Genomic DNA, 576,716 nt, shown 5'->3' on the forward strand with positions numbered 1-576,716 from the left:
CCCATCATCTCCCCGGGGTGCCACGCGGACCATCCCGCAGGGAACGACCAGAGGGTGTCCGCCCTCTGGTCTGGCCGGCCGTGCCAAGGTGGAGTGGCCGCTTTCCATAGGTCTACAGCTCTGCGTGCTGAAACAGTCACGAGCAATTTAAAGTGCAAGTATTACTCTGAAAATGCTCCCTAATTAATAAATGTTCTACATTTTTATGTGGGAATGTTTAATATTTAATTTTTCAATAATTTTCTCATTCATAATTTATTAAATTTATTTTGTGGCTTGTATTTATTAAAAATTGATATTCCTATTTCTTTTACTCTGATGTTAGATTATTTTTATGCAAAGTGAAAAAAAATTGATGCTTTTAAGTCATAGGACCCTTTTTTTAAAAGCCTGTTGGTTGCAGAATATTAAGGCTCCAATATCCTAGGCCTCCCAATGTTTTATCCATGACTATTGCATTTGTGTAGGTCAGGGGATCAGCATCCCTTTAGAGGTGGACTAAGGTGTTCAGCGTTTTCCCCCCAATGATCTGGGAATGGAGGTTATTGCAGCATTAAATTTCGTGGTCTAGGAATGACACGGACTTGGAGCCATAATGCTCTACATGCTCCTGAATATTCAGACCCTGAATCAAGATGGGTTAAGTCAGGGATTGCTGGCTCTCGGGGGTTGACAGCTTGAGTGTGTTAAGTTTCCAGTCAGGTAATATAAAAGAAGGGAGGGGCTGGTAGAGAATACTAGGAGTGGAGTTGCTGGTAAATGCCTCAGCCATTTAGAACCAAATGTTTTCAAAGAAACAGAACATGCCTGCTGTCTGTGGTCTGGATTGTGCAAGTTTGCAGCCTCCGCAAAGAACCCTTGAGACTTCAACTGAAGTCTAAATATAGGGCCATATGTCCTCCTCGCTGGAGAGAATGCTGTTATTAAACTCCTTTTAACACTGTGCATCGAGGCAGCTTGAGTTGTGATTAAGGTCAGGAGACCACATGTGTGTTAAGTGGACTGGGATACTAGCATATATCCGGCAAGCACACAGCAGGTCCGGTTCATCCGCTGCACACATGTTTATTGAGCATTTACTACGGGAGAAGCCCAAGAGGTCAGATAAAAGGAGAGGTGCAAGGGATGAAAAGGGCACATTAATGAGAACAGGAAGCATGAACAGAAAGAAAGCATGACCTTTCTTCCCTGTAAGTCACAAAAATTCTATGAACAAAAGCCCATCAAACAGGGCTATGAACTGTTTAAAAATGATACAAAATCACTAATGTCAAAATCTACCACTCATCACATGTGACATTTTTTATGGCAACTTGTGAATCTGCTTTCTCAGCCCTGCTAGAACCGAGGACAGAGTCCACATCTGTTTTATCTTCATTTCCCAGCACTCAACCCAGTACTTTGTTGATATTAACTCCCATGAAGATGGGCCGAATGCATTAATGTTTATACCCAGAGCATCCCTAGCTTGTAAGCCACAGGAAGAGAGGCCGGGTGTCCTTTTCATCAATATGTCTGCCAAGGAGCCTAGAACAGTGTTTTGCAGTGAAGGTGCTGAATATGTGCGGATTCAGTTGAAGAGAAACCTCTGATCCCCAATCCTCTTCCTGATCCAGGCCTCCCATCTTGGCAATACTGATTGGGTCTCCTTCAGAGCCAGACAGAGCTCACGCCTGCTCAGTGTCTGCAGCACGTTGATATAATGCATTAAAACATTTTCTCAGCCAAGTGTTTTACACAACATAAAATATTTTCCTATGCTAATGTTTCTTTTATTGCATTTTTTACAAAAAATTATCGCACATTCCACAGATATTCAGCAACACTGACTCAACTGAAACACAAAATAAAATTCAGAAACACCAAATATAGACATTATGGAAAGAACTGATTTTCATTAAGGACCAAACTCCACAATGTACCTTGCAGCACAGTCTTTGCCTAGGGGTCTCTTCCATCAAAGGTGACATTAGCGGGGGGATTTTACAGGTGGGGCAGCTTTACTGTCCCTTCATCTGCTGACCCAGCAATCGGGATAGAGAGAGTGAGCATTCCAAGTTTATGCTCATAGAAGAGGGCTTACCTGGCAGCTCCAGGGGTCCTAAAGCAGACAAATGCCACACATTGAACAGCCCAAAATGAACGGACGCAAGGAGGACATGTAGATGCAGCAAGAGCTTCTGAGTGGAGAGAAACACTTTCCACTGAAGGAAAGTGGAAGCAGCCTCATCCCAGGGAAGGACCAAGCCTTGAGAAAAGGTGAAGTGGAGATGTTAGAGGAGATCTGGACATGGAGGTGAGAAGGAGGAAGTATAGGGAGGATGTCAGGTAGGAAACCGGTGATGGAAGGTCACGTGAGGGCACCTCCATTCTGGAAAGTGAGGCCACTGCTGTGTAAGGTAATCAGGAAAGACTTAGAGTGACTGCACAAAGATCAACTCTTACACTTCCATTTGCAACTCCAACCCACACCAGTTTAGTCCCCCTGAGTCAGAGGCAAAGAGCCAAGAAGCCTAGACCCTGGCTGACAGGGTGAGTAGCACTCATGCAAAGAGGCATCACACCTGACCTTCCAAAGCATGATGTATTTTCACGCCTAGATGGCAGATGAGGAGACCAAGGGCTGGGAAGTTTAAATAGCTTGCAAAATGTTGCCTTCTGTAGTGAGGAGGAGACTCAGGACTGGAATCCAGGTCCTCTGGCCACTCATCAGTGGCTTGTTTCCATTTCTGTTCAAATTTCACCCTCAGTGAAGGTTTCCCTGATCTCTAAGTACAACTAGGAATCCTCACTCCACCCTAACACTCCTCATCCCGTTTCTGTGCCCTAACACATCACCATTACAAAAACCAAATTCTTGTCTGCGAGTTTATTGATCTCTTACCCTCCCCCATTACAATGCAAGTTCACTGAGAGCAGAATTTGTCTATTATTCTGTATTCTCCAAACCTTAGAACGGTGCTGGCGCATCACCCTTGTGAGTGGTGTACCAGGATGAGTCCTATTTGATAGGCATGGACCAAGACTTTTGAATGGCCTGTAGATCTAATTCAGATACAGACTTTGATACCTCTGGTAGGACCCGTGGTGCTGCTATTGCTGGTGTGGGGACCATGAACCGGCCATTTTAGCTCTGATTTGGTGGTGGAAGGAGATGGTCATAGAGGAGGGCAAGGTAAGGCCAAATGGAGGGGAATCGCTAAGAAGAATCTCTTCTAGGTAATTTTCTATCTTCAGTAATCCCTCTTTGATCTTAATGTGCATCTTGAATGTGTGGTTTTCTAAATTGTACTTGTGGACTTCTATGCCACATCACTTTGACAAGGCACCGAGCCTCAGACCCACCAGGCCACCCTCATGAGCACTTTAGAGCAGCATTGCCATTGAAAGCCTGGTTCAGCTCCTCAGCACACTTCCCCATCGAAAAGCCTCAAAGGCTGCAGCTAAAGGAACCAACTCTCCCACTCAGGGATTTTCTTTAGGATCTGTTTGGCAAACACGTGTGTTTCTTACTTTGAGGCAGGCCATGCCAGCAGTTTAATTTGAGACATCAAATGAGAAGCAATCTGTCTGCTCTAACCTTTTGCCGGTGAAATGAACAGCCTCTGAGCCAGTTCTCGGAGAACACTCTCATTATCCTGGTCTCCGTGACATGGGACACACTGTCTCCTGTCTTGACTTGACCTTAACACATCACTGATGCAAAACATATTTCTAGTTTGAAAAACAGTCATCTAGAAAATAAAACCATTTAATCGTCTCAGCTGCACTTCTGAGCCTCGGCGCTGTTGAAAATGTGTTTTACTTGTTTGGTTTGTGCTGCTGACTGGTTCTAGCCTATTAAAAAATTAGAGAATTATTTCTGAGCAGAGAGGTACCCCCACAAAAATGTATTCTTTCCATTTAAAACATAAAGTTAGGAGGCATAGATCAATGGGAACATTGACTCTTTGATTTCGGTCACAATATATCCTTGGAAGCCAAGGGACAAAGGAAATTTTGCTTGTAACTGAAGACGTGTGATCAAATTAAAGAAAAAAGAAAACACACACACACACACACACACACACACACACACACACACAAAATCTCCATAACTGTTTAAAATACCAAAAATCTGAAGTACATCGTGGAGAGTTTCAGTGGAATGGGGAAAGGAAAATCAGAGACTATTTAAATAATGAGACATTTTCACCAAAATATGTAGTTGCCATTGGAAGAGGTAGGACTAGAATTCAGATCTCCTGGTTTACAAGCTGATGGCCTCTTTACTTTACCTCCGTTCTTCCCTGATAAAAGTCCTGAACAGTGTGTATGCCGGTACATAACGGCACATTACTGACAGGAGGGCCTCACTGCACTCAGGTCAGTTAGGATTAGCATCAACTACGGCTAACTGTGGCCAGAACACTGTGTATCTCCTTCACTTAAAAGAAGCCTGGTGGTAGGCACATCTGGTAGATCTCTGAAGAAATGAGAGACCTACTCTTCTTTTTGTTTCATCTTTCGATTGTCAATTCATGATTCAAGATAGACATTGAAATTCCAACCATCAGGTCCACAACACATGCTGGAAGATGAGAAGAATGATAGAGAGAAAAGGGGATTTTTCTTCTGCTGTCTGTCTCTCAGTCTCCCAGAATGTATACTCCTCCCTCACTAGCCAGAACTTGCTAGTTCTCCTTGTTGCAAGGGAGACTGAGAAATGGCCATTGTAAGTCTACATGAAACTGGGCTCTAGTCCCAAGGAAGAAAGAGAATGTGGGTATTGGAGGGCCATGAGCTGTCTCTGTCACTGCAAAACACTGCACAGCATTAAAAGTGATCCTCTGGTATGTCTACATTTGGCCTCTTTAGAGGCAAGACATCGTTAGGAGTTATGGTTCTGGTAGTGGAAGGACACCTTGAATTGGACTAACCCTCCCACAGATAATAAAGCTGGAAAAAACAAACAAATAACATACACTTGGAAGTCACTGTGGAACAACCCCAATGGGCAGTTATTAAAGGAATTCAACCATTTAAAGAAGGAAAGCACACTCATTGGGCAAGGTCTGCTTTAACATGGTCTTTCCCCTGAGGGGGACTCCCAGTCTATGTGGTACTGGGGAAGGTTAGGAATTGAGCAGAATGCTGCTCTCTAGAGATCAGGAGGGTGAGTGAAGATTCCAAGAGATGAAAAATTGAGTGAGGAAATCTTGAAAATAAAAAGAGACTCAGAATCTGCATATAAAATCTCCACCAATCCTTGGCTGACTCCTGCACACACAAGGGAAGACTATAAACAGCTCAATGAAAGCAACAACGGGAAGGCTAAAAGATTAAAAAGACACTTCAGCTTTGCCAGTTAGGTGAGAAAGAATTGGGAGTTTAAGTCTCTAAGTTACAGGGATTTGGCTGCTATTTTTTTCGAATATTTTTCTCCCCCATTCTTTTCTTCCTGTTTGTCTGGGGCTTCAATTGCATATTGGTAGGCCACTTGCACTACAGGCTACTGAGGTTTTGTTCTTTTCCCCCAGCTTTTACTTCCCATTTTTCACATTAAATTGTTTCTATTGGTATATAATCATATCCTATGACTCTTCTGACAACTCACATTTGCTCTTACAACGTATATTCAATGAATTTTCTATTTCAGCTTTAATACTTTGTAGTTCTAGAATTTCTATTTTTAAAATATAGTTTCCATTATTTGCTGAGATTCCCCATCTGTTCACTCGTTATGACCATTTTTCCCTAAATACTCGGGCATGTTTATAATAGTTCATTTAAAGTTCTTGACTGCTAATTACAAATATCTGAATTATATCAGGTCTATTTAACTGACTGCTCTTTTTTTTTTTTTTTTTTTTTTTTTTTTTTTTTTTTGTCTTAAGTATGATTCAGAATTTCCTTTTTCTTCCTGTATCTATTAGTTTTTGTTTTGTTTTATTGCACACAGGACATTGTAGAGCAGACGTTGTAGAATTCTGGCTTTTGTTATTTTCGAATCATTTTTAAACTTTTTTTCCATTAGGCAGTTAGATTATTAGCCACTGACCTTGAGGCTGGTTTAGAGAGAAAACTCTAATCACCAACAGGCATTTTTTGTTCACATAAAAATGCCTGATGGACAGGGCTATCTTTATAGATCTTGCAAACATGAAAAAGATAACAGGGATTCTGAACTATTTTTAAATTATTTTAAAATTATATAACAGATGAAATTTAAGAATCATTTGTGTTGTTCTGATATAAAAAAAAAAATGTAAAAAGTAAAAACCCCAAATAAAAAACATTCATACAGAAACACTCAAGGCCATATGATTTCACTAGGGGATTTCTTTAAAACATTTAAGAAATAAATAATACCAATTTTATGTAAGCTTTTTCAAAAATAAAATAATATGAGACCATAATATAAAAAGGAAAATAAATGAGAGAATCAAAATGATTATGTCAATCGATTTCAAGAAATACTGAAAACGATGGAGAAAAATGTCAGAGAAACATAATAAATAGGAAGTAATGAAAGCTACCATAAATGGTAACTATGAGGGTAGCTATTAAAAGATGAAGAAAAACATTTGAGCTCTGGCTGCTGTGGCTCAAGTTGATTGGAGAGTCATCCCATATACCAAAATTTTAAGGGTTCTATTTCTGGCCAGGACACATACCAGGTTCAAAATTCAATACGCATTTTTAAAAAATATATTTTTTTACAGAGAAGAAGGGAGAGAGTTAGAGAGCTAGAACCATCGATGAGAGAGAAACATCGACCAGCTGCCTCTTGCACACACCCCTACCGGAGATGTGCCCGCAACCAACGTATATGCCCCTGACCGGAATCGAACCTGGGACCCTTCAGTCTGCAGACCAACGCTCCACCACTGAGCCAAATCGGTTTCGGCTCAATAAGCATTTTTAATAAAACTTTCAGCAAACTAAAAACAAAAGAAATCTTTTCAATCTTATGAAGGACGCTACAAACTAAGATCTTAAAAATCCTTCAACTAAGATCATACTTAACTCTATGAAAGAGTCAGTGCTTCCCTTGTAAGATTGTGAACAAAGATGTCAGAGCTCATGGTCTATTCAATATTGTACTGGAAGTGATAAGCTAGTGCAATAAATCAAGTAAAAGAAATAAGAGACATACATATTGGGGGAAATGAGCATTATCCTTATTATTGTGAACTTTTAAAAATAAAAACAATCCTAGAACTCTGCAAAACAACTGCTAAGAACTAATAAGTAAATTTAGCAACTTTGCTGGATAAAAATAAATTGTACTTCTATATATTAGTCACAAACAATTTAAAATGGAAAAATATTTAATTATATTTATAGTAGATTGAAGTGCACACAATATATAAGAATAAATTTAATAAAATCAGTCCAATACCTCTACTCTGAAAGCTATAAAACATTGCTGAGAATAATTAAAGAAGACTTCAATAGAGAAATATATCTTGTTTATGGACTAGAAGACTCAATATTGTTAAGATGTCAATTATCTTCAAATTTATCTAGACATTAAAATAAAATTCCAGTTAAAGTTCTAATGGGCCCTTAACGTTGCTAATTTTAAAAGACTGACAACATCAAATGTTGCTGAGAATGTGGAATAATTGGGACTCTTTTTCATTGAAACTGGTATATTGAAAAATGGTATAACCATTTAAAAAGAAGTTTGACAGTTTCTCATAAGGTCTAACATGTCCTATGACTAATAAATTCCACTCCTAGGACTATATTCCATAAAAGTATCTGTATGAAAATATTTATAGCTGCATAATTTATTATACCAGTAAAAAAAACTGGTAGCAACTCAAATGTTTGTTAATAGGAAAATGGGTAAGTAAATTGTGGTATACTCATACCATGTGGTATACTCATACCATTAATTATAACTCAGCAATGATTAATACACAATGGCATGGATGAATCTCAAAAAACAATCAAGTGAGAGAAAGACATTAAACACAAAGAATATATACTGTATAGTTTTATTTATAAGATATTAAAAACAGGCAAAAATAGTGTAATAGCAATAAGCACATTGGTTGTCTATGGTGGAATAAAGGGTTTGGGGAGATTTCTGGGTGGTGTATATATACATACACACACACATACACACACACCCACGTAGCTGTATCTCTATAAACATATACACATACATTCTATATTCTGTGCTATATCTATTGTATAGCTTGTTTGGGGTATTTGTTACAAAAGTCTGTGCATTTTTCAAAATACAGAAAATTGTATTTAACTGTATTTTATTTTAGGTAAATTATACCTCAATTGAAAAAAAAATGTTGCTTTTTAAAACTTGATTTCCCATCAGTTGGGTATCTGTTTGGTTCTAAGTGAGTACGGTGAAAGCCTTATTAGCACAGTCAGGAGAGCTAGTCAACTACTTCATTAAAAACTTACTAAAAATTATTTTAAAAATATATGTATGTATTTTATTTTTAACATAAAAGTGCATGTATTGCCGAAACCGGTTTGGCTCAGTGGTAGAGCGTCGGTCTGCGGACTGAAAGGTCCCAGATTCGATTCCGGTCAAGGGCATGTACCTTGGTTGCGGGCACATCCCAGGTGGGTGGGGGGTGCAAGAGGCAGCTGGTCGATGTTTCTCTCTCATCGATGGTTCTAGCTCTCTCTCTCCCTTCCTCTCTGTAAAAAATCAATAAAATATATTTTTTTAAAAGTGCATGTATTATATGTATATTCATTTGCTAATATTTTGATGTATAGCCAAAGCCTTTTTTCTTTGATTTGCATTCATATAACCATCTGCATAACATAACATCTATGATTTCTCATTTCAGTGTCTTTAAAAAGGAGTAAGAAATTAAATTCATCTCTGAAGCAATCTAAATGCAAAGTCCTTCTTGGTTTTTATCATTTTGCCACATTCTAAGTTTTGTGTGCCCTATAACTTATTTGAAAGATTTTTTGTGACTCTTCATCTGGATTCCCAAAGCAATTAATTTTGTTTTCATAGCAGAAGAGTGAAACTCTCTTTTCCCTTTATTTTATTGGTTTACATGATATTTACTTTAATTACATCATCACAATAACCATAAAATCTCACATCTAGGCACTGATCAGATCCTTTCTCATTTAAATCCAAGCTAATGGCCTCCTTCCATACGTCAAAATGTAATAAACTCACAGGAATGGGGAAGAAAATTTTGTTTTTTTAAACCTATAAACATCTTACTTAAAGGGCCCCTCACATCCCTTGTCCTCTGCTAAGCTTTCACACCAACGCTGTAATCCACAGGGCAACTGTGGCAATCCTGTCTACACTTTCCTGTCTATTTTCTTTATTTTCTCTGAAATGAGAGGACAATTGTTGGCTTAAAGCTCTTTAAAACCATTAATTCCTAAGTGGCCAATAAACATATGAAAAGGTACTTTTCTAATTTTTTCGGGGAATGCAGACGAAAACCATGATACCATGCCACTACATGGCAATCAAAAGCAAACAGTAAGGACCTTCATAGTCTGCTGGTGGAAATGTGAATCAGTTCAACCTTTCTGGAAGATGGCATCACCTAATAACATTGAAAATATGTGAACACTAGCACATCCTCTCCTAGGTGTGTATCCTGGACATGTGTGCTTGTCATGTACAACGACACCTGTACAAGAATATTTTTGGCAGCAGGATTTGTAAATGACCCAAATTGGAAACAAAGCAAATGCTTTCAATAGCAGAGTGGATAAATAGTGATATGTCCACACAACAGAAATTTATGTAGCAACGAAACTGTGTAAACTAGAGTTATACACAACAAAATGGATGGATCCTACAAACACTATTACGTAAAAAAAAAAAAAAGTCACAAAACATTACATACAAAGGTCATATAAAGGTCAAAACCAGGCAAAGCCAAACTACACCAGTTTTCTTAGACTCTTTGGTTAACTATAAGAATGAAGTAGAGCTAGGAAGAAACGGGGAGAGTAGCCTTCAATGGCATAGAATGCAGTTGAGCAAATCCAGTCATCTAAATGCAATAATGAGAGAGCCTGTAAGAAAGAAAACTGAATAGATTGCTTTCCATGGGCATATTTAAAGTTAGATGGTACATATGGGCCCTTGAATGTATGCACATACATGTAGGCACACAGCCACACTACTGGAATATTTCAGGCTAGATGGATGGTTCAGTGGGTGCTCATCCGCCTGGTCTAGCCACGTCTCTATCCTCAGACCATGCCACACTGATGGAAATAACCACCCACGTTTATAAGGTGAATAAAAAAGCCGAAACAAATGCTTCTTCTCGGATGTTTCTCTTTTCTTGGGCTGATGGCACAGATATATAGTTTTATTAGCCAAGCGGAATCACAGGAAATGCTAACTAAATTAGGGTTATTTCTTAGCGATTTTGAAGTTTATTTTCTGGATTTGGTTGCATTCCAAGAACTGAGGAAGCTATATTGCTGCATTTGTATCTACTACATATCTCAAAAAAGCATAATGCTATAGATAGGAAAGAACCTACTACCCACCAATGGTAGAATGAGTAAATAAATTGTGGTTTATTCAAATAATGAAGTATACAGGCTGCACCCTAATTTACTGTTCATTTTAACAATAGATGATCACGTTAACAGAGGATTGTTTTGTATTACTCAAAACTTTTGATACCAGGACTTACGTGTATAATTGAAAATGAAAGGGACCCCTGCCGCTTTACAAAACAGTGCAGTGGTCCTTTGATTCCTGTGTTAATGACATGACAGTTATACCACAAGAATGCTCACAGCTGTCTCAGTACCACATGGACAGCTGTTGGGTTTAGAATTCTAATGATGGTCAGATAGAAACCAGAAAGTTATGAACGTGATGTTCCCAGCACAGGGGAAGGGAAGAAGAGACTAGTATGTTCTCTGACCTCTACCATGTGCGTAGGTGTGGCATTGCATAAGCTCTGCTTCACACAGAGCTCACCTCCACCACCAATGGGTTGGGAACCTTGCATCTAGGTTTAGCAATTCTTGGTAATCAGTGCAAAGTATAAAACATTTTTTACTTTTGAAATGTAATACAATATTTGATACAAAATATAGCATATTAATAAAACATACTGGTGATGCCACCCTTCAATTTATGAAATAGCACTTACAGATTCAGTTGAAATCTTCCTTGGGATCCTGCAGTCCCAGCCTATTGCCTACCCACCCAAATTGGAAATAAAGTGAAACTGTCACTATTTACAGATGACATGATTTTATATAAGAAAACCCTGAGGACTCCATCAAAAGACTATTAGAAACAAAGAACAAATACAGTAAAGTTGCAGGATACAAAATCAATGTACAAAAATCTGTTGCATTCCTATATATTACCAATGAAATATCAGAAAAAAAGAACAATTCCATTTGTAATTGCCACAAAAAAGATAAAATACCTCGGAATAAACTTAACAAAGTAAGTGAAAAACCTATACACTAAAAAATACAAGATAATTGCTGAAAGAAACTAAAGATACACACACACATACACACAATGATATTCCATGTTCTTGTATTAGAAAAATTAACATAGTTAAAATGGCTATGTTACCTAAAGCAATATACAGATTTAATGTAATCTCCACCAGGATCCCAATGACATTTTTCAAAGAAATGGAACTTAAATCCTCAAATTTGTATGGAACCATAAAAGGCCCTGAATAGCCAAAGCAATCCTGAGAGGGAAAAAAAAAGAGAAAAAAGCCAGAGGTATCCTATTCTCTGACTTCAACGTATACTACAAAGCTATATAATCAAAACAGTATTGTATTGGCAGGGGGAAAAAAGAGAGACACAGACCAATGGAACAGAACTGAAAGCCCAGAATAAACTCATACATATATGGGCAATTAATTTTTGACAAGCCAAAAACATACAATTAAGAAAGGAAAGCCTCTTCAATAAATGGTGCTGGGAAAATTGGAAAGCCACGCCGAAACCGGTTTGGCTCAGTGGTAGAGCGTCAGTCTGCGGACTGAAGGGTCCCAGGTTTGATTCCGGTCAGGGGCATGTACATTGGTTGCGGGCACATCCCCGGTAGGGGTTGTGCGGGAGGCAGCTGGTCGATGTTTCTCTCTCATCGACGTTTCTAACTCTCTCTCCCTCTCCCTTCCTCTCTGTAAAACATCAATAAAATATATTTTTAAAAAAATTGGAAAGCCACATGCAAAAGAATGAAACTAGATTGCTATCTGACATTGCACACAAAAATTAACTCAAAATGGATTAAAGACTTTTATATAAGAACTGAAACAATAAAATACATAGAAGAAAACATAGCTATGAACTACATGAACCTTGGGCTTAGAGGTGTTTTGGTGAACTTGATCCTAAAGGCAAGAGAAATAAAAGCAAGAACAAATGAATGGGACTGTATCAAACTAAAAAGCTTCTTTACAGCAAAAGAAACTATCAATAGAACAAAAGGCTAGCAACCAAATAGGAGAAGATATATGCAAATAATACCTCCAATAAGAGGTTAATATCCAAAGTATATAAAGAACTCATACAACTCAACAACAACAAAAAATAAACAATCTTATTAAAAAATGGGCTGAGGATCTGAACAGACACTTCTCACAAGAAGACATACAGATGTCCAACAGACATGAAAAGATGCTCAACCTCACTAGTGATAAGGGAAATGCAAATCAAAACCACAATGAGATACCATTTTACATCTGTTAGAATGGCTATTATTAATAAGACAAGATACAACAAGTATTGGAGAGGCTGTGGAAAAAGGGGAATCCTCATTCATTGCTGGTGGGAATGTAAACTGGTATAGACACTATGGAAACAGTATGGAGGTTGCTCAATAAATTATTGTGGAAAAGAATATAGCTACTGTATGACCCAGCAATCCCTTTCTGATCATCTGCCCCCAAAACCTCAAAAACATTTATTTGCAAGGATATATGTACCCTATATTCATTGCAGTGTTATTCACAATAGCCATCGCATGGACACAACCTAAGTGTCCTTCAACAGATGATTGGGTAATTTGTGGTACATATATGCAATGGAATACTACTCAGCCATTTAAAATGTCAAAATATTGCCGTTTATGTCAACATGTCTTTTCCTTTTTTAAAATATATTTTATTGATTTTTCACAGAGAGGAAGGGAGAGGGATAGAGAGCCAGAAACATCAATGAGAGAGAAACATTGGTGAGCTGCCTCCTATACCCCTCCCACTGGGGACGTGCCTGCAACCAAGGCACATGCCCTTGACCAGAATTGAACCCAGGACCCTTCAGTCCACAGGCCAATGCTCTATCCACTGAGCCAAACCCAAACTGGTCAGGGCTATGTCAACATGTCTTGAGAGTATCATGCTAAAGTGAAGTAAGTTAGACAGAAAAGGACAAAACCATGATATGTGGTATATAAAACAGAAAACAATAAACAAAGAAAACAATAAACAAACTCATAGACACACAACAGTATGGTGGTTACCAGAGGAAAAGGGGCGTGGGGGGAGGATGAAGATGATAGAAAGAGACTAGATTTTGAGTAGTGAGCACACAATGCAATATGCAGATGATGCATTATAAAACTGTACACCTGAAACTTATATAATGTTATTAACCAATCTTATCCCAATAAATTAATTTTTAAAAAAGGCTCCTTCTCACCCAGCAGTCATGGCTCAGTGGTTGAGCATCGACCTATGAACCAGGAGGTCATGGTTTGATTCCGGTCAGACATATGCTTGGGTTGTGGGCTTGATCCCCAGTGTGTGGCATGCAGGAGGCAGCCAATCAATGATTCTCTCATCATTGATGTCTCTCTCTCTCTCCCTCTCCCTTCCTCTCTGAAATCAATAAAATATATATTAAAAACAAACAAAAAAAGCTCCTCTTCTGTGAAGCTCTTCCTTCTCAAAGCTGCAACTCTGTTGTGTGTGCTCCCTTTTTAATGGTGCCCATTATTATACCTGTTGTACTCCATTGCTATTGCTGGTTTTCAAGAATTTCTCCTTGCTAGGCTATGAGCAACCTGAGGATGGCATCTTTAAATACCCAGTGTCTGGCATATGTTTTTTACTCAATAAGTGTACTAATTTACCTTAAAAAAAAAAAAGTAAATGAGTACATTAATGACTAAGTGAATAAACTAAGTGAATAATGACTAAGTTTTTAGGGAATAGGATTGTAAATCCTTGTTTAAATGCTTGAGTTTTAATCTTATCTCAGTAATCACTAGCCAAACTAGAACCTCCTAAACCTGGTCTTGTTTATTATTCCTGGTTAGTCAAACCTACATCAAGTCCCAGTGAAACACTCAGGGCATGGGCCACTGGCTGCCTCACACTTGACCAGCATCAGGGAGACCACCGATTGTCTCTAAAAAAAAACACACACACAAAAGACGCAGTAGTTTTGTTTCTCTTTTATTGCAACCCATTGCAAGGTCAAAAGATTCACAGAAATATAGAAACTACAAACCGAGTAAATTTCCTTTATCCACTCAAAAAGACATTAAAGACAAAGGACCAGAATTTCCACTACAGCAATATATTTCATAGCCTTTATTCTGAAAATACTGTTGACATTTGGAGAGGATAAAAAGCCCTGCATTAAACGTGTCCACATACATTTATAACATTCTAAGCAAACAAAACAAAACAAAAACTCTATATTGCCCAGAAAAATCATTTTAAGCCTCAATTGAAAGCATCTAATAAGAACACATTCAACAACCACCACAGGATCACTCAAGGTAATGCTTTTTCTGGTTGTTTTTTTGTTTGTTTGTTTGCTTGTTTTTTTTTTTTTTCTTTCCTTTTCCTTTTTCTTTTTCAGATTAATGCTCTGAGGCTGGATATGACATTTCTAGAGATTTCTACAAATATACCAAAGCAGTTTTCCAGGTTATGTGGCATCAGGCTTTCTGGATTAGTCAGCATCTTAAAGAACAAGAGTGCAAGGCCCACTCCCCCCACCCAGCCCACGCTGAAGCATGTTATAGTGCTGCACGTTAGATCAAACACTGCGACATAAAAAAAAAAAAAATCAATTATACACTTCTTAAACCATTCGACAACCAAATTGTAACACTCCCAAATTATAACAATTTTGAATTGAAATGGCGCCACCTGTATCATCGATGGCTCTCCCTTCTTTAGTCTTTTCTTCGACTATTTAAAATATAGTGTGACATATATAAAAATTAAACTTTTGCTTACTCACTCAAGCTACAATTACTATTCATAGGGTCTTATAAATTAGTTTTGGATTAAAAACCAGTTAAAATATAATGATTTAAGATATTTTTCAGTGGAGGAGAAATGAAAACACAGTTTGATGTGTAAGAAATTAATAGTAAATTGGTTTTTTTTTCTTACACAAACTTTATTCCCTTAAAATTAAATTAATAATCCATTTAGTGACAGAAAAAAATACCCTTGGTGGGTACTGACTATATTTTCCTAGCTGATTTGGATTAAAAGCAAAGAATAAAAATTAAAAAAAAAAAAAACATATCAGAAACATGTTGACATAATCAAAAAAAGCAGTTGTTTTACATTTTCTTGGAGTCATTATAAATTAGTGAATGGCATTTGAATGTAAAGCTATTTTTTATTTCTTACAGATAGCCTCGTTTTAGCAATATTGGGCTTATAGAAAGTTAAACTCAAACTTTCGTATACCTGTTAAAGACCAAAAAAACAGCTAGTCCACACTGGGGAAGAATAAATAGCAAACTCACAAGCCAGGGTTTTGTATCTAGCTCTACTGGGAAAGATAATCACTCTTTAGCATAAAAAGGCTCCCTGCTGTCTTGATTATAAATCTAGACAGAGGAAAGGTTATTTGAGCCTGAGTCTCTACATGGATTAACTGTAAATATGTGTGAAATCAAAACATTCATTTACATAGATCTTTTCTTAACTGAAAGGTGTCAATTTTTAAACAAAGAAATGCTTATTTCTGACAAGTGTAAACAGAATCTTAAAGAAAAGATTTTATAATTTTTCTTAACTGATACATTAACCAGCAATAGATCTTTGCAGTAGCATAAGAACTATTTAAAAATAACATGCATATAACCAAAAAACCTGCTCTAAAGCCCAAAGCAAAAAAAAAAAAAGATTGTCTATTTATATCACTCATTAATATTCTATTAATGTGACTACCCCCAAATCTCAGAAATATAATTTCATAATTACCCAAATTAACAAAAATAATTAAATGATCTGTAGATTTTTTTAAAAAATAACTTCACACTATTAATTACATTGGTGACTTTAATGTGAATAATGTGAAGATTAGCTCCAAATACCGTTAAAATACATCCAAGACAAGTTACTATCCATGAAATAAAAACTAACACAATGTTAATGTAAAACTCAACTGAAATATTTAGTACTCAACAGAACGCATTTGTAGAATGATGAATAATTAACTTTTGTGAGCTGGCCAGGGGACTGGTACCTCCAGATAAAAATTTCACAGAAGGCTTTATCCTCTCTAGTCCCCCAGTCGCCTACCAGACAGCAGGCTGGCCCCTTGTGGGGACACTGAGTTAGCAGAGCCGCAGTGGGCAGCATGCTCTCCCAGTGGCCTGGAGGGAGGCCCCTATGTCCGAAATGATGCAGAAAGAAACTGCTCTGGTGTGTGGTGTGTGCATGTGTGCGCGCGAGTATGTGTATGCATGTGGGAGTGAGAGAAGCTAGTTCCCAGGCTTCTGACTACTGCAACATCATGTATGTTCTGGTTGTCATAGCGGAAGTGCGCTAGTCTATCTCATTGGGAAAGAATGCAGTTGCCTTCACTTTAGGGCATCACCAAGTGGTAGGAATTAGAAGCTCAAAATAATATATTTATTTTTATCCCACAGTAAAAACACTTTTTTTTTTTTTAAAAAAAAAGAGAGAGAAATGAACCTTTGAACTTAAAAATTAAAAGGTTTGTAGCGTTCAAAATCTTCAAGTTTTAAGAAAAACAACCAGCTCACCTGGGACGAAACAGCAATTGCGCTTATGCTAGGCAGTATGCGAACAAGACACAGATATACACATTCGGGTACACACACGGACACGTGACAGTTAAAACCTTTCCGAGAGACCACGCACCCCACGTCTGCACCCCTTCCCGCCCCGCCGGGCGGCCGCGTGGGCCTGAGCGCGGGCAGGGCTGTTAGGAGGAGGCCGCGGACATGTTGGGGGTCCAGCCCATCTGATAGGCTCTCTCCAGGGTCCTCTTGCAGTCCTGAAGGACGGTGCTGAAGGTGATGTGGGGGTACTGCTGCACCAGCTGCTCCACCGTCACTTCATTCACCTGCAAGCAGACAAGGGTGGCTGTCATGTGCCTGCACTGCTGCAACCACCAGCCGCCCGCCCCCCAGTCCTTCCCCGCACTGTGTGGGCAAGGGCTCAGCGAGAGGACGCGCGGCCCTTTCTGTCTGACCGCCCTGGTTGGCTAAGTACCACACTCTCCCTTACAGACTTTTAAGAAGACACAGGATATCTAGACATCAAACGTGTTTTCTAGACGCATAAGTCACTGGGACTTGCGGAGATCCTAAATGTGTCCATTGAAAATCTACCATCAGCGCTTAGAAGGGGAGGCTGCAGCAAGTGAGTGTTCGAATGTGCATTTGACTTTGTCATCAACCTGCCGGGGCTTTTTAGGACAAGATTGTAGATAGAAACGCTGGGGGGAAATGTTTATTTTTCTCCCCTTTAAATGTGAAGGTATTCCAGACTTCAAGTCCCTCCGTGGAGAAAGGGCTGAAGTGGGAGGAATCAATAATTAAAACATACATGGCTGGCAGGTCAGGGATGGCCCCACTAGACCTTAACCATCAAAGATACCACCTTGATTCTTGATTAGACAAGGCAATCAGACAGGCCTAATTAAAACTAACACCTGTACAATTGCTGTGCTGTGAAGGGATTAATTTGTCAATTATTTTTAAGCTGATTGCAGTTCATATCACAGAAGTAGACAGCTTCCTTCATCCTTTAGATAAATAAATGATTAACCCGAGAACCACAACTTTTAGGGGGCTTTATTTAAAATCTTTATCAAACACTTGGGCATTTCCAAATACATCAATAGTTCATTTAGACTAAGTAAGCTGGTCTAAAGGACAGGACTTCTTGTACACATTTCTCTCCTCCCTTTCCTCATCTGTCCACCACGGGGAAAGATCAGAATCACCAGAAAAGCCCTAGGATAACATGAAATCCTTGCTGTTTGTCTTTGCATCCTGCTTACAAGTATGATGACCACGACATTCCGTCGTCTGCACTATTCTGAAGTAATACGGTATTTGGAAAACTGTGATATCTTTTTTTTAAAAATAAATTTGTTTGATAGTTAATTTTTGTCAGAATATTTCTCTATTCAAAATTTGCTTGTATAGAAATCAATTTTTATTCTAAATTTAAACAAGACATGCAGTTAATTCTTTTTGTGATATAGATATGGTGCATAACATTTTGTTTTCAAAAAGAAGAAGAAAATAATTGTGAATGAAAAGGAAGAACTGATATAGAGTTAAGAATATGAGCTGATGATCTTAAGAGGATTTTTAAGTAATATATATATATATATATATATATATATATATATATATAATTTAAATTTATGTTCTAAGACTTGCCTGTGTTGAGGCAGCTTATAACAGTACATTTAGAAGGCCATTGTGTCATCTCGCCCTACCTCTCTAGCCTGTTTTTTATACTAGCCACTCACCTGACTGAATTTTATGTTATCAAGCTTCCAAGTTCTGTCTGGTCTCAGGGACTTTGCACATGTTGTTTTCTTTACCTGAATACTGTTTAATACACTTCCCCCTTAAAACCACCTTCTCATGCATACTTCCTACTCTTCATTGTTTTAAATTTGTTAAACTATTTTGGAGTCTCAGGTGGGTAGCACAGTGACTCAAGATTTATATACTTTATTATGTAATCACAAGTCTATTCACCATCTGTTACAATGCAAAGTTTATCACAATATTACTGACTATATTCCCCATCACCTTTCACCCTACTCATTCTTGAGTACTTAGCTGTAATTCATTTCCCCAGGTAACTCTGGTCACTGTCCTCTCCCCAAATGAAGTAAGACTTCCAGGCTGCTCACTCTTTCAATATTGCCAACCTCTCCTGTATAGCACCTATATTATAAAGTTAGTTTATAAATGCCGTGTTTAATGTCTACTTCTCCTGCTCCAATGTAACATCCATAAGAGCCATATCATTTTTTGAACCTATGAGCCAGGCCTACTTACTAATGAATGAAATTAGCATAGTATATAAAAAAGTATATTATAAAAAATATACTTTTATAATAATGAAAGTATAATATGCTAATTAGATCAGACAGCCAACAACCTTCTGGTCTTCATTCTAGACGTCCTTCTGGATGAGGCCGCTCTGGCGGGGGCCGAGGCAGAGGCGGTTAGAGGCGATCAGGAAGGCAGGCAGGCAAGCAGTGAAGGGCGATCAGGCAGGCAGGCAGGCGAGTAGTTAGGGGTGATCAGGCAGGCAGATGAGTAGTTAGGGTAAATCAGGCAGGCAGGCAAAGTGGTGAGGGGTGATCGTGCAGGCGAGGAGTTAGGAGCCAGCATCCCGGGTTGTGAAAGGGATGTCCGACTGCCTGTTTAGGCCTGATCCCCACTATGGGATTGGGACTAAACCAGCAGTCGGACATCCCCTGAGGAGGTCCCAGATTTCGAGAAGGTGCATGGGGCCTCTAGTCTATAATAATAAAAGTGTAATATGCTAATTAGACCAGACAGCCCAACGACCTTCTCAGACATCCTTCAGGACAGCCTTCCAGATGAAGCTGGGGCTGTGAGAGCCGAGGCAAGCTGCTGCGGCTGCGAGGGCCAAGCCCCTTGCATGAATTTCATGCACCAGGCATCTGGTATAACAGTACAAACTCGAAATAAAAATTAGAAATCCAACAGCAAGGCCAAGCTAGATACTAAAGTAATCATAACCACAAAGACCAGCAATTTCCACAGGAACTTATATTCAGCTCAAGAATTCCCTCCTTCAGGAAGCCTTTCCGCAGCAGGCCTATCTGCCCACAAGGTTGAGTTAGGCACCCCTGTCTGTGCACCCATGGCTGGCCCCCTGTGAGCTTTGTCCTGGATTTAAGCCCTCTCACACTGAATGGCCATTATCCCCTTACTTGCCCATCTCTCCCACCTGAACTAACTCCTCTGCCTTTGACAGAGGTTCTCAGCTGTGCACATGTAAAGCAGAAACATGGCAATTGCGTTCACACCATGGACTTCAGAGTCAACTAGAAACAGGTTTGAATCCCGGTTTCACTTTAAGATTTTATTTCTTCAACTGTAAAAACAGAATAAAAGTACTTATATCATAGGATTGTTATAAAGGATTAGCGGTAATAATATGCCTAACCCTGTGCCTGACGAAAAAAGTCTGCAAGACCCTGGCCAGGTAGCTCAGTTAGTTAGCATATTGTCCCAATATTCCAAAGTGCCAAGGTTGTGGTCTCGATCCCTGGTCAAGGCATATATAAGACTCAACCAAGGAGTGCATGAATGGGTGGAACATCCTATCAGTATTTCTCTCTCTCTCTCTCTCAAATCAAAAAGTAAACATTTCTTAAAAAAAAAAAAAAGGATCCCAAATGGTAGCTCTTATTATTGCAGCAGGCATGATTATGGAGTGCATGAGTTAACTGTCAACATGTTAGGAAAACCAATTCTCTACAGTAATACTCAATATTGCTCCACTTTTGAGATATTTCAGAAATAAATTTTTATAACATTAGTTATAATGTTCAAAATAAAATAATCACAGGGCAAGAAGTAACCTTTAAAATATACTTCATAGATTAGCTAGTTTGGCTCAGTGGGTAGAGCGTCAGCTGCGGACTGAAGGGTCCCAGGTTCAATTCTGGTCAAGGCCACATGCCTGGGTTGCTGGCTTGATCCCCAGTGGAGAGAGCCAACCAATGATTATCTCTCATCATTTATGTTTCTATCTCCCTCTTCCTCTCCCTTCCTCTCTGAAATCAATAAAGATGTATTTAAATAAAATACAATTCATATACAAGAAGGGTCTATTTTACATTAAGACTCTTTGGAGGAGACTACAGAATTTTCCTCAATAACACACATTCTGGAAATCCTCCCTTTTCTTTATCTGATGTTCCTGAGGCTACGGTTAGGTCACCTTGCCCCCTCCTGCCATAAATAAACCAGAAGGGTGCAGATCTAGGTAGGGAGAGCTGACGTCACTTGATCAGAGAGGATACTCAGAAAATCTGTATCACATCGCAAAGGAACTAAACATGCGCCAAGCCACTTAGCATTCAAGGAACGACTAACTGAAAAGAGATAACAAAAAAAGGATGGAGACGGGGACACGTTTAAACCCACCATGAAGACGGGGCTGTCTTCTATGGCACATCCTTTCTGCACTACAGAGGGCCTGTAACAAGTTTTATACCCAGGCTGACAGGCAATTTGTTTAGAAGGTCCAATTTTTAAAAATAGAAAACATCTCCATGTGATAACAGCTTTGCAAGGAGATACAATTCACCTAGAGCAAACTTGATACATGAAAATATGGATTTATGAAGTATATAAATTAGAGAATCATTGTTCACTTTAGTAAAGACTTTCATGGTAGGGTTAACCTATTTTGTCAGCTCTCCCAATGTATTTTATACATCCTTTTGTTTAGCAAGATTCAATTTACCTATTTCTCTTGTACAAAGCAAGGTACACTTAGAGTTGAGACTGTTAATTCTCTGGCTTTCATAGGTTATGGGCAAGAACAGAAAGAGCTTTGGCTTTGTACAGCTGCATGAAAAAACGGTACTGCAGCTCCTCTGCGGATAAGTGAGTCTTCTAAGCAATCTTTTTGCTAACTGCACTCTGTAAATTCTGGAAAACAAAGCAGTGGGGGAAACGCAAATATTCCACTTAAGAGCTTTATTGAGTAGAAGTTATTCAGGGAAATACATGGGGCCCCACTAGGGAAAGTTCCATCTTTTACTTACGGTGTCTCCTGGCGTTACAGTGTGGCAAGCTTTACACTAAAGTTACTTTTATCTGCTCAGAAGTACAAATTATGCTCACCTCTTTGTACTGACTCTCTCAGCATTTCCGTGCCTCCGAGAAAGAGTTCAGTGTAAGACACCAGGAGGGTCCACATTGTTTTAAATCATTACGCCCACATACAAAGTCTGCAGGCATTGTTGTCACGTACAGCTCCATTAGTTAGGATGAAAAGAACTGTTCTCTGTTCCAACTCATAAAATATATGTAATATAGAAAAAGGCCATAAAAATAAATTTAAAAACATTTTCCCCATGTTCCCTGGTTTTCAGGATTCAATGTCTTTCTTTCCTCTTGCTGAAAACTATCAATGGTACCACCTATATTACACATGCAATTTGAAAAATGCAGCGTATCTTCCTAAAAAGTATGTAGCAGTGTCATTTGAATAAATTACTGTGATTAAGGGGGGGGGGGGGGGGGACATGTACCACAGGGTTTTTTCTTTAAACATAAGAAATATTGGATTTTACAGGTCTCTCAAAAGACTGCATAACCATCATCTACATGTTTAAAATTATTATAACTCTTTTTAAGATACTGGCAATTTGTCTGGTATTTTAATCTTTTTTGAGTTAACATCTATCAGCACTTTTGGAAAATGTGAGGCAAACTGCTGTGCTAATTAAGGTAAATCGCGCCACGGTTTCATTCTATTGCTGCTGCTATGGGAGGCTGAGGGGAGTACTGTCAGAGTCTCCAGGACTCAGTTTAACCAATTTATCTAGAAAGTCATACTGTTTCCTCCCGTCCTTAGGAATACTCTCCCCACAAAGCTCCAGATAAGCGTTAGCCTTGGCCTGAATTATCTCCCCAATGATACGTGTTGCTCAAGAAAATAGAATTTCTGACAAAAATCTGCTGAAGAATCTATATATATAAAACCCTATTATGCAAATAGACCAAACAGTAGAACAGAACAACCAAACAACCGGTCACTATGATGTGCATCACCACCAGGAGGTGCATGCATGGAACGTGGCGGGTGTTGGCAGGAGGTGGCAGAGTGCGAAACATGATGGGTGTTGGCTGTGGAGGGATGGTGGAGCAGGTGAGCGGGGGCGCCAGGCCAAGGCGGGGCACCGGTTACTGTCATCCGGGAAAGTCTCTGGTGATTACTGAAATTCTTTGCTCCCATGCACCACCTTCCTGCTTGGTGCTTGCACCTGCTGCTGGCACTGGCCCCACTTGTACCCACTGCCAGAGCCTGGTGCCAGCCCCAATCCACCTCCCCCTGCTCCCGATGGGTGATCAGGGCAGCAGCCACTGCTCGCACCAGTTGATGGCATTGGCCACACTTGCACCCACTGCTGGAGCTGGCTCCAATCGCTTTGCACCATCAGTAGATGTGAGTGAGGCCAGCACCGGCAACGTCAGTGCGTGGGAGTGTGGGGCTGTTGGCAGAGAGGGGACCAGGGGCTGTGATGGGAGGGGTCTTGTGGGGGCACAGAGGATGGGCCAAGACCTGCCCCTGTATCCACTACAGCCACGTGGCCCACAGTTTCTTTCAAGGTGCATCAATTCATGCACTGGGCCCCTAGTCCATTTATATTAAGTGACTCTTGTTTCCTCTTTGATTCATGTTGTGAATAGGACATGTTTATTGTAAGGGGACAACTATTTGACACATGTGAGTATATTAAAATCACACTTAGGGATATAATTCAGGCATACCTCATTTTACTGTGCTTTGCTTTATTGCGCTTCAAAATGTTCAAAATGTTTGGGGTTTTTTTGTGTTTTTTTGTGTTTTTTTTTTTTAACAAATTGAAGGCAAGACCTTCCACCAGCAAAAAGATTATGACTTGCTTTATTGTACTACTCCCTTTATTACAGTGGTCTGGCATAGAACCCACAATATTTCCGAGGTATGCCTGCAAAGCACTTAAAATCACTATTTTTTTAGATGGAGAAAAGTTCCCTGCAAAAACGGAACGCTATTTAAAATACCAATACCAACAACAATAAAATGTATTGCGTTATTCCTGGACTATAACTGCCTTGACAACGAGGAGTATTGTAGCAATCCCTTTGTCTTCAATCTTATACTGCCTGGCATATTCTCTAGACCAGGCATCTTCAAACTACGGCCCGCGGGCCACATGCGGCCCACAGAGGAGTCTGATCCGGCCTGCCAGGTTTTTTGGGCAGTGAGCGCAGCCGAGGTGTTACAGTAGGAATTAGTAGTTCATATAGTCCGGCCCTCCAGCTCTCTGAGGGACCGTGATCTGGCCCCCACTTTAAAAAGTTTGAGGACCCCTGCTCTAGACGAACAAGGGCCTCTGGGCAGCCAACCGTCCCCTGCCTTCAACTGCACCTTCCCTTCCTGCCTCCCGCCCAGGGAAACGGTCTGGTGTCCCACAGGGAGAGGGCCAGCAGGGAGGACAGGGCCCACGCTCTGAGAGGGGGGAGACCAAGGAAGCCAGCAGGAAGCCAGCAGCAACAAAGCAGCAGCAAACCCCGAAAAGGGCCTCTGGGAGGAGCGCAGGCTGCTGTGGGCGGAAGAGCCGAGCGGCACCTGACCTCCCCGGGGAGCTGGAAAGGGCTTTGCAGAGGAAGTGACGTTTAAGTGACTTGTGCAGGACGAGGAGGCACCATGTACACGTGTGTTTCAGGGAAGAGGGAAACCCACTCGTCGGCTAGAATAAAAATTGGATCTCCCCCTTGCTTTGTGAGCTTTGTGGTCAGTTTCTCCAGTGCACATAGCAACTTGGATGTATGACTGAGGTGAGGTATGCTCTTGTTTCAAATGGCACTTCTCTGAGGGGGGGCGGGTAGCTAAGAAAACGGAGCTCCCTGTCTGCAACGGGAAAATAAGGAGCCCACAGTATGTCTGTGAAGGTGTCGCCAATAGCACACTTGGCGCCTGCCTCCCGAATCAGGGCCCTTGCCCTCACTCATGCTGGTCTGTCATCTCCACAGACGCCCCGGGCAACGTCTCTCACTGCTGCAGGCTAGAGGCAGAGTGTCGTTTCCCTGGCAGTCCCCCTCTCTCCGAGTCCTGGTTGTCTGGCCATGATGGACCCTGGCATCCGTCAGGTGCCCCTGGAACTCATCCTGGACAACGCACATTCAAATGAGACTCCACTGGCCCCAAGCTGGGCACACATGGACATGAGTGAAATAGGGGGAATGCAACTGTTAGTAATAGCTCAAATTTGTATGTAAATGAGATGAGTCATCTAAGCGCAGTTTAAAATATTTTAAATAGGACACTACAAAAAAAAATAAAAGAGCAGACAGTACATGGATTTTCCCAGGACCCTGCTCAGCCGACAGCGTGCACACTGCAGGCGCCAGGAGGCTTTTATGATTCCGTTTCCCTCCCTTTGTCGCAGGACCGCTCACGTCCCCTTTCAGGCGGCATGCCACATCCTGGTGATGTTTCTCTGCAGTCAGAGCAGGGGGGCTCGGCACGCCAGGAATCAGCACCGTGCTCACAGGCTCCCAGCTTGCCTCTCTCTTTCTCGTGAGCAGCGAGGAGGATGAAGCTGGAGCTACACAGACAGGCTGCAGGACTGCCCAGCCTGGTGTGGGCCATGGAGATGACTCTGGGGTGAGAGCAGCCTGGCTGCTCCCTTCCTCTACTCTGCAGGCAACTTCAAGGTCCCTTCCTTCGCTCTTCCTTCCTCAGTCAAACCCAGGCCTTCTCCATGAGCCGCACCGTGACTCAGCTACAACACATGCCGGACACATGTTGACTGATGTGGGATGACTTAAACTATGACTGCAACCAAGATCACAACCAGGAACACAGTGGTTCTCAGCCCAGCTACTCCTGGGGGGGTCTTTTAATAAGTCTCCCACTGCCCAGGCCAGTCCCAGATGACCTGTATCCGAATCTTGGGGGGGTTGGGACCCAGGCATCAGTAGTCTTTACAGCTCCTGGGAGATGCCCCAGGGCAGCGGGTTGAGATCTGCTGGTTTGAGCTTCCCAGTGAGGAGTCCCTACAGAGTGCGGATGATTCTGCACGTGGAGGTTTGAAGGCAAGATCTGATCTAAGATTACTGAAAGGTAAGGAGCAAGCACCTCCTCCCGGGCTGCCCTCCGTATTAAACCCTGAGTCAGGGTTTTAGAGAAAGAAAGCTGCTCCTACAGCTTATTAGCCCATCTCTCTTTCCCCACAAGTATTCATCACTGCCCGAGACAAAGGTATATTTCTGAATATAGTGACACTAGACTGGTTTCTCCTCTCTCAGCACTGTCTTAGATTTTTAATTAGGTGTGGCCAGAGGAGGCAGCCCCTGGCCTTCCCAACAGCGTAGGGAGGGAAAAAGTGCCCCAAACCAGTGTTCACATGAACCCTGTGCTTCTTCAAGGGGCCACTCATGAGGTGGGAGAGGACTAAGTATTTATTATACATTTAAGAAGAAAACTGGATTGTCTTATTGAAGCCTAAAAGCCACTTGCTAACCATGAGAGTCAGCTGACTGCAGGCTACCCATAATGCACCCAGCTTCACACAAAAACCTCACACCGACAGCCCGAGGCCTCTAAGAATGCATTTTAAAATATAGATGTAAGAGCTCTGACTCTTGTGTGGAAAAAAAAAAAAAAAAAAAAATCTCATAAAAAAAACCCCAAAGCATAGAAAGAGACAGATACCGAGAAGGCAACGAACCTGGCAGGGCGGCAGGCTCATGAATTCAGTCAATTTTGTCAAATGCAATCATTCCATTTCAGAATCTGCAATGATTGGAAGTGCTATGCTCTGTCAATATCACAACAGGCCTGGCTTCATGCTGTCTCTTTTTTCATGAAATGCGGGCTGCCTGCGAGGACGCGCACTGCTTCTCTTCACTTGAATTAGCGCGGTGAGAAGGTGGCGGCGAACCCGGAGGATGGGGATCACAGAAACACCCGCAGTGTTAAGGGAGAATCGGGGCTCGGGGCTCGCCAACCTGAAGCCTCTAATTAGAGATTAGTGTGACAGGAGCCCCACAGCTGCCCTGTCAGCGAGAAAAATTAGTGACATTTTCATTCCCTGTTTTACCCAGCGATCCTCCACCAAAAAAGATGTTTCAAGCCAAGTGTGAGTTCTAGGCACCAGCCCTGCGTAGGCCGTTCTGAGGCCACAGCCCACAGCCATGGAGCTGACCCACCGTGCAAGACTGCACGTTTTTAAAAACAGATTTGCATGTGTGGTGCATATGAGAGCCATGACAGACACGTGTGGGACAGGGGATGCAGGAAGCCACTCGGGCACTCATCTGAAGCGCTCCAAAGGGTTCGGTAAAAGACCAAGTCTGTGAGAAAAACCTGTGCCCTAATAAGATAATTAATGTAGTCGCTGAGTGGTAAGTGCGATGTATTTATGGAACACATCTGGGTGTTTCTAAATTAAACTGGAAACTTAAGCTGGAAAGTACAACTGAGGGAGAAAACTCTCAGAACTAAAAAATGTGTTTTCTCTTGTGCTTAATGGCTTTCTTGTTTTCAGTTTTAATTTTCTTATACAAAGCTTATGGCAGTGGTCATCACCAGTGGACACCTGATGAGAAAATTTTCTTTCTAAAATTGCAGTTTCCATCAGGTAGAATTTATGAATTTGACCTGTTTTCTAAAACACATTTATTATCAGCAAAAATTTATTCTGCATAAAAGTAATCTGTAAATCTGTAGATTAAGAAACCCCTACAACAGCCAACTAGCATGGCTCTAGAGGTTGAGCATCAACCTATGAACCAGGAGGTCATAGGTCGACTCCAGGTCAGAGTGTATGCTTGGGTTGTGGGCTCGATCCCCAGTAGGGGAGATTGTGTGTGTGTGGGTGCAGGAGGCAACTGATCAATGATTCTCTCTCTTCATTGATATTTCTATCTCTTTCTCTCTCTCCATTCTTTCTGATCAATAAAAGTATACTTTTAGCCCTAGCTGGTTTGGCTCAGTGGATAGAGCATCGGCCTGCGGACTGAAAGGTCCCAGGTTCGATTCTGGTCAAGGGCATGTACTTTGGTTGCAGACACATCCCCAGTGGGGAGTGTGCAGGAGGCAGCTGATCTATGTTTCTTTCTCATTGATGTTTCTGACTCTCTATCCCTCTCCCTTTCTCTCTGTAAAAAATCAATAAAATATAGTTTAAATATATATATTAAAAACCCTACATACAACAAGTGCTATTTTTGGTTTTCAGAAGAGAGACTACATAAATCAGAGCATTTCAGGGTTGGCTTCTGAAGGATGCTGAGTCCCATGGCACATCAGCTGCCTGAACTCTTTGACTGTCCTGAACCCAGAGAGCATTTGGCTACAGAATTCCCAGCTTCAGGAAACTGGTCTTATACCCAAGGGGTCATCTTTCTTACTCACTCATTTATTCCCATTTGCTTTGATACTTTTTTTTTTTATAATCAATCAAATTATTAAGAAGCAGTGGAATCTAAAGCTTATCAAACTTGCTTTTAGCTGAACAATACTTCTATAAATCACATAATAACTAAGTAGATAAAGCTATGTAAATAAAATAAATAAATAGATAAAGCAATAGCAGTGGGGCTCTCTGGTTGAGAGCTGCAAGGCTCAGGCAGCCTGAGGAGCCTCCTCAGAAGCTCGGTGTTACACAGAATGCAGGTGGGAAACACAATCCAATCCACCCACCCATCATCCGCCCATCCATCCATCCATCCATCCATCATCCAATACATATCTGTTTAGCAACTACAATATACCAGCCACTATGGCAGGGCCTGACAATACATAATATTAGGAGACACTCAGGGACCTTACGTTCTAATGAGGAGGAGAGTGGTGGGGTTTAAAAAGGTAAGAATTAACCATCACAACAAATAAGAGCTACTAGTTAATCGCTTACTTCCTGTAAGAAACTTTGCACAGATAAACTCACTTAATCCTCTCAATAGCCTTTGAGGTAGGTGCTATTTTTACTTCCAGATAAGGCCATGGAGGTACCGGATCTGGAGAGAGAAAGGCCAGGAACATGGTGATAGGGACTGCGAGAGGAAAGCATTGTCACAAAGGGGGGATGGTTACCATGTGGGCAGCTGCTAAGAGATGGAGCAAGTTGTGGACAGAGACGTGGCCACTAGATTTGGTGGCATGGCAGTCACTGGTGACCTTGAACAGGAACAGAAACGGGGGCGAGGTGAGGATGGAATTAGGTGGTGAAAAAGAAAGGACCACTGTCCACAGCAGCCTCGTTCGGGAGCTTCCCGGGATGGCCGGGAAGCAGGGCTCCGGAGGGCCGCTGAGGCAGGTGTGCTATGTAAGGGGTTCTTCCTGCAGAAGCAAGGCAAGTCTGGGTGCTGGTTTTGAAAGTTAATTTGCAGTCCCAGACTGCACTGTGGCTGCCCGTTTGCTTGTCTCCCCCAGGAGGCTGCAGGCTCCATGGGGTAGGAACTCGATTTTGTTCACTGATTTTTCCTGACCCTGTCACCTGTTCAGAGTGACTGGAACATAGTAAGCAGCTCAATAGCTATGTCTTGAATAAATGAATAAAATATTTAATCAAAATTGGCAGGGGGGAAGTTTAGATTTTCTCTTTGAAAAACTACTTGCCAAACAAAATTTGCATGAGGCGCGCACAGCCAGCCCCGGGAACCTGCTGCTGCGCTGCGGGCCTCGCGAGCAGGCAGCCGGCCGTTCCTTCCTGGCGGGCAGCGGCCCCCAGCCCCCTGAGCCCCCGCGGGCCATCCTTGTCCTCGCTTTGCAGAGTCAGGTGCTTACGAGTTCTGGGATTCGATCTGAGCTCTGTTAAGATATTGCTGTTACCTTTCCTATTTCTAAATTAGAAAAATAATATGATCCTGCAACCTCAATCTTTTGTATAATTACTTAAGTCGAGTCAAGGTTCCAAGGAGATTATTTACTGCGAAGCAATGATGCTCCAGGGTGCCTTCAGGCAAACGCCAACCAGTCTATCCACCTTACAGCATTGAGGAACAGAAGGCCCTTCCCTTCCTCCTTTCACACACACACACACACACACACACACACACACACACACACACACAATTTCACTCTACATCCATCCCATAACAGAAGTGAGCAAAACAGAAGCAGCTATTTGCAGCACCCGCCCTTAGAAGCTTCTCAGGGGATGTTGACTTTCCTGAAGAAACAAATCAAACAAGCCCCAGCCTAGACACCGACTGGCTGTCATACTTGGCGAATCTTTCCTCTTCCTGTTCACAGGAGAGAACTGAGATCCGCTGGTCTCTGGGTTTCTTCTTCCTCTATAAGTTTGACTGTAAATTGATTGGTCTTAACTATTTTATAAAACAGATTCTATGGGGGTTTTTTTGGAATTGTTGTCTGAGTCTCAGGAGCCTGGTTTTGTTTGTTTGTTGGTTGGTAAGATCTTAGCATATAAGATGTACATTCATGGCTAAAGTATTATGAGCTAGGTGGTTATCATATTTAATCATATCATGGTTAAATATATGATACGTTATTCTGGAGCAGATATGTATACTACATGAATAAATAATAATGAGAATAATGAGTTAATAAGCAGTTACATTTATTGAGTATTTTCAGTGTGCATATCTTTGGGTTAAGTGCTTTGTTGCAATGTCTCATTTAAACCCATAGGATACATAATATTATCCTATTTTTCAGATGGTGAAACTGAGGCTTTTAATGAGGAAGTTGTTCAAAGTCCAGTAAAGCAATGGAAGTAGAATTTGAAAACACTAATGTTCACCAAATAAACTTGTCAAAAAAGCTCCAGGTCAGCATCGTCTTGGTTTAATATCTAAAGGCAGGAAAGGCCTTTCAGCTACCACTTCACCACAGTTCAGGTAGAAGAGATAGGAACACTGGGCTAAAATGGGGTTGTGAGTGGTAACCTCTGTATCTCAGCTGATGTGCTTTCCCCCGTTTCAATTACCAGGAATAATCAGGAGAGGGTTGTAAAAATGTGTTTTAAAGTGCTCCTGTGTGAAAAAGCACCAGGAGAAACTGTTTTATCAGCAAAAGAAACAAGATGCTGACACTTCAAGTGAAAGACTTAGGTTCAGATCTGAGAGCCAGCCACACGCTCTCACCGTCTCTCCTCTCCCCTTTCCGTGGAGCACATGGCACTGTGGGCTGCTCACATAACAGGATGTCTCCTGGCCTGGGGCTGCGGGGTCTGTGCAGTCAGACCACTCTGCCTTGTTAGGAGAGAACGTTTTGGTATTTTGTGTGTGTGTGTGTGTGTGTGTGTGTGTGTGTGTTTTACACTTTATTTTCTTTGATAAGGCATACATTTTCAGTCTTAAAACTTGGCTATGGGCAATCTAGAAACAGCTGTGTGCGCATTGCAGGGGAGGGGTGAGCCCCTGCAGGTACACACTTGGTTTCATGGCTGAATTGCTACCAAAACAGTCCCGGACACAGTGCCCCGCAAATTATTTTCCCTGAAACTGATTTTCCCAGTTAGTTCTGTATATTAGTTACGGAGTCCTATATTATTTTCCCCATAGGGCTTTCCTGCTTACGATTCCTAACCAAGCTGATAAAAACTCCGTTTTCTCCACCGAAATGTTTAGCTGGCTGAGGCTTTCTCTCACCGTGATTACTTCCTGAGAAATGCAGTGGTCAATTTCCCCCTGAATATTCTGACAGTAACTTGGGCACACACGACAGGGACCTGGGTAGTCGTCAAAGGCTGTAAGGCAGATCCTGGCTCTAAAGGGCTGACTGGTTTCTGTTTCTTGTATTTCTATACTGGCTTCTCACGGACTTAATGAAGCGAAATATCTCTACCATTTAAATGGGGAACTTGAGTGTGAAAGCAAAGATTCCATGTGATCTCAAGAACGAATTTATTTTCAAGAAATCACATATTTCGCTCCCGGCTAAGTACTTCGGGAATGAGGGCAGGTGAAGAGAAAGGTCTTGGCCATGGCGGTTTGATGAGAAATGAATTAATTCCATTATTTTCATGGTGTGGATCAATAACAAGTCGCCTCGGCAGCGGCCCCTGGCCTGGAGGCAGCTGGGAAAATCAATAGGATCACAGAGAAGCCCTCTCCTCCCCCGGCAGCCTCTCTGATCTTTTCGGGGTGGACTCTTCACGCCTGTGTAATTCTAATTTATGTCAACTAGAAATCAAAGAAATTCCAAGAGGCTTTGGTCATAGGACATCGGGGCGGACCTTTCAAAACCTATTTATGTCTCTTCCTTAAGTAACGTGGCCTCCCCTGCCCTCCTGGCGCCTTAAGGGGCCGGGAGAAGTGGCCGTCCAGCGTAAGGGCAGCTACCTGCTGCAGACGGAGGCGGAGGGATGGCGTTAGCAGACGGAGGTGCACTCTCTCCATCCTGTCTACAACCCTGCAGGGACAGAGGAACTAATAAGCATTTTAAGCAAAATGCTTTGCCAAGAGTGGCTCCCTCAATAACGCTCTTTAATGATACCCCAGACGCTGGCATTTTCAAATCAAATGAACAGTGTATAAAATTAGTTCTGCATGAAGTTAAAAAAAAAAAAAAAGAGTAAGTGAAAGGGAGCTTTTAAAAGCTCTAGCATTTCTCCATTCCAACTGCTTTTCACAAGGGTTTGGCATATGAGAATTGCTACATTTATGATGTTATTCGCTGCTCATAATTCAGGCTCTCTGTCTCCAAACTTCTGTATTAACACGCACTGCAGAGGTTTCCACCGCGACATTTTATCACCGAGGTTTCCCAAACCAGCCAGCCTGCCTCTGGCGAGGTCTGGTTTCTCAGCCAATGCTATGCCACTGGGCTCCCTCCCTTTTCATCAGCCTTGTTACCCAAAACATTTTTTCATTAACCTCGAACGCTGTATTTCCATTTGCCCTACAGCTTTTCCATGAAAAAAAATTTTTTTTTTGTCTTTTCCAGTTTTGTTCTCCATCCAAACTGCCTTGCGAGAAATAAGGAAAATATATTATTAGAAGAAACAGATCTATATAGAATCTAGCATTCGCTGAAGTTGTGAAAATGATTTTTATAACCAAAGCCGCCGTCTATAATTAAGGCAGGCGGAGTCAACATATTGCTCCGATTAGAGTTCCCGTTGATTATACAAGTAGTTTTTAACTAAATCGCCAAGTAAATGTGTGTTAAGTTGATAGGTGATTTCGGGTCAGCTCTAATTCCCAAGGCCAAGTAAGCCTTTGAACAGTCTTTAAGGATATAAATTCACCCCAATTCATCAAAGCCATCTCACACAGCGTGTTCTTCTCTTGGTTCTTACAATGCACTAAAGTTTAGGAGATTAAGCGGCCTCAGCTTCAAAACCCAAAGCGATGCCTGTAACGTGCTTATCCATCCAGCAATCAGAAAAGCTATTCACACAGGGGCTTCCTAACGCACTTCCTAATTTTACAAGCGCGCAGGGAGCGCCAGGTTCGTCAAATGGCGGGAGGACTCCTCCGTCATCGCTGCTGCAGCCCAGCAAATTTTACTGCTGTTTTGCTTAGACTTCTCTGATAATCTAAGTACATGTTGCTTTCGTCTGCAAGCAATATGTTTGATGTTTCTCATCTGTTCTTTGTTTACCTAATGAGAGAAACGGAGGAAAAACACCTTCCTACAACAAATACCATGCATTTTGTTATTCTTACAATTTTTTCAAAAACAGCGTAAGTTTGGGTCAAGTATACCTTTCAGATTAAGGATAAGAGGCCCCAAATGAAACTGACGGCACATGAAAGAAAACATAACCAGCCTTCAATATTTCTCAGAACCGTAGGAGCATAGCACACACGTCCTGGGACATACAGATATCACCCCCCCCACCACCACCACACACACACACCCCGGCCCCCTCATCCCAGGGCAGGGACCCAGGGATAGCATTTCTGAAGTGGGGGTAAGTGTGCAGACCATTGAGATCTCTCATTCACTCGTTTGGCTCCACGAAGGGGAAGGATTACTCTTATTTGTGAATTATTAGTGGTCAGCAGGTCTGGTTAAGGTACAGGGAGAAGAGTGAAAGGCCCATATTAATTTAGTTAGTTCTTTGTTGGCACAAATGATCACATTGAGGTAGTCAATTATTGCCTCCATATCCTAATCATAATGTCTCTGTGCTTCCTGTTTTTATTATTTTTCTCCATTATTTTTCTTAGTACTTTTCTTTTTGTTTACCTATTTGAATTGTCTGCTCTCCAGCTCACCCTTTCCTCCTCCCATTACAAATATTTCTTCTTTCCTCTGCCTGAGTTAGTAAGCTGATCCCCAATACTGTGTGTCCCATGGATGCATTGGTTTTCCTTTGTGAAATGTATAGAAATGTGATTACGGGTATCTTTGTATAGAAAAGAATCTGAAGTCTAAATTTAAGTGAGGAAAAAGTAAAAGGGCAAAATCTCCTGTAATCTGAGTTTATTTTTCCCCCTTCATTTTAATTCCCTTTCAAAACAGGAGAGCAGGCAATACACTTTTTTTTTCCCTCCTTTGGAAATTCAAATATTAAACCACAGGTTAATATAATAATATTAATTATAAGAATAACCAGCAACACTGAGCATTTTATATATCACACACAATATTCTCAGGGCTTGATAGAAGTGCCCTCACTGACATGCTCACAGCACTTCGATAGGAAAGGTAGGTACTATTGTCACCGCCATTTTTCAGACAAGGAAACACAGACACCGGATGTTAAGATAACACAACCAAGTGTCGAGCCCAGATCTAAACCTGAACTCTGGTTCCAGAGTCCATACCCTCCACTACAAACTGTTTTTCTTTGCTACTCAAAAAAAATTTTTTTTTTGAGTCTTAATAAAAATTCGAAAGCAGGTAATGGATAGCATGATACCAATTTTGAAAGCTGATTTTCATTCAATTTAATCAGCCAGGCGTTTACGTGCAGGTTTCACTTGCACGTTGTGTGTGGTTTGGAAACTTTTTCTCTCTTCACAGAACCTCTCATGTTTGCCTCTGAGCTGTCTGAAGCCTGAGGGCGCCGGGCAGCAAGCCTGGGCCCCGCGCCCCCTGGCTGGCCACGGGCTATGGCTGGACCCCTGGTGCTGGAGCCAGGGCCGCTCGCTCAGAGCAGCTCTCACATTGGAGAGAGGATTCAGAGGCTGCCCCAGGAAATGGGCAAAACCCTCCGGGGTACCACCAAACAGAACAGTCGCCCCATCTCCCTTTGAACTAACTTGTATTTGGGTAGAAAAGGATCCATTTTTTTAAACTTAAAATTAGCAAAATGCTAGTCAGCAAATATATCTGAAATAATCTCCTATACTAATCAGAACGTAAGTTTCTTTAAAAAATGTTTTTTTTTAAATTGGTTTTTGTTTTTAAATTTTCAACGACAGTTTACATTCAACACCAGGGGTGTTAGTTTCAGGTGTACAGCATTGTGATCAGACAATCCTATATTTCACAAAGTGTTCCCCCCGATATTCCCAATACCCAACTGGCACCATGTACACTAGTAGTTATTACAATACTACTGTCCATATTTCCTCTGCCGTACACCCCATCCCCGTGACTGTTTTGTAGCTACCAATCTATACTTCTCTATCCCTGCATCTTTTCACCCAGTCCCACAGCCCCCTCCCCTCTGGCAACCTTCAGTCTGTTCTCTGCAGTCTGGTCCTGTTCTGTTTAGGATAGGGGTGTCGAACTCAATCAGAGAAGGGGCCAAAATCTAAAATCCAGCCTAAATCGCGGGCCAAATGGTTTACTGAACAGTCATAAACTGACAATGTCATAAACTGCCAGCGGAGTGCAGTGATGACAGCGCGGTGCGGGCCACATTGCAAGGCCTGGCGGGCTGGATTTGGCCCGCGGGCCTTGTGTTTGACACATGTGGTTTAGGACATAAATTTCTACAGTTCATCACTAGAGGTGGAGCTGATCTCAACACATCCAAAGACTGGTTTGTTGGGATACAGCGACCCACTTTGAACGCACACGTTTTGGTGTCCTTGTTCAGGGAGTACTCATGCCTGAACTCCTCTGGCTGAGACTGAGGACTTCTGCTGTCATTGCTCAACATTTCCAGGATACTCTGATGACTGTGGGCCCTCCCTTTAACTTTTTTTTTTTTTTTTTAAATAATTTTATTTTAAAGTGACAGAGTTAGTAGTAGTGCTAGGTTTAGTTAGTAGTGAAGTTTGAGGGAAACTTGTAACCCTTGGGTCTCAGTGCTGTTGCTTAGTAACAAAATCAGTCAGCTTTCTAAGCTGGGATGAGACTATATAATAAAATCTCTCTAAACATTACCAATGGGCAAAGGCCTGGTATAAGTTTGGATTTTAAAGTGACTTTCGAGCATTTAGAGAACAGAATGAGGTCAATTAACAAATATGACAAAACACACAAAGGATTTGGGCTATTCCTTCTATTGGCCCCAAATGTGCTACATTTAGAAAATGCATGTCCTTTGAGATACATATAGTATTTAGTTTCACTCTGGTTTGCTAGATATGTCCCTAACCACCACTTGCAAAAGTATCACACCCGTGTAAATTATTGTAAGACGCCAGCGTTTTCTGAGCAAGTATCTGAGGTGGCTCTTTTTCAAGGAAACGGTCCCTGTGCCTGGAGATGCCCTGAGGATGTGCCACGAGCCTGAACACAGGCGCCCAAGACCTGGGGCAACATCTGGGATGAGTGGCCTGGAGCCATGTGTGGTCTTTCTGAGACTCTATATTCTCTCCTTCACAGCATGAATAACTATTCCTTAGATCTGTTATAGGGGAAACATCTTCAAAGGGCCCCAAATTAAAGATGGCCCAATTTCCCAAACTCATGTTCAGGTCTCTGGGCCAGCTCCACCGACCTGCAGTGGGATCTCTGGGGCCGTTTCTCAGCGTGTGCTAAAGGCAGCAGCTTAAGTGTGGAGAGATGCAAATTCCCCATTCCAGCCCATTTTTGTCCCCCAGATAGTCAGAACACATAGATGTTGGGTAATGAAATTGCATACTTTGAATTGGGGGGAAAACAACCTGGCACTTTCTTTCTGCCTTACTGCTGCAGGGTATGTGGAACCCAGAGCAAAATTTTACTGTCAGACCCTGCACATTGCAATGTGCCATGCAAACATTATACATTTTGTCCACGGGCTTTAAGGGTAGGAAGTCAAAATCAAAGTTGACTATGAGTATGATTGCTTTTTCTTTCTGCATAAGGACAAAATTCATTTTTAAACAGAGTAATGAAAATATAATGTCAGATTAGGTTAGAAAGTCAGGCATCTTAAAATCCATAGCTGTTAACAGTGCATGTATATATGTACATGTATATATATATATACCTACATATATACCTATATACATACATAACCACATACGTATATGGAGAGGGAGAGAGAGAGAGAGAGAGAGAGAGAGACAGAGAGAAAGAGAGAGAAAGAGAGAGAGAGAGAGAGAGAGAGAGAGAGAGAGAATGATATCCAGCTATTAACTACACTGATATTTACAAAATTAACTTGAAAGGTAACTCTTACTTTATCGCATCTCATCAGCCCCAAATATCTCAGAGACTTGCTGCTCTGAGCAATCAGGGTGGCTCCTTGGTCTGTAATTTCTTTGCACCATCCGACATCCACCGTCTCTATGGTCATGCTGTATCGCCCAATGGCTATCAGCGCTGTGGGAAGAGATGGGGGAAAAAGGCAGAATAAACATTAGCAGCGGAAGGATTCTCTATCTCATTATGACCATTTCTCTCATTTTCTCACTAAACTTGTTCCTGAAATGGTGTGTGTAAATGCATGTTTTATAAACAAAATTAAATACTTCCGGAAAGCTTGCCCTATGACAAACCCTTTCACAAAGTGAATGATGACTCCATAATGTCCCTTTCATTGGAACACAACCTTTTATCAGTTTTACTCATTGCAAGGTTACTTGTACTCGCAAACATACATATCTGCAGAAGGAACAAATTAAAATGAATTACGCACATAAAGTGCTACAGAAAACCCCAAGTAGTAACTAAACTTTACCCAAGATAACGTTAATTTAAAAAAAGAAAGAAAAACCCATATAAACACCATTTTGAGGTGTATAACACTGCATATGAATTTCTTTACTGACTGGCATACATTTTTCCATCTGTTCATGATCTTAAAATGTAAGAATACATAATATTTTTCACGTTAGACCTTCTTGGGACAGTTAGGAATTAAGAGTACATTATACATACAGTTGAATTTAATTGATGCCATGCTATAGTGCAGTAAAGGGAATGCATTTGTGCTGGTGAATTTCTTCCTCATATCAGAAGTATTCTTCCCACTAACATATAAAATGAAACCTCCCATCTGAAAACTATGACAGCATCTCTAGTCTCCTTGACTGTTTAGCCTGGTACTAATGTGCAGATGCTCATCCCATAATCTCTGAGGTGCCCTCCTTATCACTGCTCATAACAAGCTGCCCCATCAGAGTGACCAATCAGTGAGTGTGGATCTTTGCTGCGGACCTCTGATTGGACAGACACACATGCCTCTACCTTTGTGAGCAGAAAAACAGATTTCAATAACTCCATCCAGAGTGTGTTTATGGTGCATTGGTATGTAAATGAAAACCCCCAAAGCAATGCCACAAATACTAAAAAGGAAAAAGTTGTTTGCTAATTATTTCCTCATTCTATGATAGGAGGAATTGATTCACTAGATTAATAAGAGCAGAGTGAATTATTCATGTGAATAAATGTTAACTCTTACACCTCAGAGAAAAGTATACTTGGCAAAATCACTTTGCTAATTACCTCAGTAATTTTTCTTTTAACCATAAAACTCATGCCCATTCCTTCAAATATCAAAGACATATATTAAAAGCTTACAAAAACAATAATCATGATCCCAGTGTTTTCCAGTGAAAATGCTATAAAAGCAGAGAAAAAGTTTTTCCTGGAAGTTCCTCATGCCACTAATTTGCAGATTGTCTCTTCTTCGTGTGAGCTATTTTGGCATTTAGTTTTCCTAGGAGATTAGGCAGGGCCCGGGGCGATCTGCCAAAGGTTTGCTGAATGGTCTGAATGACATTTTTGTGTAGTAGAAGCAATGTCTCAGGTCAATCCCATTGGTGTTCTTGACCTAAGAAAACTGTTGTTATCTCTGTTATGGTCATAACATTGGTTATGATGTCCTGAGGATCTCCTATGAGGAATGAAGTAGAAGATATATAAAAGACATTCCTTTCAATACAAAGTGCTCAAACTGAGATTTCAAAAGATCACAAAGCACAAGTTGCAAGATGGCCTTGGGGCAGTAGATCGTGCACTTTTATTGAGGTTTGAGGCTAGAACATGAAAGCCCTGCAGTAGCTAGAAAAAAGTAAACCACATAATCCGAGGAGTTCTCTGAGGCTGCTTCCTAAGCAAGTAGAGTCAACAGCAATTTATTCTACGTGTTAAAAACACTGGTGTTTGGTATTTTCTTTTTTGTCCAAATTAAAATAAACAGTAAATAAGAAAAATGAAGATACATCAGGGTATTCAATTTTTGTTTTGTCATAGTTGTTGCTTAACTTGTTCATTTACTCAATAAACACTTCATGAGCTCTCACTCTACAGCCTTCTCTCCAATATTTATAGACTATCCACATACTAGGCACTGGGCTAAGAATTTTAGGTGCATTATCTCACTTAATCCTCACAGCAATGTTATGCAGTTGTATTGTTATTTCCATATTAAAGATCAGAAAATGAGCCACAGAAAGACCGAGTAACTTTCCCAGTAGAACAAGATAGCAAATGGGGAAGTGGATAATAAGCTCAGAGCTGGCTCTCAGCCCTGGGTGCCCTACTAAGCTGGAATCAGTGGTCATTACATGTAGAACTGTGGTGGGACACAGGGGTCCCGTGCTGGGTACCGGGGGCAGAACAATTCCCAGAGCTCAGAGGCCAGCTGTGTGGTGTGGGTGATGGGAGGTTTGGATGGAAATGAGGAACAAACAAACAGTCACTTGGGGGGTTGGGGGGAGGGGAATTAGGCTACATGTGTTCAGGATGTATTTCCCTTTACCATGATTCTGGAGTGAAACACGACAGCTTATAGGTAGCCAAGTATTTGCCTGTGACTATAAGATTCTTTATTGGAATCTTCAAATTCTAAAATGTATACTGAGTAATTTACCTCCCTGTGACTCTATACTACCTTTGGATATTTTTTCACTATGGCTCATGAGCTAGCTGTAAACCGTGTAGTGCAATTTCAAACCATGTAGCCTCACAATGATCTCCAGTGGTCGGCAAACTGCGGCTCGCGAGCCACATGCGGATCGCGAGCCGCGGCTTGCTGCTCTGTTGACTAATGAGTTTGCCGACCACTGTAAGTAGATGTCTGGCCTTAGGATGACATTTAACATTTCTGAGTCTCCGTTTCCTCACCTGGACAAATGGGGATATTGACTCCATGGAGACCTGCCTTCACAGTGTTGGCTTGAGGTTCAAATGAGATAATACATGTAAGGGACTTTGCACTACATAAAAGTCATGATTAATTTGATATTTCCCCAAACCATCCTACAGTAGTGCAGTTGACTAAAATGGAAAGACTTGAAAGAGTTTTGAAAAATAAACAGCTCCGGGCAAATGAGAGCATTATACAATATAAGTACTTGGTCATTATGTCACTGCTATAGTTCTTGAACTGTCTACTCTCCATTGGTGTTCATGAAACCCACAGACTGCACCTGGGATGACAGGGCTGTAAATGTATGTATGATTACAACCTTCATTAGAGACTGTTGACACATTACAATGATATTTATTGAGCCCTGAAAGGGAATAAATTATGCAAGACCAATTCCTAATCCCATGCAATGTTAATATATTTTCTTTATGTGCTAAGTGCATCAAATAAAGTTAAATTTTAAAAAGTTACACAAATTACAAGCTGTAATTCAGCAACTCATATGATGATCAGGGAAAGATATAGATCAACCCACTAACAGGCATTTCCACAGGCATACAGAGTGACTGGGAAACACGGGCACCTGTGCACTTAATTTTGACTAATAAATTCCATTTCTAGGAATCTACCCTGAAAATATACTTCTAATTATACAAAATTACATGTGTGTGTGTGTGTGTGTGTGTGTGTGTGTGTATATATATATATATATATATATATATATATATATATATATATGTTTTTTCATGGGGGTATTGATTGTACTTGCAAACTTACGAAAACAGCCTTAATGCTCAAACATAAGAGTGGTTAAATAAACTATGCCACACCCTCATAATTGAACACAAGAAGCTAAAAGAAAATGGGGTAGATCACTGGGAACTTCCACATCATTCAATGAAGAAATGAAAGTGCAAAAGAGCTTATAAGGCGTGCTACCACCATACAAAAGGGAACATAATAAAAAACCTGAATCTGCTCATTTGTGAGAAATAAATACAGGAAAGATTACCCAGAAAACATAGAGTCTATTTAACTATAGGGGGATGGTGGGAAAAGAGAGGAAAGAAAAGGGACACAAATGTGGTGGTGGAGTGTGAGGAGGGACAGACACTTCTTGAAATATCTCTTTGGCTATAGCTTTGAATCTCTGAACCATAGTAACACTTTACATACCTCCCCCCCCCACACACACACACAAAAAAAATTAAAGCCAACTAGAATGTGGGAGAACCCAAAGTGAAAAACAAACAGTAACAAATCAATCAATCCTAAGTGTATTACCAATGAGCAGCGTGAACCTGCCGAGTGATATAACCACACTGAAGGGATAGGAATTAAATCTCTTTGGAAAACATGATTTTGACTGAATATTATAAGGCGCAAAACCAAAATGAACTGCCACCAAATATTGTTCTCTAGTTAGTAAATATATTTCCCACAGAGGTGTGAGTGAGCAATTCAGTAACAACTTTATGTGTAATCTAGGATTGTAGATACTGAGTGCCAGTCTTTGAACTGTTAGAGAAATAGGTTACAAATAAGAAAAGGAGAGAAGATTATAATGAACCTGTGGAATTGAACTGAAATCAGAGGTATTAAATGAACTCATATATTTTATATTTACACACATACACACATATACACAGAAAGTCACATAGAAATAACCAATAAATATCATGTATGTGCATTCATGGTTTAGTACACATACATATATTTCCTATTTTTTTCTGCTGAGAGGGATAAGAGCAATGATACTCCAGAAACAATGATCTACTAGCACCCAGATCTTTTTTCTTTTTTTCAAAACATCATTCTCCAATAAAAGGAATCAAGGCTTCTTAGAGAAATGACTGATTTCAGGTCTGTGGCAGGGAAAATACAAGATAAGGCTGGAACATCATATGTTCACACACACACACACACATACACGCACACACGCAACACACATACATTGCTTAAAAGGAATGAGAGCATGCCAAAAAGACACTGAATCCAACCAGAAAGAGCTGCCAATGACACATCTGGAACAATATGAGCATCAAATAATGATAGCATTGGATTATTATTCAAAAATTGGAAATGCATCTATTAAGTCCTTACTGATATAAATGATCAAATAAATAAATAGACAAGGAGGGGCAGATCTTCCTTACAGAAGAATTTTTAAAAAAATGTATGGAATAAGAGAAATACCAAAAAGTAAAAAAAAGTAAAAATCAGGCGAAAACCATAGTAATCACTGTTGCAGGCAAGCTCTAGCAGTTGATATTAAAATCTGTTGGTTAAAGTTTGAGGAAAAACAGAATATGGGCAGAGTGCCAAAGACATTTAACAATTTTCAAAAATCATAACTTCATAGTAGGGAGACCCAGCAGACACCACCTTCCCCAAATGATCAAGGTTAGCATTATCAGTAACAACACATATATGCCAAAATGAATAATATCAACTTACTCATCAGAAAACATTGCACAAAACCAAACTGAGAAACAGTCTACAAAATAATTCACCAGTACTCATCAAAAGGGTCAAGATAATGGAAAATAAAAAAGAGTAAGGAAGTGTCATAGACTGAAGGAATCTAAGGTGACAAGAAAACTAAATATAGAGTAGTATGGCTCGGCAGGCATGACTTCCTGGTTGAGTGTTGACCTATGAACCTGGAGGTCATGGTTCAATTCCTGGTGAGGGCACATGCCCTTGTTTCAGGCTCGATCCCCAGTATGGGGCATTCAGGGGGCAGCCAATCAATGATTATCTCTCATCATTGATTTTTTTTTTTCTCTCTCTCTCCCTCTCCCTTGCTCTCTGAAATCAATAAAAATATATATTTTAAAAAATACAGAGTAGTACCCTGCATTGGATTCTAGGACAAGAAAATTAAGGGGAAAACTGGTGAAATTCAAATAAGATTTGCAGCTTAGTTAATTTTAATGTTTCAATGTCAATTTCCCAGTTTGCTAATTGTACTATGGTTGTATAAATTGTAACTTTAGAGGTCGCTGACTATACCTCTACTATTTTTGTGAATTGGCTATAATTCTAAAATTATTTCAAAACAAAGAGATTAAAACATGGAGAAGCTAATAATAGATAGTGAGTGAACTAAGTAGAGGACTTTTACTTTTGTAAGTAAAAGCAGGTATTATTTTCATACTGAAAGATCTGATATATAAATGCTGGGACTAAAAATACTCTTTTTTTTTTCCTCAGAGGAAGATGAGTCATATGAGTGCATTAACGAGTGACCTGCATGGGTCATTTTGTCCTTCCCAGTCCTACCTTCTGCTATGGATCTAGGTATCTGGAATAAAATCAGAAGAAATGCCCTAGTGCTTGAAAGAATTAGGGTTAAAATTTAGCAGTAGGATTAACGTCTTTCATGTAATACTTGGATAAAAGCCACTTGCAAATAAATTTCTTGGCACACAGACAAAGAGACAAATATGAAAAGTGCTCTTCTTTGTGGAAACCACAGAAGCTCCAAAAACAAAGAACTGACACTTTCAGAGACATTCGCTGTTGTGTGATGGTCCCCATGAGGCCCCTCTCCAGCCCGCGGGGATGGCAGCAGAGGCTCCTAGCCCTCGTAGGTCAGGAGAAGCACAGGCGCCTAGAAAAAGTCCAGATGCCCGAGTCCCACCTCTGGAGCAGCTGCAGAAGCTCCTGTGATCCCGACGTGCAGCGGGGCTGAGCACCACTGAACAGAATAACCTACAACTCCGGCAAAGTCAGTCAACTAAAAACAAAAGAACGCATTTTAAGGATATAAATAGCTCATGTGTTCTGACACTGTAAAGCAGCGCTGCCTCTCAAACAGTAGTGACTTCTTGTAGAGAAAACAGTACCTTTTCATACCTTTATTTCTAACTTATATCCCTCCCTTCCATAAACTCAGCACTGATGACACTCTATTATATTTTTCCAGGCTGTCCCTTTTTGTAAATATTTTTTTTTCTTTCTTTCATTCTAATGCAGACTTTATCAGAGTTTTTTCATATTAGAATTATTTATCAACAGGCCTGTCTTGCTACTAGATGGTAAAGTCTTCAAAGTGGAAAATACAAAGAATGATTTTTTAGTACCCCTGGATCTCTGAAAATCAGTGTCACTTTTTTTTTTATAGTTTTAATGAATTTTTTTGGACTTATAACATGCATGCAAAAAATTGCACAGATCCCAAGGGTGTTTCTTGATGGGAATTTTGACAAAGCTGACACAGCTGTGGAATAGTCTCCAGATCAGAAACAGCACATAACCCACTCTGGCAAAGCCCTGTCATCTCCCACTCTGGTCACTACTATTCCCTCAACAGGATAACCACCGTCTTGACACACAGATGGTTGTTCTTGTTGTATAGATAGAATCATATGCCCAACACTCCTGTGTCTGATTTTTTCCTGCCCGTTCTGTTCGTGAGATCCATCTACACGGCTATGTGTACTGGTAGTTCATTCTCAGTGCTGTTTAGTATTCCATCCTGCTGCAGACTGACGTGTGGGCTCTCCCCACTCTTGGCCACTATGGATAAAGCAGCTATGAACATTAGCATACATGTCTTTGTCTGGATATATGCTCGCATTTCACTTGGGTAAATACCTAGGAGTGGGATTTCTGGGTTGCATAATAAAAGTTTAACTCAGCAGAAACTGCCAACATGTTTTTCAAAGCAGCTATACATTCCCACCAGTTACATATATAGATTCTAGTGTCTGCAAATCCATGCCAATAATTGGTAATGTCTGTCTCTTTGAGGACACCCATTCTAGTGGGTGTGCAGTGGCACCTCTCTGTGGGTTTTGATTTTCATTTCATTAAAGACGAATGATGCTGTGCCTCCTTTCAAGGTGTCAAGAACTGTTTTTATTTATTTATTTATTTATTTTTAAATATATTTTATTGATTTTTCACAGAGAGGAAGGGAGAAAGATAGAGAGCTAGAAACATCGATGAGAGAGAGTCATCGATCAGCTGCCTCTTGCACACCCCCTACTGGGGATGTGCCCGCAACCCAGGCACATGCCCTTGACCGGAATCGAACCTGGGACCTTTCAGTCCGCAGACCAAGGCTCTACCACTGAGCCAAACCGGTTTCGGCAAGAAATGTTTTTAAATCATAGCTTATTGCCTATAGATGAATAGGAAAGGAATATAGATAATTTTTCCATTTTTAGACTATAGCAAAGAATAGTTTCCTGGACAGCAGATAATTTTTCTTGCCATTTGAAGGAAAGTATCAGTAAAATAAACTTAGTCCATTCTTTGGAGACATGGAAAGTCTTAGCGTTTCTTAAAACAAGAAAGTAAATTCAAGGAAAGAAAGGTTACCAAAAACTTCTTAAATTCTCGTTTATTTGTGGAAATTTCAAAGATGGTGGAATATTCTTTATTTAGGAACTCTAGACCTCTGAAAGTCAAGTGAAAAATAACATAATACAAAAACTGTCCAGCAATGGTGGATAGCATTACAGTGAAAACTTTGCCTTGTACTAGAATTTTTAAGATGCTACACGTAAGGGCATCCACTCCCCACAGCTCCGCTCACTGCACTCAGAGCAGCAGCAGGCAAGCACTGCCTCGCAGAGGGAGTAGGCGTTGTGTGGCCTGCACCTTTCAGAGAGGCCCTCCTGCCCTGTGTGCCCTGAAACGGAAATTAGACATAAGGCTGCATCTGCTCTCCTTCCTCTGAAATAAACAAGTGGGTGGAAAAATAAGAGTTCAAGGGAAGGATTTTTTTAAAGGTCTCTGAATGCATCAGGAGCAAGGATTTTCCCTCCTTTATCCCTTCCTAATTATTTTTATTTTAATAGCACAAAGACACAAATCTGATTGGCTAGGTAGAAACTATGTTTGAATATGTTTAGAACTGACCATCACTCAGCAGGATCCTGGCCGGCGGCTCTGGTCTCAGGGGTGCTGTGTGTGCTGGTGACCAAGCCTTGGAGTGGAACCTCAGGTTCCCCTGACAGTTCCTTTATTAAATTTTAGAATTCAAGATGAGGAAGAAAAAAAAAAATAAAAGCCTTACCACTCTAACATGAGCTGAGAACCCTAAGTCCCGGGTACAATTATTCTTTTTCATTCCAGCCTGCATCAACCTGACACCAGACTTTTCTGACTTTATGAGAAGTGAATTATGGGCTTACCTATGTTGGTTTGTGGATATGGAAACATATGTTAGTGTCATATACCTGCCTTGTCCATCTTTCTGAACTGGACTTTCCAGACCACCATCCAGACAGAGCATGCTCCAAGCAGGTGTCAGACACACACATGCACCGACCCAGCATGCACAGAGCAGGATGCAATGTCAACAGCGACCACCCCTTAAGCAGACGCCAATGTTAGGGACAACAGATGTGGTTGTCAGAGTGCCTGATACACACTGCAAAAGTATCTCGATATTGAAAGGGAAAGAAACCATGGAAGATGTCAGCAGAGTGAATATTACCTCCACTTTCTTTCTACAGATACTAATGAATACATATGAACCAGGGAATGTTTTAGGAGCTGGGAGTGAAAAGGTCTAATCCTGACTTCACGGAGTTTGGGTTATGAGCACAAATAAATAACTAGACTAGACAATGAGGCGATAATGATTTGGAGAAAAATAAAGCAGGAACTAGGGGCGGGTTGCTGCGATTTTCATGAGGGTGGACAGGGAAGGCCTGACGGAGAAAGTGACACGGGAACAAAGATCTGCCAGGGGCTGGGGGACAAGTCATCCAGGAAGGGAAGGCATTCTGTGCGGTGAAAACCTCGTGCCAGGTGGCTGCTGGCTTGTTCTGGAATGAGCAAAGGAGCAAAGTGATGATCAGTGGATGTGAGATTAGGGGATTGATAGAATAGGGAGTGGACAAAATCATCTTACAGGCCAACTGAATGACACTGGCTTTCACTCTAAATGAAATGGGGATCCACTGGAGATTTGGGGGTCCTAAGTCTTATGTAATTTAAATAGTCAAGGTACCTCTCGGCTTCTGGGTGGAGGACAGAGTGGAAGGGGGCGAGAGGAAAAGCAAGGAGACAATATGCAGGCCCCTACAGCTCTGCAGAGGACATGAGCAGCGGCTCGGTCCAGGGCTGCACAACAGAGATGGAGAGAAGGAACAGAATTGTGTGAATAGATGTTTTAAAAGAGGAACAATCGTATCAGCTGATAGACTAGATGTAGCTTGAGAGAAAGAGGAGAGTCAAGGATGTAAAGAGAAAAGAAGTGTTTTTTTTGTGTTTTTTTTTTAGCACTTAGCTCTGAAAGACATTTCCTACACGGGATTTTACATAGCAGCTCTTGTGCCCTTGTGTGTCTGAATGTCCTTGTACAGCTAGGAATATATTAGTTTCTCCCACTGGATGTGAATTCCACTGAGAGGGGCAAAGACCACTTTCACTCATCTTTATAACATCATTGTCTAGCATATAGCCTTCACTTGTTAGTGTTCAATATACTATGTTCACTTAGATATCTGCATCTTAGATATCACAATTATAAGCACTTAGGGAAAAATGCCCAGGAAAGGTCTTTTTGTATTCTCTGGAGTTCACACTCATTCTTTTATTCTAAAAAAAAAAAAAATATTTATTCAATAGCTACAGTATGTCAATCATTGTGATGACTATAGGTTATCTTTGGGAGATTATAGGTATGTAATATATATTTTTCCTTATATGTTTTTGCATTAAAAGATTCAACACTAGGCATGTTTTACTTTTACAAAGGATTAAAAACAAGTTTTTAAAAAGGTGCTAATGGACAGATCACTTAGTTTTACCAGAGTAAAGTGAAGAAGATGACATTTCCTGCAGTGGGTTTCTCTAACCCAGTGCTCCCAAGGCTAACATACACATTTGCTGGCGCCAAAATGCAACAGCTGAAATCATATTAAATCGTGTGGGGGGAAAAAAGCATGAAGCTTTCTGCAAACTAAAACTAGACGCAGAAGGTTGAGCTATCATTCCTCCTTGACTGTAGCCAGAGCGGTTGTAACTCAGGGGCTGTTGTCCGGAGCTCCCACTAGTTTAGATACTGGCAATCATTTTTGCTGATGGGCCATTTTACCATGGAAGGGGCAAGGGAAATAAAAATATGCAAATAAGAGTATTTTAACTTGAAATTTTGAAGTTATTGGAGAACTTGATTAAAATGTGCAGAACAGGAAACTTTCTATATTCTTTTTGTTTCTGAGAGAGAAGGGAGGGTCCCCGTTTGGTGAGAGGGTCCCTCTCCCCTGGGAGCTTGAACCATGCGCACAGGTGTATGTGCTCGGTTGCGCACACAGGCCCGGCATACAAACACATTTACTCCTGGGCCCTGACACACAGGTAGACTCATTCTGAGGCTAAGGAAGCTTCGGGACCCATCATTTATATGGACTTTTACAAGGGTCTGGGTCCTACAAGTGTATTCACATGGTAATATATTTTCATAAAATATGTAAAAGATACTTTTGTATTCTTTTTTCTTAAAGAGAGAATCCAAAGAATATAAACCCCAGGGCTTGAAAAATCCTGAATTTGTCTCCAACCCAACCCAGAATATTCTGATTCAGTGTCTTTGGAGGTGAATGCCAGGAGGCTTTTCCTTATCTTGCTTTAAAAAAAAAAAAAGTCATCAAGTGATTTTGATACACAGCCAGGTTTGGAAATCACTGATGAAGGGTTGCACAGTGATCAGTTTAATGAGCCCCTGACATCTAGGTAGTATTTCTTTCTGGAGCTTTGCCACTATTGATTAGGCCATAAACCGTATAACACTATGCAGTTTGGAGAAAGCTGACAATTGGCAACGGTCGCTTTCGCATTGCTGTGATGAATCACAGCACCCTCTGTGCCGCGTAATTAACTACCCATTTGTATGTACTGGATGTAGCGATACAGTTCTTTTCAACAAGGAAGGAAAGGAATTTGGACATAACATTAACAGTTGTTAACACCAAGCAAATAGAGTAAATTGGATTTATTAAAAAGAGTGTGTGTGTGGATTTTTTCCCTGGGAGTTAATACAATTTGTCTAGCTTTCTAATTATAGCTGGGACAGAAAATGGCTGAACCCAAAGACCTCTCACGGTAGCTAATAAACTTTTACTTATAGGGAGAACAATTCTTGGTTTGGAGAATGACAAATAATTTACTAAGCTTTTTGGAAAAGATAGCTAAAGGTGTTTCACCTATATCTAGCTGATGAATTAGCTTTAGCTAATAATCAGTGTCAGGAGACAGGGAAGAAGCAGCCTGTAATTACTTTGAAAGGAATGAAGGAGCAGATCTGATAAAGAAACTAAATCAACTAATTCCCCCAGGGGCATACTAAGTGGGAGAGAGGCTTACTTTACTGCAAGTTTAAAGGGAGGCAAAGATAGGGGACATCAGCAATCTCTCTCTCTCTCTAGTCTCCATACCCACTTTCTGGTAACAAACCCTCAATTTTCCTTAGCGTGGGGGGCTGTCATCAAAGGTTCTCCCCCCCCCCTCCCCCCCAGGCTGCAGGTGGGCATGTGTCCCAAACCTGACTCCCACAGGCAGATATGTGAATTCCGCCTGGAATGACTTCAGAAGAAAAGCAGCTGGAGATGATCAGTCCTGGGGGAGGTTCACTAAAGAGACTCCCATTCGTCCCAACTCCCTTTGATCCCATATTCTTGTCTTTACCAAGGCCTACCTTATTTCGTTTTTATTTTGATTCTGGGAATTATCCTATGTTCTTCCAATACTTTCTTGGCTTTTGTTCCTGATTTTGTTTTCACTTAAAGTAGATTTTGCTGACTTCTGTTACTTGCAACCAAAGAATCTTAAAGGAAACAGAAATCTATGCACATGACAACTTGGTTGTTCTCCATGATAACATAAAACCCCCCAAAAGATTCTCAAAACTGCCCAGCTGAGTCACATCAGCAAAAAATATGATTTTTGGAAGATATTATTGAAATATACACTGACTGGCCAGATTATGATAATCTCTGAACACATAATAATCTGGCCACTCAGTGTATATCCTATATAATAAAAAGCTAATATGCAAATTGTCCCCTTGACCAGGAGTTTGACCAGCCAACCACCCTTGTCCCCTCCCTCTGGCCAGGCTGCAGGCTGGCAGGCAGAAGAAGTTAGAGGCAATCAGGCAGACAGGCTAGTGGTTAGGAGCCAGCAGTTGAGGAATACCCTTCCACTCCCACCCCTCCGAGCACGAATTTCGTACCTGGCCACTAATATAAAATAACAGAGTAAAAGAAAGTCCTTGTCCTTGCTTACAGTGTGGTTAGGGAGAATAAATAAAATAGAAGATATCTATATTGTTATAATAATGTAAATACTTTTCACTGCTGAGCCAAGTAGTATACTATAGCCAACTTTCATTTCTCAGTTTTTATCTGGAGTTTATATTTGCCTTATATTTTGCTTATTTTTTTGGTCTATCATTATTATTTTTTAAATGTTCCCACAAATAGTTCAAATCCTTATCAATATTTCCTCCAAAGCTCAAATACATTAACTTATTAGTTCCGTTACCCAAATACACTCTCCTATCTCCACGTTCTCCTTCTGAAGTCCTCTGTTTCTGGCTGAATTGAAGATTATTAGAGATAGGTGAACAGAAATCCTAAGATTTTCTTTTTCAGCTATCCCATTGGTCCCAGGATTTCCCTCTATTGTGAGTTAATAAATTTTATTCATTTTATTAAGGGTTAATGGGAGATAAAATTTGAGTGCTTAAATGTCTAAAAGCATCTTTATTTTACTTTCACAGTTAATTAATAGTTGGGCAGTGTATAAAATTTTAGGTTGGAAACCATTTCTCCTTAGTTTTTTTTTTTTTTTTTTTTTTTTTTTTAGCATTTAAAATCTGAACAAGTATACTTTTTTTTTTTGTTTTTTTGTTTTTTTGTTTTTAAATAAATTTTTATTGTTCATATTATTACAAATGTTCCTTTTTTCCCCCCCTCACCATTGCTCTCCTCCACCAGGTTTCCACCCCACCCTCTGCCCTTTCCCCACTCCCCATTGTCCTCATCCATAGGTGCACAGTTTATGTTCAGTCTCTTCCCACGCCCCCCTCTCCCCTTTTCCCCAAGAATCATCAGTTCACTCCCCTTCCATACCTCTGATTCTATTATATTCAACAGTTACTATTGTTCATCAGATTTTTTTTTTAATTTCCTTGTTTTTTAGATTCACTTGTTGATAGTTACGTATTTGTTGTTCATAATTTTTATCTTTGTTTACTTTCTCTTCTGAAAGAACCCCCTTCAGCAATTCATATAATTCTGGTTTGGTGGTGATGAACTCCTTTAGCTTTTTTTTTATTAGTGAAGCTCTTTATCTGACCTTCAATTCTGAGTGATAGCTTTGCTGGATAGATTATCTTCGGCTGTAGGTTCTTACTATTCATCACCTTGAATATTTCTTGCCATTCCCTTCTGGCCTGCATGGTTTCTGTTGAGAAGTCAGCTGACAATCGTATAGGTGCTCCTTTATATGTAACTACCTTCTTTGCTCTTGCTTCTTTTAATATTCTCTCTTTATCTTTTGCTCTTGGAATTTTAATTATGAGGTTTCTTGGTGTGGTCCTCTTTGGATTCCTTTTGTTTGGAGTTCTGTGCGCTTCCTGGACTTGTAAGTCTAATTCTTTCACCAGGTGGGGGAAGTTTTCTGTCACTATTTCTTTCAGTATGTTTTCGATATCTTGCTCTCTCTCATCTTCTGGGATACCATAATTCTGATGTTGGTTCGCTTGAAGTTGTCCCAGAGGTTTCTTACATTATTTATAATTTTCTGGATTCTCTTGCCTTCTAGCTTCTGTGGAGGAGTGTCTTCTGGCTCTTTATGTTCCAAATCTTTGACTTGATTCTTGCGATCTTCCCTTTTGTTTTCAGGACTCTGTAAAATATGTTTTATTTCAGACAATGTATTCTTTATTTCTTGTTGTTCCCTTATCATTTCTTGATGATCTCTTTTCATATCCTCATAGGTCTTATCCATCTTTTCTAGGAAATTCTTGAAAAACCTTATAAGTGTAGATTTGAACTCTATATCCAGACGCTTTTTGTCCTCCATTTCTTTTGTTTGTGATTTATTTTGTTGTCGCATTTCGCAGTTACAGATGGGACGGGGTTTCAGGGTGGAGCCTGCAGCTTTGGCTTCCGTCAGCCCCGCCCTATGCGGGTCCTTCAGTGCTCGCTGCCGGCGCCTCTGAGAGAAAGGTGCCCTCGATTTTCGCCTGCTGCCAAACAGTCTATGTGCTCTCCCACAATGAGCCCAGTATTGGGGTTCAGTTCAGTTTGAAGTGGAGTTGGAGGTGGCGTTCAGAGCAGTCTGGAGCCCCAGTCTCCTTCTGGCCAGGGCAATCCCGCGGCACAGCGGACCGTGCCTTCTCTGGGGGCGGTGTGCGCGCCTCCGGGACCTCCTTTCGCCGCGGCTTCCCGCCTTACAGCCGGGGTCCCGCCTTACAGCCGGGGTCCCGCCTTACAGCCGGGGTCCCTATGGATGAGCCTTGGTCTCCGAGGTCTGGGGAACTGGGGTTCAGAGCAGTCGGGGGCCCAGCACAGTTGGAGTTTTATCTCCTTTCCGCTAGGGAACGCCCACCAGGCACTCCGTCTCCCCCTCCTCTCTGGCTCCGCCCTCTCCGCGCACCCTGTCTCCGTACCTTGGGCTTTTCCAGCTCCTCCGCGCCTCCTTCTGGTTTTGTCCTTGCTTCTCGCTGTAGAATTTCCAGTCAGTCAACCTTCCTGTAGTTCTGGGCAATGTCCGTTTTATATTTTAGTTGTATTTTATTGAAATTGTTGTGTGCGGCTGCTGCTAGGTCTTCACCTGGGCGCAGCCATCTTGGATCCCCCTCTCCTTAGTTTTGAAGGCACTACTAAATTGTCTTCTAGCTTACCATGTTGCTTTATTTCCCCAGCTTTATTGAAATAGCTGACATATAACATTCTGTAAGTTTAGGGTATACAATGTATTGATTTGATACACTTATATATAGTAAAAATGATTACTTTTTATGAGATTTTTTTCCCCCAGAAATGCTTTTAAAAGATTTGGAGCCACTCATTTCTCATCTGTAGCATGGATCCTGTTTTCTTTCTTGAGTAACTTTTGGAATTTCCTTTCGATCTTTAGAAATCTAAAATTTCATCATGATATACCTTCATTTAGATCAATTTCCATACAAGGTGCTGGGCATTTGGTGGATACATTCAAGCTGGAAATTCCTTCTTTCTTTCATAGCAGCCTGTTCTCTTTCAAGGATGCAATTGCTTTTCTTCTCTCTGACAAGAGTACTTAGGGTTTTTGATGTTGTCTTTTGCTATCAGCATTGCCTCTGCTTCCTCTTAACCTCATTTTTCAGTTTGTTTTCATATCTCCCTTTTAAGTTTTATTTTATGAATTTCTCTGCTTTGTTAAGAAATACTTCAGATTTGTTTTCTAAAAATGTGTTGACATCTCTCATCCTCTCTTATCTGCTTTCTTCTTCCCTTCAATATCATTGCAGCAAGATATTCAAAGGGAGAGAAGATAAATGCATGTGGTCTATCAGCCACTTCAACTGCTCAGAAAGAGCATGGGAAATCTGTGGTCTCTCCTAATTGTTCCAGCTTTAGGCATTCAGTAAAGATTGCTTCCTTTGGGCTTGACTAAAATATGTAATTAAAGGAAAGGTCAGCCTCTCTGTATGTATGTATGTCACATACCTAGTCTCTTCAGAGCAAAAAACCAAAGGCAGAATAAAAACAGGACAACTTATTGTTAAGGGTGAGTATTATATTCTGAAAAATGTAAACCTAATAGTTAAATAATAAAAATATCATTTTAGTGATTCCTGGTCCCTGCACTTACTCTGCTCTATATTTTGTATTATTCTGCTCTAAATTTAGGTTAATCTGTAAAGGTAAGTACAATATTTTAAAAACCATTGGCATGTACTTTAACTATTTTATCAGCTAGAATACTATATTTACCAGTAAATAAAATAGGATTTGAAATTAAATCCCAATTGCTTAAAAATTATCCACATAGTCTCAAAGAACAGTTTCTACAATTTAAATTTTTCTGTTATAACATATTTGAAACAGTTTTTCTGATTTTGCCAGCACCTTACTATACTAAATATTTTTATTTCAAGATATTTGAAAACAAACAAGTAAACATCGTGCTATTTTATGCAAAATAATATCTTCAGTAAAGACACAAGTTTTTGCTAAGATAAATGTATTAACATAACTTGATTAGGTATGTCTTTTAGTAAGAGATTTAACTCAGTTTAATTGTAGCAAATTTTGATAAATTACATCGTGCTTCTATTTACTTAATTCCGTCATCTATTCACAATGTATGTAATAGTCATTAAATACAGTCAACTATTTTTCAGGTCCAGAGAGAAATGTCTCCAAGAAAATGGGCTGTGATTGATGGTTCCCTCAAATCAGTAATATCATAAATATTTATATATATAGTTATAAACAAACTATTATTAGTTTGAGTGATGCAATTTATCCTCAGTGATAGTAGCTTAAAAGTTAAAATGGAGAATTTAATTCTCTGGAATTTTATGCTTTCAACAAAAGCTAACTGCTCCAACTAAAGAATATTAGATAATGTAGTTCTTTATTAATTATTATATTTCATCTTTTTATATAAGCATGCAACATACAATAACCATTAAGTGCTTAAAAGTATTTGTATGCACTAAATATATTACTTGGAAGAATTGTCCAGACACCAAGAAAGGAAAGATTTTAAATAAAATTGTATCCCCTCAAAGCTTCTATTTAAATCCTATGTATTTTCTGAAGCCTCATAAAAAAAAAAATCTACTGAAGTTCAGGTGATGATTTCTTTTTTAGGTGAACTCTATAAAAGCAGAATGTTGCATCCATAGAAGGGAACTAATGAAGTGCAGTGTAGTTAATTTCTAGGACATATTTATTAGATGCTAAACAGGGTAAACCTCTCCAGGGAGAGAATTACATCTCAGGGGGCTAAAAGACTTGTAAAGCTACTATCTTCTCCTAATGAAGGGCTTATCAACTGCAAATTTTTCAATCATTAGACTCTGAGTATATAAACATATCCATGATCATAAGCTATATTGCAGACTGTAATGAAGAATGATATTTTACATTTTAATTGCTTTTATAATGTTTATATAATATCTGTAACTCTATCAGTATGTTATGAATTTTATAAAGCACTAAATCATTTATTTGGTATTGTGGGAAAGAAGGAGTTCCATTCCAATGAAATAAACAGGCAGAAAAAAACTTGCTTTATTACACTTGGTTAATTAATGTGAGGGTTCCATTTTTGTGGGACACTTATTAAATATTGGCAATTTAATATGGTTCAACGTATACCAAAATTTTCTTATATTAACTGTTTTAGAAATAAATATTTCTGGAGAGTTTTACATACTTCTTTATCTTTTTAAACAGCATGTATTAGGCCTAGTCAAACATTTCCTTGATTATTATGATTTTATTTAACTGAAATAAGAAGCTGTGCTCAGAACTATAAAAGGGCTCTTTATTTATAGACTTGAAGAGCCATATAGATAAAATAAATGAGAAAGCTGCTTTATTTTGAAACAGACACACTTTTCTTTTGCATATCACATGCGGAAATATTCTCTTTCATAAAAAAAAATAAAAATGCACTTGCTCTTTTTCTTTCTATACCATTTAACCCACTAACCCTGCCTTCCTCTTGATGGAGACTCAGATGCAACAAATAGGTTGTTTAGTTTCTTTTAAGCCAGCCTGTTAAGACAATGAACAAAGATAAATAGCAAATAAATACTAAGTGTTAGGGAGAGAATGGAGGTGAGTGGGGATTGCGAATATTAAAATGCCCTCCCGAAAAGTGGAGGTGGTTGGAAACTGGATCCCAACTACATTACCGTCAATCTAAACTCCCAGGAATGGATGTCTTTTACGAGTATAGATTCAGTGCTACCAGATCTTCAGTTTTTTAGGAGAGACTTGAAATCATTTAAAAAAACAAAACAAAAAGCAAACATGAATCACCTATACGTAAGTGCTAGCAATAAAACAAAGGAGCAAAAAAGTACTGGGTAGATCACCAAAATAATAGGAGCTAAGTAAAACATGTTTATGAGAAGAATATGGCCCATGAAACAATTGTTTGGCTTCTCTGCTCTAATTGTTCCCACACTATGCTGCATGGTTTTAAGTCTATGTCTGTCTGTCTCTCTCTCTCTCTCTCTCTCTCTCTCTCTCTCTCTCTCTCTCTCTTTCCTGTTGTCATAGCTATTTTCAATGGCTCCTAAGGTTATTGGACAGGTTGAGAAATCCGATCATCTCAATCACCACAACAGTACATAAAGTTGGAATGAATGGTTTCTGCAGGAGTAAAGGACAAGTAGTTTCTTGAAAAATATTTTCATTTACTTTATTGATTCCATCATGACAGCACAGGGAGGGTTTTAAAAAATATTTATTATTGGTGCAGTACTAATGCAACCGGGAGTGTAAGGGGCAGGCAAGAATGAAGGTGCCATGTTTTATGACCTTATCACAGAATCCCCTTTCAGGGTAGAAGATGTGATCAAAATTGTTAACACTGTAAGATTTCCAAGAGCACAATTAAGATTATCCTTCAGTACCTAAGCAAAGCACGAGTGACTCCAAGGCTGTATTCCTCCTTCCACAAAGTAAAACAACTGTCTGAAGTGATGTGCTCTTAACGAACACTTTAAAAAATCTTTTCATCATTTCGTATCATCTGCCTTTATTTTTTAAAGTTCTTATTATGGAAATTTTAAAACAAAGATTTTATGCATGCACTTTGTGGTATCTATTTTAATTACACAAAGTGTTCTTTTAAAATAAGCGGTAGGCTTTTAGTTTGTGTTCTAGTTGAAGTTGGCTAATAATTGCTCTTCAGGCAATTGAAGTTTTAGTGTAATTTGAATAATAAAAATCACCATGAATGGCAGTGACTAAGTAAAAAATGAAGAAAACAGAAATTTTGTGTTTTATCTCAGTAATTTATGAGTCTGGAAATGTTCCTTGTGTATTTCATCAACTTCTATGCAATAAAAATGACTTTTTTATTCTAAGAGTTACATTCTGTAGATTGCTAAAGACCCCTCAATGCCAAGGGTGAAGAAGAGAAACAGAGGTAAGGGAAAAGGGAAATTCCAAATTGAAGTTGGACTCCTGGTTTCCTGCTTCCAACTCAAACAGGAAAGTTCAGCTCTCTTTCTCTTTTCCTAACTCTATTATGATTCTTCAAAAAATGCAGCTTTTAACTAAATAAACATTAACACAAAACCAATCCCTCTTTCACAACTACAAACTGTCTATTCTGTGTCTTCTTAAAGATTTTCTGTTTACAAAATATTTGATATATCTAAAAGAACCTTATCCCAAAATCATGATTGTATTCAACATTATTTTGATTGATTTCTTTTGCTTTCATTTCTCACACAATCTAATTTTAATTATTAAACAGGAGTATCCTTAAAACAAGGTGTGTGAAATACCTCCTCAAACTTCCATATTAGTTAATATATATTTATTATTTGTGCAATAATGTATACCTTAGAATTCAGTATACGCTGAGAAAATGAGACCTTCAAATATATCAAATACACACAATTACAGACATTTGTAGTTAAATGCAGCCAGTAACAGGTAAACCTGAGCATAAAATCATGGAGTGTGTGTGCCTGTGTGTGTGCACGCGCGCATTTGTGTATGTAAGTATCCTCTCTGTTTAGGTAGATGAGGTCATAAAGATCATTTTAAAGCCTTTGTCCATCTGGAATTATTTTCATAATGGAATTTCATATCATGTTTTTGGGGTGGAGACTTGCCTTTTCATATATTCTCTATGTTTCATATTTTCTCGGGGCCTCACCTGCCTCAGACAGCTGCGGCCTCCTCTGGTAATTTGTAGGTCTACCTTTGTGCCTCTGGGCACCATTTCCTGAGAGTGAAATATAGGACCGCAGTCAGATTCGGCAGGCACATAAAGGCAGGACCCCACAGGGAACCAGCCTGCTATTCTCCCCAAATGAACTGCAGAGGAGGAGAGGCAGACTTCGTGCCTGGTGTGCACCGTTTTCCCTCAGGGAGCCTAGCAAATCTGGTTAAACTCCCTACAGGCAAAGGTACACTTTAACCTCTTCCTGGGAGCTAGATGACAGGCCAGTCAAATAATGAGAATAATTTCTATTAGTAAATACTTTTTGAAAGCACAGACCTTAAACATCACAGGTATTCAAGCTATGTTATATTTAGCATGTGCATGCTAAATGTAAATAAAATATATCTAGAATTTATTACTTTAAGCTTCATATACTAAAGCATAATGGGTAAAAACTATTTTAAATAAAATATAAAGCAATATAGAGACTATAAATAACATAATAACCAAAGGAGCGAGTTTATGAAGTTGTGCTATCTGGTAATATTGTGTTAAGTGCTTTTTAGTAATTCACTCAATTAATCCGGATCCTATTTTTGATTAGATGCTATTTGCATCAGATAAATGAGGAGGCCACATTTCAGATGAGATCGAACAACTTAAGCACCATAGGTTGTTAAGGCAGTGCCAGGGTCTGGAGCCTGGGTCTGTTGACTGTCCCAGATTCCGACTTCTCACCTCATCCACTGATGGCAAAATGACTTGGTGGGGAGAGCATGTCCAGGAGCATGGCTAATAAATGGGAAATGTTCCAAATAGCAAACCAAAGCAACCAAAGAGATTCAAAGGCAAATATGGAGTAAAATAACCCTTCATTTAAACATGAAGATGTTTTAAGTATGAAGATGACAAAGAAGCTACACCATTGTACACACTTATAATATTTGGCTAACTTATAATAAATACTACTGTTACATTAACTTAATTTTCGTTCAGTCAGGCATATCTCTATAGTAGTTCCCATTCTGCACTGAAAATAATGTGATATAGGATGGGCAGACATTTCCTGGTCAGACTCAGACATACACTCAATTTTTGAATCACAATTAATATCTTAGTAAAACAGATAAAACTCCTACGACATACACATTAATTCGTTGATGAATGGAGCGAAATATTAATAGCTAACTTGCACCCCTATTGTCCTCTACCTCTCCTTGACCACACTATCCATTTACACTTCACACATTTACCTTGTAAAGCTCCGTGAAGTGTGACTACAATGTAATGAATAAGGAATAGTCTTAAAAGATTACTAATTTGAAGGCGGTAACAGTGATCTAAATAGGGACATTTTAGTTTATTGGTTAAAGATCAGTCACATTGCTTTAAAGATGACCTGTGTTATTGAGCAATTCTATATGCATAGCTACAATATACACACACAGGCTCAGTACCACACACCTGTGTAATCTCAGCACAGTGCCCCGCTCAAAGGAACTCTAAATGAATCTCCCTTCAAAGCAAAGCAACGCCCCCACCCCCACCACCAATGGAATCAATCAAGAAAAAAATAACCAAAGGATTCAATTTGGAGTCTCCTATACCTAGAAAAATGATTTACTTGCTAATTTCAATGATATTCAAATACCTCCTTCTGCAGGCAGAGATATCCATTCATTTATTCAATAAATGACTATAAGTATGTACCAGGGTCCAGGCACAGTTCTTAGGGATTGAAATATAAAATAATCCATCAGGTGGGAGACAGATGAAAAAAAAAAGTATTTTAAAGCCAAAATGTACATCTATTCAAATTTAAAGGAATATTGAGCTCATTCAAGAAAAAAAAAAAAAAAAATATATATATATATATATATATATATATATATATATATATATATATCTTAGATATATGATGAAAAAAATATGTTTATAATTAATTCCCCATAAAGAGCCATGTGTTCAAAGACAGGGATGCTCCTATGTGTGCTGGAGCAGTGAGGACTGAGCAGAAGTGGCTGTGAGCTGGGCCGTGGGCAGAGATGGGCTGAGGAGTGATGAGAGGGCATTCTAGAAAGAAGGGGAAGCGAAGGCTCTGGGTGGGAACGCTCATGGTTCATGGTGCATTTATGGAGAGAAACAGTGGGCATCAAAGTGGTAGACGTAGACTGGGGTCTTCCCAAGGGAGTCTTAAATGCTGTTTGGGAAGTTGAACTATATTGAAAGCCCCTCAAAGCCTTACACTTATGAATCTGGGACCAGCAGTCCCCTTTGGAAATGTTTTTTTTCTGCTGTGCTGACACAAACTTTGCTGGCTGCAGCCAAGCAACTGGCCACAGTGATAGGTTCTGCCTAACCAAACCTGTGATACTCTCACTTGTACATTTAAACGAACATAAGGAGATGATTAGAGCAACCTATGAGATTCTGAGGGGGAAAATGTACAAAATCTAACAGAATCCTATACTGTGAATCAAGGCAGACGGAGTAAACTACAGCGAAGGGAGTGCTTCCAGTCCGGCCCTCTGAAGACTCATTATTAACGCTAAGTGGATCCTGAGGACTTCAGGAAGAACAATTGCACCAAGTTTGCATGGAAAGAGCCACAATTTTGCACAGAGCCTCCAGACTGTTAAATTGGTTTCCAATAATGTTAACCCACGATATGTGAACAATGTTTATTGCTTGGTGGCTACACATAACTTGCGTGTTCTTTGGACTCACAGAGCTTGCAACCGTAATTAGCTGGCTTGCCTAATGAGCGCACAGAACTTCAGGAAGGTGGTTGAATGAAATCTTCAGAATCCTCAAGCAGCAATGTGAATGATGGCAATACAAAGAACAGCCCTTGGTTCTGCGGCCTTTGAAACATTTGCTCCCGGACCTGAAACATTTCTCCAGCCTATGTTGCAGCGTAAGCTTAAGTAGCACAATCTTACTTTTCTTACTAATTAAGGCCTTTCTGCCTCAGGGATCATTTGAGAAAACATAATACAAATGGCAGCGTCTCCTTCCCATTCCTGACCACTGAATTCTGAGAGTCTGAATAAAACATCAAGCTGGAATGCAGAGACAGGAGAGGGGAGTGGAGGGCTGCCCGCAGGAATGGGAAGGCTGTGGACATTAAGCGACAATAATGCGGCTTCCCTGTTCAGGATTCAGTAAGCCCCCACTGGGACCCACCACGAGTTGCCCTCTACTTCCGGGATAAAAGCCACGTATCCATAATGTATGGAACAGTTGTTAAATTCAGCCAACCGCCCTCCTGCCCTTGTCTTAACGAGCTCTCAGGTCTTCCTTTAAGACTCGGCCTACCCTGCAATTCTCAGATGTACTCAGGTGGGACTGAACCCAGCTTCAACTCAGGGGCCAAGGCTTTGAAGAGCTTAAGGACACCTGCGGATCCCATCCCAGGGTGGACATGTGACCTAAGCCACCCCCCCCCCCCGCCCCCGCCCAGAGCAAACCCCAGGCCTTTTGCAGTAAATGCCGTGACACAGATTCTTATTTCCTCAGGAGGTGCACTTATGAGGTTATTAGGTCTTGAACTACTACGGCCCTGTTTGCTAACACAAGGAGAGTCAGTCTGAGGACAGTAAAATATACAGAAGGAGGCCAAATGGAAAGGGTTGTAGAAAACCAGAGCTGGAGCCTGAGGACCAAGAACTGCTGGTCTAAACCGCACGGGCACTTCTTCCGTTCCATGAGCCAATCAAAGCCACCCCTCCTTTTTTATTTGCTTAAATCAATTGAATTGGTGTTTTTACTGACTACAACCAAATGATACCCAACAGACAATATTCCACTTATTTGATTAACAATGTTAAAAACAACTAAGGATAGAAACACAGAACTACAGTCTTCATCTTTGATGGAGACACAAATTGATGATATTTTGTACAAACACTATTTTCTTACCATATTTGAAATTTTATAATATACTAGAGGCCTGGTGCACAAAATTTGTGCACTTGGTGGTGGGGGGGGGGGGGCGGTTGCTCAGCCCGGCCTGCACCCTCTCACAGTCTGGGAACTCTTGGGGGATGTCCAACTAATGGCTTAGGCACTGGGAGTGGGCTAAGCCATCAGTTGGACATCCTTAGCACAGCTGCTGAGGCGAGAGAGGCTCCTGCAATTGCCACTGTGCTTGCTAGCGATGATCCCAGCTTCTAGCTGAGTTGTGTGCTCTACAGGGGGAGCACACTAACCATAGGGGGCAGCTCCTGCATTGAGCGTCTGCCCCCTGGTGGTCAGTGTGCATCATAGCAACCAGTTGTTCCACAGTTTGGTCTATTTGTATATTAACCTTTTATTATATAGGATTATTTGCTTAAACCCAAGCATTCCTTCATTATTTTTGGCACTTCCAAAAATTTATTCCATATGGGATCTGGAGGGGGATGTTTGAATTCTAAATGAGAAGCTTCAACCATTACAAGTTGCATAAAACATAAGTAAAACATTTTTGCCAATTTTTTTTATTTGTATACCTTATTTAGATCTGGGAATCTGATACTAAAAATGAGCTCAGATTCAATGCTGATTTGTATTCAATGCCAACAATAGGATAAAAAAATCAAAAAAAAGGACCTCAGTTAAGGTACCTTTGGTTATTTTATTTCAGAGAACTACTATTTCATAAAAGCAGTTTCCCAGATGAGGTGGAGGCTGAGGTGGCAGAATAGCTTACTCTTTATATGCAAAGGAAAATTTCCACCAATTGTCTGGGAAAAAAATATACAACTTATGAAAGTAATGAGATTGTTTTCTCCCTTTGCTTCTAAGAAATTTACAATGAACAGCATTGCTCTTGTGCAGTCTTAGGACATATAATTTTAGAACCTGAATGTATCTTTTTGCATGTGAAAATACAAGTGATTTTGGTTCTTATAATATATCAATACCTAAACAGGATAGCTGTGTTTACTTTAGTTTTATTCAGCTGCTAGTACCAAATAACCTTGATCCAAACTGGACTTCCGAAGATTTTACCCTGATTGCCAGTTCCCGCCGCCTCTGCCTGCGTTCAATCAGGCTGACAACGATTGGTTTAAAGCACCTTACACATCTGCCAGCAAACAAAAGGCTCGTGAGGCCAGACCTCCACGCTCACCCATCGATCGCACCGCTGGACTTCTCGCTTTGTCGTTTTGCAGATTATTTTCTCTCGCTATAGAAAGGCTCATTTACTACTTTCCTTGCTCCAGACAATAGATTTTTCTGCTTGTGATGGGGCAGTCTAATAAGAACCTACACTGTCGGCTTAAGACCTCTGTGTAGTGCAGACCTCACCTAAGCCCACTGTCTGGTGCAGATGGGGCAGTAAACACACAGCCCAGATCTCAGGGATTATGTCCATATTTATTCAATAAAGAGTAGGTGGTTTGAGACGATAATCATCAATCCCTTGTTTTCACAAGGTTTTATAAAATGTAAGACCACCTAAACATGTTTTTAAGGTCATGCTTTTAAAGTCTAAAACAAAGTATACAGCTGAGACAGGGAAGGTTCTTACAACTGAGTTGGGGCCAAAGTCATTGTAAGAACCCCACTTTATCTGCATCCTTGGAGAGCACAGAGATGGGGTTGTCCCATTTATTCCAATCTCTTTTCTGACAATGTAAATTTCCTTAAGGCTGCACTATTTTCTGCTTACTTTTTTTTTTTTTTTAATCTAGTTTTACCACATAAAAATGACACCAAATGGTGCTGACTGGTGTTGTTCAGTGGTTGCAGTGTCGGCCTGCAAATCAAAGGGTTTCGGGTTCAATTCCTGGTTAAGGGCACATGGCTGGGTTGTTGGTTCTCCCGGCCATGGTCAGGGCGTGTGCAGGAGGCAACCAATTGATGTGTTTCTCTCACCTGTCTCTCTCTCTCTCCGTCTCTCTCTCTTTCCCTCCTTCCCTCCCTCCCGTCCTCCTTCCCTTCCTCCCACTCTCTAGAAAATCAATGGGAAAAATATCCTCTGATGAGGATTAACAGCAACAAATGACACCAAATAAAGGGATTTGGCCATATACAATTTCTGAGAAGACTGTCCTTCCCTCCAAGAAACTCAACAATAAACAGGCATTGTGTTTAATCATTTTATGTGAAGTCAAGTCTAAAATTTGCTGTTTTTATTTCAGAGCACACCCATACAAGCATCTTCTTTCTTATATGAGAAAATGAATTTCTTAAACAAACTATCCTACTTCCCACGGCTGCTGGACATAAAATGTACCATTTAACTAAAGAATATTTTACCTGCTCCCTTTATCCCGTTCATTTCCCACAAAATATCCTTCACCTTCAGACTAGATCGAATGAGAAAATGCCTCAAACATACGTGGTGGTTAAATAAGTGTGTTTTCTGAATTACAAATACTCAGAATGAGAAACCAACCGTTTGCTCAACATTCTCAGAATGTAGTCTTTGAGCCTGCTCAAAGGTGGGTCACTAAGGCAGAGGAACTTGGGGTCCAAGAATCCTAGTTAGAATTTCCTATTTCACAGTCTGTCAGGGCATTTCTAGCCTTTCCTAAGGGTGCCTCAAAGAAACAAGTGAAAATGTATTGCCTATATACATCTTAAATATAGTTTACCCTTTTAACTCACAAACAGTAGTAGACTGCGCCTACCACCACTATTATATCTACTCACCGGCTGCTGACAGAACTTTGAGTTCTCTGGAAGCGAACAAATATGGGGGGGGGGGCACCCCTACTTTCCTATTCTAATTTCTAAGATATCTGAAGGTTTTAAGATGATTTGTGAGGATGCTGGTAAAATTACAGCTGAAAACCTGGAGAATGAGCATTCTATAAAACCCACGGAGGAAATAATACCAAAGGCTTTAGGAAGCTATGGATTTTTTTTTTTTTTTTTGAAGGTGAAAGATGAAAGTAAAGCCTGCACAAGTAGCATACCAAGAAACAGATGGTCTTTTTACAGACTGAACCAAGAGTGTGCCTTCCACAAGCAGGCTTCTTAATGGTAGCACACCGAGCGCTTCTGTGCAGATTATCTCCTTTGCTGAGCGCAGAGGCGGATAAAATAGGGTTAGCTCACTGACATTAAACGACACGGTGTACTTGGGGCTCATCTACTATTTAGTCTGTAAACACCTGATATGCAAAACCGTATGAAGAAGCTACTGCCAAGACGGTTGAAAATGAACCAATGTTCAGTGAAGATTTAGAAGCTTGGCTTTCATTTTGCTAAAGATGCTCCCCTTCCTATTTAATCAATGAGCCCAGTTCCGTTTTACGTGCTCCATTTAGAATGTGTGATTTTGTTTCATTTTGGCTTATTCTAAAACAAGTTCAACGAAGCTTAGAACTAGGAGGGGGATGGGGTAGGGGGAAAAAAAAAACCCTCAGGAACTTATATGAGTTAGACAGAAGTCAAATTTCACAAGAATTTTTCAGAAACAAATAGACTGACTTGAGCTTCCGTTGGGCAGACTGAGAAATCATGGTTGAAAGGTTTATTCCTGTTTGGCACGGGGTCACAGAACCACCAGCGATGACCCTCCATGAAGGACTCCTGTACCTTCCTCACTGTGGTTTGCCAACTCCAAGTGCCTCGCTCTTTGCTGAGGAACCTTTCGGTGAGGACAGAGGCAGTCAAGCTGCTCCTCAGTTAGTTCCCTGGTGGGAGAAGGGTGGATGAAACAGGGGGCCTGTGCTGAAGAAGGAAAACAGATGTCCCTTTTGGGGGAACCCTCACCGTGTCTAAGCCAGAAGTGACACAGAGTCTGCAACACAACTGCTCACCAACTTCCTCTGACGGCTGAATCCAGGCAGGGCCACCCTTCAGAGCTGGCTGGGGACTCCCCACATCCCTGATTGTTGTTGAGGGTGGAGGACCCTGTTACTCAATGCCCAAGATATGTGCAAAGAATCTAGATCGATATCTTCTCATTAACGTGGGTACTAACTTTCCAAACAGGCCTTCTTTTGCGGATAAAAAACTTTGTGTAGCTTATATGAACTCTTAGTTTATTACTGATGCTGGTAGCCAATCCATTTCTGAGAACAAATATTTGGAACAAGAATATGGATGTTTGCATTCAGATACCTATATTGCTGACTTATGTACAGGGTGGGACAAAAGTGGGTTTACAATTGTGAGTATGTGAAACACAATTTATTCTTGATTTTTTTAAATTTTTTATTAATTACTAGTAGCCTGATGCACAAATGAATATTTGTGCAAGAATGGGCCTTCATTCCCCTGGCTGCCGGCACCACCTTCACTCTGGCTGGAGCAGCCTTTCTGCCTTCCCACGCTTCCCAGAGGCCAGGAGCGGATGGGGTGGTGAGGAACGCCCCATCCCCGGCCCCTCAGCACCTGTGCATGCAAATTAACTTACCATCTTTGTTGGGTTAGTTTGCATACTCACTCTTGATTGGATGGTGGGCGTCGTGAAGGTACAGTCAATTAGCATGTTACTCTTTTATTAGGTAGATTGTATTGTTTTCCATATGAATAACTGTAAACCTACTTTTGCACCACCCTAAATATGTAAAAATATGTTGAAATATCTATCTATATAGATTTATATTTAATAGATCTAGATATTTAAAATAGTTACATTACTGACATATATCTCTAAAACTGGTAGAAATAAAATCTTAGTGTTCCACTGAGTTATAGGAGCAAAGTGTTCCCACTAGACTTTAAGTTTTTCAAAAACCAGGAATGTGGCATAGTCCTTTGTTGACTTCCAGCACTTAACCTGGCTGAGGGAGCAACTACAGCAACCAATCTTTGCCTGGCCCTCCTCTGGATTTAGTCTCCTAATCCAGGAAACTCGTGCACGATCTCTTGTTTTTGTTTTACTTATATTTTAAACTTGACCATTCCTCTGCTTGCATTACTTGTGGATTGTACTTTCGGGGAGTGGGGTTGTATTACAGAACCTGGGTATTTGGTAACTTAATTTTCAAGTAGCATCTGTATTTTATGTTATACCATAGTAAAACTTTGTTTACTTTGCAACAAATACTATTTGCACCAGGCTGTTCTTTTTATAGGCAGAGAAACAGATTTTTCTCTGAGTCAGAAAGAGGAAAAAATATGTAGGGCCCTGACTAAATGAAGACTGGATTCCTTGCTTTGGCTGCCACATAACAAATAATTGAGACCATAACTCTGGCAGTCTTGACTCCTCTCTTCCGCTCTCAACTACATTTGCTCCATTAGCAAGTCCTGTTTGGCTCTGCCTTCCATCAGTCCAGAATCCAACATCTTCTTCTCACCTCCCCTGCTACCACTAGGGTCTGAGCCAGTTTGCTCCCCTGCCAGCCTCCTAACTGGCCCTTCTCATCTGCCACTGTCTCCCTCGAATCTATAATATTCTCATGAACATCCAAAGAGATTCTTTTAAAGTGAGTCAGCACAAGTCCCTCCTCCTCGCAAGAGCCATCTATGGGTTCTCCCCTCGCTCGGAGTAATGACAGAAAGGCTTTTCACACTGGCCTCCTTTACCACCTGGTCTTGTCTCTCATTGTTCCCACTCTTGCTCACACCACTGCAGACACAGGCTCTCGTCACTTTTTTCCAGCAAACTCACCATCCTTCCCTCTCATGGCCTTTGAGCCTGCTGTTCCCTTTACCCAGACATATCCCTCACCCCAATCTGCATTGTTCAGACTCTCAGCTCTTTTAGATCTTCCTTTTAGAGTTCCCTCACTCCCCTTGTTAAAAATGGCACTTCTTCTGGGCCCTCTCCTATCCCTCCTGTCCTGCTTTATTTGTCTCTGTATCACTTAGCTGGATTTCCTCATTTACCGACATTAGAATATAAAGCCCCTGAGGGCAAGGATATTTGCCAGTTTGCTTCACTGATTTATCTCCAGCACCTAGGACAGCGCCTGGGGTGCTGTGCTCAATAAATATTAAAGAATAAATCGAATGATGGCTAAATAGAGCAATCAAGCAACCTTTTAGGATTTTTTTTTATGCCACAATTACAAACAATCAAACCTTTAGCCAAAACAGGCAAGTTATTTAGTGTTGCAACTCTTCTTTAACCACTAGTTATTTCAAAATTACATTAGTTCTTTTTCGACAAATTTGCAAATTGAGAAGTGACTGGACCTGCCACCTTCATATTGAAACTGTGTATGTGGATCTTAATATATGGTCACAAGTCTTAGCAGCAATGACCTGTCATCTAATCAGAAATTAATATAATTTTTTGGTTAATATGAATTATTACAAAGGTTTGGAACAACCTAGTTCAATATGAATGTTAGAATATTTTTAAATGGTCAACTTTAAGGGACAATGGGTTGACATCTAGAATATGAATAAATTTATACTCCAAATTCTGAAGTGAAGTTTGGAGAAAATAGAATGATTTCTGTATAGCACCTTTTCTAAATCTAGCAGAAACCAAATTCACATCAATGCCAAAGACAAAGTGAATTTTCCTGCAGGAAATGCTTAATCCCACAATAAACCTGTTGAAGAGACAGGTTGAATGTTCACTGAGGCTAAGTGTTGAAGAGGTCTCCACAGTGTAATTTATCACTACTACAGCTTTAAAAGCCATGAAAATTGCTCCACAATCCCACTAGGAACTAGGTTGCTCATGTCAGGACCATGGTATACAATTTGGTTATATTTTCATAACACTTCCTTGTTGAAAAAATATATCTATTATATATACTACAAAGCCACAGGTTATAGTCATACAAATATTAAAGAGAAAATATTTTGAAACTAACACTGTTTTACTATAATAAACTAAATAAAAACAACATTATATTGTTCATCTGAGAAGGCACAATTTAAATAGAAGATTTCAGATTTAAATGGAATGAGGGAAGTGGTTATGGATTTTTATGTCCAACCTAGTCAAAAATTAATTATTCATACTTTTTTTTTAAATCACCTGAGGATATTTTTTCCATTTATTTCTAGAGAATGTGGGAGGGAGGATGAGGGGAGAGAGAGATAGAGAGAAATACCCACGTGAGAGAGACACATTGATTGGTTGCCTCCCATATGCACCCCTACTGGGGATAGGGAACTTGCAACCAAGGTATGTACTTTTATTTTTTCAAATATATTTTTATTGATTTCAGAAAAAAAGGGAGAGGCAGAAATAGAAACATCAATGATGAGAGAGAATTACTGATTAACTGCCTCCTGTATGCCCCCTACTAGGGATCGAGCCTACAACCCGGTACTTACTCTTGACCAGGAATCGAACATACAAAAAAACCAGCCAAGGCTATTCACATATTCTTAACACAGTGACTATATTGTAATGCATGAGGCTTATTCAGGAATTCTATAAGGATGAACATCCCTGAGTTATTTTCATCATACTGCTTGTAAAAGAGAATGTGTGCTATATTTACCAAGTGCAATAGTAGTCAATGGTGCAAGAGCCTAAAGAGAATTTTTTTGTATTTATATGCCAAATACATAAAAAGAATAAATATCCTTTCTCATGTTTCTATTTTTCTCCCCCTCTCCCTTCCTCTCTGAAATCATTTTTTTTTTTTTAAAGCCAGCTAATGTGGCTCAGCGGTAGAATGTTGATCTATGAACCAGGAGGTCGTGGTTCGATTCCCAGTCAGAGCACATCCATGGTTAGGGGCTCAGTCTCCAGGAGTGGGCATGCAGGAATCATTGATAATGATTCTCTCTCATTATTAATGGTTCTATCCCTCACTCCCTCTCCTGTACTCTCTGAAATCAAGAAAAAATATTCTTTAAAACAAATAATAAATTAAAAATGTAGTTTGTAGAGACTTATTTTTATTTTATTCTGTTTTTAAAACAAACAAATTTTTAAAATTGTGAAAGTTTACAAACACAGCACAGTTAATGGACACCAAAGTCTATTTTTAGGGAGAAATCAATGTATGACTGTAACTATTTATTAATAGACACAAGAGGACTGGTAACGTCTGAGAAGCTTTCTATCATTAATGATAAACTGGAACCTTTCTTAGATGTTAATTCAGAGGGTAGGGTTTTAGAATAACGTGTTAGGAGATATGGTGCTAGTTTGTGAAAATTCTAAAATTTACCCTCAACTTTTAAAAACCATATATAGTTTTATTGGTTTCAAAGAGAGAAAGGAAGAGTGAGAGAGAGAAACATCAATGATGAGAGAGAATTATTGATCAGCTGCCTCTTGCATGCTCCACACTGGGGATTGAGCCCACTACCCAGGCATGTGCCCTGCCCGGGAATCGAAATGTGACCTCTTAGTTCATAGGTCGCTGCCCAACCACTAAGCCATTCAGGCTGGGTTACCCTCAACTTTTGGTTAAAATTTCAGATTTTTTACAGGAGGTCCTTTGTTTAGAAATGGAATCTGAGCCCTGTCTGGTGTGGCTCAGTTGGTTAGAGCATTGCTCGATGCACCAAAATGTTCGGGTTCAATTTCCACTCACATACATATGCGTATAGTCCACATATTTTCATATATGATCTTAGACTATCAGTAACACAAAATTTGGTATCCATTAGCTCTCTGAATAGATTTTTCATAGCTCAATGTAATGAGCTGAGAAGCAGAAAACAATTTGGCAAAGGGCAAGGCAGAGCAGGTGGGTCAGCATGAAGGGGGGAGGTGGTTATAGAATAGAACTGAGAAAATGGAGACAGCAAATTAAAATTGTCTTTATTTATTTTACAAAACACAACTCCACGTGGAATTTGAAGAGTTAAATCCGAGTGGGCTGTCTTATGGATACTGAAAACCGGGCGGGCGAAGAGGCAGCACGGGCTGATGGGGGAAGAGCCCGAGACTTAGGCTTCGCTGGTGAGGCTTTATGATGACTGGGGCGGGCTCCTATGCTCGAGGAAGGGGCCCAGGACCAACGCTGCATCCCATCTGTGATCCTAGCAGAAAGCAGGGCAACTGAGAGGTGTGATCCAAAGAGAAGCACTTGACAACAGAAACCTGGCATGGGCCAGAAGTCTGGCCAGGGACAAACCCTCACCACTTAGGATGGCGGGGGAGACACTCCTCCACAGTCTCTCTATAAAGGAAATCTCCTCTCTGTCATGCTTGGGGCCTCCTGAGCCTGAAATTGGGGAAACAACAACAACAATAACAACAACAACAGATGAATTCTCTCCTTTTCTTCTCCCACTGCTGGTCCTCCCTCCACCCCCAGCTTTCCAGGGCTGATACAGTCACACAACTCCGACCCAATTTGGCTCCGATTTACTGATTCCTGATTCAACTCCATTTCAGTAGCCATGGAGCACCGGCTGAATGCCCAGTTCACGCTTCCTGTGGCCACACAGGTGGGATAGTACCTCTGGGCACCATCAGAGGGAAACATGGGTCCTGAAGCTGGAGGCAGGGGCCAGGGTATCACCAGAGGGATTTTGAGCCAGGACGCCTGATGCTGGCTTCCTGGCCCAGGTACAGGGATGGCAGGAAAGCTAGAGAGAGGCCCTTTGCTTGTGCAACGCTTTGTTTCCAAAATGGATCGAGGCCAGACAAATACGACAAGGCACACTGAATCTCTGTGTGTGGAAGGTTTGCAATGTGTGCTCTAGGCACTAATATGTATGAAAGTCCATGGGACGATTTCACCATGTAATACATTGCAGAGTCTGAAAGATCAATGTCCTAGGGCACAGAAAGATGAATGCAGAGCTTTTCAATTATATTTTTCCTCCCCTAGAAATATTTCTCCCTTCAAACAGATTCAAAGGCCATATGATATTGTTTTCATTATGGTTAAGAAGATGCTAGTCTATGCAAGTATCTCACCCCCAGTTCAAGCGCACTGGGTTATAGCCCACTGGGCAGAAGACTATACAGACCCTGAAAACACAGTAAGTTAATAAAACTCTCTTGAGAGCTCATTGAATGGGGACAAGACATCTTCAGCAACTGTCTTGTCTGTTTAACAGTCTGCACCCAATTTTTAAAATATTGACATTGTCTTTCTTTTAAACCAACATTTTATGTTGGCAAGTACATGGATTATGGTATTGTTTTAAAATAAAATTTCCTGTCACTCTCACATCTTCAAAAATATAACAGAAGCAATGCTAAAATCCCAGCTCCTTCCTATTCAGTAAAATAAGAAACCAGACTCAGTTTACTGGACCAGGAAAAAAGCTAAATTCAATCTCAATTACCTACAAGGCATAGGGTCATTTGCCACCTTTGGGAAAAAAAAAAAAATAGGCCTGCACATAAATGATGCAATTTCAAGAATAAGTTTGGAGACTTCCCAACTTCTTGGGGGCAGAAAGGAATATTCTAGTAGGACATAGAGCATTATTCTGTGTTCTGAAATAGGTGTATTCTATCTAAAGCCTACAGCACTCCCAGCTAGCATTCATTGGCCATGCAGAGAAGGCTTGTCAGCCTTTTGCCAAACCGAATTTTACCTGAAAGGCCAATAAATAATAAAATCAAAAGCAGCATGCCTCCGGGGCAATGGACATGCAAGTGCACTGGGGAAAGGAAGAGAGGGAAGGGATGAGCCTGGAGTCCAAATAGTGTTAGTGCACAAAATATGTGAAATGTGATAAATATTTGTTTTAAAAAAATGATCTAGTATTTCAGGAAATGCTCTGAAGTCTCATGGTGTGGTTGCCTCAAATACACTCAGCCTGTCCTTTTGTCTGGTGGCCTTTGATACCTCCTGTTTCTTGGCTGATTCATGTCATCTTAACCCCCAAGTACTTCCCAAATACCCTTCCACAGCTGCACACTGAACAAGAGTGTCTGCTCTGGCCACCCCACCCCCACACCTAACCCTTGCACTTACTGCTCCTCTGTCAGAAAAATCAGGGTCGACAGCTCAGCTTCTCATACTGAGAGACTGCCTCTTTCCCAGACTTTTATATTATTGCTGCAGTGAGATAAAATGCATGTTTTTAAACTAGAAAGAGTTAAGGCTCATCCCTAAAACACTGTAGTACTTGACATGCTACATTTATTTTCAAGGACACAGGATTTTTAATATCCATTCTTTCACTGATTCATTCAACAAAAATTTATTGAGTGCCTACTCTGTGGGAAGCTCTGTCCTTGACATTGGGATATAACAATGAATAAGACAGATAATATTTTTCCCCCCCTCGTGGCAATAATATTCCAGTGGGAGAAGTCAGACAAACATATAAAAGAAACAAAGGAACAAGAACAAAATAAAGAACACAAGATAGTGATGAGTGTGCTGAGGAAAATTAAACAGGATGTGGTGAGGGAGGGTGATGAAGATGAGGGGCCATTTCACATGAAGTAACCAGAGAAGTTCTCCCTGTGGAGGTGACATCTGGGCTCAGGGGGACTTTTGAGAGTGTTCTTTGAGGCCTCAGTCTGTAGTCTTCACCAGGAAGAGCAAAAAATAGGAAGGAAGTATGTAAAATATTTTTTCATTTGTCTGCATTCATTTGGTTTGGTTCCCACTAAAGGCTAAACTTCATGGCAGAGAGCCACATACATCTCTAATCAAGTACAAGGAGTCTCATTAGAGAAATATTTATTACATGTGACTGGGTAAAATACTCCAGATGGTATCTGGGCATTTGCATAGAACTTCATGTCAAATTAATAATCATTAATTAAGGCTTAGATTTTTTCAGCATAAGCAGGATTGAAAAAAAGATAAGTGGTCAGGCCAGCACCAACCCTCTGTAAAACTCGCAAGCAGACAAGGTTTGGCCTTAAGGCTGCTCTATACTCCCTCTAGAATTTATCCTATTCACCACCAATGTACCCAGTCTTCACACTTTACAGTTTAACAATTCTGGACTTAACCAAGTAATTGCAAGGATCAGCCCTGAAAAGAATCTGAGGAACCCTCCCTTTAACCTAAAAGCAATTTTGCCAGATGATCTGTCTTAAATTGAGTGAGCCATCCATCACAAAATTCTTGAGACCAATTTAAGAATTCAACAAAATGTCTTGTGCCTAATAACGCTCTTGCTCAGCTGCAGAGGCAAGCTAAGAAGATAATATGTGAAATAGAGTGATTCTGAAATCTTTGCATTTTCTGATTTGTGGTATAATGCAATGAAAGAATTGCTTTGACCCTGTCAAGTGGAACCTCAAGGACAAAGATTTTATCGTTTCTTTTCCCGGAAAATTGATGTAAAGATTCAATTTACTTTGGAGTGTCCAAGTGCTTCAGCAACTAAGAAAAAAAAATGGATTGATTTTTCATATACATGTTATATAATTAAGTTTGAATTTGATAAAAAGAGCTGATCAAAAAGTGGTGACCATTCTGAAATATTCCTTGGTGCCGAAAAATTACTCCTCCTAGTTTTAGAAAAACAAATGCTTAAGTATATTTCCTTGATGGAAGTCAGGTGTTATGTTTCCATACTATTATAATATGTTCACCCTTTTTCATAAAAAAGGAATGATAGATCCAACATTTGTGCACTCCTTTTATATTTTATGAGTTTTGACTGTGCCACATACAGCCTTACGCTGTAGTTTTGGGGTGAACGACTATACAGCAATGGCCATTGGTGCCTGCCCACACCCCTGCAATAATCACCTTCCTGCTGCAAGCCCCTGTGACTGCTGCTGAGCACGCTCTGACCCCGAGCATGTCTGGACTGTATATGTGCTGGGTGGAAATGCCATGGAAGTGACAGAAAGGCAATGGTTAATAACACTTGATTTCTCTTCTCCTCAGGGAGACAACTCAGAGGCATGCTATATGTCATCTTCCAGAGACTCCCGCCCCCCTATCCCTCCGCCACCCCCCCCCCCCCCCATGTAGGATTGAGGCCCAGGTGCCACTGTAGTCAAGTGTTCATCAATGTAACCTCTAATGGCTTTCTTTTCCTGCCCGCTTTTCCATCTCCATTTTCTCATTAGAGCTTTTTGGCATAACATCCTAAAAAAAACTTCTTGCATTCAAATCCTGCCTGAAAGTCTACTCTCAGGGATGACAACCTAAAGTAATCTATATCTTAAACATGCAAAGAGACTATTAATGCTAAAGGATAAATCCAGTGCAAGACTTTTACATTCCTTATAACACCTAAAGCAGTACTTTGTACATGAAACGAGGCATTGATAATGAAGAAGGAAGCATCTAACACCCACTGAGCACATCCTCTATACCAGGCGCTGTGCCAAACTTTACATCCTATTGACTCTCTTTCAACAGCCTTGTGAGGTAGACACTACTGAAGGCATAAACTTGATCTGGTTCACCGTTAAGACTCAGCTCCTAGAATATTACTTAACACATATAAGACACTCATTGAATACCTGATGCATAAATCCAATTTTGCAGATGATATGGTAGTGAACTTAGGGAGGTAAGTCACCTGCTCTTGGTTTTGCAGTTGTAAATGGCAGGGCTGATTCCAGAGTTCAAGCTCTTAACCCATACTATTCTAGAGATGGCCTACATGAGAAAGAGGAGTGGGGGGTCTGTTTAATGAATACTTGTTTGCTTGCAAGAGACTAAGTAATAGGTGGAGTTGCTAATATAGTTGCTGTCATAGACACACAAAAATTGACATTACTTGCATCCTCACTTACTGATTATACAATTCTTCTGGCTACCTGCATTCTTTCCCTAATATTTCTCCCTGTATCACCTGAGTAAGTAAATTCATGTGTCTGCCCATGGGTAGGATAAGAGTATTTCAATGATTAATTTGGTAACTAGCATGTGTTGTGATCTCTGACAAATGTCCTACTTGTCTCATTGCGATTCCTTAGGTCAAAAGTTAGGAGGGCAGAATAACTAGCCTACCTGTGCTAAGGTAAAAAAGTAAATAAATCTCTCCTTAATTATTATCATTATTAGAGGCCCAGTGTGTGAAATTAGTGCATGAAGAGGGGGTTCCCTCAGCTCAGCTTGAACCCTCTCCAATTGGGGACCCCTTGGGGGATGTCTGACTGCCAGTTTAGGCCTAATCCCTGTGGACATCCCTCTCACAATCTGTGACTGCTAGTTCCTAACCACTCACCTGCCTGCCTGATTGCCCCTAACTGCCTTCCCCTGCTGGCCTGATATCACCCTCAACAGCCCTCCCCTGCCAGCTTGATCTCACCCCTAACTGCCTTCCTTTGCAGGCCAATTTGGTTCTGATTGGTCTATTCCTATGCCAGTTAGCATTTTCAGGCCTCTCTCTGGGCCTGATCAGATAGGCAGGGCTTAACACCTCCCTTTCCCCCGCCCCCCCCTCCCCCCCCAGGAGGCCAGGAGAGAAAGAAAGCCCAGCTGCTGGCAAAGCTCAGAAAGAAAGAGGGAGATAAAGCACGAAAGCGCAAGGCAAGTAATGATCAACAGCTGCCACTGAGGCTGCAGATCAGACCCTGCCTCTCTCTCTGGGTTGCAGGCCCCTGGGCAATCAGTGCTGGGTCACCAGGCTGCATCTGGGCAGTCAGTGCTGGGTTGCCTAGGCAACCCAAGAGCAGACTGAAGGACTTCCGGGTTGGTCAGCCTTTGGTCATGATTGGTCATTGCAATCCTGGCCTTTTATATATTAGATTATTGCCATTATAAAGATAGTGATATGGAGGGAAGTAGGTAGAGAGGTTACCAGAGGCAATATTTATTTTCTGCTTCAAAATAAATTAGGAACATCTAGTACTTCAAGAAATTTTTTCCCCAGACACTAACACACATTGTTTAGCTATCTATATATGATTTCTCTAAGTTAATGATTTTGCAGGCCCATCAACTGGTAACCTATTTATGTTGTTGGACTACTGACTTGAGTTTTGTCTTTTTAAAAAAGAAGCACAATAAAATTACTTATTAAATATATATATAAATAATAAACAATGTATCAAAAACAAGAAGAGTAAATCGCACAGGTGAAGGAGTAATTTAAAAATATGCTACACTTAAAGGCATCTGTAGAACAGGTCTTAGTGGTTATTAAAATGATGCCCCTAAAGTCCTATGACTTTAAATAAAAACACTAAGTAGAAATATAAATGCTAAATAAATTTCTCTTCAAATATTTAAAATGTTAAAGATTAATCTATTTTGGTGAACTAGTCATGACAAAGTGACACACTGTAAACAATAAACAGCCTTTATTAATAAAAACCGTAACTACATTACTTAAATAACATCTCAGAGCCAACTCCCCTGCTATAGGCAATCGGCCCTTGGAGAGAAAAAATGCAATGGTAACTCGTACTCCAGAATATGTTACCCAAATTTTGGAGAGAAGCGAGCAAGTCCTTAGAGACCTTTGGAAAGTGTTGAAGTCTGATTTTTGAGAATCCCATTTGCCCAATAGCTAAGAACAACCACTGCCTTTTATATAAAAGATTATGAGCCAAATGTATAAATCAAAACATACATGCAAGAATTTCTCCAGTTAAGCTCTCATAAGACCTTAACTGTAAACACATAAAGATTCCCTAGTAAATAACGCTAAGAATATAAGAGTTATCTATTACAAAGTTACATTTTTCACTAATAGTAATTTTCTTCTGAAAGAAAAAATCCTCCTTCAATTTCAAAAACAGTATTCTTTTTAGGGGGAAAAACCCTCAAATAAAAAATAATTAAGATGATAATTGATACTCAACATAACCAATCTTTTATTTATCTTTTTAATTTTTTAAAAATATATTTTATTGATATTTTACAGAAAGGAAGAGAGAGGGATAGAGAGTTAGAAACATCGATGAGAGAGAATCATTGATCAGCTGCCTCTTGCACACCCCCTACTGGGGATGCGCCCACAACCAAGGTATATGCCTCTGCCTGGAATAGAACCCAGGACCTTTCAGTCCGCAGGCCTACACTCTATCCACTGAGCCAAACCAGTTTCGGCCATAACCAATCTTTTCCTGACACATGCTGATTGGTATTCTCCATCTCTTCCAAGAAGTTAAGGAGCAAGAAAGAAGAAGGTGCATAGCTTTTTTCATAGCATATTCTCAGTTATTCTTTTAAATTCACCTGTTCTTATAACTGACCTTATTTGCCATGTAGATATTAAATATCCAAATATTTTAAGGATGGCAATTATATTATAAAGTGATTATTTTCTGACCATCTATCTACAGAACCTTCAAAAATAGTTCCTCTTTATCATAACAAAGAAAATTTTAAATAATAAGTGATATGAGAAAATATGATCACTGGTTGAGTGCTGGTATACCAAACATGGGTATATCTTATAATCCGGTAAAGAGAAGCAGCTTGTAGACGCACAGACAGAGAAACAAGGTGCCTGGGCCTGCGCAAGCTCTGAGGAGAGCTGTCTCTGAGATGAAAGAGGGAGTGGGGGAAGCCAGTGACTAGCTTCGCAGGAAAACACATACACCATAGCAATCCGTCACACCCTTAGCTGTGAAACATTTATTCTTCTAAACCTTTATTTACTTAAGAGACTTTGGCTCTAGGATTTGTTCTAAGAGACAAAAAAGCTTCTTTGATTTTTTAAAGTCAGGAAAGATGACCTTCCCAAAAATATTCTTAGATATTCCTTTTGAAGAGGCTCTGTTGCATTTGGAAATACTGCATTTTCATTTTACCTACAAAAACACAACAACTGCTACTACTTCTAAGTGTTCCCATAGGCTCTAGCTTAGGAAGGCACTTCGTTTGCACTTTTCGGTCACTGATAAAGAGTTTCAGGATTTTACTTTATGGGAAGGACAGAGTCTGGAGAGAAAGAGGCAGTGGTTTTAACAGGATAAATACTTAATGTATTATTTCTGTGAGAGCAAAAGACACATATGCCTGATCTCTGCTGTTTAGCCCTGGGCCTGCCCAAGATGATGCAGTCAGCACGGTGAGAGATACAGTGTCTGTACCAAACTTGCTCTTAAAACAGAAGTTTCGTATTTCTTAATGACTTCTCTGGAAGAATTTCTTACTAAAGCAGGTTTTTTTTTTTGTTTGTTTGTTTGCTTTTTTGTCCCTCCTCTTCCCACCCCTAACATACATTGACACCAGAACAATCTCCTGGCATAGATGTAAAAAATCTTACTCTTTCCCCTGCTCTGCCATTGTACCATTTACCTTTCTTTACATAGCTCAGTAGAGGGGAAATCATGCAAAGCAATGAAAGGTGAAATCTCTCTCGACTTCAAAAGAACTTGCCATATGGGTGCTAAAAAGAAACTCGCTGTCAATATTGGAAACTGGGAAGCCTAAACAGGCACAATAGGGAAGTCTTGAGAGAATTCATTTTTAAATGGCTTGTCCTTTTATTTCCTTCGGGCAGGGTGGAGGATATGCAGCCAAATGCCTCTGAAAACCTAAATCTAATTATTCTATGAGTTCCGCATTTTCCTGATGCTTCTTTTCCTGCTCCAGTCGCATTACTTAGAATGAGCCCCATTTGTTTCGCATTATTAAAGCTGATAAATTAACCCGGAGGCTCTGAAATTACTTTTACTACTACTCAGTGGGAAAACATATTAAATTATTATAAAAACAATATTTAACTATGATAGGGTACAGACGTGTATGCTAATAAAATGAAAATATTTTAAATATGTATATTTTTCTGATTTTTTTAGTTTCTACATGCTTCAGCAGATTTTGTTGGATTTTACTCTCAATATGAAATGTTGATTTACTGAAAATAAGAACATGGTGTAAAAGGCAAAAATAGGAGTTGGCATCATATGCCTATGAGACGTGATGGTTCCAAGAAACATTTGCTGATACAACCACAGGGCCCACAGGGCTTTGTGAGAGGGGTCGCGGGGAGAGGGGCTGTGGCAGAGGGGCTGCTCCATCTCTCCCCATCTGTGGACACAAAGGCAAAGTGTTTCTGTGGTGATCACCGCCCGAAAGAGGACAGAGTCTAGGCTGAAGAAGGGATGGGAGCTGGGAGCTAGCGGCTGTGAAATATTTATCCTCCCCTTCCCTACATTTCTATACCTCCAAAGCCTGGATTTATAGACCGAATTCTTCCTGAAAACAATGCTCTAACAACTTCGTGTAAATTCCAGAAGAAAAGACATTCTATCAGCAAAGTGTGTTTATTCTACCTCCAAACTATCCCTGGGAGCCGTTCCCTTTTATCCACCTCCATATGACCACTATCGTCTCTCCTTGCACCACAGTAACTGAGGGCTCATTCTTCTACTCCCTCCTCCAATCCATTCTGCATACAGTAGTCAAAGTAAATTTAAAACAAACAAACAATTTCTGATCATATTTCTCTGCATAACACCCTCCAATGGCTTTTCACTTAAGTTAGAATAAAAGCCAAGTGCATTGCCACTACCTACACAAGGCCTACTTACCTGACCCCTTGTGCATTCTCCCTGTTACCCCTGTCATACTGGTTTTCTTTCAGCTCCTTCAACTTACCAAACTCCCTCTCTGTGGAGGGCCTTCGTGGCGGTCATTTCCTCAGCTTCTTTACTCAACTCTTCCTGTGGTTGGCTCCCTTTCATCTGCCAGGCTGGGGCTGAGACACTTCCTTCTAAGTGTAGCCTTTTCCGATATTTCTGTGTAAGTAGCTGTACCCCCACCCTGTTCTTTGCTGTCATAGAATATTGTAAATTACCTTAAAAACGATTTTATTTCTGGGTTAGTTCATGCTTGTATGGATTATACTCCAACAGGTATACAAACTCAAGTGATAGGAGTGACTCTGTGTGTTTATTCTAGGCTACAGCCTCATATCTAGGACAGTGCCTGGCACTGTCACTCAGGGAGCATTTGTTAAATGAATAAACACACAAGAAAAGAGTGATGTAAACTGGAGATCCAGCATTTCACTTCACTATGTTACCTATTTATACATAATTGTGACCTACAGTGCAAACTGTCACAGCATGCTTCTCTATGAAAGATGACTGATTTATAGGAATTAGTGCTTTATTAATAAGTACTGGAAAGCTATATCCTTTTTTGAAAAGATGTGCCGATACGTTTGACATTTTCTATTGTCTGACCAAGCACCTTTTGGAACTTAGCTCTATCGTTTTGTAGTGCTGGGTAGAAGTAAATAATGGGGACTGTTTATTCAGCCTTCGTGGGGAGCTTCTGCAAACCACCGCTGTTGGCTGAGCTGAGTGATTGGCTGAACTGAACAGTAAAGCCCAAGGGATGGACACTTTTGAGACCCCACCAGCTGCACTCTAAAACCGACCAGGCAGCAGCGCTGACCCCAAATAGTCACTTGATACTGTTTTTGCTATGGAATGTGTAAGAAACCCAGACCTTTTTAGCATTTTTGAGCTATTTCTGTTAAAGAGATTTTTTTTTTTTTAATTGAGTGATTTAAACAGGTATGTGTCTACTTTATTGCACAGCAGATTTAATCCTACTCCTTGTAAACAAGACTTCATGCTAACATTTGTAGTGCACAACAGACAGAATCTCTAGAACAATATGTTTAATTAATTTCTGTTAAAATTTAAAGACACCTAAGGCATGGAATTCTAGATAAATATTTATCCATGTGCTCACTCCATATGATAGGTCACATGTTCACATTTTACATCCATTAGAAATATAAACGTAAAGTATTAATGAATGCCAATTCTATTAAAATAATTATTACTTGGGGATATAATTATTTCTTTTTGTGTCTGTCATCTTGATATACAAGTGCCTCTCAAACTAATGACCCACAGAATAACTGGATAACTTATTTAAAAGTATGGATTCCTGGATCCTATCTGCAGATCATGATTCGACAGGTCTGAGGTGGGGTCCAGGAGTTTGCATTTTTAACAAATCCTGCAGGTGAGCTGTTGTTGACAGAAAGAGGTGCACATGCTGAAGGATGCGGGTCTTTTCTCCTCAGCAGAAAGACTTCTACCGAGCACTTTCCAATGCCTCCTTCAGCACTTCGCACATTACCTAGCATCTCATAAACATCGGTACATTTTCGCTGAATAAATTGTTCACAAGAATAGAAAGTTTATGACTTCATGAAAGATCTAATGGAATATTCTCATTGGTATAATCTATCTTTTGAATAATAATATTAGCTAATAGTAATTTTTTAAAAAGGACTACATTTAAGGAGTATATTTATGTTTTAAACTTTCTATGAATACAATGAAATTGGATATTTTAATGACCGCCATGTGACTAGCAGCAGGTGGAATTACTGTGAGGAACAGGAGAGTGCTCTTTACTACTTAATCTGTTTTATGCAGTTCCATTAAATGGTTTGCAATAAAGTGCTGACTGTTGTCTACTGAACTCTCAACCCCAAATGTATTTAATAAAATAAATTTGATTTGTTTTGAAAGCATTATCTATCTCAAGTCATTGGACTAAGACAGTCTTTTTTTCTCCTTTAGCATATGGTGAAAAGGTTTTTAAGAATCAAAGACAGTATTAAAATATTCAAATTGAACATGATCTATTTCAAAATAAGAGATATCTGTTAAAGAGACACTAGAAAGAATAGCGGGGGGGGGGGGGGGGGGGGAGTGATACTCATAAACTATCTCTAAAACAGTGTTTAGAATCCAAATGACTTTTAAGCCAAAAAATCTATCACCATCAAAAGCAACGAGTTAGCTAAAAAAATATAAAGAATGTCTAGCTCATTGTTGATGGTGGGCATAAACTAGGGATTCTAGAAACAGGATATAAGGTCCTAGCTATTATGAAAGCTGAAAATGGAGAGGTAAGTGGTTGGAAGAGAGAAAACAGAACAGCATCCGAAGCCAGGAGAAGGCAGCAGTAACAAAAGGATGAAATTTAGAACCAGAAGGTAAGTTTGAAGTCTAGCACTGTGACCTTGGCAAAGTCACTTTAAAGAAGTCTTAGTTTTCTGATTTGAGTTATGAAATGGTACTAAATGGTCCAAGGACATGGTACAAACTATGTTACAAATGTCTTGTAAATAAATGACTGTCATAATTTGGATTACCGGCACTGAGGCACAAAAATAGAATCAAGAAGCAAAGAACAAGATGGAACTTGGGAGATGTTGATGGGCCAAACTAGTTTCACCAGTCCACTCAAAATTCACCCCTCACTGATCATCTAACACACATGCTTTGGAAGATGCATCACTACTGACTTACCAACAATAAACAGTCACTTAAATTACACCTAAGATAATGTGACTTAAGAGGCTTCTTGACAAGTTAACTAGAACTCAGAGAAATGGAAACTCTAAATCCGTCTTGTCTTCCTAACTATTTCATGTATATGAGAGATTTGTGGTAAGTATATAGACTTTAAACAATACCCTGTCCCCCAAACATCCTATCTAATAAAAGAGTAATATGCAAATTGACTGTCACTCCAACACACAAGATGGCTGCCCCCAGGTGGTCAAAGATGGCTGACCCCATGTGAACACAAGATGGCCGCCACAAGATGGCCAGAAGGGGAAGTAGTTGGGAGGGACCAGGCCTGCAAGAGAGGGCATTTGGGGGTGACCAGGCCAGCAGAGAAGTTAGGTATGATTGGGCCTGCAGGGAAGGGCAGTTGGTGGGGACCCAGGCCTGCAGGGGAGGGCAGTTAGGGGCAATCAGGATGGCAAGGGAGCAGTTAGGCATCAATCAAGCTGTCACGGGAGTGGTTAGGGAGTGATCAGGCTGGCAAGCAGAAGCAGTTAGGGGCAATCAGGAAGGCAAGCAGGTAAGCAGTTGGGAGCCAGCAGTCCTGGAATGTGTGAGAGAGATCCCAGATTGGAGAGAATACAGGCTGGGCTGAACACCCCCAGACCCTGTGCACAAATTTCGTGCACCAGGCCTCTAATGTTTAAAATACTGTCACTGAAATGTATTCTATTTCTTATTTTTTTTTACCATTTGTCTTTGATTCCACTGTGGGTTTTCATCTTAATTTGCTATTCCTCCTTTTGCAAAGTGTAAGGTAGTGCTAAAAGTTAAAAATCTGTGATCTATTCCAGGATATAGCACTCCTTAAGTGTCTGACATTGACCACTATATTTTTTACTTAAGAAACTTAAAAAAAAAAAAAAAAAAAAAAAAAAAAAAAAAAAAAAAAAAAGATGGGGCTGGAGAAAGGAGGAAAGGTTGTGAGGTCATACCCCACATATTCAGTTTCACACAAGCATTATGTAGAGGAAGAGGTCTGGATTGTTACAGTGCAATGAGGATGGTGACTGCGCTTGAAGGCATGGGTCTGTCACTGTGCTGCCATGTGACAGGCACTCAGGAGTCTCTATGTACAGCCTGTCTGCTGACATCACGGGCGCACACTGTGAGGCCCGAAAAACTCTGTATCTCTCTGTGGTCGCCAATTTTTTTTCTCTATAATTATCTCAGTTTTGCTTTACCTCAATCACTTTCCATGACAAATCTAGGCATTGAGGAAGGAATTATGTCATTGTAGAATAATCTAAAAGTGAAGATTAAGCAAAAATGCTATTTCAAATGACATTTAACTACATATATAGTGCATTACAGATTTCAAAGTGAACAATGCTAGTTTTTTTAATTGTCATTCAAGACATTAAATGGACATTTTATGTGAATTAAATGAATCTTTTTCTTAATTTTAAAACGGCATGGTAGAATAAGCAGACAAGAAAAGCTCAGTTATGCCTTAAACATTTTTTTGAAGCAGGGTAACTTCACTGAGGGTGTTGTTTCTTTTCAAAAGCAGGTACATACTCCCAAAGTTAGAGGCTGTTTTTTTACTTGCTTTCCTATTTTGTTTTCTGACTTCCACTCTCTTCTGATTCTTTCGCTGTGCACTCGTTGTTATGCAGACTGGCTCTAGTCCCCATATGGGAAGGGCAGCCCTGAGGTCCTCTTTAGGGGGTGAGGAGGGGGTGTGGAGAGAATGCCAGCATGGCTCTGACTGCATTTCAGAGGGCCCCTGACTGCTGGAGTTTCAGGAGCTGGAATCTCTCAGTATGTATTGTGTTTCCTATAAAAGTATGAAATGCATTTTGAACTACTGCCCTACTTACACACATTTTATCACATGCTGTAATGTACTCTGTAAAGTACCTGCATTCGTGTTAAAAAGGTAGGTGCCAAATGCTGGCTTAAAACAGTACTCTTGTGATTAGAAAGAACATTGGCTCTGAAATGTAAACTTCAAGGCAGGTGGTTTGTGAAATGAGTTGTTCTATAGGTTATCCTTGCCATCTATCCACAGAAAAGAATGGTCAGTAGACCAACAAGATAATGTGTTTTGTTCTATTGTCCTTTGTACATACAAGGTGCTGTTTAAATCAGGGGTGGTGTTGTTACATATTACTGAAATGTCTATTTCCTTATAGAACATGCAAAGTGTGCCAGATTAGACTCTGGCTGATGCTGTGTGTGAACAACAGCCTTTAAAAATCAATAATTCTTAAGAATTGATTTGAAAGTAATTGCTGTCCCTTTTACATTGGCAGGAGACTTAACAGAGGTGTATAAATGTTATTGACTCACGTTAGCTTTTCTTCAAAATCCAAACTACAGCACTTAAAATCATGCTCTTGATTGTCAAAATGATTTTAAAATAAAAGGCTCACACACATTTCTCTCTCCCTTATATAGATTAGATATAGATAGATAGATATAGATATAGATATAGATATAGATATAGATATAGATATAGATAAAGATAGATATATACCTTATCTCAAAATATTGGGTAACATCCATCTTAAGAAGTGTTGTCAGTGGTAACAGAATACTTTCCACAGTGATTGTTAGAAATCTTTAAGAAAGAGGATGAATGTGCTTTCAAGGTTTGCCTTGATAACATTTTATACCCTAGTACTTTAGAAGTAATGATAAAATAAAAGGTATATCCAGCAGTATCATAAATTTTTTCTTGGACACTTTAGCAGAATGAAAAGATGTGAGCTGGCATACAGGACCACCTTCTAATAACGAAGCCAAAGAGGAATGTTAGGTAGCACATCTGAATAGAAATGCTAGCACCAGTCTGTCCAATAGGTTCACAAGAGCTCACTCTACAGTTCAGACTGAACGGAGGAAGAAGCAATGGAGGGGAAGCAAAGATTATATAGCAATCTGAGAGGGTGGGGGAAGGGTTAGGGAACCAAACACCACCTGCTAATCAATTAGAACTGTTTGCAAATTCAAGAATCCTGAAGAATCTGGGTGGGACTAGAGATACTGCTTTAGATAAAAGTTCAATAACACACAGAAACTTAATTGGGAATTCTCTTTTCAACATAACATTCATTCGATCATATTGTTGACACCCATATATTAGTAATACTGTAATTTATACCACTTTGCTGTATCCCGCCTGCTCCAAAGAAATCTCATTTTGATGCTCTTATTGAAAGCATGATAAGTTGCATTAAAATTTTCCTTTGAGTTTGGGTTAAATTGCACTACTGCATGAATTTTAAAATAAACTTGAGTTTTCAAACGCAATATTTTATAATCTCTCATTAAAGCATTCTCTGCTTGCAATGTTTATATAACTGTGTATTTTATACTCTTACATCTGTTCAAATTCTTACTAGCTTGAAATGTCAAAGTACAAATGCTTTACTAAGATTTATTGGTTTTGTGTGGCAAGATTAATCAACTTACGGCTGAATGGGGTCAAATAAATTTACTATTTGTTTCTTTTAAAATTATTCCCAGGGGCCCAGAATTCTCTATGTTTGTTGCTTTTCTTTTGCCTTCTGGCTAACGATTCCTCCTCCCCTTGCGCCACCTTCTACCTCAGCAGATCTAACAAGTATTCTTTTGTCCTACTTTTCTTGAATGCGAAACTATTGATGCTCCTACATTAGAAGGACGACTGATGTGCTACACAAAGGCCCCTATGTAGGTGAGGTCTAGAGATATGCTAAGCAGCCCATTATTTTCACAGTGCAGTGATCTGCTTGTGGAATTTTCTGAAAACATTTCCAAGGGACAAGACATTAGAGCCTTCCTTCCTGTTTCATATTGACTTTTGACTTAACATTGGACCAGCAAATCCCAAGTGTAAATATGAGGTGGGTGGCAAGACAACTTTCCTAAATATTTACAATGGTAAACTCCGCAGGTTATAAATTACAACAGAAACAAGATGATCGGCTTTACCATGAACTTGTCTTCTACATTTATTTTTGTCTCATATTAAGCAGGTTTGCAGGAGTTTAACAGGCAGTATAAGAAAAGTCAAAGAGGGGAAAAATTAGATTTAACACTTCGTCACTGAAAATAACCATGGGTAAGAAAAATGGCTGAGATGGAAACACAAAAAGCAGAGTTAGCACAGGAAAAATGCTTTTTAAATTAAAAAAGAAATCAAGATAAAACTTGGGTAATAAATAATTCCTATTATTTAGCAAAAATTCCATGTTCTCATTTATAAACACAAAGGAGTGTATAATAACTTAGAGATAAAAATATTATTCAATGTGTGTGAAACACCAAATAACCATCTGAACATAAATAGGCTGAGAAACTCAGTCACCAATCGGTGAAGCAGGGATGCAAATCAGCCCCATCTTATTGAATCCATTGTGTACAGCGATTCTCTGAGAAGAATAAAGGGCTCAGAAGCCAGTGTTAGACTGTGATTTTTGTCTTCTGGGAAACTCCACTTAACAACTCTGAATATCATTAAAAGTCCGTGAGACAGTCAGCCAAGGGCTGCTGTGGGCTGTGTGGGAGCTTTCAGAATGCAGGGGCACAAAGACAGCTCGTGGCCACAGATCTTCCCGCAGACTAAGTCCAGTGGCCAAAATGCTGCCAAGCTCACCCCCAACAACATAGCTTATCTGTCCCTCCTAATCAGGAGATGGACTTTTATCATCATGCAATAACACTGTAAGCTCCTTAAAGGTAGAAGCTGTGTCTGTGTTTCTTTCTATCCTGTGTCACCGTGTGTAATTCTGGGCAAATGGCAGGTGTGCAATAAACGTAAGTTGAACTGAATTACAGCATGAGATCAGGTACTAGTCCCCGTTGGCAGAACCCCACACACTGCTCGCTGGCAATATTGAGATTACAGGGGTCGCTGGCGGCACTCTGCCTAATGGTGTGCTGACTGACAGAGTAGAAAATCAAATCAAGAAGGCCAGCGTGACCTTTGAGTTGGGCAGGCAGGGTGCACACTCACTGCAGCAACAAGGTCAAGATCAAAGTGACGAATGTCCAACCTTCTAATACATTTCTAGGGACCTGCGCTGACCACTTCTGATTATCTGTGCAATTTCATCAGTATCACCTGAGAGTAATGCTTGAGCTAATAGCAAACAATGAGAGAGAAGCGCAAGTAACACAATCTCAGACTACGGCAAGTTTACCAGCTTGCAAGAGTGTACTTGACAACGGGCTTCTTGCAGATTACGCAAGCCTACCGATTAGACATGAAAACAACTGCTTTATGGTGACCCGAAATGGGATTAACGTAAGCCGGATGAGTGTTAGAAATTCTCTAAAGAACTCAGTGAAGTACCATTCAGCATGATACAGCCAAGCTGTTCAAAATCCTGGGAACACTGAGAAGCTGAGACGAATCTGTGATCGGTAATCAAGCAATGAGACAGCTCACACTGAGAAATACGATGTGGGAAAACACGATTGGAGGCAACAGAGTCACTAGTTTCTATGAATCTCGGGTGAAAAGGGTTATCAGTCACTTAGCTGTCTTTCAGCTACAGCGGTCTTCGCAAACGGGATTCAGAACCAGTAGCCCTGTCTTTAAATACTAAGGGCAAAAATAAACACACTGTATGTAAATGTGTTTGCATCAATTTTACCTTAAAAAAAAAAAAAAAAAAAAAAAAAAAAAGCAACTTCACTTTCAGTCATTGTATAGCGCCTGTAATTCTAAGAGCGGCATCAGTAGGTGACTAAGGGCCTGCGGGCTTCTTGCAGATTACATCTGCTTGGCGGTGATATATTAGTTTATCTCCACAGAGCTTCCCACCTAATTTTCTCCATATGTTACCCATATGTTATATTACCATAAACATATCGTCTAGAAAACAGCCATATGCTTCAATTGTATACCTGAAAACAGTGGCCCTTCTGTATCCTTTGGTTGTAACCTCTTCTGTGGATTTTGAAATATGTATAGGAATTAAATATGAAAAGAATTCTTTTCAAACCAGTATAATGTAATCCCTGTTATTCATAATACTGCATTTCTAGGACCTACAAACTTATTTTCTAAAATTCTCAAGCTTGAATATTAAAATAGAATTATTATTTACTAGAGGCCCGATGCATGAAATTCATGCATGGGGGATGGGAGGGTGGGGGTCCCTCAGCCGAGCCTGCATCCTCTCCAATCTGGGACCACTGACTCCTAACCGCTCACCTGTCTGCCTGCCTGCCTAATTGCCCCTAACCACTCTGCCTGCATGATCACCCCTAACCCCTTTGCCTGTTTGCCTGATCATCCCTAACCACCTCTGCCTGCCTGCCTGATTGCCCCTAACTGTCCTCACCTGCTGCCTAATCGCCCCATAACTGCTCTCTCCTGCCAGCTTGATCGCCCCTAACCAATCTCCCTGCTGGCCTAATCACCCTGAACCACTCTGCCTGCCTGCCTAATTGCCCCTAACTGCCTCTGCCTCAGCCCCTGCCACTGTGGCTTTGTCTGTAATGACGTCTGGAAGATTGCTGGCTGGTCTATCCTGTCTAATTAGCATATTACCCTTTTATTTAATATAGCTATTTGGGTCAAACAGAATTTAGCACAAATTTTAATGCATTATCCCAAACAATGTTCCTAAATTCTGGAGGTGGAGGGTTTTCTCTTATTGGTGAATCAGTCACAGATAATCACCATCAATCATCTTCATCAACCTCCTGAAATCAACAACAGTTTATAATTACTGAGTTCAGACAACGAGCCCGGTATTGTGCTACAGGACATAGTATGTCATTCTTCATTTTACCTAAAAAATGTAGTAATGCTGTTTACAGCTACACAATTCTCAGGTGGAATTTACAATCTCAGTGCTCCTGGGCCTGCAACATGAGGAAGAGAAAATGAATGATCTCTTCGGTTGCTCTCTGTCTTTTGTCTCCACACTTTTTCTTCCTCTAGCCTTCTCACTCACAACCAGAGCCTCTGCAGGCAGACTATGGAGCGGGAAAGGGCTATGGGGATCTGGTTTCAGTGAATGCCTCTGGGTGATGACCACAGCCATAAAGTATTAGTGTGCATATAACTTTTTATTTCAGGTGCTTTAGAATAGGAAATCCAGTGTCAGTCTCTATCCTTGGAAGACTCTCATTATTTCCTGGCAGATTATTTGGGGTGGGGGGTGGGGGGTGAGGGGAGAAGTATCACTATTTCCATTATTTTCTATTTAAGACCATGTAAAATTGTATAGAATAATTCTGTCTCACTACAATCTCAATTACCTCACTCTCTTTCTGTAGCATATCCTTTCAAATCCAGGATCCTCTGTCTTTCAGTCTTCTCCCAAGCGATTTTGGATCAGACTAATGCAGACTTCACTGGCCGTGCTTCACCTGTTTCATGCTCTTTCGCTATCACAGATAGCACTTATTATATAGGGGTCCCCGCTTTTCACAAGTTTGCTTTATGCCACTTTCCTTTTATGAAAGACCTACATTAGTTCCTGTTTTGATTTGCATTTTAAAAGGCAGGGGTTCTCCAACCTGGCTTCACATTAGAATCATCAGGGAAGCCTTTCCAGAAATACTGGAGCCTCCTTCCCACTCCCACAGAATCAAATTCAGTTCATCTGAGGGAGGGGACCCGGGCATCGGGATTTTTAAAAGGTCCCTTGGTGATTCAAACATGCAGCCCAGACTGAAACTACAGCTTCTCAGCTTCTAGTGTCCAACGGATGAAATAACAACAACAAAAAAATAGACTTTCAGTAAACATTTGCCACATAAACAGCAAGATGTAATCACCAATTCAAAAAAATGTGCCTAAGATATTGATTCTAAATAAGGCCTCAAATGAAAGCATTGCTAAATCGAGTGAGGGGGGAAAGAACACCACTTTTTGCTTGTGATTACATACTGAAGGGGTAAGGGTTTGCTGGAAAGATGTGTACAGCACAGATTATGATGGCAGTGTGGAAAAGCCAGGGCATTGAAAAGGGTAAAAAGAAAATCATCCACATCTTTAAAATCTTTTTTTTTTTCCTCTTAAAATTCCACAATTCTCTATCACAGCTTCTTGGTGACAATGGTTAAAATGGATGATACTTTACACTATTCTACAGATTCCTGACTAATCTTGGCGGCAGCAGTGGCAGACACTCTCTGCTGAGTTACGTATGGAAGCACCTGCAGTGGTAACGGTTAGTCCGGCTTGGGGGTAGAGTGACAGATGCTCCACAGATTCTTCGGATGCGGAGCCACGAGGGAGCTGGCTGCAAGCATGTATTTTTACAGACACCTCAGCTAATGTGAAAGTCCTAATGCAAACTTCAGTGCCTGGGCACATTAAATAGGTTTGGGATGCTTCCCCAGAGGCTTTCAGTTCCATTAACACAAGACTTGGTGGCTGAGGATGGATATAATCCTGATCCCATGTTAGAGATAGAGACAGAGAAGCGCTTTACTGTCTTCAAGTTAACACTCGCATTTCAAAAGATAAGAAGAACCTTGCAGCGTTGAGAGGACTAAGGAATTCAAGTGGAACCTAATTCAGCATCTTACACACACACACACACCCTTCCCCCAAAAGAGCTCAAGTGGCAGAATATAGCTAAATTATTTCAGCTGTTTGAAGAGAGGAAGACAGAGTTTGTGGGCCTCATTCAGACATGACTGAAAATTCTTTTATGGATCCGGTCCCTGGAGGAACTCTCAAGTGGCTAAGAGTTCTAGCTGCATGTGAAAATGTCTACAGCCAAGTCAAAAGGGCCACGATGTTCACTGCCCATGGAAGGCCGCTGTGCACAGATGTTCCTGTGTGGACCTTCCACCTCATGGCACAGGGCTAAGGTCTGAACATAAGCAATCCCGGCTAATCTACTGAGCTCCCTCCTGTCATTCCCTCAGGAGGCCTTTCCCCCATCACCATGGTCCCTCATTCATGTATGATAGGCTGTAAAGCAGTGGTGGTGGGTGTAGAACCTTTTTCTGACAAGAGCCATTTGGATATCAGCATTTGAAGGCCATAAAAATTTATCAACTTAAAAAATTAGCCTGCTATAATTGGTCAGACATTTAATTAACTCACCTCTAATGCCTTGGCAGAGCAAGACCAAATGTTTTTGTGGGCCTTCTACAGGCCAGACATTCCACACCCCAGCTAAAGGAACAAACAAGACTTTGACTTCTTGGAGAGTTTAGAGAAGTTTGGGAATGTAAATAGAGGGGTCTCCATGGACATTTAAGACTCCCCAAAGACAGGACCCATAGCCATTTCCCCCTTATCACCAGCCCTCAACCCCACCCATTCCAGAACACCCCCAACTCTGCCAACTAGACTTCTGCAACATTTCCTCAGCCATCCCTTCCTCTTCATCCCTACTTTTGCTGTCCTGGTTTGGTACCTCGTCATTTAATTGTTCTAGTTTATCTTCTTATTTCCGGTATATTTTCTCCTCAATCTATCTTCTACTCTAATGGTCAGTAAACTATGGCCAATGGCCAAATTCTGTTTGCTGTCTGTTTCTATACATGATGTGTAACCAGAACGTAGCCACACACATTCATTTATGTACCATCCATAGCTTCTTTCATGCTGCAATAGTGACAGAGACTATATGGCCCATAGAATCTTTATTTGTGTGTGAAGGAGTATACAATTCTATGCAACTATATCTTAAGTACAGATTCATGTAACCACCATCTCAATCAAGATACCAAACTGTTCCATCACCACAAAATACCTCTTTGTATTTACATTCCCAAAAGTATATTTTTGATCACCTACTTCTGTGCTTAAAAGACGTATGGCTACATTTGGTGGTGAGTGACCAAGCTGCAGTATCCAAAAACAGTATTTCTGACCACACTGAATAAACTCCTGATCTTGAAGGTGCCTTGCATATCAATGCTAACTTTGTCCTTCAGTGCTCATGCTGTGTGTTTTGCACATTATACCCTTCATTCTGCTTATCCTCTCAGGCTCAGTCCAAATATTATCCTTACCATGAAGCCCTTTTTTCTTCTGCCAATGGTCAGGTCCTCCCTAGACACCTTCTTTATTTCCATTGCACTTGATATATATAAGTAAATGTAATATATATATTTATTTCCATTGCATTTGAGATATATATAAGTAAATGTTATATATATATATATATATATATATATATATATATATATATATTTCCATTGCATTTGATATATATAAGTAAATGTAATATATATTCATCCATCTATCTACTGATCTAGTTGCCTTTCTAGGCCATTAGGAATTGGCTTAAATATACCAGGATTAAAGTTCCAAATGAACACAATCAAGATTTCATGACCTTATTCATATTTAGGTTTCTGTTATTTCAAAATAGTTTGAGGATTTCTCCTATATGTCTGCCTTCAGAATCACTATATTCATATAAGAAAAGCAGTCTTAACAGTTTGCAGTTACAGAGCATTTTAAGTTATCTAAAAATTAAACTCTCTAGTTTCCTCACCAAACTTATTCTAAAGGAGTTTTAATCCTTTCCAAAAATAAATTTGCCCTTAAGCAGAAAATTTACCAATACAGTAGATGCTAAATAATTTATAGCAGGTTTTTTATATAATTTGAAAAAAAAAAGGAATTTCAAAAATAGCAATGACAACAATATTGAAATAAATATTTTTGTTTGGCTATTAACTTTGACAGGAAAGCTACATAGGTCAGGAGGTATTTTTGTTTAATTAATTAAAGGACACTGTAATGAAAAACTCAGTAAGTGATTAACCACATCTGTGAAAAATTGGATTCAGGTGGATAACAAATATAAGTATAAAAAACAATAAAACTTTCAGGAGAAAATGATCTTTATACATTTTGAACAGGAAAAGCCTCTAAAAGGTAAAATTGAAAGAAAAAGAAAAGATGATAAATCCAACTAAAAATGAAATTTAAAATGAAAACCTTGCTTGCAGAAGTACCATCAACAAAGTAAAGTAGAGCTACAGATTTGAAGAAGACATTTTCAAAGCATATAACTGACAAAGTTTAACATCCAGATTGCCTAAGGATAACTATAAACCAGTAGGATAAAAGTAATCATCTAAGCAAGAAAAAATATATGTCAACAGGCAATATAAAGAAAGATGAAATTTGAAGGTCCAAGAAACATACCTAAAAATTCCCTACCTCATCAGGAATCAAGTAAATACAAATTAAATCCATAATGAGATACCATTTCATACCAATCAGACTGGCAAACATTAAAAGCTGGCAACACCAAGTGTTGGCAGAGATGTTGAGCAATGAGAGAGATCTTATACCTGATTGTGGGAATGTAAATTAGCACAGCTTTGTAGAGCAAATTGGCAACATCTAGTAAAGTTGATGAAGCACTCCTACATTTATTCTTAGATACAAAAATATAAATGGATATCTGTGGCAGCACTGTTTGTAATGGAAAAGAGAAAAATCACCTTACTGGCCATCAAGTTCAGACTATTTATAGAATGGCAAAAATAGATGAATTAAGACACATACCAATGTGGATAAGTCTCAAAAGCATAATGCTGAACAACAACAAAAAAGCAAGAGAATAAAATGTATATAGTGAAATACCGTTTTATATGAAATTTTAAAACCTACAAAGCAAGTATGTGTATTGTTCAGAGATAACATACAAATGAAGAAAAAGTATATAGATGTGTATGGGAATGGTAAATACCAAAACCACAAGAGTGGTTACTTTTGGAGGGGGAAGACAGATCTTAATTAGGGACTAATTAATTGTACCTGCCATCATGTTTTTTTAGGCTCAGGTGTACTGATGTTTGTGTAGTATTCTCGATGCTTTTCTGAATAACTGCAATTTTCACAATCACTTGAAGATAAATACTTTTTAAGGAAGCCGAAGCCGGTTTGGCTCAGTGGTAGAGCGTCGGTCTGTGGACTGAAAGGTCCCAGGTTCGATTCCAGTCAAGGGCATGTATTGTACATTGGTTGCGGGTACATCCCCGGTAGGTGTGCAAGAGGCAGCTGGTCGATGTTTCTCTCTCATCGACGTTTCTAGCTCTCTATCTCTCTCCCTTCCTCCTCTCTGTAAAAATATCAATAAAATATATTTAAAAAAAAAAATACTTTTTAAGGAAGTTGCCATAACATGACCTAAATCTAATGGCTAGACATATTCTAGTTTCTGACAACAAAAGTGTAATTTTAAGCTCCTCAGACAGTGTTATCAGCTCTAGAATTTGGCTAGACATGCTCTCCTACTTACAAGTAAGAAAATGGTGGGGGTCCCAGTCACTCAGTATGGTCAGACAGGGTTAGAACAGTGGGGTCTGCACCCTCGCTTCTACTGGTACATTCCCAGATCCAGAGTTTAATAAAATAAGGGAATTCTCAAGCACAAGGGACAATGTTCTGGCCTTAAGTAATTTTATCAATCTTACTTAATCTTAAATCACAGATGTGTTTCTTGAAACCATTGTTAGGGACAGAATCCCCTGGATACATTCTGGATTTGAGGTGGCTTTGTATTATGAGATCTTAAAATTATCAAATAAAAATAGTGTGTATAATACAGTACCACCTTGTAAAAAAATGAAGGGAAACAAGAAAACTGTATATGTTTGGCTTGCACGTGTGGAAAAATACCCATAAAAGTATAAATTAGAACAGTGGCTAGCTGTTAGCAGGAATGGGTATTTGGGAGAGCAAATGACAGAACTGGGAGTGTGACTTTTCACTCTATACCTTTTTATAGCTCCCTTATTATGAAAGACATTATTTTTCTCACTTTCTTCTCTCAGTGAACTCCAGTTCCAGCTTCTTATGTCTATGTGACCTTTCTCATGGACTGATCAGTAAATGATGGCTGTTGGTCAGGGCCTGACAGGTGGAGTACATGGCCATTAAGTTGGCATTGCTATGGGCCCCAATTTCAAGGGCTCAGCTTCTTATGTACTAAAGATTTTGATTTTCACTCCCAAATTGAAATGCCTAATGCTTATTGCCTTCTGCCTATAAACCTTAAGCTCTGCTGACGGATAACATGGTGCAGGCCTTGCCCTGGCTGTGAGGTACTTGGGTTTCTTTTGGTGCCTGTAATATGCCTGCCAGTCCAGTTGGCAACCTTGTCACAACTTGACCCCTAGCTCCTGGGTGCTTACTGGCTGTTCTTATCCTGTCTTAGATTTAGCTTCCCTTGACCCTCTACTAATGATTCTCACCAGGGAATCCACTCTAAGCTCCTATCCCCTCTCTTCTCACCTGTCTCACCTACTGATCCCTAAAATGTAGATCCTCACTGATATGCAGGTGTGAGCAAAGGTAGGTATACAGTTGTATGTGGAACACATTTTATTCTTGTATTATTATGTATTAACTAGAGGCCCAGTGCGTGAAATTCATGTACTGGGAGGGAGGGGTGTCTGACGGCCAGTTTGGCAGTCGGACATCCCTCTCACAATCTAACGCTCACCTGCCTGCCTGCCTGATTGCCCTAAACTGCTTCCGTCTGCAAGCCTGACCAACCTCTAATCACTCCATTGCTGGCCTGATTTACACCTAACTGCTCCCCTGCAGGCCCAACTGCCCCCAACTGCCCTCCCCTGCCAACCTGGTTGCCCCAACTGCCCTCCCCTGCCAACCTGGTTGCCCCCAACTGCCCTCCCCTGCCGGCCTGATCTCGCCTCCAACTGCCCTCCTCTGCAGGCCAATTTGGTTCTGATTGGTCAGTTTCTATGCCAGTCAGTGTCTCTGGGCCTATCAATGGGGCCTGATAGAAAATGCAGGGCTGATATGCAGCCCTGGTGGAGGCCTGAAGAGAAATAGAGGTGTGGCTGCTGGCCAGGCCCAGAAAGAAATGAGAGTCCAGTGCTGATCAACAGCTGCCATTGAGACTATAGATCAGATCCTGCTTCTCTCCGGGCCTGATTCACAGCCCCTCCAGCAGTCAGCACTGGGTCTCCAAACCTATAGCCATAGCAGTCAGTGCTGGGTTGTCACAGCAACCCAGCGCTGACTGCAGGACTGACTTCCGGTTGGTTGAGCCTTCCAGTCGTTGTGGATGTAATGGACCCAGGGTTTTTATATATTAGGATTATTGTATTATTTTCCATATGAACAACAGTAAACCTACTTTTGCTCCACCCTATATTTTCCTATGATCATTTCAACCAAACAGATAGAAGCTACTTCTTCCTTAACTTAGAATTTGGTTTCCTCTTCTACAATTCTTTTATAAGAGCAGTAGGGTCCTAGATCATAGCTTGAAAAATAACCATGGCACATGTGAGAACCCTACACTGAGGACCTATGGCTCCAGGTTAAACACAGTGCAACTTATCTGGTCCTTTATTTCCCTGACTCTAAAATGAGCAGTTTAGTGGACACCACCTATAAGGGGCCTTACAGAGTTAAAATTCTGACTTTTCTTTCAAAATTTTTATTCTCTTCAAACCTCCTTTCAGGTCTATTCCATCTCCCATCTACTAGTAAGCATTTCACACATACTCAATGGAACAGATGTTTAGACACATGTACCCATGATTTAATCTCAGAGATATATCAGTGGAGACTAAAAAGCTTGAAAACATATAGGAACAAATGGGAATTACTGCCTGCCAACCTTCCTCATGGGAAACAAAGCATTTTTTTTTTTTTGTGGAAAGAAAAATATCTTGAGGAATTATGGTTAAAAAATAAGACTCCATTTTCTCCTAAAGACACTGACCTATATACATTTCCTTAAGTACACATACATATATAAAAGTCTAAGTGACCGTTTAACCTGTTGACTGAAAGCCAGTTGACCAAATGATTCGTCGCTATGATGCACACTGACCACCAGGGGGAAGATGTTCAATGCAGGAGTTTCCCCCTTGTGGTCATTGTGCTCCCAAAGCGGGAGCGCCACTCAATAAACTGATGGGTGCTGGATTCCAGACTCACGGCTGGCAAGTGCAGCTGCTGCAGCATGAGCCTCTCCTGCCTCTGTAGCAGCGTTACAGATCGGCGGCAGGCACAGCAGGGCCAGGATGAGCGGGAGCTGTGGGTTGCCCAGCTTGGGCTCGGCTCCTCCCTGGCTGCCTGCGCTTTGTGCACTACTACATCCCTTGGGGGATGTCGGACTTCTGATGTCACAGGCCTGTGGGGATCGGACTGAAATCAGCAGTCTGACACCCTCCACGGGATCCCAGATTGTGAGAGGGCGCCAGCTAGGATAAGGGACCCCACCAGTGCATGAATCTGTGCAATGGGCCTCTAGTAAAGTAATAAAAGAAGTGAATCTCTGGAAAGCATGTAGTCTCTTATTTTAACTTTAACATGTATCATCCATCCATTCAGTCACTCATTAAGATGTTTTCTGGGCCCATAATCATGTAGCTAATTTGTTCTTTCTAACTAATTTGTATTCTCAGGCATCACTGTCACCTTTGTGGCTCAAACTAGAAACCTGGGGGCCACCCTGGAGTCCTCCCTTTCCTTGGCCACATAGCCAACCAACCACCAAAACCTGAGGACTCACACCCCAGAACTGACCTTGAACCAGCAGCTTTGCTGCTCTTTGTCTGCACAGGCATATGTTGCCAACACCCTTAAACGGCCTCCTGGTGGCCTCTCTGCACTGTGGACATTCTCCACTCTCCACTCCGCAGAGCAGTCTGAACCTGTGGATCTTCAACCCACACACCTGGCTGTGTCACTCCCCAAGGAACACTCTTCGATGCCATCTACACTCATTCCCTAGCCTTCAAGGCATGCAGGACTTGGTTCCTGTCTGTTTCTCTCTTTACTAGCTATGGGAGCTCCAGCAGGTTATAGGATCTCTCTTTACATTATAAATTTCATGCTATAAAATACAGCTAAGATGTAGAACCTGCCTGTAAAGTGCTTATGAAAGTTCTTGGTACAGGGCAAGCACTCAGTGAGTGTTAACTATCTGAATATTTTATAATCAATAAAGACCCACAGAGCATTCACTCTGTGTACTACACTAAGCACTTCAACCCTTTCTAAACCTCCTCCCAACATACACCCTTCCTCATTGCTATATCAATAAAAGATTATGACACGTAGCTGAACTATACAGTGCAAAGTCTTGCACTTGGTTTAAAATACCGATAGTGCACCAAAAATGGCCCAGGACACTTTCATTGTTAATGTGAAAAGCCCTTAAGGATGTTAGTTGATTGTAAGCAGGTAAGAGAAAAGAGCACAGTGGTTTCCACACACCCTCTCTACCCCCATGTACAGATACGCACACACACAAAGTAATCTTAGGCCATGATATTGCTTATATCTAAAACAAGTGAAGTCACATGTTGCACTGGTCAGATATTTAGTTTTATTATAGGAACCATATTTTAATAGTGACGTTATTGTGTGAATTAAGAACTGATTCAGGACAAGGAGGAAGGTAAGTGGCTGGTAAACAATAAAATATCTAAGGTAGTCAAGAGAACTGAGATAATTCAGGAATAATTAGCTTTGGGAAGAAAAGACCTAGAAGAAAGGATAGACAAAACATTTCAAATATCTGAAAAGCCTATTTATACAAAAGACACTGTACATATTCTAATGCGCAGAGCTGGACCCAAAGTACAGAGGTCTTGAGGAAGAGGACTTCCATTTTCATTAGCAGAACTGTTCTAAAACAGGAGGAAAAATACTTGGGAGAGTAACAATTGTCTCTTCATAGGAAAAGTTTAAGTACAGGCTGACTGGTCAGCCTCTGAGAACCATGTGGAAAGAATTTCCTTTTTGGATAAGAGTGGACTAGATAATAATAGCTAACATTTACTAAGCACTTAATGCTGTGCTAAGAGCTTTACAAAATTACTCATTTAAGCCTCACAGCAACTTTATGAGAGACTACCATTTTGCTGATGAGGAAATTGATATAAGGTAAGCGAATTGCCTGTGGTCCAACAGGGAATAGCCAGAAACAGGAGCCAAATCTAGGCTGCTTCACTCCAGAATTTGGACTGTTAGCCTCCATGCTACACAAACTTCTAAACTAGCCAATTTATGATTGTTTTTCACCTCTAATTTCCCTGTTTCCATCTCTCACAACTTCCTGCAGTCCCTTGTTGACTGGCACCCATATGCCTGCAATTTCCTGTTACCAAGATTTGTTAGAAGAGGAAGTTTTTCTGGAATAGATGGATGAATAACATTTCCTGGTGACATATAGGAATTCATATGTACAGAAGGGGAACATGGGGCTTAGCAAACCCCCCCCCCCCCCCCCCGGCACGAAAAAGAAATCTCTGTAACCAAAAGGACCCTGCAAGAGATGCCGCTGATCATTCAGAAAGAGAATTTCTGAAATGGTTTTAGATATGCAATCATTTAAAATATGCAATACTTAAAGAGGTCCAAGAGAAAAATCAAGAGGTATAGCAGCCTTTAAAAATATCTTCTTCTTGCCATTAGATTAAAAAACGATAATTGCAGGAAGTTATTAAAATGTTAACATTCTGAAAATAATCGCTATAAAATATTCCCCAGAAGGAAAGAGTTTACGAAGTAAAATGTTCTGAAGTAATTTGAGACCCAGATAAAAATGGGGAGGATAAATGAGATAATGGCAGCACAGAGCACCCCACAGAATGCACAGATATTCTGTTCCGGTGAAAACTTTTGGGTGCATTACTCCGCTCAGATGTCTCGTATGGTCTCATCTGGCACAGTACTGAAGTGATAGTAAAAAAAAATAGAATTTGCTCACTTAGAACACGTTTTAGAGCTGGGTGAGAAATAATTTCCCTAAATTGAATATTTGGGAACCAATTACAACCCCATATCTGCTATTAACCTCAAAATAGGTAATTGCAAGTTTGCGTCTAAATCCATTTGTCATAATAGAGCAAATTAAGAATCACATGATGGCTGTGATTAATGGGTGACAGTTATCAGGAGCACCACGAGCCCCAACTAATAACAACATCAAAGAGAGATTCCAAATGCGATGCGGCCATGAAGGCAAAACTAATTTCCAAATTATAAGAGCCACATCCAAGAAAGCTAATGTTTTCTTTGTGTGCTGGTCGCGGCTGGACATCTGGACGAGGGCCGGCCACTAATGTCCTAATAAATGGCAGGCACACACTGGAAAGGCCGTCACCATGTGGCGAGCTGAGCACAGTTGTCGCTGCCGCTGTCCTAATGGATTGGCCGGGCGGTGGGTCACAGGGTGCGGAAAAGAGTCAGTCTCGTTACTGACTGAGGCCCAGTGCTCAGTGTGCCTGAGAGTTCTGACTCATGCTGCATAAATATATTTTTATTGCACATAGGTATATTCCCCCTTTATTCTTATACAACACTGCTCCCCTATTTTCATATACATATGAACATATATGTTTCAGAGACTACCAGAAGACACGGAAAATATTTGGAAGTGTCATAGCCAGCGCTAGCTTATGGCAACAAGTCACGTTGGAGTTACAATAGGAAACTCCCCTCAGATTCTGTGAGAACAGGGACTTCAGCTGATGTCACTTGCTCCCTGCTGGGGGGGGGGGGGGGGGGGGGAGAGGAACACCCACTCTGGCAGGCAGTGGCAGTATTGGTACCGCTGGGCGAACCACAAAAGAAAAGGCAATGACTACGCTGCTAGACTGAGTGCCATGAGATCAGAGACAAGAGCTTTTTCATCTTCACATCCCCGCACGAAGCACGGTGCCTGGAGAAGGTGGCCCAGAAATAAAAGGACAGGATAGAAAAGAGTCCAAAGCACATGGGCTGGGGATACTGGCTCTGCCTCTGACCAGCCTATGATGACCCCAGGCAACTTATTTCAACTCTTCAAGTCTCAATCTCTCTCTGCAAAAATGAAAAACAGTTGTGAGGATTAAATTAAATAATTAAAATATTTAGTGTACAGTTATGCTCAGAAATGGCAGTTGATTGCCACAAATACATTGTAATGATGAAAGGTGACTATAAAGTATGAGGGAAGGGAAGATAGAGAAAAAGTCCAAGACGGTCATTTTTCATAGAGCAAAGGTGGTAGCAAACGTTCTCTGCATTGCACTGTCTGAGGTGACGGCAAGTAGCCTGTACTTGTCTAAAGTAGTGTTGTTGTTCTTAATCTAATTGGCTCTTTAGCATTTTTCTTACAATTCTTTTTTAAAAGTCTATACAAAACCAATACATTCTCATAGAGTAAATATTGGTTTGAATATACATTTCTTGCTTCATTTTAGAGCAACACATTTTTTGAAACTTAATTATTTTAACACTTGCAAAACTTCAAGGATAGAAATATAAAGAGAAAAACAAACCCCTTTTTATGTCAAATCATTGGTGTACATATGAACATATCTGCCAATTTAAGAGTAGAATCATAAAATAACTGATTCCTCTCCTTCAAAATTTTATATTTACTCTTTGTGGTCTTTATAGTGACCTCCCTATAATTTTATCTCTTTTGATAGGATAAAATTTTGACTTTTTTTTGCATTGCTAGTAGTCTTAAAATTAAAGTGGATGTTTTAGATGTTGGAAATTTTCCTCATCTGCCTCCAACATTTCTGAACCTATCTATAATCAATCTCTGTATGGAGATTATACAGAAATATACTCATCCTTCAAGGACAAAAGCAAATACTATTCTTCAACCAAGCTTTCATACTGGTTTTCATATTGAGAAATTATCAATTCATTCGATTTCTCTTTGTCTAAAATCATGGAGCACTGTTTGAGTCTACCAATTATTTTGATAATCATATATCTTTCGATATTACTAATTAACAAACTAAATTGTTTTGCACTTGTCATAAGACCTAGAAAAGTTTATGCATTTAGCAGGTACTCAATAAATTCTCATTGTGTTGAATCACATTTCATTGTAACTTATATTGGCTGACACATCTCAAAAATTAGTAAGATGCTTGTACATATTTTCTGACAGTTTTGAATATTAACGCAAGAAATTGACTTCTGAATAAATATTCCTCTTAGCACATCATCTTATTTAATATAATATTTTCAAGTGAGAAGAAAGTTACACAAAAAATGGAGATAAAATATTTATCCATAACATAAAATGGAGATAAAATATTCTATCAAATACTATAGATATTACAAAACCAGGGCCATTTAAATAAACATTTTTCCTGACATGTATTTAAAACACACAAAAAATAATTTTAAATAGCAACAGCTTTAAGAGGGCAGTGCTGCTTGTTAGGGAAAATCAGCTCAGACAGTGGGACTGCATTGTGCCCCGAACAGCAGTAAACGGGCCTACAGAATGATGGAGAGTCCACTGTTACAGAATACTGGGCTCCTCAAAAGGAAAACATCCTATTTCAATTTCCCACAACTAACTTGAGGAATCATTAGTAGGCAAAGACTGCTGATTTTAATTGTTCAGACTGGTACACAGGGAGAATGACAATCTCAAAAGTAAATTCTCTTCCCCCTCCTAATTAGTCAAAGAAAGTTGACATACCATGGCATATTCATGAGTCTACAAGAGAGGAAACAGAATTTAAAAGAAGAGATGAATGAAAGGATAGCAGATGGAGAGAAAATGGTTTTGATCACAGATGACTAGGAATAAAGGAAAATTGAGATAAACTAATATTAAAAAGTTGAAATGTTTAGGACAAAATTAATAGATCTGAAAAGCAGAAAAAGAAATGAAAGAAAGTTAATTATAGAAAAACCAACTTTCTCATTTTTATTATTATTTATAAAATTAGGCTCAAGGACCTACAGATTGTATAATTACTGCTCTGATTCCAAATGCGACTCTAAAGCTGGAGATTTACTCCAAAAGCAATGCAGGAAATTCATCTCATTAATTTCTCAACACACCTTAGATATGTTAAGTAATGAACATGTAATACATTTTGAAAATTGACTCTCTAAATTTTACTCAACTTCAAGGAAATAAAAGTATCCTTCTGAATTATAAAACAATTGCTTAGAAGTGTTGAAAACTAGTGGCCTTGAAAGAATTTCATTTTTTATTATATCTGTTAATATTGATATTTGAAAATTGTTTCCAACAAATAACAAAATAATTTATATGAACAAAATTAATGTATCAAGCAAGAGGAATTACTGGTCCAAAAGAACCACCAACTCAATATGTTTCACAAATCAATTCTCCCTCTCACCTTAATTGCTCTTAGTCTTAAGGAAAATAGTGAGTTTGTGATTTTTTAACAACAAACAACTAAGATTCATTCATAGGTAGCTGGCATGGCTGCCCATGAATCAGGAGGTAACATTCAATTCCAGGTCAGGGAACTTGCCCAGATTGGGAGCTCAATCCTCCATAGGGGACATGCAGGGGGCAGCTGATCAATGATTCTTATCATTGATGTTTCTCTCTCTCTCTCCTTTCCTCTCTGAAATCAATACAAATATATATTAAAAAAACAAACAAAACACCCCCAAACCAAACATGTTTCACTTTTTAAAAATGAATAACTGAGAAAGATCACAAAGATGCTTCACTTTGCCACAGACTGATGCTGAAACCATCCTAAATGTTGATTTTGTAATCAGAGGAGAGGCAGCCACTATTGCAGCTCACAGTGCCAAGACTCGCCAAAGGAGATGAATGAGATCATCCCATTGATAAGGTCGCAATCGATCTGAGGCAGGCCTTTTTTAAATTAGCAAAATGTTGCAGCACTTTAGTGTCATCAACAGCCTTTCTCTATGAAAAATGCACTGGCCTGTGGAAAACTAATTTTTAAATTAAAACATTTTTCTCATTAAAAAAAGTGTCACTATACCTATTTTTTCGAAATTCATTATTTCAGACTCAGATTCTCAAGATAGCCTACTCTTATAGATGGCCTCAAAGAGCTTTTAAAATAAGGTGTATTCACTAATCAAAATCAATGTCTATGGCTAAAAATGACCAAAAAATAGTTCCTTAAAACACTAATTGATATCAGTCTTTTAAATAAAATTATGATCTTCTTAAAATGAAAAAATCTTTAGCAATACCTGAAATGACAACTCAAAAACCAATAAATGACCTCTTGAATTAATCTAAAGAACACAAAACCAGCCCTTCAGCTTTCTTGGGAGGAAGAAAGTGGACAGAGAAGGAATGTTGAAATTATAAATGTCTTGACTTTAAAACTTAACCATCACGTGGCAAGAGAAATCTATTTTTTCCTTCAAGTAAAAATCATTGTAAGTCTTCCAGATATACATACATACACATGATAGATGGATGGGTGGGTGGATGGATGGATACAGATAATTTTATTAACAACTTTAGAAAAGTGATTCTCAAAGTGGAAATAGACATCAGAATTACCTGGTGTACTTGTTAACAGTTCAGATTCCTGGAATCTCTGCAGATATGGCAAGGAATCTGTAGTTTCACTTTGCTTCCCACATACTTATTCTGCACAATAAGATCTCAGAACCAGAGTCGTAGAATGACTTGGTTGGCCACTTCCCTTGTACACAGCTCGGTGCTGGCAATCTCTAGCTTTCTTTCCCAAGGTAAAAGGTGAAGTGGTTAAAGGACAGGTGGACTGAAGGCTCCAACACTCTTCCTTCCCTTTCAAATTTAACTTTGGCAAGTGACTTAAAATCCCTGATATCCAGGGTCCTCATCTTGAAAAATAAGAATTTTAGTACCTCAAAGAGGTGCTTTTGGGATTAAACAACATTTATGCTAAGAGTCTGGCACACAAAAGGCTCTCAAAGGAAGTATTATTAGTTCAATGTCCACAGTGACAATTAACTTGTTCTGCAGCTGGCCCACAAAATGTACTTCAAATCAGCAGCCAATAAAGAAAACTATTTTTTTGGGAGTGGTATGCTCCTAACTCCCCCAAGACGAGATGATTTGATGAAACCCTGAGAAGTTTTATTCCCACATCACAATATTAATTTAGCTTATTGGACAGTTTAGGGGAAAATCAAGAAAAGCACTAAAAAAGAAATGGTTCCAAAACAAACGTAATTTTAAAAAAATTTTTTTTCCCCATGCCAAAATCTAGGCACTGAGAGTGTTGGGAAGGTAGCAAGTCAATTTGCATGAATGCCACACTTAAAATTAGGACATAATTTATCCCTTTCAGGTCTGTGAGATGGATCCCTTTAATTTTAAATTTACACAGTCTCACTGCTTTGCTTAATATAGTCAATTCTTGATTATTCCTTTCTTTCCTTTGTGCTTCAGCAACCTTCTGGTATCACTGATTAAGAATCTTTTTATCAGAAGTACACAGCTAAGGGGACAAAGGGCGCTGGCTTTATAAGTGCTCCAGGTGACGGTAATGGGGACACAGACCCAGGAAGAGTGGGTGTAAACAACATCTGCTCCCACCGACTGTTCTGCGATATTCAGCCAATTAGTGTGATCAGGAAGTAACAGGCTAATAAACAGTTCTAACACTGGAAAAAAGAGAAAGGAAACAAGATTTTTTTCATGAGTTAGAAAAAAATGGCTTCAGGCCAAATTACGAAAGAAAATCACTCGGGAGGAAAAGAATCTTTAATGCCTATTAAGAATATATATTTAGACATACGTTACTTAGAAAGTACTATCACCTAAAAGAAGTTGCATGCCATCATTCAGAGCTTCATGCAGATTTTAACTCATTGAGGATACCTTGTTCCATCTCTCCATCTAACTCAGGTACAACCCAAGCTGCTCTGTGCCCAAACCCAGTGTCAGTGCACAGTAACATACACAGAACAAAAGTAAGCACTTTTGATCGTGTTTTGACTATGTAGTTTGTAAAAATATAAAATATAAGTGTGGTAGAAACTTCCTAGTGATTCAGTTGGGTTGAGAAAGAAAGATGCTTAAACACAGCCCTCATTTCCCATTTTCACTGAGCAGTTTTAGGATGACCTCGTTGATTCTATGGAGAGAGAGAGAGCAACACACAGAATGTTGCGTTCCTGAACAGCAGGTTGGAACCCAGGTATCCTGTGCAGGGCACTGTGTCCACATAATAAACTCTTAACTATTGGCACGCTAGAGAAAAGATCCAGGTTGAAACAGTACAGTGCCATGTACTACAGGTGGGAAGCATAACTATCTCCCTTATGATGATGAGTCAACTATGGCACAAAGACATGGAGTGAATCATGAATATAAATAGCAGAAAAGATAGCCTAGACTCTGTGTGGTGTGTGTGTGTTTTTGTCAGTTGTTCTCAGCACATAAAACTGTACTTCAATTTTTTGGTAAGTTTAAATATCTCCTTTCCTTTTATCAGCCATCAATGTTTCCCCCTTATTTAACTCTAAGACTCCTCTTGACTGCACTTTCAGAACTAAAGATATGCAGTACTGACCTCAAAGTGATCTGCATTTTGACCAGCATAACATTTGATAATCCATATCTCATACAGCTTTTCCTACTTCCTTTTGTGGAGAAAGAAAAGCCTGAATTGTGGATCTCTCTATAGTTACGCAGCCACAAGCTAACTGTACTTAAAAGGACCCAAACACCAATGACTTAGCTGTTTTTAATGCAGATATGCTTATTATGCACTCCTCTGTCTGTAGAGTCTCCTTTATCATCCACTTCTCTTTAATTTTATTTCAAATTGATGTTACACAACTAGAGTTCGGTAGAGACAAGATAAATAAGAAAGAATGTGTAAGAAGTCACAGGTTCTTTATTTCATTTAAAAATGTGACCTGTGGCATGCTTGTATCTTGTACACCTTAAAAAATATCTTAAGAACTCCTTTCTCAACCCCCAAATGAAAAGCTGTCAGAGTTCTTCCTCCACTATCCTTCCACAGCTGCTCCTTCAGACTACCAAGCTGTGACTGGCCCATCAGCAGCCTAAGTGGAGGACAAATCTCATGGAGGCTTTGGGATCACTGAAGCCTGGCCTCCCTTCTTTGAGAAATGGTTCAGGAGCTCTTAAAGGAACCCTTCTGTGGGTGCTCCTGGCATGCCCCTCCCAGTCTTTTCTTCTAGGCCTTCTTTCTTCGCAGAGTGTGTGGCTGCCAGCTGGCACCCTGTGGCCCAAAGAGATAACTTTTCTTTCCGCTAGAGAGGCCAGTGCTTTCTCAGAGGAACCCAACTTAAAAAGTATAACATTTAAGACGACATGGAAAATAGTCCTGACAAATTCTAAAAATAAGAAAATAAAGGCAAGGAAGAAAAATGGCATCAAGTGCAGCCAAAACCAGTTTGGCTCAGTGGTAGAGAGTCAGTCTGCGGACTGAAAGGTCCCAGGTTCGATTCCAGTCAAGGGCATGTACCTTGGTTGCGGGCACGTACCTTGGTTGCGGGCACATCCCCGGTAGGGGGTGTGCAAGAGGCGGCTGGTTGATGTTTCTCTCTCATCGACGTTTCTAGCTCTCTCTCTCTCTCCCTTCCTCTCTGTAAAAAATCAATAAAATATAATTAAAAAAATAGCATCAAGTGCAAATTTTATAGGGATTATTGCACATCTTTCCAGATTTTGCATCCTTGGTTTAATGCATGAAGGGGAGATCACACCTTTTCTTAAAATAAATTCTGCCATATTAGAGTTTAAAATGTCAAGAATGAACAAGGTTCTGTGGAAATTAGTGGAGAAGCGAAGATGTGGCGCTTTAGCATCAGAAAATGACTTGAATCATGTGGTCTCCATGGTAACAGCCTTGGTGCTAACATCAAAGGCCTTCTCTTACATGCACAATAAATATCCCATGCTATTTCTGAGGAGTGCTTGGGCCATGGACTTGTTCTCCTCATAGGTGGGGGCCTTCTGAGTTGAGGACTGATCACTAACTTTAGTTAGGGATGCTGAAAGGTGAAATTACAAATCACGGAACTCTGGCTCTAGCAGAGTACAAAACTCCTTTTATAAAGACGAGTGTTCGGAAATCATTCAGAAGAACCTTGTGTATCTTCAACTTACTTTTATTCAGTTACACAGAAAGTTCAAGTATTTTGAGTGGTGACCATCAGTTAATATATGGGGCTGCTATATAATCACACGTACACACACTCACACAGGCAGGCGACTCTTCATTACCCAGACAGGCTTTATTTCTGTATGCATTCTGCAATGTTTCTCACCTGCCTTTCACTTGGTTCTAATCAACCTCATAACCCTCTTTAACTCACTCATCAAAGTCACTAGTTTATTTGCTTTGTACATTTCACTGTGAAAAACAAAAACACGTTGATCTCCCCATCTTATGTTATATTGTAATAGGAGTAGCTTTATTATGCAAAAAAATTCACATCCCCTAATGTACAAAGTTTTGTTGTAATGGTTCTTCTATAACCTGAGGACTATGGCTGCCACATGTTACTAAAAACATCAGTCTTAGGTCCCTTCCAATGGGGTCTTGATTGACACAGAATAAAGCTTAACGTGATTTGCTAAAGTTGCAGTTAGAAATGGTCTCTGAGTTCCCGGTTTCTTTCTTTCTTTCTTTTTTTTTTTTTTTTTTTTTTTTGCCTTTGGAAGATGAACATTGCCTCACAAAGAAGAAAACCTCTGGGAGACTTACTAGTATTCAGCACTTCGTAATAAAATCCATACTCTGCAGGGAATGTTGCAGTAGATCTCTTCTCAGTGACTAAAATTAATCCGTGTACCTTCCTTCTCACATGGCACACGAGTCCCAGAGCCTTACTCTATGGTGGAAACTGATATTAAGGTTAATCAAGAAAAGGAATGATATGGGTGGGGAGAAGGCAAATTTGGAGAATTTGTGGGTTTTCTTGGTTCTTAATTCCTTTTTATTTTCGCTCCCTTGGATATCTTGCTTTCCATGGGAGCCAGAGCTCACTCATTTCTTCACAGTTCCGGGTCTCCCCTTTTTCTCACTGAGCTTCCTGACATGCATGCTTGCTTACTCATCTCCTCTTAAGAGTAACCCCTAGAGGTTCCCAGTGGACTCAAAATACCAATATAGCAATCCACTGTGCTTGGGTTTTACAGGTTAAGTATAATTGGAAAAATATTGTAATGATTATTTAACAACTATTTACTGACTCAATGCAGGTACTGTGCTAGGAAATAGGGATACAGATATTTATGTCACAATGCCAACCCTTAGGTAGCTCCCAATCTAGAAGGAAGGAGGAGAGGACTTTTCTCAGTAGAGGTGATATGGATTTCCAGAGCGTACGCACAGGAAGTGATGGGAGCACAGAGAAGAGGCAGGCAGGCTAGGGACTTTCCTTGAGAAAGTCAAGTCCAAGCTGAACACAAGGTCACAGTAAGAGCCAATGTGGCTGCAAAGAAGAGGGGGTCCAGGGGTACTTCAGACAGAATACGCAATACATGCAAGAGGGAACATCCAGCTCAGTTAACTTCCTATTAACCAAGGAGATGGCGAAGGGGAGTGGGTACCAAGAGCGTAGCAAGGAGAGGGGACACAGTCATAGATGATTCAAACAAAATCGGGTTAAACAAAAATCAGTTAAAACCTAGAACAATGTGGTAAGTTGAAAGTAATGTAACATGTTTTCCCTACTAACCACTTACTTCTTAAAAGTCCCCTGTTTTGGAGAATGCTTTGCTTTGCATGTAAGAAAGCCTATTTCAGTTACATGGCTTTCTCAGCTAAACTTTTATTTATTTATTTCAAACGGTTGGGATATATGTATGTGGAAATAGTGGGAGGGAACAAAGAGGAGGAGATGGGTTCTTGGAGTTTGGGGAAGAAAAAAAATCAAGAATTTTATAATAGTTACTTGTATTTATTCCTTAAGGTAAATGTGACTCCTAAGAGAGTGAAAGGCTTTTCTAATATAAAAGGGTAACACAGCAAATGTTCACTATATAGCTGTTAAATACACTTTTGTTCTCTAATTCTTTAAAAAATGATAATCATTTAAAGTAAAATATATACAGAGTTTCTCTTTGGAAAGTCCTAGAACCTAAGAGTTATGATGCTCATACAACTCTGTGAATGTACTTAATGCTACTGAACTGTACACTTAAATGTAGTTAAAATGGTAAATGCTGTTGTTGTTTTTTTACCAAAAATTAAAATATATATATAAAGATATGTATATGTTAAGATGTAGAGTATGAAAATTTTTATGTTTGCCATCAACAACAGTATTTAATAAACCATGCTTTTTCTGTGACTACTAACATTCCACTATATAAATAGCTACCAACCATTTATTATAAAACACAAAAACCGAGCGCAGAATATTTATCTCTGGGAGCATGGAAAATCAATCCTGACGCTTCTCAACGACACTGTGACACTGTTTCCTATTATCTTTAGCAAACTTGAATTTTGGATACGCGATTCACCAATGTCATTTTGTTTGGAAACTCACTCTAGGGGTTTATACAACAGAGAGTCAAGTGTGGGAAGTAGATTCTTTCCTAATCCACGAGGTTAATGATCAGATAATTCAGAACATCTACAAATTCTGGATAAATGCTTATGTGTGTCTTCCTCTGCTGGGACTAAGGAGCCTAATGTGTTTACCACCTAGGCAAATGTCCAAAGAAAGGAAGTTGGAGGAATGTGAATAAAGTGGAATCATTTTTATATTAAAAAGAGCTTTTTAAGATTTGCTGCAGTCCCAATGTAACACAGTCAGGGGAATTCACTGCACAGCTGCCCGTTTTTTACTTTACTTTGTGTATGGACGACCTGGCATCAAGCGCACGGTCCCACTTTCTTGATCCAAATGGATAATTTTGCCCAAAGAGATCACTTTGTCCTATGCGCTTCCATGTGGTGAGCTGGCAGATTTGTTGCTGCCTTATATGATCAAACAACAACAATAAAATTCACAGGGGAGGCAGTGCACGGGCAAAGCACAATTAGAGTCATGAATAATTCTCAAGGATAAAAATTATTACTTCAGAGAATAAACACCATGAAATTACTGATTATCCCTTTCAAAGATTTTTTTCCAAAGTAAAAAAAACAAAAACAAAAAAAACTTAAATCTAATACAAATATCCTAACTGGATCCTAACTGCATGAGTGACAATCCTGAGCCAAGAAGCTGCACCAACTCATAATTTAAATGAAGAATCTTAATAAAAATGATCGTTTCCATTAAATGTTGTCGCATTATCATTAGCACACAGTTAAGACTTTCTATAGAATGGATAGCTTTACCTTCCAGGCTATTTATAGGAAGCTAATAACTGAGACCCCAAAGGCTTCAATTTGCATAAAAGGAAGGCAAGGCTACATTCACTCAGGTATACAAATGGCAACCACACAGACAAAAGCTCTAAGAACTCATAATCTCCTCTTTTCTGATTTCGTCAGGGATGGCTGGCTAATTGGAGGAACTCATGAAAGTTCCTTACAATCCAATTAGCACTTCAGTGCAATTAAGTGGTAGAGGCTTCCCTATTCTGCAGAGACTGGCTTTGATCTTGCAGTGAAAAGTGTCCTTCCTTAAAGCTGAGGTTTTGATTTTTTTTCCTCAGTAATTAGTGCTAATTGTAAACCCAGGCCTGACCTGCTATAAACAGAATGTTTTACCGCATTTGACACTAGGACCTTAAATCAGTGTTCTCTTTTGTCTATATTGTACTTACTTATTAGAAATCTGGCTATTTTGCTCATTATTTGATGCACAATGGATAAGTACACTCTAAAGTCAGCTGAAACAAATGCCTTGATCTTAAGAGCTTGTGTGGGTATTTTCACTGATGTCTTTTAAGCCCAGTTACCATAAAAGTAGTTGATTGAATTTCACTTAAGGAATATACTGTAGATTTTTCCACACAAAGACGGACTATTCAAAAGCAATTTCTAAAGAGTTTTAGTGACCCTTGTATGTTTGGAAAATAAAAACAAAAGATGAAAATGGTCTTTTCATAGGAGCAGACATAAAGAACTGCATAAATCAACTGCAGCAGTCTGCTGAAAAATACCTATTATAACAGTGTCTGGTAAATCAACTCATTGTTTAGATACATTGAAATGAATTAAAACATCAGCCTATTAGCGAGCAGGCCAATGAGATATCGCTACATGGAAATAAGATGCTGCAAAATATAAAATCCTATAATTTCTTGAAGGTATAGGTAAGACACTTTGTAAGTAGCAAACGTCCTCTATGCAAATATAGAGCAGCTGGATGTCAGTGAGGACAGCTCTCCCTCAAACATGCGTTTAAATGTGCCCCGTTCCATTATTTATCCGTGGTTTCTTCATAGAAAAAAATACAAATGAAGCCAAGCCTGGTTCAAGTAATAGTATTTAGAAATTCTGAATTAAGACCAATTTAGTGATATTGAAGCAGATAAAGTCCAGGGCACAGACATAATTATCAGAGTGGAAAATATGTATCTAAATACAAATATACACTGCACATAAAATACTATAATGACACCAATTAGCACTCTTTAGAAATAGCTATGTTGGCGATGTAGAAAAAAATGAAGCGTTTAGAAACAGTATTTTCTATAAAGGGAAATATGATTCAATATGACTAAAACAAACAATAGGCCAGATGGGCTCTTAGAAACCATTCCTTATTTTATGTATTTTAACACTTTAAAAAAACCAAAGTTTTATAAGCATGTAGTTTAGGAATCAAACAATAATAAAAAGCCCGGTAAATACCCAGGAGTACTTGTCCTATCCCTTCTCCTCTCCAGAGGAAACAACTTCCAGTTCCTCCAGCCTCCATGTTTAAAATCAGCTGTGACTCCACTGGTGAGACAGCTCACAGGGATGAGCCCCGACTGCCTGCAGTTTGGAGCTCAGCTCAGCCACGTGGGCAGATTAGACTTGCACCATGTTTTTGCCATGGTCCTTCACCCTCTGTAGTCCCTTCAGTCTCCCAATTCAGAGACTCTCCCACTCCTTCTTCCTGAGCATCACCTACAGGGGAGTACGTGCTGAGGTCATCTGACCAGTGAGCTGTGGGGGAGGGGTGATCCAGAGGTCCAGCTGCAATTTGAACATATTTTCCAGCAGTCCCTGTTTTCAGCATTCTTGCCTTTTATCTATCCTTCAATGTCGGAGACTTTTCTGGGAGGCAAACTGGCTAGCTATTCTTTGATACTCTCAACCTGCAAGCGTTTTTGTTTGACCTCCTTCTCTCTACTAAATCCCTTCTCATTCCTTTAAAAAAAAAAATTATTGTGATAAAAATATATATTAAAAATTTTCCCACTTTTTAAATGCATGACTTGTTGACAGCAATCATACTAACATTGTACATCGCTATTTATTTTCAAAACTTTTTCATTATCCCAATTATTTACCAACCTTTCATTTGCTTTTCAGCTTCACAGGTTGTATTTTGGGGCTAAGATAATGTCCTACTTTAATCACAATTGTGCTCCTTTTTTCTACTTTTGGGTCTGATATTCAAGAGGGGGGTGCAGAAATTCTTTTACTCTATCATTGTAATACCTAAAGGCATATCTCCCTGTTTTAAAGATGGGACAGCTCTTGCCTGGAAAAAATTAAACAACTTGCTCTAGATATAATGTCATTCGCCTAATTGCCCGGTAGGGCACTTTCCATTTACTATACTACTTAGATCATCATTGGGCAGCTTGTAAGTTTAGGCCATCATTTTTTGGTACAGTTTTAAATTGTGTATATGGGAGAGATTGAAGGTGATGTTCCTGTAGAAATTATTAGAACAGTAACCGTAAATGCTGCTTAGTAACTTAGATCTTCCTAAAGTCTTATGGTGACAGCAACCAGGAAACTGAATAATAGAATTAAATCTCTGGAATTTCGCAGGCATGGAAGAACTTGTTGACTAGTGTTGACAACTAAACTATCACCTTCTCCTAGAGCTGGCAGACTATTTTAGGAATTGTTTAATACAACATTTTCTCCATTTTACCTAGCATGCATCTAAAATGAGATGTAAATAATACCTTAAACATCCGATAATGCAATATCATAAGTGATAAACTGATATTTTCTGTACTTGGATGTAGCTATGTTTATGTTACAAGTCATTACAGCACTTATTCCATATATCGCTGTGGCCATCTATTTGAAAAGGAGACAAATAATAGAATCTAATCTCAGGTAAAATCTGTTGCACTGATGAAATGGAAAGAAAAAGGATAGTGTAATTTAAATAGCTTTAAACCTATAATTGATCTGAGGAAAGGAGGAGAAAAAAAGAGTAGGAATAATAAGGACAACACTAAAGAAACAGAACAACTATATTCTCAGGTAGGTATCTTTGTCTCCCCTGTTTTATAGATGAAACTAGAGGCCTGGTGCACAGGTAGGGTCCCTAGGCCTCGCTGCCGATCAGGGCTGATCAGGGCCTTCCTCTGACTGCTGCCAGTTGGAGCCTCTCTTCCCCAGCTGCTGGGTGGGGCTTTCCTTCATTGTGTGCCACCCTCCTGGCGGTCAGCACACATCACAGCAAGTGATAGAATTCCTGGTCTCCTGGTCAAACTCCTGCAGAAACACTTTGCACATTAGCCTTTTATATATATATATATGTATGCCAGAGGCCCGTTGCATGAGGATTTGTACAATCGGCCTTCCTTCCCCTTGCTGCAGGCACTGGTTTTCCTCCTTCACCGGTTTTCCTCCGGCACCTGAGACCCAGCCTTCAGTGGAGCCAAGCCTTCAGCCTTCAGCCTTTGTGCTTGGCTCCAGCCCCAGTGGAGCCTTCAGTCTACAGTCTTCGCTCCATGCCTGCATATGCAAATTAGCCCGCCATTTTGTTGAGTTAATTTGCATACTCACTCCTGATTGGCTGGTGGGCATCGCAGAAATATGGTCAGTTTGCATCTTTTTCTTTGATTAGTGTAGACTAGAGGCCCGATGCATGAAAATCCGTGCAAGAGTAGGCCTTCTTTCCCCCTCAGCTGCCAGTACCGGCTTCCCTCCGGCACCTGGGACCCAGGCTGCTGGCACTGGTTTCCCTCCAGTACCCGGGACTTGGGCTTCCCTCCTCTGGCCACTGGCAGGCATCTGTGACTAGGGCTGCTCCCTTAGGCCAATCGCAGGCACCAGGGGCCCAGGCTGCGCCCGGCTTTGTCAGGAAGGATGTCCAGAATGACGCCTGGAAGACATCTGGTATAATCAGCATATCACCCTTTTATTATTATAGGTAGATAGTTGAGGCTCAGAGAAATAAAGTAACTTGCCTAACAGCACATAGCCATAAGTGATAGAGCTACAATTTGAACTCAGGTCTAGTGCTCTCAACAACTCAACTATGTGGGCAGATTAGAGTTCCCAATAACTCTAAAACAAAGTTTAGTTATTTGAATAAAGTAAATGTAAGAGTAAGCATAAAATATTATAGTAGACTCATCGTGGTGAGGGTAGGGCAATTTCTTCTCATTTGGAAAGCAATTTAGTCTCTTCTTTTAAAGTAGACACATCTGTTACTCTTGATAAACTATTCATAAATATGGAAAACACTGGACGAGACACACTAAACTATGCCCATGAAAATATAGCTGAAAATTTGTTCTTATATTTAAGCAAATGTCTAGTTAAAAAAACCATCAAACCACAACAAAATTCTTTTAACACAAAAATTATTTTACACACCAACAATTTGATTAAGAATCTATAAATAAATTAAAAATGGCCACTGAGCAAGCATTCAAAAGTAAAGTCACAGTAAGTGCACTATTTACCTTCTCCACTGGAAAGCCTTCGGACCCTCCCTTGGACTTCAGTCTGTCTTACTTTAGGTACAATTCTAACAAGCTAGATTTTTTTTTTTTTTCTCTTGTATTCTAGAGCACACCAAAAGCAAGAAACAGAAAGAAGTGTGATAGTGCTAAAAGTAAGAACATGAAAAATTAAAACATAAAGAAATGAGAATGAAGAAGTTAAAAACAAAAAAAACTGGAGAAAGATGGTAGCTGAGGTCAGAGGCTGTCCAACCACAGCCTGTGGGCTGCATCCAACCTCCGCCTGCCCAGTAATAAAGTTCTCTGCGAAGTCTCTGTGCTCACCAACCAGACACACTTATGGCTGCGCTGGCAGGGCACTGGGGAGCCGAGTAGCAGCTGCAGAGAATAGCCTCCAAAGCTGAAATATTTACTATTTGGTCCTTTACAGAAAATGTTTGCCAAGCTCATGGTCTAGTTCATTAAAAGTGTGGATAAATAGCTTACTATACCTCACTGGCCCTGGTGGGCTCGGCGCATGTGAGTTACCCAGAAACTGTTGGCTTATGTTCAGTATACTTTAGTATATAAACACTGTTTAATAAAGCATTGAAAGATGTGAGGCATTTTAGAAAGGTTTCTAGGAAAAAATGCTTAATTATTTAATTGACACAGCCCAAACATTTGAGTTAAGCAGAAAGCTGTTTAGAGAGAATGCCCAAATAAATGACATATTTCTAAAGGAAAGCCCAGTATTTCAAAAAAACAAAAGTATTCAGAAGTTGAAATCTTGCCCTAACCGGTTTGGCTCAGTAAATAGAGTGTCTGCCTGTGGACTCAAGGGTCCCGGGTTCAATTCCGGTCAAGGGCAGGTACTTGGTTGCGGGCACATCCCCAGTAGTGGGTGTGCAGGAGGCAGCTGATTGGTTTCTCTCTCATCGATGTTTCTAACTCTCTGTCCCTCTCCCTTTCTCTCTGTAAAAAAATCAATAAAATATATTAAAAAAAAAAAAAAGAAAAAAAAAAAAGAAGAAGAAGTTGAAATCTTAAAATATTCCCTGGTGCCTGGCTGGTGTGGCTCAGTGGTTGAATGTCAACTTATGAACCAAGAGCATTGATGGTTTTATCTCTCCCTCTCCCTTCCTCTCTGGAATCAATGAAACCATATTAAAATATATATATATATTCACTGGAAAAAGCTGCTGGACAATATGAAGTAATTTCAGGTGCCCTTGCTAAAATATCACCCCCTTCCCCCACCCATAAGATGAAAGTTTATGCTTTAATTCCCTTCAGGTAATCCATGTCTCAAGACTATAGAAGGCTCCTGTTTCCTAATAAACTGAGCATGTTGGAAACACTGATATCAGACAAGTGAATGGGCACTTTTTGGAAGAACTGTTGCTGCAATTTAAACTACTCCTTGATCTTCCCCCAAAGCATGCCAGAGAACCTAATTTCCATAAAACTTTCCAACCCAATTTGAACAGTCTAATGTGGACGGTGGGGAATAAATGGTTTGATCAATTAAGAATTTATGTGCTATGTTAGTAAGCTATCCAGGCTAAGACTTACAATTCTGTATTTTGAACACTAATGCCATGCTACATAACTTTAAGATGGTGCATTTCAGAAAAGCCTCACTAGGGCATATTTGCATATTTGGAAATCTAATTAACCCGAGTATATCTTAAGGCTTTCAACAGAGAACGTACAGTAACATTTTTTGTCAGCTGAATGCTTGCTTGAGGCTATGTAAGGATTTTATCGTCTGGTGCAAGTTAACACTCAGCTCCCAATTTTTAGAGTGGGGCTGTCTAATCAGGGAGACAAAACCTTTTCCCCTCTCTGGGCCTGCGGTTCAAGGCTTCGGCAGAACAAGGAGACTCTGGACACTTCAGGAATGCACCATGACTGCCCAGGAAGACCCTGCTACAAGTCCAAATCCAAAAACTGTCTCTGATAATGCAACTGAGAGCAGCCTCCCCTGCAGGAACACTTGAATTGGGTGGAAAAAACAATCCACCGCATTGCATAGATAGTAAAACATCCTTTTTATTTCAAAAGGAGACAGGGGTCCAATGAGGGGCATGGCCTGACTTGCTCCCCAGCTGCTACCTCCTCTGTGCTTAACTTGAATTTCCCCCAGCGGGGTTTCCCTCTTCGCCTAGGCCGGAATCTCAGCCCACTGCCAGAGGGAGAGCAGAAGGAAAAGACCAGTGTTCGGACTACTGGCTCCCCACTACAAGGCAACACTGATTCCTATAGGCACTGCTCTCGGCGTGCCTGGTGATGGAGGCCACACTTCCATGATTTTTCCTTTGCAGTTTTGCCCATTTTTCTTGCCAGAGCGAAAAACACCTGCTGTCCTTGTTACTGCCTCTCCCCAGGGATTGCTGGCAGGCATGAGGCTCAGACTGCAAAACACTATTTCACCTGCTTTGCCAAGTTCCCCGCGGATGCTCCCCTGTTAGAGAAGCCGATAGGAAAATGTTGCTCTGGAAGAAATGGAAGTGGCTTATGTCTGCAATTAGCTAAGAAGAAAACTGGATTTATGAGGAATCCTGATATGTCCAATGGAATCTAAATACATTATGCTGGAAATTTCAGGAGATAAATTAAAAAAAATTATGAGCTTAATTTGTAACCCTATACGGTCAGTTCTTGTTTTGAAATTGCTAGTTTGTCCCAACAGGATATATTAGGGAACAATTTGTGCATGATACAAATTTCATGTTTGTTTACACCGAGTTCTTGGTGAGCTACACCAGGTGAGCAGAGGAAGCTGTACCCAGCTTTACTATGGAGAGGGTTACTAAACACACACAAGCACCCACCTCAAATCTCTCCTTGCACTTCCTGTGTTACGATGCAGCATGAGCCGCATCCATGCACGTCTGTGGTCACAACTTCCCACTGGATTCCAGATCACCTCCCTCCACCACTTCCACCTCCAACTCTGACTCCCACAAGTAAATAAAATCTCTTTCAAGGTCTCTGCCACACGTGCCATATTTATTGTAGTGTCTGCCATATGTACTACTGTAGTATTAGAATGTATTCCTTAGCTATTTGACATGTGTAAAATTGTGCTACCATTTGTTATTAGGTTCCTATCTTTTTAAAGTTTTGTGTGTCCCTGATGACGTGTTTGAGTGCTTGCACCTAACGCCATTTCCCCAGAACCTACAGTTTTCTATGCATCATGATTAATTTAGAAATATTTATGTCACCTTATAACAGATCCGACTGTAAATCAGATTTCATTGTCTTACTAAAGATTAAAGAAAAGGCAGAGGACAGAATCAATAACATCTTACTGATAAAAATGAAACATGTTTTTATAGATCTTGCTCGGTAGAAACAATCAGATCATATGAGAGTTCTCCTGGCATTTTAGAGAACTGGGCTACCTTCCTACCACACCCTACTTCAGCTCAGATGTCAATTCCTCCAGCAAACCCTTCCCAAACTCTGGAAACAACCACAACCTGTATAAGATGTACCCAGTAGGCCCCCTGTGTTTCAAGCCTTATCATTGCACATTGAAATTCTGCTTGCTTGACTGTGAGCTCTTTAGAGGCCTCTTTGTACAAGTATTTTAATTCTGGGTGTGCAGCGTAGTGTCTAGCTCAGGGAAGGTGCCCAGCAAGTGTTTGCGAAGGAACAATAAAGGAATGTCCAGTTATTTGTATCACTCACAGACTTGAGCATAGCACTGTGCACAGAGAGCACAATCAACAGATTCTTGTTGAATGAAAGAAACCAGAAAATAAAAAGTATACTTATTTATTGATAGGAAAATAGTAAGCAAAGTCATCTCTTGAAATTGTCAAAGACTTAAGATAAATAATGTAAATTTATCCTTCTAGATGGATCACAAAGGAAGAGGACTGTGATATTTTGTAACCGTGGTATTTTGTTAAATCCCTCAGGGGGCTGTCTGGCTCAGTTCTACCATGAAGCAGGCCAACTCTAAAGCCTTCCAACCAGGTGGGTGTTCGTTCCACTTTAAACACCTTCAAAGATTCCATTGTCTCTTGGTCGCCTTAGCAATGCTAAGTGATATTTTATAATCTAGAAATCCCTTCCCATGGAAAGGCAAGCGCTCCCTTGCTAGTTTAAACTAATTTTCTTTTTGTTCTTTCTTCTGGGGGAATGGAGGACTGCTCAGCACTCTCTGTCTATGTCTCTGTATATGATGAGACAGTCATTAAGTCACTCTTAGCTTTCTATTTTCCTGGCTAAGCAGCCAAACTCCTTTAATCTTTCCCCACATGACCTATTTTACATCCCATTAAGCATTTCTGTTGTTCTTCTACAGACCTTTTCCAACTTTCACACTTCCTCTTAAAATGTGGAAAGTCAACAAAATAGTTTAATAAAAGCGCGTGCAACGCCAAACATAATAAAGGATTATTTCCTAACTCCCCAAATCCCAGCATCATATGTGTTTTACAGCACGAGTTACCAAAAGCCAACAAGCTCGTACCACCTCTCCCTGCCTGCCTGCCAGGCCTCATGCACTCTCTGCACGCTTGGCGACTGCACCCATGCTCTCTTAGTGAAGAGCTGTTCCAACGTGCCTTGAGCACACGCAATGCCCTCTGTCTGCTCTCGCCAGCTGGCTGAACTAGGGCTTTGGGGTGTGAAGCACAGTCCAGGTGTGCCTCATTTTAACACTGTAGCTCCAGCCACAAAGGAGCTAAAGGGGCCTTTTGCAGAGCAAAGCTGGTGTTTGTGGTCTGGTTTTAGGGTGGGCACCACTCTGCCGATTCACCTTGAGCTCACAGTCCTTTTCCTCTTTTATTTGGCTTAGGTAATCTTCCTCCCTCTGCTGACAGCAGAGTTTGCTTTTCTCTCTCAGGGTATAACCTTGACTTTGTTCCGTATTTTTGAAATGTGATTTATATAATTTATTAAGATCATTTTGAATTCTGGTTCAAGCTTTCCAAGTGTCTGTAACCCTGTTAGCTTAGTGTAATCTCCAAACTTAATCAGTATGCCTTTTATTCTGTCGCCCAGGAAAGAATGAAAATGCAGAACGGGCTCTAATGTGGGCACCAGACTGAATCCTGAAGATCCTGAAGGCCCCCGTGGCGTGTGATAAGGATTTTAGAGGGTAAAAAATGCACACGTTCCTAATTGTGATGAAATCTGCACAGAAAAGATCTTCTAAGTTTTTGACAAAGGGTCACAATTTATGAGGTGAAGTTAAAGGTGATAGTAAATTGATAATGACTCCATCCGCTGCTTTCCTTTAGCCTATGTGGGTTATTACATCATAGAAGGGAATTATACAATTCTGGGTAGATGTGCTGTCCACCAAACAGAAAGATAAAATTATAACTAAGATTTTTAATGGTGACCTTTACTATACTTTATTGTCACTGAGGAACTTAAAAAATAAAGCAATACCTAACTATTTAACTACTTAAGATGTAAAATCTAAGAAGCTAAAGGAAGTGATCTTGGCAATGGAGTTGGCCTTGACAGTGGTGCTGACATGAGATAAAGTTGCTGAATGACTTAACAAAACACACAGGCAAAAACTAGTGAAAAGTAACTAAAATTAAATACATTCAGCTAAAAAAAAAAATTCCCTTTCCTTCTAAGCAACAAACTGGATATCCTATTTATACAGTTAAACCAAGAAGAATAAAGAAATAGTCTTAATAATTGTAAAGACTTTCTTTACTGGTACTTTTTAATTAGGTGAGTTAATTTCCACTCAAAAATATTTGATCCTAGGGCAATTTCTATCAAGACAACATTTCTGTCACTAATGCGACAAGCTCCAAAAGATATAAACAACACACCTAGAGTTAATTGACAATAACGTCCTTAAACAACACTGTTCAGTCAATCAAAAATATTTGACTGCCTGGCCAGTGTGTCTCAGTGGTTGAGCATCGAAAAACCAGGAGGTCTGGATTCAATTCCCGGTCAGGGCACATGCCGGGGTTACCGGCTAGCTCTCTAGTAGGACGGTGGGGGTGGGGGTGGGGGTATGTGCAGGAAACAGCCAATCAATGATTCTCTCTCATCATTGATGTTTCTATTTCTTTCCCTCTCTCTTCTTTTCTGAAAATATATTTATTAACTGAAGATTCCATCCTTATACAATCTTTGATTACTTCCTAATTTCTTTTAGTTCCAGTTTTAGTCACTTCAGTAATCTTAGACTACTTGGTTATGTTGTGCAACTCTTTGTTTGATCTTTACAAAACTGCTCAGAAATGGGTCAAGGGAGAATTACAAAAATTATCTCACTGGAATCAGATTTACGGAATGTTTGATAAAGGGGTATTTGCTGTTAACAGAAAAAGGAAATGAAGAAAAAATCTGAGCTGCGGTGTTTAGCAAAGAGTGAGTGAACTAACCTTGGAATTATATTCTATAAACATACAATTCTCCCCCGTTTAGTTTCTGCTGTCATTAACACTTTGTCTGCATGTAATGTTAATGCATCATTTATTTATATCAAAGCCTGCCTTAGACAAGCATCCTAAAAATATAGTAAGATTACAGCCTTTGTTCTAAGAACTTGTAAATGTTCTCAATCTTAAAATATGCTGTTTTATAAAATAAACTCTCAGATATTCAGTGTCCAATTGTTGAGCTATGATTGCCTATAAATATGCTCAAATACTTCTGCTCTTCCTTGGCTCAGACTGCTCTTTTGCACATCGAGGACAACACAGGCTGAGTGACACACATCCATCAATTTATAGGCCCTGCCACTTCCCTATGATAATCTTATTTTTCATTCAGGTCTTTGAAATATGTTTAACTAATAGGATTAACTCCAAGGGGAAATAATTTCTTTATTAATATAAAGCAGTGTTTTTCAACCTTTTTTGGGCAAAGGCACACTTGTTTCATGAAAAAAATCACGAGGCACACCACCATTAGAAAATGTTAAAAAATTTAACTCTGTGCCTATATTGACTATATATAAAGTAATTCTCTTGAATAGGAATCAAATAAACACAAAGAAAGTATTTTATAATTACTTTATTATGAAATATTAAGTAAAAAAATAGTGAAAAATTATAAAATTCTTGTCTTGTCTGCACCTACGGCACACCAGGCAACATAGTGTGCCGCGGAACAGCGGTTGAAAAACGCTGATATAAAGAAATAATATCATATATAATTTTATTTCTAACATATCAGTGTATATTATGTATTCTTGCTAAATACTATGTGATATTTGTTTTATTTTATTTTATAGAATGTTCAAGAATGAAGAGGTAGATGAGATTTTTTAAAATTAATACATATTATTTAATTTGTTTGGGCCCAATCTATCTCATCAAAGAGTACTTGAAAAAAATTCCACATTCCCAGAGATTGGATACTTTTGTTTTTAATCCTAACCTGAGGATATGTTTACTGGTGTGAGAGAGAAAAACATCGACGTGAGAGAGAAACATGATTAGTTGCCTCCCTTATGCGCCCCAATCCAGCAACCTAGGTATGTGTCCTGACCAGGAATGGAACCTGCAACCTTTTGGTGTTCAGGATGATGCTCCAACTAATAGTCACCTGGCCAGGCCTGAATAATTTTTTATTATAGTGTTTTTCATTGTAATGGCATCATAATATACTGTTCGGTAAATAAGAGGATTCATGAAATTTGACTTATGAATTGAAATGGAAAGAATAAACTTAGTTTTCTTCAATAATAGAAAAAGAGTTCTAGAACTTGAAATAAAAAGGATATATGGAATCTAAACCCATCCAAGTGTAAACTTAGTTTATTTTTATTAAATGATAATTGAGTTTTTGAAATAACAAGTTTATAAATATATCAAAAAATAAATTATTATACCAAAGACTCCATTTATTAAGATTCAACGAGGAGTTTTGCTCTTATTATATTTTTCGACTTTCCTAGCTTAGATAAATCTGATTATTTAGAAAAGAAACTTAAAGATGGTTAACCTAAAATAGGTAACAAAGTTTTATGGGGGATATATTTAATATGCCAACATAAAGATAATTACCAGTATACCAATACTGGGAATGCTGTAAAATGGTTGTGTAACATCAAAATGAATATGAATGTTAGTTTACACCAACCTTTGTTTTGTAATACATTTAACAAATGTGGACATGACAGCAAGAAATTTAACAAAAGGTTAGAAGGGTTATGTTTGTATGTTTGAATGCTGGTGGTGATGGTTTTTTCCTTACAATATCTATATCTTTCAAATATTTGTCTATGAATAGATATCATTTTTATAGAAAGAGAAAAAGGTGTTAATGCAAAAAACTTTACAAGCCAAATACAATTCTGAGAAGAATGGAATTCTGCTATTATAGCATTCTCCAAGGGGCCATAAATGTCCTATGTGACGCACGATGACGCCTGCCAAGGCTGATTCACAGCCATTTGGAAAAATCACGACTCCATTTTAAAACTCCATCTTATCTCCACTGGTCACACATATAAAGAACGTTTTAAGTATTAAGGAATCAGAAGAATCTAGGATTATTTTTCTGCAATTTTTCTTCTCACTGCTGGATTCCCCTCATGCCAAATTACTGAAGTTGATATAAGAATGACTGAAGTAAAGGGGAAAAAAGATATTTGAATAGGGCAAGCTTATTTGACGCAAACACAGAATACTACAATAAAGAGTTATGGGGTAAATCGTTAGTTTTACGCAGTACTAGCTACCAGACAAAAATGAATTTAAAAAGACGCTACCCTCTCAAGGCTCATCATGTATAAACTCAAAGACTAGGTGGAGGTGACACTGGTGGCAAGGACCTGCGGCGGGAGGGGTCAGCCATGATTTCCCGCGGTTCTACCGCTGGGGCTTCCAGTCTGACTATTCGGAGAGGCCTGTTCCAGACAACAGTGAGGAAACAATTATGGGAAATAAGATGCATATAGAATAAGGGACACATTTCATTTTAAAAAAACAAAACACTTTAAGACATTTTTCTCTTTTTTGAGATAATTCATGCTATGGCAAGCAATTAGAAAGAAAAAAAGGACAGTAAAAAAAAGATCATGGAACAGATTTCAATATGAATAAGTAGTGTTTAAACTGAGGTCTCAAGCTATACATCTAGAGATAAAACACAATTGGTTCTAGTCTTGCAGAGGGAAATTTTAAGTGTTAGAATACACTAGGAGAATGAGACATTTAAATACACATGTCCCTTCTCTCCCTCCCCTCTTTCCAAGCTCATTATCATTGGGAATTGACTAGAAAAGAGGTCTAGACATTTCAAGGGTATTTGCTACTTAAGTACCAAATTAAAATTAAAAAATGCTTATCCCTTGCCACAATTACAGGATAAAAAATACATAGTTGGGTATATACAGGAAGGGGTAAGCCTTATTCATTGAAGACAATTCTTTCTAAGCAGGTTTACAAAGAATCGTAATATACTGTTCGGTAAAAATGAAGTTTAGTAAACTGTGCATATCATATGTTTTAAAAATAAAAAGCAAATGATAACTTCTGAGTGATTTATTTATGGGTGATTTATTTTCTTTGTAATTTTATGTATTTTCCAAATGATAAAAAATACACAATACAACTTAGTAAGTTCCCACCATCATGTTACAATAGAAACTTTAAATTGATTAATGTTAAATTTCAAAGATCCTACACGTGGGTGTTGTTACCTGTAGCTTACAGAGAAAAACTGAGGCTCAGTTTAGTTAGTCCTACTTAAGTTCATGTATAGATAATTACGTGTCAGAGGTCAGATTCCCCCCCCCCCCCCCAAAGAAATAATACTAATGAACCAAGCTGAACTGCTCATTATTGATGCATGAGGGGCATTCATAGGCCTTGGCAATTCTTTATGGCATTGCCCAAGAGCCTTCACCTGATCTCCATGGCTATTCCACGAACTGGCTCCTGGAAAAAATGATTAACATACTCTATCTACATGGACACAAAGGTGTGCATTCCTCTGGGCAGGAGGTTTATAACATTGATCAGAAAATGATTAGATAAAGTGCTGTTCAAGAGAGAAAACTAGCATAGTTTGTTCTTTTAAGAAATGTAAGTAAAATTCCATGTATGGCTGGTTTCCTTAAAGACAGCACTGTGATTAAAGGAGGAGCTGGGGGATTGGGAGGGGCTGAGGGAAGATGGGATGGGGGAGGGGGCAGGGAGGAGTCAGAAAGCAGCTGCAGCCAGACCAGGCCAGGCCAGGAAAGCTGGCTGGGAAGCTGTGCTTGAGGGGGGAAGAGTAGTGGAAAACCAAGAGTCTCAAACGTTAGCATGATCAGAATCGCCTGGAGGCCTGTTAAAGCACGTTGCTAGCCCCATCCCCAGGGTTTCTGACTCAATGGGGCTGTGGTGGGGGTCTCTCAAAATCTGTGTTTCTAACAAGTTTCCAGGTACTGGTGATGCTGCTGGATAGGCAACCACACATAAGAGTTGAGGCTTAGGCTTTGGGGCCCAATATGGTCAAATCCTTGGTCTACTACTTACTAGATGTGAAATCTCTGACAAGTTACTTAACTTCTGTCTGCCTTAGTTTTCTAATCTGTAAAATGGGGATGATTTTACATAATGAAGATTAAGTGGGATAATGCATGTGAAGTGATTATTCTAGTACACATTAAGAGCTGAATAGATGCTATACATAAATCCATAAATTCAATGGCTCCATAGACATATATATATAAAACCTCCTTGGATTAAACAGAATTATATAATAGTGAAGCAACTCCCATAGGTTAGGATAACATATTAAATAAAAGCAAGCTAGATATACTATACAGTCAGCCCTCTGTATCCCCATGTTCTGCACTCATTAATTCAACCAAAAGTATTCTTTAAAAAAAATGTTATGTTATTGCTAAGGGCATTCTGTAATTAGGCCTACAATGATTGTGCTTGTACTGAATACATATATACAGACTTTTCTTGTGATTATTACCTAAACAATATAGTATAACAACTGTTTACATACTATTTAAATTATACTAGGTATGACAAGCAATCTAGAGATGATTTCAAGTATACAAAAGGATGTGATAGGTTTTATGAAAATACACCATTTTTTGGTACATCTACACGAGGGGTCTTCAAACTTTTTAAAGTGGGGGCCAGATCACAGTCCCTCAGAGAGCTGGAGGGCCGGACTATATGAACTACTAATCCCTACTGTAACACCTTGGCTGCGCTCACTGCCCAAAAAACCTGGCGGGCAGGATCAGACTCCCCTGGGGGCTGCATGTGGCCCGCGGGCCGTAGTTTGAAGACCCCTGACTACACAATGGAATACTATGCTGCTATAAAAAGGAAGGGACTCCTACCTTTTGCAACAGCATGTACGGAGCTGGAGAATATTATGCTAAGTGAAATAAGGCAGTCAGAGAAAGTTAAATATCACATGATCTCACTCATTTGTGGAATATAATGACCAATATAAACTGATGGAACAAAACCAGATCCAGAAACAGAGAAAGCATCGATCAGAACCTCAAACGAGGGAAGGTAGGGGAGGGTGGGGATAAGGGGAGGAGATCAACCAAAGGACTTGTATGCGTGCATATAAGCTTAACCAATGGGCACAGACACCAGGGGGGTGAGGGCATGGATGGGAGTGGGGTGGGGGGGGGGGCAATGGGGAAGACACATATCTAATATCTTAATAAAGAAAAAAAAGAAAGAAAGAAAATACAAGATTTTTTACAAGATACTTGAACATCATCCAGATGTTGGTAACTGCTGGGAGAGGGTGGTGGTCCTAGAACCTGTCCCCCACAGATACCAAGGGATGGCTGTAGTTTAAATTGTCTTAACTCTTTATAAATTATGGAGTCAGGCTAATCATATCATTGCTATTTCCTTAAATTTGTAGCATTTCAATCATGGCAAGCCCCTCAATGCTAAGGGAATCCATGGAAACCACACAAAGTAAACATCCACCTACCCATTAGTGCCAGCAATTATTTGGCATTTGTTATGTTAGTTAAACTGTGTAATGATGTGTGAGAAATCAGTTTCTGCTTCCTTGCCCCTTTGCAAAGCTGGTTTTCCAGCCCAGCATGCCTTGCTGAGGCTCCGGATGCCACAGCTGTGACGCCGGGCACTTCCCTCTCAGGCCCCTCTGGAAACGAGGCTGCACACATCACGGTCTCCGGGAAAAGGGGACCAGTCTATTGCAGGGGCTTGATTACTGATAATGACCGTTTCTATTTTGGGACTAACAGCTAACTAGGACTTTTGGTGTTCACTTTAACAAGTATTTATCATGAACTCTAAACTATATTCAGACAACATTAAATTGGGGGACATGTATACAGTAGAACACAATGTGCTCTTCAGAAAGAAAATAACCTAATGTCTTCAGGTTTCAAGAAATATATCCTGCTTACTTACATTTACAATGTACAAAGAAAAGGAACAGAGATAAAAATAAATAAAAAATAATAATATTTAACAAGAATAGTTGAAAACGTAAAAGCATCTTCTTGCCTTCACATCACAAATCCTTAATCTCAATTCTAAAGATATTAAAGGTCTACAACTACACAGAGATTTTATTTAATAATATTTTCAACTCAACAGGTATTTCCTATGTCTCCTGTCTCCTTAGTAAAGTATCCTATATTTAATTCTGGGAGACATACAAAAGTGGGTAAGTACTCTGCTGTATTCACAGAGGAGCTGAGACAAGATCTTGAGGGGAAGAGGGAGGACATGTGGGCCACGGATGAGGTCACAGAAAATGGACCGAGGATGAAATGTTTAAGGCGGAGTGGGTGAAAAGAAGCCCAGTTTGGTCTGAATAGGAGTTCATGTTGGAGAGAAGAGAGAAAAGGCTAAAAAAAGGGGGGAGAGGGGGGAGGAAACAGTACTGTGGAGTGGATTATCCTCATTGCCAGACCTGATGTCAGCCTCAGTTTTCTCCCTTCTTTACTGATGCTGCACCTCTGTGCTGGTCACCGGTAAACCTAAGAAGGTTTACTCATGAGGAGTGGCCCCAGGGGGAGGTCAGTGCTCTTGTCAGACTCCACAGGGACAGATGGGACCTGGGGGTAAATCCTCGCTGGGCCCAGAACAGAAAGAGGTGGAAGCTGCTCGGTTGGGGCAGGGAAAGGTGGGGGAAGAAGGACTAACAGCCCCCACCCACGCCATTCAGCTCAGAGCGGACCAGCGGCATAACGCACACGTGCTCTCCTCCAGTCAGATGAAAGTATGTTTTCTTTCCAGAAACCTGGGTTGGCAGCGGCAGCTTCTGTTTTAAAGCATAATATAATATGGCACCCTGGCAGGGGACATTATGCAAGAAAAACATTCTCCTTGATATTCTTGCCAGCGTGTGAAGGGAAGAAAAACCAATGAATAAACATAGTAAGGAAAAACAAATGTTTATTCTACAGCCACGCCCAGCTGACTTTGACACTCCGCCACATTGGTTGACCTCATCCACCACTTCCCTTCATTATAGCCAAAGACACAATGCCTCCCAAAGGAGAAAGCATGTCTGCATTTAACTTTATTAGAGAAATATGTCCCAAGAGATCTGAACTAAGCCCATTTAGGAAAATGACAGACACAGCTGCTTGCTCACTGTGAAACATTTCGAATATGATGTTCCAGTAATACGGAGTGGGGTCCTGATTACAATGATGACTTAATGAGAAACATTTCACAGAATACTTTTTAGTTTGGGGGAAAAAAAAAAAAGAAAAAAAAAAAAGACAGGGATGAACCCAGGGCAAAATATATTTGAAAATAACATTATTCTCCACTTAAAGCCAGAGAGCTTCTCATCTTCAACTGGTCTGCAGAAAATATGTGAATCGCTTTTCTTTCATTTGTAAACAGAAAAGCTTAAAAGGATTTTTGTACTTTAACATACATCAGGTCATACTTTACATGATTCTAGTACCACACCATAGATACTGATCTTATCTGCACAAAAGATTTTTATATTAGGATGCCAAGGAAAGTACCAGGCCCATATAAAAACAAATCCATCAACATTCAGTAACATAACTAAGAAGTACACTGTTTCATAATCCTTTAGCCCAATGCTTTGACAAATATAATAAACTAGAAGCATGGTGCACAAAATTCATGCATACCAGGGGAGGACCCCTCAGCCCGGCCTGTGCCCTCTCATAGTCCAGGAGCCCAATGACTGATTGCTCCAAAGAGCTAGACCCCACCCACCCAGCCAGGGCTCCTTGATGGACCACCCCAAAGAGGTAGGCTCTGCCCACCTGGCTGGGGCTCCACAATGGATCACCCTTACCGAGGGAGGCCCCGCCCACTGTCACAGTGTGCTGGTCGATGGCCTGGGCCTCCCTCTTTGGGGTGATTGTGGAGCCCCCCAATTGATCAACTGCCCCATCGACCAATGGCCTGGACTTCCTTCTGCAGGGCAATCATGGGGCGATGGTCAGGCTTTCCCAACAATCGCATCACACCTGCCTTGGCTGGCCTGGCATGAGTGGGTGTCATAGCATGGTCGTCCAGAAGGTCGTCCGGATGGTCTTTCTGTTCAGTCAATTTGCATATTACACTTTTATTATTATAGATTATTATTACAGATGGCAATGAACTTGCTATGAAAAAACCCTAATATTTCAAAATAGAGCTTTTGCCTACTGAGAGCCAGAGCAAGAACACATCCACTTACTTAGGGTGCTGCCTGGCTACACTTCACTTATGCAGATTTGAAGTTGATAGGACTCCCAGACAAGGAGCTACAACCATTTTACTGTGCATGCATCCTGATTACAATGTCACGTTAAGAAATGGAGTGCAATCTGTATTCATGTCATATTTAATAGATTTCTAGTAAATAGCCCACAAGTGCTACTTCTAAAAGGCAATAAAATATATTAATGCCCTGTTGTACTTTCATAATTAAGGGTCTGGCAGCACTTCCATTATAATCAAGACTGGTGCAGCCATTGTAGAAAACAGTTTTGTGTTTCCTCAAAAATTTTAAAATGGAACTGCCATTTGACTCTGTAGTATCCAGGAATATATCCCAAGAAAACAGAAACACCAATCAGAAAGGATATATGCACTCCTATGTTCATAGCAGCATGATTTACAATAGCTAAGATTTGGAAACAGCCTAAATGTCCATCAGCAGAAGAGTGGATTAGAAAACTATGGTACATCTACACAATGGAATACTATGTTGCTATAAAAAAGAAATTTTTACCATTTGCAGCAGCATGGATGGAACTGGAGAGCATTATGCTAAGGGAAATAAACCAGTCAGTAAAAGAAAAATACCACATTACCTCACTCATTTATGGATAATACAAAACATTATAACCTGATGAAGAAAAAGATAGATACAGAGGCAGAGAAGACTTTGGGGAATGTTGAGGGGGGGAGGAGATAAGAGATCAACTGAAGGACTTGTATGCATGCATATAAGCATAACCAATGGATGCAAGACACTGGGGGGGGGGGGGTGAGGGCATGTGCCAGGGGGTAGAAGAGGCTGGGAGAAGGTCAATGGGGGAAAAAAAGACATATGTACTACTATTTATAATACTTTAAACAATAAAACAAAATAAATAAAATAAAATAGCCTAAAATAATTGAGCCAGTCAAATAAAAATTAAAAAATAGTTATCATTCCATCTAAACTTCTACCTCTTTGGTGCTGGAATTATATATCAGGGGAATAATTTGTTATACTTTTAAGATGCATAAAAGATATTTAAATACTAGAGGCCCAATGCATGGGATTTGTGCACTGGTGGGGGGTGTAGCCCGCAAGGATCAGCCTGATGTGGGAGCACTGCTGATCCTGGTCAGCTGAGCAGCTGTGGACCTGCCCTCTGAGTGGATGCTCCCTGGTCTGGCATCTTCTGTGGAGCCAGAGCACTCGCCTCTCCAGGGGACTCAGCTGGGGCCAGGCCCTGGGACAATAGCGCTGAGAGAAGGCGGAGTAGGCCTCAGACCCGTGGCAGCCACAAACCCGCCTCCCAGCCTCCAGGGTCTGCTCTGGGAGCCCAGCAGCAGTGCTGCACAGCCTGCGGGTGTCTGGAGGACACAGCAGGGAGTGAGAAGGAGGAGCCTGGGGCGAGGATCACAGCTCAGGTTCCTGCCCATTGGCCCAGGGTTTGGAGGGGGAGCAGCCGCTCATCCCAGTCAGCCGAGCAGCACTCCCACTGTGGTAGCACGCTGACCACTGGGGGGCAGTTCCTGCATTAAGCGTCTGCCCCCTGGTGGTCAGTGTGCATCATAGCGAGAGGTCTATTGGTTGTTCTGGAATTCTGCCCTTTAGTTGCTGGGCTTTTATTATATAGGATTGAGAGCTACTATTCAGAAAATTAGTATTCATTTTAGTACACAATAAGAATAGTGTGCATAGAATCCTCATATATGCATTTTTTGTGTGTGCTAAAACAAGAAACTCTGTTGCTAAAGATGCATATCCTTCTTTAGAGTGAAAATTTTATATTAACCTTTTGCAGGAAATCAGAATGAATTAGTATGGGGTATACGAAAACCTACTATGTCACTGTGCCAGGAGTTCAACCAGCTCCTTTTCATGGAAGTTTGAAAATGTCAAGTTCATTTTTAAACCCATGGCTAGTTTCATCTACTTTAAACTAAAAGTGACAAAATAGAAACTGACTGGAGGGAAAATTCTGCAATCCACTGTTCTTAATATTTGATAATCTGTGTGAAGCAGGTTTACTACAAACTGCTGTGACAGAACAAAGATGACAGATAAACTCCTGTGAGCAAATTAATTGGAAATAGATGCCTCAATCTTGTGATCCCATTTCAGTTTTTGAAAGAATTATATGCACCTTCAGAGCACGCCCTGTCTGAGGATGATTAGCCTGGTACCGCAGGCATCAGGCTGAGATGGCATGCTGCCAGGTGTCTCAGGAGAGAGCTAAAGGTTCAGCGGAGCTGGTGCGGACTGTAGATATTCCAGGATTACCTTGGAGAACATTCTGGCTTTCCTGTTGAAAGCCTGTCAGAGTTTCATATCTATTCTCTCTGTGTGTGTGTGATACGAGTTTTCAAACTGCCCTAAGAGGACCTCCTCAGATTGATCTCTTGTTTTTGTTTTTTAGTGTGGGTGTCTTTTTTTTTTTTTTTTTTTTTTTCACGTTTGCCATACTGCTGAGAAACATAATATAAAGTACCATAACTTCAGGCATTGGATCAAGCCATCAATATCCACATATCTTTTTCCACCTTTAGAATGATTTATAGATGTCAGAATGCTTTGCTATTAAACTATGACAACTAATCCCTACGAGAACTCTTAAAGTTTTCCATTTGTCTGAAAACAATAACGCTACGCAAGAGGTAAATGGTGAACCATCTATACATTTGCAGCTAGCAAATTTACAGTCAAATGTTAAATACCGCCAAAAATGCTGGTAATTAAATGATTAAATATCATACAAATTGTTGCTTGTAAATATATCATAATTTCTCTTGGATTTGCTTCAAAATAATTCAGTGTGGGAAGAGAGTAGAGAAGGTGAGATATTGTCTACGGCCATACCACCCTGAATGCGCCCGATCTCGTCTGATCTTGGAAGCTAAGCAGGGTCGGGCCTGGTTAGTACTTGGATGGGAGAGAAGGTGAGATAATAGATGAAATAAGTTTAGCTGTCTATTGGTAACAGTTAAAGTTGGGTCATATGTACTTAGGGATGACTAAAGTATTTTGTAGACTTTTTTAATGCTTGAAAATTTTGATGACAAATACATAAAACGTAGCAGCTTTAGAAGGTTATATTATTATCTAGTATGGTTGAAATTATTTTATAGACTAGGAATATAATCTACTGAATCATCAATATTAAATATACTTTGCACAGTAACCATAATAAATTTGAGATAAAATATATCTGTAGCTACAGTAAATATTTTAATATCTAATATTGATGTTTTTTATGTTCATAAATGTACTTCTTGACTTGTCAAACCAACCATAACTAAGTTAATATAAGGAAAGTTGAAATAAACAATTATTTTAACAGAGACTTTTTTTGTTGGCATGTTTAATGTCTAATCATATAAGATGTCAATGATTTCAAGTTAAACCATTTTTAAGGCTAAGGAAAGTGACAAGTTTAAACACAAGGAAAAAATACAGTTCATTCAAATGTTAGAACAATATATTTACATGTGTATTACAAACCTAACACACATGTAAATATATTTATCATTTTCTTGTCAGTGTGAATCAGGTTGTAAAAAATATTTCCCTTTACACTAAAAGAACTTAAATCTCAATAGCATATCTTGATAATCTTTTAAAATGTAACAGTGATACATATTGAAATCTAATAAACTTCTAAAACAGACCTAAATTGCACCACTTGAAATGTAAGTTTATGTAGAATAGTATTTTAAATGATATTTTATTGGAATTACTTTGAGAACTTGATAGTTATTCTCATTTCAAAAAGTATAATACAGTACATTAACACACTAATTTTTTAATTAATAGAGTAACACATTTACAAATATGTAGCCTTATTTATAATGACAATCTCAAAAACTATCATTCAAAATGTAACAATATAGTCCAAGAATCATACTTGAGGATGGAAATACCTAACAAATAATGTAATTTTAATCTGTAAGACCAATTGTGGAAAAATTATGTTTATGTGGATGAGCAATATTTTCCCCCCCTAATTTCAATACTACTAAATTTTTCAAAAGTCTATACAAATGTATTGACATCTTGAATTTATTGGCAAATAAACTCAGGCCAAGAAAGTCACGTAAGTGAAACTTGAACACATTTTTAAGCAAAAGAATTAATAAAAGACTGGCTGGAAATGATCTGCTCCTTTGAGAAGGGACAGGGAAACACAGGAGTGGGAATTTAAAATATAGTACAGCTCAAACACGTTAAATATTCTGTCTGTACAGTCCTTGGTTATTTTTTTAAGTGTCATTAAGAGAAAATATATTTTCTAAGTGACATGCAGATGCTGAAAACCAGGTAAGCAATGTGGATTTCTAGCTACTCTTATCTGCTATTGCTTAATTTTTTTAACAAACACTCAACTTTTCTAAATATTCAGATTCAAAATGGTCAGATAGGTATGTAAATTTTTCCTCCCCGGGTGCTGAAATCTATTCTGAAAAAATTACAGTTTTATTTTAAAAGAATAACAACACTTAATTACAGAATGGAACCTATCACAAAGCAGTTACTTTGTCAAAGTTCTCTCATGTCCTCCTTCCAAAATGCTGCATGTTTATTCAAGTGAGAAAAATAACGCATGTAAATTTAGTAGCTCAAAACACACATGGAGGAACACAGCAGTAGTGGGTTGGCCTGATGCCTGCTCAGACTCTGCATATTGTCTGTCCAGCAATCAAGCCTGTCTGCAGTAGGCAGCATGTTTATTGTTTGATGTCTACAATAAAACATCATGTGTAATGTCTACAATACAGATATTTAAAGCCAAGTAATTTAGTGTATTCTAGCACATGTTGAATAGACACTGTGACGACCATGGCTAGGTATGAGAAAATGGGAGAATTTGTTTTAAATGTCCTTAGGAACAAATGAGAAGCTCTGCTCAGGCTAAACAATGAATAAATCTGTATTTATTTTTAATCAAAGACAATACGGTACTTTGATCGTGTTTAATTTATCCTGGATGTATTAGGTGAAATTGAATTGATGCTGATAGTGAGGAGAATTACTGACTAAGAGAGATTATTGTTGCATTTATATTTTTTTATATATGTTTGAAAACAAAAATCTGCTAATGAAAAATTTTTTTAAATATGTTCTTATTGATTTCAGAGAGAAAGGGAGAGGGAGAAGAGAAACATCAGTGATCAGAGAGACTCATTGATCAATTGCCTGCTACAGGCCCCTCACTGGGAATCAAGCCTGCGATCTGGGCATGTGCCATGACTGGGAACGAGCCATGACCTCATTGTTCATAGGTCGATACTCAACCGCTGAGCCATGCGGGCCAGGCTGCTAATAATAATTTAAAATCACCAATACAAACAAGAATATTACCAGGTTGCTTTAGTGCACAGGTCCAACTTAATAATGCCTTTTTAAAAAAAAAGAAAAAAAAAAAAGAAACATAACTTTAAAAGATCAAATGACAAAAAATTAATAATGTTCTTCATAATAGATGTTGTATTTAATACAGCTATATTATCCTGAATTATGTGATTAGTCTGAAACCAGTAAATGTATATCAAAGAGTCTGGCAAGCTATCACCTTTCAACTCATTATCACTTTTTTCTACTGCAGAAAAAGATTTGAGAATTTACAGGTCAAATACTTCTCCTATTCTTTTGCAATATAAAAAATTGCTCAATCATTTCCTTTTGAATGTGTGATAAAATGTGCTGATGCTTTTGCAAAAAAAAAAAAAAAAAAAAAAAATCAACACCTTTACACAACTTAAAAAAAATGATATGAATTGAATATACTGTATAGGCTTCTACAAATGGTCCTTTTTAAAAGTAGTTTAGTTTTAGAAGTAGTACTCTTATAGAGTAGCAAAGAAATGCTTTTATATAAGTAGAACACTGCATTTAAATTACAGATCTTTTATTACATGTGAACAAATCGTCAAACACACAAATAACCAGTACTAATGATAATAGACCAATTTTGGATGTTCAGTTTTTAAGTGTGAAAATTTTGCTGCAATGGACTAAAAGAATAAAATTACTCATCTAGATATGTACTACATTTGATTTTTTTGCTCCATTAATTAAATGTAAAAGTAAAAAACAGCATGATGATCTGATATTTTTTATTAGCTTAATATAGATGACTGCCTACCTGTAATTTAACCCCAAGTTACATTTTCTCTTCAACAGCAACAAAATTTGGCAAAGAAATAATTTTGTGCAAATAAGTTTCCCTTAATTACACCTGATAATGAAGAGGATATTCCCAAATGGCTAGTTAACCTCATATCATGTATATTTGCCCGTAGGGGTGTTGTCATAGGAACATCTACTAGTACATAGGAATGTACTTGATGTATTTGGAGTTTATAATATCTCTAAATAAAAAATGAGGCCACACTGTGACTCACTGAATTAAGTTAATTTCTCCACCAGGTCCTCCCATTAGAGCCACCGGTGGAGTTCTCCTCTGAAAGAACCGCCCGTGTGGGCTCCAGGAGGAAGCTTTGAATTTCCTTCCATTCCTCCTCTAACCACTTTTCACTTCTCTCCATGGAGGAAGAGTATGGACCCGAAGACTGATTTCAGGATACAAACTGAGTGACATGCTCTAAGGATAAACCTTTCAAGGGAAAGATCTTTTCTTTACCTGTTGTGGAGTTATTCTCTCTTCTGACATCCTTCTCTGAGGCCCCACCCCTCCATCCCTCCCTGCTCCCTGCAGTATGGGCAGACAGAACGGGCACTATTGCCCAAAGAAGAAAGGCAGAAGGATGTGCCTTTGGTTCCAATGGAGCTGTTCATTCTAAGATTGGTGTTTGGGGCAACTGGTGTTTTTAATTAGAGTTATGTACTATGTTTGGGACCAAGATGTTCATCGTGTACTAATAGGTGGTAATGATTAAGGGTGTAAGCAATGCAGTCAGTCTCTGTAAATTTGAGTTCTAGCTCCATCACTTAAAAACTGCATAACCTGGGGCAAGTTATATAATTTATTTGTATCTCAGTTTTCTCAGCTGTAATATGAAAATAATAATAATAGTAATAATAATAATAATAAAACCTCCCTAGTAGGGTTGTTATGAACATTTATTAAGTTAATAAATGTGGAACCCTTAAAATAGGCCTGACACATGATAAGTGTTCAATAAATATTAGCTCCAATTATTGAGAATTATCTATATTAATAAAAGGGTAATATGCAAATTGGTCAGGACATCATCACAGTAAGGACCAGTCAGCAGGGTGTATGCATAAACAGGCACGGGTGGGCGGGGACTTGCAGTGTTGGGGACACGATGGCGGCTGCGGGGGCGGGAGAGGCGGGCCCAGCGGAGGGCAGCCTGTACTCCCCACATGGTGGTGGTGGCTGTGAGCGCTCCCGATGGCTGCTGCCACTTACCCCCTCGAACCAGCATTTTTTAAGCAGAAAATGAATTAAAATGGTATTAAACCATTTTATATTATATCACCTGAAGCGTTACACTCTTTCTGAATTTTTGTATATTAGTACACATTTTACATTAAAAACATATATAACACAATATAATATAGAAGCTGTTCTTTTTTAATGGGATTTATGGGGAGACATCATATATAATAAGAGGCAAATATGAAAATTATCCCCTTGGAGTTCAACCGACCGGGAGTTCAACTGCTTGCTATGACGTGCACTGACCACCAGGGGCAGCACAGAATGAAGGCAGGCCCTGGCCAGCAGCTAGCAGCCAGCAGCCGGGGGAAGGAAGGCCCCGATCAGCCCTGATCGCTGGCCAGGCCTAAGGACCTACCTGTGCATAAATTTCATGCACTGGGCCTCTAGTTGGTTAATAAATCTATAGAGGTTTTAGGTATATAATTCTAAAAGACACCATCTGTATATTGTATTGTGTGTTCACCACCCAAGTCAAGTCTCCTTCCATCACCACTTAGTCCCCCTTTACCCTCTTCCATCTCCACTTTTCCCTCTAGCAATCGCAATACTGTTATCTGTGTTCATGAATCTTTCTTGTGTGTGTTGTTATTGTTTTTGCCTTCTTCATACTTTACAAGACTAATTATTTTCTATTTAACCTAATTTATTTAAAATACATGCTCCTCTGAGGGTTTAGAAATAATTTTGTATATGACTTAGCTACCTTTAAGAGCAACTAAATGAATTCTTCAGTATAGAATATTTAAACTATCTCTATCAGGTGAATCAAAAGAACCAAAAAACAAGAATATATTCCTCATTATTCCAGTAGGCCTTATTTTAGAGACTATAAAATTTCCTTTACTTTTAAGGAAAAAATATCATATGTTCCATAAGAGTTTGTATATGTGTGTATCAATGTAACCAAAAACCTAATAAACTCAAATTTCTGAGAGCTTTTATAATTATTCAAGATCTTTAAAAAGTGAGTTTTGAAAAATGATGAGATGTGCAGTAAGAAATTCAAGTAGTCTGGTCTCATTTAAAGTTTAATTTAATAATATTATCAAATAAAATAAATAACATTAAATAAATTAAATAAGTAAATAGTATTAAATCAATGCATATTTAAATTGGTTCTGTGAAACCTAATAAAAGGCATAAAATGGCTCTTCTAAAAGAAGGTGAAAATTCTGGACATGGAACATAGGAAATGAAAAAAACGCAGACTTGGAAAAATGTCAACATTAAAAGAGTCAAAAAGTTGGGGTGGGGGCTGGAGCAGGACAGTGGGAGAGCTGAGTGGAGAAGACAGCTCACCACAAAAGCAGCAGCAGAAGCCACTTAATTTTACAGTTCACTTATGACCACAAACTCAACAACTTGAACCATAATGAAATGCTCATAAATCATTGCAAATTCTGAATGTTCTCATATATCTCATGATTTTCACCTTTTTTCATACAATACTGCTCATTGTATTGCCCAGTTTTTCTCTCCAAATCCCGCCCCCACTAGCTTGAAATCTTTCTTGAGCACACTCAATTATCTTTTTCCTTCTCCAAATCCCTCTGACACTAAGAACTTAACTTTTATGTAAGTGTTTTATGAATGAAACTCAATTTTCTTTTCTGAGTTTCGGAGAAGAAAGAACAAATTTTATCTACCCATTTTCTCATTGAATCTTTAGAACAGTCTGATACATGGATGAAGAAATTGAGACTCAGGGAGACTGAATTGCCTGTCTTCACACAGATGTTAAGAATCAAGACTGGGCTCTGAATCTGACTCCAAAGTATTAACACCTCTGCCTTCAAGTAGATGGTGACTTTGGAGGACAGAAAGAATTACACTTCCCTGGTGCCTCTCCCAGAAAGAATTTGCCTTCCTAAAGTCACTACACCCCGCACACTGCCTGAGCCAGATGTAGATATTTAAATATTAGGAGGAAGATAAAGGATTTTCACATGTACATACACCCCGTCAGTGGTTGGGCAGGGACTAGATACTGGCTCCTTCACGCCATGTTCCTCTGAATACTCACAGCACAGAGCTCTCAAGGATGAAAGACTCTGTCTAAGCATCTTAGTGAAAAGGGTACCAGATGTAGGTCAGAGAGATCTGAGTTTACTAGTAAATCCTGTTTCTGCCATTATTTTGTACCTTAGACAACATTTGCAAATATCCCGAGCATATTTCCTTAACAGTACAACAAAAGTAATATAGAATATGGAGGGATTATAATGTGAAGACTACTGGAGCTCAGGTACATCAAATTGCTACCCTGTTTCCCCGAAAATAAGACAGTGTCTTATATTAATTTTTGCTCCCAAAGATGTGCTAGGTCTTATTTTCAGGGGATGTCTTATTTTTCCATGAAGAAGAATACGGTACACATTTATTGTTAAATAAAAATAAAGGAAATTTATTACCTGTATACCGTACGGTAGTACGGTAGTTGTCAACACAAACCAAACTGTGAATCCTACAGTATCAAGAATTTACTCATTTATTCAATGACAATCATGTCATCATCTTCTGGAACATCATCATAACAATCCAATTCCTGAATTTCCCGGTGAATGTCTTGTGACTCCATTTCTTTCAGAATCTGTCTTTAAATGAGTACTTCTTGTCAAGGTAGCCTGCTCGCAGTGCATTTGCAATGCAACTGTCAGTGATTTTCTCCCATGAATTCTTCACCCAAGTCACAACTTCTTTCAGTTTAGGTTTCACAAAGTTTCCACGCTGATTTCTCTCCATTCTATTTTCAATGTACTCATTAATTTCCATGTGCAAATTGTCTTTGAATGGCTTGTTTATTGCAATATCAAGAGTCTGGAGATAGGCCGTCATTCCTGTGGGAATCATTATCTGATCTATTTTTCTTTATCTGATCTATTTTTCTTTCGTGAAGAAATTTCTTCATGTCTTTAGCGTAGTGAGTGCTGGCTGCATTCCAGACTAGCAGACCTCTTTGGCTCCCTCGCATAACAAGCGGCAGCAATAAATTGACCCACTTCCTTATAACTGCTTGTGTTGCCCAGGCTTTTTCAGTTTCAAGAATAAAAACACCCAAAACACTTTCAATCTTTTCCTTCTTGCTCTTAGAAATGATTAAAGGTGGGATTTTAGTGCCATCCAGACGAACTGCCAAAATACAGGAAACGTGTACTTTCGTAAGCAGTGGAGGGAATGTACACTAAGGAGGCACCCCGCTGTTCAATTGTTGTTTGAGATGATTGGCCCATAAACACTGCAGTTTCATCCATAGCAATCATGTTGGAAAGATTGTATTTAGAGCCTGGCGGGGGTGGGGGGCGTATTTTCAGGGGGATGCCTTATATTTCACCCAGAAGGAAACCTGTAAGTAAGTAGGTCTTATTTTCAGAGGATGTTTTATTTTCGGGGAAACACGGTAACAAAATGCTCAGAGCTAGTCTCTGCCCCCTCACAACTTACTGCCGAAATGGACGCTGCTATCCTACTAATGCTTTCTCATTTGCAGGGGTTCAGCATGAAGCACAGCCTGGAAATCAGGTGTGTGTCCTCTACAGGGGATCCACTCCGCATGGGCTCCTGTGACCCCTGCAGGCATCCTAATGAGAGAACAGGGCTTCTTGCTATTCATTACCCAAGAGCATTAAGGAAATGACATCTTGAAAACAATTTCAAGATTCATTATCATACCAAACAATGCAGATTTCATTACAAGAGGGCAAGGAGTTAGAAAGGACATCGTTTTCTTTTTTATTTCTGTCTGATTTGTTCCTGTCTCCCAAGATGTGAGATAAACAGTCTGCTTTATGTATAAATAACACTTCAGCTAAGAACAAAAGGATATTATAAAAAATAAAAAAGCCTCAGAAAGATGAAGAAAACGGTGAACATAATGTCTATTAACTAGACAGATGAATTCACAAGTCACCAAGCCAAAAAAAAAAAAAAAAAAAAGAATAAGATCCACATTCAGTGAGTGTTTGCATCTGTGCCACAAAAAAAAGGAAAACAGAACACTACATTTAGAATAAACCCTGAAATATAATTTTACACTAAAAAACAGGTTAATCTAGAGCTGCACTCTCCAGTGCAGTAGTAGCCACTAGGCACACATAGCTAAACACTTCAAATATGAAATAGTCCAAGTTGAGATGTGCTGAAATTCAAAACACACTCAAGCTTTCAAAGACAGCATATAAAACAAAGAATGTAAAATATCTCAGTAGTGATGTTTTTAATTAATTATATGCTGAAGTAATTATATTTTAAATACATTTTAGAAGTATTTGTATTAAATAAAATATACTAAAATAAATGTCACTTATTTGTTTTCTCTTTCTTCAATGTAGCACCAGAGAATTTTAAACTGCGTGTGTAGCTCACGTTTATGGCTTTCTATTGGAACGTACTGGCTGAGAAAGAGAAGAAAAGGTTTTGGAACCCTGGCTGGATGGCTCAGGTGGTTGGAGCATCGTTCTGTACACCAAGTGAGGCAACCAACTGATGTTTCTCTCTCACATGGATGTTTCTTTCTCTTTTTCTTTTTTTTTTTTTTAAATATATTTTATTGATTTATTAGAGAGGAAGGGAGAGAGATAGAGAGCTAGAAATGTCGATGAGAGAGAAACATCGACCAGCTGCCTCCTGCACACCCCCTACCAGGGATGTGCCCACAACCAACGTACATGCCCTTGACCTGAATCGAACCTGGGACCCTTCAGTCCGCAGAGCTATGCTCTACCACTGAGCCAAACCGGTTTCGGCTCTTTCTCTTTTTCTACCTTCCTCTCTCACTAAAAATAAACAAACATGTCCTTGGGGGAGGATAAAAAAAAGATTTTATATTCAGGTAAGTGCCAAAATATGAGAAATAGTCTTTTCAACTCAAACAAGAGGGGTTGAACTTGATTAAGAATTCCATTAGCTAACAGTTTCATGAATCATAAATGTTAATGTGATATTACAGTGGGTATTTAGCATGTTATATTGCCACCTGAAACATTTTTGCATTCTAAGATTACAATCTGCCGAGAAAACATTTAAATAATTTAAATTTATAATATATATTTACTATATATATTCAGAATTAATTCTAATATATAAATATAAATGCTGGATAAGATGTCACTGGAACACCAGAGTTCAATATAAATAGATATAGATATAAAAAAATTGGAAGTCAGAAAGTAAAAAGCAAAAACCTTAAGAAACCTGAGATTTGTTCTCTCTTCCCTAAGCTGCTCCGATATCTTCCTTATTACTTGTCTCTTCACTCATCTCAGTACAATTCATTCTCCACTCCACTGTTTTGAGTTCTGTTTTGGAAGATAAATTTGGTTCTGTCGCTTTTCTCCTCAAACACCTCCAATAACTCCCAATATTTATAGCAATGAAGTCCAAATTCTTTAGAGTTAAAGCTTGCCAACATCTCACTCCAAATTACCTTTCCATTCTCATCTCTGAGAATTCTCTAAGGCAGGCGCCAGCCTTGCCCTTTTTAGTCTTGCCAAGCTTGCACATAGCTCTGCTGCCCGTCTCCCTCCTTGCCTGCTGGTGATCTCACCTTTCCTTCATTGATACCTTGGTGACTCGGGGTGGCCTCTCTTATACTCACCAGCCATCTGGTATGTGAATATCATCATATACCACTCATCACATTATAGTGTACATACAGGTCCTACACCAAAGGTCAGTCTGACAGTGAGTGAAGATGAGAACCTTGGTATTTCACCTTTGTGTCTCTAGTATCTAGTATAGTGACAGACATGAACTAAGTCTTCAATAAAGATATATTGATTGAAATAAAATAAGACTCTCAAGATTCTAAAGCATCTAACACTTTCTTGCAATCGTGACCTACATCCCTATTGTTTTACCACAACTTAGAATACTTTTCTTTTTGAAATGTTTAGTCTTGTTTTAATTTTAATAGGCTAACACATGTATACTGTTTACTTTAAAGTTAAATACTACAACCAGCAGTGCCATTTCCAAAACCTACCTCCTGAAATCAACTATAATACAATACTTTCAACTTTTTTAGTATTTTTTAAATTCTTCCCTCAGGCCTCTCAAGGAGGACAGAGGTAAAAGAAGGTATGTCTGCTTCAAATATCTTGTAGAGTTTTTACACATCATAGATACTCAAACACTTGATTAGATAAATGGATAAGTGAATATTCATGCTCTTTGGTGTTTGTGCACAAACTAGTCAACATTCTGAAGTGGAGATGCATTCATATACCACAATGAAGGCAAATAGACAAGTTAAAATGGGGTACCAATTTAAAACAAGTAGGGAGGAGATAATGAAAGGTAAGACAAGGTGGGCAGAAACCAGGAAATCCTCCAAATCAAAAAAGTCAGGGTGGAAGTTGTGTGAATGAGTTTAGAATCAGATATTTTAAATGTGCATTCCAGCTGAATAACCTTGGGCAAGTCACAGGATTTTCCTGGGTTTCAGTATTCTTATCTGTAAAATGGCTAATGCTTCTTCCCTTCTTAGATTTTCTTTAAGTAAAGATGCATCCTGCTCTATAGACGAAAGCTGCTTTATTATTTTTGTGAGTGCAGATGGGAATAAGAACAACTACAACATCACCCTGGCAACCTTGAAAATAAGGCTGTCTAACCAGAAGCTTCTTGTTACCTGCTGCTGAGGTTTCACGAGGCGAGGGTAAAAGGGAAAGAAGTGGTTAAACTTTGTAAGGGGCAGTATGTAGGCAGGAAATGAGAACAGGTTCCTTTCAGGAGCACTAATTCTACTCCCATCAATATGACAGGCACCTTTTTGTTTGGTTGGTTGCTCAGGTAATCTACCAAGCAACGTCAAGTTTCTTCTATAGATGGCACACTCAGAAGCACAATAACAATATTTTAGAAATGGCAACGGGTATCTGATTATTGCTAAAAGTTAATACATATACTTGATGGAAAAGTAAATTACAGAACATCCTACACTAATGTAATCCATACAATGAGTTGAAACTCTTATCTTCAACTTTCTATGAAGACAGAAAGGCCAGAATCTCAAGACAATAAAATCTCACTAGAGAGTATCATATTCCAGAACCTTAAGCTGCTCTCAGCATCTCCACAATGATTCAGTGCATTAAAGATAAGTGACTGGTTAAAAGCATTTAAATCAACATTATGTTCCTGAAATTTTCCATGAACAAAATAATATCCATATAAAGGATTTAAAAAAAATGATTTTGTTGTAAAGGAAAAGAGAAACACAGCACAATAAATTATATTAAAGCATTTGGCTGGAGAAGTAACATCATCTGCTAGACAGGATTAACCCAAGGCCTGGAATCACGAAGTGCTCAAAGGTGACAGCTAATCTAGACCACCTGTGTGCACTGCCATTTACCAAAGACACATGAAACGTATGAAGTAGCTGATGCGCATGATCATTAAATTGATCTGCAAATATAAAACCTTGAAGCAACTAACAATATTATAATATTGTCCTCGTGGCCCTAAGTAACCTAAATAAAGGTAGAGGAAAGAAGAATTCTCTTCATGTATGGCAGTAGACTTTGCTAATTTTGTAATATTGTTTGTGTATAACAACTGTAACCATTTTACTAGTTGTGATCTAATTTTTTTGGGGGGAGGGATCCCAAACAGAGAAGTAAAAATGGTATGTGCAGGTATTTTTATGTTTTTAATGAAAGCATAACAAGTCAAAACCAAGTCTCAAAATGGAATTAATTTCTAATTAAATGATTTCATCCTTACAAATGTTTAAAGTTATGCTCATTACAACAACAAAAACAAAATTTAAATAATCTGAATTTGAATATTTGAGAAAATTAAAAATGTATTTCTTTTAACCTAATTCTTTGGCTAAAAGTGCAGAGAGAAATTAGTTTCTTAGGGTCAGCTCTCCTGTGTCCTAGAAAAAAAATAAACTACAAACAAACAAACATCCCATGGGTAATATTTTCAATACTCTATTGGCATTTTCCTCCTGTGCAATTAAAGGTCTTTGATAACTCTAATAATGAGAAAGAGAGAGAAAAGGGAAGACAGAAATGCACAAATTATCACTATCTTGCAAGTTATTATTTTCAAACAAGTGATCCCGTACACCGATTCACTAAAGGAAATTAATTAGAAGGTGGCCGGTGGGGGAGCACTGGTGAGACCGGCCAGACATGCCCTGGAGCCAACCTCCCATGGTCTCTCCTGGCTGGCTGCACCTGGGGTGGCACCATGGCTTGAAGAGCATCTGCAGAGTGAGTAGGGTCCCTCCGGCAGGTGGGGTCCCTAGGCCTGGCCTGTGGGAATTGGGCCTAAACCAGCTCTCCGACATCCATAGAGGGGTCCCGGAATACAAAAGGGCACTCTGCAAACTTGCTGTCCTACAGGGTGTGGAATGTAAATGCAAGTGTGCAATGAGCCAGATTCGGGGCCGACAGTGCCCCAGCAACACCATAACCCACCTCAGAAGATGGAATCATGTGGTCCCGCAAGGAATCGAGCTCCCTCCTCTCTGGTTTGGGGTAGGTCACGTGAGAACCGCTGCTGCCAAGTCACTGTAGCTCGGCAGCTCCTGCGTTGAGTGTCTGTGCCCTGGTGGTTAGTGTGCAGCACAGCTACCAGTCAGATGGACACTTAACATATTATCCTTTTATATATACATAGATTAGAGACCTGGTGCATGAAATTCATCCTGCACCCTCAGCTCAGCCTGCATCCTCTCCAATCTGGGACCCCTTAGGGGATGTCTGACTGCCAGTTTAGACCTGATCCCAGTTGGGCCTGTGGGATCAGGCCTAAACCGGAAGTCGGACATCCCTCTCACAATCCAGGACTGCTGGCTCCTAACTGCTCACCTGTCTGCCTGCCTGATTGCCCCTAACCACTTCTGCCTGCCAACCTGATCGTCCCCTAACTGCTCCCCTGCCAGCCTGATCGTCCCCCTGCCCCCCTGTCAATCCAATTGCCCCCTCTTACCTTCTCTGCCGGCCCTATTGCCTCCAACTGCCCCCCACCCCCACTGGCCTGCTCGCCCCCAAGTGAGCTCCCTGCTGGCCTGCTCAGCCCCAACTGCTGCTCCGCGGGCCTGCTCACCCCCGATACGCCCCTGCCAGCCTGCTCACCTCCAACTGCCCTCCCCTGCTGACCTGATAGCCCCCAAATGCCTTCCCCTGCCAGCTTGATCACCCCTAACCGACTCTGCTTTGGCCCCACCACCATGGCTTTGTCCGGAAGAACGTCCTGAAGGTCTTCTGGAAGGTCTCCCGGTCATATTAGCTATTACCCTTTTATTAGTGTAGATTCTTGCAATATTTTCCCACTAGCAACTATATCAAGTACGAAGTTTCCAATCCTGATTCCTCATTCCCCAGTCCCAAGAGATTTAATAATGGTAACACCTACTTTAAAAGATGTTTGGAAAACTGACACTTTCCCCAAGAACACCACACTGGTTAGAGGACACTAGTTAGAAGACACAAGGTGTCAGTCCATTTTCCCAACTGTAGGTCTTCCTGACTACAGTGTAGGAAACTGCTACACTGGCCACATCTCAAAGATTTTCCCTTTTTCTTAGTTATGACATTTTGGGTCCAGATTAACACGTTAGGCACAGCAATACTCTTAGTGATTCTGCTGCCTGATATTAGCTAAGCTTTCTCCCTGGTGCAGAAATAAATTGGAAATCTGTGCCTGCAGCCATGTCTGGGCTGCATGTGAGGTGTCAGGGTTCCCTGTGAGGCTGGGCCTGGCTGGCCCCGAGGCTGGAGCAGAGGCTGGAGCAGAGACAGCAGTGCCATCCTGTCAGATGGCTAACCCACTCCACCTCAATCTTAAGAGTAAAACAACTGTTTATTAAAAAAAACAAAACTGAGCAGAGGAGGCGAGAACTATAGTGTGCTAGTGGTTACATGTCTTCCCTCTTATAAAATAAAAAATAATTTTAATATTTAAAGTCAAATCTAAAGCTGATTTTAAAATCTTACAGTGAGTCAAGAAGTAACAAAACCATTTCCCTTTCTGAGTGAGAATATGGTCCTTGTTTAACGTCCTAAAGATGTGCTCCCTTAAAATGGTACATTAACCATGTAGCTAGGCGGCATTGCTTACGGTAAGAGCGACCCTAATTGGTAGATAGCTCCTATCTGGTTTGAGGGAACTATCAGGACTGGAGGGGCGACACTGCTTCAGATTCCCCAGGTCCAACTTTTGGGGATGTTAGATGCTATGCCTATTGATTGTTCCAAGAGATGCTGGTTCTTGGGGGTTAGAAGCTTCCAAGCCAGGGCAAGGCCCACACCCATGCCAAGTGGCACTCACCTCCTTGCACGGCAGCCCTTATCTGGTGGGTGAAAGATGCTCCCCTGGCTGCAGGGGGAACTTCCGCAAGGTGTCCCACTGGGGAGGGCTGTCTGGCACTGCGCTGTGGCCAGCAGTTCCCATGCTTGACCCGGCTGCGGAGAATGGACCAAGGATGACCCATGTCTAAGTGTCTAAATGTTCAGTTGAACCTCATAAGATCTTATGGTATCCTAGGCACCTACATGTTTAAATTGTAGTATTTCTTTTGTAACAGAGAAGAAAAAGGTTTATGTGTGCAGCACATCATGTGTTAAAGGGAAACCTCCCCAAAGTTCAACTTCCGTAGCTGTTCAAGGAGAAAATCCATCGCCATGTACTTGAGGATAAAGGATTTGCAGCTATATGGTGCTTGAGAAATATGCGATTGCTGTAATTTAACTCCCTGTATGTGGGCTTCAAGATGCACAGTGGCATATTCCAAACCAACTTTTAAAGAAAATTGCGTGGAATTTTCAAGACGTCGGGAGCATTCTTAAAAGTTATGCAGGAAAAAAACAAACACAAAAAACATGTTTTTGATAGTTATGAATAACACTCAGTGCTGCCAGGTTGCAGGGAAGGCTCTTTTTGCTTCAGTATGGTTAGGATTACTGTTAACAACGTTTTAACTAAAAACTTTAGAGATTCAAATGGAAGAATATAGGTCACTGAATTTTCACTCACCGTGCAAGTATTACTAGTGGCAGAAAGCAAGCTTTGTGAGCGAGGGTCCACTGTGGGCCCCGGAGCCCACATCCCCCGCAGTAGCTGGGAATTGAGTATGTGTTGGCGAGAATGATTTGGCTCTCAGTCAGCCAGTCAGGGGACCGAGCATGCACAGTTAGAGACCTGCCTGGCACAGAACAGAAGCTTCAGTTCACAAAACACTCAAGTCCACACAAATGGTACATTATCACTGCAAGCTGGAGGGGATTAGATCTTTCCTAGCAGGTTGTAGATTTAGATAGATTTGTAATAGTCCAAAAATACATTACGCAGCTCCAAAGTCTGATTCTACCATTTTCAACTGGTTTCCTAAAGTTGAAATAAAAAAGAGGTCAATATTTGAAGAGCCTGCTGCATGTTAAAAAAAAAAAAAAAAATGGTTTAAGGAGCTTTAGCCAGCACTGGGAAACCTTGAGAAATTACAATAGGTGTCCAATTTAAATGCTGTATCTTAAAATAACTAATTTTAAAGTGTAGGCTATTAAAATCAAGACCACTTGCCTGAATAAAAAGTTAAAATTGTAGTTTTGCATATATCCAAGAGAGTAGAATAGATTCCAAATCAACAGTGTATCCAGCAAAGAGATGAAGAATGAGCTGCGTGGGAAAAGCAGCATAATTGTGGAAAGACTGCGCCTTCCCACGTAATTTGTGTGTACGCAGGCAGGAGTCTTTCTTCAGATGTGTGCTGGTTGGTAGCCTATCTGTCCTCAAAGGCCCCCAGCTCTAGCGTCAGTGCTTTCTTCCACAGAATGATGGATGTGATGGATAATACTGACAAGTGTAGCGCTCACTGAACTTGCTCTAGCCCCCAAATACAGCGGAAGTAAAAGAGCATGACAGAAATGTGGGCGAAATATGCATGTGGGGAGTAGGAGACCAGTCTGCATCACGATACATTCCACGAGCATGTAAATAACTCATAACGGTGTCCTGGTAAGCACTACACACGGAAAGCTGTGGCAACAAAGAAGCCACAGCTTATGTGCAAATGTCAGCCTGCTTGTTAAACTTACCCCTCTTTCTGCCGCTCAAGAAAGAGATGTTATCAGAATACGAGTGAGTCAGAAGAAACCATGAAATCTGTTCTAATTTATAATTTTTTTAAGAAAGTAAATCATTTGCCAACCTTGATTATAAGGTGTGTTGCAATGGCAAAGTTGAAAACAAATGCTTTAGAGCACTTCATCCAATCTCTTTTGTAAACTAGAGCAGAAGGTATGATTTTCAGAAAAAGCCAAGTACATTTGCCTCAACATAAAATAGGACTGATTGAATTTCAAACTTCATTTATTTTGTAGAGCTGAAATGTTAAGTTCCTTATTCTGTTCAAAATTGAATTGAATCTTATTTATTATGATATATTTGTGTATATATCATGTATATATGCAATTATAACTGCTGTTTTATTATGATATATATACTAATAAATATAAGTAAATGAAAGTAAAATATATATATATATTTTTTCTTTTTTTCTCCTCATTCATTTAAAAGAAGTTTCTGCTGCCCAGCTGGTGTGGCTCAGTGGTTGAGCATCGACCTATGAACCAGTAGGTCATGGTTCTATTCTGTGTTAGGGCACAAACCTGGATTGTGGGCTTGATCTCCAGTGTTAGATGTGCAAGAGGCAATGTAACAATTATTCTCACTCATCATTGATGTTTCTATCTTTCTCAAACTCTCCCTTCCTATCTGAAATCAATAAAAGTATACTTTAACACACACACACAGACACACACACACACACACACACATTTGTTTTAAAAATAAGTTTTTGCTTATTAAAAGATGTAAGTGACTGAAAATTTCAAGTACACTCCCTGCAAGCATGTCCATGAAGTGCCATTCTGGATGGTCATGGCTGTCAGGTCCTCAGGACACAGAGAAGCACCTCTGGATTCCACATCACAAATGTGACTTCTCAAAGCTGACTGTGGAGAGAGCCTCAGACACACAGAGGGCAGGGCAGGGGCTGGAACCTACTAGGAGATTAGTTATTTTAAATCTAAAAGAGCAGAAGTAAACTCTATGAGAGAATGTAAAATATCTCCAGAGCAAACCTGCTTTCTTGGAGAAGATCCTAGAGCCATATGTAAGGAAAGGGTATTAGAAAGGGGAAGAAATGGAAAATTTTATCTAATTAAGAGATAGAGATGATTAAAACATGCTACAAGTAGTGAAAATCAACCTCTATTTAGACAGTTTTCTACATAATTTTTTCTATTTCTAAGGATTATTTACCTGATAAAAGTATCTTGGCAAGTGAAATTTATATTATATCCATATGAAGAGAGCTAATTTTAAAAGGGTAGGTAATAACAAGTAGAAAAGTACCATAACACCCTGAAGACGGAGAGGATTTTCTTTTGTTTACTCCTTACTGCTAATTTTTAAAATCTCCATTTCTCTGCCCACACTCTGTCATTCTCAAGGAAAGACAAGCTGCTTCCAGGCATTCGGCACACACTGGATCAGCCACGTCAACTCAACACAATTGTTTGAAAAGTTGAAAAGTTCAAACTATTTATTTAATGTCATGCAGATAAACCCAAGAAAAGGAACAAATTTGACAGATGAATTCTAGGTGATTCAGTTTTACAAACCCAGGGGACTGTTTGAGGATAAAGCTTAAAATGAATAGTTCAACATTAAAGTTAAAAGCATTTACTTAATTAGGAAATTAAATGAATAAAGCTACTTTTTGGCCTCAGGAAGAAGTGCCATTTCATATTTATCCTAAACTAAAATCATGAAAAGAATTTGTTCAATTCTCTTACTCCAAAAAATACAAGATGGAAAGATATTAAGCCTTTATTTCATCTGTAATAAGATCAACATATGGGACTTGACAAGCTTAGGAAGGTTGGCACCTTCTACCTGGAGAAGAACGGTGTCCACTTTCACCAAGGAAATCCACCCATTTTTTTGCTGGTGGGCAGGTCACTGACTGACTGATCTGCTTCCTACCTAAATGCCTAAGGATAAATGGAACCAGAGCAGTGTTTTCCAAACTGCTGGTCATTCTAGTAAGTGATAAAATCAATTTAGTGAGAACCCAACAAGCATATTAAATGCAAAATGTATTTTTCACTGCATTATGAGGAAGTTTGAAAGCCCCAAATGAGATTATGTAAGGCCATATAGTTTGAACACTTTTCTACTCATTTCCAAAATGGGCCCAAGGAGTCTAATTTTAGCACTTAAAACAAATGCAGAGGATCTGAGCTAAATAAAATCAGAAGGAAATCTCCAGAAAGCTGATGGCGTAGCTAAAATATAAAACTACTTCTCCTTCCCATGCCCCACCCCTAACTTCTCCCAAAGCAGAAAATGTGGGAAGGATTAGGAGGGTATTGGGGGTTGGGAAGACTGGAAGTTTGTAGTGTGTTGGGATTCCCCTAATAAGGATGCTGATGGTGATGAGCTGTAATGGGGAGGCCGCACTGTGATGAGATATAGAATAGGCATTAAGCTGGAGGAATAAAAGGCAGTAAATACAAGACTCAGGGTGCAGAGAAGATGAAATTTTTCACACACACAAGCCTAATTCACTAAAAAAAAAAAACCCCAGAGTTCTTTAGAAAAACAGCTGATATGTCCCTGGCATGAAATGCATAAGCTAAACCTGGTATATCTCAACAGAATCAGTATATGTAAAAGAATAGGGAATCAACTTGAAGAAGTGTCTACTACCAAAGACAGACAAGTTGGATATCAAGAAGAAAAATGTCTGAGACGGATTGCTCAGTTTATGATGATAATTTAAAAAAGCAACAATAATTTCTCATTGCTCATCTTTGGAGGATGAGGGAAACCAAAGCAATATTTTGAAAACTGGTAAATAAAGAGCCAGATTCACATATTATTCCTTCCTTTCCCATATACATTAAACTCAGGTAAACCAAAAGGCTGATGAAAAAAAAATAAAATAAAATAAAATAAAAAGGTGCTCTTAATATAAGGAAGTCCTGCTAACAAATGAAAAGAGAAAGACCTGCTAAGGCTTAATTATATCATTGTTAGTGGATATAATGATGGGAGTCTATAGAGTAGAAGCAATTATTTTAATGCTTACTTTACATTTTGCTATGACTGTTTCCTTCACTTTCTAATGGGAAACTTAGCAGATGTTTATTTGTTTTTTTCCAAAATAAATCAGATGCCAAGTGTGTTAAGCAGTCTAATTAACCAGTAAATAGTGTAGGAGATTTAGTCAAACATCAACTGGGAAGAGCAAGATTATCTCAAAGAGAAGGTGAAACTCTTGGAGAGCAGGTGGAAGAGACATGGTTTGATGCTTTAGTAGGAGGCATGCAGCTCTTGGGTTTTTCCTCCCTTTCTGCTCCTCCTGTTCATGACACCTCAGAAAACGAGCAGCACTAATGTTAAGGGAATAGGGAAGACAGCAAATCTTCGCTGAAGAGAGAGCCAATCTGAGTTGGCAGAGAGCATTCTTGGAAGAGGGTCTCCAAAGGGCAACTGAGGCAGATTGTGACACAGCCCTGCAAACCTCGGAGTCAGGTATAAGGAAGATGAATGTAAGAGAATAATTGCTTGTTTTTACAACTGGGCACCTTTAGAAATCACTGTGCTTTTAAAAAAATGCTATGAAATTATCTAATGTTGGCTAAAATTGCTTTTGAAGGGTCATTTGAATGAAGAAGTCATCTCTATATGAAAAGCAGAGAAATTTGAGAATTATCTGCACATAACCCATTAAACTATTTGCAGTGGGGAGATTTTTAGTTCCAGCATTGCTTAATTAATTAAAAGCTGTCCAGGCTCAAATTTCTCATCTATTAAAGAAGAGTAATAATATTTCTTCTTCCTTCATAAGTTTTTGGTAATAATTTCAAAAAGAAATGTAAGAAAATTTTATTACTCATGAAGAATTACATGTGGTTTTGAAATGATTAATAGAACATTTGTTGAATATATGAATACATACTGAACATCAATGAGAGCTGTCTCTAGCTTCTGGCTAGGGAGTGCTTAATCATAGCATGTAACTGATACTTCTTGTCAGCATAACAAAGTTATGTGAATAAGCACATTAAATTCCATAACTATATAATTAGATCCAATGGAGTCGTTACTTTATTTATATGTTGTCATTTTTTATATGCAGACAGACAAACATGGTAGTATAAAATTGTTATATTTTTAAGACTGACAACAGGAAAAATGCAAGTTTTCTAGTAATAAACCTAAGCACATCACTGACCTGCAAGTGATAATGCAAGAGACCGACTTAATAGTGAATCTGTACCACACCAGTGCTCACAAGCCACATGAACCCGAGTCTTTCCAGGCCTGTCACCACATCTGTAAGCATGATATTAATAATGTCCACAGAAAACATCCAAAACATGTTAACTATTATGATTATTGTTTTAAAAGTTTTACATTGGACTTCTTCTAATTAAACTGGATACTTAATTAGTAGTTAAAACCAAAGCAGTGTTTCCTTTTATATGTGTTAAGTGAAGTAGTTACCATGGGAATGGTGAAGACAACAGGAAAAGCGGAGATGAAAGTTGGAGCTTACCCTGAATTTTCAACTAGAATATTTCTTGAAGAAATAAAGTTTCTTTAAGATTTGCCCATGTGTGTGCGTAATCACTTTGGCTGATTTTTGTTCTTTCTTTAGATTAGCCAATGCATGTAAACTCATCCATTCAGGCACCTGTTCGTGCTCGGAGCCTTTCCTGGGGCAGTACTACCTGAAAGGCACTTCCTGCTCGTCTCTGCCCGCCCCCTCCACCCCCTGCTGCCACAATGTTTCGTATACCACAAATCCTTCCCAACAATTTCAACCTCTGATGACCCTGAGAGCCTGAGCCCCAACATCTTATAGGGCCATATTAATCTCTGACACCATCATATTGCTAAATGTTAGACAACTTTTTCTTTCTCAACACAAAAGTAGGTACTTCTCAGCCATCTCAGTATTCTCCACAGCATCCAGCCAGCACACAGATAACAAATATTTGCTGAATGAAACAAACATGAAACCAGTAGAGAATAAGTCCCAGGATTTGAAAAAGATTTGAAACATCATACAGATCAATCCCTTACCCAAATACTTCTATTTTCCCACATCCCCCTCAGAGATGACCTCAGCTTGAATAACTCCTAGAAGAGGGAACTTACTACCACACAAGACATCTACTTTCAAGAAACTTTAAACACTAGGAAGTTGTTTCGTGTGTGGAATACTAGAAATCTAGTATTACTGCAAACTTCTTGGTTTTCACTGCAGTCCCCTTTAGCACTACTCATTAGTGATAAATACTACTACTACTAATATTTCTTTCTATTGATACCACAGGATAAGACAAGAAAAACAAATGCTTAGTCTGTATACTCTAGAGTACTAAGCAATGTACTGGAAGAAGATAGGAACTCTGTGAAAAATGACTATGTGATTGGAACAAATTATGTTATCTAGAATAGAACTTCATGAGATTAATGTTAAAAACAGCTAATTAAAATTTAAAATATTTTTGAAATTCAAAAAAATAATTGAGGAAAGAAAAGTTGAAAAGTTAATATTTCAGTTACTAATTCAGTTAAATATGGAAATTTAGTGTTTAATTATTAAAATTATTAAAAATATTTGAGGATATAAGAAAGTTTAGGGGCAGGTGCATTTGTCTTTTAAATATAGGTTAAAAAGTTTCTTAATTCTAAAAAAAAAAACACCTATTATATATGAAAATAGAGTTGGCCTTTGAATTGGTTACAGGAATATATTCTTAAAGAAATGTCTTAAGATGTCTTTCTCAATAGATTTGAGATCTGTAGTCTTTGATGGTAAAACATAATGATAACCATTGTTATTACTTAGGTTATGTAGCTGCAGATCTAGCATGAGCTAGGAAATAGGGAAGAAAGTCACATTTTTTGTTGTTGAGCAAAGAAAAGCATTTAGAAAAGTGTGTAATTAAATTCAAATCTTTGCTGAAAAATCATAACCATTACTTAGAAGAAAGGGAAAAACAACAACATAATACTTGCTAAGTACAGCAGTAGACATAGAAATTCAGTAGTGAGAAACTCCAGGAATAAAATAAATAAGTAGAAGTGAAGAGAAATAACTTTAAGATAGACATATAAAAAAGGAAAATTTGAAACAACAGACTTAGCAATTTAATACTATTTTGCTAGAAACAATATAAGCTATCTATATTGAAATGATAGAATGGAGAGAAAGCCTGAATAGTCAACAGTAAACAATAAGATATTCTTTTTGACTTGCAAATGTACTCTCTGAAAGTTCTTTTCTGTCACTTGATAACTATTAGAGTTATTCTTGCTGACAAGAGGAGTTGAATGTTATCCAGCAATCTTTGAAATACAACTCGAAAATGAAACAAAACATAAAAGAGAAAAGGGAAAAGGCAGAAATTTAGTTTTAAATGTAACATCATTGCATGTAATGCATACCTAATAATATAAAAAAGATAATATAACATAAAGCAAAATTATTTTTGGTACAATGTATTTTTCTTGGATAATTTATCAATGTTGGTTTGACTCTATGTAACCCAGAAGGCTTGTTGGGATTTCATTGTTTTTTTTCAGTGTGCTTACTTTGATAATGTATCCTGGGTCCCCATTTTGGATTAGCTAACAGTTAAAGAGGTTTGGTATCCCCATAAGAGGTTGGGAATGCAGAACTATTAATCTTTCAATAGCCTTAGAAGGTCAATAAGGCTGGGGTGAGGCATGGGTTACACCAAAGCAAAGATTAATGGGAGCGGACCACTCTCTGTCATTCTTCTTGTCTGAAAGGAGATGCATTACCTTCCCCCCACCCCCTACCCCCCGCCTCTTTTAAAAAAATAAGTAGGCTAGCCCTGTCCTCTGGATCCCACCAGAATGAAAGCTCCAGGAATGCTGAAACTATGCATGGCCTACCTCCACCACATAGTAGGTGCTTGAATCAATATTTGTTGACAGAATAAATATATATCATGTCTGTCATGTAACAGGCCAATGATAACCATGGGAACAATGACCTTGTTGACTTGGGAGACCTTTAGTCCAGGGCAACCCAAAAGCTCTTGTGGAAAGCTTTTGGGTTAGGTTTAAAAGGCCCAGGTCAGGCAGAAGCGCACTTGGAGCGGGCAGAATAAGGGTCAGGGGAAGACCGTCTGGGGAGAGCAGCCCAGGCCTGTGGGAGTGACAGAGGCACTTGTGAAGAGCACAGAGTGAGCCATAGGTTGTCAGTGACCTTGTAGGCCCCAAACAGCAATGTCGGTGATTGAGGGTTTACGGTCCTCCTTAATGAAAAGTTATTTGACAACTTGAGAAGAAAAACCAAAGGATGTCCTCTAGAGGGTATTTCTTGGACCCTTGGGGGTGTTCAAGTCAAAAGAAATGCAATGACAATCCGGAAAGAAACCTGGGTCCTTTTTACCCCTGCCCCCTGAAATGGGATCACGCTGGTAAAATTCACGATGGAGACCACAAATAAAGCTAAGTGCTTTACCCATCCATTTCATTCATTACATCATCCCTTCTGTGCCCGCAGCCCGAGACGAAGCCTGGTTCTGACCTCCGTGGCTGGAATGGTCCAGGCTGATTTCTGTTCCTTGTCTTCCTCTGAACCCTCAATATCCACTTTCCCAAGGAGGAAAAATTTCAACAGAAAAGTGTTGAAAGGTGAGTGGAAAGATGGATTGGAAGCTCTTAACTGACAAATTATTATAGAAACAAAGAAAAGCATAAGGGGACCCAAGAAAAACCACCTAAACAAAAAGGAAGATAACAAGGACAAGAGGTAGGGCAGAAACCTAAACCAGCAAATTAAAGACTTTAAACTTTCTGCTATAACTTTCTCATTATTCCCTACAACTTGATTTAGACAGCTTAGCTATAGAAGTCAATTAGATGGGTATAGACTAACAGGTCAAACTTCCTAATAATGATTCCACAAGCGAAAAAGCCACACTGAGAGGAGGAGGAGAGCTGATTCTTCTTTTAAAAAGAGATGATTTTTATCCTAAGAAATGCCAACTGGTATGAGCATCCATATGTCACCAGGAATGACACAGATGTTTTATATTCATTTTCACTACCTTTGATGGTGAGTATTATCATGTGCCTAAGAGATGACAAGACTAGGGGGTTAAGTAACTTGCTCAAGGTCACAAAGGATAGAAGAGGTAAAGCTGAAATTCTAACCTAATCTCTCACTCTTAAGTTTGAGTTTTTCCCACAGCACTGCCCATAACATGTATTTGTTCAGAAATAGAAGAGTGACAATATTAGATTTCTCTTCAGGGAACAATTTTCCAAGACTGTATTTTCCATTGAGCTGTGTCTGAATTATTGATTTGTTTATAATTGCTATCCCTTACCATAAAGATTTATGTTCAGTTTGGGGAATAAGAAGCCAGTTGGAATGATAGTTTTCTTCATGACAACTACATCATATATAAATTAAAATAAACACAACTTCATAACGACCTGGCCAGGTGTTGCTAAGTATTATAATAACACATTCAACATCTGTGAGAATCTTGACAAAAATTACAAATGATATGCCAGGCAAGCTGTTGTTTCTAAATTAATGCATCCTACAAAAAAAGTTTCAAAACTCTCAGTATTCTATACTGAAAACATGTACAAACATAAGAAGAGAGGAGACCAAGTAGCTGGAATATGAGTAGAGCAACAAGCAGCAGATTAGGGAGTAGTCCTCTAGAAGGAGGACATTTTCCAGGTATCAGGTAACATCAAATTTTACAATTTCAGCCTGGCCAGCATAGCTCAGTGGTTGAGCCTCAACCCAGGAACCAGGAGGCTACAGATTTGATCCCCAGTGTGAGGTGTGCAGGAGGCAGCCCATTAATGTTTCTCTCTTATCTCATCAATCTTTCTGTCTCTCCCTCTCCCTTCCTCTCTCTCTGAAAATAAGTAAAATAGTTAAAAACAATTTTGCAATTTCTCAGCAGCCTCCAAAAAGTTCTATAGAACACATCTCTATTTATCCAGTTAAAGAAGGAGTGAGGCATGTGTTTTTCCTTGCTAACATTTACACAGGGTGAGGGATCACAGTCAGCCCTCCCTAGCAGAGCAGTTACCTCAATAACATGCTGTTTCTCTGGTTACGGTGAATAATCCTTTTTGCTGTCTTTTTTTTTTGAGAAAAATTATTCATGTGTTATTGGCATGGAACTGGGGAAAAAGAGATGAGCTGAGCGAGCTTTCAGTAATTTGTTTAAATTTTATAATCAAATAGCAATTATATGACAATCTCATAAACTATCGACCTTTTCCTCTCATCCTCTATGGGGATCCAACATTTTGAACAGCAGAATCAAAAAAGGCACAGAGACCTTCACCACAAACCCTCTGAAGGCTGCAAACCCTGGAAAAGGAGGAGGAGAGAACAGATGGGACAAAGAGCCTTGAAGGACTTAGGAAAATTATGATGAGGCTCTCATCACCACAGAGGGAAGTCCCACAGTGTTCACTTCTGGTTCTTCTCTCCTGGACTGGATCAGGTGTTCTCGCCTTTGGCCGACATAACGTCACTGAGGCAAGTTTTACAAAACTGCTGCCTGGGCCTTATCTCTTAGACATTCTGATTCATGAGAGAAGCTCAGGCAATCTCCCCAAGTGATTCTAAGGTGCACTGATCTAAATAATCGAGAGACATGAATAAATGCAAAGCATATTGGCAAGGTTTCAACATTTTTGCCTCACCAGAAGAAAAGGAAGCATAAATCTCAAAACACCAGACCAAGACTATCACTAACAATAAACAATAACAATGAACAGTGGCACCAATAACAAAACAAAAACCCCTTCCGGGACCTACAAAAGGAAAGGAGAGAGAAGAATTTTGTGTGAAACTTTTCTCCACCCCCCTCCTGTAGGAAAGCAACATTTTTCAGTAGAATATTCTGTGCTAACCATTAAACTGGATGCCCATAAAGAAGTATGAAGTCAAACATCAATCCCACACTTTACAAATGAGGAAACTGAGCCTCAGAAAGGTCAAGGCCAACAAACAAAGACAGAACTTGATCCCAGATTTGTCTCAAGTGCATAGATTTCTCTTCTCCATGTCTTCTGGTACGTTTCTCTGTACTGGCTAACTTAACAGGTGCTGGAACAGAGTGTAATTTCAAGGAACATTTTCCACTGTGGGATCTTGAAGGCTTCATGCTAAGAAACGTAATCCATAGCTCTCCTGGCTATTAGCAAGCTAACATTGCATTGAACAGGTAAAGGGAAGAAAATAAAGTTGAAGGGGCAGATAGAGGGCTAATGGTAAAGGATCTTGAATGCCAAGTAAAGAGTCTGGAATGAATGACTGTACTAATTAATGAACAAATCTACATTTACTATTCTCAAAAAGTAAAATCTGAAAAGAAATTAGGGTTATTTTTAAGCCAAGCCTTTTTTATGTTATGTTTACATTATAGTTTCAGTAGAGTTTTCCAAAGGATGAATTTAGCAGCTGATAAAATACAACACTCCTACTCAGGGCAGCTGGGCAGCCTGACATTCAGGAGAGGAGTTGAGTAGTAGCATATGTCACCACCAACAATAAAAACTTAACAGGTCATTAGTTTCCCTCAAGGTAAAGAGCATATTCTCAAATATAAATGGACAAATAAAATATTATAACAGAGAAAAGAAAACCATTTGGACACCATAAAGACAGATTATCTGGCTAAAACTTTGAACAAATATAAACCTAAATAAAATAGAAAAACTAGTTTATTTTTTCTTTATTTCTCCAACAGAATGATTTTATACCTTTCATATTTTTATAAAACAACATGTTTTTCTTTTCCCCACCTTAACTGGACACTAAAAATTCGGTTAATTTAAAATGTTGCATACAAATATTTGTCTTTTCCTTTATCCAATATATCTACACACAGACATTTCCAATGCTTTAAAAAAAATTAAAGCATTAAGACGTTTGGCATTTGGAATATCAGCAGGAATGCATGTGATAATGACATTAAATTAAGCAAATCAACTCAATGTAATAATTTTAGTTATGTTTATTAATCAAATACTTAATTATCCTGATGTTTTCATTGTATAAATTTTTAGCCATATGTTTTAATCCTACATGTAATCATACATCATGTGTACATGTATGTGTGATTACATATAGCAATAAATTGATATACAATTTTACTCTTGTATAGTTTCACAATTTCTTGCCTTTTTCACTGTTATGATCACAGTTAGCCCAAATAAAGATAAAAGTCTCTAGGAAATATTGCTCTTGATGTCTCTTTAAAACCTTTCAAAGACTTTGTAACTTTTTATTCTTGAAAAGGATTAGAACAATGGCTCATTACATACCATAATCGGTGATTTTACAGGACACCAAATACAGCTCTTTCAGGTTTTGTCCTTCCTTTGCGATGACCTCCACACACCTGAAACACACACAAAAAGTGGTGAGATGCACTAATGTGTTTCAAGTTAAATTAGAAGAGTTTGGTCAGGACCATAACAGGAAGAGGTCAGCTTTTGATGAATGCCATAGCTCTCTTCTTTCAGCAATCCTCTTTCAAGGTGTTTCAGGAAAAGGTATTATATTCCAGCTTTAAACTCAAGTGCTCTAATACCTAAATGACTTTAATTAAGTACATTTATGACTAGTGCATCTTTTACAACCAAGTGATGAAAAAGGAGATATTCCTATAAGAATAATGTTACATTTGGTCATAAAAGGCTAGTAAATATTTTCTATATAATGAACATATCGTTAATATTATAAAATAATATAAAAATGATTATAATGAAGTGTAGACTATATAGATGGATGGTGATTATAAGTGGATGATAATATTGCTTATAGTTCAATTATGAATATGGGGCTTGAATAACTGAAACACACATTGTTTTGGGAAATTTTATTTAACATAAAATTTGCCTTAAAAAGCTATAACATTGATTACAGAAAGAAAAATCTTTACACACATAAGAGCTTTAAGATCTTTTCATTTAAAGTGGTTTCTACTTAATATTTTAATGAATTATTGCATAGACACAGGTCATTTCAATAATACTAATATAGATATGTAAGATTTATAGTCTTTCTGGTTTAAGTTAAAAGGTTTTGAATGGTACACTCTGCTCTAATAGCCTTAGAGGGATATGTAGTGCAGAATTGAATGAACTTTTAAAATAATGATTAACAACACTATCCATTTTGTGGCTCAGTTCCCTATAATATCAGAAAAACCTGAACCATCACAGTGACACACAGGCACATGCAGCCTTCAGTGCAGTCTCTGTTTTAATCTTTATAAATAGCAGGTAAGTAAAAGGGTAAAAGCAAAAAGAGTCATTAACCTTTTCTAGGAAGGAAGGATCAAGTAATTTGATACCTATGTGTATAATCCATCAAAAATTTACTGAGCAGCCATCTCTGTCTTTCAGATATTTTATTTGCTGTCTGGCTTATTTTCAGGTATCTTCATAAAATGTCAGGAAATTGTATGCAATTTTGCTTCCCAAAAATTCATTATTGAAGGTTAAATTCATTATAAAAAAGGCATGTTTTTCTTTAAAATGTATTTTTATAAAATATTATCTTAATGGAATGATAAACATTTCAGGGTTCCTCAGAATAACTGGATAAATATTCTTTTGGGGGTATTTTTAAAAAATATGATAAAAATTGATAAGGATTTCCATAGCAATAAAAGAAAACTTAAAGCTTTAATAAAATATAATTATGATTGATACAGTTTATTATAAAGAGAAATTTAAAAACCTAATTCCAATAAAATAAAATAAAAATAAAAACCTAGTTCCACATTTGGCTTTAATGTAGCATTTTAATAAAATCAGAAAAAGGGAAGGATAAAAGGAAAAAGGAAAGATTACTGACAACAACCACATTTTCTATATAATTTTAAAAACTAATTTCCACATGCTAAAAATAAAAAATATAGGCCCTAGATGATTATAAAATTTTTAGTAGTTAAGACAAAAGCCTGACTAATTTCTATCATTTCAAAGAAACATATTTCACAGTCCTCCATTATCAACCAAAAATGTTAGTAAAATCAATATTTTGTATGGCCAAAATGAAAGAAATTAGTGCAGAAATAATCATCATATCATTTATTTTGTTCTCATTCTCTTTTCAAGTAGTTCAAAATGCCCAAATTTACATATTATTATGAAAAAACTAAACAAATGCAATATCCTATTTATGTTTCTGCTACTTGATTCTATATTAGATATGCTACAAGCACATGTAAACATTAAAGATACACAGGGCAGACTATCAACAGCAAATAAGACAAATTGATTTTACTGCACAAGTCAGATCAAATGCTATTTCATAGGCAACAGGAACCCGTATTCATGTAACACAAGATAATCAATCACTGGATGAAAACTGTCCTAAAGCTGATGAAAGGCCATGAGCATCGAGTTTCCTTTCGACACAGCAGAGAAAAGTTATTATGAGTAGATACTGCAAATATATTAAGCTTACTCAAGGGGCAATAACTGAGAGATAAGATTAGAAGTAAGCAGTAAGTATCTTTTAGACAAAGAAAAAAGAAAAAGAAGAAAACTATAAGATCTTTTGCTTTTACAAAGGACCACCTAGGATTTTTGCTCTGTTTTTGACAGTTCAGTTACACAGTTTTCCAAATACTTTTAATTACAGTATGCTAGAAGTTATGTACAACACAAAACTACTCTTCAGACAAGAACTCATGAAATATTATTTCTTGGAAGATTTATAGCAAACTTTAATGTTTTGAACTTGAATATCATCATTTACTGATATTTGAGGAGAGGAACTCCAAGTTCTGGGGATCTGGATTGAAATTGTTAACATAATAATAAAACACAAAATTTGAGAGATTCAAATTGGTAGGTAAAATAGCCGTTGTTTCCAGAGTTGAAAATAGAACTAGTCTGCATTATCCTATTATGACACATTGGTGTATAAATGGAACCCCAAGTCAGGACTCTGGCTATTGCCTGAAGTGCTGTGATCACACTAGGTCTCGTGTCCAGGCATCCTGTGCCTACAGCAAGTCATGATGGCACATGTTGGGAGTGGTGGTGGGGGGAAGAGAAGAGCTGAAGGAGAGTCTATTCTTAAATATACTCACAGAAATACCCTAACATAACACAAGTCCGTGTACCACATTTACTCTAAATAATTCTACTCAGTTTTAAAAGAATGTTGGCTCTAGCCAGGGCCTCCAGTGAGTTAACATCAGAGCATTTCCCAGTTCACTGTACATATGGTCTGTAGGCAACAAACAAGGTGGAAAAGCTTAGCAACTATCTAAACTAAAGCTTAGTGATCGTTTAACCTTAAAATAATTTAAACTATAGGTGTTTATGTATGTTGTTAAAGGAGTGTTTTAAAAATGACAGCAACAAGAGAGAGAAATATTTACAAGGTGATGATCTATAAGAAGGAGAGTGAGAGAACCAAAGACCACATTTCAAACGTTTGCTTCTCTATTCCCTCTCCTATTCATGGATACCACTTAGGAAAACATTCATTCGTCTCCATGATAAACCATAGCTAGTCACTGGGGCAAGCAATGAGTCCCTAAACTCATATTCCAGAATTCTAATATTTCCCAATATTACCCCCACCCCCTTTTCCCACCATCCCTAAGAGCAAACCTCAGAATACCATAGGGCCGATATGGGTCAGAACATTAAGGATTACCCATTTCATGCACGACAATCAAAGGAATCAAAAAATTTGGGAAAGAAGTATATCCTTAAGGAGAGTGACGATCTATATTATTATTAAAGAGAAATTCGTAAGAAAAAAACTGGAATAGGGGAACAATGAGGAAGAATAGCAAATACTGTTACAGTGGCCCATGAACATCAAACACAAACCCAGTAAACCATCTTCCTGAGTTCTGAGAAACAAAGGGAGGCATCTTAATGAGAGGAAATAAAGAATCCGAAGACATGCATCCCAGCCTCACCTTCATGAAACCACAGAATCACCGCCTGCCTTCCCTGAAGCCCGCATCAGCAAGCTCTATAGAACGGAGGCCTGTGTGAAGAATTCCTCTGGACCAAATGTCCTCGGTGCATTGAAACATATTTTAGTTTATTCTGAACTGCCACCCCTCAGATTATTTTCCTGCTTTTATGTTTTGGCAGGGTTGTGAAGAGAATAAAAAAAAAATTGCACCCATTGTAAATCCCTGAGTAACAGCTGTTGAGTACACACATATAAACTCCGTTAGAATACTGAAAAGGGACAGAAAACCTGTTCCAAAGTATCCAGAATCTTCTTTATAATAACATAATTTATGCTCACTTGCTTTGATAATGTTTTAAAATGTACCTGAAATATTTGATGAAATTTGAAAAGCCAGAAAAAAACTTACTTTTATGAGCCAAACAGGATTATTTTTTGTGTTTTGTTTTTAAAGAAGAGAAGGCATTTCTTAGTTTCAGTGGAGGGAAAATCTGTCTCCTTAGCAATAGATTCCTAATCACCTGATTTATGTGAAGGGTAAAGGTTAATGAATTAAGCTGTGTAAGCTTCAAAAGTATCAAAGGAATTCAAAAGAGCCTTGAATTATGGAAAACAATGGCCATCCTACATACATACCAAATTTTATGGGTTTGTGTTTTTTTGTTTTTTTTGTTTTTTTGTCTCCTGCTTAAAAGCAGGAACATGGCATTAGTGACAATTGAAAAGAACTAATGAGGAAATATGACTACATTGCTTGCAAGAGGAGTGTCCTAGGAGACCTTGTTACTGTTTGTGATGTGCTTCAAGCCCAAAAGAAGCTAATTGGAGCTGCCAGACACTGGTTTGCAGATCTCACTTTAAAGGACAGGCTCAATCACCTTAGAGGTGTGAAAAGAAATGCCCCATTAGAGATGCATTAGTATGTGGCTTGGTGAATTTCTAAATAAACTTTAAGATGTTCTTCCCCCAAGTCACTTTTATATTTGAATAATTGATCTATCTTCAAGCAAAGGGGAAAAAAATATACGACAAGACAAAACAACCCCACCAATTTTAAACAAAAAGTATAAAGAGTGCTATAAAGTAATTGGCAAATAAGTGCAATGGGGAGCTTCATATGTTTAAGGTTGAATAAACGCGTAGATCAAACCTTAAAACTCCTGAAACACAAACACATCATAAAAGTGATCTATTTGGGGGGTTTTGAAATGGAACTTCATTTTCATCATTTCTTGAAACTAAACAAGCCAACAAGCCACCCCAAGTCACATAGATTGTAAGTGGGTAAAGGCATAAGAAGTTGTAACACACACACACACACACACACACACACACACACACACACACACACACAGAGAGAGAGAGAGAGAGAGAGAGAGAGAGAGAGAGAGAGAGAGAGAGAGAGAGAGATAAAAAGGGTCCAGAAGATCTAAAGAGAGTAACAAGGGAGCAAACTCGGTCCAATTCAGTGCTGTGTACGCTCCTCCTGACTAACTCATATGGGGTCATTTAAATGATAGCAGAGGTCACCAAAACACAATTTGGCATTTTACAAAAAGAATAATGATATCTGGTTGATTTTTCTAAAGCCTCAAGTTAAGTTTTACTGGAGAATGATCCAATCCCAGTACAGCAAATGAATGGGAATGATTTACAGGTATGCCTACTTTCAGAAAACACACACTGTATAAAGGATTTCTATAAATATAAATTTATAAATAAATAAATCACCAGGAAAATATATATAAGATGAATCAACACAAGAATCTATATATAGTACATTTCCTTTATTACACAGATATACAGTTTCATTTATGAGCATTCTATTTATAGGTACTTTTTCTAGTAACACATCCACCTTACCTTTACAGAAATAGCAGGCAATGCTTATTTTTAATCTTGACCTTAAATAACTGCACATACTGACACATGAAAGACTCCTTCGGGAAAGTGACACGTGGCATCAAAGTGATACACTGAGTGCTCTTTGTGTTATGGTACACTTTCTTGTAAATGTGATTCTATCCCACAAACACAGTCCCAAATACATACTCAAGTCAACTTTTCATGTAAACTTCTAAAGATATCCTCATAGAACATCTCATAGAAATGTTGCCTGCCGGAGAGATTTTTTTTTTTAAGGTTGACTTGCAATTAAAATGCTAAGTTATCTACTCGAAGCATGTTCTTAATATACCAGGGGGCAAAGGCTGGGAGGCACATGCAGAATGTCACCAGCTCCACAGTTAACAATTATCTTGGGACACTCATTTAGTTCTAACTTACAAAGTGTTATTCTCTGGAAAGCCAGTACCTGATTAGTGAACCTAAGATTAATTTAGGCATCTGCTGTGTAAAAAGTAGAGAACTGATGTCCATTTTGTAGCATGGAGATACCGAAAGGTTACAAAAATGAGAATAGTATTTTAGTTTTAATGAGATACATCATATTGAGTGGCCTATAAACTTAAATGTTATTTAAACTTAAGTTTTATGATTTGCACCCTTATCAGGAGTGGTGTCCCAGCCCTGAAGGAGGCACAGCAGATACTGCCATTCGGTGATTCTTTCTGGACCACCCTCTCCCTGAGCATCTCTAACACTGGGCAGATTTCCTAACAGGAGAGTAAGTAGGAGTCAGCACTGAAAAGGGATGAATTCAACAACAAAGTCATATTTTTAAATATATAAGATATACCCCAAAATGTGTACACACTTTGAATAGAATTATAAAGGCAGTGTTTATTAAAATACATTTTATTTTCATTTAACAGCTATCAGCTGTTAAAGTGTATATACATTTTGGGGGGACACTCTGTCTTTAGGAATGACTATCACAAACTAGCTCTTATGAAAATATTTTATTTCTTTATTTATATAACAAAACATGTTTTAATTTACTTTGAATGTTACTTAGAGTATTTTAAAATGTTTTTCAAATATTAATAGAATAAAGCTTGCAATATTTTTAAAATGTATATTTTCTTTATGCTACTAAGAAACAAGATGTTTTAAGTTCTTTTCAAAGAGGAGAAAAGAAGATCAAACAAACATTTTTGTTATAAACTTGGTTCTGGCTTTAATATTTCAGAAATTTTGTCCAAAAGTCTTATTTTTAATTTTAGCTATTGTTCCACCCTTTCACCACAATTGTACTAAATATAATAATATGAGCCAATTTTTCTATGCATTCCTCAAATATGCAATAGGCGAAAAAAGAGTCTAAGCTTACTTATTTATTTAATTCAACTATGTTTTATTGAGTGTAAACTATGTGCTAGAAATAATAAAAGATATAATCAGAAAGCCACATTGTTATTAAATGATGAAAATACACTTATAACCTTGACAGATCAAATACTATTATTTTGTTGCTATTAATGTTGATACCTAGGACAGAAAAATCATATTACTATCTCTATATTTACTAAAAAGCAACTAAGAACAATTATAATTTAGGATCAAAGGAAATGCTAGAAAGAAAGAGAAGGAAAAAAGGTAAAGATAAGACTTCCTGAATTTAGCAGTTCATTCATTTCTCAATAGGGAAAATATGCAATTACATTTATTTATTTATTTATTTATTTATTTATTTATTTATTTATTTAAATTACTTCAGAAAGCTCCTCCTTTATGCTTTTTGGGATCCATCAATTTATTTATTTTGTTGTTGCTGCTGTTAATCCTCACACCCAAGGATTTTTTTTTTAAATATATTTTATTGATTTTTTACAGAGAGGAAGAAAGAGTGATAGAGAGCTAGAAACATCGATGAAAAAGAATCATAGATCAGCTGCCTCCTGCATACCCCCCACCGGGGATGTGCCCGCAACCAAGGTACATGCCCCTGACCGGAATCGAAACTGGGACCTTCCAGTCCGCAGGCCAACGCTCTATCCCCTGAGCCAAACCGGTTTCGGCAAGGATTTTTTTTTTTTAATTGATTTTTAGGGAGAGTGGAAGAGAGAGGGAAAGACAGAGAGAAACATCTATATGAGAGAAAGACATCGACTGGTTGCCTCCTGCATAAGACTGACCAATGCCTGAGCCAGGGAGCAGCCTGCAACCAAGGTATGTGCCCTTGACCAGAATCATACCCAGGACTCAGGCAGACACTCTATTCACTGAGCCAAACTGGCTAGGGCAAGGTCTATCAATTCATAGCCAATAACTAGGGAATCCAGATAGTGCACAATGATGATACTATTAAGACTGGTGCTATCTTATGGTATTCTGGCATATTTTAAGATAGATTGCAAAAGCAAAAATTATATTACCCTACATTTAACAAAATTTTACTGAGTGAAATTAAAAGCCTGGGCCCTTAAGACAGTAAAAGGCAAAGGCAAAATTCTGATAGGTTCCAAACACGCCCTGCCTCCCACTTCCCTTACCCTCCTCCCCCCGCCCCCCTGCTAATAATATAATAAATAAAATTCCCAAAGACCTGTTAGGCTTCCAAACAGTTAAAATAAAATTTAGGTGGAGTATCAAACACAGAATTGGTCATATCCCTGCCCATCCCAACATTCTTTACCCTCATTGTTACAAGTATTGGTAAGAGAGTCTCAATGCAAGACATCCGATATTTTAAGCTCGTCTTTAATTTAAAGTGGCTAAGAATACTATCTTAGTGGAATATAAAGGCACCAGAAGATGATATTTCAGGCGGCATCTAGGAAAGAGTTAAGTACTTCCTCACCATAAGATGCCACCAGCCAGCTTTGTGGTGACTAATTGCCTCTTTAACCCCTGTACTCAGGGAGTTGGCCTATGCTTCAGTACGGGTTTTGTGGCACAGCCAGAGACTGATGTTCACCACAGACCTCCCATGACCTGCGGAGCCAAGGAGTTAACTCGGACAAGATGCTGACAAAAGGTTTCCTTCTCACTTGGGAAGGTACAGGAATTCTTTCTGGATAAGCCAAATTCTCAGAAGATTATGTATAAAACACAGTAGGGAAAGACAATTTATAAAAGTCAAAAGAAGCGTTATACTTTAGCTAACAACCATTCTCAACATCCCAAAGTACTAACTCAAAATTGTGCTTAAGAAATGATATTACCAATATATTGGTGCAATGAAGACAGCACCTAATTTGACATTGTTGGAAGCTTATAAAATTAGATAGGTGTAATAAGATTAAAAAAAAACAAAAAAAACCCAAATCAACATTCTCCATTCCAAGTGCTTCAAGTATTCATACTCAGGAAGCCTGCACTTTGTCATTACTTTTTAGCAACTTTCTGGCATTATCAAAAGCCAATAAAATGACTTTTACAGGTGATTTTTAAGTAGCAATTATGTAAAATGAATTAATCCTGCAACAACTGGGAAGAAAGAATAGGTGAAGGTGTCTTGTTGGTTTCTAAAAAAAAAGACAGCATGAGGAAGGAGTTCTAGGTTAGGGAGAGGAAAAATAATTCAGGCAGTGGGAACAAAGTGACCCACATATTTATTCGGAAAGAAGGAAGATCACATGGGCTTGATGAAGGCAGGGATGCTACATAAATTTGATCTTACTGACACTGAGCTAGGTTGAACTCTGAAACAGTTTGAGGCTTAAGGATCATCCCTGCTGAATTCATAAAACCTGCTTAGAAGGCTCTTGTTCTGCCACTGCTTGCTTCCCGTTTTCTCCCATATCATTACCTATCAATGTTCATGTCAAAGGTAAAATAATATTTGCTTTAACACTTATAGGAAAGAAAGGAAGCAGATCACGTTTAGTTATTTTGGTACATTCTGTTTACACAGAGAGATAAATTTTTGACTTAAAAAATAACATTTACACTTTTTAAAAAGAAAAAGAATAGCCACATCCTATCTAATAAAGAGGAAATGTGCAAAAAAATAAAAAATAAAGAGGGAATATGCAAATTGATCCTCATACTGCCGCAAAGATGGTGGCACCCATAGCCAATAAGGAGGGAATATGCTAATTGACTGTCACACCAGGCCTCTAGTATTTCTATAAATGAAAATAAGGGGCATTTACTAAGAATTATCTTATGAAAAGTATGCAGTTTACATATTTAAAGTCCCACCAGAAGATGATAGCTTATTTCAGTTAATTTTTATTTATCTGAAGGACGGACAGAGAACCAAAGTCCTTCCTAATTGCTTCTCAAATAATATTCAAATTAGTAGATGAGATTTAGAAACTCCAGAAAAAATTATTGGCAAGCTTATTCTTACCTTTCTGGCTACCAGGTGAGTTCAATGATTCATGGCATTAAACGTCTATTTGTCTATAAAATATATTGTACTTCTAGAGGATTCTTTCTTAACTCTTTACCTATCAATGCAAAGCTTTAGTTATCAACAATCTAATTTATGATAAAAGGAATATATGGTATATGGATGCTTGTATGTGTATAAACTTATAATTCTTAACAAATACATTTTCCCCTTACCAATGCCATCATTAAATCAACAAAAATATAATTGTAAATGCACCTGGTAAAGGAATTTTAGCAGCCTAGCCCCTGAAATGCCACAATCACTAAAATCCAGGTAGTTTGGCTTTGGCTAGTCATCAAGTCTGTTCCTTACAAAGGGAAAATAAATCTCTTTGTTCCTAGAGAGAGTGGTGGAAAGCTAATGAAACCAGTGCGTGAGACTGATAGAAACCATGGGGGGTAAGCATTACCCATTTTCTCCTCTCAAAAAGTTGCAAAAACACGACAGTAAGTACACAGGGGAAAGAGAGAAGGCACATTTTACTAGTTTGTCAGACAGCAGGTACCTTGCAGGCAACATCATGTCTGGCAGCCTGCAGGAACAAACAACCCTCCCAACCCCGTACTTAAGCTTTACGGTATTTTAAAAGATAAGTCAAAGTGCACAGTGCGTTTCTGATATATTTCCAAATGTTCTATCGTTGATTGTTATAGTTACTGATCCGTCTGCATAATCAACAAATCATGTAGCAAAATGGAGTAACAGTATTAATATTTCTGCTCCACACAAAAGAAACACACTTCTCTCAAGTACCCAACACAATAAAGGAATACTCCGGTATCCGGAGGAAGAAGCAGGACTGAGAGCTGAAGAGAAGCAGTTTATTGTTTTCAACGTCCTTTGTGGGATCAAGACGAAAGAGCAATGCCAGGCGTTTGAAAGGGATGTCAGGAAAATGTGTGTGGAGCCAAGTGATCAGTGCTGTGACTCTACAAGTTCTGAGGATGCTGTGAGTTTTGTCATGTTACTAACAGAGTTTTATTTAAAAAATGAATTTATAGCACAAATTCCTTTTATGATATTTTACTAAAAGGTAAATACATGGTCATCAGACACAACACACTTAGGCCATGTGGCAAAACATGGGGCTTTGTGAAAAATAATGGCAATTCAATGTCATGTCATATTTTGAAAAAGCTGAAAAACTCTATAAAGGATACTAATATACGCAAGTCAGTGAATGTTCAATATACTTAGGGACACATTATTTGAAGTCTTGGCTGAATGAAGGTTGTATAAATAATATTGTAAAGAGGAAAAAGAAGAAAAACAATATGTAGACTATATAAATAATATGAATATATATATATATATATATATATATATTCATATCCTATATAATAAAAGGCTAATAGGCAAACTGTCCCCTCGGGAGTTTGACAGAGAGACCAAGAGTTGGATCACTGGCTATGACTTCGATAGCTTGCTATGACATTCACTGACCATCAGGGGGCAGCATGGAACATGGCAGGCGACCAGCTGCAACATTGGCAGGGTGCTGAGGGAGCAAGGGAAGGAGGAGGCAGGAAAGCTGGGAGGTGAGGATGTGGGGAACCTGACCGGCCCTGATCGCCTATGAGGTCTAGGGACCCTACCCATGCATGGATTTCATGCACAGGGCCTCTAATATTTCATAATTACTCAGGGGCCTACATTTATTTTATTTGTTTACTTCCATCCATCCTTATTCCACTAAGAATGCCTACAAAACTATAAAAGGAATATTTGAGAGAGACAAGGAAGACAGAAATATGGAAAGTAAAATAACAAAGTTAGGGATATACTCACCCTCAGGGATTCACATGATTCAATCCTAAGACGCTTCTATCAGTGGGATAAGGTATTGGAATAAGCTTTCAAGGAACCAAAGGGAAGTATAACTATTTATAAGATTCATAATATCAATCATTTTTTTAAAATCTGATTTTCAAAAGAAGGTATAAAAATATTAGATATACTTGAGGCATTTCTAGGAAAAGGTTGAAGTTTCAAGAAAGCATAAAAATATTCTGTATTATTTAGAAAAATTCCTCTCATTTCTTAATATTACTGTGGACTTGATCCATGAGAAACTAGCCTCTCAAGAAGGGTAAAAAGTATATTGCACATGATAAAAAATATAATCATAAGCAGAGATAATGCCTAGCTACATTGAATTTTTACTAAATTTTAATGTTTCATGTACAAAACCAATCAGTTATGAATAACAGGAAAATGTTTCAAATGCTCAGACTGTCAAAGTGTGTGTGTGTGTGTGTGTGTGTGTGTGTGTGTGTGTGTGCACGCGCTCGCGCGTGCACGTGCATGTGTGACATATACATCCTGGGGTTGGGAATATAATTCAACTTCTCTAAGTCTTTTCTGTAAAATGGAAATTACAATATCTACCTCCAAGGATTTTGTAAAGGTTACATTTTATGATGTTTGCAAAGGTGCTTTTAGTTATTTAACAAACGCTTACTAACCCCTTGTATGCCCCTAACTATATGGATACAAAGACGGATAAGACAAGTCTTTACCTAAAGGGAATTCACAATCTAGTCAAATGAACATACGCCATACTAATAAGACAAGGTTATTTATAATAGAACAGAATTTCCTAAAGTACATTTCTCAGAAAACTAGCACTTTGGGGGCTGTAATAGTTGATGTATGCTAGAAAGAAATGTATGGTCCAGTAAGTTCACATTAAAATCTAATCAAAATTTTCCTTACTAAAAAAGAAAGAAAGAAAGAAAGAAAGAAAGAAAGAAAGAAAGAAAGAAGAAAGAGAAAATGTGTGAAGCACATAGGACAGCACCTGGCACAAAGTAACCAATTAAATATTAATAATTATTATTTAGGGTCTAGCCCAGAGCTGGGCATATTTTTTTTTTTTTTTTTTTTTTTTTTAATGCCTGGAGTAGGCTGAAGAAAGGGCCCCAAAGATAATAGGTCCTAATCCACGGAACCTATAAATGTTACCTTGTAAGGAAAAGGAACTTTGCAGGTGAGATTAAATTAAGGATTGGGGGATGGGGAGATAATCCTGGGTTACGGGGATGGGCTCTAATTACAATTCGAACTGTACTTACCGGGAGAGAGGCAGGTGGAGGTTGGACAATGAGAAGAAAAGGCAGTATTACCCCAGACACCCAGACTGGAGTGATGTGGCTGCAAGCCAAGGAAGATTCAAGCCCCCAGACACTGGAAAAAAAGGAATGGATTCTTCCCCGGAATCTCCAGAGGAAGGCTGGCACCTTATTTAGGTCTGGTGAAACTAATTTTGAGTTCTGCCCTCCTTAACTGTGAGTGAATAAATATAGTGGGTTTTTTTGTGTTTTTTTTTTTTTGCGGGGGGGGGGAGGTTTGTTTGTTTTTAAGGTACCAAGTTTATGACAATTTGTTACAGTAGCCATAATAAATAAATGCCTAATAAATGTTATTTAAATAACATTGTATTACACATATGGCACCAAAGAATATGGTTTCTAAAGGTAACAAGCTAGTTTCAATTAATGTAACTGAATAAGCTAAAATGTTAAGTTGTAAAAGGGCCAAAAAAGAAAACCTTATCTATCATATCTTCAGCCTTAATTAGAATTCCAGCAGGTGTAGTCTTCTAAACTATTTTAGAATAAACACTTATTCTTCTCCAACATTTTATTATGTAATTTTTCAAGTATACAAAAAGTTGAAAGAATTGTTCAGTGAAAATCCATTATCCATTACCTAGAGTCTATAATTAACATTTTATATATCTGCTTTATTGCAGATGTATCTATTTCTCTCTCTACCCATCCAGGTTAAATATCCATCAATTTATCTTACTTTTTTATGAATTTCAGAGTAAGTGCAGACATCAATATATTTCACTCCTAAACACTTTGACATACACATCATTAACTAGTGTTCAATGCTTATAATAGTTATTTTTTAGTAAGATTTACCTACTGTGAAGTGCACAAATCTGAAATGCACTCATTTTTGACAAATGCATATATCTGTCTACCTTGAACCACTATCAAGATCTAGATTACCCTTAGTACCTCTTATAGAAGTAAAAGGTTTTAGCCCTTTAGTAGAGGACTCATGAATAAACGGGCATTTATTTAATTTTAAATGATGCAAATTCTAAGGTGTCTTATTTGTTGTTTGTTTGTTTTATAATCCCTTACTTAACTCTTTAAATAAACAAATACTAATCCACATCAGGGCAGAAAAGAGGGGCTCCTAGTAAATGTTTGTTTTGCTGTTTTTTAATAAAAGTTTTGACCCCTTTGTAAGTTAATGAGTCCAAAGATTACCTGTTTTAAAATCTTGTTCAGAGTATTTCAACTATTTAAATTAATTCATAATACAATTAAAATGGTATAAATTGGGAAAACATGTTTTATGGTTTTAATAACGAGTATCATATAACCACAACTATAGCTTGTCTGAAGGTGCAATCAAATGTTACTAATACTTCTGATTTTTCAAGAAGCTAAAGTAGTAAGTGTGTGGTACTTACTAAACAACTTTTCGTATTTAGACATTTACCCAAAATTGCTGAACAAGATTAATATCCACATTAATTCAACAATTTAAAAGAATATTTAAGGAGGATTGGGTATATAATTTTTAGCTCTATTTACACCCCAAAGTAGAAAGATCAAATTTCTATTTACTAGAGCTTTTCAAAGAATACACACTTCTATATTGCAAAAACAGGACAGCAAAGTAAGTCATACCAAAAATAAACAATTATTCTATTCTTCTAAAAAGAAACCTATGGCCTCAATAAATATAATCTAAAAGCTACAAGCCTTTCTAAATTATAAACAGCTGTGTTTTGCAGTTGACCAAAGACAAAATATACAATTAAATGTACTGATATCAACTGGACATGGTAAATACCAGAGCTATGAAAAATAATTTATTTATATTCTTCCTACTTAAGAAAGAATTGGCAACAAAATAAATGTTCATTTTGGCTAGTTATTAGACAATGAGATAACTTTGAACTTTGCTCTAAAAAGAAAGATAATACTTTAAAACAAATTTCTTTTCCAAAGCCAAGTTATATAAAATATTCAAAGACACTTTTACTAAGTACCAGAAATTTAATGTTTTCCTGTTAAAAATTATCAATCTTCATTAAAACAGCTGAATGTCAGCACTAGCATAATTCTGATTTTCATTTGAGGACAATACTATAATCACAGAAAGCTACCAAAATCCTGATCTGTATGTTCTAATAAACTTAAGTAGAAAAAAAAATTGATCTCAAAATATATTTTGTTATAGATTTGATTTAATTACAGCATCCATCTCAAAACTGTTGAAAAAACGTGACAAAGCAGCAAATCAGCTAATATAAATACACAATGAATTAGTGCCTAAAGCCCCATGCCAGAATTCTTCATCATCATCAATTTTAAGATGACAGGCTTGGTTATATAAGAAATAGAAAAAATGATTAAGTATATTACATTATATATTGGGAAACAAAATACAAAAGCTTATATTATAGTGTCTCCAAGTAAAACTTTTAAAATTATAAGAAATATTTAGGTTTAATAAAATCTTGAATTATGAATAAGCATTCAGAAGTCAGCTACTGTGTCCTCAGAAATGCAGTAGGCTACTGTCTGGAGACACCCAACATAGTTACCAATAGAAATCTCTGATCGTTTGGAGTTTCAACCCTCACTAGAGAATGGGCTTATTTATATAAAATAGACACCGTGGCCGAAACCGGTTTGGCTCAGTGGATAGAACATTGGCCTGCGGACTGAAAGGTCCCAGGTTCGACTCCTGTTAAGGGCATGACCTTGGTTGTGGGCATATCCCCAGTAGGGGATGTGCAGGAGGCAGCTGATAGATGTTTCTCTCTCACTGAGGTTTCTAACTCTCTATCATTCTCTCTTCCTCTCTGTAAAATATCAATAAAATACAGTTAAAAAAAATAGACACCGTGGACTTAGTTGCCAACCTTCATACCTTGCTGTGGGAAGAATATGAGGAAATGAATACAAATGGCAGAAGTATACTAGTAAATTGGCAAAATCACAGTTTCATTTACTAGTATAAGTTTATGGTCTACCATCCATGTCCAGCGGATATACTAAATCCTAGAGGCACAGGATAAGAAAAACCAAGAAAACTTTTCAATGAGTATGTCCTGTGACCCAGAAATTATATCACTGCAAACACAAATAGATACCTTATCTGAATTATGGTATCCAGATGCAGGCATGTAATAGAATGATACATACGTTACTTAACATATAAAGATTTGCTAAAAATGAACATCACAAAGCAAGATGAGTAATGTGATCCTTTCCACATAATTGTTTTGTATTTTTCTTACATATTCTTAAATTGGTTGGGATTCAAATATCTTTCTTTCAAAGCAGTAAGTTAGTTGCCAAATGGTTTATAGGAATAAGGAGATCATTTCTGAGGCTTTGTGTGCATAAAGTTTTTATCTTGAAGTTGACGAACAGACATTACATGTGTAAGAATACAAAGGCAGCCCTAACAGGTTTGGCTCAATGGATAGAGCATCTGCCCATGGACTAAAGGGTCCCAGGTTCTATTCTGGTCAAGGGCATGTAACTTGGTTTCGGCCACATCCCCAGTGAGGGATGTACAGGAGGCAGCTGATTGATGTTTCTCTCTCATTGATGTTTCTAACTCTCTATCCTTCTCCCTTCCTCTCTGTAAAAAAAAAAAAAATAGATAAAACATTTAAAAAAGAAAAAAAAAAGAAGAAAAAAAGAATACAGAGTGCCTACTTGGTAACATAGCTGAGATTTGATTTGGTTTAGATATTTTGGGAAATAAGCAGCTTTAAAAACTGTAATAATGTGTCAGTTTTCAGCTCAAATCTGGTTTTGTGTCATGATTAATGGCCACAGACCAGGTTATTTAACCTTTGTGGTCCATTGTTTTAATAAAAGAATGGGGATAATTACTTCATAAGGTTATTATTGTGAGGATTCAATGGTATAACAGTGTTTCATATTCAAAAGTGCCCAATTATTATTTAAATAGGTAGCTATTTTAAATACTTCTATATCAGGAAACAAATATTTTCAGTCTGTTTTTTTCTTTTTTTCTTTTAGTTGTTTATATTAAAATTCTCAACCTGAGAATGTCCTTCTTCCAACAAAGGAGGCTCATGCTTAGTCAACTTTCATGACTGAGTGGTAAGTAGAATTTTTCATGCCAATCTGTTGATACAGTGCTATACCCAGAAATGGAACTTACTATACAGAAATTCATGGACTCATATACTCTACAATACACACATTGAAAAACATCAATGAGGTACTCTTTGTCAACTTTTATGGTATCAATATAGAATGTGTTCTATGGTTTTTGGAAATGTCATCAATTTAAGCACATCTTAGATGGAACATGATGTTATCAGTGATTCACATGTTTTGAAATGTTTCCTCAACAATACCGTTTTAAGACTTTTCTGTCTATCCACTTAACTCCTACAGCAAATTATAAAATGCCCACCTAATTTCACCCTTGTTAAGTGGATTATGAAAATATAGCTGCAATAGACAGGACAGGCCATCAGGACTTTAGAGACATACCCAGTTAATCTAGATTTCTTTCCTAAATAAAAAAGGAAATGCATATTTATCAAAAAAGGACAGGTAAGCTATCTACCACCCAAAACTTTTGCAAATGACTTCAAAAGCATTAGTCTATTCACAGAGGTCAGATACAGAAAACTTGGGCAAAAAAGTTTGACACAAAAAAGTGTAAGATAAACATAACACATGTCTTAAAATAAATTTAAAAATTTAGTGTTTTTAAGAAACTAAGAAGGTCTTTTTTTAAAAACCTAAGCTTCCTTAGCAAGCATTGGTTGAGCGTCAACTTATGAGCCAGGAGGCACATGCCCAAATTGTGGGCTTGATCCCAGTGTGGGGCATGCAGCAGGCAGCCAATCAATGATATTCTATCATCATTGATGTTTCAATCTCTTTTCCCTTCTCCCTATGTCTCTGAAATCAATAAAAGCATATATTTTAAAAATAATTTAAAAAAGACCTAAGCTTTTTATACGAAACTATTAAAATTTCACATGAGAAATGAATTTCAACAGAAAATACTTTAAAATCATTTAAACAAAATTTCAATGCCAACAGTATCTTTTATTGTGAAATTAACAGATTTAATAATGACATACCTTAAATGTGATAGAAAAAATAAACAGTATGGTTTTCATGAAAGAATTTACAGAGAGTATTTTCCCATAGTTCTAAAATGTAACTTTTAAGCCCAAAACACATTTTTCACTTCTTTCACATTTAAAGTTCCCAAAAACTTATAAAATTTTAACTCCTTCTCCCCAAGCTCTATAAATTCCCCTTTTTGGAGCCTTTCTGATGATGCATGGATTTGATCTATATACAATTCAGCTAAAAATTAACTGCACAATCTTCAAAAACTCTAAATTTTTTACAGTTGTGCAGCTGAAGATGAAAGAACTTGTATACAAATGTTTAAAAGTACAAAGCCTTCCTATGTAATATAGAAAACAAGGGATTTAGTCCATTATCTTAAAACTGTCCTCACGGATTTTGTTAAAAAAGTATGTTCTTTTCAGAAATCCTTCTGCAACAGATATTTCACTGGAAACAAAAAGGTTTCACTATCAGACTAACAGTTGGTAATAATTTTACTACTACTAAAAGTAAGTATTATTCATTGGAACTTCAAAACAATATTTTGAAATTAATTATACATCTATTATGTTGGTGTATACCAAAAAACAAAACAAAACAAACAAAAAAAAACATGCAAAGTTGCTTTCTCTCCATTTGATAGGTTAGAGGACTGAGTAAAGGAGACATTAAGTTCCAATGATGTTACATTTGTGATCGTTAAGAACGAGTTAGTGATGGAATGAGTCCAGATTAGTCCCTTCTACATCTAGGACCTCTCAGCTAGAAAATGGAAGAATAAAGGTAGCTAATATTAGTGAGCACTCAATTGCTGGTAATTTGCTGAATATTTACTTATTTAATTCTAACATTCTACCATTTTTTCATGTCCATATTACAACTGCAGAACCACAAGCTCAGTCTGAGAGTAAGTGGCTTTAAGCTGAGATCTGCCTGATTAGAATTACAAAGTTCATGCTTTTTCCCTAAGAGAACAACTTAAAGCTAGATATAATTAAGAAACTAAGATATGCATCCTCCCCTACTATTCTGTCTATATGGATACTATATTACATGAGAAAGGAGAGAGCGAAACCCACTCAAACACCAGGTAAAAGGGAGCAGGACTGAGGTTCTTAGTACTATATTCTGACATTCCTACACATCTTCCTAACACTGAACATAGCCCAGTGACTTGAAGTTGCCTCAGACTTGGCTAGAACAAGATAGGAGAAGGGCAGATTTGAGGAAGAGGAACCCTCACTCCATTTGATTGGTAAATTGAGAAGCGCAAAAGCATCCTTTACCAAAGTGTACAGACATTCCATTCAAAAAAAGAGAAATCACCAAAATCAGGTGGAAGGACACTGAATTTCTAGAACCCTCAGACCCTTGGGTCACCGTGCATCTAAGCATAGAAAAAGCCCTACGCAGCATTGCAGAACCAAGGCTTGTTTTACTCGACTTCCAAGTGAAAAACCTATTAATATGCCAGGGAACAACTTCTGATATTTCATCCTTGACTCTGAAAGTAATCTATGGGTATGAACCATACTGTGCTTTTCTCTTAGAACAATTACTACATAGTGGAGTCTTTCATAGTGTATTATCTGCTAGGTACTGACCTGTACAGCATTCTTCTAAAGGAAAAGACAAAGAATAACCTGGCGAGGCCTTAAGAGTCTCATCCCTTCATTTGCATATGAAGAAAAAGAGCCTAAAGGGATTGAAAACCACCTGCTCCAAGATCACAGGACCTTGGAAAGTGGCTGCTGTGCCAATGAGGGATGGCCTTTCCTCACCAGCCAGGCTAGGGTGCCTTAGCAGATTGATATGTTAGAGGCTCCACTTCCAGCACATTCTGTCATCGTCTGCTGGCCTGGTCCAGGGCCACTATGTGGAAGGCTAAGGAGTAACTGTGGGGACACAGAATACTGCTTCAGGCTGCTGCTCTGCCCTCTTGCTTTGCTGTTCTGTTCTCCAGAAGAACCATCCCAAACATGGTCAGCTTGCAATTTTGACCATGCAGTGTTTGCAGTGAGAATATCAGGCATGTGTCTGACATCCTAAGATGTTTGTTTCTAGGCTAATATACCCACAATTTCTCTCAACTACTATATTGGCAGGCATTTATAACATCCCAGAGCATTTCTAAATTATCCTATACAATAAAAGGCTAATATACAAATAGACTGAACTGCGGAACAACAGAACAATCGGTTGCTATGACATGCACTGACCACCAGGGGATGTGCACAGAACATGGAAGGTGTTGGCCGTGGAGGGGTGATGGAGCAGGTGACCAGGGGCACCAGACCAAGGTGGGGCACTGGTTGCTGTCACTGGGGCAAGCCTCTGGTGGTTACTGAAAATGCTTTGCTCCAGTGTGCCGGGGTCCCACCTGGCGCCAGCACCTGCTGCTGCCACTGGAGTTGCTGCTCGCACCCACTGCCAGCACCAGTGTATAGACTTTCCACACAAATTGCCCCTCAGAACTTCTCCACCTTCCCCTGCTCCTGAGGGGCGATCGGGGCTGGCAGCCACCTCTTACACCTGTTGTTGACACCAGAGCCACTGCTTGCACCCACTGACAGCATAGTCCCCACTCGCATCTGCTGCTGGTGCCAGCCCCAATTGCCCCACGCTGTCAGCAGGTGTGAGCGGGGCTGGCGCCATCAGCGCATGGGAGCAGCAGAGGCAGGCAGGAGCGGGGCTACTGGCAGACGGGACCGGGGGCTGTGGCAAGAGAGGCCAGGAAGGAGTGTGGAGGATGGGCTGAGACTCACCCCTGTGCCCACCACAGCCTTGTGACCCACACTTCCTTTCAAGGTGCACAAATTCGTGCACTGGGCCCCCAGCATAAGAATAATTGGAGGGGGGAAGAAAAGAAATTATGTACTTTTTGACAAATCTATATTGGGAGTGCTTTTCTAGTGTAAATAAATGTATAACTTGGAATTCAGTAGGAAATTCTAAGATTTTATATATGTAGGAATATTATGCCGAGTATATATCTACATTTTATCTAAATATCTCTATACCCATATATGTGTCTATCTATATAGGCATCTCACAACTAAAAGATATACTGTTGGGTATCAGTAAATTCTGCTTCATTTCATTTTTTGGTTAAATAAATGCAAGTTTTCTTAGTTGATTCAGTAATGATTGTATTTAAGGTTTGCATTGTAAATGGAAAAGAGCTACAATGAGATCATGTGGACATCCCTGTGCTGTTTCAACCACTTCATATTTGATATCCTTAGGTCTCAGTCACCCACCTCTACTATGAATGCATGGGACATCTCTAGTAATTTTTTAATATATATTTTTCAACAGGCGATAAGTGTCACTTGCTAGTGAGTTCAGTAACACCTTACATAGTAGTGTATTAGCCACATCTCCCACTATCAAGTTACATTTTTAAAAAATCCTTTCCAGAAATCCATCTTCCTAAAGTCCCACTCATCACAGAAAGCAACAACCTCTAACCCCTACATTTAAATCTCTAAATTTCCCCATCACTCTTTCAAAGACACAGCCTTCCTTAGTTTTAATTTTCCTCATTCCATCTCCTCCTCCACACTCTAGGCTTCCCTTCTCAATATAAATCAAACTTCCCAGATTCCTTTTACCTTCCACTCCCCGCCCCCATGCACTGAACCAGTCTGCACACCACCACCAAAGTGGAGGTCAGAGAAGAACATTCTGGGACCTCATTCCTTTGATCTTCTCCATCCCCAAGGCCCTGCCCCACAGATCCAGTGCAAGGCAGGGTGAGAGCCACAGACCTACATCCAGACATCCTCTGAACAAGATGGTCTTTTATTATTGATGGTAGCATTATTTTTATTTTTTAAAATTCTCTATTTTCTATTAATCTCTTATTCATTCTCTGACAACTAAGAATCCATATTTGAATCAGTACTGCTGAGAGAACAATAGAGAGAGGAGGTGTGGATGGAGGGAAGAAAGGAGGGAGGGAGGAAGGGAGATTGAGATTAATTGAGGGAGGGGCTCATTCACTGATAGATCTTGTCCACCGGCTGGCTGCTCTTGCTCTAGACCTCTGATCCAGTCACAGACCTCTCAAAAGTTTGACCCTAAAATCCTTTTTCTTTCAAGTTGAGTTCTTTTATATAATGTTGGTATTTGAAGGCAATAAATGAATGCATCATGTTCATGAAGTTACTCTCTGTTAGAGTTCATTTTTGTTATGTCACTATTTTCCCTAACTGAGCTATGACAAGAATGTGATAGCGCTGATTTTTCACTATCCACAGTTTTGCTACTCTTCTGAGCACAGCATATAAATTGATATACAGGTCAAGGAATCCTGAATATTCTCACAGATATATGTTTAATTAAAATCACGACTTCCGTTGCTGCAGGTGTGGGCTTCCTTCAGTCATTTAAGCTCTGTAGGCTTATTTTTCCTACTTTAAAAAAAAAAAAAAAAAAAAAAAAAAAGGCTGGGGAAAATGCTACTTATGCATAAAACACTTTGAGCTTCCCAGATGAAAGCCCGCATATATAAGTATAATGCATGTTTATTGCTTCTTCTCTGATGAAAAGTGGCAGCCTTCTGCTTGAAATGGGATTAGAAATTTTGAGTATAACAGAGAAGAGAGAAGCACAAATGAGTAACAAGCAGTCAGAATAAATAAAATTGAAAAGATGGAGAGAGCTCCTTTTAGAAAAGGAATATTAGTTATGAAACTTGTGGTTTAATTTGACATGCTTTCCACTTATAAAAAAAATTGGGCTCAACTGCATGTATAATGAGCTACAAGCAGAAGGTACATGCAGTAGAACATGAATAAAAAATGACCTTTCCATTTGCTCTTCCGTAGCTTGGCATTCCTATGTTATTAAAATGTAATGTATTAAAGATTAAGTAAGCATATTAGCATACAGACATCATGTTTATGTGGTCATGGCTATGCAGGTTATCCAACATAAAGCTAGATCAATCTATATAAAATTCACATTTTCATAGTATAACCATTAACTAAAAATAACAAACTTTTCTAATGACAAAGCCAACTATTCTATCAGGAATTGAAAAGAAAGGAATTGGGAGACTCTCTAAAGAGATCTACAATAATAATCACAAGCTACTTGGTAGCTGAAAGTGAGCTGGATGCTATGTTCTAGGCAACATCAAATAGATAAAATCCCTAGCCTAATGAAATTTAATACACTCCATCTAAGATTTAAAATACTAAGGCAGTTTTCATATCAACATTTTTGGGAAAGACGAAACCATTTATTGAATGTTTTTGTTGTATTTATTTCCTTCTTTGGCTTATTTTCCATTCTTACTTTTTCTTTTAGACACATAACACATAAGTTATAGAATTTTAAGAGGATGCACAAAAAAGTAATTGCAAAAACATAAACAGAAATATAAAATTATTAACTTTCCCACGGGCAGATCATTTACCTCATTATTATGACGATAAATGGTCATAAAATAAATTTTGGAGTTCAGGAAAATGAAAAAATAAAAGAAATAGTAAATTTCTTTAGTCTTTAATCTTTTCTTATATATCTCCTTTTACTGTGCTCCAATACATAATAGTTTTTTATTTGTTTGTATATGTATTTGTTTTCTTTCTTGTATCTCATAGAGTATTATAGTAGAGACGCAGTGTTTTATCATGGTCTTTTCAGTAAAAATGTCAAGAAGTATTTTATACCCAGAACATGCATTTCTTTTTTACTTAAAATGTATTTTTTCCCTTTCTTTTATCTACCACAATGGAAAGCTGAAGTTCCCCAGAACTTTTGTCATTTGTCTAGAAAGTAGATTGTTCCTCAATGAATTGAGATGATGCATTTGTTATCTAAATTTAGATAGGGACCAAAATTTCCCCTACTCAACTATCTAAGAATTTAGTCTCATCTCTCAGATACTGGAAAGCCTGAGGTGAAGTATAAAATACTAGTAAAAGCTTGTCAGTGACCTTACCTTAACTGGGCTTTTAGAGACCTGAACTGTCAATCTTTCTTCCACAACTCTCCCACCGCAGAGATCCTCAGCCTGCCATGGTTAATGTGTAAGGAAATAGCCCAATATTTGAAGTACTATTCCTATTTTATCATATTCACAAGTGAAGGGTTTGTGTGTGTGTGTGTGTGTATGTGTGTGTGTGTGTGTATATATATATATATATATATATATATATATATATATATATATATATATATATATAAAATGCAAATGTGTATTGGAGAGAGATTCCTTCACATATACAGTATTAAAATGAATAAAATGCTTCTTTGTGTTTAAGAAAATTAGGTAAGATGGAAATCACATAAAAGATGCTCTAAATTTATTATTTTGGGGAAAATAAACCTTTATTTTTAAAATGAAGGAAATGTAACTGACATTTGTAATATGTTATTTTTTCTGTTGTTCTTTTGCATAAAAAAATAGTGAAGTTTACTATGAATAAAACTGATCATCTATTGTGCATTATTTCTCAATTTCTTTTTTCATATTATTTCTCAAGATAAGTGGCAATAACAAAGACAATAAAATGACAGTAAAAACAGCTTTTTATCGTTTTAATTATTTTTTTTCCTTTTTGGCAATAAAAATTATTGTGGCATGTTTGCATGTATTATATATTGAGAAGCAGTACTACTGCTTAAGTATTCATAATTATAAAGATAATTTTTACTTAGTATTTTAAAATATGAAATAGATTGCTTCAGGTGCCTAACATTACAGTCCTGTTTATTAATATATACTGCAGGCACTCTTATATTTAGGTCAATCACTTATGGTGCTTTATATTCTATTCTGAGGTATTCTGCATAGAGATATATTATTTCATGAGTCCATCAAATTTTGCTTCCTGAAAAATAATTTCACAATTTATAATACAGATGTGTACTCATTTTCCCGCTTCTCTTGGGATTTGAGCCTATTGTACTCTTTGAAATAAAAACGAAAGAACTAAAACCCATGGCAGGAGAGACCACGACTGGAGGTAAACCACATGTCTTCCAGCCCTGCCACAGGCACGGAGCAGAAGTGGCATCTGAAGGTGCCGAGTGGAGGCCTGGCAGGCCGCTCCAGGCAGCACTTTCATCCAAGTCACTACGTAGGGACCTAGTTCCCACCTTAGCATTCCAGAAATGACTCAGTGCTTATAGGGAAATTAAGAGGCCTCTCTGGGGTAAACTCGTGAAAACTGAACTGCTATGTAAAGCTAATTTATTCAGTTAGATTAACGCACCACTGTTAAGCAGGCTGGACCTCTGGCCTTGTCAGATTAGTGCATTCCCACCCACAGAAATGTGTGAGTTCTACAGAGTTTGCGTGATGGACAGAATTAGGCCTACAAGGCTGGTGATTTTCTCTCAGGGTTCCAGGCTTAACCAGTTCAGAGCAGTCTTCATTCCTGGAGGTTCCATTTGTCAGAGGTTCTCATCTGCACTGCTTCTTTTCATTTTAACTCCTTAAACTTAATTTTATACATTCTATTATATTTTTAGATAGGCATTACATTTAAATGATGCAACAGTAAGACAGTGAAAATGAAGTCCACCTCCCTACCACTTCTCTCCATAGATGCCCAGTTTCTTTCTCATAGGAAGCTAGCTACCCTATGAGCAATTTCTCTGCAGCCCTGGCTGTCTCACAGGCCCCCCCACCCCACCACTGGTCATTCTGGAAGGTCGTTCCAGAGGTTGTTCCACCATCTGGACTAATTAGCATATTAGTTCTTTATGTTATAGGATGCCATATATATGTGTGTATGTGTATGTTTTATAGATAGGTAGGTAGGTAGGTAGATAGATAGTCTTCTCCCTATAAATTACAGCAGAATATACATGCTGTTTTTGTGGTGGTTTTTTTACTTTTAAACTTTCATCTATAGAACTTTTTACTTTTAACATGTCTATTGGACACAATAATAATACATACAATAAATATACTTAAATACTATTTCACTCATGTGGGAGTTTATCTGTTTGAATTGTAGTTTAAAGGGTATACATTTTATTTATTTAGGAAGTATTACCAAATATTTACACATATTTTATAAGTCAAACCTGAAATTTGAAAACCCAACATGGCGATTAACCCCTTTCAGTCACTATCACACTGAATATATCTTAACACAAGAACTGAAACAAAACTAGTTTTATTTGGGCAGGTAACAAAGGTTTAGTTTACATTTATATCTGTCATTTATTGTTGAAAAAGTAAAAATATCACGAATTCTACATTATGGGCTAACACAGCATTCTGAAATACAGTTTATCATCTAATAAATCATGTAGTGAGATTTTAATCAGGCATTGGCACATTTTCTCGAATTTCAGTTTTCTATTAGTTATGCTCGGACATTTAGTGACAGTAGTTGCTCTACTACTTATTTTATTTCCTGTGTCAACATTTCACATTTATTCATATTTTTAGATAGCCTAAGGTACTAGAAGAAAACACACGTTAATATTTTTTTAAATCTTTGTTTCATTCAGCCTGTGAAATACCATAAAGTTGGTGGTTTTTGCCTGTGTAATTTAGCATGTCATGTTAAAATGTGCAGTAATTAAAATACATACATATATGACATTCAATTTTCAGTTAAATGTTTTGACGTGCTTATTCTACTAAAATATCAAAAGTTAAGTATCATAAAAGAACCATGAAACACTTTGTCAACAATCTTTTTGTTAAAGCTAGCAAAAAAAAAAAAAAATTCTATCTGCACCAATAAAATATTCCTTATTGCTAACAGACGTTTTCTGACAAGCATTAGCTCAAAATTAATGTTTACAGCCTATGCTGATGCCTGGAAAATGGTATTTACAATAGAAATAACAGTTTTAACCAAACACAAAAAACAAAAACAAAAAAAAGAAATATATTTGTATATCAGTATTAGGTAATAGGATGGTTAGAATACTCTTAGCCTTGAAATGATTCAAGAAAATATCTAGGGAACATCTGATTCTGCTGAAAACAATATCATAAAATTATTTGTTAAGACAAATTCCCGAAGGTGTGTGTGTGATATCACACACACAATACACACACACATGCACACACGGTGGTCTACAGCAAGAAATATTTTTATGTCTTTCATAGAACATTTTGTTATTTTGGCACAAAGCTAAGAGAAATAAGAAAACCTACATGGAGAACATGCCCTAGAGTTAACAACTGAATTATGTTTTGTGCAACTATAACATCATTTTCTTTCCTCTCTTGTTTTATGCTATATCTACATTAAGTAAAATATTTTGTATTTTAAAAGGTGGATATTAAAATTTTAAGAGCCCTGGCTGTGTGGTTTAGAGTGTTGGCCTGTGCACCAAATGGTCATGGGTTCAATTCCCCATCACCGACACTTATCTCGGTTACAGGTTCTCTCTCAGCCCCCAGGCCGGGCACATGTGGGAGACAACCATTTGATGTGTCTCTCTCACATGGATGTTTCTCTCTGTGTGTCCCCTTCCTTCCCTACCTCCTTCTCTTCCTTCCTCCCTCCCTCCCTCAACTCTATAAAAAGCAATGGGAGAAAATACACACATACACACACACACACACACACACACACACACACACACACACACACACTCAGGTGAGGATTAACAACAACAACAAAATATTTATGAGAACAGAACTGAATTTAACAGTTTTGCTCATGGTAAGTCTATTTTAGAATGCTTTCCAAAAATAAATCAGCAAGCATTTTGTTCACCACTACAGATTATTGGGATTAATGACAATAGTAAAGGAATGCTTGCTTTGAAGAATTAAATTTTGGCTCAATCTAATGATTCCTGAAGTTTTTAGATTTTAAATATTTATGTGAAATTAGTTAAAGGTAGTTGGCTACATCTCTATCATTCCATTCTTTTGACATTATGTGAATATTTTATTGAAAAATAAGACTAAGAAATTGTTACAATTTTTAAAAGAATGCTTGTTTTATTTTTAAAGTAGGAACATTAAGGACAAACCTTTTTTAAATCTAAGAAGATTAAAAAAAATGAGTGATGTCTGTGTGCAAAGAAAGAATAAGTTGGAAAAAAATTAAAAAAACAAGATTTTTGGATAAATATATCTGAAATATTAAAGCCAGAGCCAAGTTTACAACAAAAATATTAGTTTGATCTTCTTTCCTCCCCTTTGGAAAAGCTTTAAACATCTTATTTCTTAGTGGCATAAAGAAAATGTGCATATCAAAAATATTACAGGCTTTACTCTATTTGAAAACCATTTGTAAAGTACTCCAAGAAACATTCAAATTAAATTGAAACATGTTTTGCTATATAAATGAAGAAACAAAATATTTCCATAAGAGCTAGTTTGTGTGATAGTCATTCCTCAATATATTAGAAAATATGACTTTACAACTCCTGTTTACTCTCCAGTTAGGAAACCTGCCCGGTGTGAGAGATGCTCAGGGAGAGGGTGGTCCATAAAGAATAACCGAATGGCAGTATCTGCTGTGCCTCCTTCAGAAGTGGGACATCTCTTTTGGTAAAGGTGCAAACTCATGAAACTTAACTTTCAATAACATTTAAGTTTATAGGCCATTCAATATGGTGTATCTCATTAAAAATAAATGTACTAACTATTCTCACTTTGTAACCTTTCAGTAGTATCTCCATGCTACGAAATGGGCATCAGTTCTCTACTCTTTGGATAGCAAATACCTAAATTAATCTTAGGTTCCTTAATCAAAAGTTGGCTTTCAAGAGAGTAACATTTGGTAAGTTAGAACTTAATGAGTGTCCCAAGATAATTGTTGTTAACTGATGACATTTTGCATGTCCCTCCCAGTCTTTGACCACAGGTATATTAAAAGCATGCTTTGAGCAAATGCCATAGTGTTTTAATTGCAAATCAACCTTAAAACAAAAACCAACAAAACTTGCAGTCAATATCTCTATGAAATGTTTTATGATAACATCTTTAGAAGTTTACATGAAAAATTGACTTAAGTATATTTTTCGTATTGGGTTAATGAGATAGAAGCACATTTTCAAGAAAGTGTACCATAACACAAAGAACACTCAATCTGTCACTTTCATGCCATGTGTCACTTTCCCAAAGTAGTCTTTCATGTGTCATTATGTGTAGTTGTTTAAGGTCAAGATTAAAAATAAATATTGCATGCTATTTTTGTAAGGTTAAGGTGGATGTGTTACTAGAAAAAGTACCTATAAATAGAATGCTCATAAATGAAATTATATTTCTGTGTAATAAGAGGAAATGTAGTATTAATAGATTCTTAAATTGATTCATCATGTCTATGTTTACCTCATCATTTATTTTTTTGTACACAGAAATATTTTATACAGTGTGTTTTTTGAAAATTGACTCCACCCCCACCCATGGAGGCTGCACTGCCAATGACTGACAGACTGGCTGCAGAGGACAGAACTGGAATTTCATGGATTTGGAACCCCATTCCCCATCACATTCCCTTAAAAGGTTGGTCCCCAGGGATCAAGGTGACCATATTACAGCTGAGCCACCCATCTTCCCAAGAAACAAAGGCCATTTTCACCACCCTGCAAAAATCTGAATAGCCAGAGAAATACAAGAATGCTAAAAACAAACTTGTGATCTAGTGCCACCTACTGGAACACAATAGAAATAGTACTTCTTATCAATCTAAAGAAGTGCCACTCATACACAGATAGCTAGACAGAGAAGGAGTCAATGACATACCATGAATAACTGAGGTAACAAGACAAATCAGAAAGAAAATGAAAAGCATCCAGAAAATAAGCTGAAAGACGTAGAAATATATGACTTAAATGACAGATAATTCAAGATTGCAGTTCTGAAAAAACTCAATGAGATGCTGCAAGAAAAGAGAGATAGGTAGTTTAATGAACTCAGGAAAAAAAATGAGTAGTTTACTAAAAAGATTGAAACTTAAAAAAACAAAAAAAACAAATACAAGTTCTGGAGATAAAGAACTCAATAAAAAAGATCAAGAATAAATGAGCAAGCATAGGTAATAGAACTGATCAGATGGATGGAACCATTAGTGATATCAAAAATAGAAATCTAGCCGAAACCGGTTTGGCTCAATGGATAGAGCGTCGGCCTGGGGACTAAAAGGTCCCGGGTTCAATTCCAGTCAAGGGCATGTACCTTGGTTGCAGGCATATCCCCAGTAGGGGGTGTGCAGAAGGCAGCTGATCGATGTCTCTCTCTCATCGATGTTTCTAACTCTCTATCTCTCTCCCTTCCTATCTGTACAAAATCAATAAAATATATATTTTTTAAAAATAGAAATCTAGAAATGATGCAGAGAGAAGAAGAGAGAGAGTTGAGCATAAAATTAAAAAAAAAAAAAAAACTCTACCAGAATTGCATGACTCCATCAGAAAGAGCAATATAAGAATAAAGAAGAAGAGAGGAAGAAGGGAACGGAGAGCCAATTCAAACAAATAGTTGATGACAACTTCTCAAAACTACAATAAAATCTAGATCCTCGAATCCAAGAAGCAAGCAGAACACCTAATTATCTTAATCCAAAAAGGCCTTCTCCAAGACACATCGTATTAAAACTGTCAAAAAATAATGACAAATGCAATTATTGAAAAGAATAAAGTAACCTATAAAGGAAAGCCCATTAGCTATTGGACTTTTCAGCAGGAACTCTATAAAAGAGAATGGAACCAAATATTCAAATTACTGAAAGAGATAAATCACCAACCAAGAATATCAGATCCAGCAAAGTTATCCTTTAGATATGAAGAAGAAATAAAGACTTTTCCAGGTATACAGAAGCTGAGGAACCAGAAGATCTCCACTGTAGGCAATACCTAACAGAGTTATTCTATCTGAAACAAAGAGCAAAAGGTCACAAAACTACAAGTAAAATCACCAACAAACTTATAGCATGAACAGAGACAATGTGTGACAATAAAAACATAAAAGGGGAGGAAGTAAAGGTCTAAACTGGAAAAGGAAGATGGAGATTAGATGCATTCAAAAGAAAAAGGACTACTGTATATGTGAAACTTGTTTTCATAAACTTAGTGGTAACCACACACACACACACACACACACACACACACAAAACTGAGACATAGAATGCTAAAAAGGAGGAAACAGAGGGGGAAAGTATGGACTACAACCAAACAAAAACAGATAGAAACACAAAGGAAAAGAACCAATGGAGGCACAGAGCTACCAGAAAACAAAAGATAAACTGGCTATAGGAAATCCAAATACACCAGTAATTACCCAAAGTGTAAATGGACTGAATTAATGAATAAAGAGGCACAGAGTATTAGACTGGATTAAAAACAAAACCCAACCATAGGCTGCCTTCAAAAGACACATCTAAGCTGCAAAGACTAAAATAGACTCAAAGTGAAAGGATGGAAAATGATTCTCCAAACAAATAGCATCCACAGAAAAGCAGGTGTAGCCATACTTATACCTATCAAATAGAGTTCAAGATAACAAAGGTAACAACAGATAAAGACGGACACTTTATAATGATAAAAGAAACTTCTTGATATATATGCACCCAATCAGGGAACACTGAAATATATACAGCATCTATTAACAGGAATAAAGGGAGAAACTGAAAAAAATATACTCATAGTAGGGGACCTAAATGCTCCAATAACAGCTCCAGATAGATCATCGAAACAGAAAATCAATAAAGAAATATCAACCACAAGTGACACATTAGACGAAATGGACATAATTGATATTTCCAGAGTCTTCCATCCCAGAACATCAGATTATACATTCTTCTCCAGTGCACATGGAATATTACCAAGGGCAGACCATATGTTGGGACTCAAAAACTAGCCTTAACAAATTTAGGAGAATTAAAATCAGACCAAGCATATTCTCTGACCACAATGCTTTGAAATTAGAAATCAACTGCAAAAGGGAAGTAAAAATGCATACAAATATGCGGAGACTAAAAAGCATACTATTTTAAAAAATGGGTCAAAAAGAAATAAAAGGTGAAATGAAAAGATATATAGAGACAAATGAGAATAACAACTTATCAAACTTCCAGGATGCAGGAAAGCAATAACAAGAGGAAATTTTATATCATTACAGGACTACCTCAGGAGACATGACAACATACATCTTAAAGAATTAGAAAAAGAAAAAGAAGAATAAAAGCAGCCTAAAGTCAGAAGAAGAAAGGAAATAATAAAAAACAGAGCAGAACTGAATGACATCTAGTAAAAAAAAAAAAAAAAGATTATACAAAAAATTAATACAACAAAGAGCTGGTTCTTTGAAAAGATTAATAAAATTGGCAAACCCCTGGCTAGACTCACTAAAAAAAAAAAAAAAAAAAAAGAGAGAGAGACTCAAATAAACAAAATCAGAAATGAAAGGAGAGAAGTTAATACACAGAAGTACAAAGGATCATACTAGAATACTATGAAAGGACTGTATGCCACCAAATTCAAACAGTGAGGAAATTGAAACAACCATCAAAAACCTCCCTAAAAATGAATGTCCAGATGGCATCACTCACTAGTGAATTTACTCACTAGAAGATTTTATAACTATTCTTCTCAAACTTTTCCCAAAATTTGAAAAAAAAGACAATACTTCCTAACATTTTATGAGGCAAACAAAACCCTAATATCTGGAAAAAATAACACAAAACAAGAAAACTGCAGACCAATATCTCTGATAAATACAGATGCAAAAATCCTAAACAAAATACTAGCAAATCAAATACAATAGTACAACAAAAAGTAATGCATCACAATCAGTGGGCTTCATTCCAGGAATAAAAGGATGGTTCAACATATGCAAATCTATCAATATGATATACGATATTAGCAATACAAAGAATAAAGATCATGTAATCTTATCAATAAGTAAAGAAAAAGCATTTGATTAAATATAACATCCAATTATGATGAAAACACTCAATAAAATGGGCATAGAAGAAAAGTACCTCAGCATAATAAAGGCCATATATAACAAACCCTCAGCTAATATCATAGTCAACTCTTGACACTCTTACTCAACACTGTTCTGGAAGTCCTAGCCAAAGCAATAAGGAAAAAGAAAGAAATAAAAGGCATCCAGATTGGAAGGAAGAAATTAAAGTGTCACTTTTTTCAGATGACATGACTCTGTATAGAAAACCCTAAAGACTCCACTAAAAAACTATTAGAAACAATAGACAAAGAAAGTGAAGTTTCAGGATACAAAATCAATGTACAAACATTCATTGCATTCCTATCCTATCTAATAAAAGAAAACATGCAAATTGACCATCACTCCAACACACAAGATGGTCACCCCCATGTAGTCAAAGATGGTTGCCCTCATGTGGACAAAAGATTGCTACCACAAGATGGACTGCAGGGGAAGGCAGTTAGGGTTGACGAGGCCAGCAGAGTAGGGTTGTTAAGGGCAATAGGGCCACCAAGGGAGCAATTAGGCATCGATAACCTGGCAGGGGAGTGGTTAGGGGGTGATCAGGCTGGCAGGCAGAAGCGGTTAGAGGCAATCAGGCAGGCAGGCAGGAGAGCAGTTGGGAGCCAGCAGTCCTGGATTGTGAGAGGGATGTCCGACTGCCCATTTAGGTCTGATCATAGTGAGCCTAAATGGAAAGTTGGACATCCCTCAAGAGGTCCCAGATTGTAGAAGGTGCAGGCTGGGCTGGAGGACACACACCTTGCCCTGAATGCACAAATTTCATGCACCAGGCCTCTAGTATATTAATAATGAAATTTCAGAAAAAGAAATTTTTAAAAGTTACTTTTATATTTGCAACAACAAAAAAATAAAATACCTAGGAATAAAGTTAACAAATAATGTGAAGAACTATATGCTGAAAACAAAAAATCATTATTAAAAGAGACTGAAAAAGACACAATGAAATAGAAAAATATTTTGTGTTTATGGATTGGAAGAATCAACATAATTAAAATGTCTATATTACCCAACGCAATATACAGATTTAATGCAATCCCTATCAAAATCCCAAAATAACTGAAACCGGTTTGGCTCAGTGGATAGAGCGTCGGCTTGGGGACTGAAGAGTCCCAGGTTTGATTCCGGTCAAGGGCATGTACCTGGGTTGCGGGCACATCCCCAGTGAGGGGTGTGCAGAGGCAGCTGATTGATGATTCTCATCGATGTTTCTAACTCTCTATCCCTCTCTCTTCCTCTCTGTAAAAAATCAATAAAATATATTGAAAATTATTTTTAAATCCCGAAATATTTTAAAAATTTTTATTTTATTGTTTAAAGTATTATAAATAGTAGTACATATGTCTTTTTCCCCCCCATTGACCTTTCTCCAGCCTCCCCCTCCTACTCCCCACCCATCCCCGCACATGCCCACCACCCCCCCTGCAGTGTCTTGCGTCCATTGGTTATGCTTACATACATGAATATAAGTCCTTTGGTTGATCATTTACCAAATCCTCCCAGCTTTCCCTTTATAGTTTGACAATCTGTTTGATGCTTCTCTGCTTCTGTATCTATTTTTATTCATCAGTTTATAATGTTTTTTATTATCCATAAATGAGTGAGATCACGAGGTATTTTTCTTTCACTGACTGGCTTATTTCACTTAGCATAATGATCTGCAGTTTCATCCATGCTGTTGCAAATGGTAAGAATTCCTTCTTTTTTACAGTAGCATTAGTATTCCATTGTGTAGATGTACCACAGTTTTCTAATCCATTCATCTGCTAATGGGCATTTAGGCTGTTTCCAAATCTTAGCTATTGCAAATTGTGCTGCTATAAATCCCAATGATATTTTAAAAATAAATATAACAAAAAAAAAATCATCAGACTTGTATGGAACAACAAAATAACTCGAATAGCCACAAACCTCAGAAAGAAAAAAAAAAAAAGAAAAGAAAAAAAAAAAAAAAAAAAAACCAAGCTAGGAGTGTCACACTACCTAACTTCAAATTATACTACAAAGCAACAATAATCCAATTATATTGGCAGAAAAACAGATACACAGATCAATAAAACAGAACTGAAAGTCCATAAATAAAACCACATGTATATGGACAAATAATTTTTGACAAAGGAACCAAAAATATATGATGGGGGGGAAAGCCCCTTTAAGAAATGGTGCTGAGAAAACTGGAAAACCACATACAAAAGAAGGAAACTAGAATACAGTGTGTCCCCATGCATAAAAATTAATTTAAAAATGGATTAAAGACCTAAATATAAGATCTGAAATAATAAATTACATAGAATAAAACAGTTACACTAAACTTATGAACGCCGATCTTAGAGAAGATTTTATGAATTTGGCCCCAAAGGCAAGGGAAGTAAAGCAAAAATAAATGAATGGGATTATAACAAACTAAAAAAGCTTATGCCCAGCAAAAGAAACCACCCACAAAACAAAAAGGCAACACATCAAGTGGGAAAAGATATTTGCCAAACAAACAATCCAATTAAAAATGGGCAGAGAACCTGAACAAACACTTCTCCCAAGAAGACATATGGATGGTTAACAGATATATGTAAAGATGCTCAACTTCAGTGGCTATTAGGGAAATGCAAATCAAAACTACAAGGAACCCTAGCCAGTTTGGCTCAGTGAACAGAGTGTCAGCCTGCTGACCAAAGGGTCCCAGGTTTGATTCCAGTCAAGGGCATGTACCTCGGTTGCAGGCTCCTCCCCAGCCAGGGCCCTGGTCAGGGCTCCTGCAGGAGGCAACTACTCAATGTGTTTCTCTCACATTGATATTTCTCTCTGTATTTCCCTCTCTCTTCCACTCTCTCTGAAAAATCAATGGAAAGATATCCTCAGGTGAGGATTAAAAAAATAATAATAATAACAATGAGATACTACCTAACACTTGTTAGAATAGTTATTATCAACAAGACAAGTAATAAGTGTTGGAGAGGTTGTGAAGAAAAAGGAACTCTTATTCAGTACTGTTAGAAATGTGAACTGGTATAGCCACTATGGAAATAGTATGGCGGTTCCTCAAAACACTAAGACGGGAGTTACTATATGACCCAGAAATCCTTCTTCTGGGTATCTACCTGAAAAATATGAAGACATTCATTCACCAATATCTATGCACCCCTATATTCACTGCAGCATTATTCACAGTGGCCAACACATGGAAACAGCCAAAGTGTCTTTTGATAGATGATTGGATAGGGAAGATGTGGTACATTTATACAATGGAACATTACTCAGCCATAAGAAAAGATGAAATACTGCCATTTGTGGCAACTTGGATGGACCTTGAGAATATTACTCGAAGTGAAATAAGTCAGTCAGAAAAATCTAAGAAACATGATTTCATTCATACGTGGGATATAAAACTCAAACTCACAGAAACAGACAATAGTATGGCAGTTATCAGAGGGAAGGGTGATAGGGAGGCAGTAAAGAGTAAAGAGGGCCAAATAAATGACGAGGAAAGATGATTTGGCTTTGAGTGGTGGGCACACAGTGAAATATACAGATCATGTATCATAGAGATGAAACCTGAGAGCTATATAATCTTATTAACCAATGTCACCCCAATAAATTTAAAAAATAAAAATTAAATTTTAAAACACACACTAGATTCTATAACCTCTAGGTCAGGCAATCCACAGAGGTAAGCTAAACTTCCTGCTGATCCATTGGAGGAAAGGAAAATTATTTTTCCCACCCCCACTTCTCACCCCTGCCTTCACTGTTTAGTCCATAGAGAAATTTACTTTTTGTGGTTTCAAAGGCTGTCATCCCCACATAGCTGAAGAAAGAAATGAGAGCTGACAGCTCTTTATATATATCTTTCTAATTTCAAAACTACCTTGTGCAGATACCTAAAACCAAATTCTAGAGTGTTGATAACTGTGTTTTTTCCCCACTTTATCTTCTAGACTACTAGCTATAATTAGTTTGAAGCTAGACAGCACTTCAATGGTCAAATAATAAAACTAATCTGCAGAGTATTCTTAAAAGAGAACTACTCATCTGAGTTACATGCTTGATTCTTTCTCTATTGCTGCACTAAGTTATTTCTTTGGACACATGTAATATATTTCAAATTAAAATATTATGCATTAAAACAGCAGATTAATTGGAAGTATTTCTCCATGTAACCAATTTGTAAATGAATCTTTCAAAGTTTGATATTTCATCAAAAATTAATATGTTTACTCTGCCATTCCATTACATCCAATAAGGTCCTGCAAAGTCAAATTCTGGAAAAGATTCAAAATCATCTAATCTTGAGGCTAATGATGGTTTCCTTCAGAACTGCATTCATCTACACAAAGCGTGGTTGTCTTTAAAAACCACTGTTAGGTTCAGAGACATTAACTTTTAAAGATACTTTTAACAGTTCTTCCCTATTACTAAAACTCTGATCTTTCATACTGGCAAATGCAAAAGGCTTTTTATGACAGCATAAACAAAGAAACTGCTGTAAAATGAAAAGTGAAAAATTATACTGTGTTTAAGGCACCAATGGGGTTTATTTAACAAGGATATTCTTTATCACTACAAATGCTTTGAACCCATCTCAGAAGATGCATCTGCTTTTTCTACTGTCATTTCTATTGCATAGATCAAAACAGTACTCATTAGTATAAACTCATTAGGTTACACCGAACCTCAATTGCAAGGATCTCAGCATTTCTGAAAACACAGCTATAAAGATATCCAAGTTAATGTCACTTAATTAAAAATATATAGTTTGCCTTGGACACTTTTTACTAACTCTGATCCTTATTATCTGAACTAGGGAGATTGAGATAATTTAGGGCTGAGTAGTTGCAGACTGCAGCAGAGCACTAAGACCTTCTAAAATAGAGAAATCCAAGCCCAGAATACCTAGCACTATGTAACTATTAGTGGGAAAAGAAATTTTAATTTACAGCAGGATTTTAAGAAAACTCTTTGGTGTAAATAAAAGTGAGTCTCTAAAAAAGAAGAAATTCAGTATGTTTGTAGATGAAGCAGATAAGGTATTGCTATAACACTTCTTTTAAAAACCAAATCAAATGCAGTTTCTTGATAGGAAAAGAGCTGTCTGAGCTAGTTAGAATCCAAAGCAACTTGAGATAAAATTTCACAAAATGAAAGACCAATTTGTGAAAACGTTTTGTTTCTAAGATACAAATGGCACTACCTACCGCCCACAGGTGGCACAGCTGGGACAAACTCAGTCACCTCACCGAAATTCCCAAACTGTATCCTTGGCTTGGTTGCCAAAACCTGCCTTTTAACATCCTTTTAGGAAAGTAGGAAGGCAACTAATATTTTTGTGATCCTACTATACTTGACCTATCTGAGTGGATTTTGCAGGTAAAAGACAATGAAACAAAATCTGTAGCAGGATCTGCACCAAGCCTCATGACATTTGACAAATAAAATTCCATATGTGCCACATATTTCATGTTTAGGCATGAAATCAGACAGAAAACTTCATCATATTATTGGCATCTCCAGTTGTGAAGATAACTTCATTGAAGTGCATGGACTTCTCCTTGTGCCCATCTCAATCCAGATCCAAATTGACACCAACTTGATTTAAGTCACCTTCCTCATCCACAGCACTGTGAGCAGTGGGGCTGATAAGAATCATTCTGTCCTCTTCTGAACTTGTCCTGATGTCACAGAGATAATAGCTAATCTCTTAAGTCCCCCTGTGATATTGTGATGTGTGATAAGAATATATATTATTACTAGAGGCCCAGTGCATGAACACTCATGCACTGGAGGGGGAGCCCCCAGCCCGGCCTGCCCCCTCTCAGTCTGGGAGCTCTTAGGAGCGGGAGGCAACCCAGGGATCAGGGGAAGGTGATGCCCCCATCACACTTCTGCTGCTGCCACTGCCGGTAGTGCAAGCCTTGACCAGCTCTGGTTACTTGAGTCTTGGGTGGCCCTGGGTGACTGGGCAGTCACCATCTGAGGCTTCCCTGGGGTTTGAGCCAGGCCTGGGCAGCCACCATTGGCAGCTTGCCTGCACCTCCGGCTGGGCCTGGATGGCTGGGTAACCAACATCTGAGGCTTGCCTGCACCTGGGGCTGCCCTGGGAAGCTGGGGGACTGGGGGGGACTGGGTGTCGTCATCTTCTGGCTGTCAGTGCCACCATCTTTGAGGGGGTGGAGGTCAATTAGCATATTCCCTCCTTATTGGCTGTGGGGGCTTCCATCCTTGTGAAAGTGAGATGGTCAATTAGCATATTCCCTATTTGTTAGATAGGATAGAGCTGAGCTGGGACAGAGCTCCTAAAAACTCTAAAATTTCCTAAGTAATTAGAGGGCTAAAGGTGTTATGTTATGAGGTAGCTAGGAGAAACAACCCTTTTTATGTTAATGAGGTAGCTTTTGGATTGCATTTAAGGATATGGGCTGGTAGCTAGGAGAAACAACCCTGTGATTAAAGAGTTGGAACTTCCTGTCCCTGCCTATCCCCTGCCCCTCCCCACATACCTCTCCTGAAGGAGATAGGGGTTGGAGGCTAAATCAATCATCACTGTCCTATGCTTTACTCAATCCTGCCTATGAAATGAAGCCTCCATAAAAGCCCAAAAGGACAGAATTTAGAGAACTTCCAGGTGGTGATATTGGGAGATATGGGAAGAGGGGCACGTTTGGTTTGCAGTGTACTTGGAAGCTATACACCCTTTGCCCACACTCTGCCCCATGCATGGCTTCCATCTGGCTGTTCCAGAGTTTTACCTTTTTATACTATACCAGTAATTCAGTAAGTAACACACTTCTCTTAGTTCTGTGACACACTCTAACAAATTAACTGAACAAGGAGGGGGTTGTTTGGAACCTTCCATTTATAGCCAGTTGGTCAGAAGCACAGGTAACAGTTTAAGCGGGCAATTGACATCTGAAGCGGAGACCAGTCTTGTGGGACTGGACCCTTCACTATGGAATCTATAATATCTCTGGATAGATAGTTTGAGAATTAATCTAAATTGCAGGACACCCACTGGTACTAGAGAATTGCCTATAGGTGTGAGAGTATAAAGGCAGCTTGGGCTGGCAGCCGGGGTCCGTGCTCCCCCTCAACCTGCATTCTGATGTATGTGCTGGCTAGTCTGTAATTAAGCCCTAACCCCCTTTCCGCTTGTGTCCAACTAGCCTTGCAGAACCTGGTTCCCTGAATGCTTATCTTACAGGAGCCATAAAACCATACCCAGCTCCACAAGGGGGTCTGACTGCCAGTGCCAGATGGGGTCTTGGTCACTATCTCTCTTCCTCCCCGCCTAACAACTGTCATAGAGGCTGCAAAAGCCTGAAAAATGTACAGAAGCCTCATCCATATTTGGGAGACAAAGAAACTAGGGGGATAAAAGAGAAACCCCCGCCACATTAGGAGCTCAGCTTTGGGAACCAAGTCCCCTGAGCTGGCACCAGGGCTTCCTGTAATAAAAAGTGTATTTTCTGAATCTTCTGAGAGCCTGGTTGTCCTCCTTCCCACCGCTTGGAAATTTGCCGTAACAAGAATACCCTCACGTATTTGCAGAATCCTTACCCCTTATTATTATTCCTTTGGTAAGGAATAATAATATTAAACTTGCTATTTGGTGTCCCTTCTACCTCATCTGTCATTATTCATTCGTACATTATAATACAGTTTCTATCCCCTATATTTTTTAGTATAACTCCAGAAAAATTGCCTAAAGTCACATAATTTTCTATACCGAAAGTCTAGATCAGGATCTCGTCCTTCACAACTTTCAAATAATCTGGATTTGCCAAATACCCCATCATGAGACAGTATCAGATTGATTCTTCCCCCATCTTCCTGATCGCTTCTTGTTTCATAATGTGATGTTGGAGGTCTTTCCTCAGCTCCCTGGAATACAGTAACCTCATATATTTCAAGTGATGGGTAGGTAGATCACTCTGCCTGAATGACTCCCAAATGCATCCTAAGCCCTGATCTTTATCCTTGTTATTTATTCCCACCCCATAGACTTCACTCACATTCAGACATGTCTAAAACCAGTCATCCTCTTTATCATTTCATATTTTACTTTACCTAACTAAAGTTTTAAAGTGCTCACCTGACAAAAAGTAAAGAATCAAGTAACAACAGCCCCCCAAAAAATTCTTATCAACACCCACAAGTCATCACAATTTATTGCATAAAATGATTCATTACTACAAATTCAAGTGTGAGCAATACAATCGTAAAGTCAAGAACACCATCTGCAGAAACATTCCTAGAGGGTATAACAAGGAAATCCTCAGTCGTATCTAGATTTCAACCACTAACAATACTTTTTAATTTATTCCTCATTAACTCTTTTGCATTAGACACATTTCAGATGCCTAGAGGCAGACTAAGGGGCACTTGGTCTTCTTGACATCAAATATAAGTTTTTTCAGCAGAAAGATGCTATAGAGTTAAATAATTAGACACCACATCTAAGGTAAAAAAGTAAAGGTCTCTGAGTGGTTGGCAAATTGCAGCTTGCAAGCCACATGAGGCTCTATGGCCCTTGAGTGTGGCTCTTCCACAAAAACCACGTTGGGGCACGCACGTACAGTGCGATTGAAACTTTGTGGCCCGTGCACAGAAGTCTGTTTTCGGCTCTCAAAAGAAATTGCAATTGCCCTCTCACTGCAACAAGACTTATTTGAGAGGCCTCATACCCATGGTGTGGGCAAGTGGGTTTTTAATATCCAAGTCCAGCTTAGCAGCAGGAATGCTTACCAGGGGTCCTCAAACTTTTTAAAGTGGGGGCCAGATCACGGTCCCTCAGAGAGCTGGAGGGCCGGACTATATGAACTACTAATTCCTACTGTAACACCTCGGCTGCGCTCACTGCCCAAAAAACCTGGCGGGCTGGATCAGACTCCTCTGCGGGCCGCATGTGGCCCGCGGGCCGTAGTTTGAAGACCCCTGGTAGGCCCTTCTCAAGAAGGGAAATAATCAACTCCACTAATACACACATGGTAAAGGAGATTGATGCTAGAGTGTTGAGTATGACAGATGAATGGTAGCCAATTTCTCAGAGGAAAGTAATATGGCTAATGGAAGTAAATGAATATTCTAAAAAACTGATTTACTGTTCAAAAAGCTGTTCCTAAAAGGTTAACAAAAATTCCTATTGGCACAGCGTCCCACGGTAAAATTGCACAACATATTATGAACCTAAAGTAGTCATAGTGTAGCGCAAATAAGTTAAAATGTAAAAGCTATCAAGACTACAGTATAAAATTTCCAAAAGTTTCCTATTATTTAAAGTAAAAAAGGGGGTGACAGTGGAAGAATATCATGTAAGGAAAAATATCCTGAGAATAATTTACATCTAAAAAATTTGTGCTTTAGAAAATTAACCTTCATTCGAAACGCTAATAGCAAGATACCCATGAAAATACATACATGGTGACAAAACAAACCAGGGGAAAATCATTTGGGGGGGAGGGGGAGAGGAATGGAAAAGAATCCCAAATCAAATTTAAAGAAAATATCCCTTTATTAACTTTTGGTCGAGAATATGTTTGTATATTTTCAGAAAACAACTCCGAGACCATCTGGAATCCTGTAACAGAGAGGAATAGACAGGAGAGCTCCAGCCATGAAGACAGAAGAGACACAATTCAGAGATGGAAGATGCTGACGATGCCTCAGCATAATAGCAGACAGCAGCTGCGGGTTGCTGAAGGATGCCCAGGACCAAACCAGAGACGGGCGGACCTGCATTACCACCATTTGTCCACCAACCAGATCTGAAATATCATGGCTGGCATGTACACATAAGGAACTATCTGGCATTGAAATTGGGACTCAAAAGAACTGTTGGCCCAGAAAGGAACTCACTACAGACTGATTCATTTGCCTCTCAGCATAACCATTATGGCTTGTTGCAGTTTAGGTTCTTACAAGGGTATTTCTTGGATCACATGATCTCACACATCTAGAGGAAATAATGAACAAAATAAATATACCCAGAGAAAGAGAACCAGCGATCAGACTCTCAAACCTCAGAGGGAAAGTAAGGGAGGATGGGGGTAAGGGGAAGAGATCAACCAAAGGACTTGTGTGCATACATATGGGCCTAGCCAGTGGCCATGGACAATGGGGGTTTGGGGGGTGGGGCATATCTAAGGGAGGGGTTTGGGAGGGGAATGGGGGAATGAGGACAATTATGTGAGACCATAATAAATAAAGAAAAAAGAAAAAAGAAAAAGAAATTTCAATCGTTGTACTGCTGATATTTGGCTCTGTTGACTAATGAGTTTGCTGACCACTGGTCTATGGGATCACATACAAAAAAATTATTGAAATAGATATGCTTATTTCATGAGAGACTGTTTCCACGTCAAATTTTTGCTTCAGGAAGAATACTGCTACTCTTACGTCAAGTAACAAAAGTCAGAAATGCTAGTCAGGCAATGTTTTAATATTTCATAGTAAAGGATTTCATAACAGGCCTCCTCAAAATGTGCAACATGGATTATTTTGAGCAAAAGGCAATTGAGACCTGTGGGTTCAGGAGAAAATTCTGCTCCTTCCTTAACTACCTAGAGGAATCTAAATTGGGAGGCTTGTCCATAATAGGAGTTATCATCAGAGATAACCTTTTGTGACCTACCCATAGGGCAAGACAAACTTCTAATTACTGAACATCTGCTCTTCCTATCATGCTGCCAATGACCTTCCTCCCTTCTGAAGCCCCGGGTGCTTTGCCTCATTCCTTAGCTCAGAATGTCTAAATTTCTGTGTCTAAATGATCATATTTGTGTGGTCTTTGATTCTCTCCTATCCATATGTGGGGTTCCCATACATATGTCTATAATTAAGTTTGGTTATTTTCTCCAGTTAATTTGTCTCACGTCAATTTAATTGTTTGGCTAGCCAGAAGAACCTAGAAGGCTATAGGAAATGTTCTTCCTTTCCCACAACAGCAATAGCTGGTTAAATGGCAGAATAAAAAGGACAGAATGAAAAATGAAAAACTCTCTTTATACTTTTGTTAGTACACCAGTTGGCTAAGTATTAAAAAAAGAAAAGAGAGCAGGGGAAGCCAGGCCTTGTGAAAGATGGTCGGGTAGGGACACAGAGCCTGTTTGCTTCACCAGGAAGCTACAGCCTCACACATGCTCCAGGGGATCTCAGTGTTGCCCTACCAAGGATTAACTCCTTTCCTTTCCTCCCTTTTGGTACTGGATGTACGCAACAGGTGTCAAAGCAGTGCAGGAGGAGGTGCTTGACCACAGAAGCCTGTCAGTCTAACTTGGAAAGGGATCATTCCCCAGGGGGTGACCCCATCAAAAGCCCACAAAAGCTTGGAAAGCTGACTGGTTATTTTGAAAAAGCACCTGGTTTTTCAAAGCCCAAGAATATGTAATCCTTGAAGATTACATATGCCTTTCCTCAAGTCTTCCCCAGACTAATTTTCCTTGTCTGCCTCTCTTTCTCTTAAGCTCCAAGGGTCCTTTCTTTTGCCTCCATGACATGTTTCCTGGGTCCATTTCTTCTGTGACTCACTTCTTGTACTTCTCTTTCTAAATAAACTTTTTCTTATAGTTTGAGTCTTGGCTCTGAATTCTTTCTTAGCCAGAACTAAAGTACAAAGGTTGCTCAACCAAAACCCGGTCTGATTCCACAGGTCTAACACCTAGTGCCCTCAGTCAATATATCTTTCCACTTCTCTCTATAAATTGGCTGAGTAAGCTCTGGGTTCATATCATCCCATCTTTTGCGCTGGACTGATGAGCTTGAACTTTTTACAGTTGATCTAGAACAATCACTAAACAAGTTCTTTCAGGAAAACTACCTCAAAGATCTGGAGCCAAACACATTTGATGTCAGAGAAGATGGTGAAATGTGAACAGCAAAGTTGACACAGTTAGTCTTATTTCGGCGGGAATTCTACTTCCTAGGCTGACAGCAAAGCTGGGTGCTTCCTAATGGGAGCAGTGGGAAACTTTCACTGAGCACCTTGACAATGGTGCTGAAAGCTGATTTGTATAATAATGGGGCAAAACAATCTTGAAACTCTCTCCACATGGGTCTCTTTTTAGAATTTTGGACATATTCCTGAAATAGGAAGTCTCAAGATATAATCTCTGACTCCTGGTTAAAAATACTAATAGTAACTTATAAATAATGTACTTTATATTGTTTGATGTGATGAAAGCCACTGAGTTTCAGTGCTGTTAAAGACAAGGCCTTCTTTATCTATGTCTTAATCCTTTCTATTATACAAGGACCAGAGAAAGTCATTGGAAAAAAATAAAACATACGCCCCAAACTAAAAAAAAAAAAAAAATCCCATCATTATTAACCTCTGCTTGAAAAGTTAAATGTGTATTATAGGCTTACTGGGAAAACATAACCAACATGCGTATAAAAAATTGTAGTCATTTTGGGTGTGTGAGCAATGAGATTTTTAAGGATTATCTCAAAGGGGGTTTAGAATTGGAAAAGTTGTGAAGTATCTTGGGTTAAGAGGTACAGCAGGCCTGTCTCTTGTTTATACCCAGCACTTGCAATAGGCCTAATTTACACAACAATTACTTAGAAGTAACACCTCTGAAACCCTCATCCTGTGATTAATTGACTTGGCTTCAGGAATGCAATGTTGTTTCTACATTGTTCACTTCCACCTAATGCCCCCTAGAGCACAGATCCAATTAGGAGACAAGGCAGGGAGGCAGCTATTAAGCATAGTATTTCTACATTATACAGCACTTTCCTGAGGATTGAACACCACCGCCTACTGTCTGGGGGCACTTGATCTATTCAGTGCATGAATAAATGAATGAATAGAATTTAAAGTAAATATCTTAGAGAAGAAGTATAAACAGAGAAAATTTAACTTATTAAGAGGTGCTCTTAAAAAAAAAAAAAAACCAATTTTCTTAATTTTCTCATAGAAATACCAAGGACAATGATCTGGCTTATGGATTGATTATTCCTGTCTATACGGAGAGTAGAATTTTCCTCGGCAATTAGATGTTTCCAACCAAATTGGCGAGGGGAAGCAATTCTTATGTTCCAACAAGGATGTGCACTTTCCATTCCATTAGGGAGAAAGCAACACAGCCTTTTGCACTTTGAGAAGTTAGGGCCCTACCCTACCCGCCTTTAAGATAAAAGCCATTTGACAGTAACAGGGTCACAAATAATGTTCCAGTCATTTTCCCAGTCCCTGTTGCATTTATACTTGTTATTGGAGAAGTGTGTGTGGGGAAGGGGGGAGGGAGGGCGGAGAGGGAGGGTCCTCTTCCCCACTGGGTGCTGCTGGGGGTGGAATTATTACAATATCCTGAGAAAAAGAGTTTTTTGAGACTCACGTGGGAGAATGAGTGATTTTTATTTGTGTGGAATTAAATCTCTGTGTTTCTAAACTCCCACTTTCCTTAGTCCAGTCATAGAAGCAGTATAGCTGGGGCTTCAGTAAAGCTAGAAGCAAAGCCAGTGTCCAAGTTCCCTTTCCATATTGGAGTTGGGTCCAGTCCAGCATCAGGCTATTTACAGTGCATTAATCCACTGTGTGTGGGGTCCACATGGCCCAAGGGGAGTGTTAGGAAGCCAAATGTGAGCCATGACACAAGTGTGCCTGGAGGACAAGAGCACAAGAGCACCTGGAGGGTGAGCTCCTGTCTTTAGGGGGTTAAGTATCCCGAATCTTCATAGGCTTGCAGTGTCTTTGCCTATCTGGCCAATGACCTCTGTTCCCAGATGTGAATGACAACAAGCACCTTTCTTGGTCATCCCAACTTTAGTGGGCATGTCTCTATCTTCCCTTTGTCCAGCCCCCCTCCCCCAATGCTTGCAGGGAACATGCCTGTAATGTCTGGACTTCCCTTTGCTTCTTTCCTATTATTAACAACTACAGGCCCAGTGCACCAAATTCATGCATGGAGGGGGGGGGGTTCCTCAGCCTGGCCTGCTCCCTCTCCAATCTGATATCACTCTCACAATCCAGGATGATTAGCTCCTAACCACTCGCCTGCCTACCTGCCTGATTACCCTTAACCCCTCTGCCTGCTGACCTAATCGCCCCTACCTTGCCTCCTTGCTGGCCTGATCTTGGCCCCAACTGCCCTCCCCTGCTGGCCTGATTCCCCCTAACTGCCTCTGCCTCGGCCCCCACCACTAAAGCTTTGTCTGGAAGGAAGTCAGATGTCTGGAAGATGGCCAGTTAACCTGGTCTAAGTAGCATATTACACTTTTATTAGTATAGATAGATTATATAGGATAGGCTTGCTTAAATGGGGTAGGGGAAGCTTTTTCAGCATGAGGAGATGCTCTTGGCAGACAAAAACACATAATCCCTATATCTGGAATGATAACCAGCCATATGCACTATACTGCCAAACTGGTCATTAAAATATTGCATCACTTTCTTACACCTTACACCAAACAGCTCCTGCCCTTGAAACCCATCCTCAGCCCCCACCTTAGGTTCTGCCTTCACAGTTCACCCAGAATAGGTTCTGATTGGTTGGTTTCTATGCCAGTCAGCATCTCTGGAACTATCTCTGGGCCTGATCATAGATGCGGGGCTGATCAGCAGCCACCCCAGGCTGCTGGTGAGCAGGCTGAAATGCTGACCTCTGGGAGAGAGAAAGAGAGGCTTGGCAGAGCAGGGTCTGATCATCCTAATTCTCTCTCTGGGCCTCACCAGCAGCCACTGCTACTGCTGATCAGCCCTGTCTCGCGCTCGCGCGCTCTCTCTCTCTCTTTCTCCCTCTATTCCTCTCTCCCTCTCTCTCTCTCTCCAAAATGTTAGCAGTTCAGCCCACTCATCTACTGTGCATGCAGCCTGGAGTTCAGTCGAGGCTTTGGGCATTTTGGATGTTAAAACGGTGGCTCTTTAAACGAGCAACGTTTCTACTTAGCAACGAGAGAAACTACATCTAGTTTCTCTTTCTTTTTCCCCTCTCCAAGTAACTCTCCTCTGCTTATTGAGTTGAACTCCTGCACTCTTTGAGCTGCAAGTTTATCAAAAAGAAAAAGCTTGAGTTCAATTCTACTCACAGCTTGAAGAAACTGCCTTCCCCAGGGCAGCCTGAGAGGGTGAGAAAAACTGGAACGAGGAAGCACACAGGCGCCACTGTAATCCCACCTCTGTCCCTCCTATCTGACCTTCAGAAAGTTACTCATTGTCTCGGAGCCAGTAATGGATGTACGTGAGAACATACGTAAAGTAAGAAGGGTGACAGAGGATTTCTCCAATTCCCCTCTAGTACTAAAACACTAATGCCCTAATGCAGACTGTAGGCTCACACTGTCTGGTTCACATCTCAGCCCAAGCAATAAATGTGTGGCTTCTCATCTCTAAAATGATGAAACATCTCACAGCATTGTTATGAAACTTAAATTACTCAATACTGTCCATTTCTTCCCAGAATAATGCCTGACATGTACCAAATGCTCAATATATGTAAGTTTTTATTCCACAAAATTCCAACCACAGATAGGTGTGCAGGAGATACCTGACATGCTTCCTCTGTTTCACCGTAGACAAAATTTCACATAGCGGCAATCTATTGTACTATTTCAAGTTTTCTTATTTCCAGTGCTGAAAATATTCCTTTATAATCTGTAATTGGCTCTAGAACATCAACTGCAATGATAGCCCAGAATGACCCCTCTATAAACATCGAAATAATAATAATGTAAACAAAAATTATCATGAGAGCATTACTGTTTTGTCTCCAATCCTTTTTGTAAAACTTATTTCCCAACCTTTAATGAACATATTGAACTTTGCTATCTTTAGATCATCTTTGACCAAGAGTAAAGATTTTGGAACTAAAGTGAAAATAGTTGAATTCATGCAATATTTAGGGTATTCAGATAATAAAATGTGTTATTTTAAGAAAGGTTGCACTTGTTAATCAGCTAGTTGCCTTTTGTTCAGGAAAGAAACACCGTGTGTGATATTGCTAAAATTTTATGGAATTAACACATTATTTTGTCCTTGCCAATGACTGAAAGAGAAAAGGGATAAGAAAAAAACAATAAAAGATATAACCCCAGAATAATCACTGTTTGTTATAAAATATGAAAAATACCAAAGGGTGGGAAAAATTCACCTATGAATATTTTTTAAAAGAGGGAAATAAAGCAAGAACCATTAGACCACCCTCCCTCCATAGCTTTTCCCTCACCCCATCTCAGAAACACATACACATACAATTTAAAATAGAAACTATTTTGATCATGTACATACACATAAACATCTTCCATTCCTCTTTTCCAGCTCCATGCATACTCACAAAACGTTGCTCCCTGGGATTTTCCCACTTGTAAACAAAGAATCAGTCTCAGTCTGTGAAACCATTAAACTATAGATAGATTGAGGGATACTGGAAATGTAAATGTTCTCATAAAATACGATGAAAAACAACCGACACTATATATGGCATCATTGCACCACAATAGAGCAGGCAGCCATATACAGGGATCTGGGCCATGAATCCCAACCTTCCACAGTTTAGAGACCAGCTTAGCAGTGTCAGTCAGTATAAAGGCTGACTGACACGTTAGCTAGGGAAGGGGGGAAAAAACAACTTAAAATATGGAAAATAGTTTCAGACTGATTTTCATAAGAAAGGTGAAAAACTCACTGTGTTTAATCGTTTCTCCTTAGCAAAGAATTTATCTTTCATATTCGTATAAAGGGGCTTTCTTCTTGTGTTATCAATAAAAACTAAAACTGACCTTCCTCCCGGAAGGTTAAACTTCTAGCTTCTGTTTGAAACGCTAGAGTGCCTTTTCTCAGAAGAAATGCTACACATACGTGCCGTGAGCAATGAGAAAGAATACACCATCGCTCCGACCCTTCATTAGTCAGAGGATCTTGGCAACAGCAGTGCTACTTGTGTACGGTCTCTGCATGAAAAACTGCTTTCAAAGCTAACCTTGCCAAGGGCTATGTTCTGTCTTGGCAAAAGAAAGCAAACTTTACTTTTCTACCAATCCGTTTGCTCTGCATGAGAAACAGGTGTAAGGGATGAAATGGGGCTTCGAACGGTAGCAAAATAAACTCTCAAAATAAGTTTCATCTGGAAAAAAAAAATCGCAACGCTGAGATAATAAGCCTGCAGGGCTGACATATTTTTGCAAAATGCAAATCATGAAAACTGGTTAAGGGATTAAATGCTCTTTTGCAAAAATGACCATGGAGATTATAATCATTAATTAAAATCATGTAAATAAATTTCTAAAAAGAACTCTCCCTTTTTTATTATCTCATAGGTTTCAAACAGCCTAGTGGTAAAAAGGTTTAGTCTCAGAAGAGATCCTCTAATTAAACTAGAAATCTGGTATAATTAATAAGTGTCAGTCTGCAATCTCAACCACTTAGTAAAAGCAGAGAACTCAAATGCTGATACTTTATAAAAACTCAAAAAAAAAAATTCTCTAAGACAATGAAATTTTTATAGAGTCTACTTCCTATATCTATACAATAGGTATCCCAGATGGGACTAAAACTTAAGTGGATAAATATTTTAACACTTAAAATTCTTATATTCTAGTATTATTCATTTTTCTTTTCTCATTGGAGTTTCAACTTGACCCAAAGTCAGCTGTCAGTGATTTAACTTGGATTTACATTGTGGAATTATCTAAGCTCCTTGTGTCTTTCATTCTCCTCTACCCGCCTCATTATTATCACCACCCAAAGGAGAAGCAGAGCAAAAAAAGACAAGATGAAATTCAAACATACCAATTACAGATGTTGACTATAATGTCTTGCATAGGTCCTCCATCCTCCTTCCCTACACTGAATGTTCAAATTCTTTGACAGCTTCATTGTTTACAAATAACAGCTCAGAAAACAAGGAGAATTGGGTTTTCTGCAACTAAGTTTTCAGTATATAGTTTAGTCTGTAATTATGCCACAAAGTAAGGAAAATCAAAAACGATCAGCAACCACACAGCCAGGGATAAGTTATCAAAAAACCCATGCACATCTCAGGATTTGTTGGTGGCCTTCCCTCCCTTTCTGACAGCCTTGGACTTCTCCTGGAAACCCATGGGAAAGAGACTCTGCCCACACCTCCTTCTCTTCTCCTGAGAGCCTTCCCTATCTCTGCCTCTGAACTCAACTTCCTGTAGTCCAGGCAGAGCAGTCTCAAGATTATGCCTGAGCCTGGGGCACACACACCAGATGCTCTTTCCTGGGCTGGCCAGGGGGTGGGAGTTGTGCAGATGTGGGACCAGGGCCTGTTTGCTACGGCCAGAGAGCTCTGCAGGTGGAAGAAGCCTTGGAGACACTGAAGACGACAAAGTCAAAAGAATCCCAGGGAGTAGAGCTGGAGCTTCTGATTTAAGGAAACCCACCCAACCTCCAGGCCTCTGTTTACATAATCAAGTGACTTTCCTGAATGAGTGGGAGTAGCTATTGTTACTTGTACCGTAAAGAATCCAAACCAACATAAATGCAATACAAGGCATTCAACTCTATTTGTGTAACATTACAAGACAGTGTGGTAGAGACTAGATGCACTGCTCAGATCCCCCTTCAAGCAAGGATTTGCTGCCAAGTGTGGGGTGCAGGAGCACTGCCTCAGCTGTCCTTGGCTGCAGAGAGCCATCTCATGTAAGCAGCAGCCTGCAACGGTGGCCGAGCATGGGGGACATAAAGACCCATCCATTTTAGCCCTCAGCAGGACACCTGGACTAGCAATGCTCACTTCACAACTCCCTGCAGGGTTGGCCAAAGCCCTGTTTCACCTGCATCACCTTTTGAGTTTCCCTGCTGCCCAGTCCTTCTTCCTTTCACAGGAGTTGTTCCTTAATAAATATCTTAGCCCCCGACCTCTATCTCAGTGTCTGATTCCAAAGAACTAAACAGTGACAGATAGTCTCTGTCCACTTTCACATATAACACATGATAACAAAATAAAGAAACAAAAGAAAAATAAATGCTATGGGAAACCATAGACGAAAAATTCTCGCCAAATCCCTGTAAACAAAATAAATAATATAGTTTTCCAAACATTTCCCCTCCCCCTTTCCACACTTCCTTTAATAATACAGTCTCCTTCTTCCACATATAGAAGAAATCTTGCTAGGGGAAGAAAGCATTTATATATATATATATATATATATATATATATATATATATATATATATATATATATATATATAAAAGCCCAGAATGACCGGAATGCTGGTCACTATGAAGCTCACTGACCACCAGGAGGCAGATGCTCAACACAGGAGCTTCCCCCTAGGGGGCAGTGCACTCCCACAGTGGGAGCGCTGCTCAGCCAGAAGCAGGGCTCACTGCTGGCAATTGCAGCGGTAGTGGCAAGAGCCTTTCCAGCCTCCACAGCAGCACTAAGGAACGGTGAGCTAAGCAGTAAGGAGCGAGCAGACGAGGTAAAAAATGAGCAGGCAGGCAGTTAGGAACAAGGGATTGTGAGAGGGCACAGGCTAGGCTGTGGGACACACACAGACAGACACACACACACACACACACACACACACACACCCCTTCTCTGTGCATGAATTTCATGCAATGGCCCTCTAGTTCTTTAATAAATTAGAGTAACACAATAGAGTTAGCTTGGAACCTACTTAAAATTGACAAGGCCTGCTAGTGGTGTGATATTTTCCATGAATCACCAAAATGCTTATTTTTTAAAATCACTTTAAATGTTGCATTAACAACTTTTCATTATTGTCCTCTTTCATTAAAGGGGGTTTGATGTATAATCTGGGTAAGTTTCAAGAATTTAGGTGATGGGAAATAGTTTTCTTCAATAAAAAATTTGCTGTGAAGCACATTTCTTTTAAGTGAATCCCATTTTTTAATTAACTGCCAAAGTAAACGTGGAGATCAATTGAATAATAAAAATAATCACACTTGGGAATGTTGGTTTTCTTTCAAACTAATGTAGTTAAATGTATAACTCCAATAAAACAATATTTAGGGATTCTATTCTCATTGACTCATCAAAACACTTCTTACTCTAGTCACCAAAGATATTCATAACACAAAATCCAGGGACACACCAAGAAGTCATTGTTGACTTCTCTAAAGCAGTATCATTCCCTTGACACGTCTCTTCCTTTGGCTTCTATGACACAACACTCTTTTAGTGTCCTCTCCCTTTTCTGCCTCTGCTCTACACTTTCCAGGCTCACTCTCTTCTATAAAGTCATTATAAGGCATCCCTTAAGGCCTGGTCCAAGGCTCTTTCTTGTCCTCATCCTATAAGGAATCCCTAGAATTTACAGCCATAGTGATGGTTCTGGAGCAGCATCTATCCACAGATGTGCGGACCACTCAGAACATTTCAGTGAATACCTTCAGTTCCACATGCCAAAGACTGGACTCTTAAAGGCCATTCTTCCAAGCCGCCTATCTCAGAGAATGGTACTACTATTAATCCTGCAATGAAAAACTCAAACCGAGTAGTCCAGTGACCTGTCTCCTCTCCACTGTCTCCCCACAGCCAAATTCATCACCAAGTTCTGCTGGTCCTGCCTCCAAAATATCCATGTCAGGATCAGTTCTTTTTATTTATTTATTTTCAGCCAATGAGCATGTAAAAGCTTGTTTTAGCTCATGGGCCACACAAAAATTGGTGGTGAGTTACAGTTGACCTACACTAGATTGTTGATAAGGGTCTTATAAAATAAACTAGGGGTATTCACTTCAGACCTTACTAAATTTGTGTTGCATGACGGTGTTTGGACGAGGTCTCAAATGCTTGGTTCTATTTTGTAGGTTGTTATGCATTAACACAACAACATACACACACTCAACCTTTTTTATTTATTATTATTATTACTAAAATAACAAATAAGTTAACTTGTGCTGCTAAGTTTTATTCTCCCACCCCCATTTGGAGAGTGAGCTTTACTTAAAAGAATCTCTTCTCTTGCCATCTTGACTTAACAGAAGTCTAATGCAATGTGAAATTAGCAACACAAGCTATTGAAACCAAGCAAAACCTGAGCAAGTACAACTACTTTTCTATGTCAATTAAGATTTTTCTTAGAAATGTGCAACCTGAACAAAATGCAGAAATAAATTGAAAGGTGAGACCAATCCTGCATTGTGACTGCTACCCAAAGCACATAACTTAAAAATACTACTACTAATCATAAGACTAACAATTATTGAGTCTTTACTATAGATCTGCCCCTTTGCTACTTACTTAAATTTAAAATTTTTGGTTTATTTAAATGGCCTTACTTTTTGAATAACATCTTGAATAAATATTATGCACATATATTTAAACTTGTATGGCAAAGTTATATTTTTTAAAATTACATTTCTGTTTTCTGTGTTGGGGTTTTGCATAAAATTTCATTTGGAAAGGGCGGTCTGCTCTCTGATACTATTTTTCTTTTAATATGCCACCCACTTTGGCACTTTATTGCATGTTCTTGTTACTGTTACTGTTTACTACTCTGCTGTATGTTTTATATGACTCTTGCTTCTTCTAGGAGCAAGCTGTTAAATATACTCCTTGAGGACAGACACCAGACCTTAAGCTTTTCCTCCCATTCTTTATACTACATCCTCTCACTCTTTACACACAAAGCATATACCCCAGGCCCCCAAGAAATAAGACTGCTGCTTATGTAAGAGAATTTTCAACTTCATTTGCGAATTCCATAAATCTACATTTTACCTAAACACATTCCATTTAAAATGAGGTGCATATAAGAATTCTTATAAAAATTTAATAAACTCTAATCCTTGCATTATATTGCAGATTAAAATAATATGTGGGTAGCAAAATAAAATATTTAGTTTTAGTAACAGTAAAAACTAATCTATAACACGCTTTCTTTTGTTTGTCTATATGTCACACTCCTCTGTCCCTCTCTGTTTATATTTGGGTGTTAGCTTTGGCATCATGCTACAATCTGCTAAGGGGAGAAAAACTGTGCCTTCAGACATCCATCTTTTTCAGTTCCATATATTACTTTCCATACTAAAGTTCGTTTTAATATGCTGACCAAAATTACCAGTGTCTTTGTTGCGATTAACAATCAAAGAATGTCTACAAAACCTCTGGCTCATAAGCTTGGACCAGTCCGCATCTGGACATTTTCTAATGACCAGAAAAATGTGGACACAATGGCAGCTGCTAACTCAGACCAGCATTCTCAGCCTTGAGAAGAAAGGGGGAAGAGGCTAGAGCTGAGCGGGTTTATATCTACATAAACACAGAATTTACAAAATGTGGGATTGTCTTCTTTTCATTGCCAAGAAACATATAGGGCTCATTAAAGACTTTCCTGAAATGAGTACACAAATAGTTTTTTTAATTACATACCTGAGGGATGAATATTTCCCAAAGCGAACGGAATAAAAATAAGCAGTAAGTACTGGGTTTGTGCATACTGTTGAGATGTATCATATATATATATTTTAAGTTTACTTACATTAATTTTGTTTTAAAGAAAGAACTATGAATTGAGGGACTAATTAAAAGTATTCTCTCTTTAATTCCCTAATTCAATAAACATATAATCAATCTGTGAGATAATTACTCAAAGAGTCAACAATGAAGAGGAAAATAAAAAGTTTCTAAATCATTTTCTTAGACAAATAATAAAATGACTATTAATTAGATTTTTGACCTTACACATACACATACCCTTCACTTCTCCTCTCTCCAACACCCCGCTACCATGCTATTCGTGCATATTTCTAAGTGTCCTAGGAAGAGTCCATTAAAATTCCATTTTCACAATTTATTAAAATTTGTTACATACTTTGGTGTTTAAAAAGATCGTCTTTCTGTATTTTACATGCCTAGTTAACTCTGATTATAATTATCCCAATAAAAATCTTACCTACTTTAAACAACACAATGCAGTAAGTTAGTGCATAGTTCTGCACCACCCCCACTTCATTTTGTCAGTGATGTACTCAGGAAAAGCGAAACTATGAGAAACCAAAGTCAAACCCACTGATGCAGAGCAAAAAAAAAAGATTAATAAAGGGTATTTCCTTTAAATTTCTAATAAGGAACTCTATCTTGAAACGTATTCAGAAACTGAAAAGGTAATTTACACTGCCAGACATTCCCTAAGAGTTTTGTCTAGCGTCTTAGAAGAATTTTCTTCAGCACCCATTCATGTTCACAATTCTACACTGACAGTTTTAACATCTTTTGATTTAGTAATTTTACTGCATTTATATTTGCAAAGATTATATGCAGACCTGAGAATTAGGTGGGTGGATCTGTCTAAGGGTAAGGACAATAGAATAAGATTTAAAATCTTTAACTCAATAGGGTGTCATGTTTTAGTCTAATGCACAACTTTATTTCAGGATGTAATGTAAAATGTATGATAATGTGGGAAGAGACAGAAGAATGGTTTTTAAAAATCAAAGCCACAGATTCAGGATGATGGAGCCAGGACTCATCTGCAGATACCCTAGTCCTTAAATTTAGATGTCCAGGTTCTCCCTTGTAGTTCCTTGATCACACATTATTTCAAAAGAGCACCATGAAGTCTATGGCTTAAACATCAAAATCTGTCCTTGCACACATTATGTTCTGTGAAGGATACACAGCTAAGAACCTGGGGCTCTTAGATTTAGAATAATTACTAAAGCAATGATATAAAACAGTCTGCGGCACTTAGCAGCATGTGTCTTTTCAGTCATTATTTTGTTCAAATTAAGCTTCCTTGCAACTGTCCATGTAATCAAGAAGCAAGGGAAAAGCTCTTCTGTACAAACAAGTTACAAAATCATATATATATATATATATATATATATATATATATATATATATATATATACACACACAAATATATATATATATATAACCCTAATATGCAAATAGACCAAACAGCAGAACAACCAAACAATCAGTTGCTATGACAAGCATTGATCACTGGGGGGGAGAGGGGGGTGCACACACGTAATATGGCAGGTGTTGGAAGCTGTCAGCAGAGCATGAAACATGGTGGGCATCAGCCATGGTGGGATAGTGGAGCAGGTGATCGGGGCACCAGATCAAGGCAGGGCACCAGTTGCTGTCATCAGGGTGAGCTTCTGGTGGTTACTGAAAATCATTTGCTCCCACCAGGCACTGTCCCCTGACTGCTGGCACCCGGCACCAGTCCCCATAGCTCAACACTGTCAGTGGGTGTAGAGGTGGCTGGCAGCCCTGATCACCCCTCAGGCTTCTCCACCTTTCCCTGCTCCTAAGAGGTGATCGAGGCAGCAGCCGCTGCTTGCACCCACTGACGGCACCAATCCTGCTGGCACCCACTGCTGGCACCAGCCCCAATTGCTCTATGCCATCAGCAGATGTGAGCAGAGTTGGCGCCATCAGCATGTGGGAACAGTGGTGGTGGGAGTGAGGCTGCCCGCAGACAGGGAACTGGGGACCAAGGCAGGAGGGCAAGGTGGGGGTGTGGAGGATGGGCTGAGATCCACCCCTGTGCCTTGCAGCCCACAGTTCCTTTCAAGATGCACAAATTCGTGAACTGGGCCCCCGTCTTTCTGATAAAATGGATTAAGTTAATTATGTATCTCTGTGTAACTTATATACAGAAACTTGTTCAAACTGAATGATTCTATAAGGGAGAGGCAACTATTTTATGATCAGGTTTCCTGAATACTAATGCCAGCAGGACAAGTATGTAGCACTATGTAAACAGTATGGCTATTTGGAGAAAAAAGTCCAGGAAACTTCTCCCTACTCACTCATTCTATTTCTTTCCATATATTTACAGAAAACTATTTCTAACATCATTCTGTTCATTCACAATAAATAGTAGCTTCTCATTCATGTATAAAAATGGGTCTGTGATTAACACAAAAGCTGCAAATGTGGCTCCTGGTGTTTAATGGGAGAAAGGTCTTTTGTAATTAAAGATATATTACTTTTAAAATCTGTAGTAAGGAGCTCTCATATTGTGCTCTAAAATGTTAGTCTAAACCATTCCTAGGGCTAATCAATTACATGATTTACTATGATTGGAAACCTTATGGAAACTAAAGCAAAAATAAAAACAATTTTAAAAGCCTAAACTTTAAAAAGCAGTATCAAAAATGGATAGAAACAAGGGAACAAAAAAGTGATCTTCTATGGAAACTCAGCTTAACATTCCTTTTGGCATGCCTAGTTCTTGTGAATATTATCAGAGCATTTCAAAATTGATAAGAGAAGCAATACTACTGATCATCACACAAGGGCTTTTCCCATAGCCACCTTTCCGCCTTCCCACGCTGCCCAGAGCCTGGAGTGGCTGGGGTGGTGAGAAACACCTCTGGGTGCCTGTGCATGCAAATTAACCCACCATATTTATTGGGTTAATTTGCATACCCATTCCTGATTGGCTGGTGGGCATCATGAAGGTATAGTCAATTTGCATCTTTCTCTTTTTATCAGTGTAGATGTTTTACAGAATGCTACATTTGGAGATCTCTAAGTAACTTTTATAAATACCATCAGATGGCAAAGTTGTTTACCAACAATATGAAAATGAAGAAAGATTGGGAACAGAAATCAGAATATCAGACACTTTCTTGTTTAATATGTGGTATTTATTTAATTTTACCATACTGTTAGGAAGTAGAGGAGATAGTATTTATGCCCATTATGTGGGAAAACTCAAGGTACTGTATGTAAAATTTAAATAAATTATTTTAGTAACTTACTATCAAAAAAATTAAAGAACAGACATCTCCTCTGGCCTTAAGCCTGATTACTATACAGAATAAAGCAAACAAGTAGCTATTCAATTTAACAGAATATTATCTAGTATTTAACTGATTGGATAATTTTCTGACAACTGAGATCATGTCTCTGTTACTTAAAGAGATCTTAATATTTGTTCTGCTAGGAATATATGCTATGTTAGGAACTTTTATGTACAATTTATAACTGTTAACATTGGGCCAAAGGTAGTAAGTGGCAAATATAGTACACTTTATTCACAATGGGGGCTTATGTGATAAAAGATGGCATCAAGCCGAAACCGGTTTGGCTCAGTGGATAGAACGTAGGCCTGCAGACTGAAAGGTCCCAGGTTCGATTCCAGTCAAGGGCATGTACCTTGGTTGCGGGCACATCCCCAGTTGGGGGTGTGCAAGAGGCAGCTGATCGATGTTTCTCTCTCATTGATGTTTCTAACTCTCTATCCCTCTCTCTTCCTCTCTGTAAAAAATCAATAAAATATATTTAAAAAAAAAAAAAAGATGGCATCAAGCAGAGTTTTCATCTTTAAGTGAGATGCCAGAACAAAATGACACTAATTCAACTGTTTGAAAGGAACTAGGCATTTTTATGAAGAAAACTGCCTTCTTAGAAATAAGCCAAACTGAGAAATCTATTTCTTAGACAGGTAAAATCAATGCTGAACATGGACATGCTACCTATGTCAAAACATAATTTTTAAAAATAGAGACATACTTGTTTTTTAAACGTTTAAAATTCTAAAAAGCCAAAAATACACTTAGTCTGTTTAAAAAGTGTAATGGCCATATTAATCTAGTTATCTTCCTAGATATAGATGCAGTGTTTTATTTTAAAACTGCTATGCTTGTTAGCAATTTAATAAAGTTAAGAAGTCAAAAACACATGATTGATAACAGCAGCACAAAATATCCCACCTGATTTTGTTAATAAATGCCAGTTATCCTCTGCATGTGCACTACAACAACAACTTACTCAGGCAAGGAGAGCCCACACATGGAGCACTAACAAAACAAGTTTTCAGCTCAGTAAGAAACCATTCGTTCATTATAAAAAAAACACTGTTCCTATGCAAATGGAAAATACAGAATTTTTCAGACATGCACAGGAACAGTCTTAATTTAGAGAGTCACCCCACACAGGACAACCCTAATGCTACAAGGCCCATTTTCTCCATCATGTCCTCGGTCACAGTTGAAAATAAACACCAAACTTAAGAGTTATTGTCCCAAAATGTCACAGCATGTTACTTTAATTCTCTAAGTAACAGTTTCTACTATCCGGTAAGTTTCTGGCTTATTTATCTACCCAGAAATCCTAAAATGAAAAGTTTATCAGAGCAAGAAACTTGCCTATTTTATTCAACACTTGGTCTCTTAAAAAACGTAGTAAACTATCAGTAAATAAGTGGATATTTGCTGAGTCAACAAATAGACAAGTGTAGGGTTAGATGGATGGAAACATAGTCACTTCTGTAGGTCCTCAATAAATATTTGATGATTGTACTCTTTAAAGACCAGATTTAAACATGATTTTCATTATCTACAAACATGATTTTCATTATCTAGTTAGGGAAGTCCACATGATTTGATAGTATGTGCATTTAAAAAACAGACAGACATGGCTTTGATTTCTGAGCATTCACCTCCTGTCCCTTTTAATTTGGAGCTAACCTGCCATAGAAAGTAGTATTTTTTTGAAAATATCTTTCAAATAGCATGCTGCCAAACTTTCCAAACTGAAGAAAATAACTTTATATGGGGGGAGTAAAAGGTTATAACCATGACTACATGAAGCGTGTAACATTATTCAGTTAATAGATAACCAGTTACCTAGACTCTTAAATATTTTACTCAAGGAAATACTAAGCATAGCATCAGAGTGAAGCAGAGATAGCAAAGGCTCACTGTGCCTATTTGACAGTCATCAGTGTCTCCTGGTGGTTTCTTTTGCATCTGATCCCTAAATGAACAGCCTCGCTGGAGTAAAGCTTTCCCACCGGGAATCCATCAGCACATGCCCTCAACCAAGCAATACTGTAAACATAGTTTTAAAAACTGAAACTCTAATGTGGTTGATTAGCCAAACAAAAATAGTATAAAATAGCTTATTATGTGATATAAATAGACATAAACATATGTATAAGCTACTTTTAGCACATGGAGCATCTTTCATTCTCTTAACTGATATTCTATTGACCAACCCTTTTTCATGTCCATAATGCTATGACAGGTCATACCTATAAAAATACACCAATTTCCTTACTTATCTTATATGCCTCATATGGTTTACTGCTTGTATTGCAACATAGTAATATTCTAGATTGTGCAACTGTGGATAGCCTATATTAGAGACTAATTTAACTATGCCAACTAACTCAATGACCCTAGCATTTTAGTTAACATTATTTCTAGCTTGATTTTTTATGTCCACATCCTCCACTAGCATTCTAAGCACAATCACTGAAGGAAAAATTATTTAAATATCCCAGAATTATTTGCATATCAGAAAACATTTTAAAGTTTTTAAAAGTATCTTAGTTGTTTGTTTGTTTTTATTAAGACATTTTATTCTCTGAAACCATCATTCTGAGTTATCAGAAAAAAAATTTAGTTTTTTCTTATAAAAAAATCTCAAACATGTAAAAAAAAAAAAAAAAAAAGTACAGGAAATAGTATAATAAGCACTCATATATGCATCCCTCACCTCCGCCAGATCAACAATGATCAACTCACGGCCAATCTTACATCATTTATATGTTGACCTGTTTCTCCTATACCCTTCCCCACTTCAAGTTTTTTGTGTGTGTTTTTAAGCAAATCACAGAAATTATGTTGTTATATTTGTAAGTACTTCATATCATATTTCTAACATACCCTCAGATTTTTAATATTTATACAATGCAGGTTTTTATGTTTTTATTTACCTGTCTATACCCTTCCAGGAGCATGGTTTTAAAATATAGAACTAAAATTTGCTATAAAAGGACTCCTCTTCTTAATAATTTACAATATAAATAGCAGTTTCAAAACAGCTAAAGTAAGTTTATATTCCTGGCTTCTTCAGGTACTTTCTGGCAGGCTCTGATTATTATACATAATTTTAGTTCTGTTTTTAAGAATCAAAATTACAGACTGGCTGGTATGGCTCAGTGATTGAGCATCCTCCTATGAAACAGGGGGTTATGGTTCAATTTCCAGTCAGGTCACATGCCCAGCTTGCAGGCTGGATCCCCAGTAGAGGCCCTGCAGGAGGCACCCTATCAATGTTTCTTTCACACTGATGTTTCTATCTCTCTCTCTCTCTGAAATCAATAAAAACATATTTTTTAAAAGAATAAAAATTACAAAAGGAAAGCAAGTTACAATGTCATATTTTTAATCAATCACTACAGCTTAACTTTTCCGCTTTGCTTTCAAACGAAAATACTCATAAGAAGATCAACTCATTCTTAGAATTTAGATGTACTGAGACAAATTTAGATGTTTGACTATAAACATGAAATGTTGGAACATCAGAAATTCCACAGCAAAACTATGTGGTAAATCAGCACAGCTTTCAGAGGGAACAGTTTTGGGGGAGAAAGAAGTTAGTGTGTACACTGCTCTCTGGCCTGAAGAGTTTGTTCTTGGGAGTCTTTGATGTAAGTTTCGGAGAGCCACCAAATGAAAGGGTAGGGTTTTGTCATTTGTACATCAGCCACTCATTTCTGGGCATCCAAGGAAGAAAGGCACTCAAGAACCTCTTCAGAAGTTTGCTTTCAAAGTTTAATTGTGAATGGAATAGCATAGCAGGAAAACAGAGAAGCTCAATGTGTGTACATGGACTTCTGTCCACAGGCCAAGATTTTATTTCCAAAGGACACAAGGGCCTTCTCATCGAACAATGCCACGGTTAGCTCATCAGACCAACACGGGGCTTGTGCCAGGATGGCTCAGCCTTTCGATGTTCCACTATTCATTACTCCCTGGTGCTTGCCAAGAACCAAGCTGAGCCCATTCAGCATGAACTTAGCGCTGGGCGCAATCAAAGGAGCTCAAGGAAAACAGGACAAGTGCTCTGTGTGCGGACTCCAGCCGCTGGCAGTGTCTATTCATGTAACTCTGTTCCCGGCTAATTCTTCTCATTAAGAAAATGGCATTTGAACTAAATTGAGTTATCTCTCTGCTGTATTTTAACATTCACAGACACAGAAAAGGAGAACATGTTTATAATAAGTCATTTTAAAATACAACGTGAGATAGCAATTTTCTAACCAGTCTTCCACACTTCACAACTGGCAGGGAAACTGGACAATAAATACCAACTTTTAATCATCACCTATACTAACCTGTTGCTTTTATTTGAACTAACAAACATTTTTCAAAACCACTAAAAGTATAGAATTGAATGTACATAGGATGACACTTTGGTTTGGAGAAGTGATAAGGAAATGCTTTGTAAAAATTACAAAACAGACACCACAGAAGCAAAAAAAAACCACTTGAGAAAATGCTGTATTTAAGAGAGATGGGTGTGAATCATTCACCAGGGTGACCGTGCCCCAGGTACTCAATCAACTGAAATGTCAGTGTCCTCAAGAAATGCAACCAAACACAGACCCCACCTCAATCCCCCCAATCCCGAGGGGATGGTCATTACTAAGGAGTAAGATTCATGGAAATGGAATATGGAGAGACAGAGGAGGCATCAGAGATACTAATCCAAATCAAGACAAACACTTAAGTGACTACTTTAAATAACTAAACTTTCTAGTCCCAATTTTCAGTCTCAAATTAAGAGGGGGGGGAAAAAACTTCTTATAAGTTTTCATTTCCTTTTACTAAAAAATGGCTTTAACTTCTATCACATTTTTAGAAGAAACAAAACCATGAGTGTGATGATTAAAGAAATGGGATTTTGAATCAGACATAGCTGAGTTCTGACCCTGATTTCACCACTACCTGGAACCTTGGGGAAATTATTTAATCTTTCTTAGCCAGAGGTTCCTTAATTGTAAAATATCAATAGAAATAATACCCACACAGTTGTTTTGAATTCGGAGTGCGTGTGATAGTAGAATTTCTTTCTATTTAGGCTTAGTCCCTTCTGGTGATCAGAAAAGCTTCTGTCCAAAACAACTGCCTCATTTTGGCCTCTCTTTGGTGTAGCTCTCGTTTACACTCACCATTGTACCGATGGTACCAACAACACAAACACAAGGCAAAAACCTCCCTGAGGAGACATTTCTGCAAACACAACGCAGGCATAATTTTTCCCTGTTGCTCAACTGTCTAAAGAATTCCTATAAAAATAAAACAAAACAAAAAAAAAACACGTTTAAAGCAAACCTTTTATAAGACTGAAAATCTTATGATAAAGCAAATTTCTCGTGACTTTTTTTCTGCCAATAGTATTTACGTACTATTCTAAATATTGTAAAGTTAGAGTTGAGAGACTACATAAAAGAGGTAATATTGATTAATAGGAAAAGATAAATGCATTATAAATACCACAAAAAAGCCAGTCAGGGGAGGGAAAGAAGGCATCTGCCATCAGAATTACTGGATACTTTGTAACTGTGTATAATTCCTTGTGAAGCTGTAGGATTACTCAGTTTTTCTTTCTTTAACAGCTTAATTTTATGTGAACCAGTTCATCTGTCCTTACTCTGCTTAAAACCATCATCTGTGAATTTGCTGGGATAGAATTTGGAAAGCAATCAGAGAAAAAGAGACCCGTTTCATCAGCTTTATGCAATTATGCAAAGGTCACCTGTATTTAGTAATGCAACTTCAAAAACTTCCAAAAGCGTCCTGCAGTTTACAATTGAAGCTGTAGCCATTTCGCTTTCCACTGGCATGAAGAACTTTTCAAGTTCAAACAGCATTTGTCAGAAAACACAAGGCTGGGCTATTGCTTCTGCTTCGAAAACAGTGCATTTGCTGTTTTCCAAATGACCATTTGGTCAGTGCACCCTATCACTGATATCTTTAATATAAACCTCTAGAATAAGACACCACTTATCTAATTTAATTTTTTTAAAAAAGCATTGTTCAACAGAGATTTGTGAGGTGAGCATCAAAAGTAAAAGAAAGTGTGATATTAATTTTGAACTTTTATGTCACGTCATATATCTCAGATCCTTGCAATTAAACTTTCTATTTTTCAACTCTTCCAGGGCAAATAAGATACTATCTCTTTCATTTGACACAAAGCTTACATCTCTCTTATTTCAATGGAGGAGATATTTTGGAAGTCAGTAGGGCTCTTAGTATAAACTTGAAAGTATAACAGGTCTCTTATGTAGTTTTTGTATTGGCTCTATTTATTTTACATCTCAGAAAGTTTCCCTTCCTTCACCCCGTTCTCAGTCCACAGCCAGTCATTCTTAAGCTTTCTGTTAATTTTCCTTTTTTTATTCCCCTCTGGCTGCTATCCTTCCCTTTTTCCACAAACCAAATTGTCCCCAACACGATGTCTTTGGCTGGACATTCTCAAATTTCGGGCACCAATTTTCTCTCCCTTCATCCAAATATTAATTTTACAGATAATTGCATTTCTAAGTTTTTTGTTTATCAGAAAGACTATCTATATTGAAAATAAGTTAATGAATCATCTGAGACTTTTCCTGAATTTATAGGAGATCACACTATGACACAGGGTTAAAATATCCAATTCAACCAACAATATTTATTAAGTGTCTCTTACAGGATGGACCTCTGTGCATCCCTAATGGGGAAGAACAAAAACTTAAGATACAGCCTGTGTCCTCCAAGAAGCTTTTATTTTAGTTGGGAGAGTAACACTAACACACATTTAAAATTAAATAAAATCAGATATCAAGAGTGATGGACTCATTCAATGAGTGTAATAGATGATTCACAGTTTTGTGACAAAGCAAGTGTCACAAAACAATATGTATATGATGTTGCCATTTCTTTTTTTTCTTTTTTTTAAAATATATTTTATTGATTTTTTACAGAGAGGAGGAGAGAGGGATAGAGAGCTAGAAACGTCGATGAGAGAGAAACATTGACCAGCTGCCTCTTGCACACCCCCTACCGGGGATGTGCCCGCAACCAAGGTACATGCCCTTGACTGGAATCGAACCCGGGATCCTTCAGTCCGCAGACCGACGCTCTACCACTGAGCCAAACCGGTTTTGGCTGATGTTGCCATTTCTGTCAAAAATGTATTTGGCTGTGTATGACAAATGACTGGAAGGAAAAACACAGGGACTTGGGACCAGACAGGACTTTGCCTTTTTCTTCACACAATTCAAATGTTTGTTTGTTTTTTTAAGTATGAATTGCCTTTGGTATTAAAAAAAAAAAAAAGAACTGATGTTAAATAAAATAGACTCAGATGGGTGAAGAGAAGGCTTCTTGAAAAAGGCAGAACCACCCTGACCTGGTGGCTCAGTTGGTTGGAGCTTCTTCCCCTACACCAAAAGGTTGCAGGCTCTATTCCTGGTCAGAGCACATACCTAGGTTGCTGATTCGATCCCCAGTCGGGACATGTGCAGGAGGCAACCTATCAATTATCTATCTCACACCTCTCTTCTCTCAATTATCTATCTCACTCCTCCCTTCCCCTCTCTTCTCCTCCCCTCCTCCACCCCTCCTCCTCCCCTTCTTCTTCTTCTCCTTCCCCTCCTCCTCCTCCTCCTCCTCCTCCTCCTCCTCCTTCTTTTTCTCCCCTCTCCCCCTCTCATTAATAGACATACCCTTGGGTGAAGATTTAAAAAGGCAAAAATGGAGTGGGCCTGAAAAGATAGGCATGAGGTAATAGGCCAGACTGGTGGCAGAGAAAGCGCAAAGCATTATTGGAAAAAAAAGTTGTTGGCACTTGGCACAGGATTGAAATTGTGCCAATTTTCTGCTGTATAAAATAGTCTGAATGCTGTGTAAACTGGCAAAGGACTTGACATAATGTTGTCATTACGCCATTAGATCTTGCATATATTTCTCAAAGTTGCTTTTAAGTACAAAAGAAGGTAATGGAGAAAACATAGCTTTATTTGAATTCAAGTTATAAACACAAATAGGAAAAATGTGGGGGGAAACTTAAATACCAGAAAAGTAAGAGAACTATATTCTACTGTTAATTATCTGTATTCATTTCTTAAGCTAGACAACTTATAAAATTGCCCTCCCAATAGGAGCAGACAAGCTTTACTTTCAACATTTTTGCTGATGTAACTACTTCTAACGTTAACTAAAAATGACAAAGACAGGAAAGACATTTAAAGTTTTCTTACAGTTTACATTCTATTAGAAAAAAACAATGCCCTTAAACAAAAATACTTAATATTTCCCTCTATTTATTTACTTAAAAAATATGCATCCAAGAGAGTCAAAAGGACAGTGACAGAAGCACCGGGAGGAAGAGTCTGATGTTCCATATGTGCAAATTGGTTTTAAGTGTTCTTTCAATGTACCACTGGCGGAAAGTGAGGGACTAACTGCAAGGGAGTGCAGTTAGGGGCAACCAGACTGGCAGGGGAGGGCAGTTAGGGGCAATCAGGCCAGCCAGGGAGCAGTTAGGCATCAATCAGGCTGGCAGTTGAGTGGCTAGAGGGTGATCAGGCTGGCAAGCAGAAGCAGTTAGGCGCAAGCAGGCAGAGGCAGGCGAGCGGCTGGGAGCCAGCAGTCCTGGATTGTGAGAGGGGTTGGGAGCCAGCAGTCCTGGATTGTGAGAGAGATCGGGCCTCATTTAGGCCCGATCCCATGGGTGGTCGGACATCCCTCAAGGGGTCTCAGATTGGAGAGGATGCAGGCTGGGCTGAGGGACACCCCCATTACGCCCATGCATGAATTTCGTGCACCAGGCCTCTAGTTGGCTATAATTCTACGAACTCAAGGTAAGTTACTTGAACTTTCTGGGGGCAGGTTTCTCATCTTAAAATAAGAAAATAATAGTAATTTCTTGGCAAGGTCGTGTGAGGATTACATGAATTAATATATGTCAACTACTTCAATCAGTGTTGTGTGCATAATACAGCATAAGCATAAGCACATCCTAAGAGTTAGCAAATTCCTTAGTGATGAAAACAGACACAGCCTGCAGTCCTGCTTTCTTTGCAGCTTGCACTAGGGTCAGCCTCAATCTCTGCTGACAAAGCACAGGACAAGGAGCAGGACTGCCGCCTCTGTCCCCTGTCCTGCCCATGCCACTGAAAACCAGCCAAACTGTCCTTTACCAGGGGGTCTGTATCAGAGAGAAGGAAGGCTGTTGGTTCCATCACTATAGAGAGAGAGCAGTACACAACCAAGTAACCTGAACATAAATGAGCTATTTTAATTCCCAATGTTTCTTTTTATTATCCACTATTGCCTCCTTTTACTATTCTGCTCCTCTTGTTTATAAAAGTCCTTTCAAGTATTCATTTCTCCCTCTCAATTATTTATGGCTGTCAGTCATAGCTGTTCTGCATAGGAAAGGTCACAGGAATGGAAAAGAGGGAACAATCTTAAAGAAATTAATCTAGAATCTTGGGGGGGGAAAAAGTTTGCTGTAATCCTTATGGTAACAAAATAATAATATAACTATTCAGTATATCGATAATGCTGATATCCAGACTATTACCTCCTTGCTTAAATATGGAATTGTCTTAGTTTTCTGAATAGGAGGAGAAGAGGAAAATGGACTAGAAAGAGCTCGACACTTTTATTTTCAGAGCTAGTCCAAATTTTGAAACAGAACAAGCTTTGAGAAAGCACTTAACACCTTGGAAGCTCCCTGCCGGAGCTTCAGTGTGGAGCAGCGACATGGGGTTTGGTGTGGAATACCAAGAGTCATCACGAGTAGTCATTCTCAACTCGACTCTATTTCCCACACCCGATCCAGCAGCAATGCTGTCTGGTCTAGCCCTGAAATTTATACTAACTCTGACCACTTCCCACAACCTCCGCTCCTATCATCCAGGTCCATGCCACATGATATCTATGTAAGCTATTATAATACAGCCTCATTTCTCTGCTTCTATCCTTTCCCTTGTACTGTCTATTCACTACCTATCAGCCAGGAGGATTCTTTTGAACCGTAAATGAGATCATACCATTCTCTCATACAAATCTTCCAAGTTTCCCATCACATCTAAGAATCCAGACCCCTTTGCATGAACTATGAGGTACAACATGATCTGCCCACTGTTTAGCACCCCAACCTTATCTCCTCCCCCTCCTTCCTTCACTCACCTTTTGTTCTGTTTCCCAGGTACACTAAGCTGGTCCTGCTTTGAGGGTTTAGTACCTGCTATGTCCCCATTCACTCACACAGCTCACTCCTTGACTTCACTTAAGTCTCTGCTCCAATGCCAGCTCCTCAATGAGGCCTACCCCTCACCATCTTACAGCAAACTGCAAGCAATAACCCCTAGGCACATACCCTCCTCCCTACATCCACTTAAGTTGTTTTACTGTTCATACCACCATCCGCTGTAAAGAATATTTTTACTTGTTCATTACCCATCCCTCCTACTGGAATGTACCTCCACAAAGACAGTGTCTGTCTGTTTTGTTCACTGTTGTAACCCCCGTGCCAAGAATAAGTAGCTCAGCAAGCACTTGCTGAATAAATGAATGAACAATCGGATGAACCCCAGTGCTTAGAAAACTGTGAAACCCTCTGAGCTCTTCAGATGCAGGAATCTTCTTTGATGCTTGGGGCTGAGCACCTGGGATGTTTGAAAAATGGGCAGATAGATTTGTGAAGGAGAGAAGTGTGTTGAAGGATAACATGAAAAGGACATATCTATATTTTTAAATAAAGACATAGCTACTACAAAAGGTTTTTAAATTTTCCTTTGGCTTTCCTATGGCAAAAAAATAATTTTAAAATCCTCTCCACTTTTTCAGCACTAAGAAGAACACTCCTTAGATACTCCAGATCAATGTCCTCACTTAAAACAAGATTAACTGGGGGAAAGAACTCTCATTGGATCTGGTTCTCTAGTGGCCAAAGGACTAGAACCTCAGACAAATGCCTGGGGTTTGCAAAAGGAAGGACAGATGGTGATGGAAATAATGAAATACTGGCCAGCCCTCTGCTCCCAAGACTTCCAAACATGCAGACTTGTGATCTTTAATTATTTTATTAGATATGCTCAACCTATACAATGTATATGAAGACAATATATGATTATGGTGCTTTATGATATTTTTAACAGAAATGCCACATTTACATTTTATCGGAATCACTTTTCACACATCAAATACATTAAACCCATTGAAGGTGGGGCTCTGTTAAAATTAAGAGAAATTATTCCTTTTCTTTGTAATATATTTTCTTTTAAAAATCTGTCTTATGACACACAGTCAAATGCCTTTATTCTATCTTAGCTAATGGGTCACTAAAGCCATTGCATAAAGGTTCACAGACACCACGCGCAGCTGCTGCTCCTCACAGAACTCCTGAGGCATGGAAGCCCCGCCCCCCTGCTCCCGGGCCAGCCGGCAAAGCCCTCTCCGCCCTGTCAGCACTCCTCCTCACTTGCTTAAAAATAATGGAAACAACAACACAGAGGACTTCAGAAAGACCACGCAGAACCTGAAGCATAAGTTTAAATTAATATCTTATAAGATCCTCTCTTCAATGTTAATTTGAAATCAATGATTTAGTAACCCAAGATATTTATTTATATTAACAATTGAAATGAACCAAATATGTATTTTCAAATATAGAATTTCTGACATTTCTTAACTAGATATTAATAGAAATAATCACAGTGCATATTATAACTATGCCATTCAAAAGAGAAACTAATACATGTATCATAAACAAATGTGCCACTTGATTGTGGGAATTAGATTTTAATTAATGGGCCCTGCTTGAAAGTAGTTTCCTTTTTACAGCCCTAATTTTCACACAGAGGAAAAGGTTTTAAATAATTTCAATTTTCAAATACTGAATAATGCAGAAATTTTTCAAAGTATTTTTTATTTCCCTACTTAAGAATTTTTTTTGAGAATCATCACTTGTCAATCCTATAGTGGTTTTCTTTCTTTATTTTTAGTACATTTGCATGTTTAAAAAATGATTGTGCCTGAAAAATATCACACCACCATTTTCTGTACCTAAGTTTAAAAAATAAAAAATAAAAGCCTACACATTTTAATTAGGATGGCATTTTATATGTGTTTCCTTGATTCTAACTAGTGGTTCTAATAAAACATCCCAATAGTTAGGAAACCTGGGATCTAAGCCTCCGTGTCCCTCTTGTCAATCCATAGAAGAGTCCACATTCATCAGCATCACGTCTCTTTCACTAGGACAATGGTAACAAGAAATCTTCAACAAGTGTTAGCCTGACCCCTTTTCTTTTTCTACAGATCCAGCTGAGCAGCAAAAACTGCTTGAAATTCAGCAATCACGTTTCTCACTGTTCCAGAATGACCTATTTCGCACTAGAATGAACCAGTGAATTCATACATATAAATAGCTATCTGCAGATGCTGCTTTTCAAATATGAACAGGAATAAGAAAAAATGGGTGGGGGGAGGCTGTAGTTGAAAAAGGTTTGACTGAATTGGTGCTTTTAAATGTTTGATGTGACAATTTAGAAACAAAGCAGGTCTACATAACAGCTATCAAGGTGACATTTAAAGTCTTTAAACTGTCAATAAATAATGTTTATGATAACGTAAGCTAAACTACGTTGGACTTTTTCTTAAAACATAACATATACTTATTGTGTATCTAAACTTTTATAGATAACTAAGAAAAAAGCAAGTTCACATATTTCTGAGCAGAATATGACTATAAATTAGCCGCAGTACGCTTCACCCACAAAAACGTATTTAACATTATTGTGCACAAGGTCTAATGATATGGTACTTCCTGCAAACAAACAATGTTCTAAGACCTTTGGTCTCTCAGCATTTTCTCAATCTTATCATCTATCTGCTCAATGTATAAAATTGTACAAGCCAGCAGCTGCTCCTTTGTTCATTTCTGGATTTTCAGTGAGTAGCAAAATCCTATCATAATAATGAACTCTCAATGAATATTTGCCAAATGGATTGATTACTTAGTCCCAGCCCTGGAGGAACTAACAGAAGGAAGTTAAGGCCTGTTCACAGAGAACCCACTCCCTGGCTCGGTTCAGAGCTCAGTGTCAGAGCCTAGGACCCTCTAGCAGATCTGGAACTAACAAAAGATTCTGACTTCAGGCTCTCATTAAGTGACCAAGAATCTGAAATAAATTAACTCTAGGTTAAATATTTTAAATGTCATAACAATAAAGTTTCAATGGACTCTGCAATTTCCGCTTCCAGTCATGATGAGAACAGGAACCCAATTTACCCTACTACTACCTAAGATAGGCAACTTATATAAAAAACAATGTTGAGATCCTGAACAATAGGCAATGCATGGCAGTGATGTCTGAGAACAGGGAAGCAAACAAGTGAGCCCTACACATAAGATACTCACTGCCTAGAGGGTTTCCAGATCACTGCATAGGGAAGTAGATCCCAAGCAGAGTTCAGCAATCTAGAATACCACGGTGGCTAGAATCAGCTGGGTTAGGTACCACAAAGCATGAGCTGCATAAAGAGCAGGTGAGCAAGCTCTGCAGATATGCACAGAAGTCCAGTCGAGTCTTTGGCTGAAAATTGGCCTGGTTGTCCACAGAAGGACACTTCTGCGGCTAAAGGATTGTCATTTAGGAGTAAGTGGAACAATCTGTGCTCACAAAGGCCTGGAAATCCCCAAGACTTCTCAGATCTCCTAATCCACACAGGGCATCAATTCGAAAGGCCGCATCTAACAATCCAATATTCACAATATCTGCCATCTAATCAAAAAATTATCAGACATGAAAAGGAGAAAAATATACCCCATAACCAGGAGAAAAAGCAATCAATTGAAATAGTCAGAAATGGCACAGATGACAGAATTAGTGTATCTGGTATTATAAACATAATGCTGCTCAAAAAAAGAGAAAGAAAGCATGAGCGTGATCAGGAGAGAACTAGACAATGTAAAAAGATTCAATTCAAACTTCTAGAGACGAAATGGTATGCTGACATACTTCAAGGTCAAAATATTCTACATTTAACAAATATTATATTTTTCTAAGTCTTTAACTTCCTCTAATACTTAACCTCTAAAATGAGTAAAGGGGATAGATAACTATGTCATATCGCATTGTACAAACTTTTTCTTAATCTGTCATATACTCTTAATCAATCTTTATAATTTTTCTCATCATTCTACTCCCATTTAGAGTTAGAAAGTTACTCCTTTGAAATTACACAGCATACCACAATCCCCTTAATGCAACCTAAACTTTGTCAACACCTCACCCAACTTTCTCTTATCTCTTACTTTACTCTTATCTAGATCTTTGTCCTCCAGATGTGTGGGTGTCAGTTATTAGGTGAGGCACTGGGGACATAACACTAGAACATAGTCAATAAGGAGCTCTATAAGAAAAGCAAGAAGGGAAGAGAGGAACACATAATATATTTCATTACAGTAGGTGTGATCTAGTGTTTATTAGTATAAAATATGAATATATGCTAAATCAATTTAATAATCAGAAAAATATCACTGTATCTCCCTAATGTAGTTCCTATATAGAAGGTAGTTGACTGCTAATAAAGTCACTAGTTTAGCAAAGAGTACTTGTTACTATTAGGCACAGTAGTTTTAAAAGGATTAATGTTTATATCTGTGAATACAGAAAAAGGCAATACACATTGGATATAAAATCATGTATTGGAAAATTCTATTTTCTTAAATTTTGCTTTCAATAAATATATTAAGGATGGGAAGAAACATGAATGGGGATAATATTTATGCATCAATCCAGTAAAGCAAATGAGATATATTGGCAAGTGGGAAGCAAAAAGTACTCTTTTTCTTAAGTAGGAAAACTACAGAGGGACCCTCATTGCAGACCCCAAGACACCCTCACAAACCGATGAGCCTCTGGGAAATGTCCCCTTAGAAGTAAATAATCCTCACAAATGACTCAACTCTAAGGATGCCTATTTTTAAATCCTCCTTTCTTGCGATCCTGGAAAGTCTGTCCCCAGAATCTCTATGCAGTGTGTCCTCTGCTTTGACCACCACGCCCGAAAGAGCCACCCAGGAATGCAGCTGTGCAAGCTGTTCTTTGGAAAACTGTTTTTTCAGAAGAAAAAGTACAACAGAATTAAGGCATAATAATTAAGAAATATACATTGTTATTTTGTCTATTTTATAGAAGTTTTGCATGTAGAATAAATTTATAAAATTTAATTTTAAGCGTCATTTAAAAAAAATCATTTTCCGGTTTAGGAATAGACATGATGATAACTATTTGGCTTACACAGCAGTTTTGTACATGAAGGTCAGAAAGCTACCACTGGTCATCATTATCTGTGTTAAATAAATAATAAAATACTCCCAGAATAGTTTATACACAATTTTGTGAATATAACACATATAGGCTTTATTCTAACTACTATCACCACATTTATTAACTTATTGTGCATAGCAACAATTTATTTATTCTTAAAGTACTTTTGATTTGTTTCCATATTAGTAAATTCATTTCCTTCAATTCCCTATAAGTTGGAGTACCTAGCTTACAAATTACTATAAATTTAGTACGACATCGAGCATAAATCATCGTTTACATTAACTGACTGTTATTGTTATTGAAAGACAATTAGGTACGCATCACTAAATGTCTGGTTGAAACAGATTAGGCATGAAAATAATCTTATGGCCAAAAATGAGAAATAAAGTTGTATATTCACTAGCCTCACATTCTTTACTTGTGATGGGGTTGGATACTAAACAACTTTTATATTCCTATCTGTGGACAGCTGTTTTTCAAACTATGTGTATCAGAAAGACTTTCAAATGGGAAAAATTCACCCTGATATTGAATGGAGCAAAAAAATGCAAAAATGTTTCAAGCTTGGTTGGCTTTTCAATGCTTGAAAAGGGAATTAGAGACAGGCCACTGCATGCTAATCACACTGCTGCATCTACTCGTCACATTTAAATTCTTAGGTTGAACATATTTACCACTGACTTGTGATGCTACATCATTTTTAATATTGCTCTCAAGTTGCCAGATAGAATTCCATGTCCCAAGTATAGAGAACCAAGGTAAATGACAGTTTGCAGATTTCTTTTCTTATCTAGAATATTAACACAGTGCCTCTAATCCTATACAGAAATGTACTAAACAAACAAACAAAAAAAAAAAAAAACGCTGCCATTTCAATATGGTGTGTATACAAGATCACAATCCCTAAGCAATTTTTTAAATGAATACATCAAACATCTGACAACTGGGTAAATTCAAGGCATACTAGAAGAAAAATGAAGCATAATCATCCTAATATATATAAAAACCCTGGGTCGTAATGACCAGTAAAGACCAAGGCTTGACCAACCAGAGGTCAGTCATGCAGTCAGCTCTGTGTTGCCCCAGCACTGACTGCTGAAGGAGCTGAGGATAAGGGCCAGAGAGAGGCCTGAAGAGAAGCAGAAAATGATCAGTGGCCCCTTTTGATCAGCACTTGCGTCTCTCTTTCTCTCCCAGTCTGGCCAGCAGCTGTGCCTCCATTTCTCTCTAGACCTCCACCAGGGCTGCTGTTCAGCCCCACCTTTCTGAACAGGCCCTGTTAATAGGCCCAGAGATGCTGACTGGCATAGGAACCAACCAATCAGAACTCAATGTGGGTGCTGTGAAGAACCAATGGCTGCCTAGGAGGCAGAGCTTTTGAAACTAACTGGCATGGAACTGACCAATCAGAAACAAATTGGCCAGCAGAGGAGGGCAGTTGGGAGGGAGATCAGGCCGGCAGGGGAGGGCAGTTGGGGGCAATCAGGCTGGCAGGGGAGGGCAGGCAGCCAGGCGAGTGGTTAGGAGACAGCAGTCCCAGATTGCGAGAGGGATGTCCGACTGCCAGTTTAGGCCCGAACCTACAGCCCCAACTTGGATTGGGCCTAAACTAGAAGTCAAACATCCCCCAAGAGGTTCCAGATTGGAGAGGGCGCAGGCCAAGGTAAGGGACACCACCCTTCCATGCACGAATTTCATGCACCGGGCCTCTAATCTTTACATATTTGTTTGGAAAGCTTTTATTACTCTCTTCTTCCAAAAGATGTTACTCCATTCATTAAAACTCAAGTGAATGACATGTCTTCTGGGGAGCCTCCCCTGCCCTTCGCATACTTCCCTCTCTGTGTTAATTCACTGGACTTTATTCAGTGCAAAAGGCACTGGGGTGTGTTTTGTTTGTTTGTCTTTGTTTTTAAAAGGCACTGGTTTTAAATTGCTGCAATCACTTGCTGTATATATCTGCCTCACCCTCTAAGACAGGAGTGGCATAAGGTATTTCCTAGGTATTTAAGAGAATTTTTAAAAATATCCAGTACAGTACCTAAATTGAGTCAATACCTCTTAAAATAAATCTTTAAAATCTTAAGTTTGTAATTTGACCATTTTCATCCTTACCTTCTTTTAACTCCCTAGCAGTTAAAACGCCTATCTCACATCCTTGTCTATTCCTTCCACTGATTTTGCCTTCCCTTTATGTCTTTCATTCTTTCTCCTTCCTTCCGTATCTTCCTTTCTTTCCTTCCCAACGATAAATCAGAAATGTCTTCTTCTGCCTTCTACAGCTAAAGCACAAAATGTGCTGAAGTTTCCAATATCTTAATTTTAATATAAACCTCTCTTGGTCACAAATCCATATGCCTGCAGGATGTGAGGATCTGAAGGGCTTGAGCTGGTTCAGCTGACAGCATCAGAGACCTCGGTCTCTCTTCCCCTAGAGAGAAAATTGACTCAATTCGACAAATATTTACTGAACAACCACTAAGGAAAAGTCACCCTGTTAGGAGAGATGTTAGGAGTCTTGTCAGTTTTCCTACCTGGCAAAACTACTCATGACAGCTAGCCTTCCATTCTTTTGGATCCTATTTCAGCACTCTAGGGCTTCTAGTACATTTCCTACCTACAAATAATCTTTCCTAGTCACTTTCCCTCTGTGATTTGTCCTTAGAGTTTAAATGTAACTTAGGTACTTAAGTTAGACAGGAGGATAGAAGATTTTATTCATTAGTATGTTTACTTCTACTTGTTTCTCAATTTTTCTCTGTGCCTCTAGGGTTTTTCTTCTCTTGGAAGCAGTAACACTGTTTCCTGCTTTATTTGTTGTTGCTGCAGGAACCTAGTAGAGTGGTTTGCATACATTATGAACACAACATCACATGATTATAAAAGGCAATATTCCAGGATTATAATTTGCCTGATTCATGCATTCATATACTTCAACTAACAACTCGCTGAGTTAACACACTTTTTATAATCAAGTTACTACAAAGTCAGGCTGAGACAAAAGCAAAAGGGGATGTCAGTACCATATTAAAAATGCCAATAAACGTGAGAGACTGTGGCATTCCAATAGCCTTTTATTGTTAAGTGCCCAGGGCCAGGACTGTGCAGGGTCAGATGGGACGCTCCCACCTCACCCTGGCATGGATAATCATGTCCCGAGGCTGAGCAAGGGGAATGCCACTAGTCCCAAATCAACAAGCCCATTCTATTCAGAGCCTGGAATAAATTAGGCATTCCAGGGGATGGAAACTGCTGTTCTCCCCAGGAGGAACCAGGGCTGCATGAGCAGGTCAGAGCACCTGCCCTGGGCACGTCAGGTGCCCAGCCAGCTGTGAAGTTCCTCCTGGCCTTGCTCAGTTGGAAGCAGCATAATAGGGCCCATTGTTAACACTGAGAAAATCAAGTCTCAACTTTAGAAAGAATGCATTTCCCATCTGCCCTAAACTCAGTAAAGAAAGTTCTGGAATGTAGACCGTAAGGATCAATGAAATTGCAGCATTAATATGTTTGACAAAAAATGAAATAAGTACATCTCACAGTCCAATGGGGATTTGGCTGTATAGTAAGGTGTTACAAGGATTAGACATTTGGCAGAAGTTTCTACCCTGTTTCCCCGGAAATAAGACAGTGTCTTATATTAATTTTTGCTCCCAAAGATGCGCTAGGTCTTATTTTCAGGGGATGTCTTATTTTTCCATGAAGAAGAATACGGTACACATTTTTGTTAAATGAAAACAAAAGGAAATTTATTACCTGTATATGGTACGGTAGTACGGTAGTTGTCAACACAAACCAGACAAACTGTGAATCCTACAGTATCAAGAATTTACTCATTTATTCAATGACAATCATGTCATCATCTTCTGGAACATCATCATAACAATCCAATTCCTGAATTTCCTGGTGAATTTCTTGTGACTCCATTTCTTTCAGAATCAGTGGACCAAATCTCTCATGTTTAGCAATAGCATTTTGAGACAGAGCCTAGGGGGGCCTTATTTTTGGGGGATGCCTTATATTTCACTCAGAAGGAAACCTGTAAGTAGGTCTTATTTTCGGAGGATGTCTTATTTTCGGGGAAACACGGTATGTAATGAGGACACAGGCCAGCATGTCTAGTCATTTTGATGCTTATTTAGTCCGCCAACACTATAATGATAACAATTCCTGATCATTTCTCTATAATTCCAGAAAACAAGATTTAATAAAAATTAACCTGTCACTGAATTTCTGATAGACAACTTCCTGAAATGCATTAGCTGGGCTGCAGATAATGGTGCCTGACTGGCTCCCACACACTGTTGATCAGGCCCTGGCACCAGCCCTGCTTCATGCTGTGCGTTCACCGCTAAGCTGCTGAAGTGCTAACATATGCTGCATTTGTGCTATTAGTGTTGCCTTCACAATTAACATTCACCTACCCTTCATCCCGTTGCCAAAGCTAGATGCCGGGTGAAGGGGATTTACTTGAGAGCAGCACTTTAAATTCATCACAATAAACTCCAACGCCCTATAGCATAGGGAGAGGGCAAAAAATGATCCTATTCCAGCTCTGAAGACTTCAGGAACACAGAGGTTGGTCCATACGCTAAATAAAACTAGTTTAAATCAGGTAGCAAAGCACCTGACTTATCCAATTTCATGAAAAATGTAGCTTATATCAGATGGAAGCTTTAGGAGCAATTGCATTGTGTTTTATTTAATCTCATCTTTGTGATGGTGTGTCAGATTAACTACTTTATATAATAAGCAAGGTATTTTATGGAAGAGAATAAAAGCCATTTGAACTGCATAGAACTGGTAGAGAAGAGCTCCATGTACTGAGTATGTACTTGAGTGCTATTAACAATTATTACCATGAAGTTCACATATTCATGGAGAAAAAAATCTTATTAGTTTATTGTCTGATCAAATTTTTCACTGATATCTGACTACAGCAGTGCCTGGCAGCATTGATTGATTGACTGATTGAGTGATTGGTTGACTGATTGATGGATGGAATGAATAAATTAGTCTATCCTTATCACCATGTTTATTATATTTTTTATATTAGACAAAAGCTCAAAAGAATAAATGGGTTTCAGATTTAGTCCATCACTGTAAAATAATTTCTAAGTAAGTAGCTACAACATTAAGAAGTCTTAATGTTTTGTAACAATAGAATATATAAAATGATGATAAATAGACATGTGTATACTCAAAAAGCCTTGACAAAAGTGGAAAGAAAATATTTCTGTTATATAAAACAATCCTATCAATATTTTAATGTAACTTCATTATACAAAGGTAAAAGGCTACATATATATATAAATGTGGTTACAATGTTTTTATCACCTTATTTTTAAAGATATTAAAAAAGAGACACTTTATTACACTTTGTATTTTTATATTCATCCCAAACATTTTACATTTATTTAGATAATTATACTCTACTTCCATGCATTGGAAGAAGGTTGAATCAAATTAATAAATACTAAAAACATATTTGAACAGCACTGAAATATTATTCTTTAAATTATAAGTCAAATTCTGAAAATGTATTGTGCCTTCAGAATAAAAATGCAACAATAGCAAACTCTTATAAAGGGCTTATTATGTATAATTAAATACTATCTGTAATATAGTTTTTATTTTATAATTTGTATCTTATAAAAGAAAATATCAAGTAACATGTATAACACATAGATATATATACATACAAATATATATACATATCTATATTTGATCTTCACAAAAATTTATGAAGTAGATTACGATAATTTCCTCCATTTTAAACATAAGGAAACTGAGGTACACAGAGGTTAAGTAACTTGCTAATAAGTCATATAGCTAGTAAGTAGCAGTGCCATTATCCAAAGTCAGACAGTTTGGCTCCTGAATTCATGTTCTTAATCACTATGCTGTATTTCATACAGAAATGGATTTTAATTTTTTGTGAAAGTATCATAAATTAAGGCCATTGTTAGAAAATGTAAAGATAACCACTTATAGTGTCTTCTAATAAATCCAATTATGAATTTCTCTTAAAATATGCACCTAACTTATATTATCATGAATGGGAGGTACATACATACAGAAACACACACACACACACACACACACACACACACACACACCCCACCTTTAGGGAGAAAAACCTGAAATTAGAAAAAAATCAAAATTACTTAATACTATATGCCAATTTTGTATTCATACAAAAATAATACTTTTGAGTAACATATACTCAAAGTCAGCGAGGCAAATGACTCTCAACAGTGTCTACTGTCTTATCTTTCAGCAAAAGGCTTTACCGCAAGCATGTCAAACTCAAAGGCTAATATAAGCCAAATAAACAAGGTTTAGGTTTATGTGGGCAACAAAAAACCAAAAGCTTCAATTTTCATAGAAACGTAGGTTTATTTCGATAGAGACGTGCTGAATACAAAGGGCTGAAATAAATGAGTCATCATTAACATAAAGTAATAGAACATTTTAATAAAAATTGCTATTTTTCTTGAACATTAACTTACCAGACACTGAATAACTGCACAAATTAATAAGCATAATGCAAATAAACCTTGTTCTCCAAAAGCAAAATATTTCCTGTTGCACACACCAAACAAGTCGGTCCGAGACTAGTGTCATGGCAACCGGCTGCTAAAATATTCGTTGCTGGTATTAGTGGAGAGAAATGGTGCGCCTGCGCGTAAGGCAGGTAAGGGAAATGAATGCAACGAACTTTGTAGTTTGTTATTATAAGCATGTATAACAGGATATTGTAAAAATTTAGTTACAAAATATTTATTAATGCTTTTCTTACATACTGTTAAACTGGCTGAGCTGCAGAAACATTCGCTGCAGGCCACGAGTCTGACACGCTCGCTGTACGAAATAAGCCCACGAGGAGCTGCCCCACCTCCTTCCCACGGAGGGCTCTCGTTCCAACAGCGTTTCAGAAAAGCACGCACCAGGGAACAGTGCGCTCCCATGGCTACTCCTGGTTATTGGCGGGGCTCTCACATTCATTAGCCTAACGCTTAGTTCACTAGAGCATCTGCTTCTCATTCTGCCAACACATGACCTTAATCAGAGCTGAGGGATACAAGCTTTCTGATTTCTCACTTTCTAGTCTAACTTTTGCTCTTTATCCTTTAGAAGCATATCATATAAGATTTCCTACTTCATCATGATACATCTTCTTTTTGTTCTGGTACTGCTGTTGTGTGCTTGGTTTCTCTTCCCTCCCCCCCTACACCCCTTTCTTTTTTTAATTGCCACCACACAGTTGTGGCAAAACCTTCCATAGAAAACACAGGATTCTGTAGGAATGACTCAAATATCTCTGTTTTTAATGCAACTTTCTCCTGGGAGAAGTATATGAGCCTGTTAATTTCCTTTAACCTCACCTTTCCCCCCCTCCCCCCCCTCAGTACAGGCAAAGCCCCAAAAAGCAACATCAGGCAACTCTTAAAATAACTGAAGGAGGCTATCCAAAGATCAGCAGTCCTGGTGTATGCCAATTTCTAAAGACAAATCCTACAGTAAACATCCCTGCAGGCACTGAACTATGCTCAGCTACTATGTTTACATTTCCCTTTGATAATTTTAATGTAAAGAAATTACATTCTGTTGTTTTGTGTTACTGGGTTTTCAGTAAAGACCCATCACTGTGTCTTTTCCTTAGAGCTGACTTTCCAGAATGAAAGAAAAGTCCAGCAAACCCTAATTTCATCTTATTTTGGCAAAATTCAAACCATCAGCTGATGACCCCTATTCCTGACTCTTCCATATGCCAATAAAAAAAAATCTCTTGCAAAACACAGGATCTCCTAGGTTCTGCTATTGGGTAAAGGAGAAGTACAATCAAGAACCTGCACTCCTAAATGGCCTGTTAAAATCAGTATCTTTTTTCCTATACAGAACATACCACATTATATTAGGAGGGAAATGAAGAAGTGAGATTCCTGAGTATCTCAGGATGTGGGTACCTTTCCTGAGTCCCAACAACAGGGCGTCCACCAATTATAGCATGCACCAGGTTGGAGTCAGTGACAGCCAGTTTATTTGGAGTAGAGAATCCCCTCACACTCTCAGTGTTCACATTACTTAACTGCTTGACAGAGTAAGATAAACACTGGACTCACTTCTGCTTACTTGAGACTATGGTTTTAAAGTTTTGACTAACTTCACCCAATAAATCCTACAAATTCATCTTAAACACTGCAGACGTCAGGTCATCCAGAAGTTAAGCTGATTTATTAAAAAGGCATTTATATTCCTGAAATAAACACATAATAAGCATGGCAACTTCATTAGACATGAGATGTCAGAAGAGAATCAAAGTTATGCAAGAAAACTCAATTTTAGTCTCATTCAGGCAAATTTCTAAATTTTTCACCCTGGCATACTCCTGAACCCCTCTGGGCCTGTTTCTTCATATGTAAAATGAGAATGTTAGACCAGATAAACTCTGTGATTCCTTAAAATTTTTAAACTCAAACTTAAGCAAATGTATCTGAGCTTTAAAGAACAAACATAATTATAGGCATTTAAGCCGTGGAATAACTAAATTGGACCGTTACAACAATATGCAATGGTGCCAAGACCGGTTTGACACAATGGATAGAGCGTCGGCTTGGGGACTGAAGGGTCCCGGGTTTGATTCTGGTCAAGGGCATGTACCTTGGTTGTGGGCATATCCCCAGTAGTGGGTGTGCAAGAGGCAGCTGATCGATGACTCTCTCTCATCGATGTTTCTAACTCTCTATCTCTCTCCCTTCCTCTCTGTACAAAATCAATAAAATATATTTTTTTAAAAAAATATGCAATGGTACTAAAAACATTTCACTTTGGCTCAACATGTTATTCTACTTTAATAAGAGTGCTACCCAGCTAGTAAGCAAATACCTGTATATTGAAAATATTTTTACAGCAAGCATAAACAGTTTGACAGTAATTTGTATCATTCTCATGGGAAAATAACTTCTCCAATCTCATCTTTCTAGTCTATGTAGCAACACCAATTTGTAGGCTATAAAATTCAAAATCTCTTCTGTGCATCAATTATAACTTACACAGCTCCCTGAGCAGCATTTAAAAAGCAAAGAAGTGCAAACAATATTCTGCTTGCTGACATAGTAAAAAATTTAGCTAACATAGCTTTAGAACTTCACAATTTAACTGCAATCAAATATCCCTTTTTGGAGAAAGGAAATCTACTAAAGCAATACCCTAAGTATAAAACTCCCTGTCAAATTTAAACCATTCCTGAAATTATCTAACTAATTACCCAAGGAAAAAGGCTGTAGGTTGGAAAACTGGCTAATAACATTGTTCCTTGTTATCAGTGTACTAGAAGCTATAAAATCCTGCATTTTATTAAAAAGAAAAGAAATGTTTTTTAAATTACAGACATGTATATCTAAAAAACTGTAATGCAGCCTAGGAAAGAAATCTTAAGCAGTAGAGCCTTTTCTGCCTGTACGATCCAGAAAAACAGCAAGGTAAATGTATACATAAAAATAAATCTGAAAACTTGAAAGTAGGTCAGGTCAAAACTGTACAATTTGAAAATATTTAAATATCAATAGAGTTATTGATATTTTATGGAAATAAGAACTTCCTAAATGAGATTTATATCTATGAACCACTATAGGAATCTTTGGGAGGGAATAGGTAACGATATTTTATGAGAGCTTTTAAAAATGACATAGTTTTGATTGATGGTGATAACTCTGGTCAGCCATGGTAATGGTTATTTTGTTTGATATTTGCATATAATGTTCACTGTGTGATCAGAACTATTTTATGGTTTGTGCATTGGAGGGGGGAATCCTTTTTAATGGATTTATCATTCAAATCGTATTTAAATCCAAAAAGGCATTAGAAAACTATTGCTTAGTCCATAAATGTTCTATTTTCCTGACAAATGACATCAAGTAAAACACAACACCTGTATATTCTCAGTCCAAAGGGCCCGACCAGGCAACAAAAATTCTGAAAGCCCACGAGTGTAACAAATCCTGTTTCTCAGCTCCCTGGTTTTAGATTGCTCTGACGAAACGGGGCTTTTGAGAATTTTTCAGGAGCAATCAGGTGCGGTTATGAGAGGTGCACAGACAAGTGTTTCTGGTCAGCTGTAACCCAGAGATAGTTCTAGAGTTCCCTGCTAATAGAACATGGCTTACCTAAAATAGAAAGCATAATCTAGCCTCTAATTTAATCACTTTAAAAATCTGTCAGAAAAACAAAAAACAAAAAGTGGGCGCTAGCCTAGAACCTGGCATATGAGATATCAGCCCAAGAAATCATTTTCTTAGAAACTATTTTGGAGGTTTTGGAGGTAAAATTAAATAAGGTTCACTCACATCTCTCTTTTTGTCATTTAAGATTCAGTTTCTTTTGTTAAACCACTAAGCATTTTTTTTAAATTGTCTGCTAAAGTAATAAACCTGAAATTTTCATTCAATTCGAATCACACTAGTATTTTACTTTTATTAACATTGATTTTATTAACATTCTAGACTACTAAAACCCTAGGAGAAACTGCCAGTTTATATTTTCACCATAGTCATAGTTCATTTTTATATATGTACATATATCATTAATTCTTACAGCAAATGTATAGCACGAGTCAGCTAACGTCCTATTTTTCTAAAAGAAGGGTCAGATGAAAAAGCTTAGCGACTTTAACACCATTAACACACAACAATTTAGATAACCAGGGTTAGCCTACTGTCCAGTTCACTGAAAGACACATTTAGAAAAATAAAAGGTCAGAGAGAGAAAAAACTTGGAAGAAAACATTTCAGTATCACTGAAGAGAGTGTTCCAAACATCACACAGATTCCACTTAGAGCCACCAAAAGCCTTTGGGTATCAAAAACCCTCAAATCAATACAAGTTCAATCTAGTCTTTGCTTCTCTGAATTACACTTTGCTGTTGTTGTTTGGCTTTTGCCAGTAGAAATAAGGAGAAAGATATAAATATTAAATTCAAAAAACCATTTTTATCTAAAAAAGTAATTATAAACTTATCAGATTCAAACATGTATGTCTTTGTAGAAATAGCTTTCTAATTGCTTACTGTCCTCACTACAGTATAAACTGAGGCAATGGTGAGCCCACAGTGATAAAATCTGATATTCAACTACAATGATGGCTAATATCAAACCGCTGCCATTGTCCTGTTCAAAACATAATACAATGGAAAACTAGAAAAGGCTGGGCAGGCACAAAGGGGCTAGGTATCGATTCCCTTTTCAAAGCAGCCATCAAGGCTCACTCTACTCATGCAAGTAGAATGCACAGGCAGCATAACTAATAGAACTTGGGGGTTTCAAAGGTTATTGGCACATACTCGTTCCCTTAACGTTAGGAAGATGATGAGAAAAAGGTGTTTAGAAAACATTAAAAACTAGGAAGGAGGATATTCTGTGGTAGGCCATTGTTTCCAAAAAGAGCCATCTTTGCTTAATGCATCATAAGAATTCTGCTTCAAAAACCTATATGTAATATGGTATGAACCAGAAATCAGAGTGAGTTTTTTTGAAATCACAGTTTTCACCATTTTTTAAAAAGCTTATTTCCTAATACCAATTTCTTTTAATAAAATCAACCTATTAAAAAAATAAGCTAGGATTAAAAGTTAATTTTTAAATATGTTGGGTATAAATTCATCCAAATATTGAATAATATTTGAATAATAAACACATCAGGTGTTTTTTTTAATCCGAGTTGTGAGTTTTCATGAAACATTTTTTGCTGTCTCTAATTTTAAATTATGAAGAATTTCTCCATAACCCTCCATTAACCAGAAAATCTAATCATCACACAGTCATAATTCTTAGCTGTTCACTGGATTTTCGCCTGTGATGGGCCCAGTGTTTTATGCTCTTCATTTCCAGTATTGTTTCCTCTAATAATAACAAGTCAGTTGTGCAACTGGGGATTTTTTTGTCATCTAGCCTGATTCAGCTTCAATGCTAAAAATGTTATTACAATAAAAAAGAAGCTATGAAAAGTGAAAGGGTTAATATAACCACAGTAATTTATCACCTTATTATAACTTGCCCTGTGGCACCCAGAAACTGTGATAAAAAACAACCAAGAAAACCCTTCCCTTAACTTAACACAATACTTCTGACCACAATACTTCTGATGGCTTATCATGATAGCTGATTAAAATAACTAAATCCACAAGAGTCTACAAAGCACAGTTAAAAATTATGTGAAGATCCATAGCACAATATTTTTCAAAGGCTTTAAAATTTTAATGAGATATAGATCGTTAGCTAAAGCACAGCTACCAAGGTATATTTCTGCAGATAACGCCAGCTGTAAGGAAAATAAACTTTTCAATAACATATATAATTTCAGCAGGAGCATCTTGATATTTAAATATCTGCAATATAAAAACAAGCTCAACCAAATTCAATTAATACAGTTGTGTTCAGTTATGTAAGAAGTCATTTCCCCATCTAGCTATTTAAATGGAATTTTCTAGTTGATGTGATTTTTAAGTAGATGTGATACCAATTGCTACAGGGAATAGCATTCTCAGAGAATTGTATCAAATAGATTGACTTAAAATGCACTGAAGTCGATTATTGTTAGCAAAAAATACGAATTTAAGTATTTTCTTTCAACTGTAAGCAATCAATCTACCCATATTGCATCCTGACGGAGCACATGAGTTAAGAAAGAGAAAACCAAAAGAAAGGCTCTTATAAAACCATCTTTTCAGGAAGTAGGATTTTACCAATTTGTTCTGCAGTTGTATAGGCTGTCAGGTATTATGAAATCAATGCTATGTATTCACTAACTGTCAATCACAGGATGACAGTATTGTAAATTAAGGGGATGCATCTTGAAGCAGGGTTGCATATACATATTTCTGAGGAATCCATTTGCAATCTGATTTATGCTCTTAAAATAGACGACTTACCACTATCTGCTGAAAAGTCTCGCAGGTATGAGACTGTCTAATTGAATATCATTTTCCTTTATAATCAAAGTAGGCTCTCATTTAGCTTCAATCACTTTGCAGTTTTAACCTTAATATTTTCTATACAGTGAAAAGGAGTCAAAAGATTTCAACGAACAGTTTTGAATAGCATTAGTAATTTGAATATGTCTCTACTGAGATGAAAATTACTGAGTAAAAATATGTCATGGTAGTTACATAACTCCTGAGATTATATCAAACATCATTCCTTAATGCAATAATTCATTACCATGACTGATTGCAAAAATCCACTCAACTCTGTCTAGAACAAAGATTTTTCAAAATAAATGAAAATACTATTGGCTAGCATACTAAATAAAGTCTTTTAAATTTAACATCACATTAAATTATTATTTTTGAATAGGTTTTTTAAGACTATTTGTAGTCTTTTTTTTCTAAATAAATGATGTCAATTAATTACATATATTTAACCTAATAAAAGTTATCAGGAAATTTAAGAATCAGTGCACATATTCTAGTAACTCTACATAAACAATTCTATTTTTAATTATCTTATGTATTAAAATAATAATTTTTAACTGGAGAAAATTTGTTTTAAAGGAAGGATAATTATACTTAAACTATTTTAATTTTTCATGACTCTTCCCAACTTTGTCACACATATGTATATAACTGTGTACATAATAATAAATGTAATTGCGTTTTGAAATATAATGTTTATTATAAGTGAAGAAAGACACACTAAAAAGGTATGTGAAACCAGAACTCAGACTTAGAATAGGAAAAATTGAAAGAATAATTTCACTTTCTCTCATACAAACATGAACTTGCCATCCCAACCTAAGAAGCACAAACCTTAAAATTAGCAGCGAATCACATATTTTAGTAATCAAGAAGCTGAGAGTGGAGTGGAAAAGATATTCATACCTATCTGGATATAGTAATATAATTTTGAGGAGATGATGTTGAAACTACAATAAAATTATGATCTGCCAATGTAATCATTAGGTCCAGGGATGTGATGTCAGGGGCTGATGTTCTAGGTGTATTCAAATTTATATGGATAAAGAGAAAATGACTATTCAAGATGTTACTCCAGGTAGTAAAATGTAGAAACCTAGAACAAGTTTCTATGTAAAGATAGCTGCTGAAAACTTCTCAACCCAATTGTTTTCTGTTGCTACCTTATAGGCAATCTATCAACTTCTAAGGCAAAACTGATAAACAAAGTCTGCTGTAATATCCCATTCAGATGGCCACAACCACATCAGCCAGTGTGCTGAGAGTACAATAGCTCTTAGAAGTCAATTAATAGCCCCATATTTTTGTGACCTAACCTAAAAGAGGGACTTTAAAGTTCTAGTCCTCATTTTTAATATGTTTCTCATTTAGACTTTGCTTCTGACAAGTAAAGATAGAAAAAGTAGTATTTTTATTACCCCAGATTTTTGTCTTTCTAAACCTTCAAATTTTAGAAAAACAGCAAAACTCAAGAGACATATCAAAATAAATCTCTATGCAATCCTTGACTCTGCTACTGAAATAAATAACATATTTTACACAGGAACAGGAACAATTTTGCAAGTTTAGAACTGCTCCTGTTTTATGTCTATTCTGACACAAACTTCTTGGTTCAAGTTATTTCTGACACCAGTTAAATTATTACTCCCCGGTTACATTAAAAGGCTCCTTGAGCATCTAATGAATCTTAAATAATAAATGTGTTTCCTTGACTATTCACCATTGGAAGGTCTGAATTCTATTATAAATAAGCCCATGACTGTTTGGTAATAATATTTTGCTGTAAGAGTGATTTGTGAAAGATGTGCAAGCAGCCCAGGAATTCAGGTACCAAAATCACAAATGAAGAGACCCCAGAGTCCTCATTAATAGGGTGACTATGAATGATTTAAAATTGTAGTGAGGCAGATGCTCTACGGAAAGACAACTTACATAGCATTATTGGTTTTAATAATGAGAACTCACGCCTTTAAAGGAAAACCCTAATAAAACATTCCATTAGAAAAAAATGTGGTGGGAGGAGGGGAGAAGATACACTCCATACAAGCTAATCACCACTGTGAATTCCCTTATATTCTCAAAGCAGCAAGAGACCACATTTTCATCAAAATATAAATTCTTACTATAGAGGGGATTTAAGAGCACCAGTTGGTAAGAAATAATTATTACAGTATTTGTTATAATCAGGAATACTAATTATTATAGAGATACAGTAATTACGGTTCCATTATAACTTCTAGATTTCTCTTGTAATTTCTAAACTTATCTCAATAAATGTCCAGGCTAAATATTAGGGATTTTTTTTTTTTTCATGTAATCATTTAAAGTAACTGGCACACAAATTTACATGTATAATCATATTCAAACTAGTATTCTACTAGAAGAATAATCTGTTTTTCCAAAGAAATATATTTTAGCCCTAGCTGGTTTGGCTCGGTAGATAGAGCATCTGCCTGTGGACTGAAAGGTGCCAGATTCAATTCCAGTCAAGGGCACATACCAGGGTTGTAGGCTCCACTGCAGTAGGGGGCGTGCAGGAGACAGGTGATCAATGTAACCTTGAGCAGATGCCAGGGCAGGCCAGAGCTGTGGGAAGCTTGGCTTCCTCCATCGCTGGGGACAACCCAAGTCCCCTGCTCACTCTGTGGGCCACAGCCATCTTAGTTGGGCTAATTTGCATACTTGTTCCTGATTGGCTGGTGGGCGTGGCTTTTGGGTATAGCAGAGGTGTGGTCAATTTGTATGCTTCTCTTTTATTAGTGTAGATCGTTCCTAATAGTTTCTGCATTGGGATTCTACCTGTCAATTTAGTCTTATTTACTAATAGTCTTATTTGCTTATACCAATAATAAGCTATTCAAAAATATGAGAAAAATCTAAAGTATCTATTTTATTTTCTCCATTCATTCATTTGATCTTTCACTCATTCATTCAGAGCACAAATGAACAGCCCATTCTGGAGTATAAATTTTAAATTTCCTGAGGGTAACACTGAATTCCCAGTACCAACCACAGAGTCAGGAATACAGACAGCATGCAGAGATTGATTGGAATAGATGAAAGAAAAAAAATGGAGTGAGGCAAAGGGAAGGAAAAGATGGTATTCTGTTTGTAGCAAATAAAAAGAAGGTGGGGGAAGGAAGATGAAAAGAAAACAGAATAAAAGAGTGAAAAAATGCTTAGGCTATGGAACCAAATATTCTCAGCTTCAATTTTGTATTCCTAGTTGAAAATCTTGACTGTATTTAAATTTGATGTTCCTTTTTCTCGTCAGTTGAAATCACAGTCCAATGAGTTGACATCTGTAAAAGGGTAAGAAGCCCAACAATAGTAGGTGCTCACTAGTAATGCCTTACTACACCTTACAGACTATACTTTTAAATCACTTCTAATGTTCTGATATTAAAAATTTAAGCACTACCAATAAAATGAGACTGACTATGGGCGGTCATTATTAGCTGTTTTGAAGATTATTTAGCAAAGCCAAAAGATTTAGCTCCATTTTTTTCCGAAAATGGCAAAAGAAAACAGTGAATAGCAACTCTTAAGGTAAGTCCCGTGACAAACAACTCTAGTATTTGTTATATGACTGTAATGGTCCACTGAAGGAAGCTATATGAAAGGGAAAATGTCTCTCAAAATTTGAATTGGGAGAAAATATATAAATATATATGTGGTAAAAAAATATATAGAAAATATATCAGGGAGTCATAGAGTGAATCTCTTTTTGTTTAAGAAATCAATTTATAATAAGAACAATCTCCTCTTAACTTTGTCTCATTTTAAAGTTGTAATTTAATACATAGAATTTTTTTTTTAACTAAGGCATATTTGTATGTCTACCCATACGTTTTAAAATAGCAAATAGATGTAATTTTAGAAAATGACAAATAAAAAAAATGCAAATGATTTTTTACCTCAAACCACATAACTGAACTGCAGCCACTTTTTCGGGGATAATGGCAGAGTTCTCTTTCCAAGGAGAGCCTGGCACAGCATAATGAAGAAAAGAAGAAGCATAATTGTGTCTGCAGAGGCACCGTGGGGACTACTTTGTGACAAGAGTGAACACCGGAAGTTCTCTATGAAGAAGTTAACTTTAACATCCTACATATGTGTAAGATGTGCCTTATACTGCTAAATCCATCGATTTCCAACCCTTATTTCAACATCCTCCTGGCTCCTAAAGTCACCCACAGTTAGCCGTTTCTTCAGTAGAAATTCTCAAAGTATGATTCTTCATCCTCCGCTCTGCTACACATCGAGCTCCACTGTTATTTCCTTTTCTTTCTCTTCCTTATTGACAAAAACCACTAAAAATTTAGTATTTAATGATTTGGTATATGAATGATCAAAACATCATCTAACTACATTTTTGTCATAATGTTTTAGATATAAAATATCACTGCTACTCTCGTGGTCCAAATAAATGCTTTCTGACCAGAAACTCACAGATTTAAAAAGGTTAACAACCACCTATGTAATATATCCCACATGTACTGGCAGCTTCAGAATTTCATTAGCGGAGCCTGGGAGTATCAGTCAGATGGGAGGAGGACGCCTGTGGAAATCACCTTACCAGTGCGTTTCTGTAACTGGCTCCCAGCGTTTACATGCTACCTGTCAGCACAGATTTGGAGGGAGAAAGCTGGTTTTGGTTCTGAGGGGAGCTGAGACCCCCACAAACCTTTCCCTGATACATCTCCATCGTGTTTAAAGGGATGGTTTCAATAAAGAGCAGGAGTGAATGTGCTATTTTTGTTCCTGGTGATTTTTCCTTGACATTCAAAAGTGCAAGATACGCAGCATCTGGGATGTTGATGGGAAAAGAGCCATGGCTAACTTCAAACCATGTCTGTAAGAGATTCAGTCCTCCACCAATGCCTAAGCATTCATCAGTAGTGAAGTGAAGAAATGTAGATTTTTCTACTGCCTATTGTCCTTCACCATTCTTTATGCTCCTGAAATGTCTTTCTAAGTCAACAGCAAGGAACTTAGGCTACATACACTAGGAATTTTGAGATCCAGAGACAGAAAGGGAAGAAAGATCTTTATTATAAAAGGTGACATTTGCACCAGGCATTTCCTTTTCTTCTCAATTTTGGATTGGGGGTTTATGGGGTAGAGGAGCAGAAGCATAAGGTAGTTACTTATTTTCTAATCAACTCCTCTAATCTCTGGAGTAAGGAATATCTCCAAACTCCCAGAAAAATGCATTTTTTAGTTGTGCATTTTTAGGAGGTAGCATGATGGAGACAAAGAAGTTCTAAAATATTCACCACTATAGCTGTCAATGCTTCCTACATGGTTCTTTGTAGGCATGGCGAAGATAAGGGGTAGTTCAATCATCAATAAAGCAATAATGGTTAATATTTCAAAACAGTAGAGAGAAAAAGTAGGATTACTTTTAAAAAATATATTTTACTTACTCTCAGAATGCATATATACATATATGTGTGATGTCTATACGTAAAAGAAAAATATTAGATAAGTTAAACCTCTTATATTTAGAAATGGGAAGACTCTTTTTAATCTAATTATAAACTTACCTTTATAAAGAATTCAAATTACTACTGGTTAATAATTCTCCAATCATTCATTTCTTACAAATAATTCTCATTTTTACAAAAAGGAAAATAGGCTAATGCATTTTAAGCCTGTTGAATATTAAAAAAAAAAAAAAAAAAGGATTCAAATATCAGATCCAAAACCACTAAGTAGCAGTGATAGCAAGTTTCAGTAACATGTTCCTTGGCATGCTGTAATCAAGTTTAAACATTGGTATTCCTTGTTCCAAAGTGGGTTGTGACCATAAGAACTAGGCAAACATTATGAAGGACTATGGTCAAAGAAGTAGCTATAAGTACTACTATAGCCACTCCATGCAAACAAACAATGCAGTCTTTGTACACACCAAAGATATATAAAGCTGATCCTTCAGAAGAAAAGTTGATAATGATATTAAACTTGCACTGTGAATAGAGCCCAACCCAGTGAAAATTTAGAGGGTTCAGCAGTCCCAGAAGTTTCTGTGGGTGGTTATTATTAGGACTGTGGTCTAAACTCAGAGGGAACCTCATGTTTCTAAGTTAGTCTGAGAAATTGTTTTGTTCATTACATTTTTCCTTAATATGGCAAAAAAAAAAAAAAAAAAAAAGAAAGAAAAATTAACAAATCCAGAATTGTTGTTATTTTGAAATCACTTTTAATCTATTGATTACTTTAAAACTATAACTTAAAATTACATTTATATATAAAGAAAAGGTAACTTTTACTTTCAATTCTAAGAAACTCATTTGGTTAGATAACATCATCTAATCTTTTAAACAAAAGATAATAAAAATTAAAAACTAGAGTTATCAGAAATTCTACATTGTAACATTGTACAAGTTGCATTAACTGAAATTCTCCATGAACTAAATGCATCTATGATAAAAATCATAAGGTTAATGGTGAAATATGGAAAAAATCTAAAAATGTCTTATTTTTAAGGAAAGATAATTGCATTCAGTGTAAGCTCTTATAAGTATCCTTCATTTCATTCGAACGCTATAAAAATTGGTTAATCTGCACATGATCTACAGCACCCTAAGGCTGCTTTTTCTCTCCTTTGCATTACTTGGAAAGCCTCTCCCTTGCTCTTTGCCTCCATGTCATGATGTTGCTCTTTATCTCTCTACCACCCATGTTCACAAAATCAGGAATGTCACCCTTAACCTCTTTATATTTTCAAAAATCGATGTGATCATCTGCTGGTAATCTTATGCATGAGAGTAAAGTAGCTGCCACTTTTGAAAAAGCTGCCATAGATGATAACTGCACACTGATGAGAGTATTTAATTATTCCAGAGCTTATCACCGCCTAACAATTATCTGCTTTGGAAAATGCACTATACTTGTGAATTGCCACTTCTAGTGAGAGTCAGGAAATCAGTTTTCAGATTTACCAGTTTCTGGACCGCTATCTCAGTAGTGCCCCTCTTCCTAATTATAGTCTAACATGACCACATAGACACTTATTTCATAATTTATTTGCTGAACAAAATGAAATTTCAAATTTGGAGAAAAAAGAGCAGCATCACATTTATCTTTAGGTCCAGTGAAAATTGATTGAGTTGCTAAGAAATACAATCTATGACTAAACTATCTAATAAAAGAGTTACATGCTAATTGACCATACCTTTGCAATGCCCACCAGCCAATCAGGAGTGAGCATGCAAATTAACCCAACAAAGATAATGGGTTAATTTGCATATGCAGCCACTCCCGAGCTCTGAGCAGCGTTGGAAGGCAAAAAGGCAGCTCTGGCCAGAGCAAAGGCGGTACCAGCAACCAGGGAAAGGAAGGCCCGTTCTGGCACAAATCTTCGTGTATCAGGCTTCTAGTTGATAATATGGATATACTTCTAAAATAAAAATCCTACAACTATTAAAAATTTAAACTGCTTACTACTTGAATTTTAAGTTACTTTGTAGTATTTTTCAAGAATCTTTGTGCTATTTTTTGTCACTACCTATAAATGTTTTCAGGACTAAGATGTTCATAAAGCAAAGATATCTTAAAGATGCTAAATGAGAAAAGACAATGAGAGTATTGGCAAGCTAATATATTATTCAGTAATTTGCCCAAAGTTATTTTAAAAACAGACTCTATCTAATTGGGGAAAGTAATCTTAAGAGCAAAAGTAAAACAAGGTCAAGCAAAGAGAATATGGTTCAGACTACAAACATCAAAATTACAGACATTTATTAGAAAACATTTTCTTCCCATTTTCTCTTTCTCCCTGAAATGTCTGGCTAGTTTTTCACTGGCTTTACTCTAAATATGCATTATCCAGAGAACTTAAGTATAGAGTATAAAAGAGAAAGTATAAAACTCAAATTTTTGCCTATCAGTAATTTTGGTAAAGGATTTTGTATGGGCTTTTGGATTATATATAGATTTTATGCTTTCCTACTATTCTAATGCCTAGAATAACTGGGATTAAAATCAAACAGACAAATACCTCTTAAACTAGTCAAAGATAAACCTGATGATAATACAATGGGAAGAAGGGGCAAAGAGAAGTTATTAACTAGCCACATAATTGTATTCTTCCTGTCTCTCATTCAGGGGCCTTTGCCCTGAGGAACGAAGGAGTCATTTACCTACTGCTGCTTTAGTGTCTCTTTTGTGCTGGGCAACAGGGAGGCACTGGAAATACAAGGATAAGTATGACTCAGTCCCTGCATTCATAGAACTCAAAATTATATGGGAAAAGGCATGAAATTCTGTGATAACTACCATATGAACACGGTGTGAAAAGAGGCCACAGAACAGTGGCAGAGAGATCAGGTGACCAACTTAAAAGAGAAGACCTGGGCAAGCTTTATGGAGAGGGCCACAGAAGAGCTAGACTTGAGGTAAAAACAGTCTCAGATTTGCTATGTCATTGGGAAAGAGCATTTATCTTCCTTCAGATGACTTCATTCATCAAGGAATAAACTGGTATTCTTACATGACCACTTCAGAAATCTTTAATATATAGATAAAATGATATGACTGAAATAAAGAAGCTTCTGGGCATAAAACAGGCACTTGGAGAACTAAAATCACATCATATTGTGTGTGTGTGTGTGTGTGTGTGTGTGTGTGTGTGTGTGTGTTTTGCTGTGATTATGTACAATCGTTAAGTAACGGAGAATATTCCTGAAAAAAGTAGGAAACACTAAGTAGGGAACAAATTATGTCTACTTAGCACCTGAGATATAGCATTTGCTAATTTTAAAATTCACATAATTATTGAGTCTATTCTGCCATCTACAAAGTTGAATTCATGGACTTTGACAGCTATCTTATGCCATCCTGGTTTCCAGAATCAGTTTAAGTCAACAATTTTTTGAGTTTTCATAACTGGGCAGCTGAATTTTGCTGGAGGTAATACAACAATCGTGTAGACTGGTGCCAGTACAAATTTATGGTTTCCAAGCTATCAAAACCACTCAACAATTCCACATTCTGCTGGTCAGCTCCCTCAGCCACTTCCCACAGCAGCTCTTCCAAATTTCAGCTCCTGTCTTAAGGGCCCCACCCAATTCCTTCCTAGACTCAAGCTTTTATCTCGGAACTCTTTCAAAGAACAATTAGAGACCATGGAGCATGCACTCCTTTCAACTTATTTTACCCCTCAAACCCTACAAATGTTAATCAGCATCTACCATCTGTTCTCAGACCTAGAGGATATCTATCTCTCCTCCTCAAGGTTAATTCTTCCTGACATTCCTTATTCCCAGCCAAGCCCCTTGCATTCCTCTTAGATCTCACTCCTAGAATTTCCCTCTCCTTTCATTTACATCTTCTCTTTCTCTTTCCTCCTTTGACTTGGCCTCTAAATCCACCTTAAATAAAACAAACAAACAAACAAACAAAAAACACTACACAAAACTCTTCAATCCACTATACTCTGGCATTTTCCCCCTCCACTTCTTTAATACAACAGCTTTCACAAAGTCAGCAAGATCCTAAATGCTAAATCCAAAGGTCTTTCTCCGAGGCCTTCATTTCATAACCATCTCTGAGGCATATGACACTCGCCTTTGGGTTCAAGTAACAAAAACTTTTTTTCTGAGTCCTCTTTTCTCATTTTCTCTGGGGTTTCAGCTTCTTCTGCCCACCATCTACCAATGGTGTTCACTGAGCTGATATCTGGTCCCTTATGCTCTAGTAATTCTGAGAAAGTGTGTCCATACCTAGGCTTTAATAGCTGCCATATACTGACATCTCCTTAAACCAGACTCAGATTTCCCTCCCAATTCTACCCTCCAGATTCAACAGCCTAATACAGGGGTCTTCAAACTACGGCCCGCGGGCCACATGCGGCCCGCAGAGGAGTCTGATCCTGCCCGCCAGGTTTTTTGGGCAGTGAGCGCAGCCAAGGTGTTACAGTAGGAATTAGTAGTTCATATAGTCCGGCCCTCCAGCTCTCTGAGGGACCGTGATCTGGCCCCCACTTTAAAAAGTTTGAGGACCCCTGGCCTAATAGATATAAGCTTAAGGATATCCCACAAAGTTGAAGATGACTTACCTTATTCAGTGAATTACATCCAAAGAAACTTGAGCCATCCCCTTTTTCACTGCCTACATCAAACCAGATGCCAAGACTCTATTTCCATCTCCTAACCAACTTTCTTACCTTATTTCCCCCAATACCTCCACCCTATCCCTGCTCTAAGTCTGGGCACCAACTTCCTTTGCTGGATTATGCAGATTGTTTCCTTACAACACTTACCTTTAAATTACGATCTGGAACTCTTGTTTGTCTAAGGAAATGCGATGTCACTCCTCTGATCCCAGCTTTCTTCAGGTTGGCCCCTATTTACCTTTCTTGTCCCATTCCCTATTCTCTCTTTTTAGTAACAATGAACTACCTCCAGTCCACACATGCCTCATTCTGCCTGCCCAGAACGGCTTCTTCACCTGGCAAATGGCTCATGTACTTGACAAATTCCACTCATCTTCCATGTCTCAGTTTGAGTGTTCTACCTTCTTCATATAAAGCCACCCTTGTATTCCCTCCCCTGACCTACACCTGTGACACACACACTGACCTGACAGTTAATCACATTTCTTTTCTTTTCAGAACTGCTATGACTCTAGACCTCCCCACACTGTATTCTGATTTGCTGTAATGTCTGTGTGGTTGCTATCCTGTGAGCAGGGCCACAAAAGGTTTTCTTTGCTTTATAACCTCAGGACCTTAAACCTTGCTCAAGCCACTATAGGGACCAATCAATATATTTTTTCAATGATACAAGGGCACTGATCTTTTCTCTTTCTATACGTTTATATAAATTCTTTTTTTCCCTATCCTCACTCGAATATATGTTTATTGATTTCTAGTGAGAAATTAAGAAATATCGATTGGTTGCTTCCCATGCATGCCCCAACCAGGATCTAACACACAACCTAGATATGGGAATCAAACCTGCAACCTTTTGGAGTAAGGATGATGCTCCCACCAACTGAGCCCTCCAGCCAGGGCAAATTCTATTTCTAAAAACACATCTGCTCAGGCCTCAGCCCTAATTAATCTGAAGGAAATAAGGAATCTCTGAAGGTCTTTCCAAAAACTTCAAGATAGCACCCAAGTAACTGCATGACCTACTAGAACATTGTTAGCTTCTCCATAATCACTTTTTACTCTTTCGTCCTCAAATCAGACATTCCAGCAATGTGAGATGAGTGTTATTTTATGCCTCCAGGCCTACACACATGGGTACTGCACTCCACCAGGGTCCACATGGGAAAATCTCCCTCATCCTGGAAGACATCCCACCTCCATAAAGCACTTGGCGTCCAAGCATCCCACCTCTGGGAAGTATCTCACCCCAGGCTGAGTGGATTCACCTGCCCGCTGGTGTAGCTCTAATGTAACTTTACATATTTACTTCATGAACTTTCATTATTTCTTTAAAAGCTTGTTTCTCCTATTAGAATGTCAATTCCTTCAGAGCTGGGACTATTACACTTATCTTTATAACCGTGGCATATAAAAACCTATGCTAAAAGTGCTAGCAGGGTGTGTAAGACGACAAGCATATACAAACACAATAATACAAAGTGGGCATTAATTTTAACCCCACTTTAATTGGCATTAATTTGTCTACATTTAAATCATTCTCTTCCTCTCTTCTTATCATTTTTGCACTGGCGCTTTAGAAACTACAAGAGGCTACACTCTAATTATAATTACTTTGAATTCAATGTTTTGCTTCCTCTATAATCTTTTTTTTTGCAAACAGTAATTTTTCAAAGACTGTTTTGGGAATTTTTCCCACTCTACTTCCAGCAAAAGGAGATTCTGAAAAGGTGTTTAATGAGCTAAATCTGTACAGAACCAAAATGATACAGTAAATGGTAAATCAGTTGGGCCTGAATTTCCAGATGCTCCTTATTATTTCCTTAAATCAACTCCAACAGCGGTGCATTGGCACCACAAGGGCCCCTCTGCCCAAAACTGCTGTTTGTTTAAAAGTGAATATCAATTTTCTGAACTGTTTTTACCCCTGGAGCCTACATAAGTAATACTAATAAATAATACTAATCATTGTGTTTCAAAACTAATTGGAAACAAACGAAAGAAAGAAAGAAAGAAAGAAAGAAAGAAAGAAAGAAAGAAAGAAAGAAAGAAAATGAGGAATTGAAAAGATTTCTTTTAAACTGTAAAAAGTCCTTCGATAATGAATTTCAATGCTTAAACAAGAAATTTATGACATACTATCAGGTAGGATTATTAAGATAATAAATATATTCTTTAAACAAATGAATGTGGGCTAATAATGTATTTTATCAGAAGAACAGCATTCACATACACATTTTAAATCAAACAGACATGCTATTGCTGTATTTATTCATTGCTGCAGTATTTTATAAAGAATCTGAACCCAGTGCAATCCCAAGCTTCTGTTTATGTCCACACTTCATACAATGAAGTAACCTCCTGACTACCCTGCTCTCTCCTGCTCTGCCTTCACCAACATCAGCATCTAAAATAACTCCATTCTCATTTATTTACGTGAATACTTAAGTATATTTTGAAGCCTAGGCCACTCCAACAAAGTCACTAACAACAAGCCTTCACTGACCCCCTTAAATGAAGTGAAGGTATTTCTACTGGTCTCCTGTTACCTTGCAATCCTTCGTGGAAAACAAAGTGCCTTCCTTAGATGGATACTCATCCTGCCTGTGGAAGCTTCTTCAATTTTCCTCCAGGTGAATGAGGGAGAAGACCCCATTTTGGCAGGGAAAATACAATCCACATGCTTCATTATTTAATTTATGTCCCAGGAAACAGATAAAGAGATCTTGATTTTTTTAAATACCTGAGCTAATGGAAAGAACTTATGACTAAAAAATTATAGAAAGATGTTACAACATCTTTTCCTCTACAACTATTAAAAAGTAGAAAGCAACCAATGTTTCTAAGACGATAGCAGAACTAAGGATGCCTGATAACCCTGGAAAACTCTCTTTGGCTCTTTCATTCTTTGCTATTTCCGACACACTTAGACCAAATTAAAAAGAATCAAAGTTTAAATACAAGTTTCTTTAATTTGAACCATTTCTCAAACAAATGAGGGAACTGTCTACGCCATTAGGTTACTGTGATCTAGCACATTCAGTTTTATTCTAATGCCCTCTAAGAGTCAATGTAGTACATGTTTTTAGGGAAAGTGATTCTCTCTCTCCCTCTTTTTTTTTTTTAAGATTGCATTTCTGTTAGAAAATCAAATTTTTACAAAGAATGCTTTTTGTTGTTGTTAATAGGAGACATAAACACATATTATCTAAGAATAAACTATTCTTGTAGAGTTCATCGATTAGAACAATCTAGCCTTTTTATTGAGTTAATGTGTTGCTTTTTCATTTTTTCTTTGATGAGTTAGTCTTATTTATTTTTTTATGATCTTTTATATCCAACAAAATAATTATTATTTTGTTTTGGTTTCAGATGTAGAGCATAGTGGTTAGAAATCCATATACTTAAAGTGTTCCCTCCAATATTTCCAGTACCCACCTGGCACCATTCAGAGTTATTACAATACTATAAACTATATTCCCTTTGCTGTACTTTACATCCCAATGATTATCTGGAGGAAGGTGATTCTTAAAAAGTGTTTAATGAGCTAAGCCTGTATGAATCTAAAATGATGTGATAAATGTTAAATCATTTGGGCTTATATTTATGTACTTTTGTGAACTAATACAACTATATTGGAATTATTTCTAACATAAAAATGCCCTTATTTAATCATTTATCAACTGGAGAAAGCAATTTCCCACAGCAAAAAAATATTTTAAAGTTGGCTATAAGAATAAAATTATATTAAAATGCCATAACAACATCGATTTGGCAACTTGCCAAGGGTAGATATAGACTTTTGCAGATTTTTCTTTCAAAAACGTACCAATCATTCCAACATTTCTAATCATTTGATAGTTGACTGCTGTAGGCAAAATACTGTACCTAGTAATTCTGTATGGCCAATATATTTTAAACTATTTCATAAATATTACTTATACAGTATGTCTAATAGATTTTGCATACTTTTTCTTATCAGAAACTTCTTTAACACATATAATCTACTGAAATTCTCCAACTAAATGAAATCATAATAGGAATGAAAACTGACAAAATCTTTTAGTTGGCCTATGGTACCTGGAGAAACTGGTAAAATGGAGTTCATGACTCTGAATCTCCATATATATTGAAAATAAACCTGTTTAATATCCTAGTAATTTAGTGAGACTCACAGACTGATAATTTTGCAAAGTTTTTTATATTTAAAAATGCAAATGCAGTACAGAAGCATTATAACATTTTCGATGCATTGTTTTAGAATTATGAAGCTTTAATTCAAACCCACCAGAACCAATAAATTAATAGCATTAGACAAAACAGCTGCTTCATTAATCTAGTTTATGGCATTTGCCAATGATGAATTGAGGAACATACTTTGTGATTTTAAATGTATGCATGAAGTTTACTTAACACATCTTTTCTACTTCTGTCATCATGAATTAAGAAGTACTTGTAGAATAAAAACATCAAGAACAAAATAATTAACTTAAAAACAAAAGCAATTGAGTAGAGATTATGTGGCAAAAATCAGAACTCTACTTTACTACACCAACATCTCAGAAATGTTAGAGCTGGTTTGCGTAATCCAACATCAGATAAATCAACACGAGTTCCATTGTATCTCCCCACCAAACTAAACACATGAAAACTCATCAATTTCCTTCATTTACTTTCACAAATGTTAAGAAGTGTTTCTCAATGTATATTACTGTGGGGAAGTCAAGGATATAAAACAGATACATTTAGCCCCAGTTCTGCAAAAAAGAACGTGGATTATCAGATAAAGATAATTATTCTATACAACAGGAAGATGAGTTTTCAACAGTTATTTGAAATCAGAACTTCTGGTGCCTCAAAGCTGTTTTTAAAGGATGGGGGGGGGGGGAGTGGGGGGGGGGGGGGAGACACCCTTACAGAATATAGCACGACACCTCTGTTGTCCAAAAAAATAAATCTTTACAATTCAGAAACAATCACTAACCAAGACAGAGAAATACACAGAATTATGCACAGGCTATTAAGCCTCTTATCACCAAAGCAACTGTCTTAAACTCTGAATTAATATATCACCTCTTTGGCACAAAAATATTGATAAATCCCCATATTTAAATGAGGATTGTTTTAATTCATGGCCTCTAAAGTTACTCTGGGGTAACTTCCTATTTCATTATCAATGTAAATGGACACAAGGGGCGATTCTCCCTCCTAGCGCAGGTCCTAGTATGCCATGGTTCATCCCCTCATCTAAGAGGTAGGAATCCAACTCACTGCTTTAGACAAATCTTAGAAAAATAAGAATCAGACACTTTCTTGAGTTTAATAAACCAAGGCTTTTGAGTTGCAATGACCTGATTTTTAAGCTTCAAAAGTCTTAAAGACTTAAGCCATAAGGGTGATGCCAACAACCAAAGATCTAGAACACTTCTGGAGAGCCAGTCACTCCTCTCAGCTCCAAAACTATCTAAAATTTTCCCACAAGAGGAAAAGATATAAATTCAGAGAAGCTGTGTCCTGGGGTGGAAACACTGGTAGGGAAAGCTGGAAACCCCCAGACCAATTCAAGCAGGAAAAGATCGTGAAATCATGTCAAAGACCAGAAAAAGAGCAAAAACTCAGAGATTTGTCATATCCAACATAAAGCTGGAGCAGAATAAAATTCTGCTAATGCAGCAGCACCCTACTCTCTTATCTGCTACACCCCCTCTTTTCCACCATACACAGTCCATTGACAGTTATTTTGTTAAGAGAAAATTGGCAGGAACATAATTTTGATGACCTTTCTTCACAGAAAAATGGAAACAATTATAATTCTTTCAAAAATTAAAATGCATCATTTATCAAATTATATCTTACATTTACTTTTATAGAGATTTTATAGATACTCCTCTCTTGGGGTTATTAAACTATTTTCGTATTTTAAAGGCTTACTCTGTTTTTACATAATGTATATAAATGTTTTTATATAACTATTATTAATGTGTCATTATAGTACAGTTATTTTAGAGGTTTTTTTCCTCTGTTTTGAAAGAACTTTCTATAAAATAAAATCTATATCATGGTTTTAATTTCCCTTTAAAGAACCTTTCTGTTTTGTTCGTTCAGTGTCGTCTTGAAATGTAATTAAATTTTTAAAAGTAATATTAAATAATTCAGCAACTCAAAATCAAATAAGTGCTTTCAATATTAATAAAATGATTAAGGTTCATTGGTGTCACAATAGTGAATCAAATAGATAAAATTATAATATATTTACTTTCACATAAATGACTAAGAAATTATTTAAAATACAGATACTTTCCTATAAAATAATCACTGAAATTTCTTATTGAAAAATAAAAGAAAAAAGATGTAGGGAAAATGTATAAAGTTCACTTCCAGCTGGAGGAGCACTTTAAAAATTGAGAAATTTTTTTTAAACTCACATTAGAAGAATTTGATAGGTATGACAGCTAAATAAAAGGTAAACCCTTAAGGTTAGCCTTGATTGCATCTAAAATTATTAATATATATTTTAGAAAATAAAAGGACTTGACTTGTTTTTCAAGTTAAGAAGTGGGAAATACTTTTTAGATACAATAAATGTAAATATCAATCCACATAATTCATTTTTCTATAGGATGGTGTGATTATGCTGCTGGAATAAGCCACGGAGAGAAAAGCAAATTAATTCATTTTAATGACTCAGTTTCTTGTAGAATATAGTTCTACATATCACTTGCCTTCACTATATATTTTAAAATTTAGAAACAATCAATATCAAGACCAAGTAGTTTAAGATATATCTGAAGAAATAATCCAGACAGATAAAGAGATGAAAAATATGATGGAGAGGTAATGAGATATTAAGTAGGAATTATATAAAAGAAAACAACACATGTGCAATCACATCACATAGCATATGAGTAAGTTAAAATTTTCAAAGAGATAATGGCAAAGATTATTGAGAACTGATGAAAACCAATCTGCAGATCTGAAGAGTCCAACAAGTTATATGCATAATAAAAAGAAATTCACACCTCACTCATCATAAAACCACATTGTATGAGAGATAAAGAGATGTTAAAATCTGCCTGAAAGTAAAGACTGATCATCTATAAAGAAATATCAATTAGACTCACAATAACTTTTGAACTGCAATAAAGAATGCCAAAAGACACTAAAATAAAGAATGCCAAAAGACACTAAAATATCTTCATTGTGAGGAAAGAAAATAAACCATAATTTCAATACTCAGTCACACTATCTCCCAAAAGAATAAAGTAATAACATACTCAAAAGAAAAACAGAATGAGCCTCTTCTAAAAGATATTATAATGAACACCATGGAGAAATGACCCCAGATGTAAGGACAGAAATGAAAGAAGAAATGGTAAACAAATATACTCATAAGTATATGGGTAAACCTAAATAAACATCAATTGTATAAAACAATAATAATTTCTCATGGGAAAAGGGAAATGTAAGTTTGACAAAAAAATGCATATTAATTACCTTTATATTCTGTTGAGCATGTATATTAAAATAGTGAGGTAACTATTAAAAAAAAAAAGAGAGAGAAAAACAAATGCTAGTGAATTCAAAAGAAGGTAAGAGAAAATGGGAGAGGAGTGGGGAGGTTAAGAGAGTTAAATAAATTTAAAAACTAATAACTCAGTTTTTAAAAACCCAATGCTAGAAGTCACATAAATGCAAATGAATTAAACTCTGCAGCTAATATTAAATTCTTTAAAAGAAAGCCAATGTGCTACATTAATATCAAACAAAAGACACATGAAGTCAAAAGCATTAATAGAGAAAAGGTCATAACGGAATAATAAAACATTCTCAACAGAAAAATACAGAAATTCTAAACTTGTAAGAATCTAATAAAGTAGCCTAAACCAAGAAGAGTTATATAACAGTTAAGAAACAAAACTGTTATTATTTATAAATGTTGTGTTTATGTAGAAAACCCCAAAGAACCTACAACTAAATTAATAAGAGAATAACAAAGTTGTCAGATATAAAAATTAACATTAAAAAGTTATATATCTAAATATCAGCAAAAGTTAGAAAAATATTTTTGAAATACCACTTACAATAGAAATAACGTCTAAGAATAATTAACGAAATATGTACTATCTCTTGCTGAGGAAAATTATGAAATTGTGTGAGACATTTTTTAAAAAAAACTAAATAAATTGAAAAGGGTGTTATCTAATCTGGGAAATGCAAATTAAAACAACAATGAGATTTCTTGAGTAATAATGATGAAGGCAGTTTCACAAGCATTTGTGAGAATATGGGGCAAAGGGAGTCTCATCCACTGCTGTTTTGAGTATAAAACAGCTTTGAAAAAGTTTGGCATCCTACAACTGTTCCAATCCTAGCTCTATGCCCTCAAAAACCTTTTGTACATGTGCTTGAGACATATATATAAAGAGAATATTCGACCTAGCCAGTGTAGCTCAGTTGGTTGAATATTGTCCCATGCACCAAATGGTCAATGGTTTAATTCCTGGTCAGCACACATGCCTGGATTGCAGGCCTGACCCCCAGTAGAGCGTGTGAAGAGGCAGCCAATTGATATTTCTCTTTCATCAATGTTTTTCTCTCTCTCTCTCAGAGGGTGGTGCAGAATGAAGGACGGCCCCAGTTGCAGCTAGTGGCTGTTGGCTGCTAGGGACCCTACCATTGCACAAATTTCATGCACTGGGCTCTAGTAAAAACATATCTAAAATATATATATATTTTTTTTTTCACATCAGCAGCTCATAATAACCAAAAACTGAAAACAAACCAAATATAATACAGAAAAGATAAATAAATGCATCCCCAGATTTACAGATTAATACCTTATAAAGGTCTCAAAGGGTACAACAGGTCAATTGAGTTGATTCTCAACATTATCATATGTAAACCTGATGGCCACAAATGGTGCTATTGGTGCTGAGAAAAATATAGAATATCGAGCCAAATAAAAATAGGTCACAACAATATCATTATTACCTATGAAATGCTAGCTTTGTGTCAGTCACTGTGCTGTGTGAAGACAGTATCACGCCTCGTGACTCCCGAGTAAAGCAGGGTTTCACACTCTCCTCATGATAAAACCAAGACTTGGGTCACTTTGTCAAGGCTGCACAGTGCATGGGAAAACACTATGGTTCTATTTGTGTGACATGAAAGCCTGTTCTCTTTCCACTATTTTGTGGCATGTACCACAGTGTAGCTCGTAGGATGACAGTGATTGATACTCATATCTGATTCAATACCCTGTAAATTCCCTGAGGGTAGAAACTATATTTAACTTGTCCTTATGGCCTCCAAAGTAAACATTCAATTTTAAAAATACCTGAATTATGTATGGAGTAAATCCTTTAATTTCTCTAGCCTTTTCACATACATGGTATCATTTAAACCTCCTAACAAATTCTCTGAGGGAGATGTGTCAGAAACATATCTGGACTGCTGAATCAGATGACATAGGTTCAAATCAACCATGTCACCATCATGAAGAATGGAGCTGAGCCTTGGGGTAAGTCATTTAACAATGTACATACTATGAGTTTTTATGGAAGAAAAGGAGACTTTTATTAAAGTCAAAATAGCACAACTAAATAAATGATTAGACATTTTTATATACAAACACTAAGATAAACTGCCATCTGACGAATGCCTTAGCTACCAATTTTTTTCCTTCAAAGGAAGTTTCTAACTGGTACTGGATTCCTCATTATTTTGATGTCTCACCCATTTACATTCCTCGGTCTCCCTATTTTGCGTGTGTTAAGCATAAAAGAGTTGGGCTCTAGTCCTAGCTTCCTTTGCTACCTTAGACACACGAGTCTCTTTAGACAGCCCATGACAGTGGCTGCAGTTTAGCATTCCAAACACCAACCCTCATATCACAGCCCACACTATGCACTTTCTGGAAGTCACATCTATTCGTTTTCATACTAAGTTCAAATTCATTATCCATTACTTTATTATGAATAGGATAGATTTGCCCTAACTTTATGATAGCCTACGTTCTCTAAGAATTTTCTTATGTACCATGTGGCTCATGTTTTAAAAATATCTCTTTTTACCTTAATTTTTTTTTTTTTTCTGCTCCAAAGTCCAATGTATTAGAGAGAGAAAACCATTGACAGAGAACTCTGGGGAGATTTCCCCGAATCCTATGCCTCTAAGCTTTCAATCTTGTATATAGTTAGGGATTTGATACTTATTTTGTTGTTTTTAACTTTTAATTTTGAAAAATTTACCCAACATACTGAAAAGAAAAACCAAAAGAAAGGTATATGTGTAAACCTTTTATATAGATTTAATAATTGTTAACATTTCACCACATTTGCTGTATTGCTTCCAACACACATTGTTTTTCTTTGCAGAATCATCTGAAAGTAAGTTTCAAACATCTAATTTTTAAAAATAAATACTTCAAAATATATTTCCTAAGAACTAGAACATCTTCCTATTAAATCACAATATCACTATTATACCCAAGAAATTTAACACATTTTTCTCTTATACAATCTACACTTGTCCCAATTATGTTCTTAATACCTTTTTGGTATTAATGAAGGATCATGCATTGCATTTGTCACAGTCCTTTAATTTGTGCTCTAGCCTTTCATCATATTGACATATTTTTAAGATTCCACATCAATTGTCTTATAGGATGTCCCATAATCTCCATGTGACTAATTATTGCTTTGTAATTAAATTCATATTAAGCATTTTTTTTTTTACAAGCAGACTATTGGAGATGCTGTACTATCCACAGGATCACATCTGAAGGCACATAATGCCCATTTTCCCCATTATTGATGGTGACGATTGATCAGTTGATTGAGGTGATGTCTGCTGGATTTCACCATTTGTAAAGGTAGTTTTTGCCCTTCAAAATAATAATCTGTAATATTACAAAACTATCTTTTCCCCCAACAACTTTCCATACAATGGTTTTATTTTAGCATATTGATGAACCTGACAACCTTAGTTTTTATGTGGGCCTCTCATTCCTTATGGCTGCTCTATTAACCAAACTGCCCTTCTCGGATTGCCTGATTAAATAACATGCCATAGCTTCTTTTGTGAGGCCTATAATTTTGGCATAATAGTTTGCTGAAGTCTTCAGTGAAGAATCCCTTTATTTCTTTTTCTAAATATTTGAACTTTCTTCAAATGAGAGCATCAAGTATCATAATTTACATACTAATAGCCTCAAAATTCATATTGGATAAACTCTAGTCTCTGCTTGCTTTACTTACTATAAAAAGGATAGAGTCATCCAAATACAAGCAGAACTAAACTAAGCCCTTCAAACTTGAGCCCATCTGTCTCATTGGTTAATAAGAAAATTCTCTTTGCTTCACAAAATTAGAAGACAACCTATCAATCAAACTCTTCAGCTTGTCTCCTAAAAGATTTGTACCAGGTTGTCTGTCATATCTCCAGAGTTCTGAATTTGCTGTGGATCTTACTTCATCAGCTCTAATGAAGCAAGTTATACAGGAAGGTGAGTTAAGGTTTCTATCAAAATCTTAATTCCCAAATCAGAAGTCAAGAGGGCAATCCTAGGAAGAATAGTGGAACTTTTTGAGAATGTAACTATGACCTAGCATCCAATGTTACCCATAAAAATCAAAAACAATCTATTTTACAAAACAGAAAGGTACTTTAAATTAGGACATCTATGTTTTTCACATTTTTTCCTCTGTGAAAAACCTGGCAGAATTTTAAAATAAGTGATCCATAGATAAGCAATATGCATTGACTGCAAGATTATTAGAAACAATAAAAAATCAGAAAGATCATCAATTACAAATTTATATACAAAAATATATGTAAAATGTACAAAAAGTGTACTCCCATTTACCAATAATAACCAGTTATAAAACATTGAAATAACATTCACAATAGCAAAAAAAAACTTAATGAATACATAAAAAAATAATTTTAAAATGAAATATATAGAACCTATAAGAAAATTATAAACCTCAGAAAGGGCTTAATAAGCAAAAAGGAAGTGTTATATCTTATAATATTTTAAGATATCATCAAATTTCTACAAATAATACTATAAAGCAATCACAACCAATTTCTGACATCTTGTGTGTGTTTGTGTGCGTGTCCGTGTGCATATGTGCATAGGTCACTGGGGTAGTTGGCATTTTTATTCAAACGTTAGTAAGTAGAGACTGAAGCAGAAGGAGCAGTGCTAGGGACTATATTCCAAGGTGACTTATAGACTGGAGATTGAAGATCCTAAAATCAATTCAATCCAAAAGCTAATTCATATGGCATCAAAAACAAAGTTACTGTCACTGACTGTGCAGTAATGTGGAATGTCTCAGCTCCAGCTGATTTAGGGCTCAGTGAGTTTAACACGACTTTCAGTTCAGGGAGTTCAAGATGATGGCATCTAAGGCCTAAAATAAAAGAAAGCCTTGATAAATCTCAATTTTACGTTTTTCTCTTGGGTGTGGAAGAAACTGGAAAAAGATATATAGCTATGGGGAGTACCAAAGGCCAGAGTTATACCTACAAGGAAAGGGGAACCACGGTCCTGGTCCCAGCAAGTAAATAGTATTTCAATTAGCACCATCTTTAAGATTTGAAAAGGACTCAGAAAATCAAGATCAGAATGTCCTTGGCCTAAAAAATACCCACAAACAGTTACAGTGAGTAGAGGAATCTACTCTAGAACATCAAGTTGTAGGTATGGTCTCATATCCCTCACAAGCCTAAGCCAGACAATTTTCCCACCTCCTTTTCCTTGATTCCAAACATTATGCAATTTGATTCAAATAACAACTGAAGCAAAAGGATTACTTAGGAAGACAACCTTCAAATTTATAAAAACCTGGTGGTGTGTGGTACAACCTGCACAGCACATAAAAATATACTGAGAAGTGTTCAGACTTTCCATAAGGGGTGAAATAACAAAGGCATTTCATCTCTATCGTATTTTCTTAACTTGTACCAAACCCAATGGTGTTTTTTACGTTAAAATCCTTAAACTCTACATTAAGATATATAAAAGTTATAATGGCAATGTTAACTAAGATCCAAGGAATATTTTCTCATTTGGATAGTAAAAGGTTTATATTTTTTTCCTACATATAAAATGAAGCATGACCGCAATAAGAATTTTAGTTAAATAGTACATCCCTGTTAGTCACCAGAAAAAGGTCAGAAAACCTAAATCTCAACAGGCTACTTTACTTTGCCAAATACCTAAAAATAAAAGGGTCAACCAGGGACTTGCAGTGCCTGTCTACTCATTACCATAAGAAAGTTTTTTAAAATCCATGATGAGACACAGTGAAAGGATCTATAATTATAAGATGCTTGCTCTAATCTCTTCTCCACAGCACCGAAGGCCTTTAGCAGGGTGAGTGTACTATACTCCAAGATTAGATTTATATATCCTAGGAAAAGGGGGACATGCTGATGAACAGTGCTACACTGGCATAATGGCTCTTAGTGGTTATAAATGTAGCTGTTCCCTACGTTAATTGACCATGACTAGACTGACCTTTTCTCTATAATTGTAGCTACAGTACAGTAATTAGACAAACCAGTACTTGCTTCTGATAAAAGGAGTAGCGGAAGAAAGCTCTCAGTCACCAGCTTTGAGAATGCAGAGTAAAATTAGGTTGGCATTCTATTGGGAAAAAGTTAGCAACTAATAGTTTTTTCAAAAATTGTGTTCTATGTTTAGTTTAATGTCCTAACTAAAGACAAAAAGTCCCAGAGGAAAGTCCTTTCTCATACACTTAGAGACAGGGACACGTTTTACCAGTGAGAGCAATGAAAGCTGGTATATACAAGGCAGCTGAAGGAAGTAATAGTGCAATATGTGTAAATCCAGGATATATAAAGTTTAATGTACAGTAATTGAAAACTATCCACACATGCAAATTAGAGTCCATTCATTCCTTCAATTATAGGAATAGTAAACAAGATTTCAGTATGCTCAACAGAGTTAAAAAGAATGAATAGAAATGATAAAAATGAAAACTGACAAAAGTACCTTACAATGATTCAGAAATCCCTTAACCATGTCAGAGGCACATGCTGCTAAACCATAAACTCTGTGAAGGCAGGGAATGCACATGTTCTGCTCACTGCCCTGTCCAAACGCCTGGCCATGGTAAATGAATAAAAACACTCAGTAATTTTCTCTCAGATATCTTGACTCACACAAGTAATGAATTAACATTTATGAGACACAAAAGAGACATGTGAATCATCATGAATGCTTCTTTGAAGGGTTCACCTGGAATAGGAAATAGTGACAATGGGCCTTGGATCCCTCATTTGAAAAATGGGAATGAATAATAAACAGCATCTACCTCACAGAGTTGTTAGAAATATATATATATATATTATACATATATATATAAAAGTTTATTATGCTAATTGTCCGACTGCCCAACCAGTCCTATGATGTGCACGAACCAACAGGAGGCAGACACTCAAAGCAGGAGCCGGGGAGCTGCAGTGACGTGGCAGCAGTGAGTTTGAGGCTATGCATCCTGAAACCCGAGAGGAGGGAGCCGGATTCCTCGCGGGGCCACGCGATTCCACCTGGGGCCATTATGTCGTTGCCGGGGCACTGTCAGCCCCAAATCTGCTTTACTGCACACTTGCACTTGCGTTCCACATCCTGTAAGACAGCAACTTTGCAGAGTGCCCTGTTGCACTCCAGGACCCCTAAGGGGATGTTGGAGAGCCAGTTTCGGCCCAATTCCCACAGGCCAGGCTGAGGGACCCCACATACTGGAGGGACACTGCTCACTCCACAGATACCCTTCAAGCCACAGAGCCACCACAGGTGCGGCCAGCCAGAGAGGTTGGCTCCAAGATGTGTCCAGCCCCGCTTACCCAGTTCAACCCCACAGACCACTTCTAATTAATTTTCTTTCAATATGCATGAATCCCTGCACCAGGTCACTAGTTTAATATATGCAAAAGCCTTTAGAACAGTGACCAGCAGAGTCAGAGCTATGTTAAATGCTGGTGGTATATGCTGTTATTCTGGAATAATATGTAGGGAGTTCTAAAAATCCTACGGCCAGTCACTAGTCTTACTAGCCCTTTCCCTTCTATCCTATTCCTGAGAAGAGACCATTTCTTATTCAGCAAGGGGCTGCAAATACTAAAGTATGAAGCAAGTGTCTGGTACATCATAAATGTCCCCCCACCAATGAAAAGGAATAGAAGTTGCATTGAATCGAACAAAATTACAGTGTTATCATCCGATCAGGAAAAAATAAAAAGTCTTTGAGGCCCATTATGATTCTGAGCCCGAATTTCCTAGATAATAATCCAAATGTGATAAGCATTTTTCTCTAACATTTGATAATATCTAATTAAGCAACTGTTATAATAAAAGAGCTTAAAATGTTTCTCATTTTTCCCAGGGCCCATCACAGAGTCAACCTCTATCTATACTAATAAAAGCATAACATGCTCATTAGACCGGACAGCCAAACGACTTTCTGGATGACCTTTCAGATGAAACTGAGGCTGCAAGAGCCGAGGGCAGCCCCTGCGGCTGCGAGGACCAAGCCCCTTGCATGGATTTTGTGCGTCGGGCCTCTAGTTCCTTTATATTCCTCTTTACCATTTATTTCATTCAAAAACTAAACCCTCAATCCTTTAAATGCATCATTGTGACATCAATGGCAAGGAAAACAGATAAGAAGATTCAACTGACAATTAAATATTAGGAAATGGCTAAGATGTCAACAATGCAGGACCTTAAAATATTTTTTATAACCTGTAAGGAAGATATGGAGAATTGCACATTGCTCAAAATGTGCTTAGCATTACAAGTACATTTGTGTACAAAATAATGTTAGACTTCTTAATAAATAGTGGATTTGTTTTATTTATAGATTTAAAATTTTCCACCTAACTGTCTAATTCACCCTGAAATATTCCTCCCTTTGGTTTCAGAAAAATAAAGCCTAAGTAGGTACCATGATGCAACATGCTGGATCACCTAAAACCTGGCAATAAACTATTTTTCTGGAGTCTCCCTCCTAACAATAGTAAGCAGTACATGACAGGTAAGAATGAGCTTTCCTCTGAGCAAATGGAAGTAAGACTGTCCTCCAAATTAAACTACAAAATTAATCCAAAATAGAACAAGCAAGCAAAAGTAACAGTCAACATAGCTCCTTGGCCAAAGCAAAAATTTTACATCACATCATAATCATAATGACACCTACAGAAAGAAGATACCAATCGAAAAGAGGGTAACCATACAATTTATCACCTAATTGTTAGGACGGGCACAAACCAGGACCATGCAGCACCAGCTGAGACACGGAGTCACCCTAAACTACAAGAGGAGCTGGGCCTGTTGGAAAATAAGAATATAAAGTAGCAGAGCAAACTTCCAAGTGTTACAAAGAGACCCTATTTCATAAATATATCGTCCATTTGGTAATTGATCCTGTTCTTAGGATGTAGTTTTGTGTTGTTTATTAACTTAATTATGTAACTTTTCATTTATATATACCTTATTTCTTCTGGTATATGGTGGGTCTTTTTTTATCATGACAATGTCTTATGTTCCTTTTCAAATCCCACATGCCAGCATTGCACACTATAAACTGTGGAGAGAAATCAATGCTCACTGACTGATAGAAATAATAATAACTACTATTATGGGGGCATGTACTGAGTATTTAATTATGTGCCAGAAACTGTGTAATGACATTTAAATCACACAAACTTTACTACTGCCATCCCTATTTTATAGATAATAAAACAAGACAGAGGGAGGTAACTTGTCAATAATAAACAAGTAGGAAGAGGCAGTGCCAGCATTCAAATACAGGCTGCCTATTTCCAGAGCCTGTGTTTATAACCACTACCCAAAACTACCTCTTAGTGGAAAATACACTTGTACCTAAATAATTTATTGAGGGTTTTTTTTTCCAATTATTTAACTTTAAAGTCATTTCTAAATGCTCCAAAATAGTTGATGATAGCATCCAGAGTTGGTATAGGTATGGACAAACACTCTTTGCAGGGATACAGACATGCTATATAATCTCTATAGAAAATTAAGCAAGATGTATAAGAATTTTAGATATGTATGCCCTTGCATGCAGAAATTCTGTTTCAAAAATCTGACCCTCAGGAGACAAAACTAAAAGTATGCAAAGCAATAGGCATAAGAATGTTTACCATGCAATTATTTATAGGAGTAAATATTGCAAATAATTAAAATATCTACCAATAGTGATTAATTAAATACACTATGCTAAAACCCTACAAAAAAAATCCATGAGAAATGGTGACATAGATCTATATTTATAAAAATAAATCCACAGCCGAAACTGGTTTGGCTCAGTGGATAGAGCGTCAGCCTGCGGACTGAAGGGTCCCGGGTTTGATTCCGGTCAGGGGCATGTATCTTGATTGCGGGCACAACCAGTAGAGGGTGTGCAAGAGGCAGCTGATTGATGATTCTCTCTCATCAATGTTTCTAACTCTCTATCCTTCTCTCTTCCTCTCTATAAAAAAATCAATAAAATATATAAAAAATAAAAAATAAATAAATCCACAGTATATTGTTGACTTATGGAAACTCTGCAAAATAGCACACACAATGTCAGTCCAAAAGAAGGAAGAGAGGAGTACACACACATTCACTCCTGAAAGGATGTTCCCAAAATGTGGACAGTGAAAATGTCTGGATAGTGGGATTTTTAGGTAGTCTCAATCTTTTAAAAAAATATGTATTAAAGACCTACTTATGTGTGGTTTGTTATTTTGCCATTCAAAGGGGCATAAAAGAAATACAGGAGCCTACAATCCAGAGATATTAGGCCATGAAAGAAAACAAATGCTGGGGCAAATAAGGACCTAGTTTGGTGAGGGAAAGGTCAGCATCATGGACACCACAGCCTTAGGGGTCAAGGGGAAACCGGTTCAGACCCCACTTTGGCCACCAGCTTCATGAACCTGCACAAGTCACATGACCTCTGAACCTTGGTTTCAAAACTGCCAAATGAAGGAGTCATTCAAGATGTTCTCAGAAGTTTGTTTCCATTTTAAGGGTCTGTGGTTAAAATCTTCAGAAAGAGCAGGTAGGAATATGACCATTGATCAATCCCTTTCTAGTCACAAGTGGGTAATTCTGAAGTATATTAGCCTACACGTTAGTTTGTACAAGAAGGAAAAACAAAGCCCAGAAAAGGAACAATTGGCACTTACTGAAAACATTTATCCCTAAGGAAGGTGCCTCTGAGAGACCCACCACCATCCCAAGAAAAGCTCATTTCCAAACAGTTGACAGTTCTCTCACAACATCCCACTTTTATACAGATTAAAAAAAAATTTTAAAAAAAGGGTATATATCCATCTGACACTGTGGTATTTATATTTCTACTGATAAAAATCGAAGGAAAAGAGTCAAGTGACAAGCTGATGTTGCATTCCACTGTTAATCAGACATATTAATAATCAAATCTGGAGAGCTGCCAATAAAAACAGAACAAACCTCATTAGCATTTTAACAAACCTGCAAGCCACAGGCTGGAAAACCAGAACAAGATGACACAAGGGGAACCGCGGGTGCAGGGCCCCTCCCTCAGCGACCTGCCCTTCAGTACTCCCCTGCGCCCTGCCCACTCCACTCCCGGGAAACACCCTCCAGAGACTTCTCTGTACCTGAGACCTCTCGAACACCTGCCCAAGCTCTGAGGGTAAAGGGCTGTGTTGTAGGCTTTTTTAAAATTGAGAACAATAACTTGATTTTAAATATACTTCAAGAAAGTGCTGATCTTGCAGTAACAAGAATCATTGTATGAGATAGTCTAAGTGTGATTTAATATGTTAACTAATGGACCCAGTGATAGATGAAGGGAAACGTGGTAAGAAGATTAAAAAAAAAAAAAAAAAGAAGAAGAAGAACATGAACTATCCCTAATAGATGAAGATCCAGGAGCTTACAGACAGAAGGCTGAACTCAATGTCCTTTCAAATAACTTCCAAAACAGGTTCTGTGGACTACATCAAACTCAGAATTACAGAAATACTCCAAGTGAGAGGTTAATTTTCCTTAATTTTCATTTATTAAATTTTTCTACTTTACTAGAAATTAGAAAATAAGAGCCTATTCCCTAGAACATTTTGAATTTCCTTTAATCTGTTAGTCCACTGTATATGTGTATGTGAAGATAATGTAATAATATTTTTGAAAAGTGCAACTCATTAAAATATATTTGGATGAAAACTGCAAGTATAAAATACTTCACAAAGATAAAGTATCTATTTATTAAGGGATCTTACTTGAAAATATCTAATAATGAAAATGTGTAATATATTACATATTAATATGAAAATACATAGTAATTAGTACCCCCTGATTGCCTTATTTTCTTCAGAGGACTGTGAATGCTTCAGTGTTATTGCACAATAAATAATAAGTAACTTCCTAGTGTCTTTAAAAAGTTTAAGACACTCGCTGTTAATTTGCAGGAAACTGTGTGGCTGTGATGGTGATAAAGCATCCATGATGGATGGTACCACCCAAGCCACCATTCTGTAATGAACTAATGATTCATACTCAAGGTGCTTTTGAAACATGATTAAGCCTTCAAACATTTCACTAAGGTAAACTCTCATTACCCCAGCCTTGTACAAGAGAACTTAAGTTTCCCAAGGTGACACGGTGAATGACTCAACGATAAAAGTTTGGAACAAGGAAGAAAGCTCTATTCATTAGTCTGATGGAAAAGCCTTTCAGGGTAGTTTATTCCATTGCTCTGAGTCTAACTGACCTTCTCTGGTGGCCACTAGTGTTTGCTAAAATGTCACTGACCAAAAGACTCCTTACAATGCTATGCATTATAAAATGAATATGTCAAGAATCAGATGAAAATGTCATCAGGGACACTGACAACAATAAAAGAAAATATTCCACTGGTTTAAGCAATAGAAGAATATCTAAGTTAAAGGGGGAAAATTACCTGAGAAAATGTCATTGGAGACTACATTAAAAATAAACAAATAAATAAAGTAAAATAAACAGCCTACATAAGGGAAGATGACACAAATTAAAAGGGAGAACATTAGCTGAGAATAAAATGCTCTGTAATGGATCAGAAAGGTAAAGAAAGAGGCCTTTACAAAGGCCTGTGGAAAAACTAATTCTTGTTTAGAAATTGTCCTGATCGTGGGAGAGAGAAAAGTGCGGAGATGGAGGCAGCATGTACAATAAATAGGCACCTGTGAGAGCTGTTCAGCTCAGAATCCCAAAGTTACTCGCCTTTTCACGTGCAAGTCAACATGAAAGACACAATTTCTGAATGTCAAAAGTAGCACAGCAAATTAAATAGAAATTGAACAAAAATTTCCTCCTTGTTACCCTTAAAATAGAAAGTCAAAGGTTGTTGATTTTCCCAAGTTGAAGTCTTTGGAAATGAGTTTCATTTGCACGAATTCTTAAAATCAAACAAACCCTGCAGGACATGCCTACTCCTTGGAAAAAAAATTTTTAATGACTGCACCGAGAAAACTGGTTTTATACTAAGACTTGGGATATTTATTCAAAATGGAGCCACTTAGCCCCAGCCAGTGTGGCTCAGGTGGTTGGAGCATTGTCCGAAACACCGTAACATTACAGGTTTGATTTCCGGTCAGGACACATTACTAGGTTTTAGGTCTGATCCCTGGTTGGAGTATGTATGGAATGCAACTGATGTTTCTCATATCAATGTTTCTCTCTTCCTCCCTCACACCTTCCCTCCCTCCCTCTCTCATTTCCTCCCTCTCCTCCTTCCCCTCTCTTTAATATCAATAAGCATGGATCAATAAAAATTAGTGAAAAAAATAAAAACAGCTAGCTTGCAAATTGTGATTACTGAAATCAATGACTCAAGTTCATTACTGATAAGAATGTATTTTTTTGTATATACTGGAATTTTTATCTGTATATGATTGGCACATTCAAATAATAGATTGAATAGAACTTTCAAAATAACACAGGTACAGTGCCTAAGGACAAACCGATTTGAGGATTAACCACTGTCCAGGTTTACTCCTAGGTAGTCTGTCCACCTAAATGCTTACAGGACACCATTCTCTCAACAATATAGTGAAAGCAATGCTTACATGACATTAATAAAACAGAGAGGTGCATGTCGGAACTCCTGTTACCACGGAGCAAACCCCACTCTCTCCCCTACGCACACTCCCCAAGGCCATCAGTGTGGGTCATGACAGATTCTAAATACCAAGTGCAATGAAAGGTGGTGTACAACTAACAGTGACAAGTTAGTAGAGATATATGCAACCATTCAAGTTAAATACTGGAAAACTAGTGTCAGTGGGGGAAGAAACACAAGTACAGTACGTGTGCACACAATTAGCAACGGGAGTGCACCAAAGCCATTGGGACCCTGTTCCTCTTTGAGCAGCTACCTTTTCAAAAGGGGAAGTGGCCACCGAGCAGCAGCAGTGTCCCTGTGGCTGCCTGAATGCCTGTCAGGGCTTGCTGGGTGACACTTTATAAACTCTACACTTCTCCGCTTCTAACAAGTTCACTATTACATCTGACCTGGGACGGATGGCTGCCAAAGAAGAAAAGAAAAATGCCCCTCTATACAGTAATGATGTCTCTGTACTAGGCATAAACTTATAAAAGATGGACATCTATTTAAAGACATAAATTATTAAACAGTTCTACTTCTATTAAAACCATAATATCCAAAATACTAACTGTATGGTTAGGTAATATGTATTTCTTCAAAGACCATTATTTCACAGATGTCTATAAATCAATACAAAGAAATGTTATAGAAGTCCTTTCTGTTTCCTTCAAATTCATTACTACATTTTATTAATTAAAGCCAGGGTACTGTCCTGACATATTTTGTCACCCCTTTTCAGAATAAATTACTGCCGCAAGGATATATCATCTTTCTCTAGGGTTTTTCTCCCCTGCCTTCTTCATTCTGTTTTTTTTTTTTAATCCAGTAAAGTTACCATATTGTCAATCAGACTAAAATTGTATCCATGTACTTCACACACAAACCACCACTCGATGTTAGAGAATTCGGTGATGTATACAGCATTTTTAAAGGCTATGTCTACACTAATTAAATAAACTTGACTATTTTGACTGACTTATTTTGACTTATGCTATTTCTTAACCAGTGTGAGCAGTTTGTTCTGCTGTTGCTTTATTCCTATTACCTTGAACACAAGCTATGTTCTCTAGGTTTTATTTCCATCTAATCTATCAACAGAGTCTTAATGAGCTTCTGGTTAGGGGCCCAGTATTGTGGAAAAGTCACAATTCCCAAATGTAGTTTTATTTTTTATGCTGTTATCAATGTAACATTATAATAGATATATAATACATCTGAGTCTAAATTAAAAGGAAAAGGAAAAAAATGGAACTTCTCTCTCTTCTCAACCCAAACATAAACTAAGATTCACCAGATATGTATCCACACAAAGCACTTATGTGTAATACAATAAAATATCAACATACTAAAATACGCTGCTCACTTCTGGTAAAAAAAAAAAAAAAAAAATAGATCAATCAAAATAAAAAATAAGAATTCAGTTTAAACTTAAGTTAAAAGGAAAAACAAATAAAAACTATATTTCCCCAAATGAAAACAATTTTCAAAATGCCTTAATAAATCATACAGGAAATGCTCCCAGGCTTTATTTAAGAGGCGACAAACCCCAAGGCTGGTGTGGTAAATGGTAAGATGAGCTATGTTACAGATGACAAAACCACTTATTAGTATTAACTAATTGGTTGATATATGGTTACTGTATGATTATGAAAATTAAAAATTTGATAATGCATATCAAAATAAAAGCATTTGAAAAGATTCTATTCTTGAAATTTTTGTGGTAGGTATTAGTGCCATTATTGCCTATATGACATAGAAGTTATGTCCCTCCAAGACTTATTTATAGAGGATATAGATGTTGACAGCAAAAACATAAGGGTGATTAAGCCTCAGCCACAACTCTGCTAAGAATCTTTTCAATTCCATCTTTCCCTAAGGACAATAAAACAGAAAATGATGTATTCTTAATATTACAAAACACTGCAATCTATTTTTAATACATATAAAATCAAGGCCTTGTATTTATGTATTTTTAAATCTGTATTTGCACTATTCCTTTCAGGCTTAAGGTCCTCATGAGGCAGAAGAGCTATCTTTCCCCCTGTATCCTTAGATGATTATCCATGATAAAATAATATTAGAAACTGCAAATAGATGCCATTTCATTGTAATATTTATTTTATTATAATGTTATTGTTATACTATTTGGCTACCACTTATACTGAGTGGACTCCTTTGGTAGGTTTAACTGCTTATTGCAACTAACTACTTTTAAACACAGAATAAGCTATCAAAGGCAGCTGGATAGACGGGATTGAGGTCAGACAGATCTCCATTCACTCCTGACGGAACTTATTAGCTGTGATCATCAATCAGCAAGATGCTTCATCTCTCTGAGACTATTTTACCTCTTTTATTAAGTGGGGTGTAATGATACTTATGCCACTAAGTTGATATGATAATTAAATGAAAAACGGAGGGACATATGTAATAATTTCAACAATAAAGATTAAAAATAAAAATAAATAAATAAGATAATGAATAAAATAATCTTGCCTAACTTAATATGAAATTCTCAACACAAAGCAGCTAGAAAGTTAGACTCAGTCGATAACTGTATAACAAACCACATCAAAACTTAGTAGTTAAAAAAAAAGAAAGAAAGAAAAAGCTGTTATTTGCTCATAGCTCTGCAGGCCAGCAATCTGGACTGGGCCCAGCTGAGCAGTTCTGCTGGTTTTGCTCACAGCACCACAGGAATCAGAAAGCTTGACTGAGGCTGGATTGTCTAAGATGCCTCACTCCTCACGGGTCGGACAGGTAGTCGTGGCTGTTGGCTAGACCTCTATCTCTGTGTGATCTCTCATCCTCTGAGAGAACTGCTCTGGGTGTCTTCAGGTGGTAACAGCATTTCAGAAAGGCCAGGACAGAAGTGGCAAGGTGTCTTGAAGCCAAAGCTTATAAGTTCCACAACATAATTTTCACCACACCCTCTTGGTCAGAGCAAGTCAAAAAGACAGCCTAGATGCAAGGGGATAGAAAAACAAATGCTGCCTCTTGATGTGATGACAGGCAATGTCACATTTCACAAAGTATGCCATCTTGCAAATATAAATAAGTGCAAAATTCAAGTTTTGAAGGCCAAAAAGTATTTCCCCAAACTAGAGGAACACTGTTAGGCTGTTTCAATAACAGATTTCAAAATAAGAGCCACATCCAGACACAGTGACTGATTCTCATTTAGGTTTTCTTATTTTTCTAAGAGTCCTCGACACTTTTCTATTCGATATAGTCAATAATTTATTTTCAGATGCTTTGCTTCTTTCAATAAGCAACTTTCTAATTAAACACTCCACAACAAGTAATATCACCAAGAAATGTGGATCAAATATAAAGCCCTTCTAGAAACTACAAAGTTTGTAAAAGAAGTAAAGAAAAATACATCATTATAAAAAGTACATACACTTTTGTACTTCTCCATGAAAATAATTCTTAGAGAAAAATTTAGCTTTGTGATGCTGTTAACTAGTTGGGCCCAGAGATCCATTCATACTGAATTAAGGATAAAGAAAACATAAGTTAAAGAAAGTAATGTTTAACTTTCTGAACAAACAGTGGAATGATAAAACAAAAATTGAAAAGTTATCTTTAATTTATTGTATCAAATCTCATTTTAAAAATACCTTTCCAAATTTCTTGTCACAGCCCAGAAAGTCACAAAATGATCATTGCTACCAGGACTTCCTTTAAGATGTGTGTCTCTAAAATACATACTTCAAAAGCCAAACCTTATTTGTTTCGGAGAATTTCATGGGACAGGATATGCCACTAAACATACTGCAAAGGAATTGCTCCTTAAAGGAGGAAAAAGGTGAAAGAAAGAGCTGCTTGCTGCCTGGCAATAGAGCAAACAGAGAAGCAATTTAGGAAAAGGCTAATTACCCCATTAATACCATTTCTACATTCTCCAGTGAGGAACTGATTCCTAAAATTGCCATTTTTTTCAGCTGAGGATCAGTTATTGCTTCATTGACAAAGAGTTGGAAAATCAAATAGTTTTCCATTTTAGACAAACTGGTACTGCCAGAATTATAATTCTGAATGAGAGAAAATTTCAATAACATGCAGTGTGCTTAATCTGGTTTTTTAAGACATTTAAAAATCTGAATTACATTATGAGAAGCTATAGGAGAAGCCAAATACACACTCATTTGGAGAAAGTGCCACTAGCCAGTCTGTGTTGGCTAGGTATCTCTCCTCTGATGGGGCACCTTGGTGTGAATTTATGAAATTAGATTATTCCAATTGATAACTAGGATTAAAGATAGCCCCATACTACAGTTCCATAATAGGTAACCTACTCAACTTATTTTAAAGAAAATCTTGTAAATGACTAAAATCCTCTTATTATGCTTTAATTACTTCAGAGTCCTATATGGGTGATAGATACTATATAGACAGGTTCACATGGAAGAGTTATCACTTTTGAAAAAAAAAACAGTGACTATTCTAACATTTGATAATAATATTGCTTACAAATCTTAATTGCCAGGATTTCAAAAGACATTTCCAGAGTGCATCTCAAATAAACAGAAAAGCAATTAGCCTAAATTAATTGCTTTGCTGATGTGGCTTGCAGTAGGTATGCTTGGTGGTTTTGAAACTCCTGCCAGTGTTTTCACAACTTGATGTTCTGATGATTTTTGAGCCTATTTTTCACACCAGAGCAATTAACCAGATAATTGTTCTAATGTGAACCTGGGCCTGAATCAGTATGTTTAGGTTCATAGTGGCAAACAACCAAATATTAAGCATACATTTATAGAGTACCACCGGCAATATTGGTTAACATACAGCCTGACTTTTCTCACCAAGAAGCAGAAAAAAAAGCTGTGATTGTCTTCTCTGCTACTTTTAATTAATGTAAGATATCATTATATATGAAAGGCAAATAAAGTTTCTAGTTCTGCATATAAAAGTACTCCAAAGACCTTATTAAAAGGACAAAACCCAATGATTCAACATTAAAATCCTATCTATTGTTTAAAAAATAAAATGAGGCTAAGGCTCTCAGATAAATTGCATGCAATACATAAAACAAGCTCTATCTGAATCCAGACAATGACATGAAATCTTCACTTTATCAAGTAGCAACTTTACTCAGAAACAAATCTGGAAGGAAGGGAGCATTTGAACCAATTGCCTGGATTTCAGCCAGCGCACAAGCCATATATTTAAAAGCATATTTATAAATCCTACATAAACACTTGCATAGTCCTCTCAAGACACGGATATTAAATGACTACTCGGAGCAAGGTGCCAGCGGCTCAGGTGGGGGGCAGAGGCCCAGAGATGAACACACTGGTCCCCCTTACAAGGAGAGAGGCTCATAAACAAAACATTACGCAGCCACACAACAATACGTGCCACCAGTAAAGTGATGTGCCATGGATTCAGCTTGACAGTGACATGATACAGCAATCCATTACAAACACCATTATTATTTTATCTTTGCTTTAAATATAAAAGAATTCACATTCATTTTAAGAGGAATGATTCACAGTGCAACTAACATTGTTAATGAAACAAGTTTGCTTTTTTTCTACTTCAGTGATGAGTTATTCTATTGATATTACATTAAATTAAATATTTTATTGGTTAAAAAATGATATATCCTTTCCTTTTGCAAAGGGATTCAAGCTGAAAGTACTCTGTCATTTTTCATGTTTTCATATCTTCTTTCTTAATTTCTGAAGGAACTGTCACATGGAAAATAGGCCAGTCACATACATGTTAGGTCTGCCATTTTTAATTATCACCAATCAAGCTCCAGTAATTTCTCCTCTGATTAAACATTTGTATACTTATCTTCTAAAATATTTCTTTATGCCACTGTTCATAAAATATTTTAAGCTGAAGCAAAATCTTTTCCACTAAATTAATAACTAATCACAGGTGATATTTATCATCTCAAGCCTTTTACAAGAAAATTGTCAGATTTAATCACCTTTCTCATATTTTTACTATTTACTGGGCTTCATTTATCATGCATTATAAAATTTTGACAACAGTGAAATATTTTAATTATCATTTCTGGTTAGGGATTAAGTATAAGAAAACTTCTGTGGAAAGTAAGGGAGAGAGAGATGGTTGTAAAATTGTCCAGCCAATACACTATTATTATTTTCATCAATAAATGAAGATTTTTTTCATTATTGACAATTTAAAAACAGGTTTGAGATTAGGAAGCCTCCATATCCATGGGTATATAGCTCTGCTTTCATCATCATATCAAATGTGTCCCATTCTTTCCCATAACTGGATCACAAACTCTATGTCATAATCTTAAAACATGTTTTTTAGTCCTGCAACTAAATTCTTAATATATCTGTTACTCATCTTGATATTGCCTTAAAACACATATTTAGAGTAGTACATCCAAGAATACCAAGAATATGATTCTATAGAAGCTTTTGATTATTATTATTTGGATAATGTTTGCTCACTAGGAACCAAAGACAAAAGTCAAAATTTAAAATTACTACTATATCTTAGGAATGCCATAAAATTAACATTATTCTATAAGACAAAACAATGTGAACATGGAGAATCAATCAGACAAACTCAAATCTAATTTCCATACATCTCCAGAGTTGGAGGTAAAAATCAAACCAGGCTGAGACATGGACATCTCACAGAGTCTTCCTTTCAAGTGATTTTACTAGGTTAAATACTCTGGTGTTGTATACCAATTAGTATTTCCCTGAAAATGACGTTAGGTAATTAGAAGTATTAAAAGGACCAATGTCAGAACCAATATCACTACATACCATACAACAAATAAGTTCATTTACTTTGAATACACTAAAAATTTCCCCTGCAGATGAATGCACAAATCATTTTATCAGAGAAACTTCCCTTTTACAGAAAAATATCATTAGTTCTTTGAAAAGCCATATACACTAGAAAAACAATGCATATTATTTATGGCAATTATTTCTTACCAAAGGTACTAAAACTTTTAATTAAGATAACTGCCTTTTGCCGAAACAGGTTTGGTTCAGTGGATAGAGCGTTGGCCTGCGGACTGAAAGGTCCCAGGTTCGATTCTGGTCAGGGGCATGTGCCTTGGTTGCGGGCACATCCCCAGTGGGGGGTGTTCAGGAGGCAGCTGATCGATGTCTCTCTCATCGATGTTTGTTTTAAAAATCTACAACTCATAACCCATGGGCAGACAATAGTGCAATGAAGGCCTAGGAAGGGGGCTGGAGCAGAGTGGCTGGGTCAATGAGGAGGGAAAGAGAGGACATCTGTAATACTTTCAACAATAATGATAAATTAATTTTTAAAAATCTACAACTCTGTGTATGCAGTAAGATATCCAAAATCGTGTCCCCTCTCAGATATCCAATAGGGGAAAGTGAAGGTACAATTCTAATGAGGTTCAAAATGCTCAAGCATCATCTGGGGTCTGACCATAAATTTATCATCCACACACGGGGCACTAGAACACAGAAGGAAACAGCAGCAGCAGAAATGCTGAACCTGACAGAATTCCACAAAAGCAGTGGTCCTGAACCAATCAGGACCTCAGTCACTCCAGGTCTAAGGCAGAACAAGGCACTGGGAGGCAGTGAACTTCCAAGACACACAAAACAGGATCCCAGGCTCAGTTCCACCACTTACAGAGAACTGTCTAACCTCTCAGAGCCTTAATTCCTTCATTTAAAAATGAGGTTAATTTCTTCCTTGGGATGGTTGTAAAGATTAAATAAGACATTGTATATATACACTTAGCACATTCTATGGCCCAGGTTGGAATAACTGGCAGCTACTACCCTGTTTCCCCGAAAATAAGACAGTGTCTTATATTAATTTTTGCTCCCAAAGATGCGCTAGGTCTTATTTTCAGAAGATGTCTTATTTTTCCATGAAAAAGAATACAGTACACATTTATTGTTAAATGAAAATAAAAGGAAATTTATTACCTGTATACGGTACGGTAGTACGGTAGTTGTCAACACAAACCAGACAAACTGTGAATCCTACAGAATCAAGAATTTACTCATTTATTCAATGACAATCATGTCATCATCTTCTGGAACATCATCATAACAATCCAATTCCTGAATTTCCTGGTGAATTTCTTGTGACTCCATTTCTTTCAGAATCAGTGGACCAAATCTCTCATGTTTAGCAATAGCATTCTGAGACAGAGCCTAGGGGGGCTGTATTTTCAGGGGGATGCCTTATATTTCACTCAGAAGGAAACCTGTAAGTAGGTCTTATTTTAGGATGATGTCTTATTTTCTGGGAAACACGGTATTAGCTCTTGTTATCATCCTTGATCCAAAGCAGAGGACATATACACTCTGAGCTCACTAGCACTACAAAAACCAACCATGGTTTCAAATGCATTTGAAGACATCACCTTTGTAAACAGTTTGGGAGCCTGAATAGTAGTTACTCTAACACCATACCATTTTCTGGGGATATTCTTACAAATAACTGTGAATATAAAGGGTATTAAAAAGTGTGCCAACCTCAAACAAGAGTCATTAGTTCAGAAAAACTCCTTTCTGTCTCTACAATCCTCCCAGAACTTGGTAAAATGTATTTCTTACCGTTTTTTTTTTTTTTTCAAAAATATAAATAAATATCATAGAACATACAATATCATAGAACATAGAACTGTGCAATAGGTTACATAAATAAGCAAAATTCAGTTTTAGTTAAGCTCCATCTAAGCAGCCCACCCATATAATTAGGCACCAAATGTATGCAGACATACTGCTCCACATTCTAACCAGACATGTAAGTCCCAACACAGAGCTGCTTCCATGGTCGGTATTATTTTTTCTGCCTCTTCATTTCTAGCTTTCAAGCTTTTATAGGAAAAAACTGCTCCAGCATCACATCCAATACTCCAAGGTGAAAAGTATTCCTCTCCTCCAGACCACTTAACTTTAACAGAAAACAAAATATTCTCAAACTCAAATTCAACTATGCTTGCTGATTTAATGGACAGCGTTTCCCCCTTGGGCAATCTTTAAACCTCAGTCTCTAGGAGAATTAAGTAATATTAGGGGATTGAAATGAAATGAAATAAAATTTGAAGTCCACTGTGACATGACATTCACAGGAAGATGGTAGATTATCCACCCAGTCTTCAAACACTTATAAATGCAATATATAGCGTATGTTCAAAAACAATTCCTGGAAATAAAACACAATGGGCACTCAGCAAACACTTTATATCACCAACACCTGCTCAAATCCTCCCTGAACTTTATTTCTAAATGTCACCGTTTTTTATTGAATCGATGGAAATTTGAAAGAAGAAACAGAATAAACACCCAGAGAAGATCAAGGGAGTTAGAAAAGACTTTATAGCATGCCACCTTGAGTTTTACGTGAGCCAGGGTGCTGTCAGTCCTCCTGAAAGGGGTGGTGAGGAACCTGTCACTTTCCACACTCAACCTGGGTATTCCTAAAAGGCTAAAGAGGGCTACACGGGAAAGCAAAAGAGAAAGAATATTACCGTATTCAGATTTTTCTTAATATTATAAACACAGGAATCACGAGTTAAATACTAAGCACTGCAAATAAATTTATTTTAAATCACGGGCTTGAAAGTCGAAGGAATTCAGTAAAGTAGTTCAACTTTCTTTATAATTCAGGAAACTTCTTTTATGACACTCTTGTTTGAACCCTAAGTGGGAGTGAGTTCTCCTTTTTGGAAGGCAGTCAATGAAAATAAAGGTTTTAACTTATTTTAAGCTGAGTCCTGTTTTCCCCTGTAACTTGCACCTGTTGGCCAAAGTTCTGATGCCTGAAATCATGGAGAAACAATTTAGGTAGACTGATTAACTCCATTAGCTCTGAATATATTTTATCAGACTCAATCTTAAAACCTATTCAATTTAAAATGAGAAATTCCTAAAAATCTCTACAATCTGAATGTTAATAAAGGAGAATATTAGATTGGGTGGAGACAGGCAGATAATATGAAATAATAGATCATGCTGGAATGGTGAAGAAATGGAGAATGGCCAAAGAGAACAGCACATTCCTCATCCTGGGAAAATTGTTGACATGAGGAAATGTGGTCCAATGTTGCTAGACATGCAACTTTTCCAAGAGAAGGCTGAAATTCACAATTTTCATGTGAACTATGCCAATGTTTAAAGTGTTGGCAAATAATTCAATTTTTAAAATATATAGGCCAAACAAAACAGCTCTGTGGACTGAACTTGGCTGTGGCCCATAAGTTTGCAACTTCAAGTGATCTTAAAACTTTTATTTAAAGAGAAAATATCTATAGTTAGTATTTTAAACACTAGTATACATAAAGTGAAATACCAACATATTGCAGATGTTATTTTATACTTGAAATAAACTGGTCAGAACAGTCTAAGATTTAAAATTATTTAGCGTGCCCACTGATGCCATAGTCTCCTTTATAGAAACACAAGATTCACACAGCAAATTAACTCCTTAAAGAATGTTCGATAAATGTAACATTTTTTTTTTTTAATTTGCAAATACAAAGCAAAAATCTCTAGCTAGGCAAGATCAACTACTTGGCAACATAATTTACTTTAACAACCAGCTTGACTTGTGTTATGGTTTGTGACTTTAACTGATGGATATTCGAGAATCTTTCAATTTTCTTTTTTTTTAATATATTTTTATTGACTTTTTACAGAGAGGAAGGGAGATAGATAGAGAGCTAGAAACGTCGATGAAAAACATCGACCAGCTGCCTCCTGCACACCCCCTCCCACCGGAGATGTGCCCGCAACCAATGCACATGCCCTTGACCAGAATCAAACCTGGGACCTCTCAGTCCACAGACCGACACTCTATCCACTGAGCCAAACCAGCTTCGGCTCAATTTTCTTATATTGTTATCCTCTACTCTTAATTCATGAGAAAGGGTGATCTACTGTCAATGGAAGAATCATGTATTTGATAATGGCATATATATCATACGATTGAACTTTGTTTTCAGGACTAATGTTAAAAACTGAAAATGGGAAGATTAATTCCCTCTTTAATAGCCCATTTAAATATTAAAAATATATTTTGTAAAGATCTATTAAAATCAATTAGATTTCACTTACTTCTTATTAGCAAAAGAGAACAAAAGAGCCATTATAAGCATATCACTATAAAAGTACTCAGAACCATTCAATTTTTTCACACATCAGTTTTTTTACATCCAAAGCATGCTGCTTTTGACTCTGTGCCAAAACAATGAAAACCAAATTGGATGTGAAATAATAAAAGAGTTATATCAAATACAAATAAACATTTCAATAAACTTGGAGGCAAAGAGAAAAGAGGAGACATAAAAACCAGATGTTTAATTTAAATCACTGGTAGAAATAGTCAGTGTCTTCTTTTTATAAACCACTTAGATTGTATTTGTATTCAAAAGCAATGGTAAATGTCAAATGACTACTAGACCATCCTTCTGAATACAAGAAAATATCATGCTGTTTAACTCTCAACACACAAAAAGTACTTTTAGAAAAACAAAGATAAAGAACAGCATGTCTTAGTCACACAGATCAATTCAAGAGCCTGAAAATGCTAAAAGGCACCAGGAGCCGAAGAGTCAAGATCGTCAGTTACTACATATTTAAAGTTTTTGAACTTCAAAAGAATGTCTTAAAAACTGTTAAATCCAGGATAAAACTTATATCTAATATCTGAGAAGAGTATCAAAGGAATCCTTTATTAAAGCATTAAACATAGATCCTTTTTACATATACTATGTATACTGTACAACATATTATCAAAAGGTTCTATCATACTTTAATTATGAGAGAAAATGAGATCAACTTTTAAAAAAACTAAAAATTTTACATGTGAGTATCACTTGTGTGTGAATCCCAACTATGAAATGAAATACTGACTCATTAGCTATTTTGCTTTTTCTTATTTGTCTTCACTAGTTTTTAAGGCAGCAATGACGGAAAAATACATTCATCAGAAAAGCCAAAGAAAAGTCAAGCAAATCCTCTTCATTGAATAGGAATACCATAACAAAAGCTGTTGAAAGGATTAAATGAGGACGTGGGCAAAGTGCTTATTAATTACCTGGGTAATAAAGTTACTGTTCTCCCTTTCTCCATATATGGTTCACTATTATCTCATTATGCCTTTTGCCACCTAGAGAGCAACCATGAGAGCAGCAGGGACTCAGAGCGCACAGACACACACAGGACCAAGTATTTAGTAGGGGTTCATAAATGCTTCTGATTTACTAGAGGGTAATAATGAACAGATGCAAAAGAGATGCTAATTGATAGGCTAAATGCATTAGTGCATCCCAGTGCCCTCTATATGAAAGGTTACTAACCCATCTGAGCTAAGTGCTAAAATTATAATTAAATCTGATGGGAAGTCCTAGATTTATGCCAATATAATTACAATTATTACTTAGCTTAGTGAGAGAGTATGGCAAGAACAATGAGATGAGTAATTTAGATGATACCGCAAAGTGGGTTTGAATGTTCGAAACTTTGATTATAGTACACAGGGTAAGTGGGAGCAGTGTAATTAAAACCTAAGAGTCTGATCTTTAAAACTCTACTGCTCAGCCTCATTAAAATGCATGTTTTCTCAATTAATCCAAACTTTTCCATTAAAAACATAAAAACACACTTTCATTCCCTGAAACTCTATCTCTACAGCACATATATGTAGGATCAAATACCAAATAACCATTACAGCTAAGTAGGAAAATCTGACTGAAACGGAAAGAGGTTTGGTAGATGGAGCCTAAGGGAGAACGGTTTCCTTTGTAAAAACTAAGTTTTTTAAGAAGGCTTGAGGATTGGAAATATATTTGCTTCGATGGTACAAATCTAAGCAAGCTGTTTATAGTACAACGGTTCTGAGATAACCCATATAATCATTTTTGGGCTGAATATTATTATCTTATTTACTCTCCGAGTACCTGAGTTGGCTACACAGCAGATATACACCAAAAACTGCTGTGGAATAAAAGACAATCATTTTCATAATCATTTTGTTGCAGAAACAGTTTTCTCCTTTTAATCTGATGCATTACTAGGAAATTTATCTCAATATTGAGCTTATGGTAAACACCTAAACCACAGGATAATTTTTTATGTACTTCATTTTATTAGTTGTTATGAAACACATTTAAAAGATTTTAAAGTTATCATATAATTTTTTATGAAGGATGTTCATTATAGAGAATTTTATTTTTAAAAATTTTATAAATTTCCTTTAGATTTTGATATACTTCATATAGTGATTGTTACTAAAAGACAAACACCTTTTATAAATGATGACTATGTGTCCATTCTAGATTAGTAAATTTTTCAAGACAGAACCAAGTCAAAGGCTATTACATACTTTAAAGAGGAATGCAGGGTAATTTAAGAAAACGTAATTAGAATAGCCATAGTTGGGGAAAACAGATCCTGTGCAATATTATTTTTAAAGTATAGAAGGAAATTAAAAGGGGAGGGAGGTGAAACTTACATAATTTTATTTTTTTTAAAGTGGAAGGGGAAAGTGTCTTAAAATTAAAGCATTATCAGACACAAACTTAAATTATTGTTGCTATCTGTGAAAAGATATTTAAATCTAAATAGGTTCTAATTTTAACTGAAATTGTGCTTTCTATTTTGAAAGCAAAATATTTTTGGTGGTCTATCTTTAAAAGAAACCTTAGTCTGAAAAAGTTACTGGGCAAAAACCTGTTTCGTGCCTATGTATATAAGAGCCTACTTAAACTAACAGTAATGGTTCAGTAGTTAAATACTTTGCAGTTGTTTTCATTATTTAAAAAAAAAAAAAAAAGCCTACAATCAAGGGCTATTGAATCTTTTTTCCCTTCATGCAACATTTCAAAGAAATATAGTTTTATATAAAAAAAAAAACTGCCAGTTATACACATTTTTTACTCTATATCCATCACACGACCTCCACTTTAAAAATTATATGTATATATACAGGGAACAAAATGTCATCCTTGAGAAAGGATCTGTGTGTATAATGTTTGAAACAATTTCTAAGAATTATTTTCCTTCATAAGTGAGCAAATATATTAAAGTTGACAAATAGCAATATATCCTGGATGGGTGACAAAGAAAAAAATTAAACATACTTCTGTTGTTACTGTTTAGGCAAACTTAGCATATAAAAACTGTGTTGCAAATACACACAGTGGATAAATTAAAGATAAAGAGCTAGGTTCTCAAAACTTAAAAAGGTATGGCTACCTTAAATTTTCCTTAAAGTTGACATGCCTTGTTATAATGATAATTAGTATTTGGTACGTAGAACACATATTTTCTTCTGGAAAACTGTTTTTAAGATATTACATTTGTTACCTGTCATTTATGATCCAGTTCAGACAGAGATTGAGAGAGCTAAGATTTTTGCACCTCTTGACAATTTCCATCACGGTTTCATTATCCAGTTCAGTGATATGACGTAGGTCCAAGCTGGAAAGGTTCCTTAGCTAATGAAATAAAAAGAAAAAAAAAATGAAAGATGAATAAAAGTAAACATTACATTCATTCTCAAAGTAGAGTATCATAGAACAATATTTAAAGTAGATAACAGGGTATCATAGTACAATATTTAAAATAAAATAGATAATAAACTATTTAAATACTATTTTATTTTACATAGTGAGAAATTTTACATAGTTAAAAATATCATGAATATATGAATGACAACACATTAAAATCAAACAGGTCTATTGAGAAATAATAAAAATAAAAAGCTAGCAATCTAATACATAGGGAAGCTGTTAAATGTATATTGTGTACCCACAAACTGATAAGATTATTCTCTTTAACATTGTTTGATTTCAGATATATATCTTCATGATTATTATGACACCTTTGCATACGTTTTCTCATTTTTTTAAAAAATGAAATATGAATTAAGTAATTAATTCAGAGATATCTTGGTGCTATTTTATCAATGTACTCCAAAAATTATACTATCCAGGTTGTGTGTTTCACCATGTCGAAAGCAATAAGACATGTTGTTTAAGAAGTGAAGTTTATCTAGGTACCACTTTCCACAGTTCTTCATTTTCTCTACTCTTTTCCTGATGATTCCTGTCTTTCCCTGATGTTTAGTCTCTAAAGGAAATTAACATATTGTTTACACAAAGATGGTAGGTACTTATCCTCTCCAAATGAACTACATTTCCAATAAGCTATTTTTGCTTAATACATTTACTTGTGAGAGGATGTAAGCTCTTGAAAGAAATGCAACTCCAATCGAGACCTTGATGAAGGCCTTGTGGGGCGCTGGACAAAAACCAGCTTGTACTGTAAGACCCATGGAAATGGTAAGATGTTTTTAGCTGCTGAGTTTGTGGTAACTGTGCAGCAACAAAAAATTATTACAGGTCTTAGGGATAAGCCATGTTTCTCTTAAGAGAAGGAGAATATTCTTAGTCCCTTTAAACACAGAGGGTTGCTGCCCTCCTCTAGAAGCATATGCTCAGGAAAGCACAGAGGAGGTGCTCGGTCCACACAGCCCACTCCTCTACGTGTAGCTTCAGCTGCCAAGAAAGGACTTTCTGGGAAGACCGGTAGCTCTGAAACAGCCATTCCTTTTCTATAAAAAATCCACCGTTTTCTTAAACCACATCATTTCCACAGTTAGCTCTTTTCACAGAGTATTTTTAATCCCAAGGCCCAAAACCTTTTTGCTATTGGAGATGTACTGTTCTGAGAACACGTGAAAAACCAAATAGCCTCTGAATTGCAGGTGCGGGCGGCTTGCTGGGCCCATGCCCTGAAAGCAGCCTCATGTCGGTACCACAGCAAAATCAGAAACACAGGAAAGGCCCCCAGGGCTGCTTGAAAATACCTGAAGCATGACTATTAAACCTAAGAATGTTAAGGATGAATTTTGCTGTGTATAACCATGTACGTATTTTGTGAACTGTTAAATACAGCCACATACAATACACAGAGAATTCCACTGTATTTTTCTAATTATCCTTTATTATAGTCACTAGAAAATCACATAATTATAAAATTTTTACCCAGACACAAAATATCTCCTATACGTATGTATTTTGGGAACCAGCACAGCTTCTGACACAAAATTCCTATGTGAATTCTTACATATCTTTTGGCTTCCTCCACTGTAAAATATTTCTGAATCACAATAGTGTGAATGTACTTAATCACCATGAACTATACTCCTTAAACTGACTGAAAAGGTAAACTTCAAGTTATGTACTTTTTACCACAATAAAAAAGATTACTTCCTCCAGCAGAGTAGAAACATACATTTTTAGTGCCAGTTCAGTCCCCTCACATTAGGGAAGATGCTTAGGACCAAAGGTGTTTGAAAAACTTATTAAAGTACAGATAATAAAGAGAGAGATGTTAGCAAATCTAAACTATCTTACAGACTTGGGGAAATGTAAAGATATCTTCTAGAACAGTGTTTCCCAAACTTCTCTCATGATGAGAATCACCTGGTGGAGTTGTTAGAATACAGATTCCTGAATCCCAACTAAGAAGTGCTAAACTAGAATTTTTGGAAACATATAGGTTAAGTATACAATTTTAGGTTAAGTATACAATACATATAGGTTAAGTATACAATTTTAGGTTAAGTATACAATACATATAGGTTAAGTATACAATTTTACCTATATGTTCCCAAAAATTCTAGTTTAGCACTTCTTAGTTGGGATTCAGGAATCTGTATTCTAACAACTCCACCAGGTGATTCTCATCATGAGAGAAGTTTGGGAAACACTGTTCTAGAACAATGGAATGGCAAAGAGTAACCATTCCAGTAAGTATCAACATGTGATAAAACTCTAATTCTGGCAGATTGCCTCCTGAGCTATAGGAAATCTTGCAGCCATGCCTCGTCCCCAGTGCTAGATGACACTGAGCCTATATCCTTCTTGTCCATAAATGGAACATTTCGTATCCCTATCAATGGAGCACAGACCCATGCATGAGGAAACAGATTGACTTTGGTTCTCGCATGCCAGCATTCTACTGAGATCGTGAAGAGTGTTTTACTCTTGGATTCAATTATGGCTCATTTTTTTCATGAGCTGACAGTCACTGACTACGCATATGTGACCTTCCCGTGACCATTTTAGCCAGTTCAGCTTGAAATATGACAGCATCTAAAGGCAGCTCCAGGAAGACACATACTGAACACCTGCATGAGATGTGACATTTTCATGCAAAACTCCACAAACAGCTCTGTCAAATCCATCACATTCTTTCCCTTGCTATGGGAATTTCATAATAGTGCCCTCCAGGGTTTCATAAAATGCTACCTGAAATAATCCTTCACACTCTGAAACAAGTAATTACATGTAGGAAACTGACATTTTAATTAAACTTACTTTCCTTATAAATTCATTGGTAGTCTTGGGTTATACAAATCACAAAGGATTTGAAGAAGCAAGGCCATACAATACAAGGTCTTCTAAATATTTCCCTCCAGTTTTTAAACATTTACTAAAGTATTTTAAAAGAAACTCAAGTCAGAATGTAAGTAATCAACTTTCAGTTTAATTTGGAAAAAAATATTTGGAAAAAAATATTACTTTAATCAATTCAGGTCAAAAAAGACTAAAATCAGTCAATGATCGTATGATGTATATGTACATAAGTACAAAATGAGACACTAAAATGTTACCTAGGAAACACAGGCTTGGAGGATTATAAAAAAAACCTTAAATGACTTCCAAATTTTCTTAAGACTCTGGAAAAGTAAAAAAATAAAAACAAAATTCTCAGTTATCCAGGTTGCCTCCAGTAGATGAAGCAACAGAAGAGGACTCACAGGATCTTGGCAAAGACAGATAGCAGGGGTGTCCCACTGTTTCAGGCTAACACGATAACTTCTGTGATGCCAGTTGGAGGTGATCATTTTTGAAGAGACTAAATACGTCTGTATAATTAAATATGTTCAAATGTCAACTACTACCTAATTTACTTTTTGCCAGCCCTGCAGATAATGGCTTCACTGGAGCTGAGTTTTAGGACAACCAATTGTAATCTTTAGGGATCGAAGCCAAGGGTTTTAAGACAGGCTGCCTGAACAGGGTTAACTGGAGCTGAAGATCAGTACCACACACTCATCTCCCAATCACCTGTTAGACTTGCCAAGATGATTACTGGGGAAACCAAAGGTACCCAGAGACTGGGGTTAGAGAAAGGCACTTATGAGAAAACTGGGGAGATGCTCCTGCTAGGGGCAGGGAGGGAGACACAGGAGAATGGAAGAGCGTTTTAGCATGGGTCCTTGAATGGTAAACTGGAAAAATATGAAAGAAAACTAAGACTGCTGCGGATGGGAAGGGAAAATAACTTTAATCATATTGCCCACCTTGTCTGAAACCTTTAGAAAACAAAAATATTTCAATTTCAGAAAGGAATCCCAGAGCTTGCCCATTGAGGTCCTACAATGACCACTCCTCCCCCTCCCTGACATCTGTTAAACTAACTCAACTCCATTTCCCAAGTTTTGAAAAGATGTTCTCACTGTGCTGAGAGAGCGGTGTTCATTATTTTAAAACAGATTTCACTTCCTGATTACTTTAGAGAGAGGAAAATTGGTGAGCCTTAGAAATATAATATACTTGCCTTGACACAAATTACTATAATAACTAGGCCGTCCTCACGTAACTATGCCCATCAGGCAGGAATCATCGATTGGCAACAACTGCCAAGAGACCATGGGAGCAAAGTTCCCTTCCTGCTACAACTATAATACTTAGGGGTCTCCTCTTTGTCTTCTCCATTTCCTCCCCCCTCCCTCTCTAACCCCCCCCCCAGCATTAAATAATATAAAACAACATTCTTATTCTGCATAATTAAAGGCCATTTTAGAACAAGAAGCATAATCAGTTCTCTATTTACATATCTGCTCTTAAAATAAAGACCATTAAAAATGAAAATAAAAATAAAAACCTTCATAAGTTGTCAGAGTTTTGATGTGTGTGGCAAGAATTTTGAGTAGTTCACCAAAATTTTAATCACTATCTTCTGCTGCAGAAATGTGAATTTGTTAATTGGATTTCTGCTCCTTGTACTAATTCAGAAAGGGTGCTCAGCTCCTCCTTTTCCACTCTGGCAGGCAGCGAAGCCTCTAATTGACTTTTTTTCTAATACTTTTCTTTCCCCCAAATTCCTTTCTTTTCTCCACATAAGATTTCTAGAGCTCATAACAAGCTACAAAGAACACTAAGAATTAGCAGCACTGAGAAGCCCTGCCACTTTTTTATAGAGCAAAAACTGACAAACAGAACTATTCTTCAATTAAAAAATAAAATGTTCACACTGTTTAATTTAAAAAAGAAAAATAAACCAAAGTTCAAATCAATTAAGAGTAAATTAAGTCAAAAATGAGTGGAAGGAAAAAGAGAACACTTCATGTAACTGGACTGGTTGTGTACTTCTCTGTCAATTTTCTCTCACAAAGTTCAGAGATCTATTTGGGGGGGAAAAAAAAGATAGTTCATGGAATTTTTAATCCATTCTATTCACTTGCATCCACATATCACACTATAATGTGCTGAAAGTTTTAGAACTATATCCCAAATAAAAGTTTTGCAACTTTATTATTTTTTAAAATATTTATATATTTTTTTATTTCAGAGAGGGTGGGAGAGGGAGAGAGAGAAACATCAATGATGAAAATCATTGATCAGCTGCCCCCTGCATTCCTGCAATGTGGGCATGTGCCTTTGACTGAAATCAAACCTGAGACCGTGGCATGATAGTATGCTACTTTTTGTCATTTAAAACCATTAAGGTATAATTTAAATTAACTAGTAACTTATAACCACCAACTCAAATTACTAGTTCACGACAAATAACTTCTTATTTAGTCAAATATTTTTCTTTATATTTGCCTCTGTGCACTGGCATTATACACTATAGCTCAGGAAAACATCTATATTTTATCCTTGTTAGAAGCATGTATAAAAACTACCTTTCTATAATTAGGAGGCTAGCCCGCTATCCTATTCTTGGCACTCACATGGCCTTGTATTATACTTCCATTACTCTTAGTTGTCATGGAGCTAGCTGCCCCTATCTCTCTGATTATAGTTTGTCTATATCCAGGAAAGATGTATGACTAGTGATAGTCAAAAGAAGGGTCAAGTCTAATTTAAATCTTATATTCTGTGCAATTCTATGATTTGTGCTTTGATCTCCATTGTCACAAGATTCTCTGAAAGGAAATAAACACCAATTCTATTTTTTTCAAATGTAAGAAACACAAAATGATACAGAGAGGACGATGTATTGTATCTAAGCAGAAAAACAGAAGCCACTACACATATTTATCAAGTTACATGACGAGAATTTCATTAAGAAAACTGGTTATTCTGATGAAGGAGAAGTTGAGGAGATGAACTGCAGAGGCTAGTGTGAGCCAGAGACTTAGCAATGGCAGGAAGCCACAGGCACCCCAAGGCTGGAGGGACAAAAGGAAGAGTCCATGTTACTGTGACCCATGGACATGGTCACACATACAATCGAGGCTGCAGGGAACCTGTCCTGGGCTGGGGCCAAGGCGGGGCTAAAGTTATTACTAACAATACTTCCTTGGAGGAAGGGAGGGAGGGCCTTCCCTCTCTTTGGGTTCCTGCTTCCCACTAAATGCCGCCTGCAGCGTGAAGCCCCCTGTGATACAGAAGAGCATGCTGAGAGGAAAGGGAGGATCTGAGGGCCAGCAGACCTGGGACCAGCACAAAGCAAAAGGGAAGAAGCGGGGAGAGGGGCCAGTTTCCAACAACGAAAAGAAGTAGTCGGTCTAATTGGAGTTCTTTGCAACAACCGGGAACAGGGATAATTGCCAGAGTCCTCGTGCACCTTGCCTGAGAAACCAGGGTGCTAACCAACTTGTTTTCTTCCCTGAGCCGGATGAAAGCTGTAAAAGTGAAAACCGGAGCTGCTTTCCCTGGCACAGGGACATTGTTTCATTTTTAAAGATCCAAGATGGATAGCCAGCTGAAAAAGTACCTCTGATCAAACATAATAACCGAGCATTTTCTCTAGTGAATATAACAGAGGAAGCTCCAGAGGGGAGCTTTTTCTCGGGGGAAACAAAATGTGTTGGCCAATCAGCCCACTGGGATACAATCAATTGAAAGGAAGCCTACAGTGGGGGAAGCAGCTATGTTTCTGAAGGTTTTGTAAATACACTGCGATAAACAACTTTTGTGTAAACGCCTGTGATACCTGTGGGCTGGAGAGCAAACATGTGAGGGGCTCAATTGCCTTTAGTCAACGGTCTCTGTTGGATTCTATTATTGGGCCAGTGTGTCTGCAGAGGAGGGAGATCAGAACCAAACTTTATTTCCAAAAAGTAATATGGAAAATGAGTAACAACATGTAGGCTTAAATTCTGGTTACATATTGAGGTTCCAACCTTAAATTTCAGAACACACACTCCTACTGTAGCATAAAGAACTTAGCCTCTGACTAATACAGAGTTACTATGGAAAAGAATTCTCTATTTTCAAAGAACACGACTACAATAAAGACACATAATCTTCCTTTCAGTATCCAGGAGCCCCTGTACATCATCATTATAAACATCATGCAATGTGAAACAAAATTGTAAAGAAAAATCAAATTATTTGGATTCTCTATTGCAGCGTTTTTCAACCGCTGTTCCGCGGCACACTATGTTGCCTGGTGTGCCGTAGGTGCAGACAAGACAAGAATTTTATAATTTTTCACTATTTTGTTTACTTAATATTTCATAATAAAGTAATTATAAAATACTTTCTTTGTGTTTATTTGATTCCTATTCAAGAGAATTACTTTATATATAGTCAATATAGGCACAGAGTTAAATTTTTTAACATTTTCTAATGGTGGTGTGCCTCGTGATTTTTTTCATGAAACAAGTGTGCCTTTGCCCAAAAAAGGTTGAAAAACACTGCTCTATTGATGACCAATTGACACAGGATGGGCATGCACTATGTTTAAATGTGTGTGAGAATCGATACATAATATGTACACATGCAGGCACTTCCTGTGGCTCATCTGCCCAAGTCAAGTGAAAATAGTGCTTAAATGAGATAGTTGAATTAATTAAAAATAAAACACTGTTATAAATATTTAAAACTAACAAGTTAATATAAGTGTCAATGTTTTGTTATCAATTGAATATGCTTTAAATTAATTAGATTCTATTAACTGAAATTCTCAGCAACTGTTTATTTTAAATTAATAAATGAGATCAGCTTACTTTTTTTCCTCAGTAGTAAATTTCGTCATTAAGTTACATTATGCCTAGTCTCATTAAGCCTCAAACCTGGTTTCCTTAATTCATATAGTCTGTCCTATTGATTCTGAGATGAGACTCCATCTGTGTCCAGCATCAAATTTCACACATAAACCACAAGACTGAGTAAGGTAGACTCACAGCAATCCTTAAATAAAACTTCCATAAAAAAAAAACAGTGTGAATGAATTGAAAATCTAAAAGGACATGAAAGCAACAACTCCTAACGTCTTTCCTGGATAAAGACTGACCTCATGTGTTAAGAGACCAGATAAATATAGTGGAAATCCACATATTTTTACAAGAATATTTGAAACAAAACCCACAATTGAGAAACAAGTATGTAATCAAAATTCAAAGAGTGAACTGAGGGTAATATAAGCAGAGTAAAATAATATTTAAAATATAAAGCCAAGATCCAAGATAGGCCCTTTCAAAAAAGATTGCCAACTTTCCTCATTTCATATTTATATATTTAAATGAAGCATAAAGCAACTATTTTATCAAAAAAAGATGTGACAAAGAAACTCATTTGTTCATTTTACTTGTGAGAACTTCCACAAACTGAGTGATTTTGAAAGATGAATTCATTTATTCTACCAGTGTCACATTAACACACTCTGCCATAGCAACTGCTAAGATGAAAATGTAGCACAAACACATATACATTACGACTAGAGTATGTGTAACAGAATTATAAGATATAAGAAAAATACCTCAATGAACAGGTATCATTGACTTAGAATGAAAAAGTAAATGTTGTAAATTGATACAGCTTATGTAGACATTGCCTGTATTGATTTAGAAAAATGAAAAACGAAGACACTAATTTGTGTAATAATATTAAGGAACAAGAGTGTATTCCCCTGATTCTGTGTATCACTATGTAGGAATTTTTAAAATACTTATACCAAAAAATACGATTTTAGTTGTTCAGTATGTTAACTTAAATAAATCATTAAATAATCCTTAAAAGGTCAGCATGGAAAAAGAAGAAAAAAAAAGAGCAGACAAACAGTTATTAATCTTAACATCCAGCATTGACCTTTAGGTAGAAACAAGGTTCATGAAGTTTTTAAGGAAGATTTATTTTCATGAAAATTATTTTTCATTTTTATTTTAATGAAAGAATATTAAGTGGATGAGGACTAAAGACATAAGAACTTTCATACAATGCAATTAATATTTTTCTCAGTAATTAACTAATCTTATTTTTCATCTGCTTCTTTAGCAATGTGTGAAGCACTCTGCCTCTCCAACCCTAAAGAACGGCAGGTGCTATTATTATCGTCACTTTAAAGGTAGGGAAACTGAGGCAGAGATTAGGTGATTTGCTCAAAGTCCTACAATCAGTGGTTACACATTAGCTCTGATGACAGCAATAAGTGGTTTGCTGTTCCAAACTTTTAAGAAAAAAATTAATGGACCAGGCCGGGCACAGATATTCTCAACATTTGGTTTTTGGCTTAACTAAACTCCTAAAGAAAAACCAGAAAGAACCAAAAACATGATCAAACAACACAGACCCCTTCATAGTATTCACAGGGTCATACTCACTACAGAATACTAGTATTTCAAAGCTTAATGAATTTAAGAATATGTATTTTTCACATACAAAATACCACTCAAGTACTATAATTAGTCAGAAACAAATAAATTATAATCTCTGACTAAACAGCAATATCTCCCCTAAAGTAGCAAAATAAGTAGTATGTTCTTCCTTTAGAACAAGGCACTCTAAACTGATCAATTTTTTGGAAATGTAAAAAGCAAAAGAGTCCATATTTTATTTCTAATCTCTGAATAAGAAAATTAAGATGAAAATTGAGTTAGCTGCATGAATGAACATGCTTTCAGTTACTTATGTTAAATTGACTAAAAAATAATAATTTTTCTTTTCCTTTTGAAAACATTTCATATTTTCAAAAGCATAAGTATGAGGTTTTTTTAAAAATTCCTTAAATGTGATTATGGTCTTTAAAAATATCAGAAGCTTGGGCATGTTATTTAGCTGTCACCTTCCCAAAAAAAACTAGCAAACATAAAAATCTTTAATCAAGCCCATACCTGCCATATCCCAAGAAGTCCATTCCTTTATACAAACTGAATAACTGAAGCAATAAGGTTTAATGTAGTACAGAATTAATATTATTACTTAACGAACAGTCAAAACTTTAAAATATATTAATGATCTAAAAAATATACCTATTCCTAAATTATGAAAAATATAAAAAATTTTACATAGTATATACTAAAAATAAACTTTTTTATCAAAACTTCTTTATCATCTTCCTTAATAGTCACCTATAATAATAAAAGCGTAATATGCTAATTAGATAGGACATCCTTTTGGACAAAGCCGGGCTGTGCGGAAAGCAGAAAAGCCATTGCCGGCAGCCAGGGTAAGGAAGGCCTACTCCTGCACAATTTTCATGCATCAGGCCTCTAGTTTAAAATAAGATCTTCCAGACTAATAGTAAGCATTTGAACTGATCTGATATAAATCAATTCATAAGGGATAGGTGGCATTAAATTCAGAAACCCACAACATTTCTGAGGTTTGCACTCCAACTACATGTAAAAATAATTAGCCTTTTGACATTGAAGACTCCATAAGCCTATTTGCTCAACTGATTTTTAAATTTATATTAGGTTAATGTATTCTTAAATATCATGGTGAGCATCTCTAATGCTATTATGTGAAGAAAAGGGAACCCTAGTCCATTGCTGGTGGGAATGCGGACTGGTGCAACCACCATAAAAAACAGTGTGGAGTTTTTGCAAAAATTAAAAATGAAACTGCTATCTGACCCAGTAATCCTACTTCTAAAAATATATCTTGAGAAGCCTGAAACACCAATCAGAAAGGATATATGCACTCTTACATTCATATTAGCACTCTTTAAAATAGCTAAGATCTGGAAATAGCACAAGTGCCCATTAGTAGAGGAGTGGATAAAAAAAGCTGTGGTACATTTACACCATGGAATACTATGCAGCTGTAAAAAAGAAGGATCTCTCACCCTTTGAGATAGCATGGAGGGATCTGAAGAGAATTATGCTAAGCAAAATCAGCCAGTCAGAGAAAGACAAGTATCACATGATCGCACTTAAATGTGGGATCTAATGAACAAAATAGAGTGATGAACAAAATTGATCCAGAGACACAGAAGCATGGAACAGACTGATGAATCTCAGAGGGAATGGGAGAAGAAGGGATGGGAACAGATTACCCAAAAAACTTACAGATATATATATATGCATAACCCATGCACACAGACAGTAGGGTAGTAAAGCTTGGCGGGGCAGGGCAGGAAGGGGGGGAGGAGGGTGGTCATAGGGTGGAGGGGCTCAAGGGAAGGGGAAGGGGGATAACTGTAATACTTTCAACAATAAATATAAAATTTTAATATTATGATATTGAATACTATGATTTTATAATGTTGCATTAATAACATTTTAAACTTTCTGACACCTTCCAGGCTTTTTTCTTATTATGAAAAAATTTTAAATATAAAAAATGTAATGAGATTAATATCAATTCCCATGCCCTATAGCCCAACTCAATTATCTGTATTTTGTCATTTTTTTTTTGTCTCTTTTCCTGGCCTATCCATTTCCTCTTTTCCTTCTTTTTACCCACTTTTTAATACTGTATTTTATTGTATAAATCCCTAACATTGTATAATTTCACTAGTAAATCTTCAAGTATACATCTCTTACTGATAACCTTTTAAATATATTAACAAATATTTGGTAGAATTCACCAGTGAGCAATCTGAGCCTTGAGTATTACTGGAGAGAAGATTTTTAACTACAAATGAAATTTCTTTCAGAGATATAGGAGATTAAGATGATCTACTTTATCTTGAGTAAGCTTTGGTAGTTTGTATCTCTCAAGTAAATTTTCTATTTCAAAGAATTTGTTGAATTTATAGGGATAAGGATGTCCATAATATTCCCTTGTTATACTTTGAGTATCTGTAGAATATGTAAGTTATGTCACTCAGCTGAGTCGTGACACTGGCATTTTGTGTTGTCTATATCTCTCTCTTCCTTAATCACTCTGAATAGAAATTTATCAACTTTATTTTATTAAAAAAAACAGCTTTTGGTTTTATTAACTTTCTCTGTAATTTTTATTTTCCACAGAATTTATTTCCACTTTGAATTTTATTATTTCTTTTCCTCTGTTTACTTTTAATTTAATTTGTCCTTTTCTTTTTTTTTTTTTGTCTCAAGTGTCAAAAGGTAGAAGCTAATGTCATTGATTTGAGACCTTTCATTTTTTCCTTATGTAGGCATTCAGGGCTATATATATTAATGTGTCCTGTGCTATTCAGTAGTAATAGCACAGGATACATTTCAAGACCCCCAAAGAATGCCTAAAACTGCAGAAAGTACCAAACTCCATATATAGGGTGTGTGTGTTTTTTCCCTATACATAAATGTCTATGATAAAGTTTATTTTTTAAGTTAGACAAGAGATTAACAACATAATCGAATAATTATTGTAATACACTGTAACAAAAGTTGTATGCATGTAGTCTCTTTGTCTCTCAGAATATCCTCTTATGTTGTACATACATCCCAGGAGGACGGATCAGAATGGCATGAGACTATCACACTAATCAGAACCTTTAAATTGAAAACATATAAGTTGTTTATCTCTGGAATTTTTCATCCAATAATTTCAGAATGTGGTTGGCTGCAGGCAACTGAATCCGTAGATGGGTGAGGGGAGCACTACTGTCATTTTTCCAAAAGAGCACGTTAGCAGTATCGCACTAACTCAAATGCATTGTGTTTTCATTATCCTTCATTTCAAAATACTTTCTAACTTCTCTTTTGATTTTTTTCTTTACTCGTGGGTTATGCAGGGTTGGATGCACACGGGACCCACAGATCTCTGAGGTCCTTTATGTGGTTCTTGCCACCCTGGTACTTCTGGCTTCTCAATTCTGGCTGCCTTGGTCTCCCTGGACATTCTTTTCTGTCTCCACTCTGACAGTGAACGGAGTTTCGCCTGGCGGTGCCTCCAGTGCTGTGAGCTGGAACCTCTTTCACTGCATTAGACAGAGGCAATCGCAGGACTCCTTGTGTTTGTTTCTCATGTCTCAGGGATCATGGACCTTGATAGCCAGTGTCTTGAAGACCACTGTTTCATATATTTTGTCTGGTATGTTGGGGAACACAAGAGACTTAGTTGGAAAGTTGTAAAAAGGACATTCTAATAAAAGTGAAGCATGTGGCAGGCCACCTGCCCTGTTTATCGGAATTCCCACTTAGGGGCGTGTCCAAGACAGCGCCCCCAATTACTCCTCAACTTTTCCACACAAGCCTGTGTGTGTGCAGACCCCGAGTGTTTACTGGCATCCTTACGCTTAATCCCTGGACGCCTTTGCCAAGAGGACAATGTAAACACGGGTGTCTTCCCAAGATTGCCCACCCTATTGATTGTATCTAAAGATAAAAATCCCAGGAAAGGCTAAGGAGGCAAGCAATGGAGGCGGCTCTGGCCACTGGAGCCAGGGGCCCCTTCGCCCTCTCTTGCACAGCCAAACTGCGTCTGAGTAATCTGTTCATCCATTGTTCAAGCGCTGCTGGTCAGCCCCAGCAGTGTGTTGTTGTTGTTGTTGTGTTTTGTTTGTTTGTTTTTTTGGGTTTTTTGGTGGGGACGTGATGGGGGGTTGTTTCAGGGAAGAGAATAAATCTGGTCCTTATTACTCCATCTTAGCTAAAAGAAGAAATCCATTTTTGTTCTTTACCTATCACTATGGACTCGTGACTTTTATACATTTTGTTTGTTTTAATCTATTGCAATCATTTTCCTTTTTGAGGCTCAAAGTATCTCAACTTAGGCCAGTGAGAGCTTTACTACATGTTGGCTTTTGGGTCTTTTTGACATGTTTCTACTAGTCCCTATAGTGGCAAATAATATTTAGGCCCTAGAGGTTAACTATTTATTTGCATTTGGCTAAACTTGTTTTTAAAAAGTAGAAGGAAGAGCAAGATAGAGATATTTTGTTTATAAATAGGTACATTGCAATAAAAAAAAATTTAAAAAAAAACCCATACATGTGATAGAGGAGATTAAATTCTACCACATACAACTCACTAACATCCTCAACTGTTAAATAAAAACCATAAAAGTTCTCATCACTTCTTCCCAAATATGGATCCCCATGTTTCCACCATCTATTCCAGTGCAGGCATGTGCTGTAGCTGCTATTTTGTCAGAAAATAATTCTGATCTTTTATGTACCAGTGTACCATACTTTTTGGCTAACCTCAAAATGCTCAGAGAAGCACTCACTGACCCAGTAAGTCTTGCTTTTCCTTTAGTGAGCACACGTTCTGTGATGGAAATTCCCACATACGGTCACTGTAACACTTGTGCACCATCTGCTCATCTGAAGGCATTTCTACCTTACACTATCAACAGCAAAGATGTGATTAGAAAAACATTCATCTACTAAGATGTGCAGGCATGGTTACAGGAAATGAATAAAAATTACGGTTACACATGGTTATACTAAGATGATATCACAGAGCAATAACTGAGAATAAGGTGCCTACCGTCTCTCTCCATTGGCTTCAGGTTCTGATCCTCAAAATATAATTAAAGCTGCTCAGTCACTTAAGACACAGGACTATCACAGCCTCTGTTTTAGATATACTAGACTAGAACAGTGATTTGATTTTTTTTCTCAAAGTTTACTTTGTCCAGCAATTTAGGTATCATAGCACATATGCTAATGCATATTAGTAACTAACATTTATTTGGCACTTATTGCAATCTCCATACAGAGGCAAGAACCTTGCATATATTACTTCAATTAACACCCTTAAAAATTATTTACTTATTTTTTGCTTAGCTAATAAGTGGCAGAACTGAGCTTCAAGCCCAAGCTGGCAACAGAGCTCAGGCTCCTAGCCACTGTGCTTTATTGCTACAGCCCTGGGTAATTTTTTAAAAGTTGCTCTTTTCCTAGAAAGGAAAAAAGAAAACATTATTTACTGCTAAACTGTAAGCTTAAAGAGACCAAGACCAAACTAACACGGGATCTTACCTGTTTTATGTCAGCCTTTTGCTGCTAACACACCTGTTTTCTAACAGTAGTGAACTGAATCTCAGCTTTTAACTGGAAAAGGCAAGACTCATTCATTCTCCTTCAGGGGTCTTCAAACTACGGCCTGCGGGCCACATGCGGCCCGCAGAGGAGTCTGATCCAGCCCGCCAGGTTTTTTGGGCAGTGAGCGCAGCCGAGGTGTTACAGTAGGAATTAGTAGTTCATATAGTCCGGCCCTCCAGCTCTCTGAGGGACCGTGATCTGGCCCCCACTTTAAAAAGTTTGAGGACCCCTGTGTACTATATAAAACAGTTAAAACCTATGCAGTGACAATTTCAGACAATACACAGGTAAATTTTATAGTAACCAGTTTTTCTCATTACATGTAAGAATTAACTGCTAATTATTTTGGAGCTCTGGGAAGCAGAAGAGATGGCATGAAAGTGCAAGATTACAAAGGAATTAGCATTTCCATCAGTGCTAAAATACGAGATTTCATATATTTGGTGTATGCGAAAGCTATAAGGTTACTTTTCTATATACATCCACCTCTCTTTCACCTTACATACTCAGTGACCACATTCCCTTCTTAAAAGCCAAATGTTTAGAGGACCTAAAGACATATGAATACTTAAAACTTCAACCAAAACACCTTCTAAATGCAATACATTATTGTTAGCATTTAACTAATTCTTGTCACATATATCAGTTTATTTCATGCATATATACTGAGTGGCCAGATTATTATGATCTCTGAACGTATAATAATCTGGCCACTCAGTGTATGTGTACATATACTAGAGGCCTGGTGCATGAATTCATGCATGGGTAGGGTCCGGCCAGCCTGGCCAGGGGGAGGGGACATGGACGCTTGGCCTGGTGGAAATTCTGGTTGAGGGGACAATTTACATATTAGCCTTTTATTATATAGGATATACACTGAGTGGCCAGATTATTATGCATTCAGAGATCATAATAATCTGGCCACTCAGTATATTTCACTTATTAGCAATAAAAAAGCAAAAAAGTAAGCTGCTTCTTTAAAAAAATACAAAAGCCATTTTAGAGAGGATGGTTTTGACGTTGTTGCCTTACACTGGTTTTAACTTTATCAAACACTAGCATGCTTTTATAATGACCTATTTCTCATTCAGTACCTTTATCAATGACAACTGGAATCTCTAAGGGGAAGTAGCAGGGCACCTACCTTAGTTAGGTGAATGACTCCTTTAGAAGTTACTGAGCAGCCCATGAAGCCCACATACTGAAGCTCCGGACAGTGCTCGGCAAAGGCTTTCACGGACTGGTCTGTCACCTGGGGAAGAAACGGGAAGCAAATTACCCAGGGGCATTCCAATGCATTTCAGATTCTCTCTGCCCAGCCTGCACCATTCCTACTTCCCTCGCCATTAGATCGTTGGAATCAGTTTGCACACACGCTGAAGTATTTCCTGTGGGCTTTTGAAATACTCCCTCCATCCCACACCTCTTCTATCATCCCGTTTTTCCACTTCATAGAAAACATCTCTAAGATGTCCACACCATCTACCTCCACTTCTTCATCTCTCTCTCACTATGTATTTTTATTGACATATAATTCACATACTATAAAAATTCAGCTTTTCAAAGGTTACCACTCAGTGGTTTTTAGTATATTCACAAGGTTGTGCAGCCATCACCAATATAAAATTTCAAAACACGTTCATCACTGGAAAAGAAAACCCCATGGCTCTATTGGCCATCACTCCCCTCTTCCACCTGCTGCCCCCCGACTGCCTAGAAACTTTCTGTCTATGGATTTGCCTAGTCTGGGCATTTTTTTTAAATATATTTTTATTGATTCTTTAAGGAGAGGAAGAGAGAGGGATAGAGAGTTAGAAACATCAATGAGAGAGAAATATCGATCAGCTGCCTCCTGCACACTCCCCCACTGGGGATGTGCCCACAACAAGGTACATACCCTTGACAGGAATCAAACCTGGGACCCTTCAGTCTGCATTGAGCCAAATTAGTTTCAGCTGGGCATTTTTTATAATTAAAACTTTAAGGACACATATGTAAAAAAAAAAATTGATTTTTAAAAATTAAAAAGAAAGATTTTTATTCAAAAGAGTGAATAAAATGTTATCACTATAAAAAATTAAAAAAAAAAAACATAACAAAAAAAAAACACCCACTTTACAATTGGTTCCTAAAGTGCAACAATGATCTGTTTATAAGGTGTTTTTCTCCCTTCCAGTGTTTCTTCCAAGAAATCTAGTTTTGCTCCTCACTGCTTCAGATTTTTCCCATTTGGATGGTATAATGGTTGATTTTACACATCAACTTGACAATGCCAAGAGGTACCCAGATATTTGGTGTTTCTGTGAGAGTATTTCTGGATGAGATTAACATTTGAAAAGACAGAGTAAAGCAAGAATGCCCTTCCCAATGTGGGTGAGGGTCTCTTATCCAACCCATTTAATGGAACAAAAGACTGAATAAGAAGGAATTTGTTCTCTCTCTCTGGCTTTCTCAGACCTGGGACATAGATTTCCTACCCTCAGACTCAAACTTGTACTGGAATTCACACCATCAGCTCTTCCATGTCTTATGCCTTTGGTCTCAGACTAGAACTATACTATACTATATAATACAAGGCTAATATGCAAATTGACCAAAGGGCAGAGCAACCAGTCGCTATGACATGCACTGACCACCAGGGGGCAGATGCTCGAAGCAGGAGCTGCCCCCTGGTGGTCAGTGTGCTCCCACAGGGGGAGCACCAATCAGCCAGAAGCCAGGCTCACAGGCTGGTGAACACAGTAGTGGTAGCGGGAGCCTCTCCTGCCTCTGTGGCATCCTCCAACTTTCCTGGACTGTGAGAGGGCGCAGGCACGAATTTCATGCACTGGGCCTCTAGCATACTATCAACTTTCATGTGTCTCAGATTACCAACTGCAGATTTGGGACCTTCTCAGCCTCCATAATCACAAGGCAATTCCTTACATTAATTTATCTACACACATATACACACACACAGACACACACACACACACACACACACACACATCTCATACTGATTCTATTTCTCTGGAGAACGCTGACTAATGCAATACCTATTAGAATCCCAAGAAGTTTATTAAAAACTCAGAGCCAAAGGGGTGAAGCCCAAGAATCTGTATTTTTAACAAGCCCCTGAATGACTCTTAGCCATGTGAAACTTGAGGCCTCAGTGCTGTAAAGAAGTTATACTGACAGCTTTTGGCATTTGTACCAGGCCCTGATATATTTAAACAAAGGGCAGGATGAAATTCCTTTTTGTCTCCCCCCACCTCTAAAAATTTCCATGTATAAAATGGTCTTATTATGTGCTAACATTTTCTTCACTGTTCCACAAAGTTGTAGCTTATAGAAGATCCAAATATTCACTATCATACACTTAACTTCATATTCACTTTCCTCATAGTCAAGCTAAAATCAAGTTGAACACTTCTATTAGTTTTTCAAAGAGTAGCAACTTACATCTCTTTTGCATTAGCTTTACTACTGGCGACTCATACATTCTGGATATATATTGAAAAGTAAAGGTATGTGAATAGCATTAATTCTAAAACAACACAAGAGCATTTTCCTAAAATAACAAAACCAACAGCATCCATAGCACATCTGATAAAAGATTAATTCTGCCCTTAAAAGTATGCTTCAGCATACTAAAAACTAAAGGTGCCACTGATAAATTAAAAATGCGTCTTCCTGACTCTCAGCCAAGATATGTCTCCTTTTCATGGGCCCCTTCAATAGCCTGCACACTGGCCCTCTTTCTGATACTCTTGACCTCACAAATCTATTCTCTATCCATCAAGCCACAGTAATCTTTCAAGGAGTGTAAATCAGATCATGTCAGTCTGCTCTTAAAAATCTTCCCGTGGTACTAATTATCTTAAGGGTGAAATCCAAACTCCTATAATCTACAAGGACCTACATGATCTGACTTCCCTGTCTCTCCCATCTCATTTCATCTTACAATTTTCTCTCCTTGTTCACCCTGTGACGGTCTCCCCATACATCTCATTCACCACTCTAGCCCCAGTGCCTGGCACAGGGCCTGACAACAACAGGAACTTCCAAAATAAAAATGAACAAGTGGATGAAGTATTGTCTTGTGTGCGAGTGTGTGAGTGTGGTGTTTTTGTTGTTGTTGTTGTTGTTGTTTTTTAATTGATTTTTATTGATTTTTTAGAGAGAGAGAGGAAGAGAGAGGAAGAGAGAGAAAAACATCAATTGCCTGCCTCCTGCACATCCCCTACTGGGGACAGAGGCACACCCAGGCATGTGCACTGACCAGGAATCAAACCGGCAATCTCTTAGTGCGTGGAACAATGCTCAACCAACTGAGCCACACAGGTTAGAGCAGGTGAAGTACAGTCTTGATGCACGTCAATGACTTGTTGGTTCAATACTGAAAACAGATCTTTTTTTTATTTGACACTCTTATATATGTCCCCTATTTCCCCAACTTTTGCCCACCCAGCCTCCACCCAGCCTCCTCTGGCCTTCACCACACTGTTGTCTGTCCATGGGCTCTGCATATAAGATCTTTAGCTCTGCCAAGAAAATTTAAATTTTGATCTTACTGGTTCCAAATGGCACAAAGAAGCTAAGAATGAGATAAATGGCTTCATGAAGGTAAGAGCAAGATTTTCAAAGAAAGCAACAACAGCATTTTGATTCTGGAGTGAACTGAAAAATTAATGTGAGAAAATTAGTGGAGATACTAACTGATCTCACTCCAAATCTCAGACCAATTCAAGGCCTTCTTTCCACCTCCAAGAAGAAAAAAGAGCAAAGCAACAGAGACCAAGAGCATAGCGAACCTGCTTCCTAGGGGATTTTCCAGGAGGAATACTAGTCTTTGATTACTTTTTTCATGTCTTGCAGTCAGAGTGGTCAGTGGGCCTTTGGGGTGTCCTCACCTTCTGGATGTAAAATAAAGCCAGCATAAAGAAACCTGCTTAAGCTAGGTTCTAACTGAGCTTTGTAACCAAAGAGCAAAAACATTTCCAGGTATTTCATTTCAGTGAGATTCACCAGACTAGAGAAGCCATATGGATTCTAAACTCAGAGGGAACCGAGTTTAGTTGTCTAAGTATCCCCTCTGACATGTAGCAGGTGTCAACCACATGAATGGGATATTGGGTCAGGAAAACAGAAGAGCTGTGGCCCCAGCATTGGGTATCCAGTCCACTGAGCCAGCAATGTCTTTAAAAATAAAATAAAATAAAAATCACATATATGATGTGTGTATTGAAGGGCTATTTCACTCGGTTGAAAGTCTCTTAACTCCCTTTCATTCAACAAATATTTGGGCACTTACTACATGCACAACATATGTTAAACACTAGTGCAGTGCAAGCATAAAGGCAGTCCCTGACTCCAAGAGCAGAGGCTACAGGTTGGGATGTGACCAGGTCTGGCTCCCACATCCACTAGTAACATTTCTGGGAATATCTGAGACTGATCATTGCATCCCAATTTAGCTCAGTTCAGTTAGCCAAGGCCTTCTGACTAGATCTAAAACGGAGGTTGAAGAGGAACCTGATTATAGAGGGTTGAAAGCCAGGCAGACGGGTTGTGACTTCATATTGAGTCTTTTTTTATTGGTAATGTGAGAATGAGCTTTAAAAATTATCAGGTCCCTTGAGTTCTAACATACTTCAAGCCTTTAACTGATGAAGCTATTCATTAAAGACTCCAAAAGAAGAGTGATGAAGGAAATACTAACTTCAAAGTCCAGCAGGCACACACAGGGCAGCTAAAGAGTGGCCAGGAGGCTATGCCTGCAGCAGGTCCCATGCCTCCAAGAGGCATAATACACCAAGGAGTACCTCAATAAGGCCTAGCCACAGGCCACATTCAGTAAGCACCCTCATCAGACAACTGACAAAGAAGATGTGAAGTACTATGATGCTAAAAATACCAAGTAGAAGGAATTTTATTTACCTACCTAGTAGCTACACCATTATTAGAGTTTTAAAAGTGGAACACCATAAAATTTCTCCATTTATTTATGCAACTATTTAAAAGCTAATATAAGGTGTGTTGTTGTTTTTTTGTTTTTTTTTCATTTCCACATTCCTTTGCTCTTCTGTATTATATTTTTCACAGGGTATACTATGTACCTTACAATTAATGCACTAAAAAGCCTTCACATTTGAAATAGTATTAGAAAAACACAAAACAAATGAGCACTTGTTATATAAAATAGTTAAATATGGAGACAAATACTTGGTATGAATTTGCTTTATGAATCATTTCAGTAATAAAAATGTTATATCTTTAGTAACTTTTTTAAAGAAATCTAAAAGAAGATTATGTAGACATAAATAATTTTCTTTTAAACCATAGTCAGACACCTGTATTTATTGAATACACTTTATGTGCCAAATATTGTGTTACATACAATGATTAAGACACACTACCCTTATAGAACTTACAATCTAATGAAAAGAGCAAATACTAAACAACACAAGTGTGATCCTATATTAATATAGTCATTTGCAGTAGTCAATGAATTTTTACTTTCTATATATGCCATAATTACACAGTTCACATGGAAATAAGCCAAAAATTATAATCAATTATTACAAAGTAGATTTTCCCAAACATTCAATTACATGCCTCTTATCATTTTAGTAGACAGTATAATAAACATTCCTACTATATATCATAAGAAAAACAATAATTATTTAAGAATTCATATTCATTAATTTGACTTTAAATTAGTATAATTATTTCATTAACTAAATCTGAAATGTAACAAAGCAGTTACATTTAATTTGTTTAGCTTTTTATTATGAAAATTTTTAAAAATATATAAAAGTAGACAAAAATAGTAAAATAAATCCCCATTTACCATTCATCTAGCTTTAATAAGTACTAATTACAATGATTACTAATTACTACTACTGCCAATCTTGTTTCAGCAATAGCCCCATCCACTTATAAGACATCACATTTACATTTACCATAGCAACAAAAGCATTAGATACCTAGGAATAAATTTAATCACGGAGGTAAAAGACCTATAATCAGAAAATTACTAAATTCAGAAAGTATGCTGAAAAAAGAGATAGAGGAAGACATAAAGAAATGGATGAATATACTGGGTTAGTAGAATCAACATCATTATAATGTCTATACTACCCAAAGCAACCTATAGATTCAATGCAATCCCCATTAAAATACCAACAGCATATTTCAAAGACCTAGAAAAAACTCTCCAAAAATTCATCTGAAATTAAAAAAAAAAAAAAAAAAAAAAAAAAAAAGATTCCAGATAGCTGCAGCAATCTTGAGAAAGAAGAACAAAATTGGAGGGATTACAATACCAGATATCAAACTATACTACAAAGCCACTATTCTCAAAGCTGCCTGGTACTGGCACAAAAACAGATATAATTAGACGAATGGAATGGAACAGAGAACTCAGAATTTGACCCAAGCCATTATGCACAATTAATATTTGACAAAGGAGGCAAGAGCATACAAGGGAGTCAATAAATGGTGTTGGGAAAATTGGACAGATACATGTAAAAAAAATGAAACTAGACCACCAATTTACACCATACACAAATATAAACTCAAAATGATAAAGGACTTAAACAATAAGATGGGAAACCATAAAAATCTTAGAAAAATGTATAGGCAAAAAAATAGCAGACATTTGTCATAGCAATATCTTTACCGATACAGCACTTAGGGCAATGGAAAGTAAGGGGAAAAAATAAACAAATGGAACTACATCAAAGTAAAAAGCTTCTGCACAGCCAAAACCAGTTTTGTTCAGTGAATGTTGGCCTGCGGACTGGAGGGTCCCAGGTTCGATTCCGGTCAAGAGCATGTACCTTGGTTGCGGGCACATCCCCAGTAGGGGGTGTGCAGAAGGCAGCTGATTGCTGTTTCTCTCTCATCGATGTTTCTAACTCTCTCTCTCTCTCTCTTCCTCTGTGTAAAAAAATCAATAAAGTATTTTTTTAAAAAGCTTCTGCACAGCAAAAGAAACCATCAACAAACAACAAGAAAGCCCACTGCATGGGAGAACATATTTGCCAATGCTTTCTGTGATAAGAATTTAATCTCCAAAATGTATAGGGAACTTATACAACTTAACAAAAGGAAGATAAACAATCCAATTAAAAAGTGGGCAAAGGGCCAAAACTGATTTGGCTCAGTGAATAGAGCATCGGCCTGTGGACTGAAGGATCCCGGGTTCGATTCCGGTCGAGGGCACGTACCTTGGTTGTGGGCACATCCCAGTAGGGGGTGTGCAAGAGGCAGCTGATCGATGATTCTTCTCTCAACAATGTTTCTAACTCTCTATCCCTCTCTCTTCCTCTCTGTAAAAAATCAATAAAATATATGTATTTTTTTTTAAAGGTGGGCAAAGGACCTAAATACACACTTTTTGAAAGAGGACGTACAGAGGGTCAAGAGACATTTGAAAACATGTTCAAAGTCACTAATCATCCAAGAGATGCAAATCAAAACAAAAATGAGGTACCATCTCAAACCTGACAGAAAGGCTATCGTCAACAAATCAACAAATGACAAGTGTTGGCGAGGATGCGGAGAAAAAGGAAACCTCTTGCACTGCTGGTGGGAATGCAGACTGGTGCAGCCACTGTGGAGAACAGTATGGAGTTTCCTCAAAAAACTAGAAATGGAACTTCCGCTTGACCCAGTAATCCCACTTCTGGGAATATATCCCAAGAAACTAGGAACACCAATCAGAAAGAACATGTGCATCCTATGTTCATAGCTGCACAATTTACTACAATAGCTAAGATTTGGAAACAGCCTAAGTGCCCATCAGTAGATGAGTGAATTAAAAAACTGTGGTACATCTACACAATGGAATACTACACTTTTCCATTTCTCAAAAAAAGAAGGAATTCTTACCATTTGCAACAGCATGAATGGAACTGGAGAGCATTATGCTAAGCAAAATAAGCCAGTCAGAGAAAGATAAATATCACATGATTGCACTCATTTGTGGAATATAATAAACAACATAAACTAATGAACAAAAACAATCATCAAATAAACTGACTAACCTATGAGGGTAGGTAGGTGGTGGGAGATAAGAGATCAACCAAAGGACTTGTATGCATGCATATGAGCATAATCAACGGACACAGACAGTATGGAGGTGATGGCATGCTAGGGGCTGGGGCTGATGGGGAAAGGTTAACAGAGGGGAAATGGAGACTCATGTAATACTTTAAACAATAAAGAATAAAAGAAAATCATATTTATCAGTAAATATTTCGGTACATCTCTAAAAGTTAAGGCTCTTTTTAAAATAATAGCCATATTACTATTGTCATTTCGGCAAAAATGTTCATGTAAGGCAATATGAAAAATAAACTACTCATAGTTTTTATGGAGATAATAATCCAACAAATTTCAAAATCACATTTAAAATTTATCGTGATTTTTTTAAAAATAAAACCTTGTCAACGAGGGCATTACAATTAATAACTAATCATTTTCCTAAAAGTCTAAAATTCCATTAGTGACCAATGACAATTTGATCATTTGATTGCTTATTAGACCTTCCTGATTTTTTGCTCATTCTGTCTTGCTTAATACTAGTCTGGGATTGGAAAAGAAAGATTGGTTGATAAAAAGATATTTATAAGTTATGTATTAAAGTACTGTCAAAGGGAAAGACAGTATTAATGGCATAGATATCTGTCCCTATTAAAAAGATCTATGATAAGTTAGGTAATGACTCAACCACTTTCCTTCCATCTGATGACCAAGTTTCTTTGACTAATACCACTTCAGTTTATTGAAATTCAATATTGGGGTAATCTAAATGAAATAGAAGAATTAGTCTATCCTGCATCTGCTCATCTTTTAATTAATGAAAGGGGCAAACTAAAAAGTAATATACTAATATATATTAGTATATACTAATGTAGACATAGCTGTATTTAGCACTTATATTTACAAAGGGTTTTCTACTACACATTTGCATTTGTCTATTCACCCAGTTAAGATAAACAGATGCATTCTCCATTTTACAAATTTAAAAACAGAGACATTAAAGTAACCAGCCCAAGGTTACCTATAAGCCCAGTTCTCCTTTCGTTATAAAATTCTCAATATTATACTTAAAATACAAAGAATCTCTTTGAGTATTAAATTTGTGGTCAATTAAGAGACACATAAACAAAATTATAAAGTACTTTCTTTATAAACATACTATTCTTTGGCTTTATCACAGGAAAAATATCTTTTTTTAAAAAATATATTTTATTGTTTTTTTACTGAGAGGAAGGGAGAGGGATAGAGAGCCAGAAGCAACGATGGGAGAGAAACATCGACCAGCTGCCTCCTGCACACCCTCTACCGGGGATGTGCCTGCAACCAAGGTACATGCCCTTGACGGGAATCGAACCTGGGACCCTTCAGTCTGCAGACAGACATTCTATCCACTGAGCCAAACCAGTTTCGGCTATCTTTTTTAAATTTATCTTTATTGTTGAAAGTATTTCAGCTGTCCCTTCCCCTCCCCTCATTGACTTCCTCTACCCTGCACTGGCACAAATGTCTGTTTCCAGGGGTTACACATAAATGCATATATATTCTTTGGTTAATCTCGGGGGTGGGGGGGGGATCTTAATTCTCTAAAAGTCAAGTCTCTTGCATGCTATCAAACTTTATTTCTAAATAAACCTTTAAACTAACATAAATGGTAAGATTGAGAATTCATTTCTATGAGTACAGAGAGAAATTCACAAGGCTTTGATTGATAACCAAATTAAATGCACTAAACAAATCACTTACCAAAATTTGACTGTGTGAATGTATCATGCATTATGTAAGAAACTAGGGGGGAAAAACAGAAATAGTACACACAACTTGAATTATGAATCATATAACTTTGAATGAAGTTTCATCATAAATGAATTTAAGAATTTAAGTACCAGAAGCTCAGTGGAAGAACTCTGAAGAGTAGAAGAGCAATGAGGATTTCAAAAAGCAGGATGAAATCCACAAAGCAAGAGGAAAGCCAGATCCGATAAATTTCATTTAGTCTTCCAGACTGCCTACGGTTCTTTTCTCACCTATGTAACTGGCCATTCTCTGCTTCCTTTTCAACCTCGGCCAACACTTTCTCTCCTTGCCATTTACTGTCCTCTCCCCTTTTCTGAAACATTATCTCCTTCCTCTGATTTTTTCCTTCCCTTTATCTCATGTTTCTTCTGAATCTTCTATGCCCCATTGTCACACTTTTCTTAACTGGCTAGTTGGTCATAATATGGAATAAGAAGATTTTAAGTATAATTATTGTACTAATTTCAAATTGGCAATATTAAACCTTTTATTTATCACATACAAAAAAATTAAGGTTATATGACTCATGAAACTGTTATATTCAGATGTGGGTTGTAATCCAGCTCCACATCTTACTAGCTGTGAAGAAATTATTATCCAAAAAAGTATGAAAATAGGGTTCTTGTGAGCATTCCAACAGAACCCCATGTGCTGGGCACATACCATCTACAAAGTGCTCAATGAAGGTTAGCCATTACCCAGTGTATACTCTTCCTTCCCCAATTCCTTGGGGCTGGCATTTTGGGACATTATTGTACAGTTAACTTTTATTCCTAGCATTATACTTGTTAGAATATAATGAAAATCAGCATTTAGTGAAAATCTCTGTTATGATGTGTCCAACCTACCTACCACCAAGCCATTAGAAATGGAAATGACATATGTAAACTGTTCTGCTCTATACAGTTCACCAGGCTGAAGTATGTGTCAGGGCAGGGGCAATGCAGGTAAAACAAGTTTAACTGTACAGAACAGGTTTACTTGTATGTTGCAATGGATTTAAAATGATGGGTAATAAACGGAAGAACTTTATTTTGTTAGAGTACATTAACTGTGTTTTGAATGTTCTAATTTGAGAAATCATTTCACTCTAACAGCACTTAGATATGACAACACATCCCTACTATTAAAAGCCTTTGGAAAGCACAACACAGCATAAACACCCAAAAGTAGGCTTTGTCATGCTCCTAAATATACACTGTCTTGGGTAATAAGTGGAATAGCAGTTTCTTTTCTGTGATTATAAGGTTCCCACTAAGGTGTTTAACATGAATATATGAGTAGATTCATAATATTCAGTAACAAAGAACACATCCCTCTCTGAAAAGCTGGTATATAATATGCACAAAGTAAATGCATAGAAGAGCACAACCTTCAAAAAGTCACTTGTGTTTGTGAAATATTTCAGATTAGGCTTTAATATTTTAACACGAGAAAGTGCTTCCCAGAATGAATATTTACCAAGGTATAAAGCCCTAACAATCTGCGTTTTAATCATAAATGAAAGACAATAATCACATGCTTTATAAAAAAAAAAATGAGTACAAACACCTTAATGTATGGATATAGGACATTTCTACATATTCATGTTTAATGTTATTTAAACAAGAAAATCTATCATTAAAAAACAAAAGCTAAAATTAGGTTATACATTTTTCATCATGTCAGACAAATACATTCACAGCTCACCAAATGTTCTTTCTTACATTTCAAATTCCTTATAAAGCCCCACTTCCTTTCATAGGCACCTACAATAATTAGAAGTAAGATGCTGTATCTGTCATCCAGCTGACCTTGTCTATTTGGTCTGCACACTTAGCCTTCAAAAAGAAAGCCATGCTATGTAACACAATTGTTAAAAGGGGGCATTTTCTTTGTCAATTTTGGCAGAATAATAAAGTATATTGAATGAAAGTTTTATTTTAGTTAATTCTTTACTATTTTTTTGAATTTATCTTTATTATTGAAAGTATTACAGATGTCCCTTCCCCTGCTTTGACTCCTATAGCTCACTCCAAGACCTCCCTATCTCTTTACTGCTCTATTGTCTGTGTCCATAGATTATGCATATCTATCTATATATGTAAAAGGCTAATATGCAAAGTGTCCCCGTGGGAGTTTGACTGGGAGACTGGGAATTCTATCTCTCACTATAATATGTGCTGACCACCAGGGGGTGATGTGGAATGAAGGAAGGCCTTGGCCTATAGCTGACAACCGGTGAAGGAAGGCCCCGGCCAGCAGCCAGAAGGAAGACCCCAACTGGCAGCCAGAAGGCCCTGATTGGCCCTGATTGCTGGCCAGGCCTAGGGACCCTATCTATGCATGAATTTCGTGCACCAAGACTCTAGTGTGACTATAAAGTCTTAATCTCTCCCCTTGCCTCTCCTCTTCCTTCTGAGAATCATTACAGTCTATTGTACACTTCCACATCTCTGGATCTATTCTGTTCATCAGTTTATTTTGTTCATTATGTTCCACATTTAAGAGAGATCACATGATAATTATCTTTATCTGACTGGCTTATTTCTGACAGAAATGTTAAATAAGCCATCATAAAAAATACTTCAATGAACAACTACAGAAATGCTTAAGGCAAAGTTTAAAAAAACACAGAAAGTCTCAGTAAAGAAATAAAAGGACCAGCCAGTGTGGCTCAGTGGTTGAGTGTCAACCTATGAACCAGTAGGTCACAGTTCAATTTCCAATTGGGGCACACACCTGGGTTAATGGATTGGTTCCCATTAGGGGGCATGCAGGAGGCAATCCATCAATGATTCTCTCTCATCATTGATGTTTCTATCTCTCTCCCCTCTCCATTCTTCTCTGAAATAAATTAATATATATATTTTAAAAAGAAAGATATAAAGAATAACAAATGGAATTTTTAGAATTGAAAAGTAAAACAACCAAAATTAAAAAAAAGTCACTAGATGGTTTTAATAGCAGAATGAAGACAAGAAAGAAACAAATCAGTGAAATTGATGACAGACTTATAGAAAATTCCCAATTTGAAAAACACAGAGAAAATTGACTGGGGGAAATGACAATAGCCTTGGACACCTAGTTCACTAAATCAAAAAATTTAACATTCATATCTTTAGTATACTAGAAAAAAAAAGAAAAAGAAAAATGTGATATTAACATTCAAAGATGGAAGAATTTTCCTCAAATTTGGTTAAAAAAATCAAACACACATTTAAGAAGATGCATGTATCTGAAACAGGATAAACCAGAGAAATACATACCAGGATATAACATCATCAAACTCTTAAAAACTAAAGACAAAAGTATTAGGAAAGCCGCAAAACCTCTATAATTGTAATTTGAAAAACAATTCAATATTAAAACTAATTTCTCATGAGAAATCATAGACACCAGATGAAAATGGGGCTTTATTTTTCAAATGCTAAAAGAACTGTCAAACCAGAATTTAATATCCAGCAGAAAGAGCCTTTAAAATAGGAAAGCTAGATTTAAAAAAATAAAATTTGTTACCAGCAGACTTACCCTAAGAGAATAACAAGAGAAAGTTCTTAAAACATAAGGAAATTATAAAAGAAGGCATCCTATATAATAAAGATGTAATATGCAAATTAACCCTCACACCCTCATAAGATGGCTACCTAAGACTAGGCTGGCAGGGGGGATTAGTGAGGGACAACCAAATGACTGAACAAGCAGGCTGCACGGGGCAACTAGGCTGGTGGGGAGGTTAGTGAGGGACAGCCAAACAACTAAACAGCAGGCTGCATGGGGCAACCAGGCCAGCAGAGGGGCTGTGTGGGGTGACCAGGCCAGCAGTAGGGACAGTTAGGGGCAATCAGGCCAGCAGAGGGGGGCTGTTGGGGGTGACCAGGCTGGCAGGGAGGGTAGTAAGAGGTGACTATGTGGGCAGGGGGGGCAGTTAGGGGCAACCAGGCCAGCAGGGGAGGTAGTTAGGAGGGACCAGGCTGGCAAGGAAAGGGCAGTTGGAGGCAAACTGGCCAGCAGCAGGGGGCAGTTAGGGGTGACCAGGCCAATGGGGGGGGGGGGGGGGTGTCAGTTAGGTTATGATCAGGCAGGCAGGAAGTTGAGTGATTAGGAGCCAGTGGTCCAGGATTGTGAGAGGGGTGTCCGACTGCTGGTTTAGGCCCAATCCTGAGGGTCCCAGCTTGGAGAAGGTACAGGCGGGGCTGAGAAGACACCCCCCCCCCACACCCCCATGCACAAATTTCATGCACCAGGCCTCTAGTCTTGGGATATTGGGAAATAAGAAGGAAGAAGAGGAAAGATAAAAATATGGATTACTACAATAGACTTTCCTTCTTCTTTTGAATTTTCCAAATTATCCTGGACATTGAAACATTCAAGCAGGAACAGAATGAAAAATTTCCAAAGCCAGTTTCAACCCATCATAATGCTCCCACTCCCACTCCTTTTCCTTCTCAACCAACAAATGAATACACTGATCTTTTTTTTTTTTTTTAAACTTGTTTATATTGATTTCAGAGAGGAAGGGAGAGGGAGAGATAGATAGAAACCTCGATGATGAGAGAAATCATTAATTGGCTGCTTCCTGCATTTCCCACACAGGAGATCAAGCCTGCAACCCAAGTATGTGCCCTGACCAGTTAAAGAACCAGTAACCACCTGGTTGATAGGTCAATGCTCAACCACTGAACCACACCTGCTGGGCTGCATACATTGATCTTGATCTCTTGGCCTAGAAATGTATCTAACCCCTTTTTGACCCTGAATGGTTAGTTACTGCTTTAAGAAAGGAGAATTTTAGTCACTTGCCCTACTAGGAGGGTGTGAGACAAGCCAAGAATGCATCTGACTTATAGAACATCTGTAAGCGTAAATTTTAAATATCTTTTAAAAATGAAGGCTGAGCCGAAACTGATTTGGTTCGGTGGATAGAGCGTCAGCCTGTGGACTGAATGGTCCCAGGTTCGATTCCAGTCAAGGCCATATACCTTGGCTGTGGGCACGTCCCCAGTGGGGGGTGTGCAAGAGGCAGCTGATCGATGTTTCTCTCTCATCGATGTTTCTAACTCTCTGTCCCTCTCTCTTCCTCTCTGTGAAAAATCAATAAAATATATTTTTTAAAAATGAAGGCTGATTTCTACTTATGATCTGGCCAAACACAACTAAATATACAGCTTTATTCTATTCCAACATGTTAATTTGTAGGAACATAGCTAACTGGTATTATAAACAGTACTAGAGGCCCCGTGCATGAAAATTTGTGCATGGGGGCGAGGGGGGGTTATATCCCTCAGCCCAGCCTGCACCCTCTCCAATATGGGACACCTCGGGGTATGTCCCTCAGGGGATGTCCGACTACCAGTTTAGGCCCGATCCCGCAACCAGCAATCAGACATCCCTCTCATGACCCGGGACTGCTGGCTCCTAACCACTTGCCTGCCTGCCTGCCTGATTTCTCCTAACCACTCTGCCTGCCAGCCTCATAGCCCCCTAACTGCTCCCCTGCCAACCTGATTGACACCAACTGCTCCACTGCCATGATTGTCCCCAACTGCCCTACCCTGCTGGCCCAACTGCCCCCAACTGCCTTCCCCTGCAGAGCTGAGGGTACTGGGGGGCTCCAGCTGGATGGCTGAGGGGACTGGGTGCTGCCATCTTGTGACTCTGGGCACCACCATCTTGTGAGGGCATGGCAATCAATTAGCATATTCCCTCTTTATTAGACAGGATCCTGCATATTTAATTACAAATTAGGAGAATTCTATAGTTAACTTACTCAAACAGTGAAGCTGGCTGTTCTTTACCCTCGTAAGGACATAAACTTGCAAAAGGGTGCAATTTACATGGAAACAGAAAGAAAGGGAACACTGCACTCTGGATCTAGAAATGCTATCTACTTTGTCCTCCTCCAAGCAAGGTGCCCCGAGGAGCAGTGCAGAGCTGAGAACAATAATGTGACCCATATTATCTGGAACATGGTATTAGAGGTCACCTGCCCACAATTAGGCATTTCCCTATACTAATAAAATATAAGTGCAGAGAAAGTCACACTGGAGGCCACCACCTTAGGGTAGAAAAACTAACTCTTCTTTCCTTTACCCAAAAGTAAACCCCAATGAATGAAGAGATTGTAAAAATTGTTAGGAAAAGCTGAAAACTCTCTTCTACATTTTTTGTGTGCTACAAAAAAAAAAAAAAAAAAAGAAAAAAAAGAAAAAAAAAAAAGTGACCTTATTTTTTTTTTTCAATGTTACTTATCCAAAAAGCCATATAAATCTCTTTAAAGGTTTTTAAAAGGTTTAAAAGCCAGGAAATTTAGATGTTTCAGCACCATTAATGCTAACCTTGGCACTGTGACTGCTACCAATCAATTTTTTCCTTTTAGAAAGAATGAATAATTTTGATGAATGCTATTGCAAATTACACACTAAAAACATAATTTTTTATATGAATGGAGCCAATGTCTTTTGGCACGCTTGTCACCATCACAGTATAACTGCTAATCTTCAAATACAGTTATTAACAACTTCAGAAAATCATTTAGAAGACCAATTCTCCTTTTTAAGGTCAATGATTACCACAGTTAATGGCCAATTGGCTTTAGCTATTACTGTCCTGACCTTTTACATCATGTTTTAAACTAACAAGACAATAAATAACTATTAATAATGACCTATTTTGACGGGTGTTTTTTTAGTGACCATCAATGCTCATGCAAAGCTTCACTGTTTCTGTGTTTTATATAATCACTCTGTCACTTGCTGAGTTTTATTTGCTTCCTTAGTGTAGCCAGTGTCATTTTTATCATGAAAGTATGAATAAGGGTAGAGGATGAGGATATGGAAAATCTGAGATAAACCCTATTGGCATTAAAAACATACTAGGTAAACAGGTATTCATTTGGAAACATAAAGGTACAAAATGAAAAGTAAAAGCCATCTTCTCTTCACTTTCACTTCCCAAAGATCCTTAAGTTTCTTACAACTACTTACACAAAAGTGTTTAATGCATAGGCTTCTGTATACTATATGCACTTGTTATTCTTATTTTTAATTTTATACTTATATATAAGCATATACGAGGTGTCCCAAAATATGTATACACACTTTGAATAATTATAAAGGCAGTTTTCATTCAAACACATTTCATTTTCAGAATTGAGCTATCAGCTGCTAAGCTGTGTTTACATTTTCTGGGGGCACCCTGAATACAATATATATACTGGATACATTGCTCTGCAGCTTTCTTTTTTCATGTACAGTATCTTGGAGACCCTCCATATCAATACGCATAAGCCTATCTCAATTACCTAATAGCTGCATAATATTTTATCATGTGAAAACATAAATCTACTTAACCAACCCCATACTGATGTATATTTAAATTATCTTCTGTTTTATTGCTTACTTTGTTCTGTTATTGAATACTCTTGTGCATATATTTTGGAAAACATCTACAATGATTCTTTGACGTGCAACTCCTGGGTCAAAGAATACGCGCCTTTTCAATTCTGGAGACATCGGCGACACTGTCTCCCAGAATTACTACTCTGATTGGTCTCTGCCAGGAAAGAGAAGATCCCTTTCTGCACATCCTTACCACCACCAGGAATTATCACACTTATTTTTGCCAACCTGCAGGGTAAAAAGATCTCAATGTTGTTCTCACTTGGAGTTCTTTTGTTATTGGCAAGAATATAAATCTTTTCATCTGTTTAATCACAGATCACTGTCTTCAGCCTCACTATTTCCTTATTTTGTGAGAACAGAAAAATAAGTCTGATCCCTTTAGTTTAGAAATTGATACATAACACCTTCTCAAGAAATGCCTGACCCGTTATCAGGTGAATCAAAATCCAGTTTAATAAAATCCTCCTACAGTCAGATTTTATTATTCCGACACGGTCTAAAATCTGACTGTGTTTCCTCGTGGGGCTACATGATTCCACCTTCGGCCATGGGTTTTGTTGTTGCTGGGGCAGTGTCAGCGCAAATAGGGTTTACTGCCAAGCTGTAATTAATTCTAATTAATGTCCTTTCAATGTGCACGAATCCATGCATGGGGTCACTAGTAGTTATATATTTGGTGTGGATTCCAGCAGCCATTTGTTATCTGAAAGTTGTCAATGCACATATGCCTGAGAATTTAAAACCATTTAAGAATATTCTACTACATATAGAAAGATACATGAAACACATATCAGACTATGTATTGCCTTGATATGAGAGTAAAAAGTCACAGAAATAATTCTAGGCCCCTGAGAGAGCATAGAAATCGAATTTCCCTTGCAGCAGAGAGAAAAAACAAAACAAAACACTATTTCATTCACAAAACTAAGTAACAGGTATTGCTACTGTTCTTATGTTCTAATAGAAAAATTCTCAAATTCTTATCATGCATAACAAACCTGGACCACCATCCAAATGAATCCATTACACTCGGGGTCTTAGAAAAGGCATAAGCCACCATGAAGGTAGGAGGCCCCTGAGTAGAGTCTTTACATTTTCTAAAGGACTAACTTGGATTCTGTATTTATGATCTATGAAACCCCAAAGAACTAGAATCATAAATCAGTTCAGCAAGTAAACGCAGATTACAACTTCAATAAAACGTGCTCAGAACAAATATTCAAAACTGTTACTGCATGATCAAAGCATTGTTGAAGCTAATGTAGAAAGGCAAAGCTTTCCCCAACCTGTATATAAAATTTCTCTTTAAAAAGACAGGTCATGTGAATTACAGAAAGAACATTTTATTCTAGAAAAAAAAGGTATTTTAAAAATTCCTCATTTCTGTGCATTAGCAGGTTTTCTATAATGGTAATTCTTATATTTAAGCATGTGGAATAATTTCTTGAAGACTACCTTCAAATTATTCATACCTATTAAAGGTGTTACTTTAAACCCTTACCGATGTTACCTATTTGTTAAAGTATACCATCAAGTGCCACCTCTCAAAAAGCCCTCTGGGATTGAGAAGCACTGTCTGACCATTTAATGGTTGTTTCAATATCACTCATAAAATTCTATTCCATTCCCTCTACCCTTGTTTTCTTTACAAGAAAAAACTAAATAAAGCCTGTCAGATTTTGACAGCCACTAACCCCTACTTAGCCCATCCTCTTGGCTGTACCATCTAGCTATAATCACTAGATATAATTAGAACTAGAAATAATTTAAGAAGTAATTAGGCAAAATAAGAAATCTATACACATAAAAGTAATAACAAATGTGAAATCACTTTTTCATACACTACACGTATCCTGAGATAAATTTGTGATTTGAACTCATAGAAATTATTAAGGCATGAATATATTTCATAGAATGCAAAACTTTAAACGTAAGGAATTTTCAAGCTATATTATATTAAAGAAACTTACTGGTAAATGAGAAAGTTAAAATAGATCTAACATGGTTAACTGTGCTTATAGAAAAAAAAGGAATAAATTTTTTAAAAACTGCAACATATTTAGGTCTATTTCCCCAGTTCAGCTTGAATTTGGCTTAACTGTATATTTTCTGGTGTTTCAGAAGATGTCTCTTCTGAATCACCTGTTATCAATTTTCAAAATCCTCTGCCTAGACATAGCTTCTTCCCCAATTAATACCAACCCGGAGAAGAAACAGCCCCATCCCCAAGATTTCCTTCTCTTTACTGTTTAAATCACAGAGGTGACTAAGTTTGATGACCCAGTAAGGATTGGAAATAATCATCAAGGCATCCTAAAGATGTCACTGACTCCCAAGAGATGAATTAAACACTAAGACAAAATGGAAATAATAAACACCTCTAATTCCTCAAGCATGAATTCTGTAGCATTCAGATTTCTGTTCCAAGGAAAGATACACTACATTAATTAATAATTTGACATAAGCCATAATTTCATTAAAACATACTTTTACCCCACAAAGGCAAGCTAGTTATAATGGTGGAACAAAGAATAAAAGATGGCTGACCCCCTGCTCTCTCCTCATTCGGGCCACCGGAGAAACTACATCATGTCCTTCAGAAAATCCTTCAGTCTCAATGTTTAAGTTCATCAGAACAGGCTCTACATATGTATGCTACCAGGTCACAGACTTGTTGCAGAAGAGCACTGTGTAACCCACATACTGAACAGTTTCCTTTGTACACATATCTTTGATATTAGCAATGATTTAGTGCGGCTCTTCTGTATGTCCGAAGGACTTGTACAACTTAGCGGAAAGGGTGTTGAACATTACCTCCATCAAAGAAATTACTTCATCAATCTTAAAGTTAGATATATATCGATATACATTTGTCGTTCATTCTCTGGCATATTAAAATATATTTTTTCCAAACTCCTGAATAATACTAAAACAGAACATAATTGTGGCAAAAGATAATTAGTTTATGGATAAAAAGAAGTATGTTCCAGTATCCTGAAGGCTTAACTTGGATATATTTTAATACATTTACACCATAAAATGGATTTTAATTTTTCTATTTGGTTGTTCCCTGAATCTAAAATTATAAACTTAGAAACTGATATGATTTTCCATGTTTGCCCATTAATCCCTACATTTAGACAGATTTGGGGGGATACTCATACGGAACAAAGACTTGGGTGCAGGTGTGTTGGAGTTTTTTTAATGTAATCCAATAACTGAGTTTTAACTCAGTATCGCTGGGTTTTCCTGGTTTGTGAAAACAGAACTGTTCTGGGTTCCTATCTAGCCTCAGCCCAAGGAGTCCTCTGGAGTTCTGTCTATGGAAAGACTTTCCAGTTGCACCTTCCATGATATCATTTTTCTCTAACAGGTGAGACATGTTAGTTTATTTCCACACATTAAGTTTATTTTCACACATCAATTGCTTTAAATTGGTTGAAAATCGGATAATGAAAGTCTTAGAATCCAAACTAATGCAAATTCTTCAAGGTTTTATAAGCAATACCTTAAGACAAATCAGTAAGGAAAACTCAGATTTAAAGATGTTACTTAAAATAGATTCCACACTTTTCATCTGGAGAGGGCCAAGAAATAACACCTAAAACACAGAGCTGCTGTGCCCAGCAAAAAAAAAGAGGCACATGACAAACATACAAATTTCAGCAAAAACTGTGAATACTGACTTCTCTGCTTTCTCTGAAAAGAGCCAGCTCCCTGCCCTCAGAGCAGACACCAGCCCTGTCTTGGCCAGTCTTCTCAGCCACAGAGCCAAAGCCTGGCTCTCACCCGTCCAGTCAGAAGAGTCTTGGCCCAAAAGACTGGTCTGGAGGGAATTCTGAGAGCATCTGGTTCCTCTCTCATATAAATATTGCAAACAACCTTTTAGTACCTTAATTCTCTGCCCTATAGATACTAAACAACCAAACAAACAAACAAAAAGAAACATTTGTTCTGCCATAACTGAGAGCAAAATTAGGGGGGGGTAGGGGGGGGGGGAGGCAGGGAATGGAGCTACTGATGAAAACATTCTATTCCTGCCTACGGGATTTCTGTAACTGCAAGTATCTTCCTAGGTAAACTCCACCCCACAAAATGCTGATCAGAACAAGCCAGGAGAAAACAGAGTAAGATCTCTTACTCTGCCAACTCTCTGCCAATCATAAACAAGGCCCAGACCACTAGAAACATGAGTAGTATTATTAGCCCAAGGCCGGACAGAAAACTCAGAGATAGAAAGGCTCAGGAGGGTCTGCTCCCTGGCAGGTATTGTGTCCTCTCTTCCATTTAGGTAATTTTCACATATCTCAGCTCCTGACTAGATCACAACTTTCTTGGAAGCAAGAATTACTGTCTAATTTACATTTAGTGGTACATTCCCTGCTATGCCTGAGTTGATATTAGGCAAATTAATTGTTGATCCCTTTTAAAGAAAAATCAATGCTTATCCTGACATTCAAACAAAGCATCAGCTGTGTGCAAGTCAAAATATTTATCATTGAGTAAAAGTTTGTTTGTTCTTTATTTTTAGCTTTCATTTTATTAAAATTATGTATGCATCTGGCTTGAATTAGCAAGTAACTTTCAGAAGGCTTGTTTTAAAAAAAAGAAAAAAAAAATAGCAAACTCCTCTTCCCCCTCTCCAGTTTACCCCTTCCAAGAAGTAATAAGCATTTTCGGTTATTTCAGATGATTATTTTGGAATGCATAAGCAGGGCAGTCAGACTCGACGTACATCGTTTCGTGGTTATGTTGCCATCTCCCAATTATTTATTAAAAAAAAAAAATTTCTATCATTTTGACGTGTGTACATATGTGCTTTATGTTTTTTGTTATTTATTTGTCACAAGTGAAGACCAAGAATCGTTACCTTTCTTTTAAATTTTTTTTTTCAGTTCATTAGTGCTGTGTATGTGCTCCATGTGAGTGATGTAGGTGGGTTCCGTCTTAAGGAGAAAATTGCATTACTCGCACCATAGGAACAGATCTCCGACATAACCAGAGGATCTACTGTACTTCCATTTCCCTAAACTCCGTGCTCATGTTGCTACTTCTTGATTTCACATTTTAGGCATTATCTGTTGACTTTTCAATATGAAAATAAAGGCTGAGCTATACCCTGCTCCAACATGCACACAGTGTTTCCTATTTATAACTAGATGTCCAGTGCATGAATTCATGCACCAGTGGGGTCCCTAAGTCTGGCCTGCTCCCTCTCGCAACCCAGGAACCCTCAAGGGATGTCGAACTGTGGATTTCAGCATGACCCCCCGCAGGCCAGCAGGAATCAGGCCGAAATCCTCAGTCCACACCCCCTAAGGGATGTACAATAGTAGTGGGGCCGGGTGCAGCACCACTCCCACTCATCCTGGCTCTGCAGCGCCAGCCGCGGAGGTGGGAGAGGCTTGCGCCACCGCAGCTGCGCTTGCCAGCTTTATGCCTGGCATCTGGCACCCAACAGTCCTGCATTGAGCATCTGCCTCCTGGTGGTCAGTGCACGTCATAGTGACCAGTTGACCAGTCATTCGTTCCCCTGCAAAACTCATGTTGGAGCCTTAACCCTCATGTCTTTATCTGAGATAGGGTCTTTAGGAAGTAGCTACGGTTCAGGTCATAAAGGCTGGACTTTATGGGGTAGGACTGTGGCCTCATAAGAGGAAGAGAACCTCTCTCCCTACCCCTTCTCTGTGAGAACACAGCAAGAGTGGCCGTCTGCAAGCAGGAGAGCTCTCACCAGAACTGAACTCTGCCGGACTTGGATCCTGGACTTTCCAGCTGCCAAAATGTAAGAAAATAACTTCATGCTGTTTAAGAAGAAAGCAACACAAATATTGACATTGTTTTTAACAATATTTTTGGTATATTGTACGGCAAACCAGGCAGGCTACATTAGAGCAGGAATTTAGGGTGAACTTCATAATGCTAGCTGTCTTTTCTTCCTCTTCTGCCATGTCATACTTTGGAACAGGGTGAGGGGAGGTAACAAAGAAGCAGTCAGTGGTTGAAAAGTAAAATAATGTGAGATTACCACAAGAGGAACAAATTCAAATAAAAAAATACAAAATTTCTGTTTACCGTTCATTAAGAGATTAAGTGGTAGACTGTCAAGAGTCAGAATCGGAGTCAGAAAACCTGAGCTCCAGGAAGGCTTGGACCTTGTCTGTGAGAAGTCTTTGCCCAAGTCATCTACCAGTAATCTTTCCATTTGCTCAGATATAATCAAGGCAGTCAGGCTAGATGAAATTTTTTTTTTTTTTTCCCTGTGAAAACTCTCTGGGATCCTATAATCTAGGTTGTGGAAAACTAGTCAACAGAAGAGTCTGCTCAGATTTTTTCTTAAAGTGGTAACACAGAAAATTTTAAAGAAATTCCAGTGACACAAATGAGGTCCTAGTAGCCAAAAGAAAAACTAAACATAATATGCTATTTCCAGAGCTTACAAATTTCCAGGGCAGTCAGAGGTCATAATGAAAGTGATTACACAATTTCCATATAAACAACAAGTTTCTGTGATTTAAAAGGGGCAGGTTCACCACCACCACCACCACCACCGCCCCCCCCCCGCCCCCCCCACCCCCGCCCACCTCCCCTTCCCCAACAATAAGCCCTTGGCTGCTATCAGCTATTTTCACAGAATTTGAACTGGAGAAAAGGAAGAACAAACAACACTGTTTTTAAAATGTGAGAATCAGGAATTGAAGCGATTTCATGTAGAAGAGAGTCAGGTACAAAGCAAGCGTGTTGGTTCAAAAAATACATAGTACTACCCATCAAAAATTCCTATGAATATGGAATATGTGTGTTTGTGGAAATCCTTGCCTTAAAAGTTTCTCAACAGTAAAAAACTGTGAAACATGTTTTACTTGAAAAACTAGAATTGAGCATAGTTTCAAAGACTTCAGAGGATTCGGATGTAAGTAATTATTCCCAGTGTAGCTCAGTGTAGCAGACCGAGGCCTGGAACTGAGCTGGTCCCTGGCTCACCTCCTTGGCCTGCCATTATTTACTGGCTGTGACATTATTCCAACAAACTCGACCTCTATGAGCCTTACAATTTCCTCCACACAAGGTCAGTTAGAAATGAATATGATTAAGATATGTAAAAAGGCTTTGCAAAATGTTGTTGCTAAAAGAAAATGTAAGAGCATCTAAGAAGTCTAAGGCATGTTCAGTTTCTCCATGTCACAATGTGATACTGAGATGTAACAAAATACATAGCAAAACAAAATAAAAGCAAAAAGAATTCCCAGGAAAAAGAATCCTAAAAGAATAACAAGAGTACCTAAAAGGAAGCTTTTTCAATAGCTAATAAAATCAAGACTTAAATACCAGAAAGCAATGCAATAAAATGCTAGTTTTAAATTTATCAATTTGAGATTAATAGTTGTTGTTTTTTTACCTAGGCTAAAATGAAACTTGCTCTGTCCACCACTGGTTTCCCCCACAAAATTCAATCCTTGAGAAACTGTAGCTTAGTGAAGGAAATACCCATAAGGAACTTAAATAAAAAAAGCAGACAAACAAAAAGAAAACTATGCATGTTGGAGTCAGGGTGCTGCAGCCTAGGATGTAAGAAAACACAATTTTAGAAAGCCTTCCAATGCTACTCGTGCCTCCCCTCTGAGATAAGCAGAGCACACACTTCCACCACACCACCAGCACTGGGCCGCAGAGGTCTGCTGTTAATGCCAACAGAGTAACGTGTGGCAGCTTACGGGTTCTTGGGAGGTATGGGTAAAAGCATCAGGTAGAGAAGAAGCAATGGGTGGTTAACAAGAAGTCAGTGGTGCTAGAGTTCAATGCCAGATTAACAAGGACCAGAAACTGATCTTCAGCGCCTCCTGATTCCCACTCAGAGATAGAGTAGCAACATCCTAGGAATAAGAATAGATCTAGAAATCCAGATACTTAGGCCACTATGAAGAACATCAACAATTAAATGAACACAGAGATATAAATATAGAGCATTGTTTCTCTTTCCACTGATTGGAGTAAATGAAGGGTAAAAGATCAAAATGAAAGCAAGGGCAAAACCATGTCACACAACAACATTTCTAGAAGCAAGGTGAAAGAAAATGGGTTAAAGACTTCTCGCCGAGATTTATCCTAGACTTAAGCATTCCAATCTGGCACACAGAATGAGAGACAAGTAACCAGAAAGTACTGCCGCTGCTGTTTTGGAGCGTACCAAAGTACCTAAATTGTGCTCGTGGAAATTCAAACCAAAGGAAGCAATGATCATGAGGGGGCACCAAACCGCAGCCTGCATGAGGATGTATTTGGCTCTCACTCCAATGCCCAGAAATCCTGCTTGGCCTGCTACACAGACTTGCTCTAGCTATTTCATCAATATGAGTATCACCATTCTTGCACTTCCACAGATAAAATTTCAGACTCCCTTTATCTTTTGGAGAAGTGTGTATCTGCTAAAGCAGAATTATTGGAATAGATGAACACAATAATTTAAAATAAGCACAATACACTTTTCAGTATTCAGACATCAGTAATATAAAGCATGAATAAGAAATCATTTTAATTATTGGTGTAAAAATATAACAGCCATAATATCTCAGAAAGGAAGGTATCTCTAACAAGACAAATCAGGAAAATTATACCATGACACATTATGGTTAAACTTTAAATAAAAAAAAGAAAAAGAGCCAAAACCGGTTTGGCTCAGTGGTAGAGCATCGGTCTGTGGACTGAAAGGTCCCAGGTTCGATTCCGGGCAAGGGCATGTACATTGGTTGTGGGCACATCCCCGGTAGGGGGTGTGCAAGAGGCAGCTGGTCGATGTTTCTCTCTCATGGACGTTTCTAGCTCTCTATCTCTCTCCCTTCCTCTCTGTAAAAAAATCAATAAAATATATTTAAAAAATAGAAAATAAAAAAATAAAGTGTTGAAGGAAAATATTTGACTATAGAATTGTATTTCAAACCAAATTGTTTCTCAAAGGTAAGGGCAGAATAAAAATAACTCAGGCATTCCAGGAAACAAAAGGTTTGCCTCACAAAGGCCCAGACGGAATACTTTCTAAGAAAGGTAACCAAATTTAAAAAGGAAACAAAATCAGGCTGATAATGACATAAGGGTTAGCAAGTATTATATCTGCTATGGTCTCACAAACTAAGTTAAAACTAAAACAAAGAAAAGGAAACTCTTAAATAATTAGCAAGAAAATAATATTCAAAGAACAATAAGATAGGAAATAAAGAGTAGAAATTAACAAAGTACAAACAAAAAGCATGTGAGAGATTAACAAAGGCTGCTTTTCCTGAAGGTTGGAGGATAACAAATATTGACAAACTTTCATCAAAGACAGAGGTGAGGACAGAACAAAGATTTAAGATAGAGCATGCAAAGGGGGATGCTACTAGTAAATATTAAATAGACTTCTGAATTTTCATAACAAATATAGGCTAATAGATGAAAGTCAAGATAAAATGGATAAATTCATAGAAAAACACTGCCAGAATTGGCAAAAGATGAAATAGAGTCCTGGAAGGTACCATAAAGCATGGAATAAATTGGAATGGTAATCATAACTCCCCTTTCAAAAAGCTGAAGACCCACGAGGGGGCTTTAATAAACTTTTTGGAAATATTAATGACTTTATAATACAAGTTGTACCAGCAAATAGAGTGTGAAAATTCCCGGCTCATTTGGAAGCTAATTAATGGGATCCTGATACCAAAACCAGACATTATGACAAAAGAAAATATGGACCCAATTCACTTATGGAGACGGGGGGAAAACAACTTCCAAATAAAATGCTAGCTAACTGCATTCAAGATTATATTTAAAAATAATAAAGAATGATGCCATGAAGTGTTCTGCAATGCAAAGGTGGTTATACCAGTATATCATCATATGATTAGCTCTATTAATACGGGAAAAGCACATAATAAAGTTTATTACCTACTTAATATTTTTCAAAAAACCTTAACAAGTTATATATGGAAGAGAACTTCCATCTGAACTTAGCTAACCACCTGATAGTGAAGCTCAGTAGTGAAATAATAAATTTTCAGTTTTCAATTTTCTTTACTATCTTAGCTCTCATCACTCACTATCCAAAATTCATGAACCATACATAACCAATTAATTGAGATAATCTTACTACACCAACCAGCTGAATTCAGGCTGTAAGTAATCTTGGATAGCAAGGAATATCTGTATAGCAAAAACTGACATGAAACATCATATTTTAATGTAGAACACTTTTCTCTCTTTAAGATCAGGAATGAATAAGGAGACTTCCAGTACCACTACTCTTTTTGTTTTTTTTTTATTTCAAAGAGAAAGAGAGAGGGAGAAAGAGATACAAACATCAATGATGAGAGGGAATCATTGATCAACTGCCTCCTGCACACCCTCTATTGGCAACCCAGGCATGTGCCCTTACTGGGAATCAACTGTAACCTCCTAGTTCATGGATTGACACTCAACCACTGAGCCATATCGGCTAGGTGGCACCACTACTCTTAAATGCAGTTCTCCAACTCTTAGTCAAAATAAAATGGGGGGGGGGGGGAGAACACTTTTATAGACTGAAAAGAAAGGAAGGGAGAAATCAGTATTTTAGATGATATATATATCTAACTAGAAGAAAACAACAAAATTTTCATAAGAGAGTTCCGCAAGGTTGTCAGATTAAAATTAAAGGATTCTGATCATAGAGTCCATGAACTCTAATGAATTCATAAATTTGGATGGGAAAATAAATTATGCTATTACACTTTTTATTTACTTTCCCTAACTTCTATTATATCTTAATATCACTTTGCTCTATTTAGTACTTCCTTCAATTACATACATAGGCAACAAACCACAGTATTTGTCATCAACAGCAATCAGTTGTTTCCATATCACAATACAGTTGTTGAAGTATCTTGAAATAGCATTCCTTCACTAGCCATTGATACTTTTTTTTAAAAAGCATGTATCTATGTATTTTTCACATGTATATGTACTTCAACATTAGCTTGAGAAAGCTTCCATAGACTTCACCAGGTTGCTGAAGTGCTCATGTCACTTAAATCTTCAAAAACCATAATTAGGGGCAAAGAGAAAATTATCTTCATTTGAAAACACAACCCAAAACAGAAAGAAAATTTTATCATTCAATGTGGAGTATTTGTTTTAAAGAATCTTTCCACCTTTTTCAATTAACACCCTTTTTTCAATTAACTCACTTGGTCCCAAATGAATCAGAAAGATTACAGTTACTATTGTCCCAAAACATTTCAGAGCACCCAAAACATTCAAAAGTGCTCTGTCCCAAATGAAAGAATTCAAATTATTTAAACTGGTAAAGAAAGAGTAGACAAAGATATTATCAATTATATGAATCATTATACAAAGGAAAAAGTTGATCCCAGTCTCTATGCTAGCTCTTTGTTTCAATTTTTTAAATTTAGAAAAATAAAGAGGCTTAAAATGAAAATAAATGGACTTCAATTCGAAATAAGTTGAAATTTTCTGACACAGTGAATTAGCAACTATGCAAGATTTTCATCAGGAAGTCTTGTTATATCTTCATTTGTTGGGAAAGGTTCAGGGCTAAGAAAAGAAATGAGATTAGCTCTCTAAACTTGCCAGCTATATTGACCCATGACAGTAAGAATCTTCATCAAAACAAATTTCAGTATAAAAATATCAATTAAATTCATTCTAATTTCAAAAAAAATAATCAATTATTTTCTATTTCCCTAATTGGCATTTCCTAATACTATATAATATTATTGAACATAAAAAAAAACCATAAAAAATTACAGCAATAGTTGAGAAATAGATTTTTAATTTTTATTGACATTGTCATAGGGTCAAAGCCACAGTTCTTTTATCCATGATCCATAAGTTTGTTCTATATTTAAAAACTGTATATAAATTAATACTGTCAGGAACATAAAACTCTATTTAGAAAAAGCAACAGAATAATTTATAATTTTGTTTTAATCAATGATGTGTCTACATTAAAAAGATTTTTGTTTTCATGTTTGGACACTAATTACTTCCCTGCACTTTTAGTTGCTTTGTTGATATAATTAAACTAAGGCAAATGTTCTCTTACTAGTTGAAATATTGATTTATTAGTCATTCCACCAAAATCAGAGAAAAGAACAAAACAAAACTACTTGTACTCATCTTCAGTAAAAGACTTTCAATTTGACATTTAAGGGTACTAATTCAAATCTTAAATCTATACAATTGGTCCAATTAATCATATATATTTTTTCAAGTGACAGAAACCAAAAGCCATCATAGCCAAAACTACTTGCTCTTCTCAACTACTTCCATGAATATCTAGTGTATACTCAACCCAATAGCACTTTATAATTATTTAATGTACAAAAATCAATACATACTAAACATTCTATTTATGATTCTCAATGCTCAGTTGTATTTTGCCACTTTCCATATCGTTTGTTGAGAGAAAACTAAAGCAACCATTGTTTTCAGGGCTGACTTACACAATAACATGCTTACTTTTACCAGAAATTATGTAACTTGTGCTATTATTAAATACTAGAGATCTGGTGCACTGGAAGGGTGGTCCCTCAGCCTGACCTGCCCCCTCTCACAGTCTGGGAGCCCTCTGGGGGGGGGGGGGGGGGGGGAGGAGGCGACCTAGTGATCAAGGGAAGGTGACACCCCCATCACACCTCTGCCGCTGCCATTGCCAGCAGTGCAAACCTCAGCCGGCCCTGGTTGCCTGAGCCTCGGCCGACCATGGGTGGCTGGGGGTTGAGGGGACTAGGGGACTCTGGAGGTGAGTGCCCCGGTGAGGCTGAGGGGACCGGGTAGCACCATCTTGTGGTTGTGGGGACCATCACCTTTGATGGTGTGGCAGTCAATTAGCATATTCCCTCTTTACTGGCTGTGGGCATCGCCATCTTTGAGGGCAGGGCAGTCAATTAGCATATTATCTCCTTATTGGCTATGGGCACCGCCATCTTTTACAATGGCATGAGGGTCAATTAGCGTATCGCCCTTTTAATTAGATAGGACTAGAAGCCCGGTGCACAAATTCGTACATGGGTGGGGTCCCTTTGCCTGGCCAGTGATCAGGGCAATTGGGCCGTCTCACCCAGTCCCGAATGCCTAATGGGGGCCAGCTGGCCAGGGAGGGACCACAGGAAATTGGCTGGCTGGCTGGCTGGCAAGGGGCTGCAGGCGGGCTCCAGGAGGTGTCCAGCCCTGTTGGCCAGTCCCCATTGGCTGGACCCCAGCAGCAAGCTGACCTACTGGTGGTCAGTGCATGTCATAGCAACTAATCAGTCAGACACTTACATATTATGCTTTTATTATATAGGATTTTAATTTCTGAAAAACAATACTTAGTCATCCTAAAGTCAGGCTCTGCTTGTTTGAACATCTTATTCTAAACCAGACCATCTCAAACTTTAATGTACATATACATCTTGTTAAAATGCAGATTCTGATTTCTAACAAACTTGCAAGAGATGCCTGTATCCTCAGATCAGATGTTAAGTAGCAAGGTTCAAGACTGAAATTAAGTTTAACTTCAATAGAAATGCCTATTCCTCTTCATATATAGATACTTATTGTCCTATAGCTTTCTCTTACAGAGGTAAACTAATGGCAAATATTTCAAGTTTCTAAAATTTAGATTGTGATAGATTAGTGTGGTAGAGCTGAGGCATAGATAAAAATATTAATATTTTCTAGATTTAAAAATATGAGCCAAGAGTAGCTTGAAATATCACACTGTAGCTATAAGTAAGGTGCAATTACTCACAGGAATTACATTACTAACTTTAATGTGTTGATAACTAGGAAATAAGTTTTAATAACTCTAATGGTTGGGAAATTTAGGTTTATTCTACAGCATAATAAATTGCAACTCTATAAGGTTCTCACAAAAATACTTGTTTCAAAGGCAGTTTTTTCAGATCCTGAGACAAAGAAGCATCGATCAGATCATCAAACATCAGAGGGAGGGCAAAGGAGGACTGGAGAAATGAGGAGAGATCAACCAAAGGACTTGTATACTTGCATAGAAGCCTAACCAATGGACACAGACACCAGGGCAGGGAGGGCACGGGTGGGGCAAGGGGAGAATGAGAGGATAAGGACACATATGTAATACCTTAATAAAGAAAAAGAAAAATTAAAAAAATTAAAAAATTTTGAAAAGGCAGTTTTTTACCATTAGAAGTATTTAACATTAAATTATTAGTAAACTTTTATTTTAAACTAACATAATATTTTCAGAATTTTCCAATAATAAACATCAGTAGAAATTACTTATGGAATCATTAAAAATCTAGTTGGCATTATATAACCTGTTTCTTTAGATAAAAATAATAAAAACTTGAATAGAAACTAATGCTATTATAAATACTTTGTATATTTGGCATTATATTATGTAGTAAAAATATCTAGGAGCTTACATCTATATATTCAAAGTATTTCTAGAAAATATACACCTAATTATTTTTTTAGATTGGAATGAACTATAAGTTTACTAAATAAACACTTGCAAATGTCACCTTGAAATATTTTTAAGTTTGAATTTCTAACATGTTCACCCTACTGCTATTCCAAAATTTTTAAATTAACACACAGAAATCTAACTATTTGAAATTATTTTTTCAATAGAGTTATTTTTTAAGGTATAACAGAAAAAGGTAAAATGGGTGAAGGGAGTCAAAAGGTTTAAATTTTCCCCCCAAAACACAGTAGAGATAGTATTCCCAAGACATGCATTAGAATACATTTATAAAACCGACCCCATTTTTACTACTGGAAATAAATTTTAACAGCTCTACTATGAAATGATACATAACCACTTCTAGTTTAGGTAGAGATTAACAAATTTAAATGTTTTCAAATTCTCAATTATGTAAATGGTCAATGTTCAAGATGTGTTTATAAAATTCAGGGTGTTACTTAATCATACCCCTTCTAGTAGTAACATAACCGTAGTAATGTTATCTTTCAGTACTGATTTTCATTTCTATGAAATGGTGAAAACTGCTTCCCCTGCCTGTGGTTTATTCAACAACTATTGTGTGCCTGCTCTGGGGTAGGCACTGTGCCGGAGTAAATAAAACCCACCACAGCACTTGTAATCTAAACTAAAAGACAAACATAGTCTATACGTGGATGTACAGGTACATGAAAAATAAATCATATGGAGATAAAGCTGAATGAGAGAACACAAAATGATGAGGCCTTCTCTATCATGCAAGGTTAATTAAGGAACTAACACTTGAGTGGAGGACTATCTCTAAGATGTTATTAAAAAAATCAATGACCATGTCCATTTTGTTTCCAATACATTTTCTAAATTTTATTTTTTTAAATCAACATTCATTTATCCATTATAATCTTTAAAAAAAATAGAGATGGTATAAACAATTATATATGCCAAAATAATTCCCAACTCATTTTGGTTCTTAGTTTTATAACTACTAACAAGGTACAATGTTGGCTAACTTAAATTACTGTGTGTCCTAGGCATGTTCCAATCTCTAGTATTTGGTAATGAGAAAGAAAAACCAGAGGTTTGCATGTAGGCAGATGATGAGGGGAAACCAGAAGACTCATAAACCAAATGGGCAGCTCATAAGTAATCCAGAGATAAATGACATTTCTGTTTTCATTTTATTCCAAAGGGACAACAGTTGCAATGGAGTCGGGTGTGTGTGTATGCACACATGCACAAATGTGCCATGGCGTGTATACCCAACTTGGCCTAGCACTTTCCCCTTTTACTTTCAACGCACTTTATCTCAAAGTTTACCGTTTAAAGGCAAATCTGTAACTATGAAGCGGCTCCGGTTCAATGTTATCAGAAAAGGGCCAGAACTTTAGATTATCTAAATTCTCATGGTTTTCTTCTGAGATGCATCAGATACTTGGCAGAATACTTCAGTCAGAGCAGAGAGCCTGATTCTTCACTCCTTCCCTGATAAACTGTTCAGTCAGAACTATGTTGAATTTATTCTTAAGTATTAAACTAAAAAGCTAGAAATTGGCCCCTAAAAAAATGGCAGAGAGGAGAAATTAATTTTCTTTAAAGATATATGACCATTATTCAAAAGAAGTTTATATCAATTGTTACATTATAACTCTTTTATAGGTTTTTAACTAAAAGACTTTAAAAGTGACTATATGAATTGAGTTACCTTGGAATATATGTTTCCTATACTATTAAAAAAGCTTTCAATCTTTAGTGTATGTGAGATCGGAGCAAAAGTACTGAGATCATTATCTTAATCCAGGAGAGAAATAATCTGAAGAATTTAATGGTAATAATGTACCCACTATTTCTAACTTCATTAAACTTAAGATATATTGAATACAGGTGAAGAAATGTATAACTTGCTTCATTTTTTAAATTAAGCCTTTATTTTCTAAGAGCAAATTTAGGTTCACAGCAAAATGTAAAGGAAGATACAGAGATTTCCCAAATAACCCCACCCTCACACAGACATAGCTTCCCCCATTATCAGCATCCCCCACTGAGTGGTACACTTGTTACAACTGATGTTTCAACGACACTGACACATCATAGTGTCCCAAAGTCCCTTGTTCCCCTTAGGGTTCACTCCTGGTATTGCACATTCTCTGGATGTGGACAATGTGTAATGACATCTATCCATCATTACAGTATCATACAGATGATTTTCACTGCCACAGAAATCCTCTGTGATCTGCCTATTATTTATCCCTTCTCCCCCAAATTCCTTTGTTTTTATTGATTTTTCTTATCAGCAATTGATCATAAAGCTGGAATCTTGATTCTCCACACTTGTAGCAAACTGAGGTGAGGCAAGAATATGAAAATATGGGTATTGGGTCATCTCTTCACCCTCTCTTGCCCCATTTCCAACACCCACACAAACTAAGCTCTCCCAAAAAAAAGAGGGCCATTCATCTTTGAATCTCCAGCCCTCAAGACAGTACAAGATTAATGTTAGCTGAAATCTTTGAAGTGAGGCTTTTTATTCACCGACTTACTTTATTACTGGAAATATTAAATAAAAAACCCTTGGTGCTGCCATGAAATGCATTTCACCCTATTGTTCCTAAATATATCAGTGTAAAGTAGTGTGGTTATGACCCCTCAACATACTCAGCAAGTATCCAAAGCTAAAAGGTCTCCTCAACAACTCTGAAGCTAAGTTTTCAAACATGTAGATTAAAAGACACTAGAATGGCTTTGAGAATATCATGGTAAGTGAAATAAGTCAGACAAAAAAGTTAAGAACCCTATGATTTCATTCATATATGGGGTATAAAACTGAAAGAAAGAAAGAAATGTACAGCCAAAACCAGTTTGGCTCAGCGGTAGAGCATCGGTATGCGGACTGAAAGGTCCCGGGTTCGATTCCAGTCAAGGGCATGTACCTTGGTTGTGGGCACATCCCCGGTAGGGGGTGTGCAAGAGGCAGCTGGTCGTTGTTTCTCTCTCATCGATGTTTCTAGCTATCTATCTCTCTCCCTTCCTCTCTGTAAAAAATCAATAAAATATATTAAGAAAAAGAAAGGAAGGAAGGAAGGAAGGAAGGAAGGAAGGAAGGAAGGAAGGAAGGAAGGAAGGAAGGAAGGAAGGAAGGAAGGAAGGAAGGAATATACAAAAAGAAAATAACAAAAACTCAACAATATGGTTGTTACCAGAGAGAAGGGGGTGATGTTAGTAAAGATTAAAGGGGGGGTCAAGTAATTGGAGACAGAAGACTATTTGACTTTGGGTGGTGACCACACAATGCAGTATACAGATGATGTACCATAGAACTGGTACACTTGAAACCTATATAATCTCATTAACCAATGCTACCCCAATCTCTTTAATTTAAAGAAAGACATTTGAAAAGTAAACAATCTCTAAGCATCCAGAAAACACCCATCGAAAGCGAAAAGGAGGGAAACCAGGCATGTTACCATATAAAGGGTGAGATTCTAAGAAAACAATAGAAGCTCTTAAGAATAAAAACGGAGCTTTAATTATTGAGAAATTCTTGGTATCTGTAGATAACCTTCCCCCCCAAAAAATGTATGTCCTTGTTGAAAAAAATGTCTATTCAGATCTTGTGCCCATTTTTTAATCAAATTGTTTGCTGTTCTTCTTTTCCTAGTGAGTTGTATGAGTTCTTTATATGTTTTGGATATAAAGACACTTCTTCCACCATAAAACTATTACAATAAGAGATCTGGTTGGCTGAGGTAGAGCCTTTGACACAAGACTCCAACCAACCACTTGGTCAAATAAATAGCCCGGTCAGGCTTTTTGCTGTTTTGGTTGTAGGTGAGAGGATTAGAAATTTAAACCAAAACCAATACATAAAATCATTAAAACAATTTTTAAATAACATGCCACAATTTTCACTTTCTAGGTGGCAGTGGCCTATGGTAAGCCTACTGTAACTTATCCAGAGTACATTTTCATTGGATGTAAAATAGAAACCATGCCTCCCTTTGCTCTCAGGCAAGAGAGGTGGGGAAGAGGAATTAACAAATATCTTTGTAGTACTATTTTGTGTCAAAAACTATAATGCCCCCATAAAGACTGTAAGATTCATCCTTACAATCACCGCATGGGGAAAGTACTATTATTCACATTCTGCAGAAAAGGAAATGGGGACAAAAAAAAAAGATTTCTATATCCTGATTAGATTTTCCATCCAATAAAGGATGGAGTCTAAATTTGAACTCAAAACTAACTTGTGATTCCAGTGATTCCAGAAGTAGCCCTGGCCATGCAAGAATGCAACACATACCATCATATCCTTCACTCCCTCCAATATCCTAACTCAGCACTCCTCCACATTTCCTGTCCCAGAGCCAGTGAGGAGCCTGGATAGAAGGAAATGTATACACTGCATGCAGATTTCCCCTACAAGGAAATCAAGGAAGTAATTTGAAGAGATGCTAACCACAAAATGTTTAACACTGCATTAAAACTTCAAAACAAGTAACAAGGAAGTATATTTTATCAATATTAAATTATCCTTTATGTGTGTTGTTTACCCAGATACTTGAGGAAATATTCCTGGAGAGAAAACATTTCTCCTTCCAAGGATGTAATGAATTAGTTGGATTTTTAAAATGTTTCTCAACTTTTTAAACCTTTATATTTCACTGCTTCACTGTGCCACAGACCTTCAGGAAACGGACATGTAAGATACTTGAATTGCTTTGTGAGAATATGAAGAAATAACTCTCAGAGAAACTATCAAATGACCTTGATGATCTGCACAACATTCATTATAGACTGGTAAACATTTGTGAAAATCCTTGCTGTGATGATTGATTGCACTTTTCCCTGCTTCAGTTACCTCAAACTAAATTGCCTGTCATTAAAATGATGACTTCTGTCAATGTAGCTTCTTAATCCTTCTCAGTCCTTTCGAGCAATGACAACCTTAGAATAATATATTGTAAGTCTTTAAGGATCAATAATGCTCAGCATAAAACACTGAAATCCACCACCAAGATTTTTATCCCCCTATTTATAATGATGTCTGACAAGCTAAGTAACAGTAAAATGTCTAAGGAAAAAAAAAAAAAGACATCTAACAAACAAGTCCAATACTATATATAAACAGCATATGCCAATCTAAAGGTAAGACTTTTGAGTGAAGCGCAATGTTAGCAAAATGCTTTTATCATCCTAAAGTAGTTACTGACGGAGATGTCATTTGCAGACTACTCAAAGAAGTTATTATTCAGGTCCTTACTGAGACATTTTAGATGATTTATGGGGATGTTATTTATGTGCAAAGGCTCCTCTGCAATGTCAGAAACAGTAAGATTCTATTTAAAAACTATAAAAGATAAGTCAACAAGCAGATTCTGCTTAATTTTTTTGGCATAGGTGATTAGAAAATACTTTTTTTTCATGTAATATAAATTTAGATTGTACCTTGAACATTTTTATATGGAAATTAGATTATAATTGCCTTTAAATACTACAATAAACTAAAAATTACATTAAATAAATACCACTTTATCAATGAAACAGAGCCACAACATTGCTCTACAATCAACATCACCTCTTTTATAGAAGTACTTATATTACCTATGCCTTCTCTGAATTCCATTAATTCCATCATTTATTAAACTCAACTAATCTGAAATCCCTGCAAAAAAAGAGAACACTCCTGCAACCCTTGGGTGGAATTGTAAATTGTTGTAGCCACTATGGAAAACAATAGGGGTTCCTCAGAAAATTAGAACTACCATACAACCCAGCTATTTCTTTATTCAAAGAAATCCAAAACACAAATTTGAAAAGATATATACCCTGGTATTCATTTCAGCATTATCCTATATAATAAAAGCCTAATTGCTAAGTGTCCAACAGTTCATTTGACTGTTCAACCAGTCACTATTACACGCTCTGACCACCAGGAGGCAAGACAGGACGCACACGCCCTGGAGCCCTCCTGTGGTTCCTCCCAAGCCTGTAAAATACTTCTTCTAATTAATTTCCTTTCAATGTGCACAAACCCGTGCACTGGGCCTCTAGTTTACAATAGCCAAGATATGGAAGCAACCTAAGTGTTCATCGGTAGATGAATGGATAAAGAAGATGTGGTGCATATATATAATAGAATATTACTCAGCCATAAAAAAGTAATTAATCTTGCCATTTGTAACAACATGGGTGGACTCAGAGAGTATTATGTAAATTGAAATAAGAGAAAAACAAATTTGATATGATTTTGCTTATATGTGGAATCTAAATATCAAAATAATGAAAAATAAAAAACAAAACAGAAACAAATTCATAAATACAGTGCTCATCAATTATAAAATAGTCATGCTCATCAATTATAAAATAGTTATGAGGATGTAAAATGCAGCATAGGTACTATATTTAGTAACACTGTAATAACTAAGTATGGTGTCAGATGTGTACTAGACATCTGGGTGAGCACTTCATAAGGTATATAAATGTCTAACTACTATGCTGTACACCTGAAACTAATAAATATTGCATGTCAAGTGTAATTGATAATTTTTAAAACCCATACTTATATATTACATAATACATATAAAATATTAGATTAAATATTGCACTACTTCCATTTGTAATAAATGGTATGAGTAGAATAAAATCAAAACAATTATTCTGGTTCACTTTAATGATTTTTGTTCTCTCAACTCTCAATTGCCCACACCAACAGAAAGAAACATTAACATGTACAACAGAAAATCACAGACAATCCACCCTTAGTAAGTTGGATCTATATACTAAAAAGTTAGGCATCCCCTAAATTTGTAAGTATCTATATTAGTTGGGCCATCATCTGTACTCCTGTCTTTTAAGAAAACTTCACTAATCACATAAGACACCTGGTGACAGAGGACCGAAATTTACTAGCAGTAGAAATGAATCCCAGGCTCCTTAAAATCCAAAATAGAGTATACACACATATTTATTTTTTCAAAATTTCTCTAACCCAAGTTCTATATTATCTTTACTCTCATTACTTGACCCTTCTCTTAGAGAGTCATTAACAAACTATCATATAAATCTGATGAAATGAATTTGAGACCATAATTCTTACTTTTCAAAACTCTATCTTCTGGGCTTCAGATCGTTAGACCTCCAACTGCCTCCTCTGACATTCCTAAGCTAGTGTCCTTTGACACCTCAAACATCTCAAACATGACATGTTTACTGCTGATGTCCACCCCGCTTCCAAAAGTATGACCTCTTTCCATTAGTGTCTGTGTTAGTGAGTAGTAGCAGCTCAAGCTAGAAATCTAAAAGTTGATCAGAGCAATTAAGAAAAAACTCTGAATCCAAAATCCAATTAATTATCAAGACTTGTTGGCCAACTCTAGCTCCTTAACACCCTCTGTTTCTGCTCTCACTGCCACTGCCTTAGTCCAGGCCCTCTCCATGTCTTTTGGGCAGTGCAGCACTGGTTCCTTTCACTGGTCTTTCTACCCCCATCCTCCACACTACAACCAGAATGCTCTTCCAAAAATGTAAGTGGGTACATTACAATCCTGCTCAAGATTCTTTAATGCTTCGCCAATGCTTACAGGAGAAAATCCAAAATTCTTAACATAACTTCCAAAAAGCCTGCATATCCAATCAACCTCATAGCTCACAGCCCCTGTTCCTGGCCCTGCTCTCTAAATGCCTCCAGACCTCTGCTCATACTGCTTCCTCATCCTAAAAACCCTGCTTTAAAACACACACACACACACACACACACACACATTCTTTATTGTTGAAAGTATTACATATGCCCTCTTTGACCCCCTGCCCCTCTCCGGCCTTCAGCACACTATTGTCTGTGTCCATGGTAAAACCCCTTCTTTATTTTCTATTACCACCTAGAAACACGCTTCAATTCCCTGAAAACAAACTGAAGCATCATCATTTCACAAAATCTTCTCTAAATCCCCAGGGAGACTTAAGCACTGCTCTAAGTTTCTTTGAAACCATGCCTCATTATAGCACATAACACTGCATTTTCATTCTCTATTAATATGTCTTTTCCCCCCCTAAATAACACTTAATTAGGAAATATCCAAACTTAAAGCATAGTATCAGTTATTTATTAGACACCAAATAAATCTGTTGAGTAAACACTGTATATTTCTATTATATTCTTATTAATCTGAAAATATGGTTATCATTGATACTTTAATATTAAAATATTTATTGGTAAGTTATGCAATGAGAAATTACCATTATAAAGTAAAATACTGCATATTTTTCATTAAAAACTAAAATATTTTACATGAATTTTAAGACATGATTAAAAAGAATTTTAATCTAAAATGTAAAAACTGTGAGTCCAATAATTTAAAGATACTGTCAAATATAAAGACAATCATAATTTTACTCCTATAAAATAATTTTTAAATATCTGTTTCTTCTTTAAATATCTCTCCATGATTTTGATCACACAACTTTTAGGGAATAACATACCATTAAACTAAATAATAAAGTATAACTTTAAAATTATAGGTCTTTAAACTATATTTATTCTTTAATGTTTAATTATATCCCCCAAATAATTAGATGTTTACGAAATCATATTGTGTTTTATAAAGTAAAACATATTGTGCATTTTACAATCACAAGATGAAACAACTTACAAATAGTAAATAGAGAGCCATCTGCAGTTAAATTGTTAATTGTCAATGGCACAAATTATTTAAGAATATTATCAATAGTAAAGATCTCATACAGGAGTAATGTGTCAATCATTAAGAAAAAAATTCAAAGGTGACACACAAAATGTTATAGAAGCACAGACTGTCGAATACATACTTATTTCTAACAGCATTCAGTCATAGAAAATATTTAATGATATTTTTTAAAATTATGCCATATATGTACTCTTAAAGATACTAGGTTACAAAATATAACATCTAATCCAACAAAGGATCAACTTTCTTTTTACTCTGTTGTCTGAAATATACTTTTTATAATTTCAAAAAGTTGTAAGATCCTTAGAAATACATTTACAATCTAAGCTAATATTAACATTAGTCATTCTCATTCATTATGAATGCTTATATTAATTTTTAAGGAGAACTGTCTAGGTTCAGAAGCATAATGCCAATAGATGATTTTAAACTTCATCTTACCAATGCCAAATTATAAAAGCCTCTAATTGATAAAATAAGATTTAATAACACACACACACACACACACACAGATTTGTTTTTCTCTTAGCATTTCCTTATGTGCCCATCTATTCTCCTTTCAAAACCCACTGAAAGAAAATCAGGAAAATCATTTTGAACATATCTGGAAGTAAAAAAAAAAACAAAACGATCAAGCCAAAATGATGGAAGAAAAAAACAAAAAACATTAAATCTAAGACACTGTCAGTCACAAACAAGTCTATTTCTGCTATAAGCTTGTGATAGGCTGACTTACTTCAAAAATCTTACAGTTGTCCTTTAAAACCTACTGATATTACTATAGTCAGCCTATCTTTAAAAATTAAATAAATAAAAGCCTATGGTAGGCCTTCATTTTTAAATTTTAAAAAGTCTACCTAAAAAGATACGGTGCCAATTTTTATTTAATTTATTTAACAATATTTCTCTGTATCTCCAAAAACCATTTTGGTTAATAATAACATTACTTTGACATATTATAACAACTTTAATAAAAGATTACATAGGCTCATCTGGTGTGGTTCAGCTGTTGAGCATTTAATCCAAGAACCAAGAGGTCAGTGGTTCAATTCCCAGTCAGGGCACATGAATGCCCATGTTGTGGGTTCAAATCCCAGGAGGAGGCATGCAGGAGGCAGTCGATTAATGATTCTGTCTCATCACTGATGTTTCTATCTATCTATCCCTCTCTCTTCCTCTCTCTCTAAAAATCAGTAAAAACATATTTTTAAAAAAGATTATATAGTTACCTATATGCATGTGCATATCTTTTTATCTCTGAAGGACAGACTTACTAAAACTTTACACATATCAATTATCAGGTACTAAACTTGTAAACAAATGGTTTTCAAGTACTTAAGAAAATATTTCAAATTAGTTTTAAAATGTGATGTTTTACTACACAAAAAAAAAAAATCTTAAGAACTTTGCTTCAAATTTGTTTCTTTCACAAATTCTAAAATAATAAAGTTTATTTAAAAAAACTGTTAACATTGAGCATTTACTAGGTACTAGGCAATATTCTAAGCACATTACATGTATAATTTAGGATCTGATAAATTAATTAAGTACCTGCTCCAGAAAACAAAGAGTCTATGCTTGCTGCAGAGCCTATACTTTTTACTATAAGTTTACAGCCTCTTGTGTGCCAAGGACTATGCTTTGTACTTGAAATTCAAAGTTCAAACAAGCAAAGAAACAAACCACACAATCACTGCTTTCTTAACTATTTATACGTATATAAGCCAACAATCATCTAGTGATTGAGACCTTCTGGTGATATACTCCAGCTGCTAATAGAGCAAAAGTGACTTTTCATAAAGGAAATAACATTTGTTTTCAAAGAGTGGGGAGGGGGAAAGTTCGGCTAGAAAGAGAGATTGCAACCACATTATAAGGTCCCAGCAAATGCCATCCTAAGGAATTTAGATTTTATTTGTGGCAGGCAACTGACAGCCAAAGAAGAATTTTTAATATGGCCAAATATTTCAGTAGAAAAACAAAACAAAAAAAAACTTTTCAGTGCTACTGACAATACAGTAAAATTGGAAAGAGACAGGAAACAATAACAGGAAGCTTCTGGAATAAATCAGAGAGATGAGGGACACTGAAGTAGAGCAGTAATGTGGAGAGAAGAATGGATGAAGAGTCATTTTTAAAGGTTAGAAACTAAATTTGACAGGAAAGATGAGAGACAGGACTGTGTGAAGTTTCCAGCTTAGAAAACTAAGAAGTGAAGACATTAAATGGAAACAGGAAAAAGCAATAGGAGTTGAGGGGAATTGGGAAATGACTCATGATTTTGAAACAATCGAATAAAGCAGACATTAAAAGTCTTGATTTTATATTTTAAAAAATTTGTTACTTACTGGTCTGAAATATAAAATACCAATGGTTAGATTCTTAAACTTATTTATTTTGGTGTTACTTATACTACTTTATTGCTAAGAATACGTCTAATACTAAGCGTGAAGTAATTTCTTCTTAGGAAGTATGATCCAAAATAAAAAGATCAGCCTCCCTAAAACCCAAAAGCATTGATTTATTTACTGTACATTATTAATCTATGAGGTTTAGGACATTAATGCAACTGTAGCATTCACTTTGATATCGGTAATGGAAGAAGTACCACAGATGCCTTCTATACCCAGTCTTAAAGAAAATAAATTTTAATAAACTTGAGAGTATCCATGTCATTTTAGAAAGTTTTTGCTTTGTGCTGAGTAAATAGCTTATTTTATTAATATTTGTAATAACATATATTATTAAAGTTAACATTTAAAATTAATAACTTGTTTTCTTAACGCCTACTTGAGTTACATGTATCTATTTCAAATGAAATAAAATATTCAACATAAAAGTCTAACGTTACAAAAAATATAACTGCAATAAAAATAGTAATTGTTGCTTTTAACACAAGAATTGACTGTTATTTTTTTTTACTTCAAATTATTAAAAAATAATTATTATTTCACGTTCTTAAAAATTAAATCTAGCACAGAAAATAACATAAAATATCTAATGTATGAGTCTTTTCGTCCATATCTACATTGAAATTCTGGCTTAATGATCATTACTTTGATAATTTCCAGATAGGGCAAATAAAATAATTACCTCTTTTTGTTAAGTATATTTTATTGGTTTTTTTTACAGAGAGGAAGGGAGAGAGATAGAAACATCTATCAGCTGCCTCCTGCACGCCCCCTACTGAGGATGTGCCTGAAACTAAGGTACGTGCCCTTGACCAGAATCGAACCCAGGGCCCTTCAGTCCGCAGGCCGACGCTCTATCCACTGAGCCAAACCGATTTCGGGACCTCTTTTAATAACTTCATCAATAAACACAGGGTTAAGACCATTTGCTTCCTTAAAAAGGATAACTTACTATTCAGTAGTATACAGCAAAGTTAGGAAAAATGTATAATTAGATGGGTCATTTTATAATTTACAATAATAAAAGCACTTTATTGAATTTTATTAAGTAGAGCTTTTAGAAAAACTATATTGTGACAGAATTATATAATATATAGACCTAAGTAATTAATCTAATCATTCCAACAACAAAAATTTTTTGAATTCACAAATTGAAATACATTAGTACGGCCAACAGGTGGTGCTCAATCTCCGTTTATAAAGAAGATAAATATTCCCCAAAGTGCATCTAGTTCAATGAAATCATTTTCAGACCGTGTGGCAATTTTTACAACTCAAACATCAAAAAACTCAATGCAAGAAACACTATCAGAACAGTCCCTATGTTACAATAAAGTAATTCTGGTTACTTCGCAAATGAATTTTAAGACTAATACTGACTTCTTACTCATCTATAGGAGATTCAGCTAACACAGTTTTGAAAATGTTGTCAAAACATTTCTTTTATAAATTAATATTCAGTACTGCAAAAAATGTTAAGAAACTCAGAAATAAACTTTAAAAAATTATCCCAGTGTTTATTACAAATTAAGAAATAACTAAGTCATTATGTACTAGCTTTATTCAAAATGTAGAATTCTAAGTATTGAACAGTATATCCTTTGCTAGAAAATGATATTAAAACAAAAACTATAATATCAAGCCAAACCAGAATTAATATATTTTTGACAACTCAAGCTTCTACATAACATTATAGTCTTTATTTGTAATAAATAAATAAATAAATAAATAAATAAATAAATAAGCTTAAGACTCAATGCCTGGCTGAATTCTAAATACAAGCTATTCTCATACAGAATTTTAAAGTACCAGAAGTTTTACAATTCCAAATTTATTATACTCACTTAATTTTCTGACTCATGTTTATTTATTCCATTATTAAAACCCAAGTTAGTTTTTACATGTTTTTAAAATAAAATAAAAAATTTAAAATATATATTTCAGCATTTAAATTTATTTTTTTTTCTTGCAGTTTTTAAAATGAGAGCCTTTTCTTCCATATCTGCATTGAAATTCTGGCTTAATGATCTAAAAAATACTTAAAATTAACTCAGTTTTATATAGTGCCAATATTTCATTATAATACAATATAGTACTTTTTCCTCTATTACCTAATTTCCAATATTGATACCTAACTTAAATAAGTAGCCCCTAATTTTTGTTTCTACTCTAAAGCAGCCTGATTTGTAAGAGTTTTTCAAAATCTTTAGTACTTTCAAAGCCATTTAGTCAAGATATACCAAAACCTTGTTTTTCTTTTAAACTGATGGTAGAGCTGTATCTTTATGACATATTGGATAAATTCCTATGTAACTAGTTTAAAGCTCCCTAAGCAAATACTTCTTCCTTAAGTAAACCTGAGGTTCTTGTCCCCACCCAAAATATCATTAAGGCCTATTTTGTTCATACACAGGATACTTTTAAACACTTTTTTTTTAAATTTCTACACAAACAGGTTTACACTGAAAAATTATGTACTGAAAAAACAAAGACAGTCAATTTCTGATGTAGGAAAACGCTTAAGTCACAATGCAAAAATTTTGGAAAAGAAAAGAAAAACCAGCAAGTAGGCTCATTTCTACATAATCCTCCCATTATAGGTAAAGTATTTTTTTCCTAAATGAAACTCAGTGGCTTTCACTTTTCAATGAATTGCTAAAATGAATATCTATACTTTGAAATGAAAAATATATAAATATTAAAATTAAAAAGAACAAGGCTAGTCTGCCCCTGCTCATGACTGGCTGCTTGCGCAGGAAGGCCTGGTCCCTAGGTAAGTTATCCGCGCTGCAGAAGCTGATTGAAGCAGTGCCTGTGAAAGTCGGAAGGCTCCCGGAGGAACTAAATAGCGTGGAACACAATAACACGATAAAATGTCAGGCGAGAATCTGAAAAAAAGGGCAGATGTCATGGAAAAATCATTAGATATTTCTTCCCAGAACATCTGAAATGATGGGTAAATGAAACTAAATCTTAGACCCTACACTTAAAAGTTGCAGAAAATAAATTTTTCAAAGCTTAAAAAGAATGTAACCATTCTCACAGAGAATTCTGATTACAGTTGTGAGTTTGTGTTATGGGTAATTTATGTATTTAAAAAAAAAAAAACGCTTTTATTTTTTTAATAATTATGACTTGATAAAAAGCAGCAAAAATCCAACAGAGATTTCATATATCTTTAAATCCACCTCCTCTAATATTAACAATGTACGTAGCCACAGTACAATTTTCAAAACTTAAAAACTAAAGATTAATGTACAAGTCTTATTTATTTTCCCCCCCGAATAATTTTTTCTTCTGTTTCAATATCCTATCTCAGATCCCACACTACATATTTTTTTCTAGGCTTTTTTCTTCAATTACAGTTTCCATTCAATATTATTTTGTATTAGGTTCAGGTGCACAGCATAGTGGTTAGAAAATCATGTACTTTTCAGAGTGGTCACCCCGATGTTTCCAGAACCACCTGGCCCCATTATGTATTTATTACGGCTATTATTATTGACTACATTCTCAATGCTGTAATTTATATCTCTCACTATTCTCTATTTTGTACTTCTCAATCCCTTCATCTTTTTCAACCAGTGTAATCTGTAATATTTTTTTTTGCAACTGATATTTTATTAGACAAGAGTGTCATGGGTATTTCTCACATTTATTGTGTTGATCACCTGAAAATTACTGATGGAGTTTTTATAAATCCAAATGTTTTCTACAGCAAATCTTCCTTTACATATCAACTAGAATTAACAAATAATTCCAAATTCAGGCATTTACAATTTTAACGGGGGAAAAGTGTAAATAGCAAACAACCTTGACCTTACCTCTTTTAACTCACAAAAACAAAAGCAAATGCAAAAGGGTAATTTTTAAAACCAGAAACATATGGTCACATTTCAGCATCTTACTTGAGATTTTTTTTAAATATATTTTAAACTAATCTTTGGTTCTCTGCATTAAATGATTTAATATCTGTATCTCTGACTCAAAAAATTTTAGGAACTTAAAAACTAAAATAATTTTCAAAAGTTTCCCTCAATTGATACCAAAGAATTTCTCCTTATTTTAAGAAATGATTTCAGAAAGGGAAATATATATGTGTATATATAAACATGCATGCACACACATATATATCATTTATATATTATATACACATATCTATCCTTTAATATTCAGCTGTGTCAAAGATTTAAAATGAAGGATTCTTTATACAGAAATGAACATTCTCTTCTATTTGTTCAAAGTGTTCCAATTTAGAGAAAAATAAATTAGCGATTTTTTTTTTCAGGTACTATTTTTGGTATTGTCTAATAAATGCTTCCCAAAAAAAGATGACAGTTTTAAACATGTGGACTAAATTATGTACTGTTGTTAAAAAATAATGACTATAAAAGATGTTTCTTTTGAAACACGAAAACTTTTTACTGTACAGTAAATATGTTTGACAATCTTCTACATACAGAAGAAATGTATACATTCTATGGGGTTTTCTTTCATTTTATTTTGCTATGATAGTAATTTGAGAAAACCTAGAGGAAAGCTACTAGATTTAAAATGTATTCATCAATATGAAATAACTCAACTTCTTTTATACTAAAAAAAGGGATAACAAAGAGAAAGAAAAAAAAAAGATGTATATTTCTGCTTACATTTTTATTACCTAAAATTTATATAATAAAGGTCTATATAAAATTTTTATATACATATAGCTAAAGTTCTTCTAATTCATAAAACTAATAAGTCAAATAATTTATAATTATGTAACATAGTAAATTAATATTAAAGAATGTATATTTATAGTTTAAAATAGCTTAAAAGATGGTTTATAATTATATAGTATATATATAATACATATATAAATGAAAATAATAAAAACTAACAGTCATACTAAAGTTTTTTTTCTCTGAAATAAAACTGATTCAAGGAACATTTTAATTGGCAGCTTTACAGCACTTTTTTTGCAGCTTTTCACTGCGTTTTTTGTAATTATTAAATTTGAGAAAAGGTACAGATGAAACTAAGGGATCTCTGAATTCTGTTATTTCACCACTTATTAATTATGTGACCTTTGGTTTTCCTTTTTGCCAAGTTTTCTAAACCCAGTCTTAAAATGGAGGGGGCACATATTTATATAGATGAAGTAAGTGATAAAAACGTAAGATGAGTTCAAGAACTTTAAAAATGCATATTAGTAAAGGGCATTTTCAAAATAAAACAAGTCATCTTTTCATGGAGAACTGTTGGTATTAAATGTATTGCAAAATAATTTTAAGAAAATAATTTCACTAAATTTCTTAGCACACAATTTCTACAGGTTTTTTGTTTTTGGTTTTTGTTAATCCTCACTTAAGGGTATTTTTTCCATTGATTTTTAGAGAGAGTAAAAAGGAGGGGGAGAGGCAGAGAGAGAAAAACATCTATGTGAGAGAGACACATTGAATGGTTGCCTCCTGCACCTGGAGATCAAGACTGCAACCGGGGTAAATGCCCCTTGATTGGAACTGATCCACAGGCTGAAGCTCTAACCACTAAGCAACAGGCCTTTATTATATAAATTTTAGGTAATAAAAATGTAAGCAGAAATATACATGCTGCAAGTTTTTTGCGGCACTTGAAGTTACATTTGGCAAAAACTGAAATTCTATATTATTATCTGAACGGAATTGAAATTAATTGTGGCAAGTTTTGCATTTTGGTTTTTGGTTGCAAAAACATAGATCTAGCCTTTCGAATATAAAAGGACAAACATTGGAGTAATAGTATTCAATCTTACCTTAATTGTAACTAAAAAAACTTTATTATTCCTGGAAAATGTATATCAGTATAAATGGAGTAGTAGGTTGATAATTATTTACTAAGAGATATGGTTTTTCTATCAAGTATAACCACCAAAAATTTGGAATCCAAAAGTTTGGCGCACCCATTCCTAGAATGATAATGTCTTTTAATTTATAAATATATGTCATTAATTCTGCTAATAACAAAATCCAAACATTTATCCTTCCTAATGGGTGATAGAAGTATTGCTATAACAGGAAACTAATTTTAAGAATACCTCCTAGGACAGGCAATCCAACCATTTCTCATGTTGTGATTGAAATATAATATTTCTGTGCACCAAACCCATCATAAGTCTTTCTGAAATTATTGCCACAAATTTGGAACAAAAATTCCAAATGTATTTTCTACTAAGTCTTAGAATTCTTTCTAAATGAGTCCTTAGCCTGAGGAAATAATCACTTTCAAATTAACCCTTTTAAATAAGTGAAGTAGCTTATCATTGCTTTGGCCTAACCAAAGCCTTGGAAAATTAAGATACTACAAAATATGTCTACAAATAAAATCTGAAACTTTTCTTCTAACAAAACAATTTTTTAATTAAGGTAATTTTTCTCATCAAAATCTTAAATCTAATTTAATCAATTAAGAAATACATTCATTGTATTAATTTAAGTAATTTTTACTATATTTAAAGAATACTTTAAGGAATATAATACTTATACTTTGTGGCATATTTTAATACAAAATATTTATTTGAGCAATGACATATATCCCTTATAAACAGACTAGTAGGTTTTCTACAATGTTACCTGTGAAATTCACATATAGATAATACCTATGTTGAAAGACAAATCAGTGATAATTCATAGCTCAAAGTAATTGTACATTTTATAAAAATAAAAGCCATTGAACTTCTTTAAGCCAAAAACGTCACAACTAAATTAACATGTAACTCAATGTAAAAAAAAAAAAAAAAAAAAAAAGTGATTTGCATTCACTTTCTAAACACAGTGAGTGCCTCACACCTAAAGCTACAAATACTACCATTTTCAGGAAACAATTATACATAAAATTGTACAGTTTCACCATTATATTCAAGTATTAGTGAGTGTTATTAACAACTCAAAATAGTGAACTTCTTCCCAAGGCTCAGAAGTTCTTAAAATCCTCTCATGTGTAAAAATGCCTCAAAATATAGTCCCTTTACTAACTGTTGTCTCAAAATTACCTGGTCTAGGACTCAAATAACAACCAAATATTAAAACATAATGTATGGCTAAAAACAGAAAGCAAAATGACCACCACTAGATGAGCCACCTAGAACACATTTCTAGTACCAGATCAGTTCCATTTGACCAGATCATTACCCGCAAACACACACACACACACACACACACACACACACACACACACAATAGCAATGCTACCCATTTCTTCATATTTTAGTCTTCCGATGTAAGACTAACTGCAGACAACGAGAAGACAAATTCCTTTCTTTCACTGTGGAAAGAAACTCTGAACTTAAGAGGGATTAGTTCACTCAGCATAAAATAGTGTATGAATTCCTAAGACGTTTTTTTACGTCAACTAAAGGCTTCTCACACAAGAGAGTTTCAAAAGAGCAGTAGTATTTTAACTACAAAGTTTTTAAGTTTGTTCCAGGGATTCTCACCCAGGACCTATTGATGATACCTGTTGGTCAAACTATCTATAATAATAAAACATAGTATGCAAATCGACCAAGCGACCAGATAGGAGAACGACTATCTGGACGACCTTCCAGAAGACCATGCTATCACACACTCTGGCACCAGGCCAGCCGAGGTGGGTGCGATGTGATTGGTCGGGGGGGTCCCCACCATCGTCCCACAGTCACTCCGCAGAGGAAGGCCCAGGCCACCCTCTCCACGTCAATCGACTGTGGAGCCCTGGCCGGGTGGGCAGGGCCTACCTCTTTGGAGCAATCCATCATGGAGCCCTGACCAGGTGGATGGGGCCCACCACTTGAGAGCAATAGACCACAGGGCTCCTGGACTGTGAGAACCTCCCCACCACCCCTAGTACACAAATTTTGTGCATTGGGCCTCTAATGTTACTAATAATACTAAAACATTAATTTTTTTCCACTTTCGTTCTCTGACCATACATAAAATGGAGTTTTTCAGAAACTATCCTATATAATAAAAGAGAAACAAGTAAATTGACCATACCTCTGCTACACTCACCAGCCAATCAGGAGGAGTATACAAATTAACCTCACTGCCTCTGATAGCAGAGAGGAGGCAGCTCCCCAGCACAGAAGCAGGTCACAGCCTCAGAGACCTGGAACCAGGCAAGCCCGGCCCACCTGCAGCTCCCAGCACGGCCTGCTTTGTCATCGCCTTGGTGATACGGGAGCAGGCAAGCCCACCCGCAGGCAGCTCCCAGCACGGCCTGCTTGGCTGTTGCCTCAGCGACCTGGAAGCAGGCAAGCCTGGCCCACGGGCAGCACCCAGCATGGCCTGCTTGGCAGTCGCCACGGTGTGGAGCAGGCAGGCCCACAAAGAGCAGAGAACCACGGGCGTGGGCCTAAGCCATCAATAGGACATCCCCTGAGGGATCCTAGATTGGAAAGGGTGCAGGTCAGGCTGAATTTCATGCACCAGGCCTTTAGTGTAACCTATAACATTCTGATGATTACTGAAATGTATGCTTGTATACTCAAAATTTCTAATTTTTTATTTCAAATGCAAAAATACCAACAAATATAATAACATAAACCTCTTGTGAAGGTGTGAGGGTTAACTTGCCTATTACCTCTTTATTATATAGGATGAAGGGTATTCTTGAAGGAGAAGGAGGAGGAGGAACAGATAAAAAAATATGAACAACAAAGTAGTGACAAATACCTATCTATCAACAACTAAATCTAAAAATCAAATGAATAAAAAATCTGAAGAACAGAATAAACTGGTGAGTGAAATAAAATCAGGGGCATGGAAATTGAACAAATTGACGATTCTCAGGGGGAAGAGGGTGTGTGGGGACTGGAAGAGATTAGACAAAGATCTTATATGCATGTATGCATTAACTATGGACACACAAAAATAGGATGGTGAGGGCCGGAGGCAGGGCGGGAACTGGGTGGAGGAAAGGTATGGGAGCAAAAAAAACAAGGACATCTGTAATAATCTCAACAATAAAGATTTTTTAAATTTTTATAAATAAACTTGGGTAATACAATCACCTTTTAGTGAAGATTTCCTCTACTTAGTTGAAACCAAGCCAGCAAATATACACAAATATACCATCTGCTTTACTTTTGACCTTTGGATTAACAAAAACAAAAAATTAATTAAAATAAACTCCAAAGAAAAGAAAATCTCTGACAATTATTCCTGACACAAAAATAAAAAGGTCTAGCCTTGAGCGGTTTGGCTCACTGGATAGAGCATCAGCCTGCGGACTCCAAGGTTCGATTCCAGTCAAGGGTATGTACCTTGATTGTAGGCATAGCCCCCATAGAGGGTATGCAGAAGGCAGCTGATCTATGTTTCTAACTCTCTATCCTCCCTCTCCCTTCCTCTCTGTAAAAAAATAAAAATAAAAATAAATCAATAAAGTATTTTAAAATATATTTAAAAAAATAAAAAATAAAATAAAAAGGTCTAGGCACCAAGACCCCTCTTATCCTCTCTCCTTCATTTGTGTTTCTTCCTATCACACTCAATATTTCTTTTCTGTTACCTCATATGTCAGCCTTATACATATACTCAAAAAATGACTCCCTTCCCCTGTGGGGAAAGCCTCAAGACCATCCCATTATTTCACAATAAAATGAAAATGAAAATTTCCTATTCAGAATAGATTCATTTTCCCAATTTCTAATTCCAAGTAGAGGAATTTGATCCGTTACTGGGAAATGGAAACTTTCTAAGCTTCAGTTTCCCCATCTGGAAAACAGAGAGATAATAATACCTACCTCATATAGCTGTCCTAAATCGCCAAGTCTTAAAAGATAAGCCTGATACAAAAGGGGGAAAGAGAAATCGGGGAAGGAAGAAGTGAGTGTGACTGGAATGTTCAGAAAACCACCAAGGCAGAGAAGGTTTGTAAAGGCCTAGCAGAAACAAGGCTTGCTAAACAGGTCATGCAAGTGGGATACTGTCAAACATTCTAAGGCATGTGGCTGTGGTCTCTACCCTATATAAGTGGGAAAACCACTGACATGTTTTACCCAATGAGAACACAGAAGAAAAATACATTGACAGAAGGGGCTTAGATCGCAAGTTCAGTCCAATTGGGTTTTGGTCATGCTCAGTTTGAACTGGAAAATAAACATAAAGACTAAAGAGAATTATTCCATGGTCTCAGCTCGCAGGAAGTAGCTGAAGTAAGAAATCCAGCCATTGGTAGTCCTTTTCCAAATATTCTGTCTAATCTCCTCAGAAAGAAACATCCATACACTTACCCATCCAGTTCTGAAACTGAAGTTCCTTAAAATATTGACCTTTACTGTGTAAGACATCTGATTGCTTCCATTCCTATAAAAAAAACAACCTACCAGTTTGGGTCTAATAAATTTGTATCAAAATCTCTATTAGATGTTTTACTGGCAGAATAATGCTTATCTATGCTACTGTTGTAGTCCTAAGAACAGAGTCTGATATCTAAGAGCCATTACATTTGGATCTTTCATTTTTATCCATAATTGTGTGCACAGAGAAATATATAAATTTGTGTATTTTAGAGGATCGTTTTACTTTGAGGGCAAATTTATATCCATTTTCTTGAAAAATATGAAAGTATATTTATTGTTATTTCTCTATAAGGATTTAAATATACAGGGCGGGGGGGGGGGGGGGGACTTCCTAGTGCCTCAGGTGGTTCTGAAAATTTAAATTTCATGATGTATGCAATGCATGAGAAAGAAACACTAGCAGTTATGCATTTGATATAATTTACTAAAGGATATAGGTCTCCAAGAAGAATTTTCACTACTTTTAGGATTAAAACATTAGGTTCAACAATTTGCTATAAGAGTCCTAACTGGTTTGGCTCAGTGGTAGAGCATCGGTCTATGGACTGAAAGGTCCCAGGTTCTATTCTGGTCAAGGGCATGTACCTTGGTTGTGGGCACATCCCCAGTAGAGGGTGTGCAGGAGGCAGGTGATTGATGTTTCTCTCTCATCAATGTTTCTAACTCTCCCTCTCCCTTCCTCTCTGTAAAAAAAAAAAAAATCAATAAAATATTTTAAAACACACACACAATTTGCTATAAGAGAGACAGTATAAAGTTTGGTTAATTGCAATCATGAATTTTAATGCCACACTGTTCAGATTCAAACATAGGCTCTGAAACTTACTGGCTGTCATTTATCTGTGCTTTAAGTTTCCTGATTTGGAAAGTGGAGATAACAACAGTACCTATGTAATAAGTGTGGTATGAGAATTAAGCAATTAGAAGATGTAAAGTGCTTTGTAGAGTGTTGGATTAAAAATTTAACGTTTGGATTATTCTTTATCTTGGAACAAGTTATACATCCAGACTGTTACTTCTTTTAAGTGAAGGGGTCTTTAAATGGTTTGTCAAGTATTTTATCATTCTCAGCATGAGGAACAGGCTTCCATTTTACATCATGGTACCCACAGAGCACTGAGTCGTAGTATTTTAAGTTGAGTGCTATTGGAAAGTCGTGTATAATAAAGAACTTGAACCTTAATACTCTCTCTTTTCTATCACTTTTGAGTATTTAAAAAAATCCGAAATATTGACTAATAATTGTCTATAACATTAAATATACTAATTCACTTCAATAATTATGCCTTCCTCAATCTCTATCATTAATTTGTTCTTATACTTTCTTTTTTTTTATGATATACATTGTTTTTTAGGTATCCATGATGAAACCCAATAGTAGTCGAGGACCACTGACTGCTAATAGTCAAGTAACCTATACCTCTTAATTATCCCTGAGTGCACCACTGTGTATAACACAGCAATGTTATTGATACTTATAGACATCCTTTGAGCCAACAAGAAAATACTATCTTAATATAGTCTATGTTTAAAATATTTTACAAAAATTGCCTTTTTTAAAAAGGTTCAAATAAGAGACTTTTAGTTATGTAGTCTAGGGTTTTAACTCTTTTGTAATGTAAGTACAATACTATCTTCTTACATATATCATATCAACCTGATTCTGTTTAACATATCTTTCCACTTGCTGAAGATGATCCTTTCAAAAAGGTAGATAACTGATATGCTGATAGCAAGTTCTGTTGGACAAAATATTCTGTATAACAAATTACATTTATTGCCGAAACCGGTTTGGCTCAATTGATAGAGCATCGGCCTGCAGACTGAAAGGTCCCAGGTTCGATTCCGGTCAAGGTCATGAACCTTGGTTGCGGGCACATCTCCAGTAGGGGGTGTGCAAGAGGCAGCTGATCGATGCTTCTCTCTCATCGATGTTTCTAACTCTCTATCCCTCTCTCTTCCTCTCTGTAAAAACTCAATAAAATATATATTTTTTTAAAAAACAAAAACAAATTACATTTATTCTTTGCTCATGAAGAGTAATAGGAAAAGGAAATAAGTCAGGTAAAAAAAAAAATTCCTTCTTTTGAGATATGTTGTTGTAAAATACCAAAGACTAAAGAAAAAGCTGGCCAAGTTTTATCAGTATCTCCAGTTTGCCTTAAGTTTTGTCTATATGTGAAATACCTATTTCATTTAAGTAGAGTGTAATGGGAGAAATAATGAGATATGATTTCTTACACGTCAGATATCGATGAAAGTACTTTACAGAATCTTGTGCTCAATTCTATTTGTTCTTATAAATTGACAGAAACATGACCCTACCATATTTTTATCTCCTTTGACCTAAGGAAATTCGTACTGCTGCTATTTCTCATTATCTTGCTCTTTAAAAAAAATTTTTATCAACTAAAGTTAAGGAATGAGAAAGAACGTTATTGTATTAATAATAAAAATAATAATGATGGTGGTACTAGTAATAATAATAAATAGAATAATAACAACAATGACAAATAATGAAGGTTTTTATTTTTTTTTAGTGCCTAGAATATAAAGATACTATGCTAAACATACTATATACATTATCTCATTGCAACAATCCTGTGAGGAAGATGTTCTTCTCATTTTATGGTTTAGAAAAACTGAGGTCCAAAGAAGTTAGGTAACTTGCCCAAGATCACATGGCTAGTAAGAGGTAGAACAGAAATTCAAGCCAAGTTGGATTCTTTAATAATACACACACCCGACTCCAGCTAGTATACTGTGCAGTGAAATAGATTTTGCTTTATGGAATTTGTGGTAGAAATATTCATCTAATTTGTAAGGGAACCTCCATTGTAGAATATATGTAAGCAAGTATTCTACCAAACTGCTTAACTACTAAGAGAATCTACATGAGCATTGTGACACCTCTAGCTACTATTTAGAACAGAATTAACTTTTGCCCTAACTTCCTCTATCCTTCCCCTTCAATGAATGAGAAAACTTGCTTGGAAAGAAAATAAGTCAGGTATCATTAATTTTTAAAAGCATAACTATTCATTTACTAATTTTAAGGAATTAAAAGATAAATAACACACAGTGTGGAACCGGTAGAGGAAAAAGGGCACTAATGCATTCTGTGGGTGAGAGCACAAACTGACACAACCATTCGTCCTGAAGGGCAATCTGCCACAGCAACAAATTCTAAAGCAAATACCCTCTGGACCCAAAAACTTCACTTTCAGAATATATTCCTGGGAATTATGGGAGAGGTAAAAGGAAAAAAATTGATATGGCAATAGAAAAGTATTACAGGACTTGAGGCCTGGTGCACAAGATTTGTGCACTCAGAGGGGTCCCTCAGCCCAGCCTATGTCCTCTAACAGTCCAGGAACCCTTGGGGGATGTCCGACTGATGGCTTAGAGCAGTGGTCGGCAAACCACGGCTCACAAGCCACATGCGGCTTTTTGGCCCCTTGAGTGTGGCTCTTCCACAAAATACCACGTGCGGGGGCGAACGTACAGTGCAACTGAAACTTTGTGGCCCATGCACAGAAGTCAGTTTATGACCTGGGCGAGTCTATTTTGAAGAAATGGCTTAGAACACTCAAGGGTCCAAAGAGCCGCATGTGGCTCAATAGCCGCAGTTTGGCAACCATTGGCTTAGGGAGTGGGCCTAAGTCGTCAGTTGGACATCCTTAGCACTGCCACCACCACCGCTACGCTCGCCAGCCCTGAGCCCTGCTCAGGGCTCTGGCTGAACGGAACTCCCCCTGTGGAAGTGCACTGACCACCAGGGGGCAGCTTCTGGTGGTCAGTGTGCATCATAGTGACTGGTCATTCTGCCACTTGATCAATGTGCATATTAGCCTTTTAATATATAGAATGTTTATAAAAGTAAAATATCAGAAACAACCTAAATATGGAATAATAAGTACTAGTAACATAGATCATAGAACACAAAATAGCTTTTAAAAATAATGGTATAAACTGTATTTACTGACATAGAAAATGCATATGAGATAGTTTGAAAAAGACAACACAAAACAATACTTAGTCATTTTCTGTATTAAAATAAAGGGGTTATTTTCATCCTTTAAAAACAAAAGAAATAATCAAGATCCCTAAGATTTGATAACGTTAAGAAACATTTATCATTGACCTTAGAATAAGACCTACATTAAATGAAGGAAACAGCCTTAATTTAAAGGTCCCAAAAGAGGCACAATATCTGAGTCTAACTGCGAAACTGCCTAGCAAACACACATCTCTCTGATGAGGCTGTGTCCTGACGTCTATTTAACAGAGTCTTCGGAATGAGAGCTCTCTGAAAAAGGACAACAGATCTATCCTGAACATCCATCTATCATGATTCATAAAAAATGATATACTATGAATCCCATCAAATGCTATCCTTAAGAAATATTAACACTTTCAATAAAATCCATCCTGTTTACCTGACCCTCTGAAAATGCAAAGGAGAAAAAAATGGTGACATACTGTTATTTAAATATTTGCCTGGCAAATATATTTTTAAAAGATTAACAACAACAGAAAAATTATCTTTGTAATGCAAACCATTTTACATGGCAGTATCAAGTTTAAATTATAAATTCTCATAACTGCCTACAATAAATTCTGTCATAGTTACAAATTAAATTTAAAAGACATTTAATAGATGACCCTATCTTTCACACATAAGCACGAGCCATTATTATGCAGAGAACTTTTATATAGCAGGCATTCCACGTTTGTACATATAATTGATAACTGTGTTTGAATAGAAACTGTAAATATTTTAACATTAAAATATCAAAACAAAAAAGAGAGGAGTATCTTCAAATTCAGAAGGCAACACTTATTTCCTGGAATCAATGATGCCTATTTATTATTAGACAAACTACACTCAATATATTTTAGCCTTGTCAATTAAGTAGTCATTTTTTAAACAATATAACATTCTAAATAAAATAAATCAAAAATTGGATAACACCATATCAGAAGAGACCATAAAATAAAAAGTACATACTGGTAATTATGCTGTTGATATTTTAGAGATCAGTAGTGACTAAATCACACCGAATTATTGCACTATTAGAGATCTTATGAGTTATTATAAACCCAACTAATTACATAAAATATTAGTTAGGCATTAAGCCAATATCATTTGTCAAATTTTGCTTTTTTAAAAATTACTTGTTTCTATATTTATCCATCACATTTAAAATTCTTTATAATAATAATTTCTAATTGTACGCAATGGTCCTAATTTCCAGTTCTGAGCTGTTTCCACCAAATCTATCAGTATTAAGTGGAACAGGTACTTTGTTAATTGTTAACTCCTCTGTAGAATATTTCTCATTATAAAGCTGTTGAAACCATGTAAAGTTGAAATATTAGATCTTTAAAAAATTACTCTAATATATATTATGTAACTTGTTAAAATCATACTCTCAAAACATTGGTCATAACTTTTCATAAAATCTGATACAAAAAGCACTTTTAATGAACATTGTTTGCAATCTGATAAAAAAAAATACTCCAAGTATACTGTTAGTATTTTAGCATAAAAATTAAGATATAATACAAAAAAGATTAACTACCTTAAGTACGATAAGAAAATATATCCATGCATCTTAATGTGCCATATTCATAAAAAAGTATACCAATATGCATATAATACTTAGTCATATTTAAAATACTATCTTAAAACAATATGATTAAAATTTATTCCTAAAAGCTACACAGGATTTCAGCTATCAATCAAATGGAACAATGTAATTTACCATAAAACTACATACACCTCACCAATGTGGAGATTTAAATGCAGAAACATTTAATATGTACATCCTATCAATCAGTCTATCTGACAATAAACAATCACTTGAGACTTAATTATTTTTAATAGAATTGTATTTGCCAAAATAAAAATTTTAATAGATCATTAAGTAACATTAAAATTAAGTACATGGTTCTTGTTAAAAATGCCTTTTATGAAACCAAACATTTCAATGCTTGTAAATACAATAAAATATACTAGTAGGTAGCCTATCAAGGATGTAAACAATTATCTTTCCTAACAAAAGAATGTTAGGTTTCCTAATAGAGAGGGGGGGGAACCACACACAACAAAAAGATATCCTGTGTTCTTAATAATTATCAACTAGCTTACTTCAAAAAATACTGAGCTATATCCAATATATAATAACTCAAAAATATTAACAGATCCAGTAACTCAATGTCTTAGCAGGTTTTCACACTTCCTATGGCTTTGCTGAAACAGTCAGTAAAATGCACAAATATCAACCAAAAGTAAAATATTTATTAGATACCTTATACTGTGCTATGTGTTTATAATTATTTATATTTTGATTTTTAAATAAATCCCAAGTAATCCAACATTGCTAAAAAATAGTTCCTTAATAACCAATGTGCAAAGAAGCCCTGGAATTTTGATACAAGAAGTGAAAACTAGTCTTAAAGACTGATAGCATTTAATATCTATTTGTATGTGATGTTTACGAACATGAAATATTATTGTAGTTCTTCCTCACCAAAACTGTGTTTGAATACGTTTTTCTGGCACTGTACGCAATAATAAACAGGAAATAGCAAACAATAGCCCAATGAGAGTTAGAATCTGGGTACACAGAATCAATGGCACACGATAAAGATACAATTTGACTGTTTTCAAGTACTGAAATGTTCAACATTCCCATTAATGGCATTCAAAATTATAAGCCAAATAAGCAATGATTATGAAAACAACTGTCTAATATTCATTATGTTTATGATAGAACAATTAATAATATAAAACCTTTTTAACTTTATAGTTAAAAAGCTCACAGAGGAAATTATACGCTCATTTTAACAAGTAAGTTATAACATATTCCCAAAGCAGGGCCAAACCCCACCATGACTGACTCTGTGTGCTTCGATACCGATGGGACATTCTGCTTTGTCTATTCCCCTAAAGACACAAGGTGAGAACAAGCAGCTCTGCCTTCCCATGGTTTCATTCCACACATACAGACAGCAAGAGAAATATTTCAAATAAGGCATTCCACTTAAAGTTTTCTTGCAGGTAACAGTGTTAGGTTTATATAACCAATCTAAATCTTGAAAATGACCATTCTATGAGCAGAAATTAGTAACAGAGAAAAAGCAAAACAAATAAATCCCATTAAGACATTTTAAAAAACATTAATATGTACTGTCATTGAAATTTTTCTGGATATGAATATTATCAATGTAACATTACACCTATGGTAAAAAAAAAAAAAAAAAAAAAAAAAAAGCTAAGCATCATATTTCTTGGATTAAAGCATTCTCAATTTGGTTAATTACCATTAGGGGAAGCAATTACCATTAGGGGAAGGTTATAGCTAATCGACTGTAACTGAGCACTGAAATGCAAAAGTATTAACAAATGAAACAACTTGAATTATTTAATATTTTTAACAGAGATCTGAAATAATCTGAACATTTTAATGTTTTCCTATCAGCATTACATTAATATTTTCTATATTTTTAAATTTTTATTTCTAATTAAATGCAAACTAATTTTGAAAGTAATTATAAACACACCTAATAACAATATTCTTTAAATGGACAAAAATAATCTAAAAATATATTAATAATTCTCTCTCAGAAAAACAACATAACTTAACATTTTTATAATTTTTAAATTTAACAATTTTTTAAATATATAACTTCAATTAATTTTCCTAGAAAAACTAGGTTAATTACCTCTAAAATCTAGGCTAGACACCATCAAAATGTGAATAGGAATATTCTTCTCAAATATGTGTATTTGAGACATGTACAGTAAAAAATAAGTTTATCAAACATTACCTAAAATTGTTTTAGGCCAAAAGTGATATGTTGGCCTTGAGTATGATTTCTATATAATTTTAAAAAGTACTCAACTTGGATATTTCTTCATTTTAAAACTCTATTCTCTTACATCAAAAACATATTCTAAGATGATTAGATTCTCTTTTAGAATATTTAGCATTGCAGACTATCCCTCCTTCCTACTTTGAATTTATTCCATCATTTTTAATCCTCAATATTCTCCTTTTCTTTCATTTGAGCTTTGTTCCTTTCCTTACCTTCTCTTTTATGCCCTTCTTTGTTTTTGTCCTTTCATATTTCATTCCTTCTTTAAGCCAGCAGTATAGGAGGCCAAAGTGGCCTATGCCACCAAGTTTGAGATAGCCATAAAAAACAAGTTCTTACTATTTTTAAAGGGAGAAAAACAAGCCAGTTATCATCTGGGAGAGGATGAAGGGATTTTAACCCACCAGACAAGCCTGTCCAATAAAACTCAGACTTGAATCAAGTGATTATAACTTCTCATGCACACACATACAGCTAGCTCTTGGAAAGCATCCAACTTTTTTTTTTTTTTTACTTCCTCTCTTTTCTAGAAAAGACGACTAAGAAAAAATAATTGGACTATGATAATTCTATCTCTTTCACAAGTCTTTTGAACAATAATATCTTTATAAGCTAGGACTTTAAATGTTTTGACTATTTTGAATTTCATTTAAACACTTAAATTTCAGGAAAGGCTAAACTTTGTTTTCTTATTCCTATAATTTTTGCTCCAACTATAAAAGTACCAATTACTAAATATATAATTGCTAGAACATTCAAAAATGAAAAGCCCTACATTTTACAACTAAAAAATAACTAAAGCAATTCCATATGCTTATATACACTTAATTTTCAACATATCATATTTGAGTAGGCTATTTTCAATTGTTAAAAACTAATTAACTTTTTTTAAATGTTATAATAATGCTGATTTTAATTTTTTTAATGCAAATTATTTTTTTAAAGAACAGGTTTAATGCCTATATACAAAAAAAGCTTTCAAGTCAAACAAATGATCACCAACTGATTCAATTAGCAAGGTGTCCAAATAGTATTATTCAATAATATATCTAATGAAAACAATTATCATCATGCCTAACAGTTGCTGCTAATAAAAATTATTATTCACTTTATTTCTATTACCCATCTATCATAAGGCATGGATGCATTTGTTATGTTCAAATCTATAGCAATACTCATATCTAAAATCCTTAATTAGAGGACATATAACTAATAAGGCACTGAAATGGAAGAAGTCACTATATAAGTGACTACAGAGATATATTCACAACTTTATAACATTTATTCTGCTTTTTTGAGGACATACAAGAAAGAAAGAGGCTTCTCTCCAAGTGCTGACCAAATTAAAATCATGTCTTTTATCCATACAGATTTGAAAAATGGTCACTCTTTCCAAGCTTTCTACATATAAAAACCCCCAATTTATAGAAATGCAAAGTGGTGTTGAATACTATTATTGAAATATATCTGCATGCCATTGTCACAGACTATTCCAATGTCTCTACCATACACAAAGTTATGCAATTTACACTGTTAATGCTCCTGATGACATTCCAGTCCATTCAGAAAGTGCTGCTTCTTTCTATTGTTAAACGCAAACTTCACAGGCCAAGAAAGAAAAAAATGACAAATATAAATTATTTTTCTAAATATGACTTTGAGGCAAAAGTTCTGTGAGCAAAGGCTAAAGCCTAATGACAAACAGGAAAAAAATTATTTAGAACTCTGATCACATACAAGGAACCAATATCTCTAACATATAAAAATTATCTAGTAACCTAGAAAAGAAAGATCAGCAACTTGGTAGGAAAGTAAGCCAAGGATAAGCAATCACAGAAAAAATATGCAAATGGTTTTAAATATATGAAAGAATTCCAAATCAGATTCATAATGGGGAAAGCATAAATGAAAACTCAGATACCACTTCTTGCCTATCAAAATGGCAAAAATCTAATAGACTGCCAACACATTATTGGCAAGGCTGTGGGAAACAAGCAATCTCAATCCATTTCCATTGCTTACAAGAACGCAAAATTAGAAACCCCTGCGGGGGTAGGGGGCCACAGGGGACTTAGGTATATCAACATCTGTACCCTTTAACCTAGCAATCCCACTTCGGGAATGTCTTCTACAAATACATTTAAATTTGTATAAAATAATATACATATAACTGACATAATATTTCTTATAATATCAAAAGTGTAAGCACAACCTAGATGTCAACCATCAAGTACTAAAGGAATGACTCATGCTACTTCCAAACAACAACATATTACATCACAGTCACAGAGGAAAAAATGAAAGATTTTTGGAATCTATTATAAGAGGTCTGTGACTTTTGTGCAAAACTATTTGCTTTTTGCATAAAAAAAAAAGAATACGAGAATATACAAGTCTACTTTCTTATAGTCACAAAAGAAAATATTTGTTACACACAGGGAACAAGGGAGAAGATGGACAGCAGTGAAAGCAAGATTTTTTGGTGTTTATTAAAATAAATTTATGTTTGAATCAATATCCTTTTAAAAAATAAAATCAAAAGTGCTGACTTTGCCAGATATTGAAGGAAAAAACTACTACTTTAGCTTTGTAAAGTCATTTATAAAATTGGCATCTATTATTTAATAGATGTTCCAAACAGGGTGATAAGGTGGCAAGTGCCATATAAATACCTACCTATACAATCATTAAAGGTATTACTTGGGAACTAACTGTATGCAAGGATCCTGATTTTAAAAAAAAAAAAAAAAAAGAAAAAAGAAAAGACTAATCTTCAACACTTTATTGAATGCCAGTATGGCATGCTAATTTTGTATCTAAAAAAAATATGCTATATACAATAGATGTGATCAATATTGCCCAATAAAAACTGACAGAAAGGTCCCACAGTTGATACCATATCCAATAGTAAAAGACTAAAAGCTTTTCTTCTGAGATCAGGTATGAGGCAAGGATGCCAATTTTTATGCCAATGCTATTTAATAAACTACTGGAAGTCCTAGCCAGAGCAATTAGGCAGGAGAAAAACATTTAAAAATGGAAAAAATAAATAAAATTATCTCTATTTGTAGATTATATGACATACATATAATCTACAAATAGATTATATATAGTAACCTAAGGTTATACCAAGAAAATTCTTAGAATAAATGAATTCAGTAAAGTTTCAGGATACAAAACCAACAAACAAAAATCAGTTGTATTTCTCTATACTAACAATGAATAATCTAAAAAGAAAATTAAGAAAACTATCCTATATAATGAGAGGAATATGCTCATTATCCATTATGCCGTGAGGCATAACGACCAACCAAGCAACCACCAGTTCATGGATCTGCAGGTGGGTAGGGCAGCGAACTACAAGCAGGCGTAGGAAAACTACAGGAGGGAGCTACAGGAGGGCGGGGCAGTGGGCGGAGAGGTACAGGAGGGCAGCAGAGAGCTATTGGCACATGGATTTATGCGCAGGGCTACCAGTCCATTTATAATAGCATCAAAAGTAATAAAATACTTAGGAACAAACATAACTCAGGAGTGAAAGACTTGTATTCTAAAAACATTACTAAAAGAATTAATTAAAGAAGACACAAATAAATAAAAAGAAATACATGTTCATGAGCTGGAAGATTTAATATTGTTAAAATGTCAATACTGCCAAGACCCGTTTGGCTCAATGGATAGAGCATCGGCTTGGGGACTGAAGGGTCCCGGGTTGGATTCTCGTCAGGCGCATGTACCTTGGTTGCGGGCATATCCCCAGTAGGGGGTGTGCAAGAGGCAGCTGATCGATGACTCTCTCTCATCGATGTTTCTAGCTCTCTATCTCTCTCCCTTCCTCTCTGTTAAAAATCAAATATATATATATATATATATATATATATATATATATATATTAATGTCAATACTACCCAAATTGATCTACATATTTAATGTAATCGCTACCAAAACCCCAAAGGCAATTTTGACAGAAACAGAAAAATTTACTCTAAAATGGAACCCTGAATAGCCAAAACAATCTTGAAGAAAAAATAAGTTTAGAAGTCTCACAAATCCTGATTCCAACATTTATTACAAAGCTATAGTAATTAAAAAGCTGGTACTGATATAAAGATAAATTTATGTACCAATGGAATAGGCAGTTCAGAGATAAATCTTTACATATCTATCAAATGATTTTAAATAAGGGTGGCAAGAACATTCAATGCAAAAGGACAGTCTTCAAAAATGACACTGGGAAAACTGGATATCTAGATGCGAAATAATTAACCCTTACCTTACAACACATACAAAAATTAACTAAAAATAGATCAAAGACCTAAACATCATCTGACAAGGGGTTAGATATACTATATATTCAGATATTTAGATATATTCTGAATATATAAAGAATTCCTATGACTCAACATAAGCAACAAAATAACCTGATTTTAAAATGGGCAAGAAGCCCTGGCTGGTGTGGATCATTTGGTTGAGCATTATCTCATGCACTAATAGGTCACTGTTTGATACTTGGTCAGGGCACACACCCACGTTATGGTTACTAGGGGCAACCAATAGATGTCTCTCTCTCTCTCTGTCTCTCTCTCTTTCTCTCTCTCTCTCTCTCTCTTTTCCCCTTTCTAAAAAACATATCTTTAAAAATAAAATAAAATGAGCAAAGAATTTGAATAGACAATTCTCCAAAGATATAAAATGGCCAATAAGCATTTGAAAAGATACTCAGCATCACTTAGCAATAGGGAAATAAAAACCCACAATGAGTTAACATCTCACACCCAATAGAATGGAAGCTATCAAAAAAATCAATAACAGTGTCGGGTGAAGATATATAGAAAATGGAAGCCTTATGCACTGTTAGTGAGAACGAAAATGGTGCAGCCATTGTGGTTCCTCAAAGAATTAAAACCAGACTTACCACATGATCTAGAAATTCCATTTCTGGTTATAAACTCAAAAAAATTGAAAACAGGAGTCTCAAAAAGATACTTATACACTGTGTTCATAGAAACATTATTGACAATAGCTAACACATGAAAGCAACTAAGTTCTGTCAAGGAATGAACGAGTAAACAAAATGCAGAAAATACAAAATGCATAAAAATGGGACATTATTTAGCATAAAAAAGGAAGAAAAGTCTGACACGTGCTGCAACAAGGATGAACTTTCAGGACATTATGTTCAGTAAAATTAGTGAGTCACAGAAAGACAAAGATGGCACTCCACTTAAATGAGCTACCTGAAGGAATCAAGTTCATGGACAGAAAGTAGAATGGAGGTTGACAGGAACGAGGGAGAGGGAGAAAGGACGGGTCTTGTTTAATTAGTATAAAGTTTCAGTTTTGCGAGATGAAAAGAATACTAGAAATTGGTGCACAACAATGCCAATGTACTTAACATTACTAATCTGCACATTGAAAAATAGTTAACATGGCAAATCTTATGTTACATGTATCTTACCACAATTAAAAGTAAAACAATGGTTAAAAAAGCTTAAAACTGATACAAAGACACTCACTGCCTTTCATGCAGTGTCACTATCAAATCCAGTCAAGGAAGAAAAAGGAGAGATCAAACCAAAAAGCATGACTTCTGCAACCAAAACCTTGCCAATGAAGGAGAATTCATTAACTATTACCTCAAAGGAAGAAAGAATCCAGAAGGGCAAATACTCAGCAAGATAAGTTAGGCAAAAACCGTATCTAAAAAGTAAGTGAAAGACCTGAAAAATAAATGGGATTTGTTTTGGAAGGTGGGAAAGGGATAGTATTCCAAGAAGAAGAAATAAAGATAAAAACTATTGAAAACAAAGACAAAGGAAAAGAGACTAAGATCAGGTTCCACATCTATAATCCAGTTTAATTGTTTTTTAAGTTTAAAAAGTAGTATTGTTGAGAGTAAATGCCTTACTAATTTGTTGGGAACTGGTTTATAGGGAGAGGGGGTTGGCACCTGACAAGCATAAGGAGGCACTGCAATTCGCACACAAAAACAAAGGGGCCAGGCCTAAAGAGGCAGCAGCAGGACTAGAGAAGCAAAGAAATAATCAAAAGAAACGAGGCAGTCTAATGATTAGTGAAATACAGAGAAAAAAGAGAACAAAACAAACAATGGCTAAAATGTCCTAGTCTATGAGACACACAAAAACCAACATTCATTCAAAAATTATTACATTTGAGCAACTATCATGTGACTGGCACTCGCCTAGGCGGAGGCTACGTTAGTGAATATGGCAGAAAAGCCTACTTGGACTGAATTTACGTCCTAGTAGAGGAGCATATAAGTAGAAGTTGGCATGTGCATTAAGTTTCCTAAAGTAATCACCGGAGGGATGTGCTGGAGGCTTTCACTTTTCATTTTCTACTTTTGTAGACTAATGAAATTTTATAGTCTTTCACGTGTATTTTTAATGACAACAGGGTTATTTAGGCCTCATATTTCTCAGTATTGAGTAGAATCCTTGCAAATGTTTTAAGATCATGGTTAGATTTCTATAGTTATCAAGAGCTTGACAGATAGCCAAAACCGGTTTGGCTCAGTGGTAGAGCGTCGGTCTGCGGACTGAAAGGTCCCGGGTTCGATCACCGGTCAGGGGCATGTACGTTAGTTGCGGGCACTTCCCCAGTGGGGGGTTTGCAAGAGGCAGCTGGTCGATGTTTCTCTCTCATGGACGTTTCTATCTCTCTATCTCTTCTCTCTCCCTTCCTCTCTGTAAAAAATCAATAATATATATATATATTTTTTTTAAAAAGAGCTTGACAGATAAAGGGCTAAAGGAAAAATCTTACTGCTCACTTAACATGAGACTACCACTTTTTATATAACTATCTGAAGTAGCTTTTTTTCATGCTACAAATGAGAAAACCACGTCTGAGACACGTCCAAGATTACTCAACTAAGGGACAAAAGGACCACCTAGCCCTGTATCTTCCTAATTCAAGCTCTAAGGTGCTTTCTATTATACCACAGTGGCCATTCCAAGGAAGATAGTGTTTGAAAGTTAAAATGTGCTTATGAAAGTACTTCTGTCTTTATTTAGGTATAACCTCCCACTTTTCAAAAAGAAATTAAGGTAGTTCATAGAAATATACCCTACAAGAGAAAAATAAGTAGAAATTAAACAAGGGAAAACAAGGGTTAAAAAAGTTATTCTATAATAAAAACAGAAGTCCTGAATGCTTTCTAGATGAACTAAAAGTGAAAGCCTCCAGCGCATCCCTCCGATGATTATTTGATTTATTTCTTGATTTCTCAGATGCCAAAACAAAGAAGAAAAAGAGACCAAAATATATTTACTAAAATTCACAATAGTATAATAATAAAGGAAAACAATGGCACAGAAGTCTAGATTTCTCTAATACTATGACCAGAGGGAGAATTTAACTGAATTTACTCGTACGTAAGGGTGGACTCTATGTGATAGAGTTGACAATGTCCTTATATTCTAATAACTAAAATATTAACCCAATGGAATAACACCAAAACACCAATCATTATATTTAACTAGAGGCCTGGTGCACAAAATCCATGCACTGGGGGAAGGTGTGCGTGTGTAATGTGTGTGTGTGGTGGTGTCCCTCAGCCAGACCTACACCTTCTCCCAGTCCAGGATCCCTCTCTTCTTACCTCCCACCTATTCGCTGCTCCTTACCACATCTGCCCCCTGGTGAGGAGGGGCCATGAGAAGGCTCCAGGGTGTGTCCAGCCTGTCTCCCTCAGTCCGGATCAGCCAGACCCTAGCAGCAAACTAACCCACCAGTCAGAGCATCTGCCCCCTGGTCAGTGCACATCATAGTGACTTGTCTACTATCTGCTCCCTGGTGGTCAGTGCACGTCATAGCAAGTGGTTGAGTGGCCTTAGCATATCATTAGCATATTACACTTTGATTGGTTAAACGAACGACGGGGCATGTAGCATGGTAGGCTTTTATTACATAGGATTCTTCAAGGATTACTAACCTTGTACTATCCAAGTATTGCACTGGCTCAGTGAAACAAGTCTTTCTTTAGCAGCAAAACATCTTTATAAAGAACTAACAGAACAAATCATTATAATAAACATTCCATGTTTTACATTCTATAATAGCTCCATTAATTTTAATCTTCAAATGTGTCATTTTAATTGGGTAACTAGGATAAAATAACGTACAACTTATCATAATTAGCAAGTAAAAGATTATCTAGATGCAATCATTTTCAAATTTTTACTCTTAAAATGCAGTATTCAACATACGAAAGGTTAAGAGTCCAGCCCCTTACATAGATGAATACAAGATAGAAAGAAATCACTCATGCTAGTTAAGAGTTAGTATAAACTAAGTGGGCTGGCATCACCCAAGAAAAATGGGTCTAGATGCACAATGTTATGTGGTTAGCACTCAACAAATGCTTAAAGAATGAATAAGTGAATGATATGAGGTTAAACTTATAAAAAATGTAATTGATCCATTAGGCTAATAATTATAAAGAAGCAAAGGAGAATATATTTTCCAGCATTATATTACCTGTATCTATACCAGCATTCATTTCCATGCTTTCAATACCATTTTCTATGAATAAAAGTCAATCTACTCTCTAAGCTCTATCTTTAAGCTTAACTTATATTCTCTCAAATAATATAAATAAATGTATTTAATGAAAACCTTTTTCTATTAAATTATCCAAATGATCGGTGTGCATTGAGAAAAACAAAGAAATTATACCATTATATCTTTATAAAATTATTTAATACTTTTTAAAATCATTAAAGAAATTACTATTTTGTTCATTTGTGCATCATATTAAATAAACTATATGGAACTTCTCAAACTACAACCTTAAACACTATGCCAACTGTGCCAATTTATCATTGATAAGCAATCTTGCCCAAATGTATTTTAGATGGCAAAGACAATATGTACTTCTCAGACTACTTTATAAAGCAAAGAAGCATAGTCCATAACATAAAGGAAGGAGGAAACAAAAATTATCTCATTTTAAATTCATACTACATTAATTTGAAATCAAATATGCACACAAATGTGTATGTGTGTATTTATGAGCTCTTCATTTGAAAAATCTCTTAAAAGCAGAGATTGGTACAAAAATTTATTCTATATTCCACATTCTTGGGAATGAATAAAAATGATCATAATTTGTAAAACAGGGGAGAAATCTGTTCTAATGAAAGTTAAAATGTACAAATAATATTTTGTTTTATCACTCAATATTTATAAATAATTAACCATTCTGAGCATTGAATATTCTTAGTTATAATTCATTTCCAAAGAATTAGCAAAAGTATGAAGGTAGATATAAATTTTTATTTTTATTTTACAAAGACTGCATGTTACTAAATAGAAGTTGGAGGCGAAAAACACCTGTAGTCACCACGCAAATATTTTTATCTGATTTCACCAAAACTTGTGTACCAGATCAATACTAAACTACTGACCAATCTAATTAACTAAGCTAGGGAGGAAAAAGATACTCATCTTTCTACAAATTTGTAGCTCTGAAATTACAGGAAGAAGGAAGTCTTAAAATCAATACAAATAATGTAGTTTTTCTTTTTTTCCTGTGAGAACTTGTCATTGAGTCAATAATGCATCTAGCAATCAAATAAATTCAGTACAATCCTTTTATTCCTATAAAAATGATAATGGTTGGATTAATTGAATTAGTAATGACATCTAAACTGACAAACAAAACATAAATGTTACTTGATAAGCTTAAATTTCACTTAAATCCATACCAAACTGGTAATTAATTAGATATTCCTGACCAACTACCCCCATCATCCAAAAAAACAACTTTTCTAACCCATATATCAAATCCCAGAAAAGATTTGCAAAAACTAAGAAAGAGCATAATTTAGAAATGAAAGGTGCACAATGCAAGGGATCAACATATATAGTATATTTAATCTAAAAATTTAAAAACAGAGAAGTTAACAGAGACACTAAATCTCACTTAAGTGTTACATTTAAATAGTATTTCGTTAAAGATCAGAAACATACTTCCCTTTGATTAATTTACTAAATAATACATTAGACTATCTGCTAAGCACTACTTTTACCAGATCATCAATGATTTAAGGTTATAATTAGATGCTTGAAAGAAATAAAGTTTGGTGACTTATAAACCTCATTCCATACTACATTGAAACTTGTTTTTTTATTATCACTCTCTCTAAATATATAGTGATGATAAAGTTAATATAGGTAACCTTTATTATTTTATTTAACAGAGAATGACTTCTCTAACTTCTAGATAACTAAAGTAAAAAATGTAAACACCAAATTGCTCAAGTATAGGAAGTAAAAGACTTCTGTACTCCACTTAAGCTTCCATTCTGACTTTTAATTCACTGTACATCAAAGAAAATCAACTAGGTCTGACACATAGGACTATTCCCTTCAGTGATCAGGCAGGTGTTGAGGCCAGAAAGAGCCTATTTTCCACAGCCCTTTACCTTGTTTGATCACTGGTTACTTTTGATCTGACACTGCCCTCTCTCTAGTAATGACTTCCCCCTCATAGACCCTACCTCACATCTGTCAGGAAGAATAAAGGGCATCAAACTGAGACCTGACAACGCCTATGGGCCATGCGATGGGCTGCCAACTGAATGTTCCCCAGCTCCCACAATTTCCAATTCAGTTTCTTTTGTTCTGGTAGGTACAGGGTTAGGGTACCAATGACAGCAGAAAGGATTATGCACCAACTGTGAAACCAAGCCTTCTTGAATGTGTACCTTTTATCTTTGCTTCTTCATCTCCTTAAATGCTGCAAACTTCATGGTGGTTACTATGAAATACATATTCAACAAGTGCAACAGAAAATTTGTTTAAATCCTTTTCCAGGAGAAAACAAAGGACACAATGTATTGTAACTCAACTATAAAGCTTTAAGAAAAAAGTTCCAAACCCATGATGTGAGATTAGGAAAGGCCAGTCGTCAAAGAGCATGTTAATAGTAAATGAAACCACAAAAATTTTACGAGCACCACTATTTAGTGGGTATTGCCTTACACTGTCTAAAATGGAAAGGTCCCCTAAAACAACGCACACATTCACAAGAGATAGTCATTCCAATTGTCAAATTACAGATTCTTATACTAATTTAGTGTGAGAATAAGTTAGTACTGAAAATTGACCTACTCTTTTTTAAATAATGTGATAAGTATATGTAACCTTTTTAAAAACAAAAAAAGACATTAATAATCATCTTTAAATGCTTAAAAATAAAAAAATCTAGTCAAATACGTTTAGGAATCATTTTAATCATAATTTTTAAAGTGTTATTAAAATATTGCATGGGTTCTTAAATATTCATCTATTAATAAACCTAACCCAAACACACACATGCATAATGAAGGATGGCTCATTATTCAATAAGGGATTTGTAGGAAGCTGCAATAAAGGGATTTGCAAGAAGCTGGTTTAACAGCCTTTTAAAATCACTTTCAAGGTTAAGCCACTATCTTTTTTTATTTTTTTTTTTAAGAAATAAGACTTTTCTTAACTTTTTAAAAGTAGGGTCAGAAGAAGGAAGTACATGACCAGTAATATATGCATGCATATTTAATGTACCTTTAATATTACAATGAATAAAAAATAAATAACCTTGGACATATACACATACAGAATCTCAAAAGTAGGATAAGCATTAAGGTAGATTTCATGTTGATTCCAATAAGTGAAGGAAGTTTCAGCAACAGCTGAAAAAAGGTATGCCTTGCTAGAAAGAAAGGGGAAAGGCACACAGGTATGAAGAATTAACCTGTGACACTGGGCAAATGCATCACTAGATTGAAAATGATTTACCTCTGTGTGAAAGACTATATGTGACATATCTCCTATTCCTATACAGATCAGCATTCAGTAATTACATTCTTGATTTTGTCATCTAAAAATATTATCCTATAAAGTATATTTAAAAAAAATTGATTGTTTCAAATAGACTTTAATATAGATGATTCCTATATACTTGGACTTGACGGAAGAAAGCCATCTAAGTATACTAGAAAAAAAATCACTTCCATATTGAAAAACAAAAAAACACACAAATTAATCCAATGTTAAACAATAAAGTTGGCTGAACCAACATGTGACTAATTTTTTTTCCTTAAATTTTTCAAATGACAGTCTTCTAAGAAAATGAAAAAACTAACAGCATTATTCTAACAAGATACCTATTTATGTTTCTTTTTAGTCTTTCTATAATTTTTTATTCTATAAAACTATTAGAACATATTTAAGAACAAAAATAGATTAAAAAAATGAAACTAATTTATGCAATTAATAACTTTATGCAAAGTAACTTTAAAAACACTTGTAAGTGTAATTTCTGTGTGTTATAATACTCTCAAAAAATGCAATTTCAATGTACTAACAAAATTTTAGGTGAGATCTGCTTAGTGCACTTTTTTGGTACCATGCAACCAAGGTATGTATCAAACAGTATGATTAAGAATCTCTTTCTAAACTGCAACAATAAAAGCAAGCTCTTCTAAGCAAACTCAACCATAGAGGCAAGCAACTTGTTAAGTTTCATCTTCTCAAGAATCAAGTTATTAAATGTATGACAAAAGAAAAAGACCACTATTCTTAGTAGTCGTTAGAGTTTGGAAGAATTTTTAATGTTTGACCAAAAAAAATATTTAGCTGAGCTTGAAGGTACGAACACATATTGGAAGAAAGCAAAAACGATAAGAGAACATGAAAAGGAAATAATACAAATTAAAAATGAAATGAGAAGCCCCATATGGTTTGGCTCAGTGGTTAGAGCATAGATCTGCAAAGTGAAGGATCCTAGGTTCAATTCCGGTCAAGGGCACATGCTCAGGTTGCAGGCTTCATCCCCAGTAGGGGGCGTGCAGGAGGCAGCCATTCAATGATGCTCTCATTATTGATGTTTCTCTCTCTCTCTCTCTCTCCCTCTCCTTTCCTCTCTGAAATCAATAAAAATATATATTTTTTAAAATAAAATGAGAATAGCAACTAGTAGTTACTTCTAAAAGGATAAAGTAAGCCTGGACCCATGCTGCTCAGTTCGATTCCTCGTCAGGCAGGACACATGCCACTGTTGCGTGCTCAATCCCCAGTAGGGGCATGCAGGAGGCAGCCAATCAATGATTCTCTCTCATTACTGATGTTTCTATCGCTCTCCCTTCCTCTCTGAAATCAATAAAAATATATTTAATACTAAAAGGATAAAGTAAGATGGCATTGGATGCAAAACAACAAAGACAGTTTATCTCTTTCCTAATTCAAGAAGAAGAAACAAATTAACAAAATGTGAATATTGCCAATGCTTGTGCAATGGGCATAAGAGTGTTATTATTTTTTCTAGTATTCTGTATTTTCCCTAGTTTCTCAAAATTTAAAAATTAACTTAAAAACCCAAAAATATAATCATGCTTCACATTTGGTGAAATCCCATGTTATGATCCCCATTACTTAAAGGCTTAATTCCTTAGCATAAGACTCTGGGAACTTAACAACCTGATCACTACCTTCCTTTACAGACCCAAATATTAACATTTCTCTGACCCACGCTGCCTGCAAGCTAATCTTATTGTTACATGTACTACTTATTAAACATTCCATACATTTTCCTGATGCCTGTCTCTGTTAATGCTGTTTCTCCCAACTGCTATCACTTTTCCCCAGAAAATGTTTGCTTCACAATCATCATATCGCTATATATCATTCAAGACCCAGTTCAAATGTCACCTACTATTTATAGAATTACCTATTCCTCCCTTACCTCTCACACAAGTAACTATTTTTATGATTGGCACTTCCATAGCACTTTAGCCTAGACCAAAATCACCTCTCTTTGGCAGTATAACTCTTTTTTAATTTCTCAACACCTCTCATATGTGCTTGGCACATAGTAGGTATTCAAATGTTAACTAAACTGAATGAACATTTGAAATACAGTAAAATTTTCTGTTAGATATGCTGGACAAAAAATGAAATGGTATTAGCATCTGAATCCAAATTTCACAAAACATATAAAATGCTATGACTTTGCAAAGTAAAAATTTTTACATAAAGAGTGTAATTCTACTATTAAGTTAATTATGTCCATATTTGTACAAGATTAAGATCAATATTAAGCACTATCTTGGAGAGAGTTTTCTCCTTTGATAATTTTACTAATTTTCCCAGAAAAGATTTTAATATATCTCCATTGGTACTTACAGCTTCCCCTGAAATCAGTTGTCATCCTAGCAAAAAGATCTTCTGCTCATGGCAATAATTAACTTTTTCCTTTGATGTCTCATACTACCTGTCAGTGTCTTAAAGGGAGATAATGCCTTTTGGAAATTACTGCTTGGTTCAAAGACATATGGATCAGCCCCATCTGTAATGTATCCATGCAAAGCAAAGGGGCTTCGGGACAAAGGTTTGGGAATCTAAGAGCTCTGGGTTAAAATCTTAACTTTGACATTTAGTTGTTGTTATGTAACCTCTCTAAGCCTCAATTTACTCATCTGTAAAATGGAATAAAAATAAGCTACTGCTTATAATAATTGTGAGGATTAATTATTTACAATTGCATAGTGCCTGGTACATTATAAATACTCAATAAAAGATAACTACTAGTAATTATTTTTTTAAATCAACAAATGACAGCAAGATATACAATAAAATGCAGTCAGTATCTTTAGGTCCCCTTCTTTAAAATGCCACGTTCATGCATCACTGCTCACTGGGAACTACACTCTGTGTGCAAGTAAATACCTCATCCGTTAAGAAGGTAAAGGGCACCATGGCTGGGGTGGCTCAGGTGGCTGTGCACTGTCCCATGCACCAAAAGGCTGCTGGTTCAATTCCTAGGTTATGAGCTCAATCCCTGTGTGCAGGAGTCAGCTGATCAAAGTTATGCTCTCCCTCTCCCTACCCATCTCTCTAAAACTCAATAAAAAATATTTCCAAAAAACATAAGGGAAGAGGCAATGAAGGTGAATAACTACTCTGGGAGGCTTAGGAGGCTGAAGTGAAAGTACAATAGAATCCCTCACAAATATAAATTATTTATGTCTGAGATTACAAGTAAACTTACCTCACAAGGAATGCCTGAGAAGTAAGATAGCAGTACAGGGGAGAACTGAGGGGAGGAGAGGACTAAATCCTTTACTATGTGAACTGTGAGTGGAAAAGTAAGGAATGAAGAAACACATATAATACTGAGTTAACTACTACTATTTAGGCTTTGATATAAATGTTTACCTTACATAGCCCAGCTGATGGTAAAATGGCCACCAGCCTATTTACTTTGCTGCTGCAAGAGCCTCAAATCAAAGCAAGCAGCAAAAAGTCATTAAATTGCAGGGAAGCTAATGGGTGAAATAAGAACATAGTAGTGATGTTAGGCCCTGACAAGGCCCAATTCAAATTGGTAGACTCCAGAAAGTAAACTCTGGTAGGGAGAGGAAGAAAAATAACCCTTATTTAAGATGTCCTGTGTTTGGGACCATGAAACATATTTGGTACTTTTCCTCTTAATTTCATTTACTCTGATCCTCACAAGAGCATGTGTGTAGTGGTATTATATCCTTTCTGCAAAAAAGGAAAAGAATGTAAAAATTTAAGATAACCCAAATCAAATGAGTAAGAAACTGTAGGATCAAGTAATGAACTGAGCTCAGTTTGATTCAAATAAGGCTTTTGCCTCAATTACTCCTCTGATGCTTCCAACCTGGAAGGAAGCCTGGAGCTGACTTTAGATCCTATGCCATCTGTATAAGCCTCCAAAGGATAAAATTAAAAACAATAAAAAACAATGTTACAAATAATGTTACAGCCAAAGGACTCTAGGAGATGTCACAGAATTATAACACTAGTAAAAAAAAACAATTCACCAGAAGGTTGAAATAAAATAAAAGATCACAATTAACTTTCAGGAAAATCAAATTTTAACCAAGAAACATTTCCCTAAAACTTTCTAAAATCTTCTCATAATACAGTACTAATTTCTTGATAATTCAGAAATCTATACTAGTTCCCAACTCAACTCTACAAAGCAGAAAATATTTTTAAAAACAATAACAAATACCACAACACACATAATCTAGTATCAAATATGATCATGGGACTCAGAAGAGAAGCTATTTTCATAATAATTCATAAAATCCTAAGTACTTTGAAACATCAGATTGGATAACAAATGACAGACAATCTATCTGGCCCCATTATTTTACAACTGAGTAAAAAGCTGGCCCAAGAGCTCCTCTGTTCAGAAAGGAGAGAAGCAGAACTTAGAACAAAGAAAGAAGCAGAGAGAATACTAGTATACTGTACTTAATAAGGTTCCTAGGTCATCGATAACTATACACATAAACTAAACACACCTATTAAATAATTTTGGAGCAAGTATTGCCACAGGAGTGATATGAAAGCTATTTCCAGAAACAGGGAAATTATGTATATAATATACTAGACCCTCACTATAGTTGTATTCCTCACATCTACTAGTATTTCTAGATCCTATACAAGAGTTTTATAGTGAATGCAAAATGCATCCATGTAGGAAGGAACCTGGCACCCGTGTAACTCAAAAATGACTAAAACAGAAACTCATTCTCTTTCGAAAAGATTTTAGATGTAAATCCTCAACTCTTTGCATTACCATGATTCATTAATCTTAAAATGTCAAGTCATTGTCCTCAATTTCCATCTGAACAAAAGTTTTCCCTTTGGTAATACAGGTATCCTTCCCCTATTCTACAGTTTATCTTACTTAAACCAGTGCCACAAATAAGGATATTTTAATATCTTGCTACTTCGTGTAAAATAGAAAGTTCACCTTTTAACATCCTAGCTGCACCTAATAATTCAAATTACTGCAATAAAAAAATTACTATTAAAACCACCTGAAGAACAAAAATTAAAAGTACACCATAATATCTGTACAAATTGTGTAAAAAGCATTGCATCTTTATAGCTATGCCAAGGATACAAAAAAGCTGTCACTGAAATACACAAAGGCAATGCTGCCATCTAAAGGCCAAGATATAACATGGGAGAAAAGTATACTCAAGTCAAATACTGCCAATGTATAAAACAACCAATTGGATATTTTAAAGTCAACGAAGTTTATGTTTAAATAAAAACACTATGATATGATGCTACATAGCATAGATGCTACATAGACTGCACAATAAAGCTTTAAAACTCTTTTGAAAGAATTTAATAGGAGTTATTAGCAAAATAACTTGGCTGATTATTATCTGCACAGATTAAATTCTGCTGGCATCCTTACAGACATAGTATTCTCCTAAATATTTCTATTAGTTGTGAATTTAAAATATTTGTCCTATTTAACTATATAATACTGAGTTAACTACTACTATGTCTATATTTCCTATTTGTAATAAAATATGCAATATCAATTATATATCTGCACATATAAATATTATTTGCCTTTAACCAGACCACTATTATTTCTACTTACCCCGTTTTAAATATTCATTGTTAAGTGACTAATAATAACACTTATCAGAGTTAAACAACCCAACTACTTAAAATTGTACTTTTGCAAATAATTCAAATATTTCTCCTTATTTCATAAATTCCCAAAACACAAAGCAAGGTTCCTATGGGAAGTCAGTTATCAATAATGCAACTGTCCAATATAAGAGTTCGAATTATTCTTAATTTTTCTTTCTATGAATCTTAAATTGGAAGAAAAAAAAAACTTTATTAAACTGAACTTTAATATCTGGTGAAATTACTTCAGTTTCAATAAAATCAAATATTTACTAAATAACCCTATGTACAAAACTGATTCCCTTGACATTCAAATACATAACAATTTTTTAATGGCACACAATACTAGGGAAAATCTAAGTTGAACATAACTAGAACCTTCAAAACATATACAGTTATAAAAAATACTAGAGGCCTGAATTCATGCACCAATGGGTCCCTCAACCTGGCCTGAAGGATCAGGCCGAAATCAGCTTTCCAACATCCCCCAAGGGCTCCCAGATTGTGAGAGGGGCAGGCCAAGGGACCCTGCTGGTGCATGATGAGGGCCAGAGATGGCCGCAGGAGGTTGGCCAGCTGGAGAGGGGCCATGGGAGGGCTCCAGGGAATGTACAGCGTGTCTCACTCAGACCCGATCAGCAAGACCCCAGCAGTAAGCTAACCTACCAGAGTGTCTGCCCCCTGATGGTCAGTGCATGTCACAGCAACTGGTTGACTGGTTGACTGTCTGGCCCCTGGTGGCCAGTGCACATCATAGTGGGCAGTTGAGCAGCCTTAGCATATCATTAGCATATTACACTTTGATTGGTTGAACAGCTGACTCATCAACAGGGCACTTAGGCTTTTATGATATAAGATATACAATTAATTCCTTTGGAAAACCACTGACTAAAATTTTAATGTGTCAAAAGAAAATGTTTTTCTGTGTTTAATCAACAAGAAAACAAGTATTATTCACTCAAATAATTGCTCCTATTATGTGATAAATACAAAAATTTTAAGTTGAAATTACCATCCTTTAATTTATCTTGAGTGTAAAGTGGAAACCAACAGACAACAAATATAGTCATAACCTCATAAAACTACTACTTTTTCAGGTGTCAGAGTTTGTACTACACAATTTTAGAACATTATGTCATTTAATCTGCAAAGCCACAATGATCAAAAAGACAGTTATTAACCTCATTTGCAAATGAGGCTCAGAGAGCTTAAGTAACTTCCCCAGAGTCACAAAGAAAGTAAGTGAATATCAGGATTCAAAACTTCAATTTCTCTAACCCAGAAGACATATTCTCTCTACAAGATCAAACTGCCTCAGTGGTAATTATTATTAAGTTTAAACTAAATGTACTAAAGAGTGAAATATTTTTACCATATAATTTCAGAAAAAAATGTAATTGTATGTAGTAATAAAAGCATTTACTTTTAATTCATAGTGTTTCAATATTTCTAACTAGAATCTTTAAATAGCACTGTCTTATCTGAATTGATGATGCTTCTGGAAACCTTTCAAACTTACATTAATATATAAGATGAATTTATCAAATTGTATAAACTAACTCAATGGGGCAACAAAAGGTCTCTTTATTTTTGGGGGAGACAATTAAAAAGCAAATCTTCTTGGAAAATATTCTATATATTCAAGGCCACTTTGCCTATTTTAAAGGGCACCTTTTCTCAGCATTGAAAATTCTACTAGTACCTCCCTAGGGATAACTTTTTCTGTTAACTTGTACTGTATATCTATTCAATCAAAATTAAGTGGATCTGAAATATTATTCAGTCCTAAAAAAGAAATGAAGCTCTGTCACATGCTACAGAGATGAACCACGAAATCATTATGCTTAGTGAAAGAAGCCAGACACACACACAAAAAAACATGTGATTCTATTTACATGAGATGGCAAATCCAGAGCGAACAGAAAGTAGACTGCCAGTTGCCAGGGGTGAAGGAAGTGGGGAGTGAGTAATGATAGCTAATGAGCATAGGGTTTCCTTTGTGGGTGATGAAAATATTCTAGAACTGGTGAAGATGATTGCACAATAAAATCACTGACTTAATACACTTTAAAAAGGTGAATTTTATGATATCTGAACTATATCTCAATAAAAGAAAACTAAATGGCTTTAAATATATTCCGTACAATACATTAAGGGTGAATAAGTTATACATGTGTGTTTAAAATATAAAATTTATGTAATTGCCAAGATTATTTACCTCAATTCACTGAATCCCATTTTTATCATAGTTAGTGACTCTACTTTATAAGTGTACATCTTCCTGATTATTAAAAAAATCCCAAATATCCTGAATTATTAGAATCTCTAGGAAAATCAGAAGAAACTACAACCACATACTTAAGTTTGAGGACTAAACTTTATTTTTTCCAATAGACCTGAGTGGTCTACTGTCATGCAAGTGCCAGCTTGAAGCACCTATACAGTTAGAGGATCAATCTGAAAAATCATTGTTTTGAGACAAATCTTGCTTTTAGGTAATATTTGCCTTAAACGACCAAAATACAATAGCAAGTAGAAGTAAATTTATAAGCTAAGTTCTAAGGAATTCAAAGGTAAGAAACAAGATAAAAATTACAAAAATTATATAAGTACTTACTAATTTGTTTTCCTGCATGTATATTCTTTGCAATTTCAGACAGCCCTTAGCTATGACGATCATGCCTTCATCTGAGATCTTGTAACACTGGCCGAAATGAATATCTTTGAGTTCTCTGCATTTTGAGCCCAGCTGTAAACAAAAAGAGTTGGCAAATTGCTTAGAAAATAACAAAGGTAACATATTTCTAGCAATACCAAAGTTAAATAATTGTTTATAAACTACTTTTAAAATAAAAAACAAGTAGCCTATAATTTAAAACAGCCTTTCCACCTTCTAATCTACTTCCTTGCTTCAACTACTAGATGCCCTCCTAAGTGCCTAGAGCAGTGTTTTTCAACCTTTTTTGGGCAAAGGCACACTTGTTTCATGAAAAAAATCACGAGGCACACCACCATTAGAAAATGTTAAAAAATTTAACTCTGTGCCTATATTGACTATATATAAAGTAATTCTCTTGAATAGGAATCAAATAAACACAAAGAAAGTATTTTATAATTACTTTATTATGAAATATTAAGTAAACAAAATAGTGAAAAATTATAAAATTCTTGTCTTGTCTGCACCTACGGCACACCAGGCAACATCGTGCCGCGGAACAGCGGTTGAAAAACGCTGGCCTAGAGTGCTTAACACTTCAAATTCAAATCTTTATTTCTTTTGAGTCTTCTATCAGTTATAGTGTTACAGGGAGTGGGACATCAGATAAAGGAATAAAACAAAGGTCCAGTACACAGACGCTAGGGGGATGAGGACATCTGCTAGGTGGTGGGGGTGACCAGAGAGTGGTCAATGGGGGGGGGGGGGGGGGAGAGACATATATGTAATACTATATGTAATACTTTAAACAATAAAGAATTTAAAATAAATTTTTAAAAAAGTTCCAGTAAGTGAAGCAAAGTACCAGTGAGTCCAAGAATGTAATTCATGAGATTCTAGTTCTACTTTTGATTACCTCGAACAATTATTTCTCTCCTTCGGCTCAATTACTCTATGAAAAAGAAAAAAGGCTGAATGTGCTACTGCTAATACTCTAGTTAGGACTAGTGATTTCTTGATTGAAATCCCAACTGTACCTTAAATAATTAATGAATAAGCACAATAATCCCTTTTAAAAACATTAAGTATCACCAAAGAACAAACTACATGTATTTATTTTCAAAATCTACAGTGGATATTTTCATCAAAACAATCAGAAACATTCTTTAATAACAAGCTATATATCATAAATTAACAAAAATGTTACGTAAAAACAATAAAACCCAGTGTTAGCAACGATTCAAAGTATGCTAATAACCACTGTTAAGAGTGTAAATTAGTAATAAAAATTTTCCTAGAGGAATACTTACCATAAATTTTAAAAATACTAAAATGGGCCTTAAAAACACATGACTTTCTAAATATACTAAAGACCCGGTGCACAAAATTCATGCATAGAGCATGGTGACGGGGGGTTCCTCAGCCCAAGCTGCACCTTCTCTAATCTGGCACCCCTCGAGAGATGTTTAACTACCTGTTGGCCCAATCCCGGTAGGATCGAGCCTAAACGGGCAGTCAGACATTCCACTCACAATCCAGGACTACTGGCTTCCAACTGCTTGCCTGCCTGCCTTCCTGATTGCCCCTATCCACTTCTGCCTGCCAGCCTGATTGATGCCTAACTGTTCCCCTGCCAGCCTGATTGCCCCTAATTGCCCTCTCCTGCAGGCCTGGTCACCCCTAACTGCCCTCCCCTGAAGGCCTGGTCCCCCCCAACTGTTCTACCCTGCAGGCCTGCCCCCTCCCCCCCCCCGCCCAACTGCCCTTCCTTGTAGGCCGGTCGCCCCCAACTTCCCTCCTATGGAAGCCTGGTCACCCCTAACTGCCCTCATCTGCAAACTTGATTGCCCCCAACTGCCCTCCCTTGCAGGCCTGGTCCCTCCAAACTGCTCTCCCCTGCTGGCCATCTTATGGAAGCCATCTTGTGTCCACATGGGGCAGCCATCTTGTGTGCTGGAGTGATGGCCAATTTGCATATTACTCTTTATTAGATAGGATAGAGGCCAGCTGCATGGGTGGGGGCTGGCTGGTTTGCCCTGAAAGGTGCCCCGGATCAGAGTGTGGAGGGGCCTGTGGTGGTTTGCAGGCTGGCCACACACACCCAGCGACCCAAATGGAGACCCTGGTATCTGGGATTTATTTATCTTCTATAATTGAAACTTTGTAGCCTTGAGCGGAGGCCAGGAGAGGCCAGGGCAGGCAGAAAGTTTGGCTTCCTCCATCGCCAGGGGAAACCCAAGCCTCCTGTTCTTTCCAGCTCCATGGCTGCTGCCATTTTTGTTGGCATTTATTTATCTTTTATAATTGAAACTTTGTAGCCTTGAGCAGAGGCCAAGCCAGACCAGGAAGCTTGGCTTACTCCATCAGTGGGAGAAACCCAAGCCTCCTGCTCTCTCCAGCTACATGGCTGCTGCCATTTTTGTTTGGATTTATTTATCTTCTATAATTGAAACTTTGTAGCCTTGAGTAGAGGAGTAGGCCAGCCAGGGTGTGCGGGAAGCTTGGCTTCCTCCATTGCCAAGGAAACCCAAGCCTCCTGCTCGCTCTGTGACCGCAGCCATCTTGGTTGGTTTAATTTGCGTACTTGCTTCTGATTGGCCGGTGGGTGTGGTTTGTGGGTGTGGCATAGTTATGGTCAATTTGCATATCACTTTTATTAGATAAGATACTAAAAAATTAACAAAAAAAAAAATGGATAATTGTATAGATATATAGTAAAGTAAGCATATCAAAATGTTAAGATGGTGGCCACCCAACTGCTCCAGGCATGGAGTGGCCAGGCAGGGCAGGACGCCTGCTCTGAGAGGAAGAGCAGGGGTCAAAGGGATCTACAGGAGTGGCTCTCTGGCCATAGCAAAGACAAAGATGGCAGATTCTAGCCGGAGTCTGCAGCGAAGATGAAGAAGGCAGACTATGGCCAGAGTCTGCAGCAAAAGTGGTAGCCTCTGGCCAGAGCAAAGGCCTGGGTCCCAGGTGCCAGAGGTAAACCAGTGCTGGAAGCCAAGGGAAGGAAGGCCTATTGCATGAATCTCTTTGTGCAACGGCCCTCTAGTAAATAGATAAAAGCCCAGCAACCATTACGGCAGAATGACCAGTTGCTATGATGTGCGGGCCACAGGGACCACCACCAGCGCAGCTGCCATGCCCAAAGGTCCAGGGCCAGTTGCACGGCCACCGCTAAGGCACTGGTAAAGAAGAACATGAAGGTGGCCAGCATGAGCATGCAGCTTGAGACGAAGGGTCTGTGGAACAAATTCAATCAACTGGGCACCAAGATAATCATCACCAAGGCTGGCAGGTCAAGGGGCCCCTCTCCCTGCTGTGACCACCCCCCCCCTTCAGGTGCCACATGGCGCCAGTCTCGGGCAGTGGGCTTTAGCCCAATCCATATGCGTGAGACTGAGAAATGGGTGGGAGGCATGGCCTGGCCACCTGTGAGTCCCTTGTGCCGTGGGCCAGCTCCTTCACTCTCCAAGTCCCGGCTCTAGCAACAGCTGCCTAGCACTCTGGGCGAGAGGGTACTGCTTGGGATGCCAGAAAGGTGGTGGAGAGAAACCTTGTGGACCTCTGCCTGACCAGCAGCCCAGGACCCAACACCGCCACAAAGGGACCAGCTCAGAGCACACCGAGCTTGGGGAGAAGGCAGCCGCCTGTGAGGGGACTTGCCACCAGCCGGCTCCCAGTGGATCCCACCTCAAAGGAAACTCGGTCTTTGGTTCCTTAGTTCAGTCTTTCCTGGCTAAAGAGGAGCAGCTGGGCACATTTTAGGGGAGAATTAAGACTCTAAAACAGTGTGTTCTGTTCCGTAGAGATTGTTACCCAGTTGTCTTGGGCCTAAATTCCCGGTGACTGTGGGGCCTGGCTCTGCCACTGGGGCCCAAGTCTTCCAATTGGCCTGCATTTGTTGTAAGGGCCCGAAGAGAAGAAGGGGAACAAGTTTTTTGATGCAGTGGATTTGAGCAACAGACAAAGGCTAGTGCCAGGCTGTGTCTAATGTACACACAGAGACACCAGCTCTGAGTCCACCTGGCCAAAGGGAGCTCAGGGCCTGTTTGCAGAGCCTTCTGGTGGTTCCTGTTTCCTTGCTGAGGCCGTCCTCCCTGAAAAGCCTGGGGACATGCTCAGCTCCAGCTCAGTGGGTCTTCTCCAGGCCCCTCCCTCCAATTAGCCCCCCACCCAGACGGGGGCAGGGATGGCCAACTGCCCATGGTTCCTCTCCAGTCCTGTCCCCCCTACACCCCCCCACCATCCCCACCTCAGATTGGGCCTCCCACCCCAATCAGGGGCGGGGCCAGCTGGCCAACCTCTGGCAGTCCCTCTCCCTGGCCGGCCCAGCCCAATCAGCAGTGATGGGGGTTAGCCGGCCAGACCTCACCTGTGCACCAATTTGTGCACCAGACCTCCAGTTAAGACTATAAAAAACTAAAGTGAAGGGAACAAGGGGACATTCGTTAATTTCAATAAAAACAAAATTCTAGAGAGAAAAAGGTCCATTTCATAATTGTAAAATGTACACCGTGAATACTTACTTAACCAAAACTATAATGGGAAGATGAGAAGGAAGGATGAGTGAGCTAAACCCTCCACTCTCACAGCAAGACATCAGTACCGATGTTCTAAAAGGAATAAAGCAAGAACTGCCCACAGGAAGCAAGCAACCTCCACTTCGACAGAGGCAGGCTCTGCTGGTCTGGCCACCTGATCAGAAGCACAGATGTCTAGACCCAGCCTTTAGTCTCACTGCAGAAACTGGTATTCTCTCTTAGACAAACAGGAAAGACTGAATCAGTGCTACCTGCACTAATCACCATTACTCTAATACAAGTGCCCCAATGTTCCAGACCATCCAGCATTGAGTCAACAATCACATTTAACTCTATTACCAAACATTTCCCAATCTATCTTTTCTGAATAATAAGGTTGATACTTTTCCTCTGTCACTATTCCTTTATCTTATTTGTCAATTTGTTCAGATCCTAGGCAATAAAGAGACCTCAACACTTATTGCACCCACCAGGACTGTTGAGAAATAGAAGTACAGAATCTACATCAAAGGAGTGATGGAGGTATTCTTGTAGGGCCTTAGACATCAGTTGTGTGTAGAAAGCATGGCAGAGTCTCATGTTAAGACAGGTAAAGTCATACTCTTGCAGCCTGAGTGGGCTGTTTAAGTTGATTACCCTCATGTTTTGGACTAGCTGGTCTCAAAGGACATTAGCAGCATGGGAGCCCAAGCCACTGATTAGAGGAAATTGCCCCATTTATAATTATAACTACTGCCATTTAGTCTCCCTGCAGAAACTGATGCTCTGTTTTAGACCTAATAGGCAAGACTGCATCTGCAATCAGTGCTTTCTGCACTAATCACCATTACCCCAACCACAAATGTCCTAACGATCCAGACCAGGGGTCCTCAAACTTTTTAAAGTGGGGGCCAGATCACGGTCCCTCAGAGAGCTGGAGGGCCAGACTATATGAACTACTAATTCCTACTGTAACACCTCGGCTGCGCTCACTGCCCAAAAAACCTGGCGAGCCGGATCAGACTCCTCTGCGGGCCGCATGTGGCCCGTGGGCCGTAGTTTGAAGACCCCTGATCCAGACTATCTGGGCACTAGAGTTGATCATTATACGCAGGTATTTCCCAGTTTGCTGATGTGTTCAAATGTCTCAATGCTGCAACCATCCACAGAGAAAACATTCAGAGGGCATCAACCAAACCCTGTAAGAATATCCGTTAACATGCCCTGAATTTAACACAATTAGTCCTCTACCTAAGAGTAGTATATAACTCCTCTAAATCATCATCATTCTCTCTCCAAGAAGACAGTGCTAAAGACAGTGCTAAAGACATTGTAGCTCTGTCCCTACCAAAATGATGAGATGTTGATAAGAGCCCTGGCCTCCAACTGAGGCACCAAACAGGTACCTCAGATCCAGGCCCTGGTCATAACCATCCAAGTTAGAGAGGTTTGGGAAAGACCTTGGGCTTTTCACAGATCAACCATGGGAAGCATAAAATTGAGTGTAAACAAAATCAAGGTGGTCATCCAATAATTGCAATGCCTTTTTAAAAATAGAATCAATGTCTGATTTCCAGACCAGCACGTAAAGAACTTAGAAGCTGCCACACCATCCTAACAACAAATAAAAAGCTGCACTGAAAAATCAACAACTGTCTTTACATCCATCAGAAAATGTTACAGGGAACACCACTCTCCCACCATTGGAGAGAGAACAAAAGTGGATGCACAGAATCACAACCTGCAGGGCAGACACCAGCTGTAGAACAAACCTCCCTCTGCAGGAGCCAGTGCCGGGGAAGGAAACCCTCAGCTATAAGTGCTCTCTTCCTGTGTCAAGTAAATAATTTTATTTATTTTATCCTAGCAAGAAGTCAGTAGCTACAGAATCTACAAGCGCCTTAGAAATTATAGCCATAATACATTCTATCCTACTAAGGAACACTCTGAAATGCTAAGTAATCATCAGATAAGAACACCTTTCTGGTTGATGTTGACTGGATGTATAGCACACTCACCTTGGCTGGATACTGGAAAACTGCTGTCCAAGGGCCCTTCCAGGTAAAGGAGGTCATTAACTTTATGGGATTTGACTCCCACAACAGCTCTCCATACTCAGCCTGTACTTCATTGCTACTTGTGTCTGGCACTCTACAATCCTAACTCTCACTGTTCACCCCTGAAAATGGCGGACCTAAAACATAGAACCCCAGTATGTCACTTAAGACGGTCTAAATTTTTATCAATACCATTCTAGTATCTGGTTCCCTAGTAAAAGTACAAATCAGAGGCCTCATGATAGAAACTCTCCTCTAACTCAAGAACAACAATGTGTTAAAGGCACCCACCAGTCAACCCAGAAGGAAAGTAGTTAATGAAGTGGGTGTTGGTAGCCACTTTACCTAAAAGAAGCCAGCCCAGCCAGGCCAATGTGGCTCAGTGGTTGAGCAACAACCCATGCATTGAGAAGTCACCAGTTCAATTATCGGTCAGGGCACATGCCTACGTTTCTGGCTCTATCCCCAGCAGGGGGTGTGCAGGAGGCAATCGATCAATGTTGATGTTTCTCTCTCATCCCTCTCTCTCTATCAAATAAATATTTTTTTTAAATTAAAATACTGCCCTGGCTGAATGGCTCAGTTGGTTAAGCATCATCACATACACCAAAAGGTTGTGGGTTTGATTCCTGGTCAGGACACATATCTAAATTGCAGGTTCAATCCCTTGTACATGCCCTTGACTGGGAATTGAAACCACAACCATTCAATGCTCAGGCCAATGTTCTAACCACTGAGGAACACCAGCCAGTGATCTACCAATGTTCTGACAAATATTTTCTTGAATGCCAAGAGCTTAAAAACAACACCAGATAAAATTGAAAGCATACACACACACACACACACACACAAAAAAAAAAAAAAAAAAAAATAATAATAATAATAATAATAATAATAATACTTCCCCTAGTCCTTACAGACAGGTTCTATGTTGGGGTTCTCCTTTAACACTCAGCAATGCCGTTTTACAACACTGCATTGGTCTTCACTTCCAAGGCAGTTTAATGTTTTCCCCAAGTCTTTCCCAAGCACTAGCCCTGCTCTAGAACATACACTGAGTGGCCAGATTATTATGACCACCCCATCATAATGCCACCCTTTGCCTTCAATACTGCAGCGATTCTTCTTGGCATTGACTCCACAAGATGTTAAAAGGTGATGTGAGGAATCTGACACCATGCCTCATGAATAGCACTGTCCAGTTCTATGAGATTTGATGGTTGTGGAACCAGCTGCCTGATGGCTCTTTTAACTTCGTCCCACAAATGCTCAATTGGATTGAGATCTGGTGATTGTGAAGGCCACCTAAGCAAGGTAAAGTCTCCCTCATGTTCTTGAAACCACTCCTGCACAATACGAGCACCGTGGCATGGCGTGTTGCCTTGTTGGAAGAAGCCATCTCCATTGGGATACGGCATCAACATGATAGGATGAACTTGATCAGCAATGATACTTGTTGTGCTATTGAGATGCTGTTCCACACAAATTAAAGGGCCCTAATAATACTCGGAAAACATGCCCCAAACCATAACACCGCCCCCACCAACTTGAAGAGTTGTACTCATGCATGTGGGGTGCATGCTTTCATGCTGTTTTGTGAAATCCTCACTCTGCCATCTGCATGATGTAACTGGAAACGTGATTCATCGGACCACATGACTTTTCCAATGCTCGACTGTCTAATCCTTGTGTTCCTGTGCGAATTGGAGACGTTTTATCTTGGTGTTTGAACAGGCCTTCGGCTTCCATATCCCATACTATGCAGTGTACGGCTAATTTGCCTACAAACGTCAGGTGGTCATAATAATCTGGCCACTCAGTGTATATTCATACAGCTTTCTAAATTCCCCCATATGTATACTGGCTCCTCAGACAGCCCTAATTTCCCAAAGGAATTCTCTCCCTGGCTTTCCTCTTAGGACATAGGTAATCTATTGCTTAAATCAGGCGTAAACTGTTGCCCCAAGCATCTGAAGGGTTTTTTGGGGTTTTTTTTGTTTTGTTTTGTTTAATATATTTTATTGATTTTGTACAGAGAAGAAGGGAGAGAGATAGAGAGTTAGAAACATCAATGAGAGAGTCATCGATCAGCTGCCTCTTGCACACCCCCTACTGGGGATATGCCCGCAACCAAGGTACATGCCTTTGACTGGAATCGAACCCGGGACCTTTCAGTCCCCAAGCCGACGCTCTATCCATTGAGCCAAACCAGTTTCGGCGGTTTTTTGTTTGTTTTTTTCCATTGGCCTCACAATGTTTTCAATCAATGGTCACTGCTTTTCCACCATCAATAAGTTCTGAATTGGGTGAAACAGATCAGAGCACCACCATGCATCAGTCCTTCAAGAAGCTCCAGGCAGATTAGAATACATAAATACAGTAATTTGTCTCCCTCTGGAATTAGGAACCTCGATCCCACACTGGGTACGTGAGCTGCTGTCTTCAAACCTGCTGCCAAGCTGGGAAAGCACTGATAAGTCAAAATGCCACAAAGCTTTCCCACCACTTTTAATTACCCTTCTCTTGGTTAAGCATTCACTTTTTCGCTATAAAGCAATGTCAGTTCAGAGTGCTAGCAAAGTTGGTTCTAACCGTTTCTGCTTGTTTCTTCATGTTACTGTGGACAAATGAGGTTTTGGAGCTGCCCACTCTGCCATTTTCCTGATATCATTCTGTAAGTTTATTTTTAAAGATTTAAAATCTTGTAATGTAGCAAGACTAAATGTAACAACATTGATTTGTGTGCCTTTTTAATTTGAAAAGATGCCTATAGACACTATTTCTAGAAATTTCTATAGAGATCCACGAATTGGATTGAAATGTTATACTGCTAAAATAAAATACAAAGAGTCGCATAAAATATTAACCTAAAGGATACAATTTCTTAGATTGATTTCAATACTTTGGCTACTGCTATCTCTTGTTTTCTGGCAAGGGCCAGATGGTAATATGATACTAAAAAAAGTGAAATAGCTTACTATTTTTAATTAACTAGCTGTTTCTTGCCCATAATATGTGATTGTAGTTTTATCAGATGAGCATGACAGAAATACATTCCATTGAAACAATTATTAGCAGTTATTTTTATAAAAAGAAAAATACCAATATTCACAGTGGTATTTTATAAACACACACACAGACACACACACACACACACACAGTATTCAGCCAAAAACAGCCTGACTTTTAGACATTTCACCATAAGTTTGAGAAATATTATTAAGTAAAATGCAATTATTAAAATATTAAATTTTAGATATCTTAGAACCCCAAATAGAGATACTTTATGTAACTGCTTTTGTAAATAGAATTAAAAAAAAAACACAAAACACTTTCACATAGTATTCATTAAAGTCAATTAAAATTATAGTTATGATGGAAATACACTGTAAAACGTTATCAATGAAGTATATTGTTTTAGAATGTAAATGTTTTAGAATGCAATAAAAAGGCATTGCATTCTAAAACATTTCAGTACTAACAGGAGAGAAAAAAACACACCTTGCACTTGATCTGTAGAAACAATTCAATAATGTCTATGTTTATGAGTAAAAACAATAATAATCCTAAGAAAATTCATAAATTATAAATAGTTCATTCTAGGCCTTTTAACCTATCTAATAAAGAGGGAATATGCTAATTGATCATCACTCTGTCACAAAGATGGTTGCACTCACAGCTGAGGCCTAGTTCCCATAAGGAGCCTTAAGGAGCAATCAGCAGGGACTTGAGGCTACACCCTCCCTTGCCCCTGTGGGACTTGACAAGGGACTGATTGGTCACTTTCTATGTCAGTCGGCGTCAAAAGCTCTGCCTCCTAGAAAGCCATTGGCTCCTTACATTCATCCAGATTTGGTTCTGATTGGTCAGTTTCTATGCCAATCAGCATCTCTGGGCTTATCAACAGGGCCTGATCAGAAAGGTGGAGCTGATCAGCAGCTACAGTGGAGGCCTGGAGAGAAATGGAGGTACGGCTGTTAGCCAGGCAGGGGGAAAAAAGAGGCAAGTTCTGATCAACGGCTGCCACAGAGGCTACAGATCACACCCTGCCTCTCTCTCTGCAGGTTCTCTCCAGGCCTGATCCACAGCCCCCTAGGGAGACAATGCTGGGTTGGGGCGTCAGCAGTGGCCCCAGTCAATGCTGACTTCTGGTCTGGTTGAGCCTTCAGTCATAATAGTCATATGACCTTGGCACTTTATTATATAGATATTTTTAAGTTGTTAATTCACTAAAAGTATAATACACTTGCATAGCAGAACTTATCAAATATCACTGGGTCATGAAATTAATTTCCTAATTAGATCAAAGCCAATATTTATTTAAAATAATACAGGGGTAGGCAAAGTTTATAGTTATTTGTATGAAAAAAAAGATATGCAGGTCCAGCCAGTGCTGCTTAGTAGTTGAGTGTTGACCTATGAACCTGGAGTTAATGGTTCAATTCCCGGTCAGGGCACATTCTCAGGTTGTAGGCTCGATCCCTGGGGTGGAGTGTGCAAGAAGAAGCTAATGAGTGATTTCTCTCTCATCATTGATGTCCCTATCTCCCTCCCTCTCCCTCTCTCTCTCTCTCTCTCTCTCTCTCTCTCTCTCTCTCTCTTTCTCTCTGAAAAAAATAAAAATATATTTTTTAAAAGTACATGCAATTTATGATTATTACAGTAGCTTTATTAACTCAAAAGAATGTCACAATGTTACTATAAGCCTACTTTTGCCCACCCTGTAGTATAGAATAGAAAATATCAATGTGTACTGTACATAAAGCTACACACTTCTTCATAAAACTTTTATTTCTATTATATATATAGAAAAGGCATTATCTTTCTACTATCCCACAAAAGCATTTCATCAGAAGAAAGAGGCTAAAATAGGAGACCCTTGCTATTGCACAGTCTTTGGTATAGGAAATTATTATTCTCCACACTGCAATAAGGTTACTATGTAATTACTTAATGTAAGACAATCACTTAAAAGAATTACTTCAGAAAGAAAAATATTCAGATTGTTTTACTACTTCTATTAGATTACTAGCTTATATATAATTAATTCATAATTCAGACACCATGCAAATCTGAAATAAACATCTAATCTGTTATAAATTAAGGGGTTCTAAAATACCTCACCATTCTAGAGAAGATTTTCATAGTCTCAAAGTTGTCAGCTAATTCATATGTAATCTTTAAATTTAGGGATCTTCATTGTTATTTCTAAGTTCATCTCAGATCAGATTTAAATCTAAAACTTTACTGACACTCTTTTTTATTGGTAAGTGCATTCCAATTCTAAACTTAAACATTATTCCTGACAAAGTTCTTAAATTGAATTATTAATGAATTCTTTCAAAAAATGTTGGTCAAGGGTACTGTAGGGCGAGTGGTAATGTACATGACCTCTTCCTTCTTCAGGGTCCAAAAGAGTACAGTCTACTGGCCAGAAATGTGGAAGACAATAGTAGCTTTGGAGAATCCAGGCTAATTCTCAGCTCAACCACTTGCTAAACATTAGGCAAATTCATCAATCTCTCTATGGCCTAATTTCTTCCTTTACAAAATGAGTTTAATATCAACTATTTTGCAAAGGTATTGCAAGAGCTAAATGTAAAAGTACAAAAAGTACCTAGTATGGTAATAGGAATGCTATCAAATATTCAAAATTTTCACAAATTCTAGGTTTGCCACATAGAAGCTATTCAATATTCATTGACAAGAAATCTTAAAAACCATGGCCAAAGGGAGTGGATCAAACATAAAATATATTATGATACTATTTTTAATCCAATTATTAAGATAAAATAAATATGGATAATTATCACCTTTTTCTTCATATTCTACTCCCTACTTCATTTTCTACTTCACTTATACCTTAAAACAGGTATTTCAAATCATATAAGCATGTTACCCCATTCCAATACACAAGATACCCGCCCCCATGTGGTCAAAAATGGTTGCCTCCATGTGGACACAAGATGGCCAACAGGGGAGGGCAGTTGTGGGCAATTGGGCCAGCAGAGAAGGGTAGTTGGGGGTGACTGGGGCTGCAGGGGAGGACAGTTGGGAGGGACCAGGCCTGCAAGGGAGGGTAGTTGGGGGTGACCAGGCCTGCAGAGGAGGGCAGTTAGAGGTGACCAGGCCTGAAGGAGAGGGCAGTTAGGGGCGATCGGGCCGGCAGGGGAGGGCAGTCAGGGGCGACCAGGCTGGCAAGGGAGAGAAGTTAGGGGTCACCTGGCCAGCAGGAGAGGGCAGTTAGGTGTAACCAGGCCAGCAGAGGAGGGAAGTTAGGGGTTACCGGGCCTGAAGGGGAGGGCAGGTAGAGGCGATCAGGCCAGCAGGGGGACAGTTAGGTGCCAATCAGGCTGGCAAGGGGGTGGTTAGGGGGTGATCAGGCTGGCAGGCAGAAGCGGTTAGGGGCATTCAGGCAGGTGAGCAGTTGGGAGTCAGCAGTCCTGGATTGTGAGAGGGATGTCCGACTGCCCATCAAACATCCCTGGAGGGGTCCCAGATTGAAGAGAGTGCAGGCTGGGCTAAGGGACACCCGCCCACTCCATGCACGTAAGTGCACCAGGCCTCTAGTTTAGTAACATAAAAGGAAAATTGAAGGTTAATTTTTAAAGCTCCATGCAAACCTAAACTGCACACTATTATTACCTAAAGCAAAATTTGGTACAAGATACAAGTAACAAAAATTTTTTTAAAAAAAGGTTGGTTACAGAGGTTCAAGTACTAACTCCAAAAACACAAGTGCACTAATTTATCAATTATAACAACTAAACACTAACTCAAACAAAAAAGGACAACTTCTTTTAGTCTCTTGGAATTATTTTTAAGACAACAATCTTTTAAAGTGCTGCTACAAGAAGACATTTTGAGTTTAGATGCTAAAATTTACCTGTTTGAGTCCTTCATCAGTCAGTTTGTCCTGGTTGCCCACATGAACTTTCTGAAGTAAAGGGCAGTGAGAGGCAACCGCGATAATGGAGGTGTCAGACAGCTGCTTACACCTGTAGGCTGTATACCTAAGAAGTCCAGGACACTTAAATGCTAGCACACACACGCCAGTATCAGACATACTGCGACAATCAGAAATGTTGATTTCAATTATATTTTGACTCCTTGATGCAATTTTTTCCAATAATTCATCAGTGACCTGTGAGAGAGAAAAAAGCAATATATTTAATGTAGAACCTTATTTTCCATTGTTTTATTAAATTCCCCCCAATAAACATTATAATTAGATTATTGCATGAAAACCACAAGAAAATCTTTCTACTTGACATTAAATCATGATAAGAACTTTGGTATAATAAAAACATATTTGATATTTCTGTCTCTGGGTTCTTGAAAGAGCTCCTAAAACCTTGGTGTTTCTTGAGTGATGGTGGTTATGTTAGAGTTGGCTTATTCCAACTCACAAGATGTATAAGATGTACTTCTTTCCAAATCCATGACATCACTACATACAGTGATATCACATTGGTAGCTTGAAATTAACTACAGTCAGAGTATTCATTTCACAGAAAATGGCAACTATTACAAATTAGGGCTTTTTATTTGTTCATTCGTTTTCAAAAGCCAGTTGTTACACATTTACCAGCACACCACTACTAAATCAGAAGAATTTAGAACAATTTTAGTACTCTAAAAAAATCCTATCCTTATTGGATATTTTTATATATTTCCAATGTCAAGTATTGGCACACAAGTTTAAAGGAAGAATTGCAAATGGTTTGCAATAAGCACTATTAACCCTTTTTTTTCCCTTAATATATGCCAGCATATAAACTTTTTGGGCAGCCAGGTAATGAAGAGGATTAGAAAATTCTTCATTAAAATTAAAATTAAAACAAATAAGCTATCTTATCCCATTTTGCTTCCATTACTTCATCTATAATAACAGTATAAGGTTAGTATTATTAATATTATAACAATAATATATTAATGGGGATAATAATAGTGCAATTCATAAGGTTATTAAGAAGATAAAATGAATTAATATGTAAAAGCCAGTAGAACAGTATATGACACATCAGTAGTACAATATAAATGTTTGCCATCATTTTCTACTATTAAACTGTTATTCATGATATGACCCTTGCAAAAAGGGGAAAGTTTAATTGTTTTAAAGGGGTAATGAAAAAGAAAAATGAACAGGAATAAAACAAAGAGGATTAAGAAGCTACCCAAAATTATCAATCCAAACTAGAAATTATCTTCTTGACCATAAGAACTTCTTTTTTAACTTAAATTCACATACAAAGATACTAACGCACAGAATTACAGATTATAGTCATTTGAATTATCTTGAAAAACTGCAACATGAAAGATGTAATTTCTGAAGAGGAATAAAGTTTTTTTAATAAATCAAATTGAGTGTTTCTGAGAATTAGATTACATATACCTGCTGACGACTACTAAGATCCAGCTGCTTCCAAAACTGGAAATCTAAACAAAGGTCACGCCAGTACTTGCAAACCAATGATGCAGAAAGGCAGCGTTCATCCAGGGATAAATTGGAAAATATCTGTGAATATAGAAGAAACCATGTATATGCTTAAACATTTTAAAGGCTTTAATTTGTTAGAAAAATATTAACTTTAAAGCACAAAAACATGTTGAATACAAGTAGCCATTATTAGAAGAGTCATTGTTAGAGACTGTCCTAAAGAGAAAAACATGGTATAGGAGTAAAAAACACGGACCAACATTACCTTTCACGTAAGAAAAGGAGCAAAGGAGATGTATGCATCTGTGAGAGTGTGCACATGTATGTGTGTGTGTGTTTGCCGACATTTAAAAAAAAAAAAACTTAAAAGGATAGGCCAAAAATTAATTTTAAAAATACTCATCTTTAAGGGAAGGGAGAAAAGGCTAGGAAGGAGAAAGAGATAAAGTGAGACTATTCTGAAGATACCTTGTTTTATAGTTTTGACCTTAGAACCAGGTGAACTTTTTATATGGTTTTTTTAATGTCATAAAAAGGACATTTTACCTAGACAATGTTTTTTTCCAGAACTTCATAAACCCAATCTAATCCCAAGGAAACTATCACTTATCCCAAATATAGAACATCCTACAAAATATGTGATGAGGACTCCTCAGAAAATCAAGATCAGGAAAAAACAAAGAAAGGCTGAGAAAGTATCAAAGATAAGAGGAGAATAAGGAGGAATGAACTGGGAAAAGGCCATTACTTTTAAGCACAAAAACATGTTGTGGGATCAAAGCTGATCTCACTCTTCGACAAAGGTATCGTAGTAATGTAAGGTAATTAACTTAGGGGAAACTGAAAGTGTGTAAGGAGTATATGAGGAGTCTGCACTACCTTTGTAACTTTTCTGCCTAAAATTATCCCAAAATTAAATGCTTATTTTTAAAAGAATTTTAAAAGTAAAAATTATTTTTCAATGGTCAGGATTAGGACCAATATTGATTTTTTAAAATTCAGAGACATTATCACAAATACAATTGTGGACCATATTGAGATCCTGAATTGAACCAACTATAAGATATTTCAGAGACAATTAGATAAAACTGAACATAAAAGAGACAGTAAATGACTTAACAAAAATTATTTCTAGTCGAAACCGGTTTGGCTCAGTGGATAAAGCGTCGGCCTGCGGACTGAAAGGTCCCAGGTTCGATTCCAGTCAAGGGCATGTACATTGGTTGCGGGCACATCCCCAGTAGGGGGTGTGCAAGAGGAAGCTGATCGATGATTCTCTCATCGATGTTTCTAACTCTCTATCTCTCTCTCTTCCTTTCTGTAAAAAAAACAATGAAATAGCCGAAACTGGTATGGCTCAGTGGATAGAGCGTTGACCTATGGACTGAAAGGTCCCGGGTTCGATTCCGGTCAAGGGCATGTATCTCGGTTGCAGGCACATTCCCAGTAGGGGTTGTGCAGGAGGCAGCTGATTGATGATTCTCTCTCATCGATGTTTCTAACTCTCTATCCATCTCTCTTCCTCTCTGTAAAAAATCAATAATATATATATATTTTTTAAATCAATAAAATATATATATATTTTTAAATTATTTCTAACTTTTTACATTGTTATATTATTGTAGTTATAGTGTTACAGTGGTTATATTATTTTATAAAGTTATCCATTTTAGATACAAACTTCAGTGTGTATAGTGAAGTGACATATAAAATTTGCTTTCCGATACTTTATTAAAAATAGCAAAAAATAGCCGAAACCGGTTTGGCTCAGTAGATGGAACGTCAGTCTGCGGACTGAAGGGTCCCGGGTTCGATTCTGGTCAAGGGCATGTGCCTTGGTTGCGAGCACATCCCCAGTGGGGGGTGTGCAGGAAGCAGCTGATTGATGGTTCTCTCTCATCAATGTTTCTAACTCTCTATCGATGTTTCTAACTCTCTATTCCTCTCTCTCTTCCTATCTGTAAAAAATCAATAAAATATATTTTTAAAAAATAGCAAAACATAAGTAAACTAAAAAAAGGCAAAATACTGAAAAAACTACTGAAATTATGGAAGGATACATGGGGAGTTCATTATTTTCTACTTTGGTCTGTAGATGAAGATTTCCATAATATTAAATAAAATTTGAAAATTTTAATAAGAACAGGTGCTTTACACTATATTGTTTTATCTTGTTTGAATTATGGCTTTACCATTTATTATCTATGTAATCTTGGGCAAATTACCTAATTTTTCTGTACCTCAAGCTCCTTATCTAAAAAATGGGAATAATATAGTTTTTACCTGATGAAGTTATTGTGAGGACTAAAGGGGTAAACATAAAGTTTTTGGAACAGCATCTGGAACAGAGTAAATAGTATGATTCTTATAACTGTGACCTAAAATGATACCTCTATGCAGTCCAATGTTACAGAAATCTAAGCGAGGATCTCTACTATGTTTAAACCTTGAGCATTGGGAAAACAACTGCCAACCGCTGTTCCTTCACAGCTATTTTTTGTCCTCCAAGGATTAAGTGGAAATAGGCTTAAGAATCATTGGCAGAGATGTAGTTAGGCTCACTACAGTCCTTCACCCCCATTCATGACAACTAAAACCACTGGACAACATAGCAAATGCAATTACCTCAGGAGTCCAAAAGATTAATAACGTATGGATTGGGGAGGTGAGCCAAACTTAAAGAATTTCCAATAACAGGAATGAGTTTCCTTTTCTCTACCAGTGTGGAACTGAGGATGTCCCCAGTACAGAACTACATGGCAGGCATAACTAATGAAAACAAAAAGAGAAAGTCATCTCTCTGGACAGAAAGAGAGCCTCTGTGAAAAAGAGAATGTGGCCGAAACGGGTTTGGCTCAGTGGTAGAGCGTCAGTCTACGGACTGAAAGGTCCCAGGTTCGATTCTGGTCAAGGGCATGTACCTTGGTTGCGGGCACATCCCCGGTAGGGGGTGTGTAAGAGGCAGCTGGTCGGTGTTTCTCTCTCATCAATGTTTCTAGCTCTCTATCTCTCTCCCTTCCTCTCTGTAAAAAATCAATAAAATATATTTAAAAAAAAGAAAAAGAGAATGTGGGAAGAGTCCCCATTCGGGGGGTTTCTTTTCTTTCACTTTTCCCTATTCTCTCTACTGGCCATGTCCCAAATTCAGCCTCAGTCACAGAGCTGCAATTTGTCAGCTGTGCAGGCACCTAAAATTCCATAAGCCCATCTTTGGCCACAAAAACCAGGAAAAAACCCTGTGGACCAAAGAGTGTGAGAGGAACCTCCATTACCTTTTTCTTACCACTTCATCATGTAAACAGCCCAAATTCTGCAAATCCATATAGCAGCACAGGCAAATAACACATGATGTAACTATGAGGGAAATTCCATTTTTCTATCTAGAGAACCAGGAAAAGAGATCACTAGGTCAGAGTGTGAAGGAATGATCAAAGGAGAGATCTGGAAAGAGCACTCCTAATTCAGTGACAGAAGTGACAAAAAACAAAAAACAAAAAAAAAAAAAAAAAAAAAAAAAACCTGAGTTAACCACAAAGCTACACATGTGCAGGAGAAACCCAAAGAAGTTGCACAGCAAAATCTTTGAAAACTGGGGTAACAATGGAATCACAGGCCAAGTAAAATGAGATAGGAATTTCAATCTAAGTATAACATTTCTGACCCCTGGCAAATCTGATAAATCTAGACAGTCATAAAACTCAATGAATCCCAATAGGATTAACTCAAAGAGATCTACCTAAGACACATTATAATCAAATTGTCAGAAGACAAAGAGAGAACCCTGAAAGCAGCCAGAGAAAAGTAATTCATTATATTCAAAAGACTTTCAATCAAATTAACATCTGATTTCTCATCAGAAACCATGTAAGCCAGCAGGCAATGGGATAACATACTTAAAAGCACTGAAAGAAGAACTCTAAACCAGGAATTCTATATCTAGCAAAATTATCCTTCAAAGATGAAGGCAAAATTGAGATATTTCCAGATAAATGAACATTGGGGGATTTTATCACAAGTAGACCTAACTACAAGAAATGCCACAGGGAATCCTCCAGACTGAAATGAAGGAACACTTGAAAGCACAGTAGTTTGAAAGCACACCCAAAAAAATAAAGAACACCAATAAAGGTAAGTATTGTATTTATGCAGGTAAATATAAAATTCAGTTAATTGTTAATGTATTTTTGGCTTTTACTCCATTTCTAAAGAATTGAAAATGACAACCACATAACATAATAATTAGAAATCTAATTATTTGTGTTAATTGTATCAACACAAAACATATACAGCAATAACAACATAAACATGAAAACGTTTTTATATACCACTAGAGGCCCGGTGCATGAAATTTGTGTGTGGGGGGGGGGTCCCCTCAGCCCAGCCTGCACCCTCTCCAATCCAGACCCCTAGAGGGATATCCAATTGTCAGACATCCTTTTCACAATCTGGGACTGCTGGCTCTAACTGTTCACCTGCCTGCCAGCCTGTTCACCCCCAACTGCCCCCCCACGGGTCTGGTCGCCCCCAACTTTCCTCCTGCTGGCCTGGTCTCTCCATGCAGCCTGCTGTTCAGTTGTTTGGTTATCCCTCACTAAACTCCCTGCCGACCTGGTAGTCCCATTCAGCCTGCTGTTCAGTCATTTGATGGTCCCTCACTAAACCCCCAGCCAACCTTGTTGCCCCACACAGCCTGTTGTTTGTCGTCCATACAGTTGTTTCAGTCATGATGGCCCCTGGCTTTTGATATATTAGGATTAACACTAAATTGGTATTTGTAGTTTAAATGCCTGACATCAAGCTTTTGATTGCCAAGACATCTATTTCAAAATACATCAATCTTGAGTAAGCATACTGTTAGTTATATGGCACAGCTACTAGCAAAACAACCAGATAAGGAACTAGGTTACCACCACCCATGAAGGTCTGACCTTCAGAAAGGCCTGGCTAACCTAGAGTGGCCTCATTTCTCTCTTCCTGCTCTAATTCCTGCCCCAATTCCTGCTCTTGTGCTTTAAGTTTGTCCATTAAAGTAAACCCGCAAAACTCTAGACACCCCACGCTTGAACTTTACTAAAGGCAGAGCCCCAAGTCCACATTCTCTCTAACCATGACCTGGCTGTGTGGGCCTTCAGTGTACTTCATGCCCTCCAGAATCTGAAAGTAATAAATCTTGTTCCTCAAACTTGCCTGATGGTTCTTTGCTAAAGTGTACCCTGCAATCATAATTAAGAAGCAAAAGAGCAGGCCCAAACATAAATGAGGGCCCTGCTGGAGGAAATGTCTCAAGCTTGCTAGGACAGAGGTGTGCCGGGGCAAGCACTGTGTGCATTTCTGACCAAGGACACTCCCATCAACAGGCTTCAGGCCAACGGAACAATATTAACCAAAATGAAGTTGTTATAAATTATGCTGTTAATTATAAACCTCGGGGCAAATGCTAAGAACATAACTAAACACAGTCACAAATCACTTAACAGGAATGCATTCTGAGAAATGGATCATTAGGTGATTTTGTCATGTAAAAATCATAGAGTGCACTTACACAAACCTGGATGGTATAACCTACTACACACCTAGCCTACGTGGTATATATAGCCTGCTGCTGCTCCAAGGCTACAAATCTGCAATGCATGTCACTGCACTTAATACTCCAGGCAACTGAAACACAGTGTATTTGTGGAGATCCATAATCTCTGTGTGGGCTGGAAAGAGCACACTCAGGCTTCGCCATTTTCAAGTCGGCTTTGGCCCCTGCTTTCTGCTAGACACTCCCAGGACCTCCTGCAATGTCAATAGCTTCACAGTAAGCCAGAAATTAAGATGAAGAACTTATCCTTCTATGGTTGTCTTGTTTCCAAGGTCTGCCTGTTAAGTTCCTAGCTGATCCCCCACTCATCCCACTGGCACCAAAGCTGTAGGCCCCAAAACCTGAGTCTTACAAATATGTGGATTTTCCCTGTTTGTTCTCCACCAAGTTCATCACTTTTAGTTGACAAATGCAGGTTTACTCATTGGCCCAAAATGACATAGCCTCTCTGGCATCAAAGATGCTGGTCTTCCAAACTCTGGTTGTTGCCAAAAGTCCTGGGGCAGGGGGCTACAGAAGAGGCCTCATGCAAGAATGTAGACTTCTGCTCTTCTCACTTGAAGCTCTAGCAGCATCCCTAAGAAAAAGAATACGTTGTCTACCTTTGGTCAATTTCCAAAGCCCAGATAATTTAGGGCAATTTTGTCCAGTTTTACATTTGTTTTTTTGTAGAGAGTAGTCACCATACTCTTCATGCACCCATAGTTGGAAGTTCCTCCCTTATGGATATTTTTATGCTCATCTTCCTCATTTTACACATGAGAAAACTGCGATTTAAGGAGACTAAATCATCTGTGTACAATTAAATCACTACTACATGAATTTAAAGGGCTATTTTTTCCCTTAAAGAATAGAAAATATGTGGACCATGGTCATTACAACAAAGAAGCACCTTATTTAAACTGTTTCACTTTGGACAGTACCGTCTTGAAACATTAGTTTTCTCTCATGTAAAAGTGAGATGATTGTTATAAACCACAAGTAATTGACTAAATCTAAGTGGATCTAGATGAGGCTTCTTCATCCAGGTGAAAGGAAATTCACTAAGTGGGTAAAGGAAAGATAAAACCAGTACCAGTAACGATGGATAAAAGTAAAAAGAAAGAATACTAAGGACCCAGCTAAGCCACATGGGAATTCCAAAACCACACAAAATGTAAAATAATAAATGACTGTGGTTTTAAACTTCTAAGACCTGACATAGTATGTTGCACAGATATAGATTTAAAGATTCCAGCTTTCACCCAGCCAGAGTGGCTCAGTAGCTGAGCGTCCATCTGTGAACCAGGAGGTCACGGCTTGATTCCCGGTCAGGGCACATGCCTGGGTTGTGGGCTCAATCCTCAGTGTGGAGCATGCAGGAGGCAGCTGATCAATGAATCTCGCTCATCATTAATGTTTCTATCTCTCTCTCTCCCTCTCCCTTCCTCTCTGAAATCAATAAAAATATATTTAAAATGTTTTTAAAGATTCCTGCTTTTCTTTGTTATTAAAATGCTATCTCACCCATATCCTAACTCCTCAGATAATTACCACTCTTCCCCAAACTATCTTCGTAACAAACATCTGTGCACGTGTCCCTAGGATTCTGTGGGAGGCACTAAGACATGAAATTTGTTCACTGGCTTTAAGATGAAATAGTCAAAGGCAGTTCTGAGTTATCTTTGGATAATATGAGATTCAAGAAAAAGCATTTCAAAGGTCATTTTGAAGAAAAAAGAGCATGCATCTGTAAAGAACTGGCCCGGAACAACATGTTTGAAGAATAAAGAAAACTCCAAGGGGAGAGGGGGCAAGGGATGACACTGAAAAACTGGATGGTACGTACATCAAGCCAGGAAATGGCTTACTTTTCAGAGAACCCATAAGCAATGGCTTGAACCTGACAGAAGTCCAAACTCCATTAAGGTTGTAGAAAACCGCAGGGACTGGTTTGGCTCAATGGATAGAGCGTCGGCTTGGGGACTGAAGGGTCCCGGGTTCGATTCCGGTCAAGGGCATGTACTTTGGTTGCGGGCATATCCCCAGTAGGGGGTGTGCAAGAGGCAGCTGATCAATGACTCTCTCTCATCAATGTTTCTAACTCTCTATCTCTCTCCCTTCCTCTCTGTATAAAAATCAATAAAATATATATTTTAAAAAAAAGGATGTAGAAAACCCAGGGCCTATCATCTTAAATCTTGCTGCTTTTCCATCACTGCCCTCACATCTTTCAGAGTGTGAAAGATGGCTGACTGTTCTAATCCCGGTAGTTTGCCCTTGGAAAAAGGAGAAGGAAGCAAAGGACAAGCATCTGCCTTGTATGGTATGACTTGAAAGTTGTACACGGTGCTTCCACTCACAGCTTCCAACCTAAATCTTAGTTACACAGTCACACCTATCCACAGAGGCTAAGAAATAGCATCTAATTAAGTGGTCACGTGCCTGGCTAAAACATGGTGGATTCTGTTACTACTAAAAAGAATGTAAGGGGAATGGATCCTGGGAATCAGCAGTGACCTATAGTCATGACCTGGATTGAAACTAAACTTCATATTCTTTTTTTTTTATTTTATTTTAAAGATTTTTTTAAGTGATATTTAGCTTTAGCGAGAGAAACATGAATGTGAGAGCAACACACTGATAGGCTGCCTACTGCACACCTCTTACCAGGGATCAAGCTTGCAACCTGGGCATGTGCCCTGACTGGGAATTGAACCAGTAACCTTTCAGTGTATGGGATGATGCCCAACCAACTGCACCACACAGGCCAGGGCCAAACTTAATATTCTTGATCTTAAGTGGCAGATCTGGGCAACAGAACTAAGCTATTAATTACAAGAAAACGTATGTCTTATTATTGATATAATCTGAATTAATCACTACCGGGCTGATATCCATATATTTCTATACCTTGAAAGATTCTTTATTTTTTATTGAGGTAGAAGTGACATGTAACATTATATTATTTTTAGGTACAACATAATGATTCAATATTTGTATACATTACAAAATGATCACCACAGTTAAGTCTAGTTACGATCCATCACCATACCTAGTTAGAAATTTTTCTTTCTTTTTTTTCTTGTAAGAACTTGTAAGATCTCTCTTAGCAACTTTCAGACATGCCATACAATCTTATTAACTATAGCTACCATGCTGCATATTATTCCCCTATGACTTATTTATTTTATAACTGGAACTTTGTACCTTTTGAAAGATCCAATTTTTGAATGAGACATTAGTATAAGATATAAGATAATTTCAGACTGAAAAAACTTCCAAAATGCATTGTTGCTTAACACTTGGTCATACCTATCCCACAGAATCTTTTTTTTTTTCCCCAATATATTTTATTGAATTTTTACAGAGAGGAAGGGAGAGAGATAGAGAGTTAGAAACATCGATGAGAGAGAAACATTGATCAGCTGCCTCCTGCACACCTCCTACTGGGGATGTGACTGCAACCAAGGTACATGCCCTTGATTGGAATCAAACCTGGGACCCTTCAGTCCATAGGCCAACTCTCTATTCACTAAGCCAAACTGGTTAGGGCCCACAGAATCTTATAGTACTTAAAAATCAACAAAACCAATACCTACTTTTGACCATTTCATATCTTGATGCACAAATTTTATCTACTATTAGATATTACTGAAAAAAATGAGCTAAGGTTTATGAGCAGGCAAACTGTATACAAATTATGTAAATATTTGAAAAGAAGTAAAGGTGAGTAGTTTTATTTTCTCTTCCTTTTTTTATTTTTAATTTATCCTCACCTGAGAATATTTTTTCCCATTGATTTTTAGAGAGAATGGAAGGGGGAAGGGGGCGAGAAAAAGAGAGAGAGGGAGAAAAACATCAATGTGAGAGAGACATATCCATTGCCTGTAGCTATTTTACAATGACTATGCTAGGTGTTGTAAGAGATAAGTATTAAAGGCGCAACACAATATTCCAGACTACATATTGTATGATGACTTTTTTTAAAAAATTATTTTTTATTTTAGAGAGAGGAGAGGGAGGAAGGGAGGGAGGGAAAGAAGAGGAAGAGAAGGAGGGACACATCCATCAGTTGCCTCCTGTATGCACCCCAACCAGGATCAAACCCACAAAGTCAGATATTATGAAATTTAAATAAGAATAAGTTTTGTTTTTTTTAAATAAAAATAATTAAATAAATAAGAATAAGTTTTATTCTAAACCCAGTCACTGAAGACTTTCAGTCGGGGAGGAGATACAATGAAACAATGTATCCTTTTGACATATGTCCATCATTCTTTGAGGACTTCCTTGTGTCCTGGCACAAAATATTCTAGGCTCATCTTGTACTTCCCTTGTCCTAGCCCTGAAATTTGCCATTTCTCCATGGAGCACTGATCCCTTTTATTGGAGAATGGTATCTATAAGCAAAGATGTGTAAGCTAAATGTACTCATTACTACTGGGCATTGATGCTCCAAGACCCTCTCAGTGGCAGCCTCCAATGCCCACTGTGTGACCTTACAATACCACTTGGGCTTTAAACTGGCCAAGACTTTGGCAAAACTAAAACAGGATATATTTAGCCAAAGTCAAGCATAAAACAGGATATTTAGCCAAAGTCACGCAACTCTTATGTTAATATTAAATGCTTCTTCTGCATTTGCCTTTACTTATCTTCCCTTACATTCCTTATCATTTATACAGCCTGGTAATACTCCAAATTGGCAAAGAACTACTCAAGGTTATCTCCTTGACAGCTACTCAGTTAAGGCAAAATTTACAGCCTTCTTAAAATGAGAAGAAAACAAATCACACCTTTTGGTAGGTATCCTGATTAAGTTCATCAAGATTGCTTTGCATTCTTCAGCAAAGAAAAATCTTAAACCTGACTTCCTCAGGACACTCCATTTCAGTGCTGGCTACATCCATTCCTGGAACGCCAGAGACATGCCTTCTAGAGGTTATTGGTACGGGAGCCTTAAATCAAGAATTCATGAAATGTTACAGATAATTTACTCTTCCCCACTAGTAATCTACATTCAAAGCTTTAAAAAGTGGTATTTTTTTTTTCTTTGACTCTATTTGCATTGCTTTCATCTTTGTTCGCATATCTGGAGAGAAAAAAATAATAATAAATCAGGTATGTAAGCTTTCCTTCAAAGCCCCTTTCTCTTATGAAACTCTCCCTTAAACTCTAAAGCAACCTGTGGGCCATGAAGCTGTACAAATAAAGACTTCACACCTACTGACACATTATCAAGGGTCCCTGCACAGCGAGGCGAGGTGGCTTCCTAATGGTGCTGGTGGATTCTGGATCTCTCACCTGGTTTTCTTTGGAAAGAAACAGGTCTGCTGGCAGAGGGCATGGTATCTAAGCATAGCACACCAAGTCTCCAAAATGTAAATATAGAACACAACTTATCCAGTTACTCAAACAGCAATTATAAAGAAATACATTCCACTGCTATCACTTGGTAAAATTGTTGCATAATGGTTCTACCATATAAATATCTAATTGTGATATTAGTAGGCAGGGTTACTTAAGTCGTAAAGGCAACAGGTAGCAAAGATCGAAGCTAGCTTATTTGATCCAAAACAATCCATAACCACTCAATGAGCAAATGTAACAGACTTAAAGTGCTTAAAAAAATATTACTATCACAGTTGACCTTTGAAGACCTAGTCCCTGCTTCTCAAATTTCTTATATTAAAGACCACAATTCAACCCTACAGGCCCAATTTTAAATTAGTCTCTGACTCATAATGACTCTGGTGTAAGCTCCTCCTCTCTCCTCTGTCCTGCCCCTTCTCCCCATTCAGGATTCTCTTTCATTGAAGTTCTGAGAGATTATTCAGGTCCTCTTACACAGGATGTTGAAAAGATCTCTGGACCTGGAAACACTAAGCTGGATTCCAGCCATTCTCTCTCTAAAATGTCTTGGGGGAAGTAAGCCACTTGACTTCTCCAGCCTGTATCTTCATGCAGAAGACATGGGGAAAGACCAGATGCTGCTGTCAAAGGTCTCTTCCTGTACTGGTTACATAATTATGGTTTCCAGTGAGGCTCACTATTTCAAGAAAGAACTAGTTTCATTTCTACACAGCTCTTATTGTTAGAAAGGACTTTCTAAATGTCCAAATACAGACATTCTTCAATCCTGAAATTCCACTTCTTTTTTTTAAAACATATTTTATTGATTTTTCTACAGAGAGGAAGAGAGAGAGAGACAGAGAGTTAGAAACATCGATGAGAGAGAATCATCAATCAGCTGCCTCTTGCACATCCCCCACTGGGGATGTGCCTGCAACCAAGGTACATGCCCCTGACCAGAATCGAACCTGGGACCCCTCAGCCCGCAGGCCAATGCTCTATCCACTCAGCCAAACCGGTCTTGAAATCTACCCTAGAAAAATATGATGCGTACATAGGAAAAAAATCTATTAGCATCATTTGTAGTAACAATTAATTAGAAACATCCAGTACTAGAGAAATAAATACAGGTGGTATAACACTATGGGGTACTATGCAGCAGTTAAAAAGAATGAAGGAAACTATACCCTCACTAATGTGAAAACACCGCCAAACCAACCAAACTATAAACAAACAAACAAACTGCAGAACATGGACATTTTGATGCCATTTATGAAAAATTTTTTTACAAACCAGAACTTTGTAAAATGATGGAAATGTTCTGGATCTGCACAGTCCAGTACAATAGTGGCCAGTCACCCATGGCTACTGATGTGGCTATCGTTATCTAGAAACTGAATTTTAAATTTTATTTCATTTTAACCAATTTAAATTTAAATACCCACATGTGGCTAGTGGCTATTGTATTTGAATGTTCCCAATGGAGATGATGGATTTGTGCCTCTCTATGCAACAACCCTTCCTATACTGTGAAAAGGAAAGAGGGGAGGAAGGGAGGGAAAGCCATAGCTGCCTAAGTCTTCTCCAAGCCAGACACTTCCAGTTCTCACCAGAAACAGAGCCAACATCCTCTCAACATCACATGGCTCTGTTGTAGCTCAGAACAACTCTAGTCAAGATATAAACATTTCTTAGACTCTTATCTTAGTGGTATGGCACATTCACCCAGAGTGTCAGCACAGACTTCTAAACATGTGGTCATTCATTTGGTCATAAATATTTACTAAACACCAGGCACTGCACTTAGAGGAGGGCATACAGTATAAACAAGATCTATGTCAACAGAGCCTATGCCCCCAAAAGCCTTAGCCCTGAAAATTCTATTTGGGCCGGTAAACACGGAAAAAAAACTTTGATTTCAATTAATTCCAGACAGTACAACTCACTTGTTGCTGAATACAACTAGGACCGTGAAACCCACATAGACCATCTTTATTCCAGTGTCTAATATAGTAAAATATCTACACATCATGTCCAAATTCTCCATCACAACAGGGCAAGTCTAATGAGTAATTCCCAAAAGTCCCTTAGACCAAGTTTTCAATAGTCCACAGAAAAAAAAGAAAAAAAAATGTAAAAAAGAACAATGTAACATATAGAATAAGTTTGCCTATGGGGATTCTCTTTATTATGAAATCATGTCCTTTTTTCTTTCTTTTTGTATTCAAATGTTCCTTACCTCATGAAATAACCAGTTTTGGTAGAAAGCAGGAAATACCTGGTTTTTTATTTGTTTTGTCTTTAAACAGTCTTACCTGCCAAATAACAAGACAGCAATCAATCTTCTATACCAAATATTTGTTGATACTTTATTTGTCCATGTCACCCACCAATTTAAAGGACTCAAGAAAGTTTCCTCTTCTCATACAACATAACAAAAGAAAGATAAACAACCCAATCAAAAATAGATACTTTTTGAAAGAAGACAGAGGAAGGCCAAGAGACATATGAAAACATGCTCAAAGTCACTAGTCATCTGAGAGATGCAAATCAAAACGACAATTCAGTACCATCTCACACCTGTCGGAATGGCTATCATCAACATATAAACAAGTAACAAGTGCTGGCGAGGATGCAGAAAAAAAGGAACCCTCATGCACTGCTGGTGGCAATGCAGACTGATGCAGCCACTGTGGAGAACAGTATGGAGTCTCCTAAAAAAAAAAAAAAAAAAAAAACACTAAAAATGGAACTCCCATTTGACCCAGTGATCCCACTTCTAGGACTATATCCCAAGAAACTAGAAACACCAATAAGAAAGAATATGTGCATCCTATGTTCATAGCAGCACAATTTACCAAAGGTAAGATCTGGAAACAGCCTAAGTGCCCATCAGCAGATAAGAGGATTAAAAAACTGTGGTACATCTACACAATGGAATACTACACTGTGGTTAAAAAAAAATAAAAATAAAAAAAAAGGGGGGGGGGGTGAGATTCTTACCATTTGCAACAGCATGGATGGAACCAGAGAGCATTAGGCTAAGCGAAATAAACCAGTCAGAGAAAGATAAGTATCACATGATCTCACTCATTTGTGGAATATAATGAACAACATAGACTGATGAACAAAAACAGATTCAGAGACAGAAAAACATCAATCACACTGTCAAACCTCAGAGGGAAGGTAGGGGAGGGTGGGGGTAAGGGGGAGAGATCAACCAAAGAACTTGTATGCATGCATATAAGCCTAACTAATGGACACAGACAACAGGGAGGGTGAGAGCATGAATGTGTTTGGGGGGGGGGGGGGGGGAAATGCGGGTATAAGGACACATATGTAATACATTAATGATTAATCAATAAAGAAAAAAGAATTCCAGGTTTTAAAAAATTGTCTAACTCCAACAAACAAAAAGAAAAAGAAAAAAGTTCCCTCTGCTCTAAAATGCACATCCTGGACACACAAAAGAGGCAATTACTCCTCCAACAAATATACCTCCATGAGAGTTAAGTCATTACATTTTGACACAAGTAGAAGTTAGCTTACCCCCTCTTGCTGTATAATTTTCAAGAACATTCACATCACACTAATACAGATAAAAACACGGGATTATCAATGTGCAAAAAGTCTAATCATACAAAGTATATTGGAGACAGTAACAATTGTAATTGATGACAATTAATTCAGTCACAATAAAAGAAGCCAAATTTTTACCTAAGTTATTTGCGGCTGGTCTTAAATATCAACCACTGTGACAAGGAAAGATTACATTTATTAAGCTCCAGGAAAGAGTGGGAGGGGAGAAGAGAGAAAATAAAGAAAGAAATAACTTGTTAATAATAACAATGCAAACTCGATCACACAATTAGGATTATCACAGCAATGACAAAACTGCAAATGTTACTTAGTATTCAAAAGTGAGGCAAAGCTCCCACAGGACACCCACCTCTGCTCCGCTCACCCAGCCCCCAACAACAACAAATGCCTCCCCTTACCTTCCAGAAATCTGTGTGCTTTTATGTACGGGTTAAAATGTAGGAAGCGAATACAACATAGCCTAAGCAAGAGGGTTCTCAAGCCAAGCAGGCCTAAATTCCCAGATACACCTCCTACTTTCTATGTGTGACCTTGGGCAAGTCATTCAAGCTCTTCAAGCCCCACTAGAGCAAATACCACTTGTAGATGTCTGACTTTGTGCTGTAGGCACATAGTATGACATATCAGTTCCTTCTTGCATAGAGTAATGATATTGACAATATCTGTCTCACCGCGGTAACTTGGGAAATTAAATTAGATATTATGTATCTAAAACTCTGGCAACAGTGCCTGATATCACAGGAAATGTTCGAAAAAGTTAACTCTTAGTGACATCAACCAACATCTATCCAACCTGAAAGTAGCTAGAAAACTTTCGAACTTTAATATATAAAGTCTATACCCAGCCGACCCTTAGGCAAGTTGCTCACTTAATAAAAACATGTCACAGAAACCCTACAAAGCGTTTCTGAGCCACTTGGGCTGGCCATCTAATAGCAGATGAACCCTGTTTGTTTGTGCCTAACAAACCCGAGCTATTAAAAGACACTGCATGAGATTCCAAGTTTTCCTAACTTCTAAAAGTAGGCCATAAGCATCCTCTCTCACTGGTTTCCCAGCCTCTCCCCTCTGGACGTCTCTGGCTGTCGGGGACCCCCCCCTCCCCGGCGCTCAGAAGGAGAGAGAAGACCCCCCCCCCCCAGGAGGGGCCGGGTTGGGGGCAAGCGCGCACCCCCGCGCCCTCCCTCCGCCCAGACCCACCTTGAGCAGGATGGACGGCGGCAGCTGGTTGATGTCCGGGGTTTCGGGGGGCGGCTCCCTAGGGCAATCACAAGGGTTTTCGCGGGGCTCCTGACAGTCCGTGTCGCCGCATTCATGCTGCTGCTGCTGCTGCTGCTGCTGCTGGGCAGGCGAGGGGGCGGTGCTCCCGGCTCGGACCGCGTCCCCGCCGGCCTCGGAGGGGGCACCTTCGGACGCGGGAGAGGAGGGCGGGGGGCAGAGCGGCGGCTGCTCGGAGCCCGGGCAGCACCCGGCATCGGGGGGCCGGGGAGGCGAGGCGCCTCCTCCCGCGGGGCCTCCTCCTCCGCCGCCGCCGCCGCAGCCCCCGCCGCCGCCGCAGCGGGGCTGCTTACAGGGGGTGCAGGCGGGGACCCCGGCCCCCTTGCGCTTGCACACCATCTCGGGGGGCTCGGGGGGCGGCGGCGGCGGCGGCGGCGGCGTGGGCGCCCGGAAGAGCTGCACGGCGACGGGCGGCCCCAGGAAGCGCACGGGCCCCACGCCGGCCAGGAGGAGGCTGCGGCCCTGCTGCTCCCAGGCGGCGGCGGCGGCCAGCCCCAGCTCCTTGCAGCAGGAGGCCGGCGACGAGGCCGAGGCGGCGGCGGCGGCGGCGGCGGCGGCGGAGGACAGCAGGAAGCGGCGGGCGGCGGCGGCGCAGTCCTCGGCGGCCAGGGCCGCGTAGCGCCGCGCCAGGTGCTGCGGGGAGGCGGCGGCCGCGGCGGCGTAGGCCCCGTCCCGCGGCGGCGGCGGCGGCGGCGACAGCGGCGGCTCCTCCTCTGGGCCGGCGGGGGCGGGCGCGCCGGGGCTGTGCACGATGAAGCAGAGCATGCAGGGCCCGCGGAAGAAGCAGTCCCGGCTCCGGGGCGCCGCCGGCGGCGGCGGCGGCTGCTGCTGCGGGGCCGCCTTGGCCGCGGTCCGGCGGGGCAGCCTGAGCAGCGGGCGACGGCGGCGGCACCAGCTGCAGCAGCGCAGCCTCTTCTGGCTCGGGCGGTTACGCGGCTCCTTCGAGAGAAGGTGGCCCATATAGAAGGCCCCGCGGAGGGGGGACCGGGACGGGGCGTGGGGAGGCCCGCAGCGGGGGCTCCCGGCGGCGGGGCAGGCCGCTCTGGCGCGGGCTCCTCGGGCTCGGGCTCGGGCGCGGCGGGGCCCCCGGCGCTCACGCTCGCACCCTCGGGCGCACACACACGCGCGGCGGCGGGGGTGGGCGTCCGCTGGGGCCGCTCGGCGCCCGTCGGGGCTACATGCTGCGCCCGGAGCGGCCGGGGGCGCGGGCGGGGAGGGGGGGGGGCGCGAGCTTGGGGGCGCGACGGAGAGGCCGAGCCTGCAGGCTGGGCGGCCGGGTCCGAGCCTGACCCACCGGCTCAGTCCGTCCCTGCGGCGGCGGCGGCAACGGCGGCGGCGGCGGGGGCAGCGCGGGGTCCCGCTCGGACCATTTTAACTGCGGCTCCGCTGGCGGCGCGCGCGCCCGCGACGCGGCTGGGAGCCGCAGGAGCGCGCGGCCCGCTCGGGAGGGAGGGGCGGAGGCGGCGGCGGCGCGCTCGGGGCGGGGATGCGGGGATGGGATGCAGGCGGCTCCCTTCTGGGAGGTCCGCCCGCCGGACTGGGACAGCCGGGATGGGGACAGCGGGGAGGCTGGCCGGAGAGGGCGCGGGGGCGAGCGGGGAGCGGGGAGCGGCGCGCGACCCTCCCTGCGGGCGCCCCGGGCTCCTCGGGGCCGCGGCGGGACCCACGCCCCTTTTCGGGGGCGGGCGGAGACGTTTCCGAGCCAGCTGTGTGACATCCGTTTGCAGAGCCGCGGCGCTGACGTCCGGAGGTGTAAGTTCAAGAACTGCCATTGGCCGGGAGCCGCTCGGCTCTTCCGCCCGCCCCACCCGCGACTCCGACCGGAGGCCGTGGCCGCGGAGCAGCGGGGAGCTGGTGCGCCGGGAGGCCGGCCTGTGCCGGGGCTGCCGCCTCGGCGGGGTGGCCCAGGGGTGACCCCTTGGGTGGTGGGAACCGGCGTTCCCATGGAAGGGGTTCATGGGCAGTGCAACGCTACTGTGTCTCTCCACTCGTCATACTTTGTTACTCGTGGTAGGCTACTAACTAGGTAACTTTCATTCAAGAGGAAAGCATGTATCAAGTTACCTGTACACACCAGAAAGATAAGTTTCTCAACGCAGCGGCTCACCCAAAACCTCAGGCGATGGATGAGCTATCCGTCAGCACCCTTGGACTCGCATCTATCTATCCATCATATACTTTTAAAAACTATTGTGCAATGCTTCCTTTATGATTAAAAAAAAAGGTTCCAGGTAGACCTCGGTGACTCAGATGAGAAAGAGGAAGTAGGCTTTGCAGACTCCCCTGCAGAAGGTTTGGCTGGAATGATACCAGAAAGATAAGACAACAGCTAGCCTGGTACCTGGTGCTGAGAGGTTAGCTTTCACAAGAGAGAAGAAACTGGAAGAGCCTTAGTGATGGGAATAAGCCGGTGCAAAGGAGGAGGTTGAGAGAGAGAGAGAGAGAATACAGCAAGGCCCTTGAGAAGGTGGAATGGCAAGTACCTCAGGAGGGATACCATCTTCACCGTGATGGGAAGGAATAAGGAAAGGGCAGATGAACGCGTACAGATAGGTGGATGTTTCTGGGAAGGAAGTTAAGAGTTGCTTTCTAATGGTCTCTGCTTTCCTTTAAGTGGGGCCCGGGCACCTGCGGAAGGAAAATGGCACTAAGGATAACTTGAGAGGAAGCAGTATCGCAAGAGAAGGCACATCCGCTTTAGGGACCATTGTCCCAGCCTGTGTAACCTTCCCACCACGGTGGCTGGCTTCCCACAGGCATACCATCAAACCTTGGCTAATAACGCCCTGTTTGTGAAGAATGACTTGCTTTATGTCTGTCAGTATCCCTTTCTGACGAAGAATCCTGAAGGCAAAGATTTATGAAAGGGTTTTATATACCAGTTACTACCTGTGACTCTCGAATGCACTGCCCAAACTATATTACCTGCAGATATTATCCACACAGCGTTCATCCCTTTGGCTGTCGACGGATGTTCCAGAGCTTAATTTTTGAGGACAGGCAGTCAGGAGTGACTGGAATTGCCTGAGGTTATGACATTGTTTGCCATCTCTATGATGCTACACTTTGAACAAACAGAGAGGGATTCTAAGTTGTTGGGTTTTTTTTATTATTTTCACTATGTCAAAATTATGGACCCATTCATTTCATATAAGTTGAACACACACTATGACCTAGCATTTGCAGTAATAGGTATTGATCCAAAAAAAATAATAATAATAACAAGTATGTATCCACAAAAAGACTTGCACAGAAATGTTTACAGCAGCTTTATTCATGATCCCCAAAATCTACAAGCAGCACAGATGGCCATCCATAGAGAATGCATAAACAGGTATATTCATGCAGTTGAATACTACTCAGTAATTTCTAAAAAAAGAAGAAGAAGAAAGAGAATAACATGGATGAATCTCAGAAATTTGGGCTGAATCAGACTTTGGGATTGGGGGTCCTAAAACCTCTAGCTAATTTTCACAGATAACCTCCCCGTGTGATGACTGCACAGACAGTGGGACACCAGGCAGACCTCTCAAGAGTTACTCATATCATCTAACTTCTTGGTTTAGAGATGAGGCACGTGATTCTGAGACTTTTGAAGTGTTTCTGAAATTCATAGCACTAAGTTCTTCCATTCCAGAGCCTTTCAAGCTATCTCTTTACCAGGCATGTAGCATAGGCCTTGTATATTATAGCATTGATTAAGTAAACTGTTACCAAAGATTTGAGTATTAGAACTCACTACCCTAAATAATAATACTGATGATATTCTAAATACTTAGGAAACAATTACAAATACGAGATATAAATTGCTATTTAGAGATTATTGTAGAAGCTGATGGCTTTGTTACAAAAAGAAAAGCAGCCTGAACTACCAGAGCTGGGCTGACACCGCTAAACCCTGATGTCACTGGCATTCTCAGATAGATCTGAGTGTTCAGTTGAACATAATTTCCAAAAACACCAACATCAGACATAGCTGCTCTGTGACCATAATAGACAAAAGTAAGACCCCTCCATAATCATGTCTAACCACAGCAAATAACATTCTCCAAACCATCAAAATGTCCAAACGTTCTGGCTAATATCAAGTGACTTACAATTTCTTGACCAGTTATAACCTTAGCCTTGCTTCATTCTTCCTGTCTTCTAGATAATTCTTAAAATACGTAATCATAAAATTATCTCTGCTTCCTGACAGCATCCATTTCAAGGCAAAGCTTTGATCCTTCCCCAAATCACCTTATACAAGGCCAACCCTATAAGTGTTTACAACCCCTTCCTACTGAGACCCTCCATAGTTTCGCATGGTGTGTTGTCTGCTTCCCTGTAGCGTCAAGAAACCCAACTTGGTTTAGCTGTGGATGTGTTCCTGCTGGTCTTTGGCCGGAGGGCATTCACATTTGCTGTAATCAAATGTCACCACCTTATCAAATTATTCCTTCCTTGTGCTGTACCCCTTACACTTACCCAGTGCTATGTTATCAATTATATCTTAATAACACTGAAATGAAATAAAATGCCTTCCTCCTTTACTCTTTCCTCTGACTCTGCTTTTACTTTCTTTATACATACCTCGTTATCACACATTTATTTTGTCTTTTTTTTTTTTTTAACTTTTAGTCTCTTCCAGTAGAAGGTAAGCTCTATGAGAGCAGATTGTGTTCAGTTTTTAGGAATATAATCTGGCAACTGTACGGAAGATGGACAAGAGTAGGAAGATGCTTTCAGCAGAAAGATTGTCCAAAGAGTCAATGTTAAAAGTATGAATGAAGGCTGTCATGGCAGGGATGATGAAGTAGGGGGAAGGACTGAGAAATATTCCTTATGTGGAGTTTTCAGAATTAAGTGACTTATTTATGAGTTAGGTAGAGAAGACAAGATGATGGTTAAGGAGGGATGAAGAATTCCAAAATGATGACTTATTTTCATATTTGAATACAATTTAACCTTGCTGTAGACCTGCAGTAGGACATAGATTCACACTGAAAGCCACTGTGTAAATGTAAATGTTGAAAACAGTTTAACAGGAAAGCCTTTTCTTCTTTGCTGACATAGAATATAGTCCCTTTGAAATTCACATTTGCTTATAAATGTATAAAAAAGGCTGAATGCTTGCAGAGGGGTAATGATGGTTTTTATAAATAGCTAAAACATCCTATGGCACCCGTGACAGAAGGAGGACACAGTTAACATGCCACTGATGCCACCGATTGTGCTTGGTACCCTGGGTGGCCTAACAGGACACTCCAGGGGCAGAAGGCATTGTTGTATGCCTCCAGAAAGCATGCAACACCCCAGGTGTTCAATTAATTCCTTGTTGAATTGTGCTTTTGTCAAAAGACTCAAAGCCAAGGATAATAGCCAAAACAGCCAGCTTTCAGAGAATCCCATTCAGGAGGGCAATCTGTACTCTTGAATAGTTGGTTTCAGGCGTAGTCATTCAGCTGCTTGCCTGGACTATTCTTCCCTCAGCTCTTCTCATGGCTGATTCATGCTCATCTGCCAGGTCTCAGCCCGAATATCACCACCTCCAGTCACACCACCCCGTCCGTTTCTTTCACAGCAGCTATCACAGTCTGCCTTTAGTAGTGTTTCAGTCTTCACTGATTATCACTTGCATCAGAATTAACCCCTTCTTTGTTTACTTGAGAATCAACAGCACTTATCAGCTGCATTTTAAAGGGAGGTTATCCTGGGAGGGGCTGATGTAACCAAGCCAGCTCTTTAAAAGAATACAGGAAGGTTGAAAGCTTGGATGCTTTTGCTATTGGCCTTGAAGGTGTTGAGGAGAAGGCTGAGTGGCCAGAATGACAGGTGGTCCAGTAGCCCCTGACTGTTCTGAATTTTGCCAACAAATAGATAAGCTTGGAAGATAACCCCAAACTACAAAAGGGATCGTTGCCCCACTGGCACCTTGATTTCAGCTTTGTGAGACCTGAGCAGAGAATCCAAATGAGCCTAAGTCACCATTTCTGGGATCTAGAACTATGAAATTACTATTATAATAGATGTTGTTTTAAATCACTACATCTGTGATCATTGGTTGTGGGAATAGGAAAATGTATTCAACCCTCAAACACAGCCCTCTGGAAATCAAGACTTGTAGTTTAACAGGAAAAAGCAAAACAATAAATTATCCATAACTTTACAAAGATTACTTTAAACTCATGAAAGGAAATAGCGAACCACAGGTTAATACACAGAATTCCTTGTTCTTCCATTGTCATAGAAATATATGGAATAATTAAGGCCACGGTGTTTGTTTATTTATTTTTCTTTGCTTAAGACTCACATATTTTTTTCTCTACTTAAACTAAATTAATCAGCCACAAAGGTGTTTTACCACTTGTATTTTTATATTTCCTCAGTCTGTGCCCAGCTGTGTTCTATATTAACTGATGTTTTCTGATTTTTTTTAATTGGTAAAGCAAGGCCTTTAGGGGGAAATGGGGGGGGGGGGGGGGGTTGGGATTAGGTTACATGTGTCTCCCTAACCAATTTCATGTTTTTCCTCCTTGGTTTAGTAACAATTGGGATTCTTATTGTATAATTCTAAAATAGTTATATAATGACTCACAGTAAACGCAGTTACTTTTCAGTGACTCAAATGGCAAACCCCAATTGTACATGTTGACAGATTTGTCTTATCAGTATAATACCACAAACTATTCAAGAGTACAGATTGTCTTCCTAAGTGTTGACACTCCAAATTTGTTAACTCCACTCCCAATTCTGATGACCAGTAAATAGCAGATTGCCCCTTCCTGACCTGTTCCCTATTAAAAACTGGCTGTATCTCCCATTCCAGAGATAAAGCAATTATAACCACGACCCACAAACTGGATGAATTTGAAGAACCGGTTAAAATCACACATGTAATCCCACCTGGGACAAAGTGAGGACAGAAGAAGGGAGGGCTGTGGTGAAACTGGTAACTCTCTCCTCTCCTCCAATCCCATGTCTGATACTATTGGCTTTATTAATCCCTGGGTTATGAGACTTCTGTCTTCTGTTGCCTCCTTCCCAAATGCTCAGATGTTGTTCTTTGTCACTACACTTAGAGAGTGGATAATCCTCCTTGGATATAGAAAAGGATAATAAAGTATTTTTTGTGTGTGTGTTATTTTTCTCTCAAAATATACAAACTTAGAGTCATATCTAAGTGTAAAAGCAAAGGAAGAAATGATTTGGAGTCTAGTCTCTTTAACCTCATAAATTCCCTCAACTTTCTAGGATACTTTATCATTTTAGCACTTGTGTTATCTTCGAGTAACTTTGGGTTCCCATTGTTTTACTTGCTTTTCGATTATGTATTACTGTTTGTAAGTCATTTGTAACTTAGCTTGTGTGTGTGTGTGTTCAGTTATGCCTACAGCATGTAGTGATGCAGATGCAACCCTATTTGGGGTCCGTTATTTCCCACTAACCACATATCAAGACAAAGGAATGGAGATTAAAATTTTATTGTCTAAAACCCAACAGGCAAGGCAGACATAAACATATTTTCTTTAAATTTGGTTGTCCCACAACACTTGTTATTAAGAGTCACCTCTCCCACCCCAACCTGAAAAATGGAAATAAGTGAAATATAAGTGTTTGGGTCTTTTGGCCCCCTCCAGGGGGGTAAGGGGGTACTTCAGCCTTATTTTGGAATTATGTGTGTACGTCTAGGGCTTCTTGCCAATTCCTATTGTTTTGCCAATGATTCCCCCTGACAAATCAATCTAGTATTTTCTCCTATTTTCTTCCATATTTGTAAAAATTGATGTCCCTGCACCAGCTGTTTGGCTCAATGGACTGAAGGGTCCCAGGTTCGATTCCAGCCAATGGCACATGCCTGGGTTGCAAGCTCGATCCCCAGAAGGCAGCTAATCAATGATTCTCATCATTGATATTTCTCTCTCTCTCCCTCTTCCTTCTTCTCTAAAATCAATAAAAGATATATATTTTTAAAGTTGACATCCCTAAACATTAATGTATCTGATCTAATTTGAACAGTTTGAATCTTTATTGGACTACAAATCAAAGGTGTTCAGGGCTGACTTGCCATCAGGTAACAGTCCCGCAGATAGTGATTGGTGCCATGTCCCGGGCTGCAGTCTGGAGGTGCTCTATTTCTTAACAGTTGTTTCCATGGCAACCATGAAAGGATAAATAACGTTCTCCCCATCAACAACATTCTACACGTTTTTTGTTTTGTTTTTTAATGAAAGAGGGGAATTTACTTTGGAAGTCTTAAGAGAATTAAAGTATTCCAAATCTTCACTAAATAGATATGTGAAGCACAGTTATTGGAAGGTGATTAGAGTCTATGAAGAGCTGAAAGAAAATGTTATTTCAAAAGGAACTTTAATTCTAAGGGAAATTAACCCTAAAACCTACTCTAAATTGTATTGCCTATTTCAGTTGCTTTCATTACCACCCAGCTTTCCCTCACTCCCAGAATATCTCATTTCTGAATGTGACTGAACCTCCACAGTGTTGAGATATGCTTCACAGTCTATTCTTGTAAGTGTAGTTTTGGAGAACAGTCTATGAAAAAAATTAATCCTTTTCAGGCACATTATAGGGAATATTTGCTACGATCAAGTTGGATAATGAGTCCTTTGAATCGAAACTTTGAAGGGTGGGTTAATGGGGGAATAATATTTTCTAAAATAAAACGAGTATGGAATACATTTTCTGGCGTGCCATTAGGACAGCATATGTGTGTGTGAAAGTGTAAATGAATGAGGGCATACCAAAGCTGCTCATTATGTGTGCTGCCATCAAAAATAATTTTCAAAAAATACCAGACACTTCCTAACTTTAACTTATTCTCTTCCTTTGGTTTTAATCTACACAAATTTTAATCTACACAAACAAGTAAAAAATGTCAGGATTGGAAAAATTCTGGCAGCTTTCTGACTAGACTGGGATAGGCATTGGGGCTTGGTTTTTTATCTCAGTCAAAAGAGAGAAAGCTTGATAGTAGAAAACAAACAAAAAACAATAGAGGAATGACTTTAATGTTTTTTGGGGGTAGGTCTTTCTAAAGGCACTTAGTCCAGAAACTGTCTTGCCCTCAAAAACATACAGCTCAACATTGTTCATTAAGATAATCAAACTAAACTCAGAAGATGCCTTACTAGAATGGCTAAAGACGTTTTAATGACATAAGTGTTTGCAAGAATGTGGAACAACCAATATTCTCATATTTGATATACTGATGGTGGAAATGCAAATTCATACAGTTATTTAGGAAAACATGCAGCCAGAATCTTCTAAAATTAAACACACAGTTACCATATGATCCAGCAATCTCTGTCCTAGGCATTACTGAAAAGAAATGAGAATGTATGTTTACACAAAAGTTTATATGCAAAATTTATAGCAACTTTAAACATATTTGTCAAAACATGCACACCACTCATTTTTCCACTAGTGAATGAATAAATTGTGATATATCTACATGCTGATTAAATCTTCAATATATGCTAAGTGAAAAAAGTCAGACTCAAAGGTTACATAGGCCTTAGCTGGTATAGTTCAGTGGATAGAGCATCAGCCTGTGGATTGAAGGGTCCCAGGTTCGATTCTGGTCAAGGGTATGTACCTTGGTTGCAGGCTTGATCCCCAGTAGAGGGCGTGCAGGAGGCAGCTGAACAATGATTCATCATTGATGTTTCTATCCCTCTCTCCCTGTCCTTTCCTCTCTGAAACCAATAAAAAAGTATTTTTTAAACAGGCTACATGGTGTATGATTTCATTTATATGACTTTCCCAAAAGAGGCAAAACCTAGAGACAGAAAACAGAACAGTAGTTGCCAAGATTTAGCAGCGGGGAGAGAGGGAGGGATCTACTGAAAAAAGGCAGAATGAAACTTTTGGGGGAGTTCGAAGTATTCTCTATTGGTATGATGGTGGTTACATGATTGAGTTTATTTGTCAAAACTCATAGAACTATCCACTAAAAAGGATGAATTTTATACTGCATAAATCATATCTCAATAAACCTGACTTTAGAAAAAAAGAATATAGAACCATAATTTATAAAACATCTAACCTAGACTCTTCAAAAATTCAATGTCATGAAAACAAAAGTAGGGCATCTGGATTAAATCCAAAAAGACTGAAGAAGCCCTAACTGGTTTGGCTCAGTGGATAGAGAATTGGTCTGTGGACTGAAAAATCCCAGTTCAATTCCAGTCAAGGGCATGTACCTTGATTGCAGGCACATCCCCAATAGGAGGTGTGCAGGAGACAGCTGACTGATGTTTCTCTCTCATCGATATTTCTAACTCTCTCCCTTCCTCTCTGTGAAAAATCAATAAAATATATATTTTTTAGAAAATACTGAAGAAACAAAAACACCAAGTAAAATGTATGGCCCTAGAATGGATTCAAAAGAAAATTATCTTTGTACAAGTAAGGATATTTGACTATGAACTGGATATTAGATGATATTATATAATTACTAGACACCCGATGCACGAAGATTTGTGCAGAATGGGCCTTCCTTACCCTGGCTGCAGGCACAGCTTTTCCTCCTTCCCATGCTGCCCAGAGGCCAGGAGTGGCTGGGGTGGTGTGAACTGCCTGTGTCATCACCATGGCAACAATGCAAGCGTCCTGCCCCCAGCTGCTGGAGGCCTGTGTATGCAAATTAACCTGCCATGTTTGTTGGGTTAATTTGCATGCTCCTGATTGGATGGTGGGTATCACAAAGATACAATCAATTTGCATTTTCTCTTTTATTACTGTAGATTGTTAATTTTGTTAGGCATTAAAAGAATACCATGATGATACAGAAGATTGTCTTTTCTTGTTAGGAGATGCATTTCAAAATAGTTAAGGTGAAATATGGTATTTATAACTTTTTTTCAAATGGTATCTTAAAAATGATGGGAGGGAGACATAAGAAATGCTGATCATTATTGAAACTAGGAGAAAAATCTGTGTGCATAAGCTGCACTCACCAGATAATGCATTTTAGGCATAGTAATAACATTCTGATCTAAAATATCACCTTTATTATCTACCAAGTTCCTACGATGGTCATCAAAAAAAAGGGAAATTATAGGCAAATATGGTTTTAGAATTATATGTGCAGCCCAGCTAGTATGGCTCAGTGGTTGAGCTTCAACCCATGAACCAGGAGATGACTGTTTGAGTTCCAGTCAGGGCACATGCCTGGGTTGTGTGCTCCGATCCCCAGTGTGGGGTGTTCAGGAGGCAGCTGATCAATGATTCTCTCTCGTCATTGATGTTTCGTTCACTTCCTTTCCCTTCCTCTCTCTGAAATCAATAAAAAATATATTTAAAACATATATATGTACTTATTGTATATAGACCTATTTTTGGAAACTCCTAAGTAATTTAATTTAGTGTCTATATATATCATATTGCTAGTCGTGAAATTTGTTAATTTTTGTACCCATATATCTTAATAGTGGTACCCTCTGGTAAATGAAATTGGGGGAGCAAGAATTGAAGGACTAAATTGGAAATTTCATTTACAAAATCAAAAGTGCTGAAATGAATTTGTTAATAGATTTTTTAATGCTCAAAATACATAGGGAAATAATCAATTTAGACTTTAAAGTGCTAAAAGGCTTTTGGATAACTTTTACTTTTCTTATGGGAAAAAGAGTTAAAGTGGAAAGAAGCTCATCTAAAACCTTATCGTTTTTTATCCTTAGTCTCACATCTGTACAATGAGACCAAATTTTTTTCCAAAACACTAAGATGCTTTTTAAAATCAAATTCTCTTTAAATGAATGAATATCTTACTGAGGTATAAACAGTAGTATACTGCGACATTTGTAGGCAATTCCAGAAAAGGATTTTAAGAAACACTGTAAGTGATAATCCCATTGCAGTGAAAATATATGCAATCCATGAATAATATAGTGAATTTTCAACACAATAATTAAAAATTATTTATATAAATTGTTTCTTAATCTTGTAGTAATAAGAAATATGGAAGTAGGACTTTTTCCTCTTCTATTTGAGAAAGCTATAGAGATGTTACGAAGGTTTTTAATTGAGCAACATAAGTTGCTTGAAATGCATAACATATTTTCCCCGTAGCAACATGGTTAAACATGTTAGTAAGACAACGAATGTCATATTGGAAAAGATGATTTAACTCAAATGGGCTGCGCTGTAGTACTAACAATAGGCCTCAATAAGTATTTGTAGCATGAGAGAGTGAATCAATGGATGAATAAATAGGAAGGATCATGAACTCTCAGAGGAAGGAACTGGTCTTCCTTATTCATGTTTGCATCTTTAACAACCTGTTTCAGAGTGGATGGTCAAAAAATATTAAATGAATAATCCAACAGCTACCTTCACTTCCCTGGATATGGAATTAAACTTTTAATAATAATAATGTATATTTGTCTTAACCCATTGTTAAGGGATATATTAGAAAGATAAAATCAGGCCCTAGCAGGTTTGGCTCAATGAATAGAGGGTCAGCCTGTGGACCAAAGAGTCCTGGGTTTGATTCCAGTGAAGGGCACATACCTGGGTTGTAGGATCCTCGCCGACCCTGGTAAGGGCTCATGTAAAAGGCAACCAAGCAATGTGTTTCTCTCACGTGGATATTTCTCTCTCTCGTCCACTCTCTCTAAAAATCAATAGAAAAAATCCTCAGATGAGAATTAAAAAAAACAACAACAAAAACAGATAAAATCATAAACCTTGTACAAAAATAAACGTGTTAAAGAATGTTTCAACTCAATTATTGGGGCTACTAGAAACACATAAAAATCGAGTTCAAGGAGATTCTGAAGACACAAATAGAGGCAATCAAAAGTGCTGAAATGAATTTGTTAATAGATTTTTTAATGCTCAAAATACATAGGGAAATAATCAATTGCATCTTCACCAGCAAAAATCAATTGTATTACTAGTGGTTCACTATAAGTAATCAAGTGGTAAACTTACAAACAATGGAAGTTACAAATAATGATAAAACTTGGCTAAACCGAACCTCGCATTTCATAGGACGCCCAGTAATATTTTTTTCATTTTAAGGTATGCCATAAATTTTCCTGACAGTCTTCTCTCCTGGTAATAATAATTTCAAAGATTATTCTTAATAACACACAAAAGGGCAGGTTTGGTTAAGTGTGTCCTTGGTTGTTTACAGCGGAGAAGCAAGGGGAGGAGTCCACAAACTACAGCCTAGGGGCCAATGTTAGCTCTCTGCCTGTATTTCCTACCTCCCGTGAGTGAGAATCGTTTTTACATTTTTACATGGTTAAAAGGCATCCAAAGATGAGTAATTTTTTGTGACGCATAAACTCAAATTTCAATCTTCATAATTCAAGGTTTACTGGAATACAGCTATGCCCATTCATTAACCTATTGTTTTTGGCTGCTTTGATACGAGGCAGAGTTGAGGTGTCACAGAGCACGTGGCTCACAAAACAAAGCCAGGACCAGGGTGAGGCAACTGAAGTACTTGCCTCCACACAAGATTTAAGGGAGAACTAAAAACTGATCAATGAATAATGAGTGACTAATCGTTTGATGCAATGTTTTTGAAAATCAAAAGGAATGCAAATAAGTGAACAAAATGTCAAAATTTTAAACAAAGGCAGGATCCGTATTACTGATTTGTCCTTTTGCTTGGCATGACTTTGCTGCATTTCACTCACCTCCCCTAGCCTCGCTGAAAGTCTGGAACTTTGACTACTGGCTCCTAGAGAGAAGGCTCTGAGCAGCAGTGTTAGCCAGCCTTAGAAACTTCCTTGAGTTTGCTACTCAAACTTAAGCTTTAGGCATTAAGGCCACAAAATCCAGTTCTGATGGGGAGATTTCATAAGGAAGCTTGGTTGGACATCTTAAAAACTCCTATCATTTGCTATCCTGAGGGTAAGAAATCAAGGAGCAAAACAACTCTTCACCAGATTTCGTGTGCGGTACCTATAAATTTAACGATTTCCTCTCTCTTTTTGAGGCCCTCAAAATTGGCCAAGTTTCCCGGCTTGCCTAAGTGAACTTCCTCTCATCATTTGTTAACTTGGGATCCTGGAAGCCAATTTTCCTGGGTGGGCTTATTGGTTCCATATGTAGAGTCAACCTTGGTTTTCGATAAAAATGCCTGTCATAGCTTATTTAAAAGCATCATTCTCAAATCACATATTCCAAGCAATTTTGTCCAGTTATATCTTGGTATAAAGGGAGACAGATTCTTATTGAATATATATATAGTATAACTATATTGTCATGAACAGCAGTAAGACATAGTAAAAAGTTTGTGAATCTGGGGTGTCAGTGAGAATCCAATGCCATGTAAAAATGTTTTATTTCAGCCTCCAAGGCAGTTACTAAGTTGTTGTGGGTTAGGGTGCTTAAGAAGAAAGAAATAACTTCCTCACATAGTCAAGACATAGAACAATAGCACATCAACAGTATTCTAAACAAGCAACCACAATAAAATTTCCCTCATTTCCCACGCAGTCCTCTCTAAGTAACCTTTGCTGTGCTAGATCTTGCTCTTATAAACACCTGAGTCCCTGGACTAAAAAGTTTTGGAAATTGGGACTCAGTTCATTGGTAAGGTCTGAAAGTTACTTAAGTGAAATCACCTTGGAAGCCTGAGCAAGATCTGTTTTTAGAAATGCTGATAGTTTGAAATGCCTGATGTGGTTGTTTTTCACTAGTCTCTCAGCCTGTCCTTATCTGTTGAAGAGATAAACTCTGGGCTGTAACTTAAGAAGTTACAGAGTCCTGAGGAGGCAAGTATCAGAATAAAAAATTAAAAAAAAAACAAAAACCTATCTATAGGTTATAAAGACTCAAAGGCTATGGTTCAGTTATTACTGCAAACCAAATATATCACAATGAAAGAAAAGAAAATTCTCTATTGGTGTGCAACACATTACTATTTCTTGAGTTTTGATCCAATTTCCTATGAAAGTAAAAACCTATTGTAGACAGCAAGGGTACTGGCAGACCACTACGGAGGTCCCATAACACATTCAATCTCTGACATTTATCTTGACATTTGTGAATACAAACCCACCCTAAGAAATGGTGAGCATCTCTTCTTCCCACCTAATTCTCACAATAGGAACATTGCAAACAAATCTATTTATTTCTAGCATCTCTCTTTTTATAGCATGAAACACCAAATCTTTGTGACATTTTTTTCCCTGGGGTCCCTTTGAAAATCTTAAAATGTAAAACAGTGATTTAAAACATACAATACCTGGCTATTTAGTCAGGGACACTGACCTCTTTTCCTTATTGTTGTCAAAGAAAAAAATGACAACACAACAATAGCCATTCAGTATGGATGAATCAAAATAATACCTTCTTTTTTTCTTTTCTTTGTCAGACAAAAATATATACATTTTGGTGTGCTGCCTAATTTTAGCAATTAGTTTATGTGTACCATGAAATGACAAGGGTTGAAAATTGCTGGTGTAAAAGATATTTTTACATTCTTATTTTCTTTTTTAAAAATTTAGGCTTCTGGTATCAGGTAGACAATTTCAAAAGAGTTGTCAGATGATATGTGAATATTTAATTGAGGTAAGCTCACAAGTTACTAAGAAACAATACTTGGTTACTTATTTAATCAAAATGTCAATAAAAGACTTTTAAGGTCAACATAGAAGGTGACATGATTGTAAAGAAACCTAGCTCTTTCAAAAAAAAGACATGTTCTTTAAAAAAAAAAAGTATATTAAAATAAACATAAAGCATAAACAATACTATTCTGATAAGCCACAGAATCTCTGCTATGCAGGGAGATAATATGAAACCAAAAGAGACTGAGCTTTCATATTATAAATGAAGGTTATTAGTCAGTGAACCAAGCAAGTAAGCCATTAAAACTGAATAATCTTTGGTAAAATTTTAACATGTTTTATAGCCTTTTTTCAAACTCAGGTATTACAAAAGCAAAGAAAATATAATTCACTTTTCAAATTGTCTTCACTATCCTATTTTATTTTATTGATTTTTGTTAAATATACTTTTATTGATTTCAGAGAGGAAGGGAGAGAGAGAGAGAGACAGAAACATCAATGATGAGAGAGAATAATTGATCGGCTGTCTCCCACATGCCCCTCACTGGGGATCCAGCCACAACCTGGGGATGTGCCCTTAACAGGAATGGAACATGGGACCCTTCAGTCCCCAGGCCAATGCTCTATCCACTAAGCCAAACCAGCTAGGGCTTCTCTATTCTATTTTATAATCTAGAATAAACTGACCCTTTTCTTAAGGACTGCCTTAGTTCTTTTGGACTGCCACAGCTAAATACCATAGATGGGCAGTTTAATAAACAAGCATTTGTTTCTCATAGTTCTGCAAGCTAGCAAATCCAAGGTCAAGGCACTGGCAGATTCAGTGTCTGGTGAGGGCCCACTTCCTGGTTCATGGATAGGTAACTTTAGCTGTGTTCATACATGCCCTGAAAGGGGTCAGGGAGCAGCGGGATGTCTACTTTATAAAAGTACTAATCCCATTTATGAGACCTCTATCCTTATGACCTGATCACCTCCCCAATGCCCCACCTCCCAATCCCATCCCATTGGGAACTAGGTTTCAACCTATGAATTGGGTGGGACACAAACATTCCGTCTATGGCAAAGATGGAGGGTGGTCTCTGACCTCTAAGGCCCCTGAAACTCTTTCGGGGAATGCACAAACAGAAAACCATTTGTATAATAGTACCAAGAAGTTATTTGCCCGTTTCATTCTAGTTCTCTCACAAGTGTATAGTACAGAGGCTATCTCAACCGATTAAATGCAAAAGCAGACATGAGAACCCAGCCATTTGCTAATAAGTCAAACATTTAAGATTTTTCTAAAATCTAAAACAATGCCATTCTTCTCATATTTTCAGTTTCAGAAAATGTAGTTTGTTTATTTTAACTTTTTACAAAAATGCTGTTTATCATGTGATAGATCTTCCCTTCCCCCAACTGATGGACAGAGAATGACGTAAACTCCACCTGTAGCACGTACATTCCTGAACACCTAACCAGGCACCTTATATGGACTGTACATTGAACCACCAATCAGCACCTGCCAAATACCCTAAGCCCTCCCCCCATTCCTAAGTCCCTAAGTGTCTAATCACGTGCCTTATATGAAACCACCAATCAGCGTGTGCCAAGTACCCTAAGCCCCATCCCTTCCCTTTCCTCCCCTCAAAGGATGTCTTCACCCCTGCACATGGGCTCTCTTCCTTTGGGAGGCAGCCTGGCAGGGTTCCTTCTCCTCTAATAAAGCCTGTGTCCTGGTCTCCGACCCTCTGTCTCATCTTTCACCATGTTAATATGCAATGGGTTTATATGCTATTGCTCTTTTCTAATAATTCAAAAAATAAGTGTTTTTCACATTTCTCAAACAAACAAAAACTCTTTGGAGTCCTCCCAAATTTTGAAGTGTAAAGGAGTTCAGAGATTTAAATATATATATATATTTTAAATTTAGGGGGAAAATACTACTTAAAAGCACATGCACAATTTATTTCTTTGTCACTCATGCTCCTATTATAGTCTCAACCACATCTAATAATTATAAATTGTTAAAATTTAACTTTTTTAAGAGGGAAAATCATAGCAGTCAATCAAATGCAAAACACATATCAGTTCTTTTTAAACTAATTATTTAATGAGGGGACCAAGAAGGTGCTAAAAACCAGGTCAAAGGAGACATCTGAAAGCAGACAAATGTATAGGCAATCAGATATGCTGACATGAATTTGCTACCAGATGTTAAACTGGTCAATATTCACAGGGCAAGGAGCCATATTTTGGGGTAGTGTGTCCCGAACATACTGCAGCTACAGAGTGATAAAATAGCTCGAGATGACAAGGAGAAAATTTTGAGATGTTCTAAATTAAATTATAGCAGGACAGAGGGTGGAAGAGACAAAAAGGAGTCAATTGGTTGTCCCAAAGTTTTGCAAGTATTTTTTTTTTTTACATAAAATATGGGAGAGAAAGAAAAATGTAAGCCTTTCTGAAAGGATTTCCATTAGAGACAAAGGGAGTGGGATTTCCCATTGTCTGTCATTAGCGATAGACAAAGGGAGTGGGAGAAGGGGAATGGGGGCTGGTTTTGGGATAGATGCAGAGTCCATAAAGCTCCTGTGTAAACTTGAATCTGGGGCTCCTGAGGCTTCACACCCCCTGGCTATGCTCTCTCTTTACATCATCTTTTTTTTTTTTTTAATATGTATATTTTATTGATTTTTTTACAGAGAGAAAGAGAGAGGGATAGAGAGTTAGAAACATCGATGAGAGAGAATCATCGATCAGCTGCCTCCTGCACACCCCTCACTGGGGATGTGCCCACAACCAAGGTACATGCCCTTGACTGGAATTGAACCTGAGACCTTTCGGTCTGCAGGCCAACGCTCTATCCACTGAGCCAAAGCGGTTTCGGCTCTCTTTACATCATCTTGAACATAGTTGACTGGAAGTGAAGTAAAAATTCTTTAGACAGTTTATAGGGAATGGGTTTTGAGGTGGGACTAACACTTGGGCAGTCCAACCTGGCTCTTCTTTTTTTTTTTTTTTTTTTTTTTTTAATATATTTTATTGATTTTGTACAGAGAGGAAGCGAGAGAGATAGAGAGCTAGAAACATCGATGAGAGAGAGTCATCGAACAGCTACCTCTTGCACACCCCCTACTGGGGATATGCCGCAACCAAGGTACTACATGCCCTTGACCGGAATCGAACCTGGGTCCCTTCAGTTCTCAAGCCGACGCTCTATTCATTGAGCCAAACCGATCTTGGCCCAACCTGGCTCTTCTTGATCTTCAGAATTTCTGGTGTCACAGAGCAAAGATCCTAAGAGCTCCAACAGTCAGGGATACATTGAAAGGGCTAGTTGGCTAGCTTAATTAGGAAGGCTTATGGAATAAAGAGGCTCATGGGGAAGAAATGCATAGATGGGGACTTGAAGATGCCAGGGTACTTACTTTACTTGTACAGAGGATAGAGAAATGCCTTAGGAGGGAGAGGTTCGGGTAGAGGGAAACATTGCTGGCCTGAGCAATTCAAACAGCCATAAACCAAGGACAGCGGTATCTCTGGCCAGAGCAATTAAAATGACCATAAGTTAAGTCAAAAGCAGCCCTGACCGAGCAGCTGGGAGAGCTATAAGATAAAACATCCCCAGGCTAGCACAACTGCGAGAAAGTTCTAAGACAAAATCAAAAGTGACTCCATCTTAAACAGATAAGATGACGAAGTGGCTGTGGGGGCTGTGGGAGCTGGGGGCTAAGGTCCCACAGTAAAGAAGGAGGGTCTTCAGCCCATTTAATGCCTCAAGACAAAGAAAGCAGCGGTCATCCTTCTTAGGGAACCCCTCTGCTCCCCCGTGCCCAGGGGAGCACAGTCTTAGGCTTAGAATCGAGAAGTGAGGTTTTAGAGGTAGTATTTGCTTGCAATAAAGTTTCTATGCTTTTTATCTACCACCTTTTGTCTTGAATCCATCCAGACAAGAACCTGGGAAATAAATCATCCAGCTTAATAAAACAACCTGAGTCAGTATGATCAGGTTTCTTCTTCTCCATCACCCCCTAGGAGGTGTCTGACCGCTGCAGTGTATCCCCATCTTACAAAGGACTCCTCAATAAGTTGAATTATGGCGTCATTTATTAAAAGCCAGCGGAATACGAGGGAGCAATTCAGCACTCTAAATCTCGCAGCCCTGAACAGCTTGCCACATCTGGCTTTTATTGGCAGAATATCACAAAGGTATTGATTACATCTTTGGGTCTGGAATGAGGAACCTGTTTCATGCAAAGCATTTACAGAAGCGAAATTGAGCAAGCTAGTTATCTAAAGTATCTACGAATCACTGAATTAACAGAAACACATTATCTAGGACCACCAGGACAATTTAGAACAATTGTGCTATCCAGATTCCGGGACCACTGAGTCAACAGGAATGCATTATCTGTAGAAACTGAGACAATTTAGGGTCTGTTCTGACTCCAGACCACTGAGTCAACCGAAACTCGTTATCTGTAGCTGTTGCAGAAGACCAAAGAAAATCAAGGACGCCTCTGAGAAAAAAAGGAGGGACACTGTTTAATATGCTAGTGGACTCAGGGAACAGCCTTCCAAATCTGAGTGAAGGAGCACTCAAGGGGCCCTCCTTTATATCTCCCTGTGATCTTTGTCCCACCAGCATGGATCATGTTCCGGATCTTTTCGCTGGCCTTGCAAGAAGGCCCTCAGATGTTGGGGAATCTCCAGGCCACATCTGATGGTCTGGCCTGGCGCCAGCATTAATAACCCTCCCTCCGGGGCAGTGCACTGTTCCCAGTAACAGGTTCTGCAAGACCAGTATCTGGGAGGAGAGAGGGACTTAATTATAGGTTATCAGGAATGTACACTGAGCTTTCTGGCTTGGATTCAGGTCACTAGTCCTGAATATCAGGGTTACATTGGAATTAGTCCTTTTAGCCTTCTCATAGCTACTGAGACAATTTAGGATAATTGAGCTGTCCTGGTTCCCAGAAGAAAGTGCTTCGATGGCCAGTGAGATCACAATCAATGGGATATTCAAACCATTATCAATGGAGTATTGGGATAGCATACATATGTTCAGAAAATCAAAATAACTTTCTATTGTTATAGCAAACAAATAAGTACAGAAGCCAAACAGCAGTTTCTACCTGAGTTTATTGCTACCATACTTCATGATCACCCTGGCCTATCTTTAGCAAGAATCCTGTTAAGTTGATTTAGCTAAAATCTCCCTGACCTTGATGTTTCCTCTTAGTAATTTTCTAGTCATTGATATAGCAATGCCCATATGCCTCTTCCACCTTGGCTATACATTTCCACTTGTCAATGCTGTATTCCTACTATAAAACCCCTTTGCATTAGTCTTGATACCTAACCTGATTGATGGTCCTAAGTCTGCCTTACCCATCTTTAACAAATTCCATAGAATTTTTTTCTTTACCAATGGCTTAGAGAAAAACTGAGGGAAATTATGTAAATGCTTTTCATTAATTAAGGAAATACAAGAAAAGAAGTGATGTGATAGATGAATCTCATTGTCATTTTTTTTTTTAGAGAAAGCAATCAATAAAAATTTGTATTCCTCTTACCAGCTCTTCTATCCCAACTTTTATGACAGTATTCTTCAAATAGCTAGACTAGACATTTTTCTTTATCTAAGCTGAATTTTTAAGAAAATTTTGAGCCAAAACCTGTTTGGCTCAGTGGATAGAGCGTCAGCCTGCTGACTGAAAGGTCCCAGGTTCGATTCCGGTCAAGGGCATGTTCCTTGGTTGTGGGCACATCCCCAGTGTGGGGTGTGCAGGAGGCAGCTGATCGATGATTCTATCTCATTGATGTTTCTAACTCTCTATCCTTTTCTCTTCCCCTCTGTAAAAAACAAATAAAATATATTTAAAAAAATTTTTTTGAGAAAGTACCAAAGATATATATCAAAGCATAGCATTTTCATCATTTTACAATCATCTTCTTTTTACAGGAATGAATGACTTTTTCTGGTTGTGCCAACAAGTCATAAACATTGTACACCACCACCAAATCCTTTAAATGTTTCTCGTATCTTGTAAGACACCACTTATATCTTAGAAAAACATAAACATGTTTATTCTTTATAAATCTGATGAAAATGTTAAGAGATACATAATGAATTTTGAAGTTGAATACAAGATTTCTTGTCTTGAGGAGCTAACAATGGGGGATAGGATGTGAATAAACAAATAACTAGGAAATGAGGTGGAGTAAAGAGTGCTGAGGAAAGCAGTAAAGCTGGAACAAAGCATCTGTGAATCTTCAAGTGGGAGGGTGAAAGATCTTTTGGGAAGGCTTCACAGGATAGGGCAGATGAGTTGGTTTTTAAAGGATCATAATGACAATGATTTTCATTAACATTTGTTAGTCAGATGCACTTCAGTGCTGCATGTTGATGGCCTGGAATAAAAGATGATTTGGGAAAGGCAATTTGAATCCAGGGAAGGTCAAGTATTGAATTACACCCAGAAAGCCAGCAACAGAGATGCATACTGTTAGGTTTGATAGAGCAATTGAATTCATATCCCTTCCCCAGGAACTGGCTTTTCAGGTCATTGCACTGTGGATATTCCCTTTGCTGAGACCACATTTCACTTGCTGCGACTACATTCCATTATTCCCCCTCCAGGTATGCATGCAGAAGTCTCTGCCCAGAAAAAGCCCGCCAAAAGTCCTTTAAAAGCCGCTGACTCCCATCACTGGGTGCTGGGTGCAGATGATCGAGTAAATTCATAATCCCTCAACATTCTAATCTCATGTGTTCCTCCTTCTGCGACCTAGCACATACCTTAGCAAAGATTGACTAGCAAAAATAACAAACAAAAACCAGTGTTCTTACCAACATCCCATGTTCCTCAATTCTCCTCAGCCTAGTATTTTCACACTTTCTCAGTTGCTTTAAGCAGCCACCTCCTGCCCACATCTTTCCAGTGAGTTTAGTTCTTAAAAAAACTTATTTTCCCGAGTAGTAATAAAAAATACGCAATATTCCAACCATATCAACCTCACACTTTTACATAAAAGTAGGGAAAGGGTGTTTGTTGTTTTTGAGGTTGTTGGTGGTGGTTGTCTCAGAATTTCCTAGGGGAGGTTTCAGTTACCTCTGAGAAAAATGTTAATAGTTTTGTTTGTTTTCTGTGCATGTTTTGTTGTTTGTGTGTTTTTTGCCCAACACTCACCCTCGCCCCACCTTTTCCCCCCCAAATTTCCATTTTTATTTCATCTTAAGTCAGTATTTCAGTCATTGGATACTTCCCGGACTACCCCTACACAAACACACACACACACACACACACACACACACACACACACACACCCTCTTCTAATGGTAACAGGGCATTTAATTGGCCCAAAGTCAGCTATTCAAATCCCTCAGGTGAGTCCTTAACATCTCAATGACTGCCATCTCTTATCTAAGCCTTTCCTGCAACACAAGAGAAAAGTACTTAGATCCCACAGTTCTTTGATAGAGTCTCCTCCCAATCATTCAAAAAGATGCTAAGTAAGATGGATTCTACCACTAATTCTTAGGAAATCAACCCTTCACACTTCTCATTAATTTTTTCCATTTGCTTTCTACCTCTAGGACAATTTTCAGCTTTAGACAAATCCCACCTATTTCATTTTCCTGTCTTATTTCCATAGTGAATTGTTAGGAAGGACTATAATGTCAGCCCTTAGTCCTCTTTGTTCACATTTCCTGCTTCACAGGAATTCAATAAAGCATAATTTCATTTTGCAAGTCACCACCAATGTACTATGTTTGGTAATCTAAACACTTCATTAATCCACTAGCTTAGTTGCATATGAAAGTGAGAGAAGGTTAAGGCAAATTACTTCACCAGGAGCCAATTTCCTTACCTGTAGTAAGGCCAGCATTACAAGCCTCTTAAATGGGTATTGAGCAATTACGAGGGAAAGGCCTAGCACACAGCCTGCAGGTTCATAATCACTGCTGTTCTAGCTCAGCCCAGCTCAGAAACCCCACCTCTTCCGCACAGGCTTCTGAGCGTCCACAGCTATCATAAGTCAACAGTCTGGCCAATGGTGGTTCAATTTTATCTGTAAATATGTCCACACATTTTTTTTTTTTTTTTTTTTTTTTTTAGATTTCCTGGTATTCTTTTTTTTCCCCTTTCAATTTCTTTATTGATTAAGGTGTTATATATGTGTCTTTATTTCCCCATTACCTCCCCACCCCCCACCACCCCACTCATACCCTCACCCCTCTGTTGTCCGTGTCCATTGGTTAGGCTTATATGCATGCATATAAGTCCTTTGGTTGCTCTTTTCTTCTTGCCCCCATCCTTCCCTACTTTCCCTCTGAGGTTTGATGGCCTGATTGGTGTTTCTCTGTCTCTGGATCTGTCCCTGTTCATCAGTTTATGTTGTTCATTATATTCCATAAATGAGTGAGATAATGTGATATTTATCTTTTTCTCTGACTGGCTTATTTCACTTAGCATAATGCTCTCCAGGTCCCTCCATGCTGTTGCAAATGGTAAGAACTTCTTTTTTTTTTTTTTTTTTTTTTTTTTTTTTTTTTTACCGCAGCGTAGTATTCCATTGTGCAGATGTACCACAGTTTTTTAATCCACTCATCTGCTGATGGGCACTTAGGCTGTTTCCATATCTTAGCTATAAATCTTGTAGTAAATTGTGCTGCTATGAACATAGGGGTGCATATATTCTTTCTGATTGGTGTTTCTTATTTCTTGGGACATATTCCTAGAAGTGGGATCACTGGGTCAAATGGGAGTTCCATTTTTAGTTTTTTGAATAAACACCATACTGTTCTCCACAGTGGCTGCATCAGTCTGCATTGCCACCAGCAGTGCTTGAGGGCTCCTTTTTCTCTGCATCCTCTCCAGCACTTGCCATTTGTTGATTTGTTGTTGATAGCCATTCTGACAGGTGTGTCCGCACTTTTATTCACTATCCTCCACCTTAAATCTTTTCATAAAACAAAGCAGGATATGTATGTGCATGCATATATTTTATCAACAAAACTTGCAGCATTTAAAACACAAATTTCTCTTTAATAAATTAACTCACATATATCCATCTTTAAGGATTATTTATTCATCCAATCAACAAATACATTTGAGTATCTACTCTGAACCAAACACTTTTAAAATATAATGTTGAATAAAACTTTCTTTTTTTATTAAAAAAATATTTTTATTGATTTCAGGGAGGAAGACAGAGGGAGAGAAAGAAACATCAATGATGAGAGAGAATCACTGATCAGCTACTTCCTGCATATCCTACACTGAGGATCAAGCTTGCAACCCAGGCATGTGCCTGGACTGGGAATCAAACCATGACCGCCTGGTTCATAGCTTGAGGCTCAACCACTGAACCACACTGTGGTTCAAAGTGATTGAGTCAAGAGGCTTACATTCTCGAAAACAGAATTTGTGTTTTGGAGGCTGGAGACTATTTTACATAGGTGGTTCAGAAAAGCCTCCAGATGAGGTAACATTTGAACAGGGCAAGGAATGCAATGAACAAGTAGGTTATGCTGGTGTGTGTGTGTGTGTGTGTGTGTGTGTGTGTGTGTGAGAGAGAGAGAGAGAGAGAGAGTGTGTGTGTGTGTGTGTGTGTGTGTGTGTGTGTGGTGCAGTAAATACGTAAGTCCAGAGGTTGGAGTCCCAGAACAGCAACTGAATCAGAGTGACTGAGGCAGAGCAGAAGTTACAGAGGTAAGAGCAATATCAAGAATGACCTGGGTAGCTCAGTTGATTAGAGCATTATCCCAATATGCCAAGATTTCAGGTTCTATCCCAGTCTGGGTACATATAAAAATCAACCAATGAATAATTGGAACAACAAGCTGATGTTCCCCCCCCCCCCCCCCCCACTGCCTCCTTCTCATCCATAAATTAAAAAAAAAGAAAAGAAAAGAAAATGGTACAACTTATTTAAAAGTATGCAGTCTTATAATGGTAGTATGAGGACGCATATGTAATACCTTAATCAATAAAGAAATTAAAAAATAATAATAAAAGTGTGCAGTCTTAGATCTTTAAGACTGAGGAAATAGAATGTTTCCTGGGGAAAATAGAGAAGCTCTGTGAAAACTCATAAGTAGAAAAAAAGGAGGCTTGGCTGCAAAACAAAGAAATAAAGTCAACACAAAGAGAATACTGTTAATGGGGGGAAGTGGTAGGTTTATTAAAAATCTTCTTAGAGCCGAAGCCGGTTTGGCTCAGTGAATAGAGCGTCGGCTTGGGGACTGAAGGGTCCCGGGTTCGATTCTGGTCAAGGGCATGTACCTTGGTTGCGGGCATATCCCCAGTAGGGGGTGTGCAAGAGGCAGCTGATCGATGACTCTCTCGCAGCGATGTTTCTAACTCTCTATCCCTCTCTCTTCCTCTCTGTAAAAAAAATCAATAAAATATATTTTTTTAAAAATCTTCTTAGATACTTAAGGATATGAATTGGACCAACCTGACACATTTAGACTAGGCTGCTGGAAGGGTAAGAGGCATCGGAGTTGGTGTGACAACAGGAAAACATTCACAAAAGTAGTTACATAAATTGAAGGAAAGAAAACAAAAGAAAAAAGGGGCTAAGAAAAGAAGAAGAAAGCCCTTTGTGCAAGATCTCCTAAATAAGGAATTTCCTGGGGCCTTTAATAATTAAAATAAACTACTTCTGAGAGGGGGCAGAATGATATTAGGGAAAGAATACATACTGCAGGTTTATCATTTCAATTAATTACACCTTTGCCAATTCTCTAAATTCCTATGCCCTTTATCTTTCTGCCATGTCTGGCAAAGCCCTTACCTGGATGAGCCCACCTGTCTGCTCTGATGGTGGCTGCAAAAGCACAGCTGCCTGTTGGTGGCAGGGAAGATGCACCCCAGTACAAACCCAGGACCATCAGACACGCTGGATTTACCCAGGCAGCTCGGGTCTTGTCTCCATGAGGCCATTTCCTCCAACCTCGCCTCAGTCTGCCCAAACCTTGCTCTAAGTAATTACCGAAGACCCTAGGACACAAAGGGAATACTAGAAGCAATGGGGACACTCCCTTACCTTCCAATTCCAAATACGCAGACTCACCTCCGCAGTGTGGGCGCCCTCCTGCTCCCAGGCACAGGCTCAGACCTGGGCAGTGCTCTCCAATGCTCAAGCAGTTTAGCAATCTAGTGAATTGGGTCTTAGCATTTCCTTTTCTAACTTAAAAAAAAAAAAAAAATTGCAAAAGTAAAACCCAGGTCCTACCTGAGTCATCCTAGATGCATTAGGAGTGGTGCTATGTCAAGGAATAAAGCCATCTGCACCAGGTCAGGCATTCATCTCACCCCTGACCCCTAGCCCAGGCTCTAAGGCCGAGCCCAGGCTACTTCTCAGGAACGGGAGCTGCCTCTAACTGCCTAGCTGCTGAGGCCATGGTTGTGGGGGTGTGGGTGGAGCCCGATGACATAGGAAGATGCGGCGAAGAGGAGAGCTGGATGCCTGCACTGATCTTTATCAGCTCCAGCCTGCAGCTACCCCACGTTACCCAACACCCCAGGGTGGCACGTGGGCGTGGCTGCTGCACCATGCACTGCCCTGCACCAGCCCAGGGGCTTGTCTGGGAGCCAAATGTGGAGGAGAAAAAGGGAGGAACTAATGAAGCCCTCCAGCCATGCCTGTCCCTGTCCCTGGCCTTCCTCTGCTCTCCCTAGACATCCCCCCTCCCTCCACTCCCGCCCCACACACACATCACAGAGCCTTCTCCTCCAGGCACACTCCCCTGACCCAGGTGCTTGCCACGGTTGGGGATTAGCACTGGGACACAGCTCCCTCCCTCCAGCTTCAGCACCATGTCTGCAGCTGGTCAGCTGTGGGGAGGAAGCCACCGGCTATGCTAGTTAGACAGGAACTGGCGATGCTGTTTTCTAACGTGTCTGACTTTCAGTTCTATTCCTGCACAGGTGTGCAGGCTGGAGCACCCTCCCTCTGACCCTGGGGGATGCGATGGCCATCAGATTCTTGGGTATCTGTGAGAGGATAGACATGCAAGAGGGAGATACTTAATTTCCTACTAGTTAAGCAGTTGGGACACTGAATAATTAAATTGAATAAAGAAGATATTAAATGTAAGTAAATATATTTATACATGATTTTGTGGAGCAGTTGATTGTTATTATTTTTGAAATCTTTATTGTATTCCATATGTCCCCTTTTTTCCCATTGACCCCATCTAGCCCTGCCCCCATCCCTTTCACTCCCTCTCTCCCCCCCAGGCCTTCACCACACTATTGTCTGTGTCCATGGGTTGTGCATGTATGTGTTAACGAAAAAAGCCATTGAAACCTGTAAAGAATTTTTGTGAGTTTATTTGAGCCAAACTGTGGACATATGCCGGGAAACAGAACCTCAAAGGATTGAGATAATGCTCCGAAGAATGGCGGGGTTATATTTCTATTTATACACTGAAATCAAAGAAGGGACACAGGTGGGTTACATGAAATTCATTGGTGATGGGGTAAGAAGGCAGGAGAAAGCAAAGTGGTGGGAAACTCCTGGGATTGGATAAAAAGTAAAATGATGGACATGTACTCAGGTGAGTGCAGGAACAGTTAACATGATAAGGAAGGAATTTGAGGCATCTGTCCTTTGCCCATCACATTTGGTTGTGCCCCAGGGGCTCCAGAAAAAGGGAAGTTACAAGTTACCCAGACAGCTCATAGATATGTTATCTTAGAGGCAAAAAGGCAAATGGGTTTCGTAAAAGAAGATTGAAGTTGATCTTTGGGAAAATATCGGCCTAGGAATGACTACCCACTATAACCTGTTTGTAGTTAAAATATTTAATTTTTAAGCCATCTTTTGTGGTTATTTTAGGTCTCTGAGTTTGCAAGACTGCCACGCAGGCCTCCTCTGAGCTTGTCAGGTTAGCATGTGGCTCTTTCCTTTTACATATGCATACAAGTCCTTCGGTTGAGCTCTTCCCGCCCCCACCCACTCCTTCCCTCTGAGAATCCACAGTCTGCTGCAGAGCAGTTGATTACCTTTTAAATGTAATACAGTGATCCATTTAAACCTGTAGATTTAGGTATGCCTCCGGTTTTTGAAAGTTTTAAAAATTGTGTTCCCTAAGGCCTATCCTCTTATTCATACCAATTATTTATATTTTAGCTTTCAATTGTCTTTCTTTTGTATCTATGATCTTTTTTTTTTTTTTTTTTTCTAAATCAGTTTCATCATTTTGTTTTCTTGTTCCTTTTTGCTGGAGGGTGAATTTTGTAAATTCTGTAGAGTAAAACAAAAACAGTTGTTTTACCTAAAACAATTTTCATAAAATATGAAAGTACTCATTTTAAAAAGTTTAAAAAAAATATATATATATATATATTTTTATTGATTTCATTGAGAAACAGAAATACCAATAACAAGAGATTCATTGATTGGCTGCCTCCTGCACGCCCCCTACTGGAGATCGAGCCGCAACCCAGGCATGTGCCCTTGACAGGAATTGAACCTGGGACTCTTCAGTCTGCAGGCCGTCACTCTTTCCGCTGAGCCAAATCAAGCTAGGGCAAAAAAAGTTTTTTATTTTTTGTTTCATTTTTTATGAAAAGGAGCCTTAAAACACAAATAACATAATTCCAAGTGCATAGTTGAATGTGATGAACTTGTATGACCACCAGATGTCACTCTTGCTTCATGCTATAAGAACTGTGCTGTTGCTTTTCAAGTGGTGAAATATTTTTATCATCAGGGAAGCATTACATTCTCTGATAAAGCAATAAAACATAAAAGAAAGTTCATTTTGATAGCAGAAAGATAAAAAAAGTAATTGGCTTAAATTACCAAAAGAAAGGTAATTCTTTTAAAACATGTGTCACCAAAAAATGAAGGAATTATCCCATGGAGCTTAGCTTGCTATTATGTACTGGCTTTATTAAAGTGACATGTACAATGATCCACTCATAGTTTATTTTATGACAGTATAATTATGATGAAAGTTTAAACTACCATTTTCTTCTGAATTTGTCAGAACCGATGAAGTTTAATATAAGTAGAAAGTAGAAATTATTATATGTTTTGAATTTTCTTGTTAAAGAAACAGTGTTAAATTTTTTGAAGGACATTTTGTTGAATGGTATGTAAGGTGACTTAATTCCATAAGTACTATACAAAAGTTATCTTAAGGATTTTCACATTGAAAAAAAAATGTAATGTTAATATGTTAAATTGCTTTTCAATTCTCATTCTTAAAACTTACTGTGCATTTACTAGATACCTGGCACTATTCAAAGCACTTTATCTGCTTTCACTCATTTAATCTTCTCGATAAACTTAGAGGTGAACATACTGAGTCTCAGAAGAGTTTAATAAACCACACACAAGACCTGGTTTTCAAACCAATGAAGTCTGGTGCCAGGCCCTACTGCTATGTCATCCAATAAACATTTATATGCCAATAAACTTAAAAATTTGTAAAAGTTAAACTACCATAGGATATGCAGTAGTTAGGTAATTTAGAGTAGTTTTACAAGTGTAAAAGTAGACTAGATTGTTTTGTGTCTGTCTTACCTACTCATTTTCAGAGGCTAACATTTTCATCAGGAACAAACTTGAACACTGCTCAGCAGCTAGAAATACATACAAAATAAAACAATGAAGACTTCGAGGTTAAGGTGCTGACTGGAGTATGTTCCTTGCCAAGCCATACTAAAACTACAGATAAGTTTTTTCTTTTGCAGTTTTATTGAGATGTAATTGACATATAACATTGGAGTAGTTCAAGGTGTACAACACAATGATTCAATATATGTATAGATTGCAAAATGATTGTCACAGTAAGCTCGGGAAACATCAATCTCCTTACATGGTTACAACATTTTTCTTTTGTGATGATAAATCTTAAGATCTACTTTCTCAGCAACTTTCAAATATTATACAACACACTATTATTAACTGTAGCCACCATGCTGTACATTACGTCTCCTTGATTTATTCATCTTATAACTGGAAGTTTGCACCTTTTGACCAGAGACACGGTATATTTTGAAATATACCCCCAACGTGGTGAAAGGAGAAAACAGCAACCAACCTGGAAGATTGGAAGCAGAAGGCTGAGAGCAAACGGACAGCAAGATCCGACCGTAAGCCAACAGCCAGGAACTCGGGGTGGGAACACAGCTCACAGCTGACTCCAGGGCTGGGAGGAGCTCAGGCCTGTGGGCTCCATGCCTGTGGAGCTGGTGGTGCATTGTGTCTGTGGATCGGAGTGTGTGCTGGGGTCATACTATAAGAAAGGGTGTGGGCAAATGTTGTTTGAGAAATGGTTAGATTATAAACATCCCTCCTCTGTCCAGTGTCCATCCAGGCAGAAGGCCGGAAATTTATCTCTGGGTAAAGTAACACAGAATCTCTTCCCCGGGGGGGGGTGGTGGTGGTGGTGGTGGTGGTGGTGGTGGTGGTGGTGGTGGTATCAGGGAAAGGAATTCCACCCTCAGCTGAGGTGGAAGCAGAGATCCCCACCCTTCCTCCTTCATTTAGCTTCTAGAGATCAGTCAACCTGACTCTTGCCCTTCAGTCAGTGTCAGAAGACTCTTGGAAATATGATCACACAGAGAAGAGTACCTAATATATGAATATCACGGCTGTCCCAACAAATAGCCCTCTTCTTTCAAAGAGAAGCTCTGGGTTGATGAGCCTTCTTCACATGCTTTTTAGTCCCCTACTCTTTACCAAGGGCAGGGAGCTGAGGATTTTCAGGTACGTGAGGAACGTTGATAGAAGGGCAAACACAAACAAAACAAAAACTTGGAGGAAACAGAAACTAACCAGATACCAGTAGAAGAAAACTTAAAAAAACACACACACACACACACACAAAAAACAAACAAACAGAAAAACCAACCACTGTTCTAAATATCCTCAGAAAGATAAAATGTTACTATGAAGCAAGAAGAGAAAGCTAAAATTTTTTAATAAAGAACAAAAAGAAGTTTTAGAAATTAAAAACATGTTAGCAGTGGGGAAAAACTCAGTAGAATGTTGGAAGATAAAATTGAAAAACCTCCCTGTAAGCAAGGCAAATAGAAATAGATGAAAAGTAGGAATAAGAAGATAAGGAAGTTAAAAAACAAAACAAAACAAAACAAACTAGTTCAGAGAACTCAATGTTCAAATAATAGGAATGCCAAGAGGAGGAACAGAGAGACCTGAAGTATTCAGCCACCGAAAGACCTGAGCTTCCAGATTCAAGGGGCCCAGGAAGCCTCCAGCACACAATGGACACAAACAGACAGAAAGACCGGGAGAGCAGTGAGAGGATTAGCTAACAGACTCCCTGTGGTGCGCACTGAGGGTCCTCTGGTCAATGATCTGAGACCCAGCTTACTTTCTCTGCCTCGTGGAAAGGCTGCTCCCAGGTGCAGCTTCCCATGAGATCAATGACTTCAGCTCCAGGGGAGAGAGGGCGCTGTGCCTCCCCACAGACCACGGTCTCCAGGTGCGCACAGCTAGTATTCCCATACAACTCCTATGAAAGTTGACACTTCCAAACCAGAGTAGGTAGTCCCCTCCTCCTGGCTCTAGGCTGGCTCAAGAGACTTGCTTAATTCATGGAATGCAGTAGACACGACATTCGGAGACGCCCAAGGCAAAACCCTAAGATGCAGGAGCTTCCAAATAGGTCTTCGGGAGCACTTGTTTTGGAACCCAGCAGGATGCTGAACGGAAGCCCAAGCAGCTCCGTGGAAAGAAACTGAGGCGCCCCTAGAAATTTTGGCTGGAAGATAACAGCTAGCATCCACTTGCTTGTAAGTGAGTTTATCTCAGAAGTTGAATTCTCAGCCCCAGTGGAGACACCCAAACGAAACCAGTGCGGTGCTGAGAGGGACTATTTTTACCACGTCCTGTCCAAATTACAGGTTCATGAGCAAAATAAATATCTGGTGTTGCCATGTTTTGCCCCGTTTAACCTGTTAATGTAGCAAATTGCATTAGTAAATTTTATGATGTTGAACTCCATGCGTTCTTGAAATACACCCTTTTCAATCTTGATGTGCTTCCACAATGTGGACCCATGGGAGCATAACCATCACTATGAAAAAAGTAAATTTACTAAGCAAATTAATAATGTTAAAAGAATGTATTAAAAAAAATGTTTCACCTATTTCAGACATATGGGTAGAATATGATTAGGTGGTCCAGAAGGACTCCTGGCTAGCAATGCTGTAAAAAAGTTTTCTTTCTTTCTTTCTTTCTTTCTTTCTCTCTTTCTCTTTCTTTCTTTCTTTCTTTCTTTCTTTCTTTCTTTCTTTCTTTCTTTCTTTCTTTCTTTCTTTCTTTCTTTCTTTCTTCCTTCCTTCCTTCCTTCCTTCCTTCCTTCCTTCCTTCCTTCCTTCCCTCCTTCCTTTCTTCCTTTTTTTCTTTCCTTTCTTTTTAAAAAAACATAATTAGACTTTTATTTAATTTGGAAGACTTAATACAAATAGCTAATTTTCCCTACATCTTTTTGGCTATTTTCAAGGTTGCATTTGAAGTTTGGTTTTGTATTTTTTTATGATTCAACTTAAGGGCTTGATTAATGGCATCCATTTAAAAAATAACTGAAGCTTCACTAATCTGAAATAATCAGAGGCGGAATTTTGTCTCTCACTCCTCTCTTTCCCTCTCTCTTTCGTATCACAATGAATGTTTCATTTAATGAGTGTAATCAACTGTTTATGTAGAAATGGAGAAACACAATGAGCCTTGAAAAGCTTTCGAAAATGAAAAGTAAGGGTGAAAAAGTAACAAGACAGCTTGGAGGCTTGCGACTGCTCTAGTTTGAAAAATACTATATCAAATGAAAAGATACTTTTCTACTTTTCAGATACAACAATATTTAGGATAGACTCTCTCCGGTAGAGAATACACCCTCCACTCTCCAATGCCTATAACACACACACACACACACACACTCACACACACACCCACACACACACATACACCCCTATACCTTCCCATCCCTTTTAAGGTGATATTCTTTTAAAAAATATATTTTAATTGATTTCAGAAAGGAAAGGAGAGGGACATCAATAATGAGAGAGAATCATTGCTTGGTTGTTTCCTGCATACCCCCTACTAGAGATTGAGCCCACAATCCGGGCAAGTGCCCTTGACCAGAATTGAACCTGGGACCCTTCAGTCCACAGCTGACACCTTTCCACTGAGCCAAACCAGCCAGGACTAAGGTGATATTCTGTTAACAAGTTCCCCAATGTGCCCGTTCTTTCTAAGGTGGAACATATAAACCCTCCCCTTCCTCTACTGTCCTACCATCACCACCTTAAGAAATTTACTTTCAAGAAACTTACATTCTAGGAAAAAGTGAAGCGAGAGACTGAGAAGCATGAAGAAATTCCTTTTGGGTGCATTTCCATTTATGAAGTTTTTCAATAATAATTTCCTCCAATAGACTGCCCGATTGGAAACATTTATTGAAGGCCCAAGCAGTGAGAGCCCAGCATTCATCTCTGAGTGACACTGGCAGACAGGAGAGCTTCCAGCTGGGAAGTTGTCATTATGTAAATGTGCCCCAAAGACCACCCTCCTGGGAGGACCAATGATTCAGTGACTCCTTAATCAGCTTGTCTCCAGCAATAATAATCTAATCAGTGGTCACCTAATGAAAAATGAAAGAGACGAGTGCCTTTTCCAAGAACGGAGCTTCTAGAATCTCAGGTTACAGACTGCCATGAAGCAGGAAGCTGTCGGCTGGTTGCACGTCACTTCTCAAAGAGGCTGACCTTTGGGAGGTGTTCCATGCTCAGGTCGGTGACTGGATTCCTCCGGCCATTATTCAGTTAACGCATTGGTCTGGATGATCTACTGCTGTGGGGCCCTGGCCATTTACTCATTTATTCACCATTTCTTCCACAAGCACTTATTGCAGATCACTGTGTTAGTCATCTATCCTGGGGATATAAAGATCAATAGAACACTTTCCAGTATTTGGAAGGGGGGGCCTAAATGTAAATATAAAACATTCAACTATGATACAATTATATCAAGCTGTAATATATATAACAAACATACATGTGTATTGCATATTATTGAAAATGGTGGCTCATTGGTCAGAACCAGTTCACAGAATTTGCAATGCTTTTATTTGGGGTACCAAATAAAAGCATTGCAAATTCTTTTTGGTAACCTGTGCTCCTCAGGTTACCAAAGATTCCACCCTACCTTATTCTTTTAAACTTAAGTCTATTTTATTCATTTATGTTGCCTTTCCGATTCTTGTTAAAGCACTTGAGTTTGAGATCCTGGTATACAGACATTTCTAAGGAGCAGGCACCTACTATGAGATGCCATATTATAATTTGATTTAATTACTGTTCTCTTTAATTAGTTTTTTTGAATTATGTGTGGTGTGTTAAAAATTCTTAATCACACTCCTTTTAGGTATGGAAAAATACCTCACCAGCCACCGGTGCTACGTAGCAGGAAAAATAAACAAATTATAATCTTGCCCATCAATAGTGTCTCAATCTATTTCCATTTTAATTATCTTTTGGGGGATGTTCATAATCTTTGGCCTGAGTATTCAATCTCATTGTCTTCATTCTGACCTGCTTCTCTCCAGAGAGTGTTCGGTGTCTGTGTGTGTGTGTGTGTGTGTGTGTGTGTGTGAGAGAGAGAGAGAGAGAGAGAGAGAGAGAGAGAGAGAGAGAGACCCAGAGAAGTGTTCTCTGAGTCATTGCTGGCCCTAAAGCCCATGACTGCTCAGCTGCGCCTGGGCTGGTGACTACACAGGGCAGTCATTGCTGGCCTTCTGTGAACTATTTGGCACATACATCACTGACTAGTCCACGGTCAAAGTCATTTGTCCCTGGCTCAGACATCTGTACTGATGGCAGTCTTTTTCTCCTGACCCTAAGCTTCTGCTCATGTACAGCAGCCCTCTTAGTATTTAATATGCAGATATAGATATAGATATAGATATTGATTGATTTAGATGTTTATCATACCTTCACAGAAACATCTAGACTGGTGTTTGACCAAAACCTGGGATACCATGGCCTAGCCAATTACCATAAAAATTAATTATCACAGGAACCATAAAGAGAAGTGAGTTTATTGAATACTTTTAAGTTCAAATAGTACCACTTAGATGACCTCTCCCAGAAAAGTTGCATGTATTATCCAGTGTTGTAGCAGGTAACTATGAAGCCAGAAAAAAACTATTCATTATGATAAATGAGAGAGAATGTCCTATAGAAAACAATTAGAAATATAATCAGATGTAATTAGTAACTTCAAATTCATTATTGTTGTTTGCACTAGAGGCCCAGTGCATGAAATTCATGCTAGGGGGTGGAGGGGGTGTCCCTCAGCCCAGCCTGCAATCTGGGATTCCTTGAGGGATGTCCAACTGCCTATTTAGGCCCAATCCCAGTGGCATTGAGCCTATGCAGGCAGTTGGACATCCCTCTCACCATCCAGGACTGCTCACTCGCCTGCCTGCCTGCCTAATCATCCCCTAACCACTTCCCTGCCAGCCTGATCGATACCTAACTGCTCCCCTGCAGGCCTGGTTACCCCTAACTGTCCTCCCCTGCAGGCCTGGGTCTCCCTCCCCCAACTGTCCTCCCCTGCAGGCCTAGTCCCTCCAACTGCCCATCCCTGCAGGCCTAGTCCCCCCAACTGTCCTCCCCTGCCAGCCATCTTGTGATGGCCATCTTGTGTCTATATGGGGGGGGGGCATCTTGTGTGTTGGAGTGATGGTAAATTTGCATATTACCTCTTTATTATATAGATGGTTAAAGAAAGATCACTCTTGCAGAGAATTTGCTATGCAATAAAATTAAGCCAGATTTATAAGAACCAAGAGCTCTGGGAAGAAAAATAAAAAGAATGTGCACATCAGCAATATTCATTTAAGGTTAAAAGATTTTGACTATTGTTAAATGCATTACCCCTAAGATATAATGCAATTTTGCTCAGGACAAGATAGATGTCCTATTCATAGCCCAGATGAAAAGTCCGTATATAAAAAGAAGGAGAGGAGGATGTTGTTGCTGGTATGCACTGATCTAGATTAATGGTTGCTGTGTGCATTGTTGTAAATTCAACTTCTCTTGCGGTTTGTGCATTAAAGGGTACTCAACTGGCCTGGACAAAATTAATGCAACTTCTAAAAGTAGGCCAACTAATTTATAGGCAATATCTTACATTCCAGGAAAACTGGATCAATAAGTAATGCTATATTTATTTCCAAGAAACCTAGCAATATTTTTCTCACTGAAAAGTGAGTACAGATGAAGTCAATTGGAAAATGCTTTTTTTTTTTTTTTTTTTTTTTCCCCCGCCCCTGAAGGTGGGATGAGCATGACGAAAGATAAATATGAAACAACAGCCAAGGAGCCGAAGAGGAACAAGAAGAGGAAGAGAAGGAGTATGTGGCAGGAAAAATCTGATGGACCTTCAGCCTGGCAGAAGGAAGATGCAAAATCTAAGAACATGGGTCAAAATTAAGGCCAACACCAAGAAAAAAAAAACCCCAATCTTCTCTGGCATTATAATTACTAGAACCCTATTCATCCCCACGTTTATTCATTCATGTCTCAATCCTCTCTTTATTCAATTGTAGTTTATGGAGCAGTGACCAGGTGCCAGAGCCTCATCTTGGAACTGATGCTGTAACAGGCAGAGGCGAAACTTGTTCTTGCATAGCCACATCCATGTAGTCTTCTCGAGAGGTTGCCTGCATACAGTTCCTATTTGGGGCAATGCTGCTCAAGTTTCCCTGCTGATGGTGTTCTCTAGGCCTGGGCCTGTGCTCAGAGCTTCATTAGCACCTCTGAAGGGCTCCTTAACCAGTGAGGCCCAGGACATGTTTCATAAATGGCCAGTCTCCTCAACCTTGAAGGGCTGAGACCCAGTTTGGTTTTAGTGGTAACCTGCTCATTTTATTGGCTTTCCTTCCTTCCCTCCTCTGCTTCTTCCTTCTCAAGGTTGCCTGGGTTACCAACCTCAAACGCCAAATCATTTTTTCTTTTTTCTTTTTTTTGGGGGGTAAACCAAGCAAAGACAGGCAGGAACAAGGCAGGTAAGTTCCTGTTCTTGTGGAGAGAGAGGCAATAAATGAGTGAAAGAAAGGAATACACAAAGTAATTTATCCTGATGATCATCAGAACCCAAAGGTGATAACCACCAGGATTCTAGAGGGGTTTGAGGGGAGGGGGTCTTGTCAAGGTGAGTATGGAGGGCCCCAGGGTGGAGGTGACCTATGAGCTGAGGCCTGAGAGGAAGCAGACAGGTACGTAAAGAGCAAGGGAAAGATCCCATTCCCACAAGCTCTTTCTTTCCTCCTCTGGATCCCAGGGTTCGTCGGCCCACCTATTCCTGGCTGTGGCCGCAGCCTGAAAGCTGGGCTGTATCCACTGAGAAGGAAGGGGTCTTGTAGGACAGGATGGGCCTTGCTGCTCTGGGCCCAGGCACTAGAGAGCCTTGAGTAATCCTGCCCCCCTGAGACCACTGCCTAAATCCCTGGCTCTGTGGTAGGCGGCCTTTGCTGCAGACTTTCCCTTCCTGCACAGCCAGCAGGGTCTCACTCCTACCCTTTTGTCAGTCCTCAGAAGGCTCCAGTGGAGGAGGGAAGACCTAACTAATGTCTGCAGCTGCTAGGGTTTCCATTCCTTCTCCTCCTCCTTCTCCTCTCCCCCTCCTCCACTCCTTCTCTCTCCCCTAATGTTTTCATTGATGTGAGAGAGAGAGGAATGGAGGAAGAGAGAGAGAAACATCCATGAGAAACATCAACATCGATTGGCTGCTCCTTGAATGCCCCCTGCTGGGGATCAAGTTCACAACCTAGGCATGTGCCCTGACAGGAATCGGACCAGCGACCTCTTGGTGCTGAGTCCACGCTCAACCACTGAGCACAGGGGCTGGGCCACTCCTTCCTTAGGCCGCCAATATGGGCCGCTCTGAATGAGAAAGAACTTGTGAAGGGAGGACAGGGATTTCCTTAAACCAGGCCTTTCCTCTATTCTTCTCCCATGGGAGGGGAAGACTCGGGTTCTCTTCTGTGTAGGATCTGGGCACCTGCCCGCCCTGCCTTTCTGCAGGGAATTTGATTACCTCCTGGTAAGAGACATTGGGAGGTGGGGGGTCACTCCATCGAATTTGTTAGTAAAGACGTCATTTTGTAAGAAAATGATGTTGATTCTTTTGATAAAATCACATCTTTGACCTGCAGTGATTGTGGTGAGGACGGCAGACCTGGGAAAGATCTTTCTTCTTCTTCTTTTTAAAAAAAATATTTTATTGATTTTTTTTACAGAGAGGAAGGGAGAGGGAGAGTTAGAAGCATCCATGAGAGAGAAACATTAGTCTGCTGCCTCCTGCACACCCCCTACTCGGGATGTGTCCACAATCAAGGTACATGCCCTTGACCGGAATCGAACCTGGGACCCTTCAGTCCACAGGCCTACATCTATCCACTGAGCCAAACCGGTTAGGGCAGTGGTTGGCAAACTGCGGCTCTTTGAGCCCTAGAGTGTGGCTCTTCCACAAAATACCATGGCCTGGGTGAGTCTATTTCGAAGAAGTGGCATTAGAAGAAGTTTAAGTTTAAAATATTTGGCTCTCAAAAGAAATTTCAGTCGTTGTACTGTTGATATTTGGCTCTGTTGACTAATGAGTTTGCTGACCACTGGGCAACCGTTAGGGCAACATCTGTCTTCTTCAAACTCACAGTGTGCCTGCCATCTCTCTCCTTCTCCTTCCAGGGGCAGCTGCTGCAATTTAAAACATCCGGGTCCGAAGAGCAAAGCCAGGGCCTAGGCCGCAGGTGCTTGTATTTCTTCTGTGCCCTCCCTCCGCCTCCTGCCCCCGCAGAGTTCCGGTTCCTGCCTGGAGGGGGAGGCCCCCTCTTTCCCAGTGACCGGGAATCGCTCCCCAGCTCCCCAGACCCTGTTTCTGCAGCACCCACAGCACCTCCCTCAGAGCCCAGCACGCACGAACTCAGAGACCCCCAGGTCGGTACCAGGTTTGGAGCAGGTGGGGGAGTGGGGAGGAGGTTGTTAGCTGCCCATGCTCATCTCAGAGAGAACAATTTCAGCCTTGGAAATGAGCTTCAGGTGTGTTAGGAAGCATTGGGCAGAGAGGACATAGAAACAGAATAAAAACAATATTCTTTGAGATCTTGGGCCATATTTTGAAAAGGGAAAGGAAAAAAAAAATGAAAAGAATGGGAACTGGAGGAATCCACAGGGTGAAGGATTTATTTTTAAAAATCAAGATGAGGGGTACTTGGGAATTAAAAAAGGCGAGGAAGAGACAGAGAGAATGAAATGCTGCTGGAGACGAGAGAATGTGTAAGGGAGACTCCTCAGTGCCACAGGCCGTGTCTTCTCCACGTTGTACAGCCTCCAACATTGACAATAGTCTCCTCCACCACCACTTTCTCCTCCTCTGGGTCCTTCCCTCCTCCTCTTCCTCCTTTTCATTGACTTAGTATTTTATGCTGACTCTAGAGCACATGTGTCAAACATAAGGCCCGCGGGCCAAATCCAGCCCGCTAGGCCTTGCAATGTGGCCCGCACCGCGCTGTCATCACTGCACTCCGCTGTCAGTTTATGACATTGTCAGTTTATGACTGTTCAGTAAACCATTCGGCCCGCGATTTAGGCTGGATTTTAGATTTTGGCCCCTTCTCTGATTGAGTTTGACACCCCTACTCTAGAGTATGGTAAAGGTAAAGGTCTCAGAATCTGATCCCAGCCCGGAGATTACTGCTGTCAACAGTTTGGTGAATATGCCTACAGATTTTTTTATTTTTAAATGTGCATATAAACACAAATGACTACTTTTGCTATAATTCACTTTTACAAATATCAGGTCATCTTACAATACGTTAGAAATTCATTTTTCCTTCTATAATGACATATTTCCAAAATTTAATATGTCTATTCCATCTGTGCTAAGAGGCAGTATTGCCTGGTGGCTGAGAGGAAGCATTCTGGTGTGAGTTGGAATTCTGGCTAAGCCACGGTCCTCTCTTGGCAGGTCCTTAAAATCCTCCAGCAGTAAGAGAAAGTAAAACGATATACTATTAATAATTAAAATTTATATAAAAAAAACATAGGTAGATGAGAGACTAAAACTTTTACAAAAGAATATCATATGCAACTCTATGGCAATGAATTTGACAATCTGGAGAAAGTTGATGTTTCCCACAAGACTATAATTTATAAAAAGTGCATAAACAAAAAAACCTGAATAGGCCAATGATCATAAAAGATTTACCTTTTGAAAAGGTACCAGGTGTAATGTTAGTTGCTACAGAGGGGGGAAATCGCCCCAAACAAAACCTACCTCTATTTGTAATGAATGTACACCCCACTGAAACAGAAAGTTTTCAAAATCAGCTGTAAAAAGTTCCCACTTAATACTGCACAGGTTGGGCCAAGCAAAGCAAGGGAGTGAGTTTGGCAGGGCTCACTTCCTATTTCTGTTACTGTAAAGGTATTCTATAATCAAATACCTTGCATATAGACATGTCAAACAGACATTGTTTTTTGCCTTATATCTGTACTCTGGAAACCTCAAGATGGCAGTATTTTACTTTGGAAGAAGGCATGCAGTGCCTGCAGTACCCATTCTGCTTTTCTATTCATAACAGCTCCCAGGAGTCAGGCTGTGGCTAAGGGGGCTGGGAGGGGACACAAGGTGGTAGATGCGTCTCAGAATATGCTGGCTTTTTACTAGGACACTCTTCTTTATTGTGCCATCCACAAAGAACTGTAAATTGGCAGTTTGTGCAAGGGGTTTCTCTACAGTCATTGTAGAAACAGGTATTTTATTCCAGCTGCATCGGTACCACTTCAGCTAAACAGCTGTTTGTTTTTTTCTCTGTTCACAGCATCACTTGCACAGAAATAGTTTTTATTTTTCATCTTGGAAATTAGGCAGTGAAGAGTCAATGTTATAACCTGAAATGGCTGACTTTTTTCCTACCTCCTTAGAGCCTCTTCTTCCAACCTCACATCATGGCACTCTTTATTCCCAGCCATCCAGGGGCGTCACTTTGAAACTATAGCAAACCTAAACCCATTACCATGCCCTGCATGCCCTACAGGTTCTGCCTTCTCCTCTTCTAGGGCCTCATCTTCTATTATTCTCCCTCTTTTTAAAAAAACAGAAACAAAATATTTTATTGATTTTTTCAGAGAGGAAGAAAGAGGGATAAAGAGTAAGAAACATTGATGAGAGAGAGTTATCAATCAGCTGCCTCTTGCACACCTAGGGATATGCCCACAACCAAGGTACATGCCCTTGACGGAATCAAACCTGGGACCTTTCAGTCCACATGCTGACACTCTATCCATTGAGCAAACCGGTTTTGGCTCATTCTCCCTCTTGACTGCTTACTAGTCTTGGCCACGAGAGTGTTGCTGCTCCTTGAACGCAGTGAGCTTACTCTACCTTAGGCCTTTGCACTTCCTGATCATCTGTTTTTGTATGGCTCATTTCCTCATTCAAGTCTCTTCCCAAGTGTCACTTCTTGAGATAGGTCTTGTGTGATCACCACCCCGCCCTCTCCCACCTTATCCTCACCCTGCTTCATTCTTCACCATTAGGAAAATAACTCTACGTATTCATTTGTCTGTCTTTCTCAAGCGGAGTGTAAGTTCCATGGAGGATGGAGGCTTTGTTTTATTTGCTCCTGTCTTCCTAGAACCCAGAAACGTGCCTGACACATATTAAGTGGTTTTTGAGTGAATGAAAGAATAAAGCAAATTTCAGTCAATCTGATGCCTCTCTTTTTCTGTGTGGCAATGTGCCAGATACTTGGAAAGTAGCAGTTCAAACCCTAATGAGGCAGTTTTATTGACACTAACTCATTGACGTTTTTAAACACCCATGATTCTCTACATTTATTTTTTAATAGACATTTAATTTTTAAAAGTCTCCCCAAAACTGTCATTAAAGTAAAAGGGGTCAGATAAATGAGAGCAGTTAGATATCTTTAGCATTTACATAATTTAAAAAAAATCAAAATTGACATCCAATTATGCTATAATACATATGTGGAGTTAATTCTTAAATAAAGGTAATATTACTGAGAAATTATGCAAGTTATCAACATGTACTTGTCAGCTATGTCAAAAGAATGTCTGCATTACTAATCCTGGATGATATTTTGTTTGCAAACAGCTCCAAGGAATAGAATATTCAGGTTGCAGAGAGAAAAGTGTAAATAATTAGGATGGAAATTCATTTATAGCTGTGTCTTTTTTTTTGTAATAGCAATGCACTATGTCCTCAATTTATAAATGGAATTGCATCTGTATGTAAGCATATGGAAGGAGAAATTCTGAAAAGTTCTTGGTAAATGAAACGCAATTCATTAAGTATAAGTCTCATATATATGGATCTAGTTATATTTACAAAATTTGAGTTTTTCAACACATAGAATATCAAAATTAAATTATAATGTAACAAGTTAAAATATTCTATTTTTAAAAGTATTAAGGTAATTTCTTAAATTCTTTTTTAGTGATAATAAACAATTTAAGCTGAAATATATTAAATTCAAATTCTTTGTGAAGTAGAATTAGGAATTAAAATAAATAGGACATCATGTTTTTTTTTTTCATAGTAACTTACTGAGTAACCCTGTCAGTAATTTTTCTAAATGCTCATTACCTTAATTTGTATTTGTTATTTTAAAACTGTCATTTTGATTATTTTATTTATGCTTTTATCATATTGTAACTAATAGTAATAGCTATAATCTACAAGTGATTACAATGTGCTAGGCAATTTACCCAGCACATTCAAATGCTTGATTAATACTTTGGCTAGCCTTAGAATCCAGTCACTATTTATAATAAATTTTCTTTCTTTTTTTCTTTTTTTTTTTTTTTAATATATTTTATTGATTTTGTACAGAGAGTAAGGGAGAGAGATAGAGAGTCAGAAACATCAATGAGAGAGAGTCATCGATCAGCTGCCTCTTGCACACCCCCTACCGGGGATGTGCCCGCAACCAAGCTGTACATGCCCTTGACTGGAATCGAACCCGGGACCTTTCAGTCCCCAAGCCGACGCTCTATCCATTGAGCCAAACCGGTTTCGGCTTATAATAAATTTTCAATGGGAAAATGGACTCCAACTTTAAAAACACTAACTTACAAATGAAATTTCTTAACGATATATTTACAAGAATAGAATTGCTTGAATTGGGTGACTGCAACTTCAAATGAATGGAAACCTATGTAGCATGACAAATGGAATTGAATTAGAAAAGCTCTGTGTGTAGGGGAATAGTGAAGCTCCATCATGTTTTATTTCCAAGTAGCATTCCTGGCATTTAAAGATATTATTCTGGACAATATTGCTTTCTGCAAATTTGTAAAGCTACAAAGTCTGACGCATACACACTATGCAGTTACTTTCATAATGAGCATTAGCTATCTGAATTTGATTTGTGGACTGTGGTGTGGCAAAGTACTTTAGCAGCAATGCCTCTCTATTCACTAAAGAAAAAGTCGCCTTTGTCCAAATAACCACAACATCTCTGATTGCCACCATCAGCTACGTTTTCTGCTGTTGCTGTATCTGCATTGCCACGATTCAGTGAAATTTTGTTAATATTCTTGGACTCACTTTATTTTTTTTTAATTATTACTATTTTTTGTTAATCCTCACCAAAGGATATTTTTCCATTGATTTATTTTTGAACAAAAATAGATTTAAAAAAAACCCACATAGAAGCACTGAACAAACTGCCAAACCTCAGAGGGAAGGCAGGGGAGGATGAGTGGCTGGGAAAAGATCAATCAATGAACTTGTATACATATCTGTATAATCAATGAACTTGTATACATATATGTATGACCCTGGAACTAGACAATAGGGTGGTGAAGGCCTGTGGTGAAGGGCAGGAGGTGGGCTGGGAGAGGTCTATTGACTTTTAGAGAGAGTAGAATGGAGGGGGAGGAGACAGAGAGAGAGAAACATCGATGTGAGAGAGACACATCAGTTGGCTGCCTTCCGCACGCCTGACCAGGGCCAGGGACAGCCCACAACCAAGGTACATGCCCTTGACCAGAATAAAACCTGGGACCCTTCAGTACGCAGGCTCTATCCGCGGAGCCAAACTGGCTAGGGCTTCTTTGACTCACTTTTGTTTTGACTCACCACAGGTTAATTCATTTTGGGAAGTCAGTTTGACAGAGAACCCCAAGTCTCCAAGTGATATGACAAGATTGCGATTTATTCCTCTGGCATGATAGGTATAAGGGACATTGAGGTTTATCCATGCTCAGCATCCGTTTTCCTATATTGAGGGGAAACCATCTTCCTCTGGGGAAACCCTTTCTTCCACTGACTCAGCTGCCTGTGACTCAGCTGCGTTGAGCCTCTCTCTGGAGCCAGTGGTTTCTACATGCAGATGAGAGCATTACATGTCTTGCCACAGAGATTAGTTCAGAAGTAGGCCTGTGACTCAAACAGGCTAGTCACAGCAATAAACTCCGGAGTAAGGCTTTCTGCTGAAATCAGTGGGAAACAGAAACTCCCTTTTGTCTTCTGAGATTGCTAAACCTAGGCCTTCTGGTAGGTTTACCACCAGTTGAGGCCATCCTGAGAATGAAAGCAACCTGGAGTAAGCCGTGTTTGCATACCACATCTAGCTTCACTTGAAACCAATAATAAACCCTTAGTTTTACATTGGCTCACGTTATATTGGCTTAAATTGCTTGAGTTGGTCTTATCCCTTTGCACATAAAAGAATCATGACTAACATCCTGGGAATGACTACAAACCAAATCTTAAGAGCAGTTATGTGGCAATATTTGCCTTTCCAAGGAAGTGAACAGTCATATTGAGAACTTCCGTTAATATCAAGAAGGGGCAGGGGTAGGGCTACAAAATCAACTGTTGACACGTTCCTGGACATCAGCAAGTGCGCTGCAGGTTGCTGTAGCTGTGTTTTAGAATTCTGCTCTGCTTTCCTTACCCTTTTCATAAAGCTGGTGTGGCAGAGAGCAATAATTAGGGAGATGCTGTATCATCTTGTCAACTTTATAATGTTAAAACAATTCTTGTAGTATTTGTTTGAAAGGTATAGTAATTAATATATAGAAGAGGAAATCCCAGTTGAGATACTGGAGAGTTTCTGTGTGATGGACATGCTTTTGAATTTAGGCTCTAATTTATAGCTTTGCAATTATGGTTAAGTTACTTAACCTCTCAGTCATAGCTGCCTTATGTTTAGCATAGGAATAATAACAATGGTGCCTAATAGAGATTCTTATTTAAAAAAAAAATTAAATGAGTTAATTTAGGGGGCAACTTAGTGCCTGGGCATAATGAGTACTCAAAACGTATTGGTTGTGATTATTATTATCTTAATTTTAGGAATCATAACATATGACCCCAGAAAGGAACCCCAGATTCTCACACCATGATACCATCCTCACCTGCTCTTCCAGGCACATTTGGACATGAGTTTGGCAGTCCAAGGTAAAAACACATGACTCCAGGATAAATCTTAGCATGCTTTTAGTTTTTTGTGGGTTAATGATTAATACAGAAAAGCAACGAAGTATGACTGCTATATCGGGATTGTATTCAGCCTTGAAGCAATTTCCATTTTTATGTGTTCACTTAGACCAGTTTATATGATAACAAATCAATGAGAAGAAAACTGTGTTGGCAAGAACTCTGTCTAGTAAAAAAAAAAAAAAAAAAAAAAAAAAAAAAAAAAGATGTTTTCTTGGACCACATATGCCTTTAAACATTGTTATTTAAAAGTTTGTTATTTCCCTGCAAAGATGTGATTACAGCATTACAAGGAGGATATTGTAGTCGCACAATAGTCTTTGTTCAGCTCTCTTGAAGCAAATGTTATACAATAGATATCAAGTGTAAGTATAACCACATGTCATAATGGGGAACTAAATAAAAGATGTAGCATCTGTAATTGGTCAGAAAATGAGAGAAAGTTGGCTTTTTTTTTGCATATTTTCAGCTATTCTTTTTTGGCTTGAATTACACAATATGAGCTTCTGTTATAAGAACAAAGTTACTATAGAACTTAAAGGAAGCATTAAAATAATTGAATGAAGATATTTTACTGAGGTAATTTGACCTTAGTTTCAAGTAAATAATTACTAAAATCTTTCAATTATGGCTGCTTTTAATACATTTTCTACCTCCTTCTTCATTGTTAAACTGCCACCTATCAAATATTACAGTGGTCAGAATGCCTGAGTCTAGAAGCAACCCATTTTAATTTCTTGCTTCTAATCTGCAATGGAGAGGGGAGTTGGATTTTCTGTATAATAAGAATGAATGGGCTCTGAGCAAGAGTCACTTTTCTAATGGCAAATTAGGTGACCTTGTTGTATGAGTTTGTGATCCTCCTCCCCGGGATAGTCAAAGGCTGCTGTTGCTTACACCTAGTTTTCTCAACCATGTGCAGATGAGGTTGCAACCTTGGTTAAGTGAAGTGCTTTTATAAAAATTTAAAACTTCAGGGAATTTTTATATAGCTAAGCTCTGCACGTATGTATAATTTATTTTCCCTGGCTCTTGACATTCAAATGGAGGCATTTAATCTCAAGAGGAACAAATCCAGATTCTATTCTTTTATACCAATTGTTTTTCCAGATTGACCTTCTCTGCCTTTTCTAGTGAATCAATCATTGGCCTCATCATTGTTTCCTAATTATACCTTGCTTGCTGTTGTCTATATGCATTATTGAAATATTTGCTTTGGGTTTAGCCACATTTCCTACCTCTTTTAATCTTCTCATGTTTCTGAAGTCATCTCACGAACTAATGTTTTTATGACTCTAACTCTGGCCCACATGAATCACTTCCCATTCTAATTGCTTATAACTGCATAGTCTTTCCATATTTTGGGGGAACTGACCAAATGTTATCACTTATTGTTCTCTATTTGGTAGTATATAAGCTTATTATTTCTAAGTAAATATGTGATTATCTGCTCTGAATACATGTATGTTCTTTTCTTCAGTAGTTTCTTTTATATTCTTTCCATCATCTTATAGTATGTTGGGCAGAAAGGAAATGACATCTATTCAGTCAAGGATTACAGAGCAGTATAGGAAGGCTAGTGATTTGAGCAAAATTGTTTGTTCTTCTTAGTACATATCTTTGTTTCTCCTGGCAAAAGCCTTTTTTGGATAAAGTTGTCTGGATGTTGTCATGCTACAATGGAGTGGGTAGGAAAAAGTGATTCTTTGCTCACTCATGTGTAAGGCTTTAAAGAAAATTTGGGCCCTGGCCAGTGTAATTCAATTAGTTGGAGCATCGTCCTGTGCAACGAAAGGTTGAGGGTTTGATTCCCAGTCAAGGCACATGTCTAGGTTGTGGGATTGATTCCCTGGTCAAGATGTGTGTGGGAGGCTGTTCAAGATGTGTGTGAAGGCAACCTATCAATGTTTCTCTCACATCGCTAACTCACACTCTCTCTCTCTCTCTCTCTCTCCCTCTCTCCCTCTCTCTCTCTCCCCCCCTCTCTCTATCTCTTGTCTCCCTTCCCCTGTCTCTAAAAATCAGTAAACATGTATGTCTTCAGGTGAACATTAAAAAAAGGGGGGGGGGAGGAGGAAAAAATGGGCTTAAAGTATCAAGTTACACACACAAAAGATGAGGTATCATATTCACCTATAGACATAAAATGGTTTCACACATTTTTTTTTCAGATAGAGAATTTTTGTCTCAAGCATATGGTCCAGATGTATCACTAGCACAGCTTTCTAATCATGGGTTCTTCATATTTTCAAATACAGAAAAACATCTCTTTATAATTCTGTTATTCCCATCTTAATCTTTATGTTTTGTCAAAGGGAATCTTTTCCAGTATGTTTCTTCTCTGTTTTGAAACCACTCTAATGAAAAATTTACTCTATTTAATTTTTACAAATTCTGAATAAAGGTTATTTTACTCTTATTCTAACCACTTGTAATGAGTCACATTAATCCCTTAAGTTTTTCTGACCCAAATTCCAAGGTTTTTTTTTTTATCATCACAAGATGATTAATACTTATAAGAAATTAATAAAATCCTTCTTGAAAATAAAATGTATATCATTAATTGCACAAGCAATCAGAGTCTCCACTTAATAAATCATGAAACTCAGCAAAGGACTCAAAGGTATCTGGGTTATTTGGTTATAATAGGACACTAATGACAGTGAGGTCGAGAGAGCCTCATTTCAACCCAATTATTTTTATGCTGATGAAATTTCATTTTCTAAATATATCTACTATTCTTTTAGTGTAAGCAGATATCTCCGTGATCTGTCTGCTCTGTTAGCAAGGAAGAAAACAGTGGCAGCCTCATCCCTGTGGGTGAAATTTCAAAGTGAAGAGCCCACACATTGTGACCACATATCAGTGAAAGCTCTCTTATGGAAAATGTGTGCTTTGTTAAAAAAAAAAAAAAAGGATTTATTTGCATAAGATTATTCTGTCAATCTTGGGTGTCTTGTTGATATTAATAATTCCATTTGAAAAATTCAAAAAATTTAAATTTATTTTAAAATAAGTAATACTTGCACATTACAAAAATTTTTAAGAGTTATGAATCATAGGTACAGTGAAAAGTAAGCCTCCTTCTTTACTTGTTTCTAGCACAACCACTATTATCAACATTTTTGTATCTTTCTATAGCTATCCTATGCATATACATGCACATAAAAAAATCCATCTACTTTTATACAAAATACCAGCATAATATATTAAATTTTTACATTTTGCTCTTTCATATAATATATCTTGATGAACTTTTCATGTTTAGCTATTTTATTGGCTTTTATGGAATGTGGTATAATATTCCATTACAATTCTTTAAAAAAAATTATTTATTGATTAATTTTAGAGAGAGGAAGTGGGGAGGGAGAGAGAAAGATAGAGCAAAAGATATCAGCCCTAACCAGTTTGGCTCAGTGGATCTGAGGGGTCCCAGGTTTGATTCTGGTCAAGGGCATGTATAATACCTTGGTTGTGGGCACATCCCCAGTGGGATTGTGCAGGAGGCAGCTGATCAATGTTTCTCTCTCATCAGTGTTTCTGACTCTCTATCCTCTCCCTTCCTCTCTGTTAAAAAAACAATAATATATATATATGTGTGTATATATATGTGTGTGTGTTTGTGTGTGTATATATATATATATATATATATATATATATATATAATTTTATATATATATAATAAAAAAAGAGAAAGAAACATCAATTTGTGGTTCCACTTATCCATGCATCATTGGTAGATTCTTATATGTGCCCTGAACCGGGATCATATGAGAAATCAGCATGTCGGGACAATGCTTTAAGCAACTGAACTACCATTACAATTCTTAAATACACAAAGATGAAAATACATTTCCTTTCCTGATAATCAGAATAGATGATATTTTATCTTCCTATTCTTATTTAGAAGATTTTTGTGTAAGAAACTCAACATGTTTGCTTATGTAAATGTATGCAAATACATTATGATTTCTCTTACTGACACTTTCTGGCTAGGTGACTTTGGGCATATTACTTACTAAACTCTCCCAGTGAATTTTTTCATTTGTAAAATGGGGTAATACATCCAAAAGGATTATTGGGAAGATTAAATAAACTAGTGAGTATGACACAGTTTAGCTCAATATATGGCACATAGTGCTATATCTGGTAGGCAATGGTGACACAGTGAGAGTGAGATGCAATCCCTGTCCCTATGGAACTCACAGTCTGATTAGGTAGAATGACATATAAACAAATGTGTTCCAGATAGGGTAGAGGAAGAATACCAAGAATGTAGCCCAGGGTCACTCTGTAGTCTATGTCATGCTGTTTTCTACTTGAAAGCTATATAATTTTATTAACCAATAACACCCCAATAAATTAAGAGTTTTCAGCCATAAAAGAGAATACTTAGATTTTTTTACTATAGGTAGCTTCCTGGGAAGAATAGATGGGGCCGATACCTCTGAACAAAAAAAGATTTGAAGGGAGAGTGTTAGAGACTATGGAGCGGAACCAGGCCAGATTCAGGGAGAGTGGGAAGCCTTGAAGCAAGGTTAGGCGCTGGGATCTTTCTTTGTATTGTAGGACCTGGTCAAATTTGCTTTGTGTGAGTGCTGGAGACAGATCTAAAAATGATAATTTCAGAAGGTATAAAATCTGGTATCATCAGTTCTGGGGTAGCTAAAGTTCTCTAAAGAAATAGAGTTTGAATAATGAAATAGGTAAAAATCTGTGGGAGATTCAGGGAGATGAAAACTTACCTGAATCTCAAATTATTCATGCTTTACTGGAGAACAATGAGGCAGAACTTTAGCTTTTATTATTGCTCTGATACAAAATAATTAGTTTTACTTTTAAGTGATTTCGCATGCTTATGTAGCACACTAAATTCTATTTGGAAATTAACATTTTTGTTTTGACCAATGCAATTCGAGATAATTTACTTGAGGTTAGAGAATTGTTCCTTTATATGTGAATGCATTGAATTTAGTATTAAGATATATAGGAGACTTCTTCCCAGTCCTCATAGTTAATCAAATAAAGTAAATTTTCTCTCTGATGCAGAAGCAGAGATGAATGGAACTTTGAACTAAAATTAGATTAAACTGATTCAATCATTGAAGAACAGAAACACTTACGCTTTGCTAATGTTTATTACAGGAGAACATTCTTTTTTCCTGATATTGATCATAGAGGTGTTGGCTACACATGGCAGTTAAATTGAACTTAAGTCACAAGTTGAGTCTCTAAAATTGCAAAAGTGGTTCAGTTGTTTCCCTACAACTAAGAATATTGGCTATGTAGTGGTAAATAGAAACAACTTAATATCAGAGTTGTTGACCATATCAATCACGTGAGGTTAGTCATAAATAACCTGTTCAATTTTTGCTGATCAATAGTTACCACAGGGGTTTCAAATCCAGAATTTCTTTGGTTATCTTGCATGTTCTGCTTGTTTTCAGGCTACTGGCAGAAGTGATTATGGATCTCTTATAAAGCTCATGGATCTCTTATAAAATTCTTGGCACTTTTATGTGTATTTAGTAGACTAATTTATTTATTGTTTTACAGCCCTAAAAAAAAGTTGACTAAAGCAGAGAAAATAACCATTCCTCCTGTGATATCGTAAGTTCTATTGCTATAGGGAAGTCAAAAGAATGCCTGTAATAATTTCAAAGACAACTAGGTCATTATTTTTTACGTAACAAAAGGTATCAATATGCTTTTAACATTAAAAACCTTGATTTTAGCATTAAGGTGATGAGAACCAAGACTTTAGGTTCTCAGGCAATTAGAAAATAATAGCTCTAAATGCCTTTAGTCTCCAATGATCACAGACTATGCAAACCTTCCTCATAAAGAAATGAGTCTTACGATGTGTGTTTTTCAAGTGTTCTTGTGATAAACAGGATCTGAAGAAAAGTTTTAGCTTCCCCATGAAAAGTGGAAATATTAAAACATCACAGAAAACTGTTTTTTTTTCACTTTGACATTATACATTTTGAGTTTAAATGTATATCTAGGTTGAATAGTGGTAGTTGAAATAATTATGTATTGAAACATATCTTGTCTATGCTGTGACCACCTATTAAATTGTCTACCTTTTCCCCCTGAAATAACAGGATACCAGACTCTAATATTTGGAGTTAATTGTCATGACTTAATTGTATTTTCAATATGAGTAGAGATAAAATTGATTTAGGATGTATTAGAGATATATATTCTCTCCCAAATTGTAAGGATGAAAGTTCATGCTGACAAACTCTATCAAGTGACATTTCTTTAAAAAACCCTTCTTGATATAGGACAAGAGGCAAAAATCTATATTTTCACAGCTGAGAGTGACACAGGACCAGGTTTTAGTTGCCTTCAATCTGGCTGTAGCCATCAATGGCATGCCTTCTACTGTTTTGCTTTGTTTTGTGTGTGTGTTTTTGTACTTGTTTATCTCACTGTTTCAAGAACATTTTGTCATAGCACTAAGTGGAATGCTGTCCCCTCCTTCCTGTCTCAAGAGTTACTCTGGTAATATCCCTTCCCTGTGCTTCATGAGAAGCAGTGGCTTTCCCCAACATAGTGAAAGAGATGAGGATCTACCACTGCTTAGCCCCACCTAAATGAGCTGGCCTTAGTTATCACATAATCCCTTCCCCCTCACATTTCCTATTCTTACACGCTGGGAACCTAAGCCCATCTGAAGATGAATGACTATTAGGATATTGATTCTAAAAGGTTGATGGCACTTTCTTGAGAGATTTAGATTTGATCAGATCATCCCATGGTTCTTTCCTTTATTTTTGACTTTTTTTTTTTGTGCTTTTCCTCCTCATTTCTCACTTCCATCAAGTGAGAAGAGATTCAGTGGTAACTAACATCTAGTTCCTCTCATAGTCATTTCTAAGAATACTGTTTTTGTTTACTTGCTGCTTGAGGATTCTTGAAAGAAAAGTGCTATGTGCTTGTAAAAAATATGAAACATATCTTTTTAGTATTTGTAAAGATATTTACCAAATTGAAAGACTCAAAATGAAATTGAACAACTCTTTGCCTTGAGAAGTAAACCAGGAAAATGTCAGAAAACACTGTATTCCTCTGAAGCTTTAAAAACTCACTGTGAATTTCCCAGCCCAGTTGGCTCAGTTGGTTAGAACATCATCCCCTACACCGAAAAGTACAGTTCCATTCCAGGTCAGGACACATACCTAGGTTGTGGGTTTGATCCCTGGTCAGGGTACACATGGAGGCAACTGATTGATGTTTCTCTCTCACATCAATGTCTCTCTCTCTCTCTCTCTCTCTCTCTCTCTCTCTCTCATCAAGAAAAACATATCCTTAGGTGGGGATTTAAAATCAACAACACTCACTGTGAGTTCAATTTAAGGTTTTAGAGAGAGTAAAAACTAGAGTGAAAAAATGTGGTTGTGTTCAGTGGATTTCACTGAAGTTACTTTTTTTTCTTATATCATTTTGGGAGAAATCTTTCTTGCCTAATTGGAGGAGTTTTCATAGTGACAATAAATCTATAATCTGTGGTGTCTGAAAACATGCAAAGGGCTTATAAGGAATCAAATGGCTTTGATATCTTGAGATGTCTACTAAAAAGAGGCACTAGGAGGATCTAACAATTCATGGAAGTGGTCACATTCTAAGAACTACTTTAGGTATAAATACCACTAGTATGTCCTCTTATTACTCTGGAAACAATTCTCAAGTTTAAAATTTGGGATAGCAAATAAAACCACAAGAAGAGGAACACTTATGTCTTATATAGAGTACAACCTGCTTGTGATGGACAAACTTCACTCACTCATTCATTCATTCATTCAGTGAACATTTATTGAACATCTAGTGTTACGTGCCAAACATTGTTAATTCATAAATAATTAAGTCTTTATTTCTCTCAAAGAAAGATTCAGGTGAAGGAAGATGGATATGTAATCAAATAATTATTCTACTAGGTGATAACTGCTTATATGAGCTGTTCAGAGAACAAAGTGACAAATGTTTGATAGATACTGCCAGATGTAATTCTAGAATAAGTCACACTCTACAGACCTTGCTGGTTTATCCTTCCTGTGTGCCTAATAGAGATAATACAGTGAACTTCCTGACAAGGCTGTTGCATAGGACCATAGACTACAGTGAGCATTATATGCCCTGGAGACAAGCAGTGCACCACCTACATGTGACCCTGCCTAGCACATGCCTGACCCTCCATTTGTGTAATAGAAGAGATGAGCTCTTCTTCATGCAGAGGGGTGGCTTAAAGAGCGTACAACTCAGGTAGAAGAAGAAAGAGAGGGAACTGTAGAGGTGTGGCAAATTCGTTTCAAAGTAAAGTCCTCTACATAACGATAGAGATTACCCCCACTTATAACTGCAGCAAATATTTAAGAATAAAGTGAAGACACTTCTAAAACCTATACAAGGTAAACCTTGAAACACTCCTGAAAGACACAAAGACTTGAACAAATGCAAAATATATTCTCTGCTCTTTAAGAGGAAAACTCATGACATTTTCTTTAAGTAAAATTATTCATATGGTGCCACCCTAATAAAAACACAAACAAGCTTTAATATGGGGTTAGGAAAGTTGCTCGTAAAGTTTGCATGGAAAAACAAACATGCAAGAAATATCCGGAAAAACACACACTAAAAAAAAATAACAAAGCCCTTATAATTAAAGGAGTGTGGTAGTAGTACATACATAGACAGACTATTATAAAACTGAACAGAATAGAAAGCCCAAACAGAAACCCACTTCATAGAGAAATCCATTGTATGATAAGGGTGGCATCTTGAATCACTGAAGCAAAGATGGACTTGGATAGCCATTTGGGAAAATGTTTAAAATTAGATCTCACAATATACACAAGAATAAATTTCAGGTTTATCTAAAATCTAAGGGTAAGATTCTGACAGTTTAAATACCAATGAAAAATGAGTGAAAACCCCTCTAAGTTTAGTGTGGGAATGACTTTATAATTATGGCTCTAAATCCAGAGATTTTAAAAAAGGGAGTGGTAAATTTAACCACAAAAATAAAAATTTCCCACCACTTCTGTGATATTTCTACCAAAGACACTTAATTTGAATCTAAACGTAAGGAAATATTAGACAAACCTAAGTTGTGGGATATTCTACAAAGTAACTGGTCTATCGTGTTTTAAAGTGTCAAGATCATGAAAATCATAGAAGGAATGTCTCCTTCCACACTGAGGGAGACTGAAGGGATGTGGTAACTGAATAGAGGACTCTGAACTAGACCTTTTTGCTTGAAAGGACATTATTGATACAATTGGTGAAACCTAAATAGGGGTTTGATGATTAGATGATAATAATATATCAATGTTAGTTTCCTGAATTTGATGCTTGTGTTTTAGTTAGAAAGGAGACATTCCTTATTTGTAGGAAAACAATATTAATGTTTGGGATCATGGTGCATCAAGTCAATACGTCACTAAAGGTTTTTTTGGGGGGGAAACCCGTATTTTATTGTATTTTATCTGTGTTTCAGATTTTATATAAATATGCACATATATGTAATACATAAGATATAGAAAATTACCTCAATAAAAGTAATGCCATAGGAAAAATTAAATTACCAAAATTGATATTAGAAGAGATTTAACAATACAAACAGACATTATCAGAGAAGAAACATGGAATGTGTCAAAATAAAATCCCCCAAACATCATCAGGCCCAGATATTTTCACAGGAGAATTTTATTTGGCTCCTAAAAGACAGTCCTAATGCTATATAAATTGTTACAGTATATAGGAAAAGAACTAAAGCTTCCAACTCTTTTTCATAAAATGAGAAAACATTGATACCAGAGCCCAAATATGGCAGGACAGAGAAAAAGACAGACCAAACTTTCTTATGAATATCCATGTAATAAATCTAAATAAAACATCAGCAAACAAAACTCAGCAACACATTAAAATGATAATAAACCATGACCAAGTGGCATTTTATTAAGGAGTGTAGGAATAATTCAACATCAGGAAACACTATTAATATAATTTACCATATTAATAAGTCAAAGTAGAAAAATTATGGTCATCTTCATAGATGCTGAGAATGAATTTAATAATGTTTAACATCCATTCTTTATAAATAATCTATAAATAAAACAAGAGTCAATATATATCTTTTGTCATGTTAAAGAAGAATCCATCTCTACCCTTGAATGACATTATGCTAATTTAAGGTTGTTCTCTGGAAGTGGTCCATAAAGTGATGAGCAAGACAAGGCTATTTAACATTGTTCCGGAAGTTCTGGTCAACACAATTAAATAAAACCAAGAACCCAAATGAATAAACATTACTAAAAAGGAGGTAAAGTATTGTTATTTCAAGGTGATATGATTATATATAGGGAAAACACAAGAGAATTAACTGAATAACTATGTAAACACTAGGAAACTTCAGTAAGGCACCAGGGTATAAAATTATAGGGAAATAAATATCCTATGTAGATAAAGAAACAAGCAGTGTTGAGAAACCCAACTGCTAGTGGGCTTCAGTATTTTCAGTAATACCTTCGGAATTTTTTCTAGAATTATTATGTAGGTACACGTCAGAGATGAATGACCTGAGCCCATTTTTGTTCTTTTCTAGGTAGTATGACTTTTCCCTCGGTAACTTTTAGGGTTTTCTCTGTGATTTTGATACTCTCGGTTTCACTCTGATGTGGTTAGATGTGCATTGGTTTTACTTTCTTCAGGACTTGGTGTGTCCCCTTTCACTTGAGTCCTCATGTCTCTTTAAAGATGGAAAATATAAACCACATTTATTTAAATATTGCCTCTTCCCATTCTTATATCTGAAATTTCAATTACTTACATGTTGGACCTGATCTTGCTATCCCTCATGCCTCTTAATATCTCTTACATTTTCTATCTTTTTATCTTGCTCAGTGGGTTTTGTACATCTATCTCCCAATTCAATACTTCATTTTTGGCTGTGCAGTAATCCCCCCTTATCCATAAGGGTATAAGTTTCAACCCCCGCAATGGATGCTTGAAACTATAGATAGTAGGGAACCTATATATGGACTGCTTTTTCCTCATACATAAACACTGTGACAAAGTTTAATTTGTAAATTAGGCACAGTAAAAGATTAACAAAATGGAAAAGGTATAGCAATATACTGTAATAAAAATTATCTTATTGTACTGTACTACTACTCTTCTTCTTCTTGTGATGCATTGGCAGAGCCATTCCATAAACATGATAGCCACCACCCACACTTTCTGATTATGTTGCCAGAATACTGGCAGATACTTTTTTTTTTTTTCTGCAGATAAATTTTGTTTTTATTTTTGGGAGTTATTTACTCTGTATAATACCCTGGCTTTATCCTATGTTCTATAGCATTGCCACATGGCACCAGAGTTAATCTGTTCTTGCATGTTGTATGTCCTGGTGATTCTATGAGTGTACATACTATTGGGCATCTTCAAGAAGAGCCCAGTGTCATCACTATTGGAGATTTGCTTTGGATGATATCTTTCTCCTTAATCAGCTTCCTCAACTCTGCCAGAAATGTGAAAGCAGCTTCTTCGTTGGCAGACACAGCCATTCCAGAAATTTTTATATTTTTCAGTTCAAACCTGTTCCTGAGTCTATGTAACCATCCATTACATGTAGTAAATGGCTTAGGGTCAATTATTTAAGGGGATCCCTTGCTGAAGTCTTTGAGGCTCAATGCTTTCTAGCACAGCACATTGTCATCAATGGGACCACATTTTCTGGCCATGTCTTCCACCCACAAATCTAATGCCTTTTCCTTATTAACTGAGCACTTATCATGCATTGTGGCCGTAACTTGCAGTTTGAGTTGTGACAGCAAAAGTAGGACAAATTTCTTTTTTCTTCAAAATTTCATGGATAGAAGATTTGTTCTTATATCTTGGCAACCTCAGCATAGAATTCCTTTTTCTTATTAAATTGAGAACTTTCACCTTTTCACTTAAAGGGAGCACTTTGACATATATGATTATATATTAGTGTTGCTAATATCACTGTTCTTGCCCTTTGATACTGTAACAGTTGATCTGATAACCAAGAGGGGCTGCCAGGTGACCACTGTGGGGCGTATACATAGAGTGGAGATGCTGGACAAAGGGGTGATTTATGTCCTCGGCAGGATGGCGCAGATTTCATCACCCTGTCCAGAATGGCGCACAATTTAAAAATTATAAATTGCTTATTTGTGAAATTTTCCATGTAATATTTTGGATCATGGAATCACAGGTAGCAAACCTTGGAAAGTGAAAATTGAGAATAAGGGGGAAGACTACTGTATTTTTGGTCTACTATTCAACTTATACTTTGAGATTTTAAAAAATATTAAGCTAATTTATAGATTAAAAATTTTCAAATTAGGCTTTAATGTATTTGAGGCAGAGGAGGAATATTTCACATAGTTCAAAGTGTCATATTGACCAGTTGATTACTGCATTTGTTTCAAATTTTGCTAAGGTAAGTAATTTTGAAATGAATATCTTTATGCACAAGAAAGGTGTGTGTTTTTTTTTTCATTTTAGATTACTTTCTTTAGAACTATTGACTCCAATGTATGCATGATTTTAACATTCTCAAGCTTATTGTCAAAATGTCCCTAAGAGGTCTGAGCCAATTAAAATGTGATTGGCAGCCTATATTAGCATAATGGACTCTGACACTTCAGCAGCATTAGATATTTTTATTTTGTTTATTTATTTATTTTGTGCTGTTGTAAAGTTTGAAGCAATATCTTCTTTTTAAAATTTGCATATATTGGATTACTGTTAGGACCAAACATTTCTCCACATTTGTTTACTAGCTGCATTTACCCTTTTGAGGATTGTCTCTTATATGCACTTTGTACTTCATTTATTAGAGACTTACTGTTGTTCTTATTAATGTGTGTGACTTCTTTCATAATATTGATATAACCTGTTGTCATATTTGTAGCAGTTTTCCTCCCAGCCTGTGGTTTAATTAATCTATAAATCACTGTGAATGCACTTATTCTCTTTGAAGCAAAACCAACCTTCTGTTCATTTAGTCAGCTTTAAGCCGAGGAACATGTTTTCTTCATGGAGAGAGAGAAACTGCAGCTCTGTTTTCAGCTTGCTGTGATTCAGAGTGGCCTGAGATGCTGTCCCTCTGAGGGATGGAGATTGCAGTGGAGATGGCCCTAAGATAAAGCTGCATTGCTGCAGTGTGGACAAGTGGGGGCTGTCCAACCGAAAGAATTATGGCCAATATATTGTGGAGTTATTACAAGATCAGCACACAAATCTGAGCTAGCTTGAATAACCCACTTCTGACATATATTCACAAACCCACGAAAAATTCCCAAAGGAATGATTGGACACGCCAGATAATCTGTCCATAGTTAGGTTTCAAAATGTAAGCGATGGAAGCACATATATATTGAGGCTGGGTCATTTTCTCTTTTCAAGTAATATGGGCTGAATTATGAACTAAGCAGTTCATCTGGTTTTATTTTAAGAATGGCTGGGAAGACCTGCAGATATGGGAGATATATTTAAGTAGGCATTAAAAAATTTGTGAATATAAACAGTGAAGAGATTAAATAGGGAACATGATTAGGAGAGCCACGTCGTATGCAATAATCAGTATTACTCAATTTGGAGCTAATTGGCTCCCAAAGAGACAAGCCTGAATCAGTGCCAAATGGCTATGGCCAACATCGCTAATATTAGTAAAACCAGAAGCAGAAGAGCCCTCTCCCTGAATGGGATGAAAGGATGAAAGTTACATCTTAAACATAGGTTTCACTTCCTCTGCCCCAGTAGAATTGCTTAGGTTTACCCTCAACAGTAGGGTTTTTTTTTGTTGTTGTTGTTGTTTTTGAAATTGTAAATATAGGCTGGAGGCGGTCAATGGAAGAAAGAAGGGGCCAAAACTGGTTTGGCTCAGTGGATAGAGCGTTGATCTGCGGACTGAAGGGCCCCGGGTTCGATTCCGGTCAGGGGCATGTGCCTTGGTTGCGGGCACATCCCCGGTGGGGGGTGTGCAGGAGGCGCTGGTTGATGTTTCTCTCTCATCGATGTTTCTAGCTTCTATCCCTCTACCTTCCTCTCTGCAAAAAATCAATAAAATATATTTTTTTAAAAAAGAAATAAGGGGACATACTAGTATGTAATACTTCCAACAATAATTACATTTAAAAAAGAAAAGAAACTGTAAATGTAAATCCAATTGTCTTTGGGGCTCTAGTCTTTGTGCCCAGCACAAGGTGACCCAGCACAAGTCTTTGCTGCCGTACAAGAGCCTTCGCGGTCCGAGGTTTCTCCCCTCTGCGCAGTAGTCCCAGTGACCCTGCCCAGGGAAGCGCCCTCAGACCTCACTGTCTCCCTGCCCTCATCTGCTTGCACAGACAATCGTCAAGAGAAACCAGAGCCCCCTCTCCCTCCTATTTATTTCTGAAAGCTAACTGGAGTGATGAATTTTATCTTCGACTTCCTACACAGAGCCACAAGATTTATCCTCCACTGCTTGGCTTCTCCTTCTCCATAAAAGCAGTTATGCTAACCATGGTAATCAGTTCTTTTCACTGGCAATAAAGCACAACTATCACAGGTTTGAGTTCATTTTTATAAGAAGCACAATTTTCAAACCTTTAGAAAGTTAAAGCCTGGAGCTGGGTGGTATAATGACCTTTCCTTTCAAACCAACATTAGACCCAGATTGTATTTCCAAGTGAAGAGGCTGCTGGGCCAGAGAAAATGACCTTTGGCTGAATGACTACTTGTTACCTTGTCAACTTCGGTGCTGCCTAGACATTAGGAAGAACTACCAAGTAATAAACTATTTGCAGTCTGCACTTATCTATTCCCTGCAGGGCACTGTGTGAGGAGGGGGAAAAGGCAATTGATTTTCTCTATTCGATCATCATCATTTCTATACTTAGTTCATCTAACTGCCTAATGCTGCTTATGATCAATTCTCAGGGTGCCTGATATAACAAGGATGGTGGATCTTTTTTCTTCTTTTTTTTTCTTTTTTTTTTGTATGGGGACAGATTTTAGAAACAGTGCTTTTGCACAACATAAAGTAATACATAGAGCCATAAACAAATGAAGTACGGAGACAAGAAAGACCAAAAGGTTTTCCTATTTTAAAGGATCTCATCTGAAGCAAGCTATAAAAGGAATGTCTAAATTCTTTTTCTATCCATGTCAAACATTTTTATTCTGACAAATTAAGAATTATCTTGAACTCTGAAACCTTTTTTATTTTTTTAAATGTTCACTTAATCTCTCTAAATCTTGATTGTCACCTCTGAGATTGTTTAATTTTAAGAAGTAAACTAAATAACAGGTAGCAAGAAACTGATTTTTTTTTTCTAGTTAGTTTATGTGGTGGAACAGGCTTTTAGACAAGGAAGTCATCAGGATACTCAAAAAAATAGAAATAAAATGCCTGTAAATGTTTCAAACAGGCATTTTTTAAAATAAGTTTTTATTGATTTCAGAGAGAAGAAGGGAGGCTGAGAGAGCGATAGAAACACCCATAATGAGTGAGAATTGCACATTGGCTGCCTCTTGCACCCCTACCGGGGATCAAGCCCATAACCCGGTATATGCCCTGACTGGGAATTGAACTGTGACCTCTTGGCTTATGGGTTGATGCTCAACCACTAAACAACACCGGCAGGGCTCAACAGGTTTGCGTGTGTGTGTGTGTGTGTGTGTGTGTGTGTGTGTGTGTTTTAAGATCTCATGCTCATCAGCATCAGGACTGTCTGGGCACCGTAAATCACAAGAAGCCTAAGACATGGTCCTGTCTTCAGGGATCTTGCTGAAGGTGGCAGCCCCTGCCTTGAGTTTTCCAAACAAGCCCCTGGGCAGTGTTTTACCAGAATCTTTATGTTTAGTCTTTAGACATCTTTGCTTAAAAAACACTGCAGGTGTGCATGTCTTCTCAAGGATATTTACCCTGCTGATAGTATCTAGAAGTTAATTTTAGTTCAAGCTGTTGCTACAATAAAATTCTAAGGAGGCAGGCAAATGGGGCTGTTTGATTTCTCAAGCCAAGCAGCCCCTTAGCCCTCTCTTTCACAGAAACATGTGTCAGAGTAATCGTTCATCCATCACTCAGATTCTGCAGGTCATTCCCGGCAATATGGTACAGTCTTTCTCTGACAGGCTAACATCATTTAGCATAATACTCTCCTCCAAGTTCATCCATGTTGTTAAAAGGTAAGATTTCTCTTTTTTATATGTGAGTAGTGTTCTATTGTCATATAATTTTCCAACTACAGGTCTTTTATATCTTGGTTTTTATCCACTCATCTACTGATGTGTACTTATGCAGTGTCCAGATCTTGGCTATTGTAAATAATGCTTCAGTGGATATAAGGGTGCATATATTCTTTTGAATTAGTGCGTATAGTTTCTTTGGATTTATTTCCACTGGGTCATAAAGCAGTTAAATTTTTAATTATTTTTTAAAATCTTTATTGTTGAAAGTATTACATATGTCCTCTTTTTCCCCCCATTCACTTCTGCCAGCTTTCCTCTGTTCCCTACCAAGGCCTTCATCACCCTATTATCTGTATGGGTTATGCATGTATGCAAGTTCATTGGTTGATCTCTTTCCATCTGCCCACTCTTCCCTGCCTTTCCTCTGAGATTTGACAGTCTGTTCAGTTCTTACAGGAATCTCTTTCACGACCCGAGTGGAAAGAGTTCCAATTCAGGGTTCGAGTTCTGGAGAAGGGCCACACACAAATGAAGAGACTTGAGACTTGAAGAAATTCAATTTGGCGATATGGGGGACCAGGCGGTAGTCCAACTCTAGTGGGAGAACTATTCACTGCTCTGGCCCTGCCATCCCCTTTTATTAAGGCTTTGGGGAAAACATCTTAGGCAACATAAACATAAATTTACATGTAGCCCTTAGGCAGGAAATAACAGAAACCTACACGGGACAAACAAGGTGGAGGCTGCTTCAGCTAACAATGTCTCAACTAAAGGGTGAGTGGTTAGAGCAATTAAGGTTGTTGACCAGCCTTCCTGGCTTCCTGTCAACATCTCTCTTTTAGTGAAACTGATTTGTTTCCAGCAGGTTCTTCCATGTCTTTGGATCTATTTTTGTTCATCAGTTTATATGGTTCATTATATTCCACATATGAGTGAGATCATGTGGTATTTATCTTTCTATGTCTGGCTGGCTTATTTTGCTTAGTGTAATGCTCTCCAGGTCCATCCATGCTGTTGCAAGTGGTAAGAGTTCTTTTTTTTTTTTTTTTTTTTTTTTTACAGCTGTGTAGTATTCCACTGTGTAGTTGTACCACAGTTTTTTAATCCACTCATTTGCTGATGGGCACTTAGGCTGTTTACAAATCCTAGATACTATATTTTTATACACTGATTGCATTTTTATACGCTGATTATGAGCTATCAGAAAGGGAAACTAAGAAAACAATCCCATTTCCAATTACACAAAAATAATAAAATACCTAGGAATAAACTTAACCAAGGATGTAAAAGACCTGTACTTAGAAAATTATATGACACTGAAGAAAGAAATCGAAGAAGATACAAATATGTGGAAGCATATACCATGTTCATGGGTAGGAAGAATCAACATAATTAAAATGCCCACACTACCCTAAATAATCTATAGAGTCCATTCAATCCTATAAAAATACCAGTGATGAATTTCATAAAACTAGAACAAATATTCCAAAAAATATATGGAACCACAAAAGATGTCAAATAGCTACAGCAATTTTGAGAAAGAAGAACAAAGTTGGAAGAATCATGCTACCTGTTATCAAATATACTGAAGGCCATATCAGCAAAATAGCATAATGGCATAAAACTGAATGCCTAGATCAATGGAATAGAAGAGAGAGCCCAGAAATAAACTCACATCTATATGGTCAATTAATACTTGACACAGGAGGCAAGAACATACAATGGGGTAAAGATAGTCTATTCAATAAGTGGTATTGGGAAAATTGGACAGATACATGCAAAAAAAATGAAACTAGACCATCTTCTTAAACTATACACAAGAATAAACTCAAAATGGATTAAAGACTTAAATGTTAGACAAAACCATAAAAATCCTGGAAGAAAACATAGGTGGTATAATTTCTCCCCCATTGAAATACTATGAGTTTAATCCTTTATTATTGTATTTTTGGGGGTTTGGGAAAGGATATCTAAATTTGTTACTTGAACCAGAAATCCCAAATTGTATCTTGAAATATATAATAAATGTATGATATTTGCATAGAATATTAACTGTGTGAATAAGAGATGTTGAATATCTTACTAACTGACATTGTCATTTAGGTTGGGGAATTTTGGCCTAAAATAGAATTTCTTGCACTAAACTGAAGCTGAGAAAATCATATTGTATAATCTTCTCTGGCCTAATCTTTTTGGTGAAATTTTTAATAGGGCATTCAGATAAATGCCTCCTATAAAATATGAAATGCTGACTAAGCACACAGCTGTAAAACACTCGTCAAACCCAGTTTCAGATAAAATGCAAAACTTCATAGGGAGCAAAAAGATAGGAGAAGATGGAAAAGGGCAACGGATTCATGAGTCAGCTAATAGAACTTCCTGTATCAGAAAACTGAACACCACATTTTCCATAAACATTTAACATTTCCATATTCCATATGAGAGATGTTTCCATTTGAACATCGTTATTGGGTTTACTATAATTACCTCTTTAGGCAAATGGTTCCACTTGCTGACTGTAATTAGCTCCAGGAATATTTTCCCAATTTCAGTTTGAGTTTTCCCTTTGCTCTTGCTTTACTGTTCTTCAGACCTCTTCAATCTAAAGTTCTTTTTCTCTTAAGTCAGACACTTGTTTTATTCATCTTTTTTTATTTTTTTACCTGAAATGTCATTTTTAAAATAGAAGTAAATCAGATCTCTTGACCTCTACTTGGTAGTTTTCTTTTCATATTGGCATTTTTTGGTTTGTTTATAGAATTTAAAGTTTCTGTTAACATTTTCTCTCTAAAATTCAATTTTCACATACATATAAGTGAACCTTTTATCCAAATACAAAATAGCACCCTAATTATTAGGTGGTGAAAATTCTTGTATCACCTTTTAAATTACGATTGGGTTGAGCTTTCTTTAATAAATTCACATATATATTGTATTTAATATGCTTTTAGATATGTCTCTTGGGGCTCCTAAGACAGTCTTCAAAATCATGTGCTACTCACTGTCTTATGTAAACTCTTTTTGTGCTATCTACCCATAGTCTTCAAGTATTACTGATCAGACCCACAGCTATTTATGCAAACTCTGGACCCAATCATTCATTCATTGGACACTATTTATGTGCCACACACTATGCTAAGCACTATGAACCAATAGTGAATTAAATGCAAACTTGGCCCTGTTCTCAAGTTTGGAATCTGGAAGGGAGAAAATGCTATGAAGCAAGAGAATGGAGTTAACTGTGATGGGATGAGAGATATTCAGGAAAGCTTGCTGGAAATCAGAAATGCAATGCATAAATATACTTATTTCCGTATATGTATATAAGTGATACTTAAGAAGTATCTGAGGGCCCAGCTGATGTGGTTCAGTGGTTGAGTGTCGACCTATGAACCCACACACATCCAGGTTGCGGGCTCAATTCCAGTGTAGGGAGTGCAGGAGGCAAGCCAATCAATGAGTCTCTCTCATCATTGGTGTTTCTATCTCTCTTTCTTCTCCCTTCCTCTCTGAACAATAAAAAAATATGTTTTTTTAAAAAAGAAGTATCTGGGGCTTCAACAGCAATAGCTTTTTAAAATAGCAGCTTTGTTGAAATACAATTCACATAACACACAGTTCACCCATTTAAGTATACAATTTAATGTTTTTTGTATGTTACTTTATTAATATTTTAAGTTGTGGTAAAATATATATAACATACCATTTGCCAGTTTAACTATAATATTTTTATAAAGAATAGTTTTATTGATCTTTAGAGGGAGAAGGGAAGGGAGAGGGACAGAGAAAGAGAAACATTAATGTGAGAGTGCAACATCGATTGCCTGCCCCCTGCACACCCTCTACTAAGGATTGGGGATCAAACCTGTAACCTGGGCATGTACCCTGACTGGGAATCGAACTAGCAACCTCCTGGTGCATAGCACAATGCCTAACCAACGGAGCCACCTGGGTCAGGGCCATTTTAGCTATTTTTAATTGTACAATTCAGTGATATTAGTCACAATATTATACAACCATTACCACTATTTCCAAACTTTTCACCACCCCAAATCAAAACTCTATACATATTAAGTAATAATTTCTGATTCTCCTTCTCCCAAACCCTGGTAATTTTTATTTTACTTTTGTCTTTATGAATTTGCCTATTTTGGGTACCTCTTATAGTGGAATCATTTTGTATTTGTCTTTTCAGGTGGGGCTTATTTCACTTAGATGTATTCAAAATTCATCAATATTGAAGCATGCATCAGAACTTCATTTTTATAGCTGCATATATCCACTGTGTATATACATACCACATATTATTTATCAGCTCATCTGTTGATGGGCATGGGTCATTTCCACCTTTTGGGTATTGTGAGTAATATCGCAGTGCATGGTAATATAGGAATATCTGTTTAGTCCTTGCTTCCAGTTATTTTGAGTGTACCTAGGATTGGAATTGCTGGATTACATATTAATATTATGTCTTACTTTCTGAAGTACCTTAGACTGTTTTCCACAGTGGCTGCACTGTTTTACATTTCTATCTGTGATATGTATGAGTGGTCCAATTTCTCTACATCCTTGCCAACATTCGTTATTATCACCTTTTAAAAATTCTAGTCATTGTAGTAGGTACAAAGTGGTGTTCTATTTCTAACATTTAAAGACAATTCAGACTATTTTCCAAAGTGGTTACACCAGGATGTGAGGGTGATATGGCTGTGACAACTGTCACCCCATGGATCACCAGGGCTGATTCAGCTGATCTGGGTGGCTAGGCAGGTGTCCTTTCCTCCCTCTCTGATCCATGTGTGTCCCCCCAAAAGCTACCTGTAAGCACTCAGTTGAAGAGGATGACCTTCCCCCCAGAGGAGAAGATATGTTTTCAGTCAAGGGTATACAAGTAGCTGTGCTCCCCTGCCAGAACCTCCAAACAATTTCTCTAACTGGCTACACCATTTTACATTCCCCAGCATGCAAGAAAGTTTTAAATTCTCCATATTCTCACCAATACTTGTTATCATCTGACTTTTTTATTTTAGCCATCCTAGTGGGTATAAAATGGTATTTCTTTCTATTAATTTTTTTCTTTATTGATTAAGGTATTACATATGTGTCCTTGTTGCCCCATTGCCCCCCCCCCCCACCCCCTCACTCATGCCCTCAACCCCCTGGTGTCTGTGTCCATTGGTTAGGCTTATATGCATGCATGCAATTCCTTTGGTTGAAATGAAATTTCATTGCAACTGGAATCTGCATTTTCTTAGTGGCTAAGGATATTGAGTATCTTTTCATGTGCTTATTGGTCATTTGTATATCTTCTTCGGAGAAATGTCTAGCCAAATCCTTTGCCTATTTTTAATTGTCTTTTCATTGCTGAGTTGTAAGGGTCCTAACAGTTCTAATAGTTTTATTTCCAAGTTTCTGGGCAACATTATGAGAGGGACACTTTTTAATCCTAATATAAAAGATGCCTGTTTATAACCACTGAGGTGTTTTTATGAGTCTTCCAATACTATGAGAATTTATAGGGTATAGTTAATTCCCTTATTTAATTCCACTCAATTCTAAAAAAGAAGAGAATATATCTTTAAACCAAAGCAGTGGTCAAATAGTCAAATCTTATTGTTTTCCCCTACAATTTTACTATTTTCTTGTACAACAATTTTTCTTGGCTTTTAAATATTGTCTTGGATTTTGTTTATTTCCAAAATACTTACATCTATTTACACTAGTCATTCCTTCCTATTTGGTTAGAAGCATTGAGTTTATAATTACAACATTTATACCACAAAATTATCATGGGAAATTTTGTCAAATGTATTCAGTTATTAATAAGAAATTGTACATGAGGTTTATAAGGCAACTACTACATACAAAGCATTCTTCAGAGAGTAACTAATTGAATTTTACAATTTACATGAAAAATAGATTTATTATTAATAAATTTGTCCTAGTGTCAAACTTCATGCTACAAATGTCTAATGTGATATAAGTTAATTGAAAAGAACCTCTGCTTTTCAACCTGAAGGCAACTGTTTTTCCAGATGTCATATCACTAATCTCTTGGCATATGGTTTTTTTCAAAAGCAATACATCAAAATGTTACTAAAACTTAATATATTATACCTTGTCTTAGTAGAAGAAGCATGAATAAAAATCTGCCCTGTTGTATTTGGTTTCCAGATAAAAGGAAGGTAAATTATTTTTTTAATTTTTTTTTATTTTTTATTTTATTTTTTTTAGCTTGAAAGGTAAATGCTTTGAGAAATGATTAAAAGCAGTTTGAATTTCAAGTGGGCTATTTGAATCCATAAAAGTGGGACAAGTTCAATGATTACTTAGGATGAAAGGAAGATTCAGAACCACACACAAAAAACTCATAGTTATTTTACTTATACAGTCATGGGGCCACAATAGTTCAGTTCCACAAATGATAGAAAGTCATCTGAATACTGTCCGAATTACCAATTGTTTGGCCCACAACATATATACATTTTTAAAATTTAAGCTAGTTTCCAACATTTATTTTTTTTATTATTATTTTTTAAATATATTTTATTGATTTTTTTACAGAGAGGAGGAGAGAGAGATAGAGAACTAGAAACGTCGATGAGAGAGAAACATCGACCAGCTGCCTCTTGCACACCCCCTACCGGGGATGTGCCCACAACCAATGTACATGCCCTTGACCGGAATTGAACCTGGGACCCTTCAGTCCGCAGACCGACGCTCTACCACTGAGCCAAACCGGCTTCGGCTAGTTTCCAACATTTAAAAAAATGGCAGATTACACATATAAATTCAGATTTCTAATTTCTTTTGAAAAAAATCAGTGATCTGTTAAGTGGCCCATGTCCTTGAGTGACATTTGTTTGGAGGTGAGTGGCTGCTTTCCATGCTAAACAAAGCATGACTGTATTTTGCCAGACCTGGCTCAGGTTATTCATGTATGTCACCTCCCCAGCTTCTGTAGTCACTGGAGTGTTACAACAAAAAAGTAGAATATTTTAGTTTTTCTCCAATATATCTGTGGTGTCTGTAGCAGAATTCTAAGATGGTACTTAAGATTCTTAGGTCCTTTGTACAACCTCTGTATAATCCCCTATCTTAAGTGTGTCTGAACCTGTGAATATGATGGAAATCAGTCTCATGATTATATTACGGTATATGGCAAGAGACATTATAGATAGAATTAAGGTCTCTGATGGTTGACTGTAACTTAAGAGAGAGATGGTCTTGAATGGACCAGACCTAATCAGGTTAGCTCAGAAAGAGACAATAAGGAAGAGCAAATACTTTTCTGTTGCTCTCAAGGAAAAGGAAATCATTATGCTGTAAACTATAATGCTATCCTAATAAAAAATTTTAATAATTTTTCATTGGAGCTAAACAGGTTGATTGCAAAATTCATATGAGAAAATAAAAACAAAAGAATACTTAGGAAGACATTGAAAAGTAACATTTCTGCCGAAGCCAGTTTAGCTCAGTGGATGGAGTGTTGGCCTGGGAACTGAAAGGTCCCGGGTTTGATTGCGGTCAAGGGCATGTACCTTGGTTGTGGGCACATCCCCAGTAGGGGGTGTGCAAGAGGCAGCTGATCGATGATTCTCTCTCATCGATGTTTCTAACTCTCTATCCCTCTCTCTTCCTCTCTGTAAAAAAATCAATAAAACATTTTTTTTTAAAAAAAAGGAAAAAAAAAAAGAAAAAAAAAAAGAAAAGAAAAGTAACATTTCTGAGAGAGGACAAGCCCTGTCAGACATAAGAACATGCTATGAAGCTTTTATTATTAAAACAGTGTTGCTCTGGTACAGTGATGAATAGACCGACCAATTGAATAAAACAAAGTCTATATATAGAATCAAATATATAAAAATCTAGTATGTGATTAAGGCAGAATTTCAAATCACTGTGTGAGACATCTATAATAATAAAAGCACAATATACTAATTAGACTGGATGTCCTTCTGGACAACCTTCCGGATGAAGCCAGGCTTCAAGGGAAGCCTGAGTCCTGGGTGCCAGGTGGGATCTGTGCCAGCAGCTGGAGGAATAAAGGTCTACTCTTGCACAAATTTCGTGCATCAGGCATCTAGTATTTAAATAATTTCCCAAATGGATCAGAGATCTAAATGTAAAAAATAAAACAGCACAGGGAAACAAAGATGAATTGATTTTTTGTGGGGAAAGATTCATTTAAACTGCACTAAAAATCCAGCTTAAATAAATCCAGAGGTAATAAAAGGGAAACATTGAGCCCTATTGGTTTGGCTCATTGAATAGAGCATCAGCCTGCAGACTGGAGGGTCCCGAGTTTGATTCCAGTCAGGGGGACATGCCCAGATTGCTGGCTTCATTCCTGGGAGGGGGAGGTCAGGGAGGATACAGGAGGCAGCCAAACGATGATTCTCTCTCATCATTGATGTTTCTTTCTCTCCCTTTTCTTTCCTTTCTGAAATCAATAAAAAAATATATTTTTTTAACGAGAAAAATTGATAGATTAGATGACACAAAATTTTTTAAATTTATCATGCCAAAAAGTGTTATGTGAAATTAAAAAAAATAGTTGCCAAACTGGGAAAAAATATTTTGCAATGCCTACTACAGATGAAGAACCAATATCATCTATATATATAAAAGCCTAAGTGACCCAATGACAGGTCGATTGGTTGCTGTGATGTGCACTGACCACCAGGGGCACACACTCAACACAGGAGATGCTTTCTGGTGGTCAATGCACCTCCACAGCCAACCTCCCATGGCCTCTCCCCCTGGTTGGCCAACCTTTTGCAGCCCTGTTAGGCCCCGGATCACTAGCCAGGCCGAGGGACCCCATCCGTGCATGAATTTGTACACTGGGCCAATAGTCAATATATAAAGAACTTTAGAAACTTCTTTTTAATAAGAAATCTTCATACCCAGCCTGGATTTTAGGAATACTCAATGTTATAGCAGCTTGATAGCCCATAAAAATCACAAACAAGAAACAAATAAGCTCCAGAGTCAGGCATTCCAGGCAAGTGATAGAAGTATAGTGTGTTCCAGCCTAAATTTAATCAGTTCTGATTTTTGGCTTTGGCTGAATGCTTGGGGAATCATAAAGAAAATGTATTCTGTAAATTTAGGGGGGGAGGGGGGGAAGCGTCACATGTTGGCCTGATTTACATAGCAAACACACCAAAGACTCATTTCTTGCATTATTCTAAACCGTCATTATGAGTGATGTCCTTTGTGTAGTAAAACTACCCTAAAGGTATCATGAATCAGAAAATCAAGGGTACAGAGATTAAGAGAATAACTAGAAGCCACTACGTCTAAAAGAATTTGTACTGATGAGAAAAGAACTTCGCCTGCTGTGGGAGAATTTCACCTTTCTTTGTAACAAGCAGAATGTGAAATAGCAGGAGCCAGAAATCCCCTGTTCGACCCCAGGACAAGAATAGCATTGTCCTCACAGTCGATATTCACACAGTATGTGCTCTGTATGTGTGCTCTGAAAAGCTTGGGGCATCTTGCAGACTTCGGTAGGAATGGAGCACACATCAGCTTTTTTGAGGCTAGTTCAGTATTTTGAAAACCCCAACTCATTCCTTTAGGTCAAATTTGATCAAAGGGTACGTCTCAGCAAAATTCAAAATCAGGCGCTGCTTTTTATCCTAATCTTTCTTCTGATTACTCTTTCCCACATTGTTATCATTTGCAATCCAGCCCAAAGCATTGAAAATCCTTGGCCCACTTCTATCAAAACACCTGCTCCGGCTTCATCAGGAAATGGTAATAGGGTGAAGAAACAGTGAATACTTTTTCTTATATCTCAATGTTACAGCCACTACATCATCCATGCAAGCTGGAAACCTGGAAATAATCTTCATTATCTCATCTAACCTATGACAAATACTGATAGTCTCTCATGGGCAATTGATAAAGTCTTCTAAGTGATCTAATATATTTATTCTGGCTTCCTTACCATTATTATTTTTTTTATTTCACTCAGGAAAATCTTTTTAAGAAATGTATCTGATCATATTAGGTCAATTGTTTCTCTACCTATCTCTTAGGTCTCATCTCACACCAAAATTGCTCAGCTCTATCAAAGAGAGCTCTAGGCAGAATTACGTGTTATAATCAAGTTGGGTAATTGTAGAATAACTTAATAAGGGCAGTGTTAGTGGTCTCTGGGATAATAGTAATGAGGTACCAGGATCACTTAATGCCTGAGGGCAAGAGGGGGAAGAATTATCAAAACCAGGAGTTGTTAACTATATGGAAATATTGGCTGACGAGTGCTGTGGCCTTAGGTAGAGGGATGCAGATAATGCATGACTAATTGTCAGGGAAGATGCTGGGAAATAAATAAACCAACCCATTCCCAGGGCCTCTCATTGTTTGAATTCAACTGAAAGTCAGAATCTAGGAGAGACCAGCCTGACAGTTCATCAGCTTCCAGGGGCCAGAGCAGGGCAGAGAAAACTAGACAATGGGAGAGGGGCAAAGGGAAGATAGCCAGCATGTTTACTTTCTAAATCAGGAAGAATTCCCTTTATTCTTTCTTTTCCCCCTCCTTTTTATTAAACTTACTAGGCTGACAAGCAAGAATTTTCTAATATAGAAAGAGCACCAAACCAAGATAAAAGTCACCTCATATAACCAACAAAAGGCAATCATAATCACAAAACTTGAACATCAGATGGAGTAATAGTCTACTTGGTCTGCTGAGTGGAGTTTTAGAACAAGACTTCCCAGGTTTATACAGAGATTCTTTTTTCATTGGCCATAATCAAGAGTTATATTTGTTTATACTGTTATCACTAAAACCTTCTTTACTGGACAATGGGCCCTCGACATACCTGTGTTAGTCAACCCAATTCAGAAATGTGCTCTCTCATTAAACCTGGCTTAACCATGTGGAGATTGCTCTCGACTAATTACCTCTGAAAGATTTCACTATGATTTTATCTCAATGAATGAAAAAATCTGTTAGTTTTGTTCACCTATTTGGCATCTGTTGTTATTCTCTATTTAAAAACTACAAAAACATATGTAAACAAAAATGATTACATAAACACATTAACACTGAAGCAGAGTGAGTTGCTTAGATGAAATTGACATGCCTAAACACACACACACACACACACACACACACACACACACACACTAGCAGGTGTTCTATAAACATCTTTCAGCCATTTAAATTGTGAGGTTTTTCCTATGGGAAATAACTATGTGCTGACTATACTATATTTAGAATATGTAGGAAACATTTTCAAGACTTACTTCTAAACCTTTGGCAGATAAGATATTCTGAAAATCTCTTCTGCTGCAAAAAGATAAGACATTTGGGATTGAGGCTGAGTGATGGCTTTTGAAGTTCAGAACTAGATGCCATGTACTTCTACATGGTTTGAGGCGATATAGTGCCAGTGATGTTCAATGCACTTAGTGTGGCTCTCCTCACGTACCTTCCCCACCAGCCCCTGCCATATAACCATTATAGTTGATTTGGTATTGATCAACCTCATATAGTATTTCTTTATACTTATATGAATATGTATCGTTAAGCACCAATACTATTGTGCTGCATATTTTACATTGTGGGGGGAGGAGGGAGAAAACAGTTTGTGTGACTCAGTGAAAGCTAACCGCCAGGTATTTGTGATGGAGATGGAAACAATAGATGGATTCAGGAGATATTTAGGAGGCAACCTTGACAGGGCTTGGTGATGGATTGTAAGGGATACAGAGGGGAAAGGCCTCAAAGGTGAATTTCTAGGTTTCTGAAAACTGGGACCCACTGTCATCTCAGCCTGCCTCGTCCCCCAACATAGGACAGAATATTTAGTTCATTATTTTCACTCAGCTCAGCTTGCTTTTGAGAATGAGGCTTCTATGTCCCCATGTGGCTTCTATAAATGTTACCAGCAGTGAGCCCAGAAATGTTCAAAGACACTAAATATATTTTCAAAGTGCCTTTCAATTCACAATGGGGGAAAAAAGAGGGGAGGTGCCTTCCTAACCCTTTCATTGTCGGCAGATTTAGCCTAGCCAAGTAACACAAGCTTTCCCCGTGTGCGTGCCACCCTGTGCCTTTGAACAGTAGCTACCCTGCTGGTGAAAATAAAGTCCAGGGCCTCTCTGGGAGCTCGGTGGGCGTGGGCGAGGCTGACTTGCCTCCCCTTGCCCGCCTCAGAAAGCTCTGGGTTCCACACTTCCCGCCACGCGGGCCTTTCCTTGGGATTTATCTTCCTCAGAGGAAGGGACATCGAGTGATAACAGCTCCAGCTTTGTGCCGTCATGACCAACCCTAATCAATCACAGCCTCAGACAAGATGCCAGAAGCAAATCTGCGTGAGAATTATGTTCTAGGCAAACCTTTCCACCTCTTCAGATTGCAGTTTATCACTCCAGTCTGGGTGGAAGGTGAGCTTGGACACCAGAATAAAAAAGTCGTTTATTGCTGTGAGAAGCTGCGGACAGGCATGCCCCCAAAGACGCAGCAGTGGAGGGAAATAAATGTGCTCCGTCAGCCAGACGTTGCGGTCTCTGGCAAGGAAGTGCGGTAGATTCCAATTTGCAGGCCCTGCTTAGTTTCACTGCTCAGCTGGTTCTTCATTTCTCTTGTGTAAAGCATTCCAGGCTCGTGTGAGAAACTTACACAACTAAATCAGAGGATCAGAATCAAATCACTCTGCTATTGAAAACTCTGGGATCCTTACCTCTGGCAAATAGATTTTGCTTCAGCTGAACTGCTTCCTTGGCTCTTCACACTCAACAATATGCGATGCTCACGTTGGAGCAAGGTACTTTAGAATTATTTCTAAATCAGTCTTAAATGTGCACAAATAAATGGAAACGTGCAGTCAGTGCCATCAGCCCTACCTGTACCAGGCTAATGGTTCTAAGGTCCCACATGTGCAGATTAAAATACCTTCAATTCAGAGCCACTGAGTGGGGCAGCCCCAGCAGACACTGCCCCCCTGGCCTTCCCTTGGAGCCCTGTCCTTGGGTAGAGGGAAGAGATGCCCTTCAGATGCGCCTTGGAGTGTGGAATGAAGCATCCTCTTTGTTGACCTGTGAACCAGCCTCATGAACCCATGAAATGCCCCCTTCTCACTTGTAGCACAGTCTGTGGTACTTGGGGCAGTAGCGGGGGTGGCCTCTAATTTATCAGACTGCAGATCTTTCCCCTTCACCTTGGTTGTGTAAACTGTTTGTAACTTGGATTTTACTTTTGTTTCTTAAAGTATTTTTGTCCTTGTGGTACCAGAACCCTGCCCCAAGCCCTGCCCACTAATGTCTTGTCCCACCCAGCTAAGTCTGCCTCCTTCTATTCCAGAAATTCTTTCTGGCAAACTTCACCTGCCAGATCCAACTCAGATCACGCCCAGGTGTGCTTGACCCCCTAAAACATTGTGAGTTTTCCTGCTGTAAAATTTATACCCTGGCATGTTGGGCTTATTCCCTTTTTGCAGGATCACTTTTGAGGTACTAGTGGACAACACAATAGATGACATTATCTACTTATATAAAATGCTAATATGCTAAGTGTCCTTTCCTCCATCTGGGTAATGACATCATGTAGCAACACCCAGCTTCCTTTCCCTAGCAACCATTAGCCTCCTTGCAGTTTCTTGAGCCCAGGAACATGACTTGCTTTATAGCCAGGTTGGAACACTTTACACTGTAACCAAATATCTGTGAAGCGTTTTCCCATGCCTCATCTCATTTGATCCTCACTGAAGTTCTAGAGTAGGTAGATAGGAGACTCAGTGGGATCCTATTTTCTTTTCATTGGCTGGAAAATGGAGATTTAGAAAGTTTAGAAACTTGACCAGACTGAAAAGAAGTAAGAAATGATGGACCTTGAAAATGACTTTAGGTTTTCTCACTGCACAGAATATAGTCAAATACTGCTGCAGGTAAAAATTTTACCCTTTGTTCTCCCTGTGTGATATACAATAATAATCTGCTTTGTGTTGATATTTACTGCTGTGTTTCTGACAATTACCAGAAAGAGAAGTTCGGGTGCTTCAATGGGCTGGAAAAAGTTTAGCTAAATCAGAAAACATGTCTAATTAAGCAAGTTTGTTCTATATCTATAAAAGACTAAGTTGAATCACACATGCATGATATGTATAAAGCTCTTGCTGGTGCCAATTGCATGCAAGTGTTTTGATCTGTCATTGTTGATCGTGAATTTGGTTGACACTTTTATTATAGAGAAAGGGCGAATAGTGATATTGAAATATTTCTTCTAATTAATTTCCTTTCAATGTGCATGAATTCATGCACCGGGCCACTAGTCCTATTATAAATCCATATGCTTGGATACTTAAATGTAGGCCTGGTTTCAAAATACTTCAAGAGTCTCTGGCAGCAAAGTTTTAAATTTAATTAGTGAAACATGTTAATAAATACCACATTCTTTCTATCTTTGTTGTATATGAAAAGATCAAAATGTTTGGAAGATCAATTCCTAAACATTGGACCTTCTTACATTGTTGGCTGGTGACATAAACTTTCTCATCCTGCACTGTCATTCTCTCCTTTATGTCCAAGCTCCAGTATCTTTTCGCCCCCAGAGAACCCTGAGGAGTTTGGACAAAAGGAGGAAGTTAGATATCTGAGATGCAAGCCATAGGGTTCAGTGGCTGTTTTTCTTTGTGGTGGATAGGATGAGATCAGCCCTTAGCTTCCTAAAGGGACTCATAAAGCTCTGGATAGAATGAATTCTATTCTGGGAAATAAACCAAAAATTCAAATTTGGATTTTTTTAGTGCTGCACTCCAGTGATCCAAAGAAAATAATGAGCTGAATATTTGCAAATATTGTAATGGGGCTGACTCCATTGTAATCTGAACACAGATTTAAGACACACGAAATCCCTGTGCTCCTTGGTGGCCCCCCAGGGGTGACATCACTTGCTATGAGGTTGAGAGGGAGTAGCTTAAAGAATGTAATGGAAAAATCCCAAATGCATATGCAATTGGTTATGAATTTCAAAAAGTTCACTGTATTTATACCAGGAGGACTGACTGCATCTTTTAGGAATCGAGTCTCATTGCTGTTACCACAAACCCACAAACTGTCAGTGGAAGATCCTCTTCCTCTTCCTTGTGCACCCAGATTTTGTTGGTTAGGAACCCAGACCTAAATGTAAGGACCTTCAGCCACTGCTTTTTTTGCAGGACTGGGGTGTCCAGGGACAGGGGTAAAATATCATTCCTTGTCTCTAAAAACCTCCTTCCATTTTTGGAGTGAGAGGGTTTGGGTAAGTGGCCTAAGTGTTACCCCAGTTCTGTGCAGGGGACCCATGTCCCAGGTGTCACACAGCACCGTGAAAAGATCCCTGCTTTGGCATCGGAGTCCCTGGCCCGGGCTTAACTCCCTGTCTATTCCTGGATAAGTGCCATAATCTCCCTGAGTCTGCTTCTTCATATGCCGGAATTGTTGTAAGAATTGAAGATAATACATATTATTTTCATGTTTCCCACACAGTAGAAATTCATAGCCAATAATAGCTATTGTAAGTATAATTATCTTACCATCTTCCTCTCCTATCACTTCCTCCTAAGAATTCCTTAATGACAACTAGGTACTGAGGAGCATTCTATCTCATCCGTTCTCTTGGAGAGGAACAGGTACTAACGCAGAAATATTGTCCACAATGTCCCCCCTAACTTACCCCAAACTGTTGAGAGTTCCTCAGCCTAATGCACACCCCACGAGAATCTCCTTACTCAGAACCTGAACATGCGTAAGTTGCCTTGATTCACTCACCTTTGCGGGGACCCCTCTCCCACCCTCAGAGCCCCATATACAGTCTGTACCCCCCGCTTTATCAGTTAAAATGAGGCTGCCCGCATGAAGCATGGCATCTGCTCGAGGGAGGCTCAGTCAGTGCTTGTGCTCCGAGGAGTAAAGACATTAGCTTAGTCATCACACTTTGCGTAGCTACCATAAATGTTCACCTATTTCTAACTTTTAACAACTTTCATCCCATAATCAGGACTTTACCAATGACCATAGAATTTAAATCTACACACTTCTCTAGTGTGTAGACATGTAACTTTTTCATGTCTCCATGCTGAATTCAGCTAACTCAGGACCCAACCCCATCCCACTCATTATTTCTTTAAATGGTGGGACAAATAATCTTGATTTTTGCAGATTAGAGGTAATTTAGTCACAGTCAGTTTAACATTTAGTCTCTCAGTTAGTTATGTTAAAGTTGGCTCAGGATTTAGAGTAACACAGTGTCAAGTTCATAGCCTTTCTTTGCATCCCCCAATAATATTGGGGTACAGGGGGATGTAGGGACCATTACACTGTTGGGGCTTCAGCTCTTTGCTGCCCCCCCCCCCCCCACCTGGCTTTTTGGGGATTGGCCTCTAGCACAGCATCTGCAGCTGATGTACCTGGCCACACCTGGCTGGGGGCTTGGACAAAAATATGATACTGATGTTTGTCATTCTGCCAGAGCCTCTGGTGGCCTGCTCCATGTCTTCTGCATCCTCCTCCCCCCGGCTGGGATGGTTTTATAGTCCTCTGGCCCTTCTGGTCCTTCTGAGTTGCCATACTGGGGAGGCATGAACTTATGGATGGCCCCCAATCTGCCCAAACATACCTCCCATCCTTCCTCCCCTACTCCATCCTCTCTGGACAGTTCCCGCACAAGAAGAGGACCCTCCTTTCCCATTTCCAGACCGGAAGTGGGGCAGAAACCACTCCCACATTCAGTTTACTCCCGAACCACCTGGGGTGTCCCTTAGGTTGAGGCGCAGGGAATGGGGACATTGCTGGTTGCTGTTCTGAGCATGCTTCCTCTCAGTAAACGAAACCCACTTTTGTTCAAAGTACCAATGTCATTATTATAAGCATTCACATTCTTAGACTTCCTTTTGCTAGGGATGGGCAGTAAGATATAAATGGAAGTTACTGGGTTGGCTTCTCAAAAGCTACTGTTGCCATGACTTAAAAAACACAAAACCTGATATGTATCTTTTGCCTTTCTTGCTGATTGGAATGCATCTGTGCTGCCAGGAGCTAGAGCAGCCATCTTGCAACCAGCAGGCCATATACCGACATGGCAGTAGGAAGCTTGGAGTCTGAATCCTTGATAACTTCAGGACAGACCTGAGCTCTTTATCTTTTTGTTAGCAAATAAATTCCTGTTTGCTTATACCACTGTGATCAGGTCATTTGTACACACAGTTAAAAGCAATAAAAATGGATTAACTTGGGCGTCAGATTTATCCTAGGCTTGCTGCCCTTAAATATATGTAGATTCCATCTGTACCCCTAGTGTAGCAGGTATTTTTATTGTCATCCTACATGTCAGGAGACCACTGTTACATAATTTCAGGGAAATAAAACTTCCCCAGACTCTTCGGTGCTCCTGTAAAAAGCCCAGGCCTCCTGAGACACAGAAATGTAAACATCATCAAGATAGAGAATGTTAGTGTTCACTTCCCCTGGACACATTTTCACATACCATAAGGATTAGATCTGTAGCCATTTGTTTCCCTAATGATGTAGCTAACTGCTCTGATCCAAAAGGATAGTATAACTTCTGTTATCTCCCCAAAGCAAAACATCCTGCCATAGGCACCCAGGTTAGCTTCTAGGAATTTATATATAAAAAGAGATGAAGCCAGGACCTCTCTAGGTTGGAACTGTGGGCTATCTGACTCTTGGAGAGATTTTATTTACAATGAAATGGTTATGGTCCTTCCCATCCCATCTCAAGGCAACAAATGGTGTGTGTGTGTGTGTGTGTGTGTGTGTGTGTGTGTTTTCCTTCCCCCCCACCCCCCGCCCCCTCTTATTCTGGGAGGGGAATGAAGGCAGCTGCTTCTCTCCTCTGAAAAAGTAGAAAAAAATCCATTATTCTCCATCTCCCACCACTTGAGTTAAAAGATTCCACATTCTCATCAAGAAGCCTACAGGACTCGGCGTTGGGGACCCGTGTGCAGCACCACTCCTGCTGTTGACGTTGTTGTATCAATAAAGAACTCTCTTCTGGCCCAGACACCTTGTGCCTCAGCAGTATTCACATATAAAAGGTAGATAACGGTTTATGTGACATAACACATCCCAGTTCTTGACAAAACAATTGTATCTTTATCCTCCCTATCCTGTGGTACATTTTATAAACTCAAAATTTTTATTACCCTAAATTCTGGCTCATTTGAAACTGCAGGTCCTCCTTGCTCTAAACTCCCTGACTCTTTCACAGTCTTGCTTGCAATGCTGCGTGAACTTAACTTGGAAGTCCAAGCAGGAACATTTCATGTCTTGCCTTTGCTGGGTTCTTTCCTCACTCCGAAGAGGGCCTTTGGAGAAGGAAACTTACAGGAATAAAATATGCATTGTACAATAGTTTAAAATATTAGCTTGTACTTTTTTGTCTGAGCTAGTGTGACATTGACATCTTGCATGATGCTGTAATCTTTGATGATGTTGACTTACACCTTGTCAGGCTTCTGCAGGACTGCACAGCAGTCCCTCTGCCGACCTTATTCATCTTACACTGTGCATTCCCCTCTCTCTCTTTCCACAGTCTCTTTCCTGCGTGGACATGGTACTTTGGAGTGGTACAATGTGTGTCCATCAACCCACTCATCTTCTTTATTTCTTCCAAATCTGGTTGGTGAAGTGGCCACAAGTTCAATGAGCTTTTTCCCATTGAGCAGTGAGGTCTCTTTTCTTTCCCTCAGAATCTGTGTACCATTTGTGATTGACAGAATACAGGAAAAATGACACTTCACATGTTTTTGGGCCAATGCACTATGAAACCAACTCCTTCGCTTTATGGGACACATTCTTGCTATCAAATAACCAGTCCAGTTACTCTGCAGAAAAGATGAGATGAAGGGAACAAGGAGTCCAACGTGGCTAAGCTCCTAATTCTGTTGTCAAGGCATCGAGTACAGGAAGGGAGTCATTTTGAACCTTCCAGGCCAGGCCATCCTTCAGCTGAATCCCCGAGTGCCTGGTAGATGATGCCTGAAGCAGAAGAATGGCCCAGATGAAACCTACCTGAATTCCTGTCCCCCCAAAATGATGAGATATAATTAAACTGGCAATTGTTTTGAGCTGCTAATTTTGAGGGGAGTTTATTCCACAGCCCTTGATAACAGAACATTCTGGCTCATTGTTGTCCTTCCTCTTTGTCACTTCTAGTCACTAGCATCTGTTTTTCCCCTTCTCCCAAGCAATCTCTTTCATTGGTTTATCTATCTACAATATTATGATAAGAATGGTTTAAGATACCATATAGAGAGTTAATTGCCAGGCAAATTGCTTAATAGCCTAGAATGTGAATTGTAATTATTATATTGGATATCTTCAGGATTTAGGTCTGTCCTCTGTGTAGTGAGACAAAGCCCTAATCAACATTATCATTACTTATATTGACGGACACATTGCTATTAAAAAACCCTAAGCAGCATCAGGGTTTGAACTTCTTCTCCATTTAGATCTTTCAGGATTCATGAAACACAACTTTGATTAATGCAAAGAAATACATCCATGCAATGATGTAATTAGTCTTCAAATGCTTAGGGGGAAAATAAAATTTTAAAATGCTCAAAGCAGTATCAAAATTAAATCCTTATGCTTCTCAGGGGGCTTTAGAAAGATGAAAAAGGGGTGAAGAGATTGCAATATGTTTGAATAGTCATACCTTTTTTATTTTTCCTCTAAAATTTTAGCACTTTCCTTCCTTCAAAGTTCTTTTTTTCACCTGAGCCTATATCCATGTTGCACGGGAGACAAAACTGAGGTTCCAGGTCCCTCCAGCAGTGGGTATGGACACTAGCAAACCCAAGGTCCCCCTTATTCTCTTGAAATGAAATTCTTAGGTAACATAACCCATCTCCACAAATATTTTGAACATAATGGATAATGCCCTCATTTTAATGTAAAATAGAAATAAAAGGAAAGTAATTTATAATACTATATTTTAATATGTAAGAACTTAGGGTCAAGAATAATGAAGAATCAGGCCGAAACCAGTTTGGCTCAGTGGTAGAGCGTCGGTCTGCGGACTGAAAGGTCCCAGGTTCGATTCCGGTCAAGGGCATGTACCTTGGTTGCGGGCACATCCCCAGTAGGGGGTGTGCAAGAGGCAGCTGGTCAATGTTACTCTCTCATCGACGTTTCTAGCTCTCTATCTCTCTCCCTTCCTCTCTGTAAAAAAATCAATAAAATATATTTTTTTTAAAAAAGAATAATGAAGAATCAGGGGCTTGCACACACACAGGAATCACTGTGATGGTGACAGCTACAGTTGAATCAGGTGTGGTATACTGGCGACTCATACCACAAGCCTTGTGGCCACAAGTAACATGGTTTTCAGGAATGATGAACAGCTGTTGGTAACATGCCCGACAAAACAAAGTAAAATCACCCCTTAATTTAAAAAGTTGGTGCATTCTAATTTTTATTATTCCATTGCATATTAAATCAGTACACATTAAAACTATCTAGCTTTGTTTTTATGAGTGTCCAGTGGGATATCCAAAAGTCATGTGGCTAGGGGACAATTCCCTATTGTATAAAATTCTCCAACACCACACAATATAGCACTGTGATGACAAAATTCCCTCCACAAATTATGAAATGGCTCCCTAGAGTAGGACTGTTAGATTAAATACAGGATGCTTTGCTATATTGAAATTTCAGAGAAACAACAAAATTTTTCAGCATAAATATTTCCTGTTCAATATTCAGGACATACTTCCACTAAAATTTTTTGTTGTTGTTTCTCTGAAATTCATATTTAACTACACATCCTGTATTTTTATTTGCTAACTCTTCCAACCATACCCTAGAAAAGAGGTGGGGATGTCTGGCCCGCGGGCCGTATACGGCCTGTGAAATCATTTAGTCTGGCTCTGCCAAGGCAACCACAGGCAGGACTCAAAATTCAATAAATCTAGGAGCTTTTCTCATAGCAGCATCAACTTATATTAAGTGAATTACATTAGGTGAATGATGTTATAAATATTCAAATGGCCCTTGGTAGAAAAAAAAAAGTTCCCCACCCCTGCACTAGAGGAAGGTACCGATCTCTTACCACACTGCTCAGTGGGTTCAAGATGTCAAACCCAACTTCCAGCATCTGGAACCAGGACTCGGGGGAACACTGGGGCATCATCAAGAGAGACAGGCTCCAGGGTGTGAGAGTACAGCCACTTGCCCTTTGTGCCATCCATTGCCCACAATGTGCAAAAGTTCTCTAATACTAGAAACTTTTTTTGGGGTGTTCCATCCAAAGTTTCCTATGAAATTGCATTTTCTTGTCATTCAGTTCTCTGTGCTAGTTTTTAATTTAAAGAAAGTCACAAAGAGAAACCAAGGCCAGATTTTTCTAAGAAACCATTTAAAATATTATCTTTATTAGGAAAAAGGGACAGTTAACCTTTCATTGATTTTCATGTTGGCTTATTATCTCGCTGGAGATAATGAAGATGAATAGAGAAATAACAGAGCACTTTATTGCATCTTTTGCTGCACATATTTCTTCTGAATACCAAAGCCATACATGGGTAAGATTGAGAGAAACAAAGATGTGTATGTCTGTGTCTTCTACATGACTGAAAACTCTTCTAAGGAGCAGTGTCATGATTCTTTCTCATATGTCTCGCCGAAGTTGCCTAGAATAGCCCCTCATTTAGTGGAAACTCCTTAATACAATAGAAAGAATCAAAGACACCAAAAAAAAAAAAAAAAGTAGATGACATTAAATTATATCATGACATTTGTGAGTAAGAAATCAGTAAGTTATTTTTACAAGACCTAAACAAATATTTTGGAGCAAATTTCCTCAGTTTTGAAGATGAGGAAGATAATAAGATTCAAAAAGGTTTTAGCTTCTTTGAATAATATGCTGAAGCTGGAAGCCAGGCCTCCTGAAGTGGCTCCAGATTTCATTTTATTTTCCAAAATATTTCTTGAGAGGATTGGTTTTAAAAAGTTCTCTACGGGGAAAAAAGTTTTTTAATAGCGTGAGATAGGAAGATGTTGCATACCACCTTCCCTACCCCAATTTACAATGTACATTATCCTATTAAAATTTTTGAGAAGTCCTACAGTAACTTATTTTACTGTTATTCAGCCAGCATTTCCCAAACATATTTGATCATGGATCCAGCATGATACTTAGGAACTTTAAGAAATAATGCTCTATGTCATGATGCCCCAGAGGGTTAGAAACATGTAAGCCTGATAGAGGGCTTGGCAAGCAAAGGTCAAAGGCTCTAGGGAAGTGGCCTACCCTAGCGATTCCAAGTACTGGCCTGTGGGCACAGCTGCATCAAAATAAAAAAGAAGCTAATGAACATGCAGAGTTTTAAAGTCCATATCCCGAAAATGCATATTCCCTAGATCACAGGGCCCAGAATGTATGATGGTGAAATTCTGTAAGACGGCCAACTAGTGCCTTCCAGAACTCAGTCTGGATGACTTCATCAAATACGACTGGAGTCATAACAAGGGCAAATTTGGACACAGAAAGTCACATAAGGAGAGCACCATGTGAAGATGAAGGCAGAGCTCCAGGTGATACTTCTACAAGCCAAGGAATGCCAGAGATTGCCAGCAAGCCACAGGAAGACAGGGAGAAGCATGGCACTGAATCTTCCTCACAACCTTCAGAAGGAACCAACCCTGCTGACATCTTGAACTCAGACTTTTAAACTCCAGAGCTGTGAGACAACAGAGTTCTATTGGTTAAGCCACTTGATTTGTGATACTTTATAATTACAGCACTTGCAAACTAATATATATGGCGGAAGTTACAAAGGTGATGAGGTTGTCTTTCTGTTCTATGTCTCCACCTCCTCCAGAGTTCCCACCCTCGACCCTTTTGACTTCCTACCTCCACGGCTTCAGTAGCATCCATCTGTGGGGTTCTGGGTAGTTTTGTTGCAAACATCTTTGCCACAAGCAATTTCACTGCGAACATTTTTACTATGTAACTGCCAGTAAGGCAATTTCACAGAAAAAAGATAAAAGAACAAAAATAAAAGAGAGGGCTATTAAAAAGGACATAATGAATCATGAAAGAATTAATATCAAAACTAAAGGCTTTATTGCAACAAATGAAAATACATTCTTTCTGAAGTCTTTTGTTGATAGTATTATAAAATATTTTTTTGGTTGTTGATTCATCCCATTTGGCATCACAATTTTTTTCTTTTTCACTATAGTTTCTTCCTACATCAAGAGAAGCATCAATTTCCAACTAAAGAATCAGTAATTAATGCTTGAAGACTATTGTGAATCAGTAGCTATCTCTCTTCTATTTGCCATAGCATGGTAAAGTTTGGGTTTTAAGGGTTGGGAAGGTTGACTGTGCTCAATGACAGATTTACAAACTGATATGTTACTTTCTAGTAGAGAGTGCAATCTAGTTTTATACATAGTTGTTGTCACCCACTACTTTTAGGCCAACCACATTGATTTGTCACTGTAATGAATATTATGAGAGTTAAGATTTGCATAATATAAAAATGGGAATACTGTGAGAACTTCTTCGTCAATGGAGAAATAAAACTGACAAAATACATTAAGTCTGCTGAGTGTAAAACAAACTGTCAACCACTTACTTTATCTTTTACAGCAAATTCGTTACACAGCAAAAATGCTTGTGATAAAGATATTTACAAGACACAGCAGATATGTGTCTGTGATGGAAAAGTCAAGAATATTGTTGGTAATGATAATGAACTGCCCTCTCTGCTCCATTCCCTTGGTGCAGTGGTCGGCAAACTCGAGAGCCACATGCGGCTCTTTGGCCCCTTGAGTGTGGCTCTTCCACAAAATGCCACGGCCTAGGAGAGTCTATTTTGAAGAAGTGGTGTTAGAAGAAGTTTAAGTTTAAACAATTTGGCTCTCAAAAGAAATTTCAATCGTTGTCCTGTTGATATTTGGCTCTGTTGACTAATGAGTTTGCCGGCCACTGGCCTATTCCAACTGCATAGTAATGCAGTCTTTTGCTCTTCCTGCCTGGCTACCACATGATTGAACAAAGAAAAATCCAACTACTACAGTCACCTTGAGTTACGCAGAGAACAGAATTTTGCATGGAGCCAAACTTGGTTGAAAAATTAATATTCAGCTATAATAATTTCTGTCTTTCTCTGCTCCTGGTTTTAAAATGTGGCCTCATCAAAGACCTATTCAAACATCACCATTTGACATGCAAATATCCTAGCGCAAAGGTACTGATATTCTGCTAACTTTCAGAATAGTCACCTCAAAATCTAAAACTGCCTGTTGTATCCTTGTTTAAAATAACAACAGCCCAGCATCCCACTCTAGTTCAGTGATTTGCCTTTCTGACATTTTGCGTTTAGCAGGAGGTTAATTAGACACAATTGCTGCTCTGCTGTGCCGCCCCGGGGCACAACACAGAGGGCCAATTTGGAGACAACTGTATCTTAGAAGCCCTAGGAGTCACCAGCTTGATATTTCCAGGAGGTTTAAAACAGAATCTTCTTTACAAATTGAGTAGCTTTTTTGGAACCTTAGGTTTGTGGCATATGTCTTAATTGGACTAGAGTTTCCATTGCAATGCTATGCTCAAGGACATAATGAAAAGTCAACTCTCTGATGTGTTTATCTACTTCTTGGCTCCTGGGCACAGTTGGAAATGCTAATATCCAGATGCCTTTCTACAAAAAAGAAATTGAGGGCTTTTCATTTGAATTATAGAATGCAGGTTTTTCTGCCCTCCGAATTAACTCATATAATTAGGCCACTGGTGAAACAGAGAGCAAATGCAAACGTGAAAAGTAAGCATGGGAGAGACAACTCACTGCTTAGTTCTTTGCACGTCTTAAAGAAAGGAAAAAAATAATCACCCCCTGGGATTGAGGATCCTGCCTTCCAGTCCTTCATGCCCTTCAGACCTGACGCAGAAGGCCCTTGCTCTTCCCTTGGCCAAATGTTTTTTTCTCTAAAACTCGGCTCAGTGTAGTCGCTTCTTCCACGAAAGCCTAACTGGCCCACTGTGCTCAAGTCCTTGGAGAAGACAGCCTTGGCCTCTGGTCCCAACCCCTCATTTACTAGTTGCATGAATTTAAGCAGATTGCTTTACCTCTGTAAGCTTTCATTTCTCCAAACGGGGAGAATACTCAGAGGCTGTGGAGAAGATTGAGTGAGACAATACTAGTAAGTGGAAGTCCTTGGCCCAGGGCTGGGTGCTTTAAGAATTTTTACTATTTTTTTAGACCACTCATTCTATTTTTAGCAGCTAACTACATTTGGCCTTGAAATCTCTGAAAAAGTCAACACTTTGTCTATGTGTATCTTGCTCCTCAGCTACCCTAAATTTCATAAAAGGGCACTATTTTTCATATCTAAACCAACACCTAATGGGAAGTAATTCTTTTTAAGGTGTAGACATTCACCTTGCCCTCAGAGTGACGGGATACACCATAGAGTGGCCACAAGTGCTGATGTCACTGCCCTTGCTGGAATATGATAATTTTCATTCATGTGAGTTGTAAATGTCAGCACGGAAAATTAATATCTTGTATTTCTCAAAATTTGTGGGCAAAAAAAAATTGTTTGTAGGGCTTTCTAAAGTAAGAGTCATTTGATTTATCCCTATATGAGTACTTTCAGGCACATTCCTGTATTAATTGACTATTTCCAGATATTTTCAGCAGTACATGTCCCATGTCTTCAGCCATAACCGACAAAATTCTCTTTACACATTCATATACTTGGAGAGGAGACACGAGTGCCTCAGGAGAGGGTAAATTTGTGGCAGGAAGATCTCAGATGCTTGACGCTGTTTTCTGTTTCAGAAGAAATTCTCACATTGGTCTTTTTACCAGATTTACAAAGGAATACACACATCTAAGACCCAGCATAAAGTCTGTGGCATGTAGCTAAGCAGGACTAGTGAATAAAACAAGTATTCTAATATATTACATAGCTGCATTAAAGGTTTTTGGAAATGGAATTGTTCTGACATACAGAAACCTGTAAGACAACTCCACTGTCAGCACTTCCTGTCCTCCTGTAGCTGGCCGCAGTCTCTGCACAGCCAGCTTCTCTCTGAAGGATAAAAAGTGGGGAGGGGTAGAGAGCAGGCCTGATCCTCAGCAGTCTGAACAGCAGACAGTTTTACCTACAGGCATTGATTGGGTGATGGATGTTGCTCCGCTGCCTTTTTGCTCTTTGCCGGTGGTGTATTTGACCTCAGGTTTCACTGAAGCTGTTCATTTTAGTTTCAGAATTTATTTTACTACCAGTTACTTAGCAGCAAATGTGTTTCCAAAAGAGATACTACTTGTGGTTCCACACTTGAACCACACCTCTCCATGTCCTTTTTTCCAATCACACTCTTGTCTTCTCCAAAGGATCTGTAGGCACATCATTTTCTCTCTGACACTCATCTTGGTGGAAGAGATGTGAAGTCTGCACAGGCCCCAATACTCAGCACAGAAAGGCTGCTCAGGATGCATATGTGCTGTTGTCATTGTCACCTGCACTGTGTATTATTATACTGCACTTATGCTGTACATTGTTGTTGTTGATTTTTAATATGGTAATCGACAGGAACAGTGCATTGGTGAATACATCAGGTGATTAAAATAGCATTAGGACAATGAAAATGATGACAATTTTGCTGCTTCAGACAGCAGTTAAGATTTTCTGAGCTGTTTCATGAGTGAGGACATAAGCAAAAGTACAGTAACAAAAAGACTCCAGAATACAGTGGCTTACATTAAGTTTCTTTCCTGTTCACATAACAATCCAGAAGTAGGCAATCTAGGTGAAAGGGTGGCTCTGCTCCATGTGCTCACACCAAGACCAGGTGCTGGGCTGGCCCTACCATCCTGAGGATGGAGCTTCCACCTCTAGGTCCAAGGCAGCTGCTCTTGTTGTCGTCATTTCCCTGGATGGTGGAGAGGGGAAGAGGGAGCCAGGTATAGGGGATTCTTTTTATGGATGGTACCAGAATGCCCACATCTGATATACTCCCATCCCAATGACCTAAATCCGATTTGGCCTCACACAGCTACAAGGCACATTGAGAAATATAATCTCTAGTTGGTCAGTAAGTGCCCCGACCCACGGGGCAACCACGAGGACACGTGGAAACCACCTAAGAGAATGAAGCAAACAAGGAACACGAAGAACGGAGGCAAGACAAGGTTCTGATCAAGCCTCGAACTTTATTTTTTGAAATGGCAGTATATATACAGCAGGAACAAAGGGGGGCAGGGTTGCCTATGCAGAGGGGTCTTTGGCAGTGTATAATTGGTTTAGGCACTGAGTGACAAGGTGGTAAGGTATCTGGCAACACAGGATTGGCTAACTGCCAGGGCGGTGTAACATTCCAAGGTGTAACATTCCAAGGCTGGGCTAGCTATGGGGGAGGGTCAGGAAGGGGAAGTTGCAGAGATGTTAAGCAGTAGGTTAATAGCTTCTGGCCAAACCCTCAGGGCACTGCATAACTTCTGCTAGAAGGAACTTAATTCTATTTCCTTAAGATGGAGTTGCTTGTCTCAACTCTGATGGCTCCCAACAAGTAAGGTGCCAAACTAAAACTTCAGTCATGTTTTCCAGTCAAAGGAGCAAAGGAGAATGAATATGAGTGATAATTAACAGTATCTTCCAAGTTCCTTTCAATGCTGACTGAAACGAAGCAAGGAAAGAAGCAGATCCGCTAGGAGAGCCAGGAAAGGCTATTCATCTTTGTTATATAATTCCTTTCTGACACGCACATTCAGAAATGTCTGGTGGCCAAAGTAAGACACATATTTCTGATCTCTGTCTAACCTAATTAAGTTTATGGGATCATTGGCGCCTCCAACTAACATACCTAGAGCATATGGAGACAAGAGGCCTACTCCACCAAAACAACACTTCCCACTTAAACTCTAGGACTTGCTAGGTTTCCTGCACAATGTGGCAGTCAATATGGGCCAGGGTTTAGACCTGTGAGCCCTATGGTGTGTATGGGCCAAAGCTTCATGTCCCATGTTATGGACAACCAGCACACGGAGAACAAAAAGGGGGCAACCAATAGACATCAACCTGGAAGGACTAACCCAGAATGCATCAGCAATCATAATAATGACAGATCTTGAATGTGTGTGTATGTGTGTCAGCTACATAGATTTATATTCAATTTCAAATCTTCCTTTGGTTTTGCTAACTGGTAAATGAAAGAGGTCACCCTTTCTAGGGAGGAAGCCTTTTCCTATTTTCATGAAGCATAAATAACATCAGGAAATTGATCAGTGGATAAACACACTGTTCTTATTATTAGCCTTATTTGAAACAGAATTTTATCTAGTTCAAATGCAAAACTCTGAAGTCTGTTTATCTAACTCAGGGTTCTTTGATAACTTCACATAGTAGATGAAGAAAACAATTTTCTGATGGAAATAATTTAATAATTAAAATGTTGGTAAAATTTGTGTAGAAAAGTTTTCAGAAAAATACTTCTTTTTAAAATATAACTACAGCCTTGGCCAGTGTTAATAAGTGGTTAGAGCATCAGCCAACACACAGAAGGGTCTGAGGTTTGATTCCAAGTCAAGGGCACATACCTGGGTTGCAGGTTTGATTCTCAGCCCCAGTTCAGGGCACTTGGAGAAGGCAACCATTTGATGTTTCTATCTCATATTAATGTTTCTCTTTTTCTCTCTCTTCCCCTTCTGTTCCTCCCTTTGACTTTCTCTAAAAATCAATAGGAAAAATATCCTCAGGTGAGGATCAACACAACAACAGCAAAAACATTCTAAACACATTTCTGATTGTATTTTAATACAATTTCTAAAGAATAATGTATATAAATTTGACCTTTTTTTCTGCTATTGGATCTCTAATCATATTTATATCACTGTACTGAACAAAGCATATTTGCAGTCCAGAACTAGGTAGATATTTTAAAAATACCATGCCACGTATGATCATAAATAATAGACTCCTTGACTAGTCTCTGTATGTATGATAAAACATCCAATGATATAATCAGTAAAAAAAACTTCAAAACTGGGGGTGGGGTAGAAAATTTTTTTAATTTGATTACAGAACTAACAGAAAAGCCTTCAAAGGAAAAAGAACTTCTTGTTTTTGACTCACCAAGTAATAATATGGAAATTTATTTATTACAAATGATTGAAAGTTAATATCAAACCACTCTTTCCTCTAAAATAAGCACTCTGTTGAATTGAGGTGTATAATGCTGCCAATGAAAGTCTAGTCACATACCGCAAATGGTTAGGAGAAAAGATTATGTGTGATGAAGATAAGAAATTGCCAATTTTCAGATTGCTTTTCGATTTTCTTGCTGTTAAAATAAAAAGTGTCACTGAATTTACACTTCTGGTTTCCTCTCATCCTCCTATATAGTTAAGAATTTCAAAGACTTAGAGGTCTGGTTGAGTGAGTTTTATAATAAGACTCTTCAAATGAAATCCAATTTAGTGTAGCCTTCAAGGACTAACCTAGATCTATATTCATACTGGAATTCAGCCTCAACTTGTAAATGAACAAACCAAATAAGCATATTGGCCTTGAGGACAAATGGTAAATTCTGATAACTCTCTCTCTCTCTGTCTCTCTCTCTGTCTTTCTCTCTCTCAAAGCCACACACAAAAATGATTAAAACATAAACTTGGCTGCCATGACTCAGTTGTTGAGCATCCAAGTATGAACTGGGAGGTCATGGTTTAATTCCCTTTTGGGACACATGCTCATGCTCAGGTTGGGGGCTTGATCCCCAGTGTGGGGCATGCAGGAGGCAGCCAATCAATGATTCTCTCTCATCATTGATGTTTCTCTCTCTCTCTCTACCTTACCAGGGAGTTGATTGTACAATATAAACTCTAGTATATCTAGTATATAACTTAGGAAAAAGAAATATTTTATCTTACTATTAAAAGAGAATTAAGAAGATCAATAGTAACTCATATAAAGTGATCTCCATGATATTTTGTCAAGAAAAATGAGACTGTAAAACAGGGTGTATATATATTGTATAAGAATAATATATACATATTTACTAAATATTAGAGAGTTAGCACAAATCAGAAACCAATAAATCATTTTTTAGTGGAGGTGTAAGGGTTGGACAGAATAGAGATAAAAATGATATTTCTCTAATATACATTACTTATTTTGACTTTCGAACCAAATAAATGTTTTATATATTCAAAAGTAAAATAAAAAATTTTTAAATTGCAATTTAGAAATAAAATGAATTTAATGAATTTAACTATATGTCAAATCAGTAACTAACAGAAGAATTACTTAAGTGCTTTAGTACATAAAACTCTTACTATACATACTTACAAACTATAAACTATAATATATCCATAGGAAAAAGAATTGAAAAGAAATTAAAATATGTACAATTTCTAGCTTGGTTCACTGAGAAAAAAATAACAAGTATCAATGAGCGTATCAATGAATATGTTGAGTAATCAGATCTTGGCTTCTATATTAATTTTCACTAACAGAAATTAGGGCTAATTGGAGAAATAGCTGATTCTACAATAGATTTAGGGCAGGTAAAGTACAAGTTGTTTTGCCAGAAAGAAAATAGTCAAAACTTAATAGAGATATTTTAAAAGAACACAAGAACCAGCTTGAAGGGGCTCCCACTGGTGAAATGTGATCCAATTCTAGCAAAAGAAGAATAATTGTAATTTGTGGTTTAAAAATGTTGAATAAATAAAAATCCATGAGGCCTGTTGGGTACACACAAGAATAGATGCATTTTTGACACTGGCTGCTATGAAAAGGTTGTGTGGTACATGGTAACACCTGCTGGGTTAATCAGGTAATCACTAAGCCAAAGTGAAAATTAGATGGATTAACCAAAATGGAAAGAGAGAAGCCCCAGCAAGGCTCCCACTTTACAGTGTACAAAAAAAGAAATAAAGAATAGTGTATATGTCAGTAACCTTCCTACCAATTACACTTGAGTAAGAAATATACTTTGAATCTGTTTTCAGAATGTGATGCAAAGTATATTTAGAAGGTGCATTTTGGAAGAAAATGTTTCACCTTTGTGATATTTTCAAATTCTGAAGAAGCGGCCCATACCCATCAGAAATATGTCTGTAGGATTTATGAAAGCTAACGGCTGCTTTTGAATATGGTACATGGTTCCCACAGAAATTACCTGCTTGCAAAATAACAGGGTCTGAGGAAGAGAGGACTAGTTATGTGTAAAACCATTTTATTGCAAGTGACATTAATATGGTATAACTTCGCCGAAACCGGTTTGGCTCAGTGGATAGAGCGTCGGCTTGCGGACTGAAAGGTCCCAGGTTCCATTCCAATCAAGGGCATGTGCCTGGGTTGCAGGCATACCCCCAGTAGGGGATGTGCAAGAGGCAGCTGATCGATGATTCTCTCTCCTCGATGTTTCTAACTCTCTATCCCTCTCTCTTCCTCTCTGTAAAAAATCAATAAAATATATATTTTTTAAAAATGGTATAACTTCAAAAACAGTCTGGACCCCCAAGCATACCATAAACGTGGACCACCAAAGCTCCCCTGTGGAAGGACTAGCTCCCCTGCTCCAGAAGTAGTGGGGAGCATCCTGAAGATAGACCCACGTTAATTATCTATAGTCTGACTTATATATTCTTTTTGTGTGTCCCCCAGAACCTCCTTCAGGCCATCTCACTGTGAGAACAGCTCGAGGCCTCTAATTTAGGCGAGAGTTTACCTGGTCAGCTGAGTGAACTCAAGGCAGAGACTCCTGTTTATGCCTCCAGAGCATCCTAAGTCTGAAGTACCTAGGACAGATTGAGACTCAGTCAATATATTTTATTAAATAATTTGTATTAAACAGAATTGAATTATTCAAAACAATAGCAAAGCTGCATTGACTCACAGACCACCAGGCTGAAAACATTCTCCTTACGAGTAACAGCCCCAATTAAAAGATCCCTAATCTAAACTGTTTTTCAAACCCGCTCCTCCTCTTAACTTCCCACAAAGCATAGGCTGCATGCCCCTGCTCCAGCAGAGAGCGCCCAGAGATCCTATTTGAGGGGCTATTATTCGCACTGCTAAGCCACAGTGACGCGCATCTTTGCATCGCCAATTTGAAATGAAGGCTGAAATTTGAAGCTGAGAAAAGCAATCAGCACAAGTGCAAAAACTATGCAGATGGCAAAAATGCTGATAATAAAATTCGTCATAATAGCAATAGACTTACTAGTACATTCATCTGGGCAGAGAAGTGCTGGCACACAGTGAATGCTAACATAGCTTCCCTCCCCGTCACAGCAACCTCAAGAGGAAGAAAGAATTCCCAAGTACAAATCTTTATGATTTATTTTTAATCCTCACAAGGACATGTTTTTATTGATTTTAGAGAAAAAAGGAAGGGAGAGAGAAACATTGATTGCTTGCCTCCTGTATGTGCCCTAATCAGGAATTGAACCCACAACCCGGGAACTGAACCTGTGACTGCTCAGTGTTCTAAAGGATGCTCCAACCAACTGACCCACACCAGCCAGGGCATCTTTATGCATATTTTTAAAAAGACTGGTAAATCTTCCCAGTGAAGCGTGGGATTCAAAGTTGGCTCAATAGTAGGACAAAGAGTTGACTATGAATGAAAATGACTGAGATTCAAAATCAGGGAGTAAGGTAATCAGAAGAAAGAGTCACTCTTCCTTGATATGTGAAATAATGGGTAGGAGCTACAGAAAGCTGGATGCCCTTGAGGAGAGTTTTATTTCCACACAAACAATTTACTTTACAAATTCCAAAATACATTCACCACGAGACTCCTCCGAATGAATTCCCTGCTGTTAGCCAGGTTAAAAACAATCCTTTGGGTACAAATAAGGAAATGAATTTTTTTTCAAAAGAATAAATCTATAAACTGAGAATATCTAAATCAATTTTGTAAGTGAGAAGAATTGGGGGTGGGGGAGTTTTGAATTGTTTCTAGGGTAACTGGGTTAAGAAATTTCAGTTTAAAAAGATATCCTTTTATTAGGCTCATCATTCTGTCCTCCTTATAAACCACATTCTTCCTCTGACATTTTCCTCAAAAATCAGTTTAACCCTGAAAACCCAGTTTATTTTGAATATGCAGTTCAGTCAAATATGCTGAGCCATTAGGACATATTATACTTAAAGGTTTAATAATAATTGAGATAACAGAAAAAATAAAAAGTTAAGCAGAAAGGAAAAGTTTGTACATTTCAGCTATGGAGAGCAATTACCTAATAAACCCTGATATTAACCTAATAAAAACAATGATAAATCATATTGGGGGGATGAGATAAAGGAAAGGGAACACATGTATGGTAGTAACAGGGGAAATGAGCTAAATCCCCATATTTCATAGTGGAGAGTTTTGCTCAGAGATAATCTATACTAATAAAAGCTTAGGTGGCATCTCGCCCTTGCATCATAACAAGATGGCCACCCCAAGATCTTGTCATCACAAGATCCAGGGAGGGCAGTTGGGGACCATCAGGCCAGCATGGGAGGACAGTTGGGGGTGAGATCAGGCCAGCAGGGGAGGGCAGTTGGGGCAAGCAGTTAGACATCAATCGGGCTGGCAGGGGAGTGATTAGGGGGCAATCAGGCTGGCAGGCAGAAGCCGTTAGGGCCAATCAGGCAGTGAGTAGTTAGGAGCCAGCAGTCCTGGATTGTGAGAGGGATGTCCAACTTCAGTTTAGACCCTATCCCTGCAGCGGTCAAACATCCCCTGAGGGGTCCCAGATTGAAGAGGGTGCAGGCTAGACTGAGGGACACCCTCTCCCCCCCCAGTGCATAAATTTTATGCACTGGGCCTTTAATGTCTAAAATAAAAATCAATGGTAGAAATTCAAGCACATTATCTTGAGTCATGAAGGTAAATACCAAAATATTCAGCAAAAAGTTGAAATCTGTTGTCTCTTGGAGATGTATATGATGGAATATGGATGGAAGGCTACTCTTTTTTATTACAAACCCTAGAGAACTATTTGCTTCTAAAGTATGTACATATTATACTTGGGTTTTATTAGTTAAAAATTAAGAAAAGAATCAGAGAGCTGGAAAAGGGTCGAACCCAGAAAAATAGAACGTGTAATAAATGCATAGACATATAACTTATTTAAGAAGGAAGGTACAGAACTGTTGTAAAGTCAGGAATACACACACAGAAGAAAAATAGCTCTTTTCAAAATGTAGTCTGAGAACGTTATAAAATATGCAATCCATCCAAATTGGCACTGTGCAGAACATACATCCAGGCATGTAAGGCCCCAAATAGTGTTAAAGAAATACATCAACAAGTTACTGCCAGTGGAGAACCAGGGCACACTGCTGAAACAAAGGTAGGAGCAGGATGGGTAAGAAGTGAATAAGCAACAAAACAGATGTGTAATCAATTTTTTTTTTTAAAGTGTGATTCAGGTCAACGTCATCTAGTTGTTCTTATGTCAACATATTAAAAAGTCATGGTGCAGCTATTGAAAGAGAAAGGTTGTAAACAATTGGAGCAGAGAGGAGCTGTGTCTAACATAAAGCTGGATCTGCAGAGGGTACATTCTACCAGAAAAACTCCCAAAGAGGAGCGAGGAAGAACACTGCCTAATTGATGAATGTAGGTGTCAACAGATCATTGCATCTGAACCCTCCAAATCTTATTTCCAAAATTAATTTAAAACCAGCTTGAATAAGAGTCTAGTTATATTAAAAATGCTCGGGTGATTATAAACAATGGGCAAATGATTAATGATGGCATAATTAACTCTAAGGCAATGTGTACTGGTGTGTTGTAAGGGTCCATGTTGTGTCTGGCCGAGTTTAATACCCTTAATGATCTGGAAAAAGGAGTGAATAAAATTTATAGATGCTACTCAATTTTTCACGAGTTCATGGCCCTAAATAAAACATTTTCTTGCCATGGTATGGATGGCACTCAATTTGGCATAGAAAAGGATGGATTGCAATCTCTAGACCTTCACCCTTGAATGCTTGCCTTGCATATTAGAATTAATATTCTTTTCACCTGGCCTGTTTTGCAAGTCCTGGTTTTCTCTGAAACATTTTTCCTCTAAGCCCCTTTACTATACTTTTTGCTGAAAGAACATGTGAAATGACTCCCCACTGTCCTATATGTCAGTTATTATTATTCTCTCAGGGACGAATTTATGCTCTGGGTTCTTATATGTGTTTAGCATACAAGTCTACTATGAATTTAGTTAAAGTCTGACACCTTGTTCTGAACTGCATAGTTAAGTTATGTATATATATTTGTGTGTCTATAGCCGTATATATTGTTTGACCTAAATACTTACATGCCCCTTTCAAAATCTGATTCTTCTAAATCTCTCTCTTAAATCATGGGCTCACCTAAGCCATTTTATCTCTTAGCTGGTGTGGCTCAGCTGGTTGACCATTATTCTAGCCCTGGAAGATTACTAGTTCACTTCCCAGTCAGGGCACATACCCCTGTTGTGGTTTTGGTCCTGACTGATGTTTTTCTCTCACTTCAACGTTTCTGTCTCCCTTTCCCTCTTCCTGCCTCTCTCTCTGAAATCAATAAAAGCACATTGCAAGTTCTGAAAAACAAAATGACATCTTAAAGTTAAAAGATTAGTGATGTATAACCCAAAACAATGTAAAAATAATATGAATTCTTACAAATCATGAAGAAAAAGACAAACATTCAAACTTTAAAATGCATAATAAAACAAGCATTACACAGAAAAAATACAAGGATGTCTAATTAATACTTAAAATTGTCTACTTCTTTAGACATGAGAGCAGTGCATGTTAAAATAGACACATGTAATTAATTTTCTATCTTATTTGCAGAAATTGAGGGCAATATCTGCTAAGGAAAGAGCATAAGAGACACAGGCATTCTCCTGCATTCTTGGGTGCAATGATCAAACCTTTATGAGAGGATAGTTTTGTTCTATAATCTAGTAAAATATTTTTATTTTACTTGTTATTTAGAAAGTCCACTTCCAGGTATCTTTTCTAGAAAAATACCCATAAGTTGCACAAAGAGACAAGAACAATAATTTTGTTTGAAGTATTATTTGTATTAGTGAAAAACTAGAAACATTAAATATCCATCAAATAGTTAATACTAAATAGATTATATGATGATGCATTTGTTACTGGAAGATATTGCACGAGCAAGTTTTTAAAAATGAGGGGAACATGATTGGGGAAAGTTTAACCAAGATACATCACTAAGTGAAAAAGGCAAATTGAACTATAATCTATTGTTATAAGACTTCAGTATTGTTACACAAAGGCAAAGAAAACAATAGCATATTTTGTATGAGTATATACAAGTGGAATTGCTGAGTTATATAGTAGTTCTACTTTTACTTTTTTTGACAAAACTATTTTCTCCAGTGGCTATACCAATTTAGATTCTCAACTACAATGCAGGAGGGTTCCCTTCTCTCCACATCTTCACCAATACTTGTTTGTGGATTTTATTGGTGATAGCCATTATGAGGTGGTAACTCACTGTGACTTTTATTTTCATTTCCCTAATGATTAATGATGTTGATTTTTTTTTTTTTTCATATGTCTGTTGGCCATCTGTATGTCTTCTTTGGAGAAATGTCTTTTTATGTCCTCTGCCCATTTTTTTTTTTTTATCAGATTGTATATTTTTTGTTATTGAGTTGATTGAGTTCTTAGATATTTTGGGTACTAACATATTATCAGATTAGAGGCCCAGTGCACAAAATTGGTGCACGGGTGTGTGTGTGTGTGTGTGTGTGTGTGTGTGTGTGTGTGTGTCCCTCAGCCCAGCCTGCACCCTTTTCAATCTGGGATCCCTCTCACAATCCAGGACTGCTGCCTCCCAACCGCTCACCTGCCTGTCTGCCTGCCTGCCTGATTGCCCCTAACCACTTCTGCCTGCCAGCATGATCACCTCATAACCACTCCCTGCCAACCTGATTGACACCTAACTGCTCCCCTGCTGGCCTGATTGCCTCTAACTGCCCTCCCCTGTTGGCCTGGTCACCCCTAACTGTCCTCCCCTGCAGGCCTGGTGCCCCCCCAACTGCCCTCCCCTGCTGGCTGTGTCGCCCCTAACTTACCTCCATTGCTGGCCTGGTCACCCCTAACTGCCCTCCCCTGACAACCCAATTGCCCCTAACTGTTCTCCCCCACAGACCTGGTTGCCCCTAACTGCCCTCCTTTGCCGGCCTGGTCACCCTTAACTGTCCTCCCCTGACCAGGCTGACAAGGGAGGGCAGTTAGGAATGACTGGGCCAGCAGGGGAGGATAGTTGGGGGTGGGGGGCGGGAGGAGACCAGTGATCATTTCACAATGTATATATAAATTTTATGTCAATTATATCTCAATAAAAATATTAAAACATATAACTATCCTAGATATTATTCAAGTAAAATTCACTGACCCATATTAATCCTACCCTTATATCTCCTTATATCTTTACTCTTAATCCAGTCATTTTGTATCACAGGGTAGTCAAGGCAATTAATGGTGATTGAGAAAATAGGAAGAAATCAGAATTCGGGGTTCACATGAACCTTCAATTCTAATCAATATGTTTCACTTCCCTTCATGGTGATCCTTTACACACATGTTGAAAGGAAACCTAAGTGGAGCCATGTTCCAATATTATCACTTGCTATTCAAGTCATGGCTGCTGTCAACTTCTCTGGGAAAGAGCCCCTCATTCCCCAGCTGTTCTATATTATCATGATCTGCATATCTTCACTGTCTTTCCTCCTAATTTTCACATTCCACTTGCTGCTCATGGATTTGCTCGGTATTATTTCAGTGTTGTCTTTGAGTGACAAATGAGTGTTCAAATTCCTTTTCATGAGACTATTATTGTCTCTAAAATTCAAGAAATGCCTTAATTTCTTTGTGAAACTAATGTTAATACTGACAAACCTACAGAACATTTCTTTAGACAAGGGAATAAAGAGAATAAATCTTTGTCAACAGGCTTCTCTGTCCATTAGATTAGGAATTTCATGCCAGCCACATTTAAGGTCTTGTATAATATTAATACTAATCAGTGTTTATTAACATTCAGACATGTTCACAACTGTTGTAGCAGCTGAGTGCCTGTAAGTTAAATTGATTTTAGTCCTTAGATACCCATTAACAGCACTGCTTCCTATTTCAGTAATGGAGTACAGTTGTTTGGAGGTGTTTATGAAATGACATCTATTTGATTTATAAGTAACCTTGAGTACAAAGTCTCTGTGTGTGTTAGAATGTAAATGATCACCTTCCCTACTTTGATTGCCACATTGCAGCTGTGCATTCCTATTTCCAAACCAGAAGAGACCAAAAAGATCTGGAAATACAACAATTACAAAGAGTCTCCCAGCCTAGAGCAGATACATTAAAGGAGACAGTGCTCAGATTTGCTTTTAACCAGCCCAACCACAAGCCCCCTAAGGGGAGTGTGTGATAATGTAGTGAAAAGACCTCAGGAGGTTTCATGAATTCAAAGGAAGAATTTTTTAAAAATATATTTTATTGATATTTTACAGAGAGGAGGAAGGGAGAGAGACAGAGAGCTAGAAAAGTCAATGAGAGAGAAACATCAACCAGCTGCCTCCTGCACACCCCCCACCAGGGATGTGCCTGCAACCAATGTACATGCCCTTGACCGGAACCGAACCTGGGACCTTTCAGCCCGCAGACCAATGCTCTACGGCTGAGCCAAACCGGCCTCGGCCAAAGGAAGAAATTTTAAAATGCTGGCTCAATATGCTAGCAACCTTTCTCAGGCACATTTTAGCTTTAAAAAACATAAGAGACTGACCTACTTTGTGTTGATTTGAGATAGTTGATCAAAGCAAGTTCCAGAGTTGTAGAGGGAAAACAATATCACCCCCTGGTTTTCTCCCTAAAAGGAAGTAAAGTTGAGTAAAAAATTTGCTGAAACTGACATGGTGGCACACCCCAGGGTCTTAACACCTCTCTCTCTGATTCTCTGAAGAAGTATGGATAGAGGGGATAGAGGAATTTACAGACTGTCCCCCTGCTTCCATGATATTCCTTCAGGGTACATTTATTTGAATATTTATTTATTTATTTATTTATTTGTTTGTTTTAATCTTTACCTGAGGATATTTTCTCCACTGATTTCTAGAGAGAGTGGGAGGGAAGTGGGAAAGAGAGAGAGAGAGAGAGAGAGAGAGAGAGAGAGAGAGAGAGAGAGAGAGAGAGAGAGAGAGAAGACTGAAACTTGAGTGAGAGGCACATTGATTGCCTCCCACAAAGCCCCTACTGGGCTGGAGAACCTGCAACCAGGTATATGCCCTTGACTGGGACTTGAACCTGAGACCTTTCAATCAGTGGGTCGAGGCTCTAACCACTGAGATACCGGTCAAAGCCATGATGAAGTTTAAGACTAAATATTTCTTTACATAAGGAGCTCACCAGCCAGACTAAGGACAGTGTGTGCTTATTTTTTATTTATTTTTTGTATTAATGTTTTGAAAGGATGCCTTTTGATGAAGGAAGAAATTATATCAAACCTTTTGGACTATCACTTTAGCATATTTTGGTGGGAATGATCACATTTTTCCTAGGATTACTGTCTTATTCTACTACAAATTCCCATGCTTATGCAAATAGGAAAAGGGAAGAGAGAGTTGTGGAAGAGGAAATACAAGAGAGAAATTATTCTCTAGGTATGAGTAATTTGCTCTGGGAAGGCATTCTATTCCCATATATTACTTTCTCTAAATGTTGAGGAGGCCCAAGGTGGGAAAGATTTACTGAAATCTACTTTTTTCAAGTCATATATCCCAAGTTGAAATATGCAATGCAAAGAGCCTAGAGGCAGACAGATCAAATTCTAGTTCACTCACTCTCTGTGTGGAAATTTGGGCACTTTAAATATTGTCAGCCTCAATATCCTTACCCGTGCAAGTGGAAATAAGAATTCCTATTTATAGGGCTTTCTAAAACCCCTCCCACTGAGTCTTGGCCCCAAATGGATACTCAGTTTCCCTTTTTCATCATCTTTGTGGATGCTGAATGAGGAACCTAATGCACTTTAACTTATTGCTCCCACTCTTGTGGGGAAAACAGTTATCGAAACACATTAGGATGAATTTTTTGAATATTTCCTTGGCAGTTGTCTTTAACAATTAGCCCCTTTCCTTCCAATCATGAGTCTGAATAATATGGGTACTCACAAACTAAAATTGCCTTTGAACTGCGTCTACTAAAAGAGATGAATCATAAAAAACATGTCAGAGAAGAGCAGTAATTCCAGGGAAATATCCAATGAGCATTCAGTGGTAGAAACCCAGTGAAAACCAGATGACATCTCTCCTAGCTTCATGGCCCCTCCCTTTTAGGGCTCTCAGACCCTCCATGCCTTAACCTCACAGGGGATGCCACCGTTGCCAGAGGGACTTATTTCTCTCTAAACCACACTGCAAGTCACTGTTTCTACTTAATGTCTCTGGCCTGCCCTCTAAGTTTGGTGCACCCAAATGCAGTTCTCTTAGCTGCTCTTAACAATTAACTTTCTCCAGCCTGGAGTGATTTGTTGGCGGGCGGGAGCCGCAGCTTTGGTGTCCTCCGCTGTGATTGGTGGGCGGGCCTTCAGCCTCCATCCGAATGCGCAACAGCTGCTGAAGAACATCTCATGCTAAGTGACGCCACATCGGAAATGGAGAATCAGGCTCCACAGTCATTTGTACAGCCATTTGTATGATTGAATTTTCCATTCTGAGGGAGGCAGATGACATTTTTATCTAAAAACAATTTAGCTTTCTTTGGGGAAGAGGAGCTGGATCTACCCAGCAGCATACAAAATAGGTTATGGGAAGAGAGAGGTCTGGATGAGAGGAAACAAGACAAACCAAACAAAGCAATGAGATGAGGAATTTGCATCCACCTGTTTTTTTTGTGAGCAATGACAATACAACAACTAGTTCTTCCCTGAATGTTTGTTCCCTTAAGCTGGCTCATCCCAGTGCTCACAACAGAGAAAGTTTGGGACAGCTAAAAGTGTAATTTGTGTTTATCGTCCGGTTAAATTGCTGGGCCATTACACAGCTGGAGAAGCAGGGTAACTGCCTGGGTGAGAAGCCAGAGCTGTTCTGAGACCCCTGGATACCCTTGCATGGAGCCTTGAGCAAGTTAGACCGGTTGTCCATGTACTGAACTCCCGCTGTATCCAATCCAGCAAGGGCGATTTAGTGGTTAATCTGTCACAACTGGGGTGCAGTCAGATGGTACCCTGCTTAGTTGTGACATTTAAGTAAAAAAAGGCATTGTGATAGGCAGAGGCTGGGTTTTAAGACATAGCTCTATGGATGGTCCCAAAGAATGGAATTTGGAGGGAGAGTTATGGGTTTGAACCACCAAGTCTGATATTGTTTACTGAGACTTCTGAGTTATTTATGTTTTCTTGTCTAAATTTACCTCCTTCTGCTCTTTCTCTTTTGGAATTGCCCAGAACTTCTTTTAAGAAGGACTAAAGCATTTTCCCTGATGCCCCCCAGGCTGTCTTCTGTATGCCTCTCCACACTTCACAGACACCGAACCAGAGGCTGGGCCTCTGCCTTGGAAGATTTCTAAGTGTCACTCTGACTCCATCTTCCCCATAACCCGTGTTACTTTCTTCTTAGTTGAATATGTGTTTGGACATTCTAAATTAACCCAGATTTATATATGAACTACTCTAATACTTGAGTTCATTCTTTAAAAAAAAATGTTTTGATTGATTTTAGAGATAGTAAAAGGGAGGGGTGGGGAGAGATGAGAAACATAGATCAGCTGCTTTTCATATACCCCTTACTTGGGATCCAGCCTGCAACCTGGGCATGTGCCCTGACTGGGAATTGAATTGGCAACCGCTCAGTGCATGGGACGATGCTCAATCAACTGAGCCACACTAGCCAGGGGTGGAATTCATTCTTAAGAAAGTGGTTCAAATCCTATTTGAAAACCATAATGGGTTTGCCTATGTCTTAGCAAAAAGGAAAAGAGTAACAAGAGCTGTGAATCTAAAATGGAACTGTTCCAGGTACGAAGTGGTATCCAGGGATCCTCTGCAGAGCTGGCCTAGAAGTGAAGAGCAGACAACTACACTTGCCTTTTTATTCAGGGATTAGATCGAAGAGCAGAAGGCATTCTGACCTATTGGTTTCTCTTACCAGGTTCTCTAGTGCTATAGCCTCAATAGGCACATAGTCACAATCTCTGTGTTATCCAGTTATGTCAATCTCACAACCTAGAATACAAGTGTGTTTATTAAAATACCTAATTTCCACTCAGCAACTTCATCACTTTTTAGTCTGTTACTTTCAACACTTTAATCTGAGATCAAATTCTGAGTCCATTGGGCTGTGTTTGGTTGGAAGTAACAGAATGTGCAGAGTGGCTTCCACATCCAAGGTGTCTTATTGGCGTGTGCAGTACACAATGTTTTGGTCTCCAGCCTGGCTTGAACAGGGCTCTGGCTCCGTTTCCCTGCAGCACTGGCTCTGCCTTCCTTCCTCCTTGTGTTGGTTTGGCCCTCAGGCTGGCTTCCTTCATGGTAGTGAGGTGGCTGCCAGTGGCTAACAAGGCTACATCTTCCTGATCACGAATAATACATTTTTCTCTAAATGTCACATTAGAGACGGAGTTCTAGTTCACATCTAAGTTGTAGTTAATAGTTTCCATGTCCCCATGTCCTAGCTCAGCATGCATTCCTAACAAAATGTCAATGCCTCACAAAATAAGAAGATAAGAAATCTCAGTCCACTTATCTGCTTTCATAAGCACTTTATTTTAGGATACTTCATATTAAGCAGGTTTTCCTCTTACCAAACTCTGAGCCCGGCAAGGAGGACAATTTTCTTATTTCCAGTTGGATGTCTGAGAGTAAGGAGAATGCACGGTTGTTGGTAAAAATGGGAGAAGCTTTGGGAAAGGGGCTGTACCAGGAAAGAACACAGTATTGTGTTACTTCTCTCTTTATGACTCTCTTCCTGCTCTTAGAGGTGTCAGCAGACAGAGGAAGAAGTCATCCTCCAAAGAAGGAACAATTGTTCTAAATCCCCTAACACATACACCCTGGAGTTTAGAGATCTGGTTGCCATGAGGGCTTCCTGGAAGAAGCATCCTGTCAGCCAGGTTTAAGATTTGCTTGAGGTATGGAAACAATAGCAGAAGTGCAATTGCACACCCCGTCTACATTTAGGAACTTTGACTGCCATTCACAGAAGGATGCCTCCGTTTATTGTAAATCCCTGATGTGTTGTTGGTGACACGCATAGGAAGAATACTTCCTGAGCCCTGTTTCTAACCAGCTAAAATTGTGGGAAATCCTGAAGCCAGTTTTTGAGGGAGGGGCTTCCTCACTGAATTTTCTTGCCAACTGACTGCCTTATTACAGTGTAAATGTGGAGCACAGACAGGAATTCCTGAAGAATGATCATTAGCTCACTATAAATAACTGGTAGACAAATGTCCACTGGAGGCACGAGGAAGATTAGGTTGGCAACTAATGTGAAAGAGAAGAAATAGAAATGGATAATTGCTTCCTTCTTCTTGGTACAAATACAAAGGAATGGAAATAATTTTTCAATGCCTTAGAAATAAAACAATACATTCTTCCAAAATACAAGGCAATAAAATTATGTATCACTTTGGGAGAAAGTAGGCTCAGAATCACACCATCTTGCAGCATAACTACAAATAAGAAACTCGGATCATTTCAAATAGAAACACAAGGTGTACAGTATTTCCACCATGAATCCTGCTGTCTGGGACAGATGCACGCATCTAAAGTATTGATTCTGGCAACACTTGTATGACTTTCCATTACAGCAAAGTTACTGAAGCAGAAGCATGGACTGCCACTTTGCAAAAAGGATAATCTCAAAAATATGGCCATCTTGCCTGTCTGGTTTAGCTTCATGGTTAGAGCATTAGCCCGAGGACTGAAAGGTCATGGGTTCAATTCCCTGTCAAGGGCACATCATTCCTTTTTCAGGCTAGATCCCTGGCCCTGGTCTGGGTGCATGTGGGAGGCAATCAATCGATGTGACTCTCTCATATCAAGGTCTCTCTTTTTCTCTCTCCCTCTCCTTTCTCCCCTCCACCCTTTCCAACAGAATCAATGGAAAAAATATCCTCTGGTGAGGAAATATATATATATATATATATATATATATATATACATACATATATATATACACACACACACACACACACACACACACACACATATATAGTATTTTCCGGTGTATAAGATGACTTTTGAAACGAAAAAAAGTCAACCGAAAATCGGGGGCAAAAGACCAAAATTGCACAAAAATTACCTGCAGATCTTGACGGCAAAGTAAGTCTTTTCTTTGAAGTGGGGGGTAGTCTTATACAGCGAATATAGGCCTAAATCTATGTTTTAACTGTAAAATTAGGGGGTCGTCTTATATGCCGCAAAATACGGTGTGTGTGTGTGTGTGTGTGTGTGTGTGTGTGTATACACATACACTAGAAGCCTGGTGCACAAAATTTGTGCATGGGAGGAAGGAGGGTCACCTCAGGCCAGCCTGCATCCTCTCTAATTGGCGACCCTCAGGAGATGTCTGACTGCCAGTTTAGGCCTGATCCCTAGGATCAGGCCTAAACTGGCAGTCAAACATCCCTCTCACAATCTTGGACTGCTTGCTCCTAACCACTCACCTGCCGGCCAGCCTAATTGCCCCTAACTGCCCCTCCTGCTGGCCTGGTTGTCCTAACTGCCCCTCCTGCCAGCCTGATCACCTCTAACTGCCTCTGCCTGCTGGCCTGATTGCCCTTCACTGCCCTGCGCGCCCCCTCCGCCTGGTTGCCCCTAACTGCCTCTGCCTGCCAGCCTGATTACTCCCAACTGCCCCACCACAGCTGGCCTGGTTGCTTCTAACTGCCCCCCCCGCCCCCCCCCCCCCCCCCGCCCCTCACTGGCCTGGTTGCTCCTTACTGTCCCCTCTCTGCCAGCCTGGACATCCTTCACTAACACCCCTGCTGGCCTGGTCACCCCATGCAGCCTGTTTGGTTGTCTGTCTGATTGTTTCTATCGTGACAGCCCCTGGCTTTTTATATATATGGATGGCCATCTTGAGAATGAGAACATGGACTCTTTCTTTTTTATTTTTTAATATATTTTGTTGATTTTTATAGAGAGGAAGGGAGAGGGAGAGAGAGTTAGAAACATTGATGAGAGAGAAACATCGATCAACTGCAACCAAGGCACATGCCCTTGACCAGAATCAAACCTGGGACACTTCTATCCATTAAAACTCTATCCATTGAGCCAAACCGGTTAGGACGACTCTTTATTTCTTGTCTATTATTGCTAGATTTCTCAGAATTCACAGAAACAAAACAAAACAAAACAAAACAAAATATGCTTAGCATTGGCTAAGGTGAAAAAAAAAAAAAAAAAGAATCTCCTACCTGGTCTGTCAGATTAGTCATTGACAAAGATGCAATTGAAACAGCTTGAGAGGAAAATTTGATCTTCTGTAAATATATCTAGCGAGTCTAAAAAGGAAAGTACTAGAGCATAAAAGGAAGCTTATAATATTAAGAACAGCTGACATACCTTGTCCAAAAATATCTATCAGAAACTTGTATGCTGTGAGCTTCATAGCTTATGACTGAAAATGTCATAGCCTTTTATGAATTAAAAAATAGGCATTTATAGTTAATTTCAAATACTAAATTTTTAGTGCTTGTGCTTTTTAAAAATATATATTTTTATTTATTTCAGAGAGGAAGGAAGAGGGAGAGAGAGATAGAAACATCAATGATGAGAGAGAATCATTGATCGGCTGCCTCCTGCATGTCCCTTCCTGGGGATTGAGCCCACAAACTAGGCATGTGCCCTTAACCAGACTTGAATCCGGGACCCTTCAGTTTGCAGGCTGATGCTTTAACCACTGAGCAAAACCTTTTTTTTTTTTTTTTTTTTTTTTAATAAAATACATTTCATGATAAAATCATGAAAATTAAAAATCAAGCCTGCATCGGTTTGGCTCAGTGAATAGAGCATCGGCCTGTGGATTGAAAGGTCCCGGGTTCGATTCCGGTCAAGGGCATGTACCTTGGTTGCGGGCACATCCCCAGTAAGGGGCGTGCAAGAGGCAGATGATTGATGACTCTCTCTCATTGATGTTTCTAACTCTCTCTCTCCCTTTCTCTCTGTAAAAAAAATCAATAAAATATATTTTAAAATAAATAAATAAATGCTCATAACAAACCCCTACCTTTAGTTTCAGATGCATTTTTCAGCCACTCCATACCTACTGGATCTCATATTTAACATGCCGAAAACAAACTCTTGGTCTTTCCCCTCTCACCTGATTTCTTGCCTGTTCTGTCCCATCTTGGTAAATGACTTCACTGTATACCCAGTGGTTCACACTAAAAACACGAGAGTCATCCTTGACTCCTTTTTCATTTACTTCCCACAGCCAACTTATCCACAAGTCCTATCAACTTTATCTCCAAAATAAATCTGGAATCGCCCTACCTCTCTCCAACCCTTTTGCTGCCATTCTAAGCCAAATAACCATACTTTCTCCTGGGTCCCTGCCCCAGCTTCCTGTTTCCCCTGCTGGCTGCCAGTTGCTGTCAGAGGCTACCCCTAGCATTATAGGATTGTTTGGCAGCATCCCTGGCCTCTACCCACTAGATGTCAGTAGCACACCCCAGTTGTGACAACGAATTCCCCAGTCATTGACAAATGTCCCCCGGAGGGCAAAATCACCTCCTGTTCAGAACCACTGCCATAGTCAGGACAATATTTATTTTAAAGAATGAGCCATAATTAATAAGGATAACAAATATTAAAATAAATAATAAAATAAAAAAAATAAAGTCACTTTTTTACTTTAAATCCCCAGTGACTCCCAAGGTTTTTTACCCTGTCCAGGAAGGCTCTGTCAGCATCTCTGACTTTAAGGCTCCCAATGGCCTTATGTCTGTTTCTCAGATTATGTAAACTTATTCTCAACTCAGGGCATTGCATTTACTATTCTTTCTACCTAGGATGCCTCCTCCCCATTCCCCCTCACCCCCAAACTCCTGCATGGCCACTCTCTTCTATGCTGGGCCCAGATTCTCAGCAAGCCTTTTCCTCACCCCTCTACTTCACATGTTCATGTCTGCTTTCCTCATAGCATCCACAATTATCTGAAGTTGCCTCACGTGTATGTTTGCTTGTCTGTTTCCCTGACTACAATACGCCCTCTGAAAGGAAGCCCCAGTCCTCTGAATCCTGCCCTAGGCACACAGTGGGTGCCTGAGAAATAGCCACTGAGCTTTAGAATTCTTCATCTTGGCCTAACACACTGATGTGGTTGTATGGGAAGCTTTGCAGTCTAATGTTTGCAGGTGCATTTGATAGAACAGAACACCAGTCAGTCACACAGAGCTCAAGTGGATTCCTGCGTTGTCATCATGTGTTTTGTTGGACAAATATGGAGTGCCCCCTTTATAAGGAAAAGCTGCTAACCTGATTGGATTAAGCTTGGAGCCCAAATGCTGATAAAGTTTGGCAAAGTTAACAACATCAAACTCATTTTTTTAAGTGACCGAAGCTGTGTTGAAATCCATTCCTAGAGGTGACAGCCTAATGAATCTATCTACTGTGCCATGGAATCTTCTGATTTAAGCTTTGCCAGGGGAATGAGGTATTGACGTTTTAATGTCGGTGGATTATGGTAATGTGCTTAACTATATTGATCTGTTCAGCATTCTGTACTTGCTTTGGCTGCCATCCCAAAAACTCCAAGAGAAGGAAGTGTCCTGATGGTCATAACATGGGCTACGAAAAGGGTTCAAAGAAGTAGCACATCAATTGAATTCACAAAATATTACACATCAAATGTGGACACCTCACTTAAGCCGCAAGCCTGATGGGAAGGTGCTTGATGGGCTAAATTGATCCTACCACTGACAAAAATCGTGGGTGTGAGGAGAATGAGAACTTCCCAGCTCACCTACAGTGAAGGAGGGACAGAGAAGTAACTTTCCTTGGGTGAGCTTTGGGCTCTGCCATCCGGGAAAGCACCTCAGAAGTAATGAAGGAGCGAGTCCCACAGGCAGAGAGGCGCAGAGCCCCGGGGTTCCAATGGGCCTGGCAACAGAACCATGACAAGGAGCAGGGTGATGGGAAGTACTCACTCAGGCTCTGTAGCTGGGCAGGCCTGGGTTAGCACCTCCAGCTCTATCTCTGCCCAGTGACTTCTCATCTGCATGCCTGCTTTTGGGTTATTTCATTTTCCTATCCTTTCTTCTTCTTCCCCCTCTTCCCCCTCCTCCCCATCCCCCCTCTTCCCCTACTCCTCCTACCCCTCTTCCACTCCTCCTTCTCATCCTCATCCTCCCCCTTCCTCTCTCCCTCTTCCCTCTCTCCCTCCTCCTTCTCTTCTCCCTCCTCCTCCTCCTCTTCTCCTCCTTCTCCTCCTCCTCTTCTAACAGGAGGAAAGTAATGTTTTTGTTCTCATTGGATGGTAGAAAAATAAAATGCACTAATGTAAAGTACTTAGACCACAATAGCTATGCCAGTTCTCTTCTTCCCTCTCCTCTGTTTCCTCTGTAGTGTCTGCTCTAATTAAAACACCGTGTGTATTACCTACCTGACCTTGAAACCAGCAAAGACCTTCAGAGAGGGAGCCCAGAATCCCTTCTGTTCTCAGCAGCTTTTGTCAACTGCCTCAGAGGAAAGATTAGCTTGTGCGAGTTCCTGACATTGAGTTACCTTCTGTCCTCTAAAGGGTAGCTAAGGCTTGGCAGGAGCTGTTGGGGGGTGGGAGGGAGCTCTTGGGGAAGCATCTGTGCCCCCTCCCCCACATTGCTGGCCCACAGGAGAGCAGGGAACAGCAGACCCTGTCCTGCCAGGCTGCTCCTCATCACAGATGCCACAGACACTTCACAGTCATTATAATGAAAGCTGAGGCTGCCAGCCCTGGCTTCATAAGACGAGGGAATAAACAATAGCTAGCAGATTAAATAACACAGCGCATTTTATATGCACGTTTGAGAGTTTAGTAGAAACTGAGAGCATAATAAATAAAAACGACTGCGATGGCCTTTAATAAAGCAAACAGACCAAGGAGCCATTCATTTACCATATGAAGGATTTGTTTTCCAGGGCAATCATGCAAAAAGGCTTAGCCTGGCCCGCAGATGAAAAACTGGCCTGACCCTATCCTGCCCAGCTGAATGAACTCTGCAAACAGGATTTTCCAAGTGCCCTTTTTCAATTAATGTTTTAATATTTTGAGCCTTTTCATGGAAATTATAGCTTTAGCTTTAGTTCAAGATTACTTAGGTGACTGCCTGACTTACAAATGCACCCACGCAGTGCCAATGGCCTTTGCAAATTAGATTTTTAAAATAATTCACACGGTGGCTTTTTAATGGACTCAAGTGCTTTCCTTATGTGCCTCCCAGCCTCATTCTGAAGTACAGATTTGCAGAGTCTAGTTGCACGGTTCAACTCTCTTTTCGTACTTTTCTCCTTCCCTTTTAGACAACTTCAACACGGCTCTAATTTATCAGGATAATGAAAAGAGAACCATAAGGCTCAAGATGAGATGTCAATCATCAAGGTTTCTTTCACAGTGGGTTTCAGATTTTCACCCAATCTCCAGCCCTCTCTCATCTTGCAGCTATATTATTGCCACAGCCTCTCGCTGTTTTGATCCACTGTATAAACTGTGGCCAAGGTGTTTTTCTTAGAACACTGCCCATACCACATTGTTCCCTGTCCAAGAAACATAAAAGCATCCTGTTGCCTCCAGTCCAGCAATTTTCAATCAGTGTGCTGCAAGGATTTTTTAAACATGCCACTACCTGACTATTTAGTCAGGGGCACTGAGCTTTTTTCCCTTAGATTGTCAAATAAAAAAATGGCAACTGCAAACACAACAATAGCCACCCAGTGTGAATGAATCAAAATTATACCTATTTTGTTTTTGGTTAGGTTGGCAAAAATTATAATATATTTTTTGGTGTGCTGCAGAACTTCAGTAACTAGTTTATGTGTGACATGAGATTAAAAAAAAAAAAAAAAAAAAAAGGTCAAAAATCACCTCTCTGGTCTAAACTTTCAACTCTTCATCCTGGCTTCACCCTTCCACTTCCCTCTTAAAAATATATACTATTGTTAAGAGCACTTTTAGGATCACAGCAAAATTGAGAAGAAATATAAAGAGTCCCCATATACCCCTTGTTCCCCCATCAACATTCAGCACCAGAATGATACATTTATTATGACTGAGGAGCTTACATGGACACCATATCACCCAAAGCGCATAGTTTACATTAGGATTCACTCTTGGTGTTGTACAAATGTACAATGACATGTGTCAACCATTGTAGTATTGTACAGAAGTTTCACTCCCCCAAACCCTCTGTGCTTTTCCTATTCATCTCTCCCTCCCGTAACTCCTGGAAACCACTGATTTTTTTTTTTTTTCTGTCTCCATAGTTTTGCCTTTTCCAGTGTTGTATTGTTGGAATCATACATTAAGCAGCCTTTTCAAATCAGCTTTTTTTTTCTTCCACATACTAATATGCATTTAAGACTTCTCTATGGGATTTCATGCCTTTTCATTATTTTTAGCTTTATTTATTCATCACCCAGTGAAGGACATCTTGATTACTTCTAATTTGAGGCACTCCTATATAATAAACAGGTAATATGCAAATTGACCCTCACACCCTCACAAGATGGCTGCCTATGACGAGGCCGGCAGGGGATTAGTGAAGGACAACCAAATGACTGAACAAGCAGGCTGCATGGGGTGACCAGGCCATCAGGGGAAGCAGTTAAGGGCAACCAGGCCGGCAGGTGGGGGGCAGTTGGGGGTGACCAGGCTGGCAGCGGGGGAGCAGTTAGGAGTGATCAGGTTGGCATGCAGAGGCAGTGAGGGGTGATCAGGCTGGCAGGGGGAGGAAGTTAGGGGCAACCAGTCAGGCAGGCCGGTGAGCGATTAGGAGCCAGCGGTCCAGGATTGTGAGAGGGTGAAGGCTGGGCTGAGGGGCCCTCCTTCCCCCATGTATGAATTTTGTGCACCGGGCCTCTAGTTATGAATAAAGCTGCTATAAGCATCTGTGTGCAGGTCTTTGTGTGGACATGCGTTTTCATCTCATTTGGATAAATCCCAAGGAGCATGATTGCTGGATTGTATGTTAAGAATGTTTTGTTTTCTCTGAAAGTGCCAAACTGTCTCCCCAAGTGGCTCTTCTTTTTGTTCACCCTCCAGCAAGGACTTTAGAATTCCTACTGCTTCACCTCCTTGCCAGAATTTGGTGCTGTCAGTGTTTTGGATTTTCACCATTTCAATAGGTGTGACATCTGACTTTTAAATCCCAATTTTAACTCACCTTGTCTCTCCAAACATTTGCACTTTTCTCAAGTGAGAGCATGCTGCTATTATCCAGCATGTATTTCAACTGAGCTCCCACCAGCCTAAGTTCCAGCCCTTTGCTTTTGCCCAGGCTTTTCCTCACACCCAAGGCTATCCCCTTCCTCTGTGCCAAAAACATCCTATGCCCTTCTTCCTGGAATCTTCTTAATTATACCAGACATTGTTTCCCTTCCCTTGCTATGACTTTTCCCAAGGATATAGCTTTCAATCCTAGAGAGCTTTAAGAGACGCCGATGGCTGTGCCCTGTCCCCAGAGATTCTGATCTCACTGAGTTGGGTGCAAGGTCTTTTAACAGTCCTCCAGGTGACTTTGCTGCCAATGTTGGGAACCAAGCTCCAAGACTTACAGTCCTCACCAGACAACCAAGTACAGTTGACCCTTGAACAACATTGTTTACTCATGAGCAGATTTTTAAAAATAAATGCATTGGAAAATATTTTGGAGATTTCCTTACTACCATGAAGCAATTGTATTAATCAGACGAGGCTATCATAAAGCATCATATTGCTGCTTCTTCATTTTCAATGCATGCATTGTTCTATCTGTGAATAAATGTTTCTTTTTCACATTATATTTTCATTATTGATGTCTACTATTAGTAATATTGCAACATATACAGTGTTTTGTATCATAGAAGACAATATTGATGTAGGCACTGACAGATAATTCATCTTGTGAACAGATGATGTAAACTATGGTATCAAGAAATACAGTACAGTACTATAAATTATTTTCTCTCCTAATGATTTTTAAATAATCTCTATAGCTTACTTTACTGTAAGAATACAGTACATAACACATAAAACATACAAACTATGGTGAATTGACTGGCTTCCAGTTAATAGTAGGTTATTAGTAGTTAGGTTTTTGCAGAGTAAAAAGTTATACATGAACTTTTTACTATACATTATTCAAGGGTCAAGTGTACTTTACTACAAATTACATTGTAATAACCAGGTCTCTATAGGTAGGACTCAGCGCTGGTATTTTTCGAAGCTCCCGAGTGATTCCAACATAGGGCTGAGAACCACCTGCATTCTTTATTAAAATTTGCTTCACATGTATCTTATCTAACCAACTAGATGGTCAGTTAATGGGGATTCTACTTTTTGATTGCTGATGCTACCCCATCCCATCTCTAAAACATGCCAAAATACTGAACCTGTGACAGAAGTTAGTAAATGCCTAAGTAGGTAAGTACAAGCATAACTTGTTTTATTGCATTTTACTTTATTGTGGCTCACAAATGTTGCGATTATTGTTGTTTTTTTGTTTGTTTGTTTTTACAATTGAGGGCAAAACACTCCATCAGCAAAAGGATTACCGCTGGCCTCACTGTGAGACTCATTTTAGTGTGATTGTCTGGATCTGAACTTGCAAGCTTTACAAGTAGATACTTTCTGATAACTTGTTTTATTTTTCCTTAAAGAAACTGTGTAGGTCCATGGACCATGGATTAGAGGCAAGATCATGTATTTAAATCTCAAATGGGTCACTTATTTTCCCTCAGATTAAATTCCTGTGCCACAGCCAAAGGCTAAATATTTGCCCTCCACTAACTGCCCTGCAAATGTTTGCCATCTGAGAGTAGATGATTTACTATAGTCTGTCTCACCATGGAGGAAAATAAAAAATGTCAATGAGAAATGAGGGGAAGAAGGACTCACATTCATTATTAATTGTCTTGAGAATTTTGCTGCTGCTTGTCCATGGTTGTGTTATGAAGCCATCATTACCACTTGCTGACTTAAAAAAAAAAAAAAAAAAAAAAAAAAAAAAAAAAAAAAAAGACACTAAGGTAGCTAACCAAACAAAAAATGCCAGTAGCTGGCCCACTTGAACTGAGCTTTTGGATTTTCTTTCTTACCAATTTCAGCCCATCCTGAAAATATGATTCAACCTTATAGAAAGTGGATTTCATTTCTCTCCCAGGCACAAAGCATATCAGGAAAAATCCACTGACGGTTAGTCCCAACGAAGCTTCTGGGAAGTGAGGCCACCAATTAGTCTAGTGACTCAGCTGGAGTGGTTGAACTCTGCCTTTCCTAAAATTCACCTCATTTTAGATTCCTGCTCATTATGATGTTGCTGTAATACCAGAGCAGCGAGATTTGTTTTGTGAAATGTATTGCTTTTAAGGATGCAAATGATGTTAAAGTGGACTAAGCCCATTAAAGTGCAGAAACTAGGTGCGGGCCCATTCAGGAAGCTGACCTGTATTTATTTCTCCTCCTCCATGTCCCACAGAAATGACAGTAAAGAGGTGTAAATCCATAATAATATGTGACATTCCTCATTCCCCTATCCCTTTTTTTCCCTTAAAAAAAAAAAATCTCCTTAAAAAATTCTTTGCACATATCTCTAAAAACACTAAGTCATTATAAGGAATTGTTCATTTTGGGAACAAAGTGAAATACACAAGAGAGAAGGTAAGACATGTAAGTCTATGAATGATCGGGACTAAAAAGGGGGCATAAACAAGCTATGCAAAAAAAAAAAAAAAAAAAAGAAGTGTAGGGTGTGGCTACAGTGTTTGGACAGGTCCAAACCTCTGACTAATGAGAGGGCACAGTCCTCTCATGGCCACGTGCAAGTCCCAGCCTGGAGGGCAGAGCCTTCTTAGCACAATTATAGCCAAAAGCTATAGTTGTAAGCTTGAACCTATGGCCCCACATGCCTAAGTGATACAGGCTGCAAGTAAACAAAGCTTGATCAGCTGCATGTAACTGAATAGGATGGAAACCCAAGAGAATGTTGTAAACATCTTGACCACGCCCTGACTTTGCCTCATAGCATCGGCTGATAGTCTGTGGCACTGCTGAGTCCCTTATCAGGGAAGCTGCATCCCACCGAGTCCCCACTTTCCTTCTCTTGCCTATCTTTTCTCAGTCCTTTCATCACCCCCACTGGGGTTCACCCTTAGCCGTGCTGGCCCGCACAAAGAAGGAAAGTGGAGAGAAGTTGGAAAACAGCAGAAGTAGTAATGACTGAGATAAAAAGCAGATGAATGGCCCTGGTTGGTGTGGCCCAGTTGGTTGGAGCATCATCCCATTTTGGGGTTCAATTCCTAGTCAGGGCACATACTCCGGTTGAGGACTCCATCTCCAGTCAGGGTGCGTACTGGAGGCAATCTATCTATGTTTTTCTCTCACATGGATGTCTCTCTCACATGGATGTTTCTCTCTCTCCCTCTCTCTCTCTCTCTCTCTCTCTCTCTCTCTCTCTCTCTCTCTATATATATATATATATATATATATATATATATATATATATATTCATTCATTCTTATGTGAGGATTTTTAAAAATAGATGAATGGGCCAGTAGAAGATATGTTGGGAATTCAAAGGTCAGCATGCTCCTTTGGCTTTTAGCCTTTCCTGGAAAGCCCCACATGAATAACAGTGCAGGAAGTTGAAAAAAAAGCATAGACTATCTAGATTCCTTTTCTAAGTTACTTACCAGACAATCATAACCTTCTGATATTTTTTTTCCCTGCTAAACTATTAAGAAGCTCTTCAAGTACATGTAGCTTATGACAGTGAAGGGAAAAAAAAAAAAGTCTGGATTTCAGTCCTAGGATTCCTTTTGCATTCAATGTCTGATCCCATAGATTATGTTTATGTGACATCAAAGCAACTATTTTAATTTAAGGGACCAGACGTGGGCCTTTGGCATCAGATAGATAAGAAACTCAAGGTGTTTGGCTTTTTCTTGTTAACCACTCAGGTCAGCATTTCTAGAAGGCGCCTCTCTTCTGCCAAACTGCAGTGTCCTTATTTTGTTATTCCACAGAGGAGCTGTAAATCACTCAGAGGATAAACTGGCAGTTGTTATATAAACACTGAATGCAACTGAACATTCCTTTCAAATGGTGTCATAGCAAAACCAACAAGGCTGGAAGAATTCACAATAGTTGAAAGAAGAAAGCAATACAATAGCCTCAAAAGTACTGGCATTGCTAGTGAAATAAATCTACAGTATTGACTTTGAGGGGGTGGGGGGGGGGCGGGAATCCAAATACAGAAACAATAACAAAACAGCAAAGTCTCTACGTAGAAGAAGCACCAGTATTAACGTAATCAAATGTCTCCCAGTAACCAGAAGTTCTATTGCTTCCCACAAGTTCAAACTAAAGTGCTTTTATGCTGCCAAATTACAGTTTACAGTGGCATGTGTGATTATGGACGGAGCAGTGACAACGCCTACCTGTCTGCTGGAAGAAACAAAAGCCAGGAAGGGTAACAGACTATTTTCAGTTATTTTTTTCAAGACTTAAAGTCAATTTAATCCAACAAGTGATGGCTTCATTTCTATGTGTAAAGCCCTTCATTTTCCTTTGCTCAATTCATACTAGTTTATTGAGCATATAATATGAACCACCGGTGAAACATGTTGTGTTTAATGGCAAAGAAGACTCCATTGAGAGAGATTCACATGGGGGCAAGAGGCTGAAGGGCAGAAAAGACATCAGGTGGGAGGTAACATCTGAAAGATGTTAAAATATTGGGCTGAAAAGGATGACTGCATACTGTGTTCCAGATGGAAAGAATATCACAAGCAAAAGCACAAATACGTGAAGTCATTACACTATTGAGACAAGAGCCAATAGTTCAGTATAATTGTAGATGGGTAGGAGATGTGTGAAAATAGAGACAAAAGCTCTATTGGTCGGGATTCTTTAGGTTGAAGTGACTGCAGCGTAATTAAAACTGGACTAAGCTCAGAAAGGTGTGCATTGGCCCACTTACCTGGAAACTCAAGCGGGTGCTCTGGCTTCAGTCAGAGCTGGATCCAGGGACTCCCACCTTGCTCCTACACTTTTCCTCTTTTCTCTCTTTTGCTTCTTTATCATGTTATACTTGTTAACTCCTGGCAGCCCAGTCTTTTTTTATAGTTACTTCTAGCACTCTCTACAGAAAATGACCTTCTCTTTCTCTAAGGTTTAGACAAAAGCTTTAGAACAGAGACTCCATGTCTTATTTAAGTCATTTCTGCCTGTCCCTTAACTAAATATTGTGTCTAGAAGGATGAGTCAAACCCTGCTGATGTGGCTCAGTTGGTTGAAGCATTGACCTGTACACTAGAAGCTGGCAGGTTCAATTCCGGGTCAGGACACATGCCCGGGTTGCAGATTCATTCCCAGTCAGATGGATTGGTATTTGGCTGAGTTCTGTGGAAGAGAAAATGAGACATCAAAATGATTGCTGCTTTCAAACTGGTCAATTGTAAAAACAGGGGAGTCAAGAGAAGTCTTCTGGCTTAAAATTAGTGTAGCTTACCAGTGCTGAGTCTGAGGATAGGCTGTGCTCCTGGAAGAGATTTTCATTAGGCATCTGGGAATTCTAGAAGAAGAGCCAAGTTCAAATTGCTAACAGTGGGAAACCAAGGTAATCCCAGGGGGCAGTCCCTCTGGTGTGTATGTTCATGCCCGGTGTGTGTGTGTGTGGGGGGGGGGGGGGCCATGAGGGAGCAGGGGTCCGCACAGGTACTGAAGCACAAGCACAGTAGAGGGCCTGGGGTTTTTCCCAGCTGGTCACTGTGATAGGTAGCAGAGATAAAGAGTGAGTTCAGGGCAAATTGGGTGACGAGCTGATGTTTTTCTTAATCTCTCCCCTAACAATTGAAAGTTCTCATTTCTTTCTCTCACTTTCTTACTTTTCATTCTGCATGTATATTTCAACCCTCAAAATTTGTTAGCCAGACTGCAGAACCTTCCCATTCCCTAGTATCTAGTTATTAGTCAAAATATCACCTCTATGGATTATCAACTCCTCCCCAACCAGCAACGTCTATCACATTCATTCCAGTCGGTCTTGTGAAGGTAGCCATCCCAGACTTGGGACTGAGACCTGTGCTCCAGGTCAGCATTGCTGGGTGACTGTGCCCATGTGATTAGCCTTTGAAAGCTCAATTTCCTCCTCTGAAAACAAAGCATTAGTAACAGTACCACCTTGTGAAGCTTGAATAAAATAGGTGTGGTACAGAAGCAATAGTGTTGTTTAACTTGCCTAATTGTGTCTCCTAGTAAAAAATAACTTGTGAGTGAGGAGTGTGAATCTGGAGGAGGATCTTACTATTCTTGAGTTGTTGTTTTTTTTCATTTCACCCCTCATAGAACCTTTCTCCCTAGGGTCCCAATCTCAGTTGAAATTTGTTGCTGAGATGGCATTCTGATTTACTTGTCAATCCAGTTTTGAGATAACCTATTTTACAAGATATCTCAGATAAAGTGACTTTGAAAGGAAACGAGGAAGAGAGAAAAAAAAAAGGATGGAAAGTGAAGGAGCCAGGAAGAAACCAACCTGACTCCTGTGGCTCACCCCTCTTATCAGGAGCAGCAGAAAACGTCTGGCTGCCTATGAGGTCAGAAGACAGTCTCCCACCCAAGGCCAACCCCACTCTTTCACCTCCTTCAGGCTACCCTTTCCTCAGAACCTCCAGGTGGTTAATCACTAATCTCTTCTACACTAACCTGTTATATTTACCTAAAATGGTACTTCTCAGAGTGTAGTCCTGGGACCAACAGCATCAGCAACTCCTGGGAATTAGGGAAAATGCAAATTCTCAGTCCCCATCTCAAACATATTGGACCAACACTTCAAAGGGTGGGGCCAATTATTCCATGTTTTAGCAAACCCACTCTCTAATTCTGATGCATGTTTACCTTTGAGACCATGGACATGGGAAGACTTCCTTCAGGGTTGTGGGACGGTTATTTTGTTCAAGAGGGATGAAATTCTTGCCAGTGGCACTCAGATCCTACCCCACAGGCAAGCCTCTGGTCTGGCTGCCCATAATGGATACCTGCTGGTGGCCAATGGCAGATTGCTTCAAACAAATGGCAACCACAGTTGAAGTAAGAACAAAACTTTACTTCCTGGTCAGCAGGGGCTTCACAGGAGTGATTCCTTCGTGCCGGGCTGACCCCCAGACACAAGTTTCTGTGAAAGAGAGGATTAAGGGACTGCTTGGTTGAAGAAACCAAATAGCCCCATTTGCCTGCCTCCTCAGGCTTTTATTGTAACAACAATTTGAACTAAGTAACCATTAGATACTATCAGCAGGGTAAGCATCCTTGTGAACACACATGCGTCTGCAGTGTCTCTTTAAGCAAGGATGCCTGCTTTATGACTAAGCATAAAGATTCCAGTAAACACCCGGGGGCTCAGGCTTGTTTGGAAAAGTCAAGGCAGGGGTAGCTGCCTTCAGCCAACTCTTATCCCATGCCTCTGCACTCCTTCTTGGCCCACCTGTGGGAACTCTGTAGGGTCCAATACTCATGGTAGAGAGTCAGCAGCCAAATGAGGTCCTGCCTTGTGTTTCAGTTCTTACTTTGGGGAAATGTAAGTGTCACCTTGCAAGAATCACTTTAAAAAGTTCATTTGGAGATTCCTGTGGACAGACTTCTTTCCCACCAGGGCTTCTTTCCCAAGTTCTGGGGTCACAGCACCTGAACAGATGCAAGAGTGAGGTGACCTCCCTCCACTTTCACTGAAGGTGCAGTGAAGTTGTTGTCATGGCAAGGACCGTCATCAGATTCAGGTGTGCAGAAGCAGAGGAGGATAAAAGGAGCTTTCCAACCCATGTGCTGTTATGTCCTCCTCTCAACCTTCATGAATAAACCACACTATTTTAGCATTAGTTCCAACCAAGGTGGGGACATAGACGTGTGGTGTGTGTGTGTGTGGGGGAGGGGGGGTTGGGGAGGGTGTCAGAGGGTATATTGTCATTAGAGATAATAAAAGAGAAATCCTGGCCGTATCCTACTTGCAGGAGTGGTGATCTTGGGGCAGTCAGGGAGGGGCTATGAGCACAGGCCTGCAGGTGAGATGGGAAAACAAGTGATAAGAAGGGAATGCTGCCATCTGGGAGAGATGTGAAAGGCAGGGCAAGGTTGCCAAAGCCAAATGTCATATCCTTCCCTGTGTATCTGAGGCCATCCTGATGCTTGGCTATTAATCTTCAGGAGGGTATTAATCTTATGCCTGACAATACAGAGGGCAGAAAAAAAAAAAATAAAAGGAGTTAAGAAAGTCCAGAAATATTTACTTTAAAAAATCAGCTTTATTGGACTGTGTCATTTATTTCAGATTAGAGTTAAGAGTCTACGCTCTCCTTGTCATTTAAATGTTTCGGTTTCTTGCCAAAAGAAGTGAAGCAGAAGCATGTAGACAGTTTCTTGGAGGGGAATGAGAGGCCTCGGTGGGCTGCCGTTGGAGACCATGCACAATGAGATGGATTTCTCATCCCCTGGGTGGGGCCAGGGCAGCACCAAGTGCAGGAGTAGGAGTGACTCTTTAATGAATCTTGGTATTTTGAAAAGGCGTTGATCGGTCAGCCTGACCCCAAAGAAGTGCAACTGTCACAGTCGGAGACCTTGAAGAAAGCTCTGCTCTTGGGCCCTCTGCTGACAGCTGGAGCCCTCGTTCTGCAGGATGAATGCAGTGATTTATGCAGCAGGAAGATGACTGGCTGCCGGGCAACAGGGGGATTTTCTTCTGCAGGAATTTCTGTCATAGCCTTTTCTGACCCTTCACCCTGGTGATGGAGATTTGAAAGTAAAATGAATGCCTGTTTCATGAGATAGAGTTTTCCTAACCCTGCACTTAGCATAACTTGCTACTTGGGAGAAAAAAGAAGTAAAGGGCTGTTCAGTCAAATGTCTGAATTAATTATCTCACCAGGCATCTTGGATTTTGATGGTGGATTTGAGGATGTAGAGGATATGGGTGTTTTCTAAGAGATGCAGCTTTCTTGGGGCTTGTTATCGAAAGAGAAGCTAATCAGCACGTTGGTGAGAAGACTCCAGTGAGGAGGGCGGCCCTCACTGGGAAGTGATTTTAAGCTGTTCCCGTGAACCAGCTGATCATGGTTGCCAAGCCCTCTGCTCCTGTTGACCTACTTTCAGGAAACTGATGCACAGAAGCACCAGCCCTGATCTTACCAAAGGGGTCAGTAGAGAGGACAAATTGAATTTACTTTAGATTTGCCAAAACAAATCTGGTGATTTAATTGGAAAAAGAATGGGTGTTAATTAGATTGTAGGGCAGACATGGCCAAAAAGAGCCATATGCAGGGTTTTTTGTTTGGTTTTTTTTTTTTTAATCTCCATGAAATTGCTTCTGAGATTATTTTTATATTTAAACCAAAAGTTTCCCAGGTCTTTTGATGGTAGTCATCTGGCATAGCAGGAAAGTCCCACTGGAAAGTCAGAGAGAATGGGTATGTATTGTACCATCGTGGACAAGAAGCCTGTGCACTCAGCACCAGCCTGTGGTTGGCATGGCTTTTTTCTAGCTGGAAGTTTTCTCTGAAGCCATCAGCATCCATGGCAAAGCTGCTTAAGAACAGTGAGGCTAGAAATACAAATGTCCACCTTCAACCACAGGGAAAAGCAATGTAATCCAAGAGAATAATGTCTGATTGGAACCAGGAACACCCTCCTTGGAGAAGGCTGCTTGACAGCCCTCACTGCAGCAGCCTCATACTGGAAGACAGAGCGTTCTGAAAGGGGCTTCCTAAAATTCTGTCATTCCCTGAGTATACCTACTATGTGTCAGGTGCCAGGGAGTAAGTCGTAGAAGCAAGACACTCAGAGTTTGATGAGCCAGAAAATACGTGAATAACCATAATGAAAAGCATAATATGGTAAAGATCATAAGCATACAAAAACCTGACAGCTAGCTTTCCGACAATCTCCGAGACTCTGTTGGCCTGGTGCTGACCATATGGCACATCAAGATGTGACTACAGCACCCAGCAAGCATGTATTTAGCGGTGCCCTAGAGAAAGTGGACTCCACAGGGCAGGGGGTGCTGTCTGTTTGGTACACTGTTGTATTACTGCTACAGAGAGAACAAGGACAACTACAATAGCAACTACTCCTTATTGAGGTCCTATGAAGCCAAGCACTGAGGTACAGAGTTTATATATATTGCCTCATTTAATCTTTTTAAGAGCTTTATGAAATAGACCTTTTTATCCCCATTTAATGGCTGAGGACATTGTGACTTAGGTTGGAAAATCAACTTGTTTACAGTCACACAGAGCTGAAGCATAGAGAAGCAAAGTGGGACCCAAGCCAACCACTGAAGGACCCAGGTAGGAAGAGGGCATGGAGTTGGCCAAGCAATGAGAAAGTACAAGATTAGTCAGATGCAAGTCACTTGCAGCCATGGTCGGCAGCTGGGTCAAGACTGCACAAAGGATAAGAGGTAAAAGAGAATGTTCTTGCTGGGAAGCTTCTAGTCTAGGGCTTCTCACACTCCATTGTGCGTTCGAATCACCTGGAGTCATGTTAAAATGCAGACATGGATTCAGCAGACCTGAGATGCAGCATTTCCAACAAATTTCCAGGGGACGTGATGTTCCTGGTCCAAGGCTTCAGTTTAAATAATGTCTAGTTCATGGATCCCAAATGCTGGTGTAAGAACCAGTGCTCAGCAGGCTATACAGACCAGAGCTAAATGAAATCTAAACGGACAGCAAACTGAGTATTGTGCCGGTCTACACCACCATCATGTTTTTCCTAACCCAAAATCATACCTTCTAACTAACAATCTCATCTATCTATTTATGGTAAATGTATTTTTCAATTATAGTTGATATGCAATATAGCTTCAAGTCTCACTGGAATCTGTTCTCCACCCAAATTTTTAAATGTTTTTCACATTCTGTCACTAGTTAGCATAAACTCTCTCCAACACTTCCCATTGCACTGAGAATAAAATCCAAACTAATACTTAGAGTTTCTAAGTCTGATGTTCCACCTTACTTTCTACCACTAAACCCATCACTTCAACTTGCCTAGCTTATTCCCACTGTAGGGACTTTTATGTTCCCTGTGCACAGCACTTTTCACTCTCTGATACTTTTCTTGATCATCAATTTACTAAATAGCTATATTTTATCCATCCACCCCCAGCTCCTGCCTTCAGAATGTGAACTTCATAAGAATAGACATTGACTTATGGCTGTATACTCAGTGTAGTCTAATACACCATATGGCATATATGAGGCCCTTTACAAATAAAATTCATAAACATACACAAATTAAATATCAGCAAAATACCATTATTTATGTACACTTGGGGATATGCATTTTTTAAGAGACAACCTTGTGTAAGCAATAAGTAACAGCATATATTATAGTTCATATCTGATAGTGAAGGACTGGAAGAATCTTGCCCAAGGTAATGACAAACTGAATTTGCACAAAGCCAAGGAAATGATGTTTTCTTGTCACTTCCAATTGTTTTAAAGTGTTCAGGAACCAAGAACTTACTGTAGTATTTTTGCTTTTATATCTAGAAGATTTTCTGATTCTGGTTCCTGAAAGATTTCTTGTCAGTTTCTTTGAGCAGATACATCTCAAAGATTGGCATTCCATAGCAATTTGAACCCCTTACAGTTACTTGATTCTCCCAGCATTTAACAAATAAGCTATTCCAAGATATCAGGCTAATAGTGTGTTCTAAATAGCTATCAAATGGATAGTTAGTGAGGGGTGACCAAATGACTGAGTAGTAGGCTGCATGGGGTGACCAGGGCGGCAGAGGGGGCAGTAAGGGACAACCAGGTTGGTAGGGAAGGCAGTTGGGGGTGACCAGGCCAGCAGGGGAGGACAGTTAGGTGCAATCAGGCAGGCAGGCAGGTGAGCAGTTAGGAGGCAGTGATCCCAGATTATGAGAGGGATGTCTGAGGAGTCCCAGATTAGAGAGGGTGAAGGTTAGGCTGAGGGGACCCCCCTTGCACAAATTTTGTGCACCGGGCCTCTAATATATATATCCTATCTAATAAAAGAGAAACATGTAAATTGACTATACCTTTGCTATGCCCACCAGCCAATCAGAGTGAATATGCAAATTAACCCAACCAAGATGGCGGGGAGTGGGCAGTTTGGAGTGAGCAGGCCAGTGGGGAGGGAAGGTTGGGATGAGCAGGCCAGCAAGGGGGGCAATTGGGGTGAGCAGGCTGGCATGGGGGCAGTTGGGGCTGAGCAGGCTGGTGGTAGGGGGTACTTCAAGGCTAGCAGGCCAGCATGCAGAGTGGTTAGGGGCAATCAGGCAGGCAAGAAGGCAGGTGAGCAGTTAGGAGCCAGCAGTCCCAGATTGCAAGAGGGATGTCCGACTGTCAGTTTAGGCCGGATCCCTGTAAACTGGCAGTAGGACATCCTTTGAGGGGTTCCAGATTGGAGAGGGTGCAGGCTGGGCTGAGAAACACTCCCCCACCATGCATGAATTTTGTGCACCAAGCTACATGTGTGAGTGTGTGTGTGTGTGTGTGTGTGTGTGTGTGTATGCCAGCAAATAGTAGTTGTTTAAGGAAATACTGGAGAATTTGTAACTTAATTACTGAGAAGGCACAGCAGAAGAAAATGGTTTTCAAACTCTGAGTTAATGTAAAAAGATTCTATTTAACTTATTTAAATAAAAATGTTCATTGAATAACTATTATTACTCTCCAACTACATGCAGTCAGCAAGTCAGACACCTGAGGTGGGAGAAAGAGCCTTAGGGACAGCAAGTAAAATGTCAAAGCATGAGGCGAGGCACACAGATGTACTCAGAAAACCCTGGCTTTCCCCCTCAGGTTCTTGATTTCTCCAGTGACTTGTTATGTGACTTCAAACGTATTGTAACCCAACTAGAGTGCTACACATGGAGGTGAGCAACGGTGCAGGTAGCAGCCCAGCTGACATCCAGCTGTCCCCTCCCCCCACCCCCCAGGACACTTTCTGTATATGAAGTCTCATTTCCATCCTCACCAGCAGCTGTTTTATTCTCATTTTCAAAAATAAGAAATGGAGGCACTGAGAGATTAAATAAATTGCCCAATAATATGTGGTAGATACAGAATGTAAATTAAGTTTGGGTCGTTCATAGCCGTATTCATTTCATCCAGAACACATTTATTGATCGCCTTGAATCTCTGAGGCTGAGGATTCAAACAGATAGGACATGCTCCACATGCTTAAAGAGCTTTCCCTTAATGTGGGATGAAGCATATAAAACAAGTTACTTTTTAGAAGTGGAGAGAGAAAATGAATCAGTTTGCCAGGTGAAGGGAGGGTGGAGGGCCAGTGAATGGGAGCCCTTAGGGGAGTCTGCTGGAGGAGGAGGAGGAGGAGGAGCTGGGTGTGGTGTGAGGCTGGGGTGAGGAAGACAATCCGGTGTCAGGATTACAAATGTATGGTCCGGGGACCTTAGGGAAGAACAAGTCAGATGGTTGGACTGGGGTGTGGGTGTGTGAGGGGGTAGCAGGAGATGAGCCTGGACAAGGGATGTCGGGCCATGCAGGAAGGGCTTTGTGTCAGGCTGAGGAATTTCCTTTTCCTTGAAGGAAATAAGGATCTGGTAACAGATTTTTAAACAAGAGGATTACATCCTCAGAATGGTATTTTCTTTTTTTTTTTTTAAATCAATATAAATTTTATTGATTTCAGAGAAGAAGGGAGAGAGAGATAGAAACATCAATGATGAGAGAGAATCATCAATTGGCTGCCTTCTGCACGCCCACTGGGGACAGAGCTCACAACCTGGGAATCAAACCGTGACCTCCTGGTTCATAGGTTAACACTCAATCACAGAGCCACACTGGCTTGGCAAGAATGGTATTTTCTAACAGTCTCCCATTAGTGATATGAGGGGGGGGGGGGGGGAAGATTAGAAAGAGACCCTTTGAAGGAGTCAGAGAGACCTGAGGAGAGGACAGGGAGGCTGAGGCTCTGAGTCAAAGCAATGGCCCAGAAATGCACTCATGAGCCCTCTCTGCAGCCCAGTTCAGCGTGGTGTGCTCCTTAAGGCAGCTCTGCTCCCTCAGCAGCATGAGCCAACTTCGCAGGAGAGCCCTGCTCTCAGCCAGTGTCTGGCACCCTCTCTCCGGTTCTGTCCTCTGATTGGATGTTATGTAGGTTGTTGTCCCAGTGATGTTGACCTTGCAAACATCCTGAAATTAGCCCATTTGTCACTCCTTCCCATCGAGGTAAGGAGACTCCTATTAAAATACAGCGGAGTCCCTAGGAGGAAAGCAGCATTATCAGCCACTAATGCCCTGACCTTAATAGCTTCACCAGATTAATTAGGCAGTTCCCCCAGCAAAGCCCTAATCAAAGGTGGGGAGGGGGCAGACAGAGCAGGTGAATGTGAGAGAAGTGAGAGAGTAAATGAGATTCAAAGCATTGGGCACAAGCTGGGGAGAACTGTACTCAGCCATTTGGGGAGAAATGGAGCACTGAATGCACCGAAGATGAGAATCCGGGAAGAAGGGGGCAAAGAGCTTTAAAGACATAACAGGCCAGCTCGGCTCCTCAGGCATGAAGCCCCCTTTCACCATCTGTGACAGGTTCTCTGACCTAAAGAGAGACCCTCACCTCAGCCGGGAATGCGAACTGATAACTGTCATTTAAGCATTCCATCCAGTTCTTGTAGCGTGCTGAGCAGAATACCAGAGGCTTTCTATACATTCCCAGTCAATCCTCACCACCATGCTATGCGCTAAGCTCACTGTTTCCAGGTTTCCCAAGGTGAAGCTGAGGCTCAGAAAGCTTAAGTAAATTGCCCACAGTCATTCAGCTGAGTAATAGTCAGGATGTGAGTCTAGACCCATCTGACTCTAAAGTCTTAACCATTAACTCAACTTCTTTACCTCTCACCACTCCAGCAATCATTAACCCAATTCTTCTGACTGGTTCAGGGTTCCATGGCCTGCAGAGACAGCCTGGCCTGTAGGAGTCCTTGGATGCATTTTAAAAGGCCCAAACCCCAGTCCAGCTCTCATCTGCACCCCGTCTGGACCCTTACCATAGCCTGAGCTGCACTCTGAGGCTTCCCAGGAGACTCATTATCTCTGTCCTTTGAGCACCAGTAGAAGAGTTTGCATCCCCAGGAAGCTACTGAATTGTGAAAGATACAGCTGGGATTACAACCCAAGGCTGGATGGCCTTAAAGCAAAGGAGTATCTACTTTATGACTCTCTCATGAGCTGATGCTTGCACTACATCTAAATAATGGAGAAAGGTAGAAAAGAGTGAAAGCTGTAGGCAGCAGCAATACCACAGACAAAGGCCTGTACACATGATGCCACAAAACACACTAGGAGAAGCGTGAGGAGATTAAGGTGCTTGTGGGAGAAGACAGATGGCAGATGAGTCTGGAAAGGCAGTCTGGAATGGTGCTGGGAAATACCATGGAAGGAGAATGCCCTTGTCCGTGGGAGGATTCAGGCCCCTGAAAAATATGGGGAGAACATGGCCTTCCTTGGAGTTGGCTGGTTATTGCTGAGTTGTACTGAAGCCTCACAAAGGGACAGTTAGGAACCCTAATAAGAGTTGTTAAAGGTTAAATTCTAAATGTGAGAGCTTACCTGGTAGTTTACAAAGAAGACCCCCATCCCCTGGCAGTGGGAGAGCAATCAAAATCTGATGGTCGAAATTATCAAATTCCAGTGATAGTTAGATGTTCAAAGGAGGGCTGTGTGCTGGGGAAAGGCTGAGGCTGGGGAAGCCTGGAGCCCTGGGAGGAGGGGGGAGGATAGTTATCATTGAAGATTGAGATCAATTATAGCAACTGGGGCTATAGTTTATCCCTACAGGATAACTCCCTCTTCTGGTTTCCCTTCAGGAATAGCGGCACATGCAGACCTCGGAGAACATTCACGGAGAGGTGAATCTGTGCCACAGATGTAGACTGGGGTGATCATGGACATATTCTGTGCACATCTCCAACCTGCTGTAAGGAACATAGTTGATTGATAACTTTTACCTTCTACCCCCGGGCAACACTGAGACCCCACTTTCAGAGTCTTCTCCCAATCACTGAGCACAGCAAGGGTAGAGCCAACCCACTTTTGCTCAACACAGGATTTCTCTAACAGGAAACTTGTTCAGTGACATTCCATCGGCACAGCTAAGATTTTCTTAGACCTGCACTGTGGTCTATGACTTTTCCCATCCAACCCTTCCTCCCGTCTCTCCTCTCACAGGTATCAGACCTGCAGTGTGATCTAAGACCTCTTCCTGCCTACTTTAGCCCCTTTAACCTGCACTGGCATTTCCCTCAATAAATATCTTGCACATCTAATCTCATCTTGGCAAATGTTTCCAAAGGTCCTGGACTGACACACACTTATACTTTATGTCCCATGATGATGTCCGCAATGCACTCATTAATCATAGTAGCATCAGCAACATGCTGGGGGTGGAACCCAGTCTGGATGGAAATGGAGATGAGTTCAGGACACTCCTTCAGGAATGCTGGCAGTGAAAGAGAGAGGAGTAAGATTGATGGTTGAAAGTGGTTAGAGGAGACAGCAGGATTGACAGGAGCTGTTTTTGGATTGTAGAGGCTTGGTCACATTTACAAACTGAGGAAAAGTCAATGAAAAGGGAAAGCTTGAAGGTCACTAGAAATGGGGGAAAAATGAGGAACAGAGTTAGGTTTGGGGCAAGGGGAGAAGGTGAGAGGTTAAGCACCTGTCTTGAAGTCTCCATTTTTTGAGCGTTATAGGAGGAAAAATCAACTGCTGAGAGGAGGAGTAGAGAGCAAGAAGGACTGTATGAAATAGCCCTTATGGCAAATGGACACAAGAACACTCTGGGATATGTATAAGGCTGAGGGAAGGGGCTCTTCTGAGGCTGGAATCACCAATCGTAATCCAAGATTTTTCTTCAACCATCCTTAGTAGCCCTGATCAGGACCAGTGATGTTAGGCAATGGCTCTGAGTGGGGCACTGGGCTGGAACAATGGTGAGTGTGTTACCTGCCGTTTTATCGGTTTGGGCTTTTGGTGACACTATGAATGAATGACATCTGCAATGTCCTATCCTCAACAGAAAGGAGGGTGATGATAACTGATTTTAAACAGTGATTTACTAAAGTCCAGGTTTGGAGGAAGGAGACTACTCCCTGTTGAAGGAATAATAAACTAACCACCTTTACTTTTGCATCTTCTCTAATCATCCCAGATGTGAGTATTTAATGCCCACAATTGAAGAACTGGGGGCTCAGAGAGGTCAGAGGAACATGCCCAAGTTTCCTCAACTTTTGTGTATTGAAAGGTTTAGAATTGCTGTTGGGGAGGAGCAAGGAGAAGATGCTTACATTTTATCTAAATATTAATTTGCACTTCTTAAAATGTGTACTTATTAAAGATTCTGTACTCCTTTTAAGGAATATTTAAGAAGGAAGACTATGACTTACATAGTTATAAACCTAGATGATTAAATAAATTAATAGGAACTACATTGACTTTTCAGAAACTAATGAGGAAGTGTTTGAGTTGAATTCCATTTTTTCCTTCTCTTAATAAAGCTTTAACTATTTTATATATAAGTAAGAATTATTTTATAAAATAGGTAGAGACAGTTTTGTAGGTTGGCATGATGATCTTTGCTATGTGTGGAATGAAACACCATACTTTCATGGTGTGGCTGCCAGTACATGTGAATTTCAAACTTTTTAAATCTGCACTTTATGGTTTCTCATTACATGTTGACTATAACATATCACAAATATTAGCAAGGTCAATACTTCTTAAAGGGAATAGAAATAATTGCCCTGGCTATATTCAAAATGGGCTCTGACAAGAATTTTAAGAAGTTTTGCAAATGAGATTGCTCCTGGAAACTTGTTCACTCATTATGAGGCCTCTCATTCATTATCTGAAGAAGATAATTTCAGTCAAGTAAAGGGTGAAGTTCAAAATGAAAGCCATAAAGGATTTATTTTCACATCTGATGATGACTGTGCTCCCATAAGCATTCTAGTGCATTTAGATTTATAGGCATATGTGACTCTGCACCATGTCTTAAAATTAGAGTGACTCCCTGTGGTACCATCTTCGACAGCTGGACCCCTGCAAATGTGAGACTGGACTGCTAACCACACAACATTTCCAGATAATATGAGAAGCACAGTTCAGACTGCCATTTTAAATTTTTTTAAAATAAATTAGCTATAAGAAATGTGAACAGATGTATTATACGAGGCAACAGAATTGCTTTTCTGGTGCTTTTCTTATTGAAGCAAAAAGAAGTAGTTCACTAAAAAAAATAATTCACAGAATTATGGGTAATAAATAAGCACTGCTTTGAGGAGGAATTTTATTTTAAAAATCCAATATTAATCTATAAAACAGTTCAAGAAAACAGTTCAATAGAAGTGCCAGGAAAAATTTGTGTTAAAAGTTGATGCAGGATTACAATGTGGTAAAATCCTTGCTTATTACAAATCATACCCAGTTTAGCATGGGTTTATGTTTCCATTTATTTTATAAGTTGGTAGTTCAAAGATTAAGATACATCTTTTTAATTTCATTTTTATTGTTGATAGTATTACAGAATTGCCCCCTTTATTCCCCTTTGTCCCCCTTCACCCGATTCTTACCCTGCTCCAGGCCTTCACCACCCTATTATCTGTGTCCATTGGTAATGCATATAAGATCTTTGGTTAATCTCTTCTTGCCCCGCTCCCACTCACTTCCCTTTGGAATTCATCAGTCTATTCCATGTTCCATGCATCTAGTTCTAGTTTATGTATCACTTTATTTTGCTCGTTAGATTCCTTGTCTATTTTTATTTTTAGTTGATTAAATAAATTAATATTAAATTGTTAGATAGATATGTATTTATTGCCATTTTATTGTTTATACTCTCCTCCTCATCCTCTTCTTCCTCTTCCTCCTCCTCCTCCTTCTTCTTCTCCCTCTTCTTATTAAAGAATACCCTTCAACATTTCATGTATACTGGTTTAATGGTGATGAACTTTTTTAGCTTTTTCTTGTCTGTGAAGCTCTTTATCTGACCTTCAATTCTAAATGATAGCTTAGCTGGATAGAGTAGTCTTGGTTATAGGTCACTTTGAATATTTCTGCCACTTCCTTCAGGCTTGCAAAGTTTCCATTGAGAAATCAGTTGACAATCCTATGGGTGCTTCCTTATTGGTAACTAACTGCTTTTCTCTTGCTGCTTTTAAGATTCTCTCTTTGTTTTAAAACTTTGGCATTTTTATTGTGATGTGTCTTGGAGAAATTCTTTATTTAAAATACATTTTTATTGATTTTAGAGAGGAAGAGAGAGATAGAAACAATAATGATGAGAGAGGAAATATCAATTGGCTGCCTCCTGCATGCCCCTTACTAGGGATCAAGCCTGCAACCCAGGCATGTTTCAGGGAATTGAACTCTGACCTCCTGGTTCATAGGTTGATGCCCAATCACTGAGCCACACCAGTCATGCTCTACCCAATCCTTAGTCACAAAGAAAGAAGTCCAGTGAACTATTGCCACTTTCATATGCATATTTCCTTTTTGGCCTTGCTCACTTCAAATTCAGTGCCCCTAATACCTACTCAATCTCTATTTCAGAAAACCAAAGCTATTTCTTGCCCAGGCTGGAACCTGGTTCCCAACAGCCTGCCCAGTGGTAGAAACAGTATTTGCCCATAAGTACACAGAGCTGCAAAGAATGGTCAGAAACAGAAACCAAACCAGCTTAGTGTAGAGAGAGATCATCAGGATTTGGAACAGTGGTTCCAAAGTTGAGAGCTCTACAAAGGAAGGATAGGAAATGGAAGGCCGATGGATTTCCAAGCCAGAGAGTTTGCAGCAGCCTGGTGAACATGGGTGGACATCAGGTAGAAGGATAACCTAATGGAGAAGCAGGTCATTTCTTCTTTTTTTTTTTTCTTATAACAGATCTTATGGGTTTATAAAAACATAACCACAAATTCTTTTGATTTCTTCCAATCACTGTTCAAGTCTGTGGAGCCTCCCCTTGAACCAGAGTAGATCTTTGTGAACAGAATACAGTAGTGGCTTTGGCCACCTTACACCACGTGGAGCGAGCACAGAGAGGGAGACAGATACCCGAGGAATATGCACTCTTCTGTTCCAGCTGTTGAAGTGTTACAGTCATCAGTTGTGTGAATGGAAACGCCTTTAGGATGACTCCAGGCCCAGCCACCTTTTCCCTGTAACCACAGGACAGACCCCAAGTAAAAACTGCCAGAGTCCTGACAACTTCCATACTTGAATGCAAAGTTGACAAGATCTTTCAAGCGCCAGGATGGTTTGAGGTTTTAGAGCTGTAAGGGGATTTTTGTTTGTTTATTTGTTCTCTCCAGTGCAGATGTCAAATGTAGACGCTTGTATGACACAAAATGTTCAGGTACACAGAGCTGTTGCTATGAATGAGGTCCTTTGAACACCAGGGAAGATATCTCAAACCATTCCCATGTTATTTCCAAGCAGCTTTAAATTAACCAAATGAGATTAGTCACTTAGATTTAAAGACCCAGAACTTGATTAAATGCTGGAAACATTTAATCCTTAATGTTGCCTCCTCTTCTTCCCTGGTCTTCCTCACTAAAGTGAACCAGTCATTTGTCTTTGTCCATTAAATAAAATTAGATTGACTAAGGCTTCTTTTAAATATTTTTTTTCTCTCTCTTAACTATGTACTACAGTTTATCAGAGCAATTAGCAGCAATTCATTTTAGGTAAGAAGGTATTTAAAAAAAAAACAAAATACAAAACAACTGACAATTATCTGAATTCCAACACCATGAAAGAGACTTAGCCAAAATGTCAGTGTGTTTAAATATATTCACTATTCAAAAATCAAAGGGGAAAATCCAGAAAGTCTGTTAAAGATGGTCCAGGATGAAGGCATTGAAGCTCCTGTTCCTGAGAACTGTTATTGCATTCCTTTAAGGTGAGGTCGGCCCCAGCATCCAGACAGTACATAAAGGGATCAAAGAAACAAATAAATAAACAGAATGTGTTTTCAGAACACTTCCACTGACTGTTTCAAAGAAGTAGAAATAGATAAAATCAAAGCACGGTTAGAAGATGCTGAGGCAGCTTTTTAAAGATCAGCACCCTAAATGTCAGATGGCTAATGAAGGTCAGGCAGGCAACATCCACAATTTGTCTTTATAAATGTGCCTTTATTAGGACATGATGGATAACTTCCTACTTAGCAAATTTTAGGGAGTATTTTTTCTATAATAAGTAAAGTTTAAAAACTATGAGTACAAAAGCAAAGCATAAAAGCAATTAAAATTTTTTTTCTGGTGGATCTAAGAGGACAAATTTACCTCACAATAGCCATATTAATGCAGCCAAATGAGATTAATTGCTTTACTTATACCTGGAGGGGGATCTTTGTAAATGTGAGCCACATTTTTGTTCACTTTTAACTTCAAGGACCAAGACTAAAGCTGAAGTGAATTTTGTTAAGATGGCCTTTGCAGTACAGATTTCTGAGGCTAGAGGGCATACTTGTTTTAGCTGATCTAAAGCAAAGCAATGAAAAGCAAAATCTATTACTCTGTTTACTACACAGTGACCTACAGGTTTTAAAATTTGGGTCATGAATGCAAGCTTGTTTCTCATTAGAAATCCAAAACAGTATCTGCTAGAAGGAACAAAAAAATAAAATGTGCATTTTCTGTGGTTGTTGAGGGTGATTTTTGCAGAGGCTCTGCGCTTGTTAGAGAATATAGAGCTCCCTCAAGGGCCCTTTGGTTTAGCGTATTTCCCTGTCTTAGGTTTATCAAGCTGTCCAATCAGTCTTTACTTGGATTTTCTCCTCCACAAAACTGTAGCCCTTCCTAAAACAATGTGTGTGTGTGTGTGTGTATGCATGTATGTATACAATGTATTTGACAAGGATCTCAATAGGTAGTTGAATGTCATGAAATTACAGGCTCTATTCCAGGTAGTGAGATGATGTCTTTTATGAAAATGGTTTCTTTTTGAAATGTACACCTCTCAATAAATTTCCTTCCAAAGAGGTTAGCTAGTTGATGATATTGTGTGGACCTATTACAGTACTGTTTCCACCTTTATTTGGCCTTTTCCTAATTAGAACTTCCTGAGTCATTTTTTTTTTTAACACCTTTCCTTCTTTAATATAATATGCTCTGGTTTCCCTCCTCATATATGTGACCCAAAGGCTCAGATCACCTTCCTCTTCATTCATTCCTTCTGCTTCTGTTCATGCCAGCACACCATATGGAAGAAAACAGTGGAAAAAGTGACTTGGACTCTCAAAAATTTCTGCTTAATTTCATCCTGTTCTTTCATCACAAACCACAATTCTTATTACCACATTCAAATTTTTCTGAGTGATAGTTGTCTTTCCCCTCTTTCTGCACAATGAAAGCACTTAAGCAGAACAGGGTGGAAAAAGTAGGTTTACAGTTGTTCCTATTAAAATAATGCAATAATTAATAAATAATACAAGAATGAAACTCTGTGTTTCACATACTCGCTTCTGCAAATCTACTTTTGCCCCATCCTGTATATTTGTAAACCAAAGAATGCAAATCCTAAAGGAAAATGTGATGGCCTTTGATAAGTTTCTGGATAAGAGGTAGATGTCTCATTAGAAGAAATGTTAAACACGTTTTTAAAACATATATTTTTTACCTTTACCTCCAAAATATATTCCAAATTCATCCATAATAGGAAGAATTTGTGTCCCCATGACCTTTGCCTTCTGAGTTACTCTTGAGATTATGTTACTTTACATGGCAGAATGGATTTTACAAAAGTGAGTAATTAAGATTACTAATCAAATGACCTTAAAATAAGAAAACTATCCTGGCTTTTCCAACAAAATTACATGAGCTCTTAAAAGCAGAAATATCACTCCAGCAGATAGAAGTCAGATATTCAAAGCATGGGAAGGACTCTATGTGCCATTGTTTGCTGGCTTGAAGATGAAGAGGGCCGTGTGAAGGAAACAAAAGCCTAGTCCTGTAAACCTCAAGAAACTGTCAATGTCCTGAATGAGCTTGAAAGCAGAATCTTCCCAACAGCATTCAGATTAAGAGCCCAGTTCAACTAATACCCATTTTATTCTTGTGAGACCCCGAATAGAAGACCCAATAGAGAGATGCTATGCCCAGACTTCTGATCCATAGAACTGTTTGTGGTGTTTCCCAGGGGTACGGGAAGAGTTTGGTGGGGGTACGCATTACACTGGAGTTTGGTGGGGATATGCACTGCACCGTGCTTAGCTGCGCCTAATTCTACATTCTCATGAGCACAAGGGGTACTCAGTGTTTCGAAAATTATAGAAGGGGTACACATATGTCAAAAGTTTGGGAAACACTGAATTTTACAGCAATAGTAGGGAACTTTTACACCATTCATTCTTGTTATGTGGGATTTAAAAAGTCTTAGCTGATTTAAAAAGTTCAAGCTGTTTTCATTTTCGTTCTTCGGTTCCTTTAAGAGGAACTGCCTAGGAGTCCAGCAGCCTGTCTCACTCAGGCACAATCCCTCTGGTTTTCACAGCCAGAAGTTATGGCTCTGGAACCCTGGAATGTAGGGTCTGGTGGAGACTTGGGTCCCTCCCTCCTCGGGGGATACCTCTGAAGCCAAGATATCCCTCCAAATTTTTATCTGCCACACATGGGTGTGGGACCAGCCTGTTTCATGTCTTCACCATTCTTACCAATCTCAATGTGGTTTCTTTACATCCTTAGTTGTAGGAATTCCCTTCATCCAGATTTCAGGTGGTTCTGAATGCTGATTGTTCTCTAGTTTAGTTGTAATTTTGAAGTGGTTGTAGGAGGGGGTGAATATTGTGTTTACTTATGCCTCCATGTTGACTGAAAGATCTATATTTCATTCTGTTTTATTCTTACCCAAGGACAAGAATATTTTTTTCTACTGATTTATTAGAGGAAATGGAAGGGAGGGAAGAGGGAGAAAGATAGGTAAACATCGATGTGAGAGAGACACATCAATTCGTTGCCTCCTGCTCTCACTCTTACAGTGGCCTGGGATTGAACCTGCAACTGAGTTACGTGCCCTTGACCAGGAATTGAACCCCAAACCCTTTGGTTCAAGGGCTGATACTCTAACCACTGAGTGAACTGGTGCCTGAGTAGAATATATGGGGTGTTATCCAAGGTGTATCTTGAGATAAATTTAACCGTGCAGGTGTCCAAACATTAAGTAGTTGCTAGGGAAAAGACTACTCTAAGCAAGCAGGACCAAAGGTAGGCATTGTCATCTGATCTTATATTAATTCTAGTGGCCCCATGCATGAAATTCATGCATGGAGGGAGATTTCCCTCAGCCAAGCCTGCACTCTCTTCAATCTGGGACCTAATGGGGGATGTCTGATTGCCAGTTAAAGCTCCATCTCAGTCAGACATCCTTCTCGCAATCTGGGACAGCTGGCTCCTAACCACACACCTGCCTGCCTGCTTGATCATCCCTAACTGCCTTTGCTTGCCTGCCTGATTGCCCCTATAACCCCTCTGCCTGTTTGCCTAATCGCCCCTAACTGCCCTCCCCTGCTGGCCTGATCTCACCCCCAACTTCCTCTGCCTGCCTGATCACCCCTAACTACCCTCCCCTGCCAACCTGATCTTGCCCCCAACTGCCCTCCCCTGCTGACCAATTTGGTTCTGATTGGTCAGTTTTTATGCCAGTCAGCATCAAAAGCTCCACCTCTAAGGCAGCCATTGGCTACTCACAGTTCACCCAGATTTGGTTCTAATTGGTTGGTTTCTTTGTCAGTCAGCATCTCCAGGCCTATCTCTGGGCCTGAACAGAGAGGTGAACCTGATCACTGCCTCCCCCCTCCCCCCCCCCCATCCCCCAAGAGGCCTGGAGAGAAAGAATCAAGGGCTTATCAATAGCTGCCATGGATGCTGTGAATCAGACTCTGTCTCTCTCTCCCTGGGCTTCTCTGCGGGCCTGATCTGCAGCTCCCCTTGGCAGTCAGGCAGTCAGTGCTGGGTCACTTGCACCTGCAGGAGCAACAGTCAGTGCTGGGTTACCATGGCAACCCAGCACTGACTGCAAGACTGACTTCCAATTGGTCAATCCTTCGGTCATTTTGGATGTTACGGATCCTGGGTTTTTATATATTAGGATTAAGATTAGGATTAGAATAGTTAAGACCACTGGAGGAATTAAACCACACAAAAATATGCAGTTGCAAATCACACAGCACACTTTATTACTCAAAAGGTTCCTGGTGCCATGGGCTCAGACTTAACGGGGTCCCAGGGAAAGAGTGTCATCCTCTCTGGGCAGCGGATCCATCCTGCGCTGGCTGGCCATCTGGTTGGGTTGAATCAGTGGGAGGAGGGCAACCAAAGTCTCATGATGGGAGATTCGGCTATTCTTCCACTGTCAGTAGTGAAGCAAGACAGCATGGAGCATGGACCAAGAGAATGATGGATGTCTAAAGTTGGGGACCCATTTTTAAGCCTGTTCTAATTCATGGCAATCCAGGTGGCTATCAGTAGCTTATGTCATCATACAAGTGTTAATTAGAGTACAAGCTGGTGATCAATCACAGTGTCACTCACAAGGTTTCTATCAGGTTTACATAGTATGTCATTCCTAAGGGTAGAATTCATGGTCTTATCTATATGGTGCAGCTAGGAGTAGCCAGAGTGGTCATTCCCTGTGCTCTTTAATATTTCACACAAGTATTTCACAAAAAATAATTTTTCTACATTTCCTATAACACTCTTTAATTATTTTCCATTGCTATAACATTGTAATACTCTCTACTTATTTCCTATCTTTATCACTATTACTATGACAACTGGCCAGGGTGATCTATCTTTCTTAATAATTACATTTTAAAAGGATGCTTTTCACGTCCTTAAGGAGGGCATTCCTGGGTTATAGAAATGTTCAAAGAGGTAGAGAAAGGATTTACAATTCCAAGTTTTCTAAGGTAAATGCTCTAAAATAAAGCAGCCAGGAGCCTATGGTTAGGAAGAAGCTTGTCTAAAGTTTAGTCAAGCTGAGGGAATGTTTTTGCTTAGCCTTCAGAAAATTTAAACATAGTCTTGTTGGAGAGTTTTACTTTCTGCCTACAGGACTCATTCCAACTCCTACTATCTCCCACCAATTGGGGATGGTTCCAAAATGGAGCCTTTTCAATAGCAATTGTGCAGGCTGCCAGTTTATGGCAGAGTGGTCCATTGTGCTGGTTAGCACAGCTCCTTCAAGACCAGTAGCTTTGTACTGCTTCTATGCCATATTTGGGGCACAGTAACATTTCCTGTCAGTAGACAATGACTGTCTGCCTAAATACCCAGAATAGTTCTCCCTGTCACATTCTTTGTCTTATCAAACTAACACAGCTTGAACAGAGAGAAAGGGAGTACAAGAAAGAAAAAGGGAGAAAGAATAATATAGGTTAATTTCTCAAACATATTTTTCTGCCACACATCCTAAGAACAGGCTGATTCATTCAACAAACAGGGAAAACAATTCAATGCTAATGGACGTGCATTCACATGCTAATTCAAGAAAACAAAGAAAATACATCTCATTAGCCTAAATCATTAGAGTCTGACTTTAACTATCCATTCAGTGTAGTTAACTAGATTGAAGCAGGAAATAAAAATATTAAATCTTTTTTATCAATAGCATCCAATATTGGAAATTATAGTTGTCAATGTAAGAAATGTCCAAACATGTAGAGAATTTTTATGAATTTATTTGAACCAAACTGATGACAATTTCTGGGAAGGAAATCTTAATGAGTTGAGAAAATGCTCCAGAGAATGGCAGTTTATTGTATACATTAGAATCAAAGGAGACATGAAGAGGGTTACATGACATCCTTTGGTGGTAGATTAAGGAGGCAGGAGAAAGCAAAGTGGGGAAATCTCTGGAATTATATAAAAGATAAAATGTCAAAACAGATCCTTCTTTTACATTGATGGGTTCAGGATCGTTAATAAAGAACATTTACAGCACATAGAGATGATATTGGGGAAAGGAGAAAACAATGAGGGGTTTTGTGGTCTCCTGCTCTGGTGCACTGGGTGTGTCCTGAGTGGTCTAAAAGAGGAAATTACCCTGATATTTCAAAAGTATGTTATCTTAGATGCAAAAAAGACAATAGGCAGGCTCATGTAAGGTGAACATGGACCTTTGTCATCAAGGAAGCTACAGACCTAGGATGTGACTACCAGCTTTTAGTTAGGGACTTTTATGATCAGATCATTGTATGTGGTTGCTGTTGGTCTCTGAGTTTGTAAGGCCCACCATGCAGGCTTCCCCTGAACTTGTCAGAATTAGTGTTGTCAGTGTTTTCCATCCACAAAGTGATCATTTACTTTTAAAATTATCTTTTCACTGTCATATTCTTAAGTGATTATATGCTACTGTTAGCTATATAGGATTTTCACGTTTGAAGTTTTTTGCTTGACCTTTCTGATAACCACATTCAGTGGAAAAGAATAGGGCTGTGTACATAAGAAAGAATAAAATGTTACCTTTTGTGACAACATGGGCAGACCCAGGGGGCATTATGCTAAGTGAAATAAGTCAGACAGAGAAAGACAAATATCATAAAATTCCATTTATATGTGGAATTTAAAGAACAAAAGAAATGAACAAATAAAACAGAAAGACTCATAGATATAGAGAATAGACTGATGATTGCCAGAGGGGAGGAGGCTAAGGGATATGGTGAAACAGCTGAAGGAATTAAGAAGTACAAATTGGTAGTTACAAAATAGTTACGGGGATGTGGGTGTAAAGTACAGCATGGAGAATGTAGTCAATAATATTGTAATATCTATGTATGGGTCCAGGTGTGTACTAGAAATTTCAGGGGAACATTTTGAAACATATATTGTTATCTAACCACCATGCTGTACCTGAAACTAATACAAAATAATATTAAAACCTTAGAAAAGACTAGGGCTCCGTATAACTTACCACATAGAATGAATCTATTTGTACAATTCTGTGAAACCAAGGTTTTATTTTGCACTTAATCTGTACATGAATATGAGGCCTGGGTTAAAATGAAATTTGAGCTACTTAGTTCGTGATGTGGTCATGACAACAGATCTCAAAAACTGAAATCAAGGATAAAGATGAATAAAAATTTGGGTGGTAGACCTTATCAAAAGATCAAATGCTTAATTTTTTACAAAAGCAATTTTTTGGTGGATAAGTTTCTGTAGGAGATCCCTGGGCAATAAGAGCCCCTTCCTATTGAGTTTGACTTTTTTTTTTTTTTTTTTTTTTTTGCCTCCTAAGGGTTTCCTGATGCTGCTGCCCCACCCAGCCTCCTGAGTCTTTTTACTTCCCTTGACTGTTGGCTGAAAAATTGCAAAAAATTCCATTCCTTGTAGCATAACAGAAACAGCTTGGAATGCTCCAAGAGAGGTTTTAATAAGAAAACAGAATGAACCAAAAAACAATGTGAATATATTTTAGCTCCCCAAGTCATTTTTCAATGACACCCAGGTGTGGCTCTTGGCTCGAGGAGTTTTAGCATGGAAAATCCCACATCCTGGGAAATTTCCTTGCCTTGAGCAAGCTGGGATGATTGGTCACCCTACCTGTCTGTCAGGGAAATACACTAATAGACTGTTTTTCAATCCTTGCACTTTTCCCTAGCCAATTCCTCCACTGCCCCTTTAAGGAAAGCCACAGACAGATGATAAGAAGGCTGAATGAGCACATCTCAGTCAGATAATGGAAAGGTTCCACTTATTCAAATATGTTAGTGTGGCGATAACAAGTCAGAGGACTATTGAGCCATGCACTTGTAAAGCATTTCATCATAAACCTCAACCAGTATTCTTAGAAGCAGGGGTCATCAAAATATTAAAATACCATACACAGTCAGTAATTAGAAGTAGGGATTGACTTTTCTAAAATTACAGCTGCCATTAAACCTCAAATATGAGTAGAATCTTTATGAATAAAATTACTTTCAGATCTCTTTCTCCCACTCCCTCTTCTTCTCTCTTTTCCCCCCCTCTTTCTCTCTCTAAAGGAAAGGCCACTTAAGAACAACCACAATAAAAATTACTCTTATTCTTTTCTATGTGTATCTGTGTAGAGAAAAATATAGAAGACAATGAAAATCTCAATAATCTTATAACAGAGATACCCACAGCTGGCACTTTATCATTCTTCCTGATTTCTCTCTGTATATACTAACATATGTGCATATGTATTATATAAATTTCTAATATTCTTTTTGTTGACATGGTATTTGTTATGGACTGAATGTTTATGTCCTCAATGTCATGATATTTGGAGATAGGGAATCTTGGATGTAATTAGGGTTAGATAAGGTAATGAGGGTGGGACCCTCATGGTGAAATTAACTCCCTTATAGGAAGAGCCACCAGAGAGCTTGCTCTCCCTCACTGTCATGTGATAACACAACATGAAGGCAGTTGTCTACAAGTCAGGAGGGGAGCTCTCACCAGGAACTGAATTAGTCAGCATCTTGACCTTGGAATTCAGAGCCTCCAGAACTGTGGGAAATAAATTTTTGTTTTTTTAACCCACCCAGTCTATTGTATTTTGTTATGGCAGCCCTAGCAGACTAAGACCACATTACAGCGTGAAAAGTTTTCCATGTTAAGTGTTCTTCAAACACAACATTTATAATGGCCAGTTATCCACTACACAGCATAAATGTGCCATAACTTATTTTACCAAACTGCTAGTTTAATTCATTTAGATGTATAATGTGCACTTTGGGTTGCCCTTTATGTTTTCCAAAAAGAAGAATGATTTGTGCAGAAATATACTCCCTCCTTCTTGTAGCCACACTCCTCAAAAAATAATTCCATCATGAGCTCCAGTAGTGGAGCTGATTGGTCTAAGAATAATACAATTCTCTTTACAGGTGATTGGTTCAGAAATGGCATATGGCCACTTGTAGTCAATAAAATGAAGGGAAGTTCTAACGGAAATATCTGGGGAAGAATCCTCATAGTTGAGACACAGCCATAAGAAGAAATGATCTCTCTTTTCCTTGGGGATGTAAAACCATCTGACTTTTTGTCAGCTCTGAAGACCACAGAAGATGAAACCTACTTTCTTTAAAGCATTGAAAAAGCCTGAAGCCTACCTCTTCCTCTGAACTTCCTGTTATATAAAATATATTTCCTCTTTATTTAAGTCTGCTAGCATCAGAGTTTCTGGTACTTAGAGCTAAAGTTATTCTGGTACAAAATATTTTATAAATTTTGCTTTATAGAAAATAGCATCATGCAATCTTCACCTATGTGCATAAATCTTTGTTCATGTCTCAGATTATTTCCCAGAATAGAATCTCTGAAGAGAAAAATCATAGGTCAAAAGTGATGAACTTGTCTAATATTCTTCATACTTATTGGCAAATTTATTCTGAGAAGGTTGCATCAATTTACACTCCCATCAGCAATTTATGAGCAACTATTTCAATGTATCTTTACTAGCATCAAATATTATCTTTTAAAAAACTGTTTATTGATGTGATGGAGAAATAACAGTACCATGATGCAATATCAGTTTGCATATTTTTTAAAGGGGTTGAACATATTTTCATTACCAGTATTTATTTATACTTACTCACCTGTGCATTTTCTATTCATGTTCTTGTCTGCTTTTTCTTACTATTATTAAATGGAATTTGAGGATAAATAGTTACTTTTAAAAGTTGGTTATAATGTACTTTTATTTTTAATATATTTCTGGTTTGGATGAAAAGGCATATTGTTGTTACAATTCAAAAATTTATCTTGGCTTTTTAGTTCATAAAATGTAAAATAAAAACTTGACACTCAGATGAGACACAAAAAGCTTCTCTTCTTTTGAAAAAAAAAAAAATGTTTGTATCTACTGTGCCTGGGTAAATTTGTGAAAGGGTTTAATGGTTATAATCCAAATTCACATGGAATCTTCAAACTTTTTTATTTCTCTAATCAGTACTCTTAGGCAATCTAACTCCTCATTTTAAGGCTTTATTTATGACCTGTTTAGCAATATTTAGGTTTCTCTTTACTGCTTTAACAACCCACTACAACTTCCCTCATGCACCTTCTTGTTAAAAATTGTTTTATGTCAGGACTTAGCAAATTTATGACCAGCTGGAGAGAAACATGGGTGTGTGAAAGAAAAAAAAAAAAAAAGAGCCCTCATAATAATACATATTCAAGGTATAGGGAGCAATGCTTGTGCATTTTTATTCCGAAAGTGCCAGCTTTCAGCGTGTTTGCAACCCTAGAAAATAGCATCATGCAGTCTTCATTATTAATGTGTTTGATTATGCCTCTTTATAGAGGTTGGCATTAGCTAGGCCCTCTCTTGAGAGGAAAAGGGAGGCATGATGAATGATACTCATTCCCTCACTGCCAAACTCCTCCCATGACTTTGGCTGGGTTGTAAAGAAGAATATGACAAAGCGTGGCAGCCTGCTTTGCTCCAGAAGTTATGTCAGAAGGAAAATCTATGTCACCTTTAAGTCTGGCCTTTAAAGTAGGAAAAGTGTCAGCCTCTCAGCGTGATTCTACGGATTCCTCTCAGGCAGGAGCCAGGAGTCAGCAGCCAGGAGCCAGGAGCAAGTCCTAGATGGGTGGTCCTTGAGTCAGATGGGTCTTATGCTAGAGGTCAGTCCACAGACACGGCAGAAGGCTGTGCTCACTGGGATTTGGGGGCAGCACTTTAGTGACCCAGGAGAAGCTGGCAAGAGAGAGACAGAGTAGCAGGACCGGAGGGGAAAAAAGCAAATCTTAAAAAGTTAAATACACATTGGTAGAAAGAGCAACAATCAAATGACAATAAGCCTTCTCCAAATTTGATAGGCAGCAAAGAAAATTCAGAAATGTGGTGTCTCAGTAGTTGGATCTGAGCAACCCAAGTTCCAGGCCTGTTGGAGGTAACAAGTCTTTGCAAATTAAGAAATTGCATGAGTACAAAGAGGTATCATAGGAGCTATAGGCAGGAATTCAAGAAGGGATTGGAATCAATAACAGAAAAATCATCGTATATATATACTGCATTCTTTATGCACCTGTGGATGACTCACCATGGTCTACACAGAATGTGGCCATTCTCGGCTCCAGTTTACATGTTGTAGTCCGGCCACACAGATTCTGAATCTCCATCACCATTCCTGTCTTGCAATGTAGGTATTAGATAGATTTTATCCCAATTTCTATTCACTGATTGGCCCAGCCCTGATCCAGTCAGCTTTGTTCATGACTGGTAGGGTCACAGTGAGTAAACATGACCATGGAAACTCACCCTTAGGCATTGGAGAGATTGTGGGATACTAGAGTGTGCAATTAAGAAGTTACTATGAGCCCAGCTGGTGCTCAGTGGTTGAGTGATGACCTGTGAACCAGAGGTCATGATTCAATTCCCAGTTGGGGCATATGCCTGGGGTGTGCAAGAGGCAGCTGATGGGTGATTCTTTCTCATCATTGATGTTTCTCTCTCTCCCTTTCTCTTCCTCTCCAAAATCAATTAAAATATATATATATATATATGAAATTACTGTGAGCTATCTACTCATATTCTGAATCTCCTTATTTGGAGAGGAAGAGTGAAGCTGTTGATATTCTGTCCGTTCCTTAACTGAGATCAGCCTTTGATTGTCAGACCCCCTGTTGCTGAGATAAGAACATAAGACAAAGTACTGACATAGTTCCTCTCTTAAGAAATGCCTTCTGAGGAGGTGACTGTATATGTATATATAATTTATTCTGTTAAATAAATATGTAAGTTTAAGATTATTATATTTGTTTTATAGTTTAAAAATACTGAAAACTTTCTGTCATGATGAAGTAATAGGGTCTGGATTTCCCCTCCCATCTTCAACAGTTAAAAAAATCAAATGAAATGTGTAAGACACTGTTCATCAAACATTAAATAATGGGTAGTGCCGTGCTGTAATGTGCAGGAGAAGCCTATTATCACCCCAGTTTTCTGCCTGGAGAAGCTACAACACAAGTAAGGGAACCCAAACAGACACCAGCAGTTTCATGACTTGGAAGTCCAGGGAGACCAAAGTGGCTAAAATTTTCAGGGTAAGATAATAGAGAAAAGGAAGACAGCTCTGGAGATCTGCAGAAGACTTTCCTTACTCAGTAATGTTCTGAGTAAGCGTGTATATGAAGAAACCACCCAGGGAATAAACCAACAGAAAGGAACAAACATAAACATTATTGGAATTAATACATAACTAGGAGGAAGTCATGTTCATACAGCAGCCCAAATGAAAAGCTTTCCTAATATGTGAGATCTTAGATAGACCTCCTCAAAGGGCTATTGCCTTAGAGGTGGGGCCAGATTAGCTTTAGATTAAAGACTCTTCTGGTCCAAACTTGACAAATCTTAAAAGCAAGTCTCAAAATAAAACTCACTTCAAGTGACTTAACTATACTCTGAACAAAGCCCAACAACAATTAAAAGAAAACAACAAAATATAACACTCAGCAACATAAAATTTAAAATGTCTGGCCTCCAATAAAAAATTTTCAGGCCTACAAAAAACAGGACAATATGATCTTCAGCTAAGAGAAGATCAATAGCACATATGTTAGAATCAGCAAAGTATTAAAACAGCTATTGTAAATATATTCCATGTGTTCAATAAGGTAGAAGGAAAGATGAACACGATAAGAAAAAAAAAAAAATATATAAGAATGACCATAATGGAACTTCTAGAGATGAAAATACAATTCCTAAAATGACAAATACATTAGATAGAATTGACAGAAGATTCAACAGTAACAGAAAAATATCACAGAAGTGGGCAGAGGGAGGAAGGAATAGAGAATAAATTACCTGAAGCACATCAAACTGTCTCATATACATGTATTGGGACACAAAAGAAAGGGTAGGTTGCAAAATGAAAACAAGTTTTGAAGAACTATTTCCCCAAGTTTGAGGACAATTATAAGCCCACAGATGCAAGCAAGCTTAACAAACTTCAAGTGAAGGGACATGAAAAAGCATAGCACTTTGTTGTGGAATCATGATCCCTCGAAAATATCCATGTCCTAATTCTCAGAACTTGTGAATATTATTTTGCAAGTTAAATATCTTGAGTGAGAAGGTTATCCTTTAACTGGGAGGGCCCAATCTAACAAGGCTCTCCTAAAAGCAAGGCACAAAGAGATGTGATCATGAAGCGAAGTTCAGAGTGACCCAGAGAACAGGCCAGGAGCCCAGGAGTGCAAGCAATCTCTAGCAGCTGAACGAGGTAAGGAAATTCTCCCCTAGGGCCCCTTGAAGAAGGCCACTCTTCCACCACCTTGATTTTAGCTCCATAGACCTCCATCTTTTAACTTCTGACATCTAGAACTGTAAGATGAAGAATGTGTGTTGTTTTAAGCCACTGAATTTGTCAAAATTTGTTACCACAGCAAAAGGAAACGGATATGAATACCAAAGCACACCCTAGTGAAATTGACCAAAATAAGTGATAAAGAGGAAAATATTTAAAGCAGTGAGAAAAAAGAGGGAGCACATTACATATTGAGTAACAAATCTTAAAAGCATCCAAGGGAAAAGTGTACATTATATCTAGAGGAACAGACCCATTCTAACACCACTGACTTACTATTGGAGCTCACTACGCCTTCAAAATAAGGTTTGGCTCTCTCATTTTTACACAACTTGGATGTAATCCACCTATGAGTAATAATTTCTTTTTTTATGAGCCCTATTAGAATCCGAACTTTGGGGGTCTACTACCCCTGTCTCTAATCCCTCCTTGAAACTAACCAATGAGGTTTTGAACTGGAAAACCAATGATTAGTAAGTGGATGAGTCAGAATTCAAATCCAGATCTACCTGAGAGCGTATGCTCATTTCACCTTGAGCACATTTCTTCCCTTAGGGAAAGCTCACCTAGCCTTCAATGTCCTAAGTTCCACCGCTTCAGTGAAGTGTCTTCCTCGACAGTCTTATGTACAATAATCCTTATTGTTTCTGGGCTGTGGTAGCTTGTCTTTAAGGATATGCCTCCCCAGGCACCTGCTCCTACCCCTGACCCATGAACCGTACTCTTGATATTCAAACCCTTGTGTAGCCCTCATCTGGGTTGACCCTGTAACTCACTTTTTGAGCAAGAGAATGCGATGGAAATGGACCTGTATAACTTCCAAGGCTAGGTAATAAAACACCTAGTAGTTTCTTCCTGCGTCTCTGAAATGACGCCTTCTTGGAACACTTGCTCTGAGAGAAGCCACCTGTCATGTAAAAAATCTGACTCCCCTGAGACGATAATGTGAGGAAGCCAAGTTGCCACATGAAGGGAAGCAGTGGAGAAAGAAACCAATGTCTCAGCCCTAACTGGTTTAGCTCAGTGGATAGAGCGTCGGTCTGTCAGTGGATAGAGCGTCGGTCTGTGGACTGAAAGAAACAAATGTCTCACCAGCCCCTAATGACTCCAGCCATCCTAATCCCAGTGGAGGCAGAAGTAAATGATAGCAGATAGAATTAAAGATATGAAGAGGAGCAGAAATTATAAATATATGCATAAAGAAAATTATTTTTTCTTATTTAATATTTTTTATTGATTTTTTTTACAGAGAGGAAGGGAGAATGATAGAGAGTTAGAAACATTGATGAGAGAGAGATATCAATCAGTTGCCTCCTGCACACTCCCCACTGGGGATGTACTTACAACCAAGGTACATGCTCTCGACCAGAATCAAAACTGGGACCCTTCAGTCCACAGGCCAACGCTCTATCCACTGAACCAAGCCAGTTTTGGCAATTATTTTTTCTTAAACTTTATTTAATTTTAAAATATATTTTTATTGATTTTAGAGAGGAAGGAAGAGGGCTAGAGAGTTAGAAACATCAATGAGAGAGAAATATCGATCATCTGCCTCCTGCACATCCCCAGTTAGCCCACAACCAAGAATTGGTTTTTAACCTGGGACCCTTCAGTTGATAGGCTGACACTTTATCCACTGAGCCAAATCGGTCAGGGCAATAATTATTTTTTCTTATTTAAAAAATCTAAAAAAAGATAATTGACCTTAAACAAAACTAATAGCAGTGGATTTTGGAGGTCATAATGTGTAGAAGTAAAATTTATGACAATTTGACAAAAATAACACAAAGTATGAGAAGAGAAATGGAAATACAATGTTGCATAGCTTTAAAATATACTTGGAAGTGGTATATTATTTAGGGGTACATGGTGATCAGTTAAAGATGCATATTGTAAACCCTAGGGCAGGAGTTGGCAAACAGCAGCCTGTGAGCCAAATCTGCCCTGCCATTTGTTTTGTAATTAAAGTTCTATTGGAGCACAGCCAAGCTCATTTGTTTTCATATCTCTATGGTCCACAAAGACTAAAACATTTACTCTCTGTACCTCTACAGAAAAATTTGCCACCCTCGCCTTAGAACAACCACTAAAAGACCAAAGAAGTATAATTAGCGAATCAATAGTGGAGATAAAGCAGACACATAAAAAACTCCATTAATCCAGAGAAAAACAAGGAATAGAGGAACAATCTCCCTGCTGTATCTTATCTAATTGAGCAATCCAAGCTTCATGTTCCTTCTCCTCCTCTGGTTTCTCTCAGTCTTCCCAGATTTCCCTTACTTTGCTCATTTCTTAAATGCTGGCCCCCTGTCTACCTTGCTAGTTTAAAGGTGGTCCTGCTACCTTTCTGGACATGCAGAACCACCTTCATTTCTAAATTCTCTATGCTGTCTTATGTATCTCAGTCTGTTCACTGTATTCTGTCTGTATGGACCTCTTCACTCCTTCTGTCCCCAGGTCCCTACCCCTGTGTCTTTGCCAATTCTAGTTAACTTTAGTTCAAGAGTGATGATTCATCTTAGTCATGATCTTATCCATCCCATAAGTCTTTGCTCGTACCACACGCTTAAGCCCAAGCTTCTTTCTGCTATTAAAGCACTTACTGAACCAAATCATAATTATTTATTTACTTGTTTTCCTTCTCCACGAGAATCTAGTATCCTTGAGATCAAGAATAATGTTCTATTTGACTTTTTATGTTCATTGACTTAATTTTTATAGCAGCCCTATTACATAGGTATTGTTTTTATCCTTATTAACAGATAGGTTAAGTAACTTTCTTAAGGCAGATAAAAAAATAACCAGGATTAAAGCCTATGCATTCTGATCCCACAGCCTAAAATCTAGGATGTTAGAGTTGAAAGAAACCTTATAGCTTGTGTGTTCTAACCCCCTCACATTACAGATGAGGAAGATGAGGCTCACAGAGCCAAGGTATCTTAACTTTCAAAAAGGATAACTGAACATTTAGAAACATTGATATATTCCTTGTCTCATTTAATTCATAAACTTAGTATCTTCAAGCTATAAACACCTCCAGAACATGGCACTATGTGATTACAGTTGGGTTACAGCAGCAGACACAGGAAACTACTTTACCAACTACTGTCTTAATGGAAGAGTGGAATTGCAGAACTTAATAAGCATATCAAAATTTTTTGGAAAAGAGAAATGCTGCCAGAGATATAAGGATCCCAACTGATGTAGTTCAGTGGTTGAGTGTCAACCCCAAACCAAGAGATCACAGTTTGATTCCTAGTGAGGTGTGTGCAGGGTTTGTGGGCTTGATCCCCAGTGGGGGGTGTGCAGGAGGAAGCCAATCAATGATTCTCTCTCATTATTTATGTTTTTTCTCTCCCTTCGTCTTTGAAATAAATAAAACCATTTTTAAAAATACAGAGGGAGAAGGTAAATTTAAAGGAATGTAAGGATTAAAACACAGTAGCAGAAATGTTTGTGCTGAAAATTGAAAACAAAGAAATATCATAAAAGACAGAAACTTTATTACCTATAAATAATCACTCATAATTGACACTATAATGAAACTTATTTGTGTTTGTTTTTATGAAAATATAACATCTTAAAAGTCTATACGCTGAAGTTATTTTCCCATTAATATAGACATAGTGTGATAGGAAATGAAGTCCTGCATTCCTACCCATTCCACTGTAGTTAGGTTTTGTTTTTTCAGCTTTGAAAACAAATAGCATAGACTCTGAGATTGGCTGTTTTTACTACCCCCTAAGTAGGATTTATAATTTTTACATCATGTTTTACAAATGCTTGTACTTTATTATCTCTTGTAGGGGTTTTGTTTCGTTTGTTTGTTTTTCACCTCAAATATTTAGCTATGTCTATAAGCAGATAATAATAGCAAAATAACCCTATATAATAATTCTAGTGGTGAGACTGGTGATAACAGTTGCAAAGGACATGTAGAATGTGTTCTGAATTCCAGGTGTCTGAACATAAACAAATTATTTAAATGAGTAGTGACTGAGACTAAGAAGTTGATGCAGACAATATTGGTGGACAGAGAATTTCTCGAGTAGCCTCATAGTCACAGGATACAAACTCTGCTGTTTTTGCCAGATGAACTTGTAGTAAAAAGATTCTCCAAATTGTTAAATAGGCCTCTTAGAGTGGTTCAAATATTGAAAGTTAAAATAGAAACATGATCTTTGTTTTGGATTATGATGGAAAAATAACAGAGTTTTCTATTGTTCACTCTTAATTTATTATTCACTCTAGTTATCCTTTGAGACACTTTTCTAGATTTAAAGAAAATATCTATGGTGACAGCTGCATATTAAATAAGAATTACATCCTAAAACTCATTTGAATTTTTTGCCCATTTTTAAAAAATATATATTTTATTGATTTTTTTACAGAGAGGAAGGGAGAGGGATAGAGAGTTAGAAACATTGATGAGAGAGAAACATCGATCAGCTGCCTCCTGCAACCAAGGTACATGCCTTTGACCAGAATTGAACCTGGTATCCTTCAGTCGGCAGACCAACGCTCTATCCACTGAGCAAAACTGGTTAAGGCATTGCCTACTTTGATTAGAAGGCAAAAACAATTTTTAAAAGAATAAATACTATTTCCCATTAGTCAGAATAGTTTTTAACTTTTCAAACTCTAGGTACTTTTAGTCCTCTAAGACCAAGTTCTGGATTAAATGTCAATCTCTCTCCTTAAGGAAATAGGTTGTGTGTGCTTTTTTAAAATTTTTTTTTATGAGACAATAACTGCAGTCTTTACTAAATAAACTCAATGGCTGAGATATTTATAGAAATGTATTCCAGGCTAAAAGCTAAATAGGGTTTTTTAGCCTGGGATATGATGAAAATTCAGCGTTTCCAGGAGTGCACCCTCAGATTAACTCTATTATATTGAACTGGCATCTTTCTTCACCTTTCCATTTTTCTTCAAGATCTTCTCTCTAGCCGAAACTGGTTTGGCTCAGTGAATAGAGTGTCTGGGGACTGAAAGGTCCCAGATTCGATTCCGGTCAAAGGCATGTACCTTGGTTGCGGGCACATTCCCAGTAGGGGGTGTGCAAGAGGCAACTGATCGATGTTTCTCTCTCATCGATGTCTCTATCCCTCACTCTTCTTTTCTGTAAAAAGAAAATTGATAAAATATATATTTTTTTTAAAAAAAGATTTTCTCTCTACATTTATTTGGAAGGTAGCTCTAAAACTTCTGTGATAAACTTCTAATTTTCTCCAAAGCTAATGCTTTATTTTAAAAAAAATATATGTTTTTAGTGATTTCAGAGAGAGAAAGGGAGAGGGAGAGAGATAGAAACATCTATGATGAGAGAGAATCATTGATTGGCTGCCTGCTGCGTGCCCCCTCCTGGGGATTGAGCCCACAACCCCAGTGCCCTGGGAATTAGACTGGTGACCTCCTGATTCATGGGTGGATGCTCAACCACTGAACCATTCTGGCTGGGCACGAATGCTTTATTTTTACGCTGTCAGTACTTAACCCTCCTGTGAACTCTCTAGTTATGAAGTCATCACACAGCATTCAAACCTCAAAGGAAAGCATTCGGGCCACTTCTTCCTCTGCTCCAAGAAGCACAGGGAAAGCACTTACTAGAACCCGTGATTTAAAATCAATGAAAAAGTTTAGTCATATAATAAGGAAATAAATAAGCAATTTAAAATTAGCCCTGAGCTCTATCTTTTGAGGATACTGTGATTTGACTGTTTGCTACCTTAGGTTATTTTAATTCTGAAATCCACTTTGTTACCTATATAAGGAAAATAGAATCTCTGAATATAAAATCTCTGGCCCTATTTTTCTCAGTGGTTAAAATGTCAGCCTAAGGACTAAAGGGTTGCAGGCTTGATCCCCAGCCTGGATCAGAGCACGTTAGAGAGGAAACCAATCAATGTCTCTCTCTCACATTGATGCTTCTCTCTCTGTCTCTCCCCCACCCTTTCACATTCTTTAAAAATCAGTGGAAAAAATATCCTCAGGTGAGGATTTACAGCAACAACTGAAAAATGAAGTCTCTGCTTGTGTCTTGATACACCATGAACAAAGTACCTGAATAGATTTTCACCAAATTTGTAGGGTATGTTTGGGATAGTCAGAAGTAAGACACAAAAATTAGTTTACAATTGTGCACACACAATTCATTTTGAAAAGTCATTAGGATGGCACTTCAAAGACAGAAAAATGTTCTCCAGAACAAAGGCATATTTCTGACTTGCAAGGGTCATCCAATCACATGTACATACATGCTCCATGTGTCTCCAGCATGAGTAGGAGCAGCGATGATCTATTTAAATGGTTAGTGACT

General features: G+C 38.2%; 1 protein-coding gene and 1 long non-coding RNA gene across 2 annotated transcripts; both read right to left on the reverse strand.

Annotated features, from left to right (window-relative positions):
- Positions 1–14,759: 14,759 nt before the first annotated feature.
- Positions 14,760–423,750, reverse strand: FBXL17 (F-box and leucine rich repeat protein 17). The gene is made up of 9 exons (XM_084881035.1): positions 422,575–423,750; positions 406,809–406,931; positions 405,300–405,557; positions 391,795–391,926; positions 310,886–310,993; positions 294,679–294,809; positions 162,128–162,204; positions 37,462–37,604; positions 14,760–17,304 (listed from the first exon to the last, which is right to left on the reverse strand). The coding sequence occupies exons 1-9, from the start codon at positions 423,610–423,612 to the stop codon at positions 17,164–17,166; spliced, it is 2,151 nt and encodes a 716-aa protein (XP_084737161.1). The 5' UTR covers positions 423,613–423,750; the 3' UTR covers positions 14,760–17,163.
- An 87,884-nt stretch (positions 423,751–511,634) lies between these two features.
- Positions 511,635–541,257, reverse strand: LOC311621827. Its single transcript, XR_014794874.1, has 3 exons — positions 541,059–541,257; positions 516,619–516,688; positions 511,635–511,821 (listed from the first exon to the last, which is right to left on the reverse strand). It is a non-coding gene; the product is annotated as an uncharacterized lncRNA (long non-coding RNA).
- Positions 541,258–576,716: the final 35,459 nt, after the last annotated feature.

The sequence above is a fragment of the Pipistrellus hanaki genome (assembly GCF_964339955.1).
Source record: "Pipistrellus hanaki genome assembly, chromosome: 4".
In the NCBI taxonomy this organism is placed as follows: Eukaryota; Metazoa; Chordata; class Mammalia; order Chiroptera; family Vespertilionidae; genus Pipistrellus; species Pipistrellus hanaki.

What these genes read in the sequence shown, in the direction of transcription:
- FBXL17 (XM_084881035.1), bottom strand. Translation starts at nt 423,612, where the DNA reads ATGGGCCACCTTCTCTCGAAGGAGCCGCGTAACCGCCCGAGCCAGAAG. An exon ending in GAGTCATTCACCTAACTAAG is followed by an intron (nt 294,810 to 310,885) that starts GTAGGTGCCCTG and finishes TTATTTCATTAG; the next exon opens with CTAAGGAACCTTTCCAGCTT. An exon ending in GGCTGATGAGATGCGATAAA is followed by an intron (nt 17,305 to 37,461) that starts GTAAGAGTTACC and finishes GTCTGCTTGCAG; the next exon opens with GTGAATGAAGTGACGGTGGA.